Here is a 576,716-nt window from a genome sequence, read left to right as displayed (position 1 = left end):
TGAAATAAAATGTAATTTTTACTTTGTTATTGTATAACTGTAGGGATAACATTATTTATACATATATTTATGTAACTAATTCACATATTCTACAAATGTGTACATATATTATAAATTAAATGCCAAATGCTTTTTAAATAAAGTATGACATAATTGTAATTTTATCAGTTTCCAAGAAATTTAAATTTACAATTAACCAAAATGGTCTAACTGTAGTTAAATTTTACAAGATTTTTAAAAATCAATTTATTTGTATCTTATTATTATTATTTTTGAGACAGAGTCTTGCTCTCTCGCCAGGCTGGAGTGCAGTGGTGCAATCACAGCTCACTGCAACCTCTGCCTCCCGGGTTCAAGCAATTCTCCTGCCTCAGCCTCCCAACTCGTTTGGATTACAGGAGCCCACACCCACACCCAGCTAATTTTTTGTATTTTGGTGAAGACAGAGTTTCACCATGTTGGCCAGGCTGGTCTCAATCTCCTGACCTCGTGATCTGCTTGCCTTGACCTCCCAAAGTGCTGGGATTACAGGTGTGAGCCACCACACCTAGCCAGAAAATCAATTTAAAAATCCCTATACATTACTAAATTATGTCACTTAAATACACAATTATTTTGCTTCCACTATGTGAGAAATGCAGTTAAAATACACTTGAGTCAATAATAGTGATGGGGTAGGAGACAGATAGATGCTAGGCAGATAGGTGAGGTTACCTAGAGAACCTCCCACCACCCCTGTCATTGCACAGGGGGCTTGCCTAGGCTAAACATGTGCACAGTGAAAACTTCCTTCCCTTAATGCATGTGCGGTAAGGGAAATAAATCAATGTGGAATGGCTCAGATCAAGGGCCCACATACACACTGGAGGAACTGGATGGAGCCACCAGGAATTTGTGCCTTATGGTGAGGAGAATCTGGCCCTTTCAGCTCGTGTGTGGGAGCCCTGGTATTGTGAAGTGGAAGTCTTTTTGCAGGACCCCTTTCTTTGCTGAGAGCTTTCCTTTTGCTTAATAAATTTCATCTTCCTCATGCTTCAATGTGTCTGCATGCCTAATTTTTCCTGGTTGTGAGATAAGAACCTGGATTTAGCTGAAGTAAGGAGCAAAAAATTCTGCATCATTTTGGTAGCCCATAAGAGGACATGAGGAAGGATGAGTAAAATACAGATCCAAAAATCTTTTTCCCTCTTGTTTCTGACCTTTCTCACCTTCAGATTTTTTCTGAAGGCAAGGGAAACTTCCCCCCAACCGCCGTTGCTCTCAGGTGTTGGGAATGTTGGCCTCGTTTCAACCCAGTCTTTTCTTTTTTTTTGAGACGGAGTCTCGCTCTGTCGCCCAGACTGGAGTGCAGTGACGCCATCTCGGCTCACTGCAAGCTCCACCTCCTGCAACCCAGTCTTTTCTATGGCATTTTCCTTTCTTTGTGGGGCGCTGTAATGGCACCTATCTTTTCTTTAAAATATGGAGGTGTTCCACCCTCGCCACAATGTCCATAGGTGCCCTAGCAAGACAGAAGGATGAGTGGCAGCTTCCCACTCCCTTTCTCTCCTGGCTGGGGCACATGGTCATGCCTGCCACATGTGAGTGTGGTGTCCAGTGGCCATACAAGGTGGGAATGAGCCACAGCCACTGCCCAGGCCCTGAGATGGGCTCAAGGGCTAAGGCCTCAAGGACTCAGGCCTCGCTGGCCAGTGTTCCCCAAGACACATCCACAGAGTCTTCCCCCTGGCCAAAGGAGACAGCGATTAAAAGTTTCTCTCTCTATTGTAGAAATCCATTTGCATAAGAATAAGAGTTTCTTCCCCTAGACATTCTCCCCATCCACAATTAAGTTTTTTTTGTTTTTTGTTTTTTTTTCTCTTGGCTGTTGGGAGTTAATTTTTATGTGGTGGGTTTTTTCTTGAAAGGACGAGGACCCCAATTCACAGGAAACCCTTTTTCCCTCCTTTCTTTGAGAAGGACCCAATTCCAAGGCTTCACCTTAGCAGTCAGCTTATGATAAGGAGGCAACAACGAGTCTGGCAAGGGGCACCTGGGGCTCAATGAGTCCATGCATCTAGCTGACGTAGCTCTTTTGTCCCAAACTCAACTCCAAATTTCAGGCCGAAGCCCTAGAAAAAGAAAACTGGATCTGTGGGATACAGAGGCAGATGACAATGGAAGTTAAAAGGCATAGTGCAGGTGAGCTAATTCCTACCAGTTAAGCCAAGCTTCCCTTTTCATGGACAGAGGACATGCCAATATCCATGGCATAAATGAGGTTTAAGGAAATTGAAGGCTACTGCCAGGTGGGGGAAAGGCAGCGCATGGGTAAGAGCAGATAATCCTACTGACTAGGGCCCCTGTTAGCATGGGTGAAAGCCACACTGGCAACCATGGGAGTCACCCTGTCCAGGTCGCTGGGACTCAGGAATATAAGGTCAAAAGAAGTAATGAGGACACTTTTTCCTTCTCTCCCTCTCATTCCCCAGGTATTTGCTAGGAAGATAAAGGAATGAGGGATATCTGGCTCCCTCCTTTCTAGATGAGTAGCCATTCATCTTCAGTCTTTCCCCTTTTCAAATGTGTCCTTAACCCTGAAGCTCCTTTGAAAAAAAATGCCTTCGTTTTTCCTTTTTCCTTCTCTGTCCTGTCTTCACAGATGAGTAATTGTGTGCCCAAACTACAGGATACTTCCCTTAGATGCATTTTCCAAACTGAGAAAAGTTAATTTCCCAAACCTTAAACTGGTTGGCTTAGAATTGAGATCAGTGTAAGGGAACCCAGAAGCTTGACATGCTGGAAAAAGGGTAAAAGTTTTTATCAGTTGGACTTTGGACCTCCCTCTCCTTGTGCAAAGCAGTAAAAGGAATGATAAAGATAATTGTTTATTTTCTCTGTAAATATATATATATATGTTTATCTAATAGAAGACCATATATATATATATATATTTTTTTTTTTTTTTTTTTTTTTTTTTTGAGATGAAGTCTTAGTCTGTCACCCGGGTTGGAGTATCGTGAAACCCCCACTTCCTTGGTTCAAGCAATTCTCCTGCCTCAGCCTCCTGAGTAGCTGGAATTACAGGTGCATGCCACTACCCCTGCTAATTTTTGTATTTTTAGTAGAGATGGGGTTTCACCTTGTTGGTCAGGCTGGTCTTGAACTCCCGACCTCAAGTGACCCACCCACCTTGGCATCCTAAAGTGCTGGGATTACAGGCATGAACCATCACACCTGGCCCTAAAATTTTGATTAATGAAAAAGAATCTATGACGTTGGTATTAAGCTTTAGCCAATCTGGTGTGCTTTGTGTCTCTTAATTGAGGCTTGTTGGGTTCACCTGCTAGGTCACGTTTAATAAAGTTCAAAGCCAGCAATATTGAATGCTTGGAATGACTAAAGTCAGGTAATAAGGGATTTAAAAGGAATTTCTTAAAGAGTGCCCAGCTTATTAAAAGTGGATATCCAAGTTATATCTATATTTAAAAGGCTTTTATATTTTTCTCTTCTTGGATCTTTTCTTTTTTCTGAAAAAAGGTTTTTTCTCAGTCAACTGAATTACTTTTCTCCACCTAGTATTGTCACTATTAATGCATGCATGTGAGGCTCAAAGATAATTTCTGATGGCCTGGGGGTCCTTGGGAAAAACAGAAAAGGCTCCATGGATTCCATATGGGTGAAATCTCTGTTGTCCTTATGCAACCCCAGGAATTAGAGGCAAAGAGGTCCTTCTCAAAAGCTGTTTTTGTCTCACAGCTATACCTGTTTATTAGGCCCTAGAAACTGCATGCTTTCCTAGCCCTGCTCTTAAAGGGTCCCACCTGGAGGCCAATAATCCAATTAGGAGATTGGCAAAGGAAAAATCTTATAGCTACTGGATCTTCTTCTATTTGTCCATGTAGTCATATATGTGTTGTGGGTACCTATAAAAAAGAGCTTGAATTAATTGGCTTAAAGAAAAATAAGCACATTGATGAAATTTTTTTGAAGGAAAAGTAAAAGCTTTAATGGCTTTAAGTTCATGTGACCATAGTATTTGAAAAATAAAAGCAGTCTTAAAGATTATTGGTAAAATGTAGATGCCATTAAAATATAAACAGATGGTCTAAATTATGCAAGTCAGATACTAGGTTTGCTAAATGCTTTAAGGTTGTAAATTGCTTCTTTGGCCTTTGAAAACTGTTCAACTTGCTTGCTTTACAACTTGGTAATACTGGAATTAACGACACCCTTCACTATGGTGGAAGGTGTTAAACGTTATCGGTGCCTAGTGCATAATTGAAACAACGTACCAGATTTTACATTAAAGTTAAAAATTGCTAAAAGTACCATTATAATATGTAATTGAGTCCACTGAAAACAGATTGACATGCAAGGTGTGTAAGGACAGTAAACTGTGTTTTTAGTAAAATATATAAGAAGGCATGGAAATGTAAATTTTTGCCTAGTGGTAAAATATTGTTTTAAATTAGATAAAATAAAGCTAAAGGTTTAAACAAGTTGTAGAAAGTTTCTAAAAATCAATCATGCAAAAGAATTCTGTATGTGAACATTGATTAAATTCAAAAAGTATTATATATGATTTTTCTATAAATTGAGCATTGGAATAAAAGCACAGGACTATTCCCTTAAGGCATGATTCTGCTTTTTAGCAAAATTTATCAAGGGTTATAAAAGGTTTATAAGACTCTTACTTCATGGTCAAAATGGTTAAGATTGGATAGAATTGTCTGTAAGTTTTCATTAGAAAATTGTGGTTGATATTAATAGTAAACTAATATAAGGATAACGTTTGGCTTTCTCTCTCTCGTACGAGATTTTCATGTAATACTGAAGGATAATGAAAGATTACCATTTGCCCTGCAGATAGACTGCCAAGGAAAATAAAGAGAAGACAGGAGACAAATTCCTCCCTCTTAATGAGTAAAGATTTTTGCCTTTTTAAAAATTTTTGAGTCATCATTTTGACAAAATAAAAAACTATGGTAATCTGTAATTGTATTTCATAATGTCAAGTGTTTAAAGCTCTAACATATTTAACAGGCTTCTCAAAATCAAACTTCAGTTTCAAAATTGTCTTTCCTGAACCCTATCTTTGGATGCTACATGGGACCCCTGGTGCATCCAGAAGGAGTTAAACTGTATTATTAGACATGTTTAGATATGTGGGATTGCCAAAATGATGTTTAATCTTCTTCATGTTATATTTTAGGGAATAATATTAATATACATTCCAAAATTGCATGGGATTTCTAGAAATTCTAATGAATGAGTATATGCTATCAATCATAATTAAGGTTATGTTAAATTATTGTAAACCATGGAGATAAAATTATTTGTCAATTGTGTTTTTAACTGTAACTACCCTGGACATTTTGTCATTTGGGGACACCTTCTAAAGGTGGTTTATAATCAGCTATAGAAATTTGACAGGTGTTCTCAGTGTGGATTTCTGATAATTTTGAGGATTGTGGTGTTGGAATAAAATAAAAACATACAGGACTCATGAAGAGATGAAATGTTAATGAATATCAAGCAAAACAAGAGTTAATGGAATTGACTGAAGTAATAGAAAACTCAAGTAATGTTTTTTTTAAAATGTTTTGCTTGAAACATTGCTGATCTGTGTTTTGTTTTTTAGAGTCCAGGAAGCTTTTATTTTTAGCCACTTATAGTCTTTAATAATTGAGTAAGGTATATTCCTGTGAACTGAATTGGAGCATGTTTGTTTCTCTCTGCCTGATTTCTCTAGAATTTGGAAACTATCTGTTAGTATTCTTAATTTATGGAAATATGGCTATTTGCATCAGTGCAATAAGAATACATTTTCTTTTGCAACAGGATGCAATCAGAGATACTGGTTGTTTTACCAAGGCTTCAACTAGAAGAGTAGCTTCCCTTTCAGGAATCAATCTCGACTTGCATAGCTGATAAAAACCCCTTGGGAAAACTGGCCTCACACTTTGTCTACACAATCCCTTTACAAGTTTCCTAACCTGTGATGAGTAAAGAATGTCACTTTCTAACAGGTCCAGGAACCCCATATTCTTGGGACCTGAAGAAGAGAGGAATTCACGCAACTCACAGATATTTGAGGGTACAAACCCATGCCTGTGTTTGGCTTTAAAAAGTCCTATCTGAGATTCCTTGTGGAACAGAGTTCCATCAAAGCCAATTTTAAAAGCCTTTGTAAAAATAATTATTCTTGCTGTACTTTAGGTGAATAATCAGGCCTAATAGAAGACCATTTATTTTGCAAACAACTCAGATTTGCTTTTAACAAAAATGAGGACTGGAGAGAGATAAATTATGTTTCAAAACTTATCATATATTTGTCATTAAATTATAGCCCCATTAGTTGTTTTTAAGTTTTTTGCCTACATTTTGGCGTAACCCTGCTTATTCCTGTAAACCAACCAGTGATCTCCAGCCACAGCTCAGAAGATACAATAGGGATGTGTACTGCAAAACTCTGGATTAATATTCTAGTTCTGGGCAATTATCCTCCAAATCCTGCCAGGTGATGGGAGTAAATAGGGTGCCCATAACCCAGAGGTTTCTTTTTTGGGAAAATAAAACCAAGGGAGCTAATCAAAGCCAAGCCCCATGCGCCCAAATCTTAGCAAGCGTAACTATAGCCACAAGTTATCTGAGCATGCTCATAGCCCTGGGATTTTTGGGCTGTCCTTACCCCACCCCCCTTTTGTTTCTTTTTAATACATGTCTTCTAATAACCCGGTTTGGCTCTTCTTACCTTCAGGCTATCAAATTCCAAATGGTCATGCAACCAGAGCCTCAAGTAATGGCCCCCTTTTATCAGGGACCCTAAAGAGCACCTCTTGTCAGCAGGAAGCAGTTACGATTGGTCATCATCCTTATCCTTATATTAAATAAGCATTTTTTTCTTAGAAATATTAGTTCACTCCTCTTTATCATAGTCCATTTTTCTATATAATATTTTTCAGCAGTACCAGTCCCAACCATCTCTCTGCCTCCCAGGCTGTAAATGGGGAATACTAACAAGAAAAAACCTCCAGCTCTGAGCTCAAGTCCTGAGAGTTCTTCTAAGTATTTCTGTCACATTAATTAAAAACAATCTTGTCCAAATTGTAATTTCCACATAGGAGGAAATAGGGTGGGGAGAGGAACAAGTCAAATCTGTCCTATTCAAGTTTAAGGGATCCATGAGGGCTCCACACTCCATAGAACTCAGCAAGTTTACTTTTAAGAGCATGAATCAGAAGAGAGTGCTACTTACCTTTCCGGAACTAGAAAAGGCATGAGACTTTGTTCACTCCACAGCCTGCCTCTAGACAGAAGGAGTTCACAATCTAGGGACACACTGATGAATGAAATGCCAATAATATCCCTGGCTGTTCTTTGAATTTTGCTTTGAACCATGGTATAACTGACATGCAGTAAACTGGAAATACTTACCATGTACAACTATATATACTTATATATGCATGCTTGTGTGTGTGTGTATGTACATGCATGTATATATACACATATATACATGCATGTATATACACACACACATATATTTACACATACATACACAATCTGTGAAACTGCATCCAAGATAATAAATGTATCTCCATGACCAAATTATCTTGTGCCCCAAATGTAATCATATTCAGTAGCTCCTAAACTTCCAGGCACAAAAAACACAGATAAGCTCTTTCCCTACAGGTTAATTTGCATTTCTTAAAATTTTATGTAAATGAAGTCATACTAGAAGTGGTTTTGGTGGTGGAGGGGCAGAGAATTACTGTCATTTTTTCACTCAGAAAATTTATTTGAGATGCATACGTGTGGTTGTATGTATCAGTAGCTAATATGTTACTGTCTAGCTTTGTTTAACCATTTACCTATTAACAGATATTTATGTTCTTTCCTGTTTTGGCTACCTCTAATAAAATTGCTGTGGATATTTGCTTATTGCTTTTTGTGTAGATAAGTGCTTTTCACTTCTCTTGAGTAAAAATGTAGGAGGGAAATAGCTAGATTACATGGTAGGTATATGTTTAATATTTCAATAAAGTGTAAAACTATTTTCCAAACAGATTTTGCCATTTTACATTTCTACCAGCAGTGTATGAGCATTAATTGACTTCATCTCCTCCTGAACATTAGGTATGGTTTAACTTTTTAATTTTAGGTATTCAAATAGGTGTGTAATGGCATGTCATTGTGGTATTTTTTGTCTATTAATATGATATATTACATTGATTAAATTCCAAATGTTGAATCAATCTTGCATTACAGAGGTAAAACACATTTGGTCACTATTCATTGTTCTTGCAATATATTACTGGATTCATTATGCTAAAATTGTGTTAAGAAGTGTAAGACTCGCTATGTCAAAAATGTATTTAAAATCTTTCAAGACACATACTTTCATTTATTTCCCAGTTTATTTTTTAATCACAGTATAGCTATTTTATTATCTTTGTCATTGCCACTATGTGATTAATAGGAAGTCATAATTTTCATTTGAATGGCTGCATGCAAATTTATGATTACCTACTTTTTCCATTATTAAAGTTAAGACTGGAATGTGGACATTCAACATACTTTCATTCTTTGAACAATTTTCATGCTATCAATTACCCTATAAAAATGGTATTTTTTTATAAATCTTGATGCATAGTCTAAGACAATATGTCAATTTATAATGTTGTATGAGAGACAACCTAATAAATATTGGGCATTATTCTTTTTTTCAAAAATTTCTTAGCTAAATGGAACAAGTGAATAAAATTTCATCTTAATAATACATCCCCATTTCTGGAGATATTTTTTAGTCAAAATTATTTTAAATGCTTATTTTCCATTACTAAATTTTATTTGTAAGCTAAATGTTTTTATCAATCTTTACTTTTCCTTATAAGTTGTTAGCTAATTGGAAAAAATGTACACATTTATTATAAACATTTTCTCTGTTTTGTCATTTTTGTTGTTATAGCAAATTTAGAGGAAAATATGATGCATTATTTATATGGATGCAGATAACTTTTATCTATTGCTTTGTGTTTCTTATATTTATATTAATTTTAGAAAATGCTGCTTTGTCCAGGCTACTAGTATTTAGTTTTATGTTTGGCAATTTTATCATCTTATGGTGATATAATTCCTATTTTTTAAGTCTAATCAATTAATTCTTCAGCTATTTATTTGTCGATATTCTGAAGAGTATGTACTAAATCTATTAATTCTTTCATTTTTAACCAAACATCTCAACCCTTTGTATTGAATGTAAATTTTTTATAACAATTTTATTTTATCACTTTTTATCATAGTGAATTTTTCTATATAAGAATGTTTTTCAGGGCTACTTTGTCCCGACCAACCATCTGTCTTTGCCTCTGCTAGTAACAGATGGTTTTAATTATTGTTTCATTACAATTAGCACTTTGTAATGTTGATAAATATCTGTCAGTGTAAATACAGAGAAAAAATAACTAGGTTGTAGAAAAATAACTATGTTAAAGAAAAGTTATTCATGAAAAGCCAAAAAAATTAGAGTGTATTGTTGTGTAATCATCCACATAGCTTGAGAATTGGTCTCATTTGATTTATTAAACTGTATTTTTTCAATTATGCCTATATCAGATTGTTCCTGTTTATCTTCATCAGGTAAGACTGAATGTGAAAACAGTATGACAATACACAGCATGGCAGGCATTTTTAGAACAACTGTTTTGACTCTTAATCTTTTATTTCTTCTACTTTGTTATATCAGGCATTAGATATTACTGTCACCCTCATATGACTTGTAATAGTTAAAAGTAGTCCAAAAATAGGCATAGGCTAAGATAATGAAATAAATAAAATTGTTGAACAGGTTTGAAACTGACATCATTATCCATTCCAAGTTTATTGTCTGATATGGTTTGGCTGTGTCCCCACCCAAATCTCATCTTGAATTGTAGCTCCCATAATTCCTGGGAGGGACCTGGTTGTAGGTAATGGAATCGTAGGGGCAGGTCTTTCCTGTGCTGTTCTTGTGATAGTGAGTAAGTCTTGCGAGATCTGATGGTTTTATAAAGAGGGGTTACCCTGCACATGCTCTCTTTTGCCTGCCTCCATGTAAGACATCCCTTTGTTCTTTTTTCATCTTCTGTTGTGTTTGTGAAGCCTCTCCAGCCATGTGGAACTGTGAGTCCATTAAACCTCTTTCCTTTATAAATTAGCCAGTCTTGGGTACATCTTTATTAGCAGCATGAGAACAGACTAATACAATGTCGCCTACTGAAAACAGAAAATAAAAATAACCACATGTCCCATATATAGGTTAACATATCAGATGAAATGATTTACTCTAGTTAGCTGCATATCTATGCCTAGCCTTTATCTCTATAAATCTAAAATAGACACAAGCACACAACCTGTTATAACAATGTAGCTGTTCTACAAATCAATATATTAATACACGGAATAGCAACACACTCAGAGATAGACAATATAAGGTCTTAGTGAGCAAAATAAAAATAGTGATTATTTCATAGCAAGAATGCCAGACTTATTTTGTCATTCATCTCTAAATTAACCTGTAAACAAATCTCTTTACTTCTCGTTAAAAGACGGAACTAGGGGAAGAGTCAGCAAAGAATTCACTTATGGGAGCACAGTTACCGTTGAGGGCTCAGAGAACTGTTTGTATGTACAAGACTCCACCCACTCAAAAGCAATCACAGAAGAAAGAATGACAGATGAGAAAGTGTTCCTCAAACCACGCATAAGGCATCTTATATATCCATAATAAATGGCCTCAAAAATAATTAAAGAAAACATTTCCACTTACAATAGCTTAAAAATGCAGAAGTTTTAAATTTAACAAAATAATAGTAATATTTGTGTATTAGAAACTGTATATCGTTGTTAAAAGGTACTAAAGAAAATTTAAAGACTTGGAAAGACACCCATATTCACGAGTGAAAGATTTAATATTTTTAAGATGACAATATTCCCCATATTGATGTACAGATTTAACATAATTCCTACCAAAATTCAAACTGGCTAGTCTGCAGAATTACAAACCTTTCCAAAACTCCACTGGGAAATGCAGGAGACACGGAATAGCCAAAACAACTTGAATAAGAACAAAATTGTAGGATTCACATTTCTCTATTTTTAAATTTACTATAAACCTACAGTGATAAAGACTGTGTGATACTAGTATAAAGATAGATGATAGATGATAGATAGATAGATAGATAGATAGATAGATAGATAGATAGACAGACAGAATGAATTTAAGAATCCAGGAATAACCTCTTATATTTATGGCAAATAATATGGAGGCAAGTCTGCTAAATAGTTCAACAAAGAGAACAGTCTTTTGGAGAAAAGGTGCTGAGACAAGTGGAAATCCACATGCAAAAGAACAAAGTGGCATCCCCCACCTTGCCAACACCATATTCAAAAATTCCTTTAAAATGGATACAAGCTAAAACTATAAAACTTATAGATGAAAACACAAGAGTAAATATTTGTAATTTGGAATTAAGTAACTGTTTCTTAGTTATGACACCAAAAGCACAAACAAAAAGAAAAAAGTTGATTAATTAGACTGCATCAAAATGCAAAATGTTTGTGTTTCAAAGGATACTGTCAAGAAAGTGAAAAGACAATCTACAGGATGGTGAAAATATTTGCCAGTCATACATCTAAAAAGGGACTTATATCCTGAAGACATAAGAACTCTGATGCCTCAACAATAGAAGCAAATATCTAGTTAAAAACTGGTAAAGAATTTAAATAGACATTGCTTCAAAGAAGATTTGCAAAAGGACAGCAAGTAAATTAAGGATGCTCAAAATTAACAGCTATTAAGGACATGCAAATCAAAACCACAGTGAGAAACTACTTCACGCCCACAATGATGGTTGTAATAGAAAAGACACACAAAACCAAGTGGTGGCAAGAAATCTAAAGTGATATGGCTGTTTTAGAAAATATTTCATCAAGACTGGGCAACTGGCTGGTCGCAGTGGGTCATGCCTGTAATCCTAGCACTTTGGGAGGCCGTGGCGGGCTGAATGCCTGAGCTCAGGGGTTCGAGACCACCCTGGGCAACATGGCAAAACCTCGTCTCTACTAAAAATACAAAAATTGGCTGGGCATGGTGGTGCATGCCTGTAATCCAAGGTACTCAGGAGGCTGAGGCATGAGAATCGCTTGAACCTGGGATGGGGAGGTTGCAGTGAGCCGAGATCGTGCCACTGCACTCCAGCCTGGGCGACAGATGAGACTCCATCTCAAAAAAAAAAAAAAACAACAAAAAACTGGGCAACAAAGTTTGACACTGCCTTTACAAAAAAATAAAAAAAGTTTGTCAGGCGTGATGATCCCAGCTACACAGGAGGCTGAGGAAGGAGGGTGGCTTCAGCCCAGGAGGTCCAGGCTGCAGTGAGTTGTTTGTACCACTGCAGTCCAGCCTTGGTGACACAGCAAGACCCTATCTAGAAAGAAAGAAAGAAAAGAAAGAAAGAAAGAAAGAAAGAAAGAAAGAAAGAAAGAAAGAAAGAAAGAAGGAAAGAGGGAGGGAGGGGAGGAGGAGGACGGGGAGGAGGAGGAGGAGGAGAACGAGAAGAAGGAGGAGAAAGGTAAGGAAGGAGGGAGGGAGGGAGGGAAAGAAACCAGTTCATCAGTTTCTCAATGTGTTAAACATAGGGCTATAATAAAATGCAGCAATGCTACATCTAGGTATACTCAAGAGAAATGAAAATATGTGTCCACAACAAAACCGTTACAAGAAAAATGGTATCAGCACATTTCATAAAAAAGTGATTAGTAGATAAATACATTTGTGTCATGCCCATATAATGGAATATTATTAAGCAATAAAGATCAATAAAATGCAACATTAATACATTTTGGAAACATTATGCTAAGTGAGAGAAGCAAGTTACAAAAGACTTATCTGGTTCCATTTATGTAAAATGCTTGGAACAGGCAGATTTACAGAGATTAGTGGTTGCCTAGACTGGAAATGAGTTTCTAGAGGAGTAGGGTGTACTGTCAACTGGAATAGCATTTCTTGTTGTAGAACAAAATTGTTCTAAAATTAAATTTTGGTGATGTTTGCACTTCCTTGTGAATTTACTAAAAAGCTTTGCATTGTACACTTTAAATAAGTGAATTTTGTGGTATTTCGAGTGTAACTCAGTATTGCTTTCTGTTATTAACCGAAATTCTTGTTTAAAAAATTAAATTGGGTAATTTAGTAAATAGTTTTAAAAAAGATGTGAAAGAAAAAGTATTGCGTTTTTACTATATTTTCAAATCAATATGTCTGGCACATAATTATCTATGTTTTAAAAGCAGGAAGTCTATAAAACAAATTTTAAGTTAGTTTGAGTCACAATATAATATAATCCACATTAATGGTATTTTACTGCATTACAATGCATAAAAAAGAAAGAATAAAAGTATATGTAAATCATTGGCTGAATTGCTTACCGGCACTAACTAGAAGTTTTAAGCAGCTAAACAGGAAGGTATTATAAGTATGTTGAGATGAACTGAAGTATACAAGAGAAGGTGTATAGGTTATGTACAAACACCATTTTACACCAAGGACTTGGGTGTATTTGAATTTTATTACCTACAGCAGGTCTTTGGAACCAATCCCCTGTGGATACCAAGAGCACACTATACTGTTTTATTGATCTGATAACCAAGATTGCTAATAAGCGACAAAGGAGCAAGTAGCATAGAGAGTGTGAGGATCCTGGACAAAGAGCTGGTTCATGTCCTGGATGGGATGGAGTAGAATTGCAAGATTTCAAGTTGAAAGCATGAAACTTGCAAGTGGAACTTATGAATTGTTCATTTCTGGAAGTTTTTATTTAATATTCTCAAACCGAGGTTGACTGTGGTAATGGAAGCTGCAGAAAGTGAACCTACGAATAAGGGGGGACAACTGTGTATTTATTTAGTGGATAAGAGAATTGAATTTTAGAAAATACGAAAATTAGCTGGCTATGGTGGAGGGTGCCTGTAATCCCAGCTACTTGGGAGGCTGAGGCAGAATTGCTTGAACCCAGGAGGCGGAGGTTGCAGTAAGCCGACACTGCGCCATTGCACTCCAGCCTGGGTGACAAGAGTGAAACTCTGTCTAAAAAAAAAAAAAAAAAGAAAAGAAAAGAAAAAAAGAATTGATGTCAAGAAAAACTTTTGTCCGATTGGAAATGACATACATTGAGAAGTCCTATTTACATTCGTGAAAAGTCTCATAGCCATTATACACTAGAATGACTCTTCTTTTTTTTTCAAACAGAAGAGTTTGTCTAATCCTTGAAGAATTGTTTTCCCCCCAAATATCCCTCTCTTATCAGTGTGGCAGGATGCATTGGACAATCATTAGCATCTAATTGTTTTTAGCATTTCCACAGTTCTGGCTGCCTCATTATAATTCTAACCAAATACATCAAAGCAGTTGGATTTGCAAGAAAATTAAATTAATTCAAATTATACCAATTATAAGAAAACCTCTATTTACTTTTTCAAATTGCCTATGAAAGAAAAGGTGAACTCTTGGTCAAGCTCTTTAAATATTTTTGTGCAAATAAAAAGTTTTAAAAGTAAAGAATTATGGCAAATATTAATTGCCAGTGTGCATGTGGCTGGTTGAGAGAGAAAAAAAGAGTAGTTTGTAAGCCTTGGTATCTCACAGAATGCTAGATTACTCAAGCAGCTGAAATTGATTTTAATGTCTGCAATTCACCTTATGTTTGTAATAATTCATATGTCAATATGGTCAGTAATATGTGTTTTCTTTCTTTTATATTTAAATCTCCTAGCTTTTCCAACATCTAACACAGGAAATGATTTTTGAATAAATGAATTAATAGATAGCTTAATTCCTCATTTATCTGAGGTCCTGAAATTGTATCTTGAAGAATTTACAGACTGGCTGGTTTGATGGATAAAGAGATGTGAAACATTGGAAGAGGATTAAATATAAGAAACCCACAGGAGTTTCTGAGATGGAACAAAGTATTTTGCAATTGGCTATCAATTGCTGCAAGGGGCATTACAAACTCCACTGAAAGATATTAAACTTATTGTTTGTATTACCTTCTGAATCACATGATATAACTAAATGGAAATTTTATATATATATACACATATATATACACATATATATACACATATATACACACACACACACATACATACACATACAGATATATCTACATATAAACTTAAAAGAAATGTAACAGTGGGTTAAAGCAAAGGACATCATTTGAGGGTTAACTTGGAGATGATAAAAGAGAATTTTTTTTGAGAAATCATATTTTGAAGTACAATAAAGTGGAGTGTATAACGATGTCAAGTCTGTATTTATGTAAAAATCCCACACTAAAGATTCTGACATTTCTGCTGTAAAATAAATTCCTTAAAAAAATTACAAAACTTCACAAACTGAAATTTTGAGACCGAAAAGCAATGTGGCAATAGTGAGGTAAGAGGCAAGACTCGACTCTGGACCAGATTGAAGACTGGCTGAAACAGGGAAGAGGTGAAAGCACCTCTCCATAAGACATGCCCTCTAGTACCATGTCCGTTTGTCATTGCCATGGCAACGACCTGGCATTTATGCTTTTTCTAGAAATTTCTGAATAACCCACCCCTTAATTTGCATGTAATTAAAAGTAGGTGTAACTATGACTGTAGAACTGCACCTCAGCTGCTACTCTCAGCTCACTGCTTGTGGAGTAGCTGCTCTGCAGGAGCATTCACGGAGCTGTAACACTGCCACCTCAATAAAGCTACATTCTTTCACCACTGGCTTGTTCTTGAATTCTTTCCCAAGTGAAGCCAAGAACTTCCTTAAGCTAAGCCCCCATGTTGGAACTCACCTGTCCAGCATCAATAGGTTCTGGCAGCTCCACAGATGGCTCCAATGTCAGTTTCCTGCTCACGTACACAATGAGAGCCTCATCGCATTCCTCCGACAGCATAGCCCTGTATACACCATTTCCATTTTATTGTGGGGCTCTGTTGGGCACCACCTTTCTCAGTGAGTACCCAGTACTCAGTGAGTTGGAGTACCCAAGTCATTAGGGTATATTAAGTTTCTAGACTATTTTATGTCTTTCAGTCACAGGAGCAGTTTAAATTAATGCCCAATATCAGTCCAGTATGGCATGTGTCGTATCATTGTGCTTGGAAATTTCTGGTCCAAAATCCCAAATACTGTTGCTGAGTGGTGATACCCAAAGGGCTTTTTCATAAGCTTCAGTCTGTGGAATTGCAAATTGCAGATACTTTCAAAATCATATTTGAATGTGGAACTAAATGGCCACAAATCATCAACTGAGCCACTGTTTTCAATTCAGACATAGCCTGCAATTGTTTGGGCCCCAAAGCCTGTGGGAAAATAGCTTTTGAGTGGAAGATTTGAAACACTAAACACCTATGAAATTTTTAAACCAAAACACTGCCAACAAGAAGGGCAATAATTGGTACATGGGGAAGTGATGAAGAGTGCTACAGCAGGTATCAAAACTAAACAAAGCAATCAAGTAGTCAATAAGGCAAGACTTTTCTTGGAGCCCTGGGACAAGGCTAATGGAAGTGGGGCTTGAAGATGGGGGCTGTGATTGAAAGCAGGCACTGAAGGCAGCAAGCACCAGACCAACAAGGCATGGGTGCATCACTTCGAAGAGGAATTTCAGGTGCAGCTATTATTTTTCATAAAATCGCGTGAAAAATGTCCCTGTTCCCTGTGCAATTTCTGTCTTGTTGAATGTAATAATTCTATTGGCCTTATGCTGACTTATCCTGTCTGGAGAAGATTAGTTTTCCAATATGCTTCCTAGCTATTCTGACATAATTTTCACATTTATCAAGCACATATGAGCTAATTGATTTCATACCAATTTCACACTAGTAATCAAATAAATGCAAAGTATAAAATTAAGAAATGATTTTCAAGTCCTTTCTAATTAAATCTACATTGGATCGATCTATAATTGCTTTTAATTTTTCATCCCCCTCCCATACCTTTTAAACACCAGTACAAAATTTTTCCACTCTTCTCAATCCTCCTATTTGACTCCTGCCCCACTGATTTCAAGGCATGGTCTAGGCTTCTTCGTATTTAACTATTAGAATAGTAATGGTAATAATAATAAACAAAAAACAATAATTTAAGACCATTGATGTACTTTCTTTCAGATATTTATCAGACCATAGGAGCTTAAAGTTAAGGGTGGTAGCTTATTTTGTATTATATTCTGAGTCTGACATGATCTTAGGAACATGAGTTTTCTCATAAGTTTTATTAAATAAATACGTGAATGAATGGGATTGAGAAGCCCTGTATATCAGACTCAGTGAATAGAGGATACAGGGAAAAGGCTGAAGGAGACACATCGTGGAGTTTGAGATTCAGGCTAAAAGGGTAAGTCACCTGAGGGGATTAACAATTTTCCTTAAGTATCTACTATGCTTTATTCAAACTAGATAGTTTATGCATTTTAAGTTAGGAAGAATAGTATCATTTCTAAGCTATTTGAAAAGTATCACTTATCTTTGACATATTACATTTAGTTTCAAATAATTACTTAGAAATTATGCTGCTCTATATCTAATTACTTTAAATAATTTCTTTAAAGTATTCATTATACATATGATAATGATTGTGATTCAGTATTTTTGACATGGATTATATTCTGAAATGAGAGAGTCTGTCCTATGCAAGGAAAACGTCCTTGATATATGCATTAATTTCTTTTAAACTGATGAAGCATACATTTCCTTCATCACAATCATTTTCAAAATGCTGTTTTTTAACATTATAGAGTTGTTTTCTCTTACTGGAGATCTGTCATCTGTTTCATGTTCACAAAAAATACTATTTAGTAAACAATTTAAATAGTACAATATATAGATCACTGAGAGATATTAGGGTCCACTGATGCCACTTGTAGATCTGCTCTAAAATAATTTGTGTTCATGTAATTCTGTTACATAATTGCTCATATGTAATACTTCAAAAATGCAATGATGCATTAGCCATTTATTCACATGAAAATGACGGTTAGATCAAATTCATGATTTATGTCAAACAGGATGTCTGTACTTTTTGTCTGTTTTTTTTTCTTTGCTTGTTTTCAATTTCATTACAATTTTGCTTCTTGAACATGTCACTAAACTTGCCTTAGAGATCTGAGAGACAAAATATAAGTCGAGAATAGAAATGAAGAAGGTGACAAATTGTGGCATTTGCAGCTATCTCAAGTCCATTATCTTCCAATTGTAGTCCTTTTCTTTCCTCCCTGCTGTAAATCCACTACTTTCAAATTACTGCAGGGTAACTTGCTCTATCATTGCCTCCACTTATGGAAGAAAGTTGAACCTCTTGAGCAAGATGTTGAATCAATATTATTGTTATAGTACTCAAAATAAAAGCAACACTAAAGTATAAATTCATGTCTAGTAAAAGCAAGGTCAGTTTTTGAAAAGAAAAAGCAGAGGTACGTATCACAGCTCTCTATATTTTCCTTAAATATTAATACAAATTTAGAGACTTTTCAAAAATTGTTGAACCAGACATGTTTTATACACGAATTAAATTTGAAACAAAATTGAAATTATGAATATTCATTTATTTTACCTGCTTATATTTACTATCCTCAAATACATAAAAATAGTAAGCAAAATACATAATATCTCTAACCTATTTAATAACATATTAAAAATCTGTGCATATATATATATATATATATATATATATATACATAATTTCTACCAACCCTGGATTATCCTGCATCTCTGTCTGCTTTTAATACATATTGTTCATGCTTGTTGGTTTCCAGTAACAAGCAGGTTTTTAATTTGTGGACATTTCACTTTTCCAATGTCAGCCTATGAAGGAATAAATGCTAAATAATTGTACCCTACATTTTACATCCCGAATAGTAAACATGTTAACAACATATGACTGAGTTGCTTTCTCCCTCATTGATATTATCGTCACTAGTATTTCTTGGTTCTTCATGTCTTTACCTCTCTGATTTGCATGGCATAAAGCCTATGAAAGGATCTAAGATCCCCAATTAATAAGCAAGCAATTCAAGACCAAGATTTCCCATTTATTTTTCAGGATGGCTTACGACATTACCCTAAGGTCCCCACATATTTTCAGAAATAAACTCAGGCATATCTAAAGTGATGGCTTAAAATTAGTTCTAAATTTACAATCTCCTCAATACTTCCGTAAAATGCTATTTACATAACTGATAAATTGATATGTGGCATTTTCGAAGTTTACTGTAATTGCTTTCCCCAATATGCCAAGTAATGAAACTTTGGATTTAATTAAAATCATTTTGATTAAATTCATCAGGTATTTATTCAGTATAAAACTTGTGGTCAGTATTAAACTAAGTGTGAGGTAGGATTAAAAACATATGAAACTTAAAAGTCAAAAAGATCCTATGACTTGGAAACAGGCAGAGGCATAAGATATAAACAAATATAATGTATAATAACGCACTAAGAATTGAAAGTCAAAATAGGCACTATTAATTTAGGAAACATATTTTTTGCACATTTTGAAAGAACAGAATGAATGTATATTTGAAAAAGTAATACTTATTTGAGATTTTAAACTATTTTTCAGGAATTACGTTTAATAATTCATTTACTTTGGCAACACCTAACTTTATATTTGAAGAAAAAAAATGTTATAAAAAGGAAAATTGTCAACTAGCCACCAGGTTTCTCCAGCCTCCTAGACTGATTTATTACTCTTTTTACTAATATTATCTATAATCATGTCTCTATTTTATATTCATTGTCACATTTCTATCTGTATCTATAGTGTCTGTATCTACATTTCCTTCTACATGTATCTCTAAACTTATTTCTATCTATATCTATGTATTTATTGATATCTATATTTGTGTCTATATACCTTCATACACAATTATTTTTTCCCTAATTAAAATACAATGTATATGGTGGATGTATATAGTCAGTAGCTAAAAAATGTCCCTAGCATCTGGTAAGGATGCAAAAAAAAGTGAATAAAATATTAAACATAGATTTGTATTCAGTCATATGTCACTCATTTCAGTAATGCACATTCATTTTACAGCTCTACCCCCTTCTGAATTAGAATATTTAAATGAGTTTATTACATAAGGGGATAAGTTTATGCTAAATGAAGTCTAAATATAAAGTTGCCATCTCCAGCTAACTGCCCCATCAAATAGGAAAGAGTTGTTTATCCTTTTACAAATGGCAATAATTTTACACACAAAAGTTTCATAATTGATGTCCTACCTAACATAATAAAAGGAGGAAGGAAGGTAAACTTAGTTATGAATAACAGTAAAAATAGGTATCTATCATTTTTTGAAGGAGATTTTTGGTTTTGTTTTTGGTTTAAGCTCTGCATCTCAGTTTAAAAGTTTATTTGTAAAGACATAATTGGAAATTAGAACACATTTCAGACCTTCTGGAATGCAATTGCATTGGTACTACAAGAGAGAAGCAAAGGTGTAGTGTATTTATCTTCCCCATGGCTCACAATCAATAAAAGCCATATATGACTATGCATAGTCCACTTTTGTCTTCGTGGTGCCTTGTTTCGTACAATTAAATAAAGCTCAGTTAAAGAAAGCCAATTTTAAAGTACATTAAGTGTTGTTAGGAAAAAAAAAATCTCACTGGGAGATTCAGGTCTGTGAAAAATGACTTCTTAAAGGGATAGTATTATTCTACACAGGCTTGAAAGAGCATCTGGCGTTTCTAGAGATTTCAAAGATTCCTGGCATTTAGCAGATGGATGGTAGTTTTATCTGAAATTAAAGCTAAGACACACTTTGGTGCCTTCCCCAGTTTGGGAACATAAAGGTCTGTGATATAATAGAAGTTTAATAAAATCTAAATACATTACGCCACTCTGGGTAAAAAAGATAACCAAGTGCTATTTTAGTGTTTTATATGATTGAGTGGGTATGTATTTCTCTAAGATTAATATTATTCTATTGTAGTTAACATGGATTGTGTACTGACTTGATTCATAATTTACTTCTAGTTGGAAAGAAAGAGGATAAGGGGAATCAAAGCCTACTGGAGAATGGACTTAAAAATATTTGATTCTCATCATCCAAAACATCATCCTGAGTAAACACATCCGTCACCTTGTCATCCAATAATTATATAGTCAGGTTGCTTTTGAATTTGTAGCTGATGGACGTGCTTGAGTTTGTCATTATTACTCCAGGAATACCCACATATTTTTAACAGCAACCACGTTCATACCCCCAAATACCCTGTAACAAATTGTATATTCACCCTGAGATAATTTTACCCTAGCAACGACTAACTGATATGAGTTTGTCTATAATGAGTCTGCAGTGGGAGCAGAGAGGCAGGTGGAAGCCAGTGGGGAAAATGAGGTGAGGAATTGAGACAGCCAAGTATAAAGAGGTCCCCAGAAAAACTCCAACTGGCCTGCACATTGGGAGAAAGGGGTGGAGCCTCGGAAGTCAGCATCTTTTGCAGCGGGGAGGAGCTTGGCCTCTCTTGTTCTGGGATGGTAAACTGGGATTCCATCAGTGAGGTGGGAAACCTACTACCAGGACCCTCGCTTTGCTGAGGATCCCTGTTTCCCCTTTTAATTTCCTTTTCACCCAATAGAACCTGTCCTTCTCAGCATTCAAAGTGTCTACAAGCCTAATCTTTCATGATTGTGTGACAAGAACCCGGCTTTTAGCTGAACTAAGGAGAAAGTCCTATAACAGAATTTAGGACTCAAAATTGTACTTTTAGATATAGTTTTCCTAAACAGTCACAAGAAATAAACAACAAATATCATCAACTCCTTGCCCATTTCTAACATTCATGTATTTGTTTTGTGTTTATGCGTGTTGATTTTCTGATCTTCAGTTTGGTTTTGCTTTTCTATAGTGATGATTTTTTTCTTTTTTGTATGTTTTCTTTGTTATCATGTTTAATTTTATATATATATATATATAAATATATATAAAACTCCAGAAAATTATGAGCCTATAAACCAAGCAGATCACAGTGCTCACTGAGACAGTAAAATTATTAATAGAAGCTATGGTACCTGGAAAATTCTACGCAGACTCTGGGTGTGGAGATGTGGGGTGGAAATGCAGTTTCCATCATCATTTTGAATTGAAAATACTATGAGAGTTTAGACTAAATGTTTAAAATATACCCTGAAATTTCTTTTGCTGAAACTTAAAATGTACTTAGTTGTAAGGAATGAGTATGTGTTCCCAGATAAAGATAAGCAAGGTGACAAATATTATGAAACAACAAACAAAAAACCTGGTTAGCTGCTCGAAGGACATATAATTTCATTTACATTGAAAATTATACTCTAATTCTTACTTTGTAGGATATGAGATACCATGGTAATAACACATTGGCAACGGTTTTAGCGAAATGAGATTTTTTTCTCTCATTATAGAACAAGATGACTTTTATACATTTCTCTCTTTTTCTAAAATTCTACCTCCCATATTCCAGGTGATGTACTGGTTGTTGATGACAGACTGATAAACATTGTGGTGATGCAGCCAGTTCATTGTAGGGCTTGCAGTGTGTATTGGGAAACATAAATATTGGAAATAGTTTATGACTAGTTTGAATTTAACTAAATATGTATATATGTCAAAGTTCTACAAAGTAGAGAAGCTGTACCAGGGCATATTTAAGGAAATTACACTCTTCTGGGGAATTATGGGTGGCTTCCATGAGAAAGTAATGTTTAAGCATAGACTTGAGAATATTTTGACAAAATCTAGGCAAAGAGATAGGAAAGATGTGTGGTTGGGCTGTTTATTTAACCCTCTGAGCAGGCGATAACGCTGGACTCTCTGTCTTTTCCTGCCACCATGCATAATTTGGTTTTTGAAACAGAGAATTGAAAACAGTGAAGTGGCTGAGTTCTTTTTTAGAACATTCTCAGATTCCTTTTTTTTCCTATATTAGGTTGAAAGGAGCCTTTAACAGAGTTCATAATTTTGGCTATTGCCTAGCAAATGTATATGGCTTTTATTTGGAAATATAAACAACACTTAAAAATATTTAACTGCAGAAAAATAAAATTGATTTAAAATTTAAGGAAAACTTAGTGTTGATTAGGAAACATTGGAAACATTAATGGAAAATATTAATATTTTGGAAGAGCTTTGTTTATCTGTGCTCCGTTTCAATCTTGTATTTTTCTTACAGCTGGGGTTTCTTCAAAGCTTCTTAACATCTCACTTATTTTTCAACAGCTTTATTGATTTATACCTCATATATCATACAATTGTCCAAATTATGCAATCTAACATTTTTAGCATATTCTCATAGTTGCACAACCATCATCACAATCTAATTTTAGAAAATGTTTCTCTTACCTAAAATAAATGACATATCAATTATCAATCATTCCATGCTAAATTGAACACCCAGTTCAGCCCTTGACAACCACTTAAATATTCACTATCTCTATGGATTTACCTATTTGGGGCATTACATATCAATGGAATCAAGCAGTATGTGATCTTTTGTTATGGGTTTATTTCATTTAATATTTTCCAGATTTATCTATGTTGTAACATATATTAGTACTTTATTCTGTTTTCCCCCTAAATAATATTTCATTGTGTAGATGTACCACATTTTATGTATCCATTCGTCACTTGACGGGGATTTGGGTTCTTTCATTTTTTTTGGTATCATGAAAAATTATGCTATTAACATTAATATAAAAGTTTTTGTATGGTCAAATGTTACCATTACTCTTGGGTATACATTTAGAAATGAAATTACTGGGTCATACGGTAAATCTATGTTTAACATTTTAAAACCAGTATGTTATTTTTCAAAACAGTTGTGCCATTTTATATGCCCTCCAGTAACGTATGAATATTCCAACTTCTCCACAGCCTCGCCAACACATTTTATTGATGTTATTGCTGGCTTTTTAAATTTTATCATCCTGGTAGATGTGAATTCATCTTTCACAGTGTTTTTTGATTCCCACAAAACTCATGGTTAATAATATTGAGCATCTGTTCATGTGATTATTGGCCATTTGTCTGTATGTCTTTTGGATTAATATCTGTTTAAATTCTTTGTCATTTTTCAAATGGGTTATTTGTCTTGCTGTTGTTGGCTGTAAGATGTTTATATCTTTCAGACACTAGATATTTGTCAGATAGATGATTTGCAGATATTTTTTTCTCATTCTCTGGGTTGTCTTTTCACTTTCCTGGTGGTATTCTTGGCAGCAAACAAGTTTTTAATGTTTATGTAATTGAGTTTATCTATTGTTCCTTTGATTTTTGTGCTCATGGTGTTGTAAATAAAAAATTATTTCTTAACCCAATTTCAAGAAATGACCAACAGAAAAATTCTATGTTTTCTTCTACATTTTCTTCTTTCATATCTACTATTTTTCAGATAATGTACCCCTTAGTATTAAATGTCATTTTTATCTTGCCAAAGCATTTTGGTAAAATGATAAGTTAATGTTGCCACTTTTTTAACTTACCTCCCTCCCAAAGAATATTCAGAAAATACTTAAGTGCTATCAAAAGCTTACATGTTATAAAATATCCTTTTAATGATAAAGTTTAAAAGTGCTACCAATCAAGCATGACCTGTATAATGACTACCAAATACATTAATATTAGATGGGCATGTTTTAATTCCCACTCAGCTTTCTATCTTTCTATCTTTACCTGCTAAATAGGAGTAATCAATTTTAAGCCCCCACTAAACCAATCACAACAGCTTTGTGGATCAAATAATAAATAATCTCAATTAACCCAACCATATCAACAAGATTTTTTTACTGCATTTTGATGTTTCATGTATCATTATAATGAAGAGTAGTCACTTTTATGCATGTAAAACTGTCAAAAGATAAAATTACAAAAAAAATAATTTTAAAAAGCAAATTGGTTTCTATCAGCAATTCATGAACTGGGCAGAGTCTCATAGAAAGTTATAGAAAATGTTCTCCAATAGGTATGGCATAACAGTCTATTTTTATATAATAGCTTTAGTGGGAACAAAGAAACAGCATAATACAAAAAGCAGTTTTTATGTTTCGGTTAGATTACTTCAGTTTGCTTTTTTGGTAGTGGTAAAAACAGAGAGAACTTCCTTAGCAGGAAGGCTAAAACTAGTCTGTTTGGATATATGGCTATGATCTCTTATTCTTCTTTCTTGGAAGGTTAAATAACTGAGTTTCAGTTACGTACATGGAACTTTAGCATGAGTGGCTGCATTTTGGCTTGGTTTGTTGAGGTCTGGAGTAGAAGCTCAGCTCAAAACATTGGACTCCTAGAAATTTCACTTAGCAACTACATTGCCAAGTAATCCTCTATTCTTTAGGATTCTCTACTAGCTGTTTGTTGTTGCTGTTGTTTAAAACCAGAATGTCTTTTCCAATATCTCATAGCCTTTTTTTTTGAATACCCTAAATATATCTGTAATATTCATACTGATAAGATTGAATTTGCAAACAAGAGATTTTCATGATATTTCAATTATATACGTTGATATGATACAGATTTAGGTTTGCATATGTTATTTAAAAACTTCTTGCACAAATATATAAGTAACTCTTTTTCCTCTCAATGTATTTTCATGTGATACTTCAGGAGAGGAATAAAGGTCTTGATTTTCTGAATTCATATACAAAGAGGCACAGATAGACAAGAATAATAGGCAATATAATCTTCCCTCTGGGTTAGCGCAGTATAGTGAAAGCAAGAGACATGTCGACAAACACTTATGATGATGGGAGAATTGAAGCAGGAGATAGCCACAGAGCATCACACAAACACAAAATGAGAGGCACCTCAGTATTACTAAGAAGTCAGCTCAGCTTCCTATCGGAAGTTACATTTGAGTGGTTTGGGGTAATGAGTGGAACTTCTCCAGGAACCTACCCACTGTGAAACATTTTGCAAAATATGTGATCTCAATCAAAGCCAAAACCAGTCAATGTTATAAGACATATGCTAAACCAGAATGTCAGAAAGTGTTTGTAAGTAGTTCATTTTGCTGCAGAAAGAAGTTGTTTTACTATGAAAGTCATGTGGGAAAGAGGAAATATATATTTGCTACAAATAAACTTATCAGAGAAAAAGGCAAAATTCTTCCTATATTTCTATATTTCATATGAATAAATTGTCAACTTACGCACGCTTCTTTTCCATATATGCGTCAGAAGCAAAAAGGGATAAAGAATTCTGATGATGATTCTGGTGCTGTTATCACATATAAAAAAGCAACTGAGAGCAAGTCAGCAAGGTGGCAATGTGTAGACTCAAGTGGCAAGTACAACCTGCATGATAGAACATGAGAAGGCCTAAAGGTTGGGGTTTGCAACAGGGGTGAAGAGGTTGAGCGTTAAAGGCAATTTAAAAGAAATATCAGAACTCATGACATTGCACAAATGGAAGATCCTAGAACTGCAAACCAAGATAACTAAGTGACGTCACAGATTATAGCTTTGTTATCTTAGTCATTAACGATAAGGCATAGACTTTAAATATAGTTATTTAAAGAAAGCCTTTGTTCTCTTTGGGCCAGTATCTCTTCAGGTTATTCTTAGATGAATAGGATTTTAGAGGTTAACATAAAATTGTATACAGACAAAAAAATGAATGTGCCTCACAACCAAGAGAATCCAATAATCAAAACTTTAAACCTTTAGTATGAAATAATTATTCCCATGAAATATTTTTTTTCCTATACTTAAAGATATGTGCTCAAAGGGGAATACTTTCTAGGGTATGTTCTCTGACCTTTTGGCACTTCCTTTCTATAGAGAAGCTGTATTTTTCTCTTATATCTTCACTAGTTAACATTGCTTCATTATAGCTTAATTTGCAGGAAAATTATTGAGAAATATAGGGCTGTTTTTCAGATGAAAGAAAATTCACTGGGATATAATTAAAGCCATAAATGTTTAATCATTATAACAAATATCATATATGATATTACTATATGTAGACATACCTATTTTTAATTAGAAACACATGTAAATCACATTAAGAGAAATTAAAATGGTTTTAAAGTTTTGAACATTTTTTATCAAACAATTCTGGATTAAAATTTAATTCATACTTTCTAATTTATTTTTAATATAAGGGGCTTGTCCTACTTTTACAAACATTTATATAATAGACTTTATACATATTATATCAATCAGTATATAGCCTATTAAAAGTCAACAGCTATACACATATTTATATATTATATAAAGTTTGGCATATATTTATCAAAATTTAATTATATTATCCAAATTCAGCCAAAAATTTCAATAAAATTCATTTCTAAATTATGAAATTATGACTGTTATTTAATATATTTAGTATATGAATGATACTAAAATGCTATCCATAAGAAGAATTCAAATGTGTAATAAATCTCTTTCTGTGTATGTATATGTGTGTGTATGTCTGTGTGCTCATGTGTTTGTCTATAATTTTCATAGTATTTAAGATTAAAAGAAAAAAGTATAGAAATCTCTTTCTCTTTTTTTCTAATTTTAAAGACAAGTATGCAAAGTTCCCAAGGAAAATGCCGACAGCCAAAGTAGGCAAACTAATGACTTACACTTTATCTACTTAAATATTTATCATCAAAATGTGCCCTTAAATGTACTTTTGAAGCCATTCAAATTATATATATATCAGTAAATAACTTTCTCGAGGAAAATTACTTTGGGATTATTTGAAAACAATCTTTCTCCTACAAAGTGCTCCCTTCTCTCCTACTAAAGGCAATTAGATCAAAGCAAGTCTTTGTTGCTTAAGAATTCATATGCTTTAGCTACTTAGTCAACATGATCATAATTCTGATGTCATGGAGTCAGTCACTGAGAATTATAACAGTACATTTTTCAAATTATAAATGTTGGATAAAAATGTAGATGAAGGAAGGAAACGATAATGAGCCTTGCTCATCTAACTCTTTTCTAAACCATGAGAACAAATCAAATCTTCCCTTACATACCTTCAAGAATACCAGTCTTCACCCATTTATCCAAACCTTCAACTCGCCAACTCTCCAACACTGGGTGAGTTAGGTTATGTATAAGTAAATGTCCTAGGACACTGCTTTCCAGAAGGACTTTTAGAATGGTAGCTGTGCATTTCTAGCACATCTCACAAACTATAGTGTCTGGAAGTGAGGTAGAAGGCTTTTGATGGAAGCCAACTGCAACAAGATCCAGATTTTTGCAATTAACATACAAAACCTTAGAGCAAAGTTTATGTATCTGATTGTGGAACAGATGTGGAATCTCAACAAAGTGATGAAACAAAAGAATACCCATTCTAGAACTGAAATTTGCAATGTCTGAAATGTAAAATTTCCTAAATAACCTTAAGATTAGGCAAGAAAAATGGCTAAAAGTACAGTCTGTGAATTTCAAGAACAATGAACATCATTTGACGTAAAGGAAAGATAAATATTGAAAATGAGAACAACTTCAGTGAATATTGAGACAGTAGCAATGAAGTTTCTGGAAAAAGAAAATGTGGCAAAAATATTTGAATAATTGATGACTGAAAATGTACCAAATGTGATGGAAACCATAAACTTTCTAACCAAATTTCAAGAAAGATAAATAGAAAACTGCTCTTAGACATGTAATAGTCAATTTACTAATGACCAAAAATAAGAAAACAATATTGAGATCAGCAAGAGAAAAAATTATATATTATATATAGAGTGTCCCATCAGAATCACAGGAGACTGTAAGAGAATATAACAATATCTTCAGACCTCTGAAAACAGAATAAATACTCTCCCAATCCAGAGGTAATAATCTTCAAAAGATAATGTGTCTGGAATTTATTCCTTCTGGTGGGTTCTTGGTCTCGCTGACTCCAGGAATGAAGCCATAGACCCTTGCAGTGAGTGCTATAGCTCGTAAATCTGGTGGGTCCAGAGTTGTTTGCTCCTCCCACTGGGTTCGTGGTCTTGCTGACTTCAGGAATGAAGCCACAGACTCTCACGATGAGTGTTACAGCTCTTAAAGGTGTCATGGACCCAAAGAGGGAGCAGCAGCAAGATTTATTAAGAGTGAAAGAACAAAGCTTCCACAGCATGGAATGGGGACCTGAGCAGGTTGCCCCTGCTGGCTGGGGGGTGGCCAGCTTTTAGTTCCTTATTTGTCCCCACCCACGTCCTGCTGATTGGTCCATTTTACAGAGTGCTGATTGGTGCACTTACAATCCTTTAGCTAGACACAGAGCGCCGACTGGTGCATTTTTACAGAGTGCTGATTGGTGTGTTTACAATCCTCTAGCTAGACAGAAAAGTTATCCAAATCCCCACTCGACCCAGGACGTCCAGCTGGCTTCACCTCTCATAAGGCAAAATATTATATTAAAATAAAATTGGAGAAACTTCTTTTTAAAACCAACAGATCTATACTTCTAGAAACACTAAAAGAAGTCCATCAGCAACACAGTACTGACACCAGATAGACACTCAGATGTGTAGGGAAGAAGAAGGAGCAGCAGACATGCCAAACATGTAGGCAAATATTTTTAAATATACATTTTCCTCTCTTAATTTATTTAAATAATATACAATTGTTAAAAATATTGTAACTATATCACAATGATTACACACACATCACACAAACAGTGAGAAAGCAGCAACTATTTTGTTTCAATTTCTTTTATTTTACGTGAAGTAGTATAATAGTAACTTTAAGTAGACTAATATGTTGACAATGCACAATGTAATCTCTAGAGCAATACTGAAAAAATGCAAACAGCCATAGCTAAAACGTCAATAGATAATTAAAATGGAATGCTAACATTCATTCAAGGGGCACATTTCTAGAAATTATTTGCTCCAACAAGGACCTCCAATCCGTTGAGCCTCTCAACTACTCACTGACCATCTCCCTCATGTCTCCACATTCCTCATTATTCATCTAGCATTTTGAGGCTTCTAAAAAATATTTATTCTTTTACACACACCTTCAACACCCTACTCCCCTACTCTCTGTCACAGTTTCCTTGAATGCTAATTCCACTTACTTGATGTCTGTTCCTGAGCAGTTCAAGGTTGAATGTCAACCATTCTGACTTATATCAACCTAAATTTACCACTGCAACTCAGCAGGGTAAACAAGCCTACTAATTTTCTCTAGTCAAAGCATTCTCCCAATTTCAGAAAGGACTGTTGTAGTGAGTATTCTCTTTACATTACCAACACAACTTCTTCATTGCATACCTGTAAGAAATGGCTTTGATTTATTTCATCAGGGAAAAAGAAGCAAACAAACGGAATGGTTCATGTTGATACCATTAAATCTCTCACTCTAACCGTATCCGGAAACCGTGGTTTTCCACATGCTGGAATGGAATAACGGCCCTGCCTATCTATGGCCAAGCTCTCCAGTTCTGCAGTGGATCTCAAAACAGTTCTTATTTTTCTAAAACATTATTCAAGGAATAAGCCACAATTGTTTCCTTTATCATTTGTCAGAATGTTCTGACATTGACTTCCATGTTGCCACATTTAGTGGGCAATTTCCTGTCTTCATTCTATTTGATATCAGCAAAATTTGAGGGAGATAGAATGGCCCAATTGTTTAGATGTATATGTGTTGGTTTTTTCACCTTCTTCTCTGGCCAATCCTGCCTAGAATCCTTGCTAGATTCTCTTCTACAGAAAATTTACCTCTACATATAAATATCAGATGTAAATAATGGTTACTATATTTCTCCAAGGGCCAACAATTTTTTAATAACATAAATCAGTTAAATGGAGCAGCAGCAAGTCCTCTGAACTTTCAACAAAAATTAAACACAAATGAAAATAGTACTATTTTATGTGGGTCTCAATATCCCTTTTTTTTTTTCCTTTTGATAGAGTCTTGTTCTGTCACCCAGGCTCACTGCAACCTCCCCCTCCTGGGTTCAAGGGATCTTCCTGCCTCAGCCTCTTGAGTAGCTGGGATTACAGGTGTCCACCCCATGCCACGCTAATTTTCTGTGTGCTGTTAGTGGAGATGGGGGTTTCACCATGTTGGCCAGGCTGGTCTTGAACTCTTGAGCTCAAGTGATCCATCTGCTTCAGCCTTCCGAAATGCTGGGATGGTAAGCATGAAGCACTGCACCTGGCTTCAATCCTTTTAAAATATCATTTTTTTTAAATTCAGCAAATATTCAGACATATCAAAAACAGAGACACTAAAGGGGGAATATGTCTGGCCTGTCTTTTGTCTTATGCTGAGCAGAAAAGTCTCAGGGCCTGCAGAAATTTCATTCAGGACAGAATGAATGTTTCCTCCACTAAGTAAGGTTGAAACTAAAGTTTGAGACAAATAAATGTGTGTGATTATTATAGTCTACAAGCTATGCTTGTTCAATGTGAACAACTGCATTCATTGGCTTTGGAGGGCTAATCTTTCAGTCTGTCCAGGATGTGAAATATTAGCATGCAGAAAGGGCCCTTTCTGATTTAAATCTGAGAAAGAAAGACTGTCTCCTCTAAGAAAACTTTTGCTATTTTAGCTACATCAACAGTGACTGAAGTTGATGCTTTAGATGGCATGTAGGTTGCATTTGCTTTAGTCTTTAGGATAGGAAGGGTTCTAGTCTGAAAGGAAAGTGTAAGTTGGAGAAAACTGAGAGCCATGTTCTGAGAGCACTTACACTTGTAATCGTGGGTTTCTAGAAAAGTGGGACTCTAACGGGGATTGGGAAGTAGGTTAGTAGTAGAGAGGGGCCCAGAAAGCTTCCTTAGACTCTGGGAGAATCTTTAACTATATCAAAACTGCAAAATGAAATGGAAGTAGAAAGCCATTATATCTCTGCTGTATACTTTAAAAAGCTCCACAACTAATTAGAAAAAGTTGGCTATGGTTGGTTATTAAAGAATAACTCTAGTTATTTTTTATACATTCTATTCACTATTTTCTTCTCAGTCTCAGATTATATTGTCAACCGATGATCAGAATCTTTATGAAGAAGGTATCTTTCCAAAATCATTTTATTCTGAGACTTTATTTTAAAAATATGACAATAAAAATATCTTCCTTTAAAAGCCTTCCCTCTAGCCTCCAAAAACATTATCCATATGAGGTATACAAAGTCTTGTACAACACATTATAATGCCACTACAATTCTTCCTATTTTTTCCCAAATGAGGAACATTAGCAATAACATTAAGAACCAAATGAGAAAGAAATCAAACTTCAGAAGACAGAGAACAGAGCATACGCTCATATCTCTTATGGATGAAGCTATGTTTATATCAATGATAGTGAATTTCAGAATCTACTGTCCTGAATTTTGCAAGCTGAACAAAGACATATTGTAAAACAAGATCAAGCTTGGTGGTAGAATTGTGAACTGCTAGGAATCAATAAGAGGAGAAAGTTCATGTGGCCACACCCCAGTCAGAAGTGAAGTGGAAATACAAGAAACCATGCCAAAGGTAGGCGGCTTTGCAAACAAACCACAAGTACTGACTCCATGAGCAGCTTAGTCCCTAGGCTCAGATACTTGCCTTTTTGAACAGCTGTTTATTGCAGAACTTGACTGTTCTACAATCGAATTTTTCTCAATGAAACACAGAGTTACTACAGACCTTGAATATATTGTTCAGAAGTCACAGTAACAATGTAAAATCAAGAGAACTCTCTAATACCACTAAGACAGAGCGATTTCTGAAACATTCATTCCAAAAGCAGCTCAAGTCTCTTGTCTACCTGATATATGACAGGCATAGGCTTTGCTATAAAAACTGCAGGGACGAATGAAACTAGCTCTTGCTGTCAGATTGCCTACTTTCTAAATGAAAGAAACTCAGGTCAATTCACATTTTAATATGTTTTTGTAAAAGGCATAAATGGTGTATGCACAGGGCTTTTTATGAGGAACATAGAAGAGAGAATTAACCATGTCTAACTGGTAGGAATCACTGAAAGTCGCCTCTAGTACAATATTTCTCCACACAAACAGGCTTAATAAAAGTGTATGTTTTAAGGCATAATAATAAACTCTAGCATTGTGGTTGGGCATGGTGGCTCATGCCTATAATCCCAGCACTTTGGGAAGCTGAGGCGGGAGAATTGCTTGTGTCTAGGAGTTTAAGACCAGCCTGGACAACATAGAAAGACCCCATCTCTACAAGTAATAATAATAATAAACGTTCTAGTCATAGTGGCACATGCCTGTAGTCCCAGCTATTTGGGAGGCTGAGGCAGGAGCCTTGCTTGAGCCCAGGGGTTTGAGGCTGCAGTGAGCCGTGATCATGCCACTGCACTCAGCGTGGGCCACACAGTGAGACACTGTCTCTAAATAAATAAATAAATGAATAAACAAACAAATAAAACTTAAACATTGCTTTGCTACTTGTAAGATAAATGGGGTAGCTGAGGCCCCTCCTCCAGGGTGGGATCATGCCAGCAGGTGCACTGGAAGGCTCACAGTGCTTGTTCACATATCTGATTCTCAGATCTTTGTGACAGATCCTGAGCCTTTTTCTCTGGGTGGGTAGAGGAGAGTTGGTTAAACCCTTCCAGCCAGCTTACCAAAGCAAAGGTGCCAGACAAATACATACTATGCTGGTTTAGTTTAATTAATTTATCTTACCCTAGCATTTTATTTATGTATTTATTTTAGGATGGTGGTTTATAGGAGAAACCTAATAACATAAAGACACTTGTGACTCAGGAGAGAGGGCCCCACAGGTTGTTGGAAATATTGCCTGAGCAATGCAGCAGTATCTTGTGAGCGGCCTGTGCTGTAGGGTCTGCAGCCAGAAGGAGAAATAGGGAAATCTAAGGGAGAGTAGAACACTGTGTAAATGCTTCTAAGATCTCCAAAGCAAGGGCATGATGGTGGAGAGGAGGGTGGCATTTAAACACTCCCAGAACATGTACTATATGATTCTACTACATTTTAAAATTCACTCATCGACTTATGCCTTTGCCTTTTCTTTCCTACTAGATGTGAGTCCCTGGAAGGCAGGGCCCTGCTCTAATTTAGCTGTCTTTTCACAGCAAAAGTAGGCAATGGAGGAATCAGAGAAGGCAAATGAAGGGCAAAGTCTCCCATGCCTTGATGGGGACAATAGCTTGGTCACAGTTTGACTGATGCCTGGCCACTGCAGGTAAATGCATCAAATGCATAGGCAGCACATGGATTATAGCTACACACATAGCTCACAGGTTATCTGTGGCTGATGAAACTAGTGTGCAAAGCTCATGGAACACACCCAAAATCCTGAATCATACATGCACAAAATTGGGGAAAAGCTGCAAGACGAAACTTAAAGAAGTTTATTTTGGATTACAGTATATGTTTCTGACATGCTTAGTTGGTTTAAACAATTATAAACAGAATGGTAGAAAATAATAGGGTGATACTTGCAAATAAATGAAATGCATGAGCTTGAAATCGAATAGACTAAGCTTTAACACGCATTGCCTTGCAGGCCATGTGATCTCAACTCATTTAACCAAAGCCTCACTCATTTCACCTAACAACTAGAGATGGTAATTTCACTTAGCACAAACTCTCCCACAAGTTAAGATTTGATAAATCTTGAGCATTATGTTTTTTCAGTGAGTTGTATATGAAAGTATTTCAGTGTGCTTTTAAAATAATATTTATTTTTGTTTGTAATTGACAGACGATAATTGTACATATTTACAGTGGACTGTGTTATGTTTCAATACATGTATACATTGTGCAATGACCAAATCAGGGTAATTATCATATCCATCACCTCGAACACTTTTTTTTTTTTTTTTTTTTGTGAGACACAGTTTCACTCTACCTTCTGGGCTGGAGAGCAGGGTGCAATCGTGGCTCACTGCAACCTCGGCTCACTGCAACCTCTGCCTCCCGGATTCAAGTGATTCTCATGCCTCAACCTCCCGAGTAGCTGGGACTACAGTCGAGCACCACCACGCCAGGCTAATTTTTGTACTTTTAGTAGAGACGGGGTTTCACCATTTTGGCCAGGCCAGTCTCGAACTCCTGACCTCAAGTGATCTGCCCCTCTTGGCATCCCAAAGTGCTGGGATTACAGGCATGAACCACTGTGCCTTTCCGCCTGTCATTATTTTTTTGTGATGAGAACATTCAAAATCCTCTCTTCTGGTTACTTTGAAATATGCAGTATAAATTATTATTAACTATGTGCTTTTAAGCATGAAAACACAAGTTATGCTCCAGAGCTTACAAAACAATTTTGAAAAGTAAGGAATATTCATGAAAAAATTAATCTGGGAGACATCAAAAATATATATTGTCTGTGTATGTATGTGTGTCTTTGTACACACGTATATCAGAAATAAAAAGAATTTTTTGTATATGTAGTCATTAGAATAAAACTATCACTGTGAAATGCAGGAAATGTAAAGAATAAAATAAAAATTAAATCTATCCTTAAATGTGCAGCAAACTTTACAGACTCCTGAGATACTGTGGTGCCTAAGAGACCAAGAATCCTCCAATTTTTCTGTCCAGATTGGGATAACTTTAAAATAATGCCAAAGCATATTCAGAATTAGTTGCAGAAGGGGCCCAGATCTTCCCTAGTATAGAAGTCAAGACTATATTGAAAGGCATTTAATTGGTGGTAGCTGAGAGTTCACCTTGATCAAAATATTCAAAGCAAATGATGATTTCTGGCCCCTACTTAAGAGCAGGAATCAAATATAGAAAGAATGAAGATACTTTGGCATAATGGGAGCTGGTTAATGGAATAGGATGTGACAGTGGTTCTTGAACAATCTTTAGATACACCACTTGCTAAGCTTGTGATGAAACACCCTTTGTGTTTTTATCATATTCAATTAATTTTCCTGTATCAAGTGTTTTTCACACCTTTTTTCTTGAAGGATTTGAATACCATTTCACAGAGAAAAGCTAATGACCATGAAGTTGATGTTGACATTTTTACAAATGTACCAGTATTTCAAAACACATTATAATAAATATTATATTCAAAAAATGTCCAGATTACATATACTATAAACATTTGCTACATTCAAGAAATCAAAGTGCAGCTGATGCACATGAAAAACAAAATTTCATGTTCATTTTTAGAAAATTTGTAGAAATTGATATTTATTTTAATATTTCTAGTCATACAATACAATTATTTATAAGATTTTTCTCTCAATCCAATAATCAGTCTGTGTGACTTTTGAGCAAAATCTTACATTGGAAAATGTGTGGCATTCATGTTACCTTTTTTGTAGAATTTTTCTTCTCTTTTCTGTGTTTCTAGTCCACCTTTCCAGCTTCTCTAAGGTCTCAAATTACTTCTGATTCAACTGGACAGTATAATTTAGATTTCAATTATATTTCCTTTTATCAACATTTAAATGAGGTAAACAAAAGAGACATCACTGTTTATCTGACAGTTTGTAATTTTAGATATCATTTATTACTTTTGGTTGGGATTTGTACTTTTTTCTAGAACATATATCAAATGTCAAATCAATGTCATTTCAAGCCATAGAATTATTTTTAAACTTTATACAAGTTTCACTACACAGAATCTCAAGAACCATTAGTTTAACTTCCTCTATTTACAGCTTAAAAAAATGAAGTTGATGGAGGTTATGCTATTTGCCCAATAGTTAGTTGGCATAAGAATTAGAAAAAAGGCCAGGTGTGGTGGCTCACACTTGTAATCCTGGCAGTTTGGGAGGCCGAATTGGCTGGATCACTTGAGGTCAGGAGTTTGAGAACAGCTTGGCCAACATGGTGAAACCCTGTTTCCACTAAAAATACAAAAATTAGCTGGACGTGGTGATGCTGCTTGTAATTCCAGCTACTCAGGCGGCTGAGGCAGGGGAATCACTTTAACCTGGGAGGCAGAGTTTGCAGTGAGCCGAGATCTCACCACTGCACTCCAGACTAGGCGACAGAGTGAGACTCTGTCAAAAAAAACAAAAAAGACAAAAGAAGACCCATATATTGAGTTAATCTATTCACCAGTCAGTTGGCGAATATGGAAAACCTACCAAAATTATTCAAGTTTCTCATTTTATTCTACGCAATCTGCGTTTTCACTATATTGAAACATTTCTGCTTTTGCTAACTCTAAACTCTAGTTGCATTTTCATCTTGGCCGTTTTTCCCTATATTTAAAACCAGACTTCCGGCACTAACTTAGAGAATAGCCAGGACAACTGAAAAGGGTGGACAGAAAGCAGAGACTGTAACTCAGAGATTGGAATTGTATATCTCAGGGGGTTTGTGAGGAAATTCTCCCACCCACACTGTACTGAATGTGTTTTCACATCATTCTTCAATCATCAGTTTTGCTACATCATTCTTCTTAAACTAACATAGAGTTAGTAACTAACATTTTTCTATTTGGACTTTTTTTCCAATCCATATATTTATATTTTGCACTGACAGAAAATGATAACTATGGAACATGCCTATAAGCAATGTAATGATGGGTTCATGCTCATCTTCCTAACATTCTATTGCTTGACTATTTTGTTTTCCATCTTGTGATGAACACTTCCCTTATTTTGAAATGTTGCTTGGAAAATTATTCCTATCTCAAGGCTATGACCGCAGAGTACAAAGGCCAATTTGTTTCAAAATGCCATTTTTGTGATCCAAACCCTTTATGTTTCCAAATCAGCAACTAGGGAACATTAGGCTCATTCAGGTCCAGTTCACAAAAGTCAGCCTCCTGAAAGGCTGCTTTGTCCTCTGCTTTTATGAATTACATGCCTAGTAATACTACTTTCTGCAAACTCATATGCCATATGTGTGTTGTTCAGTTTCCTCCTACTAAATTCTTACAAGTATAAAAAGTGATTTTTTCTTGCCTATTCTGAAGTAATTGTTATTATTTTTATTAAGTTAAAAAGGAGTCAATATTCCTTATAGAAACAAACATCACAAGAGCCAGTATGAGCACACTTCTTACATCCACAACGTGTGAAATCTGAACCCCTTCTTGAGTAGGATTCTTAGACACTTACCATTCAACAATGGCAGAACTCAAGTTCATTTTATTGTGCAATATAAAATAAAACAGGATATTTGTTGCTTCAGTTTCTAAAATAGAAAATTCTCCAGTAGCCACATATGAAGACTAATAATTCGTGACTGATTTTGTAATGTTCTTTACCCAGTGCAATAAGAGCATAAGGTTCCCCAATTAAAGGTTCAAATTTAACAGAAAGATTATGTTTTCTGATTTTGAGAAAATGAACTAAGAAGCATAAGTTAATTTTGAAAAAATATTGATTAATACTAGTATATACAATGTTTAGCTACAAAGGAGTAATATAACAAGGAATAAATATGTTTATTTAAGAGAAAAAAATATAGCAATGAAAATGGTGCTTGTGATGACCATAAACTCCTTAATTATTCTTCATATCAAATGTCAAATCAACATCATTTCAATCTATAGAATTATTTTAAAATTTTATAAATGTTTTCACTAGATAGAATAGTCTTAATACAGAATGCTGAACTGGAGCAACATTTCACTTTGATTAAACTATTTAGTCAAGGAAAGGCAATAGACATAAGATATTTGTTTCTTCCCTATTTTTGTGTATTTTTTTACATTATATACATTTCTTTTTCCTGCAGAGTCTAATCTCTTCTACTATAACTTGGGACCAACATTGGGCTATTTTTTAGGAAGTAGGTGCTTGGCTAGAAAGTCAGCCAAATCTTCTCAAATAAACTTGGTGCTCAGTGGTATGACATGCATCATGCTGTACTACCACAGAATCCATCTGTTCAGTGAAAACCATGGACACTATATTACAATCAATATAATGAAAGATGCACTGTAATTATAGTCATATAGACCTAAGTTTGACCCTCAGTTCACCTTCTCACAAGTTATATGCCTGATATTTAAGAAACATGCTTATTCTGACATCTTATAATTAAAGTAAGGATATCACAAACTATACCAAAGCGTTGTTGTAAGGATCCTAAATAATACTGACTAGAACAGTAACAAAAAATTTCTACTTTCATTTCATGAAAAAGATGGTTTAGAATGTCATTTAATTCTTCATTGATTTAAGATGGTTTTTATTATATAATTATTTTTCATCTATGACAGAATTGATTTTATTTATTCTCTGTATTCATACAATCATTAATTATTTCCAAAGTGACCAAATTAACACCTAGATAATTAAAAAGTTCATTATCAGTATCATTTACAAATTGGCTCACCTAGGTATACATTTATTTTGGTTTTCAAGAAAATCATCATTCCTTTAGTGAGCTAAGAGACTTAATAATACCTGGAAAACCACTGATGGATACAGCTGTGTTTGAATGATATTTAAAATCAAACACTACTACTAAACATATATTAAAGATTATCACAAATTAAAACTTTTATGAGGACTTCCATTTGTACATATGTTACCTGTATGAAGAAAAAAACACACTTTTCTTGTGTGTATATAATATGGAATGAAATAAATGTTTTGAAAGTTTAAAAATACTAAATCCTTTTAATCTTTGAAACATCTAAATGTCTAAATTTCCCAGTCTTATACTGATACAGAAGCCTCTATTAATGTTCATAAAATCTGAAAAAAACAAGACTTTTTTTCTCTCTGTAAATGTCATTATTCATAAAGTCAAGATAAACTTGCTTTGAGTGTTATGCAATTTAACATGTCAAATATCATTGACATCACAAAATCATAGCATGAATAGCATTTGGAGAGGCCTAACCAACCTTTCTTATATGTAAAACTCTCAGACATAGCAAAGATAAAGCTGTTTACTTTTCTGGCAAGAGAGTATGTTATGAAAAGTGATATAACAGCATTAACAAAATAATACATTGGATTTAAAATGTCACATGCTTTTGTTTCCAGCTTCTTTACTGAATATAGGCATTGGAAAATTACAATCAGCAGAGGACATCATATATTCTTTGTGACTTAAATATATTATTTAAGCGTATTTTTATGGAGCAGATATCTTGTAGAAGACACATTGTCTTTAGACAGAAAGTTTATAAAGCATATTTTAAAATACAAAGAGTGTTATATTAGTTCATTTTCATACTGCTATGAAGAAATACCAGAGACTGGGTAATTTATAAAGAAAAAGATATTTAAGGGACTGACAGTTCCACATGGCTGGGGAGGCCTCACAATCATGACAAAAGGTGAAAGACAAGCAAAGTCACATCTTACATGGTGGCAGTCAGGAGAGTGTGTGCAGGGGAACTGCCCTTTATAAGACCATCAGATCTCACGAGACTTATTCACTATCATGAGAATAACAGGGGAAAAACCCACTCCCATGATTCCATTACCTCTCACTGGGTCTCTCCCATGACACATGGGGATTATGGGAGCTAGAATTCAAGATGAGATTTGGGTGGCGATACAGCCAAACCATACCAAGTACTATGGACTAAACTTGAGTCTCCGCCAAAATTCATATGTTGAAGCTCTAACTCCCAATGTGATGGTATTTGGGCATCAGCTTTTGGGAGGTAATTAGATTTAGAGGCAATCATGAGGGTGGAACCATAAAGATGGGATTAGTGCCCTTTTAAGAAGAGGAAGAAACCAGAGCTCCCTTTTCTCCAAATGAGGACACAGTCAGAAGGCAATCATCCGCAGGCCAGGAAAAAAGCCCTCACCAAGACCAAAATCTGCTGTTCCTTATCTTGAATCTCCAGCCTCCAGCGCTGTGAAATGTACATTTCTACTGTTTAGCCAAACAATCTGTGGTATTTTGTTATGGCAGCCCTAACAAACTAATACACTATTTAACTTTCCTTCATATTTAAGTATTTTAGCTAGGATTAACCCATTCATTTATTTAAAATATTTATTTGAATTATAAATGCTGGTTTATTTCTAAAACAAAAGTCAGAATTTTATTTTTAAGTAGGTTCCCATCAGCTTAACTAATGCCACTTGATTGGCAACATTTGCTGAATGCTAATTATTTTAAGGCACTGTCATTGACTCCAGAAATTGCAAGATTAATTAAGCACAACCCCTCTCCTCAAGTCGTCTTTGATCTGTTGAAGAATAATTGACAAATATTCCATTATTTTTGTCTAATACAGCAGCCAGGAAACAGAGTAGAGAACCACAGTTTGAGCCCAAGTCTTTTTTTTTTTTTTCTTTGAGGCAGAGTTTCGCTCTGTCGCACAGGCTGGAGTGCAGTGGCACGATCTCGACTCATTTCAACTTCTGCCTCCTGGGTTCAAGCAATTCTCCTGCCTCAGCCTCCTGAGTAGCTGGGATTACAGGCATGCACCACCACGCCCAGCTTATTTATTTTATTTTATTTTTTTCAGTAGAGACGAGGTTTCACCATGTTGGCCAGGCTGGTCTTGAACTCCTGACCTCAAGTGACCCACCCACCTTGGCCTCCCAAAGTGCTGGGACTACCAGCGTGAGCCAGCACGCCCAGCGAACCCAAGTCTTATTCATAGATCACCTTGAGAAATATCTGGTAAACTGGTAGGCAGGCTACGTTATCTGCCTCGTCTAAAACCATCAAATCATAACAAAAACTTATCCTAACTAAGAGAGAAAGAGAGAGAGAGATGCTCTCCAAAGAAGGTTTTTGTCAGAAGACTCAGGATACTCCGTAAGGCCAATTTCATGTGCTTAGTATGTATTTATTGCAGAAGCTACATATCTGCTGATGTGGCATAATATTCTCTGCTCTGTTTGGTCGAGTGAGTCTTTATAACAAGGAATATACCCTGACCTTCAAAATTAGAGTTGTTTTTGAGGATGTTATAAAAGTAATCTTCTTTCTTCCACCCACCAAATTGACCATCTATTCCTCACTAACATTACTCCCAGATTCTTCCCTTGCCCACTGGATATTAAAACATAGCTTCCAATCCCAGATGATCTCTGCTACTTATGTATGTAAGGTCAAGCCTTTTGTTAATTGTACTATTCACTCTGTTTTCTAGCAGTAGTGTGTGTAGGTGTGTGTGTGTGTGCGCGTGCACGTGTGTGTGTGTGTGTGTAGGGTGGTGGTGACTTCGTAACATTTTCAAGGTTAATGCTTTAGAGACATCTTTGAGTAGCAGTTTTCAGGCTCTATAAAATCTAAAACTTCCCTCAACAAAGAAATTAATTGGAGCTACTTACGTCAAAGGTCCCACTACCATATATTATGTCATCATAAGAATGCTAGCATGGCATTTTCCTTTCTTGCATGAATGCCAAATGTTAGTCATGAGGCTGCACAGAGGATGTATCAGAAGCTAAGTATCCAGCCTAAGAAAACCAGAGGTGAGATTCTTGTTCTCCTGAGTAACTGAGTATTCCAGCTTTTACTAAGACTGCTTTTTAAGTCATAGTCTGCGTGTCTATTTTGTTTGAAAAAGAAATCCTTAAAGAAAAAAAAAGTATGCTTCATCTGATTGTGTTGATGTAAGTCAAGTATTACACTTGGGACGTGTTCCCCTTGTCCCTCACAGGAATTAGGATAGGTTATCTGATCTGTGCCTCTTAAAACCAGCATTTATTTTAAGTATACAAAGGAACTGAGTCACCAAAGAAATTGTTAGGATGAAAGAGTCAGGAGTAATAATGCCCAAGTTGCTACATTCGGTTGTGTGAGCTAAAATACATCAAGGATAAAAGGAATATACTTAGAACAAAAAGACTGGAGTGAAGAATATGCCAGCTTGAGGTTTACATTTCAGAAGCCAGAGGAGTCAATTTGAGAACTTTGGCATACTGATGGATACATGGAACTTAGGAGAGGTAAGTGAACTGTCATAGAGAATCAGGAGTCTGTAAAGCAGTCTTAATTGCACTACTATATGCACTAAAGGATGGAATAGGTGATCAACCAAATAATAGTGTATGAAGAAAGAAAAAGAAAAAATGTACAAAAGAATAATGAGTTACAAAAGTAATACATAGGCAGGAGGCTGAGTGTGTGGGAGTTAAGAGGAGAGAATGATGTTAAGTCAATTATGGGAAATGAGCATTTCAAAGAGAAGGAAGTGGTCCACGAATTCACCTATTGCAGAATAAAGTCAGTTAATAAGTGAAAAAAGACCAGGGGAAATAGAAATGAAAATACCACAGAACTATGCAACATTGCCAAACAATTCAAAACATGCTGCCTTTGAGGTCAGAAAGGTTTCAACTTAAAGACTGGAGTGATAAACTTTCTAATTCTGAGATCGCAAGTTATTTAACCTACTTAAACCTGAGTTTCTCCCTCCATTAAAATGGAAATACTATTCTAACCTTTTTGAGGCTAAAAGGAAAGAACAATTGTAAACAACTTGATAAGTATGAATAGCTTTCAGCTATCAGCTGGACTGTAATCAAATGCCTCATAAATAAATATATAAGATTCCACAGGAAACTGAACTGAAACCAGTTGCTCCTTTCACGCCAACCTTCAACCTCAGGTGTCAATAACGACAGGAACTTGTATTTAGAATTGCTCCAACTCTCCTACTCATTTTAATTTCCCTTCTCGAGCATGAAGCATGCACATAGCAGCTTCCACTTCAGAATTATTTAAATCAACTACTTTAAAATTTCTAAATTTAATCTTGACTAGTATCTGAAGGAAAATTTCCTTTCCCCTAGCCCACTGTCTTTTCTTTTCCTTCCTCCTCCTTCTTTCTCTTTCCCTTTCTTTCTTTTTCTTTTTCTTTCTTTCTTCTTTCTTTTTCTTTCTTTTCTTTCTTTTTCTTTCTTTCCTTCTTTCCTTCTCATTTGCTTTCTTTCTCTTTCTTTCATTCTCTTTTTTCCTTCCTTCCTTTCTGCCTTCCTTCCCTCCCTCCTTCCTTTCTTTCTTTTCTCTTTCTCTTTCTTTTTCTCTTTCTTTCTCTCTCTCTCTCTCCCTTCCTTCCTTCCTTCTTTCCTTTATTTTTCTCTTCTTTCCTTCTTCTTATTGAGAGGAAATTTTAGTGACTTCTTCTTTGCTAAAACTCTAAATGACTCTAGAGTGACTTATGAAGCATCCAAGAGGCTTAGGGAAGGATTTTTCAGTGGGTTCTTTCTCCATCCCATGCTCATCCTTCTCTGACTTATTCCACTTTTTTTCTCTCTCTTTCTCTTCCTACTGTTCCTTATTTTTCCCACTTTCTACTCTCTTTCTTCTCCCCTTCTTTCCTTTAGGAACTCAAGAAATCAACTAGAGAGCATTTTTAAACCTCTCCTTTTAATAAAAGGATGATAATTCATGTGTTGTTTGTGTCAGTGATTCCAATACAGGAGCAGGGCTGTTTGCAGGCAAGTAATGGGATGCCTAAAACGAAACTACAGGAAGAATCTTGGGATAAGTTGGAAACTTAGAAAACTTCTCGTGTTCATATAACAGAATGCAGCCTGGAGCATCCACAGAGGAACACCACAAACACACTTCTATTCTTTGTTCTTCAACCCCACCACAAATGAAAGACTTTAATAAACTCTTCCCACTTAGCCTTTCTCTGTATTCTTCAGTTATTATATCAGTATTTTAAACAAGAATAAATCATAGGTATCAAAAGATAATCTGTGCTCAATTGTTTCTTTTCTTTTTTTTTTTTTTTTTTTTGAGACAGAGTCTCGCTCTGTCGCCCAGGCTGGAGTGCAGTGGCGAGATCTCGGCTCACTGCAAGCTCTGCCTCCCAGGTTCACGCCATTCTCCGGCCTCAGCCTCCTGAGTAACTGGGACTACAGGCACCCGCCACCACGCCCAGCTAATTCGTTTGTATTTTTAGTAGAGACCGGGTTTCACCATGTTAGCCAGGATGGTCTCAATCTCCTGACCTCATGATCTGCCCACCTCAGCCTCCCAAAGTGCTGGGATTACAGGTGTGAGCCACCGAGCCCAGCCAGTTTTTGTTTTAACTTTAATATTTATCTTTGAGGCTTTAAACTCTTAAGAGCCTAGTTTCAGAACTTAAAGAAATTAGTGCTATCTGGAATGTCTTGGCATAGATTCAGTATCTCAACATTTTATAAAACTCATAGAATGAGACAGATGGAATATGACTTGTCAGGGTGCAACATTATAATTTCTCAACTAGCACTATTGTTGGACACGTGACTTAGTTAAATTAAACAAAATATTTTGTGATCCATTTCGAGTATTGCATATTTCAAAATAAATAAAAATAGTATGATTCAAATTTTAAAATAAAGCTTGAAAATATTTTAAGGTAACACTAAATTTCTTTAAAGAAATAGCTTTTATAAAGATTTAGAAGAGGGCCAGATGTGGAGGCTCACGCCTGTAATCCCAGCACTTTGGGATGCCTGACGTCAGGTGTTCTAGACTAGCTTGGCCAACATGGTGAACCCCCATCTCTACTAAAAACACAAAGCTTAGCTGCGCGTGGTGGCAGGCACTTGTAATCTCAGCTATTTAGGAGGTTGAGGCAGGAAAATCACTTGAACCCGGGAGGTGGATGTTGCAGTGAGCCGAGATCGCACCATTGCACTTCAGCCTGGGCAACAAGCATGAAACTCCGTCTCAAAAATTTTCTCCCATTCTGTAGGTTGCCTGTTCACTCTGATGGTAGTTTCTTTTGCTGTGCAGAAGCTCTTTAGTTTAATTAGATCCCATGTGTCAATGTTGGCTTTTGTTGCCATTGCTTTTGGTGTTTTAGACATGAAGTCCTTGCCCATGCCTATGTCCTGAATGGTATTGCCTAGGTTTTCTTCTAGGGTTTTTATGATTTTAGGTCTAACATTTAAGTCTTTAATCCATCTTGAATTAATTTGTGTATCAGGTGTAAGGAAGGGATTCAGTTTCAGCTTTCTACATATGGCTAGCCAGTTTTCCCAGCACCATTTATTAAATAGGGAATCCTTTCCCCATTTCTTGTTTTTGTCAGGTTTGTCAAAGATCAGATGGTTGTAGATGTGTGCTGTTACTTCTGAGGGCTCTGTTCTGTTCCATTGGTCTGTCTCTGTTTTGGTAGCAGTACCATGCTGTTTTGGTTATTGTAGCTTGTAGTATAGTTTGAAGTCAGATAGTATGATGCCTCCAGCTTTATTCTTTTGGCTTAGGATTGACTTGGCAATGAGGGCTCTTTTTTGGTTCCATATGAACTTTAAAGTAGTTTTTTCCAATTCCGTGAAGAAAATCATTGGTAGCTTGATGGGGATGGCATTGAATCTACAAATTACCTTGGGCAGTATGGCCATTTTCACGATACTGATTCTTGCTATCCATGAGCATGGAATGTTCTTCCATTTGTTCGTGTCCTCTTTTATTTCACTGAGCAGTGTTTTGTAGTTCTTCTTGAAGAGGTCCTTCGCATTCCTTGAAAGATGGATTCCTAGGTATTTTATTCTCTTTGAAGCAATTGTGAATGGGAGTTCACTCATGATTTGGCTCTCTGTTTGTCTGTTATTGGTGTATAAGAATGCTTGTGGATTTTGCACATTGATTTTGTATCCTGAGACTTTGCTGAAGTTGCCTATCAGCTTAAGGAGATTTTGGGCTGAGACGATGGGGTTTTCTAAATATACAATCATGTCATCTGCAAACAGGGACAATTTGTCTTCCTCTTTTTCTAATTGAATACCCTTTATTTCTTTCTCCTGCCTGATTGCCCTGGCCAGAACTTCCAACACTATATTGAATAGGAGTGGTGAGAGAGGGCATCCCTGTCTTGTGCCAGTTTTCAAAGGGAATGCTTCCAGTTTTTGCTAATTCAGTATGATATTGGACTCATCTGACAAAGGGCTAATATCCAGAATCTACAAAGAACTCAAACAAATTTACAAGAAAAAAACAAACAACCCCATCAAAAAGTGGATGAAGGATATGAACAGACATTTCACCAAAGAAGACATTTATGCAGTGAACAGACACATGAAAAAATGCTCATCATCACTGGTCATCAGAGAAATCAAATAAAAACCACAGCGAGATACCATCTCACACCAGTTAGAATGGCGATCATTAAAAAGTCAGGAAACAACAGGTGCTGGAGAGGATGTGGAGAAATAGGAACACTTTTACACTGTTGGTGGCACTGTAAACTAGTTCAACCATTGTGGAAGATGGTGTGGTAATTCCTCAAGGATCTAGAACTAGAAATACCATTTGACCCAGCCATCCTGTTACTGGGTATATACCCAAAGGATTATAAATCATGCTGCTATAAAGACACATGCACACGTATGTTTATTGCGGCACTATTCACAATAGCAAAGACTTGGAACCAACCCAAATGTCCATCAATGATTGACTGGATTAAGAAAATGTGGCACATATACACTATGGAATACTATGCAGCCATAAAAAATGATGAGTTCATGTCCTTTGTAGGGACATGGATGAAGCTGGAAACCATCATTCTGAGCAAACTATTGCAAGGAAAGAAAACCAAACTCTGCATGTTCTCATTCATAGATGGGAATTGAACAATGAGAACACTTGCACACAGGAAGGGGAACATCACACACTGGGGCCTGTCGTGGTGTGGCGGGGGGGAGGGATAGCATTAGGAGGTATACTTAATGTAAATGACAAGTTAATGGGTGCAGCACACCAGCATGGCACATGTGTACATATGTAACAAAGCTGCACGTTGTGCACATGTACCCTAGAACTTAAAGTATAATTAAAAAAAAGATATATGAGACTTTTAAAAAGGAAATTTCAGATGGATTGCTGTCTCAAAGTGAGAATTAAAATAAATGATGTGTGCCTCTGGGTTAAAAGAGGAGGAAAGGTTCATGCTTATCTCTGTTTTGCCACTTCTCATTCCATCATGGTGGCCTCTAGGGCTTCTCTCTGGGTCTTTGTCCAATTGTAACACAAAAAGCAACAAGGTAATGAAGACATCCATGAATTTAATTCTTTTTTATATTTTCAGTTATTTAATTATTTATTTATTTTTCAAATTTTAGCACTTTAATTTCAGGTCATTAGTTTTTTGAGCTGTTCCTAAGAATTTCAAATATCTTATTTATTGTTATTATTTCTCTTTCATACATATATACATATTTCACTCCATTCTTTTTATCTCTGGCATCCCTTCTACATTCTAGTTCTTTTCTCATTCTCTGAATGCCTGAAAAACAGCAGTTTTCTAACTTTCACATCCAAATTTTTTACGTTACAGTTTTTATCATACAATCTAGTACTTTTATTGTGGACAGAAATTCTTTCTTGCTTTCATGTCTTTTTTTTTCTTCTTCTTCTTTTGAAAGAGAACATAATTAACTTTTATCTACCAAAAGATTTCATGCAACTTAAAGGTAAGCACCACATTTTGTTATCTCTGGTTTCTGAGCTAGCGTTTTTAGTATATCTTATGCAACTCCTTACAATCAAGGAAAACACGATAGCAACAAGAACAACAAATAAGCTGGCTTTGACTCTATCTTTAAATGGAGGTACATTCAGAGAAATAATGGCCTATTACCAAAAAATGTTTGAAACAAATTCCTTGTATTTTATCTAAGTATGGAAAAAACGCTAAGTGGCTGAATACCTTATACACATTAAAAAGAACAAACCAAGTTTGAAATCCTTTCTCCATCTTCACTGCCATGTCAGCACAGAGTCTAAAGTGAGGCAGGTGAGGCAAGAGAGCCATGAGCCTAAGGTGCAAAACTTAAGCAGGCACCAACAATCTCAATTGTAAACATGAGACATGTTAATTTCAATGCATTATTGAAAAGTCAAAGTTCATTTGATGAAATGCATGATAAACAAAATATTGAAATTTCACATAAAGACCCAAACTTGCACTTGAACAGCTAACTTTCCTCCCATCACCCCAGCCAAGCCCCGTTTGTTGCCACCAATTCTTTTTCACATACACTGATAACAAATGCTCCAAATTCTTACTCTCGATACACATTAAGCTACAAATACAACAAACACACCCCTTATAAACACACACACACACACACACACACAACTTTTCCCTCCAATTCTGTTCAAGTAGTAAAGTGAGTTGTCTAACTGCTCTTTCCTTTAGTACACATCAGTCATTAGGTATAATACCGTGTCTTCTTGGGTTTCTTTATTTTTCTAAGTACCCTTATAAACTAGTTTATGCACAACGAAGCCAGGCCCAGTAAATGTCCCAGTGAGCGAGACTGTAATTCTTGGAGAAATTGTGCCCATCATCTATACAAAAGACATGCAATATAGATTAATATAATGACAATGTCAAATGAGCTTACATTCATAAACACGTGTTTGGTTTTTAAGCATTTTCCCATATGGTTCTTGTGTGCTTCTCCCCTGTGAGTGACATAAGGATTGTATTGTTATTATCAATATTACAGATAAGAAAACTGAGGTACAGAAAGGTAAAGTAACTTGTTCAAGTCAACATATCTAAAAAGTATCTGTATCTAGTGGATGTGTTGGATAACCCAATCTTAATGCACCTTTTTTTCCTTTGGAATTTCATATTGGAAGAAAAGGGATTTAACTCATAATTGCAGAATTATTATTCATATAAGTGCTTCTTATATATTGTAAGAAATCCAATATTGGAATAGGATAGAAGTATGCATTGCTGTATAATAGCAATTATTCTGACTGTAGCAAAAAGGCCAAAAAAATATACAATTGGTTTGTGTCTATGTTTCCATTCAGTTTTGACAACAATGATGGTATGTGCTGTCAAAAAAAAAAAAAAAACAGCTGGCACCATCACAAAATATTTTTTCTTCCTTTTGGGTTGATTTGTGTGTCAAAATGATAAACTAATTGTGCAAGGAGAATCAGCATTTAGGATGATGTCTATTTTACCTGTCACATCCATCTGTATTGCCAAAGTGTAAGCTGATAAAAATGCCTGAAGACTTTCCTTATCAGCCAGCAATAATCCTGATTTTAAAGAAGGAAAAACTAGGTGCAAGGCAAGATGTTCAGGAAATAATGTAATGATGATCATCCTGAAAACAGTGGAAGCAACTTTTTGAATCTATATCCATTTTACAACAAACTCTTATAATTGAAAGAAAATCAGAATGATGAAAATTATTAAGTATCCATTTTTAAAAATATTCTTCCATACTCCATACCAAAGTACTCACTTAAGGACTTAAGACGCAGCCATTAAGGAAAAGGGTCATACCCCTCTGGAATGCAAAAATAATGTCTCAAATAATTTTCTAAAATAGCCCAAAGCAACTTAAGTAGTTTCAGATTGCTTCAGGCATTCTTAAATTCCTAACTGACAAGCATTACAGAATTTGGCTGTAATCATCTTTCTCATTCAAGAAAAAGTTAATAATTGCAAAAATAGAAACCAGCTTCCCACATTTGCACATTTTAAAATGGAGAACAAAGGATACAATGCCCTCCAGCTCATACGTATCTTTGAACAAAATTGTTAAATAGTGCTGACTGGAGAAAAATAACCAAATTGATTTCATCAGACAGTTCTGAGACTAGAAGGCATAAACTTCTTTAACGATGGCACTTGGGAAAAAATTGCAGCAGTTATTATAGTTGAGTGAAAATTATCATACTTTTGGGCAGATTTTTGAAAAGTGGTCCGTTTTTTTCTCCCTCAAAACCAAGAAAAGGTAATTTAATGAGTTTAATGAGCTTGAATCATTAAACAAAACTGGAACTCATACCAACGTCTAGTAGATCTCACTGTAACAAGATATTGTTGAAAATAATTTGATTTTTTTTTTTTTTTTTTTTTTTTTTTTTGAGATGGAGTCTCGCTCTGTCGCCCAGGCTGGAGTGCAGTGGCGCGATCTCGACTCACTGCAAGCTCCGCCTCCCAGGTTCACGCCATTCTCTTGCCTCAGCCTCTCCGAGTAGTTGGGACTACAGGCGCCCGCCACCACGCCCGGTTAATTTTTTGTATTTTTAGTAGAGACAGGGTTTCACCGTGGTCTCGATCCCCTGACCTCGTGATCCGCCCGCCTCGGCCTCCCAAAGTGCTGGGATTACAAGCGTGAGCCACCACGCCTGGCAATTTGGTGTATTTTTTATATTTACTGGCAGGCAATAACCTGAGTGGGTGCATTTATGACTTGTTCACAAATAGTGAATGACAACAAAGGTATTTTATACTTCATACTCACTTAAGGTGGACAGAATGTTAGCGAGCCTCACATATCTTCCAACACAAGAAATGTTAGTAAATAATCCCCAAAGACAATCATCCACTTTCAGCATGCACTACTGCTAGCAAATGAAAAGCTCACTAGCTGACTTCTCTAGTGGTGCAGAAAATCTATCCTTCAATTTTTTTTTTATTTTTTGGTAAAATCTGCCATCTTCTAAGCTCTTCTCATTGTTCTTATGTCTGTCTTACAGGACATCCCTGAATAATTATAGTACCATTTCCAAATAGCAGGCCATCAAATCTAGAAGCCTCTATCCCCACGTTCCTATGGCTTCTAATTCTACCATTTAAATATCTCCAATTTTCTCAACTGTTGCATTTATAACATACAAATTAGACACCTAAACTTCACCTCAAATCCCACATTGCTTTCTTACATGTTTTACAATCTTGTGAAACACAGGGAGTGATCATAGAAATTCAAATTTATGTTGCATACAAAAATAGAGTTTATTTCAAACCTAACACAGTGGAACTAAGCTCCCAACAGTCAGGACATCCCGATCTCAATTACTGGAAACTCTACCTCTACTTTTGCTGTTATGTTCTTTTCTCTTCTGTCTCTCTGTCTCTTCCTCTCTCCACATTCAATATGGTGGGCAATCTTATTTTTTCATCTTCAAAGTACATTCAGAATTTGACCACCTCTCACCTCCCCTGCTGCTATATCATGAGTCCAAGTGAAAAATCTTATTTTGCCTGAATCATTGTCATAAACTCTGAACCATGCTCCTGAATATTTCCTTGTCATTCAATGTTCTTATCACAACCCAATATTCTTACTACAGTGATCTTATTAAGCCATATGGAGCTCATGTCACCACTTTGCTGGAAATCCTTTTGTGCTTTCCCCTCTCTCACAGAGGAAAGGACAGTCGTGTTGGCAAACTTTAGGGCCCATTATGATCTCCCTTTCCCTGCAGTGTTAGCTCTCTGAGCTCAGATGCTTATACTCTAAGACTGCCCTTCCTCCACTCACTCTGATCTAGCACCACCTGTCTCCTTGTTATATATGAAAAGGACAGGTACATTAACATTTTAGGGCAGGCTTTTTCAGGATTGACACTGCTGATCCTTTGAGCTGGGTAAATTTTTGCTGTAGGGGACTGTATTGTGCACTCCTAACCTCTACTCATTAAATACCAGTAGCAAGCCCTGTCTCAATTTGTGAGAACCAAAAATATATCCAGACACTGATAGTGTCCCCTGGGGATCAAAATAGTTAAGAATCACTGTCCTAGGGTCTTTGTATTGGATGTTCATCTTCTTAGAACACAATTTAACATTACATTGTGGAAAACATTATATTGTGGAAAACAGAACAAGCACTTCTATAATTTAGTCAAATATGTTTTCACGGAAGCTTTTTCTGTTCAAAGTAACAAAAATGTAACACAAAACTTCATTTTATATTACTTTCTGTTTTGTTGTTGTTGTTTATCCATAGCTAATAAACTTTTTATATTACTAACTGTTTATTTGTTTCATCTCACTAGAATTTAAGATCTGTGTTCTGTCTCTTTTGATCCCTAATGCTTCTCCAGTCTTTAAAACATTGGCACATAGCAAAAATCCCAATTTACATTTATTGAATGAATAAATTTGTGAACAAATGAATTAGTGAGTTGTAGAGTTACTTTTGCATATTCCAGGAATTTCACTGCTGCAAATGGAAATGAATGAAACACAGAATGCCAATCAAGACAGCATGAGTTTCATTCATAAGAAACTCATTTAATTTTTCCATGGCAAGTCAACCTTTCATAAGGTTGGAAATATGGAGAATAAGTAAATGGGAAGATACTTTCTGGCATCTTCCTTTGCTCATCTCATGATGAATGTAATTATGCATTTCTATTGCTAAAAATTATTCATAGACCAGTAATGTGTACAAGATAATTTTTGGAATAAATACAAATTATTAGAACTATCACTTAATTTATACTGACAGATTCTCACCTATATCAGATGCCTAACAAATCAAGAGTATTTGTATGTTTTCTGTACTATTTCTTTTACGTAAATGGAAGGAAATGTAAAAGTTGTGCATGTGTTTTAGCTTCTACCTCAAATAGAAATGCTGGGACTGTGTGCACAATCATTTGGTATTTATTTGAAGAATTTAACATCTGACTCCGAGGGTAAGCATTTATAGATGTATTTTAAGATTACTGCATGAAGAGTTTGAATTGTAATGTGGTACAAAAAGATGTGCCTGAAACCTTTTTCGCATTGCAAACATCAAATGGAGCGGAAGACAGATGGGGAATCACAATTTTAAGGAAACAGTATAAACCCCTACTACTGGAAATTAATTCATGTGCTGAACAGCTGCTGAAGTTAGGAAATCAGCCACTGGATGGGATGCCTGCAGCGTCAGATCTCTGTGAGAGACAAGAACACAAAGTGTTCACCAGTCGGAGCAAAACCAGTGACTTCTTTCTTGAGCAAGATCCCTGAAGTCTCCTTGACCATTAACTATCAGAAAGAAGGGCTGAAGAATGACTAAGGCACACACAGGCACCCACATAGACAAAATAGAAAATAAATGACAGAGGAAGAGTACACATTGGAAAATACTACACCAAGGCAAAAGAAAGCTCTAGTCAAATCTATTTTTTTAGCATTTGAAGAAAATAATGAAAATATATCCTAGTAAAAGGCCATAACCAGGGATTCCATAAGAATAATGATGCAACAATAAGTAATAGAAATACATAATTTTGGTGCAGAAAGGAAAGAAATTACTGAGTGACAGAAAGATTTTGAAGAAATGAATTGACCCCCCAACCAGTCTGAAATTATAAGAGGCTACAAGTATTTGATTTTTTTGCTCTTCCCTCTCCAAAGGCATTAATCACCAAAGATCAGGCACTGATTTGAGGACCTTGAAAGGCATTGGGAAATGGCACAAATTCACTTTTAACATCATTTTATGTGCATCTTTCACATGTTATATTGTATGGTAGGTCTGCACATTACCAAACCCACTGGAACAACCTGAGTTTGGTATATATGATACTTTATTTCCTCTAGTTCTGTATATCAGTGTCTGATTATATTGTGTAATCTGTTTAATAAATGGCATCATGCCATAAATATAATGCTGTATCTACTTCTTTCACAATGCAATAGGTTACTATTTGTTTTTGAAGTCAATACATTTAGTTCTCTTTCATTTTTATACAGTCTGCTTACTATACCATTATGCAGAGATATTAAAATTATTTATTAGAGTTAATATCTATTCCATGTTTAGAAAAATCTAAATTGTTCTTTAGTATGAAATCCCTGCAACTGTTTTTTTATATATGTTAGTACATTATCTAATTGTTATTTAGCATACATGTTTAAATAGTTTATCTTTATTATCAGATTCCTCTTCAAAATAAGTTGTATAATTTTCTAGTTAACAACTTATTAGAGTACTTTTTTTCCCTGTAAGCTCTTTCAGTATATATAAAAGTTACAAATGTTATCCTGAAACAAAGCTGATTTTTTTTTTACATTTATGTCATTAAGGATATAATGCATATTTTACAAATCTATTTTCCTATTTCTTTTTTACTGTTATTTCATTTCCTTTGACTTTTAAAAGTTTTATTAATTTTGAAAAACCCTGTGTATATTATTTTTATGACATACAAAAGTTATAAAATAATCAGTAAGAATGTAAAATAATGATTAATCCTGTATTCATCAGCTGATTTCAATTCCACATTCAACACCTTATTTTACTGTTTGAAAGTGTAATATTCATTTCATAAAACTTATTTTTTATAAAGAAATAAACTCTAAGTTGTGTGTATGCTTACTGTCATTTTAGAATAGATATTCAATTCATTATAAGCCATTAATTAATAAGGCTTTTTTTTTTCTGACCTCGTTTTCCTCTGTAGCCCAGGCTGGAGTGCAGTAGCATGATCATATCCAACTGCAGACTTGATTTCTTGGGCTCAAGCGATCCTCCCACTTCAGCCTCCTGAGTAACTTGTGGGAACATGGGCACATGCCACACCACACACCTGGCTAATTTTTTAAACCTTTTTAGAGATGAGGTCTCACTATGTTATACAAGCTGGCCTCAAACTTCTGGACACAAGCTGTTCTCTCACCTTGCCCTTCCAAAGTGCTGGGATTACAAACATGAACCACCACGCCAGGCCCAACTCTGACATTTCTTCACCTTAAAAATATTCGCCATAGAGTTATACTGCATGGATCTGTTTCTGTATCCTATTCTGTTCTATAAGTCAGTACAAGATTAATTCTGGCATGGCAAGTCAACCTTCATCATCCATTTTCACAACTCATTTCACAATTACCTACATTTATTCTCACAAACAAATTTGAATATATATACATTTAATTGTTTTGTATTTGGACACATTACTAAATTCTTATTTTTAGTCGTCTGTCAGTTTATTGTTTTTGAAAGTATTATTTTTATAATCATATCAAAACCAACTTTAAATTTTCTTTAAAAACACAAGTTTGAGAAAATTAGGTACCTGGGAATCTTAAGAAAAATGTCAGTCATGTCACAGTGTGGGTTGCTAGTATGTCAATTTCTACTTTGCGTTATGTGATCATAATTTCAAAATGCTTGCCTGCAAATAAAGCTTAGTAGGTACACCACTAAATTACGCTCCAGTTAGAGTTGCCAGATTTAGCAAATAAAAGTAAAGGCGGATGCCCAGATAAATTTGAATTTCAAATTATCATCCACAGTTTTTATTTTTTAGAATAAGTGTGTCCCAAGTATTAAATGGAAATTCAAATTTAACTGGAGTCTCATATTTTAACTGGCAACACTAACACCAATACAAGTGTCATTCAGTTTGAAGAACTGTCTTTAATTTTAAATTTGTAAGTTTATCAGTCCTAATGTTTGCATGTATTTAAAAAACAGTTTAATAATTTGATTGGTCATTAAAAATATCTAACAGAGAATAATTGGATTCTTTGTAACTAAAAGGATAAATCCTCGAGGGAATGGGTACTCCATTTTGTAAGATGTCATTATTACACATTGCACGTGTGTGTCAAAACAGCTCATGTACCCCATAAATATATACACCTTCTGTGTACTCACAAAAACTAAAATTAAAAATTAAAGGCCGGGCACGGTGACTCACGCCTGTAATCCCAGCATTTTGGGAGCCCAGGGCAGGAGGATCACGAGGTCAGGAGTTCAAGACCAGCCTGACCAATAAGGTGAAACTCGGTCTCTACTAAAAATACAAAAATTAGCCGGGCGTGGTGGCACACGCCTGTAGTCCCAGCTACTCAGGAGGCTGAGCCAGGCAAATCACTTGAACCCAGGAGGTGGAGGTTGCAGTGAGCTGAGATCATGCCATTGCGCTCCAGCCTGGGCAACAGAGCAAGACTGTCTCTAAATAAATAAATAAATAAATAAATAAATAAATAAATAAAATAAAAATAAAAAATTTTAAAAAGTTTACTTAAGTGATTGAATTTCCAAAAAAGAATTTTTTCTTTAAAACATGAAATTGCTGATTGCTAATATTTTTATCACAATAAAATTTGAAAACCTTATGTGTCACAAGATTCTTAAAGTTAATACAAATCCAACTATAGGGAATCTCTGATCTGTGGCATGCCACTCCACTCCAAATACAGGGTAAAGAAAAGTAACAATGTTCTCCTGCTGTTGAAAGTTTGTTCTGAAAAGCTTGGAGGTTAGGTACCACAGATGAATCCTAGAAGGCCCAGAACAAAATGCTCCGACCTCACTCACTGAAGAGCTGGTATGCTGAACATTTTATTAGGATCCAAAGAGTTGATGTACTCCAACAATGCCACCTTCAGGCCAGACCACACTTAGGACATCCCAAAATGTAACAATTTATTTTATTTTTGAAAACTTCACCTTATGAAAATGAAAAGAAAATGAGGGGAAAGGAATTTTTGAAGGAGAAGATACTAGATTTCAGAATGTTACCATTTTGAGAAGCAAGTTTAATCTTGGAACTGTTAATTTTATTTACTTGTATTATCTGTATGATGTTACAGATACAAAGCACAAACAAATAGTGTGCACTCTTCTTCCTTTTTTTATAATCCCTCTTTACCTTGCACATTTTTATACACCACCATTTCACTATTTTTTATTTCCTGTTCCATTTTTTCCTAATATTCAACACATTTTGTTTTCTTCTATTTCTGTGCTTTTCTGTGCTCCTTGTTAAACTAAATTCCCAAAAAACTGTAACCAAAAAATGGTTAGGGAAAATGGTAACCATTTTTCCAAACCATTAATGTTTTTTCACGAACTATGACAGCAAAGAAAGAATGTAGGTGTTCCATGAAATAGCTGAGGGAAAATGAAATCAACATGAATATCTCTCATTTAAGCCACATGGAGTTTAGCAGCTGCCAAGGGTAACAGAATGGTTTAAGTCTTTTCCTATAAGCTCTTCACACAAAAAGAACAAGAATAAATTGGATTGAATCTATTTGACTCAGCACTATCTTGTGACTTTATGATCTGTTGTAGTTTTCAACTGAACTATCTGCTTACCAGTGCTCAACTCCATTTGATCTTTGGGAGGTAAGAAACCTGCGGATAACTGTTAGATTGTGAACCTTGGATCAAAGCCACTCTAGACTATAATGAGCATATAGTAGATATGTATTTGGACATGCATGTGTCCAAAGGTTCAGTATGTAATGAAACTATCTGTATTCTATCTTCTATTGCTATATTTATAGGAGATGTCAATAGTCTCAATTTTACCACATCATCATCTAATTTCACGCCATAAAAGCATGTTAATAATTTGTCTGTACAACTTAATGAGGAATTTTTTTTTCTTAACCATGGTAGTTGACTCATACTTCAGCCTCCTACTTTTGGGAATAGAATTAGAGTCTCATAAAAGAACTCAGTAGTATACTTGCTGCTTAGCTAAAATTGAATATGGAGTATTGGCGTTATTACAAGTGATTAGTTTAATTGTTTGAATGATAAAAATAATATTAAACACCATTCTTAATGCAATGTTTAAATGAAAAACATTTTAGAGATGTGCTCAAATATTATTGCTTGTGATGGAATCATATGTTATTCCTTACATTAAAAAGTTTACCAAACAACTAGTATTTCTTCTGAGCATTACAGGATGCCAAGAATCTCATTTAGCCAAAGACTTCTTTAAGTGCTTTATAGAATCTCTCTACTGCATTTTTTTGAACTTATTTATATTATATACAAGCACTGAATAGGCTAAAATCACTGCTATTGGAAAAAATACACACACAGGGATAAATGGATAGATACAAGAATATACATGTTTTAAAATTCTTCTGAAGTTAAACTCTTTACTATTATTAAAATAATTTAATACAAATCTCTCATACTAATTTTTCCACATATACCTTGCCTATTCTTTCCAAGAAGAACAGAGGTAAAAGAAGAAAATGTTCTGAATTTGCTTTCCAACACATTAATTTAACGACATACATATTCCTTGGAAAACCATTTTTTTCAAAGCTCACAGGTTTTCATTTGTAGTGCTTGTTCTGTTTTCCACTCTCTCTATATTTTTATTTCAATGTCAGTTTCCTCTTGGATTAAGAGTTATATATTCAGTAGGAATTGTATATTAAAATAGTCACCAGGAGAGAGGTTTCTTTTTATCTTTTTTTTTCTTTTTTTTTTTTTTTTTTTTTTTTTTGAGGTGGAGTTTCACTCTTGCCCAGGCTGGAGTGCGATGGTGCAATCTCAGCTAACCACGACCTCTACCTCCCAAGTTCAAGCGATTCTCCTGACTCAGCTCCTGATTCTCCCGAGTAGCTGGGATTACAGGCATGTGCCACCATGCCCAGCTAATTTTGTATTTTTAGTAGAGACAGGGTTTCTCCATGTTAGTCAGGCTGGTCTCGAACTCCTGACCTCAGGTTATCCGCCCGCCTCGGCCTCCCAAAGTGCTGGGATTACAGGCATGAGCCACCACGCCTGGCCTCCTTGTTTTAAAGTGTTGTAGAAATCAATATATACATTATTATTCAACTTTCCATGTTAGTACAATAATATCCCCAGAATTTTTTGAATGTATAGGTATTTTCATTCTGAACAATATTAAAATGTATATTTTTGATTGTTCAATGATTCTTTCAATGGAATATGTAATTTCTGTTGGCCAAAATGATTTAATAATGCCTATTAGCTCCTTCATATGTATATATTGAATATTCCATACTCAATAGTGAGTAACCAAATTTATTTTCTGTTTCTCTCTCAAACAATATTGAGACCATGCATAATTTTATGTTCAGGTGTTTAAGTCCAGGGATTAAAGTATAACAGTCTTGCTCTACGAATTACTTTCCTAGAAGATAAGACTCTGATTGAACTAGAACCCCTTACTTAATTAAGATTTACTTTAAAGACTTGCCTCAATCTAAAAATAATATGTTATAAACAGTGTCCAATCCCAGTTAATCCCTTGGTTTGCAAGACCTACCTTAAAATCACCCATCATAGGCTCTTAAACTATAAAACAGCCTTTTCATAATTTCTACATTTGGAGATACTAGAAGACTCTATGAAGGTAGTTTTCCATACTGTGGTAAATCTAACAAACTTACCTTTTCTCATTCACATGATTTTTTTTTTAATTTTTACTTTGGTTGTCCTTTGGAAATCAACAGCCCACAGCAGAACAATGCCTTAATCTCATATATGGCTGTTTTATTTAATGCTCTTCCTATACATTCTCTTCTCTTCTATTATTCTAATTATACTATGCATGCTGTTTTAGCAATACCTGGTGTATATATGTATGGTTACATAGAGAGACATACATATGATTTATCACCCCTGTATGTGCATTCTTTCTGTCATAAAACCATATCTGGTTTTCACTTTTCAATTATAAATATAAAAATTTTGTATTTGAAGTTTTTATTTATATGGGTCAATTCTTGATATTATTTTACCATAATATTTTCATCTTTATGCTTTTTGTTAGAATGTAATTTTTGGTAGAAAATTTGACATTTTAAATACTATATGATTATGTATCTGGATTCATTTTTTTTCCTTCTTAATTATTGTTATTTTGCTGTGTGTTTGGTTGCTTGTTTACTTAGTAACATGCCTGGACAAAACCTATAAAATGTATGCTCATCTCAGCATATGAGTTTGTGTGCCTCAGTTAAATTTTTTTTAAAAAAAATTCTTATTATTAATTTAAATCATGACCTCTTGAAGACCACCCTTGTGTCTGCATAGCTTTGTGGTCAGAAGCTGTACTCAGACATCTGAGCTGGTAATTCTTCTATCTTTGTGGCTGATGCATTTGAGTTTAGGGTAGCATATTCAAAGACCAGATGGTGTTCAGTTGCCTTAGCTTTTCCTTTCTGCTGTCCCCTCTCACTTTCCCTGCATGTGTGCACAGTCTCACAGTCAGTCTGGGTTGTGTCCCCAGACAACATGTTCTCCAGGCATGTGCATGCAGTTTTCAGCAGGACAGGTGTATGCAATGAGTGCATCACAGCATCTAGTGGCTGACTCATTCCCTATTACCTCCTGATAAATTTTTGTCCAGTCAGCTAAATTATTGCTTACTCAACCAAGGCTACTACAAACTCGAGTTCTTTGAATGACTGTTTATTTCTTTTCTTATTCATTTATTTGCACCACCAAGATTTTTACTCCTATTGTCAATGCCTACTATGGGCAAAGAGTTTTCTATGCTATACTTTAAGTAAAGTAACACCCACCTGTTGGCAAAGCTGATCATTTTTCACGGCCTGCCCTAACCTTGGAGAACTACCATGCTGACCAGGATTTAAGTGGGAAAAGTAGAGTAAAAGAGAGCCCTATGCAGAAACTCGACAGATTTTTCGTTTTTCAAACCCAGCATGGTAGTCAGAATGTTATAATGGCCCATGGTTCCTGATTTCTGGTCTTCACAACACATGTGATTTCCTCAATTGATGGTGGTCAGAACAAATTACTTGCTTCTAGACAACAGTATATGGTCAGATTGAAGAGACTGTGTAGATGTAATGAAGGTCCCAAATCAGTCATATTTGAGTTAATCAAAAGGGAGATTATCCTGAATGTGTCTGTCCTAATTAGGTGAACACTATCAAAAGAGGGACTGGGCTACCCCTGAGGTCAAACACCCTTCTTAGTGGCTTAAGGAAGTCAGCAGCCCTGATGGAAAAGCTTAAATGGCAAAGAGCTATGGGTAGCCTCTAGGAATTTTCAACATTATCTAGGACCTGATTGAAGATTCCAGCTTACATCCAAGAGAAAAAAAAAAAAGATGCTGTCACAAACCACAAACAAAATGGTTTTTCCAACAACTTGAATCAACCTGGAATTGGACTATTCTCCAAATAAGCCTTCAGATGAGAATGCAGCCTGGCCAGCACATTGCTGCAGCCTTGTCCAACATCGAGCACTGGAGCCTGCTAAGCTGGGCCTGGATGGCTGAGCCACAGAAATGGCAAGAGAATAAGGGCATTTTGTTTTCGGCTAATAAGCAGAATAATTTGTTACACAGTAATAAAAAAGCAGTTACTCACATTTAAGTGTTTTTCCTGAATAAATGCTTTTAAGTTTTCAAATGCTCTTGGTCAATTTTAAGAACATTGGTACAGTTGTGTTAAGAAAGAAGATTTGCTGAACGATTTACTCCACTGTATCAGAGTTCCCACCCGTAACTTCTTTTTAGTTCTTCTGACTCACGGTATTAGAGATGGGCCCACACTATATTAATAGGTGAAATACAACCAAGTTTTCTTGCCTTCGTTTCTTGTTTATCTGAAGTTGTTGATTTTCACATGGAAACAATATGAAGTGTGATTTTTAAACAATGGAATCAAACAGTAAAATTAGATGTTCATAGCACAGGTAATAGTTGCAAGTAAAATAAATTGAGATGGCATCAAGTTCAAGTATTCTTTCTCAAGTTTCTTGTGGATTATATGCCCATTGAATAAAATAGTAGATGAAAATTGACCTAGTTTTGAATGATGTTATCCCACCTGGCAGTCTCCTGAGTTTAGAAGTCCCCCTTTTCCCAACATAGGAGAGTTAAATGCTTGCCTATACTATCTCATTTGCTACTGTACTTCAGAAAGTGTTTTCCCTCAGGCTTCATGCCCCACAGCTGAGTAATTCCATTTAATCTCAAGTCACATATGAATTGCTGAGAAACATGTCAGGGATCTTTCATTCTTGCTAATTTTAGCCAATATTATTCAGTTTGGTAGAAAATTTAAATGTCAGAATATTTGAAGTTTTGTACTTGTTACCCATCTCAGAATTTCTACTACTTATACTTAGAATGGCTTCATATTTCCCCAGATCTATAAAACGCATTTCTTTAATGATCACCTCAAAGCCATTAATGGAATTTTAAAAAGCTTTTAAATATCCAGGTTGATTTTGACATTTAAAAACAATCAATAAATGTACACTTTTAGAAGTAGTTCCTGGATAACTAATATTGCTCGGTTTTCTGATTAAGAATTGTAGATTCCAGAGCCTCGTCCAACAGAGCAAAATAATAAAATGTGTGTGTAGAGGCCACTGGCAATGAAAATATTTACAAACATCTTAAATTTAGTATGTTTTAAAGGCAGTGGGAATAGCTTCTTATTCAGGAAAAATAAATTTTAGTAAATTATACCTCGCTAAATATTTGAAGAACCATCATATAACATTACTCACTTAGAAACTTTGTGGAATGGATATTTTCTTTTTTAAAAATTTAGACAATGAGAACTTCTGGATATATAGATGTCAACCTAAATGACAGAGAGTAAGGCTCTATAAAAAAATGATAGTTATTTAGGAATGGGCACTGCAATGGGAATACATGTGCCATAGTAAATGCTGGGCCTATTCAGAGAGATAAGATAAAGGAAGGCAAAGGTTTCTGAGGAAAAATAAGAAGGGTTACATAAGTTTTGTGACAATGAACCTTGGATGCAAGGATCCATGATAAGGGTGGCATCTGTCGAAGCTGCACAAACAGCTGATGAGCGGATGTACTCACAAAAATGTGTGTGTGTGTGCGTGCGTGTGTGTGTATGTATGCAGGTATATATACTACCCTGCTGCATACCGTCTTGTTCAAAAGAAAACAGTTAGAATACCAATACAACCATTCTGCCTTTTATATTTATTACAGTATTTAATAAATTATATTATATATTCAACATTTTATTATAAAATAGGTTTTGTGTTAGATAATTTTGCCTAAGTGTTGGCTAATGTCAGTGCTCTGAGCACATTTACTAAGGTAGGCTAGGTTAAGCTGTGACATTTATAAGTTTTGGGTATTCAATGCATTTTCGACTTACGAAGTTTTCAACTTATGGTATGTTTATTAGGAGATAACCCTATTGTAACCCGAGGAATTTCTGTACTTGGTTCTACTGTGATCTAACAGGTAGTTTGTTTTATACAGAAAATAAAATCATTCTTTTTTTCATTGTTGGAGGTAGGACATGAGTATACAATCTCTGAGGAAATAGGAAGAAAAAATGTATGATTATTTCAAATAATGCAGGGAAGAAATTGTGATAAAACTCAATAGCAACTTTTAAATCAAAGCAGGTGTATATGGGAACCTCTTTATCTTGGTGAACATTAACTTCTAAATAAAGATCACCTAAAACTATACCATCCTAAAAATTTTTAAGTGAGTAATTGTAGAGATTGTGGTTCATTTCTGAATAAACTTATAGATTCTTGGTCAATGTTGATAGAAAAGTATAATTTTAAATCCAACTAACTAAAAATATATTTTGTGTCTGTGTTGGCACAAGTATGTTATTTCCTAAAGGTAATCATGACAGGAGGTGAACATTTTTTCATCCTTTATGTCTGTAATTCTTAGTAATTCATTTGTTATCATTAGGTCTCTTTTTTTATATCTTCAAAAAAAGACAAAATGTATGTCCTATGTTGCAAGTTTTAAATTCCATCTAAGGTGCATATAATACCATACTACCCATGTTTCCATTTAATTTTATAGAAACATTTTTAAAATTATTATTCACTTTTTTCTGTTTCTATCTTCTATTATTCACATATACTTTTATCTGTCTTTCTGTTTCTTAGCACAAAACTTAATAAAAAAATACTTACTAAGTGGTCTCATGTGGATTATTACCAAGAAGTTATACCAAAAGCATGTTAAAAAGATATTAAAGAAGTATGAGTTTACCTTCTGAGAATTTAGGTTTCAAATGAAGAGGGAGAAAACAATGTGAATGGACAAGTGAAATATGATAGAGAGAAAGGTGACTAAAACAAATACACCAACACAAAATGCTTACTGGAAAGGGCAGGTTAGAGAAATGAATAAAATGGTACCACAGAGATCCAACAGTAGCCTTATTATGATAAAATATTGGGAAATAAAATACAGAGAACATTTACATTTTCTAATTTTTTGGAAAAGAAATGGACTTTAAAATTCTAAAAACATATTTAGTAATTCCAGTGAGAACCAAATTTAACAAGAGTACTCTGATGATAAACAGTAGGACAGATTATAAAGAATAGGGCTAATGGGATTTACAATGGTGCTACTGTTGAACTGTCCCCAGATTCATAACATGAACGGGATTGGTTATTTTATAAAATGGCAGAAGGAAAGCAGCCAGGCCCTTCTGTTCTTTGATCCCTTGTACCATGAAGGGGCACAGCATTCAAAGTAGCATCTTGGAAGCAGAGACCTGGCCTTCACTAGACGCTGAACCTTCTGGTGCCTCGATCTTAGACTTCTTAGCCTCTAGAACTTTGAGAAATAAATGTCTACTACTTATAAATTACCAATCTCAAGTATTTTGCTATAGCTACACAAACCACCCAAGTAAAAAATGGCAAAACCGCAGTTAGTTTTGCACCAACCTAATAGTTTTAATTTTTCTATGAACAGAAAAAACATTTCTTCAGTTAGAGATTTAAAGTTTTCCAGAGTCGATGCTGAGCCCTCTATTCTTTTGTATTCTTTCCCTTCGGAGGATTTTCTTTTTTTGTGAGATAGAGTCTCGCTCTCTCGCCCAGGCTGGAGAGTAGTGGTGCAATCTCGGCTCAATGCAACCTCCACCTCCCGGGTTCAAGGGATACTCATGCCTCAGCCTCCCAAGTAGCTGGGATTAAAGGTGTTAGCCACCATGCTCGTCTCTCTTTTATTTTCAGTCACTATCCCCATACCAATGGCTCTAAAACTCACATTCCCAACTCAACATTCCTTCTATGGTCTAGACTTTCATACCTGGCTTCTCTTTAATATATTTGCTTGGACATGGCAGCACACGTTTCTTAACAGTTAAGTTTGAAGTTTTCATCTGTTTGTCCCAACTCAATGAGGTCTATATTTAACAAGTTGCTGAAATCTGTATATTGGCTGCCAGTGTCATTCCTTTTAAATTCTTTACCCTAGCTTTCATTTCATGACTGTGTTCTGCTCACACTTTCTTCAATATTCCTCTAAAATTAATTTACTTTTCTGACTATTTTCACTATACTGTCTTAAACCATTATAATTATACAAATATCTGTCAAAATGGTTTTTCTCCTTCTACAGTAAAGCTTAAGGTGATTTTTAGCACAGTAGCCATTTATATCTTTTTCAAATGAAAGTAAAATTTTGTCATTATTCTACTTAAAAGGTTGTTAGTGGTTTTCCAACATCTTTGGGTAAAATGCAGACTCAGAAATAGGATAGTTAAGACCCTGTCTTGGTCAGACTCCCACCTCCCATTCTGTGGTCAAAAATTCAGCCATTCCAGTAAATATACCACTGGCATTTGCTTTCTTAGTTACTTAAACTCTCCAAGCATTATCTCACCTCAGAGCTTTTACATTTGCCATTCTGTCTGCCTTGAAGATTGAACCTATTCTCTGTCTACATCTAATTGTTTTCTGTCAGGTTTCAGATGAAAGGTCACATACTCAAAGATTACACTAATGCCTCAATCCAAATGAAGTCTTCCCTATAATTTTTTTCAAGGTGATCTGCATTTTTTTTAATTTATATAATAAATTGTAATGGTAATTTACTTAATGTCTGTTTATTCTTCTTAACAAGATTGTAAACTTCGTAAGGGTAGCCAATATTTTGATTGTTTGTTTCATTCACCAGTGTATTCTTGGAATCTAGAAAAAATGTCTAGCAAATAGCAGGTAGTAAGTAACTTTTTAATTAAGCCATCAAATGCTTCAAAATAAAAAAAAAATCTGACAACTTACAATTATTACTGAACAGGACAGATTATCTATAATCATCAAAAAATGCTTATGGCGACCTAGAAAAAATTTAACCCAAGAGACTTAAAACTCTGTTGAAATTTGGAAAAACAAAAAAACAAAGAAAATCACCCCTAATTTCTTTGCTGTGAGTGCCCTATATAAAAAACGAAGGAGAGAACCATCTAAGTATTTTCATCACCTCCTAATCAGTGTTTCTTTTACTACTCTAGTCATTAATAAAGATATGTGGGAGGTATGTGTGTGGAGTGTATGAAGCAGGAGGAAAGTAAGGGAAAATTAGCATTAGAAATAGATAGAGATATAGGAAATATAGCATAGCATTAAGTCACTGAAAGAACTCATGTAAATTAATTAACGCCTACATTTCTTTGAGTAATACAGGGCACCTTCTATACATTTCCTTTCCAGACCTATGAAGTTCTTACCAATCTTTCCCCACAAGCATTACTATGTAACTGAACATGCACTGGCAATAGGTTCATTTGCTCCAGCAATTGCAGGACCTTCTCCATGGGCCTGATTCTGCCACAACTGACACGCGCATAATTCCACCAGAAGCCAGTGGCAGTTTTACATGATTAAAGATGGCAGAATCAGGCCTATACATACATTTCCATGCAAATGTGCTTGAGAAAATAGCATACAACACATTATGTAAACATATTTAGAATGAATAAACACACTCAGCTAAATTTTCAAACATCTGCTCAAGCTCATGGCAGTACCCGCAATTTGCATACCTAACTGTTTTAAACAGGCCCTAATTTTGCCCTCCATATTATTAGATTATAGTAACCTTTAAACTCCAAAATACATAACTTTTATGGTACAGATGATACTAACTAGCATTTATAAAATTCAACTTTACTGCCTTTTAGCTTTCGACTTCCTTCACTGTTTTCTGTTAGAGAGAAGAGCACACAGCAGTGTCTATGATTGGGGGGAAGCTTTTATGCATCTTCCAAATGGATTCATGCGTTATCAAGAAAAGAATTGAGACTTGAATTATTTGCATAACTGTGCTTCTAGCCATATACAAATGCAGAAATTCCAACCTCAAGATGGATATTATACCCCCTTACTGGCATAAACCTGCCATCGCTTGTAGTTTATATATCCTGGAGTTCAAAAAATAGTGTAATCCCAGGTTTTTGTTTTGTTTTGTTTTCTATTTTTATGTAGCATGACCTTCTACAGTTTCTATCAGTTTCTGCCAAAAGTCACATAAATACAGAGCATATGGTCTAAGTAAAAATACTATGGTTAATTTGAAAGCAAAGTTTCAGAACTAGAGCCATAGCTTTCCATTCAAACAGATTAATGAAGATGGTCCATCTTATAAAGAAATTGTGGAGGAGACAAGGCAAAGATTTATTTGTTTTCTTTAATAAGACCTGTTTTTAGAAGATATTACTTGTATAAGAGTTACAAAAACTAGTTAAAAAATAAAAAAAAAGATTTTTACATACTCTCTTTTCTTGTACCTGTGCTTAAAGAAAACTGCATTTCTGATTTGTGAACCTTGCATATGTGGGTATTTCTTCCAAAATCCAGTTGCATCTTTAGAAAAATAACGAACGAAATAAACCTTATAACCAATTAAAAATAATTACTCAAATTATTTCTGGTAAAGTCAAATGCATTCATTCACTTATCCACTCATTAAATATATAATAACTCAACCTAATACTCCACTTGTCCCTGGAGATGTGGTGCTTAAGTACATAGATACAGCCTTAGTTTCACAAAACTTGCAATCTAAGAGGGGATACAAACAAAAGGCAATTAAAATATGTGTGGTCATTCTACGATAGAGAACTATCAAAAATTAAAATTCGTTACCAACATTGTTAGGTATTCATTGATTAAAGATGACTGAACATTCATTTTTTTCTTTCATTGTGAGGTGGAATCCAGTATCTGCCCCTTGAATAACTGGTGAACTCTAGAAACTGCTTGTAATTGATCTGATAACACGGAAGTAAAGCTATGCTAATATGGATTCCCAGGATTTTACATATATATATATATATATATAAAATATAATATATATATATATATATATATATATATATATGTATAGCATCTAGTCCTGTTTCATGCCACACTGGCTCTGGGGGAAGCCACACCCTATGTAAGACTTCTCATTGCAATGAGAACACCATGCTGGGGAGGCCACGGGTAGGCATTCTAGTGAGAGATCAAGTGAGCCCAGCCTGTAGGTGCTCTGCAAATGTGCCAGATGTGTGTGCAAAGCCCTCTGCGTGCCTCCAAACCATCCCATGTACAGAACTAATGCCACACACAGATCTGAGTCATTGGCCAATAGATTCATAAAATGTAATGAAATGACTTTTTTTTTTGTCTCTGTTTTGAAATAGTCTGTGTAACTAATCTAAAACAATTTAGCTGCAATTGTGGTGCCATTGTAACTAAAATTAAAATACACGGCAATGGCTTTGGGACTAGATAGCAAACAGAAGCTAGAATGGCCTACAAGAGCCCGGCCCTAAAAGCTGCAAAGCCTCAGGGAATTCTTGGTGACAGCTGAAAAGACAGAGATGATATTGTTATTAGAAAATGGGCAGAAGGTTTGGTAACACAGTTATCTTTGGTCACACATATAATAGAAAATATACTTAATGTCCTGGTTGAATTTCACTAAGAAGACTGTCACAGAGAATGTTGAAAATGCTAAATACAGTCACGGGTTCCATAACAACATTTCAGCCAACAAGAGACCACATATACCATGACCCCTTATGATGATAATGGAGCTGAAAATTTCCTATCCCCTAGTGACTTTTTAGCCACCTTAAGGTCATAGCACAATGCATGACTCACGTATTTGTGGTGCTGCTGGTGTAAACAAACCTGCTGCATTGCCAGACATGTAAAAGTATAACATATACAATTATGCATAGTACAGAACACTTGATAATGCTAATAAATGGCTATGTTGCTGGTTTATGTGTTTGCTGTACTATACTTGTCATTGTTGGAGTATAGTCTTTCCACTTATTAAAAGAGTTAACTGGAAAACAGCCGCAGGCAGGTCCTTCAGAAGGTATCCAGAAGAAGACATCATTATAGGAGGTGACAGCTCCACGTATGAGATTGGCCCTAAAGGTCTTCTAATGGGACAAGATGTGGAGGTGGAAGACAGTGTTATTGATGACCCTGACATTGTGAAAGCCAAGGCTAATCTGTCTGTTTGTGACTTAGTTTTTAATCAAAAAAAAAAATTAAAAGTAAAAATAAAAAATTGAAAAATTAAAAATAGCTTATGGAATAATGATATAAGGAAAGAGGCCTGGCACGGTGGCTCACACCTGTAATCCCAGCAGTTTGGGAGGCCAAGGCAGGTGGATCATGAGGTCAGGAGATAGAGACCATTCTGGCTAACACAGTGAAACCCCGTCTCTACTAAAAAAGAAAGCAAATATTTTTGTACACCTGTATAATGTGTTTGTGTTTTAAGCTAAGTGTTATTACAAGAGGCAAAAGTTAAAAAAAATAAAAATTTATGAAGAAAAAATGTTACAGTAAGATAAAGTGACTTTATTATTGAAGAAATAATTTTTAAAAATAAATTGAGTGTAGCCTAAGGGTACAGTATGTTTATAAAGTCTACAGTAGAGTGGACGGTAATGTCCTGGGCCATCGCATTCGCTCAACACTCAATTGCTGACTCACTCAGAGCAAATTCTGTCCTGCAAGCTCCATTCATGGTAAGTGCACTATACATGTGTCCTATTTTTTTTCTTTCTACCACATTTTTACTGTACTTTTTCTATGTTTAGGTACATTTAGATACACAAAAACTTTAGATACACAAAAACTTACCATTGTGTTACAATTGCCTGCAGTAATCAGTATAGTCATGTGCCATTACAGGCTTGTAGCCTCTGAGTGACAGACTATATCATATAGCCTACGTGTGCAGTAGGGTGTAACTTCTGAGTTTGTGTCAGTACAATCTCTGATGTTCAGACAACAACGAAATTGCCTAACGATACATTTCTCATAATGTATCTCATCTTTAAATGATAGGTGACTGGAATTATTTTAGGCCTAAGTGAGAAGGTATGGTTAAAAAATTGTCCAAAATAAAATAATTATTCAGTTTTAAGCAGAATTTGGAAGAAATATAAAGGATCCAGGAATTACTGGGATCAAATTAAAACTTTTCTGATCCCCAGTTTCTTCTTTAACAAATCTTTCAAGTAAGAGACAAGACAGAGATCAAGACCAGAGCATTCACAATAAAGCATTGACTAAAGTTTAAGATCTCAACAGTGCAACTTGAAGAAACCATATTGTGACTTCAAAAAACATTTAAGGGCAAATCTAGTTGGGTTTCTAAGAATATTAGGTACATGCTTATTAGATCCATTTTAAATAGACAAAAAGGCTTCTAAGAATCTCAAGTGTGATGTTACCCCAGTAAAATGATTCTCAGCACAATGTATAAAAGAGTCTAGATTTAAACGAAATATGAGTGTGACTTTTATCTAATGAATTAAATGATAATTCTGTTCGCAGAAATAAAATTTTAAATTAAACTGTTTGAATGAAAAAGACTGAAGTTGTATAATGAAAAAAATGACTTTGTACTTTCAAAACTGTATAAATAGAATGCAGGCAGAGAAAACTACTCAGCTTTAAATCCAAGTCAGACAATGAAACTAAGAGCCTGGATAAAAGAGGCATAAACCACAGAGAGTATTTTTCAGGCAGCAGTACTGGGACCTATTCAAGAACCTGGCACCATGTGCCTGGTAAATTTCAAAATTTCTATGAACCATTAATGACTATATGTCTTTTGTTTTTCCCTTTCTGAATGGAAATATCTATTATGTTTTCCTACAGGTGCCTCATTTTTATTTAGCAGATGTATGGGGGTTGGAGAAGACATTATGTATCTCTACACTTTGCAGGTCTTGGTTCAACAGAAACTGTTATTTAAGAAACTGAACTTAAGAAAACATACGGAGGTAATCTTGGGTCTATCTGAAAATGTTATCCATATTACTATTCTAAAATTTTTGCCAATGCTATATTGAAATGGTGACTTAGAAGAGAGTATATATGTTGTATTTTCAGAGCTTAACAAGTCAAAAGCTTCCAAACTATTTATTTTTATTTATTATAATAGTTTAAGTTGAAGAACACTTAAAGACCTGAACATGAAGAGGCATATCTGCACCTAGAACTGATTTAGATGACAAGATCCTGAACTTCGAACAAAAGATGTAATGGAATGAGACTTTGTGGAGAGGCCTTGGAGCAACTGAGTTTATTTTGCATTTGGAAGGAATATAAATAATTTGTAGCCAGTGGGCAGACTCCAGCATATTAAAATGGCCAAAATATTTTTGCTACTTCTCCCATTGAGAGGTAGAGTTTAATTTTTATCTCTATGGATCTGGCTGTTTCTGCTACTAATTTACAAAAGAAACACTATAGATGTGACACTGTGAGTTTCCTGGACCAGGCTTTAAAGATCTGGCATCTTCCATTTATTTTCTCTGGGACTGCTAGCTCGAAGTTCAAAAACTTCCACAAAAGAAGGCCAACTATCCTGAGACCACTGTGTTGAAGAGGCCATGTGTAAGAACTCAGACCAACAGTCCAAGCTGTGCTTTGCCTTCTAGCTAGCCCTGCCAAAGCACATTGGGTGTGAGGGGAGCCAAACTGGCCTCTCTGTGACAGTCCATCAGCCAAATCAATTGCAACAAGTGACCTCAGTTAATGACACATGGAGCCAAAAAATGAACACCTGAGACATGCTCACAATTTCCGATTTTAAAAAGCAAAAAACCATGAGATATAATAACATGTTCATTGCTGTAACACATTACGTTTTGGAATGATTTGTTAAGCAAAATTAGATAACAAGAACATAAGGATGAGAAAGGTCTCCATTTTTGTTTACATGAAGACAGGCAGCTGAGAAGCATGCAAGATAGTATTTGACAAGTTCTTTCTCAGTCCAGATTATTCTGGTAGTTAAAAAAAATGATATACTGGAAATCCTAAATCACTTGGAGATACTGATTGTAGTACGTAGTGTATTCAAATTACAGTCTATGTTTAAACAATAGGAAAAATGCAAGAACAATATTATCAATTAAAGTTGATGTCAAGATATAATTGTAAAAAGAAAAGCTTGTAATATAGTACACGGTTCACCCAGAATTATATATATTAATTAATAGTTAAATAGCTTTCTTGGGATAAGTTAAAGCAAATAATGATGGACATCAAAATTCTACTTTTGTACTGTTTATTAGATAAATCATATGTCCACTTTTAAAATGCAATTTTCTTTTACTTTTCAGGGATTGCTTAGCTTATAATACTTATTTAAGAGTAGAACTAAAAAATACAAAAAATTAGCCGGGCGTGGTGGCGGGCGCCTGTAGTCCCAGCTACTTGGGAGGCTGAGGCAGGAGAATGGCGTGAACCTGGGAGGCAGAGCTTGCAGTGAGCTGAGATCGCGCCACTTCACTCCAGCCTGGGTGACAAAGTGAGACTCCGTCTCAAAAAAAAAAAAAAAAAAAAAAAATAGTGTATCCATTAGTAAGCTTATTTTATAACCTTAGTAATATTCAATGTCTAAATATCTAAAAATACCTTAATAACTTTTTAACGTATATTTGCAATATATGAATGTAAAGTGTAATGAATGAAATACAGTAATTACAATAAAAAATGCATTTCCCATTATCAGAACTCTTGTTCAAAGTGCTCTTCTAAAAGAATAACCTATATTTTTAGAAGATATGGCAGAAAGCTAGAAGTAATCAGTAAAATTGAGAATAAAAAATGTAGTGATGGACATTGGAATACAAGTTTAGAAAGTGTCACTTTGCAAAGTTACTTTCTTGAATAATCCTCTTTTCTACCACCCTGTCACAAAAGACTACCTATGAAATCAACAAAAAATGTGATGCAATATAATCGATTTGATTTTATGTATGGTCTTAATGAAATTTTGATATAGTTTAGGCAGATTTTTATCTTAGGTTTTTTTTTTTTTTTGAGACAGGATCTAGATCTTTTGCCCAGGCTGGAATACACTGTATCATCAAATACCTTCCACCTCAGCCCCCTGAGTAGCTAGGACTATAAGTGCACACTGCCACACAGGCTAATTTTATTTATTTTTATTTTTGGTAGAGCTGAGCTCTTGATATGTTGCCCAGGCTGCTCTTGAACTCCTAGCTGCAAACGGTCCTCCCACCTCGGCCTCCTAAAGTGCTGGGATTACAGGCGTGAGCCACTACACCCTGGCCTAGATAATTTGTTTGAAAAAAAAAAAAAGAAAGAAACACAAAAATTCTTCTAAGGAAGCATATTAAAAATAGGTTTTTCTGTTTCTTATTTGAAATAAATCTAAAATAATAGGCTGATGTGTCCTTACCACAAACAGAAGTAACTATTTGTCTGTGTGAAATATTATTTCCATGCATTAAGTACACCACTGAGTTCAGATGTATTTATTAGTCTATAACTGGAGATAAAAATATAACCTGATGTCACAATAATTTCTGCAGGCTTTTGAGGCACGTTCTTACTCTCCTTCCATTGTACCATCCTAAATTAACTCTGGTGGGAAGCTTCGCTTCCACTCTTCATTCTATATTGAGGAGCCATGGGTCTTGACAATGAAATAAATAACATGAAATACATCTGTTTTCCTTTCTGTTAGATAAAAGAAACCCAAGAGAACACTGTAACCTGAAAATAATCAACTGATGAGTAAATGACAGTCTTCAGCATTTCTAATACACTCAGTCTGGCAAAACTGTGGCCTATACCCTTGAGTTATATATTTATAACAGGCAGATAAACACCATCTTTATTTACAGAACTCTTAGGGAACTATATGAAGCAAGCTAAAAATATTTAAAAGAATATGTAGGATTTTTTAAAGATATATTTTTATGTTTTTGATTAGTCTATCATTAATGCCAATACAGTCAAAGCTAAAGAGCATGCTCCCTTAGCCCTCATACCAAGATTTGGGGAAGACATTTTTGTCTTCAGTCTGATGAAAATTTCAGGTAGTTTATTTTGCATAGGAAAAATGTTCACCAGAATATTTTAGGATCAGCCATTTGAAAGAGATTTCCTCATCAGTTTAGGTAGAAGAAGTCCTTGAAGTTTATCATTGTTAAGAAGTTAAGGGTGAAACTGTTGGTGGGAAAGTAAATTAGTACAGCCATAATGAAAATTTTTTGAAAACAAAAAATAAAAAATATAACTATTACATGATTCAGCAATCCCATTGCTGGGTATATATCCAAAGTAGATGAAATCAGTATGGTAAAGAGATATCTGCACTTTCATGTTCAAAGAGCATTATTTGCAACAGCCAAGATATGAAATCAACTTTAATGTTCATCAACAGTTAAATGGATAAAGAAGATGTAGTATATTTGCACAATGGAACACTATTCATTCATAAGATAGAAGAGAATCATCTCATTTGCAACATTGTGGATAAACTGGAAAGACATTATGTTAAGTCAAACAAAGTAGGCACAGAAAGACAAATACTGTATGATTTCACTTCAATGCAAAGTGTAAAAAATTTGAACTGCGGTGGCTCACGCCTGTAATCCCAGCACTTTGGGAGGTCAAGGCAGGCAGATCACAAGGACAGGAGATCGAGACCATCCTGGCCGATATGGTGAAACCCCATCTCTACTAAAAATACAAAAAATAGCCAGGTGTGGTGGCACGCACCTGTAGTCGCAGCTACTCGGGTGGCAGAGGCAGAAGAATCACTTGAACCCAGGAGGTGGAGGTTGCAGTGAGCCGAGATCGCACCACTGATCTCCAACCTGGGTGACAAGAGTGAGACTCCATCTCAAAAAAAAAAAGTTGAACTGATAGAAGTAGATAGTAGAATGCTCATTACCAGGGGCTTGTGGAGGAAGGGGACTGGGAAAATGTTGGGACAAATATGTTCAAGAAAGCTATTGTCCAACATGATGACTATAGTTAATAACAATGTATTATAATCTTGAAAACTGCTAAAAATAATATGTAGGATGTTTTAAAAATATATTTTTTATATTTTTGACTAGTCTATAATTTATGCCAATACAGTCAAAGCTAAGGAGCTTCCTTCCCTTAGCCCTCCCAGATTGACGTATTTTTACCACAAACATAAGTAAGTGAGATTATAAATATGTTAATTAGCTCGATTTAGTCATTTCATAATGTATACATATTTCAAAACAACAGCCTGTACATGGTAAATACATACAATATTTACTGGTCAATTAAAATAATAAATTTCAAAAATAAGTAAAATGTGAGGAATTTGATCATTAATTACAATATTTGTAAATAAACCTAGATGAATAGATGTCTCTCTTTTCTCTCTTACTTTTTCTAAATATTTGTATAGAGTTCTTATCTGTCTCCCATTCCCCTTTATCTCACCAGAGAAAGTGATCCTCTTTACAGTGACCAAAGCTATTAATGGTAATGTAACGCAGAGCAAAGATATACAGAAGGTCAGAGGGGCAAGGGACTTAATTTAAGGCAATATCTATTTCAGCTTTGTCACTCAGCCCATGAATAAACTGAGGTCCATAAGAATTATACTTTTTCAGTCCAAATAGCTGGATTCCTGAGCATCTCCACTACTTTTGTTAAAAAAAAAAAAGGTCGTGGGGGCAGCAGACAAACAAACCAGAAGCAAAACAGAAAAACCATACATAAAACAAAACAGAACCAAACAAAAAAAATGTCTTTTTGTAGCGCTGGTGTTAGCTATTTTCTGACTCTGAATTCTTAAAGCAGTTAATTTCACCTTCCATTATATTATTACACATTATTTCTATAATTCTGGTTTTGTTAATATTTTCCTTAATAGTTTATATAACGTGTTCACTGAATGCATGCTATGTGAAGGCATTGCACTGAAAAGCTAGGGAATTGTTTCTGGCTTAAAAAAAGGGATGAACTCCATTAGAAAACATATAAATTTAAGTATATTAATAATAGTAAAAATGATAAGCATGCATACAGAAATATGCAAAATATGCTATGAAAATGGATGATTTCAGTAAAATACAGCAAATATCTGCGTGCCTATTCTTGTGTGGACCCTGTGCTTCTCCCAGAGATGATATAAATAAATAAATAAATAAATCCAACATGCCATATGGAAGAAATAGACATGCCAACAAAACATGTCAGGGCAACGTTATGAATGCATTAACTTTCGGTCTTAGAAGTTGGCCAACAAAAAAATGGAAAAAAATTTAAAAAGAGAATTTTCCAGGAGGAAGAATAATGGTGAGCAAAGATACAGAGGTATAAGAGGTATTCGGAAAATGGTAAAGCAGTTTTACATCCTTAGAATATGGAGTACAAAAAGAAAGGATGGGTACGTGGTGGGGACTAAGTCTCAGAGATAATAACACTCCCTGGCATAAAGAGCACGTGTTAATTTTAGACTATAGGTAATCTTAGGTTTTAATGTAAAGGGACTAGGGTGATGCTGACATTTTAAATGTAGGTAATGACATGAATAAATTCAGATTTTAGATGCATTGCTTTAGAAAGTATAAGAAGGGTGGGTTGACATGAAAGTGCAGTGGAGAGAAAGTCAAGAGGCTGAATCAGTAATGAGAATATGCCTCAATGAGATGAATGCTTAGGAAAATGCACACATCAATAACATATTTAGGACAGATTGCCAGCAATTCACAGCTGGCTGGATGTAGTGGCTAAGGGAAAGTTAAGAACAGAAAGGCTAAATCGAATCCTCTGAAGGGAAGAATTGAGTAAACCTTGTTTTGGGGGTTGCACATTCTAAGGAGAAAAGAGCAAAAATATATAACACCCTGTATTACATAATTCATTTATTGTGCTAGTCTCCAAGATGTAAGTATTAATAAGAAATGGGCAAGAAATTGTTCCAGTTTGTTTTGCTGGCCATGTGAAATATTTCATGTGTTTTTTAAACTATAGTATCAAATTTTATATATCTAATAAAACTATATTTTATGTTTCAAAAGTATTAATATGTATATATTATAGATGCAATTATTAGGTATTATTATAGAGTATAGATTGAATTATTCAGTATTTGCAAAGATATTTTATTTGCTTTCAATTTTCTGTGAGAAAAGCTATCTAAAGTAAGCCAGAAAAGACAGAGCATTTTTCAGTACCAAGATATGGCTCTTTCACTACAAAGCTGCTCAATTTATCCCAGTTCTGGTTGATCTTATCCACAGAGAAGACAGAAAATCCTTCACAGTATATTTCTGAACAGAAACTGCTCAGATTAAACAAGTTGTCAACCACCCAGGATCATTATACAGATCAAGATTTTGGAGATATCTAGTAGAAAAATAGAATATGCATCTCTTTTTTTTTTCTTTCTATATTAGGTATTATGTCCTGAAAACATACCTGCATAACATTGCAATAAATGTGACAAAGGTAAGAGTTACACCCAAGGAATCAGGAAATTTTCATATTATTTTTAAGTTGTAATTATACAGTCTTACCTATTGGAAGTATCTGGACAATTTGACCTTGTCAAAATAGGTTATCGATTGGTTTAAGCAGGTAAGTGTAATACAAATCACAGAAACATGCGGGTATAGAATGTGATAGCAAAGAGAGTATGGAATTAGAACTCTAGAGCCTATATTGACATTGTCAACTATAGCTGCAGGACCCTGAGTTAATCACTTCTTTTCTAATACCTTCAGTATTTTATTTCAAAAATTAGTTTTATTTTGTTTTGTTTTGTTTTTGAGACGGAGTCTCGCTCTGTTGCCCAGGCTGGAGTGCAGTGGTGTGATCTCAGCTCACTGCAAGCTCCACCTCCTGGGTTCACACCATTCTCCTGCCTCAGCCTCCCGAGTAGCTGGGACTACAGGCGCCCGCCACCTCACCCGGCTACTTTTTTGTATTTTTAGTAGGGACGGGGTTTCACTGTATTAGCCAGGATGGTCTCGATCTCCTGACCTCGTGATCTGCCCGCCTCGGCCTCCCAAAGTGCTGGGATTACAGGCGTAAGCCACCGTGCTGGGACAAAAATTATGTTTTTAATTAAAGAGGTGAAAGTAATCCCTGCTGGACACCAGGCAAAGTGAAAGTAAGCCTTTTGAATATCAAGACTTGATAGTCCCATCAGAATGTACTCAAGAGTCAAAACAGGATAGAGACAGGCTACACTGATTCCACACACATGACTGAATGTGCCCCTCTTCTGAGTAAATATTTAGCTCTACTTCAATTCTCTTGCTTTCTTGATAGATGTTAGGATACACGACCATAAATTGCTCCAACTTCTTGACATTGTCTAATCTAGAATGGCCCCTGCTTCTCTATCTCTGTCTCAGCTAACACAAAGAGAAACTCCTAAGAGAGTCCCCTTGTTTTTTTTGGACAGAGCAAGACTCTGTCTAAAAAAAAAAAAAAAAAGTGTTACTAATCAAAAAGGCTTGACTAGATCCATAAGGTCCCAAAAATTGCATCAGCAAGTTTATGAGACTTATTTCTTCAATTTTTTATTCATATCTACAACCTTATTTTGAGTACCAACACCAAGTGAACAGAAAAAACCGACCTGCTTCACAGACAGATCTGCACTGCATGTTAGTAAGGGTCTGAAATACGTAGTGCTGAATTTCATTTTATTGGGGAATAACCTGGAAAGACAAGGATGTGGCAATATCCTCCCAATAAACATAATTTTGACCAGTATATCTGTGGACCTCATCTAAGTCAAAGATCAAACTAGTAGAGAATGACTAATGACTGCAGGGAACTCAGGGATCCAGAAAATAGGTGATTGGGAGATCTGGAGATAGTATGTGAATTGACTATTTAGAACAACATAGAATAAGAAAAAAAAAGATTTTATATAAATACTTAACTAGAAGGCATTAACAGCAATGGAAGTTCACAATAATCAGGGGAAACAATGGTCTTGTCTGTGAGTTAAGTCACCTGCTTAGACAAATTACCCTAACTTGCATAATGGGCCTACTTACAAAATGCCCATGGCAGTGGAGAAACAGACTATGAATGGCTATGAACATGCTCAAAAACGGTCTTCTTGCTGATGCTGGTCTACTGCCACTGCGAACAGCTGAAATATCAATATTTCACCATTCTCTAAGTATATGAGCTGGTCTTCTGGATGGTTATAGAAAGGTATTTTGGATATGAATTGCTTGCAATGTTAAACCAGTGATACCACTTGTAGATTTATTGAGAGATTGACCTATATGGTTTACATCAACAATCTTCCATGTTCTCTACATTATGGTTAGAACTGGCTCACAGGGGCCGGGCACAGTGGCTCACGACTGTAATCCCAGCACCTTGGGAGGCCGAGGCAGGCGGATCATGAGGTCGGGAGATTGAGATCATCTTGGCTAACACGGTGAAACCCAGTCTCTACTAAAAATACAAAAAAATTAGCTGGGCGTGGTGGTGGGCGCCTGTAGTCCCAGCTACTTGGGAGGCTGAGACAGGAGAATGGTGTGAACCTGGGAGGGGGAGCTTGCAGTGAGCCGAGATCGCGTAATTGCACTCCAGCCTGGGTGACAGAGCGAGACTCCATCTCAAAAAAAAAAAAAAAAAAAAAAAAAAAAAAAAGAACTGGCTTACAGGGATCCAAAGCTGGACATAGGAAGGGGGAGTAAATCATGAAGATTGGATATTTATTTTATTTTCACCTGCTGCAGTAATTTCCTCAAGCCAGCTATGATCACTTTACTAAAGGTCACTGCTCTTCTTAAGGCAGTCTTCTGGATCTGCTTGTCTCTCTGTCCAGAATAAATCCTCACATCATTTTTTTTATGGCGATAACAGCAAGGGGGCTGGCAGCATGGGGCTTCTGCATTATAACTTGTTCTTTCCTTGATCCCTGACACATTTTTGTAATCAAATAAAACATAATGTAAGTGTGTCATCTGTTTCCAATTTTAAACTAAATTTAATAGAATTTTTTTTTCGTTTTGTTAAAGAAAATAGAAAAGTATAACAGGCACTTAAGGTGGGAGAATACAAAACACTAGCTACTATGCTTGTCAGGCCAACAATATACCCCTTTACTTGTCAACACATTTAATCCCTGTCTTACCAAACCTATCTGATAATATGAAACTAGAGGTCAGTGAGGGGTTACAATGGAGTGGAAGATGTGTATTAGGAGACAATTATAACTGGGTCCTTCGCATTTCTGTATGCCTTATGATTGTGTATATTTTTGACTGTCTCTTTGAGGATTTGTATAGCAGGCAGCCTGGGAAGATGGAGATATTGTCTGCCTCTGGGGAACAGAGGATGGATTTGTTTTCTGGCTGCAATATTGAAGACTCTGTCTTACTCTGAGGCAAAGGTTGGATACATTTACTAAGAACACTTTAAAACTTTAAGGTTTCCTAAGATCACACTTTTTCAACTATGACACAAGTCTCTTGTGTGTGTAACATCCAACTGGGCTTCTCCACACTGCCCCTGGACTTTGAGGGCAAGGGAAATTTATGGGAGCGTGAAGCTTATGATGCCTGCTGTCTTGAATCATAAGGGTTTTTGCTCTTTTTTCTTTCTTTTTTTGTGGGGGGATGGGCGGAGGGTAAAACCAGTAGTCATCTATGTTTTCCCCAGCATCCATGAAACTGGAAGGCTATCTTGCTACATGAAATCAGGGTAAAATTTCAGTCCCTTCACTGTTCTTAAGAATGTAGTTTCCAAAAAAAAAAAATGAGTGATTATGTTATGGATGGTCTTAAATGCTATAATGAAAACCATTTATTTCAGCAGATAATGGAGCACAATTTATGGTTTTATTTTTGCAAACATATTTTAGAACTATATAGAAGTGACATGACTAAAGCTGGGCTTTAAAAGTGAAGAGGTAAGACGACTGGATTGAAGTGGAAAGATAAAATGTGCATAATGAAGTACTAATATTTTATTGTGTTATATACTGAAGCAAAGATATTTAAGTCCTTCTGAGAATAGAGTCCCTGAGCACATAAATTAGATAGTATTTACCATACATAGTCATTACTTGTAAGCAAGTAATAAAGGACTAAAAAAAAATCTCAATATTTTACTTTAAAGTATTAAAAGTAAATGAAAAATGTTACTGGTGTCAATTATAGAACTAGAAAAAAATAAAAATCAGTGTTTTGTGGGCAAAATACATTTTTTTAAATGCATGAAGACATACAACTGAGTAAAATATAGAGAGTAAATTTGAACCCAGGACATACATTACAATCTATTCTTCTATCTATGACTGTTGAGAACTATTCTGAGGCAAAATGAAATTTTTCACTGCTAAAGTAAAATAAAAGTAAGTTTTGTTAGAAAGAAAACCAAGATACTATAGTTACCTTGAAAACAAAGGAGAGAAGGTGCATCAGAACAAGAGGTGCCAAAATTATCAATGGTTGTTCAGAGATTAAGTCACAGGATTATGACAAACTGTTCCAGACAAATAATCTTGCTCTCCATTGTATCCTCAGAGCCTAACACAGTGCCTGGCTTAAGTTAGTATTAAAAATGTTGATATTGAATAAATAAATATAAAACAAGGTACTACTATACTCATTATATCATCAAAATATCAATTATAATATTGCTGTTTGTGGATATTTCATAGTAAAACTGACATTTTGTTTGTTTATTTCTCCTTGAGGTGAATATCATTTGTTTCTTTGGGAATATTTTTCTCATTAGGTTTTTTCTTTGGGGACCCTTCCTGAAAAAAATTACTCTATTTTAATATGCAAGTTTTATTGCTTTATTTCACTCAAGGTTTATTCTCCTATGGTATTTGTGATGCAGAGTTTAGAATAAATTTTCGGGGAATAGGAAATAACTTTAAATGCTGCTTGGTTAACAGAGAGTGTTTTGCTTGCCATTTCATAAATTCAGAGTCAGCAGACTTTCCTTTGCCTGTCTCCTTTGACTCATCAATGTAGAATGAAATCTAATCAATCTGCAATCATGCTAATCAATGTACTGTGCTACTTTCATTGCAGGAAAAAATAATATTGTTATAAACTCAGTTACATATTAGAATAATGCAAAAATTGAAAGTGCTGTTCTGTGATATGTAAATGAAGCATTTTATAACCTGAGGCTTTACCATCAAAATTCCATTTAGATCCATCAATTTTCATAAACAAATTAAAAGAAGTTGTAACTCAAGAATGAGAAACAATGAATTTAAAGTTACAACTTATTATTTATGTGAAATGTTACAAAATAGATTACTTGTAACAGCAATATATAAAAATACACCAGCATAGTGAAATCAAAAGTCTGCGTTCCTTCTGTACCACACTGAGATAAATATTATGGAAGACTGTTGTCGTCTAATTGACTAAACTTTTTAATAACTAAACCAATGACTTTCCTCCTTTTGAACGGGGGAAACAATGCAACTTGTACTCTCAGGTCTCACAAGTTTCACTTCATTGATTACTCCTATTCTCTGACCTAGATTATCATCATTATTTCTCCCATCTTTTAGGGTTAATAATTTGTATCTTGTTATTACAAACTGAAGTACATTCTTTACCTTTTCCATGTATTATCTTGGTAACAAAGGAAATAAAAAAGTAAGGATAACTGATCTCAGTTTTATTTACATTTTCCATGTATTATCTTAGTAACAAACGAAATAAAAGATTAAGGGCAACTGATCTTTCTCACTCAAGTACCTCCCACAATAAAGACCTATTATTCGCATCAGAATGAGTTTCGCTCTATGTGTACATTGTGTCAGAGTTCTCCCAAAAAACAAAACAAATAGAATATATATAGAGAGAAATATGAGAGGAAATTGATCATGGGGATTGGCTGTATGATTTTGGAGGCTCAGGGTGTCTCACAATATGCCATCTGCAAGCTGGAGAAACAGGGAAGCTTACAGGTTGGAACAGTGCAAGTCTGACGGCCTCAGAAGCAGGAGGGCCAGTGGTATAACTCTCTGTCCAAGGCCAAAGGCTGATGACCTGGAGTTCTAATGTTCAAGGGCAGGAAAAAATGGGAGAGAGAGAGGAATTTGCCTTCTGCTTTTTTGTTCTACCCAGACCCTTAGCTGATTGGATAGTGCCTGCCCACACTGGATGAGGTCATATCTTTCTACTCACTTCTCTGATTCAAATGCCAATCTCCTCCATAAACTCCTCACAGACATACACTGAAATTATGCAATAATACAGCTTTCTGGGTATTCCTAATTCCGTAAAGTTCACACTTAATTTAAGCATCACATACATGTACACACACGTCTCTCTCTCTCTGTGTATATATATATACACACACACACACACATATATAATACACACATGTGTATTTGTGTGTGTACATATATACACAATATACATATATATGTATGTGTATGTATGCATAGATAGACAGATATGCAATTTCTACATTACCTTGCCTTATCTAAATAGTAATTTTTCTCTTTCATATTGAATCACTGTCCCAGAAAACCAGCTATTCCTATATCCATGTATTTAGTCCATTTTCAAGCTGCTAATAAAGTCATACCTGAGACTGGGCAGAAAAAGAGGTTTAATTGGACTTACAGTTTCACATGGCTGGGGAGGCCTCAGAATCATGACGGGAGGTGAAAGGCACTGCTTACATGGCAGCGGCAAGAGAAAACGAGGAAGAAGCCAAAGCGGAAGCCCCTGAGGATAAACCCATCAGATCTTGTGAGACTTATTCACTATCAAGAGAATAGCACGGGAAAGACCAGCCCCCATGATTCAATTACTTCCCCTTTGGGTCCCTCCCAACAACACGTGGGAATTCTGGGAGATACAATTCAAGTTGAGATTTGGGTGGGGACACAGCCAAACCATGCCATTCCACTATTGTCTTCAAATATCCTTAAAAAAAAAAAAAAGCTTATGTTTCCAATTCACAGTTTCTACTAGGCATTCCCAATTGTGTGCATAGTTTTGTGTCAAGACTTAAGGAATGCTCTGCAGTTGCAGTGGGTGCAGATTAAATCATGGAAGTTTTATATGTCAATGAACATCCACTCCCTACTCTTTTCCAGAGCAGTGAAAGTGAGGAAGCAGCTCCATAGAAGTATATTCAATGTATAGCTCCATTAGACACACAGAAAATAGACTCAGAATGGGTATTTGGTCTCATTGTTTAGTTATTTCTCCCATTTCAATTTTATTTCATCAGAAAATGTACTAGAAAGTATTATAGTTCACAGCTCTACGTTAATAAACACACTTTGGTGAAGGGTAAAATATTTATATATTTTTTCAAATATCACACAATAAAGTGGGAAATCAACATTTTATTCGTGACCATTGTGTCATATCAAAATATTCATATTAATAATGCAATATTATATTTGCGATTACAGTTAGTGGTAGGTTAGTACAAGAAGAGGAGATGATAGATAAGATAGGAAACTCTTTTTTTTTTCACCTATTTCTAGCTGCCCAAATTGGCTACAAATGCATACAAAGACACTGTCAATGGATACAGAGACAAGCAATAATTGGGACTAATGAATACTTGATGAACAGTGCTAACCCATACTGATGAACACAACTATGAGCTATAAATTTCCTTGCAAAAAGGTTGACAGAGATAGTGTCTTCAAAAAAGTAACATTTAATATAAGACTATAATGACATAATAATGTGTAGGAGTCAGCTTGGGAAAAAGTGTGCTATGGAAAGAGCACAGCTGTGTGAATGTTCTAAAGGAAGGATTAATTTGCAGAATTCCCCAAACAAAGAGAAGGTTAATATTGTAATGTATAGAGCAAGTTATTCATGCAATACAGAGCCTGAGAGGAAGCTAGAGACCAACTAGTTCATGCAGAGCACTGCAGGTAATTTTAGTCCTATGAAACTTTATTCTAAGGCAAATGGAAAATCTTCCCCAGCCATTTTAATTGACAAACTGAGTATATGTTTTAAGGAAATCTATGTGCCTGGTTTTTAGAAAATGCATTGCAGCAACAAGAGTCACACAGGAAAACTAGGTCAGATGCACACACACATGGTCCAGTTAATGGGTGATGGCAAATTGAATCAAGGTGTTGATAGTAGAAATAAAATCAGAGGGAATTAGGCAAGAATTAAAATGGTATGGGAAGATCTGGGTGATGACATTGATATAGTTCCCAGGGAGAGATTTAAAAAGATCAAATGTCTTTGAAATTCATAACTGGAAATACTAAAGCATATACTTGTAAGTTTGATTCAGTTTTGTTTATTTTATGTATTTTCTCTATCCCTGAACTGCCTTGTCTACCATTCTCAGTACAGAATGTCACATTCCTCTGACCTTTTACCCTTTCTGTGATGGTTAATTTTATGTGTCAACTCATCTTGGCAATGGCCTCAATATTTCAATGGGCCTGTATCAGGTGTCCAGATGTTTGGTTTAACATTATTCTGGGTATATCTGTGAGGGTGTTTCTGGATGAGATTCACATCTGACTTGGTAGACTGACTAAAGCAGACTGCTCATCAGGATGCGGGTGGGCCTCTTCCAATCTCTTGAAGTCCTGAATAGACAAACAGGCCGAGTAAGAGAATTTGCTCCCTCTGCTTGACTGGGTGAGAAAATCACCCAATTGCTTATGACTAATTTTCTAACGGGAGTGATTTACGGATTATGTAAAGCTTAACTGCTTATTTTTAAGTAAAACCTGAGCCATTACTCTTCTCCTGCCTTCTAGATTCAGACTTGGACTGGAATGACATCATCAGCTCTCCTGAGTCTCCAGCTTGCCAACTAGAGATCTTGGGACATCTCAGCCTCTATAACTGTGCTAGACAATTACTTATTATCTGTGTCTATCTATCTATAATCTACCTATTATTTTACACTTGATCTCAGCCAAAAGACAGAGAAGCAATCTATTATTTTATATCATTATTATTGATATCTTATTGGTTCTGCTCCTCTGGAGAAGCTAGAATAAAATATTTACAGGTAACATCCTTTTTTTTTGTTTTAAAATTTGCTCCTTGGTGATCACGAAGACTTTTATTAGTAAGGGGCTTAGTAGAACTCTAGAACTAGAACTCTCAGGTATGTTCTTATGGAGAACAAGATCTTTACTTATCCAGATAAATTACTTATTTCAATTAGTATGCAACAAATGATCAAGGAACTCCAACTGAGGTAACCATTTTAGCCCATGAATTATTGCTTTCTTAAATAAACTTTTTATTGGAGTAAAACATACCTAAAGCAATGTGCACAAATTATAATGTATCATTCAATAAGTTATCAGAAACATAACTCATCTAACTGCAGCCCAGGTTAGGACATGGAGTATTTTCATCACTCCACTATCCATTTGTTCTTAACCAATCACTACCCTTCCCTAACCATATCAATTATCCTGACTTCTAAGTCTATATAATTTTTGCCTGTTTCTAAGCTATACATGAATCAATGTATATTGCATATTATTTTGATACTAGTTTATTTTGTCCAATACCATATTTGTGAAATGCATCTACTTTTTTTTCACACTGATAGGAGTTCTAGTATTTTAAAACAGGTTTATTGGGATATAATAAATTTTGGCATAAGTATACACCCCTCAAAACCATAACCACAGCCAAAATAATAATGAAGGTGTACATCATCCTCCCAAATTCCTTTCTATCCTTTATTTTTCCCTCTCATTTCTCACAACTCCTGACCCACATTTTCAGGGAACTAATGAACACCTTTATGTTACTCTTTATATTGTAACTATTAATCACCATGTGTTTCATTTTATAACTTTATCATAGTTTATAAAGATTCTCCCATATATGTAATTCTGGACACAACCTTGTCACGTGGGCGTGATTAAGAATAATGGGAGTTGAAACTGAGGTTTAGAGGGGTTAAGCTGTTTACTTAGGGTAGATCGCATATTAAATGGCAGTTAGCCATTATTAAACTTCACCCTAATTTGGATGCTATGATTCCAAATTCTTAGCTTTTACTACGTAATACCGTTTTCATACTGAACAGTAAATTTTCTCTAGTCAAACTTCTAGAAATTCTTCATCATAGCAAAGCACTTATTTCTGCCATTACCAATATTTGCATACTTTAAAATGTTAGCATTCTTAAAACAAAATTGTCCCACTGCCAATGATCTTCACACGTTCTAATGAATATAGCTGACATTTAGGAAGGCATAATTAGTCAAAACCATAGCTTACCACTTACTATATTATTGAGAAAAATCACCCAGTCATTTATGACTCTAATTTTCTAACAGGAATGACTTATAGATGATGTAAAACTTGACTGTTTTTAAATAATAGAAAATGAAGGGAAAAATAGGGTAAGACATTATACAGTTATTCATATGCTAACTATAATGAAGTTAGCTTTGACATATTCTCTCTGCCATTTAAATGATGATTGTCTATAAATACTTGTTATGCACTTGAACCTATAGCAGAGTGTGACATCTTTCAATAAAATATTCAGTGTGATGCTTTGAGGTCTTCAGAGGAACATGAAATAGTTCCCAAATTGCACATTACATGTAGTTTTCCATTACACACTGCACAAAATGTCCTTGACATTCAAGAGTGTACTATCATATTTTAGTCTACCTCACTCCAGGGTGTATTTGAAAATACCCTCCATTTGCCTTTAATAATAATGACTTGTCATATGGAATCCAGCTCTCAGATAATCTAACATAATATGTACTTGGTGGTTTTATTAACTGTCAAATGAAAGCCAATAGTCATCAGAAACATTTCCCCCTTCTGTCATGCAATTGTTCTCAGCATGTTTCATTTCTGACCATTAACGTAAAAGGTTAATAAACTCAACTACTTGATGTTATTAATATTCAATATGCATGGCAAGTGAATCATTTTGCAATCTTTTGATTTTTAAAGATGCTGGACCATTAATGTTACTATTTTGTGGGCTTGTAAAATTATACCATGCAGCATGCATGCCATAATTTGAATACTAAAAGGTTTGTGAAGAATTCTTTGCTACATTACACTTTACTCACCTTTATTGAAATTCGGACTCTTTGGAATGTAAAATGTCTCTCTCTCTCTCCTTAATATTTTATTTTCACTTGTTCTTATTTCTTATTAATAAATAGCTATATTTAATCAAATTTTTAAAATTTCTGGCTTTGTTGGATCTCTGATTAATATAAAATCAGATCCAGATTTTATCTAAGAATACTTTAATGGTCAATGTCCATTGTTATATAGATTATTGGTTAAATATGTTTAACTGAGTCTTCTAGTTGTAAAATATGTTACAAATGTAAAAGGAATTTGAACCAAGTTTCAGGCATAATTCACAGATTGTTACTCAGAATCATTAAAGGGGTGTAGGGTTATGAAAATAATGAATTACAAATAGGAGTTTGAAGATTTGAGCTTTGTCTTCAATGTGTACTTTTAAGTCAGTTTTCTTTTTCTTAGTTTGCCTGTCTCTCAGTTACCTTTTTCCCTTGAAATTGAAATCAATTTCCTACAGTGCATTTTATTTTCAAATAAATAGCTAACAATAAAAAGCAATAACAAAAGATACATTAACTAAATCAATCTTATTGAAACAATCAGAACTGAACAAATCATTGAAAGTTGTTAAAGTAGTCATTGAAATTTATGTTGGCGTATTGAAACTGTTATTATGTAAGAAAAATGTCTTTGACACAATTGACAGAAGAAAGGAAGAAAAACATTTAAAAGTGTAGCATTCTCCTTTTTTCTAGGTATCTATAATCAACCACCAAAGGAAACTAAATATAAGTGTTAAGGATTTAGAGGATAACAATAATTAGATATTCTTCTTTCTAAAATAATCTGGAAATAAAGTAATCCTAGGAGTAAGCAGTATCATTGAGAGGTTACTTCTCAAGTACATAAAAACATAACTATGTATGTGCACCTACGTATACTCACATATACACAATAGAAATATACACAGGGCCGGACGTGGTGGCTCACACCCATAATCCCAGTACTTTGGGAGGCCAAGGCAGGCACATCACTTGAGGCCAGGAGTTCACAACTAGCCTGGTTAACCATGGAGAAACACTGTCTTTACTACAAATACAAAAACTAGACAGGTGGGGTGGCACAAACCTGTAATCCCAGCTACTTGGTAGGCTGAGGCATGAGAATCGCTTGAACTCGGGAGGCTGAGGTTGCAGTGAGCCAAGACTGCACCACTACACTCTAGCTTGGGTGACAGAGTGAGGCTCTATGTCCAAAAAAATAAAAATAAAAATGAATAAATAAATAAAATTAAAAAGAAAGAAATACACACGGAAAGTGCTTATTTTCCTGTAACTTACAAGTATAGAGAATTTTAAGCGTATTGTGGATATACTATTAAAATATACTGACCAATATTATCAACAGGACATCGGCCTAGCTCCAGAGTGCTGAGCTGCTGCCTTAGAAGAATTTGACTCTGATTTTCACGTTGTATCTGAAAGTAAAAATCAAAGATATTACCAGAGTCTTTTCCTCAGGAGGATGGGATAAAATTAATGGTGGGGCATAATTTTTGGTGCTAAAAATACTTGTGTAGGTAATTTGAGGTTGCCTTGATCTGAGGCTTTCAATAAACACTTTAGTGAGCAAGAGATCTGTTGGAATCTTTTAAAGTACAGCTGCAGCTTTACAGACAGGTACTTGATAAAGAAAAATATATATAAAGATTTTTGAGAAATTGAAGACATCTCAAATAGCCCTTGATATAGAGAATGATCTTTTATTTCTGTCCAAAGAAATAAAAGAGTAATTTAGGAAGTAGAATTTAAGGAGAATTTTGCACTCTGAAATACCAACATTTGAATGGATTTGTATTATAACAAATAAAAATAGAAGAGAAAAAGCAAATCAGACTTACATTTTTATAAAGATTTTGTACTCTGAGAACTAGATGGCAGAAAATGAGAATAATTTAAAATTTTTAATTAAGCTTTGTTATAAAAAAGGGAACAAGTTGATTTAGATTTCTTGGGTCCACATGGGACAAAGATTAAGAGATACTACCAAGACTGAGTTGGTGATAAATGAAAATCTAGAACTAAACCAGTATAGAGTCATTTTATAGCCAACTGACTGTAAGGTTCCTTGATAAGATAGACAGCAGAATTTGACTAGAAGCAAATGCAAATAGTTAAAATTCCAGGATGAAATGATCAGGAAGCATGCGTAACCCAAAGCCTCAGCTCATTAATGTAATTAAGGCTACAAAATATTTTCTCTGGCTTCCAAAATAGGTAGACAATTTTTCTTTCTAACTCGGATAAAATATTATCCATCATTCAAGACTCTTATGAAAACATGTATTAATTGTTGATTTGGACTCTATAAGGCTTAATTACACAAGGGGAAACCTGCTTATAAAATAATCTTTAACAAATTGTTCTTAAGAATCTATGAATTATCTCTGTAATTTAAAATTAGTGAATAATTTCTTTCAGCTTTGGTGTTTAACTTGCATAGAGTTGATCACATTAACATTGAATTCAAGCAAAGATAGTTCTAACATTGCATGCAATGATTGTATGTAATTTAAATATCTACATAGGACATTTTAACTTTGCCTTGTTTCAACCCTGCATAAAAATTTAAACTCCAAGTGTATGTCGACATTTTTTTCCTTCAGCTATGCAAAGTGTTAGAAGACTAAGCACAGATATCTTTAAAAAGGTAATGCTAGCTAGCATTTATACAACAAATATGCATTTCAGTGACTGTCAATAAAGTAATGGAAAAATGCCTCTATCCTCAGCTATGTGTAACCTCCTTAGAAATAGCGTAACATATTTGATAAAATAAAATTTATAAACAATTTAAATAATTCTAAACCAGAGAGTAAATAATAATCAATCATAAACTTAAACTTTGTCAGAGATTTTGACTGCAATTGGGTTTGAACTGACAAAGATTGTCAGTTCATGGAAAACATACCATTCCTTTATATCTTTCTGTCTGCCTCAGCTACTCAATAAATGCTGGATTTAAAATAAATATTTCAGGCCTGGCTCGGTGACTCATGCCTGTAATCCCAGCACTTTGGGAGCCCATGGTGGGCCTGAGGTCAGGAGTTTGAGACCAGCCTGGCCAATGTGGTGAAATCCTATCTCTACTAAAAATAAAAAAATTAGCCAAGCATGGTGGCATGCACCTATAATCCCAGCTACTTGGGAGGTTGAGGCAGGAGAATTGCTTGAACTTGGGAGGCAGAGGTAGCAGTGAGCAGAGATCGTACCACTGCACTCAACCTTGGCAACAGAGCGAGATTCCATCTCAAAATAATAATAATAAATATTTCATATTGATAAATATATGATTTATAGCATAGATGCTTTGGTAAATAGGCTAATAAAAGGAGACTGAAGTGCAAATATATTTGTGCTGCATTTGTGTACACACTAACATGTGAGAGAGCAGGGGCTCAAGCAGAGATATTTTGGAATTCCATTTCTAAAATTATAATATTCATATTATACTCTACTCATCAATACATTTGTAATAATAATATTTCTAATAATAAATAATTACAGATCTCAAAAATGGTCCTATTCTTTTTTACAAAATATGAGACACAAATATTGAAATTAAGGCTACTCTTTGTCTACCATGCCTGATTTCTCTTTCAGGTTGACTGTCTGGAGAGCAGATCATTGCTTTATGGTAATGGTGTGAGATCACCCTTATAAGAGAAGCCAAATTGGAGAAATGTGGGAAGAGGTATTGAAAAGTTGTAACTTTTATAGGTTGAGTGAGATCTGGAAATTGGTGCAACCACTAAAAATATATTAATTTAAATGGTTAGTCTGTTTTAGGATTTTTCGATTCAGGCTTTCTGTTACAGAGGTATTCCTGCTGTAGATACTGACATGAGTCAGAATGGTGACATTTACAGAGGCAGTTTTCTATTGGAGCTGTCGTTTTCAGCTCAAATTTTCCCTAAATTGGTTTTCGATTGTTTCATCTGGAATGACTAGAGGCTCTGTCTCCATGGGAGGCAGGTGCATGCACCTGCCTGGATTTCTCCTGTGGCTGATTCACATTTGGCCAGTAGTGAAAATATTACAGAAGTTGTATGCAGAGAAGCTGTTGCTGTAATCAGATATAAGAGATGCAAGAATCTGATAGGTAAGCCCCAGCACACAAACCATTCTTTTGCTGGACTCTAGAAAAGAATCAGGTAATTATGATTATGACTCAACATCCCATGCTTAGGTATTTAGTATTAAATTTTAATTTCTTTCTCTTGTTCTTTGGTGAAGGTTTTTAATTTCCAAGCAATTATTTGTTAATTCATAGAAAGCTTTTATTGTATTAGAGCCCAAAAATAAATAAAACCAAAACATTACATATTGCATCTGCCGTTAAACACTTACGGATTAGTGAAAAAGAAAACACAAGTAAACAAAGAATTGCAATACACTGACGTAAGTCCAATAACAAATATTTCCCTAAGTGGAGGAATATGAGAGTCCAATAAATCAAATTCTATCCCCAAAATGTGAGTATCTGTCTAAGGCAGGTGATGGACCCATTCTGTGGATAACAGTTCTGCTACCAAAATGTAAACTTGACTTCCTTAAATCAAATGATTCTATAAAGTACTGAAAATAATAAAGGCGTCTCTATAGCTAGATTTTTAAATTTGTTAGAAAAATAATAAATTATATATTTCTATACCTGAGTCACAGAGTTCGTATTTTGCATTGTATAATGCTCTGTCAAGGAAGCATTGGGTGATACTTTATCATAGAATTGTCACTGACTTATTATTTAGAGTTTATTAATGGCAAGTGTTTGTGTTCTGTGTTATTGTAACATCATTATTTCACAAAACACAGAAATTAATATTCATAGATATAAATTAGTCATGAATATTAAAAAGACCGTAATACATACAGACATTCAATCAACTAATTATCCATAAAAAAGATATTTACTACTTGAATTGCCATCCACCAAGAGTAATTTTGGCAGATATTGTAAATATTTTCTGCCTAAAGCAACATTCATCTTTTGTTTAGCAAAAAGACAAACAAAACGCATATGAGAGATAGAAGTATGCTTTAATCAAGACATGGAAGCTGCTTCTTATCCCATGCTGTTAGGTGGGTGATTACATTGGCTAACACTTTCATGACTTATTTTTATGAATATACACATAATATGAATTTGAATAGATTTTATACTACAAAATATGTGGAAAACTTCAATCCAAATTCCATCTTGGGAGCGTATGTCATACATTTTTTCATCATGATAGCCTGATCTTTTATTAATAGGGTCTTCATTACCATTGTCCCTAGCTTTTTTTCTATATCATTTTACCATTATCTCTTCTCTCCTCTTCCCCCTACTATCTATGTATTATAAATTTGTCATGTTTTTGTATCTCTTTTTTTGAGTTGTCACTTGTTGGGGTCTAATGATAATGTAAACAGTTTTGGCTATGATTTTCGTATTCTCTCTTACACTTATTCTCCCACCAACCATCTTATTTGTTTTGTCTTAATGATACTTTCTTTTTACTTTTATAGAATAATGAAAAAACTCTAAAATGAAGAAGTATTGTGATTTATATTTTATCTTCAGATTTAGCATATAGATATGGGTAATGATAACCGGACTATAGGACAGTTTGAATGTTTGTGTGTGTGTGTGTGTGCGCATGTGTATGTGTGTATGTGTGTGTGTATGTGTGTGTGTGAGACAGGGTCTCACTATCTTGCCCAGGTTGGAGTGCAGTGGTATGATCACAGCTCACTGCAATCTCTGCCTTCTGGGTTCAAGTGACTGTCCTGCCTCAGCCTCCTGAGTTGCTGGAACTACAGGTGCATGCCCCGCTAATTTGTATTTTTATTAGAGACAGGGTTTCAATATGTTGGCCTGGCTGGTCTTGAACTCCTGATCTCAAGTGATCTGCCCGTCTCTGCCTCCCAAACTGTTGGGATTATAGGTGTGAGCCACCGCGCCTGGCCAAATGTATATTTTACATATGCTCTGGTGCTATTGTTAAGTTACAGTATTTTTTCTTTTTCTTCTTTTTTTTTTTTTTTTTTTTTTTTTTTTAGAGATGGGTTCTCACTCTGTCACCCAAGCTGGAGTGCAACAGCTCCTAGATTCAAGCCTTCAAGCCCTTCTCCCACCTCAGCCTTCTTAGTAGCTGGGACTACAGGTGCACATCTCCGTGCCGGCTAGTTTTTAATTTTTTTGCAGAGGAAGTGTCTCACATTGTTGCCCAGGCTGATCTTGAACTCCTGGCTTCAAGTGATCCTCCTGCCTTGGTCTCCCAAAATTCTGGGATTACAGACACGAGCCAAAGTGCCCAGCCTAATTTTTTTTTTAATTACATTTCTTGCAGTGACATTTTCCTGGTTCTTAGTAACTACCAGTTGACGATTTACTATTTCCCTGGCATTGTGATAACCACTCTGAATGTGTTATGTTAGAGCTTCTTCACAATAAATCCATGGGGTGAATTTCTTTATGAATCCACTTTCAGATGATAAATATTAGCTTATTTCAAAATAAGATTATAATTTAAAGATAATAATTATTTCAAGGTCAGACTGGATATAAACGTAGCAGAGATTGTTTTCTTACTAGGTTGCCTGCTCAAGATCTTAACAAAACATGACCTTTGTATACACCTTGTCTTCTCACATTAATTTTGGGAGTTATCATGAATTCCATTTGTTTTAGTTTTGATAATGCAACTGTATTATAATAACTATGTGATTACAATAAATGTACATATAAATCACAGTTTAACTATAACTTATATTTCAGGACTTCAATAGTTTTCCAATGAAAGTAGATACACCTCTAATAAAGTTTTCACTGATGTATTCATAATGAGAGCTGCAGAACTCCCAGCTCATAACCCCATCCAAACCCCTCCCCTAAGAGACTTGATCAAGCTCTAGCATGGCTTCCAGCAACATAGAGCCATGTCCCTAGGATGATTCCAGGACCCCATTAAAATGCCTGCCTGAAGAAGCTCAAGGCTGACCAAACTGACTGTTCCAGCCACACCTGAGAAAGGGCCAACTGCCCTTTCTCAGTGCATTTACAAAAAGGGCCTACAGTTGCGAATATGTGTCTCTTACAACTCAGATGTGTCTCTCAAGGACCTGAGAGCCATTTCTTTGAAATGTAATCCTTAGGGAGGATAGATCCTGTCTCCTGGTGTCTGTGGAAGATAGAATTCTAACTTAGATAGCTGCCAGCTAACACACTCAGCTGGCCTGATCACATTGACACTAACCAACACTTCATTTTTTTTTTCACTTCTCTCACTCTACTGAGCCCCTCACTCCCTACTTCTTCATTACCCTTTTAAAATACCCAATTTTTCTTTGTACAAATTGAAGTGGACCTCAGCTCTTTATTCTACTGTCAGTAATAATTGAATAAAATCTGTGTTTACCAATCTAAGATCTGGCTGTTTTATCTTTCACAGTACAAATCTAAATTTGTCTTCATTCAGTCAAGTAGTTAACTGAAGGACTATTTGCATTATTCCAGCTAAAGGAGAGGTAAACCAAGTGCATATGCAGGATGATAAAAGTTTATTTTGGGGCCTGGCATGGTTGGCTCACACTCGTAATCCCAGCACTTTGGGAGGACGAGGTGGGCGGATCAGGAATTCGAGACCAGCCTGGTTAACATGGCGAAACCCTGTCTCTACTAAACATACAAAAAAATTAGCTGGGCATGGTGTTGCATGCCTGTAATCCCAGCTACTCAGGAGCCTCAGTGGGAGAATCACTTGAACCCAGGCGGTGGAGGTTGCAGTGAGCTGAGATGGCATCACTGCACTCCAGCCTGGGTGACAGAGAGAGACCCTGTCAACAACAACAACAAAAAAAAACTCTAAGACAGAACAAACTCAGCTACACCTACAAACACACACATATACACACACACAAATATACAACAACCCTACAGTAAATAAATTTTCTGTGGTGTAGCACTGAGCTTTGATACGGTAATTAAAGAAATGTTTTCCTAAGTCATTAAAACATGTCAAAAGGTCAGAATTGTTCCAGTGGTTACAATCTTAAGATTTCATTTTAGGAAAAAAGTAGCATATAATTTAGATTTTACAATATATTTGAATGCTTCCTTTGATGTTAATCTGAATTAGTTATAATTTATTGTGTATATTTAGCTACATATGTGGAAAGTATTTTTTGGTATACTTCACAGTTACATTTTATTGAAGGCATTACCTTTCATTTGTGATATTAAAATATAATGGTTTCATTTCATAATGAATGTATGTAACAAAGGATTTTCTAATTGATATGAAGACTATAATTTTAAGTTCCATAAAGACATCTTATCTGTGTAAAACTTTAATGGAGTGGAATCATGAATGTGTTTTTATGCCCATTTACTTATAAAATATGGGAAAAATGGAAAAGATTAGATTGACTGAAAAGATTTTGAAGATAAAACTTTCATAATTCAGATAATTGTGTGTTCTTTGGAACACTGGGAATATATTTAGATGGTTTCTCTTAAAAGTAACACGACCGTCATACATTATAATTAATTATACAACTTTCTTAGCATCTCAAAAAATTAGTGAGATCTGCATTATTATGTTCAAACATTGCATGTAGAAGTATAAATGTCTATTACATTCCAGTAAAACTTCCAAACTATAGATATTTTTAAGAAATTTAAAATTATTTTTAAGCAGTTTAGAACTTTAAAATACTCTTTTAAACAAAAGCTTTACCAACCAATTCTGAATATACTCAGTTTTTGTCTTATTGTTGTTTTTTTTCTCTAGTAGCCCTTGAAATAAATGAATTAGTTTATATTTCATCCAGGTAAATTTTAAATATCAAAAAGCTTATTTCATCTATTAAGAATCCAGTATTTTCTTTTTATTTTATTTTATTATTTTTTTTTTTTTTTTTTTTTTTTTTTTTTTTTTTTTTTTTTTTTTTTTTTTTTTTTTTTTTTTTTTTTTTTTTTTTTTTTTTTTTTTTTTTTTTTTTTTTTTTTTTTTTTTTTTTTTTTTTTTTTTTTTTTTTTTTTTTTTTTTTTTTTTTTTTTTTTTTTTTTTTTTTTTTTTTTTTTTTTTTTTCCAGTATTTTCTAAAAGTCTGATGACTTCTAATCTATTGATTTGTTCTAAATTTGTGTATATTTTACACTTCATACTAATGAGACATATATATCTGTTTTCCATTTTGATTCTTATAAAACCTATTAATGGAAGAAAAATGATGACTCCCAATTGTCAATGGCTGAGGAAAAAATATGGTTGTCTGGTCACATATTCTTTGGTGATGCAATTTGACTTTGCTAGAGAATAAAGCTGCATCTAAAAACAAAGAGGTTTGATTTCCATTTTATTTATAATAGCTGATTTTTAAATATTTTTAAATTTTTTAATGTTTTGGGTACATAGTACATGTATATGTTTATGGGGTACCTACAATACTTGATATAGATATATAATGTGTAATAATTACATCAGGCTAAATGGAGTATTCATCACCTCAACCTTTTTTTTTTATTTTTTGAAAAAATGTTGTTTGTATCTTCCATGGCGACGATACCTTTTTTGACCATGTATTTTATAAAATTTCCAACCATTTTCTTGAAATTAGAAAGGTTCCCAGGCAAATAGCAGATTATTATTAGAAATATTATGCTTTTTTTCCATTCTGTAGTTTCTGGTCTGAAGCTGAAACTTTGAGCAAATCACTACCTCCCTTTGTCTTAATATCTTTACTTATAAATGATTTCACTGATCCAGATGAACTCACAGGTCCCTGACAGTTTGAGCATTCTTTGAAAACACAGATTTATGTTTCTTTTCTCATAAAATTGATAATCTATTTTAGTTGTATCCATGGAGGCCAAAGGTTCCTACCTGGTTTCAGAAAGTTTCTATTCTCGCTATTTTTTAAATTTTTAAAAGCTTGATAAAAATCATAAAGATTAAAAAGTAACAATGAAAGGTGACGGATTGGTTAATTTGCTGAATTGTAGTGACCTTTTTTATGTATATGTATACTAAAATAGCATGTTTTATAATGGAAAGATATATGATAAAAGTCATCAAGACATTAAACAATATATATCATGGGAAATAAATTATATTACTGTGCAAGGCAATTATGTATATACCAAAGCTGATTATAATGTTTCAAAACTTAAGGGAGACATGATTCCCAGACACATCTTGCCCAATTATTCCTCTAGATCTCTAAGTATCTGCCATATTGGGCTTATTTTGTTGTTGTTGTTGTTGTTATTTTATTTATTTATTTAAGACAGAGGGTCTCGCTCTTTCACCCAGGCTGGAATGCAGTGGTGCTATCTCAGCTCACTGCAACCTCCACTTCCCGGGTTCAAGTGATTCTTCTGCCTCAGCCTCCCGAGTAGCTGGGATTACAGGAGCCTGCCAACATGCCCAGCTAATTTTTGTATTTTTAGTAGATACAGGGTTTCGCCATTTGTCCAGGCTGGTCTCAAACTCCTGACCTCAGGGGATCAGCCCTCCTCAGCCTCCCAAAGTGCTGGGATGACAGGCATGAGCCACCGCACATGACCGATACTGGGCTTCCTTTAGTATCCGGTTCTTTGTTCCATACCCTCGTGCAAATTCTGTAGCCTCATCTTAGAATAATTATTTTTGCTTTCATCCACTGGCTATAAAGCTTCTATAAAGTCTTTAGGTCCTAGCTTAAATACCACTTGCTTTGAGCCACATTTTTTTCTTTGCTTTCCTATATTTTCACAATAATATATATTATGCTCAGTTTCGGAATCATTGCTAATACAGTAAGTGTATTTAGGAAATTATTTTCCTTCCTAGATTCCTGAGAATGTGTATTATAAATGAATGTTTAATTTTGTCAAGTGCTTTTTCTGAGTTTTGAAATAGTGATATACATTTTTATTTTTGTGTTAACATGATAAATTACCTCGACATACTTTTGAATGTTACATCAAACTTGCAATCTTGGGTATATTCATTTGCAAGGGCTGCTGTCATAACGTACCACAGACTGGATGGCTTAAACAACAGAAAACATATTTGTTTTCCATCCTGAAGGCCAGACGTCTCAGACCCAGGTGTCAACAGGGTTAACTCATTCTAGGGCTTTGAGGAAGAATCTGTTCCATGCCTTTCCTAGCTTCTGGTGATTAGTCAGCAGTCTTTGGAATTTCATGACTAGGTAAGACATATTATCCTGATATTTGCCTTCATTTTCACATGACATTTTCCCTAAGCATGTGTTTCTGTGTCCAAATTGCCTCCTCCCATAAGGACACAAGACATACTGGATCAAGGCTGATCCTAACAACTTTGTATTAACTTGATTACCTATGTAAAGATTGTTTCCAAATAAGGTCACATTCTGAATGAAGTACTGGGGATTAGAATTTCAATTTATCTGTTGTTGGTAGTACAATTTAACTCATAACACTGAAATATGTTTGGTTATAATATATTTTATATAGTCCTCGATTTTATTATGTAGAATTTTGTCAGTACTTTTTCTTTTTACTCCTGTGTTAACAGGGCATATTTATCTGTAATCTTATTTTCTGGCTTTGCTGTTAGGATATTGCTGGCCTTATTAAACTAGGTGTGATGTCTTCCCTTCTCTTTCTTTATCTAATTTTTTCTGTTGATTCAAATAGTTTGAAAATAATAGGTGTTGTTTCTTCACGATTCTCAGAAATTCACCAGAAAGCACGTTGAGACTGGAATTTTCTTTGTGAGGACACATTTGTCTATTAATTTAGATGTCTTAATAAATATAGGGCTATTCTAATTGAGTGTACTTTATCAATTTGTATCTTTTCAAAATTTTACCAATTCTATCTTTATTAAATCGTCGACTAAAAGTTATATATCATGGTATTTTTTTTAATATTACAGGATCTCTAGTTGTTACCCTTATTTATTACTGGCATTGCTCTCTCTCATCTTATTCTTCTTTACTTTTCTTTTTTTAAATTGTCTTTGCCATTCTTTTTAAGTATTTCAAATATCTAGTTTTTAGCTTTGTTAATATTCTTTCTTTTTCGATGTGTTCTATTTCATTTTCTTCTGGTCTTCTATTCTTTTTTTAATTCTACCCTTCCTTTTGCTTAATTTGGATTTACTTTGTTCTTTCTTTTTCTACCTTCTTAAAGTGAACCACTCTTCACTGATTTTAGAGCTTTTTAAAAATATTGTATCTAAAACTACAAATTATCTGTAAGTACTACTTTATATGTATCCAGCAAGTTTAGATATGTTGCGTTTTTATTACTTTTCAGTTCAAATATTTTCTGATTTCTTTAGCAATATCTTCTTTTTCTGTAAATTATTCAGAAGTATGTATCATTTCTGAGTAATTTTAAATTATCTGGATACTTATTTTTTATTTTTAATATCATGTTATGAACAAAAAATAAAGTATTTTAATTATTTGATATATATAAAGACATTTTATGACATAGTACATGGCCTATCTTGGTGAAAGATGCACATATATCGTGAAGAATGTGTTTCTGCTCTTATCAGACAGTGTTCTAGAACTGAACATTAATTTAAAATAGTTCAGTGTGTTCTTTGGATCATCTAATTTCTTACTATTTTTATGTAACTTTCTTAATTACTGAGAGTATTAAAATATTCTAGTGTTATGGTAGAATTCTTTGTTTCTTTAATTTCATCAATATTTGTCTCAAGTATATTGAGGATTATAATAGCCATATGCACATTTATGATCTTTATGTCCTATGTGTTGTAATATCTGGCCATTTGAGTTTTTAAAAAGATATAGTACTCATTCCAATCCTTATTTTGTCCACATTGGAAGCAGCAAAATAAGAAGGTTATAATTATAATAAGTTATGTTCCCAAATATAATTAACTGCAAGAACAAAAGTGTACAGACCAACAACGCGTTTAAGAAAGTAAATTTCTGATAATCAGGTTAGCTGATGTTAGATGGTATCTGAAAGATATTCCAGGAATATTGCTTACTAGCAATATTCAGTTTAATGTATCAAATAAATATTTAAATAAAGAAATTTGTTTTTTTTTTTAGAAACTTGAATGATTAATTAACTCCATATGGTACATCTTCCTATACTTTGGTCCATATGTCTTCCATTTTTCAGCTAATTGACTGAAGGACTGAGGGAGGAGCTTATGTCTATTACTGCCCTAGGGCTGTAGATGTAATGATACAGCCAGGTTATACAGAAGAGCCATGAAGAACAAAATAGAACCTAAGGGCATACCTGAAAGGGTTAGTAGACAAGAAGAGTGTTTATTTTAATTCCTGAAGCTCCACAATTTTATCGAGTTTTTAAAGTCTTTGTAGGATTTTCATAAAGATATCTTTATTATTATATATATACACCTATATTTCCAATTTCATAAATTATGATGATGTTTGACTTTTGTCTGAAAGGAAATTGTTATTCCATTGGTCCAATTATGAGCTCTGTTTGTTCCTTTATTTATATTCCTCTAATTACCCACTGATAAAAGTCTGTCAGTGGATAATGCCTGAGAACATTATCAAACGGTTTGGTAATGACTCATGCAGAGCAGTGATATCTTTCCTTATTTGCCTAATCAGTATAATACTTTTCAATTTGCCTAGATCATTACCCCTGGCATGTCTCACAATACTTCTGGGGCTCAAGAATTTAGCTAACAATTCTAAAATATAAATCATCAGTCGCTGGCAAATCGTTTTTTCTATCTAAACTACTATAGATATTGTATGAAGTATAAGCAATACATTCTAGATGTGTAACCACCAAGAAATTTAATGATGTAATCCACTGATATTATTCACATTTCGCTTGTTTTACATGCATTCATTTGTTTGTGTGTGTCTATTAAGTTCTGTGCATTTTCAGCACATCGATAGATTCATTTGAACGCTGTTATAGTTCAGATACAGAAAAGTTTCATCACAAAGTTTTCTACAACTACCATTCAGTGGCAAGTCACAATCTTGCCTTACCCTGTTTCTAATGCCTGGCAACTACTAATCTGGTTTCTACCTCTATAATATTGTCTTTTCAAGAATATTATCCTGATTTTATCATCACACAAGATATATATGTATCGAAACATCAAATTGCACCTCATAAATATGTAAAATTCCAATGTGTCGATTAAAAATAAACATTAAAAATAAATAAATGTGATACAAATTGAATCAAACAGTATGTAGCTGTCTGAAACTTGCTTTTTTAATGCAGCATAATTCTCTTGAGACCTATCAAAATTGCATGTGTATTAATATTTTGCACCTTTTAATGGCTGAATAGAATTCCATGGTACGGATGTGCCACAATTTGTTTAACCATTCATCAACTTTTTGACACTTAAATTCTTATTTCCAATTTTTTTTTGTTTTGCCAGTAAAGCTGCTGTGAACATTCATGTGGAAGTTTCTGCATATAGATTAATAGAAAAATATTTATGTCATAGGTAAAACACACACAATGAAATTTTACTTTAGCTTCTCTGTGAAACCTAAACACGGGCTTAAAATTAACCTCTTGATAAGAATAATTACATATTGTTTATTCCTGCCTTGATACTTTTATCTCTAATATTATGTGTCAGGTGGTAAATATTTAGGGATCTAAAGAATGTGGTCTGCAGAGTTAAGCTTCCCAAATTATCCACTTAGTTGTGTGCTCCTTAGAAACTACCTTGTTCCATCCTTGGTACCTATGGGCAAATGTGAGTGATTTCAGTACATATTTAATTGAGAGAATGAAGTTAGAGAAATTACAGAAAACATTTTCACAGAGTCTTCTCAGAGAATGAGCGTTCAAACATTGTAAGGTATAATACTTATTTTAATAGAAACAATGTAGCCTTAATTTCTATAAAATTAAAACATCTTCTCTATTTAAAAAACTCCCTAAAATTTATAAAATGAAAGTATCATTCACTCATTGTCTCAGGAAATTAATATCTTACTTTCATAAGAGTGATTAGCAGGTAAGATTTTGCCTGTTTTACAGATAAGAATTTAACTTTCTCAGATGCTAAAGATTTATTTGCAGTTATAGGAATAGAGACGGAAGATACTAAATTGAATGCAAGTATTTTTATTTCTAATTAAATGTACTAAAATGCAAACTAGGCATGATCTTTCCTTTAATGCTTTAAAGGCATTGAATAAACAAAATTTTTATGTGAAGAAGGATGAGAGAGAAGCCTAATTCTAAAAGAATATAAATGAAGAGTTACGCATAATCTATTTGTTATTAATGATTTCTAGTGCTAGGAGACATCTTACATCAGCAGACATATTTTCTTAACATGTTTTCTGAAGTTTTATGAAAAATGTGATCAGTAATAAGAAAGTTGAATTTATGCCCTAGAGATCTGTGGAACTTTGAACTTGAGAGAGATAATTTATAGGATACATTTTAAATAATCACTCTGATTAATCCTTCAATTTGTTCCTATATTCCATGGTTTCTGATCCCATGTAAACTTGACAGAATTACTACTGTTTTTTGAAGGAAATAAAATACCTATTTGCCTTCAATAAATGAAAGGCAGACAAAAGAATATATGGCAAATCATAATATAATAAACACTGATATAAGATATTTTATTCATTATATTTTAGAGTGCAGAAGATGCAATAAAGTTAAACACAGTCAACGCATATTGCTATTTTTACGGAATTTTCTTAAGTTTCCCCAACAACTACATGTTTGATTTTTAGTCCTATTTATATTTCCTATTGCATTAGTATAAGTTGAACTTCACTATTAGATAGGGATTGATGAGACCTGTCATCAAGCAGGGTCTCATCATTGGACCATTGATTTTGGTCCAGAATTTTCCTTTTGTATCTGATAGATGATTTTAACAATTTCAGAAAATAATATTGATAGATGATATAGATATAGACATATAGATACACATCTGTGACTATTCTCTGGATTCATGTTGCTAAAAATTAACATTCTGTGTCTATTTCTCTCTAATTGATTTTGGAATTTACATTAAAAATTGAAAAACTTAGCTATGCTTTTATAATAAAGTCTCAAGTGTCCTCAACTTTTCTTTAAGTCAAATGTGATCCCCAGGGAAAACTGTTACAGAGATTTGCTTAAGCATCTCAAGCCAATAATAATTAATTCTTTTCAATTTGATCTTTGTATGGTCCAGAGACCACATTTCAAAGTTCAGGAAGATTGCAAGTGTATTGGTCCATTCTCACGCTGCTATGAAGGAATACCAGAGACTGGACAATTTATAAAAAAAGAGGCTTCGTTGACTCACAGTTCCACATGGCTGAGGAAGCCTCAGGAAACTTACAATCAGAGCAGAAGACACCTCTTCACAGGCTGGCAGGAGAGAGAATGAGCGCCCAGCAAAGGGGGAAGCACCTTATAAAACCATCAGATCTCGTGAGAACTCACTCACTATTACGAGAACAACATGGGGAAAACTGCCCCCATTATTCAATTATCTCCACCTGGTCCTGTCCTTGACATGTGGGGATTATTATAATTCAAGGTGAGATTTGGGTGGGAACACAGAGCCAAACTGTATCAACAAGCATGCTGTAACTTTTACTTTCTGCCTAATTGAGGCCTCATGTTTCTGGGGGAGGGATTAGTAGATAGCTGTGATCCCCTGTGCTTTCTCCTGAGCTTGCTCAGAATTTGCGCAAGCAAGCTGCCTTCCAGAACACCAGAGATATATGAAATCTCATAAAGGTCCTCTATGACTATTCTAACTAAGTGTTTCTTTTAAATTTCTACATTTCCTTCCAGTATTTGCTTGCCCCAACCCATATCACCATCTCAGGCTAGTTCCATATTGACTTTGTCAAATATTTAGCAGTCTTTCTGGCCACTCCATTTGTTATGCAAGCGGTACCTCTGGGTTTGCTGTTTCTGTGCTTTGACTCCACGTCAAATCAGTCTGCCCTGCCCGATAAGAATTACTGCAATCGAACTAAGAAGAGAATTGAAATAGGGGCATCTCCCAACCAAAATGCCATAGGCTCCTATGTCTCACAGACTTTTCGAATAGATTTCTCTATATAAAGTATAAGACATCTAATTCATGTCCAGAGTTCTGAAGTGATTGCTTTGACAATTTATTCTATCACTTTTTGAGGAAAGAATTTGTGCTGTTTTTTCAACCTTTCTTGAAGTCCCACACAACACTCAAAAAGTTTTTGCAGTACCGGAAACCTAGAAATCTCTAAGCATTCTTTCCATGTTATTCTCTATTATATAAAAATAATTTGCTTCCAGAGAATAAAGCAGATGTAGCAGAAATTTTTTGTAAAGGGTGAAAGAAAATTCAACTGATAGGATATTGATAAGAATATACAAATATTACTTGTTACCAATTACTTAAATAGTTTAATCTGTTATATTGAGGATTGAGGTTAGTCAATTAACACACACATTGGACTATTATAATATTCAGCAAGAGCTCATTTTAAAATTATATAATGCAGTATGCTATACATGATTCTTATTCCAAGAATATAACTGGTTCATTTCGTTATCAACATTTATATTACAAATAAGCTATGATTAAAGAAAATTAAGATAAAAAGGAACGAAGGGATAATTAATTCCTGGAGATATCCATGCCTTTTTATATTGTACTTATGTGAAAAGATAATTGGCATGGTGTTACATATCTAAAGCAAACTAAAATAATAATAATTCTCAATCACAACCTAATACTTTAGAAAATTTATATTAACTATATTGTAGTGTATCTTCTTTTCATTAACAAATTGAAAAAAAAACTTCCCATAATTATTTTAATCCAAGAAGATTATATTTACATTATAAACCTACAGCCCATTGGTTTACTTGATAACAAAGTCCTCTCATATTCTACATGCTATGTTTCAATGGTAAAGAAAGACTCAATATTAACAGCATTCTGGAGGACAATATGTGTCAGGAGGAAAAGATGCACAATTCATTGCTATCATCCTTCTGAACATTATCTTTATCAGAATGAAACTTCTGAGGTTTCCTCATTCTCTATGAATAAATCATTACGTCATCAAATACTAATGAATAAATGTCAAATTATGTTCAACTATTTATATAAATTGTGGCTTAGGTTTTTTATATTTTTCTTAGAACTATCCTATTGACTTTGACTTTTTATAAATAGCTCCCATTGTAGTTTTTTAAAGAAAATAAATAATTTTGTATTTATACATTAATTAACAGTTCTATTTTCCACTTTATTTAATAAAATTGCCCAAACTCCTAATTGGAAAGTTATGTCTATCTAAATGTTATACTTTCTGGAAATCTTGATATTAAATTAAATGAATTAAATAAACTAAATTTTAATTATTTATATATTGACTAAAGATTCTTATATTTTGGTCAAAATATGAGTTATTCAATTAATTAATTAATGTTATAATACATTATTATATTTATATACATTACTATATTTATATATTATATACATATGTATACAAATATATATTATAATTATATATAATTACAAATTATATATAATTATTGTAAAATAATAAATATAATAAATATCTTAAATGTCTCACACATTATGACTGAAAATATTTTCCTAGTTGTGAAATAAAATTTGAAATAACATGATAATCACCTACAGTTGATAAATTTATAAAATATTAAAATTTAAAATTTGAAATATGTGATGTGCTTTTAAGGTTTCCTTTGATATAACTTGTATCAATTATGGATACATTTTTCCTGCTTTTTGTTTTACTTGGGAATCTCCATTTCTAGAAAAATGTTTGACATAAGGATTATAGCTCAAAAATGTTAAAAAGAACTGAAACCCCCAAATGAGTATTTTCTTCTATGTCTCAATTTTGAAGACTATGTTCATTTTCTATATTTATAAATCTCCTATTTTATAAATTTTCTTTATAGAAAATTGTCTTACAAAAGCCATCTGTAATTGTTTGCAGCACTGGTCAGCAAACTTTTTCTGCAAAGAGGCAGTGTTAGGTGCTGAATTATGCACCCACATAATTTATATGTTGAAGCCCTAATTCCCACTGCTTCAGAATGTGGTGGGAATTGGGGCTAGAATCTTAAAGTGATAATTAAATTAAAGTAAGTTCATTAGCGTGGACCGTAATCTACTATGACTGGTGTCTTTATGAAAAGAAGTAATTAAAACATGGACAGGTATAGGAAAAAAACATGTGAAGCAGCAGGGAGAAGATCACCATCTACAAGTTTTCTCCTGAAGCCTCAGAAGAAACCAACCCTGTGGACCCCAGAAGTCTTGGATTTCTCAACTTCAGAACTGTAAGACATAAGTTTCTGTTGTTTAAGTCACCTGGTCTGTGGTACTTTGTTATAAAAGCCCTAGTAAACTAATACAGCCAAGACAGTGAATATTTCAAGCTATGTGGCCTTACAGTTTCCAATGGAGCTACTCAAGTCTACTATTGTAATGCAAAACCAACCGTAGACAATACGGATATGTATGATTGTGGCTGTATTCATATATATATATATAACTATGCTGAATATGGTTCATGGTCCATGCTTTCCTTACTTATGATTTAGGTGGAAAAAAGGCAAAGAAAGAAAACTAAATATTTCAAAGAAAAATGTAGGCATAGAATGGAAAGAAAGACTAATACCATAACAGACTGGGCATAGGCAGAAATTCCTGAAATTTTTCACTTTACACTTTATAGAAAACTAGTAATCTCAGGGACCCTTCCACTGCAATTCAACTCTATTCGTGATACAATTCAATCAATACCTTGCAAAATATTTTTAAAATCTCAATAACCTAAACAAACAGATAGGTGAAAAGAAAAATGATCTGAGCTGGAGTGTAAACAACAAACAATGAGGAAAGTGGATAAAGTTCAGTAGATGAATGCCAGTGTAAGTATGCAACGGTCAGATGTTGCTGTTGCTTTGGCATTGTCAGGGAGCTGAATCTAAGACTTCGAAGGATAAAACATCCAAAGGAGATTGAAAGGGCCCCAGATTAGTAGCAAGCTCTCTCCCTTCCCTCCTCTCTTGTCAAACAGTAGAAAAAAGAAACTTTCCCTGGAGGAAAGAATCTCCAGATTAGACTCAAGACATTCTCGTACGTTAGGCACAATCATATATAAATTCCCCCAGATTTACTTACTGACCATGTGAGAGTTCGCCAAATATCTAATAAAAGGTATATTCATGAAAGTATTCATAAAATTGGAAAATATACTGATAATAGAAAAAAATATATACTTAAAGAAATGAAATAAATTACAAATTAAAAAATGAATACTACTAAGGCTATCATAAATATCTGTATTGATGGATCTTGAAATATAAAAAAAAATTGCAAATGTAATAAACATTTTATGCTGATTGCCAGGAACTGGAGTAAGGAGAAGTGTAGTTTATACCTGTTTATACTAAACAGATATAAAGTTCCAGTTAATCAAGATAATTCTAGAGCTCTGCTACTATGCAACTTCATGCCTAGAGTTAACAATAGTGTATTATGCACTCAAACATTTGTTAAAAGAGTGGCTCTTGTGTTAAACACTCACACTAAAACAAACAAACCAAAATAAAAAGATATAAAATCCATCAAAAGTGACTCTTTTAAAATTTATATTGAAAATAAATGCCATAGAAAAAAATTAATGGATAGATTAACCAACAGATTAGACACAGCCAGAAAGAGAATTAATGAATAGAACTTAAGCAGTCATACACTGTAGCAAAGATAAACAAATGGTTAGATAATATGAAAGCATTTAAGTTATGTAAGATAGAAAGGTTGATTCAAATATATTTCTAATAATAGTGCCAGAATATAAGAATCGTATATATAGAAGAGAGGTTATAGATAATCATAAGCTGTACATTTCCCTACATTGATTGATATCAGATTCCATCAACTATTAAGCACAATGTATACAGAGTAGGATAAATAAAATGAAGTCCATACTTTGCACATTCAATCTGTTAGACTGAATAACAGATATACATTCAGAAGCAAATAGTGTTTATAATCAAAGGACTCACAGTCGTACAAACTGCTGATTTCTCCAATGTGTAAACCAAAGTGTCTGAGACAGATCTCAGGCGATTGGGAGGTTTATTTTGCCAGGGTTGAGGATGCACCTGGGGAAAACTAAACAAAACAAAACAAAAGTTGCAGTAGAATCTGTGACCTGTGCTTTCTCCAAAGAGGGTTTTGAGGACTTCCAATATTTAAAGGAGAAAAAAACGCCCAGGAGGATGATAGAAAAATAAAAAGAAAAGAAGGTTCTTGTGAGGTTTTGATTAGTGCTTACTGACTGCACATTTTAAAAGTGCAAAAGGAGTGAGGGGAAAAGTTGATTATGTATTCCTCTGGAGCTCCGGGGATCTACATTTTCCATAAGACAAAGTAAGCATGTGAAATTACAGCTATCTGTTTGGGAACAAAAGAAAAGCAGATTTTGTGTGACTCAGTTTCCAAGCTTAACTTTCCCTTTGGCATAGTGAGTATGGGGTCCCAAAATTCTATTTTCATTTCACAAAGGCAAGAATGGGTACCACAATACAGAGGAATCAAACTCTCAGAATCCCCAAGAGAATAGTACTATCAACTTAAATTTTATATTCTGCAAAGCTATCTTTCTGGCATAATACTAAGTTAATGATATTTTCAGATGAAAAACTTGAATTTTCTACCAGTGCCTCATTGCTAAAAGACATTTTCAAAGAAAAAAATCAAGAAAAAATGAAAAGGTTTTCAAGGCGAAAAGACCAAAATGCAAGTAAGGAATGTGAGAAAATTAATTTGAAAATCATGTTAATACATGTAACAAACAGTGCACAAGGTTAAACAAAACCAGACATACACAAGGCTATACTTTGAACATAATTTATTACATTTGCACAGTCCTGAAAGCCTGTATTTTTAAGGCATATGAAACATGCCAAAGAAACAAGAACTAGAGGGTATAAAATCCCAAAATGCCAGCAACTCCTTTGAGTGAATTGAAGACCTTTAGCAATGCCTGGGGACTTGGCCAAGCAAAGCCAATCTAGGACGAGTGGATGAAAATCTCTATACAAGAAAGCAGCCAAGCTTCTTATGGTTACATAGAACTGCAATGACAAAATAAGATGCAGAAGAATCTTCAAACCCTCAACACTTTTGTCCAATTCTGATTGAGTAGAACAGGAGTCTGAAGAGTCAATTGATAATGAACAAAGAAGACTAAGTGTCATCTCCCCTATTTCAAAATGTAAAGCAGATATTGATATTTTCCTTAATCATATTATAAAGGTTAGTAATCATGTTCACTATAATTTATTGAGTTTACATTTTTTGGAGGATCTCATGATCAAATTGTGGAGATAGGACCATCCACATGGCATTAAACAAGGTTTATGGAGGTTAATATTCTTGCTCAAAACAGCCACAGAGCATAATTTCTAACCTTTTAGTAGACTGACTGAAGAACGCGGTATATACAAACTTCTTAATAAGTGTTCATTAAGTGAATCAGTGAGTGGACAAGAAAGAAGCAAAAAAATGGTTTGGGAAATATTATTCAGTCAAGAATTTGGGGATCTATTATAAGGAAAGATTGGTTACACTTTCTGGCCTGTAGGTATTTATTGACCAAAGAAACCATGTTAATTATATGATATTAACCCAGAGATAAATTACTCAGCAAAGTTGAAATACTATCAGTGCAATTTCCCAGGAATTATAAGATATATACACACACACACGCACACACACGGATATATATATATATAATATATATAATATACATAATATATATATAAAAAAAATATAATAATATAAAAAAAAAAAAAAAAAAAAATAAAAAAAAAAAAAAAAATATATATATATATATAATATATATAATATATATATAATATATATAATATATATTATATATATTATATATATAATATATATTATATATATATTTTATATATTATATATATTCATTCAAGTACATCCAGCCCTAAAGTTGACAAATTGCAAAGATTTAAAGACATGGGTAACTGCCAGTTCTACCACTTTGTATGGTCATATATCATCCTGGCAGAATGTGGGGAAATGAGAGCCATCTCATCACCCTAATGTCTGAGAAAGAACTTGGATCTCAAGTGTAGTTCAATTTTCTTAACTCAATCCTTTTAAATGTTTGAAACACTCTTAGCATTTTGTATATCAATCATTAGCAGATCAGAAAGTAGTGTATTTAATCAATGTATATGAGCAGGACAAGATACTTAAAGTAAAAAATGGCATAAAAATAAATAATATTACTTCTGAGATATTTGTATTTGAAGGTTATTGAATGAACATTTTAGTAAAGAGAGGCCACATAGTAAATATCTTTTTTTCAGAAATGGGATGTTACATGAAATAAAATATCAATATTGACTTTTTAAATTAATTTGAGATTAACGACTCTTTTATTTAAAAGAAGGAAAATGTAGTTTGTTTTGATTTTGGAGGTAGGCATTTTATTTTTTAATCTAAGACAATGCTACCCAAGTCTAATTCAGTTTAGATTAATGTAGATTTCTAGATTTCATTGCATTTAATAAAAATAGTATATTAAAATAAAATGAAAACCATCTTGTCTAGCTGTTTTCAATCTTTTATTTTAAGAGTTCTTCTAGGAGGCCTTCCTTAACTCTATCCTACTTTACGTGCTTTTCTGGCCTGTTCTATCCAACCGTACGCTTATTTCGACTTCAATATTTAAACATATTTTCCACATGTAATTCTCTCTTTTAATAGCCCCTTGAAGAAAGATTGTCTTTCATCTGTATCCACATGTAAGAATATAGTGTTTGGGATAGAAATATGTGCCACAATTGTATGTGATAAATGAATACAATTTGATATAATTTTAGAAATTTCAAAAAATGACATGAAAAAGAAGATTATAAAGATCATTTACTGCAATCCCCATTTTACAGTTGAGGAAGCAGAGGCACAAAGACTTAAATATTTTTCTTTTAGTGTTTTAATAGCGATAAATTCAAAAAGACATGACAATTTTCATTACATTTTGCTAATTACCTTCCATAAAATTACACACATACACGCACATGTGCACAAACACACACACTTAGAACTAATTAATAATTGACAAACAAATATTTCCATTAGATTAAATGATGTTAATTGTAAGATTCTTTGGAGCTTTTTTGTAAGTCTCCTTTCAGTTACTATGTTAGGTTAGTAGATCATTTTGTTTAATTCCTTAAGGTTCCGGATAGCCTGAATTGTATGCCATGAAAAAAATGTGTATTTCTTTACTCTTCTTGTCATTAGCTAATTTATTAAGAGATGAGTAAATAGTGATAAATTTCTTTTAAATCTCAAGTTATGCTAATGATGCTTTTAAATAAGAATTGCCAGCTTTGTTAGACATGTATTTTTTTAGACGTGACTAAGCAGAGCTTTTTAATGCATTTTCCCAGCCTGAAAAAAACATACCAATGGTTTTAAATGTAATTGTTCCTGTGGCTTAAAATAATATCACATGAACAAATAATGTAAATTGCCTTGTACAGTGTTCAACATTTCTATCATTTTACACAACAGATATGTCATGTCAAAGACACATTATCTCATAGTTATTATTGTGCTGTATAAAGATAAATATTTTTTAACAGATAATTTTAAAATTTTGCAATTTTGTATTTTTCTTCTTAAAATAAATATGTACAGGATAAAGCTTTAGCCCATGATATTATTGTTACACCCTAAAAACAAGTTTTCATGATTGATATGGTTTGGCTCTGTGTACCTACCCAAATCTTATCTCAAATTGTAATCCTTATAATCCCCACGTCAAGGGTAGGACCTGGTGGAAGCTGGTTGGATTATGGGGGCAGTTTCCCCCATGCTGCTCTCATGACATTGAGTGAGGTCTCAGGAGAGCTGATGGTTTTGTTTATGTTGGACAGTTCCTCCTACGCAGGCTTTCTTCTCTCTTTTGCCTGGCACCATTTAAGCCACACCTGTTTCCCCTTCTGCCACGATTGTAAGTTTCCAGAGGCCTCTCCAGCTATGTGGAAGTGCAAGCCAATTAAACTTCTTTTCTTTTTAAATTACACAGTCTTGGGCAGTTCTTTATAGCAGTGTGAGAATGGACTAATACAATGAGGAGATGAAATGGAAGATCTATGATCTTCTAAAAAACATGAACTATTCCTAGTGAACAAAGAATGGTCACTAGGAATAGTACATGTTTTTTGAGGTAGAAAAAAGGAAAACTAGGCATTTTTAGTCTGATACTTATATTTATTTTTTATCCCAAAGAATCTTAAATATTATTTTAAGAAAGTATGACAACTAAGAAAAATACTTACAAGTCTATATAATCCCCAAAATGTAACCTTATATTATGTGGTATGAAAGAAATCATGTAAATACCCTCAATCTATTCATTGTTTTTCCTTGAAATAGTTTATAAATGTACTATTCCAGTGATCAAACTTTCTCATGCAGTAACAACAGAACGTTGTCAACCAAAAGACGTTGTGTTTAAATTTCAGCAATGTTTGGTTAGAAACATTTGCTTACTCTTTAACTCAGGAATATTTACTGTGGTCATTTATTTAATGAGATAAATAAATTCAAGCTTATAAAATTGTTAATTTCTGAGTATAATCTGTCTCATGTTTTAGAAGCTAGGTGTTGGTAGAAACAGGATTATCCAAAAATGTTTAACATACTCATAGTTTATTATATCAATAATTAATAGTATAATAATTAATTAATGATTACTATTAATAGTAATAATAATTAATTAATAATATTAACTGTAACTATGAGAATTTTCTTCTTTGCTATAATTCTCATTGTTGACATTCTTGACCTTCTCATTGTTTTCCAAATATGTGGTAAATTTTCAAATAGTTTCAGCTTCCAATTTGATGATTTTCATTTTTAATCTATTAATGTATTCTTACTTTGTATTCCACAAAGTAAATGACTTGTACTGTTAAAAATACTCAGGTAATGAAAGAACAAAAAGATTATTCCAGACTATAGGTCTGATGATTACACTGTGGTTATATGAGAAAATTTGTTTTAGGTAAATATAACTTAAAAAGCTCAAGTCAAGGAACATTATACATTATAATTGGTAACTTACTCTTAAAAGTTTCCAAAAATATTTATAGGGGTGTAAACTGTTATATAAATAAATATATATGCATATGCAAATATATATGTATATATGTAAATAAATGATAGATTAATGTATAGTCATATGTAACAATAGATCATGAAAAGGCAAATGTGAGTAAATAGCAAACATTTGTAGAATCTAGATGAGTAATGTATGTAAATTGTTTATGCTATTTTTGCAGTTTTAAATCTGAAATCATCTCATAGTAAAATGTTTAAAAAAACTAAATTTAATGGTTTTATTATATTCATATATCGAATAATTTAAAACTTCACTAAATGTTTTAAAATTTGACTGAAATACTTTACATTTCAAAAACATCTATTAAAATCTTATTCTGGCCGAGTGCATTGGCTCAAACCTACAATCTCAGCACACTTTTGGAGGCGGAGGCATTGCTTGAGGCGATCAGCCTGAGCAATAAAGCAAGACCCACCTCTACAAAAAAAATAGTATTTTTTAAAAAGTAGCTGAATGAGTGTGGTGGCTTGTGCCAGTAGTTCCAGACACTTGGGAGGCTGAGGTGGGAAGACTGCTTGAGCCCAGGTGTTTGAGGGTACAGTGAGCTGTGATCATACCACTGCACTCCAGCCTCAGTAACAGAGCAAGAACCCATCTCAAAATAAATAAATAAATAAAAATATCAACTACAACAACTTACTCTGAGTCAAAGACTAAATTAAAATCCTACAGACAATTCAAAAAATATAAAATCAGGATGTTTGATAACATATTGAAATAGAATAATTTGCTGAGTGTCTCTCTTTCACTCAAAAAATCCTGTTTAAAGAGTTGATATATCCAGAAAGATAATTATAGCAGAGTAATGTAGAAGTAAAATGTGTCAGCTTTGATTATACATAACAACAAAGCAAAGTTGTTTTCCACATTCTTAACATGATCATTATGGAAAGTACTATATACTATGGAAACATTACGCTATTGTCACTGCCAGAAAGCAAATGGTTCTCTTAAACCACTCTTCGACTGCTTTTAAAATTATGTTTCCAAATCTTGCAATAAGAAAAGTTTTAATTATTATCAATTTAAAGCTCTGAAGTTTGCATGAAAAACATTACAGTGAGTAGAAGATGTAATGCACAATATTGCATATAGCTGTACCAAAATAAAAACGAGCTCTTTCTGGTAATTTTCTTTGTTGTTTGAATTGTTTTGGTAAATACACAGGAATAGCAATAGTGAAACTTTAGTGTAAATTTATGTTCTCATTTTTTATATCACTTTGAAAGTGAAAAACATGTCTTTTACTGTACTTCTGTAGATAACATGCTTTTACAATATGTCTGACTAATTTTTCTTTATTGGGCAAAGACACAAAGATTTGCTATAATGAATTGCATAAGGATTTGTACAACTGACCCTCAGGAATTTAATATACTGGTAAAAATTGACAACCCGAAATTGATGATCCAAAAATAAAAAAAAATAGAAATTATGTTATCAATCTGGGTCTATCCTTGTGAAATCAGGTAGATCATAATAATATCTTGCAGAAAAAGCAACTATCTAGATATATGTCACATATAGTTTATGTTTCAGGAGAGTTAAATATCTGGGAAACTAGATTCAATTTTAAAAATAATTTTCCTTCCACGGATTTATGTACATAGGACTTGGTAGGGTGGTGACTTGGATACATATCCAACAAGGCCAGGGCAATTCGTGTCTCTCCTACTTTTGAAAATTCCCAGAGTACTTTGATGGGTGCATAGGGTCTTTGGTCCTGCTTTGGGATAGGGAGACTTCAATCTCACAACTAATACACTTTGTTGCTGTTGTGGTGTTGGTGGTTGTTGTTAAAGTAGGTAAGGTAGGGATAGAGGGATGGACAAGGTAAGAGGCAGATGCAGAAGGAGAGGGCAGTTACACACCACTGGTCGGCTTTGACTCTAACGTTTGTTTTCAAAAGTCACAATGGCCACCTTTGAATCCTATAAGCAAAGCTTGAATGTTTTCAGCCCACAAAAGGCTGTCCATCAAGTACTAGGTCCTCATTAGCGATGTCATCTATCCTGGCTTTAGGAACTCTTGGCTCCGCAGCCACACTGCCCTTGGCTGATGCTGAGAGAAGTCAAGGAAGTGCTTTTGTGCTCACCTGGGAGAAATAAACTAGCATACTGTGAAATGCCTCTTGGAGCTGACAGCAGTCCCCAAGAAATAGTACCCATTTATTGTCTCACAAACTCTTAGTCTTCTTGAAATCAAAAAGTTAATGGTCATAGATACAACTTTTTGTTTTCTTGAAAACAAAGTTTATGAGACAATAAATGGGTGTTATTTTAAGCTACTAAATTTATTGTAATCTCTTACACACAATAGTAAATTATAATAATATGCTGGCTGTACAAATTAACCAAGGATGTCAAATTTCTCTTTGTCTTCCTTCCTCCATCCTTTATTTCCTCCTCTCTTCCTTTCTTAAAACACACAGGATTGTAGCACACACTAATGCTTGATTTTCTCCTCATATATCATATTATAAACATATTACTGATAAGACATAACAGGTGAGGTTTAATGTTATAATTTGATATTAATTAGACTTTTTTTTATCTCTAGTCATTTTTCACTGTAATTTTGGACCTTTGGAATTCTATAAATATTGTTGATTAATTGTTGGTGAATAAGTTATCTAATCACTTAAATATCAGTAAAGCACACCTCTTGTTTTAAGAGCAATCTCTAAAATTTAAGAAATTTGGGCCCTTAGTTTCACTACTCACAACACAAGTGCTCAAAATAGTGTATGGCTAGCGGCTACCATATTGGATGTCACAGATACAGAAACACACACTTTAACACAGAACATCCTACCGAATTTCTCTTATTTATTTCATGAACCTAGCATAAACAGTTTTAATAGTCTAAAGATAAATCACATATTTCTGCACTCAGATATTTTATTCCAACTTTACAGGGTCACGTTGGTGACATAATCTATCTCATAGGAATGTTTACACTCAAAATATACTCAACATATTAAAGATATACTGAAGGTAAACAAATGGTCATCAATTAGCAGTAACTAATTACTATCCTAATTCTCAGATCTGATATGTGTTTTCTCCTTCAAAAAATATTGTATTAAAATAATAAATTTGATAAACTTTATGAAATTGGATGATGAATTCAAACATAATCTTCTCCATAAATCTGAAAAATATTATCAACGTTACCACAAAAATAAAGGACGGTGAAAAAAGTCTCCTATTTGTTCTGAAAATCAGACTATTTGCCTCCAGTGTTTAAATATAGAACAAGGCTTCTTGCTACTTTGATGTCATTGGAGACAGGGCACCATGGTGGTTAGGGCATACTCTGGGACTGAATAGCCAAGTTGGACTTGTAACTCTGGCATTTCTTAGTTGTGTAATATTTCTGTGCTTCAGTTTCTTCATCTAGGTATTGGGAATAATAAATTAGTCCATAATTACTAGGATTTTTATTGGAATTGAATAAATTGTCATACATACCAAATTTAGAACTCAGAAAATATAAAGTACTTGGTGTATGTTAATCATTACTATAAAGACTTTTTTTCTGTAATTTGTTGAAGGATTAGGTCAGCTAGTGTCATGTATGTTTTATGAGACTCAAGATAAAAAAGAAGAAATTACTCAGAAATTTAAGCAATGTGGAAAATTGCTATCCTTAACCAACCTATGCTAGTATACTCAGGTTTATGAGACGAAATCTTATAAGACTTCAAATATTCGAAGTCACATAAGTGCACCTGTTGTATACCATTGCTTGGTATACAGCTGTTTTAAGAATCCGATGTCCTAAATATCCAGAAACATTGTTGGAGCAAATGATTTTCCTCTGAACTTTCCTGAAAAGAAAATGTATAAACTACTAACTAGAAAAGAATCATGACTGAACACTGAACACTGTCATATACAGTAATATATAAAACTCAGTATGACAACTGTAACTAGGCAGATGTATTTAGAAAACATGACTATTTTCTCCATTTATATCTTATTATACTATCTATGTCTTGTAAAGTTGTAGTTAATTTTTGATAGGTTCATCTTTTACTCTTTCTACTCAAGATATGAGTACTTCACACACCACAATTACAGTTAGATTGTTTTGCATTTGTCTGTGTACTTATTGTTGCCAGTAAATTTTTATACCTTCATATGATTTCCTACTGCTCATTAACATTCTTTTATTTCAAAATGAAGAACTCCCTTTAGCATTTATTGTGGACAAGTCTCATGGTATTGAAATCCCCTTTTGTTTGTCTGGGAAAGTCTTTATTTCTCTTTCATGTCTGAAGGATATTTTCACTGCATACAATATTCTAGGATGAATGAGTTTTCCTTCAGCACATTAATTATATCATGCCACTCTCTCCTGGCCTGTAAGGTTTCTACTGAAAAATCTGCTGCCAGACATATAGAAGCTCATTTATGTGTTACCTTTTTCTTTTAAGTTGCTGCTTTTAGGATCCTTTCTTTATCCTTGACTTTTGGGAGTTTATTAGTGTCTTAAAGCTTGAGGTAGTCTTATTTGGGTTAAATATGCCTGGTTAAATATAACCTTCTTGTACTTGAGTATTGATATTTTTTCTGTAGGTTTGGGAAGTTCTCTGTTATTAGTCCTTTGAATAAACTTTCTACCCCACCCTCTCTCTCTAGCCTTTCCTTAAGGCCAATAATTTTTAGATTTCCTCTTTTGAGATTATTTTCTAGATTATATAGGCTAGCTTCATTATTTTTATTCTTTTTTCTTTTGACTTTCCTGACTATATTTCCAAATAACCTGTCTTGAAACTCATAAATTCTTTCTTCTGCTTGATCAATTCTGTTGTCGAGACTCTGATGCATTCTTCTGCATGTCAGTTGAATTTTCTTGTTCCAGAACTTCTGCTGTATTCTTTTAAATTATATCAATCTCTTTGTTAAACTTATCTGATATAATTCTGAATTCTTTCTCTGTGTTACCTTGGTTTTTATTGAGTTTCCTCAAAACAGCTATTCTGAATTCTCTGTTGGAAAAGCCACATATCTCTATCTCTCCAGCATTGGTCACTGATACCTATTTACTATTCTGCTAAGGTCATGTTGTCCTGGATGGACTTGATGCTTATGGATATTTGACAATGTCTAGGCAATTTCTGTTGAGTTAGATATTTATTAAGGAGTTATGTATTTATTGTCATTTTCATACTCTAGGCTTGTTCATACCCATTCTTCTTGAGAAAGCTTTTCAATATTCCAAGAGAATTGAGTGTTATGATCTAAATTTTTGGCCACTGCACCCATATTTTCATTAGGAGGCACCCCAAAACCAGTAACACTGTGAAAAAAATCAAACCATTTGGATGAGCTATAATTTCAATCACAAGTCTTTGTGAACTTAGAAATGTTTTCTTAGATGTTACAAACAGATTTCTATCATTTACCAAAAAACAAAAGAAAGCAAGAAAAAAAAGCTCCTACTACCCGAGACTAAGAAACATAATATGATATTGTAAAGCAGTCTATTATAATTAACCCAATTGTACAAGTAAATTATTGAAATTTCTTCAGTTCTAGCTCGGGGTTATTTGTTTATGATTGTTTATGGTTACTGTGTCCACCATGAGGTCTTAACATTTTTGCCTTTAATTCTTTCCATGGGTTTGAGCACAAATCTATATGGTGAATGATGTTGTGAGTATCTTACCCTTGCAATAATGCAGTCTTGTTTTTTCCCATATCATAAGAAGTCTGGTATTATTATTGGTATTTTGACTGTAATTATCATTTTCTCCCTTAATCATTTAACAGATATGTATGAGTTGTAGATAGCAGATTAATTGCCTTTTATTCTGCTATTTTCTGAAGCCTCATATTTTTGCAATGAATTCTCCCTTAAATGTTTTACCTTTTATAAGGAGATTTTAAAGAATCTTTTGCTGGTTGTTCTCTATACTTAGATGCAAATACAAACTGTTTATTTACTGCGGCTTACAAGACCTTACAGTTCTCACTCTTCCTACACTAATGTCTTCCTGAACCCTTTATCATCATGTTCCAACCCCCCTTCCATTTCTATCTTTCAACCTTCCAAGCTTATTCCCAAATCAAGGCCTTTATACAAACAATATGTTCATTTTATATTGGAATGTAATTTTTGAAATATTCACATGGATTCTCAACAAACATTAACTGCTCAGTTGACATATCACCTAGTTCTAGGGAGACAATTATTCCCCAAATCTGTTGTTAGGGTTGTTTCTTCAATTACAATGTAACAAGGGCAGATTCATTGTCTTCATCATTTACAACTGCATTTCTAGTACCTAGAATAAATTCTGATACATAGCAGGTTCTCCCTAAATATTCTTAAATATAAAAATGTTGTACATCTTCGTAATTCGTTGAAATTGTCAGAATTTCAAAACGGTAGTAATGGAAATTCCATTTTTAAATTTTCATTTTAGAAGAAAGGCTTTGGCAGGTCACAGTGACTCGCACCTGTAATCTCAGCACTTTGGAAGCCCAAGGCAGGCGGATAACTTGAGATCAGGAGTTTGAGATCAGCCTGGCCAACATGGTGAAACACTGTCTCTACTAAAAACACAAAAATTAGCCAGACCTGGTGGTGCACACCTGTAATCCCAGCTATTCAGGAGGCTGAGGCAGGAGAATTGCTTGAACCCTGGAGGCAGAGTTTGTAGTGAGTCAAGATCACACCACTACACTCCAGCCTGGCAACAGAGTGAGACTCTGTCTCAAAAAATAAAATAAATAAAATAAAGACAGACTTCATCGGTGAGTATCATATTGGCTTTAGATTTGAAAATAAGTATTAAAAGTACTTATATAGAAACATTTTTCTATTTCTAGTGAGTTAACTTAATCTGTTTGGGCCCACTATCTGTGGCTTAAGGACATGCTGTTATTCAGCGCTTATAAATCATTTCTGTGATAGCAACACTGAGTGCTATCCATAAAACACTAACAACATAGAGACATTCAAAAATACATAGATAATACTATTTCTGAAAGAAAATGAGTTCTAAATTTCTAACATCTGATTATTAGAACAGAACATTCACATATTGATCAGGAGTTATCAAGGAGAAGAAGGAATTCACCAAAACACATATGCATCTTGTATATTAAAGTTTCTTTTTTAAGAGACAAATTTATTTTAAGATACAAGCCAATTGGCAATTGATACCAAAATGCCATTTTTAAATTAACAAATAGTTATATTAGTATCGAGAATAATATATCCTAATGGAGATAAAGAAAATATAAGGATTAGTTATAAGTCCAGCAAAGATATATATATATAGGGGCAACTAATATAATTTTTTTAAAAATGCTATCTCTATGGTTAGCTGTTATCTCTGGAAAAACTCCAGAAACACTGCCATGACTTGCCAAATCTTCCAAAATTATAGAAGAATTTCAACGTCCTTACCAACTGAGGCAGAGTCTTTTTAAAAAATACAGAAAGAGGATATAATATAGAATATAAAGACTATGGAAGTAGTTTATTTTCACAAAATATTATTCAGGAAATTTGATATACTTAGGTTTTGAAATCTATTTCCTTTATCTCTCATGAAGATCCCCTTTGCCACTCATGTGACAACTGAAGTTTAAATATTTTGTATAATTGCCAGTATCCTGGTGAGAAGCATTTATAACAAATGTGTTCACTCTCTCCATTAAGGTTTATACCACTATGAGCCTGATGTACTATTGATCGGTTTTTACTGTGGTTGCCAAAATCCTTCTGCTAGAGCAATTTCCTGTAATTGTACTTGTACAACAAAGCTAGTGACATTTGAGGGTAAGGGCAAGAATTAAAAAGATAAAACATTTCTGAGGCTCTAAATATTCCCAGTAATTTGAGAATTAGGTTATCATTAAGTAAAATATAGTTTTTTCAAGTTAAAAATGCAAACCTTTCTATTTTAAATTTATCCGCAGAGGCAGGCTCTGTTATTATAGCTTATTATTTCAATCATTAATAAAACTATTCTGAGTTGAAAAAATTAGGTTGATCTGCTTTGACCTCACTTATACTCATGTCACTACTCTCACTATAAATTTAGCGGCCAAGATTTTCTATGCACTCTATCTAGAGAAAAATGATATGTTTGAAGACAAAGAATCTATATCTTCATGCTGAGTTATAAAGGCAGCCCTTTCAAAGAAAAAAAAATTACCTTAAAACTGGGTTTCAATTCAAGATCTAAGTTTATGAAAAATAATTTCTATTAATCCTCTGAGCTAGGGATTTTGAAAAAGCATACAAATGAATTCAAAAAGTAGAAAGAGGGATAAATGCATAATGATGTAAGGAAAGAAACACCATTCTAAAAGAGGATTACATTTTACACAGTCGATGAGAATGGGAGGGAGCATACCTGAATTAAAATATGAATGTGAGGTTTTTAATCCCTGAGCCTGGGAGGAGACGATAAAAATACAACGAACTGTCCATTTATGTTTGGGAATCCTAGAAAAGAGGAATTGTTGTCCAGCTCCTTAAGATGTCCTCTAGAAAGACTGCCAGCGGCATAAAGAAATCCATATGCCTCGCGTCAGCAGTGACTGAGCTGAGAATCTAAACAGATAGGCCTAAGGAGCTTTCAGAGTTTCCTGGATTCTAAATAGGAATATGAAGATATCTGTAATGGGCCATTGTATCTGGATAATTTTGATAATTTTCATAGTCAAGATTAGGAACAAATTAAGTGGATGCTTGGGACATGTGACTCTGTCATGTAGGAATACATGCATATTTCAATATGAATGTGGCATGCTAAGTAACTTCTGATTATATAATGTGTTTGGCAAAATTGTGGCTTATAACGGCATTAATCCATTTATTCTCCTCACAATCCCAAAATGTGGAAAGGGCTCAGATGGCAACTTTTATTCTATATGACAACACTGGAGGTAGCTCTACTTGGCTGGTAGGATCTGCTGTCAATATGGCTCAGACATAGAGCTAGTACATTGATGTTGGCTGCTGAATGATACCTCAGCTGAGGCTATCAGCTGGAAAGATTAATTTCCCTTTTTTCTGGAAATTTCCACCTAGCTGTTTGGGCTGGTTTTTTTCCTCATTGGAATGATAGCTCTGTTTTAGTGATGAGTGCTCCAAGAGGCTTGGTGAAAGCTAAAAGTCTTTTTGTAACTTAGCCTTATAAATTCCATCTATTACCTCTACCATATTCTATTGCTCAAGCAAGTCACTAAATTCAGCCATTTGCAAGGGGAGTAGAATTTGATTCTAATATTCTAAGTGAAGATGGCAAAAAGTTTGTGGTTATCTTTCTTCACAACTAGTCACAGTTTACTCTCTGACCACAAGTTAATTATATTCTTTCACATGCAAAATGCATGTAATCTCTCAAAAGCCATGCAAAAGACTCATCTTATTACTGTATTGATGTGGAGGCCAGTATCTTGTCAGGTTTAAGTGAAGATGATGCTTCACTATTATGATTCTTTAAATATTATTCCCAGAGACCTACTTTTCATATTAAATCAATAACGTTTTACTTTAGAATATTCTATATTGTAAAGCTCCTAATGTGTATAACATACATTTTACTTTTACAAAATCATGAGTTTAAATACTTTAGTATGGTGAAGTTTAGAAAAAAATACATATCCCTATTTATTAAAGAGACTGTCCTTTCTCCATGGTATGCTTTTAATGCCTCTGTCAAAATTGAGTTGATTATAAATGTGAGAATTTATTTCTGGATTTTCTATTCTGTTCCACCAGTCTGTGTATCTGTTTTTATGTCAGCCCCATGCTGTTTTGGTTACTATAGCTTTGTAGTATATTTTGAAGTCAGGGAGTGTGATATCTCCAACTATCTTCTTTTTGCTCAGGATTGTTTTGATTATTCTGGGTTTTGGTGATTCCATACAAATGGTAGAATATTTTTCTCTGTTTCTGTGAAGAAAGTCATTGCTATTTTGATAAGGATTGCATTGAATCTGTGCATTGCTTTGGGTAATAGGGATTTTAACATTTTCCAATCCATAAAAATGAGATATGTTTCCACTTTTTTGGTGTTTTCTTCAACTTATTTTATGAGCATTTTATAGTTTTTCTCAAAGAGATCTTTCTCTTCTTTGATTAGATTTATTCTTGGGTATTTTCTTAATTTATAGCTATTAAAATGAATTCGCTTTCTTGATTTATATGTTCATATCGTTCACTCTTTAGATACAGAAATGCTACTGATTTTTGTATGTTGACTTTTTACCCTGAAATATTACTAAGTCCATTTACCTATTCTACCAGTTTTTTGGTGGAGTCATTAGAATTTTCCAAATATAAGATTATGTCATCTGCAAACAGGAAAAATTTGAATTCTTCATTTCCAATTTGGATGTTTTTTAGTTCTTTATCTTGTTTAATTGCTCTGGCTAGGACTTTCAGTGGTATGTTGGATAAAAGGGGTGAAAGTAGGCATTTTTGTCTTGTTCCAGATCTTAGAAGAAAGGGTTTCAATTGTCCTCATTCAGCATGATGATAGTTGTTGGTTTGTCATACATAAGATTTATTGTTTTGACGTATTTTCTTTCTATATTCATTTTGTTCAGGGTTTTATCATGCAAGGATGTTAAAATGTATTGAATGCTTTTCAGCATCTGTCTTACTCAGTTATAATACTGCTATAAATAAAGACAAGAGACTGAGTAATTTACAAAGAAAAAACTGAATTCATCAAAACATTACAATTTTTTTTGCTAAGGATTTTTTAATCTATGTTCATCAGAGATATTGACTTTTTTTTGTTTGTTTGTATTTGTGTCTTTATCTGATTTTGGTATCAGGGTAACACTGATCTCTGCAATAAAATGGTGCTGGGAAAACTGGATAACCATATGAAAAGAATGAAGCTAGACCCCTATCTCTTATCATATATAAAAATCAAATTAAAATAGATAAAAAACTTAAATGTAAGACCTGAAACTAATAGAAGAATACACAGAGTCAACATTCAAGAAGATTCGTCTGGGCAAAGATTTTTTTTATGTAAGATATTCAAAGCATAGGCAACCACAACAAAAGTAAAAAATGGGATTGTATGAAGCTAAAAAGCTTCTGCACAGCAAAGGAAATAATCAACAAAGGGACAACCTAAAAAATGGGAAAAATATTTGCAACTACCCATCTGACAATAGATTAATAGACAGAATATGTATAAATAACTCAAAAACAAAAAACAAATAATCTGATTAAAAATCAACAATAAAAATCTGAATGGACGTTATTCAAAAGAAGACATACAAATGACCAACAGGTATATTAAAAAAAAATACAGCATCACTAATCATCAGGAAAATACAAATCAAAACCATAATTAGATATCATTTCATACCTGGTAAAACAGCTATTATAAAAAAGAGAAAATAACAGATGTTGGCAAAAATGCTGAGAAAGGAAAATGCTTGTACGCTGTTGGTGGGAGTGTAAATTAGTACTGCACCTATGAAACCATGTATGGCAGTTTCTCAAAAAACTAAAAATAACATTACCATATATATCCAAAAGAAAAAAATCAATATATTAAAATATATCTGTATTTCCCTGTTTATTTCAGCATTATTTATAATACCGAAGATAGGAAATAAACCTAAGCATCTATCAAAGGATGACTGGATAAAGTGTGGTATTCAGACACACTGGAATATTATTAGCCATAAAAATAATTAAATCCTGTAATTTACAACAATATAGGTAGAACTGCAGGATATTATGTTCGGTGAAATATATCAGGCACAGAAAGACAAATATTGCATGTTCTTACTCATATGTGGCAGTTAAGAAGATTGAACTCATGGAGGTAGTAAGTAGAAAGGTGGTAACCAGAGACTGGCAAAGGAAAAGAGTTGAGGAAGACAAAGAGAGTTTGGTGAATGAGTACAAAAATACAGTTAGAGGGAAGGAATAGGTTCTAGTGTTCGACAGCACAGTAGGGCAACTTCAGTTAACAAGAATTTATTGTGTATTTAAAATAGGTAGAAAATACTTGAAATGTTCCAAATATTAAAAAATAGTAAATCTTTGAGGTGATTTTTATACTAATTATGTTGAATTTAGTATTGCATATTGCATGCGTCAAAATGTCACATGTACTCCATAAATATGTACAACAACCATGTATCTATAAAAATAAATATCTTAGAGTCAGAATCTACAAAAATGAAACATTTCATCCGGCTGTGATAATGCAACATGCATTTAATTTATCTTATTCTATTATCTCTATATAGAAGTGAAGGACTCTTCTTTAAATGCCATGTAGGTTATATGCAATGTGAGTGTGTTCTGTGTATGTGTAGTGTATGAGGTGTGTGCTTGTTGCATGTGGTGTGTGTGTGTGCATGTTTATTTAAACCATATCTAGTACAAAATATTTTCTTAACAATTTTTCTAATCATGGATATCTAGATCTCATTAATGAGGGCAGATGTTGACATCAACGCAACTGATCTTGTCTTCCTGACATTTTACTGCCACTCTTGTAAAGCATACCATTTGCATTCTTGCACTGCATGGAAATCAGTTGCTTGGACATACTGAGCACATTTCTCTATCTCTATCTCATGCTTTCAGACACTGCCTTCTCTTCCACACATCTGTCTCTTGGCCTTTAATCTGCTTGCACTTCACATTTATTAATATCATGGATATTATCACCCCTCTGACACAATGACGTTTATGTTTGCGCTGTCTGAATGAACTAAGCCTTCTTAAGTAAGAGATTTCTAACAATTAGTTACACTCATATTTAGCTTATCACTGTGTAATGACCACAGATTTTGGAGGGCCTGGATGATTAAATGCAAATTAAACCTGAGGTTTACCTGGCTTTGTTCAAATAGTTATAACCAATTAATTTCCTTCAAGGACACCATTCACAGTTGGCACAAAAAGATAACATTTAATATTTTGGAAATATTACAAAAAATCTGAACATCTTACAATTTAAAATTGAATTAAATTTAAAATTAAATTGTAAAATGTTTAGCCAAATTGTGATGCAACGCTGAGTGAAATACTACAATTTTAAAATGTTTCAGTTCTAACTCAGTATTTTAAAAATTTTAGATATATTGTAAAAAAAATGTATAGATCTCTGAACACAAATAACATTTATGTGGCAACTTACAATTTTATGCTATTTTAACTTATTTTCTACTTTTGATGCAATTTTGGAAGTTAATGTCATCTTTACCTATTACATGATGGAGATAGGAATTTTAGCCTCAAATCTCATATTTTTCCATCTGTCTCAGTAAGGAAAGTATTATTTATTTATTTGTAATAATCTTTATGAAGAGCTTATTTTTTTCTCTACAAATTTCATCTTATAAATTCTGAGTTGCTTTTGCTCAGTTGTTTGTGGATATTCCCATGATTCTCTTATAAATAATTTTGGAATACATAAAGGCATTGAAAATCCTTAGAAAATAAGTATATATTTTTTAGGTGTCTGTATTAGTGTGCAGTCATGAAATGAAAATCTACACCATGATTAATTAAAGGAATAAATTACAATACACATGTGAGGCAGCAAGTTTCATGAAAAGAGCAGGAGCGTGCAGATCAGGAAACTAGCTGTTTTATCAGCTCCACCACAATAAGGTTATTATCCTCCCAGAAACTGTTTTGGTCTGCCATATGGGTATGACAATATCGAGTTCACAGGATTCTTTTTTTGGTATGACAGATACCTAGCATAGAATCTTGCACATGGTAAGTTCTCAAAATTGGCTATTTCTTCTCTATAATACTAATGCAACCTGGAATATTTTTCTAAAGTGAACTTGAATAAAGAATAATTTGATTAGGTGCTAACATCATTGTTTCAAAAATACTGCTAGGTGAATTTGAGATCCAACAGTACTAACTTCAATTTTGAGAACATAAAGAAAATACAGTCTACAAGATGGTCAATCAAGGAAAATATAGTCTTTTAAATTAATCCCTAATTAATGTTATTTCAATGACTTACAAGTAAATAGGAAAAAAATACATTTTCATTAAAACAATTTTCTTATGCTATTTGTACATTTCACAATGACTCCATAATTAATTTAAATTGGGTGCAACCCCAATATTTATGGGCACAACTATGTTGTTTTTTGTTTTTTCTCCCTTTTGATTAGTGACAGCCATGAGCTGCAGACTAAGTGCCTTCTTAATAGCCAGGTGACTATGTTTAATATAAATTAATGATAAAACGAAAGTACTAAAATGCAGACATTTTGTATGTTCATAAACAAAGTGATAATAAAATGTCCAATAGATTCAGTCAATAATGTTAGTGAAAGAAATTAAATGTTTATATATAAAACGCCAATTGATTCAGTTTAAGAGTGCTTTATGAAAATTCTTAATGTAATATTTGGATAAACTCAAATAATAATAAAATATTTGTCTTTAAAAGAAATGAAGTGATAGCCAGGTACTATGTTATCGTATGTTACTTTAAGTTAATATGCTTAAATAACGAAAAAAAAAATACACCAGAATCCCTGTTTTAAGGGAACTGGAGGTTTATATCATCATTTTCATATTTGAACCATTAAAATGATCTGTTTTTTCAAAAATCTCTATAGATATTTAGAATTTAAATTGTTCCTTTTCTAATTCTTTACAAACCTTGAAAGTATGTATATAGCAGTCAAAATGGAGGAAAGTGATAATGATACAATTTTAATAGGCATCATATCTTAGTAAGTTTACTTACTAAGACATATAAAAAATGTAAAATTTTTATGGCAAACATTATACTGAGGTGATAAAAAACTACTGCTGAAGGTGCAGTTATTGCAGCTATACCTGTTAGAAAAAAAGAAGTTAATTGTCTTCTAACACTGAATTGTACTATGTTCTATTTTATCCAGACTATATCAACTTCTCAACTCACCCATTCACGGCCTGTACTCTGCCTTATTATCCTGATCCTGTACTTTCAAACATGTTCTTTGGGATAACAATGATTTATTGGCAGGTCCTGTGTAATTAATTTAAACATGGTCAATGCTTCTATTTAGAAAAAAAAATCAAAATAATCAATAATAATACACGTTGTTTAAAATGGTGTAAATGTCTTGTATGTTTTGTTTTAATAAAACATAAATGCAACAAAATAGAATAAAAACAAAACACTATGCACTAATCCTCACCTAAACACAATTTAGTATTTTTCTTCAATTAAAATCTGCTACTTTTAGCAAAAACAAATATTTTCTAATTTATTTTATTAAACTTCTGGTAATTTTGTTATTTATTTTTCACCTGTAATGCCATACATTTTTGTTAATTTTTAAAACTTGTCATGTTTGAACATTAGTGTCTCGCTTTTCCTTATTAGCTGTAATTTTTCTATTTTTAGAAACTTAAAAATAACATCTTTCATATTATAGAAACAAGATAAACCCATTGTTATACTACCTTTTTCTTCCTTTCTTATACTATACATTTTTCTTCCATAAGTATCAGGATATGTATCAATGTCACTAGATATTTACCAGTATCACACATATGGCATGCACTAGTATGATATTGTGGTGACATATTAGAACAAGGACTAACAAACGATGTATTTTTCTTTTCTTTTTTATTTTTATTTCAATAGCTTTCGGGGTACAGGTGGTTTTTGGTTACATGCATAAGTTCTTCAATGATGATCTCTGAACACTCAGCTTTTTTTTTTAATTAGACCTTAGTGCTTTTTTCACTGCATGATATTATTTTTCAATAAACAGAGTTTCCTCCCTAAAGGCACAGTCACTGCCAGAGTCATAAAAAATGTAGCAAAAACTAAATGGGTCAGGAGTGGGTATTACATGGGCATCTGTAACATTAAATTTACTAAATCTATCCATGTGAGTAAATTATGAATTATTTAATGAGACCAAAAATGTATTTTCATTTCTAATATGTAAGAAATGCTTACCTAAGAAATAATTTATCAAGGGTTGTCCTAAGAAGCCTACTCCTTCCCCCAAAATGTGCATTGGCTAATTAGCAGAGAAAATGCAAAAGCATCCTCTTGAGAATTTCTAGGTATCAATGTGAACTGTCGTAAGTGATAGCCAAAATAGATTTTATTAAAAACCCTTGATGAAATTTAGTGATATAATCTGAAATCAGCAGAATAAATTTTAAAAAACAAAAACTGCATATAGAAGGATGAAATGTAAAGTCCTGATTTTTGACAACATCATATTTCAAAATGCTAATTTATGTGTTATTTTTGGCTCCACCATCGGAAAAATAGCCTTCCATCAACTGCTACAAGAAAGGGTAAAGCCAGGGAGAGTCCGAGAAAAAAATAAAGATGAAAAAAAAGTGCTTCGTTTTAATTTTGTGTTCAACAGTGACCATCTGGTTGTTAGGATAAATTTGAAATGGGGAAAAATGAAGAGCCTAACATCCTCTCAAAATCTCTTTTTAATTTATGCTAGATAAATTATTTTTTAGTTGGGCAAAATGAAGAAAATTTTAAAAAGAGGAAGCAGAGGAGAGCTAGAATGCACACACACACAAACGCACACACACACATATGCACACAAACACATACACCCTGGTAGTAAGGGAAACTCTTTCGTGAACTCTGGTAGTCAACAGGCTTGTATAGATGAAAGGCTGGAGCTTGGGATGCCATTAATTATCTCAAGCCTCCTAGGAGTCATGAAACCCATGATTCCATTAGAAAGGCAAATAAAATATAATACAGGAAACTTCAGACAATTTGTGGGAAAATTGAATTAAAAGAAAAATTTAAAAATGTGGTTGTTTTTCAAGATGGACGATTCAAAGCTTTTGGCAAGCCTTAGCCACTTGAAAATAGTAATATATCACATAAGATCAACTCTGTAAGCCTTAATTCAAGAAGAAAAATGAGAATCCACTCTAATTGTGAAGGACACCCCAGATCCTGGGGAGGGGAACATGGACAAACAACCCCTGTGACAATGTCCAACTGACAAAAATGAGTGATGCCCCAGTATGTGTAGTACATGAGAGGCAGAGAACCACTCTCTGTGAAGCACCTTTCTATTGGGGATGCAAGCCACCTGAAGGAGAACACTTGTTTCTTTCAAGCCTGAAGCTAACATGGAGAAAGGCTTCACCGTTCGGGGAAGGAGAGACACTGGAAAAAGCTGCAGGCAGTTTCCCAGACCCAAGACTGACAACAGGATACCATTTTTAATCTGGGTACATACAAGCTCAGTCACTCTGCGGTGACCCAGCAGCATGGCCACATAGGCATTTTAGTCTCGAGCCAAAGATTGCAGCACTTGCTCTGGAGTGAAATAGGGGCCTCCATAGCCAGAATTGTTGAAAGTGCCTGAGCAGTAGGTGCTAGAATTTTGCTTTCCCTTCCCACAGGGCTTGGGAATGAGGAGAGCTTCTATAGCTACAGTTTCTCCTGAGTGACAAGACTTGCAGCTCTAGCTTATCAAGCTAGAACCAGTCTGCATGTGTCATCAAAGTGTGCCTCATCCTGCTTCCCCAAGATTGTGGTGAGGCAGAGTCCTCTCTGCTCCATGCCCAAGCATGTCTCCAGGCATTTGGAGCACCTGCTCACCTGAAGCAGCAGCCTGAGCTAGCCTACCCACCCTCTGTAGAGACTGTGGAAAAGTAGGGCCGTCTCTATTATACGCCAAGACAGATCTCCAGAGAGTCAGAGTGCCCCTTCATTAGCACCCTGAGCCACCTCACATGTTCTGTGCAGAGATTGTGGCACAGCAGGGCCCTCTATGCTGTATGCTCAGACAGAGCTCCAGGCATCTGGCGCACCCATTCTCTTGGATTAGGAGTTTGGGCCACTCCCAATCTTCAAGCAGAGAACTTGGGGCACAGGAGGTCTCCCAGCTCCATGCCTAGGCACATCTCTGGGAGCTTGGTGGCTACTCACTGGATTCTCCATTGATGCTGGTGCTTGTGCCTGCCCTTGGGGGACTCATAGGTGAGCCTGCTCAGTCTGGCCCTACTCATGGTGCCCCCTACCCTGCTGGGGCTGAGCAGGAACTCAGACCACTGTGCACTCAATGGATCAGCTTATTGCCTGAGGCAACAGAGATTTTCTTCTGGTGAATAAGAATCAAGTATGTGATCAGCCATATTGGCCTCAGCTGGCTCTTACCTATATGCACCATCTATGGGGTTTTAGGTCAAACCTCACAGCTCAATATAAAACCTGCTGAAAAAAGTACACAGTGCTACAGAAGCAAAACCAAAAGACCCTACCCAGCATTCCCTTCAGTTACACTCCCTGAGTGGGAGGGAATAGAAAGGAGAAAAAAAAGTTAAAATTATAGGGAAAGAAATAAAAAGAAAAAAAAAATCACACCTGCATGAAGATAATTACAAAAATTAGAAGTGCCCGTGTCTCCAGATGAGAAGGAACCAGCACAGGAATTCTGGCACTATGAAAATCTGAATGTAGTGACACCACCAAAGATTACCCTAGCTTTCCAGTAATGGTTGCTAACAAAAATGCAAACTCAGAATTGACAGGTAAAAATTTAAAGCATGATCTTCAAGGAAATTCAACCAGATCCAAGACAAGGTTGAAAATCAACACAAACTTCTAAATCGATCCAGTAAATGAAGGAAGTAATAAACATCTTTAAAAAAATCAGTCAAAGTTTCTGGAAAGAAAAACACTCAAGGAATTTCAGAATACAATTGAAAGCTTTATCAAAAGACTAGGTCAAACAACGAACAAATTTTAGGGCAGGAAGACTGGTCTTTCAAACTAACCCAGTCAGAAGAAAAACGAAGAAAAAGGGAATTTGAAAAAATGAACAGTCTTCAAGAAATATGAGATTATGTCAAGCCACCAAACCTATGAATTATTGGCATTCCTAAGAGAGGAGGAATAGTAAACATCCTAAAAAGCTTTATATTTGAGGGAATAAAGAAAATTTTCCTAATCTTGCTACAGACATAGACACTAGGTACAAGAAATTCAGAGACCACCTGCTATCAACTGTACAAAAAGAGCATCACCAAGGCATACAGTCACCAGACTGTTCAGTGTCAATGCTAAATATAAAATCTTAACACCTAAAGTAAAAGGTCAGATGACGTACAAGGGGAAGCATTCCAAGCTAACAACAGACTTCTCAGCAGAAACCTTAATAGCCAAGAGAGACTGGGGGGCTTTTTTCAGCATTATTAAAGAAAATAAATTTCAACCAATAATTTCATATCCCATGAAACTAATCCTCATGAACAAAGAAGAAATAAAATCTTTTCCAGGCAAGCAAGTACTAAGGAAATTTGTTACCACTAGATCAGTCTTACAAGAGATATTTAAGGAAGTTCTAAACATGGAAACAAATTCCTGCTACCACAAAAACACACTTAAATGCATAGCCCAAAGACCCTATAAAGAGCTACACAGTAGAAACTACAAAGCAACCAGCTAACCAGCTAATAGGGTCAAAACCACACATATCAATATTATCTATGAATGTAAACAACTAAATGCTCCACTTAAAAGGCACGGAATTGTAAGTCATATAAAAAACTAAAACCCACCTACCTATCTTTTATCTTCAAGACACCCATTTCATATGCAATAGCATCCATCGGCTCAATGTAAAGAATTGGAGAAAGATCTATCAAGGAAATGTAAAACAAAAAGGAGAAGAGATCGCTATTTTTCTATCAGATAAAGCAAACTTTAAACCAAGGACGGTAAAAAAGGACAAAGAAGGCATAATATGATGATAAAGAGTTCAATACAAGAAGACTTAACTCTCCTATATATATGTACCCAACATTAAAGCATCCAGATTCATAAAAGTTACTTATAGACCTATGTAAAGACTTATACATAAAATAATAGTGGAGGAATTCATTACCCCACTGACAGTGTTAGACAGATGATTAAGGCAGAAAACTAACAAAAATATTCTGGACTTAAATTCAACACTAGATCAGTTGGACTTAATAGACATCTACAGAATACTCCACCCATCAACCACAGAATACACATTCTTCTTATCTGTACACAGAACATACTCCAAGACTGCCCACATGCTTAATCGTAAATCAAGTCTCAATAAATTTTTAAAAGTCAAAATTATGTCAACCTTACTCTAGGATGATAGTGGAATAAAAATAGAAATCAATAACAAGATTTCCCCAAACCACGCAGTTACATAGAAATTAAACAACTTGCTCCTGAATGACTTTTCAGTAAACAATAGAATTAAGGCATAAAGTAAAAACAAACAAACAAACACACACACACACAAAAGTTGACATTAATAAAGACAGAGGCACAACAAACCAACATCACTGGGCTACAGCAAAAGCAACAGTAAGAATAATTTATAGCACCAAATTTTTACCTCAAGAAGTTGGGAAAAACTCAAATGAACCATTTAACATCACACCTGGAGGAACTACAAAAACAAGAACAAACTAACCTCAAAGCTAACAGAAGAAAATGGGTAACTAAAATCAAAGCAGAACTGAACAGAACTGAGATCCAAAAAGCCATACGAAGAGTTAATGAGACCAGAAGTTGTTTCTTTTAACGAGTAAGCAAGATCAATAGACTGCTAGCTAGATTAACAAAGAAAAAAAGATCCAAATAAGCATAATCAGAAATGACTAATGTGACATTATAATTGATCTTACAGAAACACAAATGATGCTCAGAGTCTATTATAAACACTTCTATGCCTGCAAACTAGAAAAATCTAGAGGAAATGGGTGAATTCCTAGACACACACAACCTCCCAAAATTGAAACAGGAAGAAATTGAAACCCTGAATAGACCCATAAAATGTTGCAAAAATTAATCAGTAATAAAAATCCCATTTAACCCCACATAAAAGCTTTGGACCAGATGGATTTACAGCCAAATTCTACTGGACATATAAAGGAGAGCTGGAACCAATTCTACTAAAACTATCCCAAAAAAAATTAAGAAGAAGGGACTCCTCTATAACTCATTCTATGAAGCCAGCATCACCCCATACCAAAACCTATCAAAGACACAATGAATTAAAACAAACAAACAAACAAACAAAAAAACTAGAGGCCAATATCCCTGATGAATATAGACACAAAAATCCTCAGTAAAATACTCGCAAACCAAGTACAGCAGCATATCAAAAAGTTAATTTACCACAATCTAGTTGGCTTTATTCCAGGGATGCAAGCTTGTTCAACATATGCAAATCAACTGACAGTGTTAGACAAATCATCAAGGCAGAAAACTAACAAAGAAATTCTGGACTTAAATTCAACACTAGACTAATTGGACTTGATAGACATCTACAGAATACTCTGCCCATCAACCACAGAATGTACATTCTTTTTATCTGTACACAGAACATACTCCAAACCTACAGAGTAAGAGAAAATATGTAAATCAACAAATGTTATTCACCACATAAACATAATTAAAAGCAAAAATCATATGATCATCTCAATAGACAGAGAAAACTCCATTAATAACATAAAACATGCCTTCATGATAAAATCCCTCAACAAACTAGGCATCGAAGGAACTAACTTTATATGAGAGCTATCAATGACACATCCACAGCCAACATCATACAGAATGGGCAAACACTGGAATCATTTCCCTTGTGAACTGAACAAGATAAGGATGCTCACCCTCATCGCACCTATTCAACATAGTACTGGAAGTCCTTGCCAGAGCAAACAGGCAAGAGAAAGAAGTAAAGTCCATTCAAATAGGAAAAGAAAAAGTCAAGCTACCTGTCTTCACTGATAATATGAATCTATATCTAGAAAACCCTAAAGATTCAACCAAGAGGCTCCTGGAAGTGATAAATGATTTCAATAAAATTTCAGAATACACAATCAATGTATAAAAATTAGTAACATTTCTATACCCCAGTAACATTCTAGTCAAGAGCCAAATTCAGAACATGATTCCATTTACACTAGCCACAAAAGAAATACCTAGGAAAACATCTCGCCAAGGAGGTGAAATATTTCTGCAAGAAAAACTACAAAACATTGCTGAAAGAAATTAAAGTTCATACAAATTGAAAAATATTCAAGCTTGTGAATGAAATAATATCATTAAAGTGGCCATAGTGCCCAAAGTAATTTACAGATTCAATGCTATTCCTATCAATGTACCAATGTCCTTATTAACAGAATTAGAAAAAAAGTTATTCTAAATTCATATGGAACACAAAAGATTTAGAATATCCAAAGCAATCCTAAGTAAAAAAGAACAAAGCTAGAGGCATCAAATTGCTCTACTATGATATAAGGCTACAGTAACCGACACCATGGTACTGGTAGGAAACAAACATATAGATCAATGGAACACAGTAGGAAACCCAGGAATAAAGCCACGCACTTACAACCATCTGATCTTTGACAAAGCTAACAAAAATAACCAATGGGGAAAAGACTCTCTGTTCAAACAATGGTGCTGGGATAGCTGTAGAGGAATGAAACTGGACCTTTACCCTTCACCATATACAAAAATTAACTCAAGATGGATTAAAGCTTTAAATATAAGAACTCAAATCTATCAGAATCCTGGAAAGAACTAGGAAACACCATTTCTGAACATTAGCTTTGGAAAAGAATTTATTACTGAGTCCACAAAAGCAATTGCAACAAAAACAAAAAATGACAAGTGAGACCTAATTAAACTAAAAAGCTTCAGCAAAACAAAACAAACTATTATTAGAGTAAACAAATATCCTACTAAATGAGAGAAAATGTTCACATACTATGCATCTGAGAAAGGTCTAGTATCCAAAATCTATAAGGAACTTAAGCAGTTCAACAAGCAAACATAAATAAATAAATAACCTCATTAAAAAGTAGGCAAAAGACATGAACAGACAATTCTGAAGACACACAAATAGCCAAAAATATGAAAAAATGCTCAACATCACTAATCATTAAAGAAATGCATATTAAAACCACAATGAAATACTATTTTACACAGTCAGAATAGCTATAATTAAAAAGCCAAAAACTTAGATACTGCTGGGGGTGTGGAGAAAAGAGAATGCTTATACACTGTTGGTTGGCACGTAAATTAGTTCAGCCACTTTGGAAAGCAGTTTGGTTATTTCTCAAAGAACTTAAAGCAGAACTACTATTCAACCCAACAATCCCATTACTGGTTGTGTATAAAAATAAAATTAATTGTTCTACTAAAAAGACACTTATATGTTCATTGTAGAACTATTCCCAAGAGCAAAGACATCAAATTAACCTAAGTGCCCATAAGTGGTGGATTGCATAAAGAAAATTTGTGGACCACATACACCATGGAATACTATGCAGCCCTAAAAAAAATAACAAAATCATATCCTTTACAGCAACATGAATGCTGCTGGAAGCCATTATCTCAAGTGAATTAACGCAGGAACAAAAACTCAAATACTGCACATTTTCACTTATAAGTGGGAGGGTACTCATGGATATAAGGATGGGAACAACAGACACCTGGGGACTACTACAGGGAAGAAGGAAGAAGGGAGCATTGCTGAATAACTATTAAGTATATACTCACTACCTGGGTATACCTGGAATACAACAGCATTCAAAATCCAAACCTTAGCATCACACAATTTAACAAACTTCCCCATGTACATCCTGAATCTAAAATAAAGTTGAATTTTTTAAAACAATAAATAAATAAGAACTTTAAAATATAAGCTCCATCAAGTCCAGGACAATTTTGCAAATGATGATACCAGCAATTTGGTCCACCCCTAAGGAACTGAGGTTCCTGGAAATTTACCATATCAGTGCCGCCATTTTTACATTATCAATGGATGAAAGATATGTGTTTTACAGAGTTTTTAAGATTAGTAAACACAAACTAGTCGAAAGAAGCCAAACAGGACACTAAGATGGAGGCCTAATAATTTATTATTGAAATTCTTGTAAACTTGCCCTTATTTGATGAGAGGAATGAGCAGGAGTATTGTTGTGGTTTAGAATAACTCTTTGGTGAAACTTTTCCAGGCAATTTTCTGCTAAAGCTTTGACAAAATTTCTAAAAATACTGTCATAATAAGCAGTTGTCATTCTTTGGCACTCCAGAATGTCACCAAGCAAAATGCCTTGAGCATCCTGAAACTTGCCATGACTTATGCTTTAGACTGGTCTGCTTTTGCTTTGCCTGGACCACGTGTGGCTCTTGATGGCTCTTGATATCCACTGCTGCAGCTGTGCTTTGTTTTCTGGATTGTACTGGTAAAATCATGTTGTACCTGCTGTTACAATTCTTTAAAGAAATGCTTCAGGGGTCTTGACCCCTCTTGTTTAAAATTTTCCTTGAACTTCTGCTGTTATCTGAAGCTGATATGAGCACAATGGTTTTGGCACACATTGAGTGCAAATTGCTCAACTGTAATTTTTCAATTAGTTTTTTTTTTTTTTTTTGACAGAGTCTCACTCTGTTGCCAGGCTGGAGGTGCAGTGGCATGATCTTGGCTCACTGAAACCTCCATCTCCCTGCCTCCTGGGTTCAAATAATTCTCCTGCCTCAGCCTCCCAAGTAGCTGGGACTAAAGGTGTGTGCCACCACATCCAGCTACTTTTGGTATTTTTTAGTAGAAACAGGGTTTCACCATGTTGGCCAGGATGGTCTGGATCTCTTGACCTCATGATCCACCCACCTCGGCCTCCCAAAGTGCTGGGATTATGGACATGAGCCACTGCACTGCTGGTGAAACTGAGATGTCTGTGGTGGTAGCGATTGTTTCTTTTGTTAATCATTGGTCTTCTTTAAGGAGAGCATAAAGAAGATGAATTTTTTTTTCCTTGCTAGTTAATGTGGATAGTCTGCTGCTGCAGGCTTTATCCCTAACCTTAGCTCGTCCCTTCTTAGAATGAGTTTTCCATTTGAAAACATTTGATTTCTTTGGGGCATTATCTCCATGAACTTTTCATAAAGCATCAAAGATTTCACTATTCTTCCACCCAAGCTTCACCATAAGTTTGCTGTTTGCTCTTGCTTTTGATTTTAGAATTCATCTTGCTCTTATAGGGTCAACAGATATCTTTCTTACTTCCACAAACTATATTCTGCTCAGATTTGAACTCGATTCACAGTTTTTCATAATACACAATTTTATGGAGGGAAATGGTCTTGATAGTCAGGATGAGGAAACTGCTTAGTGAATTGTTTAGTGACCAGAAGATCTGACAGGCAATAATAACAACCTTGGAGCCAAATTTTGGCATCAGGATGATGCTGGCCTTATAAAAAGAGTTAGGAAGGAGTCCCTCCTCCTCAATTTTTGGAAGTTTCAGGAGGTACAGTACCAGCTCTTCTTTGTATATTTGGTAGAACTCAGCTGTGAATCCATCTGTTTCTTTATTGTTGTTGTTAGGTTATTATTGCCTCAATTCAGAACTAGTTATCAATCTGTTCAGGGATTCAACTTCTTCCTGGTTCAGTCTTGGGAGGGTATATATGTCCAAGAACATATCCATTTCTTCTATATTTTCTGGTTTTTGTGCATAGAGGTGTTCACAGTATTCTCTGACGGTTGTTTGTATCTCTGTGGGGTCAGTAGTAATATCTCCCTTGTCATTTCTGTGTTTAGTTGAATCTTCTCTTTTTTCTTCTCAGTCTAGCTAGCAATCTATTTTATTAATGTTTTCAATAAACCAGCTCCTGAATTTGTTGATCTTTTAATTGTTTTTTGTATCGCTATCTCCTTCAGTTCAGCTCTACTTTTGGTTAGTTCTTGTCTTCTGCTAGCTTTGGGATTTGTTTGCTCTTGCTTCTCTAATTATTTAGTTGTGATGTTAGGTTGCTAATGACATTGTTCTAACTTTATGATGTGGACATTTAGTGCTATAAATTTCTCTCTTAATACTGCCTTAGCTGTGTCCCCAGAGATTGTGATACAGTGTATCTTTGTTTTTATTAGTTTCAAAGAATTTGATTTCTGCCTTATGATTTACCAAAAAGTCACTCAGGAGCAATTACAGTTTCCATGTGTGAATTTCTTAGTCTTGATTTTGAATTTGATTGTGCCGTGGTCAAAGAGACTTATTATATCAATTCTTTCAAATTTGGTGAGGAATGTTTTACTTCTGATTATGTGATCAGTTTTAGATTAGGTGCCATGTGGTGACAAGAAGAGCTTGATGTTCGGAAGATTGCTATAAAGAAAGGAAATAAAGCCATTCATTTTCTCATAGTGTGCCTTGAAATCTGCTATTATATTCTTCCATAACTTCTATAAAACCAGCCCGACTGATGAGAAAGAGATCTCTCTGAAATATGCTTCTGATTTATATAAAATAACTTTATAGCTTTATACTTAGTATCTCAAATTTAAATCTCATTATCACCTAAAATTTTAGTCCAGATTTTTAAAGTAGAGAATTTCATTATTTAATAATTATTCAATTGAATTTTTCATCCTGTGATTATGTAGGACTGTATTCCTTCCATAGAGTAACACAGTTCAATCATGTTGTTTCCTTCTAAACTATTGTTCTAAAGATTTTTTCTTCCAATTTTCAGTTATGCAATTTTATTTGAATTATGTAATTTCTTTTCTGTCTTTAAGCATAGGAATTCACAATAATGCATGTGTTCTTAATTGGCAGCCTGCAGTTTAATTATATCAATGTAATAAACCATTCCTCAAGGTGTCTTATTGTTTACATTTGTTCTAAAATATGTGTGAGCTTTCAAAGTTAATATTTGGATTAAACTTAACTGATAATTAAATGTTCAAAATCAGTAATAATACATGCAATAACATAAACTACTTTGTTCCCTAACTGCAAGGAGATTATGAGACTAATTCAAGCTGCATAGATTTTATGAACTATTCAGTATTTTCATCAAAGCATTATAGCTTCTTTTATAACAAACACATTGTTAACTGATGGAAAAAGCATTATGAAGTCAAGATTTTATATATCTGTTATAAAATAGTTAGAATTTATGATCATCAGTAATGAAGAGTTGTAATTCCTATCTTCTAAGAATTAGTTTATCTCCTAAGTAAATTATTGTGGAAAGTGTAATTTTTCAAACATTAAATTATATGACCACATCTACCACTTCTTTTAGGTACATCTGAGAGTAGGGGAATTTTCATTTAATCCTCTGCTTGGAGATCTATTTCAAATAGCACAGAATGCAGTAATATAAGGCTCTTTCACTTTTATCATTAAACAAGGTAGTGGGAAAAAAAATGAGTTCTTGAAATGCAAAATAATTTTGAAAAAGCTGTTACACAAAATGAGAACATAAACTTAACACTTTGAAGCAAGAACTACAAGGTTAAACATAAAATATTTGAAGCCATATACGTATTTTAGAAGCACTCAGTGAGGGAAAGACATTAATATTTACTGAAAGACAATAATATGTCAACTACTGTGCAAAGAGATACCACCTCAATCATCAGGTTTAATTCAAATAAACATCCTTCAAAGTAGGTACAATATTCTAATATTGTTAAAAATAAGGCTAAGAAGTTTAAGTAATTTGCCTAGGGCCACAAAGAGAATAGTGGTAGACCCAGATATTAACACAGGTATGTCTGTATCCAACATTCATAATCTTTGCATCATACAGAAAGCATTGGTTAAGAGTATCATTCTGCAACTGGAAATTTCCTGGGTTCAAAACTTGAATATGCCAGTTAGTTTTATAACCTCAGGACAAATACTTAACAGTCTCTGCTTCAGTTTCTACAACTTTCATTTGGATAGAATGCATGCATATTAAATGAATACATTAATTTGGCAGGATGACATACACATAGTAAATGCTCAATGAATGTTAATCGCATTTCCTCCTACTCAATGTCTAATAGTTAATTATTGGCAGACCAGGGAAGAATTCTGGTTTCTTCACCCTCAGTCCAGCAGTTGCTTCAGTCTCCTAGATACTATTCTGTGAAAGAAAGTAAACTGATTTTTCAAAATTATTTTACAACCAAGTGTTACCTATTATGATCCTCTTTTGGGATGTTACCTTACTTATCTAAATGTGGTGATGTATAATAATGCTAGAAGTGGTAGAACACTCATAAAAATAACCATAAGTTGTAATAAGTTAGTTTGCCACAATTCCACGGATGCTGGTAAAAGACAAGAGGTTCCTATGTTGAAGATAAAGAATTGGATTACTCAAGGTCTAGCAGGCAGGGGGAGCATTGTACTATTGATACTTGATTTCCCTGTTATTGGAGGAAATGTAAAGAATCTAGATGGGTGATACACAAGGAGTGGCAGTTTCACAGCTGAGGAACCAAAGCTTAGGGAATCTGCATTTTATAGCAAGGAGTAAGACAAAATGATCTTGGCCAGGAAGACAACTAGGTACAAGCGGGGATGATGAGTCTATTTCTATACAGTTAGTTTTAAATTTACAGCAGCATAAAATGATCTTTAGAACTGTGCCACTCTTTGTGTGATACTCACCACTCCTGTGTTCTGGATTAAAGAATACTGAAGACCTTGTTTTTCAGGCACATGAACCAAGGTGTGTAGAAGGAGAGAAAGCTCTTGTGGATGGTCTCCTAAAGCACGTTCTAACACATACTGAGTTGTGAAACCTCAGTACTGGACCTCAGCATTCTGCTTGGTACCTCTTGCTTAGTTATTTCAAGAAAATATTTAATTGGAATTACTTTAATTACTGTCTTTGTATGAAATAAAATATTATTTAATAATCAATACAAATTGTAAAGATACAATGGTATCATTGAATTTATTGAAAAGGAACTTTATTAAACCATTTTAAAAATTCATGCTTTTTTATAGGCATTTGTGAGATGCAAAGTTACTTACATTTTATACTTATATATTCTCAATGATAACATTCTACGTTAGAGTGTTGTTGCAAAAATCAAAGTGTGCATCCTCATATGCCTGCTCATTATCAAGTATAACATACCTTGAAAATGTATGCTTTTAAACATACATAATGAATAATTTTAAACATCTTTTACAAAACATGTTTGTATCATCCATGCTGTGACGGAGCTTACCTTCCATTGATGGAAAAAATAACACAAATAAGAATACAAGATGGCAACTCAAGAGAGTGCAGCTTTCTCTGAAAATATCCAAGCAATCAGATGTAAAATGGGTGAACTGGTTGAAAGACTACGTTGGAGGGGGATGGCCGGAAGGAGCTGCACTGAGGAACTCTTACTTTAGCGCAAATTTACTAATATATTTAATAAATAATTATTGAGTGCTAATTTTATACTCAGTAATGGTTTAATTCCTGTTAATACAGTGGTATGTCAAATAAGTAAAGTTCCTTAGCTTGTGAAATTTAAATTCCAGTGTAAGAAGCAATTAAGTAATTACAATAAATAAATGTTCATTTTTACTTAAGATGCAGTTGTTTCTGGAGAAACAATGTCACTTATTATAAGCAGAAAAATACAGATAAATTCCAAATGTCATAGTTTATGGTCTCTAAGAGCTATAAAAACAATAAAGCTTATTAAATATAATCCCAGTCAGTGTGGGAATTTTTAAGAAGGTGACAATTTTCAACCATTTTTCTCTCATGAGGGAATTTGCTTATTTTGGCTCAATTTTGAAATTAGAATTGTCTAGTCATGAAGCCTCTGTTTGGGAAGAGAAACATGTATATACGTTGTCAGTTGGGTGGGACCAATATAACCAATCAGAAAGTTGAATAGACTAATAACTTGGTTTCTTTGCTTTAAAGAATATTAGCTGATTTTCTCAAGCTAGGATACAAAGGAAAACTTCCTTCAAGGTTTTGGTCTTAAGAAAGCAAAGTCATTCTAGGGAAGATTTGATTCAAAAAGACCAAGTAAGGTCTTTAAAATGCATGCTTTTAAACATTCATAATGTATAATTTTAAACATCTTTTATAAAACATGTTTGAATCATCCATGCTGTAATGTCCACAAGACGTTAGTGAGAATTCACATATGTCTAAGGCTCACCACTGGAAAGTCTGGATGGGAATCTTTTACTGGCAAAGCTAGGTCTTCCTGAGGAGATTGAGATCTGCCAAACATTTATTCAAGGCCTTTGGATAAAAGTTGAAACAAAGGTAGGTTTAATCTGCCTAAATCTGGAACCCCATCCCCAATGAATTTCACATTAGATTGAAGCAATAAGCACCTAAGACTCTCTTGCTAACAAGGAAAAAGAAAAGCTTCCTTGGAATAAGGTAATACTATCATTTTCTGCCATGCTTTATTTGCATAGTATTTGGCTTGCAGTAAATAAAAAATGTTGATTAAAGGAGGCAAGACAATATGAATTATAATTTAGAGGATGGGAGACAATAAATGGACACTCAAAGATAATAAATATATTGGAGTTAGAAAATAAATTTCAATAAATATTTATATATAAAAGAAAGTATAGAAGAGTATGAACAAAATGGATGAAAAAAACTAAGTATAACAAAAAATTGGGATCTATTATTATAATAAAAGTGATAATGTAAATAATAATTATAGTAGTTATAAAACGCTAAAGAATGAGAAAAATGAATATCTTGAATATAGTGACAGGATTAGTAAAGCCATCAGAAAAAACATCCAAATTGTTGCATTGCTGTGTAATAAGAAGAATGAGAAGAAGAAAAAAAAAAGAAATCAGAACAACGTGACACATCTTTCAAATGCGTATGATTGATGTTCCAGAAGAAGAGTACAGATAGAGAAGAGGCTATTTGTAAAACAAATTGGCTGAGAATTTTTCCCAATGTTGAACAATTCTAACTCACATATTTAAGAAGCTTAGTGAACTCAAAGCATAATATTGTTTGAAGCAAAGTGAATAGCAATAAATGAACATGTTAGATATGAAGAAATATTAAAAATTAATAAGGTATTTTTAAAATGAGGTTTTTACAAATAAAGCAATGAAGCAAAACTAAAGTGATACAATTGATAAGATATTAATTAAAAATAATGCATCTATATATATATATATACACACAATCAACAAGTAATACTTATTTCAAAAGAATAAATTGTCAAATCCCATTCTAAGGCTGATAAAATAGAGAAAACACAGATTTCCAATATTAGGAAAAATGAGGATCATAGCAGGTCTTTCTGACATTAAAAGTTAACACAAAAACATAATTAAAAATGTGCCAATAAATTTGAAATGCTGAGTAAATATTAAAATAAGGAAAATCCATAATATAATAAAAATAAGGACATAGAAAATCTGCATATTATTTATTTATATGAAAGAAGTTAAATCTTTATACTAAAACTCTTTCTTTAAACAAAATGCAATAAAAACAAAACAAAGGCTTATGATTATTCCATATTTAAGAACAAAAACACCATTGTTACAAAAAATGTTCCAGCCTATGAAAAAGAGACATTTCCCCTTGTATCTTATGATGCTGTTAGATACAGCACATTCATTTGATAAAATTTATCATCTAGGCCAAAACCTCAGAGCAAGTTAGAATAAAAGAAACATTTTGTAAATTAATAAAAATAATCACAAAAAACAGCAATTGCATATTTTGTGAGGGGTTTTTGAAAGCTTTACACATGAGATTATGAATGAGACAAACATATAAGCTTTCATAACTTCTCTTCAGTATTATACAATATTGTATGGGAATTGATATTCAGTGCTAATAAGAAAAAAGTTATAAGGAGGGAAAGGAATAAGTAAAATAAAATAACGAGACTATATGATTGATTGTATGCATAAAAATCCAAAAATAATCTACATGAAATTTATGATATTCTACTTTTTATTCAGGTACCACATATAGAAAAAATCAACACCACCATTAACTAACTGGATTTAATCAATGTTTATAGAACACTCTACCTAAGAAGAGCAGAATATATATTATTTTTAAATCCTCATAGAATATATACCAAGATAGACCATTTCTTAGATTTCTTTAAACAGATCTACAAACACAAGTTTGACAACTTATATAAAATGTGCCACTTTTGTCCAAAAATACACTATCAAATCTATATTAAACAGATAATTTAAACTTTCCTGTAATTACTAAGGGAATGATTTCATAATTTACAAACTCATATAAAAATACACCTCTAAATCCAGATGGTTTAACTGTAGTGATCTACTGTTTTGTTGAAAGAAAAATTAACACCAGTTCTAAAAAATATATGTTAGGATATAGAAAGGGAATGCTTTATAAAGTTAGTATGACCCTGATAAGAAAATGGTACAAAAATAGTACAGAAAACAAAAATTACAGACCAGTATTATCTCTTGAATACAAAATGCAAAAATACTTAACAAAATATTACCCAATAGAATTCAGCAATACACAGAAATATATATTTAATGACTCTTTGGGATTTATTTACAGAATTCAAAGCTAGCTCAATATTTACAAATCAATCAATGTCAAACATTATATTAAAAGATAAAGAATAAAAAAACATATGATTTTGTTGATTCATACAGATAAGCATTTGACACAACCCAACACTCATTCATAATAAAAACACACAGAAAATTAAGAATAAAAGGCACACCTAAACTTAATAAAGAAAATCTATAAAAAACACCATAGCTAACATTATACTTAGTGATGAGAGACTGAATATTCCACTAATATTAGAAACAAAGATTTCTGCTCTCAGCACTTATTTTCAATTTTCTTTTCTGGAAATTTAACAAGTCTGATAAGGCAAAAAACAAAGAATAAAAGGCATAAATAAGTGAAGAGATAAAAAAAATGACCCTATTTGGAGATTACATAATTGTCATAGTGAGAATATCAATTAATCTACAAACAGATTTTTCTATAAATCTAATACAACATATGTAAGACTTGTATACTTAAAACTGTACAACCATGCAGAAAAAATATCACATAAGCTCTAAGTAAATGGAAATACATATAATTCCCAGATTGAAGGAATTCCCCATATGGTTCCTAGATTGAAATACTGAACATAATAGAAATGTCTATTATTTCCAAATCAATATATAGATTTTATGCAATTCCTATCATGATCCCAGTAAATTTGTTACAGATATAGAAAGAATTGTTTTAATATTTATGGAGAATAGAAAAGAAACTAGAATAGTTAAAATCATTTTGAAAAATAATAAAGTGAGAGAAATCAGTCTACCTAATTTTATATATATAGTTGCATTATTATATAGTTAGATCACTTTTTGGCATTAAACAAGATAGGAAAATGTTTGCAATCTACCCATCTGACAAAGGTGTAATATCCAGAATCTATAGGGAACTTAAACAAATTTACAATAAAAAAAAATCCCATCAAAAAGTGGGTGAAGGATATGAACAGACACGTCTCAAAAGAAGACATTTATGCAGCCAACAAACGAATGAAAAAAAGCTCATCGTCACTGGTCATTAGAGAAATGAAAATCAAAACCACAATGAGATACCATCTCATGCAGGTCAGAATGGCAATTATTAAAGTCATGAAACAACAGATGCTGGCAAGGTTGTGGAGAAATAGAAACACTTTAACACTGTTGGTGGGAGCATAAATTAGTTCAACCATTGTGGAAGACAGTGTGGTAATTCCTCAAGGATCTAGAAAAAGAAATATCATTTGACCCAGCAATCCCATTACTGGGTATGTATGTAAAAGATTATAAATTATTCTACTATAAAGACACATGCACATGTATGTTTATCACAGCACCATTTATAACAACAAACACTTGGAACCAACCCAAATGCCCATCAATGATAGACTGGATAAAGAAAATCTGGCACATATTCACCGTGGAATACTATGCAACCATCAAAAAGAATGAGTTCATGTCCTTTGCAGCGACATGGATGAAGCTGGAAGCCATCATTCTCAGCAAACTCACACAGGAACAGAAAATCAAACACCACATGTTCTCACTCATAAGTAGGAGTTGAACAATGAGAACACATGGACATAAGGAGTGGAACATCACACACCAGAGCCTGTCAGGGGGTCGGGGACAAGGAGAGGGAGAGCATTAGGACAAATACCTAATGCATGTGGGGCTTAAAACCTAGATGATGGGTTGATAGGTGCAGCAAACCACCATGGCACATGTTTACCTATGAATTAGAGTGATTGCGTTGGAATTTTTTAAAGCAAGGAAAGAAGTACATATTTTAGAGACATTTTTAAAGAAAAATGAACTTTGTAACATGCAAGATATGGATTCAATTGCATTATTTTGCATGTGGATATCCAATTCTCTCAATCGTAATTGTTGAAAAGACTATCCTTTCTGCATTTAATATTTTTGGTATCTTTTTCTAAGATCAGTTGACTGTATTTGTGGAAATATTTCTAGGTTCTCTATTCTCTTCCTCTGGTCTATATATCTGAGTTTATGCAACACCATCCTGTTTTAAGTACTGTTCCTTTGTAATATATTTGAAAATCAGGAAGCATGATGCCTCCAGCTTCATTCTTCTTTCTCAAAATTGATTTGGTTATTTCTGGCCTTTTGTGGTTCCATGGGAGTTTTATAATTTTTTTCTATTTTTAAAAAAATAAATGTCATTATGTTTTTGATAGGGATTGCATTGTATATATAGATCACTTTGGGTAGTATGGACATTTTTAATGATATTAATTCTTCCTATCCATGAATGCAAGATATATTTCCATTTGTTTGTGTCTTTTTTTTATTTTTACAGGCCATCAGGTAAGTGAAAACATCCCCAACATCACTAATCATCAGGTATATGAAAATGAAAACCACAATAAGCTATCATCTCAGACCTCTCAGAATGGCTATTATTAAAAAACTCAAACAAGACAAGTGTAGGTGAAGACGTAAAGAAATTCAAAACTCTGGATACTGTTGGTGGGAATGTAAAATCTGTAGAATTTATGGAAAACAATTTGGAAATTTCTCAAAAATTGAAACTAAAACTTCCATATGATCCAGAAATCATCCTTCTAACTATTTGTCCAAAAGAATTAAAACCAGAATCTCAAATAGATATTAGCATTCCTTTGCTCACATCAATACTATCCAGAAAGCCAGGATTTGGAAACAACCTAAATGTCCATGGAGACTTGATGGTTAAAGAAACTGTGCTATATACATACAATGGAATATTATTCCGCCTGTAAAAAGATATCCTGTACTGTGCAGCAGCATGCATGAACCTTGAGGACATTATTCTTAGTGAGATGAGCCAGTTATAGAAAGATAAATACTGGATGACTCCACTAACATGTGGTATCGAATACAGGCAAGTTCACAGAATCAAAGAGTAAAATTGTGTTTGCTTGGGTCTAGGGAAAGAGGGAAATGGGGAATTGCTAATCAACAAAATTAAAGTTTTAATTGAGAAAGGTAAGTTCTCAAGATATGCTATAAATACTGTATCTATCAAAATACTGAATTCTATACTTAAAATTTCATTAAGACAATAAATCTCACGTTAAATATTCTTACCAAAATAAAATAAAATTAATAAAGTTAAAAGGGCAATGGATATATCTGAATATAATCCAGTATCAGAAGGATCTTTTAACCTCACAGAAATGAAGTAGATTTTTAAACAGGTGTTAATTTATGTTTATTTACATTTTTAAATCAGTAGTAATACTCATTAACTCTTTTGTTACGGACAGTCAAATAAAAATTATGAATCCTAAAAAATAAAAATAAAAACCAAACAACAAAATAAAAAGAAAGATAATAAGAAGACTGTAATAACTTGGAAAAAATAAGTGAATGGGAAAGGAAGACTAAAGGATGATTATGAGATATAAAACTCTAAGCGTAGGTGAAATAAAATAAATAAATTACAATTCTAAAAATATTGACTTTCAAGAGTGAAGGAACATACAGGTAAACAGGTTAAGCTTTTTCGAAATGTTGTTCTCAAAATATGATCTGCCTATACACACAACAATGAGAACACATGGGCACAGGGAGGGGAACATCACACACCAGGGCCTGTCAGTGGGTGGGGGTCTAGGGGAGGGATAGCATTAGGAGAAATACCTAATGTAGGTGACAGGTTGATGGGTGCAGCAAACCACCATGCCACATGTATACCTATGTAACAAACCTGCACATTTTGCACATGTATCTCAGAACTTAAAGTGTAATAATAACAATAATAATAAAAAGATATGACTCTTACTTTCTAAACTTATTTTACCCATTTCCATACCATTGTTATATTTAAAAACTGAGATATCTGTTTTTTATAATCTATTAAAATAATTATGATTCCACATCAACTGAAATGCTCTGTCCTCTGTCGTGTTCTTTCATTCCCTGAGTAAAAAAGCCACTTTTTCTCTTGAACACTGCAGTAACTTCTTATTATCCAGTAATAAGTAAGGACACTGCTTTCCTGGTAGTTATAATGCTGACTCTTAATAATCTATTCCTTCCAGATTTCTTTTTTTTTTTTTTGCTATGCTTTCTTTTTTTATTATTATACTTTAAGTTCTAGGGTGCATGTGCACAACGTGCAGGTTTGTTACATATGTATACATGTGCCATGTTGGTGTGCTGCACCCATTAACTCATCATTTACATTAAGTATATCTCCTAATGCTATCCCTCCCCCCTCCCCCCACCTCACAACAGGCCCTGGTGTGTGGTGTTCCCCTTCCTGTGTCCAAGTGTTCTCATTGTTCAATTCCCACCTGTGAGTGAGAACATGCCATGTGGTGCTTGTTTTTTTGTTCTTGCGATAGTTTGCTGAGAATGATGGTTTCCAGCTTCATCCATGTCCCTACAAACGACATGAACTCATCCTTTTTTATGGCTGCATTCTTTAATAAAGATCCAAATCTTATTTGTTTTCGTATCTCTCATACCATAGCAGAGTTCTGTGTACATAGTAGCGTCCCAATATTTGCCTAATATAACAAAACTGGAAATTACTAGTGTTATTTTTATAAATGAATATTTATTTATTACAGGGGCTGCCCAACTGTATTAATAAGAGTGATTGGATATACTTTAAAATGTGAAAAATATATTTTGAAATAGTTTCAAAGTGGTTAGAGGTTAGAAAATGTTAATGAGTAGTACCCTTTTTAATGAACAGATGGTATAAAACAATCACTGGAGCCAGAGGGAACTAGTTTAACAAAGATGTTTTGAAAGGATGGCAGAGAGTCTCAAATAGTAATAGGATTTTTTTTTTCCATTTTGCAAAGGCCTACTTTACAGTCTATTTTCTTAGGCTTTACAAAATGCTACATTTGAATGATGCTGCAATACAACACTGTACAGATTATTAGTTTGACAGTTTCTAGAGCTGAGTTGTTGGAGAAACTATATGAAATGGGATGTCCTCTAGGTTCAGAGCAGTGTTCCAGAACTGAATTTTAGGTTTAGTACACTTTTATATAAATGAGTTGAATAAATAAGTAATTTAAATGCAGATGTTAGTGGGGATTGGTGAGAAGTTACAATCTGTCTGGGAAAAGATCTTTGCTGCTTCTAGATAACTTTATTTCAGAAAAGGGGCTTTATAAAGAAGGAAGAATGTAACAGCTGTGTTTCTTTTTGGTTAGAAAAATAAGAGCAAAGGGACATGTAATTCAAATATAAATGTTGACTCTCTTCAGAAGTTACAAATGAAAGTGATGTTTAGGAAATTATTTATGTCATTATACCGTGATGATTTATCAGATAAAGGTAGAAAATAGCTTAATGTTTGCATTAGTAAACAGAATTATATGATTTTTATATGTGTTTTACAAATAGATAAAAAACTGAGAAGCACGATATTATGATTTATTAATTTGCTTTAATATATAAAGAGATGTACTTACCAATTTTTATATAAGAACTAATCTAAGTATGCAAAGAAACAAAAAAAAGTCTCATTTTATACATTAGATGTATCTTTCAAAATTTCCTTATTTTGATTTTTTTCATGTAAGAAATGGATAGAAAGGGAAGAAGTTTTGAAAAGTGAGATAATTCAAAGCTTTTAATATTTGAATGTAATTTTAACTTAAACAGAAATAATAAAGTTAAATTCTTTAAGGAGCATAATTACTATTGCTTCTGATGTTATAAAAAACAAACAGAAAACAAAGTATTAAAATTACATAAAAATCTGAAAATTACATAAAGTTGTTGAAGAAAATAATGCAAAAGTTTAATATTTATAATAAAATTGATCATGACTTTTTCACTGTGGTTTGTTATTACACACGGTATTACTTGTTTCTTTCTCTTCAATTTTCACTTTTGTCTATATACACCATCAAAAACTTATGGAAGTTAAAAACTATTATTATTATTATTATTATTATTTTGATGCGGCATCTGCTTAGAGTAGCAGATGGTAGGTACAAAAATTTATAAAGTTAATGAATCAAATTATTCATTACTTAGCTAGAAAGATAGTAGCAAACAAGCTTCTATCTTCAAATATTTCAGTGTAAGTGAGAAGACAGAGATATAATTACTTAATATTTTATTTTAATTTGAATTTACTTTGGGGGTATTTGTAGGCTTTCAGCATACAAATGAAATTCAATGTGTTAGGAAATATTTATTATTTTTTGTCATGCAACTTGCAGCATATTAAGAATTTAAATTCTCTTTCAATCATATAATATATACTATTGTACTCCAAATGGATTAAACTCACCATAATTATCTTATCTTTAGTCCTGAAACACTTCTTTCCCTTAAAATGAAATCGTTATTCACCACTATTCTCTCTCAAAAAAAAAAAAAAAAAAGGCAATTCATATCTTGGACAAAAGTATATCTGTGAAAAAGACATTTTAGCCTTTAACAGATGGACTTATTTCAAGTCATTGATTTTGAAATGTTAAAGAAAGCAGCAGAAAAGTCTTTCTGGTAATTTTTATTGAATAGACTCCTATTAAGGATGGAAGGCATGGCAATAAATAACAGTAACCTTTGTGTAGCACAGCTTTAGGCAGTATTAAGGCCAAAAACTTCTCATGGGATTAAAGACAATTCTGGTGCTAATTATCTTTTTTTCTATATGAAACGTTAACTGTCTAAGAATTAATGGAACAAATCCTTTCAACTGAACTCATGTTTCAAGAGCTATGTCATCTTGAAATGTCTCAGCTGTACAATGATAATCAGTGCATTTTCACTGTATTTGAAGGCTCGGTCTCTTCACTTTTTTCACTCTGAGAATTGTAAGGACTGCATGTTGAATTACATTTGTCTGTCCCTTGTTTTTGATAAAGGTCATTCATCCAAGGGCAAAATCTCACATTAAAATGTTACTAGAGATTTGACTGACACAGCCTTATCCTTCCGCTCACTCATTGTGTCAGCAATCCTCAACCAAATGGACCTTGAGATGAAACATCAAGACAAGTGTGGAAAGTGGCACCTTGTCCCTGTCACAGATGCAGTGAGTAGACATTGCTGAGAAAGTCTGCAGTCATAGGTTATTCCCCTTTGTATACTAGTATCCATCCAGGTCTGACCAAGCCACAGTGATGCTGGGAATCAGGATTAGGTAATTTCTCTGTCCTTCAGTTTTAGTACTGGAGGCTGCTATTTGCCACCATGATGAATGCTATCGTTTGCCAAAAAAAAAAAAAAAAAAAAAAAATAGTTTAAAGTATAATACTAAGTCTTGAGGGCCCTTTAAGCATTTTAAACTTCACTGAAGAAAGGGCATTGGACAATTTTAGAGATAAAGGAACAATTCCACATTGTTACCAGGATTAGGGTAAGTACGGCAATCTCTAAATGAATCAGGTTATTTGAAATTAGTTTTCAAACATTCAATCCTATTTCAAGAGAAAAGAGGCCTTACTTTTACATTTAGGAAGCACTGATATCAGTCAAACAGTAGGAAAACAAGCATTTTAGAAATAATCTACAAGAAGATTTATTGAAGGTCTTAAAAATTGCATTAGCAATATGAGCTGGAGAATGTAGCTACCATTCAACTTAGAAGTTTCTTGCCTTCTAGGACAACAAAACTCCAGAGATTTGCAAGAACAGAAAACGAAATGTGTTATTGCATGTTTTGTCGATCTGGTTTACCAGCTTAGCTCACCCTAATGGTATTCACAAAAGACTAACATGTAAATAAAAATACCAACTTACCAACTTATTATGAAAATTATACCCCCCCAAAAGTGGTTCATGGACACTATATGGAAACATCTACATGGAAGTTAATCATAAGATAGTGTTTGGGAAAAAATGCAATCGAAGTAAGAAGAATTAGTTGGATTCTCTTAATGGCATTGTCATCTCTTAAAATAGTTATCCATTAAAGACATACATTGTTAGTCATCATACTAGAAATGTATGCTACATCTTAACCCCTCTGCAATGAGGTGTACACGTTTTTATCTAACTCATATTTCTTCAGCTGCACAGAGTATACTTTTTTCTTTGTCTTTATTTTTATTGAGATATGTTAATATCATTAAATACAATTTCATTTAAAATAAAGGCAAAATACTATCAGATTTCTAAGCTTTGCTCTTTATACTTTTGACTGAAAAAGTAAATCCTTATAAAAATAATACACTAATACTTTATATAATCATTTTCAAATTTATGTAATTGATTACCAACCATTTCTCAAAAAGTATATGAACAACTGCTAAAAATTACATGAAGTATTTTTTTTTTAAATTCCTAAACTTTCTTCACATCTACTGAAATTCTTATCACTGAAAATAGCACCTGGAAGTCCGTTACTGTTGAGCTCTCTAAACTATTGCTCTGTATTCTCATGTTTGAGAGCCACTGGAGTAGAGTATGTTTGTAGCCTAACACAGACGTGAAATACGTTTGGCCTTTCAAACAATCTCAAGTACAAAAGCATTCATGCTATATCTATTAGCCAACTCTTTAATGTTTACCACAGAAATTTTATTTTAAGTCTTACAAAGTTTACACTGCTGTTCACATAATTGCTATTAAACTTCCTTGTCACCAAAGGTAGCATAATGATGATATTAGCATAATGAAAGGATTAGAGAAAACTTTGCAGATTGCTCTGTGGGCTACCCAGGAGAAAGACTCTTTACATTTATTTTCAAGGCCAGAGTGGAAGTCTTCCTGGCCCTAATTGACAAATGATACATCATCTCCATTGCCCCATCAGTCACATACCCCTTGGGGTTGCTTATGTTTTTTCTTTTGCTATTTAGGATTTTTTAAATTTTTATATGTAGAGTGACTAATTAATATAAAGCATATGAAAAGAAGCAAAATTAAAGAAATGGCTTGCTAGAGATCTTCAAATAATGTGTTACATGGTGGGGGGAGGGGGGAGGTACAGCATTAGGAGATATACCTAATGCTAAAGACGAGTTAATGGGTGCAGCACACCAACATGGCACATGGATACATATGTAACAAACCTGCACATTGTGCACGTGTACCGTAAAACTTAAAGTATAATAATAATAAAAAAAAATAATTATAATAAACATACTGAGTTTTCTAATTTAAAAAATAAAATAAAATAAAATCAACGAACATATATTTATTAAAAAATGATTTTTTTGCCCTTTAGTATAGCTATAAATCTAACCTTAAGTGCATTTTTCAATTTTTCTTCTCCCTTCTTCCATTTACCCCGATCTTGATATTTGGGCGGGTTTCTGTTACCTTTGGAAATTTTAGATTTTTCATGTTATTAATGCTAACCTAAACTTTCTTCACCCCTATTAACATTCTTATCACTGAGATTATCAGCTGGAACTCTGTGAGTTTTCTTTTTTTTCTCCCTAAACTATTACTCTGTATTCTAACTTTTGAGAGGCACGAGAGTGGCTCTTTTTAAATGTTGTATGTTTGTAAGTTTGAAAGTCTGTACTCTTTGTGTCCAGGTTGAATTGCCCTTTTTTTCTGAAGACTTCCCAGATGTCTTTTCTATTTAACAGCACATACATTTATAGGCACTATACTATCTTATGAAACTGCTATTTTCTGCATCATATAACAAGAATTTGTACAAATAAGTTAGCTCCCTCTGTTGAGTTCTCTTAATCCTTTAATTTAAAAAAGTAGTTCATTCACTCTCTCTTCCCATGTAATTGTTAGTAGAACACCTGTACCTTTTACACAGATGATAATTCCTGGGAAGAGTAAAGAACGATACAATGAAAAAACAACGTAGGGAATGCCTCTCTTCTAAATGGCATAATCCCCACTTAGAATTAAATCATATGTTTATTTCTAAACATGTGCTCACAAATTTGACTTTCAAATATTTCATTAAGTTCAGTATTTTAATGAGTATGCCCAGATGAACTTTAAGTTTCTTCGCCCCTTCTGCCTGGAAGGAATTATCTTCCTCACATACTGTGGGTCTACCAAACTTACAGGGTAGCTAAGATTTCATGAAGAAAGCAATATTCTGGTAAACATTTTACGCTTTTCTGTTTCCTAAGGGGGTCTTTTTTTTTTTTTGAGACGGAGTCTCGCGCTCTCACCCAGGCTGGAGTGCAGTGGCGCAATCTCGGCTCACTGCAAGCTCCGCCTCCCGGGTTCACGCCATTCTCCTGCCTCAGCCTCTCCGAGTAGCTGGGCCTGCAGGCGCCCACCACCACGCCCGGCTGGAGAATGTAGCTACCATTCAACTTAGAAGTTTCTAGTAGAGACGGGGTTTCACCGTGGTCTCGATCTCCTGACCTCGTGATCCGCCCGCCTCGGCCTCCCAAAGTGCTGCGATTACAAGCGTGAGCCACTGCGCCCGGCCTTCCTAAGGGGATCTTTATAAAATTTAATATTAACTGGATGATCAATGGATAAACATCAGAAAATGTAACTCTGACATGAGTATTAGTCTGCTTTCACACTGCTAATAAACACATATCCAAGACTGGGTAACTTATAAAGGAAAGAGATTTAATTGACTTACAGTTCCACATAGCTGAGGAAGCGTCACAATTGTGGAGAAAGGCGAACGAGGAACAAGGTCCCATCTTACACGGCGGCAGGTAAGAGAGCTTCTGCAGGGGAACTCCCAATTATAAAACCATCAGATCTTGTGAAACGTATTCACTACTGAGAGGTGACAGCAGGCTGGCAGCACTCACAGCCCTGGCTCGCTCTCGGCACCTCCTCGGTCTTGGCGCCCACTCTGGCCGCGCTTCAGGAGCCCTTCAGCCCGCCGCTGCACTGTGGGAGCCCCTTTCTTGGCTGGCCAAGGCCCAAGCGGCTCCCTCAGCTTTCGGGGAGGTGTGGAGGGAGAGGCGCGGGCGGGAACCGGGGCTGCGTGCCGCACTTGCGGGCCAGCGCGAGTTCCAGGTGGGCCGCGTTTGAGGAGCCCTTCAGCCCGCCGCTGCACTGTGGGAGCCCCTTTCTTGGCTGGCCAAGGCCCGAGCGGCTCCCTCAGCTTCCGGGGAGGTGTGGAGGGAGAGGCGCGGGCGGGAACCGGGGCTGCGTGCCGCGCTTGCGGGCCAGCGCGAGTTCCGGGTGGGCGTGGGCTCGGCGGGCCGGCACTCGGAGCGGCCGGGGCCGGCCAGCAAGCCCGGGGCAGTGAGGGGCTTAGCACCTGGGCCAGCAGCTGCTTTGCTGGATTTCTCGCGGGGCCTTAGCTGCCTCCCCGCAGGGCAGGGCTGGGGACCTGCAGCCTGCCATGCCTGAGCTTACTCTAGGGTCTGGGGATACAGAAATCATCAAAATTCACACAAAGATCACCCTCTTGGAATTTAGAATCCAGTTTGGGGGATGCAGTCAAAAGAGCTAATAAAGAAATACATGCATACATATGTATTAATTTTTATAAATAACATGGAAAAAATACAGCTTAACATAGTACATGATGGGATCAGGAGAAATATGCATATGAAAAATTTGAAAAGCCTCATTAATAAAATACTGAGCAGAGACTGAAGGCCAAATGTGGGCCAAGTCATGTTGAATCTGAAGGAAGAGGTTCTGGACAGATGAGGCAGCAAATCAAAGGTACCAAAGGCAAAGTGGTATTATTCTGAAGAGGGGAAAAGTACAATGGTGGTGGAACAGAGAAGTCCATGCCTTTTTTCTTCAGTCTCTGGTACATGCCATGGCTGGTCACTTGCTGATCAGTTGGCTCATTGATCACCAATAATCTCTTCATGAGCTTCATATTCTCTGTGACTTGAATTACTATGACACTTGAACTCATTAAAGTTTGGCTCTGATCTTGGTGATCGTTTGGAAGCCAGGATTTTCCTGACTTGTAGGGATTCTAGCTTTTGCTATTTTTAAGAGCTGCAAAAAGATATGCTCTGCACAGAAGCTGTTCTTTATTATCTAGGCGTTCTTCAGCTCATTCAAATAAGTGAATATTTAAATTCCCTATGTAGACGTCTAGGTGACAATATTGCTACAAATGCATAGCTACTGCTGGTTGAGATGTTCTCTACTAGTCTCATAACCTGAATGTCTATGTTTTACGTAAATCCTGAGCCTTACTTGTCTGTTTGGCCTGAGGCCCTACGGTTCCCACTCCAACTTAACACCTCAGCTACAGACACAGGAAATCAGAATGCCACAGGCACCAATAAACATTTCATTTTTACTCATGGTCACATATTTGTGGTTAGAGCTAGACACAAACACGTGGATTTTTAAATCCAAGAGCTCATTGCCGTAGTTGATATCGCTAAAATATCTTGATGTTCATTGGTTACATCATTGTGATTTACCTGGGCAACTGGACCTGTCTTAACTGTGTGTAATCAGATTAGATGGACTCAGACAGAGGTAGGCTGAGTTCTGATTTACAGATTATTAATTTGTATGTTAAAGTTATTTAAATGTCATGCTTTAGTTTTCCAACATATGAAACTGAGTTAATGTTATTTACTTCACAAGGTAGTTAAGAAGAATAAAAGTGATATATGTAAGAATATTTGTTGTGGCTGTTGGTAATTGAATTTAAGTATTTAATAATATGTCCTCCTTTTCTTACTATAAATTAAGATTTAGTCATAACAAATGCCAAGAGTTCTGTTATATGACTCCTTACCAATAAATGTATATAGAATTTAATTTTGGAAATAATTTTCTGCAGTTGTACCATATATTTATAATGAATGAAAATCAAGCCTTTTTATTATCTTACTTTGATAAAGAGAATGGAGTTTAAATACGATAAAACCTTATTTTCATTTATTTCCAGTTATTATTTTAATGCATTAGGAAAAATCACAATTACATATTAAATGTAGGAAAAATGATGATCCATTTAAAAATACTTTCTAAAATTATCTTTATTTCAGAAAGAAAACAAGGAATCAAAATTAGGTTTGGATAATACATTAAGACTTTGAAAATTTCCTTGTGATTTATGGTTGATTCAACTGGATAGCATTATCTGAAAGTCTTCAAATATGATTGATAGAAACATTAAAGTCTTTCATCTTGAACTTCAAATAAAAATGGTAGAAATAAAAAAAAAGATATAGCATGAAGTCCTCCCTGGGGAACCAGAAATCCTCCACACTGTGAGATTGTAACTTCCAAAATGATTTAATAAGATCTATGAAACAACACTCCTAATATTTATGGAATTGTATATTATCAGTAAGGGATTCTCTATGCAGGGATATGATGTTCAGCCTTCTGTGTCCTTAAACAGACATTCTAGTTTTGTACACACATTTCTAATAAAACATGGCCTTGAAAGGCAATTGTTTTTCCTCTCATTTAGAAGTCTATACTAATCAAGTCAGAAAAGGTAATAAATAACTGAACACACAAGGATGTAGCCATTCCAATCTTCTGAACTGATACATGTAGCAAATTAATAACTTGGGTTTTCCCAGATACTAGAAAATAAAGAATGCTGAGTAGAACTCAAGTTCTTCATGAAATAGTATTTCCCACCATGGCCAAAAAATATTTGAATATCCATGTTATAAACTTATTCTCCCTTATTTGTATTTCCTGAATCCTATGCAAGCTCTGCTCTCTCCATCTCTTCTTAAGCTGTTCTCAAAAATTTTTTTTTTTATTTTTTGCAATTTTGAACTCATGTTACGAAAATCTTAATGGTCTTTTTTTCCTACTTTGGTAAAAGGGGGTTTCAAAACCCTACTGATTTTGGTCCCTAAGATACTCTTCATTTTTTCATTCAATAAATTCAAGCAATATCAATTTCTGATATCATTTGAACATTTAAGATTTCTAAGTGCATGATATCAACTCAGATTTCTCTCCAGGTTTTCAGGTTTCAGAAATATATACTAAAATTATAATGTACAAACTTGACTGAATTTTCCTCAAATACCTTAAATACCTCATATTTGAAATTTTATCACCTCTGTGAACTTTGTTCTTTAGCTTGCTTGATGGTAACATGCATGCTCTAAATCCCTACTTTAAATATGTGACTATGCCTTCTTCCTTTTAAATTGTATTTCTCAAATTTCACCTGCTGTACCATTTCTACTTTTCTGTATTAGTTTATAACTTCATAATCTTGTATCTGAACTCTAGCAACATGCCAGAAATGTCTTTCCTCCTCATAACAGTGTTTCTGTCTCAAATATATTCTCTGAAACTTTCATCCATGTTGATCTAAAACCTTTCAGTAACTTCTCAATGATGGCACCTGAAGGTGTTTGAAGGACATTTCACTATCTGTCCCCTTCCTTTCCCAGTCTCCTACCAATGGCTCTCTAGTTCCAGCTTTGCTGTCCAAACCTTATTCATTTAGGCTTACTTTGTTTTTAGCATTCTTTTTTTGTTCTTGTCTTTTTGTTCGTAAGTTACCTTCCACTGTATCTCATACCCCAATGTCTTCACCAGGGTTTGTCACTTAATTTTTGAATCTTTGGCCATAAATCACCTCTTCCAGGAAGCTTTTCCTTATTCTACGAAAACAAACAAAAAAACACCTTTCCTCATATATCTAGGTATATAACTATTTCCTTGTATTTAATACATTGTTATTTAATTATGAAAACTCACAGAATTGTCAGTCATGGAATTACCTTTAGAATAACTTGTTTTAAATAACTTAAATGTTATTAGTCTCTGTATTCTTGCAAATTGATATAGTAAGAATAACAACTCAAAATGGATATTGTTGTGAGGATTAAATGAGCTAATATATGTAAAATTTATCAAAAGGTCTAGTTTAAACAATCAATACTTTGAGATAAATACATGGGAAATGAATAGATTCTGAGTGAGTCAGATTAAACAATCCTGATCCTCAGGCTAAATTCATGCTTAGTTTATTATTGGTCATTAAAAATCCCGAGTTTCTGTCCCCAGAGAATTAATTCTGCTTATTCGCTAGGCAGAGTCTGAGTCCCAGAACAGTATTTCCAAGTTACCTCCATAACCGTTACTGATGACACTCAATATAATGTACAAAAAATACCTTTCACTGGCTATTCCAATCAGGGAATAAACAGTTTGGAAGCAGTGGTTGTATTACTTGATTTAATTATTTAGTGTTACTATGTTTCAGGTACTGTAAATGCATTTTATAAATAGTACCTCATTTAGATCTCATAACAATCATTGTGGGACATATTTATAGACAAAAATTCAGTTCAGGCTCAGAGAGGTGAAGTGATTTTTATAAAATAGACTACTACTTAAGCATAGCCTGAATGTTAAAGCCGGTGATCTTCACCACATGGTTAACTAGTCTCTTTGTTTTTCTTTTCTATTTTTCTGTCCACCAAGTTTTGATAATGTTTAGGGGAATGTGGCAGGGCATCTTGAAAAAGCTCACTGAGTGATTGAAATAGTACCTGAAAAATGCCCTTCAAACCTACTGAGACCATGGTAGGTAAAATTACATGGAAGATTATTTGCTTTTAATTAGAAAAAAAAAATTGTTAATCATTTTGACATTTTTGTGAATGATTTGTTCTTCTCCTGTACAAAGTTTTTCCCCTCCTATACAATTAATTGTAAATAGAACAAACACAAATATTTAAGTATGGTTCAAAATTAGCAAATCTAAAGTCTTTTTTATAATGCTAAAACTTACATGACCCAGCAAAAGTCAACAGTGTCCTTTAGCTGAATATGCTTAGGGGACTCTATGTCACTGTGACATTTTTCCTACATTACTTATTGCTTGCTATAAATTGCAGACAAACACAAAATTCTTGTGAAAAATGCAGTTTACTGTCTAAAAACTAACGCTATAGATAATGCTTAACCAACATTATCAACCCTTGGTCACAGAAGATATATGTGTGTATATACAATACACATTATATATATATGTGTATACATGTATATGTGTGTATATATATGTGTATATATATGTGTGTATATATGTATATATGTGTGTGTATATATGTGTGTATGTGTATATATATATACACATACACACATATATACTTAAAAATGCTTTTAAAATTTATTCCACTTTGGAAATCTTCCAATAATGACAAATTATCACACTTCCACCAGATGTACTTTAGATGGACAGAGGGACAAAAGTATCATGACTACATTGCTGTGGTTTAAGTGATGAGTGGCTGCTGACAAGAAGAATTTATAAGAAATGGAATTAGATATTCATTTAACAGAAGTCTCATTTCCTTTTCTCATTCATTATGTGGATATACTGGGAAGCTTGTTCTATTTCTGAAGAATGTATTGCTGTGGAATATACAGACATGATCACATTAAAAGTAATGGAATGGGATCCCTTGTACCATTACTTTCAATGTGTTAATTCAATTTTACTTGGTGAATGGATTTAGCATTCTTGGTAGTTTCTGCTATCTACTTAAAAAAAATAATTTACTGTGTGTAAAGCAGAAACCTATGTTGTATGTGGGCAAGATATATGCCTTTTCATCACTTTTTGCAAGTTCAGATTTATGGTTTTTTCTTTCTTTCTCCACCACAGTTTTAAATGGGAAGGCACCAACACTGTTTACCTCAGATAAAGTATTTTAAATAACTATTTGAAGATATGTCCTACTACATTATTGAGCTGCGACATTTTATTTTCCTTATACTGTGTAGTGATTTCTTATGATAGGATATATTCTCCTTCCAGCTAACCTTTGAAAGGAAGCTGTCAAACAGTGATTGTCTTGCATGCATTTTAAGCCCTCCTTGAGTATGCAGAACAGATTTGAAACTCCTCACAGTTGCACTTTTACTGCCACCTAGTGATTAAATAATAACTATATTCTGTATACTATAATCACTATATACATACTTTTTAGCATAGTGATTTTGAATCACAGAATGATAGTGAATGTGAACTTTGAGGTCATGTAGTCTAATGCAAGAAAGTACAGAATGACTTAGAGGAACAAAAAAAATCACATGAGTATTGTGAACTTGAGCCAGGATTTGATATCCGAACTTTTTAGAAAATGTTTATCTAGCTCTTCTATTTCTACCCATACTATCATGTGATTATGTCAGATTAATTATTTTCTGATAATGTCATCTTTGTCTTACCTATTATAGTTCAAAAATAATTACCATGAAAAGTTTATTTTTATTAAGCTATCCTAAAAAGTGTTCAGGAAATCATAAGGATTATTCAATTATTAAACAACAACTAAAATCATGTTTGTATTGTATGAAATTTACATATTAAAAAGGACCTCAGCAAATATTTCAAATAAATCCTGTATTCAAAACATACGTTATAGACCTAAGTGTGGCACTATATTGGCCCTCATGACTACTTAAACATCTATGGCTACTAGTTCAATATGACTTTAATTTATTTGAATTATGTATTATTTTTGAAACGCTTTGATGTGTAATTTCATAGGTATGTTGTCCAGCTTAAAGGCACCTGAAAAAAAAAAAAAAAACCTCATTAATCCACGCCTGTATTCCCAGTTACTCAGGAGGCTGAGGCAGGTGTATCCCTTGAGGTCAGGAGTTTGAGGTGCTTTGATGTCTCCTATGAATAGCCACAACACTGTAGCCTGAGCAACATGTGAGATCCCATCTGTAAAATAAAAAAATGACCACAGCAGCAAAAACCAATCAAGTACAGGTTGCAACAAAATCCAATGTAATTAAAAGTTATATTGTCTTCAGTATTTCATAAACACATCCCTTCTTTTTATAAGGCCTGTTCAAGTTTCTCAGATTTTTTCATCCCTTAGCTTAGACTTGAAGATGGATCTACTAGAAATATATAATGCCAGCCCTTATATTTCATCTTGCCCCCAGCCTTTCTTTCTTTCCAATAATCTGATTGGGGCTCAGAAAATGAAGAGAATGGGCAGTGAGTGCTAGAATATTGGCCTTAGTGAGGAAAAGCTAGTAACAGTAGTAACCTGGGGTAGCAATGGTGTCTGGACTATTTCTTTTTCCCTAAACTGATGTAGGTAATTTTGTTTTGAATCATACAGCTCCCAGGTGAAGTAGAGCTGATGCCACATTTTGTAGAATTTGGTCATAAAACTAGGCATAGATAAACCAGCAAAGTAAATATAAAAGCAATCCTCAAATATTGTGGAGGTTTCAATCAGCTGGAGGAGCTCTTTTTTTAATAAAAGAGAGAGATTTCCATGTAAATTCAGTAGTCTAGGGTATAGTTCAGTGTTTTGGGTTTTTAGTAAGTATCTTTGGTAATTCTGAAGTGGATGGATACTACCTAAATCATATTTTTCAATCACTGACATTGATTTTGTTTTTCTAATTCCTCTGTCAGCTGTTGTCCCCTAAGCCTGCCCATGACTCCCACATCTTTGCGGACACAATCTGCCAGCTCTCTCTCTTACAGGTGACAGTAGCTAATAATTATATTTACTTGTGATGCTAGGTACTCAGAAATCCCAGAAATTATTGCAAACATGTTCTGAGAAGAAACTGAGGCCAGATGAGCAAATATTGTTCAAGGTCATTTTCCAAATCACTTGGGGTCACATCTAAGCTCTAAAAATTAAGTGCAACATCGGGCACGTTCCCTAAAACCTCAGTTTCCTTCAAGGATGAGTACCTCCCAGAATGTTTTAGATAATTATATGATTAATGGATACATTGTTTAGAAGAATGCATTGCTTCATTTACATTAAAATCATATTGAATTAATGTGTTTATTCAATTAATTAACATTTTGTTTTCATTTAACTTCTTACAATTAGACCAAAATATGTTTCTGAATTTGTATGATTCTAATTCCACAGTGTAGTGTAAGTGACTGTGGGAGGCTGTGTGAGGACTCTCCTGTGGGCCTAACCTGAAAACTTTATGCAACGGGGGCCTCTGTGTCCATTCTGTCCTGTTCACTCTAAAGCTACCCCAGCCTCTAAATTTTACACAAGATCTAATGACTGTGCTGTATTTGAAAGTGCTTACAGAGGCTAGTATTCAAAGTTACATTACAGTTGATTTCTTTAATATTTTCTTTATTTGATATGATACTTTACTTAGAAAACAGTTGAGTAAGAATATTTAAATTTTTGTTATTTTCATTTTCCTGAATGACTACACAGCATTCACATACATTAAGCATATATACAAGCACATATATATGCATGTACATATACACATGTGTATAATGTTTATATAAATTAAGCATATATATAAGTATATACATAAGAATATTTAAGGACACAGCCTTAGTCAAAATGGTATCAAAATAATGAGAATGTTTAGCCAATAGTCCATTTGTTTTGTGTATAAACTTAATGTTACAAATGCAAAAATCAATATGCTCCTGTTTCAGTTCTGCTAGTCTGCACAATAAGCTTTTTCTTGAGAAAAGCAGTGTGCTATGCAAGTCATTTGATCCCAATAATTCATTAACTTTAATAAAACTTAGAAATGTTATAAAAGTAAGAACTCAAAACATACACAGATATAAAATATCTACTGAAATTAAAATACCAGGATAGGACAAAATGATCTTTTATGTTGTTTCTAATTATCTCTTGTTTGTTCTAGGCACTTGCTATGTCAACAAAGCTTTGCCTTTTTTTTTTTTTCTTCGTGACACAACCACGGCTGTGTTCATGTTTACATGTTCTTCCTTGTGTATTGGGGAAGGTTGGCCCCATCTTTACTTTTATGGGGTAAATGTTAAATAGTCTAACATAACATGAACAAAAACTTTTAAGAAATGGACTCTGGGTGTTGTTTCATGAGGAGGCGGTGCCTAAGCCACTGTAGCCATCCTGGGATACAGGCTTCCACCAAGGTGCTTAGAGTGGATGTACAAATAAACAGCATGAGGTCTGGGTCTTTGATGATGATGCTGAGATGTGGACTAATCAACTCTGCAACTGCACCTTAAGCTACTTGGTTATGTGAGATAGTAAATACATATATTACAAAAATAAAAACTTTATTGTACTAACCATGCTTTCTCCTATAATTCAAGGGTCATTGGTCTTAATAACATAATACATTCTTAAGTAAAATAATAAATTTATATTTTTAATCCATTTTTATTCCTTTGGATAATTATTGTATTAAAATGGTATTAGGTAAAATTATGATTATATCATTAACTCATATACAGCAATCCCTAATTTTTGTCAGTATGAGGCTTAGGTGTTTTTAAAAATGTGCAAAAATTACTTGACCAAGTAGTGTGATTTTACATATAGCATGTATTTTAGAGAATGTGCACTATTTAATAGACCAACACAAAATTCATCAGTTTGAAGGGTCAGATTCTGATAAATAGATGTGACTGTTAAAAATATTTTGATTTTATTATTTGACTTATGCCCAGTGAAAACCATCTCTATAAACTAGTATTTGTTTCTACTTTTAGCCAATTATTTTCTATTTCAGAGTACTACTTTTGTTTACTCTGACCACAGATACATTAATTAAAAATATATATATATCAGGGGGATCACTTCAGTTAGTAGAGTAGTGGAAAATATGAAAATTCATTTTAGCTAAATATTTCATCATGTAGTAAGGCCAAATCATGACCATTCCAAAAATGTCTATGTCTTAATCCCCAGAACCTGTAATTCTGTTAGGTTTCATGGCTAAAGGAAATTAAGGTAGCAGGAAAGTTAACATTGTGCTATCGACTGAAACCTGTCTCCCTAAAATTTATATATTGAAGCCCTTTCTTCCAATGTAACTTTATTTGGAAATGGGTCTTTTAGGATAATTAAGGTTAAAGAAGGTCATGGGGTGGGGTCCTAATCTAATAAGGCTGGTGGTTCTACAAAAAGAGGAAAGAGAGAGACCTCTCTCTCTGAGCACACACACCATGGAGAGGCCATTTTAGGACACAGGGTGAAGGTTGCTGTCTGCCACCCAAGGACAGAGAGATGGTGGTGTGAAAATGACTGGCTTTAAAGATAGAGGAAAGGAATCACAAGTCAAGGAAAGTGAGCAGCATCTAGAAGTTGGAAAAGGCAAGAAAATACATTCTTCCCTGAACGTGGAGAATGAAATAGAGCACTGATGAGATTGTGATTTTTAACACAGTAAAACTCATGTTAATTTTTTATCTTCCAGAACAATAAAATAACAAATTTATATTTTTAAGCCATTAAGTTTGTTGTAATTTAGTAGAGCAACAATGGAAACCAGTACACGTTGAAATGAGTTTTTAAACAATCAGTATTCTTACTGGAATTCAGTTTTATTATTTACAAATATGGCTAGGTAGCTTCACATGTTTGGTGAAAAATTGTTACAGTAGTAGTAGCTAGGGTGTTTCTACATATCTTTTAAACATCTATTATATATAACATTTCAGTGAATTGCAAGATTGGAACTATATACCAAACCTGGCGAGTAGAAGTTATTATGGAGAATTTAGAAGCGATTCTGACAGTATTGACACAAAAGAAGGAAGAAAGGAAGGAAGAAAGGAAGGAAGGAAGGAAGGAAGGAAGGAAGGAAGGAAGGAAGGAAGGGAGGGAGGGAGGGTGGGAGGGAGGGAGGGAGAGAGGCATAGAAGTAGGGAGGATCTAAAGAAAGAAAAAGAAAGAAGAAAGAGAATGAAGGAAGGAAGGATAGAAAGAGAGAAACGAAGGAAGGAAGGAAGCAAGAGAAGGAAAAGAAAAGAAGGCAAAGAAGAAATAAGTGCTTATGTGTGATGACAACGGTACTTCATTTTTAGCAGTGTTCTTATGAAGACACATCTCTTCAAAAGTATCTAAAAACCATAAATACTTCACTTTGTTAATTTATAGAAAGCTAGTTTTTCTCATGTTTCTTTCTCTTATTTATTTGATTTTGCAAATACTTTTTTCAGAGACTTTCTACATGCTTCAGGTAGTTTTCAACTGGTGTTTGTTATCTTAATATAGGTACAACTTAATTTCTTATAAAAATTTCTTAATTGTGATATGTTAGTCACTGACAGCCTTTTAATTCTGTACATTTTGTGAGCACTTTTAAGGTAGTAGAACAGTCTTTCAGTAATCAATTAAGTGTCTATTAATATGCATATTTCCCCATAGTATTCATATGTAATTAATGTTCAGGTCATGTAGAAAATAAGTCTTTTCATTAATGTGACTATTAAGCATGAAAACATTGATAAGATGGTATTTACAGCTATAAATCACATGAATAATTTTCTGTAGAATAGGGAAAGGCAAACATGTTAAATATGTAACTTGTACAATTTTTAAAATGACTCGAATTCCATTTGCAAAATTGAAAATACTTACCCTTATAATAGGAAATTAATCACTATGTATTAATATTTTTTGTGGATTGCTGAAGGCAATCTTACAAACATAAAATCCCCACCAGTTTGAAATTCTAAACCCAAACACAACAAATATTTTAGTAGTTTTAGCATTCATGACATGACCAGTTCAGGGACAATTTAATGAAAATTGGAAATATCTACACAGCATTGTTATTCTCAATGTATATTTGTTTTGTAATTAGATACCATAGTGTTTTAAAAACAAAAGGTAGAGACATAAGAAATGAACAGCTCACCTTTGTGACTGGGCAGCCCAATCAATGACCATTAGCAATCTTTACTCTGAGAAGCTGCTGCAGTATATAATCATCTGCTGGATGAGTTTTAAGCTGTGACATGATATGAAGAAATCTAAAAACAGCTTAGAAAAGCTATTTTTCTGCTCTGTCTTAAAGTGTAATTGTAAAAATCATTATTTAGCTTCTGGCAGGCACTTTTTCTTTTGTCAGTCCTTTAGAGCCTTGACCTGTAAATAATTTTTGTTTATGGAGTTTCTTTGCAAAATTCACCATAGGTATTGCTTTTTCGACAACTTATTAGTTCTTAATTTTGGTAAATTGAAACTTTTTAATATGTTGGAAATTATTTGAAATTCATTTTTGTTCTAATTTCCATGTTGCATATTAACCAATACTAGGATGCTTTTATAAATTCTGGATTATCTAATACCTCTTTTTTAAACAATATTTTTGTTCATATGATATACTTGGCATGTACAAGTTATCCTCTTATAATTGCAATTTTTAAACAAAGCCTAACGTTTCTAAATATTCTATGAAAGGAAGATACTGTTCCTTTGCTTTAAACGGGTTGCTTAAATTTCTATTGCAAAAAAGTCATGTCTGTAATTGGAATAGCTAAGCTATTCATTCCAGAAAAATTACCTTTGAGATATGAATACTGATTTTTGTAATGAGTTCCTTTTCTTGTAGAAATAAAAATTACACCTTTCTCTCATGAAATGTGTAGAATGCTAAGAAGTTAATAGTAATGAATGATGAACATAACAATTATGTGATTTTTATAGTTTAGATATTTGTAACTATAACATCGAAATAATTATAAAGGTGATAGATGTCATAAATCGCTCATTTAACAATAATTTTAGTAACTTAAAAAATGAATTTAGTGACCCCATAATTAGGTAGAAAATCATATTATAATACTAAACCAATTACGATATATGAGAACACAAGATTGTGTGGAATTGAGGAGCATGAATAAAGTTTGATAAATTAGCAATGTCCCATACACCAGATTTTAATATCTCTTCAGGACACTTTTTTAGGGAAAGGCTTTGGGCTGTTTTAATGATAGACTTTGTATACTTAAAATGTATAAGCCTAATAGTTATAAATCAAACATTTCACTAAAACAAAAACTGTATGAAATCAGCGCAAGATTGCCACAAATCCTTTTAAATTACCAAACGTGTATCAGATACTTTTCACTACAGAGAAACTTGTGTAAAATTCTAATATTCTATATAAATTCAACCCATTTAAAATGAAATTTCTCTATTGAATTTATTCTATTAATGCCAGAATAGAAGCTTTCTATCTACAAAGGCAAGAATGGTGATTACAACCATTTTATCTCAATAGTGAATGGATTGTACAGGAGGTTTTATATATATAATATATATGTATATATTATTTTATATATAAAATGTTTTTATATATTTTGTATATATAATATTTTTATATATTATTTTATATATTATATATTACATATAAATTTATATATAATATATTTTATATAATTCATATAATATTTTATATATAATATATTATATATTAGGTTGAATGACATAAAACTTCTACTGTTATAGGTTCAGAATTTCATATAAAAGCAATTTCTGGTAAGTCAGCCAACACACAGAAGAGTATTAGGTAGGTAGGTAGGTAGGTGTGTAGGTAGGTAGGTAGATTGAATAGTAGGTAGAAGTAAGACCTGTGTCACACCAGCATCCCAGCATTCTGGTTAAGTATAAGAACTATAACGTTGTCAGTATCTAACAAGCCCTCATCTGCCCTTTTCCATCTCTTCTATCTCTTTACTTTTATGCTAGTCACTTCCTTGGGATATCTTGTAATCGTATTACTTATGAGTATATCCCTAAATGACATATTTTTAATTTATGAATTTTTAACTTATGTTTATGAGTTTTTAAAGAGTGGAATCAAAACTATGCAACCAATATTTAACTTGCTTCTTTTGTGCAAATTTGTGTTCTGAAATTCATACAAGGTTACATCCATAGCTGTGGTTCACTTTTGTGTAATATTCACCTAAACAAATACACTTTATTTTTTTCATGATAAGACTGGTAATTTGTTTCCTTATTTATCACATGATAAATAATGCTATGTGCAGAAAGAACATGTAATATAGTTTTATAGGATATAACCCAGTCTCTCCAGGTAATGTTAATTTAGGCTACAGTTCTAAACAAGGACAGGATTATAACTGCAATTTATCAGGGATTTTTTTTCCCTTCCCTGTGTTATGTTCAGTGTCAAAGTAAATTTCTGTATAATCATTTGAAAGTAAGAGAAGGTCATACACTATTTTACATGTGGTCACATTTACATTGAGGATGTAGCACTTATGACTCTCCACCTTTATGTTGAGACATTTTCTTTTTTTCAGGGGGGTTTATATTGCAAACAAAAATACAGGTTGCTGAGTTAACGTTAAATTTCTGATAAATGCCTTCTTTAGTATAAATACATCCCAAAAACTGCATGGAGCATACTTATACAAAAAAAAGTTGTTATTTATCTGAAATTCAAGTTTAATTGGCTATCCTGTATTTTATCTTGCAACTCCATTTTAGATTTCCCATCTTAGGGAGGTCTTAGATTTTTTTCTTCTGCTCCCCAAGACTTGAGAGGCCATCGGAAACAAGAAAATGCACTCTAGCAAAAGAGAAATTTTTGTTCCACTTTCCACACAGTTCTTGTTTTCACTTAGATCTTTGCCCAGTAACTTTTTACAATATTGCCAGTTGTTTATTACTGCAGAAATTTGATGAAATGAAATTTTCTCCATGTTGTGTGGTATGGGGGTGTTTGAATGACTGGATCATCCTTTACCAAAAATTTAGCTTTTATTTATATCTTATATTTGCTTATGCATCATTTGTTGAATGTTTTTATACTACATTTTACATAAGGGCTATCCTTTGTTTTACATGAGAATGTGACCAAAGTATTTTGATTCAGCAGAAATCAATATAATTTGGGGATTTTATAATGATTTCCATTCCCCGTATTTTTCTACCTCTGATATGTTTTACTCTAGTAAATGACCAGACGCTAGAGACCCAGAGACTGTATCACACTGCCAAGGGATGAGAGACATCACCCAGACATGGAAGCCGCCCCCTCTTCATTCGTCCTCTCCCCTGCAGTTCCCTTACCCTTCTGTGTATGGAACAGCTACCCTCCAGGCCTGCAGCCTCTGAACAAGCTCTTACTCTGAGAGACTTCCCCACATGCAAACATCTCAAGGCTTTTCTCAGTAAACCTTGTGTTCTCCTCGTCATGTGTTTTCCCTAGATCAGCCCAAAACTCCTGGAAGCCCTGTGATTATCTACATGCTAACATATTTATCAGATCTGTTCCTTCTTCACTAAGTTGCTGTCAATGTCCAAAACCAACTGTTTATCAGTTTTCACTTGGACTAATTTCAGTATCTAATTCTCCCACTCTCTAGTCATCCAACCTACCTTTTAGTAAGAGATGTGTTTCTGAAAATATCTACTAGTGATAATTTTTTACTTATTTGGTGAAGTCTCTATATTGATTTTTGAGAATATGAACATTTTGGGAAACTATATAAAGGATTTCACAATCTGTCTTCCAACTAATTTAACAGCCTCCTCTACTGTCTCTCTTTTTCACAGTTGATTCACCAGTCTGCAATGCAGTAACTGGAACACACTTTTCTTAAACAAAAATACTTGGTGAGAGGACAAACAGTTATACTTGTGAATAAAAGCTTCACAAGTTTTAGACTTGATGTCCGGGTGACACATACGTGTGAGGGACTGAAATGGCGCTTTTTATTATATACCTTCTCCCAGTGAAAAATTAGAGTAAACACTTTTGTGTTAGTATGAACATTACCTGCTCTCTTTTAAGAATTATGTTTTACTTATTCAATCAAGTATAAGCAGAGAATGAACTGCCCAAGACAGAGGGGACTTGTTTTGGATTATGGGATAAAGAATGAGATGCTTCAATGGAAGCTGAAAATAATGCTATCAAATAAAATAAAAATGAATTAGATAAAAAATAATTTGTAAAATATGCTGGAGGGTAAGGTAAATGAAAATAAGAGGGAGAATCTAAGACTAACTAACTTTCCTGGTGTGCCATCAGTCATTCAGCTGTGTAAAATGAAAGTAAATTATCTAAATATATCAGGTAATGCCTAAGTGTCAAGGAAAGGGTTTATACAAGGTTGCGAGAACCCTCAAATATAAATATTTCTCAGAAAAGCTTGGAATACTGAAAATATTATCAATAAAATAAGAGGGCAGTGAAGGAGCAAGGACAAAGAAGGTTTCTGAGTAGCCTCTCGTTAGTGTTATTTGGACTATGCATTTAAATATGTGTACTCATATATGCATATATATGTATATAATTTGTATTTTATTCATGAAAATTATAGTGCTTCTATTTATACAAGGTTTATGAGGCTGGTAATGAGAGATAGTGTATGATAGTGCAACATTTATTCCCAGTCATAACACCAGGCAAAAGGCAGAAGAATCATAAAAATTCTTAACTTGGATCATCTTGAACAATAAAAAAAATTTAAATGCAGTTTTTATAAGTGTGTGTTTGTGTGTGTGTGTGTGTGTGTGTGTGTGTGTTTGGAGAGGGAAGTAAATATAACCGCAACATACAAGCTAAAGCCATCAAAAATTAGGTTTCTATAAAGTAGTATAGCTCAGAGGGTTTGATCATGCAGACTGTCATCATTTTTGAAAGTACGACAGTTTAGGTCAACCCAGGTGAGCTTGTAGGGCCAGCTTGTTTCGGCTACTCTAACAAATTATAGAGTTGCAAATTAAACCCTGGTTCTCAGAACATAACCCCTCCATTTTCCTCCATCACACTGAGCAGTTACTATGTTAAAAGGTTAAAAACACTCAGCCTCTGAATTTCATTGAGGTTATGATGCTTCTGGCATGGATCTGTGCTGGGGCACACAACTCTTACCTTTCCATATTTGTACCTGGGAATTTTGGCATCATTCTGCTTACCTCAGTTGCTTGCCCTTCTTTTCCTTCCTCTTTTTTCTGTAGTTCCTGACCCTTAATCTTTGCATTCAGACATGGTTCACTACTCCCTATTGAACAAGATAATCATATTTAAATACTGGTTTCACTTGTAGGACACTTATTGTTGATTGATGTTTATAACTCTCTGTCACTGAATGACTTTAATTCATTCCCAGAAATGCTGACACAAAATGAAAAGCCCTTAAATGAAAAAAATAATATTTTTGAAGAGAAAAATTATGTTGCATTCTATGACAATCCTAGATACCCAAACAATTTTCACAGACAAAAATTATCAACTACATCATTAAAACTAATTTTTGTAGGTAATGTACACCAATTTTAAAGTAAATAAATACATATTTGCACATAAAAAGCAATATAATGCAAGTTTATTGGAAAAGTTGAAGTAGGAAAAAAGTCTTAAGAAGGTTCATCACTCTTGAAAAGGTGTGATGGATTTTTCAGACAGGCATTCCACATCAAAATCAGTGAAGCCTGATGATAATTTTATTTTCATTGAAATGTTGACATGTAGAAAGAGCTCTGATGCAGAAAGTTGTGTGATAACCATAGAAGAAGTGAATTCTTTAGGCCAAAAAAAAAAAAAGATGTATTTTTGTTGACTTCTTTAAGTTTGTATTAATATACCTCCTTGAAAGTCACTTTGCCTGATAGAGAACAATTTCCTAGAATGTGCAACTGATTCAGAACTCTCTCTTCTTACATCTTGCAAAACAATCGTAGATTCAGTAAAGCTAAACCAGATGATAGGTTAATGTCATTTATGTATATCCCACTTCAGTTGTATTCGTCTTTTCTTTATGGATAAAGCATTCTTACTGTATTGTATGATTTGTAAAATATGTATTTTCAAATTATGGGGCTTTTGAATATCTTGTACATAAAGTGTTCTCACACATAAAGTTATAATGGAGAAAAATATGTTTCAGTAAAATAATGAATATGGCCGAGCACAGTGGCTCACACCTGTAATCCCACCACTTTGGGAGGCCGAGGTGGGCGGATCATAAGATCAAGAGATCAAGACCATCCTGGACAACATGGTGAAACCCCGCCTCTACTAGAAATACAAAAATTAGCTGGGCATGGTAGCACGCACCTGTAGTCCCAGCTACTCGGGAGGCTGAGGCAGGAGAATTGCTTGAACCCAGGAGGCGGAGGTTGCAGTGAGCCGAGATCGCACCACTGCACTCGAGCCTGGTGGCCAAGCGAGACTTCATCTGAAAATAATAATAATAATAATAATAATAATAATAATAATAAAATAATGAGTATATGCAAAAGTTTTTTCAAACACAAAGAAATAGCACACCTGTAAAACAAGTTGAAGAGTTGTAGATAATGGTATTTTTTCAAACTCTTGTCATAAAATGCTTTGGTTCATCCAAACATGGTAAAACCTTCCCATTAGTTCTATAGATAGATAGATACGGTAAAACCTTCCCATTAGATAGATAGATAGATAGATAGATAGATAGATAGATAGATAATAGATAGATAGATAGATAGATAGATAGATAGATAGATAGATAGATAGATAGAATCTGGCTAAGAATACTGTTGTGTGGTATAAAATAGTGGGCAACATTCTCTGCTGTTATAAGGTTGGTGCAAATGTAATTGCAGTCTTGCCATTATAATAGAATGCTGAAGATGCCACTTCTTATAACAAATATATTTATATTGTATAGTTTCGAGTTAGTATAAGTTTTTTTATACTAAAAAGAAGTATTCTCTTAAAAATGTCATATGTTTTCAATAGCTATTATGGCTAAAATATAACTGAAGGCAAATGTCTTCTTCTCATATTTAACCCAAGATTGATTGAAGTTATTTCACTTTTAAAGAATCTCAGGTCTATGATGATTTATATGTGATCACTAATTACTTGATGATAAGGTTGACAAACTCCTTCTTTTCTTTAAAGGCATATGAGTGCTTTCCTAGTTATGCACCACCTAACTAAGAATCAAATTACTATCTTTTTTTTTTCCTGTTGCATGCCTGTTTAGAGACTAAACCTGGCATTTCACGTTGTTTAATAGGAGGACCGCCATGAAACTAATTTTCACATCTTTGAATAATGCTCTTTAGCCCAGAACAAATGTAAACCTTGCTTACACACATATGAACAAACAACTACAAAAAGTTAATAAAATTGAATAAAATTTTTAAAAACTATTACCAGAATAAAAAATATGAGCTCTAGTTAATTTAGAAACCTGTAGCTAGTTGGTAGAGAGTAAAGGTGAAGAAAAACATCAAGTTTCTAGCTTGTGCACAATTATCACCTTTGTACATGTTTTTGTTTCCTGGTCCATAACATAGAAACAATTCAAACATAAAGAGATCTGCTGCAGCTCATTGAAATGAGTTATATATGTTTGTTATTAGTTATGCTTTTTAAAGGTAGTTAATAAAATAAGGTTGTATATTTTATCTAGATTTTTAATTATTGAAACTTTTGGTCAAGTTTCATATTCCAGCTACATTATTGTAATTGATGAATATTATAACAAATTTGTGTAAAGGAAGTTAGTCACTCACAGCACAAAATATATAGGGGTTTCACCCCTTGACTCAAAAATTATTTTTCTCAATTATTTTCTCTCTTGAAGTATGCCATTTCGGTCATTATTTATAAACAATTAAGTCATTTTAATGAGGCAAATACTTTTCTTAAAACTGTTTAAACAGTATCTGGTTAATAAGTCAAAACTAGATTACCCAAGAAGGTAATAAGGATCTTAATTATAACTAGTGTTGGATTGCCATTAGTTTTGATACATAGGTCAACCAAAAGAGTCAAACTCTGTAAAATATTTGAAGAGATTTATTCTGAGCCAAGTATGTGTGACCAATGGCTTGTGACACAGCTCTAAGGAGATCCTCAGAAAATATGCCCAAAATTGTCAGGCTAAAGTTTGGTTTTATACATTTTAGGTAGACATAAGACATCAATTAGTACATATATGATGTACGTTGGTTCTGTCCGGAAAGGTCAGACAACTGGAAGTGGGGTATTTCAAGTCAAAAGTGGATTCAACAATTATCTGATTGACAATTGGGTGAAGGAGTTATTATCTAATGCCTGGACTCAATAGAAAGGAATGCCTGGGTTATGATAAAGGGTTGTGGAGACCAGGGTTTTGTCATGTAGATGAAGCCTTCAGGTTATAGGATTCAGACAGGATAGATTGTAAACATTTCTTGTAAGACTTAAAGTGTCTATCAATCTGAAGTTCTGTGTTGATGTAAATGCTGGTCAGTGGGACCTGAATTTCAAAAGGGATAAGTGTATAATGAAGCATGTCATACTTCTGCTTCCCATCATGGCCTGAACTAGTTTCTCAGGTTAATTTTGGAATGCCCTTGGCCAAGAGGAGGATTGCATTCAAATGGTGGGGGTGGGAGGGGGGTGGTTAGAATTTTATTTTTGGTTTACATTCTCGCCCTTCTGGCCAAGACTTGCCAGAGGCAACAATGGCTATCACACTTTTATTTTGTCCCATAGTGTTGCCAAGGTGGCATGGCTGCCTACCCTGAGTCCATCCCATTCTTTGGTGGAACCCCTATGACCAAAGGACTTAGAGACAGAAGATTTATGGCCAATTTCAATGTTCTAGGCCAGGCAGGAATGGACATGGATAGGCATTAATTAACCCTTAAAAATTTTAAAGTAATACAAAAGCCAGCAAATATAAAGCCAATGGTGAGCTTGAAAGTTGACTTGCCTATCTTTAATTTCTATATATTGAGCTACTGTAATCTTGGTTTTATTTATAGACTTACAATAAATAGCTATAAAAAACATAAGCATTGCTAAAACCTTTTAAGCTAATGAATTTGGAGACCTTCGTTGTGCCACAATGCTTTCTGTGATCTTTTAGAACTTTGTCCTAAAGTGGCTGATTTAAAAAAAAAAAAAAACTCTGTTAATATATATGTAGCTGCGTAATTCTCATAACTAGGTGTATTATACCCAGGAGGCTTTGCCATGAGGTATCTTTATATCCTCTCAGTAGTAATTTTCTTTTAAACTCAATGGGAAGCAGAAAATATTTTATGGTTGAGATTGGTGAAAAGGTGCCAGGTAACAACCCAGGAGGCAAAGTCCTTTCTTTTACGAGCTGTTTTGGCATTCTGTGTAGCATTCCTTGATTTGAAGGATCTGAACTAATTCTATCCCTCAAAACTGGCTCTTACAATCTCACATGCCCACCTCTTCCACATTTGTCCCTAGGCCTAGAGAGAGGGTGCTTGAATAGTTTTAGCAGCAGGAAATATGCTGTGAAAAACAGATCAGGCCAGTGTGATTCTAAACGAGGAAAATTCACAGCCTTTGTCAAATCATCTCTAGTTTTCAGAATATCATGATTCTGGTTTTCTCACAAGTACAACTATGAGCGACAAATAACATTAATAATTTGACAAAATATGTGTGCGTCAGAACAGAAAAAGGAACCTATTCTATTAGAGCACCAACTACAAACACAAGGAAAAATTATAACCTGGCTCTCCTTTAGAGTATTATTGTAGCCAGGGAATAATTCATGATTCAATCTGCACTCAAAAACAAAAGTCAGAGCTGAAATCTAGTAACAGGTGTTACAGTTTTCCTTTGAAATAATTTCTCTCACTCTAGCCTTCCTTTTTTACTAAGGAAATTGTAGTAAGACCAATTTGTGTACAGAATAAGTTTCAGGCTTATGATATTGGCCTGATTATTTACATAAAGTACAGCAAGAAATGATTGGTCATGTAGGCTTTTTTCGAGTTGGCTTTGCTGGAACTTTACCTAAAATATATTATTCGGTGAAAGCCTTGGTAAAATAACCAGTGTCTCCAATTGTCTTTTTTTATTTTATTTTTATTTTTTTTAAAGACTCTTAATTAACTTATGCAAATAACTATATTGTCATAAGACGAGAACATTCACAAATAGTTTCCAAATTTTGGACAACTCAGAAAGCCTCCTCAAAACATATTTTACCCAAATGCTCTAAAGTGTAAATAACTCAAAAGAAAAAGATTTCCTTGACTCTTCTTTAACCACAGCAGTAGCATTCCAAAAAAGATGTTTGTTCACCTTGGAATTGCCATTCGAAAGCCAGGCAGCTCTTCTCAGGTGAGAGCTGTTTATCAGGCACAGTAGAATGTAATAGCTTCTCACATGGAGTCAGTGCTAGAGGAAGAAAAGAGGATCCTTGCTTATGAGTTTCTCTTACTTGCATCCCCAGGTAGCAAGATCCGATATAAACCATTTTTATTTTATCATGGAACTCTTCTGGGCACTATTATTTCTATTAGCATAGGATAGTTTCAGTTAGCATCTCGTAACAAGGTGGTACATGTCCCTCAAGTGAAAATTATCCAGTCCAAAGTCTCAGTAGTTGTCATTGGGAAGTTTTCACTGGCTTTTGCCATAAGTTCCAGTAAACACTCCACAAAGAGCTACCAAGTAGATAATTTGTCCCAACCAGTGCTACAGCTCCTGGGCTCAGGCAATCTTACTAGTGTCCATTCACTATGTCCAGCTAACATTTCTCAAAGGACAGATTTACATGCCTTTGGTTTCATGGTACTAGGTAGGGGAAACATTCCCCAGTCAGATATAATATCTATATTCATAAGACATTTAGGTAAAGGAGTCATAACTACCTTACATAAAACCTTTGTAAACATCTCAAATATCATAATCCTATCAACCTTTACATTTTTGTGTTCTAGGATTTCTCTTCTCTACCCACAGACCATTTTACCCTTTCTGGTAAAAAAAAAAAAAAAAAAAGATTTGGGTTCCCAGCAGGGGGTTGAGCCAGGGACTCACATCTTTTGTTAATCTTGATCTTAATTTGCCTCATCATGGCTCCCAGGCAATGTCAGCTTTCTCATTAGAACCTTTGGCATTTGATTTTTCTCAAATTTCTCCAATATGGGGCAAATGCAGTAGACTGATGTGGGGATCTTGAATGTTAGGGAATCAGCAAAGATTTCCTTTCATCAACCCAGCCTTCGATACTGTTGTAAAGACCTCTGTTTTAATCCCATCATTTAGCATTCTATTTATTTCATTTCTTAGTAACCATCTGATATAGCTTGGCTGTGTCCCCACTTAAATCTCGTGTTCAATTGTAATTCCAATATTGGGGGAGGAAACTGGTGGAAGGTGATTGGATCATGGGAGCAGATTTCCCCCTCACTGTTCTTGTGATAGTGAATGACATCTCATGAGGTCTGAGGTTTAAAGGTGTGTGGTACTTCAGCTCTCTCTTTCTCTCTCCTGCTCCACCATGGTAAGATATACTTGCTTCCCCTTTGCCTTCTGCCATGATTATAAGTTTCCCGAGGCCTCCCAGTTATGTTTCCTGTTAAGCTTGTGGAACTGTGAGTCAATTACACCTCTTTCCTTCATAAATTACCCAGTTCTCAGGTAGTTCTTTATAGCAGTGTGACAATGGGCTAACATACCCAGAGTCAAAGGTTTCTCATTCTTCACCTTGCTATGTTTCTCTTTATTCATTTAGTTTTATTTATATAATTTTTTACTTATTTTAAAGGAACTCTTAACCTCTAAACTAGAAAAAAAGTTAAATTTCTTTAGAAAAAAAACACATCCCTGTATTATTATAAACTTCACCAAATATACTATACTTTCTTATCATTTCAACTCTTAGATAAATTTTAACCCAATTCCCAGTGGGGGAAAAAAAACTGAGGTTACATAACATGACTTTAAGGCTTTACCCTACTGGAGATAAATTTGAGATTAAATTTACCAATTTAATCTTACCAAATATTGCTAAAGTCATGTGAACTAAAAAGCATCAGAGCTAGCTTTTACTAGCCTGACAAGCATTTACTTTTTCTTAAGCCAGTTGATTAGAACTTTTTCATATAATTTGATAGTGAAATATAACTTCCACATGACACATATAAATATTTAACCATAACATACAGACAGAAGCAGCTCCTATAAGATTTTGCAATTGCCTATTTTCAAAAAAAATTATATCCCTTACATTAGACTATTAAAAATAATGTTACAGGAGTCAACAAAAGTTAAAGGAACAAGTTATCATCACAGCAGAAGGGAAGTAAATAAAGAACTGAAGTAGCAGTGTACAGCAAGTGTTGAACTTCTGAGATATTAAATTGAAAAATTTCCAAAAGAAACAGATTATAGAAGTTAGAAGTTAATAACTTCTTGCATTAAGAGTAAGTCAATATTTTAATAAAATCAAGCCCAATTTCTAAAAAGACTTTTTAAAAATTATAGCCAACTTAATTATAGAACATTTTTAAATAAATTCCTGCTTTACTTATCTCTCTACAACTTACACCATTTGCAACTTGCCAGGACTTTCTGATTTGTCCTAAATCCTTCTTAAATCAGTCATGTCATTTTAGGACAAAAATTTACCATACAAAATTCTCTCTCACACAAAGTCATTTTTCTTTTAACCTTTCTTACTGAAAATATATCTGTGTGTGTGTGTGTATATATATATAAAAGTTTCTTTATGTCTCTTATTTCCTGGCTCCTGTTACCTTGTTTTATTTATAACCTTTAAATAACCTTTGAGTAAAACAAAATTTATTTTTATTTACATTTTAGTAAGTATGTTGTTTAGGAAAATGTTTTCCTATACTATAATTTTTTAAATTGAAAATTACCCAGATATTTGATGAATATCTATTATTCAATTTGATATAACTTTAGATTCTAAATTACGACATTTGTTTGTAAGCATTTATTTTATTACATTTACCGGATTGATATATTTATTTTTAGTATTTTGCCTAGATTACTTATGAAAACTGTGATAGTCATTATTTAAAGGTATCTTCTTGTTAACCATTTTTATAGCCTATGAATTTCAGATGTCTACCTAGGTAGGAAACTTAAGGGTAAATATTTGGAAATTTTACCAATAACTAAGGACTTAGCTGTTTTCATTAAACCAACAATATTAAATGTCTTAACTAACAATAACTACAGAAGCAAAGATGATTCTGTTTTGCGCTGGGTTTATAGTTTTATAACCCTTATGCTAAATTTGACACTTTATTGTATTTGGCAAGGATAAGCAGGAAACTGCTTAATCAATAAATTGAAAAAAAAATGCTGACAATTTTTAGGACACTTCTAATATTATGTTACCAATAATAATTTTAAAGCCAGCTTATTTGTTAAATATTTTACTTAAGTCACATAAACTTAAAAAGCATTTGGGCTTATTATTTACTTAATTTATGAGTACTCCTTAACTTTAAGCCAATTTGGTACCTTGTGGCCATAATACATAACAAAGCATATGTACATACACTTACACAGTTATGCAACTCATACAAATATCCTATAGCTTTTACTTCAAAACTCTAGTCATGAGATATTAATACAAACTCACCAGTTTACAAAAAAAATAAACGAAGGAAAAAAATAGGTTGGATCCAAACAGTGTTTATTTTTTTGTTTGTTTGTTTGTTTTGTTTTGTTTTTGAGACAGAGTCTCGCTCTGTCGCCCAAGCTGGAGTGCAGTGGTGCGATCTTAGCTCACTGCAAGCTCCGCCTCCCGGGTTCACGCCATTCTCCTGCCTCAGCCTCCCGAGTAGTTGGGACTACAGGTGCCCGCCACCACGCCCAGCTAATTTTTTTGTATTTTTAGTAGAGACGGGTTTCACCTTGTTAGCCAGGATAGTCTCGATCTCCTGACCTTGTGATCCGCCCGTCTCGGCCTGCCAAAGTTCTGGGATTACAGGTGTGAGCCACCATGCCCGGCCTTTTTTTGGTTGTTTTTTTTCTTCTTTTTTGTTTTTTGTTTTGTTTTGAGACAGTCTCCCTCTGTTGCCCAGGCTGGAGTGCAGAGGCACGATCTCAGCTCACTGCAGGCTTGGCCTCCTGGATTCACGCCATTCTCCTGCCTCAGCCTCTGGAGTAGCTGGGACTACAGGCGCCCACCACCACGCCCAACTACTTATTTGTATTTTTATTAGAGACGGGTTTTCACCGTGTTAACCAGGATGGTCTCTATCTCCTGACCTCGTGATTCGCCAGCCTCGACCTCCCAAAGTGCTGGGATTACAGGTGTGAGCCACCATGCCTGGCCCAAACAGTGGTTTTAATCTCAGTGTAAAAGTAACAGCAGATTTAAAGAAGGCAGAAAAAATAAGGAAAGAGGAAGGAAGGAAGGAAGGGAGGGAAGAAAAAGTTAGCTCTACAGTTGTAGATCCACCTTTGGGTTCTGAACTTTTCTCTGATATAATTCGCCCAGCAGTTTAAAATGTGTATGATAGGCCATAATATGCAACCAGCAGGAGTACTAAGAAGCCTGGCATGCTCTTGAAGTTTTCTATTTATATTACCACTTGCACATAGAGGCACCCTAAAACCAATGGGATGCCCAAATGTGGGTCATTATCTTTGTTGTTCCTCATTCTTAGATTATTAGACTCCAACTTTTTTTTTTTTTTTTTCTTAAGAGGAACTGAATTGTGCCCTCGGGTTTTTTGCATATGGTAGATGGATGTGTGCTAAGTGTGGGCAGGACTCCACAGTGTGTGAGCACTGAGTTATTTACACCCTCTTAATGTCTCAGTTTCTCTCTCAGAAGTCCATCACCTCTGAGAGGGCTCAAAACACTGAGTGAACAGCTCTTATGTGCATTTCCTGGAGGAGCCATCTTAAACTCGTTTTGTTGTGGGGGGTTCCCTGTAGGATTGCTGCAAATTGCGGAGGTCAACCCTCCAGACTCTCCCACTTGGCCCTATGGTCACCCAGAGGCACCTTTCTGCTGACAAGAGCTAAATGCCCTTTCTCTCCAGAACTAAGGAGCTCCCTCCAACACAGATCTATGAAAGTGACAGCTCAGTTCCTCACAGAGATGCACAGACAGGGCAACCCAGCTTAATTTTGGGAGAAAAAGCAATGGAGAAGACCCCTTAGAATGCACCCCCAAACATGAAACCCAATGAGGTGCCCAAAAGAGGGTAATTCCCCTTGTTTTTAGAAAAAGGCAATGAAGAAGACCCTTTAGAATGCACATCCAAACTAGGATTAGGATCCTAACAACCAAACTAGAATTAGTATCCTAAACAACAACTTCCTAGGAGGAAAAATAAAACCAGCTCAGAATAAATCAAGGACCATCAACCAAATGGGAGGTCTGGGGCTCAGGCAGACTTGCCATTTCCACCAATGAAGAAGCTTGACGCTGGGGAGTCTTTCAATGGGCCCCGGCTTTTAACTTAGCTCTGAGTTTGGGCAACTTCTTCAGGGTCCCAAATCTTCTCTGATGCCCCATATTGGGTGCTGAATTATTCCCAGTGGAAAGAGTCAAGCTCTGTAAGATATTTGAAGATATTTATTCTGAGCCAAATGTGAGTGAGCAATGGCCCATGACACAGCCCTCAGGAGAGTCTCAGAACATTTGCCCAAGGTGGTCAGGCTACAACTTGGTTTTATACATATTGAGTATACATACGATATCAATCAATACACCTAAGATATACGTTGGTTTGGTCCATAAAGGTGGGACAATTGGAAGTGGAGGGCTTCCAGGTTATAAGCAGTTCAAAGATTTTCTGACTGGCAATCGACTGAAAGAGTTATTATCTAAAGACCTGGAATCCATAGAAAAGAATGTCTGGGTTATGATAAGGGTTTGTGAAGACCAAGGTTTTATCATGCGGATGAAGCCTCCAGGTAGCAGGGTTCAGAGAGTATAGATTGTAAATATTTCTTATAAGACTTAATGGTCTATCAGTCTTAAGGTCTGTGCTGATGTGAATGCTGGTCAGTGGGGCCTGAATTTCAAAAGGGAGAAGCGTATGATGAGGCACGTCTGACTCCCTCTTCCCATCATGGCCTGAGCTAGTTTTTCTGGTTAACTTGGAAGTGCCCTTGGAAAAGAGGAGGGGCCCATTCAGTTAGCTGGGGAGCTTAGAATATTATTTTTGATTTATAAATTCATTTATTGCTTTGTATATAAATTTACAAAATAATTTTAAAAATTATCTGCATTATTCTGTCAATGTATTTATTTTAAAAACATGTTGGAATTGGATATTATTGTAAGATATCTGGTTTCTCCCAAATTATAACATTTTGTCTACAGGCTTGTTTCTTAAATCAAGTATCACTGTCATTGCAGATGAAGCGTATCATCTTCACACCCTCACTATTTTTAAATTATATGCTGTTGCTTATATAGTTGATAATTGCCTCAGCTCCATCATCTGCTATGTATGAATTCAAAATTATTGCATAATTTGTATGAAAATAAAATAATTATTATAAAAATTTTTAAGTAATGTGTATGCAGAAGTATTACTATTACTGTGTGTGTGTGAGAGAGAGAGAGAGGAAAAGAAAATGCTGTAGAGTTACTCACAATGGGGATTCGACCTAGCCTAATTTTTGCCTTACAAGTATGATTTTTTTTTGGTTGTTCTTATCTTCCCTTGAAAGTAGCTAAGCTGCAGATTTTTATATCTCACTGCTACTTTGATGTACTCACTTTACATTCTCTAGGGGAGGCATTCCAAATATTTAACATGGCAAGGGTTCTGACCAGTGAGAGCAAACACTAGCTGCAAGCAATCACAATGATCAAACGATGGAACATCAGCTTTGGAGGTGTGAAAAGAACTCCCTCTGTATATATGTAAGAGATGGTGATTGTATCCTGGCCAGCTCCACTCTAACAGACTGGTATGACAATCTCCCATCTGCTGTCAACATTGATTGCTAATGGCTCACACAGCAATCTCCTTCCTTAGAGAATTGTCCTCTGCTAATGGAAAACCCCTCCTTTACTGGAAAGCTTTTAATTATTATTTCTATTTTTCTGGTACATTTAATGTTTTTCATATTATCTATTATGTTGGTGCAAAAGTAATTGTGGTTTCAGACCATGAATTTTAATTCATTATAACTAGGCTTAAACACACCTTTATTAATCAAAATAGGAACCATTACAATTAACACATTTTTTGCCAATGAGAAATAAGTTTGTTTATTCCTATAGCATAAATATCTGTGCTTTGGGATTCAATGAACTCTTGGAAAGGATTTTCTGCATCCTTCTGGTTGTGGAAGTGTTTTCCCTGCAAAAAGTTGTTGAGATGCTTGAAGAAGTGGTAGTCGGTTGGCAAGAGGTCAGGTGAATATGGCGGGTGAGACAAAACTTCCTAGTCCAATTCCTTCAACTTTTGAAGGGTTGGTTGTGCAACACGTGGTCAGGAGTTGTCATGGAGAAGAATTGAGCCCTTTCTGTTGACCAATGCCAGCTGCCGGTGATGCAGTTTTCAGTGTGTCTCATTAATTTGTTGAGCATACTTGTCAGATGTAATGGTTTCGCCATGATTCAGAAAGCTATCGTGGACCAGACCAGCAGCAGACCACCAGTGACCGTGACCTTTTTTGCCGTAAGTTTGGCTTTGGGAAATGCTTTGGATTTTCTTCTTGGGACAACCACTGAGCTGGTAATCACCGGTTGTCATATAAAATCCACTTTTTATCACACATCACGATCGTATCAAGAAATGGTTTGTTATTGTGTAGAATAAGAGAAGACACTTCAAAATGAAGATTTTATTTTATTTTATTTTATTTTTGCTCAACTCATGAGGTACTCACTTATCAAACTTTTTCACCTTTCCAATTTGTTCCAAATGCCGAATGACTGTAGAATGGTCAACTTTGAGTTCTTCGGAAATTTCTCATATAGTTGTGAGAGGATCAGCTTCAATGATTGCTCTCAATTGGTTATTGTCAAGTTCCTATGACCGGCCACGATGCTCCTCATCTTCAAGGCTCTCATCTCCTTGGCAAAACTTCTCGAACCACCTCTGCACTGTACGCTCATTAGCAGTTCCTGGGCCAAGTGTGTTGTTCATGTTGCAAGTTCTCTCCACTGCTTTACAACCCATTTTGAACTCTCATAAGAAAATTGCTCAAATTTTTTTTTTGTGTAACACAATTTCCATAGTCTAAAATAAACATAAAATAAATAGCAGGTAATAAGTGATTAGCCAAAAAACATAAAGCAATAAATGCCCACTTAAATGGTGTTTAACATAACCACATTTATTTAGAAATGTATTCCAATATCAAATGACAAATTCCAACAATGCAAAAAACTACAATTACTTTTGTACCATCCTAATAGTTTTCCTTCTATAGGTTTTGGTAGTTTGCATCTTTTAAGAAATTGGTCCATTTTCATCTAAGTGTCAAGTGTAGACATAGTTTTTTGTAGTATTCCTTTAATTTTTAAATGTTGGTGCAGTAAGTATTGATGACTTTTCTTTCATTATGATTTTGGTACTTTTGTTTCCTCGACTGTTCTGCTAAGAGTTTAATCAATTTCATTGATATATTAAAATCAGTTTCATGTAATTGATTTGCTCTATTGTTGTGTTTTTCATATCAGGAATCCCCAACCCCCAGGCCACCTACCACACAGCAGGGGCTGAGCGAGCATTACTGCCTGGCTCCGCCTCCTGTCAGGTCAGTCACGTAGCATTAGATTCTCATAGGAGCCTGAACCCTATTGTGAACGGCGCACGTGAGGGATCTAGGTTGCACGCTCCTTACGAGAATCTAACTAATGTCTGATGATTTGAGGTGGAACAGGTTCATCCCGAAACCATCCTCCCAACCCCCAACCATCTGTGGAAAAATTGTCTTCTATGAAACCAGTCTCTGCTGACAAAAAGTTTGGGGACTGCTGTTCTGTACCGCTGATATCTGCTCTAACATTTGTTGTTTCTTTTTTTCCTGCTTGCTTTAGGTGTTATTTTCTTTTTTCTAGTTTTGTCAGATGGAATCTTAGGGTACAGCTTTTAATTGATTCTTCTCTATCTATGAATTTAGCACCTTTTTTTATAAACACTGCTTTATCTCAGCATCCCACAAATTTTCATGAATTTTATTTTAATTTAGTTTACTTTTTTAGAACTTTTGCTTCCAACCATCATTTATGTGAAAGTATATCATTTAATCTCCAAATATTTGGCGGACGCATTTCAGCCATCTTTCCTTATTGATTTCTAGAATAATTACACAGTGGCCTGAGAACATGTATTTTATAATTTTTTAAAAAAAATAATTAGACTGTATTTCGTGGCATAGAATATGATCTATCCCAGTGAATGTTTTATGTATGCTTCAGAACGATGTGTTTTATGCAGTCGTTAGATGGAGCATCTTATAAATGTCAATAGGTCAAGTTTCTCCATAGTGTTTTCAGGTAAAATGTACCTTTACTGATTTTCTGCCTGTGTGATCTACCAGTTACTGACAGAGGGGTATTGAAGTCTCTAACTAAAGTAGTGGGTGTCTATGTTTCTTTTCATTTTATATATTTTGCATCATGCATTTTGATACTCTTTTTTTAGGTGCATTACCACTTATATTGTTTTGTCTTTTTGGAAAATTGACCCTTTCATCATTATATAATTCTCCTCATTATCACTGATGATTCTTTTTGTTCTGAAGGTAGCTTTGTCTAAAATCAATATAGCTACCCCAGGTTTCTTTTGATTCATGTTAGTATAGCATATCTTTTACCTTGACATTACCTTTTTAGCATATTTTTGTCAATGAAAAATTTACATAAAAGTTTTTATTTTAACCAGTTTAATATATAAAATTCAGTGGCTTTTATTACATTCACAACCATACTTAGTATAATATTTTAAAGATTTATCCATGTTTTTGCAAGTATCAGTATGTACTTCATTCCTTTTTATGGCCAAATAATATTCTACTGTATATCTATAGAACATTAGGTTTCTTCATAATTTGGTGGATATTTTTATTGTTTTCATTTTTGACTATTGAGATTAGTGTTGCTATGAGCATTCATGTACAAGTTTTTGTGTGAATGGTCATTTTAAATTCTTTATGCCTAGATCTGGGAATGGAATTGCCCAGTTATATGGTAATTCTATGTTCTAATATTTGAGGAACTATCGAACTTTTTTCACAATGATGAAACCATTTCACATTTTCACGAGAAATGTATGTGTTCCAATTTCATTGCAGCCTCACAAACACTTATTTTCTGTTTATTATTATTATTAAAATTAATATTATTACAACTTTCCTATTGGACATGAAGTTGTCCTGTTGGACATGGATTTGCTATTTATTATCCTGAGGACTAATCAAACAGCATTTTTTCATGTGCTTGTTAGCTATTTGTATATCTTTTCTGAAGAAATTTCTACCCCAGCTCTGCCCATTTCATAATTGGGTTCTTTGTCTTTTAGGTGTTGAGTTATAGGTTTTATGTATTCTCAACACTAAAATATTATCAGGTACATAATTTTCAAATATTCTTACAGCTTTGATCTTTCTTCATCCAAGTTCTCATATGTTGTTTACCTTTTTTATTAGAATACCTAATGTATTATAAATAGCTGTTTTAAATTTTCTGGCCAATAATTTTAACATCTGTGTCATATCTGAGTCTGGTTGTGATTCTTACTTTCTATCCTATTAACCATAATCATTTTTTTTCTTTTTGCCTTTTGTTGTGCATTGTGATTTGCCAGGACGAGGCATACGGATTGTCCTGCTGTAATTTATTGTCCTGCTGATAAATTACACCAGGAGAATCTGTATCAGCTAATAGAAACTGAAGAAATAGGACTTTATTGTGAGATTTAGAAGTTGGTTTGTGTTTAATGTTTGTTGTAGGTATGGGTATCAGAGTCTCTAAGATCTTCTAATGTCCAGTTTTGTTTTGTTTTATCAACTTTCTTGAGTCTTTCCTATATACTGCTTCTTGAAGTATCAGCGCTCTTTCTACTCAAATCCACTGTTATTAAACTGGAACCCTGTTGTTGTGGTGATAAAGTGTGGGGGAGGAGAGTATTCTAGAATATTCTGATTAACTCTCCATCTTTTGATGGTCCTCAGTCCTAGGGACTTTACCAGATTTTCTGTCCCTACTTCACTTACATAGTGTGTGTCCCTTGCCTCCTACTCTTTTAGCTAGGCACAGTGTTTCCAATACCTTTTTTAGAGCCCTATCCTTTGTTGAATATTTTTCTCCCACTCACAGAAGACAGGAACTCTAGAAGGGGCTGGAGTGGGAAGAAATCTCTTGCAGCCATTGGGATGGGGTTTGAAAGTATGCTCTGGTGAAGCTGGTGAAATCTTTTCTCCTAAAGTGTAAGCATTGGCTCTAGAGAAAGGGTCTGGGCATGTTTCACAATCGTTGCTATTCCTCATCCTCTGCCAGAGCCACAAAGGGCACATTCTCTGATTTTCAGCATGACAACCTGGTGGGATTTTTGGACGGAATGCCCAGGAAAATGTGAGAACTTCTCTAACACCGTGACTTGTAGAAGTTTCTCATTTGAAAACTCAGCCTTCACCTACTTGTCAATTACTATTTAAGTGTTTCTACCAGTTTATTGCTCCAGTAGCTTCCAATTCAGATAAGCAGATCTCAACAGCTGGGTCTCTATGGGTGCACCTGTCTCTCTGGATTTCAGGGTGATAATTTACTCCACAACCTTGTTCCTCTGATTGGTTTAAGAAAAAGTAATAAGTTTACAGTTTGTTCAGCTATTTCTTCTTGTAATGATGAAAGAGGCAGCCTCCAAGGTCTTTACATGTCGTTGCTGACATCAGAACTCTTAAGCTATTTTTCAAGCATAACACTTCTCTCTTTGGAAGATATACTTTCTGCTGAATCCTAGGGATTCTGTGTTAATTCCCTAGCTGGGTATTTTCAGAGCCTCCATACACTAAATACTTCTACCACCATTGTATAGTCTGGATCAAAGTCCACAAAGGGTAGAGCAGCTGGCCTGTGGCATGGAGCTATTGCATTGCTTAATCTTGCCTTGGTAACTATGTGAAACCAGCAGCTTTCAGAGTCTATGAAACAGTGGACTGAAGCTATATTCCCAAGTATAATGTGTGTTGTCTCCAAAATAAACAAAGTTCCACCAAACTCTGTGTCTTTTTATTATTAGTAGAAGGTATGAGGCGCAGCATCTTAACTTTTATATTGAACCGATGTGTTGACTTGCACTGAGAAACTGGAGTTTTGTGTCCTCCACCAAATATGAGGCTTCTCTCCTACTCTCTTTCACCAATATATTAATTAGCATGATGTTCTTTGGAAGGTCAACATGATTCAGATGACTTTATACCATATGAGTACACAGAGTGGTATAATTAAAATACCCTTTCATCCAAACATCAAATTTTTTTTTTTTTTGCCATGTAATGGCAACTTGTTTTTTATTTCCCCTCCTCATGTGTACTGAGAACAAAATATATAATAAAGTGATAGCTGTATGCCAAGTATCTGAAGCCAGGCCCACCTGCTCTGCTAAGCATACAACACGCAGTACAGCAAGTGCAATTGAGAGATGACCTGTTTACATTCATTGTTGTCCACACTATTGAGCATGATCCATTGTTTCTGGAGCGTCCACATTGCTTCTGGAGTAAATTAAACATGGCTATGATAAAATAATCTATCTCTGCACCTTAAAAATATTTGAAGGGATATTAAATTTTGTGACCCTAGTTTTGATTTATTCCATGAGTGTTTGTGTATGGGGGATTTCATGGGCTTTCACTTGATATTTTTTAAGATAACAACTTTTATTTTATGGGGCAACAAATCAATGTGTGGCTTCTACCAGCCACTAGGTATATCTATTCCTTTATATTTTAAAATTAAAAGAACTGTAGGGTAGTTGCTTTAGTTTATTTCTTATTGTTGCAATAAGTTAATTTGAGGCTTAAAGCAACAACATTTTCTGGAAGTCAGAAATACAAAATAGGTACTATGGGGCTAAAATCAAGGTGTTGACATCAAAATAATTTCCTTTGGGGACTTTGGGAAGAATATGTTTCCTTGCTATCTACAGCTTCTAGAAGATACTACATTCCTTGGCATGGATTCCCGCATCACTTTCACCTCTGTTTCCATTGTTACATCTTCTTTGTCTTACTGTCCTGCTTCATCTTTATGTATAAGGTCCTTTTTGATCATACTGAGCCCAGGTGGATAATTTCTCCATTAAAAACTGCAATTTAATCAGTTGTAAGTACCTCTTGCCATGCAAGGTAAACTTACAGCATGTAGCTTGTGAGGTGTGAGCAGAGCAGGAAAGGGCTCCTCACAACACACACACACCAGGAGTGTTGGGCGCCCATCAGGTGATGGCCAGGGTGTTGTTAACTCTCTCTAAAGTAGTAATTGGTTACAGCCAGTGCCAGGGAAAGGCCAGCTCCTAATAAATAGAAAGCACCTGAAACTGATCAGCAGCTTCCCTGTAAGATCTCAAACGTGGGGAGAAGTAATGCAAGATCTGTAAGTATGCCAACGTATAAAACCCCAAGTCAAGAGGTCAGGCTGGGCACTTGGTTTCTGAAGTTGCCCACTTGGTCCTCTTCTAATTTGTACTTTCCTTGTTTTCTTTCCTTTCCTTCTTTTCCTTATTTTCTAAAGCTCTTTAAGTAAACTTTTCCTCCTGCTTTGAAACTTGCCTCTGTCTCTTCTGCCTTATGCCCCTCAGTCAAATTTTTTCTTCTGAGGAAGCAAGAAGTGAAGTTGCTGCAGACCCATATGGATTTGCTGCCAATAAGTAACTTGGGGCCTGCCAAATGCCATTCTTGTTTTATTGCATAAATCAAGCAACACCACCATTAGCTACTTATCTATCTGAATGCTAGTGACTTGGAGATCTATTATCTAATACCATAAATTGTTGCAGGTCAAGAGAGCCTGCCTCCTGCTCAGGACAATTTGAAATTATGTCCACCTAGCCCCTAGTGTTAAATAATACCACTTCCCCCTGTCTCCCTGTCATTAAGGACAAGGGCAGGTGACATCATCCCACTGTCATTTGAGAATCTACATCTGTGGTAGAATATTTGACCTACGAAGAAAGCCATTCCCAAGCTTCTCAGAAATTCTGGTCCATTCCATAACAGTGCATTCTTTTTTGTCTTAATAAAATTAGGATTCTCTGGACCACCCAAATAAATATAACAGACCAAATACAATAAATCAAGTGACTTATCTGGCCAAATAAAATGAATAAAGCCTAACATTATCACTTCCAGAAGCTGTATAATCTTTTATTAAACACTGATATATAGAAGACTTGGTTTCTCCGTTTAGTTTAATAGGGATCTTAATTAAGTCCATGCTTTGAGTAACCATCTATAAAGGACTAGTACCAACTTCAGGTATCTTTGCCACAATAATTAAGTCGTGAATGAGTACCTTATTGTCAGTAGTTTACCATGTAGGCAGCCCTTATATTCTACATTTTTAACATCCTCTCCTACATATGTTTCCCTAGATCCTGTCTGTATATACTAAATAGGCCCAGAGATTTATTTGTTGACTTGGCAATTTCTTCCTAGAGAAGAGTTTATTTTTTATTCTCTGGCTAAATTGAGCTACAGGCACTGGATTGCAACAAGAAGGGAGGAAAACTGATGGATCTTTTGGAGAAAAACATCATTTATAAGGCACTTGCTTCTAGTGAGATTATTTTATGGTTCATAGTCGAAGAGTGACTGTTCTCTCACAACAAGGGAGAAGAAGATATTTCAGGGAAATTTGGAGATTCAACATTTTCAGGTATCAAAGCGTCCTGTAACCTATAGTATTGGTAGGAAATCCTATAAGCTTCCAACTGGATAATGTGTGGAAACAAGACAAAAGTATACCCTTAGTCTTCTACAAAAATATATTTTCATTTATATGTTAATACTTAAAATTAATATAAAATTAACAAAAATATCAGGAAATACTCTAAATAAATATATTTTAATTAAGATGTAAAGTATCCAGTTGACATAAATCTTCAGATCGAAGAGGTCTGATTTCTAAGGAAAAAGAAAGGCACATATAGAGATGAAAATAGAATGGGTTTTACAGGTAATAATGATGAAGCTCAGATAAAGGCATTATATAAAACAGTAAAATTCATAAATAAATAAACTTCAACAGTAAAGGTGAACAACATAAGGGATAATGTAAAAAGCAAAATTGCCAGTGAGGCAATTCAGAAGGGTTAAATGGAAAACAACTATAAAATCTCTCCCAGAATAGAGGAACAGAAGTAACAAATCCAAAAAGTGAGAAAAAAAGTTGAAAGAGGTAGAGAAAAGTGAATCAATGTCAAGCTTAATTCTAAATTTCTAAGGTGGATACCAGAATAATTTGAACTGATATTTAAATATTGTATTTGGCATCATAGAATAACACATTTTCAAAATGGAAATAAGAGGACCATGCTCATGAAGATATTAAACTCTTTTAAAATATTATTTAAAAACAATTTCAAACTTAGAAGTTCATAAAGTAAGAATTGTAAATAGAACAGCATATGCTCTTTACAAACTTAAGTATTGTTAAGGATAACCTATCCTGCTTCTCTTTCTTCCCCTTCTTTTCATTCCTGTCTTCATCCCCTGATATGGTTTGGCTGTGTCCCCATCCAAATCTCATCTTGAATTCCCATGTGTTGTGGGAGGAACCAGGTGGGAAGTAATTGAATTGTGGGGGCAGGTTTTTCGTGTGCTGTTCTCATGATAGTGAAAAAGTCTCATGAGATGTGATGGTTATTATTAGGGGGAGTTTTCCTGCTCAAGCTTTTTATGCTTGCCGCCATCCATGTAAGAAGTGACTTGCTTCTCCTTGTCTTCTGCCATGATTGTGAGGCTTCCCCAGCCATGTGGAACTGTAAGTCCATTTAAACCTCCTTCCTTTGTAAATTGTCCAGTCTTTGGTATGTTTTTATAAGCAGCATGAAAATGAACTAATACAGTAAATTGGTACCAGTAGAGTGGGATGCTACTGAAAAGTTACCCAAAAATGTGGAAGCAACTTTGGAACTGGATAACAGGCAGAGGTTGGAACAGTTTGTAGGGCTCAGAAGAAGACGGAAAAATGTGAGAAAGTTTGAAACTTTCTAGAGATTTGTTGAATGGCTTTGAACAAAGTTTGATAGTGATACGAACAATAAAGTCCAGGCTGAGGTGGTCTCAGATGGAGATGAGGAACTTGGGAACTGGGGCAAAGGTGCTAGCTTCCATTAATGAAAATAACATAAAAACAATGTACATTATAAAAAACATTAGAAATTAACATTTATATAAAATTAGTTGAGATATAGGTCTTATCAGTTTTCAGCAACTTTTTTACATACACATGTGTGTGTGTCTGTGTGTGTCTGTGTGTGTGTGGTTCTGTAAAGTTTCATCACATGTGTAGATTTGAATTGTCCCATCACAACACAGAAATGCTCTTCTGTTATCTCTCAGTCCTCACCTCATTTCCATAACCCTAAACCCTAGTAACCAGTTATTTATTCTTTATCACTAAAATGTTGCTACTGTGAGAATGCTACATAAGTGAAATCACACAGTATTTAACCCTTTGAAATTTTTCACCTAGTATAATGTCCTTAAGATCCACACAGGTTGTTCCATATGTCCATAGTTTGTTTCTTTAACAAATCTGACAGAAAGAAACATGTCAAAGAAGGGAAAATGAAATAAAAAGATATAAATCTTTACCAGTTAAATTTTTTTATGTTTGCCAAATTTCAAATTTGTGTGACGATGTCTGTATGTTGCTAGAGTTCCTCCTAGGATCTTGACAATTACAGACATCTTTCTCTCACCTTTTTTTTTTTGCAGAAAACTGAGAGCTATTCCTATGTGGATTATTGTAACTATGATTTACCTAAATTGGAATTAATCTGATTTCACTCAGTGTTAAATGGCAAAGTTTTACAGATTTTAAAATGGCCACTGATTTGGAAAGATATATGATCCTTTAAATTGATTACCAAGGAAAGTAAATTAAAACAATAAAAAATAAAGAACATTGATCTAAAACAAATGCCAACTCTGAACATCTTTAGAGATAATTCCTGGGATAAAACTTTACAATTTTTTTTTTTACTTTGTCCATTATTCATTTATTTAAAAATGTTCTTAGCTTACTGAATTAAACTTATCTACTCTAAGTAGTTTCTAAAATTAATTTAAATATCTAGAAAAATGTAGATGAGCTAGATTTTTAAAAATATTTTAGTTTGATTAATTCAATTACCTTAGAGAGTTTCAGCTATCACAATAGTTATAAATGCTGTCTAAAGATAGAATAACTGCTAGAAACTTAAGAGAGTCACCCTATAATTTAATAATAAAACTGCTTTTGAGTTAGACTAAACTTATGTAGTTATCAGGCTGAAATATTGCAGCAGTTACCACAGGCAACTGTACATGCACATAGGCAAAAAGAAAAAGAGTTATCTGTTGCTAATTAACTGAACCACATATTTCTTCTTCCTTCATTTTTTTTCTAATTACTTTTTTTGTTTTAATTTTCTTTTTTTGTTATTATACTTTAAGTTCTAGGGTGCATGTGCACAACGTGCAGGTTTGTTACATATGTATACATGTGCCATGTTGGTGTGCTGCACCCATTAACTCGTCATTTACATTAGGTATATCTCCTAATGCTATCCCTCCCCCATCCCCCCACCCCACGACAGGCCCTGGTGTGATGTTCCCCTTCCTGTGTCCAAGTGTTCTCATTGTTCAATTCCCACCTATGAGTGAGAACATGCGGTGTTTGGTTTTTTGTTCCTGCGATAGTTTGCTGAGAATGATGGTTTCCAGCTTCATCCATGTCCCTACAAACGACATGAACTCATCCTTTTTTATGGCTGCATAGTTAATTTTCTAAGTGCATAAAGAATAAGCTTTGTGGATTTTGTGATCTAAGCACAGGGAATAAGTCCTTTGAAATCACCAGTGCATTTTCCTGTTGTATTTAATAATATAATATATAGCTAATACATATTTAAGTGTACTAATTTAATAGGCATTGGTTCAAAAAATCTTTACAGCATAATATAAAATCCAATAATTTTCTTATTCACTATTACCATTATATAATCATGTTGACATTTTTTTCTGCACTGTTTTAATTAATAAATAATGGCTAATTCTTGTTATTGTTTTGGATTTAGTTGAAATAATAGGTAACACCAAATTTCTATGACAAAAATAGCTGAAACAATCATCAAAACATTTGTATAATTAATATATTAATTTGCATGAATGATAATATTTAATTTGCAGTATTATTAGACTGAATACTTAGGACAAACTTGCATAAATTTAACTTAATCCAATTTATTTCCATTCAGTATCATTTTAAATTTAGAAAAATAGTAAAACTTCAATCAAAACAGGAGCCAATTATATTTTGGGTCAGATTACTCTCTCCATTTTATTCTGTGATAAGAGTATTTATTTTAGTGTCACTTTCAAAATCATCTTGCTTTGTCATACTTTCATTTGTTAGAGAAGCATTTATTATGATGCATCAAGGTTAACACTATGACAATTACTTATTTAAATTGATTGTTCCCAGAAGACAGTTTAAATGGCTTTGATGATTCCCATTGAGCTACAATTAAGCATGGTAATTGTGTTATATTTTGTTCTATAATGATATAGCTTCCCGAACCTGAATGATATCATATAAATTAGGAATGGGCATTATAGCTGACAGCATATAAAAACTCTTTAACCTAAGAATTATTAAGAGTCTTAATATTTAATAAAGAAAAGAGTAAAATTATTATTTAGTGTGCTATTGCCAAATATCAAATTTAACAGAAGAGACATAGACATTTAACAGGATTGCTTTGATTTCTGTCTTTATCATTCTTAATTTCTGCTCCGTCTCCCTCCATACTCATGTTACACAGCATTGCACTGCAAGATTCTGTCTCCAATTTTATCTATTCTTTGCAGGATTTTCTTCTTTTGTTATATTTCACACACCCAGAATTTTGCTGCTATTTCTTGTATGATGAATTACACATTTACTTATTTTTTCCTCTTGAGCTCTAAATCCATATATCCACTACTCTAGTAGATACCCTCTCCTGTACTTTTACAAATGCCTTAAAAACTCCTGGTTTCTCTTCCCTCAGATATAACCCTTTCCATTCATCCTGCTAAATACAACAAAAATCAAACCCTGAAGATTAATCTTCCTAAAAATAGGTCACATATATTACCTATTTAAAACTGCCATACATCTCCATAACCTTAAATTTAAATAGGTATGTCAATAAAGCACTTAACAGCCTATACTAGCTACTTCCAACCCAACCACCTAAGATTTTTTCTGATGGTTTTCTATAAACCCAATGAACATGCTAGCAAAAACATATACATTTATCTATGATTCAGGCACATGTTGCTCCTACTTCATTTTATTTTGACTACTAATGCGTAATAGCCTGCCCTTGATATTTTTTCTAATTATTTTGCCAACTAAATTCCGCTTTTATCTGAGCTGCAACTTGAATTTTTACAGATATAATGTATTCCTCCCAGTTTTATGTTTTATCTTTCTTTCCTGAAAAAAAAGTTATAGCATACAATCTTATTGTATCATTATATAAAGCTTTCTACACTTTTTAGTAAAAAAAAGCTAGAAAATGATACAAATTGAACTTAGATAATTTCTATAATATACTCATAACAACATGCATATAAATATGTGGAGTGTGTTATACATTGTGTTTGCGCATGTGCATGAATTTGAAATTAGCAAAAATTGGAAATACAGCATACATGAGATCTTCCATTTATCAAACCATAATATTGCACCAGTACTCTTGTGGACTATTTTTTTTTCTGTTACTCCTATTGCTATTGTGTAAATTACCTTTTTATTTTCCTAGATTCTGCTTTTAACCATATTTCTGGAATTTTAAATTTGCCATTAAATTTTTTAACCAATTTTAATCTTCAGTTCTGAATTCATCACAAATTAGAAGTCGAATTATTTAGGTCTCTATATGTTAAAGTTGATTCTTAATCGGCAATATTAATAATTTATAGTAGTTGATTAAAACAACTATTTACCCCTTTTAAACTTATATATGTAATTACAATAGAAAGTTATTTGTTTGCATCGTGGTAAGTCACTTTTAAAATTTTCTGGAAGATTTAGTATTTAATCTACCCATTTTAGTTTATTTTCTAGACTTTTGAAATGTAATTTAAATATAATAATTTTAAAGTTTATAATTTGATTAATTTGGCATATATTTCAATTTGTGAAAGCCTGATTTTGAAATATATAGGGTTTAAGTGAGTGTGGGCACTAAATGGTTATTGTTGCTAAAATACAGAGCATCAGGGCCAAACACCAAATACATAAGCACTTGTCCACTGTTGTGAAAGATAGTGAGCACAAGGTAGGCCAATTAGATTCTTGCTGTTTTTGAACATATTTTCTGTTTGCTCACATTCAAACTCTTGTTTATCTTTCTCCCAGTGTTAGAATCCTCCTACAACAATACCCAACTGTCAAAATGCTCCCAATTTGTCAATGTCTAAATCAAATCACGGCTTGTCCTTGGAGTCCTCCTTTATGTCCTCCTAAAGATGTTCTATCATCCATCTTTTAACTCCCATAGTGTGTTAGCTGGCTTGAATTTTTGGAGGCAATGGTGGATTTATGATGTTTTTTTAATAGAAAAAGAATTTAGTAAGTAGCTATAAAAGAACACATATTTATTTGTATTATTCATGTAAATAAATACATGAATCAATCTATTAATAGTCAGCTCAGGATTGCCATAACAAAATGCCACAAGCTGGATGGCTAGGACAAGAGGTGTTTATTTTAACATAGCAAAGCAGGCTAGAATGCCATGATTTAAGTGACAGCATTAGGTATCTAGTGAGGGCTCTCTCCCTGGCTTGCTGAGGGCCACCTTCTCTTTGTGTCCTTTCATAACCTCTTATCTGTGCATGCAGAGGGAGAGAGAGGGCCCTGGTCTTTCTTCTCTTCCACTTCTTATAAGCACAACAGTTCTATTTATTAGAGTCCCACTTTTATGACCACATTTGACCTTAATTATCTCCTTATAGTTCCTATCTTCAAAACCAGTCACATTTGGGGTTATTCAACATAAGAATTTTGTACATTAATTTTAGGAGCATACAACTCAGTCCATAACTATCAGCAATGGGTTTACTTCATCATGTACTTATATTTTTGGTTTACAAATACGTATTTTTATTAAATTAACTCTTTTTAATTAGAGAATCATCAAACCAGGACAATTTTTCCTACGTATAACATGATTTATCACTGTGTAACTAAACCTTCCCAAATACACTTTGTACCAAGTCCATCTAAACTGTATTACATCTACTTAGCCAATATATTAGCTAAGACCACTGATAATTAAAACATGTCCTATGGAATCTAGAATGTAAGGTAATACTGGTGTCCAGGAAATCATATTTTTAAAAATGTATTTATTTTTTAAAATTGACATATAAAATTAGATGTATTTATTGTGCACAACATGATGTTTTGAAGTATTCTTACAGTGAGAAAACTTAACATCCAGTCTCTTAGTATTTTTCAAGAATATCATGTTCTGTCATTAACTATAGTCACCATGCTGTACAATAGATCTCAAACTTATTCCTCCTATCTGACTGTTAATACACATCCTTTGACCAAAATCTCCATAAGCCCCCTCCTCCCTAATCACTCAGCCTCTGGTTACCACCATTCCTTTCTCTTCTTCTATAAGATCAACTTTGTTAGATTTCACATATGAATGAGTTCATGTAGTATTTGTTTTTCTGTGCCTGGTTTATTATACTTAACACAAGATCCTCCAGGTTCATCCATGTTGTAGCAAACAACATAATTTTATTCTTTTTTATAGCTAAATAACATTCCATTGGATATAAACAACATTTTTTTTTCCTAGTCATCTGTTGATTCAACACACTTAACTATTAGGTTGATTCCATATACTGGTGATTTTGAATAGAATTGCAATAAATATGCAAGTGCAGATATCTCTCTGACATACTGATTTTATTTTGTATGCATATATACCCAAAAGTGGGTTTGCTGGATCATATGGTCATTCTATTATTAATTTTTTGAGAAGCCTCCATAACATTTTTCATAAATGTATTCTAATTTACATTGCCACCAATAATATGCAAGTATTCCCTTTCTATCCACATTCTCATGAATATCAGTTCATCTTTAGTGCTTTTTGACAGTAGCCACTGTAACAGGTGTGAGGTACTATTTCATTGTGGTTTTCATTCCATTTCCTTGATGTTGAGCATTTTTTTTACAAGTATATGTTGCCATTTGCATGTCTTCTTTCAAGAAATATATATTCAGATCTTTTGCCCATTTTAAAAATTGGGTTATTTGTTTTTTTGATGTTGAGTTGTTTACATTCCTTGCATATCTTAAACATTAACCACTTATCAGATATACAGCTTACAAATATCTTCTTCCATTCTTTAGGTTATCCCTTCACTCTTTCATTGTTTCCTTTGCTGTGCATAAGCTTTTTAGTTTGATGAAATCCCAGTTGTCTATCGTTGTCTTTGTTGCCTGTACTTTTGAGGCCATAACCTGAAAATCATTGCTAAGACCAATGTCATGAAGATTTTCCTGTATGTTCTTCTAGTAGATTTATATTTAGGGTCATAAATTAAAGGCTTTAATCAATTTTATGTCGGTTTTGCATATAGTGAGTGATAAACATCTAATTTCACTCTTCAGCATGTGAGTATCTGGTTTCCCAATGTCAATTATTGGAAAACCTGTCTTTTCCCCATTGTATGTCCTTGGCACATTTGCTGAAATCAACTGGCTATAAATGTGCAAATTTATTTCTGGGTCTCTATGCTGTTCCATTGGTTTATGTATCTGTTTTTAATGCCAGTACTATGCTATATTGCTTACTAATAGAGTTGTAGTGTATTTTCAAGTCAGCTAGGGTGACACCTCCAACTTTTTCTTTTTGCTCAGGATTACTTTCACAATTTGTGTACATTTTGTAATTCCATATGAATTTTAGAATTTTTTTTATTTATGTGAAGAATGCCATTGGTATTTTAATATGAATTACAGTTAATCCATATGTCACTTTGGGTAGTATAGACATTTTAATAATGTTAATTTTATTTTAATTAATTATTAAACTTAAATACATCAGTCAAGTTAGGCACACACAAAACAAACAAATTAAATGAATAAATAAAACAAAAAGGAAATCTGCTAGGGATTTGATTAGAATTACATAGGATCTACAGATTAGTTTGGAAAAACTGACACTATCAATCTCCCAATTCTTTTAACATGGCATAAAATTTAGTTATTTGTTTTATTTTAATCTATTCAATAATAAATTATACTTTTGTGTGTAGAAATTGTATTAGTCCATTCTCACACTGCTATGAAGAAATACCCAAGACTGGGTAATTTATAAAGAAAAGAGGTTTAATTGACTCACAGTTCCATATGGCTAGGGAGGCCTCAGGAAGCTTATAATCATGGTGGAAGGCACCTCTTCACAGGGCAGCAGGGGAGAGAATGAGTGCCGGCAGGGGGAATGCCAGACACTTATAAAACTATCAGATCTCATGAGGACTCAGTATCATGAGAACAACATGAGGGAAACTGCCCCCATGATTCAGTTACTCCTACTGAGTCCCTCCCAAGATAGATAAGGACTATGGGTATTACTATTCAAGATGAGATTTGGGTAGGGACATGGCCAAACCCTCTCAGAAATATTGAACATTTTATTTGATTTTTGTTGATTTTAGAATTTTTATAAATTATCAAATTTAACGTTATGTTTTTACTTGTTGCTGATACATACAAATACAATTGCTATCAGTATTTCGATGTTGATTTTTCTACTGTGGCATTACTCTAACTTTTCAAAACTGATCCTGTTTCAGGGTTCTTATCCCTCAGATATTTATATGCCTCACTTCCTCACTTAATTCATGTCTCAGTTCAAATGTCATCTTTTCGAATATTGTCTCCTTCAAAAGTTTTTAGTTGACCACATTTGTATTGACTGTACTTTATTTTTTATTATAGAACTTATAACTTAGCAACATATTATAAACCTGATATTTTTGTCCCTCTAACTCAACAAAATACAAGTTCAATAAGGTCGATGACTTTGTCTTGTTCTCCACTGTATTCTCCAGAATCTACTGCTGGAATATCATAAGGATTCAGTTATTTTCTGATTGAATAAATCAGCCAGTAATTTAATGTCTGTGTTTCTGTGGCCAGTTCAAAAAAAGACACATATTTATCTCATAATTTCAGACTGTTTAAGAGTCAATCCTAAGCAGTGTATAGAATAAAAAATAAATACACTTTTGAGTGAATGATGAGAAATGCTTTTGTAAAGAAATAGTCCAAAAGTCAACTATTTTCCTTTTCTGACTTTAGATATAATTAAAAAGATGAATAAAGCATTCATCTAAGTGAGCAAATATACACATTATTATAAAATAAATTATGAAACTAAAACATCTAAGTTTTTCAAAATCAGAGGCAGGAAGGGCATGGTGGCTCATTCCTGTAATTACGGCACTTTGGGAGGCTGAAGCTAGAGAATCTCCTGGGGTCAGGTGTTTGAGCCAGCTTGAGCAACACCAAGACCCCATCACTACAAAGCATTACAAAATTATCTAGGAATGATGACATGAGCCTAGGCATTCGATGCTGCAGTAAGCTATGATCACACACTTTACTCTAGCCTGGGCGAGTTGTAAGACCTTGTCTCTGAAAAACAAACAAACAAATCAGAGGCAAATAAGTTAAAAACCAAGCATTCAGCAATAGTGAATATATGTGCTATGTATATATAACCCCAGTGGATATATCAATATTTAACTATATGAGAGTCAAGACAAAAACAGATATCAAAATATAAATGTCCATTGAAATATCATAAAGAAATATTAGAGAATAATGACCTGAAAAAGTCATGTTCTTAAAATTGTTTAATGAGTGCTAATTAAAATAATATCTCTAGAACAAAAAATCGGTTATTTTATTAAACATAATGACTATTCAGTCATGAAGTTTATACAAATTTCTGAAAGCATTGTGTTGATGCTATTACTGAAGAACTTGAAGGCAAAGAACACTAGTTGTTATATAAGTTACTGAAATACTTTGTACAAAAGTATTGATACACTAGCAAAAAATGCAAACAGATAATTAAGTTTGGTAGAATAACAATAGTGTAATATACCTTTAAGACATTTAGAAAGTTATTGTATTTTAAGTTCATAAAATATATCATGCAAGCATATTTCTTAGGTTCCCTTGGTGGGAATACTGACAAAACTATTGCGCTTCCTGTGATGCCAGAAGTCATCATAAAATTCCATCTGAATCAGCTACCAATTTTTAATAAGGTGACTACTAGTACTACCATCCATATGACTATCTAAATTAAGTAGCTCTTTACACATTTAAGAGTAATATTAGCCTAATTTCATCCTTAATATCTTGAATTTATGACAGAATATGAAGAACCACTATTGTCCACAGCTAATAAAATTTTTTAGCTATATTTTTCATGATCTAGAGCCACTCCTAATGTTAAAAGGTCTTAAAAACTGAGTATTAGACTGCCACTTGATATACTACACAAGAAGGAAAATATTTGATTTCAAGTTTCCTCTAAACGTATTCAGAAATAAGAGAAAATGATCTCAGTCAAAGATATTTATTGTTATCTCAAGTAGCAACAGCTTCAAAATAATTTAATGTAAGACGAAAAGTTGTGTACTCCTCCCCACTACAAATTAAAAGATTCAATAACTAAAGCCTGCATGCTTTTCTCATATGTTGTTCAAATAAACTAACAAGCCGCTACACCTTTTTATCTTTATTTTCAGCTTATATTATTGCAGCACTGTTCATAATAGCCAAGATTTGAAAATAACCCAAGTGCCCATCAACAGATGAATGAATAAAGAAAATGTAGCACATATAGACAGTGGATCACTATTCAGCCATAAAAAATGAGGTCCTATCGTGTGCAACAATGTGGTTGGAACCAGAGGTCATTATGTTAAGTGAAATAGGCCAGGCACAGTCAAACTTTGTATGTTCTCACTTATTTGAAGGAGCTAAAAATTAAAACAACTAAACTCATGGAGACAGGTAGAAGAATGGTTACCAGAGCCTGGGAAGGGTAGTTGGGGAGGAGGGTGGAGGGGACATGGAGAGAGATAGTGGGTACCAAGAGAAGGGTAGTTGGGGAGGACAGTGGAGGAGACATGGAGAGAGATAATGGGTACCAAGAGAAATGGGCATAGTGAATAAGACCTAGTAGTTGCTAACACTACAGGGTGACTACAGTAAAAAAATAAATTAAACATTAAATAATAACTAAAATAGGATAATTGTGTTCTTTGTAACAAAAAGAATTAATGCTTGAGGAGATGTATACCCCATCTGCCCTGATGTGATTATTAGGCATTGCATGCCTATGTCAAAATACCTCATGTAATCCATAAATATATACACCTACTGTATACTCAAAAAATTAAAATTAAAAAAGAAAGAAAAAATCAAGCTAGAATAGAGTGAAATAGCTGCTAAAATCATTGACCAATGAAAGTATAATAAAAATTAAAAAGGATTAAATATCAGAACAAAATTTTTAAAAAGCCTTAAAAATTATCTCCTATGTTTACAATTACTAAGAACCAGATTCCAGTAATAGATAACATATATGTATAAATTTGATAGGTGAAATTATATTTTATTTCTTGCATTTTACTTTCAATAGGTCAAAGCATTTTTTTTCAAAAAGTACACATTTTAAAATGAGACTTTTGATGAAATGTTTGATACAGTTGATTGAATATTTTGCTTCAAACCCAGACATGTAGGTTTGAAGCAGACTATTCATTCAACTGTATCAAACATTTAATCAAAGAACTCCAGAATTTATTAACAGGGTATATTAGTTTCCTATTGCTGCTGCAAAAAATTGCTTCAGATTTGGTGGCCTAAAACAACACAAAATTATTATCTTACAGTTCTTGAGGTTAGAAGTTAAAACTGGGTCTCACTGGGCTAAAAATCTTGGTGTTCACATAAAGGTGAGTTCCGGAGGCTTAATGGGAGAACCTGTTTCCTTGAACTTTCTAGGTACTAGAAGTTGTGGGTATTCCTTAGCTTACGAACCAACCAGCCTTCACAGCACCCTGAACTATCTGCTTCTATATTCACATTGCCTTCTCCTACTCTGACTCACATGTTTCCCTATTTCATTTATAAAAACCCTTATAATTATATGAGACTCACCCAGATAAACCAGATAATCTCCCCATATCAAGATTCTTAGGTAATCACATTTCAAAGTACTGTTTTCCATGTAAAGTAACGTACTTTCAGGTTCCAAGGATTAGGACATGAACATCTTTGGGAACCATTACCTGTGGTAGAAGTTTGAATAGATTCCTTTATCATTCTGAGATGTGAATATGGGGTGTTAGTATAAACGTAAGGTTGTTTTGGGGATTGAATGAAATAATGTGTTAAAAAGTGCCTTGATATACCCAAAGGATTATAAATCATGCTGCTATAAAGACACATGCACATGTATGTTTACTGCCGCACTATTCACAATAGCAAATATCCAACAACGATAGACTGGATTAAGAAAATGTGGCACATATACACCATGGAATACTATGCAGCCATAAAAAATGATGAGTTCATGTCCTTTGTAGGGACATGGATGAAACCGGAAAACATCATTCTCAGTAAACTCTCGCAAGGACAAAAAACCAAACACCGCATGTTCTCACTCATAGGTGGGAATTGAACAATGAGAACACATGGACACAGGAAGGGGAACATCACACTCCGGGGACTGTTGTGGGGTGGGGGGAGGGGGGAGGGACAGCATTAGGAGATATACCTAATGCTAAATGACGAGTTAATGGGTGCAGCAAAACAACATGGCACATGGATACATATGTAACAAACCTGCACATTGTGCACATGTACCCTAAAACCTAAAGTATAATAATAATTAAAAAAAGAAAAAAAATTAAAAAAATAAATAAAAAGTGCCTTTAAATTGTGCACCAGCACACAAATGCTTTTCATCATGATTGTCATCGGAGAATTGAAAAGCCATTTGTTATACATTTAGCTTGAAACCAGAAACATTCTGCTTATAATCTATCTTAATTAATGGAGAGAAATAAAGTCTTGATTTTTATCTATTTATAAAGAATGTTTATGTATTGGTGATAATTTTACCTAATATCAGAAGCAAAAGCAAAATGAAAAAAAAGGAACATTTTTTCCTGAAGTGCTCTGTGATTTTTTTTAAAGAGTATTGCTTAACTTTGTCCTTGAACTTGGTGCTCTCTCTTATGTAAATGCATTTGTGCTGGATTTGATTTATGAGTCATTGATGGAAGCTATGCACTGTAACACACGACATCAAGGTAACATCTTCTTGCCCATTTAATTCACAAAGGAAATTTGAAACATATGAACTTTAGATTGAAGGGCAGAAAAGACAGTAAGGTCCAACAGGAACCTATACACTCATTTTCTAATTCCTGTTTCATCCTGAACATCACTATTTTTCCCTAGGAAGAAGTTATACATAATAATTTTTCCTTGATTTTCTCTGTTACAATGGTTACTTTATTTTTTCATTACTTCTAGTGATAATTACAATTTTCATCACATTTTTATGTTTCTTAATATCTAACCATTCTAATTTTCACTTTTGGATGACACGGCAAATTTCATCCTTTTTTATTTTCATTTTTGAAAGTATTGATTTCATTATTTTTAAATCAAAAATATAATGTTGATTCAAAAAGCTTTTCATGGATTCCAAAATGTGTAAGTCCTTGAAAATTAGCTTTAAACTTTAGCAAACACAAAAAACACTATTATATATATATATATATGATGAATATATGTGCCAATATTTGTAAATGCCAATGGAATGATGCACAATTTTTTATTACAATTTTTTCCAGTTAAAAATGAAAAAAAAGAATTAAATTTGGTATTAGTTTTATTTGATTTTTAGAAGACAGTTTTTAGAGGGTATAGCATTAGGCAGATGAAAGCTTTTTTATTTCTCTGGGCTCTGCTGATATTATAAGGTTCTGGAAGCAGTGAGATGTGTTGGTGATAGGTCTTGAAAAGAATAAATATCCCTTTGAGTGTTCATTTCCTCAAAGTCAAAAATATGTTGTATTGTTTTCTTCCTTATTTTTCTTTCAAGAAAATCATGATTTCCTCAGTTTGAAAGAGGGCTTTCTATGACAGACACTTCTCTTGGGTATTCAAACTTCTCAGCTTTGTCTTTGTGCCTACAAATATCCCTATCTCAAACATCAGGATCCAATTCTGTTTTAATAAATTATCACAGGTTGCTACTCTGTGCCTCTAAGTAACTATGCAACTTAATAAGCCAAATAATCAGGTCCTGGGCCCAATTATGCAACTATAGTGATCCCTCGGGTCAGCACACACAGACACATGCAAAACTGTTTCTCTGTTTGTTTGTTTGAGAAGAGCTTTGAGCTGAGGTTTCAACTCGCTGAATATCTACAATCTATCCTTTCCTTCCTTCCTCCCTTTCTTCACCTTCCTTTCCCCCCTCCCTCCCTTCGTTCTGCCTTCCTGCCTTCCATCCTTCCCTCCTCCCTCTCTCATTTCCTCCCTCCCTTTCCCTCTCTCCCTTTCTTTCTTACTTTCTTTCCATGGTCAATTGATCTTCTTATACCCTAATATCTAGTAACATACCATGCCACAGTAAAGGTAAATGTGAATAATTATGATGGCACCATGTCATACAGACAAGTGTCACATTTGCACTCAGAAAGGAAGTCTTCAATGAGCTCAGTAAATATGTAAGTAACCCAATCCAGGAATCTGCTTCATGGGGCATTTATATGCAGTATACAAACCTCCATATAGCATCGATCTCTTGAAATACATTTTCCTAATTTTGCGTGAAGGATTATGCAACACACAGACAATAAGTGAGAACTGTGTTCTATTTTTCCATTACTAGAAAAGTTTGTAAAATATTGGTATATTTTCTCATTAAATGATTCTTAGACTTCAGCATCACAGTGATATTTTTTGGTGGATTATTTTTGTGGGACGGAGTTTAATGTCAAATTCAAGTTCTATAATTTTTTATCAAATATTTTAAATTTTATTTATATACTTTTTAAGTTTTATAATGATGTACTTTTGGATAAATGCATCAATTTTATCCGATTTGTCAGATTTACTAATGTAAACTTGTGCTGCACATCTTCAGAAGTCTGTATGCCTATAAAATCTGTTTTGTTGTCCCCTTTTTCCTTCTTATTTTAGGAATTTGTGTTTTCTCGACTTAGCTTTCTTTTCAGTACTGGGCAGGTATTATTAACATAATATTTTCAAACAACTGATTTTTGATTTGATTTGCCCAGTGTGTGTTTGCTTTCTATTTCTGTTCACATAATTGCTACTTTATTTCTAAGATCTGATATCTGTTTTTCTTTTTCTTATTAAGGTGAAGTTTTAAATCACTGATTCCCCAACTCTCTTTTTCCTAATATATATTCCTTTAAGTTCATACATGTTTCTCATCTTTAGCTGCATGTAACAAATTTTTACATGTTGTATTTCCATCAATATTTAGTTCAAAATGTTTTCTAGTTTCGTTTAACTCTTTTTTGACTCATAAACGACTTGGAAGTGTTTTACTTAATGTCCATGTGGTTGGAGCCTCTCTAGGTCTGTTGTTATTTAAGATTTTCACCTTACTTCAATTGTAATCAGGAACATACTGTAAGGAAGTTCTATAGACTATTATAATGTCAATTTTGAACAATTTCACATGGCTTTAAAAAGTTTATAAGTCTATTTGCTAACTACAAAGGCTTTTAAACTCACTCACGTCAACCTCTGTGATTCCAATGTTCTATATTCTTATTAAAATTGTGTGTATTATTATAAGTAGATTAAATTATCCTATGTGATTAAGGATTTTTCTTACTCTCAGTTCAAATAATATTTTTAGTTTACAATTTCAAGAGTGATATTAAACATCTATAGATGTAGGATTGGGATGACTTTCTGTAAAACTGATACTTTTATCATCATAGTGTACCCATCCTTATTCCTAATAATACTTATAAAATAGATTGACCTTTACAATTTTGATATTGTAGCAATATATGTTCCTTTGGCTATTGTATGCATTTTTTCCATTTATTTTCATTTTACTTTCAGCCTTTTTTGGACTTAATAGTTTCACCGAGTATATTTTCCATACATGAAATTAATATATTTAAGCATATAGTTTAATGAGTGCTAAAATATGTACAACTAGCATCTAAATCAAGACACTGAACATTATTTTTCACCATTAAAAATTGTGCTTTCTAGCTCAAACCCTTTTCCAGAGGTAACCATTATCCTAGTTTCTATCACTATAGGCATTTTTCTTGTAGATAATGCTCATGTAAATAAATGCAAGAAAACAGTATGTACTTGCATATTTCTGGCTTATTCCTGTCAACATGTTTCTGATATTCTATTTTGTGTACATCAGTTGTTCCTTCATGTTTGTATGAGTAGAATACAGTTAAATAATAGACATTTGGGTTATTTTCAGTTTTGAGCTATTGCAAAAAATTTGCTATTACCACACTTAAGATTTATGTGTACGTGTTTTCATTTCTCCTGATTAAATACCTAAAAGTTTACTTAAATATCATCGAGAAAATATATGTTGAACTTCAAAAAAAAAAAACTATCAAAGGGGATTCCATTGCACTATTTATATGTTTACTGGACCTATTCTATCCCTCTTATACTTATTTGGTATTGTCAGCCTGCTTAATACAATACATTAAAGTAGTCTGTAGGGCCTTTTCATGGTGGTTTAATGTATACCACTCTGATGAATAATGATGCTGTCTATTGTCCATTCACACATTTTATTTTGGGAAGTATATTATCAAGTAATTTGCCCATTTTTAATTGGGTTGTTTGTCTTTGTATTATTGATTTATTGAAGTGCCCTACTCCGAATATGGATATATATTTTTGTCAATAGTTTCAGCCTTTAAAATGTGTATTTCTATTTTATTAATAGAGTCATTTGGTGAGTAGAGTGTTTGTGAGGAAGCCTAATTTTATTAACCATTTTTTTACTTTTCCATTTAGGACTAATGCTATATATTTTCTTTTTTTTTCTTTTTTGTTCTTCCTAAAAATTAATTGCAAATCCCAAGTCCATAGAGATATTTTATAGACTTCAATCTGTAAGCTTTATTGTTTTAGCTTTGAACTATATGCTGTTTCTCAGTTATCTTCTGATGCTCTTTGATATCCAGTTTTTGTAGTGCATGTGTTAAAAAAATTCTTTCTGATTGAATCATAACTGTCAAAAGTGTTATATATATATATGATGATTTTTTATTGTGTTGCATTGTTCTATCTATTCATCAAGAACATATTGTCTTAATTCTACAGTGTTACAGCAAGTGCAAGTCTTGAAATTATGAGGTATACATTTATTATATTAGGTTACAACAATGAGGTAATTGCCATTCTAGATCCTCTGCATCTTTTTATATGTTTTTATTATCTGCAGAATTTGAAATGTTTCTTTTTTCCTTTTTCATTTCTATATTGGCAGTGCATGTATTCACTCTTCATCTTCTTAATTAGTTCTTCTAGGGTTCTATGATTTTTATTAATTTCATCAAACAGCACATTTTGGTTTTTAATTTTTCATTAGTTTATGTCTTTTATTTAATTTACTTCTCATATTATTCAGTACATATTTAATTTTGTATTATAGAGGATACATTTTTGTGGAAGAATGTATCTTCATCAATTATAAAATATGATTGATTTTATTATTAGTCATTAATTACAAAATGTGTTTGATTCTATTATTAGTCATTAATTACTTAATTTTCCTAAGAAACAGGTTACAATCTTTATATGGTTATACTTTAATAGGAAATATATATATTTTTAATTCTAGATCTAAAATCCACAATTATTTCATTTCAAACTCCACTATTTTGTGATTTTCAATTCTGCTTTATTTTTGTAATGGTTGGCCCACATCTTCAAGTACATTTCAAAGAGACTTTATGAGTATTGAATTCCCACATTAATTGAGAATATTTTCTGCTATCTTGACATGTGAACGATAATTGGTGTATTATCTCATTGTTGTAACCTAATATATTAACTTTCTAAAGTCAATGTAAATTATTTTAGTTAACTTTTTCATAACTGCATAACTATTTCTTTTTCCTCAGTTGCTGCATGTTTATAATTGTTACTACCTGGATATTTCAATCTTGATTATTTCTATTTGCACATAAGCTTTTTATGTACATATTCAGAGGTCTACTTACAATGCATGTTTAATATTTTTAGTATACTTTATGTTTAGAGAAGTTTTACATACACAAGAAAATGGAGCAGAAGGTAGAGAGATTTTCCATGTAAACTTTGCCTCCACACATGCCTAATCTCTCCCACTATTAACATCCCCAACCAGAGAAGTACATTTGTTCTAATTGGTGCACCTACTTTGACACATCAGTATTACCCAGAGTGCATAGTTTACTTTAGAGTTCACTTCTGGTGTCCAATCTAAAGGTTTGGATAAATGTATAATAACATGGCTGCCATTTTACTATATTACAGAATAGTTTCTCTGTCCTAAAATACCTCTGTGCACCAAACAATGTATTTTTCCTGGTGGTTTAATATATTTATTGTTTCTATTTTATTTGTTCTGCTCACTTCTCTAAAATATCAATTATTCTCAGGTTCTTTTTCCTTACCCCCCTCTTCTTCGCTCTCAATGATACTTGTGGCAGACAATGTTGATACTGTGCCCATAAATATGAGCACAGTATAGACATTTATCAAGGCAGTGCAATGATAAATATGGGCACAGTGTCGATATTGTCCACCCTGAGTATGATTGAGAGGGGAGAAGTTTATCATTGACTGCATTATTCCACTGCAAGATCTCAACTCCTTTTCATTGGATGTGGCAACTTTAAAATATAACCACTACTATACATTTTTTTTCTGTAATATAAAGCTCATGCTGGCCCTTTGTAGGCCATTTTTTTCTGATGCCCCACCCTGAAATGACTTTCTCTACCCTTTCCTTTAACTGGTCTCCTCTGAGAACGCTTCCTTAATAAATCATTTGCACACAGAACCTCATCTTAATATGTGTTTCTGGGAAACCCCAATTAAGCTAATGCTTTTAAAATAAAAATCTATTTAAATATTTGTCCTTTTCTATGTCCTTCTCCTTAGTATTCTATGCCATTTTCTTTACTCCGCCCTTCATACCAAGCATCTAACTTCATCTTTTAAAATGATATTTCTTACTATTTCAAATGAGTTTTCTGTTTTATAATGTCTAACATCAATCTATTTCTTTAGAACTTCTATATTCATTTTAATGTTTCAGTATTTATCATTTCTTCTTTGATTGATTTATCAGCTCTTCTTTGTGGAACTCTTATTTAAAAGTTTCTGCACTTAATATAATTATTGAGACTATTTTTCTCTAAAATATGTAACTTTTCAGAAATAGTTTTTATATCTTTCCCACTTTTATATCATGTTAATTCTTTATACTTTTTTCCTTCTTGTTTTAGAGATATGGGGTGTATTTCCCAACACTGGATGATCTTACTATTTACTTTTGATTTGGAGTGTTTATATCTAGGACTGTAATTTATACCACAAAAAAGTATGGACAGAATTTCTTGTTTTTATCACATCGTTTTCATCTCATTAGTTGTATGCTTTTGTTGAATTTTTTAATTTAGAGAATAATTTACAATAATGTACTAAACTCACAGCTATGAAAAACTTGGAGGGAATAGACCTGAGCTAACCCTGAAGTCATGTCCTTTGCATTATCATTTTTCTTAGCTTATGTGGTTTAATCTCCTTCAAACAAAAGAAACCACATGGTGCAGTAGTGGGTCCACTTCATTTCTAGGATCAATTATATTGAAAATATGATATGAAGTTATATGTCAGATCTTGCTGTCATTTCTTCACATCTGTACCAGTCTTTGTAATAAATCTCATCTCATTAGTTGGTGGGTATTCACATAATTCACAAAATTCACAGAATTTTGAGGTCCAGAACCCAAAATACCCAACGCTAGACACACGTGAGTGACAGCAGTTTGTTAGTCACATAGACTCACAGCCCAGGGCAGGACACCATACATCAGACGGGGGCACATGGGAGCTGCATCCAGAGATGGAGTGAATGAACAATCAGGGGCAGTGGAGAGGCGGATTTTGTTATACCAAGAGGGTTATGTGAGCCCTGGTTCTTACACAAAGAAGAAATTGGCTTGTATGAATAATTTCCTGAACTGACAGGCAACTGATACTTGGTTCTCAAGAATAAGCTGGAGGTATCCTCAAGGATAATCAGGAAGTAATCAGGCAGGATAATCAAGTCCCTTTAATAAGGAGGATTGTTTGGCTCAAGGATTTTGTGTGCAAGGGTAGAGTGGGGAGGATAATTTGTGGTTGGGTCCTTCAAGGTCCTCCTAATTTTACCAGATTTCAAGTCAGCACATAATACCTGGCCTTAATTTTAGGCCTCATACATCTCTGAAATGCTCTTTCCTATAACCTGTTCAACAAATTGCAAATGTATCCCCTGTGAGTAGATCATTGGCAGCCATGGTACAGTCTGGCTTCATCACCGTCTCTTCACCCTCACTGAGGACCCAAAGCACCCTCCTCCTAGCTTTCTAAAGGCCACTTTCAGAGTAGATCTCATGTGCTCCTCAAATAGAAAAGGGAGTTTGGAGTTGTAATATGTGAAGAATTGAGGTGTGGTAGTCACACATTTATTGGAAGGTGAATGCTTCCCTACATCATCTTCTTCATACCTAAAATGCAGTTCTATTGATCAGTCTTATTTTTAAATTATAAGTTTGTGTTTTGTCTCCTTTTCATAGCATTGCCAACTGCTTCATCTATGCTCATAGAAACCAGGGCCCACAGTATATTTTCTCAATCTTTGGTGATCTTATCATGGCCTTAAATACCATTTGTGTTTACTCTATAGACCTCTAAATATTACAATGCAAAAGCAAATGACCTTGAATCATTTCACCACTCATGACATACAGACTCGTTCATACAACTCATAGCCTCACAACTTCACTTGATGTCTCATATATATTTAGCACTCAACATGCCCCTAAACAAGTAGATTGCACCACAAAGTGGCTCCATCTTCAGTACTCTATCCTGGTAAATGGTGATTACATTCTTCTACTCCATTAGTGGGTGTGGGAGGAGTGGAAATTATTGTTTTTTTCAAACATTTTACTATCAAGCCATTGGCAAATCCTGAAATCCTATTGACTCTAAAATGTCTAAAATCTAATCTTTTCTTGCTGTCTCCTCCATTTTTACACTGAACAAGATATTATAATTATATGCTGCTATTATGATCACATTGCAAGTGATAATTCTGTGTGTATAGTCTGTTATATGCATAGTAGTTGGAGAAATCATTTTAAACTGTACATCCAGTCAAATCATTCTTCAGTTCAAAACTCTCATCTTACTCAGAATACAGTAAAGTTGCTACTGTGTTCTACAAGGATCTAAAATATCCAGGCAGTAATAGTGTGCCCACCAATGCCCCCAGAGAAAGCCACTGCAGCCACAATTGCCTGCTTCCCTTACCAGTATTCCCCAAATGATCCCATTTTATCAGCTTTGAACTTGTTTGTCATTCTGCCTAGGACTCCCATCCTTATATACCTTTCTCTCTTATTCCCACACTTTATCCTCATCTCTGATTAATGTTATCTCATGTTCACTCCACTCATCAAAAGCATCACCCATCGCCTCGCACTTCCTATCTAATTTCTCTGTCTTATTTTCTTCGTTGTATTTATCACCACCTGATACACTGTAAACTTCTTTGTTTTTAATATAAGTAGCATTCATGTAAAATGTAAGCTGTAAGGGAATCAAGAGATTCAATAGTTTTGTTCACTTTTTATGTTCATCAATAATGGCACCTAATAGTGGCTCGATTCATTTGTTGAATAAATGATTGAAAGGATAAATGTATAATTACAACTAATTAACAAAATAACATTTCAGCTGATGCTTCTAAAGTATTTTCAGATGTATTTAATTTCTTTTAAGTACATTGATAATACACCATATGTCATCTTCACACCTTAGCTTAAGGCAAATGTTTTTAAAATATATAACACAAAAAAGAAATTCAGCTAAGAAAAATTCTGAGTCACCATAGCTTCTAGGTTAACAGAGGTCAAAATGTTGATACTTTCTCTATTTCAGACAGTTTTCCTCTCATTTTTGTATGCTTTCATTGAATTTTTTACTTTAAAGAAGAAAAAATTCACAATAATATACTAAACTCACAGCTATGAAAAACTTGGAGGGAAATGACCTGAGCTAACCCTGAAGTCATGTCCTTTGCATTATCACTTTTTATAGCTCATATGGTTTAATCCCCTTCAAACAAAAGAAACCACATGGTGCAGTAGTGGGCCCATTTTGTTTCTAGAATCAATTATATCAAAAATATGATATGAAGTTATATGTCAGATCTTGCTGTCATTTCTTTTCACCATTAAAATCGTTTGTGTTTCACATCTGTACCAGTCACTGCAATAAATTTTTAACATTTTCTTATATTTTCCCTTTGATGTTGCATGAAAGTCCCTGTTAGCTCTTCTTAAATTATTGATAATTCTTAGGTTAACAGGTTTATACTTTCTGCTCTATTGCATTAAAAATGGATTTAAAGCATGTTGCAACATTAACTTAGAAACATTATAGTTTACCCTCTATACTTTGCTCATTTTAATGTCCAAAACAGAAGATAACATGAAAAGAGATATGTATTTCTTTAGTTTAAAAAATAGAAAGGTGTTAGACATTGATTCAGGACTTTTCTGATAGCACTGAATACTTATTACATGGGAATGTTCTAGTTCTTATCTATCCAGCTGGTGATGTGGAACATTTTAAAAACATATATAATTTTAAAGTAGTATTTCTATTTTAAGTCATTTATCTTTCTGGACTGATAAATGTAAATATTTATATTATTTGTAGAGATGACTTCAAAACTTCTCATTTCTTCATATGAAGTGAGTTTTATACACATATTTCATTTCTTGGAACTAACTTAAACAAAGTGAAAAAAAATTAAGAACAAAATGTTATTTCCAACTACTTTTTTCCACAGTATTCCTTAATTTGTTTAATAAATATACATCACATTAGGTACAGGGAACTTTGTCATGTACTAAGAACACTCACACGACATTGTCTCTATTTTAATCTAATTATAGGTGATAACTATTTGTAAAAAGAAAAAAATACTTCTAAGTTTCACATACATGATCTCATTAAATCATAACAAAAATACCTACTATTATTACCTTAATTGTATACCTAGAGAAACTGAGCCAAAGAGAAGTTAAGTAATGCACTCAAATCAAACAGTTGGTAAGTGCAGAAGATGGAAACAGACGTTTGGCCAATTTTCAAGTCTCTTAAGCACTACACGGTTCCTTCTCTTTATGCACATTCTAAGACTTATATTCATACCTTCTTGGGGTGGCACATGAACTATGTTTGTATTCTGACTGAGCAGTTAATTCTTCTGAATTAATTAGAAAATGTATGAGCTGAAACTGATAGATGGATGAGGGGTCGAAAAAAAAATGCTGGAGAGAACTAGTTAATGTCATTCCCGAGAGAGGGATCACCATGCACTAGTAAATGGAGGCTGTCAGGTTCAGAGAAACGTCATATTCAGAATGTGTGGCATGCAGAGTGTAAAACAGCAAGTAAAGCTGTGATGATATGAAAGCCAGAGCAGCAAAAAATAAAAATTTACATGGGAAAAAAGACATATAAAAAAAAAGACATATAAGTCAGGGCCATGTGTGCCATACTAAGCAGTTCCATCTTTATTGCATAAGAACGGGAAGTCATGAAAGTTCATTGAGCTGTCTGTGATAGAGGGATGGCTTCAGGCAGGAGGATGACCTCAAAATTATTGTATGATTTAGGCCAGACTTCATTAAAGCCTCAACCAAGGCTCCTGCTGTGGGGACATAGATAGATGATGTGATTGGAGGACCAATAAAGTGACAAAGGGCCAAGAAAAGGGAGTTGAATGTTTAGGGGGGGAGGGAGATGCTTAAAAAGGTAGAGAATTAAAAAAACTGTTGCCAGATCTATTTTTATATACTTGCACAGTGACAGAAATTTACATCTACTTACACTGATCAAGCAAAAAGTTTGAACAAGCAAAAGAGTTGAACAAATGACCCATATCCAGGATAAGAAAGGGGGAACCACTTCACATCACAAAGTAATAAAAAGTAATAAGCCATGTTATAAACAAATGCATCATCAATAAATTTAACAACATAAAGGAATAAATTCATTGAAAGACACAAATTACTAAAGCTGAATCAAGAGGAAATAGAAAAATCTGAGGAACCCTATATCTATTAAATAAACTGAGCTCTTAATTAAAAACAAACAAACACGCACTTTTATATAAAAGCATTGAGTTCCAGCTGGGAACATTGGTGGATTCTATCAATGTATTTTAGAAAATAAAGGGTAAGGGAACATTTCAGATCATTCTGTGAGTCAGGCATTGCCCTGAGAAGCAAACCAGGGAATGAGACTACAAGAATGAAAGCTCTAGACCAATATATAAACATAGATGTGAACATTATTAAGAATGTTTTAGCAAATAATACATATCTAAGCCAAATCTGATTTAGTGTTCAAGTACCAGCAACTTACATTAACTGTATTAGTAGAAGTGAAAAACTATACTGTTGTTCAAACTGTTGCTTTTTTTTTGAGAAAGAATCATTTGAAAAACACAGCACCCATTTATAAAATGAGAAAACAAGGATTAGAAATAACTTCCTTGACAGGATCTACAAAATCTTATAGCTGAAATTACACAATACCAACTAATTTGCTTAAAGTCTTCATCTCTAAGTTTAGGCACCCGTGTTAATTGGTCACATTCACAATAAATTTTACAGAATAAAATAAACCTTTTGGGATTTCTCAATATCTTTAGTTTTGATATTTTGTTTATTATCAGGTTAATCACTAAATTATTTTAAATTAATTGTGGGTTATACCTCAATAGAGGATTCTATTCTCCTTATTAAGCAAAAACTTCACAGTCTGTTTCATCTGCAACTTTCATTAGTTATCCTCTTCTTCTCAGGCACCTTCCAACCTGCTTTCTCGGGACTAATTTAATCGATATAGAGAGTCGACATGCTTCAGCAAACCCACAGTGGGCTCACTCCTGTAGATAAAGCTTACCGTAATCCTCATACCTTCTGCATCGAATTTATAGTCTACGTCTTATATGAACACCAGGCATTCAATTGTCAAGTGCACACATACACATCTTGACAATTTGGACATTTTTTGAGACTTTAAACTTTGAAACTCCTACTCTTCAAATGGACAACGTATCTCCAAGAACAATGCTTGGATACTTCCACAGTGATACAAACTTAGGCTGCTCACAAGAGATCCCAGGAGGACAACTGATTCTCTCTTTATGTATATTTTGTAGAAAAATTTTCCAAGAAAATATAATATGGTAAAATTATCAATTACCCAAACCACAACGTGGAGTCCTGGAAAACTAATTTTAAGTCATTGACCAGGATTGCCATAGAGCATGGCATTTGCCCGTGCTTTCCTTTGACTAGAGTTAAGAGATATGTGTATTATAGCTCATACTTCTTGCTGCATTTTTATAAATAGCACCATCTAGGTAGATGCATCTATGAGTAGACTAACAGAAAATTATACTGAGATCTTTATAAAACAACCAGCTGAACTTGGAACACATTTTTTGTAGTCTGGATGTAGGAGTATAGGTCTTTGACTCATTGTATTTTTTACAAGGACTAATAATTATTTTCCCTCTTGTAATTCCCTGCATTGCACTGGGCCATACATCCTCAATTTACAATAGGCAGAAATCATTGCATTAGACCATTCCACAAACAGAACTCCAAGAACATTTGTACATTTACCCTAAAGGCTTATGCAGTCTCCTACCTCAAAACTGCTTAGGACCATAAATGAATAATCCAGGAAAACTCCTGTTGCTCCTAGCTGCTCATGGCTCTTAGGTTCAACCCTCGGGATTGGCCCTCTGAATTTTCCCAATCCCACAGTAAAACATGAAAGAAGAAATCAATGACACAGAAAGGAGCTTAAATTTTCCCATCCATGGCTTTTCTTCTGGTCCTGCTGGGCTTTCCACACACTTGAAATAGCGGCCACAAAATGAAAAACTTAAGTGAAGTTTGAATAGTCCATTGAATTAGAAATACCTGGATGACTCAATCAGAGAGGACGAAAATAAAACATGAGAAGGATTTCAATTAATTTTTTTCTTCCTCCAGAAATCTCAATTCATAAATACATGCGCTGACCCGTATCAGAGACCTTCTCTTACAATCAGCAGTGAGGCAGAGAGACTAGAGTCTTTTTTAATGGTTAGGATATATATATGGCATTGGAGTTGCAGAGAAAATGTGAATTAATTGATATGAATGTTCAACTTTCATAACGAAGTTAGTAAAACATATTTCTTAAACCAAACCTTTGCCTAATGAGCTTGCACTGAGCTACCAGAACTAATCTAAAATTTCAATTGACCATTATCACACGTGCAGGAGTCATTCCTCTTCCCAGTGCTCCTGGAATGTCAATGCTCTTATTTGCAATGTTATGAAGATTGATGGAATAATATGTATGTGATACCCTGAGTTTCTAGGGAGAATTTTAAGCAGAAAGTGGTTTTATTAGTTGTTATATTACTACTCATTTTGGCCTCATTTTCAAATGAGATGGATGGCAGTAAGCTAAAAGACAGAAAGTAAAATTAAGTATGAGCTGCTTCATTAACACTTCTCAGGTTATTTTGTAACACTCCTAAATCTTTTCTAGTTCAGTGTTCTTTCAAGTGCAAAGTGCCCCTCACTTTTAGACTCTGTCTCTCTCTTTTTTTTTTTTTTTCATTCAGAGAAAGCAGAAAAATATAATTATGAAGAGCTCAACCTCTTCCCCCTCGTTTATTCAGGATATTGGATTCTGGATCACAGTTTCCCTCTTTCTGTCCTGTTTTCTGGAGCATAATTATTTTTGTCATGAATCCCCAGCACGCTCACGTAGTCTAAGGTTGAAGTCATTTCTTAGGTCAAATGACCTTTTAACTAACAATGGGAGATCCCACACAGCACATGCACATGCGTGCGAACACTTCCGCTTCAAATGCTTTAATTGCAGAGAACACGTTTCTCCTTAGGCCTGTTCCTTCTGTTACAGCCTCATTTTTTTTCCTAACATTCTTTTGCTTTGTCACACAAATTACGATCATTCCCTCAGTATCAGGTCACTCATCCCTTCCAAGCGCAGTGTTCTCTGGCCTTCTAAGTTTTTGTTGATTCATCCTATTATAGTACCTCATAGATCATGGACCCTTTCTTCACAGAATGTACTAAAGTTTCTGTGTTCATCACTCAGGCTGCCATAGAATAATAGCATAGACCAGGCGGCTTAAAGAACAGAAATGTATCACAGTTGTGAAGGCTGCAAGTCCAAGGTCAAAGTGTCAGCAGGTTGGTTTCTAATGAGATCTCTCTCCTTAGCTTGCAGAGGCCAATTTCTTGCTGTGTCTCCACAGGACTTTTCTCTTTGAGCACATCCCTAGTGTCTCTTCCCCTTCTTCTAGGGACACTAGTCATATTGGATCAGCACCCTATGCTTATGACCTCATTTGACCTTTATTACCTTTTTAAAGTCCCTGTCTCCAAATACTGTCACATAGAGTTAAAGCTTCAATTTATGAATTTTGCGGGGGAGACAATTCACTTCATAACAGTTAGTGATATTATATATATATATATATATGCACACACACACACACATATATACACATATATGGAATAATTAAAGTCTTCCTCATTGTAATAGTGTAAGACCATTAAAAAAAGAAAAGTTCATTATTTTAAATTAACTTTATCTCTGTCAATTATCTCAGGGCCTAGCTCTGACTAGGCACTAAAATAAAGAAACAAATACATAAATAAAGTTGAGTGGATAAATTGATGAGTAAATTAATAATAAAGGTTAAGTATGATAACCTTGGAGAAGAAAAATGCATTCTAATAATTAATTAACAACACTAATTTACAAACACCTTTAAGTTAATGATGAATGCATTTTTATAAGGAAGAAATAGCTTTACACAAACTTAGCAAGTCAAAATATTATTTCTAAATAAGGTTTTCACATAGTATAACTAATATGCAAATCTCGGTGTTTTAATAAAATTAATTATTAGTTATTTATAAATAATTATTTTAAATCAGATTAAAATGCTGCTGTGTAAAATCTTTGTTAAGAAAAAAGATACTTTTCAATTGATTTTATAGTTACAATATCTATAATACAAAAATATGACAATGATAAAATATAATATAAATCAATCTCACCTGAGAGTGTAAAAGTTGACATACAAAATAAAACATAAAAAGACACTAGAAATAAATTTTAAAAATATAATACAGAAAATTCAATATAATACTATGCAAACAGGATTTCTTTCAGAAAGACTTTATTAAACCTTATAATTAAATTAAAATCTGTGATTGTTCACTTGCCTCATAAAAGGTGCATTTGATTTGCCTTCTCCACGGAAGAGAGATACCCATTTAAATAGAGAATTCATTTTCACAGTTCTAACAACCCAAGATAAACAGTAGCATTTTATATTTCTGGATATTAAAAAAAAGGAACTAGATCATCCACTTTGAGATTCTGCTTAAAGTATGCCTAGTGTCTCTTCTCCTGATCTGTCATGTCTACTGACAAATCAGGGGACATCGCTGCTTGTTACACCCTCTCTTTTCCACTCTTAGCCACAGTTCCAGCATTGCTAAATAATATTCCTAATGGATCACGCTGTCTGTCATTCTGTCCAGTTGTGAACTGATTCTTTGTATAGAAAACAACTATGGCAGTACTTTTGATTCAAGACATTGACTTATGTAAAACTGAGTGTGGATCATATCTGATTAGCATCCATAGACCACATATTCACTTGTCTGGAAATAGGTAACAGGTTCCAACAAGACCATATAACGGGAATAATCTTCTAATGTTTGGAAGTCATAGCATATGTGTGTTCTGAAGTCAGACCATTAACTTTCTAGGCTTTCTGATGTTTGATAAGTTATCTCATTATCCTGTGACTCAGTTACCTCATTTGTGAAATAAGAGCTATAAGAATATTTTATCATAGAATTTATGAGTATTAAATAGGTAAATATATGAAAAATCTGTAAGACAGAGTTCATCAGGCATGCAATCAGAAGTACGTGCACAGGCACACAAATATTAGTTGTTATTATCTAATTCAAAGCCAAGGTGTCTCCAGAATAATGACATAACTAGATTTCTTTGGACAGTAGTAAAGAGCTAGATTCACTGCTGCACATAAGCCTGACTTGGGACATTACCGTGTCCTTTTAATTTGTTATATTCCTTTTTATTTTTTAAATCAGACTTGGGTTATTGCTTTAATTGTAGAAATTCTTAAAAGATATAATAGACTTAGGTGTTCTGATGGTGTATTTGGGAGAAAATCAAAATTAATTAATCAACCTCATTAGCCTGATTTAACTCTCTAGCTATGATCAGCTGTGTAAAAATGTTGGCAAACATCCTACCATCTCCACAACATGATGATGAAAATACATTCACATTAAAATATCCCTGAGAGGTTAGGAAAGCTCTCTTGAGAAAAATCAATAGCAACTTTTGGTGGTTCTGTCTTTTGCTTTAGCAGAAAGAGCACATGTAATTTCAGCAAAGGAATAAAACTACGTTTTAATCATTGAAGATTTGGAAAAAGATTTTAATAAATTTTATAACTTTCTGTAAATTCTTCAATGTAACAATAGGTTTATTTAACATGCTAAAGAACATATTTGTATGTAATAATTAAACCCAAAGGCATTCCTGATAAAATTCCAAGTAAAGAAAATAAGGAGCAAAAAGTAGTTCTTAACTAGTATATTAAAATATTTGTATCAGATTATATATCAGAGACAAACAATAGAATAAGATAGCCAGTTCAGGAAAAAAAAATCACCTCTATATTTGAAATAATAAAAATTATTCTGTCATTCTGTCCAGTCGTGAACTGATTCTTTGTATAGAAAACAACTATGGCGGTACCTTTGATTCAAGACATTGACTTAAAAATTTGATAGTATGTATAACTGGATAAGTTATTATTCAATTAATTATATTAAAGCAATTGATTCATTAGAAAAAAATATAAAGATTAGATTTTACGTTAGTGTAAAATGCTTGTGAGATAATGTTTAATTATGAAAGTGGGAAAATCATAATAAAATTAAGGAGATCATTGCAAGCTCTTGAAATATGAGACACCTTCTTAAATAAAAAATTGGGAGAATTTAAGTAAGATATTTGGTAATTATTCCAAATTAAAAAGTAAAATAATAAAATTTTCTTATATGAAAAACATTAAAACTAAAATTCATATTTAAAGGCCATATTGAGATTAAATATCTGCAGCAAACATAACAGAAAATAGGAATACCCTTATGATATTAGTAGCTCATGAAAAGCCTAAGAAAAACCTAATCAAATGATGTAAGATAAATAATAAATAATAAAGTTTTTTCCTCCAAAGCAAATATAAAAATGACTAAACGAAAACAAAAGGTTGAACTCTTTCAAATTGCTTTTGAATATCCTTTCATTTTTGTTTGTTACACAAAATATATGGTTTTACAACCTGTCTGGGACCTACTTCAGCAATTTTTATATTGTTTGAGCTAGTTATACAACTTTATTCAAGATAAACAATAGCATAGTTATTAAGGAAACTATCGTTGCAGAAAGTCTGCCACCAAATAGTTATGTGACATTGTAGAAGTTATTTATCCAGTTTTGCCAACTGCAAAGTATTCATAATACTTTTATCTACATTAGCAGGTGGTTTAGGATATGGCGGTATTGTACTACAAAAAAATCATACAGTATTTACTTATTAAGTTACATTTTCAAACACTGTATGATGTATTTTAAAAGACATTTACAGTGTAGATATTTTGTATCCTTTGTCTTCCTACTTGATGATAAATGTCTGCAAATGAACTTGTTATAACGCACAGACACCACACACAAAAACACGCACTTGCATTCCTACACTCACGGAAAATTCTATACTGTATGTTTAGAGGTCATTTTTATTTTCTCTTTATGTTTATTTTGTTTCCAAAATTTCCAAATATTTTCTTTTTAAAAAATATTCCATAGTAGCATGTGTTACTTATTGAGTCAGGAAATAAAATCAATCAATAAACTTTCCAAAGATGTCTCTTTGTTTTCATCTTTGTTTGCTGTGTAGTAATTAAAGAGTATGCCAAAATTAAAATTGCCTACTTTTTTTTTATCATAAGAGTCCATATTTACTTCTGCCATCTGGAAATGTGGTTTACCTACACCACCGAGAGCAGCAGATCATAATACAATGAACTACCATATGTGACAGAATTCAATATTATTTCAAAATGTTGTATAGTAAAATTTTTGATTGTGTGCAGTATTGTACCACCTGCATTGTCACAAAGAGGTATTTCCTTTGTTTTTTTCAACAATGAGATCATTCATGTTTTATTTTCCTCGAGGATATTAACACTATAGTTCATGTATTCTCTGGTTATTTGAACAGATAAGCATTAAAGTTAGTCTAAGATAATTACTCCTCCCACCTGCTACCCAAAGGAACTCTATCACTACACGCAATAGTGATCATATTCCTTAAAATAATGCAGTTCACTTCAGATTTGAGTTTCTATTTTGGAACTGCACTTTTACCAGAGAAAAGAGAAAACATCTTTATGAATATTTGCATATTATGAAATATTGTATTTGGAATATTTCTGAGGAAAAATACCCACACACTGTTTTTTGTCAAAATGTTCAAGTTATGTTGAGATTTGTTTGTAATTCAGCAAAATGTAAAGTCTCCTTTCTCTTTTGATGAAACTGTTAAGATATATGTCTTGATTATAGGGTGAATAATAAGATGAAAATCTCCCTTTTCCAGTAGTATAGGTAGAATGGTGGCTGCCCTCAACAGCAGAATTATTTTTCCTCACTTTTCATCTTCTTTTCTTTTTTGACGTGAGAGCTTCTCATCATTTTTATCACTGCCGCATGGTAAGCTGTGGGTAAGCATGGCCACAGGATTCCCTAAGTGGACAAAAATGAAAATCTCATAGGGGTATAAATAAAGAGAGATTACTCCAACCCTGACAAAAACATCTCAAAGACAGAAAATTTAATTCTCAGAAAATAAGCATTCAGTTCGGTGTTGGAACTCCTGAAAGAGCATAGTTTTCTGTGTTAGTGTAAATGCTACTGGCATTTACACTACATTTACTGGTGTTAATGTACTGGCAAAAATAAAAGGCTCTGAGCACATGCTGCATTTCTGACAAACATTATCTGTCAAGTCTTCTGATTTTTGGATGCCTTGCTATTAGAAAAGGCAGAATCAGTGGAGCACATATTTTACACACCCACATCTTCACAGTGCATAAATTTTGCATTGATGGTTATCTGTTTCAGAAATAAACAAATGTAAAAGCAATCTTGAACCTAGGCCAAGCCTGTTTCAAGCCTTGTCTTACTTGTCTTCCCAGTAAAACTTATTGGCATAACTATGGCCACTGCAGTTCATAAGCAAGCTGCCCATTACTTTTCATGTATTTTGTTTGTTTGTTTTAATCTCACTGTTTTTATTGATTAGCTTATACTTAGATTTTATAACGTAGTGGTTGCAGAGATATTTCATAGAGGCATCAAATCTTTTGAATATGTTTCAATTCTTCAAATGGGACAGAAAAAATGTCACAAATTAGGCATAAATTCAGCTCACTTGGTCTTCTCCGCTTTACGTCCTTTCTGAATAGGTTTAGCCTGAATCTTCATGACTTTTTTGGACACTATTTCCCCTATATTTGCTAAACTCATGACTTATCTCAGTCTCAATGAGCAACCAGGTGAAACCAGCCCAATTGTCCCATAGAACTGATGTTTATAGTTTATTTGAATAAACACAGAAATTGACTCTCCCAGTCTTAAACTTTGAGAAAGTTACATTTGCCTTATCTGAGTTCCTTTATCAGGAAACCAACCATCAAGGCTCCCAGATAGTATCAAAGAACTGAAACTCACCCAATCATATCACAGTATCTGTACAATGATCTGCAAGACCCTTCACTTGTCATGATGGCCCAACTGACCATCTGCTTCCTGTTGACCCACTTCTCTTCCTTACCATTCCCTAATTCCTGTTTTCTTGCATGTAGTTATATTTTGTCCCTGCTCTACAAACCACTAATTTTAGTCAAGGAGATGGATTTGAGACTGATCTCCCACCTCCTTGGCTGCAGCACCCGATTAAAGCCTTCCTCCCTGGCAATACTTTTCTCAGTGACTGGCTTTCTGTGCAGTGAGCACCAGGGCCTAGGCCAAACCTCTGGGGTTTTGGTAACACTGGCTCCTTATGTAAGAAAGAGAGTCTAATTTGAAACATGAAAGTCATAATCTAATTCCAGATAGAGTAAAGAATTTGCTATCAATTGTGTTAACATTTTTCTCTGCATTGTATGTGTGTGTATGTGTGAGAGAGAGATATGCCTATTTATGTTATCTGTTACTTTTTGGTGACATTTTGAGCGAAATGAAAAAAAATCACAACTTCTTTTTTTCAGTTTTCCTCTCTGTGCCAAAGAATCGCTTCTCAGCTAAACAAATAACAGACATTTATAATTTCAAATTATACTCTCAAAGTCATATTCCTTCTGTAATTTTCATGAGAGATTTCATGAATTATCTTGTAAAACTGAAACACACATAATAAAATTACTTGACTAATTTCTAATATATTTGGGATTGTAGCTCGAATAAATAAGAGATTCTTTTAGGGCAATTATATAGGTCATGCATAAAGTCCAGAAATATGTCAACAATCAATTCACATATATGGTCGATTGATTATTGATCAAGGTGTTAAGAATATTCAATTTGAGAAAGAATATACCTTTTAACAAGTGGTTCTAGAATAACTGGATAGTCATATGAAACACAATGAAACTTTAGGAATATATTGTGACGCAAACTAAATCTTATTTAAAACAAGTGGATCATAGGCCTGAATATACAGCCAAAATCCCCGTCTAAAAGAAAAAAGATATCTAATAGACAAATATAAAACAAATACATTGCAAACCATGATTAGGCAATGGTTATCTCAATAGAGCATAAAATTATGATTCATAAACAGTTTTATAAATTGAACTTCATAAAAATTAAAAACATGCTTTTTGAAAGAGAATGTTAATAAAATTAAAATACTAGTCACAACTTGGAAGAAAGTATGTACAAAATACAAAATTGATGTGAATTTTTATAATTCAATAATAAGACACACCCAATAAAATTTGGCAACAAATTGAAGACACCCACTAAAGAAGAGATACAGAAAGAAAATAACCATGAGAAAATAATGTTTAAAATAATTTGTCATTAAAAAAATTAAAACCACACTTATATCTACATAACCTGCTAGAATGTCCAAAATTAAACAAAACAAACAAACAAAAACAGGTGGTAAAAAATGCAGGTGAGAGGAGGAGCTACTGAAACACACAAACTATTAATTCAATTGCAAAATGTAGTAATAACTTCCACTAAAAATGAACAATTTCTCATGAAGTTAAAGATACACTTACTGTAACACTAGTTATCCCATTTCTAAATTTTTATGCGAGAAAAGAAAACATATGTCTATCACAAAAATCAAGATGTGAATGTTTATAGTGACTTTCCTCATTAAACTAAAATATGGGTAAAACCAAATGTTCATTAACTTATAAATAGAAAACCAAATTGCAGTACATCTATATTACACACATGGACATCTTCTTTTCATGTATTGACTACAGTCACTCTATAAGCTTATATTCTCAATAAGGCGAAGTTTGGCATTTCTCTATTTAGAGAAGTATTTGAACATCAATGATAATCTGAGAATGACGAGGTTGTATTTAAGATATCAGATAACCAACTCATATAACTTTCACTGTATTTTTTACATTTTTTCTAAAACCAAATATTAACATTTTGCATATATTGCATATGTATTTATTTACATTTATACATACAATAAATACATAAACCCTATTTCTTCTCATTGCTGCCACATAAACAAGCTTTTGTGAAACAATTTCCTTAACTCTGAAAGCCTATTTTACCTTCATACAGGAAAATCCTGGGACCCTAAGTTCCTTCAATAATTCTAGCTAAATCATTAATTTAGCTTTTGTATAACTAAATTATTCATGTAATTTTTATTTCGTCATATCTTTTCTAATAAAAAATAGAAAGGATCTGTGCGTAGGAAGAAACTTTTTTACATATTTATTTCTACAACTTCTTGTGTTGCTTATTCAGTCCAAGACTTAAGAAGTATGGAAAGTTTAAAAGCCAAATCTCATCCCCAAACTGTTGCTTAATGCTCTATTTCAGCCTCTTTTGGCAAACTTTTATGTACCTACCAAAGGAACCTTGTAAACTGCTTCAGGAGGCCCACATGGCAGCTTGAGAAGTCCTCCACTCTTGCTCTCACCCCATCTATTTCTCAGTTGCTTCCTTCGCTAGCACTGGCTCCCTATCTATAGCCCTATTTTGTAGTTCCTTCCTTTTTCAAGATGTTTTTAGAATGCTAAACACAGCCTGGAATAGTCACCTCTGGGTACTCCCAGCATTTTCTAATCTGCTCACTCCTTGTGATAACGAACTCTGTCCTCCAAACTTCCCCTTGATCTAAGCTCTATTTCCTTATTTTTATGAAAATGAAAACATTAAGCTGAGAAGGCAACATGTTAAATACTTCTAGAAATGAAGAATTAAGCATCATCATAGAAATATTTCTCCTGAGCACTTAGTCTTATGTTTTGCCCCCACCCAACACAGAAAGATGCCCTTTCTTCTAAAAGGAATGGATTAGAAGATACTGTCCTCACCAGTATGTACATGTACCACAAAGACAATTGGCCAAGAAGCTGGAATTCTCCTGCTTATTGTACAGAGAACAACTGGATGTGGGAAGGGCGCTGCAGCACTGTGCAAATGGGGAAACTACCTCAATTAGTTAAATATTAGGTAACATTTTACAGAGTAAATAAAAGGCAAATATTAGGCATCAAGTTGACAAAGATGTGACATCTAAATTGAATGCAAAAAATTAAAGGAAAAATGTCATCATAGTGCGTAAAAACTTAGGACAAGAAGAGTGCAGGGTGTGCAGGAACAAATTAGCAACACATTCTCTGGACAGACACATAAATTCACAATAGGATAAAACAAAGACAATTACCTTAGCCACATATGGCTAAGTATTTTCGCCAATTGCTCAGCGTTGAACGCATGTGATTATTACACATTTGCCAAGATTGGATTACAGAATCGACTTCATTTAGCTTAAACAGAAAGGGTCTTGTTAGAGGCTATTTGTTGGCTGACAGTTTTTGAAAGGGCCAGGAAATCAAACTCTGTGATACACAGCCAGGAGAACTGTCCAAACTTACCATAAATTTTTAAGCAGAAATAATTTCAGCCATAGCAAACCACTGGCCATTCAAAAAGCCAGGGGCTAGATACCAGAGAGCCAGCATCTCTGCCAAAGTTCTCCAAAAAGAGTGATAACCTTCTCAATGAATATTGCTACCAGAGCTGAGAGCACGCTCTGCCATCATTCCAAATGTCACTTCTTCTTTGGAAGTGGAGGCTGCTGCTTGGCTCCACTCTTGTGGCAAGGAACCCTGGGAACCTAACATTTTTATTCTACCTAAGGAAGGTATAATTCACAATATGGAGAATTAGCAAATTGAGGTTTTGGACAGGCATGATGAACAGATGGTGACTATAATATAATTTTTTATTTTTTGCATATGATTAGGCTTAAGCTAGATTATAGTAAAATATGCATTGTTCTCATTCTTGATCACAACGCTTTCACTCCCAATTAACTTAAATGTAATCTTCCTGAAGTCTAACAAACTTTACATATGTGATGCAATTAAATGATACACGTGACCTTAATTTTGATCTAAAATTTAGGCATACTGACTTGGAAAGCAAAATAAACAATATCTGTCAGAGAAAGTACAGTTAATAAGGCTATTTCTATCTAGATGAGCTGATTTTTACATTAGGAATAGTTCTATTTGAAAGTGGAAGCAAGCAGTCCTTAAGAAGTGGATTCTTCCATGTTCTAAATAAAACATATACACATATGTGTAGTAGGGATGTGTATATGTGTGTGTGTATGTATAATCATGTACATGTGGAAATATTACCACAAACCAAAGTTGACAGTCAAGCTATTTTCAGAATCTGAAATGAATATCCGTTAACTTCCTGGCCAGTATTACTGAATTGAAAAATTGTGACATTCATAGGTCCTATCTCATGAAAGAAAAGATTTTCTACCAAACTAGATGAAAGTGTAAGTGCATTTTGTTGTTATCTCTTCCTTTAGGTCCCTTGCCATTCTAACACTCACATATTTAGGGTCTCTGATATCCAGAATTTGTGACAAGCAAGTAAGCAAAGATAATTAGTAGCAGTTTCTTTATTGCTTATATTGTTTTCTCATTCTCCCCTCCAACCTTCCTATAACTTTACACCCTTACGTACACATACACACACACACACACACATACACATACACATTTAAATCTACATTCCACTTCTATGTACTCATTTTGCAATTGCCAACCCTTATTAAATCCAGTGCTCGCTCTACTCTGCACCTGGATAACAGTCGGTGAAAGTGGACTAAAAGTAAGCAGCACTTACTCTCTTGCTCTGGTAGGAAATATTAACATACTGTGTGGGTCTACACAATCTCATTGCTTCAAATGCCATCTGCATGCTGATGACTCTGGGAAGAAAACTGCAAACATCAGGTCTGCAGCTGCTTCGCTTCCTTGTGGCACAGAGGAGGCAATGCTGACCTCGAAAAATTCTAAGTATAAACGTGGCATTGGGATTTATCCCAGAAAGATATCTGCAAAAGTTCTTATCTAAGAATATTTGTCTATGTTGATCATTGAAAATACTTGGAACTTACAGACTTAAAGGACATAGCTGGCTGGAGAATGCAGGTTAGCCAGATAGACTATCTACCTATGTGAGTAATGAAGTATGGAAACCAAGAAAACTCAAACTAAAACTACTTTCTCCAAGCGAAATTGTCGCAGACACATATTGCAATCTGTTTCTCCAAAATCAAAACTCATTCCAGGGTGGGAATGAGTCTGGTTTTGCTTTGTTTTGCATTGTGTTGTTTTGTTTTATTTCGTTTTGGAAGCTGTATCTGGTGGCTTTGAGGCTATTTGAAAGACTAATGTTGTAAGGCTGCAATGTCCCTACATTTTGCTTATATCTTTCACTAATCATTGGGGAAGTTTGATGCTGAGCAAGATCCATTATCCTTGTGCATCTGCTTTGACAATCCAGCCATCTGTGGTATTACAACAACCAAATAACACTATCCCAGATCTCATCCCTGAATTTGAGGTTTTCCGTCCAATGTATTACCCCTATGCTGATGTATTAGAAACATCTAAAGCTCAAAATCCTAAAATCTAGCTTATTTTTGCATAGCTTGAAAAGTTCCTCTCCTAACTTTCTATATTTCAAAAGTTGTAAACGCCCTTCTGGTCCAGCTGCCTAAAACAAAGCTATGGAGACATCTTTGACTCTTCTCCCTCTATATTCAAATCCTTTTCAAGGGGTTGTCTTTCCTCGGAAATCTAGCAAATATCTATTGAGTTCATAAAACGTTTTTGATGACAGTTCTACTCCAAGTCACTATTATCTTTGAACAGATTAGAGGATTTGCCTCTTACAGGGGCTCTCTTCTTCGATTCTAAATGGCAGCCACAATGTCTCTTAAGGAAATTAGAGCATGTCATATTTCATTCATTAATTCAGTTATTACCTATTCAAATCTCAAGACTTTTTCCTTATGCAGAGTAAATCTAAATGCCTAACGAGTTCTGAACCTTACTTATCTGTTGACTTTCTCCCTCAGTTACTTAATTCCAGGGAAATGTACTGTCCATGATTGTTGCACGATATTAATAAAATAGATTACATGCCAATTGATTAAATGTTCCTATACAACATGCTATCAAATACACATTGTAGGACAGTGTGCTTGATATTAAAATGAGAAAATAAAGCCAAAATGTAATATTTTTTGTCCCTGCATTTGAAATATTCCAATATTAATCTGGAAACATACATAAAATAAAAAATTGAAACAAAGTTTTCTAATAATATGAGGAAAGTTTTTTCTACAAAATATATTGCCTTTCAAGGAAGTACATTAAATTCTACAGTACAATGTTATATCTTGCATATATAAAAGTAGGGTAATTTAAATACTCTGATACCAGAAGAAAGACCATAGAAAATTATACTTTTATTTAGGATCCATGTTTAATAAACTATAATAGAAAGAACTAAGTCTTTAGAAAAGACTAGATGCATACGTCAAATATAATTCTATAAAGATTCATTGTTTATATTTTTAGAAGACTGGTAAATGTGTATATATTATTTAAAAATATATGTAGGTACATTATTAAAGACATAAATCTTTAAAAACTTGATAATTTAATTAAATAGAAAAATAAAACACATGCACATATGTCCTATATTAAGTTCAAAAACAAATAACATGTTGCAAATACATTAACAGTATATAAGAGGGTTATAGTCTCAAAAATACAGCATTTATACAAATAACTGAAAATAATAAAATGCTCTATCCCACCAGAAAAAAAAATTGGCAAAGTTTATAGATAACTGATTCACAATATAAAAATACTACTAGCTGTTTTAATCATAAAAAATTATTCAAAATCACATATAATTAAAGGACACAATATTAAAACCAGATAATTTTATCACTATCCACATTGTAAAATATTAATACTAATTAGTACCATTAGAAGTATGTCTACATATTATTAGAGAAGTTTAAATCAGTTTTCATTTGCAGGAACACTATGTTATAATATATATCAAATACTTAAAACTTGCATGTCCTTGGGCTCAGTAACTCTAGTTATTGGAACTTTTTACAAGAAAATAGTAAACATGTCTTCTCCTGGGAATATAACCCAAATACAATTTTACAGGATTCTACCTGAGGTTATCACTGGATACTCCTTGGTTTAGGGACTGGGACTTGAGTCTAGCAAGATGGATATCACGGGGAGAGTGGAACGATAGAGTGCAGCGGATGCTCACAGTGAGAGGGAAAGGTTACAGTAAGCAGCAATGGAAATGAGCTACCTTAGCAACATACATGTGTCTTAAAAACACATTGTCAAGTGAAAAAAGAATGAGACATATAGCACAGTTTTCATAAATACAAAGTATATGCACAGTCTCAAAACATTTTACTAAAATATGTACACATAAAAGGAAGTACAGTAAACATATTTAGTGACTTTCTATAAGGGGAGTGGGAGTGGTGGAAGAAAAACTGGTGGGCCACAGGGACACTGGGAAATAATTATAGCCAAAGGGACCTTAATGGGGATTATGTGATAATGGGCAGAGGACTGAGATGTACAATTAACTCAAGGCTCTGCATCTGCTTTTTAAGAAAATATATGTAATAACTAGATATGACCAGACATGCATTTACAAAGACAAGATGGAAAACCTATTATGCATTATATTGCAGAATACTGGATTGCACATGTTAAAATATGAACAGCAATATGTATTTTTAAGCATTAAAATAATGATATAAGAAAGATTTACTGAAAAACATTATTAAAATAACCAGACAAAAATCATATAATGTGGTCACTTTGGAAGCACATATATTAAAATTGTAATGATACAGAGAAGATTAGCATGGCCCTTGCACAAGGATGACATGCACGTTTGTGAAGTTTTCATATTTTTCAATACTGTGAAAATGGCCATAGTGCCCAAAGTAATTTATAGATGTAATGTTATTCCTATTAAACTACCATTTACATTCTTCACAAAAGTGAAAAAAAAACTATTTTAAAATTCATATGGAACCAGTAAGAGTCCATATAGCCAAGACAATCCTAAGCAAAAAGAACAAAGTTGGAGGCATCACCCTACCGTACTTCAAACTATATTATAAGGCTACAATAACAAAAACAGCGTGATACTGGTACAAAAACAGACACACAGACAAACAGAACAGAATACAGAACTCAGAAATAAGATTGCACATCCACGATCATCTCATCTTCAACAAGCCTGACAAAAACAAGCAATGGAGAAATGGTTCCCTATTCAACAAATGGTGCTGGGATAACTGCCTATCTATTTGCAGAAAATTGAAACTGGACCCCTTCCTCACAACTTATACAAAAATTAACTCAAGATGGATTAAATACTTAAATGTAAAACCCCAAACTATAAAAATCCTAGAATAAAATATAGGCAATACCATTCAGGACACAAGCATGGGCAAAGATTTCATGACGAAATCGTCAATAGCAATTGCAAAAAAAGCAAAAATTAACAAATGGGATCGAATTAAACTAAAGAGCTTCTGCACAGCAAAATAAACTATCATCAGAGTGAGCAGGCAACCTACAGAGTGGGAGAAAATCTTTGAAATCTATCCATCTGACAAAGGTCTAATATCCAGAATCTACAAGGAACTCAAACAAATTTACAAGAAATAAACAAACAACCCCTTTAAAAAGTGGGTGAAAGACATGAACAGACATTTCTCAAAAGAAGACATTCATGCAACCAACAAACATATGAAAAAAGGTCAACATCACTGATCATTAGAGTAAAGCAAATCCAAATCACAATGGGATACCATCTCATGCCACTCAGAATGGCCATTATTAAAAAGTCAAGAAACAACAGATGCTGGCAAGGTTGTGGAGAAATAGGAACACTTTTACATTGTTGGTGTAAATGTAAATTAGTTCAACCATTGTGGAAGACAGTGTGACAATTTCTCAAAGAGCTAGAACCAGAAATACCATTTTACCCAGCAATCTCATTACTGGGTATATACCCAAAGAAATATAAAACATTCTATTACAAAGACACATGCACACGTATGTTCATTGCAGTACTAGTCACAATAGCAAGGACATAGAATTAACCCAAACGCCCATCAATGATAGACTGGTTAAGAAAATGTGGTACATATACACCATGAAATACTATGCAGCCATAAAAAGAAATGAGACCATGTTCTTTTCATAGACATGGATAAAGCTGGAAGCCATCATCCTCAGCAAACTAACACAGGAATAGAAAACCAAACACTATATGTTCTCACTTATAAGTGGGAGCTAAAGGATGGGATCACATGGATATGGGAAGGGGAACAACCCTCACTGCGGCTTGTTGTGGGGTGGAGTCAGAGGAGAAAGAGTATTAAAAAGGATGGCTAATGCACGCTGGGCTTAACACCTGGGTGATGGGTTGACAGGTGCAGTAAACCACTATGGCACACATTTGCCTATGTAACAAACCTGCACATCCTGCACATGTACCCCAGAACTAAAAATAATAATTTTTAAAAGTTCTAAAAGATAACATAATAAAATATTGCATAAAGCATGATGGCATTACTATAAAAATAAGAGATATAATGGCAATCTATATATCAGAGTTTCCAAAATATCCTACTATTTTCCTTTTGGGGTTTTGGGATTGCGGAAGTGCCCTATTTTCTACCATTGAATTATGGAAAGTTGAAACATTTCACACCACATGCTACTCAGAGATTTATCATGCTAATGAATTTTGTGACGAGAGGTAGTAAGCAAAATTGTCCTACTTAGAATAAAATATGTTTTTTGGTTTGTTTAATTTCCTCTGCTTTCTTATGGAATTAGCTTTTAGTATAAGATTTTTAAATACTGTTTATATTGAACAAAATGCTAAAAATATGATAAATTGATTTTTCTGTACTGTCTTCATTTAGCAAAAATACATACTTATTACCAAATTCCTAAAATATATTACAGAACAATTAAATAATAAACTTGAGTTGCTTATGTATCTAAATAATTCTTGCCCAGCTATAATAGAAAAGTGAATATTTTATTTCTCTGGAATAATCTTCTAGTTTAATTTGCAAATTTTTTCTTTTCTTTTCCTTTCTTTTCTTTTCTTTTCTTTTTTTTTTTTTTTCAGAAGAAAGAGGTTTAATGGACTTATAGTTCCACATGGCTGCAGAGGCCTTGCAATCAAGGCAGAAGACAAGGAGGAGCAAGTCACATCTTACATGTACAGCAGCAGGCAAAGAGAGAGCTTGTGCAGGGAAACTCCCCTTTTTAAAATGATCAGATCTCATGAGACTTACTTGCTATCATGAGAACAGCATGGGAAAATCCTGGCCCCATGATTCAGTTACTTCCTACCACGTCCCTCCCACAACACATGGGAAATCTCATGTTTTATTTTCTTTACTTTTTTCCTGTCTCTTTCCTCTGAGTACCCTCTGTAGCATCTGAAATGGCTTAACTTATCCAATAACTAAAACACATGGAAACTTCTGTCTGCCATACTTGGACTACTTTTTATACATCAGTTATTTTTCTTTAAATTAGTCATTTTAAATTAGTATCAGCTACATAGCTTTCTTGAGGTAATTACATTGTTTGCTTTCTTTAAGGCACTTAGGATAGTGTCTGGAAAATGGAAAATGCCATAATAGTCTTCTACCACCAATGCTGTTTGGTCATTTTCTCTTCCATTAAAATCAAGAAAAATTATTGTCATATACTACATCCAACTCTACATATTTTATGTAGTTGAAATGCACTTAATTTTTAACCTAATTGAAAGTTCTAATTCCTTTGTATTGAAGTGGGAAAGGTTCCCATGTCACCATCGCAGGGCATGAAATGGGGGAGTGGTTTGCTTATTCAGTGTCCTGCTGCTCATACCTCTAGGGGAACAAACCTCTAGGGGACAGGTTATGGGGCTGGGACCCCACGGCAGTGTCTAGGGGTGAATGTTTACAGCTCCTGAAGCCCCAGTGGACATGTGTTACAGGGTGCTCTTTTAGTTTGCTGTCTATAGGTGGTTTGTGTTAACCAGCTCAATTAGACCCTCTTCCTTGTCGCAGGGACAGAAGGATTTCTGTATCCGGGGTTCTTGCCTTGGTGTACCAGAAAAATCAGATCATACGTGGGCTTGGAGAATGAGTGCAAAGTTTTATTGAGTGGAAGTAGCTCTCCGGCGATGGGGGAGCCAGAAGGGAGATGGTTTTCTCCTGGAGTTGAGCCGCTCTACGGCCCCAGCTGTACTCCAACTGCCCTGGCCAAACTCCGTCTGGTCCTGCTGGCCAATGGCCTGCCAGCGTGCAGGCATCTGTCAGTGTCCTATTCCACCGGCATGCTCCGGGCGAGCTTTCTCGACATCCTCTCCGGCTTGTGTCTTCCACTAGTGCGCTCCTTTCGAAGTTTGCCACCTGTTTGTCTGCCCGCTAGTGTCTCAGGTTCTTAGAGGCCCAGGATTGGTGTGTGATGGGCCAGGGTGGTCTTGGAAAATGAAACATTTGGGCACAAAAGCAGGAGTGTATGTCCTCACCTAGGTCCGTGGGAGTGGAGCCCTAGCCAGGTACCTGCCTTTCTCTACCCAGCACTTCCCTGCCCCCCTCCCATATAAGTATGAATTCACATATTTAATAAATTATCTGTCAAAGAAATAGGAAGGATGAATGATAATTATGGAAAATGTAGACTGGTAATGGGAAAACAGAAAAGAATAAAAATGGATTGATGTAAAAATTTTAAAAAAATCTAAATAATTCAGGACTCTTAAAAATATGATTTCTGAATGCTAATTTCTGGCTTAGTCAATTGATTTGATTTCCTTGTGCTAATATTCGTTTAAGATGGGAGATATGATATGAAATACATGTTTAAGTGTTATTAGCAGCACTATAGAGCTACCTTAAGCCTTGAGAGAAAACCAAGGATTTTGTACAGTTAGGAAAGTCATCTTTTTAACTGAATATAATACTCAAAGTACCAAACTTGCAAGGTCCTTAGACATAGTCAAGGTTCATATGTGTCACTTAAGAGACTTCATGTTGATTAGTGATTAATAACTCTATTTTGAATTTTATGACTTGCTTAATTCTTTAATGCTTAGCTTGTAATCTCAAACTATGAAACATTAGAAATTAATCTTGAGAAATCCCAAAGTAATTTCATATTTGTGTTGTAATTTTTTGAATAATTTGTTACCTACTGATATCTTTTAAATTAAATCATTCAAATCCCCCACCCTCTGATGAAGCACAGAGTGAGGATTTGATTTCTTTCAGAGTATATATTAAAAAGGAACAGTTTTGAAACAAGAAACCTAAAGACCAGCTAGACACAAAGGATGTTCAGTAAAGTATAAAATAAAATAAAATAATTTTTAAAGAAGTAAGCCAGTAGGAAACTATTGAAAGAGGACAATCTGTAAAAGAAGTGTCTCAGTAGCCAATTATAAAAAATCAGAGGCCAGGCGTGGTGGTGCATGCCTATGGTTCCAGCTACTTAGGGAGGCTGAGGTGGGAGGATTGTTTGAACCCAGGAGGTTGAGGCTGCAGTGAGCTGAGTTTGCCAGTGCACTCCAGGCTGAGTGACAGAGTGAAAGCCTGTGTCAAAAGAAAAAAAAAAAAATCAGAAATTAACTGCCTTAAAACTGTCAACAGTTAAGAAAACAATATTGGAAGATTAAAAATAGTCTAGAAAATTGTAGAGACAAAAGCCACATTGCAAAGATCTAGGAATGGAACAAGAAGGCTCTAAGAGAAAGCAACAAGTTCAAGACAATTATAAAAACTAGAAAAGAAATAGGAACAGAAAGTGAGTATACAAGAGAACATATGCAAGTCCCACGGGGCATGAGGTTGTTATTTTGAGGGCAGATGGAAAAGATCATGGAGAAATATAGAGACTGTGGTAAAAAAAAAAGAAAAAAAAATCAACGTAGATCAAATTAAATATTGATCGCATTCAAGGGGACTATTCCTTGTCTTTCTAACCATTAGTAGCAAATTGAGATATTTAAAGAATAAGCTATATCTGAGCAGATGGACATAGTTGTCTCCAGTTACTAAAGGACAAACATAAACATGGAGAAAGGTGGTATTTAGTCTTTATTTGATGCCTTAATTTTATAGACGTTGATGTCAGGGAAGACAAGTTTTTCACTTTGTCTTCTAGCAAATGACTACCATTTTATAAAAGAGAGTACAACTAAGACACTCTTAACAGTAATAATAAATAAAATGGTCAAAATACTGTTTTATTAATAAAAAATATCATAAATATTTTATTTTATAAATGGCAAATAAATTTCAAAACTGAATTTACAAGATACTTCAAGATTTGTATAATGCAATTTAAGGTTATTTTAATGACTTCTAAATCCTGGGGAATATTGCAAATAATTAATTTTGCAGGATGTTAGCCAACTTGAGAACAAGTAGATTTGACAGTATATTTAACTCACAATTATAGATATTAATATTATATTTAATAGAGTAGCAACAACTAAATGCACATTTCTTTATACATGCACTCTTGTTTGGCACTATTGTTTATTTAATTATTGTTATAAGTATGGCAGGGAAGAATTTAGTATTGTAATTGCCTTGCTGCTGACAAGGCTTTTATAACTTCATAGGGACATAGGTTAACTTATAAAATTTTATGTGATGAAGATTAAAATAAATTGTCTGGTGGAAAAGAAATCCCCAAATATTATGACTTATATCTCTGTTGGATATTAAGGAATTGATTAATGGAGCAAAGTTTATTTAATATTCTTTTATTAAATAGCCTACAAATATCTAGTATCTCAAATGCTTGTTGAACAGTATCTGACATTTTACTGAATCCACATTAATGAGTTAAATAATACATTAGACATGTAATCTTTTTATATTTGCAAAAGTTACAATTTTCGCTTATTAGAAATTATTATGAACAACACTTTACATGGTAGTGTGGTGATGGACAAGTAACATAAAATATTATGGTGTACAATTTGCTCCTATAAACGGGAATGATACTGGCACACTTCTCCTAGATATATTGGGATAAATAAATTTCTTAAAACATATAATTTATTTTAGAACAATGCCCCTTCCTTAGTAGGCTTTATATTTTTCATAAGATAGTGACAATCTGGACCTAATTTGTACATAGATAAAAGTATTAAATAAGATAATAGAGTTTCTGCCACGGATTAATTTATTGAAGGTAGTTTATAGTTTTGTTACAATAAACATAATTACCAGAAATAGACAAAGGTCCTCTTTTATGCTCAACATTTTTAATATAACACTGATAATAAAATGTTATAGTAAATGTTTGGTAACCCCAGAATGTTACCAAATTTGAAAATTAATCTACTTTATTTATTAGGTAATACTTTTTATTAGAAAAACATTGAAAATAGAGTTACAGTTAATGAAAGTAGATATGTATACATAGAGATATATAAGTAAATTGATATATCCACACATATAAATACATACATATATATCTTGAAGTGTATATATGTTGATGCATATTGCTGTTTGTGTGTGTGTGTATATATATATATACGCGTGTGTGTGTCTGTGTATCGATCATACATATATCTTCAATATGTTTCAAATGTATATATTGTGAAAAATATAAACCCAAACATGCATGTTTCACTTGGAAAGTGTAAGTTATTTGGATAAAAAAAAGACTATGTTATGTAACTAAACAACTGCAGTGCAAATAGAAGCATGTCTTTTCCATTATCTTTTTCTATTTGTGGAATTTGTAGCCTTTTTTAACCCTGGAAGGTATAGAAATATTTTCATGTGTTCAGTGGATAGGTGGGAGTGCAGATGGGGGCAAGAGACACAGAGAAAGAGAGAGAGAAAATTCTTGATAATTTTCTATACCATTAATCATTATATGCAGCCAATATATGTTGTGTTTATGTGAAGTTAACATATTTAATAATGCATTATAAGAAGTACTTTTTCAAACTAAAATAAGAACCTCCAGAATGGGAGAAAATTTTTGCAATCTACCCATCTGACAAAGGGCTAATATCCAGAATCTACAAAGAACTTAATTAAACAAATTTACAAGAAAAAAATCAAACAACCCCATCAAAAAGTGGGCAAAGGATATGCACAGATACTTCTCAAAAGAAGACATTTATGCAGCCAACAGACACATGATGACACTGGTCATCAGAAAAATGCAAATCAAAACTACAATGAGATACCATCTCACACCAGTTAGAATGGTGATCATTAAAAAGTCAGGAAACAACAGCCAGAGAGGATGTGGAAAAATAGGAATGCTTTTTCACTGTTGGTGGGAGTGTAAACTAGTTCAACCATTGTGGAAGACAGTGTGGTAATTCCTCAGGGATCTAGAACTAGAAATGCCATTTGACCCAGAGATCCCATTACTGGGTATATACACAAAGGATTATAAACCATGCTACTATAGGACACAGGCACATGTATGTTTATAGTGACACTATTCTCAATAGCAAAGACTTGGAACCAAGCCAAATGTCCACCAGTGATAGACTGGATTAAGAAAATGTGGCACATATACACCATGGAATACTATGCAGCTACAAAAAAGGAAGAGTTCATGTCCTTTATAGGGACATGGATGAAGCTGGAAACCATCATTCTGAGAAACTGTCACAAGGACAGAAAACCAAACACCACATGTTCTCACTCATAGGTGGGAATTGAACAATGAGAACATTTGGACACGGGGCAGGGAACATCACACACAGGGGCCTGTAATGGGATGGGGGGATGGAGGAGGGATAGCATTAGGATAAATACCTAATGTAAATGATGGGTTAATGGACACAGCAAACCAACGTGGTGCATGTATACATATGTAACAAACCTGCACATTGTGCACATGTACCCTAGAACTTAAAGTATAATTAAAATATATATATATATGAACCTCCAGAAATTTTCTCTTCTATAAAAGCATTAAGAACACTGGCAAACAATGTATCTAACTCTACATCTTTTAAAGCTCTGGAAATTACTCAAATGTTTGTAACAATCTGAGAAATATTTGTTTTTTAAAAAGTGCTGAATCTTGGTAACAACAGCACATTCTATGATATGCTATCTTGCCCCATGCTGTTCTCCACCCTCCCCATTCAGTTCCATGGTAGTCTTGAAACCAACAGCCTCAAAAGAAGAGTAATCATAAAAATGAGCACTCTAGCTATCACTAAAGGGGCATACTAGTTGGAACTACTCAAGTAGCACTATAGCTAATCAATCGTCACTATTTGGTGTATCTGAAGGTTTCCTGGAAATTCTCCATTCACAGGACTGTCTTTAGTTTACCTAACTCAGAGCTTATTTAGTGTGAACAGCCCTATCTCCTGGACATGCATCTAAAAAAATCAGAGGCAAACAAAAACATTTAAAAAGAAAATCTGGAAAAAGCTAGGGACATACAGGGACTTAAAAAGAATCAGTTTCCTGACAATCTAGAAGGCCATGTATGTGTGCGGGGCTGTGGGCATGAGAAATGCCTGAGAAATGTGCAGAATCTCACCTGTGGCTCTTATTAAGGGTCTACACATGAGGGAATGAAAGGTAAGGCAATTAAAAGCTGCTGGAGTGTTAAAGATGAGCCAGAAATGCATGCATACCTACACACACACACACACACACAGACACACACACACCTTGGCAAATGTCAGGAGACATACAGCTTCAAGGCATTTAAGGAAATCTCTGTGTAAACACTATCTGAATAATATGCTAATTGAATCAAATTTCAGTGACCACATATGAAAAAGAATAATTAACGTCATAATGAATCAGAGGAATTCACTAAACAACAAGAAAGAGAAAAAAAACAAAAATTGTTTTAAAATGCCATATCCCACTCTTAATAAGTAGAACAACAAGACGGAATATCAACAAGGAAATACATGAGGTGAACAACACTGTAAACAATCTGCTAACAGATAAAGAACACTCCACCCAACAGTAGAAAGAATCCTAGATTCTTCTCCAAGATTCTTGTCCAGGGCACATGGCACATTCCCCCGGATGAAATGTGTATAAGGCCATTATGCAAGCCTCAAGGAATTTTTAAAAGATTAAAATCGTACACATTATTTTTTCTGACTAAAATGAAATGAAATTAGAAGTCAATAACAGAAGGAAATTTGTGAAGTTCACGAATACATAAAAACTAAGCAGCGCATTCCTAAATAGCCAATGAGTCAAAGAAGAAATCACTGGGGAAATTATAACAATTTTTGAGATTGATGAAAACAAAAATACACACCCAATCTCATGGGATAAAACTAAAGCAATGCTCAAAATAAAAAGTAAGGCTCTCAATGCCAGTATTTTAAAAAGATGACCCCAAATCAATAACTTAACATTCCACCATACAAAACATTAAGGAAGATAAAGTAAAATCCGAGTTCAACATAAAGAGAAAATAATAAATGTCAGAGGAGAAATAAATGAAATAGAGACAGAAAAATATGAGAGAAAGTCAGTGAAACCAAAAATAACAAAACTAACAAAACCTAAGCTATATCGACCAAGGAAAACAAGAGAAAAGACTAAAATGATTAAAATCAGAATGAAACAGGGGACATTACTTGACCTGAGAATAATAAATAGGACAATATAATAATACTTACAATTTAATACAAAAAGTAGATATTCAAGATAAAATGAACAAATTCATAGAAACACATAAACTACAAAAACTCATTTAAGAGGTTAAAAATATAAATTAATTTAGGCAAATAAAATATTGAAATAATAATTTCTAAAATCCCACAAATAAAACTCAAGGCCTACATGGATTTCCTGATGAACCTACCAAACATTTAAAGGAGAATTAGCAACAGTCCTTCACAAACTCTTCCAAAATGAAGAACATAAGGGAACATTTCCCAACTAACTCCATGAGGCTTTACCCCAGGAATGCAAGGTTAATCTAATATCTTAAAAGCCATCAATATAATATATCATACTAATAGATTAAAGGACTAAATTAAATGATTCTCTCAATAAATACAGAAAAGCATTTCACCAAGTCCAGCAAACTTTCATAAAAAAAAAACACTCAATAAAATAAAAATTGAAGGGGCCTTTTTCAGCCTGATACAGTAAATCTATAAAACCCTGCAACTATTCATACTAATGATGACAGATTGAAAGCTTTTCATTTGTTTCATTGATGAAATAAAATATCTGCTTTTGCCACTTTTTGTCAACATTTGCGGAAAGTTTTCCCAGGGCTATTAGGGGAAAAAGTAGGCATCGAGATTGGTGATTAAGAAGTAAAGTTATCTATATTTGCTTGTGATATTACCTTATATATAGAAAATAGTCAGGAATGCACAAAATAACCTATTCCAAATAATGATTGAGATCAGCAAGGTTATGTATAGAAAGTCAGATGAAATTCAATTGCCCTCTATTTCTATACACCAGTAATAATCCAAAAATAAAATTAAGTAAACAGTATAATTTACAGTAGGATCAATAAAATAAATAACTAGGGATAAATTATCAAAACAAGAGAAAGATTGTACACTAAAAATGTAAAAACACTGAAAATGTAAAGAATGTCTAAAGAAACAGTAAGATGTCCTTCACTCATAGATTGGAAAATTTAATATTTTTAAGATGACAATGTTCTCCAAATGACCTACACCGTCAATTCAATGGACAAGGTAATACTAAATTTTTTATGAAAAAACAAGGTATCCTGAATACTCCACAGAGTGTTAAGTAAGAAAAATAAAGTTGTAAGACTCACGCTTCCCAATTTCATGATTTACTAAAAAGCCACATTAAGGCAAACTTTGTGGTTCTGACATACAAATAGACATAAACACTTAAATTTATGGTTAATTTTTTTTACCAGGGTATCAAAACAATTAATTGGAGAAAAATAATTTACAAATATGATTCTGGGAGAGCAGGATATCCACATGTTAAAGAACCAGTTTGACCTCAACAACATAACATGTAAAATAATTAACTGAAAATGTGTCAGTAACCTAAATATACAAGCTAAAACTATAAAGCTCTTTGGAGAAAACATAAATGTAAATCTTCATCTTAGATTTGGCAAATATTTCTTAGATAGGACACCAAAAACACAAATTACAGAAGAAAAATTACATAAAATGTAATTCATTAAAATGAAAACTGCAGTGCTTCAAAGAACACATCGAGAGTGAAAATAACCCAAGAAGGGAGAATATGTTTGTAAATAATTTATCTGATAAAGGACAAAGAACATACATCCAGTAACCCAATTAATAAGTGGGCAAATTACTTCAAAAGACATTTTTCAGCAGAAGATATACAAAGGGGCAGTAAGAACAGGGGTAAAATGCTACACGTAATTAGTTATTAGGAAAATGAAAATCAAAACAATAATGCAATGCGTTTCATACAATGATTGGTTAAAAAACAAAATCAAAAACAAAAATAAGACTGTGGGGAAATTGGAGCTTTCATATATTATTGGTCAAATTGTAAAACTATATAAGCACTTTGAAATGCTTGTAATAGTTTGATGCAAAGATAATTGCGGTTTTTCCATTAAAAAAATTTTAATTGCAAGACGACAGTTACTTTTCACCTAATATAAATGGTTAAACACAGTTACCATATGATCCACTGAATCCACTCCTTGGTTTATATCCAGAAGAATGAAACATGTATTGTCTTTTAACTCAGGAATGGATAAATAAAATGTTATATGTATAAATACACACACACACACAGTATAATATTATTCAGTCATAAAGAAGAATGAAGTACTGAAATGCCTTATAACATAGATGAACCATGGAAACATTATAACTGAAAAATGTCAGTCACAAATAGCCACATATTTGATGTATATGAAATGTCCATAATATTAATATTATAAACACAATGTAGATATGTTTTTTTAGGGTCTGGTTATAGGGCATAGAAGGATGGAGAGTGACTGGTAACAGGTGCAGGATTTCCTTTATAGAGAACGAAAATATCTTAAAATTAATGATAATGGCTGTGCAGCTCTGTGATTATACCAAAAATCACTTAATTGTACAATTCCAAAGGGTGAACACCATAGTATGTCCATTATACCTCAGTAACACCATCGTTGAAAAATTGTATTAGACAGTATTGATGATGTCAATGAGACATGTGCAGCAAGCTCACCCATCTCAGCAGAACCTGCACATGACCAAGCTATAAATGCCTTCATGTAAGCCAATCAGATCTGCAGATAATTTATTACTACAAAAAATTGACAAAAATTGAATGGTACACTACTATTTTTCCATACTGCACAAAAATAATGTTTATCATTCCAATATTTATTCCAGTCAAGACTCAATCATATTTTTAGGGCAATTTTTTAGGCTCAAAATTTGATTATTCTAGGATGGTATTTTAAATAGATAGCTTTTCTATTTTTATCTCATATTTGAGGTGCCTTTGGTGATGTTCATTAAGCTAAAGGAGTTTTAAATAGGTCACTGAAACATCAATGTATTGTTTTGTAAAATGGCTTATGATAACACAAAAAAGAGATATTTTTTAAAGTTGGAATGACAAAGTCACTGAAGTACCAGATATACTTAAATAGACATTTTAATTTCTACTAAGATCTTAATAAATATTCTGCTAAAAATTTGGAATTCAAACTAGCTGAATAATCTATTTAGCTACCTACTAAAAATGATCACTTAATAAATTATAAAATTGTTACACTTTGATAGTGATACAATTTTTAAACAATCACACACCACAAAAAATAAGCATCCTAATTCTCCAAGGTTGTTTTTTTTTTTTTTTTTTTGAGACAGAGTTTGGCTCTTGTTGCCCAAGCTGGAGTGCAATGGTGTGATCTAGGCTCACTGCAAACCTCCTGGGTCCAAGAGATTCTTCTGCCTCAGCCTTCCGAGTAGCTGGGATTATAGGCTCCTGCCACCATGCCTGGCTATTTTGTTTGTTTGTTTGTTTTGTTTTGTTTTGTTTTGTTTTGTTTTGTTTGTATTTTTGGTGGAGATGGGGTTTCGCCATGTTGGTCAGGCTGGTTTCGAACTCCTGACTTCAGGTAATCCACCCACCTCGGCTTCCCAAAGTGCTGGGATTACAGGGGTGAGCCACCATGCCCGGCCCACTTCCAAGCTTTTGCATCCATTTTTAATTAAATTTATATGAGATTTTATACAAGTCTATCATATTTATTATTCTCAACTCTTTGTATGAATAAATCAGAGTTGTATGATTCTTTTTCACTAAAAAAAGGAATAAATTGATATTTTATGAATAATTTTATTCACTACTTATTTTTAAAAAATATATTTGTTTCAACAGTTTCATGGTTTTCAAACATGTGATTTATGATAGGCCAAATTTTTCTATTTTGAAATAGAAAATATTTATTCAAGAAAGTATCACCAATATACATCATGCAAATTTTAATTAAAAATGTTATGCTCCTGAGTTGTTTTGATAGCTAGTGGCCTGGAAGATAGATAGCTTCAATATTTTACAACCAGACTAATTTGGAGGTACTGATTTAAATGTTAAATGTTCTTCATATTGCAGAGGGAGTAAAAGTTGTGTATGAGAATGAACAAACAAAGAAACAAACACATTCTACTTGAAGGGCTGGTGATAAAGGCATACAATTACCCAACAGTTGAGAAAAGTACACTATATTTTGAGTACTAACTTAATGTTGTACAGATTAAAATATGAAGCACACATTGTATTTGACTTCATAAAGTTATAGCATTGACATAACACAAGCATGTTTAAAGAAATTTAAGAGCTACATGAATGTTATTTACAAGGGTTAATAAGAAGCAAATGCACAATTTAATTTGTTTGTTTCACAAAAATATATAATGTGGTCAAATTAATAGAATACAAGTGCTGAGTATAGGAAGCTGGGATTTTAGCTTGACTTTCTATTTATTACGTTTCTTTTTGATCTTTAGATTCATTATCTGCAAAATGCAGATGATTAAAATATTTAAGCAAGTATTTAATACATTTAACTAACTTTTCCTTGGTCATTTTCTGTTAATGGGAAACTAACTAGAATGAATTGTAAGGCAAGCCAAGGAAGGCAATTTTTATGTTGTGAGATGCTCAAATCGAAAAACATGTATTCTTCAATTTCTTTCAATCTTAGATTCACAATCACGATATGGGCTAGAATCAATGAGACAAAAAATAAAACAATTCAGCTATTTCTAAAATGAACTGTGTCATGACTACTTATTTGTATGATTAATGAGTAATGCAATACACTGTCTAATTGTCTGTTTTCTTTTTATTCAGGAAAAATGATGTAATTTAGATATGACATAGTTTAAGATGTGTATGTTAAGTGTAATAATGTTTATTTCCTGATTAATTTGGATTATCTTTGATTATCAAAAGGAAATTCGATTAAGTATGATTTATGAGTTTAAAATAGCAGTTTATTTGGTTTTGGAATAAGTGACAAATGACTGCAACTTACTTTTAAAATTATACCTTTCAGGAAAGACTGCTTCTTGTACTGAAGAATGTATTTGAGGCTTCGAATACAATCAATTAGAAACTTCAAGAGGGAAACATTTAGATCATTCTTCTGTGTGATACACTGCAAGTATTTATATCAAATCCCAGATATTGACTTAGTAAATTTGTTCTAAAAGTGTCTTTTCAGTTTTTCAAGTTGACGAAGCACTTAAGCCCCAGGTTCTTAAAAATTATTTGAAGTAAAACTTAAACTTTCATCTACTCTGTCTGAAGAATGAATTAAGACAATATTTCCTTTATGTCATGATTGACAGTCCTATTTGCAAGCTTCTGCTATTATGTTTTAGTAAAAATATTTTACAGAAGAGTTTTAGGAACTCTGCTTTAGTTTTCAAAGGTAACTTCTAGAAAAGTACTTTTGCAAAATTATAATTTATACTCTATATTTCAGAAGAAGTAAGGAGATGCTATAGATTGATAGCTCTTTATCTCCACTGACATTCAGTGATGGAGCTTCTTCGTTTCTAGCTATGAAGATTAAGCACTTCATAAAGTTGCAATATAAATACCTAGAAATTCATTTGTGCCTTTTTCTGCATGATATTATTTGACAAGCTAGTATCAAGCAACCTGACACACTTGAAGATTAACACTAAAAAACTGATATAAGGTTTTACATTTAAATCTTTAATCCATCTTGAGTTAATTTTTTGTATATGGTGATACGTAGGGGTCCTGTTTCAGTCCTCTGCATATGATAGCCAGTTATCCCGCTGCCATTTTTTGCACAGGGAGTCTTTTTCCCATTGCTTATTTCTATGAAGTTTTTCTAAGACTACATGGTTGTAAGTGGGTTGTTTTATTTCTGGGATTTCTATCCTGTTCCACCAGTCTATGTTTCTGTTTTTGTATCAGTACCATGGTGTTTTGATTACTGTAGGCTCTTGTAGTATAGTTTGAAGTTGGGAAATGTGATGATCTCAGCTTTGTTCTTTTTGTTTAGGATTGCTTTCGCTATTTGGGCTTTTTCATGGTTTCCTATAAATTTAAGAATAGTTGTTTTTTTTTTCTAACTCTGTGAAAAATGATATTGAGTAATTTGATGGGAATAGTGTTGAATCCATAACTTGCTTTGTGTAGTATGGCCATTTTAATGATATTGATTCTTCCAATCCATGAGCATGGAAGCATTTTCCATTTGCATGTGTCATCTCTGATTTCTTTCAGCAGTGTTTTATAGTTCTTCACCTCCTTGATTAGCTGTAGTCTCAGGTATTTCATTTTCTGGGTGTGGCTATTTTAAATGAGATTGTGTTCTTGATTCGGCTCTCAGCTAAAACATAATTGGTATATAGAAATGCTACTGATTTTTGCACATTGATTTTGTAACCTGAGACTTCACTGAAGTCATTTATCAGTTGTAGGTGCATTTTAGTGGAGTCTTTTTTTTCTAGGTATAGAAAAATTTCATCAATGAAGAGATAACGGTTTTAACTATTTTCCTATTTTGATGCCTTTTATTTCTTTCTCTTGCCCAATTGCTCTGACTAGGACTTCCAGGAGCTGGAGGTCATTAACCAAAGCCAACTAATGCAGAAACAGAAAAGCTAATACTGCATGTTGTCAATTGTAAGTAGGAGCTAAACATTGAGTGCACATAGACATAAAGATAGAAATAATAGGCACTGGGGACTACTAGACTGGGGAGAGGGGTAGCAGGGCAAGAACTGAAAACCTATCTGTTGGGTACTATGCTTACTACTTGGGTGACAGATTTAGTCATTCCCCAAACCTCAGCATCACAAAACATACCTTTGTAACAAACCCGCACATGTACTTGCTGAATCTCAAACAAAAGTTGGGGAAAAAAAAAGTAACTAGTGTCTGCCAAAAACACTGAAGTGAATAAACAGTAAGAATTATTAAATATATTAAAACTTGTAATATAAACATTGCTTACATCAGCTGAATTTTCCACAGCTGGTATCATAGAGTAGGGAAAAACTGAAAGCCTTTCCTCTAATATCTGGAACATGACAAGGATTTCCAGTCACCACTGTTATTCAATATAGTACTAGAAGTCCTAGCTAGGATGATCAGACAAGAGAAAGACATAAAGGGCATCCGAATTGGAAAGGGTGAAGTCAGATTACTGTTATTGGCAGATGGTATAATGTTATATCTGGAAAAATCTAGACTACACAAGAAAACTATTAGAACTCATAAAATTTCAGTAAAGTTGTAGGATACAAAAGTGACATACAAAAAGCAGTAGCATTTCTATATGCCAACAGTAAATGGGGATATTTAATTCATCTGGAGATAGTGGTATTATGGAGACAAGATTTTGCTTATTAAATCATGTAAAGATTTAAAAATACACAGAGGATAAAATACATTAATATAGTTTTTAAGAAAGAAGACTCGGTCACACAATTGCTATTAATGAGTTTTGTTCTCAGTATTGAGAAGATGCTCTAAACAATTTCTATCTAAATTTATATACCATATCCCCTTTATTGTCTCTATTCTTGCTATTTGCCTTCTAATTATTCATGTTTCTTTCCTTACTTTTTGATTTCTCAGCAATTCCAATTTTTTATCAGTTTCCTCTTCTCATCACCCTAATAGTTTTTATTATCCTTCACATTCATTCAATGGATATTTGATTGCCATTCATTATATAAGCCTGTCAGGAAGCTGAGGAAACTAGTAGTTTTTACAACCTAGAAAAGCTTTTGGACTTAGTGAGTTATGTCTGAGATAAATTTTCCCTTGCTATCCAATTGAATATAAGTTGTCACTTTTTTTCAAAGGAAAATTCTACTTTTAAAGTAGATAAATTAATTCTGCCTTGGTGCAAGCTTGCATTTTGAAAATAAATCATATTCTCTTCTATTGTGGAATTCTGAAAATTTAAAAGTTAGTATAGGAATAGAGAATGCATACGTATGCACATATGTAGATGATAGGCATTATACATGAATACATGCTTGTACACATATTTGTGGGTGTATAAACAGTGTTTCCAGAAATGTAGGATCTTTTTACATCTGATATTTAAGTATATTATTTAGTGTATTCATTACAGTTCACTACCTCTATATTTTTATCTGTTCAGGGACAAATCTTTGTGAATAAATAATGAAGAAATGGAATTCCTGAAAAAATTCTGGGATTATATATTAAGAATGGGAGAATTATTATTGGATCAACTCAATGTTTAATTCATCAAAAACCCATATTCATAAACCAAGCAATAGCTTTAATAATATGATTTATATAGTTCTTTATAGTTTGTTATTCCTTAGCTCATAAAATTAGGAGATACATATGATGTATAATAATTATATATCATATATTATTGTGTGTTTATATAGGATATATATTATATGGTTATTAATAATATATAAGATTATTATAATTATATATAATTATTTTTATTTATTTATATTATTATGTAGTATATGTAAATAAATATATTATTTAAGATATATATTTACATTATTATAATACATATATAAAATAATTATATATTTATATGTATTATATATTTATATACAAATATTTCTATAGATATATTTATGTAAATATATATAATATATTACATATATTTATATATAACATAAATATGTAAAATATGTAATTCCAATATATATTATTGGAGAAATATATATATAGGATGTACAATTATTTTTGTATCAATATTGAGTAAATCCATAATTATCCTCCCATTCGTCTTTTTTTTTTTGGAGATGGAATTTCAATCTTGTTGACCAGGATGGAATACAATAGCACAATCTGTGCGTCAGCCTCCCGAGTGGCTGGGATTACAGGCATGTGCCAAAACTCCCAGCTAATTTTGTATTTTTAGTAGAGACGGGGTTTCTGCATGTTGGTCAGGCTGCTGTTGAACTCCCAACCCCAGGTTATACACCGGCCTCAGCCTCCCAAAGCGCTGGGATTAGAGGCGTGAGCCACCATGCCCAGCCTATTCTCCCTTTCTTTATGAATAATTCCAGCATTTTTTGAGACATTCAATGCTAATTTTAATGCATGTCCATTATTTGCCAAATGTGTAGGTAAGAATCAACTGAAGACTTCAAACAAAATACCATGTCTAAGCTTGACCAAAATTAATTCCACTTGAGTCTGTCTCAGATAGGTTTCAGACATTGCATTCTATAGTTCTTTGTCAGTGATTCTGATGCTTTTTATTAGTTGTTTACCACTGACTTTAAGATAAATCAGGATCTCAAATACAGAACATGGGGCTTTCTATTTCTGTTCCTCACATACCTTCCAATCTTCTCTAGAAAAAAAGCAAATGATACCTGCCACGTTATAGCACTACTGTTATGAACAAATATGGTATTCGAGATGACAAAACTATATATATAAAACCTGGCTATCCTATATAAATTTATACATAACTAAGCAAGTTAAAAATGGATATGTTTTTCAATACTCAATGCTCTGTTTAGCTGCATGATGTTAAAAGTTCATGTAAGTTTATTATAAATTTGATGAAGTCTACACATATTTTATGAATAAATTAGTTTGTGAACATATTTGTTGTAAAACAATATAGCCAACTTTCCGTCATAAATTTGACTGCAGATTAACCAATTTGGTCATAGTTTCAAAAACCACATTCACATTCATATAGAAACAAAATTATTTGTGTATACTCAGGAAATTGCAAAAGAAAGAAGGTAAGTTTTCAAGATAAACATGTACTTACAGACAGAGAAAGAAATAAAGAAGAAAACATTTAGGAGTAAACTATATCAAGGGAGATTCAGTTTTTTTCCCCATTTCTGTTTTTCTAAAGGTAGTTTAGAAACAGTAATCATAAATGAGTTAAACTATATTCTCGTTTTATTTTTGTATTTGTTTTATTATTTTTTCTCTGCAGCCCATTTTCTTTACTTCCCCCTCATCTTATCTAATTCTAGGCTTTCTCTGAATTTCAAAATATGATTTATTGCATCTTGAGGGAAACATGGTTTTTGTAGCAGTATACCTCCAGTTTCTTAGGAAAACCAATTTGAACAAAAAACATAGATGTGCTATAATATCCTCCATAGATATTTTAGATAATTTTCTACCAATATTCTCATCTTCTTGAATTGACAGAGTGTTGTTAATAAGACACTTTTCAAAAATGCAATTTAAACAATTGTAGTTACTCAGTTATGCTTTGCCCACTGCTGAAGAAACAACCTCATACGTAAGGATCAGGATATGGGAACGATATAGGACTTGATTTAGATATTTATCAGATTTACTATATTAGTTTGCTAGGGCTGCCATAACAAAATACCACAGACAGGATGGCTTTTACTGCAGAAATTCATTTTATCACAGTTCTGTAAGGTAGACGTCCAAGATCAAAGTGTCAGTGTGGTTTGGTGTTTTCTAAGGCTTCTCTCCTTGGCTTAGAGACAACTGTCATCTGTCTGTGTCCCCACTTAGTCATCTCTCACTGTGCGTGTCTGTGTTCTGATCTCCTCTTTTTGTAATTACAACAGCCATGTTGGACTCGGGCTTACCCTAATGTCCTCATTGTAGCTTAATTACCTCTTTAATAGTCTCATCTCCAAATGTAGTCATGTTCAGAAATACTACTAGAAGTTAGGGCTTCGACATTTGTGGGGAAAGGGTACAAAATTTAGCCCATAACATACATGTTCATAAATACAAACAGGTGTTGTTCAGACGTTAGCTATTAGGCTTTTGAATCTATAATCATTGTTTAAATGTGTGAGTGTTATCATGTAGTAAAAACAATATTGTCTTAATAATATTAATCTTCGCTGGCAGATATAGATTGTTTTGTTCCCTAGCTTGTCATGGATTTCTATCACTTTTTCTGACATACATGAAATCATTAATAATTAGTGGTTGCATATATGGATGTGTGGTAGAACACATGCATGGATGAAGGAATGAATGAACCATCACATAAGCAAATAAATAAAAATACAGAATTTATATAAACTTTTATATTGTTAGTAAAATAAAAGTACAATTAGTGTTACTAGTAAGTCCACAGTAAGTGTTAGGAGTATTTTAACTTTTCTAGCAATAGAAAGCTGGTTCACGTTTACTTCCCTCAGGAATTAAAGTCAGTCTTGCTCTGACTAGTCTATTCTCACTATACTCACTCAGCATTTGTGAATTGAATTTGATCCATATGTTTGCTCACATCTGTTGGTTTGCAACTTACAGAAAATACTCAAATCCAGATGTGGATATGTTTTGTCTGTGCAAATTAATTGGTATGATTATCAAGACTAGAGGCTGTACTTTTCATTTCCCCGTGTAGCACTTAAATAGGTTTTCTATACACAGTGGTAACCCAATAAATTTCTTGCTAACTAATGCATCTCCCATTCATGAGCCCCTAGTTGATATTTTTTGCCTTTTGCTGCCTGCAAGTTGAAGTATACATTTCAATTAGATCTCCACTTACTGAAAAGAGAGATTTGTCAGAGAAACCAGAGTAAGCAATTTGTCATGTTGTTTTCATGCAGCCATAAAATAGTATTTCAAACTCTGTTATATTTGGGGATTACTCTGCCATATCCTGAAATTCATAAAATGCAATATATGGATGCATAACGGATGAGGTGCATTTCAGAAATGAAAATGATTGCAGTACACAGAGTTTGTAAATCAAATTTGTGAAGCACTTCAGGATGAAAGCCACTATACAATAAATATAGGTTGTGAAATGATACATGTTTGTTGCATAAATACAATTTCCTCTGCTTGGAAGTTTTTAACCCCATAATAATCTCCAGGTCAGATTTTAAAACCTCCTTTTACTGATGTAATTTGGAAAAAAATTGATATAAAATGATTCCTGATGTGTCAGCCACTGATTTCTTGACATTTTCTTCTGCTTTCTTAATACATGTCCATGATGTGACAAAACTAAGATCCCTGTCACCAGATTTTCTTTCTATGAAATGCTGGTTCTTGTTTTCTAAATTGTAATTTAGTCTCTCATGGTTTGACCTCATCTCAGCAGATAGCTTATATTATCTGTTTTACACATAAAGAAGATAAAAGGAATTTTATATATACATAATTATAGATCATATCTGTATATATGTATATATCTATATATGTGTATATGTGTATATCAAAACCTAAAAATTAAATAACATAAAAATTAAAATAACTTTTTTATGTGTAGAATTTACTACTTACATTACAAAGTACAACCATTCCTCAGCAAGGGTTTCTCCAGAAATTAGCCCTACGATGTATTTGTAGATTACTGAATGATGTAATGTGCAGTGTTTGAAACAGCATAAATAGAATTAACTCACTAAAATATCCCATTAGAGTGTTTGGAGATATCTAATAAAACAAATATGTCCAAGGTAGTGTGATGCTCTAGCAAATATTTATATTTACACAATTCTTTCCAATGACAATTACTAAATGTACATAAAAGTAAACATGAAAACACAATAAATACCAAAATATATTCATATTTGATAATATATTTTAATATTTTGCTATAATAGCCCCTGAAGAATATTCATGAAAAGATATTTAAGCATGAGTCAAATAAAGACAATTGTCAAAACCACACCTAACAATTTTATAATAATTTCCAAATGTTATTCAGTGCCCAGTGGGTATTTCAATTTTACTGATTATCCCCCAAATATGTTATTTACCTTGTTTTCTCCCAGGAGGCTCCAATAAAAGACCATACACTACATTTGGTTATTTATCTTTTAGACTTTAGACAAAATTCAATATAAATTAATATAAAAGGCCAAAGAATGCACAAAACAACAACACATTTCTGCAATAAATAGCAAATTTAATGAGATTGAAAGATGCAAGGTCAATATGAAACACTCAATCGTATTCCTATATAACATTAATAAATAATTTGACTGATATAAAAAAGTAATAACATCGAAGTATGAAAGAAGTTAGCAATAAATCTAAGAAAAATGGTGAAAGATCTTTACGCAGAAACCAAAAATTACTGATGAAAGAAATAAATGATCTAGATAAGCACTGAGATAAGCTATGTTCATAGTTTGGAAGTTTGAATATTTTTAATATGTTAATTCTTTCCAATTTGATGCTATCCTCTTCAAAATACTAGCAAGCCATATATTTTTTCTTATTGTCGATATGAACTTGGTTGGCATTTGAAGGTTAAACTGTCATTGGTTTCCTGGTGTTAATACCATTTGTTTGTGGTATATGATTGATTCTTTTCGGTTCTCATCTAATACATAATTATTTTTATATGCTTCTGTTGGAACATTCAATAACTAATTCTAAACCTTCTTTTATAGTATGTTTGAAGTATGCAGAATGCTCCCAAAAGAATAGTTTTATCACCACTCCAGTAATTTTTGTGTTTCATCTACATGTTAGTTATTATTTAGTTTAAAATTTGCCCCTTGTGATTTATCATTTCACATACGGATGCTATAGAAGTGTGGTGTACAATTTCTATTGGTATTAATGTTTTGTTTTATATTTTTTCAATTTATCATTTAATTCTGATGTGGTTAAAGAACAAACTCTATATAGTATTAATCCTTTTAAATTAAATAAGACTTGTTTAATGGTCCAGTATATAAATTATGTTTGGGTATTTAACATGCACAGTAGAAAATAACTATGCATTCTTTACTTTTTGGATGTGGAACTCCAAAAATATCTAATTGTTTCAGTGGTCAATAATGTTGTCCACATCCTTTATAAATATATTGATAATTTTTGTTTAGTTATCACAAGATAATTCAATAGGTATTTTTAAATGTCTTAGTTTAGGAATATAGAATTTTCTATTGCTTTGTTCATTTTTTTTCAATCATGCTGTATGTGTTTTTGAGGCCCTGTTATTAAGCGTTTACACATTTGTGACCATTACAGTTTTTATTTTATTTTATTTTATTTTATTTTATTTTATTTTATTTTAACTTCTGGAATACGTGTGCAGGAAATGCAGGTTTGTTACATAGGTAAACATGTGCCATGGTCGTTTGCTGCACCTATCAACCCATCACCTAGGTATTAAGCCTTGCATCCATTAGCTGTTTATTTATCCTGATGGTCTTCCTCCCCCTGTACCACCACCCACCTGACAGGCCCCAGCGTGTGATGTTCCCCTCCCTGTGTCCGTGTGTTATCTTGTTTAGCTCCCACTTATAAGTGAGAACATATGGTGTTTGGTTTTCTGTTACTGTGTTAGTTTGCTGAGGATAATGGCTTCCAGCTTCATCCATGTCCCTATAAAGGACATAATGTCATTCCTTTTTATAGCTGCACTGTATTCCATGGTGTATATGTACCAAATTTTCTTTATCCAGTCCATCATTAATGGGCATTTGGATTGATTCCGTATCTTTGCTATTGTGAATAGTGCTGCAAGGAACATAAGGAACTTATGCATTCCTGTATCCTTATATTAGAATGATTTATATTCCTTTAGGTATATACCCAGTAATGGGATTGCTGGGTCAAATAGTATTTCTGGTTCTAGATCTTTGAGGAATTGCCACACTGTCTTCCACAATGGTTGAACTAATTTACATTCTCACTAACAGCATGAAAGCATTCCTATTTCTCCAAAGCCTCACCAGCATGTTGTTTCTTGACTTTTTAGTAACGACCATTCTGACTGGCGTGAGATTGTATCTCAGTGTGGTTTTGATTTGCATTTCTCTAATGATCAGTGATGCCGAGCTTTTTTTTCATATGGTTTTTGGCCACATACGTGTATTCTTTTGAGAAGCGTCTATTCATGTCCTTTGACCACTTTTTAATGGGATTGTTTTGTTTTGTTTCTTGTAAATTTGTTTAAGTCTCTTGTAGATTCTAGATATTGGACCATTACAGTTTTTTTGATTAACTGGCTCTTTTATCATTATTACATGTCCTTCTTATTTTTGTAGTAGCCCTTGAAGTTCATTTTCCCTGGTATTAATGTAGTCACCTTGGCCTCCTTAAGCCTATGATGTTCATGGTATATCTTTTCCTATCTAGTTACTCTCAATTCATGTATCCTTATATTTAAAGTGCATATTTATTATAAAGCCTATAGTTGATTCTTGCTCGATTATTCAGAGTGATTAATCAAGTTATAAAAGAAAAGCAAAGACTATAGCTATGCTTGAGTTTGGAAGTCCACACATTCTAGGCTGAAGATTGTGGCTATTACACCAAATCATAACAGTTTTGAAAAATGCATATTTCTGGTACATAATATGGAATGGGTTCACAGGAATGTGGGAGGAGCTGAGATAGAGAAACTTGCAAAGAGGTAGGTTGAGTTTCAGAAAAATAATTCCTAAACATATCAGTCTCAAACACTGATGCAGTTGGAAAAGCTAGAGAGTTCAGGAGAGTCTGAGAATTTGAGTCCATCTGACAACCAGACTGGAACAGCAGATGAATTCTGGGGGAGCTTTGGGGAAACTGCCTTGTCTATGGCAGTTGAAGGAGAGGTGAATGGAGGCCACTGTGTCTGAGCAAGCTGTTCTCTGTGAAATGGCAAGATCATTAATCAATAACAACCCCTTTTTTACTTCTACCTTTCAAATTGTATGTGAGCTTCTCTGGTTGGCAAATGACAAAGCAATAGGATTTTGGAAGACATTTATCCATTATGTATATGAGTGGTAGTGCCAAGTTGACAAAAATCAGGCAGTGTTAAGTACTAGCCTGGTTTGTCATTCTCTTTCAACCCAATCATGTTGTGAATGTGACTCTTTTGAAGGTGATGTGAAATGAATAAGCAGAGCTTTACGACATTTAAGCTGACAGCATATTTTAAACCTTGTTTGGAAAATGGAGAACATGGAATAAAAAATAATTTACACTTTAAAAGAGAGAATAAGGAAACAGACGTACAATAGAAAAACTAGGACAGAGTACTCAAAGGCCACTACAAAGAAGCAATGGAAATGTATATCACAGATGCTTACACTATATTTTATCAGATTTTTGATTTCTGTATTTCACTATTCAATGATGTAAGTTAGCAAAATGATAGATTTCAGAATACAGCTGGGAGATAACATGGTGCAGCAGTCATTAATGTCACTTACAAAATATTTATAGCTCTTTTTTTTCCCCGGCTAGAAGAAAAATTGAACTGCCCAGAGCTTTTCAAAGTGGTGGCCATGGGATTTGCTTTGGTCAATGTAATGTAAACAAAAATGTGCTCCTTGCACTCAGAAGCTTAAAGGACCAGATGGCCTTTTACCATATTCTCTTTTCATAGCTGTGGTGATGCATCAAATTCATCACACTAGTTACAGTTGCCCTGTCAACTCATGCAGGACAGACAGCCTGAGAAAGAGATAAACTTATTTTGTGCCATGTCGCTGAGATCAGGCATCTGTTTCTACAATACAACAGCCCATCCAAATAAATACAATGCTGTTAAAAAGACATGGCCAATGGAACAAGGTAAACATGAATTTAAACCCTTTTCCACACATTTTCCTTTGTGTGACTATAGGAAATTGTGTACATTCTCTGAATATCAGTTTTTTTAGAATTTCTCTTGTTAGAGATAATACACACAAAACATCTAATATAGAGGGCATTCCATAAATCGTATCTGTTATTAATAGAAATTGGTCAACAATATAACACTGAACATGTTTATTCAATAAAACTATCTAGCGTATGGGAGCAAAATATCATGCCAGGAATGAAAACACATACCTCTATGAAAAGCGATATGTCTTCTAGAAAGCTAAAGTAAATCTAAGGAAAAGGACAAGCAAGATCTATTGTTCCCCTGAAGATTTGGTTTTCTAAAAACAAAGATTAGCATTCTCTTCATTCATATTCGCTTCTCAAGTAAAGCATGGAAATTAAATAAAACAAAGTGTAATAACTGTTTTCTCTGCTAGAGTTGATATCAGTGTCCATGGTGAGCGACACTTCATGAATAACACATTGAATCATTAGCATATCAAAGCAGCTTTCCTTTTGCTGTTATTTTACCACATGGATCAGGTCTTTGATTAGAACTAAGCAACATTTGGGCATGCTGTTACTTCACAAAGGATTAGCTAATGGAGAGAACCTAATCTCCTATCATTTGGGACATTTTGTATTAATTCAAATACTTAGGAAACAAGTCCGTAAGTGAATGCGATGCAAGACATGCTGCAGCTCCAATCTGTGTTTTTCATCCCTAAAATAACTGAGTTTTATTATGATCCACTTTAGATGAGAGATTTTTTTTGTCACAAACAATTTCATGGTTAGACACACTTTTTGTTCAAAATTACATAAAAAATCAAGAAAACATGCATTCCATGTAGAAAATTCTGCCAAAAAAAAAAAAAACAGAACTATCAGCCTAATTCACTTGTACCCAGGGAAGTATTCACTTGTTCTTTTATTTAGACACTGTCCTGCATTCCAACAACATCTAATAACGTGCAGATGAACAGGACACTGGTCCTACTCATAGTTATCTCAATTATCTTAGGAGTGATAAGCAAATCATTGTAAATTAATATTAGGCATGTTTAATTGAGTCAGATTGTATATGACATGGGAACTCAGAAAAAGTGGCAGTTTGGGTTATCTGAAGATGGCTTCACAGATAATTTAACCTTTAGGCTGGATCTTACTTTTAGCTAAACTAAAATTAGAGAAAGGAAGAAATGAAAAAGAAAGAAAAAGAAATTAAAAATGTTATTTTTAACCAAAGCAGCAGCAAATGAAATGTAGGCATGTGTAAAGAAGAAATTATAGAGTGTACTGAAAACTGAAAGATACATATTTTAATTGGGAAGTCAGGTGCATTTTTTAGACTGAGATTAGAGAAGACAAAGACTAGCTTTAGGGTGGAAGCAACAATTATCTTAGATGCAATACTAAGAAGAGACTTCTTTTCCATCTTCAATGAGAATAATAATAAAGTTTTTAGGTTTTAAAAATTAGATACGGTATTAAGTAATCATGTTTGTTTATTGGTTATTAATATATTAATTGACAAATCATAATTGTATATATTTATTAGGTAAAATATGATGTTTTAATAGATGCATAAATGTGGAATCATTACATCAAGATAATCATTATGTCTATCACCTCACTTATGGTTTTAGAGGAGATGTTTGAAATTTATTCCTAGTTATTCTTCTTTTTATTTTTAATTGATATATAATAATAGTACATATTTAGGTATAGAGTGATATTTCCATATATGTATACAATATGTAATGATCAAATCAGGGAAATTGGCATATCTAGTACCTCAAACATTTGTTATTTCTTTGTGTTGGGTACATAAAAAATCTTCTCTTCTAGCTATCTGAAAATAAGCAATACATTTTTAACAACTATAGCCACCCTGCAATGCTATGGAACACTAGAACTTATTCCTCCTATCTAGCTTTAATTTTGTATCCACTCGCCACCCTCTCCTCATCTTTCTTTCTCCCCTTTGTTTCCCAGCCTCTAATAAACACTACTCTACTGCTATGAGCTCAATTTTTTAGCTTCCACATATGAATGAGAACATATGCTTGCATGTTCTGTGCCTGACTCATTTAACTTAAGATATTCCAGGCTCATTCTTGTTGCCTAGAATTACAGGATTTTTTTAATGACTGAATAATACTCTTTTTTGTATATATACAGCATTTTGTTTATCCATTTATCTGTTCATTCTACATTTTGGCTACTGTGAATAATGCTACAATAAACACGGGAGTGCAGAGATCTCTTTGATATCCTGATTTCCTTTCCTTTGAATATATACTTGACAGGGGGATTACTAGATCATATGATAGTTCTATTTTTAGTTTTCTGAGGAACTGCTATATTCGTTTTCATAAGGGCTCCATTTTATTCCACATCCTCATCAGCACTTGTCATTTTAATTGGCAAAGCGTAACAGTATACATTTGGGTATATTGTGTGATTTTTTTCTTTTGCAGTACTTTATATAGGTTTCTTTTTCCATCTAAATTTTACTTCCCAATTATTTCAAATAAAATCATGCATAAATATATTATTTTAAATATATAAAAATATTTCAAGATGTTACAATATTACCAGATGTCTAAAAATGGAGATTATCAATTATTCTTTCAGCCGTCAAATAAACAAAAGTAGGGTTCCATATTTCGTGGATTAAACCCTGCTCATAGCACAATATATGGAACCCAGTTATATGAAAGAATGAATTAACAAAAGAAAAAAATTTAGAAAGAATGGAACATAATTCAGAAAGACATGTGACTGAGACTGTACTACATGAGAAGAAAAAGGGGAAAAAACGTCATATAACATGAGGCCAAAAATAGGAAAGAAGAATATAGAGAATAGTACTTATGCAGTGATAGTGTACTTGGGAATTATAAAGATTCCACTTTTAAGCAAGGCCATAGAGAGAGGATGATGGAGAGAAAGATTGAAGAGGTGTGAGCTATTCAATAATGTGAGCTTTCTATAGGTATTTTGACAATCTGTATATATGCTGTTATTCAGATGTCATAAGACTAACTTAATTCAGTGATCACCACAGCCAATTAGAATGGATAACTAAGGCAGGATTGTTAAATTTTATCCTAGATACAATTTTCTTATGATCATCAACAAATATATAAGAAAGTTATATAAATAGCATACCTTCCTTCATATCCTGCAGCGTCTATATGTGAGGTAGGTTATAAACTAGTGGATTAAAGGCATTTTATTTTCAACGTACATGTCAGAATAAATGAACTTTCTCAAAATAGGTGATTCATCACAGAATAATAAAAAATGATTCTCATCCTAATGACAGTAAATATATACTAGAAGGATTGTCATTTATTCCATGCCTGCTGCATGTTCCCATAATTCTTTGAAATGCTTTAAATAAATTTTTATATTTATTCTTCAAGATAATCCCATATGTTAGAAATGTATAGCAGCAGTTTTTACTGCCTGCATTATCCTCCACTGACCTACAGTGAGCAGTTCAGTGAGAGCTCAGACCCACTCTGGCAGTTTCTGCCTTCACACTGCACTATGCTTGCAGCTTACTGCCTCAAGACTTACCTGGCAACTAATGGCAGGAGATTCAACTAACTGGAGTACAAGATCTAGTAGATGAATTCTCAGCTACCCATTCCTCAGATGAACAGGTCTAGGAGGACTCTCAGTTTTACAAAGGCCTTGTGGATTTTAACTTTCATTGTTTATATCTATCGGCTCTTTTTCATTCTTATTCCGTATTCAACTCTCCTCACTCTCTCATTCCTGTTTCCTGTGATCATGTCCCAAATTAAATTCCTGCGCCTTTATCCTCCTCTTAGACTTATTTGATGGGGGAGGAATCTGAATTAAAGTATAATTGTTATCCAATTTTACATAGGGAGAAAACAAGTTTCAGGTAGATTAAGTGATTTACCAAAGTTTTTCCATTTGAAAAGTGGTAAATTCAATATATTCTTAAGTGATAGCACAGCCATAGATTTGGAAGACCATTGAGAGGTGTGGGACAACACTTGCAATATAGGCAAAAGCAGAGGCTTCTCTTCCTATTGGCAGCTCACAGTGAGCAAGGGCTAATACTGAGAGTATTGTAATTAGCTGAATGAATGGGTCATCGTAGACAGGAGTGTCCAACCTGGAGCATACACAGGGGACTGGGTCTTAAAGCTCATCTCCCTATGGGGTCTCAACAGAAGAGATTCTCTCTGAGCCAATATATGGTAAAACAGTGATCAGAACTAAGATTTGAGCCCCAATGTTTTTGACAGTTATCTATGTTCTCAATCAAAAAGCATAATGATTCTCTTCACTGAAAAGACTGTATCTTAATCCATTCTATAAACTGTAAACTCACATATATACAACTCTGTATATAACCTCCCCTCAATGAACTGTTATGAAAAAGAATTACAGTTAAATACAGTGTTTTGGAAAACTAAGAAGGGCAGTTATTTTGGAAAATATATTTATTATCAAATATTCAGGAATCTATAAAATGTTTTGCAGCTTCTAGTGTAATTATTGCTTTCTAATGATATGAATGTGCTCTCAATTTGATATCAATGAACATGAATTATTTCTGCATACATAAACTAGATGTTTTCTAAGAAGATTTTTGTAGCAGTTATCATTACATAAACAAAGATTAACACACTAACATTTCTTGTAGAGTTTATTCAATAATAAGACAACATAAGTTCTCTGCATAGGAATGCCTTTAATCACTTTATAAAATAATGTGTATGGGACACTTCTGAAACCAACAGTTCTTGTTCATTTAATTACAGTTTTGTTAATATAATCACCCCAGTAGGGGATGTGTTACTTGGTGGGTGATATTTTCTTCACACCATGAGATGCACATTCACAGTGTTTGTCTCTATTAACTTAATTAAGAAATTACAATTAGAAAAAGAGCTATGCATTGAACATTTATTTGAACACACAGAGGAAGTAATGAGAATGCAAGCATGTGTGGTGAGGACCCATTGTCTATGTAAACCTTTCCGGATTACAGAATCAGCAGCTGGCATTTTAGTTATTGTTAAGGACTCTCTCGTTGTCTTTGGCATTTTGTGCACATAAGCACAAATCAATGCCTAAAACATTTTAAAAATGCCTATGCATAAATGCATTCTGTTTCTTTAAGAATTTTTAAAGGATATAAAATGTATTAATATATGCAAAAAACATTTCACATTAGTTTGCTCTTAGAGGAAGTGGTTGAGACTGACAAATAATGAGTGACATCTGCCTAATTCCATTTTGTTCTAAAATTTTCTCTGAGAAAGAAAAAAATCAATGTAGTGTGTTCTTTGAAATGAGAAGTTATATGTATATTCTTCATAGCAGCCATTCTGAAATATATCCCTGAGGGCAAATTTGTAATAATATCCAGCTGTTAGTCAAACTATACCCTAAAATGTTCCTACTAAACAATCACATTAAACCAGAAGAAGAGGAAAATATGTATTTTCATAACAACTTTTAGGATAAAAGAAATGTGTATTAGAGAACGGAGTTAATTTACATATTTAAAGGGAAGATTAATTTGAATATACAGGTAAAATGCAAGTTATTTAAAATGACAAATAGAGCTCATCATAGTCTAACTCCTATATATTCCCTCAGAATAATCCAGGGATACGATAGTTCCCTAACCACCATGACTTCAAGTCGCTAAGATGCTCTCTCACCTCCCTCTAGTTTTGCCCTCCTGATTTATTTCATGTAATGCTCTTTGCTCCCTTCCTAGTTTAAATAATTGTTACTTATTTTCAAAATTCAAATGGGAAATCACCTCCTCCAGAAAATCTCCCCAAGCCTCTATAATTGGACTAAGTTGCTCCTTGTCTGCTTCTGCTGCCACCTTGGCAGACCCTTATCATAGGTCCTAAAGTTTTAAGCGTGCTTTTATTCTATATACTGTAAGTGCCTACTAGATAAGACACTGACTTTGTCAGCATTTTATACAGAGTCAAATAAACTATCCTGAGGCTCAGGTGTATGAAAGGCAGTCCTGACTTTGTAACATAATACAAAGCATTTTATATGAGGAAATTAGGTCAGGTTCACATTTATTTTAGGAAAATGCTCAGTCTACAATCCTCCAGCCTCTACTTGCACATTTTTAGTATTGTGGAGCTTGCAAGCACAGTAGAGAGTTTTGTATTTTAATAAATTATTTTATTTTAGAAATGTTTTAGGTATATAGAAAAATTGTGAAGATGGTACAGAGGTTTCCCATACACTCCCCACTTGGTGTTCCTGACTATTAACATCTTACATGAGTATGTCACATGTGTTACAATTAATGAAGCAATGTTGGTATATTATTATTCACCAAAGGCTATAATTTACTCAAATCTCCTTTGTTTATACCTTAATGTCGCTTTTCTCTTCCAGGGTCTTCTACAGAAAACTAAGTTTAGTTTAGTTGTCATGTCCTTAGACTCCTCTTGGTTGTGACAATTTATCAGATTTGCTTCTTTTTGATGACTTTGGCAGTCCTCAGGAGTACTGGTGAGGTATTTTGTAGAATGACCCACAACTGGGATTTGTTTGACCTTCTTCTTATGATTAGAAAGGGATTCTATGATTTTAGAAGGACGACTATAGTGGTAAAGTGTCATTGTCATCACATCATTTCAATGATGCATCCTACCTACATGACATATCAATGACAAACCACTGTTGATGTTGATCTTGATCACAAGGCTGAATGGTATTTATGCTTCTCCACTGAAGCTATCCTTTCCTTCCTCCTCGCTATTCTTTATGGGAGAAACTCACCATGTGCAGCCCAGATTTAAGGAGTCAGGAGTTATGTTCCACCTCTTTGAGAAGACAGTATTTCATACATTATTTGAAATCTGCATGGGAAAGTTTTCTATTGCCCCCCATTTATTTATTCAATCATTTATTTATACCAATGTGGACTCACGGATGTTTATTTAGGGCTTTGTGTTATACCCAATGCTCCTTTATTTATTTTATTGCTCAAATCATTTCACCTTTGGACACTGAGAACTCTTTAGGTAACTGCCTTGTTTTGTTGACATACCCCTGTCATTGTGTGTGTGTGTGTGTGTGTGTGTGTCTTTGTGTTTAGTAATTTCTTACTCTCTGCCACTATAACCTGCTCCAGGTTTCATCTTGTTGGTGTTTTGGTTCTGTCCTAGATCAGCTATTTTTACAAGGAGCTTTGGATCCTTCTATTGAAGAATGATATTAGAAATAAAGATACCAAAGCCTGGCAGAGACATAACCAAAAAAGAGAATTTTAGACCAATATCCTTGATGAACATTGATGCAAAAGGCCTCAATAAAATACTGGCAAACCGAATCCAGCAGCACATCAAAAAGTTTATACACCATGATCAAGTGGGCTTCATCCCTGGGATGCAAGGCTGGTTCAACATACGCAAATCAATAAATGTAATCCAGCATATAAACAGAACCAAAGACAAAAACCACGTGATTATCTCAATAGATGCAGAAAAGACCTCTGACAAAATTCAACAACCCTTCATGCTAAAAACTCTCAATAAATTAGGTATTGATGGGACGTATCTCAAAATAATAAGAGCTATCTATGACAAACCCACAGCCAATATCATACTGAATGGGCAAAAACTGGAAGCATTCCCTTTGAAAACTGGCACAAGACAGGGATGCCCTCTCTCACCACTCCTATTCAACACAGTGCTGGAAGTTCTAGCCAGGGCAATCAGGCAGGAGAAGGAAATAAAGGGTATTCAATTAGGAAAAGAGGAAGTCAAATTGTCCCTGTTTGCAGATGACATGATTGTATATCTAGAAAACCCCATCATCTCAGGCCAAAATCTCCTTAAGCTGATTAGCAACTTCAGCAAAGTCTCAGGATACAAAATCAATGTACAAAAATCACAAGCATTCTTGTACACCAATCACAGACAGAGAGCCAAATCATGAGTGAACTCCCATTCACAATTGCTTCAAAGAGAATAAAATACCTAGGAATCCAACTTACAAGGGATGTGAAGGACCTCTCCAAGGAGAACTACAAACCACTGCTCAATGAAATAAAAGAGGATACAAACAAATGGAAGAACATTCCATGCTCATGGGTTGGAAGAATCAATATCGTGAAAATGGCCATACTGCCCAAGGTAATTTATAGATTCAATGCCATCCCCATCAAGCTACCAATGACTTTCTTCATAGAATTGGAAAAAACTACTTTAAAGTTCATATGGAACCAAAAAGAGCCTGCATCGCCAAGTCAATCCTAAGCCAAAAGAACAAAGCTGGAGGCATCACGCTACCTGACTTCAAACTATACTACAAGGCTACAGTAACCAAAACAGCATGGTTCTGGTACCACAACAGAGACATAGATCAATGGAACAGAACCGAGCCCTCAGAAATAATGCCACATATCTACAACCATCTGATCTTTGACAAACCTGACAAAAACAAGAAATGGGGAAAGGATTCCCTATTTAATAAATGGTGCTGGGAAAACTGGCTAGCCATATGTAGAAAGCTGAAACTGGATCCCTTCCTTACACCTTATACAAAAATTAATTCAAGCTGGATTAAAGACTTAAATGTTAGACCTAAAACCATTAAAATCCTACAAGAAAACCTAGGCAATACCATTCAGGACATAGGCGTGGGCAAGGACTTCATGTCTAAAACACCAAAAGCAATGGCAACAAAAGCCAAAATTGACAAATGGGATCTAATTAAACTAAAGAGCTTCTGCATAGCAAAAGAAACTACCGTCAGAGTGAACAGGCAACCTACAGAATGGGAGAAAATTTTTGCAACCTACTCATCTGACAAAGGGCTAGTATCCAGAATCTACAATGAACTGAAACAAATATACAAGAAAAAAACAAACAACCCCATCAAAAAGTGGGCGAAGGACATGAACAGACACTTCTCAAAAGAAGACATTTATGCAGCCAAAAAATACATGAAAAAATGCTCATCATCACTGGCCATCAAAGAAATGCAAATCAAAACCACAGTGAGATACCATCTCACACCAGTTAGAATGGCCATCTTTAAAAAGTCAGGAAACAACAGGTGCTGGAGAGGATGTGGAGAAATAGGAACACTTTGACACTGTTGGTGGGACTGTAAACTAGTTCAACCATTGTGGAAGTCAGTGTGGCGATTCCTCAGGGATCTAGAACTAGAAATACCATTTGACCCAGCCATCGTATTACTGGGTATATACCCAAAGGACTATAAATCATGCTGCTATAAAGACACATGCACACGTATGTTTATTGCGGCACTATTCACAATAGCAAAGACTTGGAACCAACCCAAATGTCCAACAACGATAGACTGGATTAAGAAAATGTGGCACATATACACCATGGAATACTATGCAGCCATAAAAAATGATGAGTTTGTGTCCTTTGTAGGGACATGGATGAAACTGGAAAACATCATTCTCAGTAAACTATCGCAAGGACAAAAAACCAAACACCACATGTTCTCACTCATAGGTGGGAATTGAACAATGAGAACTCATGGACACAGGAAGGGGAACATCACACTCCGGGGACTGTTGTGGGGTGGGGGGAGGGGGGAGGGACAGCATTAGGAGATATACCTAATGCTAAATGATGGGTTAATGGGTGCAGCAAAACAACATGGCACAGGGATACATATGTAACAAACCTGCACATTGTGTACATGTACCCAAAAACCTGAAGTATAATAAAAAAAAAAAAAAAAAGAAATGCCTAGGGGAGGCAAGAGCTGCATCAGGTGAGGGTGGTTGCCTCTGGGGCAGGAGGATTGGGTTAAAGTGGGGCAGAGGGCTGCGAATTTTAATTATACGATGTAGATTTAAAAACTAAAAAAAAAAAAAAAAAAAGAAATAAAGACCTAGCTTCTAGGTGTGCTCATTGCTACTGGGATGTCATTGCTTCAAGAACTTCTCAGCTGACATCCCATGTATGTAAATATGTCGGTTCCTATTTCTAGCTGCAACTATTTTCATCTATATTAAGCTTTAAGTGAGTGTATGCTGATGTCATACTGATACATGACCTAATGGATTATTCCAACCTCCAATTATTATTTGGATAATTCCATCCTCCAGCTATGAAAAGTTCCACTTTAACAGTGATCAATGTAGCTTCTACAATTTGCTGTCCATTTTCCTAATTGTTCAATTCTAGTATAATTGTATAATGGTATCAGAGTTGTTAACATACACTTTCATGAGGGAAAAAATGCTTATTAGAGTGCAGTACTTATATGCGTTTCTTTTCATTTAGTTTTACAGGCTTCACTTGATTCTACTTTCTTTGATCAGTTCTCTCCATCCCACTCCTGCTCAATTTATTGGGATTGTTTCATGTATATATAGTAATATAGTTGGATTGTTTTGTCACATTCTGAAATCCATCCCCAAATCCTAAAATATAATAAGTAATTTTTTTGAGAAATCATATATCAAAGTATATTCTTAATGCCACTAATTCCCATGGATTTTCAAAAACGTGTTTTATGTGGTAGATAATTACTTCATAAAAATCCTGTGTTTCACTTATTTAAACCTTCCCCTTAATTCTTCAAAACCCCTCTTCTTGCTAGACCTCTACTTTTGCTTATACAGGATATAATTGAGATCATGTAGTATACAGCCTTTCCAGACTGGCTTATTTTGTTTAGCAATATGCACATAAGATTCATCAATACCTTTTCACAGCTTGATAGCTCAGTTTTTGCTGAGGAATAATTCACTGTGCAGTAAAATACATTATATATTGTACAAAGGTACCAGTTTATTTACCCATTTACTTTTTACAGAATGTTTGAGTCCAACTTTTGTCAATATAAAAAAGGTTCTATAACCATTTATATGCAAATTTTCATATGGACATATCAAATGTCCACATTTCACGTGGACATATCAAAATTCCTGGAAAATACAATGAAATTATTTTTAGCTTCGTATGAAACTGAAAAATTGTCTGCCAAAGTTCTATACCATTTTGCATTCCTATTAGCAATAAAGAAGACTTCTTGCTCTCTATTCTCAAAATCATTTGATATTGTCAGGCATTTGGTATTAGCCATTATAATAATTGTGTAGTTGTATCTCATGGTTGTCTGAATTTAGAATTCTCTCATGACAAATAATGTTGTGTATCTTCTTATTTTTTGCCATATATATATATATTCTTTAGTAAAATATCTGCTCAGATCTTTTGTTCTTTTTTTTTTTTTTTTTTTTTTTTTGAGACGGAGTCTTGCTCTGTCGCCCAGGCTGGAGTGCAGTGGCGCGATCTCGGCTCACTGCAAGCTCCGCCTCCCGGGTTCACGCCGTTCTCCTGCCTCAGCCTCTCCCAGTTGCTGGGACTACAGGCGCCTGCAACCACGCCCGGCTAATTTTTTGTATTTTTAGTAGAGACGGGGTTTCAATGTGGTCTCGATCTCCTGACCTCGTGATCCTCCTGCCTCGGCCTCCCAAAGTGCTGGGATTATAAGCGTGAGCCACCGCACCCGGCTAGTGTGAAGTTTTATTTCATCTTGCTAAGTGTTTGGATTTGTTTAATGTTTTCAATAGTTGCAGCTACCATAGGCTTTGAATATATTCAGTTTCTTCGTTTTTGACCTTGGACTTCACTGTGTATTCCTCCTCAGCAACAGGCTGAAACTTGTAGCTGTTATTGCACTTTTGTACCAAGCCAATTGATGTGCTGGTAAGTTGTGTGGAAGGTGTGTGAGCTATAATCTTATGAACAAATCTTAGTCTTTAATGAGTCTGTGTCTCTGGGTTGTAAGCTTCACAAGTTTTTCTCTAGTCCTATATCCTTCCTTAACCTGCCTCCCCAGTTTTAACTTAGTCAGAAAGGCTAGACCATGCTAGAATATGAGGATGAATTCCCCACAGTTGGAATAAGACTCTGGTACTGTATTTTCCTTGGAGAGCAGATTTTGTTATGGAAAAAGTTCTGGGTACAGTCTATAATGATCTCTCTTCCCCTACCCTTGCTAGATACCTAAGAATATTATTTCATTTTTATTTGTAAGAACATAATGGAGTTCATGGAGAAAATCTCACAAAAATGTGGGATTCCTTCTAAGGTTGGAGCAACCAGTTGTTTCTTTCTTCCATTCTTATCCACACTTGCCTTTGAGATATATGTCAAAATCAGTATTTAACTGTCCTACTAGTTTAGGGCTCTAGTGGCTTCTGTCCCAGGTAGGCAGATCTCACTGTGATTATCTGCATTTCTCCATCTTTCCAAACTTGCGGGTGATAGTTTGCTGTGCAAGCGTAGTTCTCTGATATATCCAAGAAGAGCTGTTGCTTTTCAATTAGTTCAGCTTTTATCTTGTTGTAAGTATGGAGTGACAACTGCTAAGCTCTTTACATTTTTCAAATGAAGCTGGTTCTCCAGAGTACATTTTTGAGGATAAAATTTTCTTGATTGGTATTACATTAAATTAAAGGTAATCTCTCTTACATTGCATCAGGGATTGCAAACAAATCTCTAGATTCAAAATCAGGGCAGTTCCTCTTCCTTATACACTCTTTCAAATATTAAAGATAATGTTTTCTCCCCAGTCCTTTATTTTCCTCACCACAGTTACTATTCCTACAGTTATTCGTTACTCACGTGTCTTCCTTCTATCAATAATGTGCTGAAGCTGACTTTTCTCAGTCTAGGAAAGCTGATTCTTAAATTTTCAGAAATTGTTGTGAGCTGGTTGTCAAGCACATCATTATTAAAAGTGGAATAATATGCATTTAAAATTCAATATTTAATTATTGTTTATAAATGTTATGACATATTTCCTTTATATTAGTAACATTTTAATAGAATTATGTATGTAAATATAATATAATTTTCTTTTCAGATTTACAGTTGTTATGTATCTGCACACCATACCCCTGTACTGTGCATGCACTTTAATTACTAATGTCCTGCATTATATGAGATCCAGTAAGAATAACGAAACCCGTAGGACACCTCTCATTGCTAAATAAATAAACTATTGTCCTTTTTACAAATGTAAACCCTCTTTAGAAAGGCTTAAAGTAAATTCAATGAGCATTGGATTGCATTAGATTTGTTTCTCAGAAAGCTTTCTCTCTGTCTCTGCCTCCTACTGTCACTCAAACATGATTGATAGAGAATTTGAGTAATACATTCAGTGTTACCCACTCTAACTGTAATGAAGCAAATCAGGTTTTATTTTCTTGGTAGTACAGATTAAATGTGTTTCCCACAGTCCCATTTTCAGTCTTTTATACAAGTTCAGACATACTGACTAGACCTTTCAGCTGAATCTATAACTCTTAATAAGTCAATATATACAAAGAGTGATAACTAAAAAGGACAGGATAGCATTTGTCTTAGAACAGAAATCTTTTGATTATTAAATATTCTTTAGGGCCTAATTGGTTTTTCTAAGGTGACATTTCAGATTAAGTAATTAATATATTTAAATTTAATTTCAGATGTTTAGGCATTATAAATTATTTTAGATGAGCTAAATATATCTTTTTTGTTGTGATGTTTCAAAGGTCAATAAGTGTGTGCCGTTTGTCAGGTTCCCCAGCAGTGTCCCACACAGGCCAAAGAGAGATGATGAGTCTTTGTTAATTTTATTAGAACCTCCTTGATCCTTTTGAATCTGACTAGTTAGATGAAAGATCTCAGTGAGAGAAGGGGACTGTTAGAGAAATAGTAGGCTCGTCATGACTGGGACAGTTTATGCCAACTGTGTGACACATGGAAAAGGAAGGCATTAAGCTCACAAGGTGAAGAGCAAACTAGGCATGGAAGGCTAAAGAATTCTACCTTCTTCCTGAGTCAAGCAGTAGCTGTAGTTGGCTATTAAACCTGCTTCTTGGATTAAAACCCCCATTCACCTGCTATGAAAACTCAAACTGCTACTACTACTACTACTACTACTACTACTACTTCTAATAATAATAATAAACTTCCTGATCTATCATGCTGTGTCTGGTACCATCACCAGTCTCTCCTAAATGTGGATCTCTCTACTATGTGTACAAACATGACACCAGACCAGCTTTGTTTAAATCTACCTGATACAAATCTATATACTTTATGCCTAAGCAGTGTGGGTTTATGCTCTATGTGGCTATTGGGCTGCAACCACAAATTGATAATTACATGGCTTACCCTAAACAATGTTTGGCAATCCAAATCCAGTTTAAATAAGAAATGCTGAGCCAATATGAGCTGTGCCCCTTCAGGTTATATGTTCTATAAAGATTGAGTGGTGCATGGGATATTTCTTCAGGGGAGACAAGTGTTGCTTTTTGGGCTATTGTTCCAGAGAATTTTTGGTAGCGTCACCAAAGATTGTCAGGTACCCCTTCCATCCATTGTAAAGGATAATAGACTTACCTTACAGTATATGGCAAAGTCTCCCTCCTCCCCACCCACATTTTGGATCTATGCACAGTTTGCTGTGTCTTCATCCTTGGGGAGGGTGGCTTAGAAAACTCAACACTGTGGTTTGGCCTCATTTGGCTGGCCTCATTTGGCTCATTTTTGAGTCCTATTGACGGTAGCCTTAATTAAATGCTATATAGAACAAATTAAATGGACTTTGTCCCAGCACCTTCTGGTCAAATTAATAAGAATACTTGATGGAATGACACACTCATGTTAAAATTCAAGATTATTCAAAAATCTCTCAGGCTAAGGGATGGAATTTTGGAAGATGCAATCAGTTATGAGACTTGAATCCTTGCGTTTTCTCACTGAGAATGCCAAGACTGAAGACCCTGACTGCTCCTTGTCCAGCCATTCCTCAGCATTTTCTTTGCAGCATATAAAGAGTGCTTGCTAATAGCCCACTATTAAAAAGTTGGACTCCCTAAGCTCATAATTCCTTATGTGTGATACAAATCCACAATTTGTGTATCATTCATCTGTGCTTCTCTGGAGGACCCATAAAATTGGTTGGGGGTAGGATGCAGGGGGTGGAGGAATGAGGAGCTGACTCAAGATGAAGCTCATAGCACTTGGTGTGTCATAAGTAGTAAAATCTCTATTTCTGACCCAAGAGTATTGAGTCCTCTTCCAGCATTCACAAAATAGTGAGTGACAGGCTAGCCTCTAGACTATAAGCAAGAGTCTTAAATACCTTGCTTTCTAAGAGATGGCATTAAAATTAGGAGAGACGTTAAGACTATTTTAGATAATCACAAGTGCTCTACACCATAATAAAACAGAAATTATGACATGGAATGTAATTGGAAGGGCCCTTAAGACAGTATCATAGGAAAATATTCTCTGAGTAGCTGATATTTGAGTTGAGACTTAAATTGAAGTAGAGAACGAGCCCCTCAAGCCACATTCTGTGAAAACAGCATCGGAGAAAAATGGAACAGTGTAGAGAAAAGGCTTAAGGCAGGAACATGTTTGACATGTTTGCAGAATAGAAAGAAGGGCAGAGTCACATAATCAGAGTGAACAAAGAGGGGAATGAAGTTATGCAATTTTTATTTTCAAAAGAACACCTTAGTCACTATGTAGTAAATGAATTACTCTGGAGTTAGGAAGAGGCTACTTAAGAAGACTTGATGGAAAGAACTTGCATTTCCCTGAATAGACCAATAACAAGTTCTGAAATTGAATCAGGAATAAAAAGCCTGCCAACCAGAAAATGCCCAGGTCCAGATGGGTTCACAGTCAAATTCTACCAGATATATAACAAGGAGATAGAATCATTCCTACTGAAACTATTCCAAAAAATTGAGGAAGAGGGACTCTTCCCCAACTCATTCTATGAGGCCAGCATCATTCTGATACCAAAACCTGGCAAAGTTACAACAAAAAAATGAAAATTTCAGGCCAATATCTTTGATGAATACAGATGAAAAAAATCCTCAACAAAATAAGGGGTAGAAAACCAAATTCATCAGCACATCAAAAATTTAATCCACCACGGTCAAGTAGGCTTTTTCCTGGGATGCAAGATAAGTTCAACGTATACAAATCAATAAATTTGATTCAACACATAAACAGAACTGAAAACGAAAATCACAGGATTATCTCAATAGAGGCAGAAAAGGCTTTCAATAAAATTCAGCATCCCTTCATGTTAAAATCTCTCCACAAACTAGGCACTGAAGGAACTTCAAAATAATAAGAGCCATCTATGACAAAGCCACAGCCAACATAATACTGAATGGGCAAAAGCTAGAAACATTTCCCTTGAGAGTCAGAACAAGACAAGGATGTCCACTCTCATCACACCTATTCAACTTTTACTAGAAGTCTTAGCGAGAGAAATCAGGTAAGAAAAAGAAATGAAAGGAAGCCAAATAGGAAGACAGAAAGTCAAACTATTTCTGCTTGGTCAAAATATGATTTTATACTTAGAAAACTCCATAGTCAGCTAGGTGTGGTGGCTCACGCCTGTAATCCCAGAGCTTTTGGAGGCCAAGGCAGGTGGATTGCCTGAGGTCAGGAGTTCGAGACCAGCATGGCTAACGTGGTGAAACCCCATCTCTACTAAAAATACAAAAAAAAAAAAAAAAAAAAAAAAGCCAGGCATGGTGGTACACACCTGTAGTCCCAGCTACTCGGGAGGCTGAGGCAGGAGAATTGCTTAAACCCTGGAGGCAGAGGTTGCAGTGAGCTGAGATCATGCCACTGCACTCCGGCTTGGGTGACAGAGCGAGACTCTGTCAAAAAAAAAAAAAAAAAAGAATACCCCATAGTCTCTCTCCAAAAGTCCTAGATCTGATAAACCACTTCAGTAGAAAATTTAGTGGCATTTCTATGCACTAATGATTGCCAAATCAAGAACACAATCTCATTCACAATAGCCACAAAAAATAAAATACCTAGGAATAAGCTAACCAGGGAGGTAAGAGATCTCCACAACAAGAATTAGAAAACACAGCTGAAGCAAATCAGAGATGTCACGAACAAATGGGAAAACATTACATGCTCATGAATAGGAAGAATCGATATTGTTAAAATGCATATACTGTGCAAAGCAATTTACAGATTCAATGTTATTCCTATCAAACTGTCAAGAAGATTCTTGACAGAATTGAAAAAATATATTCTAAAATTCATATGGAACCAAAAAGGAGCCCCAAGAGCCAAAACAATCCTAAGCAAAAAGAGTAAAGCTGGAGGAATCACATTACTTGAACTCACACTATACTATAAGGCTAAAATCCAGTAACAAAACTGCATGGTACTGGTACAAAATTTTACAAATAGATCAAAGAAGCCAAATAGAGAGCCCATAAAGAAAGCCACACACATACGAGCACCTGATCTTTGACAAAGTTGACAAGAAGAAGCAATGAAGAAAGGACTCTCTATTCAATAAATGGTGCTGGCATACCAGGCTAGTCTTGGGCATAAGACTGATTCTGGACCACTTCTTTACCTCATATAGAAAAACCAACTCAATATGGATTAAAGACTTAAATATGAAGTAAAAAACTATAAAAATTCTTGAAGAAAACCTAGGAAATGCCATTCTAGACATAGGCATCGAGAAAGATTTCATGAGGAAGACACCAAAAGCAAAAATTGACAAATGGGACCTAATTAAACTAAAGTGTTTCTGCACAGCAAAGTAAACTACCAACAGAGTATATAGACAATTCAAAAACTGGCAGAAAAGATCTGAAAACTATTCATCTGACAAAGGTCTTATATCCAGTGTCTATAAGGAGCTTAAACAAATTAACAAGAACAAAACAACCCTATTAGAAAGTGGGCAAAGGACAGACACTACAAAACAAGGCATATCTATGGCCAACAAATATATGAAACAAAGCTCAACATTATATTCATTAGAGAAATGCAAAGCAAAAGCAAATGAGATATCATCTCACACCAATCAGAATGCCTATTACTAAAAAGTCAAAAAATAACATATGCTGGCGAGGCTTTGAAGAAATGAGAATGCTTACACACTACTGGTGGGAATGTAAATTAGCTCAGCCACTGTGAAAAGCAGTTTGGTGATTTCTCAAAAAACTTAAAACAGAGCTACCTTTCAACCAGCAATCCCATTACTGGGTATATACTAATGGAATATGTTATCATTCTAGCATAATGACACATGTATGTGTATGCTCATCACAGCACTATTCAAAACAGCAAAGACGACCGAGCACGGTGGCTCACGCCTGTAATCCAAGCACTTTGGGAGGCTGAGGTGGGTGGATTATCTGAGGTCGGGAGTTCAAGACCAGCCAGACCAACATGGTAAAACCCTGTCTCTATTACTAAAAGCACAACACAAAAATTAGCTGGGCATAGTGGTGCGCGCCTGTTATCCCAGCTACTCTGGAGGCTGATGCAGGAGAATAGCTTGAACCCAGGAGGTGGAGGTTGCACTGCAGTCCAGCCTGAGTGATGGAGTGAGACTCCATTTCAAAAAAAAATTGCATTAGTAAATACATAGAATCAACCTAAACGCTCATCAATGGTAGACTGTATAAAGAAAATGTAGTACATATACACCACTGGGTACTATATAAAAACGGATGAGCTAACTTCCTTTGCAGCAACATGGATGGAGCTGGAGGCCATTATCGTAAGCAAATTAACAGGAACAGAAAACTCAGTACCACATGTTCTCACTTATAAGTAGGAGCTAAACACTGAGTACATACACACGAAACAAGGAAATAATAGACACCAGGGCCTACTTAAAGGTGGAGGATAGGAGGAAGATGAGAATCAAAAAACCATCTGTTGGGTCCTATGCTTATCACCTGGGTGATGAAATATGCACACCAAACCCCCATGACATGCAACTTGCCTATAGAAACAACCTGCACATGTACTCCTGAAACTAAAATAAAAGTAAAAAAACAAAACAAAACAAACAAACAAAAAAAACACTTGGAAATAGAAATGGCATTAATATCTTTCTTCTTTTATTTCCATTAACACTAAAATTTACAAGAGCATTGAAATAAATTTATGAGGTCAATGTATTCAGTTTCTTGAACATGTCAAATCATACCTAGTACATTTGTGTTCCCCCAAAATAAGACATAATATTGAATATATAATCTTTATGTGTTCCCCAAATAAAGTGATTTATAAGTTTAAAGAAAGAAAGAAAGAACTTGTTCTGCTGTATGTCATAATTGAAACAAAAATGTTTGGAACAGGACGCATTTTTGTGGTAGAGCTAAAAGCATTTGTCAATGAATTGAATGTGGTTTGAAGAAAAGAGAGAAATTAATGATTAGCCCAGAGTGATTGACTTGAGTGTTTGTTTGAATATTTGTATAATTTATAAAGGGAAAAGGCCAGAAGAGCAGGAAATATGGAGAACTGAGATCAAGAGGCTTTTCATTTTTAATTTGTTTGGGGCCTTGTTAGAATAAATACAAAGCAACCAGTTAGCCAATATGTAATAAAAATAAAATGGAAAAAAAAAGTTTTGAATGTTGATATTACTCTCTTCCTTTTCCTGCAACCATTGTGACATTTTTTACAGATCTTTTAATATTGTTTGCATCATAGCTGAATATATGTGTTTGCAATATTTATACACTATGAGGAAATACTAAGCACTTTATTCTATTTATACTGATAAAATATTGAAAATTGTTTAAAAAAACAAAATATTGCACAGCTTCAGAATTTATCAAGAGGGTAACACTAAAAATGCATTAAATACAACAGTCCATATGAGAATTAATGCAGTGGTTTACAGTAAAGTAAATGTCATAGAGCATGCTGCCTGTTCAGCCCTGCTTTCCATTGCCTTCCGCATTAACTTTTTCCTTGATTACCCAAGGAAGTCCAACTTTTGTTTTTCTTTTATGCTGAATAGCGTCACTATTATCTGACACCATGCTGTCCATAATCTCATCCTGATTTATTTAGTTACTCTTAAATATCTACGAATTTATTTCTCCAATCAAAAATCATTCTAAACGTCATAGAAATTCCAGAGAACATTTTTTTAATCAATAGCATCTTCACCTCAATTTTGTAGTTAGATCATTGACTTGTGACATGTATTTTGTAAGAAGGCACTAAGAAAATGGAAAGGAAGCCAACTATTGTAAAATACCATTTTCCCAGAGAGTGTGGAAAGAATTTCCACGTTATTGATTGTCTTCCATTCAATAATCCTGTCTCATATGTATTGTTAGCTTTATTTAACTGATGGAGAAGAGCTTGCATCTCCTGACAATGCCTGATGATTTTCATTTTGCTCTGCCTTGTTCCAAATACTCTACTCTTTTCACTAAACCTCTGTGTGTTAGCTGACTTGTATGGATAATGCACAAAAATTCCACGGTGCAGGGTACAGATGGACATGTAAATAATCACGACAATGGAAGCCTGCCTTTGCTTTTAAATGGCATTTTACCTTACATATTTTGGGCCCCTTGGAGTCTGCTGCTTTCAAAGTATAATCACAGATAACCATTATAAAAGGGTAAGGCCATGGTGAACAAAATGTACTATTTTGCCATATGTCTGCAAAATATGGAGATTGGATGCATGCGTAGTCTCCTCTCTTATCTGGGGGTCTATGATTCTTTGAAATTTGTAGGGAAGCAGATCTGCTTTACCATCATCATACAGTTCAGGTATATGCTGAATAGGCAAAGACACTGCTCAAGGCATTTCACAAGTTGTTCTTCCAGTGTGGAAATCATTCAGGGTCTGTGCCACCATCCTTCGTACCCTTTCATCCTGTAAGTGGCATTTCACCAGGTTTTTCTTTTCCTCCTCTGTAGTCATTGTTTTATCTAGCGCTCTTCTTCTGCACTCTCATATTTATTTGATGCTGAAAATGCTGCAGATCGTGGGTGACAACCTTCTTGCCACCAACACTAATAATTAAGAACAGGTGCCATATGTCCTCATTTTTGTCATGAGAAAATCTTCATACTATTTAATATTGCAGCACATACCTTAACTTCTTTCACAGAACCAACCAAAATATCTCCTAAGTACCTTAATAAACACAGTTCTGTTGGACAGGCATATGCTTACATTATATGCTATGCTTCAAATATTATGGTAGTTTGTTGTATGACAGATATTTTCCCTAAAATAGCATCTGTGATAGAAAATGATTAGTTTTTCCTCTTTTTAGAATTACCTAAATAGATGATATTGGGAGCAGGTGAATAAAAATATTTAAAGCATTATGTGGCTTTGGGGTAATATATAATTGTTTGGATGTTTACATTCTTGGTTGGAATATTAAATGCTAAAGGTACTGTGGGTCCACTAAATATAAATAAAAGAGCTGACTTCAGCTAATGACTCACTTTCGAGCATGGCTCTTTGACAGGTTTTATTGGTAATTGAAAAAAATGGCAAAGCAATTTTATGACTGTGCTTGGAGAAAAGAGCCCAGTCCATAACGTGAAATCAGCCAACAAAGCATTTTTGCTATGATTACTCCAAACCCCAAAGCAATAGGCCAATGCATTTTTTAAAGTTTCCTTGTTATTTATTTATTTTTAAACTTCACTGGAAATCATCACAGGCCACAGAAAGCAAGATACTGGTACCACATCCATAATGAATCATTTAAACAGCTTTTAAAAAAAGAACAATAAAGGCCACATGCCAGATTATCTGCCATGCAATAATTAAACACAAAAGAAACAGTATTTTCTGATAGAGGATAAGAAAATTGAGTTGTGTCTGTTTTTTTCTAATACAGTAGAAATTGTGTGACTTCAGAGTTTACTGTGTTGGAAAAAAATTATTTGGAAACAAAAGAAAAACAGTGGGGAAAACATGTATTTATTCTTCATGTAACTGACCATTCTGTTATTCATATTAATTTAGCATTTCTGTGCCTTGTGAATTTATGTTTTAGACTTAAAGGCAGAGCATTTATGCCTTTCTCAGAACTTAGCAGAGTATTTCAAAAAATGTCAGTATTCTAAAATTTTACTAACTCTAATCCTTTATTAATATAATTTCATATTGTTTTATAGACTATGATTAAGTGAATCTGTGCAACCCCACATTCACAGAATGTTCTTGAGTGTCATGCATTGTTCTCCTGTGCCTTTCTTGCCATACTTTCTGTTTTTCCAATACCTTCATGATGACTTTCTCTTTCCTCAACTTATGTTTGTCCAGCCTCCATACTTCTTTCTTTCACAAAATTATCTTCCCACTTGATACCATTTACCTCAATATACCATTTTCCCTACATTTCAATCATTGTTTCCTAATTTCCTACTTTTTTCTATCACTTTTTTATGTTATTTTCCACTGGTTTCCAAGCTTTTATTACATCTGTAGACTACAATGTTTTCTTAAAATGAAGCATTATTTAATGAGCAACAACAGTAAATTTAGAATAGCTCAACTGTCTCATTCTTCTTTCATGTAGGGATTAGCTTTTGCTGAATTACAATCCACTCTAAACATCAGTGGTTTACTAGAATGTCATCTGATATTGCAGAAAAGTTTCTTGGTTAACTAAGAGCTCAGTCATCTTGGCATAGGGGGACAGCTCTTCCACATGCCTTGACTCTACCTGGTCTTGGCTCCTTACTCAGGTTTGTGTTCAGGTATCAACCACAGATGCTTATTCTATCACATTCTGCCTAGAATTTACTTGTATGTAGTCTAAAAATATGCCAAGTATATATTTTCTTTCAAAAATAACTACATATGACAATTTTCCCAAATATTTTGGTTAGTCATTTTCCCAAATAGTTTAGGTTAGTCATTTTCCCAAACAAACATTTATAAAAATTTCATACTCATTATCCAGCCTTTTATTTGGTTTCTCACCTCTAGCCACACTGCTCCAAAAGAAATGCTCCTGCTAAATATAGGTTTCTGCTACAGCAGCAACCCACTTCCAAGTATTAATTTCTGTATTAGTTAGCTTTCTCTGTGTAACAAACCATTTCAAAATTCTGTAGCTTTAGACACATCCTTTATTCCACATTCAGTTTTGGGTTGACTGGGCCAGGTAATCTAGGCTGAGACTAATTTGGAGGTTCTTCTTCAAGCTATGAACCTGTCTAGGTTTGGCTTTTATCTGAGTTTAGGCTCAAGTCTACCCCAAATATGCTTAATCTGGGGATCACACTGGGTTAGTGTAGTATCTCAGTGGAAATTTTAAAAAGACAAAGGCATCAAAAGGCAAGTGGAAATGCACAAGAGTTCTTAAAGTCTGGCATCTTAACTAGCTCCCTTTCACCATAAACTATAGGTGACCACCAGACTCTTAGGTCGACTTGTGCTAAGGGACCTGCAGGCAGGTAGGTTATCATCTTGGTAGGGTCAACAGATAATGATCATTAATTAAAAGCAGAGCTGTTACTACAGACTGAAGGCAGAAATAACCACATTTGGTACCATTTTGGTCTGCTTGGATGTTCTTGATACTCAATAGTTCAAATTTAGTGATAGAGACAAGTGCAGTAATCCTGGCCTGAGAATGGTCTGACATGAAGTTCAGGGTCACATCACTAGTTAAGTCACTGACACTAGCAGAGTGCAGTCATGGCTACTGCAGCCTCAACCTCCTGGGCTCGAAGATATGCTGCTGCCTTAGCCTCTTGAGTAGCTATGATCACAGGGGCATGCCACTATGGCTGGCTACTTTTTTTTTTTCTTTGTAGATAAGAGGTCTTGCCCTTTTACCCAGACTGATCTTGAATTCCTGACCTCAAAGGATCCTCCTGCCTTGGCCCCTAAAACTGTTGGCAATACAGGTATTAGCCAGCATGCCTACCCTGTAAATTTTTTTTTTTTTTTTTTTTTTTGAGATGGAGTCTCACTCTTTCTCCCAGGCTGGAGTGCAGTGGCGCTATCTCAGCTCACTGCAAGCTCCGCCTCCCAGGTTCACGCCATTCTCCTGCCTCAGCCTCCTAGTAGCTGGGGTAAATTTGTATTTTTAAGCTTAAATTATAATGTGTTTCCTTGTATGTACCCAAGTAGATGATTTTCTCCTTTTCTAAACCAGTTCCTATACATCTGCAAAAGATAAGTTTATGGAGATGGTTGTTTAGTACACCTAAAACTATATGTTAATTTTCTCTAATAAAGATCCCATATATTGCACAGAACAGAATCTGCTATTGGAGATACATCTTGGTTGTTTTTGTGGAGCTACAGTCAACATATATCCAACTATCAGCTTTGATGCCATGTTTGGTTTGGGGTGAAGTTTTTTGCTGATATTGGAGATACAAATTCAACCATTTATTGCAATTTTAAAAATTAGGAAAATCAAATAAAATATTATTAATATATTTACCATGTATTGAGTACAGTGACACAAGCACTGTGCCAACTCTGTTCTGTATATTATATCTTTTTTTGCAATATTATACAAAACATTCCACCTCTGTCTCCATGGGTCTCCAAGGATGACACTGATTTCTGCCATTTGTCTAGATGGTGACATTGATTTTCATTTACTCTCTTCATTGCAGTGAGAAAATTTTAGAGAATTCCATTTAGCCTGTAAGAGATTTTTGTTCCTTTGAAAATAATATGGTTATAGAAAAGATTTAATTGAAGTTGTCAAAATTATAAATTCTCTAACAATAAGATGAATCTTTGAAAAGAGTAAAGATTTTCTGTAGTTTTCTTTAATGCAAATGGATGTTATTAAATATTTTAACAATATGATTTTAATAGTTTTGAATAAAATTAGTTTGTAGATCCATAAATTTAATAAAATGAATTCATCAATTAATACATGAATATGTCAAAATGATTTAATTTTAAATTGCATAACACCGTTTGCATTCTAAACAAGTTTTAACTTGGGAATGACATGGTATCAATATTTATAGATTCCCATACCTCTTCTTCTCTAGGGTTTCTCAATTTCTATTGATATAAAATAATTAAGAAGTAATTAGAGCGCTCAGAAAATGCATTATGTTTGCAAAATTACTGTAATTCAAGCTATGATTTTAATTTCTTGCAGAACTACCTACCTTGATAAATTTTTCAAGGACAGTCTCTGACAGAAAGATTTAAAGTTTAATTTATCTTCTTTAAAGATGATAAACAGTCTTTCCTAAATCACAGAGTCTCTTTGACTGCTAAGGAACCACTCACAACCCTACACATACAAGTTTCTCATCAACTAATCAGAGAACTGTGGCTTTCAAACTTGTGAAACATGAATTTTGAGATCAAATTACCTGTCATTTACAATTTGTTCATACCCTTTGACCAAAATTAATCACCCCTTTCTACCTCCTACCCCTAATTCCTAATAACCACTTTTCTACTCTATGTTTCTATGAGTTCAGCTTTTTTGTTTCCACCTGTAAGTGGGATCATGCAATAGTTGCCTTTCTGGGTCTGGCTTATTTGACTTAGTATAATTCTTCCAGGTTCATCCATGTTGTGACAAATGACAGGATTTCCTTATTTTTTAATTAATTTTTAAAATTTTACTGCTTATTGGAGGCGGAGCTTGCAGTGAGCCGAGATCGCGCCACTGCACTCCAGCCTGGGTGACAGAGCGAGACTCCATCTCAAAAAAAAAAAAAAAAAAAAAATTTACTGCTTATTTTTGTTTCGTTTATTTTTATTGATATATCACAATTGGGCGTATTTTGGGGGTACATGCAATATTTTGATATGTGTATACAATGTGTAATTATCAAACCAGGGTAATTGGAATATCTGGGACCTCAAATATTTGTGTTTCTTTGTATTGGAAACATGACAATTCTTCTCTTCTACCTATTTTGTAAGGTACAATAAATCCCTGTTAACTGTAATTTCCCCACCGTACAATGGAATAGTAGAACTGACTCCTATCTAATTGTATCTTTGTATCCATAATCAAATTCTCTTCAACCTCTCTCCCTCCTTTCCTTCACAGCCTCTAGGAAACACCATGGTCCTCTCCAGCTGCACGAGATCCACTTTTTTAGCTCCCACATAGGGCATGCAATATTATTCTTTCTGTGTCTGGTTTATTTCACTTAACATAATGACCTCCACTTCCATCCAAGTTCCTGCAAATGACCGGATTTGATTCTTTTTATGGCAGAATAGTATTTCACTGTGTATATGTACCACATTTTCTTTATCTGTTCATCCAATGATGAACACTTAGACTGATCATGTATCTTGGCTCTTGTGAATACTACCACAATAAGCATAGGAGTGCAGATGTCCCTTTGATATACTGACATTCCTTCCTTGGAAATATACCCAACAATGAGATTGCTGGATCATATGGATGTCCTAATGTAATTTTTTTGAGGAAGCTCCATACCGCTTTCCACAATCATTGTACTAATTTACATTCCCACCAACAGTGTATAAGGGTTCCCCCATCCACAACATTGTAAGCATGTATTTTTTATCTTTTTGATGACAGCTATTCTAACTGGGGTGAGGTGATATCTCATTGTGGTTTTAATTTGCATTTTTCGGATGATCAATGATGCTGAGCAACTTTTCAAATACCTGTTTGAATATGTATGTTTTCTTTTGAGAAATGCCTATTCAGAAATTTTGCCCACATTATAAATCAGATTATTTGTGGGGTTTTTTTTTGATGTTGTGTTGTTTGCATTATTGATATATGCTAGATAGTAATCCTTTGTCTGATAATTTGCAAATATTTTCTGCCATTTTGTAGATGTTTTGTTCAGTTTGTTGATTGTTCCTTTGTTGTGTAGAAGCTTTTAAGCTTAATGCAATCTCATTTGTCTAGTTTTCTTTTGGTTTACTTAGCTTTTGTGGTCTTACCCAAAAAGTCTTTCCCCTAATCAGTGTCCTGTAGTGTTTCCCCAATGTTTTCTTCTAGGAGTTTCATAATTTCAGGTTTTATATTTAAGTCTTTAATTCATTTTGAGTTGATATTTGTATATGTTAAAAGATGGGGATCTAGTTTTATTCTTCTGCGTGTGGATATCCAGATTTCCCAGAACCATTTAAAAGAGACTGCACTTTCTGCAGTGTTTAATTTTGATGCCTGTGTTGAAAATGAATTGGTGATAAGTGTGTGGATGTACTTCTGGTTTCTCTATTCTGTTCTATTGTTGTTGTATGTCAACGTTATGTTTTTTGGTTATTACAGCTTTGCAGTATAATTTGAAATCAGGTAGGGTGATGCCTCCAGCTTTGTTCTATTTGCTCAGGATTCTTGGTCTATTCAGATTGTTATGTGATTTCCACAAATTTTAGATTTTTTTCTATTTCTTTGAAGATGTCATTTATATTTTGATAAGAGTTGCATTTAAACTGTAGATCATGTTGGGTACATAGACACATTAACAATACTAATTATTTTGATTCATGAGAAAGGAATATGTTTCTAATTTTATGTCCTCTTCAATTTCTTTCATTAGTGTTTTACAGTTATCCCTGTAGAGACATTTATCTTTTTTGTTGTTAAATTTATCCCTAAGTATCACGTTTTTTTATAGCTATTGTAAATCAGATTGCTTTATTGATTTAATTTTCAGATCGATTACTCTCAGTGTATGGAAATGCTACTGATTTTTGTATGTGAATTTTACCAAATTTTTTAATTAGTTCTAAGAATTGTTTGCTGGAGTGTTTAGGTCTCTCTAAATTTAAGATTATGTTGTCTGCCAACAAGGACAATTTGACATTTTCCTTTCCAATTTGGATGACCTTTATTTCTTTCTCTTGCCTAATTGCTCTGCCAAGGGCTTGCAGATATGGAACAATACAAAAATACCCATTTTCACCCTTTTATTTCTTCTTTTTTAAAGCTGGACAGTATTCCATAGTGTGTGTGTATGTGTGTGTGTATATATATATCTCCATTCATCTCTTGAAAGGCACATAGGCTATTTCCCCATCTTAGTTATTGTAAATTAATGCTGTAATGAACATGAAATTGCAGGCATCTTTTTGAAATACTGATTTCATTTACTTTGAATATTTATCCAGAAGTTAGATTGCTGCATTTCATATGGAAAGTCTATTTTTACTTTTTTGAGGAAACTTCATACTATTTTCTTTAATAGCTGTACCAGTTTACATCTCACCACAACATACAAGTTGGTTAGTCCACATCCTTGCCTACATGTGTTATGTCTTGACTTCTTAATAATAGCCGTACTAACAATTTTGAGTTGATATCTCACTATGGTCTGAATTATAGTACCATGATAATTAGTGAAGTTAAGCACCTTCTCATATATATGTTTTCCATTTGTATTGGACCCTTATTGTACACTATACACAAAATTCAACTTAAGATGGGTTAAAAATGTAAATTTAAGACCAGAAATTATAAAATGCCAGGACATTGGTTTTGGCAATTTTTTTTTTTTTTTGACATGATGCCAAAGCATAGGCCACAAAGAAAAAATAAACAAGTGGGACCACATCAAACTAAAATGTTTCTGCTGAGCAAAATAAATAATTTACAAAATAAAAAGGCAGCCTGTTAATTGGGAGGAAATAATTGCAAACCATATATGTAAGGAGGAGATAACATAAAAAATGTAAAAGGAACTCAAACAACTCAAGAGCAAACAAAAAAAATTGATTATAAAATGTACAAAGGGCCTGGACAGATATTTTTCCAAGGCAAAGGAAACACTTCTTGATTGAAAAAATTAAACACACTCTTAGAGGTTAACATCTTTTGAGAACAGCAAGATAAGCCCATTAGTGCAGAAAAAGCTTTTCTTGAATATGATGTATACTTTATATTTGTTATTGTTACTTTTATAGTGTGGTGTCTACTTTGTCTTTTCTGAGAGGAATGAGTGGTTTGATGTTCACAAAGTTTTCTGAAGCCAGCTCAATGTGTGCTGAGTTTATGAGAAATTGAGTGTACTCTGAGGAAATATGCTGACATCGCAAATTGATTATATTTGTGATGTGCTGACAACAGGACTCATTCATTTGGGGACTGGCAAGTAGCTTCCTGCTGTTCTCTCCTCCTGTTAGAAGATGTGTGCTAACATTACAAAGGTAAAAATCAGTTGATACAGCAACTTTAGAGTTTGCTGCAGATTTTTTTCAACCTCTACTTCTACTTCTCTTGATCTTCAATATCTTATATCTTTTATTTGCTCTGCTTTCAGTTTGTTATATCTGCTCTCCCACCATAAAAATTGATGTTCTGATTCTTGTATTTGAATATTTGACTCAGATTGATTTTACAAAATTCAGCCAAACACTAATATATTATACCTGTATTGATGTTCTGGTGCTTATTAACTTTTTTCAACATTTTATGTGATAAACTTCATATTTTTTATGAATTATTAAAATAAATGTGTTTGTTCACTTATGAATTACTTTTGAGGCAAGCATTATTTATGCACCAAAATTTGGAAGTCTAAGAAAGGACTTAGTCAAACTTAGAGTTTGCAAAATATATCATTAAAGAGATGTTTCATGATTATGTAGCAGTTTCATGAGATGCCATGTCTTTGTAGAATTTAAAGGTGTTTAGAAATTCATACTGCTTGAATCATCTAGTGGTTCCTCTGCATAGTATCATGGAAAACTCGTTAACTTGCTTTTGTTCCCCAGAGTGTATCTTTCACTGATTTTATACCATCAAAATTATGTTCATTCTCATGTGGCTATCACTTGCTAATTCTGGGTTTGATTGAAGCAGATCATTTTAGAAGCTACAACATGGTAAAAAAAAAAATGACCCTTTTGAATATTGACAAGCTCTTTCAAAGTTTCTTCTAGTTTGAATGCACCATAAAGGACACATTTCCATATGTGTATGGTTAAAGGGTTAAAATATTGTACAATAAAGAAACTGTATTTACATATTTTATATATTCTACAACTACAGTTACTATGTGACTTACATATATAATTTAACACTAGGTATTTTTTATTAAATGAGAATTCAGCCAAGTTAAACAGTGTAATAAGTTTGTCCTAGTGTGGAAATCAATTCCTAAATGAAAATTATAACAATTTCCCTGGCAAGAGTAGCTGGTGCCAGCAGACGCATTTAGCCATCAACTACTACATGGAAATATGCATTCTTCATTACAATTTCTGGTTGTAATCGTACTTATGGTGGTGGTGGTGGTGGTAGTGCTGTTTAATGGCCATACATGCTCAGTGTCCCTGGTATTTTGGTATAATAGCTGGGTCTTAGGAATATAGAAAGTGGGGATCAAAAATATTTTTATATCTCTTCAAGAAATCCTTTAAAGTTAGGTGGCTTTGGGGAATTTCTTTTTTAAACCACAGCAAATAAATGTTTTATTACTACAAAATAACCAAAAAGAAAGTAAAACCTATGAAGAAAACAATTTTCTCTTTCAGCATCCTTTCTGAAAAGCACAAATGCTTCATGTACTCTGTGTGAAACACGGTACAATATTCTTAGGACTGTCTAACCAACACTGTGATAGAAAAATAAGCCTTTGATATGATGAATCCAAAGAATACCTGAGAATACTAGAATTCAAACCTGAAAAACACGGTAATGTAGGAAATTTAAGATGGGTCTCTCATTTTCTTCTTTTCAGAGGATTAGTTTAATTACAGTTCATCTTTCCTCTTCTGATCTATAGACATTTAATTTCTATTTATCTACAAATATTTCTTTATGATATGCAGGCATACCTCAGAAATATTACAGGTTCTGTTACAGACCACCACAGTAAGGCCAATATCACACAATAAATCACGCATTTTTTATTTCTCAATGCATATAAAACTTATGTTTACAAAATGCTGTAGTTTAAGTGTGCATTAGCATTATGACAAAATACAATGTACATACCTTAATTAAAAATACTTACTGCTAAAAAAATGCTAACAATCCTGTCAGCCTTCATTGTCTCCTTGATGATGGCTGCTGACTGCTTAGGGTGGTGGTTGCTAAAGGTTAGGAGGGCAGTGGCAATTTCTTAAAATAAGAGAAAAATGGAAAGCGTTACTTCAGTGAAGAGACAAATGATAAGGAGGAGGCTTATTGCTTATCTGAAGAAAGTTTTAGTGGTATGAATGGAAGACCAAGCCAGCCACAGTATTTCCTCAAACCAAAAACAATGGAGTTTGCCATATCAACTGGTTTTCCTGTCACAAAAGATTTCTTTATAGCGTGTGAGGCTGTTTGATAGCATTTTACTCACAGCAGAACCTCTTTCAAAATAAAAGTCAATTCTCTCAAACCCTACCACTGCTTTATCAACTAAGTTCATGTAAGATTATAAATTCTTTGTTGTCATTTCAACAATGTTCACTGCATGTTTACCAGAATTAGATACAATTTCAAGAAACCATCTATGGGAAGCAACTCCTCTCCACTGAGATTACAGTAATTCAGTCACATCTTCAGGCTCCACTTTTAACTCTAGTCCTCTTGTTATTTTCACCATATCTGTAGTTCTTTCTTACACTAAAGTCTCGTACCCCTCAAAGTCACCCATGAAGGTTGAAATCAACTTCTTCCTAATTCCTACTTATGTTGATATTTTCACCTCCTCCCATGAATCACAAGTGTTCTTAATGGCATCTGGAAAAGTAAATCCTTTCAATCCTTTCCAGATTGTTTTCAATTTACTTTTCCCAGATCCATTACAGGAATTACTAACTATGGTAGCTATGGCATATATGTATGTGTATATATATATGCTAATAACATAATATATAATATATAATATATAATCATATAATTAATAAATATAATATATAATTATTAATTATATATAATACATATAATTATTAATGCTATATAATTAATAAATATAATATATAATATGTAATATAATATATAAATATAATATATACTATATAATATAATATATAATTATTAATTATATAATTAATAAATATAATTAATAATAATTATATATAATTAATATATTATATAATTAATAATAACATGTGAAATTTAAAATTACTCCTTGGTCCCTGGTGTTGTGTTGGAGGCATACAAACATTAATTCCCTTGTACATCCTCATCAGAACTTGGGTAACCAGGAGCATTGTCAATGAGCAGTAATATGTTGAAAGGAATCATTTTTCTGAGCAGTAGGTCTCAACATTGGGCTTATTATTCAGTAAGCCACTCTGTACACAGATGTGCTATCATCTGTGCTTTGGAGAGCACAGGCAGAGTAGATTTAGCATAATTCTTAAGGGTCCTAGGATTTTCAGAACGGTAAATGAGCATTAGTTTCAACTTTCTGTCACCAGCTGTGTTAGCTCCTAACAAGAGCAAACCTGTCTGTGCTTTGAAGCTTTGAATCCAGGCATTGACTTCTCCCCTCTAGCTTTGAAAGCCCTAGGTAGCATCTTCTTCAAAAATAAGGTTGTTTCATCTTTACATTAAAAAGCTGTTGTTTACTGTGACCACCTTCATCAATGATCATAGCTAGAATTGCAGATAACTTGCAGTTTCTACTTTAGCACCTGCTGCTGTACCTTGAGCTTTTATGTTACAGAGACAGCTTATGTTCTTAAAGCTTATAAACCCACCTCTGCTAGCTTCGAACTTTTTTCCTGCAACTTCATCAGCTCTCTCAGACTTCAGAGAATTGAAGAGAGTTAGGGCCTTGCTCTGGATTAGGTTTTAGTTTGACGAAATATTGTAGCTGGTTTGATCTTCTATTGATAACACTAAAACATTCTCCATATTAGCAATAAGGCTCTCTCTTACCATTCATTTGTTCACTGAAGTAGCACTTCCCATTTTTTTTCGAAGAACTTTGCCTTTACATTCACAGCTTGGTTAATAGGCAAAATAGGCCTAGGGTTTGGGCCTTTCTCAGCCTTTGATATGCCTTCTCCACAAAGCGTAATCCTTTCTAGCTTTTGATTAGAAGTGAGAGATGTGAAACTCTTTCTTTCACTTGAACACTTAGAGGCCATCGTGGGGCTATTAATTGGTATAATTTCAATATTATTGCATTTCTGGGAATAGACAGTCTTTTTTTTTTTTGAGACGGAGTCTCGCTGTGTCGCCCAGGCTGGAGTGCAGTGGCGCCATCTTGGCTCACTGCAAGCTGCACCTCCCGGGTTCACACCACTCTCCTGCCTCAGCCTCCTGTGTAGCTGGGACTACAGGCGCCCGCCACCACGCCCAGCGAATTTTTTGTATTTTTAGTAGAGACGCGGTTTCACCGTGTTAGCCAGGATGGTCTCGATCTCCTGACCTCGTGATCCGCCCACCTCGGCCTCCCAAAGTGCTGGGATTACAAGCGTGAGCCACCGCGCCCGGCTCAATTAGGCAGTCTTGAGGAGAGGGAGAGAGATGGGAGAATGGCCTATAAATCGAAGGGTAAAAACACACACATTTATTAAGTTTGCGGTCTTAAATGGGTGTGGTTTGTTGTGCCCCAAAGCAATTACAATTGTAACATCAAAGATCACTCTTTACAGATCTCTGTAACAAATAGAATTCTAATTTTAAAAGCTTGAAATATTATGAGAATTACTAAAGTATGACAAAGAGACATCAGGTGTTCAAAAATGACACTGACAGACTTGCATAATGCAGAGCTGCAACAAACAAATTTATAAAAAATGCAATATCAGTGAAGCACCATAAAGCAAAGTGCAATAAAAAGGTGCACTGTATTCAGTTTACTTTAATAATTATGTTTTCCTAGGTAGTATGTCTGATTATGAGTCTTCCTACATTTATCTCATATTTTCTAGGTGTTTCAGAGCTACTTTTTCTCCTAGTTTTTGCTGTGTTACACTTTGCTTTACTACTCTAATTTTAAAACTCTTAAATTTTTCAGCAATATTTTCCAGTTAACTTCATGTCCTATTATTTCCCCTTTAAGCCTGTCTAAAATTCAATTTGAACTATGTCTGAAGATATGTTGCTGGTGAGCCAAAGAATAGCATAAACTTTTCTTGCTCAAGAGAACATGCAGCCTGGAGGTTTGCTCTACAAACCCCATAAAACACTGATACTGCTTAGAACACACATGGATCCAAGGGCCATCAAAGTGTGTTTTTATTTTTTATTCCTCTTTCCATATGTCCACTTAGAGAAATGATGGTTTTGCCCTGTCTATATACTACCAATTATGTGAACAAATTGCTTCATATCAGTAATCATTTCTAAGTCTTATTCCAGTTTTCTGTGTAGTTAAAAACCATTATTTTAGGATTTTTGTCCTTCCAGTTTCTGAAAATGTAATTCCTTGTGTATTCTTTATAACTATACTAAATTTAAAAATAAAGATAATTGACATTTTAAAAAGGTTATTATAGCATTCATACAAGTTATATGCATTAAAACTAACATAAATACATAGATGCATATGTGAATGTATGTACATATATAAATATTTGTATATACATATGTCTATACAAATGTTTGTATATGTGTGTATATATATACTTGAAATATATATATACATTTATATATTTATATAAATGTATATGTAAATGTATATATATGTTTCAAGTATATATATATTTCAAAACTGCAACTTTCAAAACTGCAAAAATGACTTTGGTTATGCCTTTAAGAAGAGGTTGGTTTAATTTTTTGTGAAAGTGAAATAAGGACAATTTAAAATTTTTTTCTGTTAGAAAATTATTACAACATATCCCCATAATGAATTGAATAGTCAGTACCATACTAACACCTTCAACATGTAAAACCCAATCCCCGGTAACAGAGTTAAGCATATATCAATTTTCAAAATATGTTAAACTAGTATTTTTTCACACATTAAAATTTTTCGTTTTAACTACAAACTATTTTAATGAGCTGTGGCTATGAGTGAAATATCCTGGTACTTAATGTACATCTGACATCATGTATATGCAGGCCTCAAATCCTTCTATTTAAATAATCATCTGAAGAAATAGTGTGCCAGGCAAATAGAAAAACCAGGAACAGGAAGTCCCAAATATAATAAAAACCTGTAGTTTTGTAAGATATTCTAACAGTATATCCCCACAAGTTTGGGTGCTTACTTACTTCAAACAAAACAATAGGCATTCCCTCCTATGAGGCATTTCATACTATGACTCATAGTCACCAAATACTATGTTAAGTTTTAGTGATTACTCATTAAACACTATGTGTTTAAATTTTGTGTTTAAATCTTGTGTTTAAAGTTTGTGTTTAAATTCACTAAAACACAAAAACAAAAATCGTTTTTAAGAAACCACAAAATAGGATATATATTTTAAAATTTCATTAGAAAGAAAATGTCACTGGACTTTTTTTGTTTATTGTATTGTTATCAATATATTATCAGCAGTTTATGTATAATGTGTATCCCTAATTAAAAATTTAAGAAACTAATTGAAACTCAACTTGACTCTTAAACTTTCTTTAACTTTGAAGCATATTCACATATTCCCATTATTCCAATGAGGATAGATTCATATTAACATTCTAGCCTGTTTTACTCGTTGTAATGAGCCTAAAATAGCTGCCAGCTTGCAGTGCTGGAATTAATGATAATTAAATGTAACACAAAATGTATTTCCATATTTTGTATTGCTCAAATGATTTCATCTCAGATGTAGCATGATTCTTTTTAGAGATGACTACTTCTATTTAATCTCTTTTCCAATTTTAATTTGAATTTCATATTGTTCCTGACTGTTTAATGAATATTTTGGGAGATGGCCATAGTGTTGTTAATTATACTAAAGACTGAGTATAATTAATTCTTTTGGACCCAAAGTCAGCTAGTTAATCGATTTCTGATGAAACTGGAGATTAAACACAGATAGTTCGCCTCTTCCTTCATTCATTTTAATTCTTTTCTCTTTCAATTCAATCAGATTACTTTGGGAAGTCATTGCTGGCAAATCAATTGTGGAACTGTTTTGGACATTACCCAAGTGTTAATAAATGGGTGATCTTTTCAGTCAAGTTACCTTGATATTGAATTCTGAAAATGAAGAAATTTTAGTTTTAGTTATTGAGAAGTAAAAACTACCATTATCATTTATAATTCATATTTAAGTAGTTTATTATTGTCTATTAACAATAGACTCATGTAATCACACATAAGAAAGCTGTTGGCATGGCATTCCTAATAATCCTTAAAAAGTAGAAACAAAAGTTTACTGTATTTTCAAACACATTTCCTACCATATAGCATATCCTATAATTGAGTTAGAAACTCATGAGCACAAACTAATTTCTTAAACAGTTTTATGCTTATAGTATTGTCGAAAAATGCAGTAGTGTGTATGGCAGTTTATTATTTTCAGTGATATACATAATGACATGCTAAATTATAACACCAAAAAAGGCCTTAAAAGTAAAAATAGGCCATGAGAAACAGTAAATAATGAATTAACATCATTTCTTTTAGTCAAGGAACAAAACATAAAGAAGATTCTTCACATTTTTCTTATTACCAGAGATAACTTTTAAGTGTGCTGTGCAATATTTTAACAATTATATTCTCAGATAATTTTGAACAAAGCACTGAGTTTGGTGCATTATTATTTTACAGTCAATCAATTAATGTTACTTAAGTTGTGTCGGTAAAAGTCAAAGCTCTTGCTAATATATTTTCTATACTCCGGAAAAGGGATCACTCTGTATACTTCCATTAACTTTATGATTTGGGATTGTTCCTAAGAATTCTGGGAAAACCCCAGTAACCTTATAATTTAATATTGGTGTACAGATACTGCTTTAGTCTGCTTTTGCACCTATGACAGAACACCACAGACTAGATAATTTATAAAGAAACTTATATCTCACAGTTCTGGAAGCTGGGAAGTTCAAGATCAAGGTGCCAGCCAGTCTGGTGTCTCATGAGGGCCAGCTCTCTACTTCCAAGATGGCATCCTGAATGCTGCATTCTCTGGAGAAGAGAAACACTGTTCCTCACTTGACAGAAGACCCTAAAGGGCAAGCCCCTCCTGCAGGCTCTATTCATAGCAGCATTGATTCATTCACAAAGGCAGACCCCTCACGACCTAAACACCTCCCATTAGGATCACCTTCCCAACACTGTTGCATTGACAATTAAGTTTAGAAATGAATTTAGAAGGAAGCAAAAACATTGAAAACATAGTGGATAAAATCCTTCCTAATCTGACCAATGAACGTGTAATTTTACTGTTGTATTTTCCTGATGAAGATACCACATTGGCAAGTCTGTAACTCATGCACTGCATAATGACATTTTGGTCAATGATGGACAGATAATTAACAGTGGCTCCATAAGATTACAATGGAGATGAACATTTTCTATCACCTAGAATTTACCATACTGTAACTTTGTTATTATTTAAGTGTTTTCTTCTTCTACTTATAAAACATGATAACTATAAAACAACCTCAGGTAGGTCCTTCAGGAGGTATCCCAGAAGAAGGCATTGTTTTCATAGGATCACAGTTCCATGCATGTTATTACCAGTGAAGACCTTCCAGCGGGACAAGATATGAAGGTGGAAGACAGTGAAATTGATGATCTTGACACTGTGTAGGCTTAGGCTAATGTATGGCTATGTGTCTTAGGTTTCAACAAAAAAGTTTAAAAAGTTAAAATTATTTAAGAAAGGAAAAATCATATAGAATAAGAAAAAAAGTATCTCATACAGATGTAAAATGTGTTCATGTTTTAAACTGTTATTTAAAAAGAGTAGAAAAATTTGAAGATGTTAAAAAGTTTGTAAAGTAAAAAAAGTTATAGTAAGCCATGTTTAATTTATTATTGAAGAAATAAAAAGTTTCAATAAATTTAGTGTAGCCTGAGTGTACAGTGTTTATAAAGCATACAGTACTGGTACAGTAATGTCCTAGACCTTCACAGTCACTTCCCACTCACCCAGAGCAACTTTCATTTCTGCAAGATTCATTCAAGGAAAGTGTCCTATGAGTTGTATTTAAAAAAAAATCTTTATACTACATTTTTACTGTCTCTTTTATCTGTTTAGATACGTTTAGATACAAAAATACTTATCATTTTGTTACAATCTCCTGCAGTACTCACTATAGTAACATGCTGTATGGGTTTGTAGTGTAGGAGCAATAGGCTAGACCATATACCTTAGGGAAAATAGTAGGTTGTAACGTCTAGATTTGTGTAAGTACCTTCTGTGATGTTCACACAATGACAAAATCGCCTCACAATGCATTTCTCAGAATGTATTCTCATAATTAAGCAAGGAATAATTGTAGTTATATTTCAAGAAACTACTTCAATATGTATAAGATTGATCATCAGGAAGTTTTTCTCTTGAATCAAATCCTTGTAGTTTGAATTTTCACAGCTGCTTATGAATGAGGAAGCATCCCGGTACTCAGCAGATGACACCAGGCAAGGATGTCTTTCTATTTTTACAACAAAGTCAACCATATTCTAGACATCAAAGAATTTGAGGAAAAGTCAAAATGTGTGATGTAAATTTTATTATGTAATGTCATATTTAAAAAGTAAACCAACATTAATCTTCTCATTATAATTAAAAAAGTTTAAATGGGATTTGATTTGCTTGAGTACAATCAAACGGTTTAAAGCGCAAATCTTATCTCTATTTGCTTTTTAACATGCCCTTTGCTTTCCTATGTGCAATATTATAACATGACTAAAGTAGTCGTAATTATATTCTTGCTTTTTTCAGGTGATTATAACTTGGTTTTCTGAGATAGTTCGTATTAACTTATTTTCTGACTTAGAAGCATTTACAACCCTCCCAATCACATACCGTTTTAGTCATTGAAATTTGAATTTGTCAACACACAGCACCAGTTTTGCCAGAAATCTACTATTTGATATTAATAATATCTCAGACGTTTTCCAAAGTTTCTACATTACTTGCAAAATTATTAGGAGAAAACAAAAAATATCTGTAGTAATTCTAAAAGCAGAAACAAGTTTAACCAGGAAAAAACAGAGTAATAAAACATGAGTTTGAGCAGATCTGATAAATATAACCATGGGTGGGAAAAAATGAACATTGAAGCTACCAGTTGACTTATCTAAGATAATTTTCTGTGCAATTTAATGATGTTATAGTATATTCTCTAGCAGATCAACATCAAAACCATGTACATTCCATTGCATCTTTCCAGCCTAATATTCTGCACTTTTCCACAACCCTCAAAACCGCTTGCAGTTTCTAAAGGACATATAATATACCCAAATAAACTTTTTCCTTGTATATTCTCTTCACACCCAGTCCATCCTGAGATCCTCAAAACCTTATTTGTGTTTGTCTCTTCTCGGTCGTTTACTCTGTGAAAATTTGGACTTCTACAAACTTACAAAATCCTTTCTTCCTCAGGGATCCCACAGTAACTTCAAAAAATCTCTATACATCCAATATCATATTGTGTTATGATGGTGAGCTTTTACAATGGTTATTTCAGGATTCCATGAATTTCTTAAAGTTGTGATACTGGCTTTTTCATCTTTGTCCCCACTAACCTAATACATTGCTGGTCAGTTAGAATTCATGGTATGCTTGTTGAATGAAAAGACTCCTCAAAAGTAAGTTTGAGTTTATCATCTTAAAAATGACCATATTATTATTACAATGATTTCATATTTATTTACTGCTAATTCTGTGAAAAGCTTAATAGAATTTCACTGTACTGCATACTTTGGGGAAGCCAATATTCTGGAATCTCATCATATTTGCATCTCTGTATAGGGTTATATTGTTTCTAACTTGGTTCAAGTCATCAGACTGACTTCCAAAAACATCTGGCATAGAAGATGACCATGATATGTGCAAGGCAAAAGGCTTCCATTCACTTAGGCTGCTTTTACAGCAAACTGTTTATAGCGGTTCTCTTGTAAGCATAACAAGGACATAGCAACTTTAACTGAGGACATTACTAAGATGTATTGACCCACATGTGCTAATGTTGGAATTTAAAGGTGAAAAAGCTACAACATTGACACAAAATTATAAGTTTATGGATTTGCTGTCAGACATAGGGCCATTTTAGAAAGACAGCCCTAATTCCCCAAATTTTCCAAGTACATTCACTCTAAATTGTCTTTCTCTTTCCAAGATAAAGATAACAATGTTTCATTTTATGTTGCTGTTTTATGAGATTGGAAGACACAAAAATTATCACTGAATGGATTCAGATACTGTTGGACACAGGAAGGAAATACATTATGAAACTAATGTTGATACTTTATAAACTTTACAAAAAAGCTCCCAGAAACTGATCATAGTCAATATTCAATACAAGCAGTATATGTATTCAAGTAGATATGTGCCTGGGTATCATAAGGCATTTTAGTCCTTACATGCGGTTGGCTTAGTGTTGCCAAGTAGCTAAATTGACTCATATTCCATCTGTTTTGAAACAAAAGGATTTGAGCTTTAATTTTGTGAATATATCAAGGAAGAGATGTCAGCTTAAGGATATTGAAGATACTCACCTTTTATGAGTAAAGTGTAACAAATGACCAGCACAAATTATGTGTAGCATTATAAATACTTAATAATACTGCTTAAGAAGAATGATAGATACAGGATGTAGAATTTTATTGTTGTTGTTGTTTGTTCTATGTCAGGATTCCTCCTTTTGCTCCATTATTTTTCTCTCTTCTTCAGTGTAAATCTTTACCACTTTTAGTACAGACATTTAGTTCCCTTAAATTTTCAATTCCTGGCCTCTACCTAAAAAGCTTAATTTTGGATATTATTTTACATGTATGGGATGACATAATCACAATAATTTATACATTAATTGTAGATTGTTGTTCTCATGTTTTAAATGGAGAACAGAAAAATGAATACAGCATTGTGCTAAAAGTGCCTACACTGCATTCTTGTCTTCACACTTGAGGTCAGGAGTTCGAGACCAGTCTGGCCAACATGGTGAAACCCCATCTCTACTAAAAATACAAAAATTAGCTGGGTGTGGTGGTGGGTGCCTGTAATCCCGGCTACTCAGGAGGTTGTGGCAGGAGAAATGCTTGAACCTGGGCGGCGGAAGTTGTAGTGAGCTGAGTTTGTGCCACTCCACTGCACTCCAGCCTGGGTGATAGAGTGAGTGAGATTCAGTCTCAAAAAAAAAAAAAGAAATGTTAGTTTGGTCCTAATATGTTCTAGGTACATTAAAAGAAGAAACAATCTCTATCTTAGGTAGTTCACATTCTAGTGTAAAAAAATAAACGACTGCATAAATCCTTTTAATATTATACATATTATATGTACTGTACTGCTGGGCTAAAAATATAAGGCAGAATAAATGCTTTTTAAGATGTTGTCTTAACCTAATTCAGATTTGGAAGTCAGGAATTACATAGAATGTAATTAAAGGGTCGCTTAAGTAGAAACATTCATTTATCATCTACTCTGTGCCAAATTATTTGATATGTGTAGGGAATAATTAGTTGAATAAAACCATCTTCCAAATGAATACATCTATGAGAGAGGTGTACACATTAACAGATATTTTCCATTTAAGGCCTTGAGTTTTTGCTAGCATTTGACACTCAGTTCTAAAAAAACAGAAGGGGTAGGCATTCAACCAAACTTGCAAAAGGTCTCTTGAAGGATATGATATCTGAATTAAAGCTCAAGGCAATTATGCAATTGACATAAAAATAAAGTATGCTACCTTTCAGGTGTTGGAAAATTCACTGCTTATTGAGGATACCTTCAGACAATTTATAGAAAAGGTTGGTGGCTTTTGAGCTAGTTCTCCAATGCTCAAGGAGTTCCAACACTTAGTGCTGTCACTTATATCTGACAAAGAATATTTTATGATAATCTTCCCATAAATAAAACTTAGAACTAAGTGCAAAAAGAAATAATTTCTCCACTTTGTCAGATTTTCATGCTCTCCATAAGAAAAAAAAAAGCCACCATGTATAAGAGCCATTGTATACATGGATTTAGATAAATGATTATGGACAATTTTGTAAAAATAATGAGAAACAGTTGTTAAATAAAGTGGGGCTATAAAATTTGTATTAAACAACACCTGCCCAATGCACTATAAATCACGAATAACTGGTAGACTGCATTTTGCTTAATTTATGTCAATCAACCTCATTGAGCACTAGGAATTAAATGCATGTGTGACTGTGTGTGTGTGCATAATCACAATATTCTCATCCTAATGTTTAATATATTTTAGTGAAATATGATAATTTGAAAGGTAATTTTAACAAATTGGTAGTAAAAATAAAACAATAGAACTATAAGAAGAGTAAAATTAAAAATCTAAAATTAAACAGTAGAATTAGGGCCATCTGTACTGAATATTAAATAAATACTTTGTTATTTCTACAATTGTATTTACTGTTATGGTACATAGCTATTGACTATGCAAGAAATAACCCAAGAAAAGACTTAGAGGTAGAAAATAAAAGTCCTGATAAAAAACAATGAGTAGAATATTTTGTCCGAAATATAGTTACTGTAGATCTATAAAGAATTATTTGGTAGAAAAGTGACATGACTTAAGTAATTATAATATTTGAGGTTAATTAGGTGAAATATGTGCGAGGAAACTGATGCAATACACCAGATTATAGAGAAATAAGAATGAAATTTGAAAATAATAATGGAAACTAACAAACAAACAAACAAACTGAAAAGTACTTTGCTAGTGTAAACCATTTAATCCAGTACAAACATTTTCTCTTGTAGTTCAGGGACTATATTTTTTTCATTATCATACTCCAAGCACACAATATCTTGCATAGGCCATGGTAAGTACTCAAAATGTTCATGAAGTAAATGAAATAATTATGGAGCAAATGCTGTACATAAAAAATAAATCAATGCTTATCTATTTAACAGAAGAAATGTGATGTACATAATGAATTTGAAGAAAGAATACACGGGCTAGAGTTAAATATATGCACGGATAGAAGGAGAAAAAAGAGATAAAATAATTTCATGAAAAAGTCTGCAATACTGAAAGAGATTTGACTAGTAGGCTGAGATAATTAGATCTTTCTGACACCATATATTTGCCAAGTCTGTGACTCATCCACATGGAGACATCAAATCAGGAATTTAAGACTATAGGGATAGTAAAATGTGCATCAAAGACAAAAGCTAATATGAATTCTTGTAATGTTCTATAAAGAAGTATTCATAATGAAACTTTTCCAATTTAATGGCTTTTGTTTCTGGTGTCTTTTTATAGGTAACTGTATATTAGGACCCATCTTCTTTTCTTATACATAGAAATACAGCCCTGCTCACTCCAAACATAAGCAATTTTCCTCGGCCTTCAGCTTTCATGATGCCTCATTTTGATAATAACCAGCCCTTCCAGACTCCGCTGCACAGGAACACTACATTCTTAAAATCTTCTTCTTTCTAAAACCATAATTATCTATATAACTCCTATTGCCTTAAAGGCTTTATGATTATGCTTACTTATTTAGTTATGTCATACAACATCTAAGTAACAATTTTAGAAATAGCTTCTTGTGAAAACTTTAGTGGAGATGAGATTAACAGCAGAAGAGAAGTTTCTGTTTTCTTATTTTGTTTTGCTTTACATGTTTGGTGTGGTTTATCAAGCTATGAAATCATATATATATGTATATATCTATAGTGTATATATAATATGTGTGCGTATATATATATAGTATTATATATGTGCATATGTATAGTATATATAGTGTGTGTGTACATGATTATTCATTTCCACTGCCTGGATTTAGGATATATCACTTTTATTAGCTTCTTCCAGATAGGATTTACCATTTCTAAAAGAAACATTTACTTCGAAATTGGAATTGTCTTTTGCAAAACCAACCCAACTTTCATTTTATTCTGAAAATATTGCTAAAACTAAAATAATCCCTTTGGGTTATTTCCATCCTGCCGTTTTCTTCCCTTTCTTCACTTAATCTTTCTTTTTTCCCTCAAACAACAAGTACGTGTCTAACAATAGTTGTATAAAAAAATAAAAAAACAAGTTTTCTACGGGTCGTCTAGTAACATGCAAGAACTCTTACTAAACTTAACGCAACTAATGTATGCTAGTTAACCCATTTATTCAGTCATTATGAAGATATGTTATTTTATGTGTTTACTTAACATTTGGATATTGTGAGTGAAGTTAATTTGAAAAGGTATCCAGATTCTAAAAATGTTCATGCGATATAATTTCCTATTCAAAGTTTTCATATTATAAGGACATTATAAGAGCCTATATGAAATAGACATACTTTCTGAATCATGCTATAGTTTTAGCCATGTTCAAAACTGAAAAAAGAACATATTAGAAATGTCCTATTTTTAATTTTTAAGCATTTAAAAGATACTCCCCACCATATTAAGTATTTAAATAAACTAGGAATTTTTAAAAATATATATTTAATATTTGTCAGTAAAGTATTTATTAATTTCCCCCGGTGCCTAGAAAAAAAAATCTGACTACAAATTTAAGATGAAAAATTTCAAGGAAGAAAAGACTTAAAATATTGTATATGTTTTAAATAATAGGGTAATCAGTAGTGACTCAGTTAAAAAAAAAAATAGCTTTGGTAACAAAAACGTAAGAAAACGCTGAATTGTTAGTTTTTCCTGACACCAGCTTCTCATTTACTGGGTGTTGTTCTTAACACCCATTCAGACATCCACAATCACATCATGAAATCGTGCTTACAAACTCAAAATAATACCCTTAATATTTGCTGGAGTGAAAAAAACTGCAACTTACGTCAAATTTCATGTTTTTTGATACATGTGTTCTGTACTCTGTTCTTTTTGGGTGGCTGATAGCACTATTTGAAGGATATATGTTTTTAACTGCCATCACAGCAGTCGACATTATGTTCTTCATGGGAGAGATGATGCTTTTATAAAATAGTTTAACTGCAGTCTGCTGCGTTGAACTTCATGTCCTTTTTAGTTTGCTTAGTGTAGAGTATCACTTTGGAGACTTTCCACAAGAAACATGCACATCATTTTCTCTAAAGTATGACAATACTGATTTCAACATTAATTATATTTTCTCTCAAGTTAGACGCTCTTAAAGATACTTTGTATAGCTATCCTTTGACATCAGTGATATTTAAAATCATAGAAAATGTTAAAATTCTAACCCAATAGGAAGAATCTAGTAATTTTGCATGTAAATAACAAGTAACAATTAGGATGATTCAGTAATGTTTATGGTTACAATTTAATTGTAATAATCTACTATGTCTTGCAAAACTAATTTCAATATATCAGTTATATTATTTGTAAAAAAAATTATTTGAGATTCAAAGACTTTTACAGCTACAGTTTTAATGAATGTCTTGCTTTATACATTGAACAGTTGTATCTGAAAAAGAACAAAATATATCAGAGTCATGTTGGTAAGTGACAGAGCAGCAGCATTTGGTAAAATTTTTCTAAAAGATTAAGAATAAATGTTTTACTATGCAATAAAAATCCATGTATGTCCAAGAATAGTTAAATTAGGAATTAATAATTTAATATTAAATATATTTTACTGACCCTAATTCTCAAATAAAACTCATATCCAGAAAAAGAAATGATCTGGCATGTAAATTTTAAAAAGCAGTAATTATATTATGTTATAAAGCACAGGTCTCCCCACCTATTTTCAAAATTATAGGCACCTGGATAATAGTTCTACTTTGTCTTTCCAACAGAATTTTCTAGGATAAGTTTGATTTAACCATAGAGCTATAATATTACCATAATTAACAATGGTTTGTTTTTTAACCTTTCTAACATTATTTTCTATTTCAGTATTAGGTGTGTATGTGAGTGCAAAAATCTTGAAATAGAATATGGCTCTCCAATGATAAATGAATTATGCATGGCCAAAATAACTTTAAAAATAAGCATATTGAAAAAGTATTAAATATGTCATCAACAAATGTGATGTGGCTTTACATTGAATGTTAATTTATTACCTATATAGGTATCCATTCAAATCACCTTACCAGCATGTTGCTTCCAAAGTGTAAGGCTTATTCTTCTTTGCCAGGTGATAACTTCGTCACAGTGAGGGTCCTATTGTAATGGCTACAGTGATTTCATTTGCCTTTTCAAAAACATGCTCAGTGCACCAAGCCCTAGTGTTTTCTTATTACATTTTAAATCATGCAGCTACCAGTAGTTTTATTGAGTTTGAAGTGTGTCTTCTGTGAATACAAATGCCATGAGACCAATAATTTTGTTATTTGAAACTAGGAATTTTATTTCAGAAGAAGGATAAGTGGAGACAAAAATATAGCCTTGTTATTTTGATTTGTGCCCAACTACACTGATAATAAAGTAAAAATAACATTATAATAAAAGACTCAAAATTGACTTATTAATAGTGTTAAATCAGTCAGAATCCTGTTTTGATAAATCTTGGTAAAATATAGTAATGTTTAGTTGGCATGATGTATGCATAATGCCCAGATCTTATTCTGAATTTGAAGATTTAAACCCAAGTTTTACATGTAGAGATAAATATTAAAATGCAATGGAATAAAAATTATTATGATTGAGCTTTTTCACTAAGACATGAATATACTAGAATATCACGCCATAGCTTTTTAAACTAAGGATTAACCTTCCATGAGAACCATTCTATGGAAAGAAAGAAAATACTAAAAATTTTAGATGCATACAATGCTACCTAAAGTCCTGTTTTAATTCACATTATCAGTAACTCAGCAGTCCTTTCTGTCATGGCTAATGTATCTAGTATTTTATGAAATTGGACAAGGAGCACAATTTGTTGAACTAGAACTCAATGTGTCTCACACTATTGAAATAGTACAGTAGTTCACTCATAGAAACATCACTATTATCATTATATATTATGACATTTTAGACAAGGAAAAATACTGCTTTTGTCTCCACAGGTGCAAAGTGCTTTCACTGCAAAAATAAATCAATAAATAAATAAAAATAAAAAAGAAACAACTGTAGAAGCATATTTTTGCCAATACATTGTTACTTTGTTGTACTAACAGTTTCAATTACAGTTTAAGATAAAAAGCAAGTGCCCATCTTTTCTCACAGCAAAATGAAGTGTCTTTTAAGAAAGGATTGTGAAACAGAAGCCATTTCAATTTTTTTGTTTGCTTTTTTCTCTGTTTCTTTTTTTTTTTTTTTTTTTTTTTTTTTTTTTTTTTTTTTTTTTTTTTTGAGACGGAGTCTCGCTCTTTCACCCAGGCTGGAGTGCAGTGGCGCGATCTCGGCTCACTGCAAGCTCCGCCTCCCGGGTTCACGCCATTCTCCTGCCTCAGCCTCTCCGAGTAGCTGGGACTACAGGCGCCCGCCACTACGCCCGGCTAATTTTTTGTATTTTTAGTAGAGACGGGGTTTCACCGTGGTCTCGATCTCCTGACCTCGTGATCCGCCCGCCTCGGCCTCCCAAAGTGCTGGGATTACAAGCGTGAGCCACCGCGAAAACATGATAAAAACAGAACTATACCATTCTTACCTTCCTGAAATATTACATAACAAAACTGTGTGCTATTTAATGGAAGTATTCAAATATTTATGTGTCTTAGACATTATTCTTGCACATCATAACATTAAATAGAGCATAGAGACAGGGTCTTGCTCTGGTGCCCACACTGGAGTGCAGTGCTACAATCACAGCTCTCTGTGGCCTTGAACTCCCGGCTCAAGTGATTCTCCCACCTCAGCCTCCCAAGCAGATAGAGAAAAAAAAAAAATTTCAATTGAAGTTATTGCATGTAAATTTATTTTTACCAACAATGTAATCTATTATTAAATATTCCTAAGGCAACCTACACTTTCTCTTCCTATCCTAAATGTCCCAATTGTCCAGAGTCTCTGTCCTACTCTCTTAGGTAGTAATCTTCTGTAGTCACCATGTACTGCTGTGAGATACTGACGTGGCCTGTCATCAGAGGCATCTCCTCAACCATTTGCATTTTATTCTAAGGAAGGCATGTAGAACCTTGGGGTGCAGAGCCTCTCAGCATTTCTCAGAGATTCACTGTGAAATGGAACTTGGGGACTAAAGATAATGCCATCCAGCTTCATCTTATGCTCTTTCCCGGAGATGCTGACTGCATCTCATTCAGTTACTGTGATGTCTTCACTCTCAGCCTATTAACTCTTCACTTGCTCACCATTTGACACAGAAACTCAAAGTTCTTTGGCCTGTTAATTTGCAGAAGAAAAGCATCTTGCATCTATATTTCTAACGAAAGCTTTTATTTTCTTGGAGATTTCACTTTGGTTCAACAGCAATCACTGTTCTTCAGTATGTTAACATAGAGATGTTAGAGACGTTAGAACCATCTATTTATGATGGAAAGTATAATATTAATGTTTTTGTACCACTGTAAGTTATTGATAACTAGATTAGTAGTAAAAGATGATTTTTCATTTAACATATGATAGGACACATGCAATTAACTACAATAAGGAGAATTATTTGTGTTGTCAGTAGATGTAGACTAAAATTATAGGAGAAAGTGTCATTTTTCAGAAAAACAATCTTTTCCTTTCTACCAAATAACGAGTAACTCACAAACAAAAATGCTACAGATTTCAGTAACAGTAGATGATCTACATGAAGCTACAGATTTCAGTAACACTAGATATCTTTTAACAAATGTATTTGTTTGGCCAAGCGCGGTGGCTCACGACTGTAATCCCAGCACTTCAGGAGGCCAAGGCAGGTGGATCACTAAGGTCAAGAGTTTCAGGCCAGCCTGGTCAACATGGTGAAACCCCGTCTCTACTACAAATACAAAAATTTGCTGGGCGTGGTGGCAGATTAGATGTAGAGTGTGAGAGAAAAAAATTGTAAAGGATGATTTTTAAGAGTTTTGACTGGTACAAGGGAAATAATTGAGTTGACCATTACAGAAGAAGAGCACAAGGAGAGAGGCAATTTGGGGAGAAAAAGATAAATAGTTTTGTGACATAATAATTTTGAAATCATTGCTATCACTCTAAACAGATTTCTACATCAGGACCTCAGAAGTTCTACAGGAATAATCCATGCTGTATTTAAACAATGAAGAAGGAATCAGCTTTTATTTTGTATTCAAAATAAAGAGACTAGATGAGCTGACCGAAATAGGAAGTCCATTGAGAAAATAAAGGGGCTTCCAGGACTAAGGGCTGAGAGTTCAGCATTTAAAGGTTGTGAAGATAAGGATTAATCCGCAAAGGGGACCCAGTGGGAGCAGCCAAGGGAGGAGGGACTATGTTTATCAAGGAGAAAGGTGAGATCTGTAAAATCTAACACTGCTGATTGGTTAAAGATGATAAGATCTGATGAGCTACTTAAGATTACATTTGTTGTCATTGATAAGAATTTTTTTATTATTATTATACTTTAAGCTCTAGGGTACGTGTGCACAACGTGCAGGTTTGTTACATATGTCTACATGTGCCATGTTGGTGTGCTGCACCCAGAATTTTTACAGTGAGGTAACAAAGACAAGACTACTTTGATAGAAACTTACCATGCCATAATTTTTGCTTGATTGTAATGTTTGCTTGATTGGAAGAAGAGAAAACAGTAGTAGCTAGAGGGGAAAAATGGAGTGAAGACAAGTGGTGTGATTTTATATTAATGGGCATGGTCTGGTGGAGGAAAGAACTGATGATGCAGTACAGAGAGAATAATTACTAGAAAGGTTTTGTTGAGTAAGTTAGAAGAGATAATTCTCATTAAGTACAACTACTATTTAGTCATTTTTAGACATAAAATCACTGCTAAAATCCAACACTTTTAATTATTTTGTTACTGAAAATGAATGTAACTTTTGAAGAACTATCAAGATGAATTATTTTTAAACTTTTTTAATATTTCCTATAAATGGATTCTGAATACACATACACAATTAGAATTGTATATAACTCAATGTTAGTATTGTCACTGTTATACAAAATTATATATTACCTGATGACATTATTTTATTTTGTAAATTAAATGTCAAAAATATATGGGAAAAAGCCATTTAATGCATGTGATTTTTCTGTCATTGTTTCTATGATATTTATATGATGAATACATTTGGATAGACCAAGGCTCCATTATATATACATATATATATATATATGTATATATATATATATATATATCTTCCACTAGTGAGTCAAAAATGTTTGTTTCCTTTGAAGACATTTAATCTAGTCAAGTTCTAAATTAGAGACATATGATTTTAAAGTAAACAAATATTTGAGAGAAATTATTTCTCAACTACTTGGAAAAAGCATAAAGAGAAACTGTGCATCTGATATATTAGTAAATTTACAGAGTAGCTAAAATAAGCCAACTCCTTCATAAAACAGGAAATTGTTCAAAGGAGAGGACAAATTTTTAATTTGAATATGTACTTACCCAAACATGTTAGGAAAAGTTTGAATAAAGCTGAGTTTTCCTGTAGGAAACCTGAATATGTTCTTGAGTATTAGGCATAACGGAGCTGTGAATTCAGAAATGGTTTCTTTTAACGATTAAAGTAACAGTTTGTACAACTGACATTTATGATTGGGGGGGTTGTTTGGGCGTCGTTAGAATTTTTCTTATCAGGCTTATGCAAATAACGAAAAGATCTCAGATATTATTTATCATGAAATAATAATCAACCTCAGTCATAATACAAAAGAAAACACAGCATTTTCTCTCCATGAATTATCTGAACATTTTTTGTTGTTTTTTGTTTTGAGACGGAGTCTCACTCTGTGGCCCAGGCTGGCATGCAGTGGCTCGATCTCGGCTCACTGCAAGCTCCGCCTCCCGGGTTCACGCCATTTTCCTGCCTCAGCCTCCCAAGCTGCCAGGACTACAGGCACCCGCCACCACGCCCAGATAATTTTTTGTATTTTTGGTAGAGACGGGGTTTCACTGTTAACCAGGATGGTCTCAATCTCCTGACCTCGTGATCCGCCCGCCTCGGCCTCCCAAAGTGCTGGGATTACAAGCGTGAGCCACCATGCCCGGCCTATCTGAACTTTTAAGGCATGCTTATTTTTAAAATGCAGATTTAAGTTTAATCAAGGAATGATTTAAAAAGTCTGTTATACTCTTGAGTGGAAAAATATTTCATAAATAACATAAAACATTGATCTATCTAATATTAATTAGATTTCAAAGGAATGCTTCCTAATTCAATTGTTTTCAAATTACATTAAAATGCATATTAAAATCAATAAAATTTTTACACGTAGCAATATGCTTAACTCAAAATCAAAGTGTCTATTATTACAGAGGACAACAATAGCACCAAACCATTGCTATTATTCAATCAATAGATAACAGTTGATTAAATGAATGAAAAAATTTTGGTGAGAAAAGGCTCTGAAATTATTCTTTTTAATATTTAAAAGTTTGTATTTCCTAGAAACACTTGATGCATCTTTAAGAGTTAGAAAGGAAAAAATTCAGCACCAAGCTTGAACCTTCTCTTAGAGATAATTTTCAGTATTTTGACAGATATAGAGAAAACTAGGTAAAATCTTTTTCTTCTGCTAATGAATAATTTGCAATGAGTTAAGAATATTAAGTGAAAATAAAAGTATGAATGGCTTATCTCTCCGAAGTATATTATGAATTTTTGAGTAAAAATGTAGGGTTAAAAGGTCTATGCAGTATGTTCTGATTGTTGAATATATATAGATATATATTTATGTATAGCAAACTTGAAAGACTGATGGCAGTTCACAGTATCATTGTTGACAGGTGACAAGCTTTTCGATGTTTTATTTTCTTCCATTTGAGTAACTTGTTTAACAATATATGTACATGTATTATTTAGGTAATAATAAAAAATTGATTCATATTCTTTTATTTAGAATTTTCTAAGTTACTAAGTGTTCTCAACCTTCCTTACGTAAGATAGATTGCAGTGATAATTTACAAGATGGTAAAGAAAATAATTTGAAGTAAAGCCCAAATATATCACATTATTAATATTGCTGAATTGATATAGTCTGTGACTGTGAGATTGAATGCAGCTTTAGTTGTTTATTTGAAGTGTATTGAAAATATAATTTTGGCATATTATTTCAGAAATATATAAACGTGTAATTGCTATTTTTTAACTATAATAAAAATATTTTGAAGCATATTTAAAAAATATAAATCACACAGAACTTTATATAGTCTATATTATTAACAATAGTTTAAAAAACATGAGAAAATTAAAAATTGTGTTAAGTCTAGTTGGCAATATGAATCTGCATATATCAGATCAAATAGGTTTTCAAATCATTTGATAATTATACATTACATTTTATACTTATTTTTATTTATCAATTTGAGAAAAATTAGATAAAAGTAAGATAGAATGTTATCAAGAAAGGTTTTCAGTTTACAGTAATTTAAGACTTTTGACAAAATGGAAGTATGATTGTTCAGATAAGCTGATTAATTTGGATGTCTGTTATATCTATGGCTCTTACTGAAGACAGATGACAGTGAAACTAGACAATCCTGATAACAATAGATTACACTAGAAGTGAAATTTGACCTAAGGGAGAGAAAAGCCATAGGTCACTATTTTACCTTTTAAGTAACTGCTTCAGGAGTGGCTGCGACTGATTAACTCATATTATCTCTTGAAGGATATTTGGATATGAACCATATTATAATGGTAACTCTCACTGCGGTGGCAGAGTAACAAACATATATGGATGAAATCATCAGGTTCACAAGGCACAAGACAATAGAGACCTTATGTCAATAGAAATACTTAAGAAAACAAGCCCCTTATAAGGGAAGCCATGAAATACACGAGAAATAAGTGGTAGCTATTTACCTATACAGTAACAAAACAAAACAGAGAGAAGCCCCAGGTTGGAGTGCAGTGGCGCGACCTGGGCTCACTGCAAGCTCCACCTCCCGGGTTCACACCATTCTCCTGCCTCAGCCTCCAAAGTAGCTGGGTTACAGGCGCCCACCACCACACCCGACTAATTTTTTGTATTTTTAGTAGAGACGGGTTTTCACCGTGTTAGCCAGGATGGTTCTGACCTCGTGATGCACCCGCCTCGGCCTCCCAAAGTGCTGGGATTACAGGCGTGAGCCACCGCGCCCGGCCAAAATACTCTGTAAAAAGCCACAGAAATCTGCTTCTGGAGTGGAAACAAGAAAGGATATTAATTACAGGCTCATGTTCTGATATGTTATGGATCCACTGTACTACTTAGTAATGTTTTCCTCCTAGGCAACTTATTGGATCCTGTATACCTACCTCTGCCTGCTTCAAAATATTTTGTAATTAATTTTACAAAGGTTGAAAACATGACTTTATCATAAATCTAATAAAGATTTGGCTTCAATTCACATCCCTGCATGGCCCCTTCCCAGGCCCCAGGAAGAGTTCTAACAATGCATTTACATGGTATTACATGATTTTTAGTAATTTGTAAAAGAAAAAACACTTTAATGGCAAGAAGCTAAGATCACTTTTGAATTCTAATTGGCTGTCCTTTATACTTCCTCAATTGTTAGCTGTCAGTGAGGACTTATGAGGATCTAGGTAATGGGAAATTGAAGTGGGGAGACATTTGGTTTGGTATTCATATGTTTATGTGGCTCAGGATGATTTGCTTATATAGATAAATTGTTTTCAGCAGCTGCAGTGTAGGAAAGGCTGCTACAAGGTATTATGACACCTCACTCATAGTGATACAAAGTGTTGGCATAATATGTAACATGCCTGGGTAAAATAATTCTGAATATATTACCCTAATCAATGGCCAGTGAATTGTGAGGTTTTCACAGTCTGATTGATGGAAATGGGCACTATTCTTGGCCTAGTGAGAACACCGGGTACTGTTCTATAGTTTTTTTGAGTACCTATTTCCCTTGTCTCAAACAGTTTACTTATGCCTATGTGCACATCACAACACTGCTGGATTCTCCTGGAGGATCCTGTGTGAATCCCTGTAGTGCTCCCTTAGCAACTCTCTCCTCTCTCCTGGGAGCTCTGACCACCTTTGTTTCCCAGCCTCTCTGCTCTGGCATCTTGACTAAGGGAGTTTGCTGTGCTCTGCCTCATTCAGACACATAGGTACAACTGCCTACTCCAGAATTTTCTCTATAACTGTATTATTCAAGGTTCTCCAAAGAAATATAACCAATAGAAGATGATAGATAGATAGATAGATAGATAGATAGATAGATAGATAGATAGATAGATAGATAGATGATAGATATTATGAGAGATTGACTCGTCCACTTATGGAGGCTGAGAAGTCCCATGATCTGTAGCTGTCTGTAAACTGGAGGCCAAGGAAAGCTGGTACAATTCCCATCTAAGTCTGAAGGCCTGAAAACCAGGAACACCAATGTTTGAGGTCAAGAAGAGATAAATTTCCCAACTCAAGCAGAGAGAGCAAATTCTCTCTTCCTTTGCATTTTTGTTCTATCAGGCCCTCAGTGAATTGGATGATGTCTGCCAGTCGTCCACTGATTCTATTGATTGAAATGCAAATCCTTTCCAGAAACACCCTCAAAGACACACCTAGAATAATACTGACAGGTAAAATGAACCATCACAGAAACCCATCAATAGGACTCTCATATATCTATGATACAGCTTGGATATCTGTCCCTGCACTAATCTTGTGTTGCCACACAATCCCCAGTGCTGGAGGTGGGGTCTGATGGGAGGTGTTTGAATCATGTGGGCGTATCTCTCATGGCTTGGTATTGTCTTTGCAATAGTAAGTGAGTTCTCATAAGATATGGTCATTTAAAAGTGTGTGGCACCTCCTTCCCACTTTCCCTCTCTTGTGCCTGCTCACACCATGTGGTATGCCTGCTCCCACTTCACCTTCCGCCATGATTGAAGGCTCCCTAAGGCTTCAGAAGTCAAGCAGATACAAGCACCATGATTCCTATAAAGCCTCCAAAACTGTGAGCCAATTAAACTTCCTTTCTTTATAAATTACCAAATCTCAGGTATTACTCTAGAGCAATGCAAGAATGGGCTAATACAGTATATATGTACATGTATAGGTTCATCATACATTTTGTTGATATAAAGTATTCATAGTACAAAATTTAAAAATAATAGTAAAATATAAAATATTCTTTATCACATAGTCTACATACCCATTTGCTTCTCAGGGAATATGCTAATTGAACAGAATCCTTCCATCTATAGCCAACTTGTGACTGAAATTAGCCATGATTTGACAAAATTAGACAGTGAATAAATGCTTAACTACTTTGTGATTCATCAAAGAAGTTATGTCACTGATGAATGAGTATTGTTCTCACATAAATACCGTCTGGTATTCATTTTCCTTAAAGAAAAAGATGAAAATAACACAATGAAGACATTCAACTAGCTTATCAATGATGGGAGTGGCATCTTTACTGAGCTGGATAGAAGCATTGGAATACTGAAAGAATAATTCTCGATATTTTTTTTTTTTTTGAGACAGAGTCTAGCTCTGTCGCCCAGGCTGAAGTGCAGTGGCACAATCTTGGCTTACTGCAAGCTCCGCCTCCTGGGTTCACACAATTCTCCTGCCTCGGCCTCCCGAATAGCTGGGACTACAGGCACCCACCACCATGCCTGGCTAATTTTTTTTTTTTTTCTATTTTTAGTAGAGACAGGGTTTCACCATGTTAGCCAGGATGGTCTCCATCTCCTGACCTCGTGATCCACCCACCTTGGCCTCCCAAAGTGCTGAGATTACAGGCATGAGGCACTGTGCCCTGCCCTAGTATTTTTCTACTATTCACAATGTAATAGCTATAGACATGATGCAGCTTTATTATCATTTTCCATCATTTTCTTATTTCCAGAAAATTAAAAATCAAGTTTTGATATTTGTAGTATTTTTTTTAATTCCATGGCTTAAATGCATCCACAATGACCTATTCTGGGTTACTGTAAGTCCAGTATAGTGACAATGAATGGAGTTGGAGAGAAAGTCTCAGCAGCACACTATAACGTTGTACTCACACTGTATTAGTCCGTTCTCATGGTGCTATAAATAACTCCCCGAGACAGGGTAATTTATAAAGTAAAGAGGTTTCATTGACTTACAGTTCTTCACGGCTAGTGAGGCCTCAGGAAACTTACAATCATAGCTGAAGTGGAAGCAAACACATCCTTGTTCACACAGCTGCAGGGGAGATAAGTGCCAAGCAAAGGGTGAAAAGCCCCGTATAAAACCATCATATCTCATGAGAACTCACTATCATGAGAACAGCATGAGGGCAACTGCCCCCATGATTCAATTACCTCCTACTAGGTTCCTCCCACAATATGTAGGGATTATGGAAACCACAGTTCAAGATGAGATTTGGGTGGGGACACAAACAATATCAATCCCCATACGAAAAAATGGGCATGAACCTTAATAGCATTGATAAAAGTAAAATGAATTAAAATAACTAACAGGCAATGAGCTTTGAATATTTATTTTGACTATAATTTATTTACTGGCAAAATCATCTAATTTAATTTTTAATAGTAACAGAATTTAAGAACTAGATTGTCAAATTTTTGAAAATTAAGAATAGTTTCTTGCAAGAAATAGTACAAGAGGAGTTCAGCACACCACTGGCATGCCATATTTAAGTAATCCACAATAAATATTTTAACTTTTGTTTTTCAGACATTCTTTCCTCTCCATCTCCTTATATCAGTGAATTGTTTCTTCAGGCTTTCATTTACTCAGGTCATACACACATTAAAAACATTATTGAGCTCCTTCATTCTCTCACATCGCTTATTCAAACCACCAACACATGCTGTTTGTTTTTGAAATATTTACCAAAGGGGAATATTTACTCTCATATCCTCCATCACCACACTGAAGAAGTCACAGGCATTCCTCATTTAATAGCTTCTCAAGTGGGCTTCATGCACCCCCTCCTTAATCTACTACACACACTTGTTTCTCCCCTCATTTGAGACCCTCCAATGGCTTCTCACTTTATTCAAAGAAAAGATAAAATTCGTACAATGTTGTGCAAGATAACACTTGATCTTGGCCCCAGTTACCTGTATAACTTTTCTTACCCAGTTTCTTCCCAGCATTATTAACCTCATTCCACAGACATTGTTTTCTTGATGTTCCTTAAAGATAGAAAGGACAGTCCTGCCTCAAAGTTTTTATAGGTGTTCTCTTAGCTAGAAATGCTTTTTTTCCCCAAGTCACCACATAGTTCACCCTTATATGTGCTTTGGATTTGTACTACTTTATTTTATTTATTTTATTCATTACACTTTATTTACTTTAGTTTCTATTTTATTTATTGCACTTTATTACAGAATCTTTCATATAACCATATAAAATACTCAAGTATTATTTTTCTTTTATATTTCATTATATATAATCATTTCTGATATTTCATGCTTTTAACTCAGATTTGTCTCTCTATTCAGCAAAATGGACAAGCTTCAAGAAAATAACAGCTTTGCATCATTTGTCCACTTCTGTAACTATGTGTATACTAGAATATCTGACAATAGTACGTAATGCATGATTATTTAATAAACAAATGAGATTGTAATTAAACTTGCTTTTAGTATGACAAACATAAGATATAAGTATTTTCCTTCAGTTTCTCCTTTCCAAAATGAATATTTTAGTTAGTTTAGAACTTTTTGTTTAGGGAAATATTTCAAATTTATATACTCAATGCACATAGCTGGATTATGCAATATCACATTGAGCAACTGGCTGGCTAATTTTCTGCATGGCATATGGTGTTTGTTCTTATTTTTGTGGAAACAAATCCAAATACATTAGCAATGGGATATTCACAAATTTGATTAATTTGATTCAGAACTGTTTTTTAGTATTAATTCACTCTAAGAAATAAAAATTGAAATAAATAGCAAAGTTAATCTTTTCCCAATTATTTTTCTAGTTACAGATTACCACTGAATTGGCTCAACATTGAGCAAACAGGAAAATACAGAACAAAGGACTTTAGAATAATCAAGCTCTATAAAACTTTGTTGACCGCATTGAGGAGAAAAATGAGAAAGAATAAGACACATTTAGTGAAGTCAGATATTATGCCAATCTCTTAGATATCTCTGTATTGTTGATGCATTGCTGACCCTCTTTGATGACAGCAACATATATACAAAATATTTTTACCTATAATATAGAAGATAGAATTAATTATACAAACAATCCTAGAAAGCATACATACAAGAATGCAATTTAATTCACAGTACCTACAGAATTTCCAACTTTTTACCTTTTAATATTCATGCTCATCTTAAAACATAATTTTCCTCTAGACAGAGCAAATAAACAGTATTTTTCAAATAATTGCTTTTTTTTGTTTTACAGTTTTACTGATAGACAAATTGATTCTGTTTGTACACTGTTAGATTTGGCCATGAACAAAAAAAAAAATGATTCAGTGAATGAGGTTAGCTGTCTGAAACACAGCTTTAATTAATTCCATTAAATTGCACTTCAAATTCAATGTACCTGGAATAAGTATTACTCCAAACATTTTCAATAAAGGCTGTTTATCAAAGTAATTATGTTTCCCTTGACTGGTTTCTTAGTATATTCCTTTTCAGTATGTGAAAATTAAGATAAAACAAACAGGCTTTATCTTTCAAACCTGAAAACTCTTCATTACTATCTGGAAACATCACCAATAATTAAACCATATAATTAAAATTATATTAATGCATTTAACTATTGAATATGCTCTCCTGTTTTTTTCAGGATATAATTATTTCCTTGTGGCAGTTTATTGATGCCATGTGTGTTTAACCTATTTTAATTCACAATACCATAATAGATGCTTAAATATATTCTTTTTTTTTTTTCTTTGAGACAGAGTCTCGCTCTGTCGCCCAGGCTGGAGTGCAGTGGCACGATCTCGGCTCACTGCAAGCTCTGCCTCCCGGGTTCACGCCATTCTCCTGCCTCAGCCTCTCCGAGTAGCTGGGACTACAGGCGTCCGCCACCATGCCCGGCTAATTTTTTGTATTTTTTAGTAGAGACGGGGTTTCACCGTGGTCTCGATCTCCTGACCTCGTGATCCGCCTGCCTCGGCCTCCCAAAGTGCTGGGATTACAAGCGTGAGCCACCGCGCCCGGCCGCTTAAATATATTCTTGATGGCATTCAATACTTAGAAATCACCATGAACTATTTCCTAAGATTAATGATTTTCTCATTTTTATGACCTATAGCTTAATGTAAAAAAAAAAAGGATATTTTAAATCACTTTATCATTTGAATTCAGGTCCTACTACCCATTGGCAATACAAGCTATGGTGCTGCCTATATTTCCCAAAGTTTGTTATTAGCTTGTATTGTAAACTAACTAATGCAAACACCCCTCCACTACTCCTCACAGCATGTGAATCCAATCTTGTAAAGCAAAGGGGATTTGGAGAATGTGATTCACCTGAATTCTCCAGGTGGGGCTGATGTAATCACAGATTTCCTTGTTAGAGGAAGGAAGGAGACCACAAATGGAGCAGTCAACCTCATTACAGAAGCGAAGGCAAAGAAGGGAGGGAGAAATTTGAAGAAGCTGCACTCCTGGCTTTGAAAACAGAAGGCGCCATAAATTAAGGAATGCAAGGAATATAGCTCTAGAACCTGAAAATGGCAGGAAAACAGATTCTAACCTATAGCTTCCAGGAATACGGCCTTGTCTTCACCTTGGTTTTGACTCTGACCTCCAGAAACGTAAGTTGATCAATTTCTGTTTTTTTAAACCACTAAGCTTGTAGTAATTTGGTAAGCAGCAATGGAAAAAAGAAAAAAAAAATACAGCTAGTGTTTACAGATCATTACAGGTAATCTTTTTATAAAATTTCTTTAAAATAGTGCTATAACTGTACATTCAGATGAATCATTTAGAAAATAAAAAAATAGAGAAAGATTCAATGTACCCTTAGCCCAGTTTATCTCAAGGGTAACACCTTGCAAAACAATAGTATACTATCACAACCAGGATATTGATATCAATACAGTCAAGAATATTTCTTCGCCACAAGGACCTCTCCTTCATACTGCCTGATATGATTTGTCTCTGTGTCCCTACCCAAATTTCATGTTGGATTGTAATCCCATGTGTTGAGGGAGGGACCTGGTGGGAGATAATAGAATTACTGGGGTGGTTTTCCTTATCCTGTTCTCATGATAGTGAGTTCTCATGAGATCTGATGGTTTAAAAGTGTGGCACTTATTCTTTGCTCTCCCTCTCTATCCCCCGCCACCATGTAAGACATGCCTTGCTTCTCCTTTGTCTTCTGCCACAATTGTAAGTTTTGTGAGCATTCCCCAGTCATGTGAAACTGTGAGTCAATTAAAACTCTTTCCTTTATAAATTACTCCATTTCAGTTAGTTCTTTATAGCAGTGTGAAAATGGACTAATACACTCCCCTTGTATAACCACACCTATTTTCCTATTCTGCCCATCCTCTACTTAACTTCTGGCAATCCATAATATTTATCCCATTTCTATAATTTTATAATTTGTAGACTATTATATAAACAAAATCATTTGGTATGTAACACTTTAGGATTATTTTTTCCATTTATAATTTTTACTCAGCCGTTGCTGGATTGTGGTGTAGTTAAATGCTTAGTTTTATAGGAGATGGCCAGTTTTCCAGAATAGCTGTACCATTTTACATTATCACCCACAATGTATGAAACATCCAGTTACTCCACATCTTTGCCAGCATTTGATTGTTCTTATTTGCCATCTGTAAATCATCTTCAAGGAAATATCTCTTCATATGTTTTACTCATTCTCTAATTGGATTTTTGTTTGTTTTTCTGTTGAGTTTCAGATATTGACACTTTTTCAGATATATGGATTTAAATTGCTTTATTCAACTCTGTATCTTATCTTTTCATCTTTTGTAACAGCATATTTTGAGTTCAAAATATTTAATTATAATGGAGTCAAATTTATCAAGTCCTTTATGGATTATGCCTTTGGTGTCAAGTCTGAAAATTCTTTACCTGTCCCAGTATCATTAAGGTTTATTTTTTTTCTAAAAATATTACAGCTATATATTTTACATTTAAATTCATGATAAATTTTAATTAGTCATTATATGAGTTGTATATGTTCAAGAGTTTTTTTGTAACATTTATTAAATTCTAACTTTATTCCATTGAATTGCTTTTGTACCTTTGTGAAACAAATGTAGGTCCTATTTTTCTGTGTGTATAAATAGGATCTCTATGCTTCCATTGATTACAGTGTGTATTTATCTGTTGATACTACTGGGTCTTGATTACTGTGATTACTTTAGCTATGTAACAAGTTATGAAATTAAAAAGACAATCCTCCCAATTTATTCTTCTTCAAATTGTTTTCACTATTTAGTTTTTGCATTTTCTTATAAATTTTAAAATAAGTTTGTCTGTATCTACAATTTTTTTTAAAAAAAGCAAAGAAACACGAAACCTAAAAAACCTTTGTAGAATTTTATGGAACTGTGATAAACCCATACAGCAGCTTGAGGACATATGACATATTTTTTTCTTTGAGTCTTCCAATCAATCATCATAGTATGACTTTCCATTCATTTAAATATTTTTATTCCATCCGTATTTTTAGATAATTGCATAGAAGTCCTATACCTTTTGTTAGATTTACACCTACTTATTTCATTTGAGTATTTTTAGTGGCACTATAATTTAAATATTGATTTACAGATCCATTGCTAGTGTGTAAAAATAAAATAAATTTTTGTATTTTTATCTAGTATCCTGTGATTTTTATAAATTCATTAATTTTAGGTTTTGTAGATCCCTCTGAACATTCTGTATAGACAATCATGTTATCTCCAAATATAGACAATTCGATTTCTTCCCTTCTGATCTGTATATAATTCCTTGACTGTTCTTATCTATTGCACTGGCTAGAATCTCCAACATCATGTTGGATAGGAGCCTTTAGAGCATAAATCTTTACCTTGTTTCTGACCTTGAAAATGGAGCAATCACTCTTTCAACATTAACTATGGTATTAGCTACAGTTATTTTGTAGACGCTCTTTTTCAAGTTTAGAAAGTTCCTCTTCTATTCCTTTTAAAAGCTTTGTCATGAAAGGATGTTAGATTTTGTTAAATGCTTGTTCTGCACTGATAAATATGATGTCGCTATTTTTACTCCCTGGCCTGTTCTTAAGGTGTTTTACACTGATTGTTTTTTGAATATTGAATCATTCTTGTATACTGGGAATAAACACCCCTTGATCATGGTGCTTAATTTATTTATACATTACTGATTCTATTTTATAGTATTTTGTATGCTACCGGTATCAATGTGTTAACAATGGGTATTGGTCTTTTCTTTATTTTGAACTCTCTTCATCAGATTTTGGCATCAAAGTAATACTAGCTTTATTAAAAATGTCTGAGAAGTGGTCCATATTTATACTGTTGTATTTTCTGACAGATTATGTAGAAGTAGTATTAATTCATATCTAAATGTTGGTAAGATTCTGCAGTGAAACCATTCGGCCTGGAAATTTGTTAATTTTTAATAACAAATTTAATTTTCTTAATATTTATAGGTCTATTCAAATTATATATTTGTAATTGGATAAGGTTTTTTGAGAAACTGGTACACTTCATCTATGATATGAAATTGAAGAGTGAAGTACTGTTACTGAAACAGCAGTGGTTCGGTTCAGGTCCTGTTATTCACCACACTGAAAGACAATCAGTGAGACAATGAGTATTGCCAAACAAGAAGGCTTTAATCGGGTGCTGCAGCCAAGGAGATGGGAGCTGGGTCTCAAACCCATCTCCCTGACTGACTAAAATTAGAGGTTTATATAGCAGGTAAGAAATCCAACAATGTGTGAAAAACAGGAACTAGGGAGAGACAAGGAAGCAATCATGATGAGTGAGGGATCCCACTTCTCACTGTCCAGATGTGGTGATCTGATCTGGTGAGTTTCAGTTATTTGATTGCTTGCTATTTTTTTTTTTTTTTTTTTTTTTTTTAGACGGAGTTTTGCTCTTGTTGCCTAGGCTGGAGTGCAATGGTGCAATCTTGGCTCACTGCAACCTCTACCTCCCGGGTTCAAGCAATGCTGACTCAGCCTCCCAAGTAGCTGAGATTACAGGCATGGGCCACCACATCCAGCTAATTTTTGTATTTTTAGTAGAGACGGGGTGTCTCCATGTTGGTCAGGCTGGTCTTGAACTCCCAACCTCAGGTGATCCACCTGCCTCAGCCTCCCAAAGTGTTGTGATTACAGGCGTGAGCCACCACACCTGGTCTATCTGAGAATTTCCTAATTTGCTTTTCTTTGCTGAAGGGTATTTTCTTTGGATATGAGGTTTTTAGTTGATACTTCTTTTATTTTGACATTTGTAATCTATTGTGCCATTCTTTTTGGTTTCATGGTTTCTGAGGAAAAATACACTATGATTTAAATTGTTTTTTTCCCTACAGGTTAGGTGTCATTTGTCTCTAGTTGCTTTTAAGATGTTTTTTGGTCTTTGTTTTTGTTCGTTTTGTTTTGTTTTTGCTTTTTGACACAGGGTCTTGCTCTGTTGCCCAGGCTAGAGTACAGTGGCATGATAATAGCTCACTCTGGTCTCAAACTCCTGGACTCAAATGATCCTCTCACCTCAGCCTTCTGAGTAACTGAGATTACTGATGCATGCAACCACACCTGGATAATGTTTTGGGGTTTTTTTGTTTGTTTGTTTCTTCTGGGTTTTTTTGTAGAGATAAAGTCTCACAATGTTGTTCAGGTTGGTCTCAAACACATTGGCTCAAGCAATCCTCTCACCTTGGCCTCCCAATATGCTGGGATTATAAGAATGAGCGACCATATCTGGCCATTTTTGTCTTTAGTTTTTAGAACTATGACTATTAGTGTAGTTTGGTATGCCTTCTTTTAGATTTACCCCATTTGAACTTGTTCACCTTCCTTGATTAGCAGATTTATGTCTTTGCCAAATTTGGGGATTCTTTAGCAATTATGTTTTCAATGTTTTTTCAGCCATGCCCTCTTTGTCTTCCGTTTCCATAATTCCAGTGACGTAAATTTAAGATTTTTGTTATGTAGTCCCACAGATCCTTGAAGGTCTGTTGCTATTGTTGTTTCATCCCCATTCTATTTTCTCTCTGCTGTTCAGGTTGTGTCATTTTCATTGTTCTGGCTTCATGTTCATTGATTTCTGTTTCCTTTATATGCTATATTCCGCCTTTGTGTTCACCCATTAAATTTGCATTACTACACATTTTAATCATAAAATGTTATTGTTCTTTTTTATCTTCTATTTCTGTCCTGAGATTCAATATTTTTCATCTATTTTAAGCATGTTTATCATTGCTCATTGAATCATTTCTATGATGGCTATTTAAAAATCTTTGTTACATAATTCTAACATTTATCTTATCAGTGTGGGCATCTATTGTAATTTCCTTTTGTCATTCAGTTTGTGTTTGTTTCTTGGTATAATGAGTGCTTTTTCAACTGAAATTTGATCACTCTGGATATTATAATAGAAGTCTCTGAATTATGTAAACACCATTTTAGTTGACTTAACACCCAAAATATACATTAATATCCCCAATATACAGAATATGTATGTGGAAAACTATAAAAAAGCAATGAAATAAGTTAAAGCAGGTCTAAATGAATGGAAGGCTATTCTGTGTTCATAGGTTGAGAGACTCAGTATGTGAAAACCTCAATTTTTCCAAATTAATTTATAAATTTAGTGAAATCCTAATCAGAATCCTAAGCAAATCAGCTTGTAAATGTTGACAAACTGTTCGTAAAGTTCAACTGAAAAGGCTAAATATCTAGAATGTAAAGCACAATAATGAAAAAAAGCAAACTCAGGGGATACCTACAACCCAATTTTAAGACTTAGTCTAAAACTAATCATGATAGCATTGGTGAGAAATTAGACAAATATGCCAAATGAACAGGACAGATAGCTCAGGATTAGACCCACACAAATGACAAGTATAAGCAATAGATCTTTGATAAGGTAGCAAATGTAATCCAAAGGAAAAGGGATAATCCTTTTAATAAATGGTGCTGAAACAATTGGACAGCCATTGAAAAATAAAGTATATAAGGATCTGTTTACAGACCTTACATCATAAACAAAACTCACTTTAAAATAGACTGTAGATCTAAATGTAAAATATAAAACTGTACAAATTCTTCAGAAAACAAAATATTTCTACTGTATCTTTAGTGATATTTTTCTCTAATTTTAACCTAACTTTGTCATTGTATATTAAAATTTATGAATTTGTAGAGGAGTCATTTGGACAAATTTAAGAGAAGCTGAGAGCTTTTTGCCCATTTGGCATAATATGTTTTTGAAAATGTGTAAGTAGAAATAATGCCTATTAAATTGTCTTATGCTGGCTCTTATTAGTAAGGCAGAGCTGATATCCGAGTTAAGAAGTATGTTTATTTAGAAAGGTTTTTACTTCGTTTGATATTTAAATTTGTCAATAATGTTTGACTTATAACAATCATGGTTAATCAAATATTCACTAAGTATCAAGAAAATATTTAGATTATAAATATATTTCTTTCCATTTATTTTGAATGATTTTATAACTGATAGCACTTACATTCCTATGATTTTAGTGCAGTGTTTTAAAATTAAAATCCATTACCTTTAAAACACTAAAAGTATTTTTTACAAACCTATATTCTTGGCTGGTCTAGGGATTTCAACTTGTAAAACTATTTTCTCAACTCAAAGTGGCAGCAGGGGGTAAAACAGAAACAAAAAACTTCTGATTCAGCATTCTTTTGTTCAATATAAGACAGAGATCCTTGGGGTAAATACTATTGTCTGCTGAAGAAGAACTATATTAAATACTAGCTACTCAATTATATGTTGGTATTGAAACTGGCTTTGGAGAGTGAAGTGGAGTGGCACATTTAGGCTCTGACATTCTAAGGCATAAATCAAATCAATGCTGAGCAACAAAGTATATAAGCCAGTGACAGATCTGATCCCCACAAGTGTGAACACTGAAAGGTGTTTAGTGATTTGATTATAAAAAAGACTTTGAAAACCAGGTCAAAAATGAAGGCAGAAAGGAAATGGGAAATAGGATGCATAAAACAAAAGACTTTGTAAGAAATTACACAGGGAATATTGATTTTGTTTTCAGAGATATACTTAGGTATTGCCAATTTGAGGCAGGTACTGTGCTCCACTCAGTAGCAATCGGTTTAAAGATATAACAATACGTTTTTGTTTTTAATGTTGATAACACATGGAGGAGCCGAATAAATAATGATTTTTCAGCAAAAACCACTCACTTCTGATAATCTAACAACACAAAATCTCCCTCGAATCTTTGTTTTCGACTAGCCATTTTGTGAAGAGACTCAAGTAACTGCCAAACCGCATTGCTTCTAAATGCAGTCTTTATTCAATGAAACTATTTATTTAATTCAGAGCTTATTTTGATGTAATTGTATAAATGGTATAATTCAAAGAAACTATAGTTATACAGTGAGATTTAGTTTACCAAATTGGTATATTATGTTATCAAAGGGTCAATCCATAAATATGATTTTATTTAGATTCTATTGGTCATTTTTTACATTTTTTAAATCACCAAGTTAAGCAAAATCTAAAAGTAAGTAAAAATGATTCCTACTGCATATGTGTGTGATTTGACTAATTTTAATATTCTTGCAATTTATGGGTCTCTAATTTTTAACAAGATAGCTTCAAAAATGTGAATTATAGAGAATAATAATTATAATAGAACTACTAACTTCTAGTTTGTACTAATAGTTAAGAATATACTTTAAAAATATAATTTAATGAATTTTTGCTGCATGATAAGTTAGAAATAGAAGGAAAGTGACTAGCAAGCAAAAATAGGGATTACTATAAGGACTAAACAAATTGTGTGTGTGTGTATGTGTGTGTATGTGTAAATTCCTAAAATATTTCCTGGGTGCTAAGAAATATAAACTAAATGTAAGGTATTATTAATATATGTTATTAATTATTAATTGATATGATACTATTTTAATAATTTTGAATTGTATTATGTTTATGACACTATAAATTTAATTCTTGTTTTGACATTTTGTTTAATGCCTATCTCTCTCCCTTCCTCTCTCTCCAAATATATGTGGGTAATTTATTATGTTCAGTTATTATTTCCTCATAAAGTTGACATGAGTAAGATGTCTTTTATGTCTGGGAATGTATGCATTTTGCCCACACACATGCATGATAACTGCCTGAACATGGAAGTCTAAGGTCATGAATCTCCCCATTAGTATTCTGATACTGATTCATTGGGTATAAATATGCGTCACTGCAGAAATGACATAATATGATGATGATAATGGTGACAGATGTTATTACTATTTCTACATCTGTGTCATTGTCTGATTTTAGATCCCTTATTACATTCATTATATTCATATTTTACTAATATTCTATTCCTCATTTTATTTATTAAAATACTTTATTTCTTAGAGTAGTTTTAACTTTATCCAGCAATTGAAGAGCAAGTAAAAAGAATACTTAAATACCTTTCTTCCTCCCATTCTCCTCTACTGCTAATAATGGCAGACCCTGTGGAGGGGCCACTGCCGTGACGCCAGCTGCAGAGGGGGAGGCATGGCCGGGACTATGCACTCCATAGAGCCAATGCGAGCCAGGACAGGCAGAAACCCCGCCCACTTCCAAGTTGGAAGGATGGGAGCCCCGCCCACCCGAGAGTGGCTGCAGCCTCCCAGCCATGGCTGCGGACCTGGGCTTCTCTGCATTCCTGGAGGCACGGGAAGCTCCCCTACCCCCGTAGGCTGGGAAGTGCTTGTTCCCCTTACCTGGCCTCTCCCTGCTCCCAGCACCTGCCCTGATTTTTTAGCGAAGTTGTGATGGAGTCCCAGCGCTGTCATGACCTAGCCAGGTGTGCATGCACTTGGGGCAGTGTTGACACACCAGCCCCCTGCTGCCTGGGCACCCTCAGAGTATGGGCGCCTACAAGCACGGGAAGGAGGCCAAGGTGGGCTGAGGGTTGCTCAGCATTGGCCTTCAGGCAACCCACAGCATGAACAGCCTCGATGCTATGGGCACCATGGACGGCCAGTTAATGGCGGTGGGAGGCAGACAGTCTCGTGGGTGGAAAGGGGTCGGTCCCCACTGAAAGCCCACCTTCATGCCAGGGAGGGCTGGGGACCTAGGGCTGGGCTGCCAGTTCCACGAACCAGAGTGAGAACTTATGGTGCTTTTTCTGGGCCTACCCATAGCCCATGGACCAATCAGCAGGTGCTTCCTCCCCTCTGAAGCCCAGAAAAACCCTAAACTCAGCCAGAGTTGGGCAGATGTTGGGACAGCCTGTCTGTGCACCTCTTTGCCTCACTCACCCTCCACTTCTCTACGTAGCTCATTCTTACTGGATGCAAGACAAGAACTCAGGACCTGCCAAATGGCAGGGCTAAAGGAGCTGTAACACAAACAGGGCTTAAACACACCCTTTGTTTCCCACGTTGTGGGCGACGAAAAAGAAGATAGAAGAAGAGAAGAGCCATGTTTCTTAGGGGATCCCAGACCTAGGAGTTCCCTAAACCCAGGCCCGTGACACTCTCTTGGGAGCTCTCCCAGTTATGGCATCTCCAAGCTTCCAGGCACCACCACCGTGTTTCCCAGTGCCAGCCATGGAAGCTTCTTAGGGTATGCCTGGTCCAGCTGCAGTCACACAGGGAACTGGTGCCCATGTCAGTGCCTGGAGCTGCCTGCCCTGCTGCAGCTGGCATGCCTGGCTGTAGACAGGCCAGACCCCATGCTCACTCACTTACACACCCCTCACTGCTCCATGCCTGGCTCACTCTCGGCAGACATTGGATCGAGGCTGGTAGTATAGCCTGCCAGGCTGAGTGGTCAGAACGAGCCCAGTGGACCCAAGCAAAACTCGGGGAAAGGCACCACTGGCCACAGAGGTTTCCAGCTAGAAAAGTAACACCCCAAGGGTCCTGTGACATTTCCATCTTGCATTAGTTTGGTTCATTTGTTACAACTGATGGGCTAATATTGATAAATAATTTTTAACTAAAGGCTATAGTTCACGGCCGGGCACGGTGGCTCAAGCCTGTAATCCCAGCACTTTGGGAGGCCGAGGCAGGCGCATCACAAGGTCAGGAGATCAAGACCATCCTGGCTAACACAGTGAAAACCGGTCTCTACTAAAAATACAAAAAATTAGCCAGGCGTGGTGGCGAGCACCTGTAGTCCCAGCTACTCGGGAGGCTGAGGCAGGAGAATGGCGTGAACGAACCCAGGAGGCGGAGCTTGCAGTGAGCCCAGATCGCGCCACTGCACTCCAAGCCTGGGCGACAGAGCAAGATTCCCTCTCAAAAAAAAAAAAAATCTATAGTTCACAAGAGGCTTCCCTCTTTGTGTTGTACAGTCCTATGGGTTTTGGTGAATGTGAAATGTCATGTATTCACCATTACACTGTCATACAGAATAGTTTCATCACCCTAACATCCTCTCGGCTTCACCCATTTCTCCCTCTCTCTCATCCTCCTGCAGCCTCTGGCTACCTCTGATCTCCTCATTGTCTCTATAGTTTAATGTTTTCCAGAAAAATCATGGAGTTTTAATTATGCTGTATATATAGCCTCTTCTAACTGGCTTCTTTCACTTAGCAATATGCACTTAAGTGTCCTCCATATCTTTTTTATGGTTTGATAGGTCACTTCTTATCAGGAAAAACAGTACACTGTATGGATCAACCAGAGTTGTTTTTTGTTTGTTTGTTTGTTTTTTGAGACTGAGTCTCGCTCTGTCACCCAGGCTGGACTGCAGTGGCGCGATCTCTGCTCATTGCAAGCTCCACCTCCCGGGTTCACACCATTCTCCTGCCTCAGCGTCCCGAGCAGCTGGGACTACCGGCGCCCGCCACAAAGCAACCAGAATTTTTTTAAGCATTAACCTTTTGCAAGGTATCTTGATTACTTCCAATGTTTGAAAATTATGAATAAACCTGCTATAAACATTCACGTAGAGGTTCAGGTACAAAATACAAAATGTCTGCCATTTCACATTCCCACAAGCAATGAATGAAGGTTAATATTGCTCCACATCCTAGCCAGTGGTGTATGGTGTTGTCAGTGTTTAGTATTTGCCCATCCTATAAGCTGTATAGTAGTAAGTTATTTGAAGAGAAGTTTTTTGTTGTTGTTTTGTTTTGTTTTTTAATTTAATGAAATGTAACTTGTAATTTTTTTTTCTCTCATGGATTGTGTTTTGTATCTTATGCTCAAATCTAAAGTCCCCTCGATATTCTGTTATTTTCTAGGATTTTTATATTTTGGGGTTATATATTATCTACTTTGATTTACTTTTTAGTGAAACTTCTAATGTCAGTTTCTGGATTTAGGGTTTTTGTTTTTGTTTGTTATTGTTGTTTTTACCGTCAATATCGAACTATTTTCAATATTGAAATTTTTTCCTAATTGTTTGTTAAGAAGACTATCTTTTTGTCACTGGATTTCATTTGCTTCTTTCTCAGAAATAATTTGACTGTATTTGTTTGGACCTGCTTCTGAGTTCTCTATTTTGTTTGTTGATCTATTGTCTACTTTTTCATTGATAACATACTGCATTAATTACAATATCTTTATAGTAGGTACTGAAATTGGGTAGTGTCAATCCTGTGGCTTCATTACCTTCTTCAAAACCATGTTGGTTATTCTGGGTGTTTTTCCTTTCCATTTAAACTGTAGAATTAGATAGCTAAAATCCACAAGTAAATTCCTGGGATTTTGACTGGGACTGCTTCTCATGTTCTTTATGTCAAAATTGTCATTTCCTTATAATTTCATTGTCATCTGTTAATGAAATATAATACTCAATATTGTAAAAAATTATAGACTTAGAGCAATTACTATCAAAAGCACCAAAATGATTTTGGCAAATATAGACAAGCTCATTCTAAAATGTATATAGAAAAAAACAAGCCAAAGAATAGCTAAAACAATATTGAAAAGGAAGCAAAAAAAAGGAAGACTTATCTAACCCAATATTAATATTTATTATATACTTAAGATAATTGAGGCATTATGGTATTGGTGTAGATATAGACACATAGATTAGTTGAACATAATTGATAACAGAAATAAACTCATATATGTATGTCCAACTGCTTTTTAAAATTTGTTTATAATTTACACATAATTATTGTACATGTTCGTTGGGTACAATGTGATGTTTGAATACACGTATACATTGTATAATGACCAAATCTGGGTAGTTAGTATGTCCATCACTTCAAACCTTTACTATGTTTATGGTGATAACTTTCACACTATCTTGAGTTATATAATACCTTGTTATTAGCTATAGTCACCTTACTATGTAATAGAACACAAGAAGTTCTTGTTCCTATTTAACTGTAACTTTGTACCCTTAACCAATTTCTCTCCATCTTCCCCTTCCCTTTCTCTCCCCACCCTCTGCTGACCACTATTCTATTGTCTAATTCTTTGAGATCAACTATTTAGAGTCCACATATGAGAGAGATCATGTGATAGTTTTCCTTCTATGCCTGGCTTATGCCACTTAACATAATGTCCTCTGGGTTTATCCATGTTGTTACAAATGACAGAATTTTATTTTTTATAATTTATTTATTTATTATTTTGAGACAGAGACTTGCTCTGTCACCAGGCTGCAGTGCAGTGGTGCGATCTCGGCTCACTGCAATCTCCGCCTCCCGGATCTGAGCCACAGAATTGTATTATTTTTATAACTGTAAGTATCCTATTGTCTTATAGACTACATTTTCTTCATCCATTTAGCCATTAATTGACACTTGAGCTGATTACATCTCTTGGCTATTATGAATAGCATTTTTTCACATACTCATTGGCCATTCGTGTATCTTTTTTAGGAAATGTGTATTCAGATTATTTACTCATTTTTTGTCATATTATTTGTTTTATTGCTGTTGTTTGTGTTCCTAGTATATTCTAGATATGAACCCCTTGTGAAACAAATAGTGTACGAATATTTTTTTCCTATTCTGCAGGTTGTCTCTTCTCTCTGTTGATTTCTTCCTCTGCTATGCAGATGTGTTTACCTTCAGATGGTCCCATTTGTCAATTTTTGCTTCTGTTACCTGCGCTTTTGAAGTTTTAGCCATAAAATCTTTGCCCAGACCAATATCCTGAAGCATCTCCCCGATTTTTTCCTAGTAGATTTATAGTTTGTGGTATGGTATTTAAATCTTTAAAGATTTTCTCTTGCTTTTTATATGGTGAATGATAGGGTTGTGATTTTTTTCCTAAGCATGTGGATATCCAGTTTTCCCAGCACCATTTATGTATGTATGTATGTATTTATTTTATTTTATTTTTTGAGACAGAGTCTCACTCTATCACCCAGGCTGGAGTGCAGTAGTGCAATCTTGGCTCACTGCAAACCCCCCACCCCCCTACATCCTGGATTCAAGTGATTCTCCTGGCTCAGCCTCCCAAGTAGCTGAGATTACTGGTACCCACCACCACACGCAGTTAATTTTTGTATTTTTAGTTGAGATGGGGTTTCACCATGTTGGCCAGTCAAGTCTTGAACTTCTGACCTCAAGTGATCGGCCCACCTCGGCCTCCCAAAGTGCTGAGATTATATACATGAGCTAGCATGCTCAGCCCCAGTGCCATTTATTAAAGAAACTGTCTTTGTCCGCAATTCACTCTGGGTGGTTGAGCCTTCTTTGTGTTCCCAGAGTTTCCCATAGAATGTGACTAGAGTCACCTTCCCATCAAAATTCCCAGACTGGTGGAAAGATAGAATATCTACCTCCAACTCCCTCCTCTTAGCTCAGAGATTCTGGGTCTAGGAAAATGCCCTGTGAGTGGTATGATGCCAGCGGTAGGAAGTAGCAAGTGAACCTGAAATGACCGTTCCTCTTACCTGTTGTGGTTCCTCTCAGTCTTGCGAGATCAGGGCATTTCTTTACTTCCTCCGCAAGTTCTGTTGAACTGAAGGAAATATTCTTGTTCTTGAATAGTTTCTAATTGTATTTTTGTGGGAGAAGTGATACCCAGAGATGTCGAGTTCCATCATCTTGCTCCAGTGCTTTTGGAGAAAGGTGCAACACAAATTCAATAAAGAAAAATTAGGAAAAGAATACTTATACTTGATAACAAAAGCAATATCAGTAAAAGGCAAATTTATAAGTTGAGTTTTAAAATTAAAAAAAAAAACCTTGTTCTGTGAAAAATCACCATTAAAAGAGTGAAAATACAAGCTACTGACTGGGAGAAAATGTCTGCTAAGTATATATTTGCAAAAGGACTGGTATTTAGATTGTATAAAGAACTCTTCTATTTTAACAGTAAGTAAATAGTATAATTAGAAAATCGGCAAGTAACATAAACAGACATTTCAATGAAGAACATTTGCAGATGATAAGCACTTTAAGACCTGTTCAGTATCACTACCAATTAGGGATATGCAAATTAAAACCATCGTCAGATATCATTACGCCCTTATCAGAAAAGATAAAATTTTAAAGTAACGATAGCCTCAGATGCTGTTGAGGATGAAGAGAAACTGGATTACTCATACATCGCTAACAGGAACATAAAACGGTAAAGCCATTTGGCAAATTGTGACAGTTTCTTTAAAACAAAATACACAATTTTCATATGATCTAGCAGTTTGTTCCACAGAAATTAAAACTTATGTTCACATAAAATTCTGTATAAAAATGTTTAAAGCAGTACATTTACTCATTGTATTAGTTTCTTGTTGATGCTGTAACAAATTACCAAAGCCCTAGTAGCCTAAAACAACCGAGATTTACTCCATCACACTTCTGGAAACCAGAATCCATTATCAGCATCCCTTGGTTCAAATCAAGGTGACATCAGTCCCTCTAGCACCTCTAGGGGAGAGTGTTCTTTATCTTTGCTGGCTTCCACTGGGCTGCCAGCACTTCTTGGCTTGCTTCTGTCTCACTGAACCTCTGCCTTGCTCCATGATAATACTGCCTTCCCCTCTCCTGTCTGCATATAAATCTCCCTTGGCCTGGCTCTGAGACCCTTGTGATCACATTTATGTCACACCCAGATAATCCAGGGTAATCTCTAACATCTCAAAATTCTTCATTTAATTATGTCTTCAAAGCCAAGGTTGTGCCATGTAATGTAACATTCACAGATTCACAGACTTGAGAAGTGTTCGTCTTGGGAACTATCACAGAAGTGTCCGTCTTGGACTATCAGAAGTGTCCGTCTTGGGGGACCATTATTCAGCCTACCACATTCATAATAATCCAAAAATTCAGACAAAATATATCACCTTCAGTGAATGAACGGCTAAATAGACTACAGTTGCATACCATGGAATACTACTGAGCAATAAAAATGAATTATTGATACATATAATGACGTGGATGGATCTACAGAAATTTATGCTCTGTGAAGGAGAAAGGAAAGCTAAGCCCAAAAGGTTACGTAATCCATGTTTCTATTTATATAACATTTTAGAAATAAAAACTTAGTAATGAAGAATAATTTTGTCATTGCCAGGACTTAGGGACAAGCAACCAGTGGTGAGTAGAGGAGAGAAGTAGGTGTACCTATAAAATGATAACACGATGGATACTTGCAGTGATAGAACTTCTCTGTGCCTTGACGTGATGGTTGACTCACAAATCTATACGTGGCAAAAATGCATGCGATTAAATATACACACACAACAAATGTATATATGTACTATGTATATTTAATATATAGTAAACTTAAATTTATATGTATACTGAATTGTACTATATATTTAATATATATAAAAATATATGTGTGTGTATATATATAACTGAGTATATACAAAACGTATACAAAACTGAGTAACCTTGGACGATTGTATCAGTGTCAAAGCCCTAGCTAGCTGTGATATTTTGACGATGCTACCACTCAGAGAAAATGGAAAACGGATAAGTGATAGGTGAGATTTTTCTATATACCTTCCTAAGACAGCAGTTAAATCTAAAATTATCTCAATAATTTTAAATGAAGTAAAACATGCATAAAATCTTCAATATATATTTATATTCTTCATCAAAAGATAATTTAAATTTAACAATACCTTTAAAGACACATTGCTGGGACTGACTACAAGTGAAACTTTGAAGATGGATTTTGATATTACCAGATTAGTTGTTTCATTTTCAGTAAAGGTTAAAAATAAATTCCTGAGGTTGAATTTAGAGCAATAAAATTGCTCTAAAATTGGTCCTTCATTTCCATCAACAGGCCAATATCTCTAGAGTATTATTAAAACAAAACACAATATTTTATGTACACTTATTACCTTTGAGTAGTGATGTCACAGGCATAATATAAATTAGATTAGCAAGCAAGAAGCTAACAAAATTGTCACATTAAAAAAATTTAAATTTATACATATGGTGTTTTTTCAAAGTATATATGCATTGAATATTGAAAATCAAAACGTACAAAAGTTGCAAATGTAGGAGAAATTCCCTGTTACAGTAGTTTATACACATGAATTCAATACACATGTACAAGTTAGAAATCTTTTTCCTATTATTTTTGTTCTAGCAATATTTATTGAAATATAATATGTCTATTGGATTTCAAAAGGATCCCCAGTAGAGTCTGGGATAGGGCAACCGTATTCATATTAATAATAGATAGCTACATAACCAACAATTCTGTAGGCACTCATTCCATTTTTTTTCTAGCAAGCCTCTCCTCTTTTCAATCATTCTTTTTCTGTATCCCTGAATAGCACCCTCCATCCTATCCAGTACTCTTATTAAATAAGACATGTTTTCACAGATACATATAGAAAGACTCTGTTATGGGAATAATGAGAGCAAAGGGCCAGGCTACTGAGTTTCTGACAGTGTTCACAGACCAACAGCTCTGTGCACGCATTTAGCATTTGAGAGGCAAAGACCCAGATACATGTAGCATAATCTTTAGTAATGCATTTTATATGTGAGAGCTGTTCTGTTGGACCTTCTGAACATCCTTTACAGAGCGCTTCTCAACTCATCTATTTTATCTTTTTTTTTGGGGGGGGGGTGTAAAGACATTTCTGTGATGTTGGTTTCTGTTTAGAAGTTCATTTCTAGTAAAATCTAGAGAGAGATACAACCAAAAAAATAGATCTTATTACATGGTTTAACTCTACTCCATATAATTGAAACCAGAAATATCTACCATACTTGTGGTGGAAAAAAAAAAATCACTTAGGTATAGACATTCTTCTATCCATGCTTCTTTACTTATGATGAGTACCGTACTAATGATTAATAAAAGGTAAGTGAAATGAGAAACTTGGACTTAGGACCATGACACTCTATGTGTTAGGACTCTAAAGTAAATTCCTAAAGATCATTTCAATGCACTAGTCATTACCGGCCTCATGATCCAATCATGCTACCAGCCCTTAAGCTCTGGGTCCAGGGGATTTTCTTTTGCTATCTTAATACTTCTTCACTGAATTCTGAGGGATACTCTTGTCTTTCTCTTTCTTTTTCTCTTTATATGTTTGGCAATTGTTATGTTTTCCTATAATTGGAGTCTTCTGTCTTTAATAGTTGAAAAAATTCCTAAAAGTGGTTTCTTGGAAGTATCCTTCCTTCTGCTATTTTGTTCCATTTTATTTTACATATTTTTCTCTGTGTTTTTATTGTGATCTATTGTAAATAGAGAAATTTATGTATGACTTCAGCTTGTCATCTTGAAACTAGATATTCCCGTGTTTCTTTTTACTTATTTGCTCTTGAGTGAGTGAAAGTTACATAATAATGATTACTTCTATTGTTATAATTGCTATTTATTGGATGCTGATTAATATCAAATATTATGGTAAAAAAACTGCATGATATAGATTTTATTTCTCACAAGAGTTCTATTATTATTATTCCCATTTGGTAGATGATAAAACTAAAGCACAAAGATATGTTCCTTCCCAAGTTGCAGAGCAATAAATTGCACAACTAAATTATAACACTATACAAAATTACTTGAGAGTCTATGATTTTAGCCATTACACTATAATGTTTCACTATATACACTTTATATATGGCTTTTTATTAACATTATAAACATATAATTGTCAACCATTAAAATTATGTCTGCATAAAAATCTGAATAATTTACAAAATATATTGAAAAAGTGACAAAGGGAAACATCATTCTAGCTTTATTGGGTCAATAGTGTTAATTGTCCTTTCCATTTGTTTGCCATTGGGGTTCAGTAAATTTACATAGCAAATAATAATTGGCTCATTATGATGTAAATAACTATAATAGGGAAAGCCTTTTAATTATTTATAATAAATTACTTTTCTGTTGCCAGTTTTAAATTAGCAACTGTGTTTAATTACTTAACGATGCCTATGCCGTAATGCAAATTCATGCACACAGGACAGATTATTTTGTAACCTTTATGTCATAGTTATTTTCCTTAACATTGTTAAATTTCCCATTTCTTCATCTTCTTTCTAATCATTCCCCTTATCTTGGTTTCCATTCTCTTGTTTATTTAATTTCTATCACTACTGCCAGAAATTATAAAGGTCATACTTACAGATGATATAAGAAATTGAGCAATTGATATAGTTTGAAACATTAATAGAATCAACTCTAATTCTTACTGTCAGCCTCAGTACTGATGATGCTATATTCATTGAGGCATTTAATTATTCAAAAACATTAATGGAGCACCAGCAGTATATGTAAAAAATACTTATAATTATTGTGCTAAATGAAAATGTGAGCATGATGTGGTCTCTATGGTAACATATAACCTAAGGAAGAAACCCTTGTGAAAAATTAATTGCAATATCAGGTAAAATGAAATATACGTATTATTCTATTACAGTTAATGTGTAGTGGGACAGAAATGAAAAATGTATTTACTCTGATTGGAGAAAATATGAAACATCAACAGAAATGTCAAAATTATATAAGAAGACATCTTGTAATTGAGAAAGGGATATTTATGGAGGTAATACCAAGAACATAGCGAGCATGTGAATATGAAAGTACAGTATTTCATGTTGATTTCAGCTTGACGAGTAGATGAGAAAAAATATATTAAAGATAAATTCAGATATTTTTATCCTAATTTAGATTTAAAAAGTTTGGATTCCTTTATTACTTTGGCATTTGTTGGTAGAACATTGAGAACTAAAATAATTTTAAGGAAGAATTAAGTTATAGCCTGTCATATATATTTTAACAGAAACTTGCAGTTTGATTCACAGTGGGCAGTGGATATAAAACTTTTGAATGGAGAAATATTTAATTGGTAATAAAAATAAGCTGAGAAAAAATAGGATTTTTAAGATTTGTGTATATTCATTGCTGTACCATGGGCTATGCTGTCAGTTTGGCTTCATTTGCTTGTCAATCACTGTGGGAAAGGTATAACTCTCCGAGGTTTACATTGACTAACCCCTGTGTGCTCAAAACAACTCCGTGAGGACAAAAGAGCAAATATAAACATGGAAAGGTTAAACAATTACCTAGTTATATTACTAGGAAATGACATATCTTGCTTAAAATTCAAGAAATCGGGCTTTAGAATCTGTGATCTTAAACACTATAGTATGTGAGAATGTGCTATGTGCTCTGTTATTAATCATAATATTATAATCATAATCTCTATTAGATAAAATTAGAATACACAGGTGAGCTTTGAGTAAAACTAGCTTTCTACCAACATAAGTTTGGTATGATAACTTCTAGTTTTTATTTATAAAGGTGAGGCTTTATAATTATAGAATACTTAAAATATCTAGAAAAGTAAAAGGGAATATATACAAGTTAATCATTCCCGGAATATAGATGACCAAATAAATCCTTATAGTTGCTGCATTAAACTTTACATTTTCTGTACACACACACACACACACATATGTGTGTATGTATATATATTATAGATATATTATAGATATATATACCTAAGCGCATAAGCACATCCATGTTTTGCAAAATGGAACCAATATATGTGTCTATACAGCTTTGTGTTTTCTTTTTATATCTGACAGTATCATATTACCTTTTTCAATCCTTTTCTTTTAAAATCTCATTGTAATGCAGTACCATTTCTTTCCCTCCTTTTCTCTTCCATTTCCCTTTCTCTCTCTCTCCCTTCCTTCCTCTTTCCTTTCCGTAAATACTTACTGAATGCCTACACTGTTTTCACGCAAATTTGCTGCAGAGCTACATATGTGAACAAAACCAAAGAAAAACAAAACGAAGTTTTCTGTCTGCCTAATATTTTAATTCCATGACAATATATAAGTACACAAATTAGGCAAGTAGATAATTATAAATTTTAATCAGAATAAAGAAAAATAAACAAGGTAATAAGATAAATTATTACTTTCTAATCCAGGTTATATGATAAAATAATACACTTGCATAATGGCTTTCAGCATTGTTAGTAAATTGATAGATGTCCCAGACGTTGACTTCAGCTATCAGGACAGTTTTATCATTCTCCCCTTAATTCTTGAATGGATTCAACTGTAGCTCATAATTTAGTTAATATAAAAGTAAGATCAGTTGTGGGAAAATAATATTTTATTAATATCTAAAAGAGCATTTGATTAAGCCGTGTCGGTATTTCTCTTCCTTTGTTAGTAACTACAGATGGTTAACACACCTTGTAGCCCTTCACATTTTCAAAGAGCTAGCAAATTTATTATTTCTTTAATTTCATATTGCTAGTGGGAAGTAAGCATTATTATTTTCATTAAATTATACAAATCTGAGATTTAAAGAAGTTATTGACTTATCGAACTGATAACCAATTGTGTACATTAAGTTACTTTTGTTTCTTTCTCTACTGTGGGTCTACCTAGCTGGAGGAAAATTCGTACCCTAGTTCTTCCCACTTGGAGTACCAATGTCTCACCTTTTCATTGCAGAGTAGTCTGTTTTCTTGGACACAAAAGAGTATCTGGGAAATCTTTGTTAAACAGAAATACGTACATATTTTTCAATGTGATTATCAATTTATCCAAATATTTATTCTACTTCAAATGGCATTCCTATCCAAACTCTTAACTAAATTCTACAGCAATCTTATGACATAGATTCTATTGTTATGCTCCTTCTTCAAATAAGATTTCTGGGGCTTAAATTCAAGTAAACTGCTTATTATCTTACAGTTTATTAACAGAGTCAGAACTCAAACTTCGGTTTCTCTAACCACAGGGCCTCAATCCTTAATATCTCCTGCTGCATTAACAGAGTCACAACTCAAATTCTGGTTTCCACAGGGTCTAGTCCTTAATATCTCCTGCTGTAGTTTATCTTTTTTAGCCTCTTGTTTGATAAATTTGGTCAAGCAGTTTAACAGTTTGTGCTCATTGTCTCTTCTTGTTAAATGAGCATACTGTTCACCAACTAGCTTATTCAAGGGAAAAGATAGTCCTGATGACCATTTTTAAAATGATAAAAACCAAAAATAAACTATGAACAAAATGTATAACTTCAATCACTGTAGTAGTAAAAAATGTTCTTATTAAAATGGAAATGCACTTACTAGTTCAAAATATTTTTCAGCAAAGGCCACAATAATTCTAGAAGATGACAACTACTGCTTGCAGCATTGCCAAACATTGATAGGCAGTTGACCTTGAAATCCTTTAATGACTTGAATATTAAGTTTTTCTCTTTTCTCAACATAGCTGTCAGCAATTCAGTGTAACTTTGTTTCTGTCCTAATAATTGATTTAGCATACTTTAAAAAGGCGATGATTCATACCTAAATATTGATAATGTTTCAATGTAACTTTCAAGGAGATAAAATATATTCAACTTATCTAAAACATATATTTATTGTAGTGAAAATCTATTTCCTAATTCTTTTACTTCTTCATGCTACTATTTATATAAAATATTTTATAGGCCTTTTAAAACTTATATATAGCCAACCTTAGAAATATAGAGAGGAGAAGGTGAGTTCTGAGAGTAGTTAAGCAATTAATTCAAAGTCATATATTTAAGGCAAAAGAAACACAGGTCTCATAAATTCCTATTCATCTATTCTTTCAGATTCAGCTTTCCAGGCCTTAAATATATATGTAGTCTTTTATTTTACCTTTAAGGGTGATAGCATTTTACTTTCTCAAGATCTACTAAAAATGGCTTGATTCAAAGGTGAATATAATAGTACTGTTTTCATTGAGGATTTCAACAATGCAGCAGTCATAAACACAGAGCATCAACATGGTGCTTTAGATGTTTTTCCCCTTCCTTTCGGGTGGTAGTGCCATGCTCCTCATGTTTGAAGGATACAAAGGGGCAGACTTTATCCCCATGTCCACACAGCCACAGAAGCATTTGTCATAGCTCCCATCTAAATGTCTTATCAGGGAAGGCATTGGCAGGGTGTTAAAATACAGCACCGTATGTCAAGAGTTTTATCATTTATGATGACATATGATAGATCTTTATGGCACGTTTATAACAGTCAGGTTATTTTTGACAACACAATTGAAAAGTGAATTTCCATCCTTAAACTCTCATATGAAAGGTATCAGCAAAGTCTCTGATGTCTAGCAATATAGAATATCAATTTTTAAACAATAACCTTCCATGGAAAACAACATTCAGGCAAAGAAGGGATGCATTTCCTGTTAGGAAATATTCTAGCAAGATGATGATTAGTGAACTGGAATTTCATTCCTTTTATAGAGTTTGTTCCTTAACGATATTGGAAGTTGTCTCTTTGGGTTCCACTTTGCCATAAACTTCTGACAAAACAGAGACACCATGCATCCTAGGCCTCCAGTTGCAATCATCAGGCTTCTAATTCCTTAACTCACTCTGCAGACCACCTGCCAGCCTCAGCTGCTCTGCACCCTTGCCTCTTCCCATGCACATACTGTACATCAACGCTATAAACTATCTAGCTAGTGAGTAACTCTGGCCCGAGAAACCCAGCAAATTTCACTGCCATTCCTGGAGTTTCAATTACAACCTCTCCAATGATGTCTGAATTCCACTGCTAGAAAGGAAGCCTCTTCAATTGTATTCCTTCTTTGGAAACTCTTCCTCGGTACTAGAGCAGTCATTATTGTTCTCTTAATACAGATATGTTGTAGGTGGAGTTAAATAATTCTTGTTAGACTATCCCTATTCAATTTGCTGCTTGGTTTCTATCTCCTTTTTGGATCTTGATTGAGGCAATAAATAAATAATAACTGATAGAATTTATTAAAGTCTTTTTTTATATTCAAGAACTCTGTTAAACACTTTATCCAAATTATCTCTACTACTACTATATCCGTATTGATATACATAGTCAACAAGGAAACTGGAGAATTTCAGCATTTTACCAAAGTGATGGATGTGGGGTTATAGTATGGACAACAAAGCTGAGGGACCATGCTCACAATATTATGCATACATATTAACTGCAAGAAATGATACGAAACTGACCTTTTTGAAGTCACAATATTATGTTTCTTTGTTGTTTTTTACACCTATAGTCATCAGTTAGCATTAGTGTTCATGTTTAACATGTAAAAAGAGACCTACACCACAAATACTTTCTATTTTTTTATTATACTTTAAGTTCTAGGGTACATGTGCAGAATGTACAGTTCTGTTACATAGGTATGCACATGGCATGGTGGCTTGCTGCCCCCATCAACCCATCACCTACATTAGTTATTTCTCCTAATGTTATCCCTCCCCTAGCCCCGCAAGCCCCGACAGGCCCAGGTTGTTCCCCTCCCTATGTCCATGTGATCTTTAGAGGAATTCTGCAATATGAAAAAAATAAACTAGCAATATATACATTTAACTTTTTCTATTGCTCTCTTTTTGAGCCTACAAATAGTGTAATTATTATTTTCTTCAGTAGTTGTGAATTGACTAGACTGTGAATATATTCATGCAATAATATATATTTTCCAGAATGAACTTTGTATGAAATGTACAAATCTGTGATTCAGAAATGCCCTAATGAAAGCTCTGAAATGTCCTAATATAAACATGAAAGCATATTTTTATATTTACTGTTGCCAAATTTTGACAGGAGTATTTACTTGATCAAATGAACTGCCTCTGACACTACTTTTGACTAATTAGTCATAAGATACCCACTTTTTGTTAGACATAGCATATATCCAAACCATTAAGAGAGATACACAAAGAATAAAACAAAACAAAGAAACAAACAAAATCCCAAGTCTATCATTTTGGGAGAAGGTAGGAAAATAAAAATTCAACATCAAATAGAAGGATTTAGAAAGAGCATACAAACATTGCAAAGATAAATTGAAGAGATGAGTTAAAATCATACTTATTCCATCACGTGAGATTAATTCCTCTCCTGCGCTTATCTTTATATATGACTCTGTCAAACTATCTCTTTTAATTTACACATTTTAATTAGCATAATGGATCTACTTATAGTCAATTTAAAATGATTTTAACTTATCTTTTCAGGTTATCTTGGGCAAAAGAAAATAGTTGTGGTTGGGTAATAGGGGCCTGTGAGTAGGTTCCTAGAGGAAACATCCAACTGTTCAAATAAAGAGATAAAGGAGTGTTACATCTGTCTATATCATAGCTCAGCAGTTAGCCCATGAGAATCTTTGCCTTTTGTCTGTATTTCTTACTCAGAAGATTTGAGCTGAAATGAGTGTCACTAACGGATGGATAATTAAAGTCAGATACATTTTGAATACACCATGGGTATTTATTTGCTATTTATCAGTGCTTTTTTTTTCCTTATCTCTTCTATGTCATAAGTTCCACTTGCTTTACCTAAGTCTAGAATGTCTCATAAGATCATTTGCTTCTAACTTTCTTCCATGTTTTAGGCATATTTCAAAATCCTTGAATGCTAAAACAAATGCATGTTAAATCAATATAAAAGTAATGTTTCACCAAAAAAGAGAAACAAATCATAAACTTTTATTCACTTAAAACCATAACTGCAAATATTAGAATATATAATCAAAGTTACAGAATTATAAGTAGCTGCCAACAATTTTATAATCATATGGAAATATTTTTTTAAACTTTATGTGTACTTGACAAACAATAAATAAAATCAATGTAAGGATATAGAAAGTTAAATAGAAAAATTTGCAACTTTTATCTAAGGAACATATGTAGAATTTTATCTTAAATTACAAAAATATTATACTCCTTCACATATATAACATTGATAAACATAAATCATGTAAAAACTCTCAAAGCAAGTCTCAACAAAAACAACGTAACTGATATTACCCAGTCCAAATTCTCTCACACTGCACAGTTACATTTAAAAGCAATTCTAATAATGATTTTAGAAAGAAAACATTTGGAAACATAAAACATAGCAGCTTTCAAGATCTCATAGTTCAAATAAAACATCAAATAGAAAAGCTTTATGAAAAATTATATGTTCTTAAGTGGATTTAAAGAAACCTAAAGATAAACAAATAAGATCTAGACTAAAAGAAAAGAAAATATTTAAACTAATAGCTTATAGCTAGCCAGTCAAATAATAATCTGATCAGGATATTTCCTGCCAAACATAAACAATTTACCAAAATATCAATACTGTAGTCATCCATTATCATAATGGATCAAGCCAGTCACCAAAACACTATGCAATCAGAACACTGATCAAGCATTCCTCTACCCTGTCTGATGCATTTTATTGTTTTCCTTTACTTGTGACAACTCTATCCCTGCTACATTCCTTATGCCCCCCTGAATTTAAAAAAAAAAGATTAAGATGATAAATCCTTTGCCTCCTCACAGCATGCAATGGAATACATTCTTCAATTTTCTTGACCTTCCTGAAAAGCAACTAAGACACTCAAGTTTATTAAACACCAAGACAACAGGGTTTCATTTAACACTTTCCTTTGCTTCAGCAACTTACAAACTTGACATTGACTACAGATGTGTTCTCAATGTTCTTTAAAGACCAAAAGCAAAAATTATGGGGTTCCAAAGACCTGGCCAAAAATTTTGCTGCCACAGAGCAGTACACTAATTTTGGGAGTGGTGTGAAAATCGGGAACCCCTTGAATCTCCACCTGCTTGACACAATTCTTCCATAGCTATGAAACGTTTTTCCCTTTCTATATAACATAGGATCCTGGAAGAGAAAAATAAAAATAGAGAGAAAATAATTTGATTACCTACAGGCAAGAAATTTTCTGTAATTTAAACAGATTTTAGACCTGAGAGCAAACAAATTCAAAAAGGAGAAACAGGAAAAAGTAAATTACATTAAGGAAAATTGTGGTGAATTCCAAACATCTATCTAAAATTTTCAGAGAAAAAGAACACGACCTACAAAGACACAAACATGAGCTTGATACCACATTTTTCAAGAGCAATGTTGGATAAAAGCACAAATAGAAAAGTGTCCGGTTGTTTTTTAAAAAGTTTTAGATTCTGGAATTGAATATTCAACCAAACCGTCATTCAAATATAAGGGCATGTTAAAAATATTTTCTACTATATTAAAAGTATCCAAAATACTTCCCCACAATCACATTGAAAACGTTTTTGATGACATATTTAAGGAAGAGGATATTTAAACTCAGAACATGCCTATAGATATTGATCAAATAAAAATTAAAAGTATTAGTAAGTATTTTGTCATCTTTAAAAGAATAACTAAAGTGAAAAAAAAGGAAAATATAGCTGTAACAATTCAGAATTAAAGGAAATTTAATATTTAGATAAAGTCTATACAACAATGGAATTGTCGTGGGAGAACGAGAGACCTGAGGATGTGCTATAGTTATTTCCTTATTAGGGAAGGAATATAGACATCATTTAAAATATAATAAAAACTTAATAAGAAACATTAAAAGCAGTTCAAACTGAAATACTACATTTAGTTCTAAAGAAGAGGTCTAAATTAATAATTTTGAAAAATTAAATGGTTTAAACTCACCAGTTAAAAGATACCTCTCACAGGATACTGAATACTTTCTTGCAGTAATAACTAGATCCAATGGGTAAATCATTTTGTGTCTCAGAACGCAAAGACAGGTTATGGTAATAAGTTATTTAAAGACAAGAATCTCTCTTGGGGAACAAGAGACTAATATTCACTTTCCTTCCTGTAGACTGCACCAAATTGTCAAATCTAGGTGCAGGTGGACAGAGGGCTAGGTCTGTCATATACAGAAAGCCTTTGATGAAATAAGGAAAAAACAAGTAGCTTTTATTAGCTGCACTGATATTCTTCTGTATATCTCTGGAAGTCTCATCAGTAGAGACAGTCCCCCTACCTTCCAATAGTTTCCCAAAAGCCTTTGGCAACCATAGAATACTTGTGGCTGGTCTGCAAAGAGAGGTATTCAGATTTGTATTGCAAATTGTAAGAGACATTAACAGATGTAGGAAAAGACGTCTAAAAAAATGAATTTATAATTTACTTAAACAAAGTTATGCTATGAACATTAAGCCCAGTTTCTACAAGCAACGCTGTGATTTAGGGAATTATGGAGTTGAAGATTTGAACTTTTTCTTAAGAACAAAATGTTTTACAAATAAGCTGTAGAAACGTCACTAGAATGTGGCAGTTGCTGAATAAAATATTTGGATTTCAGAAGCTTGGATACTGAAAGGAGGCCTTTACCAGCTGATTTTTGGAAATATCAATCTTCACTGGATATTAAACTCTCATTACTGAACTCTGTACCAGTGAGAAAACTGTGCCGATGAGGTGCTGCCATTAATCACTTAAATTACTTTCAAACTGTTAGTTAATTGTTACTATGGCTATAGAAAAATCAGTCTTTTCTTAGGAGTATAGAAATGTTTTTTCTAAATTCCTTCGTCTAAACTCTCGCTAATTGGAGGGACAAGTAATACTTAAAAAAATATCATTTTGAAGACATACAAAGCCAGAGTAGAACTGAAACTAAAGCTACAACTCAGCCTTAACCAGCACAAATCCTGATTTAGCGGAAATTATCAAGCCCTTACTCTGGATTTCTAATTAAAAAAAAAAAATGCCTTCACTGAAGAAAAAGTACTATTTATGTAGTGGCTATATTAATATAAAATAAAATATAGATTTCAGATTATAAAATATAAAGGATATGGACACTTACTTGAAATTATAGCAAATTTAAATAATTTTATTAATAACCATACATAATGAAATGTATAATTTATGTGTATTGAACATATAATCTTAATCAATAACAGTCAAATCAAAAGAGAAAATCAAGGAGAATAAATGTTATATGAAAACACAGTTAAAAGTTTTAACCTGAAGAAATTATCCAGAAATCTTCATGTAAGAAATTGAGAATGCATGTTTGTAGTACACAGGGAAAGTTGCAAAATAAAATATAAATTTAAGAACTCATTTATACAAAATAAAATTTAAATTGCATTATTAAATAAGAATTATAATAAGAACATTATATATAAAACTTATGAGATGCAGCAAAATCATATTTCAAGAGCAATTTCTAACCTTAGATGATTGTATTACAAAAAAATTCTGAAAATAATAATTTAAGTACTCCTTTTTAGAGAGAAGAAAATGTACAACAAAGAAATTCCGTATATTCTAGAATGAGAGATAATTAATTTGAGAGAAGATAATGAGATAAAAAAACAAATGTCAATGGAGAATATCAGCAAAACCAAATGTCGGTTATTTGAAACTATTAACAAAATAGACGAACATTTGGAAATACTGATCAAGAGTCAAGAAAAGAGGAAAGACGCAAATAAACAATGTCATGAATGAAATGAGAACATAATTCCAGTTAAAGTAGAGGATACAAAGTTAAGGGAATATTATGAATAACTACATTAACAAATTGAAAACCAAAACACAAAATATTATGTTTGTGTGTAAAGTATTACACACACACACATATATATATATGCACACATACACATATTTAACCAGGACTGACTTCAGAAAATATTTAAAAACAGTAATACGGTTACTAAAATAAAGTGGTGATTAAGTATCTTATCCGTCAAATTTGAAAGACAGAGGTAATCTTATAATTTCCATAAAAGTTAAAATAAATCTCTATTTTTTCATTCTTGACAAACAATAAAGAATAAGTATTTCATTCTAAAAGAACAGCATAATCATGTTAGTGAATGCAGGAAATTGCATTGTTGCAACAGAAATTTTCTAGGTGGGCCATAATATTTGTAAATGTAGATGTAAATCCTAAACAAAATATGAGCAAATCAAATCCAATAGGCTGGCACTTCCTTGTGCCAGCCACTGTGCTGTGGTCTGTGGGTGCAGAGGTGAGCCCTACCTGCTGGCAGAGGGTGGTACCTGCTTTATTAATTCATGCATAATTAAGTTAGTTGGGGCCAAAGGGTAAGTGCCGAGATGGCAGAACTGACAATAGCAAATCAAATCAAGTCTACATAAGACATATATCAAAATAATATTTATGTCAGAGATACAAGAGTGGTTTGATATTGAAAAATTTATAAATGTTGGAATTCATAACCTTACCAAAGAGAAAACCGATATGATATGTTAGTTTCATGTGTTTGATATGGATGCAACAGAAAACAGATGCCACATACACAATTGTATAATTTGAAGAGGGTGTACTTAAAAAGAAGTAACTACAAAGATGGGTGGGCTATATGGAAATAAGAAGGGGTAGGAAAGAACTCAGAGCTAACAGAATTGAATACATTTTACAATAGTATTAGATAACATTAATATCTGGGAATAAATATAAATAAATAAAACTAGATGTGTGTTAATACAGCTCTTTAAAAAGAGGTAACAACCCTGAGTTTTTACTCCAACCTTGATAAGATTATTTTTCAATTTATATGCAAAAAAAGAACCATCAAGAGCTAAAAACCTCTAATGAATAGACTATAACATATGCTAGAAGGTAGACTGCCTGGCAAGATATACAGAAATTATGAATCAAGAACAATAAAGACATGTGGCATCATCCCGAGAACAACGTGCCTAACTTGAGTTTCATGAAAATGCTCACCAAAAGACGTCAACTGTATAGGAAAATTGGTCTAAATAACTAGGTCAATTTGGCTTATGATTGTCAGCTTTTGCCAGCTACCCAGTAATGTGCAAAGGGCTAACGAAGAAGAAGGTAATGGCCGCGCAATGGAGGTTATGCAGCATGGCCACCAGAAAATAGACTTAACCTCATCAAGGCTGATCTGGCTCAGACCCCTGCTGAGCTCCCATCTGGACAACAGTGGTAACAATTGTTGAGCTCTCCAAATGGCACTATTCCTAAAGGAATAGCCAAGCACCTGGTGCCATGTGGATTATAATGGATCCTTTACAACAGGAGCAGGGATTTTCTTCCTCAATGGAATGCATGCTTAGTCTTTATATTCATTTGTTTCTGCTTGCACCACCTTTGAAAATAAAAATATATTAAATGAAAAATACATTACCCACCCTTATGATATTCCACACAGCACTGCTTCTAACTAGAAACTCATTTCACAGCAAAAGAGGCTAGGAATGTTCTCACACTTACGAGATTCACTGGGTTTATTATGTATTCCATCATCCTGAAGCGTCTGTTCTGACTAAAGGTGGGATGGCTTATTCCAAAACTGATTATGGTACTAGCTATGTGATAACACCCTGTGGGGCTGAGGTGCTTTCCTACATGTTGTTAGGAAAGCCCATATGTGGCTAGAATTCATGTGTCCAGAAAGCAAGAAGTGACATGAGAGTGGCTTTCTTACTATTTACCCTAATACACTTTAAAATTTTGGCTTTTAAATGTATATCTCAGTGTCCAAAGAAATACAATGGATATAACAAATTTCCATTCTATCAGAGGCTGAGATTGTCCTCATGCTACTGTGGCTCTTTGTGCCAACCAACCAGAGAAATTATTGCTGGCTAGGTTGACTAATCCAATTTATCTAGGGAAAACAGAATAAACCCAATGTGGGTAGGGAGGGGTACATCCGAAAGCAGAGAATTATCTGTGAGTATTCCTACATCTAATGATCAAAGTTAATGTAAACTTATAGCAACTCAATTCAGGTGGACCTACTAATTAATTGCACAGAAGATTAATTGTCTATACACCTGGGTATAGGTTACAGTCTGTCAGGCAAAGAAATAAAATGCCTTTTATTTCTTTCCCTTTCCTGATTACTCTGGCTAGGACTTCCAGTACTACGATGAATAGGAGTGGTGAGAGTGGGCACCCTTGTTTTGCTCCAGTTCTCAGGGGAAATGCTTTCAACTTTTACCCATTCAGTATGGTGTTCGTTGTGGATTTGTTATGGATGTCTCATTATTTTTAGGTATGTTTCTCCAAGAGGCTTGATAGAAAAGAAGGAATTATTATTTTTCCAGAGACAACTACAGGCAGGGATTTGATCAGATAGCATAAATGAAATTCAAATTATTTTACGGATGAGCTGCTGGCTTCTCTGCTTTTGCAGACTGAAAATATTGGTTAAGAAGTGTTCTTGAGCAAGTTATAATTTGAGATGAGCTCTTGAGAACCATTCGCTCTGGTGATACATAGGGATTCTTGACTAACCTTTACTCTCCCAGTCATTTGAATAATCACTTAAGCTTCTAATTTCCTGTATTGATAGAAATGTTGATATCTAAATCTGGTTATTTAAATATCTGGAGTGACTTCTATTTTTCTGATATAATACACATTAATAGAAACCCCTATTACTATGCTCACAATTAAAATATCATTAACTAAGGAGACATTGCAAATACAAGGACAGAAATACAAGGGTCCTCAGAGATTACTGCAAACATCTCAGTGTGCACAAACTAAAAATTATATAGAGAAAATGGATAAATTGCTGGAAAAACACAACCTTCCAAGATTGAACCAGGAACAAACAAAAATTCTGAATAGACCGGTAATAAATAATGAAATTGAATCTAGGTACACAAGGACTCAAAGATGGGAACAATAAACACTCAGGATTTCAAAAGCAGGGAGGAACTGGCGGGGGAAAGTCTTGAAAAACTACCTATCAGAAACAATGTCCACTACTCGGGTGACAAGATCATTAGAAGGCCAAACTTCAGCATCACATGATATTTTCTTGTAACAAACCTGCAAATGTACCCCTTGAGTCTAAAATTTAAGATAAAATAAAATGGCATTAAGAATTGCATCAATGATTAGATTATATCTTTATACTACCAGACTATGTCTTGCCTTGTCTTCCTGTTGCTATATACATTGAGCATCTTTCAAACTAAAAATTAAAGATAGATTGCATATTGCAAATATGTGCATATGTTTTTATAGAATAGAATGTACTCTAAATCATTTGATAATTCTACTAGTAATGAAGCTTGTTTAGGTATGTTTGCATTATATAGATAGATGGATGAATAGATAGGTACATAGATGATAGATAGATACATAGATAGAGGTATATATCTTTGATATATTTAAACCACAAAAGATGAGACATTCTATAAACTATGAAAAACTAAAACTAAAAATTAATTAAGAAAATAATTTTACACTGTTAATAAAAGGTAACCTTGCTCACTAACCAACAAATAGGTCTCTGTTACAGGGATATATCAGTGATAGAAAAATCCATTCCCCTACCCCCTTAAAAAAAGGTAAAATTCTTCAAATGAATAGAGTAATGTCAATTTGGTAACTCTTTGAAGGCTGTTTTAGGAGAATCAGAATTATGCAGATTCTGTAATGAAAGTGTACAGTCACTTTCTGGCTTCATTTAAAAATACTCCACCGAAATTATTACTTTTGCAGTTAATGTGGCTGAAAATTAAAGACTGTAAATCAGCTAATCCAAAATCCACTGTATAGAAGGCATCTTGTCAGATCAAAAATTGTAAGCAGAGCTCACCTGAAAGTGAGCTTTCCTCATTAATCTAAGTAAAAGTGATGGGGTGGTTTAGAGCTGAAGAACTGACAGAATATTTCACCACTGTTAGAAACTCAGTGTGGTGCCATAGCCCATTCAAAAGAAGAGATACTTCAATTGAATAGGACTTAGGCTCATAATTTAAGCCCCAATCATCTTTGTATTATTATTTTGCATGCCACATAAACTCCTGTGCTTACTACTAACAAAATACAAAATGTGCTGGTTTTTCTTAGAGCTCCAGGACATTTCAGATCACTTAGCAAAGATTTGTCCAAATGAGGTATAGCTCATTTGAATTTCTAAGGCTGGTTTACATTTATTTTTTATAAGAATAATAACTTTAAAAGTTCAAATGGTAACAACACCTGCTAGTGTTAAATATTTACTTGTATGTGAAAATTATAATGCAAAAAGTTCTGAAAGGTTTTGTTGTTTCAAGTTATTCATTCATGTTAGGCTCTTCTGTTTATAAAAATAATGTAAGTTTCTCTTGATCATACAGATTTTCTTATATGTGAATTGTCTAGTTTTAAGAGATTAACTTACACAAAACAATAGGTTAATATTTTTAATTCACAATTCTAATACATCCTTCATACTTCCTACAAAATGAAACTAATAAAGTGCAAACTATTTAAAGCATATCGGTGGCTTGCAGCACTGACTATAAGCTTTTTTGCTTGTCAAACACAGCTCTTCAGATACACCTCAACTTCATTGTCTAGTTTTTCTACCATTTCCCATACTTGAGTGCTATTAAACACTTGATTTTCTTGTAGTTTATTGACATGTCTGCTGTTTTATCAGTAATTATGAGAAGCTGAAAATATTGAGAAGAGAGAGAAAAAGAAACTGAAGTCAAGACTGATATATGGTAATGTGTGCATACATATGTATGTGTATGTATATTTGAATATATAGTAGGTAATATATCAAGTAATATAAAGTATGTTTATATTACCTGGTAAATTATATACTCCTATAATTATACATTTATATAAGTATATATGTAATTAAATTTATAGATCAGGTTACATGAAGTATATTTGTATATAATGACATATCTACTAAATATTTGAAGAATATTTCTTAAGCATTTTATTATTTATTCCTAACTCAATTCTCTTGTGATCAGGTAAAAGACTTTATATTATTTCAATCCTTTTAGGATTTATTGGGATTCGCTTTATGACATAGCATATATTCTCTCCTGTAAATTGTCTCATGGGTGCTTGAAAAGAATGTACTCATCTATGGTTGGATGGAGTGTTTCATAGACATTGGTTGAAGTTGGATGATAGGGTTTTTCTCTTGCTAATTTTCTTTCTGGCTGTTCTGTAAATTACTGAGCTTAGCGTATTGAAATCTCTAAGAATTGTGAAATTGTCTAAGTATCCTTTCAATTTTGAGTTTTAATTTCATATATTTTACAGCTCTGTTATTTGATGCTTGTGTATTTATAATTTATGTTTACCTAATATATTTATTTTTTATCACTAGAAATGCTCTCTTGTTTCTGTTAATATTTTTGTCCTACAGTCTATTTTGCTTTATGTTATTTTAGCTCTCCAGAGCCAAGATTTTTGTTTGCATGGTGTATTTTATTCTTTTTGTTTTCTTTTTTGTACTTTTAGCCTATTTGTAACTTTGAACTCTTGTGTCAGGTACACAGTATATAGTGTGTTGTGGTGTGTTAGGATTCTCCAGAGAAGAGAATCAATTCTATAGATGACAGATATATACATAGATAGATAGATAGATAGACATTTATCTTGTGAATTGGCTTAAATAATTATGGTGGGTGAGAAATGCTACAAACTGCATTCTGCAGGCTGGAGAACCAAGAAAGCAGGTAGTATAATGCAGTTTGAGTCCCAAAGCATGAGAACCAGGAGAACAGAGTCTAACGGCAAGAGAAAATGGATGTCCTTGTTCGAAAAGAGAGAACGGACTTGCTCTTCCTTGACATTTTTGTTGTCTTCATGCCCTCAACAAATTTGATGATGCTGCCCACATTAGTGAGGGCCTATCTTCTTTACTCAGGCTACCCATTCAAATGCTAATCTCTTCTGGAAATGTCCTGACAAACAAACCCAAACATAGTTTTTTACCAGCTATCTGGGCATCCCTTAGCCCAGTCAAGTTGACACATACAATTGACCATCACAAGTGAAAACTTGATTTTTCATCCTGTCATAGACAATGTGTGAAAGGAAATGAATAGGGAGGAATCTAATGTATGGGCAATTCTTAATTCTCATGGAAACAGAGCAAAAAATAGAGTATGAGGAACCCAGCAGCAAAGTGAAAAAGAAAGATACAAAGCCCCAAGAAGCATGTCAAAAGTCTAGGAAATAGAAACACCAGGCTAGGGAAAAACTTTGTATCAAAAATAATGGCAACTACATTTTAGAGCTTACATTAAATGTGAAGTTGTTTCTTTGATAGCATAAGATTACATTCCAATTATGCCCATACATTTTAATAAAGCTATTCTACACAATTCTATCTTGGAGGTCTTATTAAAAACAGAATCACACGAACATGTAACAAAAGTAGCTGGTGAGAGAAAATATATGGACCAAGACCCCAAAATAACAAAGTAACAGGTCAAAAAGGAGGAGTAGCCATAGCCTTGCCTGCTTTAGGAGAAAGTTTTTTTTTTTGTTTTTTTTTTTTTTTTTTTTTTTTTTTGAGATGGAGTCTCGCTCTGTCACCCAGGCTGGAGTGCAGTGGCATGATCTCAGCTCACTGCAAGCTCCACCTCCCAGGTTCACGCCATTCTCCTGCCTCAGCCTCCCGAGTGGCTGGGACTACAGGTGCCCACCACAACGCCCGGCTACTTTTTTGTATTTTTAGTAGAGACGGGGTTTCACCGTGTTAGCCCGGATGGTCTTAATCTCCTGACCTCGTGATCCGCCCTCCTTGGCTTCCCAAAGTGCTGGGATTACAGGCGTGAGCCACTGCACCCGGCTGATTAGGAGAAAGTTTAATTGAAAACTTACTTCCCATTTATTCCCACAAAACATGTCCCTGGTTATCTAAACTCTTCATAGACTGTAAAGTAGTGATTCAGGATGACTTCTTAGTATAGCCTAGGAAAGACGCCAAGAAGGCCTGATGCTTGCATAAGATTCAGTGAGCCCTAAAAGAGACAATGTACTAAAATATTTTTCCTCCTTCTATGGAATAACTGTGTTTCTGATTAGACGTCATGTGTTGATGATTCAATAGTTTTTTTTTGTTTGTTTTTTTTTTTTGGTGGGGGCGCTATCCTAGTAGATCTAATATTTGCTTTGATAGTACTCTAATTCTAGAAGTTCTAAAATGCTACACATATGGTTTCAGGGATTTAAAAATAATGAATTTTTTTCTTCAATGCTACATCTGGCCTTGGATCTTCAATGTTAAGTAAAATTTGTTTTATTTATCACATTTTCTATTGTTAAAATGATTTTATGTTTTCAATACAAATAATTTGATGGTATGACTAGGGAATTCTAAATTCTAGTATGGAAAAATTTAAACCTCCTGTTTTTAAATACTTTCATTATAAAGACATGTTCATGTTAAAGAATAATCTTTTTATTCAGCAGTGGAAATGTTACACTGGAAATAATAAGGTTTAATTGGGCATAATATTATTTATTTTGACATGAAAACAAAGTTAAGGATAGAAAATAGAACAGTCAACAAAAAAAATTAAGTCAAATATCTGCTGCCAGAAGCTCTCCTGGTCCTTTAGAACATTGGCTTACGAAAAACTGGCTAATTACACGTAGCTGATAAAAAACCCTTCTGTTATGAAATAATGAACTCAGTAATTTTTGCTTGTGTTTGTTTTTCCATTTGAAACATGGAGCTTTGCTATAAAAACTGACAAAAATTTCCTTCAGCAACTGATTCATTTTCTGACATATAGTCTGATAGGTGACATTTAGACCATGAGAATAATTTCAGATTTTTATATATATGCGCTTGTATATTAGTTCATTAGTTTGATTAACAGTTCAAAAGTTTAACCATGTTTCACAGGTTCTTCACATTTTTTAATCTGTTATCCTCTCAGGAACTAAATTCCTTCACTGATCAAAAGAAATTTTAAAAAGTTATTGTGATAATAACGTCAGCCTTTAAACATTTTCATGAATTCTTTATTTTTACTTGCCAGGAAACTCTCCATAAAATGTATATTTATAAACTGCCAGCATTTCTTTATCATAAACTGAATTTAGAATTTAAAAATCTGCTATTGCTATAAAATGCTGTATTCTCATTCTTTTAGGGTTTGTGTTTCTAAGTGGGGAGGGCCATTAAAGGAGTTCAAAAAATTAGCCCCTCTCAGAGGTCAATAGAAATAAAAGTAGAATAATTTGGTTAAATCAAATATATTTTAATATTTGCAAGGCTCCATTAGTACATTTTACTTGAGTTATTTCATAGTGCTTAGTGAGCATTTTCCACAGTGTTCCATTTAATTTTCACCATAATCCTGCAAGATATTTCCTAACGTTGCATTTTAGAGATGTGAAAAAATGAGAAATATTATGTAGCTTGCTTCAGGACTACAGGTCAGTATTCAATTTAGGTCTATCTGGCTCTATATCATAAATGTGTGTATGTATATATATATATATGTTTATGCACATATCTGTGTGTGCGTGTGTGCATGTGTTTGTGTGTGTGTGTGTACTTGAATTTGCTATATGATCAAGGAGGATTTATGTCTATCTACTATCTACTGTTACGGACAATTTTCCACAAGTGAAATTTTTTATATTGAAAACATTTTATTGACAAATACTGTATATATTCAAGGTATACAACATGTATGTATACACTGTGTAATCATTACCACAATCAGATTAACAAGTACACCCATCACCACCCATGCTTGTGCTGGCTTTGACAGTCTGTGTACACTGCCACCCATGCTATACATTAGAGCTCCTGAATTTGTTCATATTATAATTTTGACCTTTGACCAGCATATTCTATTTCCACCACATTGTTTTATTAGTTATTTTTAAGAACTGCCTTTGGGCAGTTCTTTGCCCAGAGCAATTTATTCAGCTTGATGTAGTATAAGTATCTCCTGGAGAACATCTGTGAGAGGCTGGAGATGATTTATTGCCTAGGTCAACATCACAGTTTCCTCCATAAACTAGTGCAGCAAGGCAGTAATCCTTTACTATTTGCATAGCCTATAAAACTTGCCTGTTAACGTAAGGTTTATCTCAAACTACCCTTGAGTTTTAATTAGCAATTAAGAAGCAGTTTTGTTCTTCTTACAAAACTTTCTCATCAAAATTAGAGTAACATCTCCTTGGTTTATTGTAAGTGTTCACTTACAACCTTGGTTATCAACAAATGCTGATATAGTCTCACAATCCTGTTCTGCTTTTCTTTATAAATATTCTGTATTTACTGCATCTGGTACTTTCTTTTTTGATATCTTCACCAATGCTTCTTTATCTTTTTTTTTTTTTTTTCAAATCTGGGTTATCAAATATTTCCTCTTGATAAAGTCATTCCTGTTTCTCCTGGTTCATGCTTATTTTAGTGCATTATTTGATTCATTTTGTTTTGCTTTTTTTTAAATTTGTGTCAACTTAGTGATTGATTTCCCTCCTTCATTCATTTATTCATACATCCACTAAACATTAATTTTATATTAGGTGCTAAATATCCAAAATTGAAAAAAAAAATCAACCCTTGACAGATTCATAGGAGAGGACGAAGATATAGAAATGAAGTAAAAAGCTCTAATACAATGTAATTGTGTTCTATTTGAGGTACTTATACATATGTTAAAAGAAAAACAAACAAAAAAAACTTAAAGACAAATTTAACAGAGTTTCAGCAAAGAATGATTCATGAATCAGGCAGCCTCCTGAACCAAAATAGGTTCAGGAAAACTCCATGTTTGCCACATGGTATAATAATATTTACAGACAGAAAACTAAAAGTGAGGTACAGAAACAAATGTATTTGTTACAGCTGGTTGTTTGCCTTGTTAGAACATGGTTTGAACAGTTGGCGACCTGTGATTGGCCAAAACTCTGTGTTTGGTACAAGAGTAGGTTGCAGTCTGTGTACACATGCAGTTGGGTTACAGTTCACTATGTACTACAAAGAAACCTGAAGACCAGACTTAATATACGTAAGGAAGTAACTTTAGGCTAAACTTAACAGGTGGTGGAGAACCATAGACCATGGAACATGTAATCCTACCTTGAGGATTCAGGAAGAACCTCATCAAGGAGAGGACACTTTTGCTGAGTTGTGAAATGTCTAGGTTTTTTTTTTTTTTTTTTTTTTTTGAGATGGAGTCTCGCTCTGTCATCCAGGCTGGAGTGTAATTACACAATCTCAGCTCACTGCAAGCTCCCCCTCCCAGGTTCACGCCATTCTCCTGTCTCAGCCTTCTGAGTAGTTGGGACTACAGGTGCCCACCACCACGCCCAGCTAATTTTTTTGTATTTTTAATAGAGATGCGGTTTCACCGTGTTAGCCAGGATGGTCTCGATCTCCTGACCTCGTGATCTGCCCCCCTCGGCCTCCCAAAGTTGCATGAGCCACCACGCTCGGCCGAAATGTCTAGTTTTTAAGCCAGGGTATGATAATAAAGTGTATTTTAGGAAGAAGATTTTCCTCCAAATCTTGACTATAGTGAACAAGAGCATGGGGACCTCTGGAAAGTATTTGGAGGTGAACGGAGAAGTTCATGTGCAAACGTGGCCATTGAGTGGGCTGGATGTGTGGATAGGGTCTGATGAGAATTCCACCCAGAGCTGCCCTCTGTTCTGTGCCCCCCAATTCCTCCTGAGGATAAAAGGCAAGCCTTGTCTAATTTAAATTTGCATTGTTTCAAAGTCCAGGAAATTTATTCATTAAAATTCTATTAGTTTTCTCAACCGCTCCCATATTGTTAGGTGAGGAAAACATTCCAGAGATTGTCATACCTTTTACAAATTTGTTTCACTACCTAAATAGTGAAATGTTATCTTTAGACACTGATGATAATGTCACAGAGAATCGAAAGTATCTCATTAACTTCAATTTAATTATCTTAAATGAAGAGATAGGCTTCTATAAAACTTGAAATAAATTATCCTCCAATATTCATGCACATTTACATTGGAAGTTGAAACAGATCTATTACGGAGCAAGGAAAATTCCTAAAAGTTTAGGAGGGAGAATATTGAAGGTCAATACTTTTAGATCATTTTCTAGTTTCCAAAAGGATCAACTCTTAAAAGATATTTTAATATATTTTGCAGCATTTCCTATATATATATATACGTATATATATACACATGTATATATATATATGTGTATATATACACACGTATATATATACACACGTATATATACATATATATACACTATATATACGTATATATATACACACATATATATACATATATATACACACATATATACATATATACACACATATATACATATATATACACATATATATATACATCTATATGTATATATATGGTGTTTAGATGTCTCTCAATGGATTTATAACCAGTTTTCAGATATTATAGCCACTACACAGACATTTTAATTTTTACAAAAATAAATGCAAATCTAGCAACTATTGATAAGAAAATTTATGGATATAGTCACTTTTACATCAATAAAACTCATCATGCTTCTCTAATTCATCTTCTAACTAATCTCTGTCACTATTGATCAATTAATCCAAGAGAGGAACATAGAGTCATTTATTTGGGTGAATGGTTCATAGATACATAAAGAAAAGTATGTAGTTTTGTAAATTCTATTTTTTTAAAGAACAGGACAAAGGACCATTAATTTATTTGTAACTGTGTGATATTTCATCTAAGCAATTTTTGGATGTTTTAGGTTAACAACTTTTTTTTCTTTTTGGGCATGACAACATCAAGACTTTTCACATTATTTACAGAATTAGCAACTGTTTTCAGGTATGAAAACAGCATCTGACTATTTCATGTGATCTCATGGAAGATGACATGTTCTCTAGGAAGTCGTTGTAATTTTCAGTTCCAGGAAGGGCTGGCTGGCATGCTGCCCAAGATAAAAGGCAAAATACCTTAGTCTTATCCTTAAAGCTATGGGGCAGAGCTTGACTGTTCCAATGTGGGCTTTTCCTTTTAAGCAAACTTTCACCTCAGCTGGGTAGTACTCCTCCCTTTCGAGGGCACAACTTTTACATTCTAGGCTCTCCACAATTCTCTGTTTCTCTAATTGCCTCTTTCACTTGTGTTTTCTTTAATTTCTGATTCCTTTGGCAGCTTGTCTGGATTTAGACTATACATGAGCAGGAACAATAGACTCACCCCATCTGGTGGGATTCAGGTACTTCACTTTTTTTGTTGTACCTTCTGGGAACCTCACTATCTTTTGCATCTCACCCAGATTCCTGAAATCTTGTTGAATGCATTTGTAAAAATTATTTTTCTGCTATTCATGACTATTACAAGTCTACGTTATCAGGACAACAAGAGTAGTATGCTACCCTTGACACCTGCTCCCATCTCAGCTCAGAAACCACAGAGGACATGCCACAAGCAAAACATCAAACTGACCGAAACTATTCATATTTTTCCTGTAAGTCTTGACCTTTTAGTTAAATTACCACAAGTATTTTAAAATTTTTATATTAAAAATCAAAGATCAGTCTGAAAATAATAACATTTTTCTTTTAATTTCTCATGTATGTTTAATTCAGAGTTACCTACTTTACATAGTCTAAGTATGGCAGAAATTTATGGATTTTTTTCATTTACCTGTTAAGAAATTACTTTGTTTACCTCTAACCAAAGGAAATATTAGGTCTCGACCTAATACACTTCATTTCCAGGCAGAGAGCTATTATCTTAAGCAGAGAAACATTCTGGGTCCCTATTTTTTTAATTATTTGAACTATATTCATTAGATGTAGTTTAAATAAATCATATTCAGATAAAAGGGGATAGTATAGGAGCCAGCATAAGTATTATATTTTAATATAGTTTAAAATATGGTTTCAGTTAATGTTACGTACATATAAACTGGTGATATCATTATTATTATTATAACTTGCTTTTTTTTAATAAGCTGCCAGCCCTGGAATCAGGATTCATCATCTTGTTTTGATATAATTAGATTTAATGAATAGTCTGTGCCATTCACCAGCTGCACACACCTAGGGGAGTCACTCAGCATTGTTGTGTTTTGTTTAATGATCCACAAAATGGATAAAATAGCAGTACTCAATTGACAAGGTTGCTCCAAGGACAAAATATTAGTAAACATATGCAAAGATCTCAGAAGGGTTCTTATCACTCAGCATGTGCCAAAGAAACCATCATCACCATCATTGCCATCATCAACATCATCATCATCACCAATGCCTACGTGTTTCCAATCAGTTAATTTTTTTCATTGTAAGAAGATAGCATCTTTCTGAGTCCAAATTACTGCTCTGTTTTTTTTTTTTGCTTTCTGAATTTAATTAATATATAAAAGACCTAAGTAACTTATGAGTCACAGCTTTATTTTTCTTTTACTGCTTTTCAAACGATGAGGATCATAAAGTAAATATTTCCAATTATAGCAGCTCTTGCCCAGAAGATATCAAAACTGACATCATGTTTCTTCGCAACAGGTCTGATAAACTGAAGCTGATAAGGAACACAGACTTTCAGTGACCTCGGGATGCCAGACTGTCACTGAGCTTAATGAAGGCACTTTCCTATCCAGTGAACAACAGGACTTATTTAAACCAACTGTGTACACACTGGACTCATTCTGTCTTATCCCAAGTGCTATTATTCAATGCTTAATTAGCCTAGCCATCATGAATTTCTCCTTTCTAGCACTTAAAATCTCCTAAATTTCCCCTGTAGTAATTACTCAATTAATTCATTATCTTTCTTGTTTTCTTAAAGCTTTGATTTTTAAAAAAAGTTTTATTATTTGAAGATAAATTTTAAAAGTTGTCTGCAGACCATTACTTTTTTTTTTTCTTTTTAATGGAGTCTTAAGCATGATAAAGAAATTGCCTACCTTAGGGAATGGAATTTATAGCAGTAGAGTATCAGGAATGATGGGGGCAACAACAAGGGGAAGTTTTAAATGGACTGAAATTTATCAAACTGTGCCTCAGAGTATATACTTAGTGGCTTTCTTTCTTTCTTTCTTTCTTTCCTTCCTTCCTTCCTTCTTTCTCTCTCTCTTTCTTTCTTCCTTCCTTCCTTCCTTCCTTCCAGCAACATAAAGTAAAAATTGTGCTATAATCAGTGGAATCTAAATCAGGGACAGGAATGAGGATTGCTAATGTAAAAATACATTTTGTGAAAATACTTCATAGGTAGAAATATTTGTTCTTTTTAATAATTTGCCTAATGTTAAAATTATTACCAATATAAGCCTTTAATATTCAAACAATATTTACACAAACAAAAAATATGCCAATATGACAAATAAGATATTTCAAATTGTTTAAACCTAATGGCAATGAAGCTCTTCATAAGTCCAGGTCTTCAGTTGTCATAAATATTAGACTATCTTAAATGTTTTAAATCTTTTTAAATTTAGACACAAACACAATGGTCATAACTAGCCTCCTCCTAAACCTAGCATTAATAACAAGGTCTGTTAAGCACGCTCATATTGAATGTCACCAATATGTTATTACCATGATTTTCCCTTTTACTTTAATTATTTAGCTTTATTTATGTTCAGTTTCAATTTCGATCACTACAGTTTTATAAACATCAGCATCCATTCCATTTATTTTGTTTTATCAGAAGTCTTATGGATTCTTTATGTCCTGAATTGAAATGACTTTGTTCTTTTAAATAATTTATAATCTGTCTAGATTTAAGGGAAATCACAAGCTTATGCTTTTGGGACAGCTCAGTAATAAGCTATTTTTCTAAATCTTAATATCTAGTTAGAAGAACTATCCCTTTTAAACAGGTGTGAATTATCTAACTGCCTAAATATATAATTGCAGTGGTTAATCTTATTTTCTTTCTTTATATTGAATGTTATATGTCTTTATTTTATTTTTAGGCTATTTAATATGCATTAGCAGAATTATTACCCTGTATCAAGCAGATGGATAATGTGTCTGTAAACACTTTTCTTATACCACTGAAAGGATAACACTGACATGCTGATTACCACTTCCTCTGCAAGCTGTCCCCTGAGTGAGGAAGTACATTTATCTAGTAGGGGACAGAAGTATAAAGGATAAATGAGGTGATGTTAATCTTTCCTGGAGTCACTGTGAGGGCTAAATAGGAACAGCACAGTCTTCTGTCACTGAAATTTTCCTTATGCTATCAGGGTATCCTAAGTGAACTGAAGATCTCATATCCATGGGTACCATGACTTGGAAGTCCTAACAAAAACTCTTGTTTCCTAAACATCCAATCCAGAGCCAATCTCCCCTTCCTTGACTCCTCCCCGCAAATCACCTAACATAGGCCCAAGCAAGCTTCTCTAGTACCATCTCAGGCAATCTCTTTTGCTGCAGCAAGAAGTAAACCCAATTTCATTCAGGTTTTTTTCAGACATTTTTGTCGATGATGGTCTTTGACGGCCATTGACAGAATTCAATAGATACTCCCAAATCTTAAGCTTAGCTGAGTTGATCTTCTCAGTCCTGTAAATTGCTTAAGTGTCAGAGAATCACCTGTATGTGAAGAATTTAACAAGGTCAGTCCCGGATTGTAATCAGTATTGAAGGGGTGGCCTGCCCCTCCACACCTGTGGGTGTTTCTCTTCGGGCGGAACAAGACTTGAGAAAAGAAAGAAACACAGAGACAAAGTATAGAGAAAGAAAAGCGGGCCCAGGGGACCGGCGCTCAGCATATGGAGGATCCACACCAGCACCGGTCTCTGAGTTCCCTCAGTATTTATTGATCATTATCTCTACCATCTCGGAGAGGGGGATGTGGCAGGACAATAGGGTAATAGTGGGGAGAGGGTCAGCAGGAAAACCTGAACAACTGTCTCTGCATCATAAACAAGGTAAAGAAAAAGGTGCTGTGCTTTTGATGTGCATGTACATAAATATCTCAGTGCCTTAAAGAGCAGTATTGCCGCCAGCATGTCTCACCTCCAGCCCTAAGGTGGTTTTCTCCTATCTCGGTAGATGGAATATACAATCGGGTTTTACACCGAGACATTCCATCGCCCAGGGAGGAGCAGGAGACAGATGCCTTCCTCTTATCTCAACTGCAAAGAGGCCTTCCTCTTTTGCTAGTACTCCTCAGCACAGACCCTTTACGGGTGTCGGGCTGGGGGGCGGTCAGGTCTTTCCCTTCCCACGAGGCCATATTTCAGACTATCACATGGGGAGAAACCTTGGACAATACCTGGCTTTCCTAGGCAGAGGTCCCTGCGGCCTTCCGCAGTGTTTGTGTCCCTGGGTACTTGAGAGTAGGGAGTGGTGATGACTTTTAACAAGCATGCTGCCTTCAAGCATTTGTTTAACAAAGCACATCTTGCATAGACCTAAATCCGTTTAACCTTGAGTTGACACAGCACATGTTTCTGCGAGCACAGGGTTGGGGGTAGGGTTACAGATTAACAGCGTCTCAAGGCAAAAGAATTTTTCTTAGTACAGAACAAAATGGAGTCTCTTATGTCTACTTCTTTCTATATAGACACAGTAACGGTCTGATCTCTCTTTCTTTTCCCCACAAGTATTTCAATTCAGAGTTCTTTTGGATTCCTTCAGACTACTCTAGACTCACTTCAAGCAACTGTATCTCAAAGAAGGAACTGTTTTATATATTTTATTACTAAAACATATTATTTAACCCTCAAAACATTCTATCTAAATGTCTTTACTAACGTATCCAATTAGCCTGAAGTCACTTTTTTTTTTCAGGGAAAAAAATGCAGTAAGGTTTTGAAGACATATTTATAGTATATAAATTGTAACAGTGTTTTAGACCATCTCCAAGGTTAGAGAAATGTGAACAGAACTGTCAGAAGAGTCCCACATGTTTATTTATTCTGACAAAAACACGGATGTATATGGCCGTGGATCTTTTGTGGTGATCCTATATACAACTGTAACAAATCATCCCAAAACATGATGAAGGTTAATCCTAGGCATTGTAATGTTCTTGTTCAGTCAATTGCTACCTTACTCTTTGTTTTTTTTTAATTTAAGGTACACAGAAATTCTACAAGATGAGCCTTTTCACTCTTGTAAAGTAAAACAACTGAGGTAGAGACATTAAGATACCAGCTAACACCCAACAGCTTGCAACTAGGGGGACTGGGTTTCAAAATAAGATAACTCTATTGCCAAACATTGTACTTCATTTTCTAATCATTTCTAAGTAAAAGATTCATAAGGACATTGTTAAGAAAAATAGGCCGGGCGCGGTGGCTCACGCCTGTAATCCCAGCACTTTGGGAGGCCGAGGCAGGCGGATCACGAGGTCAGGAGATCGAGACCGTCCTGGCTAACACGGTGAAACCCCGTCTCTACTAAAAATGCAAAAAACTAGCCAGGTGAGGTGGCGGGCGCCTGTAGTCCCAGCTATTCAGGAGGCTGAGGCAGGAGAATGGCATGAACCCGGGGGGGCGGAGCCTGCAGTGAGCCGAGATTGCACCACTGTACTCCAGCCTGGGCAACAGCGAGACTCTGTCTCAAAAAGAAAAAGAAAAAAGAAAAATAACCCTGCCTTTTAGAAAAAGTTTATATACAATAATACGTGGACAAGTTATTACCATGAAATGAAGAACACACTTTGAAAATGGTGTAATGGTCGGTAATTTTTAGCTATTTTTTCTATCTTGTTATGGTTTATGCAAAAATAATAATTAAAATAATGAGAATACATTAATACTTTAAAGATCATAACTCATTAAAATACTAAAAGATATTCACTATATATTCTTCAGTTATCAAATATTAAATTTAATATACTCCATCATTTCAGATCAAGGATGATGACAAATCATTGCATAGTTGAACATAGATGCAGATGATTGTGGAACAATAGAGAACATAAGCCAGGTATCATGCAAGAAGCATAAAGAGTAGAAGGAAATCCTAGACCTAGTTCATTAATTTGGAAAATTAAAAAGGCATATGATAAAAAGAAATATATTACATCACCTGTATATTACCAGAGCTATGATTATACAAAAAGGAAAAAACATCTACATTCATGAAAGCAGAAGCAGTACAAATAAATAAAAATATATTTGTATATTTATTTCTATTCTATAAACTGGATAATGTGTGTAACTCTACCATGTATATTAGGGTAATTAAGCTCATGAAATCATTTAAATGAAAGTGGATTTTCAAATATTAGACTAGAAAATAATTAAAAATGTGTACTTAGCCCTATAAGTTTTGAGTTCTAGTTGATGAGACAGAAATACTTTTAAAATTTATGAAGTATCCACATTAATATGAAGTAACATTTATTTTACCTTACTGGAATTCTAAATTTTTAGAGTCCTAAGCATGATTTTTCTTTCTAATGCAATGAGCTCTTTTAATTACAATCACTGTTAAATAAGAATACTAATATATATGGCATTTCCCTAGGTTACTCTGCTTGTAACTTTAAAATTTAGCTGTTACCAAAAAAAAAAATTTCAGCTCAATTTAAATTTCTTTTGTGACAGCTTTTATCTGCTCACCACTGCTTTCTTATGGCAATCATAATTCTCAGTGGGAAGCAATGCACTGTTCTGCTTTCCTCAAACAAAAGGGAAACTCATCATGTGTTTTATTTTAAGAAGGGCGACATATTTCTCAGGCGTTTATTATCTGTATGTCCTCAAGTTTTGTGACATAAAAAGCTATACACAAACGCATCCATGTATGTATAGAAATATAATTAAAAACATATCAATTTTTTCTAGCCAGTAGACACACCTTCAGACATCTTGAACTTAAAATGAAAAATAAAAGAAAAACTACACTGCAAACTCTCCATTGTCTCTGGGGTTCTTAGCTCATTTTCTCTGATAAAACCATGGGCATGGGCAATTAAGAAATTAAGATGTGACCAATGATACAATAACATCCTGAAAATTGTACAGTAAGCCATCTGACCCTTAGAAACTTGTGTGCAAGTCTGTTTATCTTTTGTAGATAGATCTTAATTAAATTACCTGGATCAAAGCTTAACATATACTAAATTGCCACTTATGCATTATTGTCACACATTCTTGAGACACAGCTTTACAAATTTATATCCTTAAAAACCTAGATTTAGAGTGCCTTCTTCACACATCCATGTCTAATATGGATCATGTTGAGTATCTTTGGATATATTAATTTTCCAATTTAATTTCAGAAAAAAGTATAACACTATTGATTTATATTTTTCTAATTGCAAAAGTTTTCTAATTTTCATGCATGTATTGGTAATTTGCATTCTATTCCTATAGAATTGTATATATTTTATTTTGTAATTTAGTATTGCTTTGTAAAAATAAATATTGACATTATATATCATTTTGTTACATACATTGTGAGTATGTTTTCCTAATCCATCATGCATCACATACTTTGTTTTCCATATAAATTGTCATATATGTTTATTAACTAACTCATAAATAATCATACCTGTCAACATTTTTTAATGCTTTCTTGTGTTTTGTCATATTTAGGAACACTTTTCCTACAATTCACAATACTATCTGACAGATGTTAGTATACCTGTCAGTGTTCTTAGTTGTAGATGACTGAAATCCATTCTAATTGACCTAAACCAGGTAATAGATTATATTGGATAAATCATATAATTATTGGAAGGCTGAAGAAACAGGCTCAGAACAGGGCAGCCCCATGGAAACTGGGTTCCAGAATGGCAGTAAAATCCCCCCCCCTCCAGGAACAGTCTGATGATATAGCACTGCTGCCACGGTGGCACTTCCTCCACTAGGGCCTGGTATATTTGATGGTTAATTTCTGTACCTCTGTGATGAATATATACTTGTTTGTTTCTGACTGTTTTTACTTCTTGCTTCTGTTTCAGATTTTTCCCTGAAGCCATCTGTTTTAGTTTCCTTGGGCTGCCATAACAGATTAACATAAAACAAATGGCTAAAAGAACAGAAATTTATTCTCCCCCAGTTCTAGAAGCCAGAAGTTCAAACTTGGGTGTTGGCAGGATCGCATTTTACTCCAGGATTCTAGGGGATAATTCTTTCTTATCTCTTCCAGTTCCTGGTAGCTCCAGATGTTTCTTGGAGCTACACTTGGCTATTTAAAGTTAATTTTAATGTTTAATTAATTAAACATTAAAATAATTAAAAAGTCAGTCCCTCCGTTGCTCACATGTGGCTACAGGCTACTATATTGGACTGTGCAAGAGTAGAACACATGTTATCACACAATGGTCTCTTGCACAGCATTGCTCTAGAATATTCCCTGGACAAAAAAGGTTTTACCTGTGGGGCATTAAACAGCAAAGAGCCTTACAATTGCCTCTGACTTGTATAGTAAAGCCAACAGTTATTTGTTGTCATCATCAGAAAAGTTGATTCCATATTTGAATATGGTTTCACTGCTTGTCATGCCTTGGCCAATATCACAAATCATGGATTAACTGATGGCGTTCTCCACTCTCATGGCTATTCACCCCAAACAAAAGAGCTTATTTCATTAATGTTGCCTCATATAGCAGAATCCCCTTCTATTTTAAGGCTGAATAATATTTCATGGTCATATACATATATGCACACACACAGTCATGCATTGCTAAACGGGGAAATGTACCTTAAGGCAATTTTATCATTGTTCGAACATCATGGAGTGTCCTTATCCAAACCTAGATGGTATTGAGTGGATAGTGTTATGTATACAGCCATGCACTGTGTAGTTTGGGTACACAGTGCATGGCTGTATACATAACACTATCCATTCATCCTTCAGCAGGACTTTTTTTCTGATCACAACTCTGCTGACCAAAACAGTATCTGGCCAGAGAGCATGAAGTGAAGAAACTGATAGGAACTGGCAGATGTCAATGACAGCAATCTCTAACTATTCATTGCAATTGAATAGTCATGGGGCTGGTGGTAGTGTCTTATGCTAATGAGCAATATGAGCAGCCTGGCAACACAACCCAGAAGTTACCACCTCTTTCCATGGCAACGACCTAAAAGCTACTGCCCCTTCCTTAGAAAGTTCTAAACAACCTGCCCCTCAATTTGCATTGGCTCATCCCTCAATTTGCATGCAATTGAATGTGGGTCTAGCTGAGTATAAATACAGTTGCCAAGAGACCATATGTTGCTGACTCTGATTGCACTGCCTATGATTTAGCCCTGCTCTGCAAGGAGCAGTACCATTCAGTAAATGATTGCTAAGACTGCTAGCTCATCCTTGAATTCTTTCCTGGGTTAAGCAAGAAATCCTCCCTGGCTAAGCCCCAGTTTGGGGCCTTGCCTGTCCGACAACAGTATAACATTACTACACACTTAGACAATATGACATAGACTGTATCTCCTAGGCTACAAATCTGTATAGCTTATTATTATACTGAATACTGTGGGCAGTTGTAACACAATGGCATCCGTGCATCTAAACATACCAAAACAAAGAAAAATTACACTAAAAACACAGTATTGTAATCTTACTGGACCACATTTATATATGTGGTTTTTTGTTGACTGATGCAATATACAGTGCATAGCTGTATATGTAACACTATCCATTCACCATTCAATGAACAATTAGGTTGTTTCTATACTTTATTGTGACTAACACTGCAATGAAATACATATGGATAAACCTGGAGGGCATTATGCTAAGTAAGAGGAGCCATACACAAAAAGACAAATACTGCATAACCCTGTCTATGTGGAACTTACAGAAACAGAGAGTAGAAAGGTTCCCAGAGGTCAGGGAACATGGGAAATGGGAAGATCCTGGTGAAAAAGAATACATTTGCGATTATAAGATGAATACTTTATGGAGATTTAATATACAGCACAGTGACTATAGTTAATAATAATGTATTCTTGAAATTTGTTAAGAGAATAGATCTTAAGTGTTTTCACAACACACACACACTCACAAAGGTAATATGTGAGATGACGGTTATGTTAATTAGCTTGATTGCTGTAAACATTTCACACTGTATAGACATCAAAACATTACATTGTATAACTTGAATATATACAATTATTATTTGTCAATTATACTTTAACAAAGCAAAAACAGAAATTCATTCACAACGAAACTATAAGGCAATAGTCTCACATGGAAGTCTCTCCTGTTAATATGCATGCAACAACATAAAATCACTTGGCCTTTAAGAAGGAGAAACAGACTATTAAAATCTCAATTATAGTTCTAAGTGTTTGCTACTGATTAACAGTTAATCTATTTGTTATTTTTCCCAGAGTCAATGAACATGGTTTCTGCAGCCAAGGGGAGGAGTTGCACTTCAGATAAATACAGCCAAATACTTTTTTAGAAAGATATGCTTCCCAAGCCTATAGTTCTGCACCACTAACCTAGTGATTGCAGTAAGTAAAAAAATTATCTGGAAAACAATGTGGTTAAGTCTAAATTGATGCTGAAACACTCCCCAGACAAATAAGTTTCCTTTGGACATCATACAAATGATTACTTTTTTTTTCCATTTTATTAATTAGTTTCATTTTCCATTTCCAAGGATATAAGTATTGTTTTTATTTCATAGTACTTTACTCCTTACCACTTAAGCATATTCGAGGATGTCTCAGATGTGACTCAATTACACTTAAAATATTCCTGTTGTTTTCTGTGTCAATTTTCCTTTCATGTGAGGGTTTAGATATAGTAGATAATTTTCCTAAATTTATTGTTTATTATTCTCTAATCATATTTTTAAATTCACTAATTGAATTTAAGCATAAATGGCTAGATTAACAGCATTTGCTAATTTAAATTTTTGTCTCGCTCCATGCAAGAATTTTATTTCTACCTATGATCCTTTATTAAATGCAAGATTCTGATGATTAAGCCTGTATTCTAGTAATGTAGGGAAGGGACAGAATTTGTTGATGGGTGGTTTCCCTTCAACATATTTCAGTGATTTTTCCTTCCTATAGTAATTCTACAATTTCCTAAGGAAACTGTATTATCGGTGGAAAAACTGTTGTTTCTCCAAATCTACTGTTTATATGGAAGTCTTACTTCTAAGATTTTTACCTTAAAGAGTCATATTTATGGCCTTGACTTGAGGCAAACTGCAGAAGCCATTTGTTGTGGATTAGGTAACATGTGGAGAAATTGCTTTGTTGGGTTTTTCTTACTTTGCATTTTAGTTTACACATATTAATTGTACATATTTATAATGTGCAGAGTGATATTTTGATAAATGTATATGAAGTGTAATGATCAAATCAGAGTAATTAGGATAAACATCACCTCAAACTTTTATCATTTCTTCATGTTTGGAATATTCCAAATCTTCTCTTCTAGTTTTTTTAATATATACCATAAATTATTATTAACTATACTAACCCTATAGTGCTATAGAACACTAGAACTTATTCCTCCTGTCTAGCTGTGACTTTGTAACCATTAGTCAACCTTTCTCTATCTTTAATAACATTATCAAACTGTAATTACCATAATTCTACTCTATACTTCTATAAGCTCATTTTTTAACTCCCACATACGAGAGAACACGCAGTATTTATCTTTCTGTGCCTGACTTATCTCACCTAACATAATACCTTCCAGATTTATCTGTGAATGGCAGAATGACAGAATTTTATTTTTTATGCCTGGATATTATCGTATTGCATATATATGCCACAATTTCCTCAACTGTTCATCTTTTAAAGAACATTTAGCTTGATTCCGTATCTTGGCCATCATGAATAGTGCTGCAATAAACATGGAGATACAGATACGTCTTCTATAATTGATTTATTTTCTTTGGGTAAATACCTAGTAATGGGATTGCTATATCATGTGGTGGTTCTATTTTTAGTTTTTTGAGAAACCTCCATACTATTTTCCATAATTACTGAACTAATTTGCATTTCTATTAACAGTGTACAAAACACAAGACTTGCTTTTTCTCCACATCCTTGCCAGCATGTTACTTTTTTTTTTTTTTTTTTTTGAGGCAGAGTATCAGGTCTCGCTCTGTTGCCCAGGCTGGAGTTCAATGGCACGATCTTGGCTCACTGCAACCTCTGCCTCTCGGGATCAGGCAATTCTTCTGCCTCAGCCTCCCAAGTAGCTGGACTACAGGCACGTGCAACCACGTCCGGCTAATTTTTTGTATTTTTAGTAGAGACGGGGATTCACCATGTTAGCCAGGCTGGTCTCGAGCTCCTGACCTCAGGTGATCGGCCAGCCTCAGCCTACCAAAGTGCTGGGATTACAGGCTTGAGGCACTGCGCCTGGCTGCTTTTTTTTCTTTTTATAATAGCCATTCTATTGTATACATTTCCCTGATCATTAGTGATGTTGAGCAGTTTTTCATATACCTGTTGGCCATCTTTGCATCTTATTTTCAGAAATGTCTGTTCAGATTTTTTTGCCCATTTTACAAATTATATATATAGATATATTTATATCTAGAGATAGCTAATAGATTTGTAATTGAGTATCTTGTATATTTTGGATATGCAAATTCCTTGCCAAATAGTTTGCAAATATTTTTTCTTTCTATAGGTTGTCTCTTCACTTTGTTGATTGTTTTCTTTTTCTATGCAGAAACTTTGTCTTTTTTTAAATACGATAACCAGCTAGATGCCTCATAGTGTTCTCCTTTAAGGCTCTGGCCCTCATCTTATAGATTCTTTCACATTATCTCTTTTTGGAAAATTAACTTTACTATTTTTTTGGCATGGAATGTTCCTTAGCTCAGTTTAATTATGCTATGAACCTGACCTCCTTTGCTTTACATATTCCACAGATTCCTCACAGTCTGGGCCTGTCAGTGACTCTGTTGACAGTTTTTCAATATCTACATGCATTATTTTGTTATTGCTTTACAATTCTTCTGTTAATTCTGTTAATTAAGACATTCCTTTTTTTCTTCAAAGAATAGAGAAAATCTGTTGTTTGGCTCCTGCCATTAAAGTAGAATTCCAAAAACAAAATAAAACAAAAAAGGTAGTTCTATTGGATATTTTTCTCTAATGAATTCCATAAGTTAATACTAGAGTAAAAAGTATAGACTTTTTGTTTCAATAACAGTGTCTTTCTGTTTAACATCAACAAATCTATTTTAGGAAATAAATATGATGTGATTGATTTTTAAAAATTTTCTGGAATCTCAGCACATTGTGAAGATCTAAAAGCTAATCTATGCTACTAAAGAAAAAAGCAGCTCGTCTCAAACACCATCAAATCAGTAATATGCATCAGCATTAAAGTAAATTTGGATGAGTTTTTAATCTTTTATTATTCGATCATGAAAGGAAATGACTCTGAAAATAATTTCAAATAAAAATAATTTAAATATAAGCTATTAAATGTATTAATAATCCCAGAGGTGGAAAATAGTTGCCATCTTCCATAGTAAGAGCTGTGTTTCACATTGCAATTCACTCAAATTGTGTCTGCTTTAAAGTACCCACGTTTTAGAGTGGAGAAGGGGCAATACTGGACAAACTGTAATGGGTTTGTTCTAAAGATACTTAATTTATCTAATAAGAGAAGAGGCTGCAATGCTAATATACCCTAAATATATCCTCATTGGTTAATAGATGTATGCAATTTACATACAGGCAAAAACAATGAAAATGAAATTCCTCTGAAATATACACTAAATACATTTTAGTAAGGTAAATTTGTAAGAAAACAAAGAAAACACAAACAAACTATAATACATAGCAATGTAATATATAATTTGTTTTCTTACAAGCTATTCTATCATCTGTATCTATCTATCTATATCTATTTATCTGTGTGTGTGTGTGTGTGTGTGTGTGTGTGTGTGTGTGCATTTTTGCAAGCTAGAGAGGGTAGGTCACCAGAAGAAAAATAATGAAACCATATGATTTAAAAGACTTAATATGGCTTAATTATTAATTGTAAATGTGATGAGCATTTTAATATTAAATCAAATGATGAATATCTGTTTTTTAAATATATCACAATGGAACAAAAAGATAGTATGTGCTTTCATTATAAATTTGTAACAATATTTTCCTTAATAGTACTTTGTAATATCCTGATTTTATGTGTATTAAATACTTAAAGATGAAAAGGAATTTATATACTATGACCAAAATCACTTATGGACACAATATGCCCATTCACTACTTAATTTAGCTATGAAAAATAAGAAATGTGAAGCAAATATTTTGTTAGAACATTTGTTAGATGATATTTAGTGTAGTGCCATATAAAATAATAAATTTGACTTAACTTGAAGTGTTGGTTGAAGGATACCTTTACAAAAATTGAAAAACTACTTGCTTCAAGTGATGGAATATTAAATGAGATAAGTACTGATCTGTTTCCAAAGTGCAGATTTAATTGATATAAGTAGTGGGCCTTAGACCACATACATTTAGTATCTGATTCATAACCAAGCACACTTCACTTATAAGCATCATTGGAAAAGTACATGAAAATATCTGTCTGAAGAAAACTTTGTGAACTACATTATACTGATGTGGTTATTTATTTTTCTATTGAAAGAAACAAGAAAGCAGGTGGAAATAAACTCAATTTACAATTAAGGTTGAGTATAGTGAAATACATTTTGCAAAGAAAGTTGCACATTAAATTTAACTTTTTGAAAAGTAGTATAGAAGAAACATTTTGGTTTTCTCAGTAGAAACAGTTTTTCTCCACTTTGAGTTAAATAAAAGTATCTACTGTTTCCCACCAGGCACCTATCTAAGTTCAGATATCCTAACAGGGACTAATGAAGTAATATCACTTCTTAAAACAGAAGCTTTGTGTGAAATGCATGGAGACACACTGATAGTGATATGGATATCCTCCAGTAAAAGATAAAAGCAAGATTTTATTCTAATAAAAAATGATTAGAAAATATAGGACTAGATAATTTGCAAACAAATGGAAAGTCAAACAATGCCCCCAAAACCTAAACTATTACAAAATTATTTACTGTGCCATGCACACCTACAGGAAAAGTCCCAGATATTTACCACACAAAATGGATTTAAGGCTATTTATGATAGCAGTTAACAGATACTATAAAAATAAGTTGTATAAATTATGAAATTTAACATAGTATTACCTTTATCATCATTTGGTTATGTTTATTCGAAATATGCATAAAGTCATAAGATAATTGGAAGTTTTCCATAAATAGTATTTATATTATACATTTAGATTCCAGTAATTGAATGCTTTCAATGGGATGTATAATTGGCATATTAAGGAAAATAAATATTATCACCTGTAAACAAATTAAACAGCCAGATGTTATTTCTTATGTCTTTTATGTAAAATTAATGAATTATTTTTCTTCCTTACATAAGCAACAGCCTCTTTAAAATACATAGTACTATTGTGTTACCAGAAAAGGATGTGTTCCCCTGCTCATTCATTCTTTGTTCATTCATCATAAACAATTGATTATTCACCATGAATCAGTTCCTGTGTCTATTACTGGGGTGAAAATAGTTGAAATAGCACAGTCACAACCATCAAAACAAAGGCACAATTTTATGCTAAATGTAGCTTCTGATAGACACATGACATTAAAATGTTGAAATTATCTTCTGCGTCTAAAAATCATACACACACACACACATTTGCTTGTGAATGAATTACATGGAGTATTAATTTGTATGAGTTTGAAATTCAAAGTCAAGTAAGGGAAATCTGAAAAAGGAACTGCTTTCTACATACACACAAACACACATGAGAATTATAATTAAATAAAGAATAAAATAGAATTACAACTAAATAAAGAATAAAATAAAACCATGCCTATTGCCAAAGGGATGCAATCAGTTTAGGGAAATATGATGAGGCTATGAACCGAAGGCCTCCTATTGAGGGCTGCAGAATGGAAAGCTTATTCTGGGACACTTTCTTACAGATATAACCAGAGTACAGGAAACCCTCCCAATCAACAGGTAGGTTAAAGAATGAAAGACTAACATGAAAAGAAAACTAAAGAGGGAAAGAACAGAGAGAACTGAAACAGACAAATGATCATGCCACTGCACTCCAGCCTGGGCTACAGTGAGACCCTGTCTCAAGCAACAACCACCACAACAAAAGGGAGAAAGAAATGGATGAGAATTTTTAGAACTGAAGAAAGACACAATTCCAAAGATCCAGAAGGCACAAGTTGTTCAAATTGATAGACAAGATGTGCAACTAGACACATTTATTTATATGGTGAACACTGAAGGCAAAGGCTTAAAAGCCTAAAAGCCACCAGAGGGAAAATATAGAACAATTATAAAGCCAAGACAATCAGAAAAATAGATTTCTCAACAGGAAACATTAAAAGTAATGTTTTCAAAGTGCTGAGATAAATTAAATGTCTTCTCTGAATTTGGTGCACTGAAAAACTGTTGTCTAGGTTAAAGGACAAATATGCATAGAAATAAAGAGTGAGTTTAATCCTAATAGATTCATGCTAAAATAATAAGGAATATCATGCAGAAAATTTGAGAAAAATTGAGAAGAAAACTATGAACACCAAGCAGGAAAATAATTCCAAAGTAATTAAAGGTGTAATTTTAAAGATACCCTGATATGATTTTTTTAAATTAAATTAAAAGGACTGGGCACAGTAGCTCATGTTTGTAATCCCAGCACTTTGGAAGGCTGAGACAGGGGAATCACATGAAGCTAGAAATTCAAGATCAGCCTGGGCAAGACAGCAAGACCTCATTTCAAAAAAAGAAAAGAAAGAGAGAGAGAAAGAAGAAAGAAAGAAAGAAAGAAAGAAAGAAAGAAAGAAAGAAAGAAAGAAAGAAAGAAAGAAAGAAAAGAAGGAAGGAAAGAAGGAAGGAGAAAGAAAGAGAAAGAGTAAGAGAAAGAAAAAGAGAAAAGAAAGAAAGAAAAAGAAAGAAAGAAAGGAAATAAATAAATAAGTAAATAAATAAATAAATAAATCATGGTTGTGCATGCCTGTAGTCCCTGCTTCTCTGGAAGCTGAGGCAGGAGGATCACTTGAACCCAGGAGTTTGAGGCTGCAATAAGCTATATCACATCACTGCACTCAGCCTGGGCAAGATAAAAAGGCCATGTCTCAAAATAAAAGTATGACTAGCAAATGACTAGCAGTTTGCATTGGAAACTGCGTTGCACTGGAATCACCTTATAGTTTATAAAAAGATCTTGTGTATAAGAATGCTTGTGATTTTTGCACATTCATTTTGTATCCTGAGACTTTGCTGAAGTTGCTTATCAGCTTAAGGAGATTTTGGGCTGAGACGATGGGGTTTTCTAAATATACAATCATGTCATCTGCAAAGAGAGACAATTTGATTTCCTCTTTTCCTAATTGAATCCCCTTTATTTCTTTCTCCTGCCTGACTGCCCTGGCCAGAACTTCCAACACTAAGTTGAATAGGAGTGGTGAGAGAGGGCATGCCTGTCTTGTGCCAGTTTTCAGAGGAAATGCTTCCAGTTTTTGCCCATTCAGTATGATATTGGCTGTGGGTTTGTCATAAATAGCTCTTATTGCTTTGAGATACACCCCATCAATACCTAATTTATTGAGAGTTTTTAGCATGAAGGGCTGTTGAATTTTGTCAAAGGCCTTTTCTGCATCTATCGAGATAATCATGTGGTTTTTGTCTTTGGTTCTGTTTATATGATGGAGTACATTTTTTGATTTGCATATGTTGAACCAGCCTTGCAACCCAGGGATGAAGCCCACTTGATCATGGTGGATAAGCTTTTTGATATGCTGCTGGATTCGATTTGCCAGTATTTTATTGAGGATTTTTGCATCAATATTCATCAGGGATATTGGTCTAAAATTCTCTTTTTTTGTTGTGTGTCTGCCAGGCTTTGGTATCAGGAAGATGCTGGCCTCATAAAATGAGTTAGGGAGGATTCTCTCTTTTTCTAGTGATTGGAATAGTTTCAGAAGGAATGGTACCAGCTCCTCCTTGTACCTCTGGTAGAATTCAGCTGTGAATCAGTCTGGTCCTGGACTTTTTTTGGTTGGTAAGCTATTAATTATTGCCTCAATTTCAGAGCCTGTTATTGGTCTATTCAGGGATTCAACTTCTTCCTGGTTTAGTCTTGGGAGGGTGTATGTGTCCAGGAATTTATCCATTTCTTCTAGATTTTCTAGTTCATTTGCATAGAGGTGTTTGTAGTATTCTCTGATGGTAGTTTGTATTTCTGTGGGATTGGTGGTGATATCCCCTTTGTCATTTTTTATTGAGTCTATTGGATTCTTCTCTCTTTTCTTCTTTATTAGTCTTGCTAGCAGTCTATCAATTTTGTAGATCTTTTCCAAAAAACCAGCTCCTGGATTCATTGATTTTTTGAAGGGTTTTTTGTGTCTCTATCTCCTTCAGTTCTGCTTTGATCTTAGTTATTTCTTGCCTTCTGCTAGCTTTTGAATGTGTTTGCTCTTGCTTCTCTAGTTCTTTTCATTGTGATGTTAGGTTGTCAGTTTTAGATCTTTCCTGCTTTCTCTTGTGGGCATTTAGTGCTATAAATTTCCCTCTAAATACTGCTTTAAATGTGCCCCAGAGATTTTGGTATGTTTTGTCTTTGTACTCATTGGTTTCAAAGAACATCTTTATTTCTGTCTTCATTTTTTTGTGTACCCAGTAGTCATTCAGGAGCAGGTTGTTCAGTTTCCATAACAGACAAACAGAGAGCCAAATCATGAGTGAACTCCCATTCACAATTGCTTCAAAGAGAATAAAATACCTAGGAATCCAACTTACAAGGGATGTGAAGGACCTCTTCAAAGATAACTACAAACCACTGCTCAACGAAATAAAAGAGGACACAAACAAATGGAAGAACATTCCGTGCTCATGGATAGGAAGAATCAATATCGTGAAAATGGCCATACTGCCCAAAGTAATTTATAGATTCAATTCCATCCCCATCAAGTTTCCAATTACTTTCTTCACAGAATTGGAAAAAACTACTTTAAAGTTCATATGGAACCAAAAAAGAGCTCGCATTCCCAAGACAATCCTAAGCCAAAAGAACAAAGTTGGAGGCATCTCGCTACCTGACTGCAAACTATACTACAAAGCTACAGTAACCAAAGCAGCATAGTACTGGTACCAAAACAGAGATATAGATCAATGGAACAGAACAGAGCCCTCAGAAATAATAGCACATATCTACAACCATCTGATCTTTGACAAACCTGACAAAAACAAGAAATGGGGAAAGGATTCCCTATTTAATAAGTAGTGCTGGGAAAACTGGCTAGCCATATGTAGAAAGCTGAAACTGGTTCCCTTCCTTATACCTTATACACAAATTAATTCAAGATGGATTAAAGACTTAAATGTTAGAACTAAAACCATAAAAACGCTAGAAGAAAACCTAGGCAATACCATTCAGGACATAGGCATCAGCAAGGACTTCATGTCTAAAACATCAAAAGCAATGGCAACAAAAGCGAAAATTGACAGATGGGATCTAATTAAACTAAAGAGCTTCTGCACAGCAAAAGAAACTACCATCAGAGTGAACAGGCAACCTACAGAATGGGAAAGAAATTTTGCAATCTACCCATCTGACAAAGGGCTAATATCCAGAATCTACAATGAACTCAAACAAATTTACAAGAAAAAAACAAACAACCCCATCAAAAAGTGGGTGAAGGATATGAACAGACACATCGCAAAAGAAGACCTTTATGCAGCCAACAGACACATAAAAAATGCTCATCATCACTGGCCATCAGAGAAATACAAATCAAAACCACAATGAGATACCATCTCACACCAGTTAGAATGGCCATCATTAAAAAGTCAGGAAACAACAGGTGCTGGAGAGGATGTGGAGAAATAGGAACACTTTTACACTGTTGGTGGGACTGTAAACTAGTTCAACCATTGTGGAAGACAGTGTGGCGATTCCTCAGGGATCTAGAACTAGAGATGCCATTTGACCTAGCCATCCCATTACTGGGTATATACCCAAAGGGTTATAAATCATGCTGCTATAAAGACACATGCACATGTATGTTTATTGCAGCACTATTCACAATAGCAAAGACTTGGAACCAACCCAAATGTCCAACAATGATAGACTGGATTAAGAAAATGTGGCAAATATACACCATGGAATACTATGCAGCCATAAAAAGTATGAGTTCCTGTCTGTTGTAGGGACATGGATGAAGCTGGAAACCATCATTCTCAGCAAACTATCACAAGGACAAAAAACCAAACACCGCTTGTTATCATTCATAGGTTGGAATTGAACAATGAGAACACTTGGACACAGGAAGGGGAACATCACACATCAGGGCTTGTCGTGGGGTGGGAGGAGGGGGAAGGGATAGCATTAGGAGATATACCTAATGTAAATGAAGAGTTAATGGGTGCAGCACACCAACATGGCACATGTATACATACGTAACAAACCTGCACATTGTGCACATGGACCCTAGAACTTAAAGTATAATAAAAAAATATAAAAGATCTCGTGATGTGAACAAGAATTGGTTTTAACCTCTAGACTGAGCTTATTTCGAGTGATACTATTTTTTTAGTCTGTCCAGAAAGATGATCAAAGAGTGGAAAAGTTTAAGTATTTTATCAAGTAGAATTAACATATCTTAACATTATGTAAAAATTGGAATGCCTTGAAAATGTAAGAGGAAATGCAAGATCCTAATAGAAATTAAAGTTATTATCCTTTCTTAATCTGTTTTAACGTAAGTTTATTCAGTGAAGCTGTGCACAGAGTAACCTTTCAGTAAACCTTAGCTATTAATATGGTTAGGCTTTGTGTCCCCAGTCAAATCTCATCTTGAATTGTAATCCCCATAATCCTCACATGTCAAGGGAGAGACCAGGTGGAGGTAATTGAATCATGAGGGCAGATTACTCCATGCTGTTGTCGTGATAGCAAGTGAGTTCTCATGAGATCTGATTGTTTTATAAGGGGCTCTTCCCCTTTCTCTCAGCACTTCTTCCTGCTGCCTTGTGAAGACGGATGTGATTGCTTCCCCTTAACCATCTGCCATGATTATAAGTTTCCCGAGGACCTCCCAGCCATGCAGAACTGTGAGTCTATTAAACCTCTTTCCTTTATAAATTACGCAGACTCGGGTGGTTCTTTATAGCAGTATGAAAACAGAGTAATACAGCTATCGTGGTTATCATCCTCACCTTATTCATCAATAAGCTTGTGTTCTCTTCGGCAACACAGATAGGCAGGGAGTCAAGAGTAAAACCAATGCTAACATGGATCAAAGGCTATGGGATTATATAGGACAGATGGATAAGTAATTAAACCTCAAGGTCACAGGGAAACCTTTAAGGAGAAAGTCAGTATGACAAGACATGAGGTGAAGGACTGGGATAAATTTCTAGTTGTCAGTATGACTGCATCGTGGTTTCTTAATGTAGTTCAGGAGTTTCTGATATAATATTTTTAGTTGAGGGCCAAACTCTTGCACAGGTGTTTGGCTGTAGGTAGTAATAGATGTATCTGTGGATATGTACACACATGGAAACACACACATTTTGTTTTGTTTTACAACTTAATCACAAAAACGAATAAAGCTGTATCACGTAGAGCAGAGCAGAAATAACTCAGTTGTCTTTTGAGATTATTAATTTCAGTTTATTTATTGAATAAAACATAAATCCTTATAGGTGTAAAATATTTTTCAAATTTCTGTGTGATAAACATTTTTTAAAACCAGAGAAACTGTTCATAGGCATCATAGCACTATTTTCTGGTAGTAATGAATCCTATTACGTTTAGGACTATGTTATCATATCAGTTAATGCATTTTTAGTGCAGTGATGCAGTTCTACCCACTACATCTATCAGCAAAATAAATCATTTTTCAAGGACTCTGCATGAATATTAAATAAATCCATAGAAAATATTAAGAATCAAAATGTGTGAAATAAATTTGTATTAACTTTAGTTTGATCAATACTGCTGTTCACTATTTTTATTTTGACAACTACATTTTCTTACATTGTAATATACAAATGCACATCTTTTCTAAATATGCTATTTCTGTTCCAATCAGGCCTAGTTTATCAAATGAAATCACCAAGTAGGATATTTGGACACTTATAGAGGAAAACAGGAAATATGATAGGGCTTATATAATCCTTCCCCATTTGTCAGGCATAATTATTTGAATTCCTCATAAATTTTACTTTAAATAGAGTTTGCTTGTATGTTGTTGGCATTCATTCCAATTAAGATTTCTTTGTGTGGTGGTGTGCGCCTGTAATCCCAGTTACTAGGGAGGCTGAGGCAGAAAAATCGCTTGAACCTGGGAGGCGCAGGTTGCATTGATCCGAGATTGTGCCACTGCACTCCAGCCTGGGTGACAGAGTGAGACTTTGTCTCAAAAATAAATAAATAAAATATAAATATATACTTGCATAAATAAATAGGCAATAACCTGGAATGGCAATGGGAGGAGTTCACCCAATGTACAGTTCAGGAAAGACCTCTTTGTGAAATGACATTTAAGGAGGTATGTAAAGGGTGAGATGATAATTAAGGGTCATAGTGGTCTACATGAGTATAATAAAAATCAGATAGTCTAGAAAGAGAATTACACTTGGATGGAGTGTGGTTTAAAAGAGAGTGTGCTCTGTTGCTTCACAGAAGGTACTGGAAAGGTATTAGTACTGGGGCATCATGTGCCAAAGCAAACTGCAAGACATGCAGACAGGTAGATGGCTCAAAATATATAGTGATTTGTTGATCATATTAAGGAGTTTTGCTTTAGTGAGAAACCATTGAAAGGCTTAATACCTGAAATATAAGGAGCATATGATATGTACAGTGATGTCATAGTCAGGTTTATGTATTTTCAAAGATAACACTAGAAACATTGATTGATTAAAATAATAATTAACAATCTTTGAGAAACGTCTTATACAAAATACGTGCCATAATTAATCAGATGACAATATAGCAATTGTTATACATGTGTCTGTTGGTTGTCTTCTTTCAACTTAGTGAGATAGGTCGATCTGTTAGGAGCCTGGAAAATCTGTCCACAGCAGAAGTAATTTTGATCCAGGTGAGTGTAGCAACAATAGGGAAGAAGAAAAGTGGACAGCTTAGAGATATTGAGAAATAAGTTGGGGCAGGACTTACGTTTAATTCAGTTTGGGATTGGGTTAAAGGGAGCAGTCAAGAACAGTTTCTGAATTTACTTTGTGCAAATGAGTGTGCATAGACTGTCACATACTGAGACAGGGCAAACTTAGAGATACAAGGTTTGAAGAGCAATGCAGAGAATTTTGTTTTACACATTAAGCTTGACGATCCTGGAAGATACTCAGACAAGAAGTATAGGGATGTTTAAGGATGTAATAGGCTAAATGTATTGGAAGAAAAGTTGATTATGGAACCTGGGGAAATACGTAGTGAGAGCACGCCTGAATGCCAGCGCAGGACTGGGATGCAATTAATCATCAGGCAAATCGGTTGGAGCTACACTCAAAACCCAGAAATAAATGCTCATATATATTTGAATCAAGAAATGAAATAAAGAGCAATAAATAACAACAGAACTAAGAATATGTTACTATAGATAGGAATAGGGTCAGAAGCTAAGGGAAATAGTAACAGGTGTGGAAATCAAATATAAAACAGAAAGAGGAAACTATTTTAAGATTTACCCATTAACAGAAACAAGGGGGCCATGCTTTTGTTCTTACCGATTGTTGACAGGTGGGTCAGGTGCTAAACAGCCGATTTTATCATACTAGGCTGCGTGTTAAATGGACTGGAAGATCATTTAGGGAGTTGAAGAAGGAAGCTGTTGTATTATTTAAACCATGCAACCATAAAAATATGGACCATGATGATCACAATGGGAATAAAAATGAATCAATTTTTAAAAACTTATATATAAGAATTAACAGATATATTAACCACCAGGCTAATATGAACAATAAAGATGAAAGATACAGTCAGAAAATACATTAAAATTTAGAAATGAGTGCCTTTAGAAAAGCTTGGTATTAATGAGATAGGAAAGGAATTTAGGAGAGAAATATTGTCGGCTTTTTGAACTTGGGCTGGTTTACACCTTTGTAATTAGAGACACAGTTCCTTCATCTAGAAAAATGGGAGTTGAAGTCATTCTTTCCAATGAGTCATGTGAAGCTAAGGTGTGATATAAATAAGGTAAAGTGTATGAGGGCAGAAGCCATATAGACTTGATTCACCTTAATAATCTACATCCCAGAACAGTTTTAGCACACTCTAAGTATTTGATAAGTAAGTATTAAATGAGCGAATAAGTAAATATAGACACATGAATGTTCAACATTGCAGAAAAACCTTGAGTACAAACAGGAGAAAGGCCATTATACTGTACACCAATAGACGTCAAACTTGCTTGTTAAAAAAACACCTTCTTGCATGTTTCAGTGTGTTTCTACATTGTTTGTTTAAAAGGAAATTAGGCCAGAAGAAAAAGAAAGACAACTGAGGCAGGATAAAGTTATTATTAGTCGAAAAAATTTTTCTCAAAACATGGATGCTCTCATTACTTTATAGCATAGTTTTCTATAGAGCGTTAACAATTGATGTATTTCTGAAATGAAGCACTTCTATTTGTAATGTTTTATTCATCAACACTCCTAGTGAGAAATTCAGAAAAAAAATGCTGACATAAAAATGATAATAAACTTAATTTGCAATTATACACTTCTATTGGCAAAGTAAAAACCAAATCCTCTAGCAAGTTGTATTTTATCTGGATATTTTGCATAATTTTAAAAACTCATTTTGGTTTCTCATTATGATACAATTTGTCCATTTCATTTTTGCTCTAATTAATATGTATAATAGTTAATTTAAAAGTTATTCAAGAATAGGTGGACTTCCTTTCTGACATGAGGTCATGTGTCCATCCTGATACATCCAAAAACAATTTTGCAGTAGCTTTATTCCTACACCATATTTTCATTCCTAAAATCTTGCAAGTGTCCTGTAGTATTTATTTTTCTACTGCAATGATTTAACTCAATCTTAGATGCAATTAAAACTTTTACTTTCATGTTATAGACTTAAGTTGACAATGTCAGCACCATAAAACCCTTGCCTTCTAGCCACTATGATGTATCAGTGAAGGCTGCTTCTAAAGGCAGTGGCATATGTTATATAGATTTGTGGTATAATTAATATACTTCTCCTATGTAGAGATAATGGAATATTTAGTGTGGATTTTTAATCTATTTATCACTTAGAAAAAAATAAATCTATGCCACAGGTTTGAAACAAATTCTCACCTACTCACCACTCCTTTCACATCCGTTGAACTCTAGCTATATTAAAATGCTTGTGGTACCCAAAACATTCTAACTTGCTTCCTTGCCTTTGCTTACACTACGACTTTTTCCTTTGTTATTTAAAGCTTTTATATTATTTTATTTTTATTGCAACAAGTTTTTGCTATTTTGCACAAGCTGGTTTCGAACCCTTGGGATCAAGTGATACTTCCACCCCGACCTTACCAGTAGCTGGGATTACAGTTGCGTACAACTATGCCCCGCCTACCACTCTTTCTTAACCCTTAGACCACTCTTCTCCTTTGTGGTCTGTCAGCTCTAAAAGCATGACTCCACTAATATTTTTTGATTTCCTCTAGTATAAGTGACTATACACTCTTTAATATCCTATCCTGTATGTGAGTCTATAATGATACCTGTAACACTTTATTGGTTTCAGTTCTGTTTAACTCTATTTACCTGAAAGTCACACAATGGAAGAACTGTGTCTTCTCTATCTCTGTATGGTAGCATATGTCTCAGAGCAGATCACTTGGTAGACAGTAAGTGTTAAAGTAAGGAAGGAAGCAAAGGAGAAAATAAGGAAGAGAGGGAGGAAAGGGGAGAGGAAGAAAGGAAGGCATCATATTTTTATTCACCCATCTCCAGAAAGTATCAGAGATTGAAAACACTATATTATTACATGCAAGTTTAGGATACATTTTCAAGCAATATTCTAAGATTTTCATCTCTCCGTATTGAGATTTTAAGCTGTTGTGGACAGTGTCAGAATAGGGGATATTTTCTTAAGGTGATTTCAATGGCAGAAGATGAAGAAGCCGTAGGTCTCGTTAGTATCACAAAAGAAGAAGTAGAACAGAGATTATCGGTAAGAAAATAGAGATCGGAATATAGAGCTCAGAAAGAAAATAGAGATTATCAGCAAGAAAAACAGTTTTTTAAGTGATCTCAAGATGTCATTTCTGAATGGGTTAGGTTAATGACTTTTGAGTCTCTTTCGTTTAGGAAAGTAGTGAATATATTTCAGAACAAAAGAACATGGGCTCCAGATTTAACACTGTCCACAGTTAATTAATCTCATTAGCTTATTTGTTCTTTAGTGTGAATGTAGGTAATTTAGTTCTGGTTGTCTGTTCCTAGTTGTGTATATCCCTGGTTGAAATAGCATCCCTTCTTCTTCATCGCACTTCTCAAGTTAGAGAAATGCAGCATTGGGGGAATCATGTAATGTCTCTTAGAGCTCTTGCCAGGAGGTGGCGCAGGGATTCTCCCTGTCATACCACTCAGCGAAGGTAATCGCATGGCAGATACTGACATGTGATTGTATGTGGCAATGGAGCACAACCCTCTTGTCAAATAAAAATTTTAAGAGGGTTTATAAAAGAATTCAAATATATTTTGAGCAGCATTTCCAAAGAATTACTTGCAAATGTGAAATTAATAATATGGAAAGACTGATTATAATTTCTGAAATTATATTCCAGCTGACAAGCTGAAAGATTATGGGTTCCATAATCAGAGGAAGGAATAAACATGAGAGCAGAAGTCCCTTAATCGTAACAGAAGATAAGGCAGAATGTCTGGGCTCAAATGTACGCAGATGGTAGATTTGTCGGTGGAAAGTTGAATTAGGTCTTACCAATTGACTTTATTTTCTTAGCCAAGAATAAGGCACAGTTATCAACTGCAAATTGGTAGTCAGCATGAGAAGTTAGGGAGAAAGATAATAAGAGAGTCATCTTCGTGATAAGAAAGCAAAATTTCCAGAAAAAGAAGGATGAACAGATACTCAGTTTTTCTAAAGTTTTAGCCATAAACATATACATATATATATATACACACATACATATATACACAGACACAGAGAAATATATAATAAATATCCTAATAAATAAATATTTGATATATATACACACATGTTATGTATTATATATTTATACATATATACATATGTGTGTGCATACATATTATGTATGTATATATGTATATGTATATACATATATATGTGTGCATACATATTATGTGTGTATATATGTATATACATATATATGTGTGTATATATAAATATAGACACATAGATATCAAATATATTTTTATATATTTCTCTGAGTGTTTACCTGTATTATACATATATATGTATGTTGGTGGAGAGATGAATTAGGTGCTGCTTATTGACTCTATTTTCATATATATGAGACTCTATTTTCTTATGTATATATAGAAAATATATATAAAATAAATTTTCTTTTTCTTTTTTTTTTTTTTGAAACAGAGTCTCACTCTGTTGCCCAGGCTGAAGTTCAGTGGCATGATCTTGGCTCACTGCCACCTCCACCTCCAGAGTTCAAGTGGTTCTCCTGCCCCAGCCTCCCGAGTAGCTGAGATTACAGGTGCTGGCCACATCTGGCTAATTTTTGTAGTTTTAGTAGAGATATGTTTCATCATATTTGCCAGGATGGTCTTGAATTCTTGACCTCAGGTGATCCACCCGTCTCAGCCTCCCAATACACTAGAATTACTGGCTTAAGCCACCACGCCCAGACAGAAATTTATATTTATATAGATATAAAATACATGTATAGGAAAATTTATATATATACAAATATATATGAAAATTTATATATGGAAAATTTATTATATATAAGAACATATATATAAGAATAGAGTCATATTGTATATATCTGCATATATAAATATATCAAATATATTTTTGATATATATAAATATACATATATATGGCGAGAAATATATCAAATATTTCAGAATTCCATATGTGATAAGAAATTGTTAGGTTTGAACCTTTATTGGAGGTACATGAGTAGAAATAAGGATGTTATTAATACAGAAGGCAATTGTCGCTTTCACAAAAATTTTCTGAGATTTCTATAGCATTTTCTACAAAATACTTTTGAAAAAACCTTAAAAATAATATGGCCTTAAAAGCTCTTTTGATGTATGTGTTTCGATAGATCATATGGTGTGTGAATTGTATATAAAATCTGTAAGTGATTGGTCTGTTAATTCCATATTAACTTCACACAAGAGGAATGGAAACTGTCTCTGGTATAGCTTAAATTGAAATCCTATCTAAACATATTACTGAATCTATATAATATTAATGAGAGATCTATGTGTATGAGATAGAGGTCAAAGAGCTTTATCCACCATATCTCATTTAGAACTCACACCAGTACTACGAAATAGGTTTGAGCATTATTTCATTTGTAACGTGAAGAAGCAGAGACCAGGGAAGTTAAATGTCCAAAGTCAAAATTTTTGCAGTTTGGTTCCAGAGGCCATTTTTTAATATTCCTTTTTGTATGTAATATATCAAAAGACCCCATAATTACAGCATTATATTCAGGATGAATAAACTGTAGGAGAATAAAAACCATCAGGCTACTCCAACTGGAACTATAGCTGTACGTATGCTAAGAAAGCAGTTTTACCCTTGATAAGATACTGTGTTCAATCCAAACTTATTGGGCCTGAAATAGGTTTATGGGTGAACCTTTGCAAAACTGAGTATCTGTTTATCCTCATAAAAACACCACTGTTGATTATAATAGATTTTAAATTCTTGAAACATTTAAAAAAATTAAACACAAATTCCTACTTGGAAAGACTTGAGAATTAAAACTATGTTCAGTTGTATTCTCTCTTTTAATTATGTATAGGGTTAAAATTATATGTATGTACAATTTGCTGTGTATAGTATCCTTTCACCCTTGCCTATGTTTCAAGAATAACTATCAATTATTAAGATAGCTTGATATTCCTTATATATAATATATGCTATCCATAATAATAACTTAAAATGTACTTGCTATTAAATATACTTAAGACAGCTGTGAATCTTCAGAGTACTGGCAAAACCAATTAAGACTTCAAAAAATATAAAATAAATTAGGCTTGCATTTGAAATATTATCCTACCAGTATATTTTCCTCAAACTGCTAAAATACACATAAAACTTCTAGGAAAGAAACCTTTTCAAACCGAACGTTGTGGGCTGGTGTCTTTGTTTATTAAATTAGTGAATTAAATTTTGATGACTTTAAGTATTATAAGACAGACTTATAGTTACTAATTAAGCTCACTGAACTTTCTGCGTTGTAACTTGACATACCCAACCTTCTAACATGAAGAGGGTAGAAATAAGAATAGCATTAATTTCATAAAAGGTGTGTAGGAATCTCTTAGCCAAGTTATAGATACACTAATTCTAACAGGTTTTTTGTCTTTTCTTCTAATTGCCTGGCAAGGTCTATAGAACTGGAATAAGAATCTATTTCTGGATGCTCATTATAAGTAAATGCAGTCAAGCATCATCGTATCCCACAAATCTGGACTTGAAATGACACCTCTGGAAGTACCAGAGACATGATATGTTAAAGTATCTAAAGGCAATCATTAAAACAGAAGACAAAAAACCCTGAGAAGAGTAAGAGAAATATCTACATCAAATTAATTATATTTTAGTGAAGAATATAATTGACCAGTATTTAAAACGGATTTTGTTTCCTACTTGCCTTGCATACTTGCAGTTATAAAACCAGGCAGAAGTATATTAGTTGACAGAGATAGATGTGCATAAATAATTGCCTAAAGTGAATAAGGTAGAATAATAATGAAGAAGGCAGAATCGTTGTAGAGTACAAAGTTTAGGCCTTCCTAATATTTCATGTATTCCCACAATTATTTCTACTGAAACCCAAAAACAACCTGTTTACTGAACAACAAACGGGAGTTTCTTGAACTATCTACAAAACACAAGCTTTATCTGTTCAAAGCTTCTAAAGGTCAAACAGCAATATCAGCTAATTTTCATTACATACAACAAAAAGTATTACTTGTAGACATTAATGTTGTAGGATTTAGCTAACTGCTTCTCAGAATATGAGCTTTGAATTTTAATGCAGCATTCCACTGCCTTTTCAAAGTCCTACTGGACCTGATTCGAGGTTTAAGAAAGATGGATCAAATTATTTCATAATAGCTCCAGGAAAAGAAAATCAAAGTCATTGGTTTTAATTTTTCTCTATGCATTAGTATTTAAGATTAAATGAAGGCATTGATTATCAGTCAGTTAATATCGATTGATTCATATTCCAGAGTTATCTGTTTAAAGCTAAAATTAAAATGTAAATGAACTTTTCCCCCTTAACTTCATGGCTATATAGCAGACCTTTTAGCTAATGTTATATTAATGTTACATATTGTAATATATAGCAATATGCTATTAAGCCTTTAAATTATGATCTCAGAATTGTAAGAATTGTCTATAAATCCATGTATGTAGTTTATTCTGCATCAGTCATGAACACACCGAAGACTAGGCTAGAATTTGCACTGTCTGGATTATTTTACAGTAATAGTGAATTATCTCAGTAAGCAAGGTTCTATAGAATGTTTAATTTATACAAAATGTGCCCCTGTGTTAAACTTGTTAGACTTGTGATAATGTCCTCTGGCTTATGATTAATTACTCAACTTGCTGACTGTGGTTCAGCAGTAGATCTTGGCCCTTAGATCTGAGCGTTGACAGTGAAACAAATAGAGGTAAACTGGAGCATGTCAGAACTGTGTAGATAAAAAGAGATCTAAAGAACTAAACATGTCAAGCATGCTTTATACATCTGTGGCTTTTGTTGTTTGGCAGGAGGTTAAGAGGATTCTCTTTGATGGAACATTACATTTGTTCATACAAATGTGTGCTTCAGAGGGTTGGAGAACTTTGTAAATGAGAGTCTGATGCCTTCTCACTATTTGTGAGGAAGGGGCAAGAGACCCATGTGGACTTTGAAGCCCCCGTTTCTACTTCAATGAGAGAAGCACATGTATTTTTCTATTTCTGCAGATTTATTTCAAACAAAATTTTCCAAGCTTTTGTTTAACCTCTGACTTAATAGATTTGCTGCAAACTCTTTTATTAAAAAAAAATTGCACCATGTAAAGACAACATTTAATTAATTTTCTCTGCCATGCTATAATCTGTGAAACCATAGCTAACTAGGATGTCATAACCCTACAATTGTGCTCAACTTTCCCTGCTTCTATTTGTTTTTCACTGATAAACTGTTGTAGCAGAGCAGCCATCTCCAGCTGCCTAACTCCCCTGAAACCCTAGCTCTGTACCCATATGGCACTGTCCTGACAGGCACTTTTCACACCTGTCAGCCAATGGATATTTACTCATTCAGCCATTCACAGTCACTGTGGTCTAGGGACTTAGGAGACTCTGGGGATGCAACTGTTCAAAAGTAAACTCGGTTTCTGGGAACATTTCATTGATTCATTCACACTATGGTATTTCATGATAGAGCCACTGTGCCCTGCCCACTGTTACCTCTATATGGAATCTGTCACTTTCCAATATACGATTTTATTGTGTTAAAATGTTTTCACCTTATCTGGCCACTTAGTGAACATTTTCTCCAAATCAGTACTGGCTGTATCTAGTATTGATTACCTATATTACATCAAGTGTTAATTTAAATTCTGCCCTGATTGTTCTATTTGCCTTTTAAGAAAATGTCAACTCAAAGTTTGTGATTTCATTGGCTGTTTTCTTCTGCATATCCAGGGATACAGATAAATTTAAAATTAAACAAACAAACAAAATCAACCTGTGCAGAACAGACTATTTTTCTACACTTAACCTTCTAGGAACAACATGGAATCCTCACCCCCTTAGTTTTCCTTCTTGATCTGAATTTCTACATTATTTCTCTATATTGTGTCCATTAGGATCAGTGGTTAATTAAAAGGTTTACCTAATATTTTCATTGATTTTTCTCCAAAATGCACTCTATTTTATCTTGTTTTTCAAGATTCAATATTGCAGTGCATGATCAAAAGTTACATAGTTATAAGACACAGCTAAGGATATCACAACCGGATATAGACTTGGACACATATGTTGCACAGTTATGAGACCAGTACCTTGTGAATTTGTGCAGGGAATAACTTTTTTTTTTTTTGAGACGGAGTTTCACTCTTGTTGCCCAGGCTGGAGTGCAGTGGTAGATCTCAGCTCACTGCAACCTCCACCTCCCGGGTTCAGGTGATTCTCCTGCCTCAGCCTCCTGAGTAGCTGGGATTACAGGCATGTGACTCCGCACCCGGCTAATTTTCTATTTTTAGTAGAGACAGATGTTCTCCATGTTGGTCAGGCTGGTCTCGAACTCCCAACTTCAGGTGATCCACCCGCCTGGGCCTCTGAAAGTGCTGGGATTACAGAAGCCACCATGCCTGGCGGGAATAAGTTTTATAACCATTAGTATCACCTCTACCTCATACCAGTGTCCACGAAATTTAAAATTTTTGATGAAGAAATAAAAAGACTTTTTCCCTTAAAATTTTTATTTTTGAATTGTTTCTTTCTGATATATAACAAAACAAGAATTTCAATATTTTAAAGAAATGAATATTTCATAGGAAATAATGTCTGACTCTTACAAACATACCACACACTTACAAGTATACTACAGTCTCAGTTCCTGGAGAGATTAGTCTAACATTTTAACAACAATTTACTGGATTCTTAATGAACTTGCATGATATATCCTATGATAAGAGTTTTTTATATAGTCAAAAAATATTGAAAAAACATAATGACTTTACCAGGCATACATAAGTGGCATACCAATGTAATGTTTGAAAATAAAATACTTCTAGCTTTGGTTATAATCTAGATATTCATTCTTTGCATAATAATACAAGTAATTTATACTCTCTAAAATATTTTTTAAAAGATTTTAAGATCAGTTTATAGCAAAGCAATTATCATTTTCTTGCCTAATTTCATTTGGCACAACTCAAAATAAGGTAAAAAAATGGAAGGCTTGAATTGACAACTTCATTTGGTACCTTGTTAAGAAGATTTTTATTATATAAGATAATATAATGTGCTATATTTGTGCATTTTTTCTCACAGATTTTCGTGTCTTATTTCAGAATAACAATTATGCTCTCAGTGATGCCCATCTTAGAATGGACACATTTTCCCCTCTAGTTTTTCCTTCATGTAAAGATCATAGAGTTATACGTATAGCAAAGCTAAGTCTCAACGACTGTTTTAGGAATAGTTATAGGGCAAAAAAAAAAGCAAACAAAAACAAACAAACAAAAACAGAAACAAATACATAGTTTTGTTTTGTCTGAGATGAAAATGCGTAATTTTGAACACGATGATACTTTCCTTCCCTTGGGAAGTACATCTACCTTCACAGCAATCAAAATAAAGGCCTCAGTCATTGTAAAAGGAACAGTGCTAAGTGAATACAGTATCTCCATATTTCACTTTAAAGAATAAAATAAGGGTGACAATTAGCCAGTAAAGTTTATGTCCTTCTTTACACAAAGTCTTTTTGAGATCTACACTAATTCTCTGTATGCTGTTATGTTCTCTGTAATAAAATACAAGCCCATACCTTCAGAAACTTTTTAATAGATTCAGAGATAGTATCAAGAAGTAACTAAAATGCATGCAAAAGGGAAGTTTTCTGATTCAATAAAGAAATATTACTTTCTTAAACTTTCTTAAAATTAAAACTAGTATGTTTTAATTAATTGAAAGCCAAGAATCAGTTTTTGGTTTTTGTATTTTTTAAAAATATCATTGTTATTTTTTAATTTTTGTGGGTACATAATAGGTGTATGTATTTATGGGGTACATAAGATATTTTGACACAGGGACACAATGCATAATAATCACATCGAAGTATATGGGAAACACGTTACCTCCAGCATTTATCCTTTGTGTCAAAAATAATCCAATTATACTCTTTTGGTTATTTTAAAATGTACAATTAATTATTGTCCACTGTAGTCACTCTGTTGCATTATAATATACTAGATCTTATTAGTCTATCTATGTTTTTAAGCCCATTAAACATCCCCACTTCCCCACCCACTGCCCCCTTCCCCTTCCCACCCCGCCCTCCCCCTCCGCAGCACTACCATTTCCAGCCTCTGGTAGCCATCATTCTACTCTCTATCTACACAAGCTCAATTGTTTTTATTTGTTAGATCCGACAAATAAGTGAGAACATGCAAAGTTTGTTTTGCTGTGCCTGGTTTATTTCACTTAACATAATAACATCAAGTTCCATTCATTGTGTTAGAAATGAGAGGATCTCATTCTTTATTGTGACTGAATAGTACTCCATTGTGTAAATGTACCACATTTTCTTTATCCATTCATCTGGTGATGGACATTTAGGTTGCTTCCAGTCTTGGACATTGTGAATAGAGCTGCAATAAACTTGGGAGTGCAGATATCTCTTCTGCATACTAATTTCCCTTCTTTGGAGTATATACCTAGCAGTGGGATTGCTGAATCACGTGGTAATTCTGTTTATAGATTTTTGAGGAACATGCAAACTGTTCTCCATAGTGATTGCACTAATTTATACTCCCACCAATGGTGTACCAGGGTTACCTTTCCTCCACATCCTTGCCAGGATTTGATATTGCCGGTTTTTGGACAAAAGCCATTTAACTGGGATAAGACGACATCTTATTGTTCTTTTGATTTTTATTCCTCTGATGATCAGTAGTGTTGAGCATCTTTTCATATACTTGTTTGCCATTTGTATATCTTCTTTTGAGGAAAGTCTATTCAGATCGTTAGACAATATTTAATCAGATTATTAGATTTTCTTCTATTGAGTTGTTTGAGTACCTTATATATTCTGGTTATTAATCCCTGGTCAGATGGGTAGTTTGCAGATATTTTTGCCCATTCTGTTAATTGTCTTTTCACTTTGTCAATTGTTTCCTGTGCTGTGCAGAAGCCTTCTGACTGGACGTGATCACATTTGTCCATTATTGCTTTGGTTGCCTGTGCTTGTAGGGTATTGCTCAATAAATTTTTGCCCAGACCAATATTTTGGAGATTTTCCCCAATGTTTTCTTGTAGTAGTTTTGTGGTTTTAGTTTTAAGTCTTTTAAGCAGTTTTTACGTCTTTTAAGTAGTTTTGAGGTCTTAGATTTAAGTATTGAATCCATTTTGATTTGATTTTTGTATATGGCAAGAAAAATGAGACTAGTTTCATTGTTCTGAATATAGATATTCAGTTTTCCCAGCAATATTTATTGAAGAGACTGTCTTTTCCCCAATGTACATTCTTGGCACCTTTGTCAAAAATGAGTTAACTGTAGATGTATGGATTTGTTTTTGGGTTTTCTTCTTCTTTTATTTATTCCATTGGTAAATGGGTTTGTTTTTATGCCAGTACCATGCTGTCTTGATTACTATAGCTCTGTAGTATAATTAAAAGTGAGGTAAATTGATTCCTCCAGTTTCATTCATTTGGCTCAGGACAGCTTTGGGTTTCCTGGGTCTCTTGTGGTTTTATATACATTTAGGATTTTTTTCTATTTTTGTAGAGAATTTTATTGGTACATTTGCATTTGCATTGATTCTGTAGTTTGCAGTACTGGGTAAAATGGACATTGAAATAATATTGATTATTCCAGTCATTAACATAGAATATATTTCCATCCGTTGAGTCCTCTTCAATTTCATGCATCAATACTTTATGCTTTTCATTGTAGACATCATTCACTTCCTTGGTTAAGTTTATTCCTAGGCTTTTATTTTATTTGTGGCTATTGTAAATGGGGCTACTTTCTTGCTTCCTTTTTCAAATTTTGCACTGTTGGTAAATAGAAATGCTATTGATTTTTTATTCTGCAAATTTACTGAATTTTCTTATCAATTCTAATAGTTTTTGGTAGAGACTTTAGGTTTTCCAAATATAAGATTATATCATTTGCAAATAAGGATAACTTGACTTCTTTTCCAATCTGTATTTCTTTTATTTCTCTATTTTGTCTGATCACTTGTGCTAGGATATCCTGTGTTATGTTGAATAACAGTGGTGAAAGTGGGCAGCTTTATCTTATTCCAGATCTTAGTTTTTTCCCTTTCAGTATGATACTAATTGTAGGTCTGTTGTATATGGCTTTTATTGTGTTGATATATGCTCCTTCTATACCCAGTTTTTTGAGAGTTCTTAATCATAAAGTGATGTGGTAATTTGTCAGATGTGTGTTCCCCATCAGTTGAAATGATCATATGGATTTTGTTCTTCATTATGTTGATGTGATATATCACTGATTTGCATGTGTTAAGCAATCCTTAACACCTAGGATAAATCCGATTTGATCATAATAGATGATCTTTTTAATATGTTGTTGAGTTATCTTTGATAGTATTTTGTTGGGGATTTTTGCTTTGATGTTCATCAGGGATATAGACCTGTAGTTTTCTTCTTCAGTTGTTTCTTTGTCTAGTTTTGCTATCGGTAATATTGACATTGTAGAATGAGATTTGAAGTATTCCCTTCTCTATTTTTCAGAATACTTAGGGTAGGATTGCTACTAAATACTTGTTTAAATGTTTTATGGAATTCAGCAGTGAAGCCATCGGGTCCTAGGCTTTTTGTTTTGTTTTTTGTTCGTTTATTTTGTTTTTGTTTTGTTTTTTGTTGTTTTTGTTTTTGTTTGTTTTTTGGCTGGGAGACTATTTATTACATCTTTGATCTTGATATTATTCTGTTCAGGTTTTTTTTTTCTTCCTAGTTCAATCTTCATATATTGTATGAGCCAGAAATGTATACTTTTCTTTTAAGATTTCGAATTTTTTGGCATATAGTTGCTAATTATAGCCACTAATGATCTTTTGAATTTCTACTGTGTCAATTGTAATGTGTCCTTTTTCGTCTGATTTTATTTATTTAGGTCTTGTCTCTTTTTTTCCTCAGTTAATATGTCTAAAGGTTGGTCAATTTTGTTTACCTTTTCAAAAAACTAACTCTTCATACTGTTGATCTTTTGTATTATTTTCTTTGTTTGAATTTCACTTGCTTCTGCCCTGATCTTTATTTTATTTTCTAATAATTTTGGATTTCATTTGCTCCTGCTCTTATAGTTCTTTAAGTTCATCATTAGTATATTATTTATTGGAAGTTTCTCCTCTTTTTGAATGTGGGCACATATAGCCATAAACTTCCCTCCTAGTACTGCTTTCACTGTATCCCATATGTTTTGGTATGTTGGTTTTTCATTCTCACTCGTTTCAAGATATTTTTCAATTTTGTTCTTAATTTCATTATTTACCCACTTGTCATTCAGGAGAATATTATTAAATTTCCATGTGTTAGTATAGTTTCCAATTTTTCTCTTGTTATTGATTTCTAGTTTTATTCCATTGTGGTCAGAGAATATAATTGATATTATTTCACTTTTTTGAATGCTTTAAGACTTGTTTTGTGGCCTAACATGTTGTTCATCTTTGAGAATGATTCAGGTGCTGAGGAAAAGAATGTGTGTTTTGCAGCCTTTGTACAAAATGGTCTGTAAATATCTATTAGATCTATTTGTTTTATATTGGAGATTGTTTATTGTTGATTTTCTATCTTGATCTGTTCATTGCTGAAAGTGAAGATGTGAAGTCTCCCATTATTATTGTATTGGGGTTCATCTCTCTTTTTGGCTCTGATAATCTTTGCTTTATATTAATATATCCAGGTGCTCTAGTGTTGGGTGTATATATATTTAAAATTGTTATATCCTCTTGCTGAATTGACCTCTTTAACATTATATAGTGACTTGATTTGTCTCTTTTTATAGTTTTTGTCTTGAAATCTATTTTTTCTGTTTTAACTATAGCTACTCCTGTTCCTTTTTGATTTCCATTGACATGGAATATATTTTTCCATCCCTTTATTTTTAGTCTATGTGGGTCTTTATAGGTAAAATGTGTTTCTTGTAGGCAAAAGATCATTTGGTCTTTTTTGTTTGTTTGTTTCTTTGTTTTGTTTTATTTTATTTTAATCCATTCAGCCACTCTATGTCTTTTGATTAGAGAGTTTAATTCATTATATTCAATGTTATTCTTGATAAATATGAACTTATTCCTGCCATTTTGTTATGTGCTTTCTGGTCTTCTCTTCCTTCTTTCCTTTCTTCCTGCCTTCCTTTTAGTGAAGGTGATTTTCTTAGGTGCATATTTTAATTTGTTTTTTAATTTTTATTTTTTGTTTATCTGTTGCATACATTTTGACTTTATGTTACTATGAGGATTGCAAATATCTTATAACTCATTATTTTAAACTAATTATAACTTAACACTTATGGCACAAAGAAGCAAGTAAACTAACAAACAAAGAGAAAACTAATAAAAACTCTACACTTCATCCCCCTACTTTTCAACATTTTGTTGTTTCCATTTTTATTTTATTATACTATGTCTTTAAAATTGTTGCAGTTACAATTTGATAGGCTCATCTTTTAGACTTTCTACTCAAGACATGAGTAGTTTACACACCGTGATTATATTGTTATAATATTCTGTGTTTTTCTGTGTATTTACTGTTAACAATGAGTTTTGTACCTGAGGATGATTTCCTTTTTTTTTTTAATTTTTATTTTTTGAGACAGAGTTTGACTCTTGTTGCCCAGGCTGGAAGTGCAATGGGGTGGTCTTGGCTCACTGCGACCTCCACCTCCTGGGTTCAAGCGATTCTTCTGCCTCAGCATCACAAGTAGCCAAGATTTCTGGTGCCCACCATCATGCCTAGCTAATTTTTGTACTTTTAGTAGAGACGGGGTTTCACCATGTTGGCCAGGCTGGTTGCAAACTCCTTACTTCAGGTGATCCACACACCTTTGCCTCCCAAATTGCTGGGATTACAGGCATGAGCCACTGCACCTGGCCAGATGATTTCAGATACTCTTTCCAATGCAGCCGCTGCCAGGGACAGGGAGGGGTGGCGTTGGCAATTCAAGACTGCCTTTCTTACCCTCCTCAGTGCCTCTTTTCTTAATGTAGTGTTAAAACCAAGAAATGTGATTGCTCATATCATTTTTGGTTCTTATAAAGGTGACTTTATATGCATAATAGTTCAATTTGGTGTTCCTACTGGGGAAATGATTTTTAAAGGTTTCCAATTTTCCATCTTGCTCTGCCTCATTCTGTTTTTTATAATTTTTTTTAATTCTTAATCTAAATGAGTGATGTTTGTTTTTTTAAAAAAGATTTTTAACACTATTACTGAGGAACCCAAGAAGGAAATACTAGAGCAGCAATTTCCTAGAAACTGACACAGTGCACTATGATATATGTGGAGCTGTCCTATGGCCAGTTTCTTGTTAAAATCATACCATATTCTATAAACTTGGAGGAACTAAACACCTCTACCCACCTGTCCTATGAACATATTTGTGAACATATCTATGACAGCCATCCTAAATTAACTTATTGTACTTTTAGTAACGCTTTATCAAATGTGTCTAAAAAGTTTACACCTATATCCACCCACAAATTTATTCTAGAAAATGCAGTGAAATATGAAACTCCTGAACATTATAGTCATATGATATATCATTTACTCGGTCCATCCTTCTATATATCTAATTGTATATTTACCTCTCTAGCTCTATATCTAATTGTTTTCTATCGGTGCCTTCTCCTTAAAAAATGAGCATAAATTATGTTGATTTATGTTTACACATTATTTGCATATCTATGCATACATGCATGTTTATATACATGCATGTATATAAAAATATGTATATATATTTTATAAGACCTGCATAAGCTATAATTTATACCATTATTTTTGTAGAAATCCAGGCAAATAATACATCATATTTTAGAGTTGAAGTTGATAGCATAAAGAGAAGGAACTCATATACAATTTAAATTTCTGTATCCTATACAACTAGTGGATCAGCTACTTGGGATGAGATTAAACATGTGTGAATAACCTGCTTAAGAAATTCCAATGCACACTGAAGTTTAATAATATCTAATACTGAGAAGGCATGTACTGCTAATCCTTCAGGTAATTGAATAAGTGTGTGTGTGTACACACAAACGCACACACAAATAAAACGTATATACAACTCTGAGATCCACTTCTTCACATATAAAATTTGAAAAAAATTCTGACACCCAAAAGAGTTTCAAAACAGTTATGGGGGTGATTTGATAAAATATGGTGAGTATAGAATTCCAAACACCACTTCCATGCTGAAGCAAATATCAAGCTGACAAACACTGAGAGAATCAATATTTGTGGAACTCTGGGATCTAATAAAAACTATATAGCCACCCTAAGAGCACTTAACAAAGAGAAAGAGGCCAATACATATTAAGAAAGATTTGTGGCATTTTTGCTACCCTTCTTACCATCCTTCATTACCCAATTCTGCAGTGGTCATGCTGCCAGGAGAGTGGGGAGATATGGACCTTACTCTCAAAAAATGACGGCTGTTCCTTTTTACATGCCTGATAGATCTCCTGAGGGACTTCAGGGCCACAGCTTGCCTTGGTGTTTCCCACCCCAGGATGGAGCAAGATCACAGTCCAGGGTCTGTTGAAAGCATTTAAATGTATGTAATACCCACAGATACCAGGAAGAAAATATTTGTTTATTATATGTCTGATAAAGCTTTAATACCCATAATGTAGTTTTAAAATTCTAAAACTCAGGAACAAAAATACAAACAGCGGGACCTAATTAACCTAAAGAGCTTTTGCACAGCAAAAGAAACTTTCAACACAGTAAACAGACAACTACAGAATGGGCAAAATACTCACTAACTGCACATCCAGTGAGGGTTGTGTAGTTATCCAGATTCTACCGTGAATTGAAGAAGTTGAACAAACAAAACAACAAATAACTCCATTAAAATATAGGCAAAAGACATGAACAACCACTTCTCAAAAGAAGACATACAAGTAACCAACAAGCATATGAAAAATGCTCCACATCCCTGATTATCAGAGAAATGCAAATCAAAACCACCATAAGATAGCATCTCACATCTCAGAATAGCTATTATTAAAAATTCAAAAACCAGCAGATGTTGGTAAGGTTGAAGAGAAAAGGGTTGTTGGTGGGAAAGTAAATTAGTTCAGCCACTGTGGAAAGCAATTTGTAGATTTCTGTAAAAACTTAAAACAGGACTACCATTTGACCCTGCAATCCCATTACTGGTTACATATCCAAAAGAAAACAAATTGTTCTACCAAAAAGATACATACACTCTTATGCTCATTGCAGTGCTATTCACAAGAGCAAAGATCAAAGGAATCAACCTATATGTGATATATATATATATATATATCTCCTATATGTGATATATATGCGATATATATATATGCGATATATATATCTCCTATATGTGATATATATATGCGATATATATGTGATATATATATATGTATATATCCTTTGTAGCAACAGGGATGCAGCTGGAGACCATTATTCTAAGTGAATTCATACAATAGCAAAAAACCAAATACCACATATTCTTGCTTCTGAGTGGGAGCTAAATTTTGGATGTTCATGGACATAAGGATGACAACAATAGAAAGCAGGGACTCCTAGAAGCAGGAATGATGAAGGGGGACAAGGGTTGAAAAACTAACTATTGGGTACCATGCTCAATGCCTGAGGGAAGGATCATTTTTACTCCAAACTTCAGCATCATGCAGTGTACCCAGGTAACAAACCTGAACAAATATTCCCTGAATGTAAAATAAAAGTTGGAAAAAATTTAAATGGGTAAATTACTTGAATAGATATTTCTACAAAAATAAATAAATACAAATAGCTAATAAGCACATGAAAGATGCCAAATACCATTACTCATTAAGGAAATGCAAATCAAAACCACAATTAGATAACTTTTTATACTTTCTAGGGTTGGTATAACCAAATAATTGGAAAATAACAAGTGTTGGCAAAGATGCCAAAAAAAAAAGTAAAATCCTAACGCACTGCTGGTAGGAATGCAAAATGCTACAGCCACTGTGGGAAAAGTTTGGCAGTTTCTCAAAAAATTAAACATCAAATTACCACATGACCTAGCAATTCCACTCCTACATATATACCCAAAATAATCGAAAAAGGCACTCAAAGAAATTATCATTCATGAATGTTCATGGGGGAATTATTCACAATAGCCTAAAAGTTAAAAAAACCCAAATGTCCATCAATTGATGAATAGATAAACTAATCATGGTAAATATAAAATGTAATGAAGTGCTGTGTATCCTACAATGTGAATGAATCTAGATAACATTATGCTAAGCAACAAAATTCCTGGGGTTATGGGTTTTTGAGAGAAAGACCGTAGAGGTAATAGACCATTTTAATTGTGCTAAGAACATGTACTCTTAACAAGATTTATCAGTGTGGATGTTAACTTTGCCTATCTGACTAACGTAGTACTTGTCAGGTTTCACCACGGTAAAGTTACTCTCCTTTTCTCCACTTTTTGATACTTTTTATTTTTTGTTTTATTTTGTTTTTTGAAGGAAATCATTATACACAAACCACTCTTGAAGTGAAGGGCTACATTCACTGCCCTTGATGGCAGAGTGGTTACATAAGTTATTCAGAGTTCTGTAAGGAAGATTTGTCTCCATTTCTACTTTTATTGTTTATTCAGTTGTTATATAGTATGGACTCATGTATACTTATTTCATACTTTGGGTTAAATCCAATATTAATTTTTGCTTTTGGCTTTTGCTCAAATAGTTTCAGTTTTGGACATTAGGAGCTCTTTCTGTTGGTGTCTTGACCTACCCTATCAATGTGTTTTTCTTGTTTCTTGGGATTTTTTTTTCAGCATGTTCTTTCTTTCTGGCGCCACAAAATGCTCTTGATTTACTTTCTATGTTTCTTCTCTCTGTCCTAGAGTCAGTCATTTCTCTACAGTGTCCTGGCTCCTTTCATTGAAGAATGGTACTGAAAACTGAGATCCCAGTGCTAGGTGTGCTCTTGGATTCTTAGTCATCTGCACCTAACGAAATCAAGTCTGTGCTCATCCTGATGTCTCTATCTAATTCATTACCACATGGATTACTGCAACCTCCTTTCCTTGGTTGTCTGTGCACTACCACTTCAGCAATAAGAACTTTAAATTAATGTAGGAATTTTAAACGAGAAACACAGGTATGGTTTCTTTATACTTAAGAAGTTTAAGTGGAAAAGTCCCTACTCTAAGTGGGTCTCTTCATGCTGCTGAGTCAACAGTCAGAGAATGGGCTTACTGTTGATACTAATTGCAAAGGATAAATTTGGTTAATTATATACAATAGGGGCAAGTAGGACAATGTCAGAAACTAGGGCACTTGTCTCTTAGTGTCCCCATGTATGATAATGCCAATCACTAGGAAATAGCAGATACCCAATCAGTATGGGATCCTAATATTATGGTTCCTTTTGGAATGATGGCTTTGATCTCCTCACTAGATCAGTCTCCACCTGGAAGAGGTTCTGTGGGAAATAAGGGGAACACGAAATGCATTTTGGAAGAAAGCTCTGATGATAATCCTAGTTCTTCTGGCCAGCTATGGAGCCATTATGTTTCACATCTACATTTCATATTAATTGTTTACTTTCCTCCTTTCCCTGGAGTCTTACTAAAGAGTGTTAGTGGTACATAACATTGCATATAGGTTCCACGTTGGGGTTTGACTGAGTTGGCATTAGTGTGTGATGATACCTGAAAGAATTTTGTATTTTTATGTTCAGTACTGCATATACTTATTCTAATTTTAGTAAACCATTATGAAAATTCTGTTTACCAGATTCCTTTCACTTTTTTCTTTCTTGTTTTGTTCAAGGAGGATGACTTCTAGGATTTCCATCACCTAGGTTCCCAGGTTCTCCTTGGCGTCCAGTTGCTGGAGAACTTAGGCAATAGAGAGCAATGGCGAAAGGCAAGAGGGCAAAAGCAGAGGGTGCAGTGTTGGTCTGTTCTGTTTCCACGGTGTCTTGCTGTGGACTTGCAGGGAGTGCACTCCTCTCAAGTGTCAGCTCCTACTGAACAACTCCTCTTCGTCATCTCAAACTCTGGCTGAGCTCCAGGAACACTGTTTTCTTTTCTTGTTCCTTCAGTTCCAGGGATGATAACTGCTTCCCTCTGTTGTTAGGTCATGCCTCCTTCACCGTCTCATTATTTTTCCCCTTACCCTGTACATAAATATGTAAGTAGTCCACTCAGCTAAGCATATTTAAGTGTGCTTTCCGTTTCCTGCCTATAATAAGCAGCACACACACACACACACACTCAACAGACCCAATGATCATTTTTATTGTTTTAAGTGGTATCAATTTCTAAACATATTAGAATTAGCTGTTTTTAAACATGTAACATATATTACAGGTAAATATAAACAGAGCTAATATACAATAATTGTTTATTAAATGAGTGATCATTTTACCTCTGTTATAGAGATTTGGGCAAACAATTTGATTATGTAAGTAAACATTAGGTAAAATAGGTAGGCATCTTATTATCATCAGTTTTACTATTTTTATTTATTTTTAATAGGTCAGGGTAGAAGTTTGTTTCCAGAAACTTTGTTAATAGGGAGCAAATAAGCTCCTTTTCATAATAACCAAGGCCTTTGCTGATCTATGAATTTATGATCCCCAGTAACTTCAACAATTATTGTGGAATCTTTTAAAACTGTAGGAAATTTTTAAACTCTAATGGAAAAATGAACACATAATTTTTTAAAACAGAATTTATGCCACATTTTTACATTATTCTCTAAAGCACCAAATAACCTGTAAAGTAACATCCTGGAAATTACTAACTATGACATTTCCCCGTAAGATTCTCAGCCTTTTGGATAAACCTCTACTCCTCATCTCATTAGACAATTAGTAGTGACCTTTTTTAAAAGAACCTATGACAACTTTTATATTAGTTTAAAATTGTGGTGACATACAATTTAAGACCTTTCAATTTTCTCCTTTCTTTGGAAGGGCTACATTTGTGGCAATATAAGAATAAACTTCTGAACATATTAGAGCTTACCTTATTTTGTCAGAAATGCTATCAGTTTTTTAAATTCTTTTGTTGGATGTAACTTTGCAGATTATGGACAATGATCTCCTCAACAGTAATTAAGCAGACATGATAGAAAACGAATGTGAAAAAAATAATGTAAGTAAATAGTGAAAAGGAAACCAGAAGGAGTACTGTATGAATATTTAGTGAACTTAATTTTTTGGCAGATAATAGTTTTAAGAAAGAATGTATGTATAGAAAATAAGTGTAAGAACATTTGAGAAAAACACATGAATTCAAGTGGGTGTTTATACGGAATATTTAGTGATTTAAAGGAAAAATATATATCAAATATGAGATCCTGGCTTTTAGAAGAACAATTACATTATTTGTGGAAAATATTTCTAGGAAACAATTCACTAATTGTAATTTAGTGGACTTAAAAGATAGTATGGATTGTTTATTGATTGGAATTGGTTGAGCATTTAAATTAATATAAGTGGTTTTAAGTCACACCAACAGGATTTGGTATAGTTGATCATGTCCTGCTGCTAGAAAAAGTCGCTTCACTCAGTTGGATGCCACTTTCTTCTGGCTTTTCACCAACATCACTGGACTCTCAGATTCTGGTCTGTTCTTCCTTATACTAAAGGCTTTTAAATATGAAGGGCTATAGGGCATTGTCTTTAGAATTCTTTTCTATCCATGCTCAATCCTAAAGCAATCTTTTATTGTCTAATATTTCTAAATGCTTTCTAAAATCCACCTTATTCAAAATTTGTATGTCCTATCGAGACCCGTTCTCCAATTCCGCACTCTTATATCCAAGTGCCTGCATTATCTATTCACTAGGATATAGGCATCTCAAACTAAATACACCCAAAATAAGATCATCTGCAACTCTTCCCAGGGGAAAAAAGAAATCTAACTTGAAATCAAAAAATAGAAAAAAAAAATCCCCTCTCTCCTCTTCCCTCAGGTTTCTTCATCCCAATCAGTGTCTTTTCCATTTCTTCTAATTTCTCAGCAAAAACACATTTAAAAATCACCGTTTACTTTCCCCCCTTACCCAACACATCTACTCTATCAGAAACCCACCTTTTAAGAATATATCCAAAATCAGAACACTTTATATTACTTTAACCACTATCAATGTAGCGCAAATAACTGCAATTTATCTTTGCACTTTTTGAAATAGTCTTCTTTTCCAATAATCTCTCTGCTTCTACTCTTGTTCCTCAGTTTATTTTCTATGAGCAGTCAGAGCTATCCAGTCAATTTCAATTTCAGATCATGCCAACTCCATGCTAGCATCTCACTGTATTCAGAGTAAAACCAAAGTACTTTCGATCTCTTAAAAGATATTTATTATTGTAGGGTGGGGCTGGGGGAGTAATTATGCTCCCACTCCAATATCCACTTTCGAAGACTAAATATGTATCCTCTCTGTCCAGAACACTTTTTTCAAAGATAACAGTTTTATGCTCTTATTCACCTTTGCTCTTGGTTCAAATGTTATATTTTCACTAAGGCATCCATATAATTTATGAAACACACATTTAGAATTACAACCCTTCTATGCATGACCCACTATTCCTTTTTATTGCTTTATGTTATCCACAGCATATGTTTCGTATACAGTTTATTATACTTGATTTTATTTTTCTTATCGTTTTGCTGCACTATAATATAATGTCTATGAGGGTGAAAATATTTGACCGTTTTGTTCAGTTCTGATGCACCAGCAACTCACAGATTATTATACAAAATATGTGATAAATACTGGAGTAAAAAGTGTGATTGGGTGATTTTTAAAATAATTCTGTTAATTGCGAGTAAAGGTGAAATAAACATGAAAGTACAGATATCTTTTTGACATACTAATTTCATTTCTGTTGAACACATAGCCAGTAGCAGGATTGTTAGCTTATATGGAAGTTTTATTTTTAATGTTTTGAAGAACCTCCCTACTGTTTTTCATAATTGCTGCACTAATATACATTGCCACCAATAGTGTACAAGAGTCCCGTTTTCCCCACATGCTCATCAACACTTCTTATCTTTTGTCTTTTTGATAATGGCCATTCTGACAGGTATAAGATGAGATCTCATCATGGTTTTAATTTGCATTTCCCAGATGATTAGAGAGGTTGGCCATTTTTCATATACCCGTTGGCCACTTGTACATCTTGTACATCTTTAAGAACTGTCCATTCAGTTCCTTTGACCAATTTGTAATTGGGATAGCTGTTCTTTTGCTATTGAGTTGAGTTCCTTATATATTTTAGATATTAACCCATTATCAGATGTATAGTTTGGAAATATTTTCCTCCATCTATAAGTTGTCTTTTCATTCTGTTTATTGTTTTCTTTGCTGTGCAGAAGCTTTTGAGTTTGATACAATCCATTGTCTATTTTTATGTTTGCTGCATTTTCTTTTGGAATCGTATCCAAAAAACCGTTGCCTAGGTCAATGTCCTGGAGAACTTCCCTACAGTTTTGTGTGGTGATTTCATTGTTTCAGGTCTTACATTTAAGTATTTAATCCATTTAGAGTTGATTTTGTATATGGTGTGAGATAAGGTTCTAATTTTATTTCTATACATGTGAATTTCCAGTTTTCTTAGCACCATTTCTTAAAGAAACTGTTCTCTTCTCATTAGAGATTATTGGCACCTTTGGTGAAACTCAGGTGGCTGTCATTGCTTGGTATTATTTATGGGTTTTCTATTTTGTTCCATGTCTATTTTTATTCCAATAATTTTGCTTTTTTGGTTATTAGAGCTTTCTAGTATTTTCTGAAGTCAAGTAACATGATGCATCTGGTTCTGTTCTTTTTTGCTCAGGATTACTTTGGCAATTCAGAGTCTGTTGTGGTTCCATATCAATTTTAGGTTTTTTTTCTATTTATGTGAATAATGTCATTGGTAATTTGACAGGGATTGCATTGAAACTCGAGATTAATTTGAGTATTATGAACACTTCATTTTTTATAAAAATATATACTTAATATGTAAGAACATTTGTAGTTTTCTCTGCAATATTCTGTAGAAATGAATAGACACCTCCGGCCAGAGCAGTACAGGAATTTAGATTACATCTATAGCCTCAGTCAAAGGGCACCTGAGGTTGACCATTATGAGTCAGTTACTGGGTTGTCTCTGAAGCCTAGAGATAGGTGGCTAAAATGTTTTACTACCCAAAATCAGTAGAATGTTCCCCTTTAGTTTTTAAGAGCAGCATTTCAGTGCAAGCTTGCTGCTAAATAAACATTATAATTTAAATATGACCATACTGTTTTGCCATTGAGAGTCATACATCTCAGTATATGGAGACTTACACTGGATATTTATCATGGAGGGAAATAAAACCAATATAACTTGTGTATGTGTGTGTATGTGTGTGTGTGTGTGTGTGTGTGTTGTTTTTTGGCCAGGACAGTACAATTTTCTGAGGAATCATTAGGTAAAGAACAATCTGAGACATCATGAAAAACCTCCTGAAACAAAATTCCAAAATTATGAAACTAAATATGTAATTATTAGAGGTTAATATTAGCTTATACCCTTTAACTAATTATTACTTATACAGTGTTTAACAGATCATTGCTTTATTTTATACAAGAGTAAATATATGTTAACTTCTCAAAAATTATAAAGAGATGTTATTGGGGTTTTAATTTTACTTATACATTAATTTTATTATTTTGGCCAAACCTGAACGACATTACAAATGTCTTAGCCTAAGACAGCCCATGTAAAACTGTTCTCTCTTCAAAAGTGACTACCACCAAAAATTTATGTAAAAGTGATTCTTCACAATGAGCTCTGAACAGTTTCTCTATAACAAAATTAGTGTTTAATAAAGTATGTTAAATGGGTGAGAAATATAAATTAATGATTATAGATAGAAAAATATTACCTTTTCATAAAAAAAAGCTCAAACTCTGGCTTCTGCTTTTTTCCTTATCCTCATTCACAAGGAAGAACATTGGGTGAAATTAATGACTTATACTAGCTATTCATTATGAACATCCCATTTACAGAACTGTACTGATAACTACCATCTTGTGATTATGTTGTGGAGGGGCAAAATTTTCCCCAGAATTAATGATAAATGCATCAGGACCTTTATCCAGTACACTGTTCGAGATGATTGAATTCATGGTATGTTTGCTTAATCTATTTTCCCTTTCCATACACTATGCTCTTTGCCTGAGGCAAACCCATCTAATAGTTTTCAATTGAACAAAACCATAACTCATGACCTAATAAATTATTAAGGAACCCTGCCTTGCATCTCATTCATCATTAATCTTACCACAATGGCAGAAAGCCTACTGAATTTCCTAACAGTTTCTTGCCATGATGAATAGTTCCATTTAAATGTAGGAATACTTTTATGTATGTTTATGCATGTATATTTTTACAAAATTATCTTTTAAGCTAAAATTTGTCACTAAAACTTCATAGTAATAATATTGGTGTTTGAAAAAGTTTTCTCATCTGTTTACATCACTTGAAATTTGCTTCTGAACCCAAACAGTCCTCCAGAGGTAACCATTATATTTTCCCTGAGGTTAGATTTTTTTAATCAACTATAGAATATAGAATATTAAAATATTGCTTCTTATTTTCTCATTTTCTTATTTCTTATAAGCTAATATTCTAAACTGGCCTCTAATATTCCAAGGAGAGAACATCGTTTAAAAGTATATGTTACATAGTAGGAGTGGAGTAATCTTGGAAGGGTATTGAGATGTTTAAAATATTTCAAAACAGAGAGGTGATTGCAATAGTGTCAGTAGTGAGCAATAAGCTTCACCTTTGACCTGCCATTCTATAGCCAGTCATGAAACATATATTGAATCATATTTTAAAGCCTAGGTATTATGCTTAATAACTGAGTTGTCAGATGTGATATCTGAGAATACACTTCATCATGGTAACCGGTTGAACAATAAATATGATTTTCCATAGGCTATTACCTATGTTATCGCATAAAAAAGTGTCATTGTTGTGATAAAAATGGAATATTTGACAGTATCAGAAAGTATAATCTGTCTCCTTAGTTAGCTGTGTTTTAAACTGGTATGAGTACAGAATACACAACTCACCAAATCTCTGAACAGTATGCATCTTTATGATTTATTATTTTTCTTCTTAAAATTGAAAACTGGCGATATGGAAGTTTCAAAAATAAGAAGGAGAAAGAAAGTGCATCCACATCCCCATGATTCTTCCTCAGTGTCTGATTTCATTTTGGATATTACTCCCTGTTCAATGATTACCACAAAGATGAAAGTGTCAATTTATTTCTTATGAAAGTGTATAACAACATTACCTAAAAAATTAGTTATTATTTTGAATTGATACAGGTTTTATTTCTGATTCCCTGTTACTTCTCTTAAGGGCTGTCGAGAACAAATTCCTGTTTCCTTTTTGTTGAAAAGAAGATGTGTAAGAAGTTTTAAAAACTACAATTTGAATCAATTGTTCAATTTTCTTCCCTTTATTCCTGATGGCACAGTTGAGCCAGATGTCTTTTTGTGGGTCAGAGGAGCAAAAAGCAAACAGAAGCAATAATTGTGTCTTCATGCCTGCGAGTTTCCTGAACCCAATTACTTAATCAAAGACAACTTGCACCTGTGGTTACACACCAGCAGGAATAACAAGTTGCTGCAGGGATATTGGACTGTGTCTAGAAAATTTCAAAGACTTGCCCTTTTAGTCTGCCCTCCTACCTTTTTGAAGTCTGATTCCCTCGTTTTGTAGATAAATACTTGAACAAGACCTTCAGAATAAAATAAGCAATATAAATAAAACACCCAAAGACAAGAAAACCCCCTACCAAAACAAATGGTAGAACTTCATATGTGGCATGTTTGTAAGAACCAAGGATCATTTTTCGGTATTCTCATAAACATGACATGACCACAAAATACTTAAAAAGCTGCCACCCATTTGGCTGCTGCAGACAAATCATAATTATGTTTCATTGAAAATAACAGCTGAAGGGCTCGATTCTGAAACAAGTGGAGAAGTGCTCAAGCAGTATTTAAACCCCTAGGAATTCTTTCTCCTCCTAAAACCATCAACTTTTATAAACAGTATCTCACCGCACCACAAAAGTTGATCAAATTTACTTTGTACAAGAAACCTGTAGAATTTGAGAATAGAGTTTATTTAAACTGGAAAAAGGTTGCACTCCAGTGCCTTTATATTATATAGGTCTTTTGAGTAACAGATAAGAAGATATTTATTTTAAATGACATATTGTCTATTTTCTTGGCTGTATTTTGAGACAATGTGTATGTAAAGATGAGAAGCAGAAGTAAATATGCTAACTCAATAATGGAAGTAATCAGTGCTGTGTGTCTTGGCACAGATGAATATGATGGAAAAACCATGTACTACAGAAACAAATCGGTAGTTTGTAAAGATCTAAGGTAGGGGCCTCTCCCTTCACTCATTCCTGGGGTTAGTCATTGCCCCAGTGAAAAATACCTTGGTTCCTGGGAGCATGTATATATGTGTTTGGTGGTGTTTCATTTATAGTGAAGGTAATTCTTAAAGTCCTCACTTTTTATTCCATTTTCTCTATTAAATTATTCTCAACTAAACTTTTGTTATATTAAAGATTTCTCATTTCTAGAAGAATTGCTATTAACTACTTTAACAAATACCCAAACAGAGAGACTCAAGCAATGGTTTAGGTAAAATTGTTCATGCACAAATTGAATTAAAAATAAAAGCTTTTCAAAATTGGGCTGAACAGTACCATTTGCTATTTTGTGACCTTGCTTTCATTAGCCAGGTATCTGATTGTGTAAATATGAAGCTGAGATTTTTAGAATTTCTTGAAAATATCTTATGCATCAATAAAAAAAATTAGCTACTGGTTTCTTGTTCATCAAGAAAATTTACAGCAAGGAAAACAGATTGATTCCATTTGTTCTTAACATTACATGCAACTCTTATCATTGAAGCATGAAGAAAGAAAATGTATTGATTTAGACAGAGAAATAATTATGTAAACATTGTGAACATTCATAGTTTATCTGACATAAACCAACCCAGATAGTACAGATAAGGTCTTCAGTTTATCTGCCCGCCACCCCAGTCATCTGGTCATCAATTTACATGTATTAGTCATATATTGGTTCATTAAAAACACTCCAAACTTGGCAGCATATAGTAACAATCATTTATTCTCACTCACACTTATGCATGTCTGGTTGTGGCTGATGTAGAATGGGTGAGGCTGGATGATATGGTTCAAGCTGCAGGTCTCACTGGACTCAATGACCACTGCATGTTGCCTCCTGCCAGGTTAAATATGTTCTGTGTGATCCCACTGTGGGGTACAAGCTAATGGAGAAGAAATTACCTAGAGAAAGCTTTTACTGTGGTGTTGGAAGAAGCTCAAAAGGCAACTGGAAACACACAATTCCTCTGAAGGCTGAGGCTGGGAAACAGCACGCTGCCACTTACCCCATGTTCCATTTTCCAAGGCAAGGTCTTGGCCTGGCCCTATATTAAAGGGGTACGTTCATGCTTCCACACGACAAAGACTGTAACTGTGAAGTCACGTGGCACAGGGCCAAGGTACAGGGAGAGATGATGAACTGGGGCTAATAATTCAGTCTACCACCATGTGCTCTCTTGCAAAATAAATACTCGAATCTCCCTCTCAAGACTCCCAAATATCTAAACTATCGTAACCCTAGGCTTCGAATTTAGAAAGTTGCAGCACACTTCAATGTATCAGCCTCCGTTGAATCTGGAGAGTTAGATCCTAAACAGCAAAGGTAATATCCTGTCTAAAACAAACGTGTAATGAGAGGTTAGAGACAAGCTACTATTAGTAAAATGGAAAAAATAACAGGTGCATAGCAGTCACTGGTTTATAACAACTCTGAGATCACACTGGACAAATACTGCTTGATCTCCTACTGTTAGTTTTCTCTATTTTCTTCTTTCCAGATTATTTCAGGAGGCAGTTTTAATAGATACGTCACCACAACATAGCATGTATTACCCTTTTTGCAGCTTCCTATACTAATTTTTGAAAATGATTCCCATTTTCTGTATTGTTTATCTTACTATATTTCAGTAAGATAAACCTACCTCCAAGTCAGTTACCACATACTTAAATACTTTGTTATAGAAGCACTCAGTGTTTAAGGGCTAATTTCTGTATCAGTTAGTTATTGCTGTGTGATAATCCATTTGAAAGTGCAGTGGTGTGAAGCAATGCTCACATATTCTTTTGTGTATGTGTTTGCTGGACATCAAGTAACCGGTGGCGAGCTGTCTGAGTGGCTCTACTTAAAGCTAAAGCTCTGGCTGGCCATGGCTCCTTTCTGTGTGTTGAACTTAGGTCTGTGGTTTGTGTATCCATTTCTGGGCTAGCTCGGGAGGCCAGCAACTATCCCTGGGTGGTTTTCTTCTTATGTTTTAAGAAACAGAAAAGAACGAATAGAAACATACTATCATAGAGTTAAAAATGTTGACAAATTACCCCCCCTTTGCCCCCCCCCGCCCCGGACCCTCTCATAAAAGTATGTAATGTGTATCTCCACCCTTGGATATCATCTGGCCATGCAATGACTAGCACACTTTACTTGCAGTGGTGATTAGAGCATTACCAATCCCCTGAGGCACTGAATCAATCCCCAGATCATTGAAAGTGTTTGAAGGTTAGCTGCTGCTGTCTAGCCTCAGGCAAATTTACGAAAAAGGCCAAACTAGGCATCTAGACAATGAGAGACCACAAGGAAGAAGTAATAAACTGGCCCAGCTGAACCACTAGCCTGCTAAACAACAGACAGCAGCTTCCAACCCTCACTCATCTTAGAGGCGCGAGCAATCAAGCTTACTAAGCCAGAGCAATCACAGAATTTATCTAAATGAATCTTTATGTGTGTTGTTCTTGTTAGCTACCAACTTCTGGTTTGTTACAAGGGAAAAAAGCTACCTGGTACAGTAATTGATACCTAGAAATGGGTCTTTACAAAACTTAAAACGTATGGCATTGACTTTGGAATTGGGTGATAGAGAATGAAGAGCCACCAAGGACTCTGCTGGAAAAACGCTGGAGAAGCAGTGCAGAAATTATTTATTTACGTATGTATTTATGTATGTTTGTATTTATTTATTTTTGAGACGGAGTCTCGCTCTGTCACCAGGCTGGAGTGCAGTGGCACGATCTCGGCTCACTGCAACCTTCGCCTTGCGGGTTCAAGCAATTCTCCTGCCTCAGCCTCCCAAATAGCTGGGACCACACGCACATGCCACCATGCCCAGCTATTGCTTTTGTATTTTTAGTACAGATGGGGTTTCACCATGTTGGCCAGGATGGTCTCCATCTCTTGACATCGTGATCCACCCACCTCGGCCTCCCAAAGTGCTGGGATTACAGGTGTGAGCCACCATGCCTGGCAGAAATTATCATTGAAGGGTGGAAAAACTGACAATTTACTTATGTGGCTGTGAAACAATTGGCAGAACTGTAACCTGTGTCACTTGTCAGATAGAAAATGTACCTAATAAACATGAGTTGTCCAAAGACACTACCAGACAGAATATTGAAAGTGTCAGCTGGATGTTTCCAGCTGCATATGATAAAGAACTCCAGGGGAGAGATGAGCTATAGATGAAACTTATGATTGCAAGAGTAAGTTAAAGGGTTATAGAGGAGCCATAAATTATTGGGTTGGAAAATAAACTCTGATCCCTAGTCTCTGAGTGAGTAAAATGTTCTTGAATCAAAAGGAGACCTAAAGCCATAGTTAATATCAAAGATGTGGTTATAGCACTTCATATTAATAACTTCAAAAGATTTAATACAATGCCTACTAAACCCTCTCAACTAGAAGAATTGGTTTCACAAAAGTCAAAACACACCAAGTAGAGAGAAGGTTGTCTCAGAAAGAAAAGTAAGATTTTTTTTTCCCCTAGTAGAATAGAATATAAACTGATACATAATATCCCCACAAAAGTTCTTAAGGAAAATATGGTGTTTTAAACTAAAAGAAAATGAAATTGCTTAAATTTCAAAATGCCTCCTTTTTTGGTGGTTTTATAACTTTATTTGACAAGCAGCTATTAGCTCTCAACCACATTGACTGTTTTTAGATTTTTGAAAATGGTAACAGGTACATACGTAACCGAAGTATAGAGCTGGTTTGATGAATCTTTATCCTCATTACATTTTCTGGACAATTGCACATGGATACGATATGGGACATGCCTTTGGTGTTGCCAACTTTTTACAAGCAGGAAATGTGTTGAGAAAGTTGTTTGGCTACAAAAGTTGTCAATTTCGTAAGAAAAATGTGGGACATCTCAGGAGGTGGAGTAAAGATTCCCTATGGTGTAGGCAGGAGACAGAGAGCAATGGAGTAGGGAGATGACAACTAGGTACAATTTAAGCAATGGGCACGACTGCTTATTTAGGGGATCCTGGCGCCATGAACCCAATGGAATTTTTAAAATTTTATGGGCCAGTGGCTGATGAGCATTTATTAGAATTATCCATATACTGTGAGCATTTATTACATTGAATTTTTAAAATCTTATGGACCAGTGGCCAATGAGCATTTATTACAGTTATCCAAATGTAAGCATTTACTACAGTTATCTATAAATTGTCTCACCATCATATTCCAAGTGTGAAAAGGATATTATTTGTTCATTAGTTCAGAGGCCTACAGATGAAGAGATGCTATACCAGAAAGGCTTTTCCCACAAGAGTCTGATTTTCATATGGACCTGATATAGATGATGCAATGAAATTATGATCCTAGAATTTAACATTATAATCGAATGACAATTTAGAGAGTCTTTGAGTGGAAGTGATTATGTTTTGCACATAAGAGGAATGTGAAAATTATACAACAGGGGAAATATTGAGATAGATTGCAAACTTAACCCTAAACACTTTCCCTCCTATCAAGAAATGGGTCTATTTCATGACCCTTAAATCTGGGTTGGCCATATAACCTTACTTGACCAGTAGGATATTACTATCTTCATAGCATACGTATCTAAAATTTTTATTGATATTTGCCCTGTTACCACTAAACTAACATTGTATACAACAGAAAAAAAAGACAACTTTCACTTTTTTATCCATTGTAAATTCTTTGGCAGTTTGTGGACAAATAGTCTAGGAATAGTTTCATTGATCCATAGGGCACTGTTTCAATTATAATAGTCATTGTTATTGCCAGCACTGCATGAACACACCCTAACACAGTCACTGATATCACCAACACTGCATGAATGCACACATCTATATGAAGACAACTAAACTGAAAGTAAGAAAGTTAATTCTAAAATGCCCCATGTCATTGTAAAACATTACTACTATTGATGAAGTGAAAATTTTTGTTTGAATTGATTTTGTTTCATTTTTAATTGGCAGATAATATTTAATATATTATGTACCTGTTTAAAGTATATAAACATTGTGCAATGGTTAAATATAACTAATTAATAACAGCTTTATCTCACATAGTTATCATGTCGTAGTGGGAACATTTAACATCCACTGTCTTTACATTCTTCAAGAATACAATATATCATAATAAACTACAGTCACCATGCTGTACAATTAACATTTTAGTATGCTTAGTAGTTTGGTTCATGATATTCAGAAATGATAAAACACAGATGATTCCCTTTCTTCTTTGATTACTGTCTTTTATTATTTTTCAGTTGAAATAATTGTGTTAGAAATCAAGCCAAGGTTTTTTCCTTCACAGTAAATACAGTTATTTATACATATGTAAGTATAGTAAATATATATAGATAGATTTATACGTATATATGCTTCGAATAATGGCCCACAAATCTGATAATTTTTACTCTTAAAGAAAGTATACAGGACCTGTCTTGCATGATAAAATATGATGTATTAAATATTTAAATTTAAATTTAAATCTAGCATAATACACATTACATTATAAATGAGTATGTATTACCCTGCTGAAAGAAAATAATTATTACAGATTTAATAAACACTTATCAAGCACTTGATAAGTATAGATTATGTTACTAGAAATGTTACCCACAGAAAATAACTAAATGATACTTCTTTCAATTGAAAGAATCCACTTGAGACATTTATGCATATTGATAGAAAACAACAGCAAAGAAACTCTTCAACAGACTTTAAAAACATGTACTTCTTGTGTCTTCAGTCTAGTAATTTGGTTTAATTCTGAGCCCATAAGCCATTCAGAGTTACCTTAGAGAGGAACTAAACACTAAATTAGTCTCCAAAGCAACTCTCAATAAACCTTTCAAAATTAAATTTAGCTGCATAAATCTTCAGAACTCTAATATATTATAAAGCTCTTAACTCATACTAAGTGTTTAAGAGAAATGTATTGACTAGCATTTAAATAAAATTTTGGTATGATTTACTTCATTGTAATGACTTTTCTGATAAGCCTAGAAAACAGGCAAATTGAGTTATTATTCTTAACATTTCACTCTCTCCTTCTTGTGTCTATTTGTGATCTTTGATATTTGACTTTGTATCTTCCTCCACTACACATGGAAAGTTTTTCCTCATCCATTGACATTGGCAGCCCGATGACTGTCTTATGCCAAGGGAACAAGGGCAGAAATTTCAAGGTGCCAATTCTCAAAAGAAGTTTTAGGAAGCATCACCAGCTTTTGCTAACTCTAGTATTATGTGGAGACCTCTGGCTTTAGATCCAAAAGACACATGGAGCAGCTCTTAATCAAACCCAAGTATGTAGCCTGAAGTTGAGCCTTCCTATTTGTCCCCACAGGAGTCAATCAATCAATCAATCAATCAATCAGTTCACACAATGCTTGTTATTGACAGATAATGACATTTGGCATTGCTTAATGTACAGCATTATTGAAGAAATAGTTCATGTTCCCTTTGGATATTCTGAATTCCATTGAATTATGAATATAAACATGGTTAGGGTTTTTTTAAATGATGAAAAAAGCTTTTCTGTTTTTCTTCCTCCCTTACTTTTTCCTTCTCACATTCCTTCATCTGGAACTACCTCCTTCCTGCCTTCTCAATCTCCCCCTTTTTCTTCTTTTATTGTATTAAGCTTTAAAAGAATAGGAAGTTAATGCAACACATAATATGTCTAGGCTGTGTTGCGAAATTCAAATGTTCCCATTTGACCATCTTTGATTATTAATTAAAAGTACACCCTGGCTTATGTAACTATGAACGTTGCATTTATGGCCTACCCTTCGCATTTATCTTGATTATTAAATGTTCTCATTTTTTTTGCTCATCTCCCTCAAATTGCAGGATATGTTCTTCCCCCCTTTTCCAAATGGATAGATCATTTCATACCATATGAAATTAAAGAAGTTTGATGTATAGCACAGCGACATTCTTCTAGCTCCTTTATCTTTTTTTTTTTTGAGACAGTTTCGCTCTGTGGCCCAGGCTGGAGTACAGTGATGCCATCTCAGCTCAATGCAACCTCTGCCTCCTGGGTTCAAGTGATTCTCTTGTCTCAGCACCCCCAGTAGCTGGGACTACAGGCGCACGCCTCCACCCCAGGCTAATTTTTGTATCTTTAGTAGAGATGGGGTTTCACCATGTTCACCAGGCTGGTCTTGAACGCCTGACCCTTAGTGATCAGCCTGCCTCAGCCTCCCAAATGCTGGGATTACAAGCATGAGCCACTGTGCCTGGCCTTGCTCCTCTATCTTATAATATTCTTCAAAGCCAACCAGTGAAGCTGAGGAAGGAATTTCTCCTAAAAATCTGTACATAAATATATCTTAATGAACTTTATGTGTACTGTTTCAACAGAGGCGCTGGTAGTTGGAGAATTCAAATGTGAGCTAGGAAGCGTAGGGCAGAAGTAAAACATAGACACACTCCCAAACTCTAGACAGATTACATCCTTCCTGGATTAATTTTGCGTTTTTCTCCTTATCCTCCTGATACTTTGTGCCTGAAGCCACGACATCAGGAAATTGCAAATAAAACTTGTGGCCATTACACTTTTAGTTGTGGCAGCAACACTAAAATCTTCCAAGTATATTCATGTGGAAGGAGGAAAGCTGTCTGCTTTGGGAGAGGCGCCGCTGGGGGACAATTTCTGTGCCTCGGGAGGCAGTCTGGGACTAAAAAGGAAGTGGACAGTTTGTGTCCTTTGTTGTTTTCATTTATTTTACTTTAATCAATTTTGCTAAAAGCACATCTTGATTACATGTAGCAAAAGGGATAATGTAAAGATAGAAAGAGTGGTTCTTTTTACCTAGATAAAATATTGTATAAGTCATTCTTTCTATTAAGACAAAAATAAGACCAGCCAAGGTATCCTCTTATATAAGGAACGTGTATTTAAACATTAATATAATATTTCTCCAAATGTCATATCATTTAATAACTAATATAATGTTATTATATGACTCATGTTTTTTCTTCATATTAGCATAAAATTCAAGATACTGATTTAAAACAGGAAATAATAAAATGAAATGTTCTTTGTAGATGGTCTCAAGTTGACACCATCAAAATCTGCTGCAGAAACATGGACATTAACAAGGATGCCAGGAATCAGAGAATATGGGCAACGGGTAACCTTCAGGGAGGAAAAGTCAAAACCTTAGGAATTAATAAATAGTAAAAAAAAAGTCTATAACTATGGTTTTATTTATATGTTTTTAGATTTCTAAAACAACTCATCCCTCCAAAGATAAAGTATATCCAAATATGTATTTCATAAATTTGATTTTTTATTGTTGCATGCTATAACCATTTTGCCTATGGTTATTGTGTACTTGGCAAAAATTCTGGAATATTTAATGTCAGTCTTCAACTATGTCTCTCCAAAACACATTCAACGCTGGTTTAATAAGCACTTAGTCCTCACGCAGCTTTCATCTTCCATGTGAAATATAAATCTTCACCCATTACCAAATTAATGTAGGGCAGAGATTAAAAAATGTAAAAAATAAAAAAGAATCACAGTATAAAAAATACTTGCCTTTTCCATTTAAATGAAAAAAATATTTCATGCTTTGATAAATTTGAGTTTCTGTGCAAATGAATTTTCTGTTTTCTTTCTTCCGTGTCCTCATATTAAAATATTTTTTAATCTACTTTCATTCTATTATAAATAAAATATCAAAATCCCCTATAGTATGACATGCGTAGTTGGTAGAGTGGTATTTTAAACTACTGGTAGGCCAGCTGCAAGTGCTGAAGGGTGCAAATAGAGTGTTGTCAGCAGAAACGGTAGAGTACACCACAGTGAAAGGTTTGAGCAAAGTCAGAAACCATGTGAGAATGTCGAGTCTTCTGGAGGAAGTGGAGAATCCACAGAAATAGTCACCTCCTAGGTATATTGAAAAGAAAGAACCTAGAAATTAGAAGTCCTGTGCCAGGGAGATGAGGCCAAGGATATGTGGATCAAAAGTAAAGGGAGGGATGGATTATTTTGGAGAAAAAAACCTCACTTATTTTAAAGTTATTTTCATGAAGTGACGGAAGCCTGATGGATTGGCCTGACTTAAAAAAACTGGCAGATGATACATGGTTATCGTGACTATGAACTTCATCTTAGTCATTTTTTAATTTCCCTCAGGATCTGACCAAAGTGCTTTCCAAATAAAAGGGCACAGTAACGACTGTTGACGGAGTGAATGTGTGGATGATAAGACGGTGCTCACTGAACCAGATTACTGTAGGGCCCTCTTCTGTCCCAGAATATACTTTAATGCTCTTGTTGCTTTGGCAAGTTTTCCCATAATATCTAAGGAGTGCTGGGTGCTGCAAAAGGTTTTCTGATTTGTGCAATGGGCAGTTTTACACAGCTAAAGTCATATGAATTCCTCCTTTTATCTGAAAATTTAAATATTTTATCAGGATCAAATCACCTTGGTGCTGTCTGTTGAGGCTTATTATTTTCATGTTTTTTTCCCCTTGGACATATACTTTTTTATGCCTCTGAAACAAAGAAACCTGAAATGCTGAAAATGAATAGCCACGTTAACCCTTTATTATCAAATAAAAGACAAAAATGTTATTTTAACTAATGTCAAGACAATGTTTGCATATATATACTTGTTTTCTTAGACTCTTTTCTTGCAGCCTACATATTGTTAAAGTAATTATTCAGAGCAAATGTCTATGTTTCTACAAATGAATACATGAGCAATTAGTTAAAATATATTATGTGACAAGAAATATAGTATTCTTCGTGTTACTTTCTAATTTTTTTCTGAATAGGAATTGAAACTATTTCAATGTTATTAAAATCATATTGAATACAAAGCATTCATAATAAATAGTCCTTAACTTCTGTAATACAATTCCAGTTTAGTTGAATATAAGTTACTGTTTGAAATTGAATGAAACAAGCTCATTAACCATTTGTACTGACCAGTATTTGGACTATATTTAAATTATCATAACATATAAAGCATTTTATCATATATATTATCTAAGTTGATGTATTCACCCACACTTAAATTTTTTACATATTATTTTCATGAATTTTTTTAAAAGTATACCCATTGCTTGGAAAAAAGAAATGTGCATTCTCTTCTCTCTTACAAATCACATTTAGAACTTAAACTCAGTGTTTATTATTTACTATACTTTGATTAGCCTTTTAAAGAAAATGTTCGGTTGAATTTCGGAAAGATTTCATACCACTATTGGTTTCTTCTACTTTGTATGCAATGCTCAGTGTACTCAGACATTATATGTGAATGATGTGGCATATGCATATAAATATATAATATTTATGCATTTTAAATCTTTCTTTAAAACAAGAGAGATGATCATTTTCAAAGTATATTAGTCTCATTTATCTCCATGATGCCATTAATGTTGTAAAATGTTGCAGCAACATTACTAACTCCTGAAGGCCTGCATCAGCCTTTAGCTACTCAGCCGCATTATTAGACTGTCAACATAATTCAGACATCTCATACAGAAACAGCCAACCCGCTGGCTCCAGTGCTTTGTAAATGTATTTTCTTGATGTACTAGCTCTGAACATATTGAGGACTTTCCTGTTTCTATGCAAACGGCACTTGCAGAATCATCTCTATTGCTGCTTCAGAAATGCGCTGAAGTTTTACAGCTTTGTTGTTCTGTGTTATACAGTTTGGTCTATCTCAATTCCTATTCACTGATAAACATATGAAAAGGGAAAATACAACTTGCAGAATTAGAAGGAAAATTAGTGTTTGTACTAATCACCATTCCAAATTGACATATTTTCATTTACTTTTCCAATTAAGGTTTTAAAGCCTCCAAATGTATGGATAAAATTACACAGTTAAGAAATTCATCAAAATATTTGTAATGTACAGGGGATGCTTTTGTTTTTCAGTTAATGAGCATAAGCACTGTTAGCTCAGTTTTATACATAAAAATAGCATAAGAACGAAAATAGCAATTTCCCTTTAAAACTGAACTCAAACATGGACACATATTTGAAAACCTAGGACTAAATTTGACACCAAAAGAGAAAAACGAGTGAAAATTTGTTTAAGGAGCTATCCTTATGACACGGGAAATCATAGGGGATGAACAATGAATGCACAAAGTTAAAAGAGGCCAAATAGAAAACCTATCATTCTCTGTTCTGTCTTCAACATTGCCCACTTCCTTTATCTACAGATGCAATACTAATTTGAGTTAACTCAGAACTTGCAAATTAACATTTATTTATTTTGAATTATTTTGTCATTTTTAACAGAACAAAGATAATCAAAATGTGCATTCTTAGAGCAACGAAGTCAGATGAAGATTTGATGTTCTATTACCAACTAAAATGAGCTTCCAGGCAATGTGACTAGTCAAGATAGCCATGATCAAGTAATGTGACATGATGTATTACACGTGACAGTGATTCTGGCATCTCCTTAATCTGCTCTGTGTATCAATTATTTTGATAACAACAGACTCTCTCACTGTGAGGTTTATTTACAGATTGGCTCAACGTAGTCTATAAAAACTCTACTAGTGGTCAAATACTGTGTTAGGCACACAGGAATCAACAATATAAGGACAAGGAACACTCGGTCTCACAGAAGAGGCTAGCTCCTAGGGAAGTCGGGTATTCCAGTTCACAGCTGCAAACATGCGGTGAACCGTATATTGAGATGCAGCATGTTCAATGAAAATATTAACAAAATGGTCTCTGATTTGAAACTGGCAATGATTTTGTCTGCTTGCAGGAGTTAGGGATGATCTCAAAGCCATAAAGTGTGTTAGTGTTTAGAAGATAAATCTGGGTTGACCAGGTTGCTCACGTGGGCGGAAGGGCTTTCCAGTTAGAAAGAAGTAGCAAGTCATGTTGAGGATATTGATTTGCAGTAATAGGGACAAAACAATCCCAGAAATTAATGAATCCAATTCTATGATATTACAGGTGAGAAAGTTGAGGCCCATTCAAACTTAGTGACTTGCCTGAAGCCAGTAAGTTAATTATTACTATAAGCAGACTTAAAAAATGTGCTGGGTCACCAGATGAGCCTCTGTCCAACATCCTTACTGTGCCTCTGCTGTTATTGACTCTGCTATTCTTCCTCTGATCATGTACAACTATGCCTTTCCAGTCTCCGGTCTCCCCTCAGAGTCCTGCTGATTTGTGTGCTCTTGCTATGATTTTCTAAGCTGTCAGTTTTCTGAACCTAGCTCTCTGTTCTCTGTCTTTCCAGATCTTGCTTGAAGCCAATCCGAAGGCATTCATGGACAGATCTTCCTCAGTGGTTTATAAATAGTCTATATATTGTGTTCTAGCTAAAATATTTTTTACATGTCAAAAGAAGGAGATACACACAATACATATATAAAAGCAGGCAAAAAGAAAAAGAAAATAACTCATAACCTTGCCACCCAAAGAGTATCACTGTTAACATGTTGGTGTAGAACATCCTTCCAAATATTTCTCTGTTCTACATTTTTTTAATTATATATTGGAGGTATAAATTTCCACTTTTCCATTTCCATGAATGTTATTCTTTTAATATTTATTTCATATTCAGATTCCCCTTTGTTTCTGAGATTTCTCTGGTAGCTGATTTTTGCCTGCCCAGATGCTGTCTGTGACCTCTCATTGCATCCAGTTAACATGATCCTTAAATCTCCTTTAATCTAGGGCAGTTTATTAAGTTTTTCTGTCATTGACTTACTGAAAGCCTCAGGCTTATTGTACTCAACATTATTCCAACTTTTCAATTTTCCAAACTACTTATTTGAAGTAATGCCTCACGTAATGCCCAGTAATGCCTGGGACCATAAGCTCAGCAGGGAGACTGCTCCCTGTGTCTCTCCTCCTGTGACCATGTCCACTTCATATCAGTGGGAGACATTCAAGAGCAGTGAGTAGAAACGTGAGCCATCATTCATTTATCCTCTAAATTCAGTATTTTCTGTAAAATGGACATCAGTTCTAAAAAAAAAAAGTAGATTCAGATTTTTGGCTAAAATGCATTTTATAGGTTGCATACTTTGCAGTGTCTACATCACATAATACTTAATCATCCTAGCTACCATATCATACTGTTCCTAGGGTTTATCAATGGCTTAGGCACTGTTATTGAATAGTTTATTTTCTCTCTTTCAGAGTAACAAGTAATACATGTAATATTTATTTGGCATTATATAAATAACTAATACCTTATCAACCATTCCCTTAATGGTAATGAAAACAATTGCCAATACCTAAAAGAAATATATATTTATACACATATATGTATATATATACACACACACATATATATACTTATGAGCTATAAAGTTATGATTTTCAAATTATGTCATTTCCGTATGGACTGATAACATTTAGTTATCCTAACATAACAGACTCTGTTATATGTTATCCTAACATAACAGACACTGATAAATATTTAGTTTTCTGTATTTAATTACCATATTTTCAAGAAAAAAACAGATTTAATACCTATATGTCTAATGATGACATATGGGTTTTATCTGGCTTTCTTTTTTGTGAGCAATATTAGGAGCAAATAGATCTTTTAATAATTGAATGAATATTTATCCAACAAATTATTCTTTGGCAAGTTTGAATGGTGGAATTGCCTTGAAGTAGACCTCCATATCCTGTTTATAAAGTCTTTCCAAATTATTAAAATGTTCCCCCTTTTTAAGCACTATATAATATCATAGGTTCATCATGTGTCTTCCTCTCTTTACTCCTGAAACCATTCTTCAGGAATCCCAATTCTTTTTAATATAGAATATATTCCAAAATCGTGCTATTGCACTCCAGCTTGGACAACAAGAGCAAAACTCCATCTCAAAAATAAATAAATAAATAAATAAAATGGGATAATAATAATAGTGGAAAATAATACAGTATTATCTTGTACTTTTTCCTCATTCAAATGCATTTAATTTAAAATACAATGTTCAAGTACAGTCAACGCCCTATCATTTAAATCACCTGACATAAATGATTTCTTCCTATGTTAATATTGTGAAATTGGTAGGAGCCTTTGGTGGTTTGTTTACATGTGTATGCATTTGCAGGGCTTTTTATAAATTTTTGTTGTTATTATTTTTAAATCAGGAGATTTACTTATTCAGAAGCAAAAATGATGTTGAAATTTTGTCTTCCATTCACCCTTGACCTTGTGACCAGGCAACTTTTTATCTAGAAAAGGCCAGCAATGGTATTCGTTTCTTGCTTGTGGATTAAGGATAATCGTATTTTCTGTGCAAATAAAAAATAATATTAATTCATTTTGACTAGAACCTCTGCTGCATCTGTTTTTATCCTTTATTTGTAAGTAAATATATTGATATATTAAGTACATTATTCTGAACACTGATTATCAGAAAAAAAATAAAAGGAACTCTTTTAAGAACCCCTTTTTTGTATTTCTATAATAATTTTAATAAATTTTCAGTTTTTCTTAAATTATAGTCACTACTGTTTATCTTTCCATTAGACTGTGAATCACTGGACACAGAGATTATATTTTATCAGCATTTTAATGATTTTATTTTTTTATTTTATTCTTAAAATTTCCTTTATTTTTATTTTGGTCCATAATAAACACTTACTCATTCCTTGTTGAGCGAGATTGTAAATAAAGTTTATTTCCCTAGAGCTTATGTTATTCTTCAAGGATTCTAAAACGTGTCATTTTTTCCAGGTATATAGAGAGCAAAATTCAATGTTATTACACCAGATTTGGCTTCAAGGGGAGCGGAGTCCTTCTCGCTCCGTCTACCTGTTTTATGGTAACTGCAGCTTGTTCTTGTTGGTGTTGAAGGGGATTCTGTCAGGAATGGATTTGGGGGTCTTATCGATGCCCCTGATCCATTCAGAGAACCCTAGGGTTCCAGGTTCAGCCAGCGTACTTATTTACCTCCAGCTGTCCGTAGACTCCAGGAAGCACAGAGAAAATCTTCTTCGACTTCTCAAGAGTCACCTGTGTTTTTAGATTCATCACAGACCAGAAAATAATTCTTTTAACATATCCTACAAATAGTTTGTAGTAACCACTTTATCTGTAATTTGGAGATTATTACAGAGCTTCCAGCACTTGTTTTAAATAAATGTATTAGTTCTTTTCCTTAATCTTCACAATAGCCCTACAAGGAAATTCATATCCTTTTCTTTTTATAAATGAGGAAACTATATCTTAAATGTTAGGCAATTTTCTAAAGAGTTTCTAGTTAATAATATTTTCAAAAGGACCACAGTTCTGAAGAAATCTGTGTGACAGTCCTGTCTGAACTTTGACCACTACAACTCAGTCCCTAACAGTATAAAGTATTTGAAAATTAAGTACACCTACACGTCCCACAGGGCTTTTGATGTCATTCTGTCATTTTAGTTTTGAGCTTACAGTTACCAAGAAAAAACTTAATTTAAAAAATCCTAGATATTTATACTTTTGCTTGGCTTATGAATGAACATAGCTGTCCCAAGCAACATGGGAGCCTGGAACAAAAGACAGAATTAGTAACACTGATCTTGCATTTATTTAAAATGTCATATTTTGTTTATCATGACTTTTGCTATTAATTATAAATTGTTAAAATACATTGCACTAATTTTTTTTATTACTGTGTTTGATGCCTTCCTTAATTTTGTGCCCAAAGCAAATATCTCATTCATCTCATCTTAGCCCCAGTGCTGCAGCAATAAGAAAGGTGTTTGTTATTAGAGAGCCATGTAAAAATAAACCAGTCAATCTTTATGAAGCCAAAATATGATAGGCATTTTAGGAGATAATAAAAAGCAGAGTTATGATCTTTGACTTTAGAAGCTTTCAATGCTGTTTTGTCCATAAACTATTAATATGCAAATGTACAGTATGGAAGAGTTTATGATAGATGCAAAATAAAGATAGTGTGATTTACAGCTCAGACTATACCAGGAGCTGAATGTGTCAGAGGGGTTAGAAAGATTGTTATCCCATAGGTGGTGCTTAATTTGGAACTTTAAGAATTTGTAAGATTCAGAGGAGACCATGAGGACGAGGAACTGCAGGGAAATGTTTTTAGACATTGTTAAAAGTCAGTGATTTATAGAGTCGAGGAGGAAGGAGGGGATATATAACAATAATGTAATTTGATCAAAAAGTTTATGCAGTAAATTAGTACAAGAAAATTTGTGAGATTTAAATGTGAAGAGTTTGTAAGAACACCAAATTTAAGACAAATCTTCTAAAAATGAGTATAAAAGGAGGAAATCATGTCCCATTGGAAGTTTCTGTCCAAGATTTTTCTGGTAAACAGGAAGGGTTGAAAAGAGTAGCTTGATAATAAACTATATCTGCATATTGGAGTCAGAAATGAAGTAATAAGGGCCTAGTAACAACATGAAATGGAACATCTTAACTTCCATAAGATGATAAAAATAAGTTTATTCATTTAAAAATAATGATGGCAGCGCTAGCAATTATTGAGCATACACTATGTCAGGCACTACCCCTAAGGTTATAAAATGCTGGATACAAATGGTGATAGTTGCTGAAGACTTCAGAAGAAAATTTCTCAATTATTTACCATTATGAATAACATTACTTGTATTAATTTTACACACTTTATTATATTTAAAACGTTTTTCTGGTTCATATCAAATGATTTTGTTCAGGATTTATTGAGTTGTTCATATGCTTTTTCTTCTTCCTACTAATATGAAAATTTACCTTGGTTGGTATTTAAATGCAAAAGCAATTTCTAAGACAAACAGTCCATGGTTATGATGCATTATCTCTTGTTTATTGTGGGGGTTTAATTTATTGACGTTTTCATTTAAGAATTTTACATCTATATGACAATAATTGACCTGTAAATTTGCTATCACTCCCCATTTGATATCTTTGTCAGGTTTTAATATAATAGTTATCCTGAATCCATAAAATGACTTGCAAAGCTTTTCCTCCCTTCTTTTTTCTGGAAGGGTTTAGGTAACATTGAGCGTATAACTTCCCTAACTGTTTGGAAGAATACAAATGGAAATCTACTTACATCCATGTAGAGTATTGTGGTTTCTTCCTTTTTGGTCATTTTGGGTATTTTTGAAAAGATTTAATTCCATATTCAATGTCTTTAGAATATCTAGGTGCATTTTACCCCATGGTAGATACTTGAAAAGACTCACAGACTGCACAGCAGTTGAAAGGCAAAGAATAAGATACAACAAGAGAAAGAGATGCAGGCACACATTGCAATTCTAAGAGATACACACACACTTACTGGCTACCACGGGCCCCCTGTTTCTGAGTACCATGCTGTGTCCTAGCCTGAACCTCCACGATTCGTGCGAGGAATCTTAGCTTGGAGAGCTCACCAGAGGCACTCGCGGGATCTCTTTATATAAAGTCAGTCTTGTCACATTAGTTACGCCATTTCAAGCATAATGAAAAGACTAACATTGGGAGGCACAAAGGGAGTTTTGTACTTTTCAACAGCACATTACAAATTCCACTTCTGGATGAGAGTCAAAAGCTAGACATCGGACATTCCCAGAGACAGAGCGAGTTTGTTCATGGCAGCTGTAAATCAAATCTGTCTCCATCTAAAAGTATTCAGACTTTCAAAGAAATTTCTTACGTGAGTCTTGATAACTTTTGTATTCAGAATTTTTCCACATCACCTAAATTTTCATTTGTTGGCATAAAGTAAGAAATAGTCTCTTATCTTTTCAATATAATTAAGGTCTCAGGTGACCGCTCATTTTATTCTTCATATTTTTATTTTGTATTTCTTCTTGCTTTAGTCTTTCTAGGGGTTTATAATTTGACTAGTATTTTCAATGAATCAAACGTTTGATTTTTAAAATTTTCTTAATTGCCTTTATTGAGTTTCTCTGTAATTTATTCCTATACAGACACACACACAAACACCCAAACACACACACACACATGCACACACCCCTAGACTTCCAACCAGAAAATTGCTTTCTTACCCTTAACTAAACAGGGAAGTGTAGAAAAAGTATGGCAAATATTAAAAGGTAAAAATAATTTGTCATAGAATGTTGTATTTTACCATTTACGATCCTATGTCAGGGAGAAAAGACAGGCTGATAACCAATTAGTTAATAATAGACAGATGACCTAATATCAAAGATGAACATTTGCTTGATGAAACACTCAACCAGTGTGTGTGCATGTGTGTGTCTGTGTGTGTGTGTGCATGTGTGTGTGTGTGTGTGTTAGGCTAAGATTTGTTCAGATCTTTGTTTTCTTAATTGCTTTTGCTTGTGTTATTAGTTATGAAAATAGGTCTCTCACAATGAGTATAGATAAGATATTTTTAGTTTGACCTTCACTTTTTAAACATCTACCCTGACAGGTTTAGTCTTCTCAACAGAATGATTAATTTCTTTACATTTAACATAATCACTGATTTATTTGAGTTCATATATATACCATTTATTTTCCGTTTCATAGAGCTGTATTATTACTTCTTTCCTTTTAATTAATTGAAGACTAGTATTAATTTATTTTCCTAGAATTTAACTTATTAATTCATTATTTTAGTATTTATATTTGGTTACCCTGAAAGGACGAGAGGAAAAAATATTAAGCCAGTGCTTAGTGTTCACACTGGAGTTATTAAATGTAAGTAAAATGTAGCAAGTATGGTCAGGTGCAGTCTTCTCTAGTGTGGTGATATGTGCACATATATTAATATAATTTTGTATATATAGTTATAAGCAAAGATGGGAGAAGGACAGCTTATGAATTAGATTGTGTATCAATACTATTTGGGCTTGTTGCTAGGATGTTACATTGAATCTGAGTAAGCAGGTACATATCAAGTGTCTCAAAGTGCAGGGAAGACAAGGTTGTATGGACTGGAAATCAAGGTGGCCCCCATGTTGTTCAACCTGACTTATCTTGCACTCACTACCAAAGTCACTACTTTACCACAAGTGAAAAATATGACAAAAGCAGAGAAAAGGGTTTGAACTTCAATATGTTATTTTAAATAATCAAAGACAAAGATGAAGCATATAATGCCGACCAATGATAATAAAAATGGGCTAGTACATTAAAATGTGTAGTTGGAGGGACTGTTCTTATAGATATTTTTTCAGATGAAATCTTTTTCAGTTGTTCATATTCGGGAAAAACAAATAAAATAAGCTTTATTTTGAGACACTGATCTGGGCATCAAGTTAACATGCAGGATGTGATTGACTTAATGAGAAAAACTAGAAATACTATGATCTCCTATAAGAAAAGATTATGTGTAGATGGACAGGATATATTTAATCAATAGTCCCTCATAAATAATTAAAATAATTTGGGACAAAATTTTCATTCAGTTACCTTTAAAATTCTGTGAAGAAGAAATTACAAATATTCTCTGTTTAAATACTTTTATTATTTTGTCTCCATTCCCAGCATAACTTGTAACTTTGTTAAATTTCTTGTGACTTTTTCTTTCTAATCAGAACGTGTCAAGGAAAACTTCTACATTTTGACATTCCCTGTTGCATAGCCTTTCTTGAATTGGTATTTTCTTTGATTTAGCCTCATTAAGGCTACAGAAATATTAAGGTCAAATTTTTATTTATAAGTGATATTTGAAAAGTCAGTGCAATTGTCCACATTGTGAAATGAATTGCATGGGGACTTCTGCATGTACTAAGGTAGCATTAGCTGGAGAAAAATCTTTCATTGAGCAAACGTCCATCTTTGATATTAGGACAGGTGTCTGCATTATTAACTCCTAATCGGTCATCAGCCTGTCTTGTCTCCCTGACATAGGATCCTGAATGGTAAAATATTATTTCCTATGACAGATTACTTTTGCCCTCTCATTTTTTTCAACACTTTTTCTATACTTCACTGTTCAATAGAGGATAAGGAAGTAGTTTTCTAGTTGGACATCAGAACACTCATCTTAATTGCCAAGGTCACACAAAATAATTCCATTTGATGATTACTGGTACCGTATCGATGTTTCAAGTTAAAAACTACGTTTTCATGGCACTATTCTCTCCCTTCTTCTTTACTGTCTCACTTTTTTAACACTCCTTTTAACTGTCCTGTTTTTCATCAAAGAGAGGATACACAGCATTCCAAATCATGAAATGGCCAACAGTAAATCATATTCTAATGGAGATACCTTGACTTTTCCCTACCATAATTTAAACCATTACTCTTTTTTTTCTGCAGTTCTTGTAATTTTGTTTGCTTTGCTCCTAGCTTTATTGAGGTATAATTGACAAATGAAAATTTTACATACTCAAAGTGTACAATGTGATAATCTGATATGCCTATACCTTGTGCAATAAAGACCACTGTCAAATTAACACATCCATCACCATACATAGTTATTGTGTGTGTGTGTGTGTGTGTTTGTGAAGATAAACCCTATATTCTCAAGAATTTTTAAACTTTAGCTCTACTGCTCCAACTATGAAACATTAGTTCTATTGCTCCAACTATGTTTGGTTGAAAATATTACGTTCTAAAATAATTAGTAATTATATAGTAAGCACTATAGTATATGCCCTTCTTCAAAGGCAAATAAGGTTTTAAAAATTGTAGACCAAAAGCTAAGTGACCGTAAGTAACTTCCTGTCTTAGTCCATTATATGTTGCTGTAATAGAATAATACAGAGTGGGAAATTTATAAAGTAAAGAAATTTGTTTTTTGACAGTTCTGGCAGCTGGCAAGTTCAAGGTTGGTGAGCCCGTACTTGGCAGGGTCTTCTTGGTACATCATCACATGGCAGAAGGAAGGAGGGTGAGAGACTGAGTGCATGTGTTTGTGCATGGAAGAGAGAGAAAGAGACCCAAACTTGCTTGTATAAAAATTCACACTGGCGATAAGGAACTCATTCTCATAACAAGGACATTAATTCATTCACATTCATGATGGTACAGCCCTCATGACCTAACCGCCTCTTAAAATTCCCACCTCTCAACACTGTTACCTTGGGTAGTACGGTTTCTGACACATGCCTTTTGGTGAACAGATTCAAACCATAGCACCCCACCCCCACCCTATTGCAGTCTGGTAGAGGAAGAGCTATGCGCTTTGCTAGGTGTAAATAGCATTAATCCTAGTCCTTTGTTCTCATATTCTCTACTCTTCTTTTGCTTGGGTTTAAAAATGGGCTCTCTGGTTGTGTGAGAATGTGCAAGTTGCTTAATAGGGTATATGAAAATTTCACAGAGTATAAAAAATCATAGAGGTTTAGTGTTTACAGTTATTTTCTTCCTGTAAACATAAAATTTGCTTCTGGAAATTTGTAAGTTTATGGTTAAATCACCTTTATCCAACAAGGCTCAAGAGGATCTGATCCTTATTACGGTACTTATACGTTTGCCCCTACTATTAAATTTTAGCCTCCAGTGATCTCATTTGAAAGTCTGGGCTACTAACCAGGACACTTCTTTCTTTGTAGGTCTGGCTTTTATTTTATTATTTTTTTCTTTTCTCAGCACTGTGAGACTCTGGAAAGTTTTGCCTGGGTTTTGGCCTTTTAGAGGAAGTTTTCTTCTTGATTTCTTTTTTCACACAAATAGGGATCAGCAGATGTTTGAGACAAAATATGATGGTAAATATCGGGCTGAAGTCTCTGTGGTTCTCTGATATCCATGATCTTGGGTACTCAATTTTTGCCATCCTTAGTGACTCTGGACAGCATTGACCCATTTTTATAAGGCTGCTGAAAGCATGACCCTGGGCCCAGGGCTGGAGGCACATTATCAATTGTCTCAAATGAGCAATTAATGGAAAATGATGGCATCGCCTGAATTCATTTGCCTTCTTCCAAGGATCTTGACCACTTCATCCTGGCTAACTCGGTTGGTCTGTAGTTCATTCAAAGAGCTATTTTATTTTTCTCTCAGATTATTATAGCTTATGTCATCAGAAGACTTTGATTAAAAACTACCCATTATAGCCGAGAGCAGATTTATAGCAATATAACAGATGATGGAATTTAGTTTTCTCATTTTCTAGGAAACCTATAGACCCAAAGCCATACAAGCTTATTAGTGCCGCAGTCAGAAATGGGATTCTTGAGAGTAAGTAAAAATAATGGCACACTGATTCTTGAATGCAACAACAGCTAAAAAAAGGGAAATCTGGTTTCCTGACTTCCTATATTTCTATGCTAGTTTCCATTGCATGAACTTAATGAATATATTAGAAATGAGAAGATGTGATATAATCCATCAGACTATTAAAGAATCACTACTTAAGATAGATCAAAAAATTTTCTACCATTTTCATATATGAGGAACACCCTCTGGATAAGTACTCTTGAGGCAAAGAACAAGAGAAAAATTATTTCAATTATAAACCTTTTTGTAGAATTTTGTCCAGATACATGATTTTAACTTTTTATTTCTATGCTAGTATTTAACATCAACTAATTAGATACCAAATTTATTTTATGTATTAAAATATTATAAATGTATAATAATGACTGGTAAATATTTTCAAAACATGTCAACCACCATTTCTATCCACTCTAATGCTTTTTCTTATTTGCAAATATATTTCTATTTTCTCAGATTCTGTTATTCTCAAAACCACTTCCAATTCCTTTCGGGATTGGGTTTTTTAAACACATTGCAGTTTATGAGTTGAAATTTTACATACCACAAATGTAAATATGTTTAGTAATTTTAAAAATGAAATGTAAAACAAAAATTTTCTTTCATTATATTAAATTTATATTAAATTATCTTATACTTTTACCTTGTACTGAAAATCCTATTTGATTTTAGATGGGTTATAGGTTGTAATTTAAGCTGAATTTTTGCCATTTTTTAAAGTATTCAAAATATTTATTAACCCTTTTAGGAGAATTCTGCTATTTTCAATATGGCTATAAGTTCTTTAAATGGTATTGAATTAAAAGAAAAAAACACAGGTTCAAAATAAATAAATACTTTTATATAACTGGAACTATGACTAATAAGTAATTACTGTAAAACTGCAACTGAAACAAATTTAGCAAAATTTTCCAATGTTTACTTCAACTATACTAATCTATATGTTAAATCACTTTGTGGATAATTAACAGAAATGTTTTAAATAATAATTTCGTTAAGTTGTAATTATGGTAATCATAGAGTTGTAAATTCTGTCCAATACCATAATTTATTCAATAATATTTTTATTATATATTAGGTTTCTACTTGCAAGCTTCCGGGTTTGGAAAGACTATATAAACTGTGAATTATTCAAAGTTGCTTTGGTAATAAAACAGAGTTGATTTATTTTAGGAAACATAGTAAAGCAATCTGTATGTGTATACACACACATATGTATGTGTTACAATAATTCATAAATAGATATTTGAAAGTATTTTTAAAACATTTTATAGAATTTTAAAAATTGAGAAAATCGTATAATAAACGATTGTATATCATATCTGTTTATACAGACACACACATAAGTGTCATCTTATATGCTAAAACTTTTGAAAGTAAGGCCCAAAATCATGAGGTCATGACCTTTCATTCCTTAGTCTTTCAGCATCCATTATTAAGAATAAAAGATGTCTTTCTATAATTATTATTTCCAAGAAAAAGTTATTTCAATAATATAATTTTTTATAGTATACATTTTATTTTATCCAATTGGCTCTAAATTTTCATCTTTTTTCAAATCAAGATTAAATCAAGGCTATTGTCTTTCATTATAGAATTATCCACATACTTTCTTTTTCATGACATTAACTTTTAAAAATATGTTAGTCTTTTCTTTTTGTAGGCCCAAATCTGGGTTTTGTTTCTTTTTTCTTGTTTTTCATTTTTTGCTTCCTCATAATAAGATTCAGGCTAGTCATTTACTAGTGTTGCTTCATATGTTGTTTTTATTTAATCAGTAATCCATCATGTGAATTTGAGACTGAATATCTAATTCCAAAGCTTCATTTCTCCCAGTGATGAACCTTGCTTGAATTACTCATTGGGAGTTGAAAAATGGAAATTTTTAAATTTTGTTATTCTTCCACATATTGCTCTCCTTACAGAACTTTTTCATTTGATCCCCACTTCTTGCATCTTCAGTCTTTCTCTTTCTCACACACACACACACACACACACACACACACACAGAAACAAAAATACAATTAATATTCACAATGTACTTTATCTTCCCTGACTTGGAATCATTCGTTTTGCCAAGGAGTCCTGGTTTCTTTTAGTGGCAACTCATACTTAGAAACACAGACCCAGATGCTGTGTGTGCTTATGGTCACTGCAGCATGTCTGCTTCTAGCCATTTTTGATATCAAATTACCAATATATTTTAAAATTTCACAATTTAAATGTGTGTCATTTCATTCCCCATGCCATATTTGTCTCTTTCTTTTTATACAGTCAAGATGTTTGTGTGATCATATCATTCCCTCTCTTCTATTCCATGATGTAATAAAATAATTTTGAAATTACTACACCATCATCTGTTTATAAATTTAACTTTTTTTTTTGTACAGGTCAGGTCAAGTTTTTTATTGTTGTTGTTGCTTTTTTTTTTTTTTTTTGAGACAAAGTCTCACTCTGTCACCTGGGCTGGAGTGCAGTGGTGCAATGTCGGCTCACTGAAACCTCTGCCTCCCAGGTTCAAGCGATTCTCCTGCCTCAGCCTCCTGAGTAGCTGGGATTACAGGTGCCCGCCACTATGCTCAGCTAATTATTTTGTATTTTTAGTAGAGGCAGGGTTTCACCATGTTGGCCAGGCTGGTTTCAAACTCCTGACCTCGTGATTCGCCTGCCTTGGCCTCCCAAGTGTTGGGATTACAGGCATGAGCCACTGCACCCGGCCAAGATTTCTTTAGCATATTGCACTAGGAGTTTAGACTCAAAGTACTATATATACTTAGTTTACTTCTTTGCATTTGATGAGGTTTTCATAATTACGCCTACTTTCATTTATTTATGTCTATATTTACATTTAAATGTCAAAGCCTATTATTTTTAATCAATCATTTTTTAAATATGTAAAAATTGTTTAAAATTAAATTCTGTAAAAACGTATACTCAAGAACTCCTGTTCCCATTAAATGAGCTCCTGACATTACTATTTCAAAGGGTAACCATTTTCTTTAAAACCTAGCTTAGCCTTTTAATGTTTCTTTTTGAAAATAAAATAATTAATTAATAAAATAATCAACAGGTAACATATTAAACATAAACATTTGAATCTCATTTATCTCACTTGAAAATATGTAATTGAAATAACCCCATAACAGTTCATGAATATTATCTTTTTCTTTCTTTTTTCCTTCACTCTTCTTTTCTTTTTGCTTGTTTTTTGGCTACATAGTAGTTCTTTTAGTGGACATACCACCCATTGAATTAAATTAACTAGTCTTTTATTAATCAGCATTTTTTATTACTTCTTTTTTTGTTATTACATATGTTATGAATATATTATTTTAAAACAGAAGAGCTTTGTCTCTGGGGCATCATACTTTTTGTTTCCAATCAATGTGTTTTATTATTTCAACATGTTTGTTTTTTAAAGGCCATGCTAATTTCATTGTAGCCAGAGAAACTACTTCATATGCGTTGACTCTTATTGGAATTATTAAGACTCAGTTTGTGACCAAGAATGTAGTCCATCTCAATGAATATTCTGCATGCTCTAGGAAATAACATGCATTCTACTGGTATTGCATACAGCAGTGATCCCCAACCTTATTGGCACCAGGGACTGGTTTTGTGGAACACAGTTTTTCCACAGACTGGGGTAGGAGGCATGGTTCCGGGATGATTCAAGCACCGTATATTTATTGTGTGCTTTGTTTTCATTATTACATTGTAATATGTAATGAAATAATTATGCAACTCACCATAATGTAGAATCATTGGGAGCCCCGAGCTTGTTTTCTTGCAACTAAGTGCTGGGGGTAATGGAGACAGTAACAGATCATCAGGCATTAGATTCTCATAAGGAGTGTGCAACCTAGATCCCTCACATGTGCAGTTCACAATAAGGTTCATGCTCCTATGGGAATCTAAAGCTGCCGCTGATCTGACAGGAGGAGGAACTCAGGCAGTAATGCCAGCAATGAGGAGCAGCTGTAAATATAAAAGAAGCTTTGCTCGCTTGCCCACTGTTCATCTCCTGCTGTGCAGTCCAATTCCTAACAGGCCACAGACCAGCACCATCCATGGCTCAGGTGTTGGGGACCCCCGGTTTAGAGCATTTGGTCAATGTCACTGGTCAAGATGCTTAATAGCTGTGATAGTTAATTTTATATGACAACTTGAGTGGTTAAGGAATAATCAGATAGATGTAAAATCATTATCTCTTAGTGTATCTGTAATGGGCTTTCCAGAATAGATTAGCATTTAGATCTGTAGACTGAGTAAAAATGATCCGCCCTCACCATTGTGCACAAGAGTCATCTCATCTATTGAGGGCCCAGATAGAAAAATAAAAGGCAGAAGAGGGGCACATCCTCTCTCTCTTCTGGAGCTGGGACATCCTCTTTCCCTGCCTTGGACATGAAAATTCCAAGTTCTAAAACTTACAGCCATGAAGGCTTAGCCAGCAGCTTCCCGGATTCTCAGGCCTTTGGCCCCCAGCTGAGAGCTACACCATTAACCTCCCCGGTTCTCAGGATTTGGCACTCAGACTCAATTACACCACTAGCTTGCCTAGTTCTTCAGCTTTTAGACAGCATATTGTGGGACTTCTTGGCCCCCATAATTGTATGAGAAAATTTACATAATAAGTCCCCTGTTATATATCTCTTTATAAAATAGGTTCTGTTTCTTTGGAGAACACTAACTAATACAATAACATTTCTAAAGTATTCTGTTACTGTTTTTCTATTGACCCGTCCTGCCAATTATTCAGAGAGATGTTAAAATCTTTGATTACATATGTGTATGTCTTTTTTCCCATAATTTTATGTGTTTATTTTATATAATTTGTAACTCCATCATTAGGTACATAAATGTCTATCTGGTTTAATGTACTATTGATGAATGAACCCCGTTATCATCATGAAATACTAACTTTATATGTAGCAACATTCTTTGCTCTGAAGTCAACTTTGGTAATAATAGCCACTCGAATTTTTCCAGTTTCGTTAGTGTTAGAATGTCGTAGATTTTTATATCCTTTATATTTCAGTTGTTTTGCATCTTTATATTCGAATGAGCTTCTTATAGGCTACATAAAATTAGGTCTCGTTTCTGTGATCGTAAGTGTGTCTGTGTGTTTTCAACTGTAGACCTTCAATGTGCCAAGCAATATGCTTTATGGTGGGTGAACAAAACTATAATCAGACTGTATCCTCAAGGAGCTAGCATTGAGTTAAAGAAGTTCATATATACCCAGCTAACTACATACAATGTGAAAAGGCAGAGCAGGTAATCTAAACAGAATATTCTGAATTCTCACAAGATGCAATAATATTAAAACAACCCATATTATATGTTATACTGAGCATTTAAACAATTATACAGGTTGTTCAATAAAACCAGCTATTAACAATATTTAAATTAAGGTAAATAAGTTAAAATATAATGATCTATGATGTAAAACCAAAACACAAGTTAATATTTTGCAATTCAGCATTTTCTTAGTCCAGTAGATGAATGCCAGAGAAACCAAACACCAAACAAAATGAAAACCACTTTTACCAGAGAAAATAACTGAACCTGCAAATAAGCAGCAGTCTCCCATGCTGAGACATTCTTGGGTTCAATTGGGGAAAAATGAAAACCTGCGGGGAACGATATATGAAAAGCAATTGGAAAACCAGGTGAACTGGATAAGAAAAAATAACATCCGTAACATATCAAATGTGCATCAGTGAAAAACAGTAGTTATGGACAAACACAGCAATAATTCCAAACATCATCTAAACCCTCGAAATGGTTATTTAAAAAAAAATCCCATGGCAAATATCCATTATGTCTCTTTGAAGAATAATTCAATAATGACATAGTTTTAAACATTAGCTGATAGAAGTTGGGATTCCATTTTAATTACTGATTTATATTTTATGTCTTGGACCTTAGGTCAATTTCACAAACAGATGATTCTTAGTTTCTGACTCAGTACATATTTATTAAAAATTGTTAGCTTCATAAAATGCTAGCTATTATTAACATGTCCAGATGTTTTAAACAATTCCCATTCTACACTAAGTATGCTGAATAAAATTCTGCTGTTGACCAAACAAGAAATGTATCAGGGCAGATTTCAAGGGAAAGGTGGCCTTATTCATAGGAATGAAAGTTCCCTTCTGGAATCCCAAAGCCAGGTTTGATTTATTCTCAAAGTTGCACCATAATCTATAAATGAAATATCTAATTATCCCAGGCATGGAGCCATGGCATAACTTAAATAATTTTGTGGATCCTCACTACACCTATTATATGAGATGACTTCAGAAATTCTTGGAAAATGGAATTCAAGAATAAAGGTAAATAAAGCAACAAAAAGCTATTTCTTAATATAAGCTCCATCAAATTCAAGACACTTTTGAAAGCAATGATACCAGCCATTTAGTCCAGCCCTAAAAAGTGAGGGTTCTGAAAATTTAACCATGTCAGTGCAGTCTTTTTCATATTATTAACTGAAAAAAAAAGGTGCCTTTTAAAGATTTAAGACTACAAAACAAAAAGAAGTCAGAAGAAGCCAAATCAGGACTGTAAGATGGATGCCTAATGATTTCCCATTAAAAGTCTTGCAAAATTCCCCTGGATTGATGAGAGGAGTGAACAGAATCATTGTCCTCCTAGAGAAGGATTCTCTGGCGAAGGCTTCATGGATGTTTTTCTATTTAAAGTTTGGCTAACTTTCTCAAAACACTCTCATAATAAGCAATTGTTTATCATCGCTGAAAATCAACAAGCAAAATGCCTTGAGCATCCCAATAAACGGTTGCCATGACCTCTGTTCTAGACCAGCCCACCTGTGCTGTGACTGCATCCTTCCACCTCTCGGTAACCATTGCTTTGATTTTGTTCTGTCTTCACAATTGTGCTGGGAAAGCTATGTTCCATGTCCTGTTACAATTCTTCAAATAAATGTTTCAGTATCTTGATCTCACTTGTTTACAATTTCTGTTGAAAACTCTGCTCTTTTCTGCAGCTGATCTAAGTGTAATGGTTTTGGCAACCATCAAGTGAAAAGTATGCTCACAGGCCGGGCGCGGTGGCTCACGCCTGTAATCCCAGCATTTTGGGAGCTGAGGCAGGTGGATCAACTGAGGTCAGGAGTTCGAGACCAACCTGACCAACGTGATGAAACCCCGTCTCTACTAAAAATACAAAAATTAGCCGGGCGTAGTGGCGAGCGCCTGTAGTCCCAGCTACTCGGGAGGCTGAAGCAGGAGACTCTCTTGGACCCGGGAGGCGGAAGTACCAGTGAGCGGAGATCGCACCACTGCACTCCAGCCTGGTGACAGAGCGAGACTCCGTCTCTAAAAAAAAAAAAAAAAAGAAGAAACGTTTGTTCCCATGTGATTTTTCAGTCAGAATTGTGTAAGCTGAACCAATCGAGATGCCCATGGTGTTTATTGTTTCTGCTGCTAATCGTCAGTCCTTTCAGTTAGGGCACAAGCAAGATGGAATTTTTCATCAAACATTGATCTGGGTGGTCTGCTGCTGAAGGGTTTGCCTTCACCATCATCTCGTTCCTTCTTTTCTTTCTTTTTTTTTTTTTTTAAGATGGAATCTTGCACTTGTCGCCCAGGCTGGAGTGCAATGGCACGATCTCTGCTCACTGCAACCTCCACCTCTTGGGTCCAGGCGATTCTCCTGCCTCAGCCTCCCCAGTAGCTGGGACTGCAAGCGCCCACCAGCACACCCAGCTAATTTTTGTATTTGTAGTAGAGACAGGGTTTCGCCATGTTGGCCAGGATGGTCTTGATCTATTGACCCTTGATCCGCCCGCCTAGGCCTCCCAAAGTACTGGGATTACAGGCATGGACCACCGTGCCTGGCCGTCTTGTCCCTTCTTAAAACCAGCTATCCATTTGTAAGCTGCTGATTTGGGGGAGGCATTTCCCCATAAACTTTCCATAAAGCAGTAAAGATTTCAAAGTTTGATGTTAGTTCTTGCTTCAATTTTAGCAGAACTCATATTGCCCTGAAAGGGGCTCTTTTCAAACTAATGTCTATCCTTCTTGGTGTCTAAAACTACTTCCTGTACAGATATGTTATAAGAAGTTAGTATGAGTTTATTTTGGTGCAAAAAAAGTTTGAAATTCAAGCATTCTTTTTTATAATTCACATTTTTTATAAACTTTTTAAAGACCCTTTATAGTTTGGATTTTTTTTTTTATCAAAAGCCAAACCAAAAACAAAACAAACAAAAACATAATGAGAAACATTTCCATAACTACGTTAATACTACTAAATTTATTAGACATCTACATAACTGTAAGACATAGCTTGTATTAAATAAGTAGAGAATTCTTGTTTTACATGGGGATTATCAGCATTTATTGCAAAAACACCAGGATCATAATCTACTGTCCAAAATAAATTAATAAGTTCAAGGGTTATTGCACTAGGGCAATAAGAGAATTAGAGATTTAGAAATCATAATAAAGTAGAATACACACACACACAAACAGTATATTTAACTTGGAAATGAGAATGCTTAGACAAGAATTAAAATGTACCTTACGTAAGTAATTATACGTAATAAAGATTGTATTTATATTTTTAAAGGAAGCAATTATGAGACCTAAAATTATATTATACTCTCCATCACAATAACTTTAAAATGAGCTCACCTATAATATTAGAAATATTAATTTTAGGATACATACAAGCACATTACAGATTATTTATCAAAAATAATGAATATGTTCAATCTCAAAGTAGAAAGATAAACAATATTTGCTAATTAGAAAAGAACAGTATAGTAAAACATGCAGTAAATTCCATATAGTGACCTCAGGTTGGGTCAACTGTATTCCCTGTTCTCAATGCACCAAGCAAAATTAGTCCCTAGAGCAAATCACCATAGTTAATATTAGATAATGAGGGAAGAGAACAATGCAAAATGTTCTACTATGTTCAAAGAAAATATGTTTTTAAGTTAAGAACATACAGGAAGGGAAAGCATATCAGGAATATTCACATGTGTGTTGTGTGTTTGTAACAGGGAAAAAATAGAAACACTAATTGATCACTAACAAAAGAATTGGCAAATAAATTATGGTATGCTATAAATGGAATTCTACATCAGTTACAATAAATAAAGTTAAATTTTATATATATTAACACAAATAAAGTTCCCACAGATATCATTGATTGTAAAAAAATAATTTTATACATATGACAGTAACCAATTTACATAAAGTTCAACATCTTCAAAACAGAGCTAGAGATTTGTAGATATGTATATTATGAAGCAAACCTAAAAATACATTCATGGGAATTACTAGTATTAACATCTTGGAGTGAGGAGGCAGAAAAGTCAAAAGTAGAGATAAGTTGCATTATTCAAATAAATGTTTCATTTCTTGAGCTGGTTTGTGTAAATTCAGATGTTCATCATCACATGCACAACCAAACATGAAGCTGTAAGTGATGGGAAAGAGAAAGTAACTGTTAAAAATCACTAAGTATTATGTAAGCATTTGGCTAAGACATATATCCTATGTCATGTAAAGAGAGGATCCTTATATACTAATTTTAATAGTTTAAAAGCATAAATTTATATTTAGTTTTTATCACCTACATTTTCTTTTTGGAGCTATGGAGATAACTTTTACTTGTAAATTCTATCAACATAGGTTCATTTTTTCTCTTTTAAATTTCATGTAAATAAAGATTTTGATTCAATATTACGTTTACAATCATAACAAAGATTTTGAATTCATTTTTTATGTTTGACTTAATTCTTTCTAAGCCTCACACTACTTTTCCCCACATCTAGACAGGCTGATAAGAAAGTCCACCCATGCCTCCTCCATTGGAGCTAGTGCAAAATTAAAACATCCTAAGCACATAAATTTGCCCAAAATCTAACCCCTAATAGCTCTAAAGTCCAAACCTACCCCCTCTGCTTTAGCCAAGGCAACGCCAATCTGCTTACACTCTACTAGCTCTCCCAGGGAGAATAAACAACAATCTCTCAGATTATCTTAGCATATGGAGTATTACCACTCCACGAACCAAATTTATAGTGGGGACTTATCTTGCTTCCATGGTGTGATTAAAACCAGTGATTCTTGCAGAATGCTGTGCATGATTGTAGTTCCCTCTGGCATTTCTGTATAGTATTCTACTGTGTAAACATTTACTGATATTCACTGTTTTGTTGATAGCTATTCAGTTATTTCAAATTTCAGATATTAGCATCTGTAACCTTTCATCTTTGTAACCTTTGTACATCTTTAATATGGTCGCCTTTTGGAAGCCACATGTATTCATTTTTCAGGGGTAGGATATACCTAGAAGTAGAATTTCTAGGTCATAGTTTATAAGGATGTTCAAATTTTAGGACATAATGTCAAATAGTTTTCCCACATTTTTGACCAATTTGCTCTCCTCTCAACAATATCGAAGAGCTCTGGTTGTGCCACTCTTTGCTAATATTTGGTATTGTTTGATTTTTTATAATAGCTTCTCTAGTGAGTGTGAAGTAGTATTTGAATGGGGTTTTAATTTGTATTTTTATAACATATAATGATGCTCAGAACATTTTTACATACTTAATGATAATTTGGAAAATCTCTCACTGGTGAAGTACTTGTTTAAAATTTCCTCTTCTGTTATTATCAAGTTCTCATAATTTATAAGAGTGTTGTTACGCATCCAGCATCACTTACTTAATATATTTGTTGTATCCTCTTCTATTTGGAAGTTTATCTTTTCCCTCTCTTAATAGTAAATATTTTGGTTTGGGATAGATGAAACAAGCAAATAAATGAATCAATTTATTATTCATTTTATTTATGATCATTGCATTTGAAGTTATTTTAATAAAAAAAATTTCACGTTTATGAAGATTTAGTCATGTTTCATTCCAGAAGTTTGGATTGATGTATTTTTTTTACATATGTTTGCCGTCCATCTGAAATTGATTTTTGTGAATGGTATTTGGTGTGGGTCTATGTTCCATTATTTCCATATATATTTTCAGTTAATCACATGCCAGTTATTAACAACAGAATTCCTTCACCCTGTTCTTCAGTGGCTTCTTTGTTGCAAATAGTTCAGCCATGTATTTTTTATTCTGGCTGAAAATGTATGTTCAATTTATCTATTGGTTTATCCTTGTCCCATTGCTATTCTTCAAAATACTGAGCTTTATAATGTTGTGATACGTTATTACCTGTGTTCTCCAATTCTTGACTTGCTGAATTTCCATATATGTTTTTGAACAGTATTCTCAATTTATACAAAAACACTCTATTGATTTTTTTTTTTTTTTTTGAGACAGAGTCTTGCTCTGTCGCCCAGGCTGGAGTACAGTGGCATGATCTTGGCTCACTGCAAGCTCAGCCTTCTGGGTTCAAGCAGTTCTCCTGCCTCAGCCTCCCAAGTAGCTGGGACTACAGGCACATGCCACCAGGCCCAGCTAACTTTTTGTATTTTTAGTAGAGACAGGATTTTGCCGGGCTGGCCAGGCTGGTCTCGAACTCTTGAGTGATCCGCCCTCCTCGGCCTCCCAAAGTGCTGGGATTACAGGTGTGAGCCACAGCGCTCAGCCTTCTACTGACATTTTTATTGAGATTGCATTTTATAGAGATCAAGTAAAGGAACACTGATATATTAATTAACACAACCATTCATTTACATTTTTTGTAATTCCTTCAATATTATGTAGACTTTTCTGAGAAATATTTGTTTGTATCTTCCACTACATATATGCCAAGATATTTAAACATATTACATTTAAGCCTAGATATTTAAATATTTTTTGAAGTTATTTTAAATATCTTTATTATATTTTCTAATTTGTATTAGTATATTAAATTAATTTTAAGTTTTATTTCAAAATTTCATCAAGAGAACTTGATTTTATTTTTTTCATATAATTTTCTGTAGATTATGTTGCTCTAGTTCATATCTTTTTCAACTATGTATAATGACATTTTGATTTCTTCCTTTTACAGCTACACGTTTTTTTTCTTTTTCTTGTCTTATGGTCTGCTTACAGCCCCTGACACAATGTGAAATAGAAGACATGTTAATGGACATTTATATATTAAATTTTTACCTCAAGGAAAATACTTGCAGTATATTTTCTTTAGTTTTTGTTGGATATTTAATCACATTAAACAGTGCACTCTGTCTCTATTTTTTCCAAAAACAATTATGAATAGATGTTGAATTTCATCACTTTTTCTCCATCACATGAAGTGTTTCTATGATTTTTTTTCTTCCATTTTATTTATATATGAAATATACTGATCAGTCATTGAAATGATATATCAATCTTGCTTTCCTTGGGTTTAAACTCCATTTTTCTATGATTTAAAAACAAATTCTCACTAAATTCATTTAATGTTTTATCAGCGGATTACTCGAAATATTTCATCAATAAATAAGTTGTTCATAATATCTGGTAAAACTTTGCCTTTTAACATTTGTTTTCTGAAGTGTTTAAGTTTTCTTAAACGTTTTCTGTTGTCATAAGATTTGTATGGAAAATCTGGTGTGGGAAGGGCAGCTTTCACCAACAAAGCCTTGTAATTGGCCTTGAAAGAACAGGATTTTGGCTGGGCGCAGTGGCTGATGCCTGTAACCACAGCACTTTGGGAGGCCGAGGCAGGTGAATCACCTGAGGTCAGGAGTCTGAGACCAGCCTGGCCAACATGGTGGAAACTCGTCGCTACTAAAAATACAAAAATTAGCCGGGCGTGGTGGAACACGCCTGTACTCCCAGCTACTCAGGAGGCTGAGACAGGAGAATCACTTAAAACCAGGAGGTAGAGGTTGCAGTGAGCCAAGATCACACTGCTGCACTCCAGCCTGGGTGACAGAGTGAAGCCCCTTCAAAAAACAAAAAAAGAAAGAGGGAGAGAAGAAGGAAGGAAGGAAAGAAAGAGAGAGACAGAGAGAGGAAAGAAAGAAAGGAAGGAAGGAAGGAAGGAAGGAAGGAAGGAAGGAAGGAAGGAAGGGAAAATAAAAGAGAGAAAGAAAGGAGGAAGGGAGGGAGAGAAGGAAGGAAGGAGGGAGGAGGGAGGGAGGGAAGAGGAGAGGAGGGGAGAGGGAGAGGGAGAGGGAGAGGGAGAGGGAGAGGGAGAGGGAGAGGGAGAGGGAGAGGGAAGAGGGAGAGGGAGAGGGAAGAGGGAAGAGGGAGAGGGAAGAGGAGAAACAGAATTTTGTCCTGGAGACAGAGTCCCCATAGTGACAGAAAAGGAGATCTTGGGTTTAAATTGGGATATGTAAGCCAGGAAAGTGTGCAAAGAAGAGTTTTAAACAGCACCAGAAAAAAAATGTGAGGATGTGGGTTTTCACCCTTTTTTCTTGTGATGAATTTTTAAATAGATACAGACAGAGATATAGGTAGATAGATATGGCTTATCAAATATTCATTTTAAATATATGTAGTTAATTGTATGTGACTTATACCTCAGTGAAGCTGTGTAAAAAAAGACACACGAAAGAAAATGAAAAAAAATTGTTTAAGGCATACCAACCAAACTGCAGCCCCAGAACGTGCACACAAGTTTTTTTATTTGAGTGCCTTTTACCACTGTGCTTTCATTGCTCTGACAGAATTTATTACACAGAATAATCAGCAAAAAATACAACTGGGAGAGTCAGTTGCTGTGCAATGACTAAAACATAAAATAATTTTTATATGGCCAAAAGGTAGGTGGTTTCTTTGGCACAGCTGGTCAAAAAAATTTGACGTCTGGCCTCCTATTTATATATGAAATTAATTTATACCTATGTATTATAATTATGTATCAAACGCAACCAAACATTTTAAGTTGATATTGAAACAGAGTAATAACTATCTGTTTCTCCTCTCTTCACTGTAATAGTCATAGTGTATTTCAGATCTTAAATAACACATCATCTTAAAATTATAGATGGATAATAAGTATATGAGGCAATAGATATAGAAATTAGCTTGATTTATTCTTGCCACAAACAGTGTATTCATGTATCAAAACATCACACTGTAGTCCATAAATATATGAAATATAAAATTTAAATTGTGTTATTAATAAACATATAGATTGAAAAAATATTACACCATTTACTAGAGGTAACTTTCTAAAAGCAAAACAAATTTTTCTAAAAAGCAAGAAGCATATATTACTAGAAATCCAGGTGTGGTGGCAGGCACCTGTAGTCCCAGCTACTCAGGAGGCTGAGGCAGGAGAATCGCTTGAACCCAGGATGCGGAGGTTGCAGTGAGCGGAGATCGCGCCACTGCACTCCAGCCTTGGTGACAGAGCAAGACTCCGTCTTAGGAAAGATAAAAATAAAAAATAAAATTAAAATTTTAGTAATTAACCATAATTAGCAATTCTACCTTAGTCTTACTGTAAACTTTCCCAAGCCAATTAGTCATATTTATAATCGTTATGTCTTTTTTTCCAAAAATCAACAGAATTTATTGAAGAAATTTGAGGTGGTGAAGATAGGCACCTTTGCTGCCACGTTGTAGCTGTGGCAATCTCAGCCAGCTTTCTGCCACGTACATACAAATTTATTAGAAAGAGAAACCATTATTAAAGCTGACACAAGTGAGGTCTTAAATCTATTTTAAATATGGCTAATTTCTAGGTCAATGGTGAGCTTCACGTGCTCACCATTCAGCAACTTGCAGCGAGACACTTCAACAATGGCTAAACGGGGGACCGTATCAAAGAAATAGACACTATGATATCAGAGAACCAGCTAGTACCCCAACCCCAACCCTCCCCACCCCACCCACCCCCCCTTTTTTGGAGACAGAGTCTCGTTCCGTTGCCCAGGCTAGAGTGCAGTGTCGCAATCTCGGCTCACTGCAACCTCCGCCTCCCGAGTTCAAGCAATTCTCCTGCCTCAGCCTCCCCAGTAGCTGGGACTACAGGCGCCCACCACCACGCCTGGCTAATTTTTGTGTTTTTAGCAGGGACGAGGTTTTGCCATGTTTACCAGGCTGGTCTCGAACTCCTGATCCACCCACTTCAGCCTCCCAAAGTGCTGGGATTACAGGCCTGAGCCACCGCACCCAGCCCAGAACCCACTTCAAGTCCTTGGTGGCTTCTGTTCATACAAGTGTGCAGAAAAGCTCTAAACGGCTTTTAGTAAATTCTCATTTCTTGGTGCCTTCAATTTTACTAATAAGAGCCTATTTCTATAGTAATTATGCTTATTATAATATCAGAAATGGTAATATACAATGTGCTGATTAGTAAAACTTTTGGCTACTGCATTAGAGGGTTTGAGAAAAGGCTTACCCTAGTGGTCTTCCGAGAATGGTCCTTACTGATAGGTTTACTGTCAAAGCACAAGATTTACACTCTTAATAGCACCTTAGTTGACCACTCCTAAATTCAATTTTAAACTGCTGTCATATATGTCTATCTATATAGTTGTTTATATTTGTGTATTTTTAAATAAATAACCGTCATTGACATTAACACAGATAGTTTTCAGTAAAGGTAGAGAAGACATGTAAAATACAAATAATTTAATAACAATAAAATGAGTAAAAATAAAGTTTATGGAAACAATGATTGGATATTAAGAATACAGAATATAGAGACCTAAGTTATATAAATATACACAAACATAAAAACTTGATGTTTTGCTTATAACTAAAAGTATACAAGAATGGTAATAAATGCTTTAAAATTAGAAATATTTCTTAAATCTGATTATGGCTAACAATAAATATAATCGGGGGCCTCAAATACTGGAAACCAAGAAAAAAAAATTCAATGTAGCCTAAAGACTAAAAAAATAGAAATCCAAATATCTCAAAAACAAATAACAGCATAAAAATTGCTATCTTGATGGCAGTATTCCCTTTACTTTACAAATTGTGTTACTTTGTTCAGCTATAAGTCATCCACTCAAAGCTGATAAAAAAAATAAAATTATAAGCAGTTCACCTGGGAGGAAAAATAATGTGTGATGGATCTATCCTTCGCCCATACACACTAAGCACCTTTTAATTGAGTACAGATAAAACAATACCAGCACCAACTACCTCACACAGAAATAATGCACCCGAAACATTACACTGTAAATGATGAATTGAGACACCACTGTTAACATCTCATTTTTAAAGAAAGACTCTGATATATTTATCAGCACTTTTGGGAAAGCATCATCAATTTTTTTTCTTGTTTTTCACATTTTACACTTTATGTAAACACTTTATGAAATTTATCTTAACATCACCAAGGAAATGGAATATGAGAGAAAACTGAAACAAAATGAGTGTTTAGAATGAAATTATGCTTTATACACATAAGTCATAGCTATTTATATAAGTGACTCCATAAATTGGATCAAGGATTCATTATTCATTTTAACTGAATCATCCATATTCTATTAGGTTTAATTAAGAAGTATTCTGGCAGTAACAAAAAAAATCAATAAATTGTTCAATCATTTTTTTAAATTTGGGTATATCCTGAAGAAAGATTTGTCCAGAAAAATAATTACAATAGCAATAATAAAAATATAACTCTAGATTTCACCCATTAGACTTTGAGTAAGTATAATACAGGAAAAATAAATAAAAATGCATAATAAATAGACTAGACATACATTATCAACATATTCCATATAAACGCAATGTCCTTAATTGAATATTGACTGAACTCTACCTGCCTCAGAAATGAAACATGGAGAAACTCTAAACATTCATGACTACTTTAGGCCATTTGTTCATGACTACCCTAGGCCATATACACATACCTGAGTTATAAATGGTTATAAAATATTCAACCTGGTTACTAGCTCTTTATAACAAAAAGCTTTTAGAAAATGGTATGTGCGTAAGCAATTCTTGCCATGGTGAAATCTGATTGAATAACCAAGCAATTGTACTATCCTGGTTCTGCTTCATAACAAAATTGAAAAGCTGCATATGTATCTAATAGGCATGGATTGTTAACACTGTATGATTTGCTTTATTAAGTCTACTTCTGGTATTCATAGAATTTTAATCCTTGCCACAATAAAGCCATGAAGGAAATACATAGTTAGCATGTTAATTGTGGCAGGAATGTGTCAAATGTTATTAAATATTACCAATATGATGGATCTACTTATGGTCTTTTTGTTAACATTACAAATTACCATTCTCATAGCTACATGTGGAAAGGGGCCTTTGAAATAGATAATCCCTGAAGTCTTATGGGTAAATTTTTGTAGCTTTTGTTTAATTTTGAAAGGTTATACATATACTGACCTCTTTTGATGGCGAATAGGCTTTAATAACGAAAAAACAATGATTTAAAATAAATCTGTCTTTGGCAGTGAACGAATAGCAACATATTTTGAAGTAGAATTGTATCCTTTTTCATAAGATATTTGGGAATATTTTTCCTGCAATAACAATATTTTTCACATATGGATCCATCAAGGCTATCTGTCTAACTTGAGTTCATTTGCTAAAGAAAGCTATCTCTTATCCTGATTTTAAATTTTCCACAGTTATTATTTTAGGATCCGTATTGATAAAAAAAAGGGCAGTACAATTTATATAGACTTTTATATTCTTTTAAATAAGACAAATCTATTTGACAATAGACTCATTTTTTGAACTCAGATAAATAAAGTTGGTATTACTCTTACCCCAGTAGTTAGCTTATGCACACAGTGAGTCCATCCATGTCATATGCAAAGTAGATAAGCAAGTATTTCCTTTGTTACTGGAGAGTCAACATTCACTTTTGTGCAGTAAAAACAAAAGTAGGCTATAGTCTGCATCATGTTGATGTAAAGTGTTTGACATTTTATTAGAAGACTTTGATAATAAAACAATTAAAACTTCTATTGACAGATAAATGGATAAAGAAAATTTATACATTAGGCCGTATATATTTCTATCTCTCTCTCTATATATATATATATAATGGAATGATTCAACATTTTAAAAGAAGGAGCTCCTGACATTTATGACAACGTGGATAAATCTGGAAGACATAATAACAAGTAAAATAAGCCAGGCACAGAAAATAAAATACCATCTGACCTCACTTACAGGTGGAAAATATTTTTTAAAAAGTCAAATACATAGAAATGGAAAATAGAATAGTCATTAGCAGGGGTGGGTATGGGGAAGAAATGGGTAGAATTATTGAAAAGGTACAATCTTGCAGTGAGGAAGGATTAATAAGTCCAGAGATCTAATATACGGTATGAGGAATATAGTTAATAATAATATATTATATACTGAAAATTAGGTAGGACAGTAAAATGTGGCTGCTCTGATCACACACCCAGCAAAAAATTAAAGGGGCAGCTATGGAAGGTGGTGGATAGGTTAATCTACATGACTGTAATAATTATTTCAAAACATCATGTTTTACACCACAAATATATACACCATATATAAAAATATATCAATGTGTGTATGTACGCATATATGTCATATATTATAAGTGGAGTGTGTGTATAGAAAACACCACGATATATGTGGAATGTAAATGATTGATCTCATGGGAGCAGAGAGCAGTGTGGTTTTCACCACGGGCTGCAAGATGGGTTAATGGGGAGATGTTGGTCACAGCATACAAAGTTTCAGTTAGATAGGAAAGACAAGTTTTTGGGATCTATTGCACAGTGTGATGATTGTAGTTAATAATAGTGTATTATATATTTCAGAATTGCTAAGAAAGTAAATTTCAAGTGATCTAACTACAAAAATTGTATTTGAGATGATGAATATATTAATTGATTCAATTATTCCATGTTGTCTACACATATCATAATGTCACTTGGTACCACATAAATATATACAATTATAATTTGTCAATTTACAATACAAATATTAGGAAATAATATAAATTAACTCTACAAGATATATTATTTGTGTTGTGAGTTAAGAAATCATTAATAACTATTTTCAGAATGACAAATGTGATTATATGTTGTAAAAAAGATAAACACGTGAAATTATGAGGTTAAGAAAAGTTTAAATTGAAAAGACAGGGATTCCTGTGGAATTATGGTGAGCACCTAAATCTAAATCTCTTCATAAGTCCTCCAAAAAATATGTGGATCAAGAAGGGACAGTAAGATATGCATAACCCACAATGACCAATGATGGTGCTACTAGGAGATTTAAAGTACCATAAACTTAACATTATATGTCAATAAGGAGATGGGGGCATTTCAGAAAAGTCCTGGAAAAAGCTGCTATGAGATTTCTTTTCTCTACATGAACCTTCAGCCAATGTTTTGACACCATTTAGCAAAGTCCAGGACTCAATCCAGAGATTGGGAAATATTTTTTGTAAAGGCCAGACAGTAACTATTTTAAGATTTAAACAAAGTGACCTGAGGCCTGCCTGTAATCTCAGGTACTTGGGAGGCTGAGGCTAGAGGATCACTTAAGCCCAAGAAAGGGAGGCCAGCCTGGGCAAGAAAGTGAGAACTCCATCTCAAAAAAAAATAAAAAATAAAAAATAAAATAAAATAAAATAAAACTCCCAAACACACACAAAAATCTCAACTGAGTTTCACAATCCTGACAGTGCCTGTGGCAGCTACTCCCCTATGCCACTGTAGGTTGAAAGCAACCATAGACACTATGTAAAGGAATCAGTATGATCTCTTTCCAATAAAACTTCATGTACAGAAACAGGCCAAGCTATGGGATACGGCCAGCAAGCCTTGGTTTGCAGACCCTTGCTTTAATCGTGCCAAGTACTCAGATAACATTAGACAGCCGTTTAGTATTTCAGCTTTGGTTATGATACCAAACTACTTAAATTATTTCACTAATCTACTATCAAGACCAGCTACCTAATTTGTGAGGCCTACTGAAAAAAATGAGAATCTAGGACTCTTTCTTCAAAAATTATTAAGGATATCAAGTCAGCAAGAGCAGAGCCTTACACCAACCCTGGGACACTTCTGAACGTGGGGCCCTGTGCCCCTCCCACAGCGCATGCACATGAGGCTGGCACTGCCTACATTTACCCTTGTTCCTTGCTCCTGTAACTCCAAGTTTTGTGGCTTCTCTTTTCTTGGTTGGGAAAATCCATTCACTAAGCTCTCAGGGTGTTCCTCCTGTGTCTATATTAAACGTTGGATTTGTCATCATCACTCTGCACATAATATTTCTCTCATAGTATCTTTAATTTTTTTCAAAATATTTATCTAATGCTAATTATCTAATGCTAATTTTCTATTTTCTAAAGCTATTAAAGGTCTGTTCCCTTCCTCTGCTTTGTACAGTTCGCTTTGCACAGTTCGCTTTGCAACAGGAGAGACCCCTGCCCAAAATAGCGGTGCCGATGTTGAGGCTGACACTCCCCGCATTAACAAAGCAGGAGAGAAAATGTATTATTTAGACAAGGACGCACAGGGCGCTCCTGGTGGGCATGAGTAGGTGTGAGTTTGCTTGAGCAAAGCTGGGGAAGTGGGATTGGGCCTTTATAACATGGCAAACGAATGAGAATGGCAAGAAGTTCCCAGGCAGGGGAAAATTAAATTTCTCAGGTGTAACAAACAGGAATGTGAATTCGTAAGTTGTATCAGCCTGTCCGGAAGTGCCACCAAGAGGGAAAGGAGAATGAGGTCTAACAAGAATTGGGAAGTCAAATATGAAAATGAGACAGGACGATTTCTTACACCCTGGCATCCCCCTGCCCTTCAACTTTTATCATCTGTTTTCATTATATTTCATATATATTTCATTATATATGAGAGAGGAACGACCATTAAAAAAAAAATCTATGTTTTAAATCAGAATGTTAATTGTGATAATATTCTTGTAATCACTTCACAAAAGATTTAAAAGTCATGCCATTTTATACAATGATCACATACACACACAAACTAGGTCATAGGAGGTTTATTTTTAAAAACCTATGACCCCATTATATTACTTTTTAAATTACTAAAATGTGCTCAAAACACATTGTAAAAATTCAGAAAAATAAGACTAAATACATGATGTGATTATAGTAAAATCTTACTATTTATGAAATATCTACCTATGGATATATATGTAAATATAGATCTACACTTATTTGCATTTTCTAGTTTGGGAAATTATTTTAATTGTTTTTACTCAAATTAGAAATTATTTTGTTGATTGAAGCAGCCTCTAATATCAATAGATGAGACAATTAAAAGCAAAATGTGGACCATTAGAAATGTTGCTAATATAATGAAGTCATGTATTATTTCTATGAGATTATATTTGAATGTAGCATATTATATTGCATTGTGTCACGTTATAAACAGTGTCAGATACCATTTATTGACTATGCACTTGTTAGTAATAAACCAGATCTGAAGAAACACCACTAATAAATGGAAACGATGGCACAATCAATGCATTTTCTGAGCTTTGAAGAAGCTTCAGGATGATTTATATGGTAGTATTAAATGGGATAGTCTAAATTTGATGATACGAAGCAAAATATCACATTTAAACTATTAAATAAAATGGAAAATACATTTGTCCTGTTATAATTAAAAGTACAATGGAAACTTCCTGTTTCTTTTCATATAAAGTTTAAAAGAGCTTTGGCTAAGTTTTTTAAATGTACAAATATCTAATAGCTTTATTTTTCCCTCATTTTTTAAGTTGTTTTACAACATTTTGAAAAATATCCATCAATGCCAATTATATAGACATTTTCTTCATTATTTCTCCTTTATGAAGTGGGAGAAAGTTTGTATTGCAACAGTTTCATTCGTTAATCTATGGTGAAGCTAACTATGGCTATTTTTTTTTTACTTATTAAAAAATACACAATACCTGTATATGCTGCATATATTACTCATTAGTCTCCCTAAATTAGATAATAATGACCTTTTCTGGATCTCATCAATAATAATCTTACTATTAAACATTCTTTTCATTTTCTGATTATAATCACTGCTTTATTTGCCATATTGTATGTTATTTAAAATATATATTTACCATTTGTATTGTTCATACTGCTACATATACAATTTGGGAATATTTGTTTTCTGAAAGCATAAAGCAGGAAACCAGACTCTAAATCAAATACTTTGTAAAATGCTCACTGTTAAATTGATGAAAATAAGTTGTTGGAAATAATGCTTTCATTTTCTAAGACTTTCCTACCTGTGTGTTGGCATTTTCTACTTTTTGAATATTTTTCTTAAAACATACGCAGTTCCTAATTTTATATTTTTGGAGTGTATACTCAGAAGTGGAATTTCTGTATCATATGGTAATTGTATGCCTAATTTTTGAGGAACTGCCATATTGTTCTCCATAGAGGCTGCACTATTTTACAGAGGCTCAAAGAGATATTTGTACACCAATATTCATAGCAGCATTATTTGCAATATCCAAAATGAGGAAGCAATCCAAATATCCATGGACAGATGAATGGATAAACAAAATGTGATATATACACATAATGGAATATGATTCAACCTTAACAAAGAATGAAATTCTGACACATTGTACAACATAGATGAACAATGAAGACATTATACTAAGTTAAATAAGCCATACACAAAAGAGTAAATGTTTTTTGATTCCAAATATATGAGGCACCCAGAATAGACGAGTCCATTGAGACAGAAAGTAGAATAGTGATTCCAATGGCCTAAGCCTGTGGGATTGGGAAGTATGGGGAATTATTATTTACTGAGTATGGATTATCAGTTTGGGATGAAGAAAATGTGTTGGAGATGGAAAGTGGTGATGGTTGAAAAACAATGAATGAAGTTCATTAATGAACAATAGCGCACGGTAACATCAATGGCATCTCAAGCAGATAGAGGGTTTCACTTAGCTCCACATGTTATGGAAAAGAGAAACATTTGATAAAGCCAGAGTATTAGAAGGCACTAAGTGAGAATGGAAGACAGGATTACTAGTACATCAGCCAAGGGAAACTCTGCCTCTTTCTTTGTTCCAGGCAGAAATATAGACAGACAGGTAGATAATAGATGGATTTATATAGATATATACACACATAATTATATCACATATTAAATGTTATGTATAATTTTCTATACATATACACAGAGAGAATGTATGTGTGTGTTTATTTATTTTTATTTTTTAATTTTTTGAGGCAAGGTCTTGCTCTGTCACCCAGGCTGGATGCAGTGGCATGATCACAGCTCACTGCAGACTCGATCTCCCAGGCTCAAGTGATCCTCCCTCAATCTCCCAGGCTCAAGTGATCCTCCCACCTCAGCCCGGGTGACAGTCATTGGCAGAAAAACCCATTTTTTCTATTAAATGTGCAAAAAAGACACAGTTGGGAAATAAAATAAATTACATATATTATTTTCAGTTTTTACTTTTATGCTGTTTTCAAAAGTTGATTGCACATCTACACAAAAATAGCACTCTTAAAATAGATAAACTATTGTTATATTTCCTTAAAGTGTGTTAAACAGTTATTTTCCTTTAATGAGGAATACATGCCCATATTATCTTCAACAGGAATTACTTTCCCCCAAAGTACAAATGTTGTGCAACACAAAGATTGTTTCTAAAGTTCAAGGGCTTCTCATATTTGGACAGAAATCTCACTGTATTTCTGTTGCATCCAGACATCCAAGACTTTAACCTCCCATGACGATGAGTAATAGAAGAATAAGAAAATCTATTCCTTCAGTTACCTCATGGCAGCATTAAGTTAATACTCTCTATTAAAGTGGCAGCAAATGATTTATTAGCATGCCTCCTCTCTGGAGTGATGTGCAATTGCATGGATGATGGGCTGGTGGAAACCACTGTGGATGTAATATCTCTGTAATGCTATGATGTTGATGACTTGAGGGAATACATTATTAAGGAAATATTGTGCTGATTACTTGCTTCTGTAATATATCATCAATCTGATATCACTACTAAGATGTATAAGTATAATTAATAATTCACAAAGTGAAAAGTGACAGCAAGGCTTCCCTTCTAAGTAATCTTTAAAGTATTCAGTTTTGAAAACTTTATTCTAAGTACTTAGGAGAAGGTTTGGTGAGCTAAGATTATTTAAAGATGAAGGTGATATATTAAAGTCGGACAGGTACAATGAATACATTTGGTGGAATCTCTGTTGGTTTTCATTATGAAGACATACAAGGAGCTGCCCTGCCCAAAATTTTTGGTTTAATCAAGGATCCCATCTAAAATAGAATAATTTATGACATATGATAAACGCTTTAACTTTAAAAGCATTTCAACATCTTTTAACTTCTATTTTGCACATATATATTACTTAATAAGGCTGTTGAGGAAGGATTTCTATGGTGTTTTTAAATAATTAAGCAGCCAGATATTAAAATCTACTCATATCACTTTCATTAGCACAGTGGAGGGGCAAGACATTAGGTTGATATCCAAGATTCTGACCTCTCTTTTGCCAAGAACAAATGACAATTTTAATCAACTTGGCTTTCTTGACCTTAGTTTTCTCATCTGTAAAATAGTTTGATTTAAAAATGCAATCTTCATGATTATAGTTTAATTTGATTCAAAGAAATTCCTTTAGCACAAAAGAGCAATTATTCTAACACATTAGTTTTTTAAAAATAGGGAAAGAAAAACCCTCCAAGTACTTAATGTTTCAAAATAAATAATTTCCTATCAATGTGTAATAAAAACTGCTTCCTATTTTCTTATTTTCACGGATATTTAAACAGCGTGTTTACTAATACATTCCAAACAACATGATTAGTTTACCATAGGATTAAGAACTAACACCAAAAGGATGCTTAGAAACACATTTCTTCAGGCAAATAATCTCCAATGCAATTGGCTCCATAAAATATAACCTGGATTATGCCTGGCACACTGTCTCACACCTGGAATCCCAGCACTTTGGAAGGCTGAGGTGGGAGGATTGTTTGAGCTCAGGAGATCAAGAGCAGCCCGAGCAATATGTCAAACCCCATCTTTAAAAAGACAAAATAAAAAAAAAAAGCAAACAAAACAATGAGCTGGGCATGGTGGCACACACCTATAGTCCCAGCTACTTGGGGGGCTGAGGCAGGAGGATAGCTTGAGCCCAGAAGTTTGAGGCTGCAGTGAGCCGAGATCCTACCACTGCACCTCAGCCTGGGAGAAAGAGCAAGACCATGTCTCTAAATAAATGAATAATTAAAATAACCTCTAGTAATTTAAATTCCATCAACTCTCCAGAAAAAGTCTGTCTGGTCTTGCACATATTGAATAAAGAACTCTTCTTGTTGAAAAGCTTAACTATATAACATTACTAAATAGTTTCACAAATGAATCAAATAAAGTGTTCACTCTAAGAAAGTCCTTTTTTTCTAACACGCAAAATTTTATTAAGGTATGATACCGACAAAAATTTTTGCCCACTGATAAGATACTGTGATGTTTATTGATGTATGAGGTAGGTATTGTCAACACACACATTATAAATGCTCTGTGAATTTGGCTTGTTTTAAGTTTTCAAAGTTTATAAATTGCTATATGCATTGAATAAAACTCCTCTCATTATCAGATTGCTGAGTATCTGTCTTAAACAACAATGTGCAAGTTTCTTACATAACAAAAATAATTTGGATCCAGACAAAGAAGTTGAACTGCAATAGCAAACCCCTGCTGTGGTCGGATCCAGGGAATGTATTGAATCTTTTGATAAAATGAGCTTCGTGTCTCTTGAAAATATTTCTGTGTTTGCTGTTTGAGACTTGTCTTTATATTTGAGAATTGACCCAATATGCTGTTGCTATTAAATAATTAGCAGAGATACTGCAATTGAAAGGGACAATTCCTATACTCAGGTTTCATCTATTAGGAAAGCACAACCTTTTAAAGGCAATTCATTAAGCTGAATGGAGCGAGACAATATCAACGTTTTAAAAAGACAACAAGTCAAACTATAGCACAGAGTGAAAGTAACTCATTTTAACTTCTTTAACTACTTTTTGAACTGCTACTCACTCTAAAGCTGTTTTAAATACCTGCACACAATATTTCTATTCCATGAACCCTTGGACTGTCTGTAGTTTCTCTAATGTTTGTTGTACTTTAAAACTGTAGACTTCAAATTTAGTACTCACAGGTTCAAACTCTAAGCAATCTGTTTCTTTGCATGCTATCTTGCAAGAAATAGAAAACTGGAGTTCATAAACTATTGATTCACTCTCATCCTTCATATTTTCCCCAAATTCATGATTCCATTATCATAAGTTAATATATACTAACCAAAAATATGAAACTTGGTATCTTTCACATGATCCGAATTAAAAGAAATTATTTTAACAAATGCCCCAAAATACACATAAATTTTTATTTTAAATATTTGAGGAAGAGGTATTTTGAAAATAACTAAAAAAAAAAAAAAAAAAAAAAAAAAAAAAAAAAAAAAAAAAAAAAAAAAAAAAAAAAAAAAAAAAAAAAAAAAATAACTAAATGTTTTCCATTATTGCAATAATTTTCATGTTAGAAACCCTAATGCCGATGTCTTTACTTTTAAATGAGAGAAATTGGTAGTCCTCTCTCTGTTTCCTTTGTTGGTGTTAGTTGCCTACCTTAATTTTAAGTACTACAAGACAGCATCTAAAAGCAATCTCTGGCAACAAATAGAAAATAGAGGGAAAAAAATGAACACTTGCAAACACCAAAGAGTCAAATTCCCAGAAACTTAGAGAAAGTGAATATGTACCATGTTGATGCAGCTGACTTGGGCGTGACAATTATTTAGAAAATGAGTTAATGCTGATATAGACAAACCTTTCTTCTTAACCCAGTTTCTTAACAGGACTCTGGGTTAGATCAATAGCTTCTCTATTGTTTCTGATTTTTGAGGCAACCAGACAATTAAAATTTCTACATCTTACCTATAATTTATTCTGTTTTAATCTTCATTCAAACATTACAATTCTCAAAAACCTGGAAGAAAGTAACTGATGATCACTGTAATTTCCCTCTCTCACTCTAAATATGTATTATATTTATTTATTTATTACTTATTATCATATATATTGCATTATTAAGAGAAATTAACGTATGGCCTGGATGATGAGAGACACAAATAAGTAAGGATAGAAGAAACAAAGTTGAGATGCACGTAGCTTGGGATGGAAATTAAATCCAGATAGAATATGTAGAGCATCTGTGTGCTGAACACAAGAAGTGTTAGTAAGAAGAGTAAATGGAAACCCATAGTCATGAGTCTTGTGAGCCACCAGGTACTCATGTGTCTTCAATTGACTAACCATTGGTGACCCCCATTTTGAGGGTTCTATATGACCTGGGCCTGAGACTCAAAGATACACTCTGTGGCCGCTCAGCTGGTTATGAGCTAGTTATATGGGTAGGGTCAAGAATATTCTACCATGCAGATAGAGCACAAGTTAGCCACAACACCTTTTATCTGCTGAGACTTCACTCTGGTCCTCATAATCACACTGCAAGAGAGGAAGACTGATGGAGAGGAAGACAAAGGGACAAAAGGAGAGGGGAAGGGAGGGAGAGAATGGTGAATATTGGGGAATTCAGGGAACATGCCCCTTACATCGACCTTGTACCCTCTTTTATCCTATCCCTTTCCTTTTGCTTCTGACTAAATGCTTTAAATTGATGCATTAAGCCCTGTGATTCCAGCAACTTAATGAGATCTGAGCCCTTCTCTTCTGTGACTCCCTGAAGGCTAGCAGTGTACTTAGGAATCACCATTGCCCGAAAATAATTTCCCATGTTGCCTGCAACTGGTCGTTGTATACCCCTGCCCCTTGCAAAATAAACAGTAATTATTATGAAAAGGGAGAAAGAGAGTAAAATAAAATAAAACTGCCCCAGATAAATACATCTATCAGATACATGATTTTTCTCCTCTCTGTATTTCATCAATGGAGAATATTAGCAAAATTTGAATAGCCATGTAGAATCTGGACATTTCATTAGGAATTCCAATTATAAAACATTCTAAAATTTGTTAATCTCAGAAAAGAATCTATCATTTTAAGAAATACACTAAAAGGACCAATCATAAGCAAAGAGCTCTGCTATTTAGTAAGTAGAAACTATAGATAGGGGCTTTTTTTTTTTCCTTTCCAGCATGAAAAAAGCAAAAAGCAAAACAGGAACAGTGAAACTATTTTATAAATATGGCAGAAAAGTGGAAATGTAACATTAATCTGGAGGCTCAGAAAAGGACCCTACCTGTGAAAATGGTTAAAACAGAAATTAGGAAATATCAGAGAATTATGTAGCATACCTAAGGAGATTTATGAAGATATGACAATTCAGAGAAAAGAAACCCATAGTTTGAGACCATAAAGTCAAACAAAAGTTATTATAAATGAAAACTGGAGAATGAGATTCTCTCTTTAATACTGAAGCAAAAATGTTAAAAGCAAACAAACAAGCAAGGAAGCTAAAACTGAGTGAACAGAATTAAACAATGTATGAACAAAATCATATATTATGACTAAGTGTATTTTATTCCACAAACGCAAAGTTGTTGCAATTTAATAATTTTAAGAAGAAAAATGTAAGATCATCTCTATAAATGCAAAAAAACCTAACACCCATTTCAGATTTAAAAGAAAAAAAAAAACTTTCAGTAAAGGAAATTTCCTCAATCTGATGAAGACCATTTACAAAAAAACCTACAGCTAACATTCTACCTAATGGTCAAATACTAAATACTTTATCCCTAACATCTGAAAGAAGGCAAAGATATTGTACATTCATCACTACTATTCAATTTTGCAGTGGATTCTAGCCAGAGAAATAAGACAAATAAAATAAAGGCATCCAGACTGGAAAGAAACAAGTAAAGCATTTGAAGTTAGCATGTCCTCATGGAAAAGCTGTGAGAATGTACCCAAAAGAACTATGAGAACTAAGTGGGTTTAGCAATGTTAAAATATAGAAAATCAATATAAAAAGATCAAGTGTATTTCTGTGTGCTTGTAACAAAATCATGAAAATTGAAATTAAAATATACCATTTAAAATGTGGAATACCTAAATCTGATATAAGATGTAAAAGACCTATTCACTGAAAACTATAGAATAGACCTACTCATATAAGGACAACTGATTAGAAGCCAAGACACTTGAGTGGTGAGAGGATAGTATTTTTATAATAGTGCTAGAACAATCAGAATATCTATATGAAAAAAGGATGAAATTTTATCCATACCTTGTATTCCATAAAATAACTAACTTAAAATGGATCATAGACCTAATGTAAAACCTAAAAATATAACATTTCTTAAAATGGTTAAAATAATGTGTGCTTTTGTCTTAGGAAAATTGTATTTTTCTTTAAAAATAATTGAACACCATTACCTCTATCTACTTCCAAAGTATTTTCATTACCTGAATAGTAAAACCACACCAATTAAGCAGTTGCTCCTCATTTATTTTCTCCTGCCCCCAACCACTGGTAAGAACTAATCTGCATTTTGTCTTCATAGATTTTTCTATTTTGTATATTTTTTATAAATGGCATCATATAATATGTGACTTTTAGTGTAAAGCTTCTTTCACTTGGCTTAATATTATCAAAGTTCATCCAGGTTGTATTATGTATCAGTACTTGATTGGTTTATATAGTTGAAAAATATTCAAGTTATATAAACTATATATTCAACTTATATAAACTTTCAACTATTCAAATATTCAACTTATATAAACTTCAAACACTCAGCTTATATAAACTATATAAACAAATATATTTCAACCATATCAGTAAATCATACTATGTATAATTATAATTATATAATATAAATAATATATTAACTAATATGTAATATTAACTATGTAGTATTACATAGTGATGTTCACTATATATTATATAATATAATTACAAATAAAATATGTAATAGTTATATTAACTTTATATCATTATATACCATAATTGCAATATATAGTATATAATTATATATTACATATATTAGTTATAATAATATATGTATTAGTATATATAAAGTATATATAATTATTATATATAATATGTAATATAACTATAATGTATAATATATAATTATATATAGTTATATATGTTATATATAATATATAATATATAATATATATGTTATATATTATATATAATATATAATATATATAATTATATATATTATAGTTGTGTATAATATGTAATTATATATTATAGTTGTATATAATATGTACTTAAATATATTTTTTATGCTATAAAATTTTATACATATTATATATGTAATTATATATATATAATTATGTTTTTTCATCATCTGCATATACCACAGTTTGTTTATCTGTTCTCCTACTAAAGACCATCATGGTAGCGTTCAATTTTTGGCAATTATGAATAAAATTGCTATAAACTTCCATGTACACGTTTTTGTATACATCTAAGTTTTCAAACCCTTTTTGTTGGAAGGAGCACAATTACTAAATTGTATGGTGAGAGTATGTTGCCAAGTTGTCCTCCAAAATGGCTGTATCGTTTTTTATTCCCACTAGCAATAAAGCAAATGGTGCATTGTTCCACATTTTCACCAGCATTTGACAATATTAGTGTTTAAGTTTTTGTCTATCTAACAGGTATGTGGTGTTTCTTATTGTTTTAACTTGCATTTCCCTTGGAAATGCTCTTTTTAGCATATTTGAGGCACCATCAAACTCTTTTCCACAGTGGCTGCACCATTTTCCATTTCCAACAGCAATGCGCAAAAAGTTTACATTTCTCCTCGATCTCTATGTTTTATCATAACCATCCTGGTGACTGTCAAGTCGTACCAGATAGTGGATTTGTTTTGCAGTTCCTGATTGTCTAATGATGTTGAGCATCCTCACATATACTTGTTGGCCATTCATTCATGTTTTGAAGAAATGTCTAAGTCCTTAGACCATTTTATAAATTTACTTGTTGTCTTTCTTGTTGTTGAGTTGAAAGTGATTTTTTATATATTCTGCAGAGTTCAACCTTATCAGACAGATGACTTGCAAATATTGTCTCCAAATTAGTTGGCTACCTTTTTACCCTCTTGACAATGTCCTTTGATGTACAATGCTCATAATTTTGATGAGATCCAATTTATCTATTGTATCTTTTATCTAAAATGATGTAGTTTTCATATCAAAGAATTCCTTGTCAAAGCCAAGGTTATGAAAACTTAATGCTGTGTGCAAGCATGTGGGCTAGGAACGCAGAGATGCATAACAGCATGGCTGACCATTAGACCCTGAGTCCTTGACTACAACTCCCTTGAAATTGTGCACTGCATTGGCTGAGCATTGACACTGATATTGGGAGGTCAGCTTTCTCTCAGAAACCTGTCAGGCAAAGCCTTTGTAATTGCCTATGGTCAGGCTTGCAAAATCATATATAGAGTTCTGGTCAAGACTTAAGCTGAACTCCTCAGATTTGAGCAAATCTCTTATCAAAGAAAATGTTTTGGTGCAAATAAGCACATAAAAATTGTGCAATGTCATTAGTCACTGGAAAAATTCAAATTAAAACCACACTGAGATTCCTCTATATGCCTAATCGAATTGCTAAAATTAGAGTGACTAAAAAGATTGACCATACCAATTACTGGCCAGGATGTGGTGGAAGTATAAATTTCATACACCGTTGGTGCAAATGTAAATGGTGTAATCGCATTAGAAAAGAGTTTGGAAGTTTGTCAATAAAGTTAAACAATTATTAATCCTTACCATATGACCCAGTCTTTCCACTTCCAGAGACTTACCCAAGAGAAAATAAATCATATGTCCATACAAACTTATGTGCAAAAATATTCATAGCAGTTTTGTTTGTAATATTATAACCTAAACATAACTCAATATATATCACTTAGATAATAAATTGTGGTATATACAAATAATAGGTTACAACTCATAAAACAGGAATTATTGAATCACAGAAAAACACACAAAAAATGGGTATACTGTGTGATTCTAGTTTCCAGTGATTAAAGGGAAATTTTCGAAAATGTCACTATTGTATAGTGACAAATATCAGATCAGTGGATGTCTAGGAAGGAAATTTAGGGAGATATGGAGACAAAAGATTACAAAAAACCACATGAAAACCTTTGGATGTGATGGATATGTTCAGTTTCTTAATCCTGCTTATGAATTTAAACATGTTTGTATGTATACATATATATGTTTTTGTATATATAAATATGCATACACACATGTGTATGTATGCTAATCATACTTCAATCAAGCTGTTTAAAAACATACATTGAGGCCAGACCCGGAGGCTCACGCCTGTAATCTCAGCACTTTGAGAGGCTGAAGTGGGTGGACTACCTGAGATCAGGGGTTCAAAACCAGCCTGGCCAACATGGTGAAACACTGTCTCTACTAAAAATACAAAAATTAGCTGGGCGTAGTAACACACACCTGTAATCCCAGCTACTGAGGAGGCTGAGGCAGGAGAATCACTTGAACCCAGGAGGCGGAGGTTGCAGTGAGCCAAGATCATGCCATTGCACTCCAGCCTGGGCAACAGAGCGAGACCCTGTCTCAAAAAAAGAAAACACACACACACACACACACACACACACACACATTGATATTCACCTCCTCCATACTGTCTTTCAGGTAAAGTGAAAAGTCCAACGTCACTGTTTCAAGTTTTGCACGTGCATAGAATTTATTTTATCACTGTCTTTCAGACAGTGAAAACTAGGTGAAATTCTAATTATCTAGCTCTCTGGTTTCATGTGTACCACTTTTATGTCTAGAATCATCAGAAAACCACAAAAATAATACCGTCCTCCAGGGTCCACTTGTCATAGTGACCCCCTTACGGTGCTATAGATGTGAGTTGAGAGACAGGATTCAATAAAATAGGTATAATTACTATAACACTCTAGGCTACCTGCTTGTGCTTCTCTTCTTCAGAACTAATTGAAAAATAGCCTGCCTTGTGTTACAATTACTTGTGTTCACAGCATTTTCATGATGGGCAGCTTGCGAGGGGATAGTACTTGACAGCCTGTGACCAAGTGTTCAGTCTCTACCAGGGATCACTGTCAGGCCAGAAGTCATTTTTCAATAGGAGAATATATATTTTCACATGGTTGTGTGCATTTGCAGATATTGGCATGTTTATGTGCAGGAAAAGGTACACCATGACTGGTAGGGTTTGCGTGCAGGGCTTTGCCGGCCTATCCAGAGTGTTCCTATAAACAATGTGAGAATTTGATTTCCTTCAGAGACTCTAAAATGTTAGTGGGCAGAAGATGTCTACATGCACAGTCTTCAGCAAAACCTTGGGCAGTGAATCTTCACAGGACCTCCCTGGCTAGAAACACTGCAGACATGTGTGGATGCATTTTGCTACTTGAAAAAACAGCATACATTGTGTGACCCTTTCAAACAGGAGAGACAGTAAGCAGGAATCATATACATGAATTTCTCTAGACTGCCTGACTCATCTTTTTTCCTTACTGATCCTGCCACATGTTCTGTGTCTCTGTAGTAAGTTTCAGTTGTGAGTACAACCATTTGGTGAGTACTGTGAGTCCTTTTACTGAAGCATTAAACATGTGGATGATCTTTGGACTCTTGACTTAGCAAGTCAACATAAAAGATTAATCTAAAAAAACAAGCCAAAGCCTCCACGTGGAGTTACATGTGCTGAAGATCCTTCCTTCTTTCAATCACTGTTTTATCTGATGGGTGCCATGACCCAGCTGGGACATAAGCCTGTATGGAGGGCAGGAGCCGCTGTGGAGCCTTCTTGGGCTTTGGACTCCAGATAAACTCTATCAGTAAAGGAAAGGAAACTTTGCATCCAAATCTGATGTATAATTCTAAGAAGACCACCAAAAAAACGGCTTCAGTTTTCAGATGTCTCATAAACAGCTTCCATCATCTCTGTCATTTTGCATCATTGGTGTGAGTTTTCCCAAGTACACACCAAGAAGCCTCTGTGAATCCCACACCTGCATGAAAGTCTGGTGGTAACTCCATTCACAGAACAGTGACCTTTCTTTTTTGTTTTCCCCGCTTTTTTTTTTATTATTATACTGTAAGTTTTAGGGTACATGTGCACAATGTGCAGGTTTGTTACATATGTATACATGTGCCATGTTGGTGTGCTGCACCCATTAGCTCTTCATTTAACATTAGGTATATCTCAATCTCACATATGTTCCTTGTGTTAGAAAATTGTATCCTGGAACATGTAGGGAAGGAAATTCTGAGAAATTATGTCTCTAGCTTATTCTCTGAAATACAGAAAAAACTTAGAAGGGTGGCAGAGATGATGCCAAGTTGCCATAGATAATCTAGCATAGATAAAATAAAACTATATTGAAATTCAGTTGTTTGTTTAATATGGGTTTTATATTATTCTGTCTTATAACCATTTTAGTTATTAATTTCTAAGAGTATAAATTTCAATTATAAGATTTGTGAATTCAATTATTTATGAATAGTATAAAATGTAATAGCCTAATATTTTCTCTTTCCAAAGTAAAAAGCTAAGACAATATCAGCTGTAATTAAAAAATAGGTTGGTATTTCTCCATGCTAGTATTTGCATGCAGTATGTTGATTTTACCCTATTAGGGAAATGGTAGGCTCCTACATAAGAGAAGAGACCGAATTCGGTAGCTTAGATGAGTGCTCAAACAGAAAATCTCTCAGGATGCTGGTCCAAGCATGTGCATATGAAAGAAAAAGAAATATTTTGACTCTAGCTTAGAAGAGAAGTAGATATATCTATCTAGGGAGACAGAAAAACGGAAGGCATCTATAATTGTTCTCAGATTTATTATGTCATACTCCCTTAGCTATTATTCTAAATAGAAATATTTTTCTACAGAGTTTAAAATTAAGAGGTTGAAATTTTTTAAGTTTTCTCTTCAATCCGATTGACAGAACAGCAATCCTGTCATTAGCTAACAGCAGCTAGTGTGTGTTGAGTTCAGCATCATTTCCTGAGAACACTGTCCTTGTTGAATATAAGGGGATAAGCATTCAATAGAAAAAGATACAAATGTCAAAGCTACTGAAAATTAAAAATACACTCACACCCCTAATATACTCTTTAATAAAACAATAAAGGCAAAAGAAGTTATCAAGTTATTTCAGGCAAGACACTGAGTTGTAGGGTACATATTAAAATATAAGCAATAGGATTAAAAGTCATTTTTTCAGGCTGAGAAACAACATGCATACTTTCTAAAAACTTTTATAGATCATGAATTAGTTGCTGAAAAATTTTATGTGAAAAAAGAGATGCATGTTGCTATGTATGACTATTCCTCATCACTTGCTCAACTGTGGATAGACTGAGTTCCTGTGTGGTAAATCACCATGCTAAGTAAAGCAAAGTCTGAGCAAACTAAAAAATCTTATGAGGTAGGTATTGGTGTGTCTCACTTTCCTTCTATGTATTTAGTTATTTATTTTTAATTGACAAATAAAAATTGCATATATTTATCATATACAACACATTGTTTCCAAATATGTATACATTGTGGAATAGCTAACAAGCTAATTAGCATATCCATTGTCTGACATGTGTCTTTTACAGATTAAGAGACTGGAATTTTGAGATTTGGATCAACTTTCTTAAAAAGGCAATGGGCCAAACAAAGATATTACATTTTAAAAACGGCTAGTGATGTGATACTTCTTTTAGCCAATAGACACTAAAACATTTTTAAGGGATTCTGAAGAACTCTACATGCTGTCGCTGTACTACATATACATGTAACACACACATACTGTTTTCCCCCCTCACACACTAACAAAATTCAGATCTCCCGAATAGAGTTTTCAAACTTCATGCAAATTATCTGGATTCTTATACTCACCTTTTTTTATAGAAGAAATTTTTGAAGTATATTAGGCTCATTGAAAGAAAAACAGAAAGAGGAACATAAGACAAGAAGATGGGAGTGACAAAAGAAAAGAACAGAAATTAGGAAAGGAGAGGGTGAGAGTTAGGGGACACAAGAATAAAAGGTATTGGCTGTGTAGTGCTTAGAGGGTCTACTATATGGTAAAAGCTTTACAAATATGTTATCTAATTCGACAACAACCTAGCAAAATACACACTGTTTTCTCTATATTTTTGATGACGATAATGAAGTGAGAGAAGAGATTTATACCAGGCTAAACAAAAATAAGAGAGCCAGAATTCCAATTTGTTTTGTCAGTTTCCAAGATATCAGTCTCTCCTCACGCAGCATGCTCTCTGGATACTCTCCATCGCCTCTTCTTTGCTCTCTGTCTCAGCGTCACGGACTTAAAATTTGGTGGTATTGATGATCTCATCCTCCCAGTCCCGTGGAAATTTAATCCACACTCATCTCTTTTTGTTTCTCCATATTTTGGGAATAAAATAGGAAAAGAAAAAAGAAAGGAATGAAAAGCTCACAAGCCTATGATATGTAGAGGGAATTGACCATACAAAGTCATACAAAATTTAAAATAATAGAATCTTAATAAAATAAAAAGGAATAGGTATTGCAGAAGAATACTGAGAACTGTAGTATGATATCAAGTAAGGGAGAGACATGTAGTCACTAGTATCTGTCATTGTGGCTTATAAAATATGCAGAGAAATACAGTGACAACCAACAGAAGTGTCATTAATCATCTTTTTTAAATCCTCTTGTGGATCAACATTATACATTAAAACAACTCTTTCTTCAACAACAATTTCCTGTTGGACATTTACCCACAGTGAGGTACAACCACCAAATACCTTCCTTTAACTCATATATCCTTCCCATTTTCCTGGACCTTGCCCTTTTCTGGATTTTGCAACTAACCTATTTAAGTCAGATCTGACACTCAGATAGTTGTCTTCTGTCTAAAGCAGTCAAAAATTGGTCCAACATCCCAGCACAAATATATATACCCCGGTTCTAAGAACAATTTCAGCATACGACTACTAATTTTTTCTTCAATGTTTATTCAGATGATAAAAACAGAAATTATTTTAATGTGGGTTTGACAATTTATATGTTTGCGAACATTTCTTAGAAGAGGGTTAATATACGGAGGAAGAAGAGATCCTTTAGTTCAAGAAGTGGGATTTTAGGATTTCCTTCCAATGTGCCTGGAGGCACAATGTGGATCCTGGAAGCCAGGGCAGGAGCAATTTTGGTTTTCTTCTTGTTAAGTCTTACCAAATATTTTTCAATTAATCAGTCTATTTAAAAGTGTACCTTCATTTTTCACCTCTTGTTGGTGGGCTTGTTTCATTAAATCTTGTACTTCTCTTAGATACTTCTTATCTAGTAATAAGTTGGGGTCATTCTGTTATTATCTATGTTCTCAAATCAAACTATTTAATTTTACTTATTTTCTTTTATAATAATACAAGATAATAGATTCAGAATAGAAGACAACTGAGTTTCCTCCACAAGTTTTTGAAGCGAGACATTTCAGTATCATTCTTTAGTTTTTAAAAATTTGTTATTAGAGAAAATTTATTGTTTTCCAAATATTCTATTTTTAAAAACATTGAGTGGTTAGAATCAAATTTTCTAATAGTGCTAGGTTAAAATAATCATTATAATTGGAGAATACAATACTTATTCCTCAGAAATTGTTCAATTTCTGTTAACTATGTATTTTGAATTGTCGTAGAGATGTTGTCTTGCACAAAATCGGTTTTCTTGTGTGCTACATGTATGAATATGTACAATGGCCTTGAGGATATAAACTTAAGGTCTTGTTAAAAGGTATGTAATTGGTATATATGTTAGAGATACTATTGCATATATAACACAGTCTATAAGAATTTTCATAGTAGCATTACTGAGAATAGTATGAGAAGAAAAACGCTTAACTATCCAAATATAAGCAGTAAAATAATAGATTAATACATCGGAGTATGTAATCCCAGCACTTTGGCAGGCCAAGGCAGGTGGGTTGCTTAAGCCCAGGAGTTTGACACCAGCATGGGTAACATGGTGAAACCCTGTCTCTACAAAAAAATACAAAAATTACCTGGGCTTAGTGGTGCGAGCATAAAGTCACAATTTACCTGGAAGGCTGAGGTGGGAGGATGACTTGAGCCCAGGAGGCAGAGGTTGCAGTAAGCAATAATAGCGCCATAGCACTCCAGCCTGGGTGATGGAGCCAGATCCTGTCTCAAAACAGTGAAAAAAATAAAATTGGAGTCCATCACACAAGAAGATACCAGAAGTATTAAAAATAAAGTATGCTGTGTACTATTAATACTGCATCATCAATGAATTTCAGAAAAAATAAAATCAAGTAAAACATTATTTAAACACTACATACGTATTATGAATAAACTTTACTGCAAGAAATCAACGCAACATATTATTTAGGATACATATGTTAGTTAACACATCATACGTGGAAGGTATTATAAACTGAAGTCAAGGTAGGATGTGTCAATGTTTGGGAGGCAGGAATTGGAATTGGGAAGGGGAACGCAGGAGCGAGGATCGTGGCAGCAGTCTTATGGTACGAACATTAATTTCTGGATGAACTGTGTGCACTTTATTATTAATATGTTTAAAGTTACTGCGATATTACAATTATTCTTTGATATGTATAAATCTTACATAACTAAAATTGTTAAAATATTTATCAACATAATCTTCAACAAACTAAACTGATGAATGGTATCTACCAAATTTGATGTTTAAATATGGCATAAATGTAACTAGATACTTTTCAAAAAGGTAAATATGAAGCATAATTATTTAACATTAAAAATAAAGCAATTTTTAAAACCAACTAGGAAAATAATAACTGTTATTAAACAAAAAAGCTCAAATAGATTTTACGCATATACATATTTATACATGTATGTAGGCAGTCATAGGTACATATTTTTCTCTATGTATTTAAAGAGAAATATATCTTTGTAATAAAATAACAACTTATTATAACTCTTACTAGTTGTAAACTGGTGGTGACATGAAGTCATAAATCAATGTGGGTGATATGGTATGGATTTGTCTTCCTGCCCAAATCTCGTGTCGAATTGGAGGAGGGGCCCAGTGATTGGATCATGGGGGTGGCTTCCCCCACGCTGTTCTCTCGCGATAGTGAGTGGGTTCTCTTGCCATCCGATGGTTTAAAAGTGTGTGGCATTTTCCCCTTTGCTCTTTGTTTCTTGTCTCCATAGAAAGGTGCTTACTTCCCTTCCCTTCTGCCATTATGGTAAGTTTCCTAAGGCCTCCCAGTCATGTTTCCTGTTAAGCCTGTGGAACTGTCAGTCGATTAAACCTCTTTTTTTTTTTTTTTTTCATAAATTACCCACTCTCAGAGAGTTATTTATAGCAGTGTGAAAACAGACTAATACAGTGGGTTTGAGATTCTTTTTACTATTTTCTGAGTAATTCAAGTATCTGTTTTTATGAGTAACCTCTTCATAGACAGTAGTTCTCTGTTATTTTGGTCAGTCAATTTGCTTACAATACTATAGATTTATCGTAAACCCTTAATGTGTTTGGGAAATATCCTCTAACTATTTTTTTATTCCTAAGAAATGTTGTGACTATTCTTTACTATTTGTTTATCTATAAATTTTAAAATAAGCTTTAAAATATTCATCATAATTTTACTAAAATTGTATTAAATATGTAGGTAAATCAGGAAAGATTTATTTTATTTATGATATAGAATTTCTGTTTAGATTTGTGTAAGCCTTCTTAAATATTAAGTTTTATTTAATATATTATAAGAAGTTCTTATTGTTTTCTAAAAAGTTCTGGCAAACTGATCACTACAATATTTCTTGATACCTTATATTTGTTATTGTCACTTTTTCCCACGTTGCTGTTATAGCCCTGTTCAAATGTTTTTCTAAATGTCTTTTCCTATTGGATAGAATGGAAATTTATATCAGTATATTGAACTCATATCCAGTAATTTTTAAAACTCTTTTTACATTTTGGGTGAAAAAGGGCTGCAATTTGTAACTAAACACAATTTTCGTTTTTCCATCCCAATGAATAAATCTCTTAAACTACTTTTATTGTATTATTGCACTGACCAGAAACTTCAGTGCAGTGTGGAATACAGTTAGTGGTGGTGGGCATCCTGTTATTTTTCCTATTTTTAGTGAATGCTTCTAGCATTTCTCTACGAAGAATGAAAACATTTCTATTCTATTTTTTTGCTAAGAGTTTGGCCAGAGTTAGATCTTTACTAAATCTCTTGAATTGATTACAAACTTGGTTAATTTAATATGTTAATGTGGTAAATGATATTTGCAGTTCTTCAAATAGGAAGCTACTTTGCATTAGCAAGATAAAGAGAGCTTAGATAACATATACTTTCTTAATTATATAGTGCCAAATTTGTTTTGCTAATGTTGTGATTACGGTTTTTACATCTGTGTTTTAGATGAGAATGCCTGTATTTTTTGTTTGTTTGCTTGTTTTTTATGTCAATGTATCAATATCCTATTAGAATGAATTCGAACATATTTTTTCTCTTTCAATTTTCAGGAAGATTTTGGTAGCATTCACCTGAATAAACATCTGGGCCTGCTTTTTACAGAATTTTTAAAAATCTATTGATTCAGTTGTAATTATTCGTGCTGGACTTATTCAGGCTTCTTCTCTCACTCACTCGGTTGTTATGGGTTAATTTTTCTAATTTATGTGTTTACCACAACTTCCTGATGTAGTAACAAAGTTATTCAGTGTTTTTTTCAAGCTTTTTAAACTTGGCATATGTTGTGATGCTCCCATTTTAGTTTTAGTATTTTCATCTAAAATGTTTTTCAATCAACAACTTCAGAGTACCAAGGTTTGGCGATAAACCTCTTTATTGCATTGTGATTTGTTATTGTGTATTAATTTTAAGATTCATCCTTAGCTAATTTAACTTTTAGCCTTTAAATATTTTAAAAACATTTTAGGCTATAACATATCTGCATTCCACATTGTATATAGAGAATCTTTTCTGTTATGTTTCACTTATAAATGAATGAAAATATGAAAATTTACATTTTCATAACTGTTCAACTTATAATAGATTTAGAATGTTTTAAATGTATCAAGTACATGGGGTTTACTGTGTGTTAGTTCATATTGATCATTTGCATTAGTATTCTGTTTAGCGATTGCAGGCTGTATGATGCATCTTTGTAAATATATTTTACATATATGAGAACATGTGATTTGAAGGTTCAGATTCACATTATGTATATAAAAGTCTACACAGGTGTAAATCAAGGTTAATTCAAATACTAATATTATTTTTGTATATCAAAATTAAGAAAAACACTTGTAATATCTCATAGTGTTGGTGGATTTAGTTACACTAGTCTGAAATTTTCCAACACTTTCAATAATTTCTTTAGCTATTTTAGGTTCTAAACTTTAAAAATATTCTTTATGAATTTAAAACTTTACTAAAATGCACTTATCCTCTTTACCCAAAATTCTGCTTTTGTTTCTTAAAATTTATGATTTCTAATATTAATATAAATGTATAAAATCTGTTTTCTAAAATTGTTTTTCTTCCTTGTTTCTTTATGTTTTAGGTGTGTCTCTTGTAAACAGAACAAATTGGATTTTGGCTCCTGCTGCTTCTTCTTTTCTTTTTCTTTTTTTTTGTTTTTCAACAGAGTTTTGCCATGTTGCCCAAACTGGAGTGCAGTGGCCATTCACAGGGACAATCATAGCACAATACAGTTTCAAATTCCTGGGCTTCAGTGATCCTCCCGCCTCAGTCTTCTGTGTAGCTGGGACTACAGGTGCATGCTACTGTGCCCAGCTCTGGATTTTGTTTTTTGTTCAATCTGATTTACTTAGTGATTTTATGTTTACATTTATTAGTTACTAATTTTTCTGCCAGCTTACTTTTTGCATCCTATTTTTTCTGTTTTTCCTGGACTTACTTTTTCTTTCTTGAGTTATATCTTATACTGTAAGGCGTGAATTTGTTTTCTTGATTTTCCTTCTATTTTTCTTGCAAACTTTTGAATCACTGTAATGTATTTCTACCCACTGTTGGTTACTCTTCAATTTTTACATGCATATTTACCTTGCCAATTTGTAAAAATTGAACCCACGTTGGGCCCTCCCCCCAGGCTAAGAGAGACTTGGGAGCCTTAGCTCACATCACCCTTTTCTGACTTACCTGATTTCTTCCCTCATTTGGTTATATTGTTGTCAGTAACTCCTAATCAGACAGTCTTGGTAGCATTGTAGTTATAAGCACTGTTTCTTTGCAGTGATCTGCTGCTTTCCCAGTTTTTGTTTAACAATCCTTCTGTAAGCTCAGACATCTCTTCTGAGGTGATTTTTCTTCTTCCATAACGATTCCAAGATGCATAGTTTGGGTCAGGTCTTAACATTTTCAACTTGGGGCTCTCTATTCTTGAGAAATTGGAGCTATCCCAGGTAGTCAGAGGGGCAGTTCATGGATGGGTGGATTCAATCCCTACTCCAAGGGTGCATTTATGTCCCCTGTGTAGGAAACAGATGCTGTATTAACAGGCTGTAAACTGCAGCTTTTCATTTTTCTATGAGCATAAGACTCTCATTGTTTCTTTCGCTTTTTAAGAAATTCTCATATTTTTAATTTTCTCCTTTTACAATTCATTTACCTTTGCTATGTGTTTGGAATGATGCATAGTGATTGTGGCCATAAACAGAAACTTGTATCACCTTTATAAGTAGTCCAGTACAGCTTTATAATACACTTTTTATTATTTGCAGACACCATAATAAAACGGTACTTACTATTTTAAACACAGAAACAATAACATTTTGGTTAAAAAACGAGCAGTGTACAAGAGAATTAGTAGATCCAGAAAAATCCAAAAGGAAGAGGCTTGAGGAATATTTTCATCTCACTCACACAAGAAAAGATTATCTCCATAAATGGCTCATAACACCTATGGTCTGTTTATTTTCCAAGTTAGTGTGGAAAAACTAAAGTATCATACGTTATAGAATCTTCTTCTAATAAAACTTCAATTTTATTACTATGAGGTTTCATGTTTAGTGGTTACTTCAGCAAATAAGACTTCTATATATTGGTAAAATTTTTAAGTGTGTATAAGTTGATATAAAAATAAATTTAGGCTTTATAAATCCAATTATAAAATGTATTTTTACATATGCACTGGAAAAATCGACCTTCAGACTTTGAAAAACATATTATGTAGACTTTCTCATTCAAAACTGTCTGTATTCTGCGGTATCTAATAGAAAAGTGTTTTCAGTTTAAAACACAAATGACCGCATGCCTTTCATAAGTTTAGGAAAGCCTGGAATTCATCCTGTGTAATAACTAAAATGATAACCAAACTTCTTGGAAATCACATGGCCCTAAAATAAATTTACCTATTATATAACACATTTATACTATGATAATATGCTTTAAACAATAGTTAGCATTTCCAGTACACTTTTGTTCTTTCAGATGAGATTGTCAGGCACAGCTTACAGCTGTAGATCCATTCCTTCTCGTTTTTCTTATTTTTACAATGGACAAGCAACCATCAGGTGCCAGCTCTGACTCACAGAAGATTCAGAGAAATCCAATAGGGCAGATTATCCATGTAGCTTAACTTTACTAGTGGTACACATGGGATGGGGTGAGGGAGCTTCCCTCTATTCTATACTCTAAGATATCCTATAAGCCCTTTCTCATGTCTTCAGCCCTGTGCACACTTCCGAGACCAACTGCTATTGTATATGGGTGGAGCTATCTGAGGGTAGTAGCTGTGTTGTTTCCATGCAAAGAACTGTACTAATCAGCTCACCCTGTGCTGGTCTTGAGGTAGTTTGCAGTTTTTGAGGGTATCTACCATCTGGGCAACTGCAGATTTAAATGTGAGGGTGGCTGGAGATCTTTCTCCCATGCCCGGCACTTTGCAATGACTGTATTTCATTACTGATTCTATTTAGATCTGTCTCCAATTATTGGGTTTGTTTCTCTTCTTTCATGTCTTGTTTTCTGCCTGTGTGTGTGTGTGTGTGTGTGTGTATGTGTGTGTGTGTGTGTGTGTGGATGTTCTTATATTCACTTATAAATTGGCACCACCTGCATCGTACCAGGTATCCTCCATGTCAAGCCCTACAAAACCCCTTTATAGCCTCCTCTGAGATCTCAATGCCAGCCTGAAATCAGGCTGCCCTTCTATATTTAGGCTTCAATTGTACCTCCCTGATTACATGCGGAGTTCTCGATTGTTACAACAAACACCCATACTGCTATGCACTCCTTCTCTTGAAGTGCATATTCTCCAGTCATTGCTGTTAAGGAACAATATTAATAGTGACAGAGGCTTTAGATGCTTCCTATAATAAATATATTTTGGGATTAAAAAATGCACATGAATGCATTCTATTATAAAATGTATTGCATTTTCTGAAAAAAAATCAATTTTATTTTGTTTGTACTTATTTTTGTCCTCTATCACTTTCAATTTATTCATCCAACAGTAATTCTGAAGTACATTCTTTCTAAAAAGTGTCGTGTAGAGACATCTAGTGGTCTTTCTGAAAGTTGCAACTTTACTGTGTACATACTGGTCTCAATTCACAAGTGCTATACCATTGTTTATCAATATTAAGAGCGGAAAAGCAAGTCTTTCATTCACTTAATGAATAAAAAACCGTGTTCATAATGTCAAAGAAAAGAGCTTCAATCACTAAAACATAAAATATACTAAAAGTTGCTTATTGGAAATACAGTTTTTTATTATATTTCTACGAATTTCCAAATCAATGTTTAAGTGTCTTCTTATCTGACCTAGAACATGTCTATGCTAGGAGTGTAAAATGCCTTCAAATGGGCAATATTAGATAGCAATTTCAGCTATTATTGAAACGGGAAAGCTGCCCTTGTCCCCCTCGCAGGGCACGCGATAGGGTGTGGCTGGCTGCTTCAGGGCCCCCCTGCTCAAACCTCTAGGGGAACATACAGACGGGCAGGCTGTGGGGCTCGGAACCCATGGCAGTGTCTAGGGGTGAATGCTTACAGCTGAAGTCCCAGTGGGCGTGTGTTACAGGGTGCTCTTTCAGTTTAGCTGTCTGTAGGCAGCTTGTGTTAACCAGCTCAATTAGACCCTGTTCCTTAGCACAAGGACAGAGAGATTTCTGTATCCTGGGTGTTTTTTATTTGTTTGTTTGTTTTTTGCCTTGGTGTACCAAAAGAATCAGGTCATACGTGGTCTTGCAGAATGAGTGCAAAGTTTTATTGAGTGGAAGTAGCTCTCAGCCAATGGGGGAGCCAGAGGGGAGATGGTTTTCGCCTGGAGTTGGGCCACAGGGTGCCTTTGGATCTCCTTTGCCTACCCCAGCCAAACTCTGCCTCGTCCTGCTAGTCAGTGGCCTGTCAGTCAGTGGACTGCCAGTGTGACGGCGTCTGTCGGTGTGCTCCCTGAATGGCCTCTCACCATCCAGCTTCTTGCGTCTTCTTCTGCCCATGTCTTCCTCTTGACATATGGCTGCTTGTGTGTCTGCCCTCTAGGGTCTCGGTTTTTAATAGGCCCAGCATAGGGACTTGGCGGGTCAGGGTGGTCTTGGAAAATGCAACATTTGGGCACAAAGGCAGGAATGTCTGTCCTCACGTTAGGTCTGTGGGGGTGGAGCTTTAGCCAGGGACCCTCCTTTCTCTACAAGCACTTCCCTGCCCCTCTTCCATATCATTGAAAGGGACCACACCCTTCCCTTCCTAGCTCTCCTATATCTTTTTAAGTATCCATTGCAACTTGATACATGTTCTTAATACATCCATAAACATTAAGCCATTCATTTAATATTTTGAGCGAATTAATTCATAGCAAATTGAATTTATATAGTAACCAAAAGTGAATATTTTAAATCTTTCAAATGAATATTTTGTGACACACACACACACACACAAATAGGAGAATATACTGAGGTAAATTTAAATGCAATTTCTCTACTAGGTTTTAAGGAATGGAGGCAAATCTAAACTTCCGTGAAAAAGCATTAAATAACATTTTTTTCCAGTTACATAAATCATTATTTAATATGCCATTTTACCATTGTGACTTTACAAATTATTGAGAAAAAAATTGTGCCAAAAACAGTCTAAATACCAGTTTCAAATGTAATTAATAAAAAAGCAAAACTACCTATTTCATAATAATGTACTAATTAGTAGATTATGTTTAAATATACTATTATTACAATACTACTTCTATCAATACTCAGTAGTATTGCAAAGGTAACTTTAATTAATTATATATTAATAAATGGCAACCCTATGAGGTGGATTTCAACTTTACACAAGGCTTAGTAGAGCTCAGTGAGGTTAAATTACTAATGAAAGTCACAGTAAGTTATGAAATAAAACTTAAATTTTAATTATTGCCAAGTCTTAGCCATACTAATTTTATTACACATTCTATCATTATTAAAACAGCAATTTATATCTTAAAGTAAAAGCTGTTGGCATAGTAATAATTTATATGTTGTCATTTTATTTGAAATTAATTTTTGGCTAGCATCTTCAATTTATCAGTGGCTCATTTTGTAAATTTTAAAGCAAATGCAAGAAATTTGAAACTCACGTGATTAAAAATGAAGATTGCCCAATATATGTTTTTCTCTCTAATAGGCTGATGTAACTAAGAGGCAGATTGAGAAAAATATACATAACTTTTAGTCTACTATATTCTTAAGTTTTAATAAAATAAAAACAGGAAAAAAAAAGAAGATGTCAAGTGCATTCTCTATCATCAATCCCCTAAATTATAGATGAGGGTATGAAAAAGTAGAGAACTGGGACGTCATGCCTGCTCTCCCTCTGGAGCCACATAGTAAGTCACACAGAAAAATATATCTCTGCCCATCTTTTTAACTACAGTTATCTACCCAGATGAAGAACATAAAAGGTAAGGAACAAAAAGCGGGAGAAAGAGAAAAATCTGCTTGCAGTGAATCTCTATGAAAAACATTTTATGTAGCAGCATAAATAACAAGTCTGGTAGAAATGCAGTGAATATTACAGTTTTCTCGAGCTGTACTTGAGTAAGTAAGAGTGAGAAATACACTTTGCTGTATGCATGGGCTAAAAAGTAAGCTTTACTAAATGAGAAGTTTTACATAAAATTATAGGTAAAAAAAGATAGATATGGAAGTCAGACAAGGAATAATTAACATCTAAATAATTGTCTTAGATTGTTCCTCAGAAGAGTTAGGTAAATATATAATAGAAGAAAATATTTCTAGCTAAAGGAAAAAAAATCTATGAATGCAGACAGATGTCCATATATGCAGAGGCATAGCTTGGTGCCTTTAAGTGGTCAAATGCTGACAGTTTCTTTCATTATATCTTAAGTGAACTGTTTAGTATATTAATCAACCAACATTCCTCATGATTTAATATATGCTAATGGAGCAAATGAAGTTTGTTTTACATTAATATAAGTGATATCTTATCCAAAACATAGCAAAAGAATTTGAAGTTTGAACAGTTATAAAGCACAAATTCATAACACATCTGAGTATATTTTAAAATAGGTGTCTCTTTACAGCGCTTATTTGACTGTCAGATTTCGGACATGTAGTGTGATATATGTCAAAAATTAAGTAATGGTTACAGAAGTGTTAAATTACAAAAGTCCATTTCTTTTGAAACCAGATTTTGGCTGACTTGCTATTAATAATAAAGATAGAAAATATTTCTGCCTTAAAAACATTTAGAAGAATTTTTCAATGAGTAAGTGCTATCAAATACTTGAAATAGTTTTAGATTTACTAAGTATTACCACATATTACAATTGCATTAATTTCCATATTTTAAAACATTAAATACAATTATTTGATGCTAAAATATTGTTTATTTAGAGTTTCCATTATACATAATATAAAAGTCACAATATTAAAAGGAGTTTGGATGGAATGGACTAGATATACATGATGATATATATGTGGTATCAGAATGAGTACATAAGAACATCATATCAAATGGCTGTAAAATTAAATTTTAATTGCAATTAATTATTTAGAGAATTTTTGATAGCAATAATTTTTCAAACAGCCAGAATTATTTGTTTGAGTGTACAAAGTATCTATATACTTATGGATTCTAAATAAGAAATAAATACATTCAGCAACATTCATTACACCAGTATTTACTGAGTTTTTCCACATGCCAATCACTATTCTCAGCACTGGGGATATAGCAGTGAACACAATAGACAAAAGCCTCCTGGTGTCCTGGAGTTTGGATTCTAGCAGAAAGATTCTTCCAGAGTGTTCCAGCCTCTAATCGGAATCTGACACACTGTTGATACTCGTTAAAAACTGACTGATTGATGATTGACAACTGCATGAATGAACAAATGAAAGAGCAAAAGAATCATCTCTGAGTTTTTTCCAGCCCTCTTTGTCTGTCAGGGACCATATCTAATTCTGTACTCACTGATATCTAGCCTTTACCTCTTTCTTGCTTTTTGACATCCCTTTTTATTGATATCCTATCACTCCAACCTGTTTAATGTCCTCTAGTGTATTGTTATATATGAAACAAATAATGCCATTCTAGAAAATAACAACAGCAATAATACTAATGGCCAGCATTGGAGTCATTTCCCTTCACCATGCAGTACTAAGTTCATCGTGAGCATAATCACATTTCACCATCATAATGACCTTAGTGATCTCTTAATCTTATAAGTGGGGGTTCTGAGGTACAGTGAGTTATGAACTTTCCAAAATCTACATAATTACAATGTGACAGAGGAAGTACTCAGACCCAGTTTGGCCTTATACTAAACCGACTGTTCAGGAAGTTCAATCCTAATAGCTTCTTTAAAACTTAGTATGTCTTATAATTGTGTTATAACCAATGTGGTTAACAAAACTTATAATTATGCATTTTATAACATATAATTCTATATTTGAAATTCATCATTTTACTTAGGATCAATCTGATAAATATAATTCAACATTTACAATTATGTCATATATTTGTCCATAAATTCCCATGAATGTTCAATCCAATAGGCTCAAATATATCTCAAAATTATATTCAATCTAATTCATATTTTAGTAGAATTTTATCCTTCCATTTTATCTTTTAAAATATTTCAAATGATGTAGTATTAATCTATTTCTTTCCATTTTTAGATGGTTTGAGGTTATCTGTTATTGTCAGTCATAGAAAATTATTCATAACATGATGACTCTACTTAATACGATGTAAAATATAAGAAGGTAAAAAATTTGCTTAAATGGATGTAAGACAATAATTTCATCTTACCAAATTTGCTCAGTATTTAAACAAATTTCATATGAAACACTTCATTTTATTTTTAAGTACATAGAACAGTTTCTAAAACAAAATGTTTAATTAATCCAACAATCCAAAAGGGAAAAATAATTTATTTTTATGTTGTATAATAGAAGAAAAATAATATCATAAATAAGTTATGTCACATATAAATGATAAAAATGAGTAAATTGGATAATTATTTTATTAAGTCATTTTAATTCTGACTTAGGAAGATGAAGACAAATACAATTATATTTACGAGCAGAAATATGTTGTTCTTTATATAACAGGTTATTAATTGTATTTCTGAGAAATATTTTTGGTTTTCCAGTGAGATAGTGAACTACTTCCTTATGTGAGGAAAGTGTGACAACAAACCAATGTCATTTGTCTGTGGAACAGTAAATAATTAGGTCCAGAGTGTGGCAATTTAGAATATTTCATATAGAGGTATCAGAAATATAAATGCTTTGTTAAAATGAAATGTTATTTCTTTACAATTTAGGATTTTATGTCCACTAAAAGTTTGCTGAGTTGTCATTTTGTGATGTTTGGCTGTAGTTCTAACTTTAACAAATGGACACTCTGGATCCCTATTAACATAAATATTTTTCCCTGGACTTATTTTTGTTTATATAGTTTTGCTGTGACTATATGACATATAAGCACAAGATCAAGACTATGAACTTGGATGAATTTTTGTATTGCATCTCATTGACACCATGTATCTTCATTTTTAAGGCTAATTTTAAGAATTAACATTCTTTAATGATAGAATTAGGCCATAGTCTTATGTGAGGGTGAAGTAGTTTATTGACAACTTAGCAATAAAAATACATAATTATGTTCTGAGATAATTTTTTGTAGGATCAAGAAAGATATTCTGAATACAAGATGGCATATTTGACAAGTATAGCATGCAAGTGAACAGAAGGCTGGAAATCACAGTGCTGGCCGTAGAAAATAGTACTGACTTTGGAATTCTCTATGGGCTAGTGTTTAAAAGCACAAGCTCTAGAGTCAGAAGGTTAGGGCTCAAATCTTGAATCAAACATCCATTAGCCATTTAATCTTGAGCAACGTATACCAAACTGAGCAAGATAAAACTTCATAGTCATTGCCCTTAATTTAACTGAATAGAACATTGCACCCACCCAACTAGAACAAATTCTTATAAAAATCAAAGATTACTAGTATAGGAACCACAACTAAAAACAAACAGAGTGGAAGAGCAGAACAGACACAATTGAAAACTAACCCGGGTATATCAAGCAGAGTAAATCTGGAGCACAGAAGAGTTTGTTGAAATATGACATCTGGCTTTCATAGAGTACTAGATGAAAAAAATGGAACCAATGCATTAAAATTATTATTTAATGAAAAAAAGAACAGGAAAAGAACAAGATACCAAGTCAGAAGTGGCCCTCCTGCTTTATACCTATACATCAAGATTGCACTGGCTCTTCTTGGCTTTTGCATTATCATGAGTATTTTAGAACCAGCTTCTACATTTTCCCCCCAAAAATGGTTTGGATTTCAAGTGGGATTGCATTTTGGGATAAATCAATTTGGAGAGAATTGATACATTTACAATGATCCCAATTTACAACATTTGAATCTTGCAATCCATGATGTATTCCTATATGAATTTAATTCATATTTAAAGGTTTATATTGTCAGTAGACAGCCCTTGTGCATTTTTTGTTTTCTTAGAGATTTGATGCTTTGAGGAAATTTTTTTTTTTTTTTTTTTTTTTTGAGACGGAGTCTCGCTCTGTCACCCAGGCTGCAGTGCAGTGGCGCAATCTCGGCTCACTGCAAGCTCCGCCTCCTGGGTTCACACCATTCTCCTGCCTCAGCCTCTCTGAGTAGCTGGGACTACAGGCGCCCGCCACCACGCCTGGCTAATTTTTTGTATTTTTAGTGGAGACGGGGTTTTACCATGGTCTCGATCTCCTGACCTCGTGATCCGCCCGCCTCGGCCTCCCAAAGTGCTGGGATTACAAGCGTGAGCCACCGTGCCTGGCCTATGATGAAATTTTAAATAATTTAAAATTGCTCTAATTTTCTCTAATAGAGGAAACAACTATTTAATCGTTTTATCCAGTGAACTTGACAAAATTGCTTATGATTTATTAAAAATTAGAGGTTTAATATGCTGTACATACACAATCATATCTGCAAATAGTAACATTTTTCTTTTGAGCTATGATGCATCTATACTTTTATATATTTTTCTTTATATTCTCTCAAAATTTTCAAATTATTTGTTTTTTGTTTGCTTGTTTTTGTTATTTCATCTCTTTGGCTTACTTGTTTGGCTGTTTGTTTTATGTTTTTTTTTATTTGGTGAAAAAGAATGGAAGTCTAAGCCTCTTTATTTTACTTTTTAACTTGAAAAATAATTTCGGTGGGTAAAAAATGTTGCAAGTTTGTTGTTGTTATTAGCACTTTAAGGAAGCTGTTTCATTGTCTTTTAGTAACTGTGTCTTCTTTTAAGTATTCTACTATCAGTCTTGTTTTACTGCCTTTGAAGTTAATATGTCTTTTTTTAATGCTTTTAAGGTTATCATTGGTTTTTAACAGTTTCACAATGAGGTGCCTCAATTATCTCTGTACTTTGTCTAAGTGGGATTCTCTGAGATTCTTGTTGTCATCAGATTGGAAAAAATATCCATCAATATCTTTTCAAGTGTTGCTTCTGATCTCTTTCTCCTTTCCTTTAGAGATGCTGGTCAAAATTATGTTAGAACTTTCCTTTCACTCCTGCCTTTCTCTTATTTTGTCTATCTATATATATATCAATAGATATTATATATATATGTGTGTGTGTATACACACATACATTCATATGTATAAAAAGAGAGGGGCAAGGGAGGGAGAGAAATATTAAGAAATAGAAGGTCTAGGCTTAGACCTTCTTATGCATTATCTCACTTAGACTTACAACAAACTTGCAAAATAGATATTATTAACCACTTTTGACAGACAAAGAAATTTGAGGTTGTTAAAACCTCCTAGGCTTGTCTAACTGTTATTGAGGAATCTGGGATTCAAACTAATACTTGTTGACAATTCCAGGGACTATTCTAAACACAAGAGGAAGTCAAAAATATACAAAAGCAAGTATCAAATTTTATTGATAGAATGTTTTGTGAGTTATAAAGGGAATATAAACACATATGTATTCAAACACAAATAAATTTTGTGTGTATATTCAAGTTTTAAAAGGTAGTTTCAACTTTACATAATAGTATTATGACTTAATAAATCAGTAAAAATTATTAACACCCAAATTTTTATTGTAGACTTTCACAAATTTATTAAACTCTATTGAGGGGAAAGAGGAAAGGTCCAAAAATGTCCTTAATTTCACAGAGAGCATTAGGATTACATCTGTGCTGTAGCTGATGTATAGGCTTCACTTTAGTTTGCCTTCCAGATAGGAGGGGGAAACACAGAGGGGAACGATAGCTAACAATGTTGTATTAATACTGATCCTGATTATTGTATTTCCCAATGCAGCTCTCATTTGCTGAGTTGAAAATTATATAATAATTTAGATAATTAGCTTGCATTTCAGGTGAACCCAGTATCCCTTTATGAGACTTTTATTACTTTTGTTGTGATCAGTATTTTACATAGAAGATTCAGGGAAGCACTGGTTCTTGAATCTCAGATTTGGGCCTTAGACATGTCTCCTTCATGAACCAAAGGCCTCTAGATACTAAATAGACTCATGAGATATTCCAAGCTGCATCCAGCTGATAGATGTTAGAGAAAGCCTGTAGTCTTCTCTTTGGGCTTCGCAGCCATTCACCATCCTAAACAATTATGATTTTATTTTTAGTATTTGGTGAAATAACAAGAGCAAAAGATTAATATATATTCAATATATATTAATAAAATAAACAGTATTTTAACAAGCCAATTAAACCAAGCCCGGCCAGAACAGACGTCGAGGCTGAGGCGCCACTGAGAGCGAGCGAGGGCTGCTAGCACATTGCCACCTTTCAGTACTGTTTGAGAGTGGGATCTTTTCATGTTCTCACACTGCATTTTGTCCTGATATTTTATTCAGTCTAATTTATATGTGAATTTCTTTACCAGTTGTGTTTTGTCTTGTCTTGTTTTGTTTTGTTCTGTTTCCTCTGCTGGGCAAAAAATTCTGCTAATAAATAGATTACTTGTTCCCTAACCTTTTTCATAGGAAGTAACTTTTTTGGCTCAACAAAAATCTTTAAGATCCCAACAGGCACTCAAAATAATCAGTGCCTTGATTCCTCAGTAGCCCTGGGTTGTGCATGTGAATTCTTGGCTTTGTGGGATCCCTGGGTGCCTTTGTACACTTTTGTAACTGATGGTTCACACTGGGACAGGGCAACGTGGGTTTCTGTCCCGTATAAACCCCACTGGTAAGTGGCCGTGTTTGCAAACCTGGATTTCATGGTCGCACTCATGAAAGGAGATGCAGCAGATGGGTTGAAATTCTGCATCAATAACCCCATTAGAATTGCCCATTGGCTGAGGCCTGTATTCCTCCTCTTGTTTGTCACATCTTGCCACAATAACACACGTTTGCAAAACCCAGCTCCTATGAAAATATGAGCAGAAATATAACAAGTAAATGAGACGTCAACAAAATGTTAAACAAGGGCAATGAGATTCACCTCTGATCTGTATGATCCACGTCTGCAAGTTGCACAGTGACAACAAATCAGCCATGGAGGGGCAGCTGAATTACAGCACAGAAAAAGGCCTTTGTTGGTTTGTAAATTCCCTTGCTATTTTGTTTTACACTAGAAGGCTTTGCCTTGTAAACCACAGGTGTGTCAAGGGAGCTTGCGAGAATAATTCAGGAAGAGACCAATGTTGTCAGCCTATTAATCTGCCTCTTAATCTTTCCTCTGTACAAAGCACCACTCACCACCAATCAATGGGCAACTCTGTTTCTTTCCAAAAAAACTAAGAATGAATTTAAGCAAGCAAACATGTTTGGAATGCACACTGCCAGGGTACTCACCCAGAGACCTGTAACAAAATAGCTAACAGTGTATCACCCTGAGCATCATGAAACAAGCAAAGTAAAAACAAAGAGAATTTTTAAAAATCATAATTTCTTCAAGAAGCCCTTAGAGAATGTGGAACCCTAAGGGTTGAAATGAAACCCCATTGAAACACTTTCGCCTAGAGGGAAAAACAGAGTGTATTCTATCTTATTTTTCTCATTGATGTGTATGTGCACGTTTTCTGGGGTTGGAAGCTGGAGATTTCAATGACACATTTAGTTGAATTGTTCAGGAGTAAAAAGAGGGGAAGGGTGCACCAAAAGGAATATAAGATATACATGACACTTTTTTATTTTTTTGCAAATCACTATGAATTAAAGTTGTTTATTTCAAAGGCAGTATAAACAGATTTGTTAAGATAGTAGATCTCAAGGTAAACAGCACCGTGTTGTGCAAAAATTATTCTCAATGAGTCTTATCATAACACTTCATATTATCTGTTGTCTGAAAGTCCATTAGGGCTGCTCGGTGTGCATGTGTGTGAAAGTGTGTATCGGTATATGCATGTATTTAAACAGCAATTTGGATTATTCAACAATAAAATGTAAATAAGTATGTGGAAAGGAAATGCACCCAGAAACCCAGAAAGGCACCAGGAAATCCAAATTTTCTGGGTTTTCTAATGTTTAAGAATGTGTCACAGTTCTTAGTGTATCCACCAGATGGCGGGCTTCTACCATTAATCAGTCCACCGTTCCAGCTACCCAAACATTTGCAGTGGATTAGTAAGAATGTGAACAGCAGTCATCTTTAGAAGAATATATTATTAATTTAATCACATATTGAAACAAGTATAATCATTTATAAATATCTTCGATGTTTTGCAAAAATAGCTTTTTGTCTAATTCGTATTTAATTGCTCTTGACTTTAGTCAATAAATAAATAAATAAGAACAATTGAAAAGTAAATCTCTCCAAAACACTACCTTAATCTCATCATAATTCTCCATATTTTAGATCACCAATCTACACTATTTTAATTTACAGAAAACAAACTCACAAACAAGCAAGCAAAAACTGGCTCAATTGTTTCAATGCCTTTATAATACTTTAGTTTTAAATAGGGCTTTCAGAATTTCAAAACACTTTCCCCTACATTTGTCCCTCGTAGTGTTCTCTCGGAAGTAAATATTGTTTGAGATAAAAAGGTACCCAAGGGAGTTTAAATCCCTTGCTTGTAGTAATACATTTGATTTCAGAATTAGAATCTAGAGTACCCAATCTTAGAACTATGGTGCTTCCTTTCAGTTATTTTAGATTTTTTTCATGAAATGTCTATAAGTTAAAAAAACAAAATGTAGAAAAGTAATAATTACCAGTACTTAGATTTATCAAGGGAAATCATAACAAAATGCCAAATCACAATTTATCAAATCATAACAATTGCAGTATTTCTTCAGTTTTCACATTAATATTATAGAAAGAAATCCAATTATTTCTTCTAAAACCAGGCCTTCCTCCCATCCCAGAGGTAATATTATGAAGGTAATCACCATTCTAAACTGAGTACTTAGTTCTCACATGCAACTTTTATAATGTTGATAACATATTTAAGCGTTTGGTTAATCATGTGGATTGTGTCATAGTGCTTTACTATTCGTGAGGTTCTGCAATATGCATTTCCAGTCATGAGCCACATAATGTTTCAGTCAATGACTAATTGTTGATGGCCCCTTAAAGTCATATGCCTTAGGGACCTCTCAATGATCCTGACCCTGTGTAGGCCTAGGCCAGTGAGTACATTTGTGTCTTAGTTTTCAAAAAAAAAAAAGTTAAAAAAGTAAAAACATGAAAAAATTAAAAAGAGGAAAAAGCATGTAGAATAACCATGCTCAGAAAGAAAATATTTTTGTGTAGCTGTACAATGTGTTTAAGTGTTATTACAAAAGAGTCAAAAGTTTAAAAAATTAAAAAGTTTATAAAGTAAGTTACAGTAAGCTAAAGTTAATGTATTATTGAAGAAAGAAAAACATTTAAATAAATTTGGTGTAACCTTAGTATACACTGTTTCTAAAGCCTCTACAGTATGTGGAAAGTGATGTCCTAGATCTTCACATTCTTCACGACTTATACACTATGTCACCTAGAGCAACTTCCAGTCCTGCAAGCTCCACTCAGGAGTGCTCTAGGCAGGTGTATCCTTTTTATAATCTTTTATGCTGCGTTTTTACTCTACATTTTCAGTGTTAGTTATATGTAGATACACAAATACCATCATGTTACATTTGCCTACATTACTCAGTAAAGTAACTTGCTACGCAGGTTTGTAGCCTAGGTTTGTGTAAGTACACTCTATTATGTTCACACAGTGATGAAATCACCCAAGAAAACATTCCTATGAAGGTATCCCTATTTATTAACCAGGCACAAGTGTATTTACACAAGATAGTTTGTGATTTTTTTTCAAGTTGATACATATACCTTTGTTTCCTTATTTTAGGAAATTATAGAATTTCGTTTTACAACTATGACACCACTGTAGATATTCTTGTTAACGTTTTTTGACTCGATTCCTATTTTATAGAAATGTGATAATTGATACTGTTGTGAATATCTGCTTATGAACAGATGTAAGAGTGTTGTGGGGGTTTTCTTGAGTAAATATATAGAAGTAGAATTGTTGATTACAAGGATAAGTGCATTTTCTACTTTAATGTATATTCCAAATTTACTTCTAAGGCACACGAATTTTATTAAATTTACTATCTCTTGGCTAACAGAAGCTTCTAAAATTTTGTCCATAAAGTTGTTTGTAGTCATGAATTTCTTGTTTCAAATCAAATAAATACAGTCAGAAGTCCAACACATAAAATAGTGTTGTTGGTTGAATACTGCCACCTTGAAAAGGATATGTTTAAATCCTAACCTCCAGTAACTCAGAATATGGGCTTATTTGGAAATAGGATCTTTAGAGAGGTAATCAATTTAAAAGTAGGTCATTAGGATGAACCCTAATCCCATATGACTGGTGTCCTCAAAAAAAGGGAAATCTGGACATAGAGATAAACATTCCCAGAGGGAAGATGATGTAAAGTGACACAGGATGGAGATGAAGGAAAGGAATACCGGAAAATGCTGGCATCACACCAAAAGCTGGAAGAGATTCCCCTACAGGTTTCCGAGAGAGCATGGCCCACCCAACAGCCAAAATCAACACCTTGATTTAGGACTTCGAGCCTCCAAAACTGTGAGACAATATATTTGTGTTGTTCAAAGCCAGTACATTTGTGGCACTTTGTTACTACTGGTCCAGAAAACGAAAAGAACACTGCAGGTTTATGGCGCCTTGTGTGCACACACTTCCCAGCGGCCATGCTGTCTAACATGAATCTATCCACTGATGTGAAGGGATTTGGGAGACATGGAAGTCCAAAATTGACTGACTTTAAAATAGGGAGAGTATCTGGGTCTAATTAATGACTTGATCCCACTATGTGAGGATGGAGGGATTGAGCCATGCATCTGCAGGGACCCCGACATTGTTGGGAAACCAGCAGCCAGGAGCGAAGAGAAGACAGGAACACGTTCTCTTTCACAGCCTTCCGAAGGAATGATCCCAACCAGCATCTTCATTTCAGACCCCTAGCCTTCAAAACTGTGAGAGATTCAATTTAGTTTATCCTAAAACACCCGATGTATGGTTCTATTCATGGCAGTCCTAGGAATCTAACACACCATGTAAAAGTGGGTCTGTACTCATTGTTGTTTATGTGCAATGGAATGCCTCTCAGCCATAAAAAGAATGAAATCTTGTCTTTTGCAGCTACATGGATGGGACTAGAGGCCATTATCTTAGTGAAATAACTCAGAAACGGAAAGTCAAATACTGCATGATCTTAAGTATAGTTGGGAGCTATATAATGTGCACACACGGACTTAGAGCGTGGAAACACAGACGTCAGAGACTCGGATAAGTGAGATGGTGGGATGGGGGTCAGGGATGAGAAATTACTTAGTGAACACAATGTACACTATTCAGGTGATAGTTACACTAAAAGTTCAGGCTTCAACACTACACAATGTATCCAGGTAGCAAAACGGCACTTGTACTGTCTATATCTATAAAAATATATTTTTATATATAAAAAGTGGATCTGTTTTTCATCTAAGCCAGTTCTTGAGCTCAGCAGACAAAATTATTTTTCCTCCTTCCTACCTCACATCCAACCTCTTTTTGTTCCCTGAATTTCTCAGATATATATTTGAGAAACACTGTAGTAAACTGTGTCTTTAAAGAAACCTTTCCTTTTTAAAGCTTCTACCATCAATAACATCATGTATCAGAGAATAACACAAAAGCTTTCTGGAATCTATTGTAAAGATTTATGGTGTTATTCTATCTAGATTAGCCAAAATACTGTGCAAGAAGTGTGTGTATATTTATAAAAATATGTGTACATTTGCCAGTTGAAGCTTGCTGTATTATGGTGGAAAAAGGGATTATTCAGACGATTTTTTATACAATTTTAAACTTTATCTATCCATGGGCGAATCACTCTCCCAAAATCACACAACCTTCTACCCTTCACCGCCCCACAATGGCCATTTGTTGTTTGATACAGAATATCTTCTGTCCTGGTCCCCACTGTATTCATGATTAAGACTGGATATTTCAGCCTAAAGAACGTCAACCCAAGAACCATACTCTGTGTAATTTGGAGAAAATTTTACCATCTGAAAATGAAGCTAAAGACTACCTCATGTTAAATGGCTATTGAACCCCAAAGAAACACATGAGACATAAAGAACATCAACCGAAGAGCCAGACCTATGCCATTTAGGGAAAATTACTTCTACATTCACAATTGTACCATCTGAAAATGAAGATAAAGACTACCTCTTAAGTTAAATGGCTTAATATATGTTTAACCCCAAAGAAACACACGACACATATTGTCTGATGAATATTAGCTATATTTATACTATGTAAATGTTAAATTTATGTGGTATTGCTTAGTAGTTTTAAATGCATATATGGTATCAAACTATATGTGTATTTACATATTAATTTTTTATGCATCAATATATGAGAACTAAATTTAGCATGATTCTCTATTTCCACAAACTTATTTAGTATTTTTAAATCCTGTAAAAAAATTTAATTTAGAGTAAATTTGTTACTGAATCACAAATTAGGTAAGATATGTCATTTGGTATTAAAGATTGTATTTTAATCCTCTTTTGCTTTTTTTTTTTTTTGAGACGGAGTCTCACTCTTTCGCCCAGGCTGGAGTGCAGTGGCGCAATCTCTGCTCACTGCAAGCTCCGCCTCCCAGGTTCACGCCATTCTCCTGTCTCAGCCTCCCGAGTAGCTGGGACTACAGGCGCCCACCACTAGCCCCGCTAATTTTTTGTAATTTTTTTAGTAGAGACGGGGTTTCACTGTGGTCTCGATCTCCTGACCTCGTGATCCGCCCACCTTGGCCTCCCAAAGTGCTGGGATTACAGGCGTGAGCCACCACACCTGGCCTAATCCTCTTTTTCTAAACACACTGGTGAAGTGGTTAGAAACTTAGGGAGATAGGATTTATCAACAGCATCAAGTATATATTTTCCAATGGGAGAAATGGTTTTCATTCATTCAGGCTACTGTAACAAGCTACAATAGACTGGTAGATCTTTTTCATTCATCAATGTATAGACCAATTTATAATTTCTCTTAATTCCAGAGCAAATATGAATGTTTAGATTGGGATTACATGAATAATTTATATGTATGGGCTGGGCGCAGTGGCTTACACCTGTAATTCCAGCACTTTGGGAGGCCGAGGCAGGCCGATCACCTAAGAGCAGGAGTTCAAGATCAGCCTGGCCAACATGGTGAAACCTCGATTCTACTACAAAAACTACAAAAAAAAAAAAAAAATTAGCTGGATATGGTGGCACGCGTCTGTAGTCCCACTTACCTGGGAGTCTGAGGCATGAGAACTGCTTGAACCCAAGAGGTGGAGGCTGCGGGGAGCTGAGATTGTGCCACTGCACTCCAGCCTAGGCACTAGAGCGAGATGCGGTCTCCAAAAAAAAAAAAAAAGTATATGCATGTATTTATTCAATCTTATTTTAAAATACTAAATAACTTCAAATTCCTCTTCCTTTTCAGACGTGTTCTTTTTAATGATGGCTAATAAAATATTAAACCTCTATATTTAATATAGTTTTACAAAATAAGATTCAAGCACTAAAATGTCCTTTGGCAAAGAGTTTCATTGAAATAATCAGTTGAATGTACATTGAGCCTGACAATCTATTTTAGTTCCAGTGGTAAAAGTTTTATCATGCTAACATGGGGTCACTATTTTCTCTGCTATGGTCCTTAACCGAAAAGTAATTTATTTCCTCATATTTGTTGTCATAAGTTGTATCATTTGTATTGCAGCATGACCTAAGCCAGGCAGGTTTTCAGTTTGTTTTACTAATAAGACATATTGCTGACATGTTCTCAGATCTTGTCTGACAAATGAGCTTAGTGAGAGTAGTAGCAAAACAAAGAGCTGATACTATTTTTCTTGCTTATTAGCTTCCAAACATCTCAGAATACAGACATAAAGTGAACTGCAAACTGCTCAACATATCTCTAATTGCTTTTGTGAAGCTATTCAAGTATATTAGTAGAAACTGCAGCAATGGCTGTCTTTGGCCACTCTGAGTGCAGTTGTTTAAGGCTGGAAACCACAGAATCAGTAACTACTAGACTTTTTATTTAGTTAAAGACAAGAGGGAGAAATAGTACGTCCTGTTAAAAAGTGCCTGATATTTCTTATTTTCTTTCAATAAAAATCAACCTCTTGGACAAGCAGAAGGTCAAGACCTGCCCAACATGATCAAAATTAGAAAGTTTTAACTCATCCTTCTAAACTAAAGTAAAAGACAAAAAGATGCCTCATATCTATTTAAGGATTAAATGTGAAAACTCAGAAGGCTATACATAATCTGAGGAAAGATGGCCCTCTATTGAGAACAGCTTGGAAATAAATACTCTGAAAATTTGACTTTTGCTCTTTAAGGCTGTCTGAAGTAAGAATGAATGCGGATAGCTAAAGTAAGCTTATAGCAATTAAGAAAATTAGCTAAATATTAAAATCTAAAATAATTCTTACTTGTTTTATAAAATAAGACTAATTTAATTTCCTTGAAAAGTAGATGTTACTATTTAGGGCATTTTAAAAATTAGTTCCATTAAGCTGTTTTGTTGCATGAAAATAATGGTTGAATTAGTTTACTATTTGAAGAATATTTGAATTTAAAACTACTTATCTTTTTACTTGAAAAAATGCAATGTTGTCATTTGCAATTACTTTTATGTAGTGAAATGTCATCTTAAAACTAACACATAGACATAAATTAAAAGTAACACTCATAAGAAAACTAAAATACTATATGTGAATTTTTATACCTTTCCACCAAAATATTTATCTACATTGTTTAAAGTTTTATTTCTTTGATACTCAAATTCTTTAGAAGTTCATCACAAATATATTTTATTAAAATTTGACATTATTGTTTTATGTCTTTAAACTCATTTGAATCATTTTATTATTTTAAGATAAGATTCAGATTGAGTATGTCCTTACTTTTCTTTTTTTACATTACATGAACCTACATTTTAAAGTATTATAGTGTATTCTCACTTTACATATTCTATAGTTAAAGATTACTCTAAAAAAAATCTCTTGATTATATTAGCACCATGGCCAATTGTCTCAATATTATGCAAGAATGCTTTAGGAATGTTAGTTAACTATTTGTGCCCATATATTTTGAGAACATAGAACAAGTGTAACTGCTGGGTCATAAGCATTTCCTTTGCTAAACAACCCTTTACAACCTAGATCATGTTAATTTTTTTAAAGCATTGTGTAAGTGATTGTTTTACGAATTTTGCTTTTCTTATCAATTACTATAAACATTGAAAGTACAACTCCAGCACTCTATTTTAGATGTAAGCTTGTTTAGTTTTGGAAAGAAGATATAAAAATGAATAAGTCATTAGAGTTATCTGACAACTAAACAATTTGCCATTTAAGTTGGGTCCTTTTGTATACTTAACAAATGGAGGATGTACTTTAAAAAAATATTCAGTTGGACTCTTTTTCTGCTCAGTCAAGGGGCCCAGTTTTCCACTATTACTGCTTGTGCATGGTAATGAACTAAGGTTTCTATTTAAATAGAATTATGTATTTCAAAGTCCAAGGAACCAATACAAGTGATAGAATAAGTCATTTCAAATTATTATAAATCAGTCTAAATCAAGTATTTCCCAATTAACATACTTATAAATTGCTTTAATGAGTAGCTCCTGGCTGCTTAAATTCCTTTTGTTATTTGTTTAAGATCAGGAAAACTTTCTTTAGTTAGGGTTGTTATATTTTGGGGATATGACCTTTCACAAGTTCTAGGTAGTCAGAATATGAGGAAAGCATTTTTCCCTTTATTATTTTTTATTTTTCTTTTTTTTTCTGAGATAGAGTCTAGCTCTTACCGCCTAGGCTGGAGAGCAATGACACAATCTCGGCTCACTGCAACCTCCCCCTCCCAGGTTCAAGTGATTCTCTTGCCTCAGCCTCCCGAGTAGCTGGGATTAAAGGCGTGCACCACCATGCCTGGCTAATTTTTGTTTTTTTTTTTTTTTAGTAGAGACGGGTTTTCACCATGTTGGCCAGGCTGGTCTCAAACTCCCGACCTCAAGTAATCCACCCAGCTCAGCCTCCCAAAGTGCTAGGATTACAGGCGTGAGCCACCAAGTCCGGCCTTATTTTTCTTTATCTTTGCAACTTATGCAACAAGTCAAGTAGTCAAGAAATAAAGTATCTACCTTCTGTAAGGAGAATTAAGTAGGACTAAAGGTTCCCCACTCATGAAATGATTCTGCAGCTTTTTTACCTATTATTTTCCTTTTTTTCTGGCTTCTCTCTCTTATCCTAAATGGAGATTGAATTTGGAAACCTTGACACTACTTGAGGAAACATCTGGATTTGTGACCTGTAGACCTCTGCTCTTTGACATGGGACAAATACCTCTTTTTTTCTGTCTTGTTTCTGTCCCTGATATCCATGTGTGCCTTTAAAACCTTTAAAATTTTCTTCTTAACTTTTGTTTTTGTTTTTGTTTTTTGTTGGTTTTTTTTTTTGAGATGGAGTCTCCCTCTTGTCACCCAGGCTGGAGTGCAATGGCATGACCTCGGCTCACTGCAACCTCTGCCTCCCTGGTTCGAGAGATTCTCCTGACCCAGCCTCCTGAGTAGCTGGGATTACAGGCATCTGCCACCACACCCAGCTAATTTATTGTATTTTTAGTAGATACGGGGTTTCACCATGTTGGTCAGGCTGCTTTCAAACTCCTGACCTCAGGTGATCTACCCAACTTGGCCTCCCAAATTGCTGGGATTACAGGCAAGCATGAGCCACCGCACCTGGCCTTACCATTTTATTTTACTGATGTGTTTGACTCTTAATGTGGAGTGGGTGGTATTATTAGTATTTTTAAAGTTAATATATAAAACTAAAATATCTTTTAAACAAAATTACTCTTGGAAGATTATTATATCACCTAAAATGCACAGCATAAAATACATCAGCTAGCAATAATTCCAAATACTGTACAACCAATTTTTTCATCAGAATCAGTTGTTATTTCCTTAGTAGCCCCCAAGTGATATAGTTGATTTGAGTTTAGATGATATATTGTACCTGTATTTTGCACAATAAATATAGACAGCATGCAACACTCACATTATCAGAGACAGAAAGGAAAGAAAATGAAATCTTCTGAGGTGCAGGGTATTCATTTATCCATTTCATTCTCATTTTGGATCATGATGAACTAAAATAACTCAACATATTTAAATCTCCCCTTCACACACACATACAGTGTATTTCTGTTAAGCAAAATGTGTGTGTATTTACACACATATACACACAGTCTCAACTTAGGATAATTCAGTTTCATTTTTCAACTTTTTGATAGTAGAAAAGCGATTCACATTCAATACAAACTGTACTTCAAATACCCATTAAACCACTCTTTTTTTACTGTCAGTACAGTAGTCAATAAATTACATGAGATTTTTAATACGTTATTACAGAGTAGGCTTTTGCCCAACTGTGGGCTAATGTCAGTGTTCTGGGCATGTTTAAGATAGGCTACACTAAAGCTATTTTAAGTAGGTTAGGTTTATTAAACCCATTTTCAACTTAGGATATTTTCAACTTGTGAGGGTAGATTTATCAACATATAAATCCATCGAAAGTTGAGAGGCATCTCTGTGTGTGTGTGTGTGTGTGTCTACACTGTTTGCTCCACATTTTTTGCTACTGTACACACTTCCAGTACACACCCTCTCAGCCTTCTCAGAATCAACCTAGTGTATTTGCTTCTATCAAGTTTATGTTGGATACAATTTTAATAAATTCTATAGGTTACCTCACTGTTATTACTAGCTAATGTTGCAGTTTACATAGAAACTTATAAATGGGTAGGAAATCTCTTTCAGATATATTCCACCTAAACTACTATATTTCCTTTACTGTTTCTGAGGGTGGAAACTAGGATTCTTTTATTGGAGTTGTTCTGGAGATCCACAGATTATAGAGGTTTTGCTGCACTTATGTCCAATGTCCCTTTTCCCTCACATTCTGTTGTTTCTGGAAGCTCTGATAAATTTTCAATGGAGAAGGTAACTTGATTTTTTTAAAATTTTATTTTATTTTATTTTGAGACAGAGTCTTGCTCTGTCACCCAGGCTGGAGTGCAGTGGCATGATCTAGGCTCACTGCAACCTTTGCCTCCCAGGTTCAAGTGATTCTCCTGCCTCAACTGAGTAGCTGGGATTACAGGCACCTGCCACCACACCCAGCAAATTTTTTTTTGTATTTTTAGTAGAGACTGGGTTTCACCATGTTGGCCAGGCTGGTCTTGAACTTCTGATCTCAGGTGATCAACCCACCTCAGCCTCCCAAAGTGCTGGGATGACAGGCATGAGCCACTGTGCCCAGCCTCCTCTCTCTTTTTTTAAAAATATTTTTAATTGACAAATAAAAATCATATATGTTGCGGGAAGTCAGGGACCCTGAATGGAGGGACCGGCTGGAGCCGCAGCAGAGGAACATAAATTGTGAAGATTTCATGGACATTTATCAGTTCCCAAAATTAATACTTTTATAATTTCTTATGCCTGTCTTTACTGCAATCTCTGAACATAAATTGTGAAGATTTCATGGACATTTATCAGTTCCCAAATAATACTCTTATAATTTCTTATGCCTGTCTTTACTTTAATCTCTTAATCCTGTTATCTTCGTAAGCTGAGAATGTATATCACCTCAGGACCACTATTGTACAAATTGATTGTAAAACATGTGTGTTTGAACAATATGAAGTCAGTGCACCTTGAAAAATAACAGAATAACAGCGATTTTCAGGGAACAAGGGAAGACAACCATAGGGTCTGACTGCCTGTGGGGTCGGGCAGAATACAGCCATATTTTTCTTCTTGCAGAGAGCCTATAAATGGATGTGCAAGTAGGGAAGATATCGCTGAATTCTTTTCCTAGCAAGGAATATTAATAATTAAGACCCTGGGAAAGGAATGCATTCCTGGGGCGAGGTTTATAAACGGCCACTATGCGAGTGTCTGTCTTATGCAGTTGAGATAAGGACTGAAATATGCCCTGGTCTCCTGCAGTACCCTCAGGCTTATTAGGGTGGGGAAGAAACTCCACCCTGGTAAATTGGAGGTCAGACCAGTTCTCTGCTCTCGAACCCTGTTTTCTGTTGTTTAAAATGTTTATCAAGACAATATGTGCACAGGTGAACATAGACCCTTTTCGGGGGTTTTTGATTTCACCCTTTGCCTTGTGATCTTTGCTTTGCCATTAGCCTTGTTATCTTTATTGCCCTCAGAAGCATGTGATCTTTGTTCTCCTTTTTGCCCTTTGAAGCATGTGATCTTTGTGACTTACTCCCTGTTCGTACAACCCCTCCCCTTTTGAAGTCTTTAATAAAAACCTGCTGGTTTTGCGGCTTAGGTGGTCGTCACAGTCCTACTGATAGGTGATGTCACCCTCAGAGGCCCTGCTGTAAAATTTCTCTTTGTACCCTTTCTCTTTATTTCTCAGCCAGCTGACACTTAGGGAAAATAGAAAGAACCTACGTTGAAATATTGGGGGTGGGTTCCCCCGATATATATATGTTGATTGTGCACAACATGAGGTTTTGAAATATGTTTACAATGTGGAATGACTAAATTGAGCTAACAGATGCATTACCTCATATACTTATTTTTGTGGTGATAATACTTAAAATCTAATTTTTTTATTATACTTTAGGTTTTAGGGTACATGTGTGCAATGTGCAGGTTTGTTACATATGTATCCATGTGCCATGTTGATTTCCTGCACCCATTAACTCGTCATTTAGCATTAGGTATATCTCCTAATGCTGTCCCTCCCCCCTCCCCCCTCCCCCTCCCCCTTCCTCCCATCCCACAACAGTCCCCTGAGTGTGATGTTCCCCTTCCTGTGTCCATGAGTTCTCATTGTTCAATTCCCACCTATGAGGAGAAATAGGAACACTTTTACACTGTTGGTGGGACTGTAAACTAGTTCAACCATTGTGGAAGTCAGTGTGGCGATTCCTTAGGGATCTAGAACTAGAAATACCATTTGACCCAGCCATCCCATTAAAATCTAATTTTTAAGCAATTTTTGGCAATGCAACACATTGTTTTTAACTAGATACACTGTTGTACAGTAGAGCTCTTAAATTTATCCCTCTTATGAAATGGAAATTTTGTATCCCTTGAGCAATATCTCCCCATCCTCTTTCTCTCAATACCTGATAACTGTCATTCCACTGTCTGTTTCCATGAGTTCAAATTACACCATTCGTTTTACAAGCTCTCATGAATAAAATTTTCTCTAATCTTGCTTTTCTATATGGCACATTATTGAAGTATATTCTTGAAAACATGTATGTTTTATGAAGCATCTTTAGTGAAAATTACAGTGCAAGAAAGGTGTGTCTGGATGTCCACATGTGTATGTCTTTATGTTGAAGAAGATTCAGTTTTTTGACTAAGATAATTAAGAGTCAGAAAATACTTTACTTTTTAAATACATGAGATATTAGTGATTATGTTCTTAGAGAAGAAGAGAGCCGTATCTTTTGTCACGAAATAATAGCTCTCTCATAATGTATGTCTTGTGATGTGTTTGCATTGAAATTTATGTATGAGAAGCTTACTACAAATACTTGACCTTTTACTAGTAACAAAAGTATTAATAGAATTCTAAATCATTCTAATTATCTTTGTTTCTTATTTTCAAGTAAATGCAGACCATTCTCATAGCTTCCTCACCTTCTTGGATCTCTGTAGCTATACTCACTTTTATTGTCAACCAATAAAGAATATTATCAAAGAGAAAAATAACTGGGGCTTCCCTTAAACCAAGTAATTTATAGTAAGACTTGATGTAATTTCTCTCTTAGAAATTCATATTTCAAATTTCGTAATACATTTCGGGTGCAATCTTAATATGGAAATATTATAAACTCAGCCTATCCATTTATTAAAATTGAATCATTCAAAAACTGTGCATAATAGGATGATTACTTTCAATAATAGAACAAATTATATTCCAAAATATTAAGATTAACATTATAATGTTTTATTTCTGTTAAAACTTTGTGCTGAAAACATTACAGACAAATTATCTTGATTTCCTAATTTAGTTACCGTGAATCCTTTGGAAATGTGTTATTTTCTCTATCTTAAAGATGAAGAAGCCAAGTTTCAGAGGTCACACTACTAGTTGCAGCTATTATGTGGTTTAATGATATAACCTCTGAGTGTATATTATTTCAATATATGCCTTAAGTATATTTAAGTGACCTTGAGATTTTACATATTAAAGTTTTTTAAGTTATCAAGTACACAAACTGCTGCAACTACTACCACTATTACTAATCTGTGGATTGATTGACAATTGTGATTCTGATTCCTCACTATGCTCCCCAAAGTGTACATTACCTTGAAAGCATTTGGCTTATTGAGGGATCATTTGTCGAATGGAAGGCCTGAAGACCGCAAGCATTAAGCATTAACAGCCTGGGAGTGATTCAAGAGGTACTCACCAAACACATTTGTGGATTCTATTTGACAGGGGATTCTGTTTATGTTTGTTGTTTGTAGATAAATGTTCTTGTTTCAAGGTGGGGAATCACAAACTATGTTGATGCTCTAATGCAGCCTTAATTTTTTTCCTAGGAAAATGCACAGAAAAAAAAAATTTACATTTTATTTTGACAGATCAGTTTGCCCCCAAAAGACTCTCCAGTGATTGCCTAGAGATCTATGAGTGCCACCAACTGGAGAACTGCTTTACCAAATTATGTGTCACAAATCTTAAGTGTTCTTAATTGAAATTATGAGCTGAGTTTCAAAAGGTGAGAAAGGTTCAGTGTTTGGGATTGATGCATCAACACATATTATGTGTCTTATATCAGTCACCCACTAATCCACAGAAATTTCAAGTAGAGTATCTATATTCAGAAGATGGCTATGTAAAGTAATCTCCCCTTACTTGTTGGTTTATTGCTCCTCAATTTCAGTACAGAACTTTATTTCTGGTGATCAGAGCCAGACTACCTGGGGAAATAAGAGACTCTTTGTTCTTCACTGGATTAGTTGGCTAGACTTTTATCCTAGCTTTAACTCCTGGATTTATTTAAAACAAAAAACTCGAAATGTGCATCACTCAACAACTAAGCAAATTTTCCAAACGTACTCTTATACTCAATTCATGAAAGAGACAGACTCTAAGATTGTTTTTCTAAATATGTGTACCACTCGTGCAAAGGTTTCCTTCTTAACACAGGCGGCCTTCTTAATGTCTTGACTATCACCAAGTTGTACAAAAAGTCTTCCTACTTGAGAGTGACATTTAGGGGTTTACAAAGTGGAGGGCAATTTGATAAATTTGCTTATTTTTGTTTGGATTTTTTGTTTTCTCTTAATTCAGTGAGTATAAAAGCCATTTTTTAACAGAGTAGAGATATTCATGTCTCTAAGGAGAAATGTAAGAGGTGTATTTCCTCCCTCCCTCCTTTCCTGCCTGCCTGCCTTCCGAGATGGAGTCTCTCTCTGTCGCCCAAGCTGTAGTGCAGTGGCATGATCTCAGCTCACTGCAGTCTCTGTCTTCTGGGTTCCAGTGATTCTCCTGCATCAGCCTCCTGAGTGCTGGGACTACAGGCACACCCCACCACGCCAGGCTAATATTTGTAATATTAAATTACAAATTTAATTACAATTTACAATTGTAAAAATTGTAATATTTGGGGTAAAGACGGGATTTCGCCATGTTGGCCAGGCTGGTCTCGAACTTCTGACCTCAAGTTATCACCCACCTCGGCCTCCCAAAGTGTTGGGATTACAGGTGTGAGCCACTGCCCCCCACCCTTAATATCTTTCTTAATGTCATATGAGCCACTGTGCCCCACTCTTACTATCTTTCTTAATATCATACTGATCTTGGCCTATGAAGCTCCTGATTTCTATCTAGACAAAACTTCAGTTTATTTAAAATTATTCTTCAAACAGTTCACCAGGAAAATAAATAGCCACAAAAACAAAAAGTTTTTGTCCTTTTTCTAATAAAATGGAGCTGAGTTACTTCATCAATTGTTTTTATTGAATGTGCAATTTGTGAGAGCATAGCCTAAATGATATGGTTCCTCTCAAATGGCCATAATCTACTGCACTATAAATCTTAGTACAGTATGAACATCAATGCATCTTTAATTCCTTGATGTATAGAGAAATTAAAGTCCCCAAAATTATGTTTCCCCTCCTCTTTTATATAGAGAAATTAAAGTCTCAGTAAATATTATTCTCTAAATAATATATTGCCGTCACATGAGCATTTGCTCCCAAACCACAAATAAGTTCGTGTACAAGGTCAATTAGACCATATAGACGTGAAGCTTAACTTGTAGTGAGCTGGGACTTACACACAAAGAGTGAAATAACTCCTTTCATTATTTTACCAGAAGCTCACTACTGTGTTCCAGGCTGACCACTTTAATGACAGGGAGTGTGCCAAGTTGAAGGCAGAAGCTAATGATAAGAAAAGAGAATAATTTCCACCATAGGTTTATTTGATAGCTCCCGTTAAGTCTATGCTACCAGAAAATTCTGTTTATTATCTAGCATTTTCATTTTCCTTTTGAAGGTTGAATGCAGTGAAAAGGAACTGTGTCCTTCTATTCCATGCAAATCTGATGTACGAAAATGAGCCAAGCATTGCAGCACAGCGTTGCACATACACATAACTGTCTCTGTATAACAGGAAGGGAGGAGAAAGGAAGACAATGGGAGAAATTGCTCTGCCCTGAGTCAGAAATCAGACCTCTTGCCATACAGCTGCAGTTATTTGATCATTTGCAAGTCAACATTTCTCAATTGTTTAGTCATTTGTAAGACAAAAAGACTGGTTGGATTTCAGAGAATTTTGAATCCTCCTTTCAGGTTTAACAAGCAATAAATGATACTCTTCAGTGTAAAAATAATGCCAAGACATTATTTGACTTTAAATTAAATTCAAACAAGATATCTTGCTACAGTTATAAGCTGCAATAAGTCGTTTATAATAAAGCGCATTTCCTCTTCTAAAGAAGAAAATCTCGAAGTCCTGTCTTTGAGATTAAAATTCTTGAACAATTTTCCAGAATAAATTTGAAGAGATTAAAACTGATGAATTCTGTACACAATCCAAATGTCACAAAGTACTATGATTCACTCAAGGGGAAAGGATTATTACTTTTGAGTATTATCCCTTGCTTTCCAGTTCCCATTATATTGAGTTGAATTATAGTGACTGAAATTGGCATAAAAATAACATAATAATGCCAACCATTGGCAAAAAAATTACATAAGGAAATTATTAGAAGTCATATCATATTGCTAATTCTCCAAGCAAGCATTCATACAATTATGCAATATTTGCTTCCCAAAACAAGCATATTTTTAAAACCATCATGAAATCCAACAGGACTGATGATGATTTCTTTTCACATAAAGAGCTTCTTCTAATTTAGTAACTCTCTCTGTCTCCCTCTCTCTTTCTCTCTCTATCTCTGTCTGTCTGTCTGTCTCTCTCCCCCTCCCTGTCTCATCTGATCTATGTGCACGGGGAAAATTTTCTCTACTTTCCCACTGATGAGCTCCCAGAAGAAGGTCCTAGTCCTCCAAAAGGATAAACGCAGTTTGGCAGGTCATTTCAATTTCGTGGCAGTATACTGCAGTACCCAAAGTTGCTATGCTGCTAAACCATGTCCTGCAAACAGATTTTTGTAGTCATAAATTAAAAATTAATAACCATAAGGCTAATTGCCAGCTGTTGCTCAATGAATTCTGAACTTCAGAGAGAAGGATGGATGTTGTTATTAAACTCTAAAACAACACTGTCTGAAACTATGATTTGAACCAGACCTTTGATTTATTGAATAGTCAATGTCTATCAACTCTCATTAAATATTCTACATAATTTTTTGTAGTCCATGAGATTTGGGAAAGTATAAATTGTTACGTATGTTCTATAGGCCAAATACCGCAAATTAAATAGGTTACCTAGTTATTATTTCAAACAGGCAAGGAAGATGTTATTTTCTCAATTTTAAAAATTAGGTCCCTGAAGATCACAAAAAATAAGATGTTTAGAATCTCTAAGCAATGGAAGAATTTTTTTATTGTGTAAACTTCCACATACCACGTGGAATCAAAATATTAAAAAGAAGCCAGTCGTGGTGGCTCCTGTCTGTAATCCCAACTATTTGAGAGGCTGAGGCGGGAGGGTTACTTTAAGCCAGGAGTTTGAGATCAGCCTGTGCAACATAGCAAGACCTCATCCCTAAAAAAATTTAAAAACAAAATAAGATAACTAACCCATAAAATAACTGTAAGAAGCACTAATTACATTTGATGTCCCATTAGGAACACATATTTTTATAACACTGAATTATTTTTTAAATCCCTCTCATTGCTTTGATTGTCCTGTTACCTGAAGCCTGTCACTTGTGTTTAGACTCCCAATTAGTCTGCAGCACAAGGAGGTCATAAAGGTTGAATAGTGAGTGGTTAAGCTTCAAATCCAAGAGTATAAAACCAATGCCCGTTCCTCTATGCCCTGACATATTATGTTTGTTAGCCTGAAAATTCTATCCTGTTGTCTTCCTTGTCTTATAATTTCCAATAGTGTGGAAAATACATTTATTTTAAATCCGTAAAATAGAGTGTACTGATTTTTACATTTACTATTTATCAGTTCTGTTAAAAGCATACTTCATTATATTATACTGTCCTATAACTTTAAAATGTTTTAATAAGTAACCTGTATTTATTTTCACCCTCTGGCAACTGAGATTTTACAAATGTTTGCATTTTGCTTTGCACACAAAGAAAAGTTTATAGTCAGATTTATGCTGCCCAATTTAAATACATTCCAAAATAAGCACTGTTTCCTCAATGCTTGCTGTCCCATGGCAAATCTATACGCTTCCAAACCCTGTAATCTGTATTTTTCAGGTAGCTTCAGAATCAGAGTATCATTTTTGCCTTATTTTAAATTATTTGTTTTGTAATGTATGAGTTTTTGAATTAATATAGTTTCAAGGCAGCCAGGCGCGGTGGCTCATGTCTGTAATCCTAACACTTTGGGAGGCTGAGGCGGGCAGATTACCTGAGGTCAGGAGTACGAGACCAGCCTGGCCAACATGGTGAAACCCTGTCTCTACTAAAAATACAAAAATTAGCCGGGTGTGGTGGCACACACCTGTAATCCCAGCTACTCGGGAAGCTGAGGCAGAAGAATTGCTTGAGTCTGGGAATCGAAGGTTGCAGTGAGCCGAGATCGGCTCTCCACCGCACTCCAGAGCCTGGTCGACAGAACAAGACTCTGTCTAAAAAAAAAAATATGTATATATATGCATAAAATATGTGTATATATATTTTTTCAACATTAGCTAAATATGTTTTTAGAAACGTATTTAGTTGACATTTATTAGTTAGGGAGAATGGTTTAAATGTTACTACATAACCATTAAAAGAATTATTTACCCCAATTTAATAACTAACAGACTAAAGAAGCTCAAATGTTTTATGAGAAGACAAGCAGATAGGCTTCTAATGCTTAGAATTTTGTCTAAATTCTTAACTTTAGTAAATATATTAAAATAAAATTTATGTATTGATATTTATGTCATTTAAGAAATTAAAAATAAGATATTATATATTATCTCTTACTCTGGATATTACTCTCTTTTCTACACGGAACTGTTAGTTATTAAAATTTGTAGGATTACTCTTTAAGATAATTTGACCTATTCTGTTAGATTGTTGTAAGGTTCAAAATCAATCCGACATGTAAAGTACAAAGCCTCACACACACACACTTCCTCAATAAGACTGTTTTCTTCACTTGAATGGAAACGAAATTACATTACATAAACTTAACGCAAACATTTTTTAAAGTCCCGTGATATATTGTGAAGCAAATATTACCGTACCCTACAATTTAAAAATAGAGTCAATGAAAGATGGTCCAAGATTTGGAAGTCACAGTAAAGGTCACATAATCCATACTCAAATTTGGATGCCAAAATTACTCCTACAGAAATTTGATGAATGATTACTCAGCCTCTCTACACTTCCGATGATGAGTTGGGAAGAAGAACACAATATTCTATGTGGTTTGCTAACCTTGAACTGTGACTGGTATTTTCCAGTTGTCTTCACTGACAGGTGAACTGAATGTTGTGTGAATTGAACCGGTTTGATATTTCTTTTCACAGTCACCTGCCAGGCAGCAATGGGATGGACCTTCCCATTTAAAAATCTGATGAAATATCCTGGGGTGTTTTTGCATTGCATGGTAGCACTGCGTGGTAGATGTGTCTTTTGGCCATTGTCTCTCATTATTATACAGGCATGTGAATTAGCCAAGGTGATACACTACTCTGTTTTTATCTCTATTTTGTATACTGATTCATCATTTGTGTCAATTCAGGTCATTAAAATTAGACATGGACTGGGCACGGTGGCTCACACCTGCAATCCCAACACCTTGGGAGGTCAAGGGGGGTGGATCACCTGAGGTCAGGAGTTTGAAACCAGCCTAGCCAACATGTTGAAACCCCGTCTCTACTAAAAATACAAAAATTAGCCAGGCTTGGTGATGGGTGTCTGTAATCCCAGCTACTCAGGAGGCTGAGGCAGGAGAATTGCTTGAACCCAGGAGGCGGAGGTTGCAGTGAGCTGAGATTGCACCATTGCTCTCCAGCCTGGGCAACAAGAGTGAGACTCCATCTCAAAAAATTGAAAATTAGAAAAAATTAAAGAATAAGAAGAAATAAAATTAGACGTATAAAAGATGTATTGGGGAAACACTTGCGATGTTAGAAAGGTGGGGCCACAGCAGGAGTGAGAGGAAGAGTTTTCATTCTGCAATGCAGGCCTGAGAAGTGTACAAGGAGGGAAAGAACATGAAGTTTTGTCTGATAAACTCAGCCAGACTGATGAGGATCTCGAGCAAAGTTCACGTTAGAGGAGTTCTTCATCAAGAAGAAATGGTCTCAGTTTAGTAGGACTGCCATGCCTAGCCAGTAGCTGGGAGAGGCCCAGATAGAATGTGGCTTTGGAGTAAATACCACAGCAAGTGCCAAGGCCCAGTGAATGGAGGCTCTCATCTAACTGTGCTCTTTGCCAAGGTGCTCATGGAGAGAGATCTGAGTGGGGTACTTCTATGGCTGCCACACTAGCATGGGTTATCATTTAGAAGGAGGAGCAAGACAGGAACAGAGAACTTGATAATCAGGGGTCATTTTTGGCCAGTTATTGCATGGCGCAATGGGAGATAAAACAAATCTGCATGCGTAAGGAAATGCAGGGGAGAAATCCATAGTGGTGATTATCTCCTTAATTTTGCATGTTCCTAAGAAGTTCCCTATTCCTCTCCCACCCTCCAATGGTGGTAGAGTAGTTATTTTTAGAAAGAGATTAAGACACTATTTGCGGTGGCCAGGCATGGTGGCTCACCCCTGTAATCCCAACACTTTGGGAGGCCGAGGCGGGCAGATCATGAGGTCAGAAGTTCGAGACCAGCCTGACCAACATGGTGAAACCCTGTTTCTACTAAAAATATAAAAATTAGCCAGGCATGATGGCGCATGCCTATAATCTCAGCTACTCAGGAGGCTGAGGCAGGAGAATCGCTTAAACCTGGGAGGTGGTGGTTGCAGTGAGCCGAGATAATGCCACTGCACTCCAACCTGGTGAGAGAGCGAGACTCTGTCTCAAAAAAGAAAAAATAAAATAAAAAATAAAACAGGACACTATTTGCAGTTCCAAATGTTTTTTTCTGGTGCCTATTCGTTATCTGTGTATACACATTATTTTTTAGTAGTATATAGATCTTCAGGGAACATGAATAGCAACTATTAGAGAAGTGGCAGATGTGGAAATCCTAGCTGTTACTCTGTGGTATGTTTTATGCAAAAACATATGCAAAATGTATATTTTTATAAATCACACAGTGATGAATTAGATAAATCCTGTAATTTTGAATGTGGTGTAAACTGATGTTCCCCATCCCAGGATCCAACTGATGGCTTCTGTTTCACTCTCATTCTGTGAATGATGAGAGTGGGACTTGGGGCTATAGACATCAAGACAGATCCAGAATCAGGATGTGATACACAGGCAATAAAGCAGTGAACAAAGACTACAATAATCCTCTTGCTCGTATATTTATTTAAGTGGGTTGACAGACAATATATCAATGTTATTTATATAATTAATAAAATACGGTAGACAGGGACACAAATAATGATAGTGATAAATGACAATTTTGATCACTTATTATCTCCCAAGTACCACTCTAACTGCCTTAAATGCATTCAATCAGCATACACTTCGGAGGCATACAATATAATGATTCCCATTTTAAGGATGAAAAACTGAAGGAATGATAAAGTAACAACAAAATTCTCAAAGTAATACTTAATATAGCCATAATTAGGGTCCAAACAGAGTAACAACTTTGAACTTACTTCCAAAAACTGATCAGTTGAAGCACGAGTTTCTCACCCTCCCAGGCCTTTGGGGTACCCCAGAAGAACAAGAATCTAATTGAATGAATAGTATCTAGAACATAAAGCACTGTTGATTCTTTTTTGGTGACCTTTGCACTCATTTATGTTGTTACTATGAGCTCAATTTCTAGATGCTACATCAATAGATTTGCTGCTTCAAAGATTCTCTAAACATGCATGTAATAAAACAAAATTTATACCTAATTATTTGGAAAATGCATTGTCAATTGCTTTCTGATTAAAAAATAAAAAAGCAAATAAGAATCTCATATGTAAACAATGATTAATTAGGTAAATACTTTTTCATATAGTAACCTCATCCAAAAAAATGTAGACAATATTATGAACACATTCTCAAGATATCAAGAAATCCCAAATATTTCCAGAATAAGTGGCAAAACTTATTTTTATACGTTTTATTTTTAAAATAAATACCTATGAAACATTTTAGTATTCTAAAAAGTACTTATTTAAAAGTAATGAAAGCTATAGTGTCTGTTAGATCGGTAATGTTTTATTCTTAATTTTGCTGTTTTAAGATGCTTACAGGGAGTCATGAACTGTTAACTACATTTTTTATCATTTTGTCTTAGGCAATTCGTTTGTATTTCAGAAATATGATGATCTCAAATATATTTTTATCATGTTTCTCATGTTTTAAAATAAATTGTATTGTGTATATTTGAGGCTTGCAACATGGATTTATGACATACATATAGATAATAAAATCATTACTATAGTGAAGCAGATTATCATATCTATCATCTCAAAAAGCTACTTTGTGTGTGTGTGACGAGCAGCTAAAATCTACGTGTTTAGCAAAAGTCCCCAGTGCAATACAGTTTTATTAGGTTTGTTATTGTTAAAAGATGATAAAATATTTGTAATCTTTTAAAATTATATAGTTTAGTGGTGAACAAATATTCATATACATATAAAATAGGATGCAAAATTAGTAAAGTGTTCGCAATTATAGAATCAAGGTAGTGGATAAGCAGATGTTCATTTTACTATGCTTTCAATTTTTCTCTCTATATTAAAATTTTAAAATAGTTATAGAAGTATTTTATTTAATGGTATAATGGTATATTGCTTACATGTGAGTGCTTGGAAGGTAGGAGTCAGGTTTTTTTCTCTCTGTTTTATCTCCCACACCCAGCAGAGTGCTAAGTTCATAGCCTTTCATGTGCACCCACCAAAAAAAAAAAAAAAAAAGATACGAGTAAGATAAAAAGTAGGAATCAAGTTTTTAAAATAAGAATATAGAATACAGTTCTATTTAAAGAGTGCTGACTTCATACTGCTTAACATGAATGATTAAACTTCATTATTCCGTAAGTCCTCTGGGAAAGAGGTTGTAAACCCGTACATTTTTCATACGCAGAAATTAAGAATTAGTTAAGTAACTTCTCAAGCCAATCAAGTAGTACGTTGGATAAATAAGTCAATGAAAATTCTAGAGGGTAAGCTGCTGCTGCTTCTTTTTTTTTATTATTTATTTATTTATTTTTTTTTTAATTGAGATGGAGTTTCACTCTTGTTGCCCAGGCTGGAGTACAGTGGTGCGACCTTGGCTCACTGCAACCTTCGCCTCCCTGGTTCAAGCGATTCTCCTGCCTCAGCCTCCCAAGTAGCTGGAATTACAGGCACCCGCCACCATGTCCGGCTATTTTTTGTATTTTTAGTAGAGACAGGGTTTCACTATGTTGGCCAGGATGATCTCAAACTCATCACCTCAGGTGATCCACCCACCTCGGCCTTTCAAAGTGCTGTGATTACAGGCATGAGTTACCATGCCCAGCCCTATGTTGCATTTTGTATTGGAGAATAAGTAAAAGAACACAATGATGACAGAAACGGATAATGAAACTGATGAAATGGGAGTACATGGGAGAATCAGATCATTCTACCAAAGCTACCATTACTTACCATTCTCAAGTAATCTAAATGCAAGTGTAAGATCTTGTCGTTTTAGTGAAAAAAAAAAACAAAAAACAAAAAACAAAAACATGTTTTACTGATGAGGGAGCTGCAGTTGCAGTTCAAGGAGAGTTTAAATTGCTACTCCCAGTGGAGGCCAAGCTACTTCTAAATATAGGGCTCTTTTTGCCTTGTTCGCTACTATCAACTTTATCCTGTGGAACATGGTTACCTCTGAAAATATATATTTTCTTTTTGACACTTTTTTTTTGCTTCATTTATAGGTACTTAATTCCAAGTGGACTATTAACAGACTGTTTCTATGCCAATGAATAAGCATTAGTATTTAATGTTAATCGGCTAATCAATCAAGGTAGTCTCATTTATTTCCCATAGTCTGAAGATATACTAAGTGCATCCTTGTGTTTGACAAATACCTGAGGGTAAAGCCTGGAACCAACTGAATACAGAGGAGATGTAAACCAATAATTATTTTCGTATTGTTATGTGGCTTGTTTCTTTTTCCGTTAACAGAGCTGATTTGTTGGGGGGAGGGCTCTTATTATAAGGCAGTGGATAAACATTACACAGACTGACATGTCATTACTACACATGAACATTCAAGAATTACTATTTGGAAATGCAATTAGACTCCTAGTTGCGTTATCAGTATAAAGCTTGTGAATTACTTAAATTACTGATAAAAATATAATTGTCACTATTCTTAATTATTATTTACATGTATTAAAGTTTTGACTTTTATATTCAAATCACCATTTATAAATATCAACTAAAATTGAGAATATTATTAAAAAGTAGATCTATATTATGTTGCGGATTTCATAAATCTAGTCGTTTGTCATTTACTCATTGTTTCCTAATTTTTGCTAGGTGCCAGCATTGTATTGTAAATCGACAGGAAGAGAAGAATTCGATGTAAGATGTTGCTGATACACATATTCATGCATCTATAATTTATTTTAAAGGCAGGAGTCATCAACCAATACTATAAATGCCAAGAAGGGTGCAGCCTGTTAGCAGATTTTATGCTTCATCCTATAGACTGCACGCAGTCCTTAAGCATCTGTCTAGTATCAAACTTCCCAGAGCTTTGTAGGTAGCCTACACTCCCTAAAGTGACAACACTGCAAAATACAATCTACACTTCCTCCTGTCATATTTTAGTATAGAATGATCAGAATCTTAACAGAAAAACACCACTCTGGGGCTCAGTCACGTCTTTGCAAGTGAGGCAGTCGTCTCAGGTGGTCTTCCTTATTCATTTTAGTGCTGCTCACATATCAGCTAGTTTTTTTTCAGAATCAGTTTATCTCTGGTTGCTGTTACCCACAATCAAACAGTTATTTGAAAGCAAAGGAAGTCAGCGTGGTGAAATATCTTGCTGGCTACACCAGTGAGTTGAAGTGAGAAAAAACAAATCTGGGTAATACACTCACAGTTTCTCCTATTACAGAAGACAAGCAGGAAATTGGGAAACATTATTTTCTTCTTTCCAGTGTCTTACAAGGAGACAAATAAGCAAATATTTGTGAAGAATTTAAAAAATATGTATTTTATAAATATGGCCATATTTACATACATGGACATTTTTAAAATGATCCATTCAAGTGTTTTGTGGCTCTAGAAATTAACCAATTAGAGAAAATGGGAAGCGTAGGGGCATATACTTAGGAACTTGCAGGAGATAACACTTTCTGATTTAGAAGGGCTGTATCATGAGTTGCCTGGCTCTGGATCATCATCCAGGTACAGTTTTAAAAAGATACAACAACCTTCATTTAGGTCAGTCAACTGAACATGAGGTTTACCTGACATCAAGTACCCTACATAGAGGCTAACAAAATGGTGAAAAAATCCAGGTCAAGTAGTATTAAAATGCCAGATGAATAGCTTATTGCGTATTGCATATTCAGTAGAAAAGTATGGGATGGTAGGTCAGCAATGAGAATCTTGTTGGTAGGCCTAGGATGCAGAGTGAGTCAATCCTAGAAAGGATGTCGGAGACCAAACCTACATGCCAGCCTCACACCTGCTACATAGGGATTGGATGATTCAGGATAGGGATGCTAGAGGCTGCTGGTCACTAATCAGTCATCAGATCCTCTTCTTTTCACACTGAGTACTTGTAAATCCAATTAAAATGAATTAAGTTATTACTAAATGCCCTATCTGACTAATATCAACGGGGAATATGGTAACTAATTATAGCCTCCAGTGGCCCCACCTGTTTCAACTACAAAAGATTGGGACAGTAGCAGGGAAAATGACTTCTTAAAGCAACTTACTATTGGGTCCTGTTCAATAAAAGAAGCATTTTCACAAGGCCCCAGAGCCAATTTCATTGATGATTAAATGATCAATGGTAAATTCAACATTCATTGATCAGGCCCTATTTCACTAGGCCTATCAGCAGAATTTATCATTACTGATGTCTCCGTCTTCATTGGCATACTTTCTTCTCTTGGTGTCTAGAGTTCTAAGTTCTCTCCCGACTCCGGTGCCTCTTGTTTGTTTGTTTTTAATCCCATTTGCTGATGTATCACTTTCTACATGATCTTTTTATTGCCAGCCTGTGCCAGAATTCAATCCTTGATCTTTTTCTCATTGGTGTCTTTATCCAGCTATTTGATGTTCTCCTTCAGCCTCATGGCTTCACACTGACATGTGCATGATTCATACCTGTAAATATCCACTCTACCTTTTAAACTCCAGACTTGCATACCCAACTGCACATTATCCTCTCTCCTTAAAAGGGTAATGGACATTAAAAACTCAAAGTGTTCAAAACTCAGTGGAACCTTCCACAGCACATCTTTCCATTTCCTCAGACTAAAATCCTTAGAGTTATTATTGATTTACACTTTTATTACCTGATCTACACACGTTACTTCCATAAAATTCTGTTGGCTATAACTATATAAAGAATCTGATCTCTTCTATCCACATGAACTGCTATAACCTTGGTTCAACCTCATATCAGCTCTCAACACTCAAAATGTTTATAATGTCAGAATATTATTTAGACATGTGTGAATACTATATTTTTTCATGTACACAATGACAACATCTGGGTTTTTTCTGACATAATTGGTTCCTCTGAAAGCCTATATATATATATATATATATATGTGTGTATTTATATGTATTATTTATATGTGTATATACACATACCCACACATATATACCCACTCACATATATACACATATACATACAAATTGAATATATACTTATATTTATTAAATAATTAATAAATGGGCATTATTAGTCTCATATTTTTATAAAATTTAGATGCAAAAGTTTAGTAGAACTGGGGAGAGAATCATCAGAAATTCCTGTACAATTCATAACCATAAAATTTGAGATTAACTAAGTATGGACAGCAATTGTAATTTTCAGTCTCAAACCCACTGTTGTAGGCAGAATGATGACCCCCTAAAGATGCCTGTGTTCTAATCCCTAGAACCTGCAAATATGCTATGTTACATGGTAAAGAAGAATTATGGTTGCCGATGGAATTAGAGTGCAAATCCACCGACCTTAAAACAAGGAAATTTTTCTGGATTATCTGGGTGAGTCCAAGTGTAATCTCAAAGGACATTTAAAGTGAAAGAAATAGGCAGGAAAAAAGGTCTGAGACAGACAGAAGTTTGAAGACACTAAACTTCTGACTTTGAAGTTGTAATCAGAGGGCATCAGCCAAAGAATGCAGGTAGCCTCTAAGAGCTAGAAAAGGCAAGAAAAACAGATTCTCTTCTAGAGCCTCAAGGAATAAACATAGTTCGGCTGTCTCCTTTCTTTTTACCCTAGGAGACCTAGTTCAGACTTTTGAGTCCAAAATGACAAGATCAGAGATACTTGTTTTTTGAAGCCAGCAACTTTGTGATAGTTTATTATTACAGCACTAATAGAAAACTAATTGACTCATTCAAATATTAAAATTATACTTTTTTTTCTCTACAACTCAGTTTTGTTCTACCTGCCTAGAAATATAGAGATATACTTTAAATCAGAATGTTTGCTTTCACTTTAACTTTGATGACTGATCTTGCTTTGTAGCTATTTCCTGACACTTAGGCATTTATTCTTCCTGCTCTGCTATTTTGTTCACTTTACTGTCCAACATGCTGCTTCCTGCCCACTGCGTCTCCAGGGTTTTGGCTTCATCTCTCCTTTATTCCACAGCTTCAGCATTAATCTTTGCTGATGCTGCTGGTACTTTGTCATTGATAGATTTCACTTGACGTACCTCCCACTGGCAAGCTTCTCAAACAACATTTATCAGTGTTGCCTGATACAAAGTGAAAATCAGTATCCAGAGTCATGTAGAAATTTAGCCACCTTTTTACAAAGGAAAATTATTTTAATACCTATAAAAATATAGCCACTTATGATTACCTTTTGTACTGGAATATATTGTGAAATGTATGAGCATAATATAAGAAATACAACATTGATTATACTGATTAAATGAAAGGGAAATGTATGTGTGCCTTGGTTTAATATACGATGGCTTTTAGACATTATTTTTTGATGTGTCACTTTACTCTAACTCCTAAGTAACTCATTTTTTTGCAGCTTTGCAATTTCTAAGAGATATTTCCCGTTTGCTCTTATCCCAGTTCCTGCTTCCTGGTGCTACTATAAAATTAAATCACCACAAATTAGAGTACATAATCTTAATACTCAAACATAGATATAATTATGGATATAGCATCAGATTTTTAAAAAAAGAATGCATTGTTTCTAGAAATATAGTACATTACAGAAAACTCAAGCAATAAAAAATAAAAAGCTAAAAGTAAATAAATCAAAACTTCAAAATCAATTTTTTAATAATAATAAATGTATACTTTTAAAATATATTTTAATCTTATAGAAGATTAAATAATCAAATTATAATATCAAAATTAAACTATTACATTTATATATACAAAACATATATATGTTTGTATATAAAGTTTAAAGTATGATATTCAATTTGTATTTGTATTTAAAATAAATTAAAATATTTCTTAAAACCTAAAGGAGTTTCTGAACTTCCAGATAACTGTTTTATGATACAAGAAATTTTTGTTTGTAAATTTTTCTTCTGATTAAAGGAAAGAGTAAGCAAAAATATTGGGAAGTTAGAGTATTATGGATATTATAAATGCCTGCATCGATTTTAAAAGTACTACAAGCAGATCTCTAGCCATATGTGACGATGAATAGGCACTCCTACTCAACATTCCCCATCTACTCACCTTCTACTTGAGTTAGCATTATTCATACCTCATCAAGCTTTAGAATATTTCTAATCTGTCACAATAATTCCCTTAATTGTTTATTCTTATTTCCCTAAGAATAGATTCAATGCTCATTATATCTATACCACTTCTTTGTATTCAATTATTTATTTTTATTTGTTGACGAGTACAACTTATTGTCAGTAAAGCATTTTTTCAAAAGAAAAGATCATTTTACTATATTTCAAAGTGTTCAGGCAAGTGGCAGTAACAACTGCTTGCTTTTACATTCAAGGGGAAAACTGGCTGGCTTTAACATTATTGGGTCATATTCTCTCCCTTAGAACTTTAGCATCACTCTCCTCTCTCAACTTGCATTGGGATTACTGTGGCTAGTCTAATTCCTGCAAATAACTTGAGGGTAGATGAATATCTCTCTTTTGTGGATGACTTGCTTTTGCTGTTTGAATTCCTGAAGATTTGTTTTGTTTTGCTTTTTAAATCTATGCGGGTAAATAACTTTAAGTATATTTCAATGTATCTACTGTTTTATATCAAATTTTCATGGAATATGAAGTGCACATATTATCTCAAATCCAGTTATTTCTACATTCTAGGAATTTTTATGTGAATTACATATTTGAATTTCTTTTATCTTTAATTTTATTCAGAAATGAACCATAAAATGTTTATTCTCAAAATTTAAGATATTTTATATATAAGGTTAGCTAACAGTTGTGATATTTGTCATTTTCTCCTGCATTCACTTCTTTCAAGATATTCGATTTTTGGTCATGTGATTTTCATCTGTCTTATTTATTCTTTCTGATTATAATGCATTTCTTAGTTCTTCAATTATATGTTCTTCATTCTCAAACTCTGTCCTCAATTCTAGAAGTTTCTTGTTTATTATCTTAGAAAATCATTTAAAGTTTAACATTAAAAATGAGTTTATCTAGCACCATAATGTCAATATTGAAGACTTGAGTTTGAGGTCTAGTTAGCCTTTCTGCATTCATAGCAAATGCCAGTCCAAGAATGAAACATACACTCCGTGAGGAACTATAAGAGTTCCTGAATATTTGACATATTTGGAGGAGTGGGACCAAAGGAAGTAGCAATATGTGTAAGAGAGAAAAAAACAAGTTATATATTTATAGCTTGTAATTATGTTTTCTAATATCTTATTTGAAACACATAAGATTTTGACATAATTTTTAAGATAAATATGTTTCTCTTCTTACCTACTCAGTGGCTTGGTTTACTTTCTTTCATAATCAGTTTATTGACTTCTTTCCCACTATCCAGGAATCAAAGACTGTCATTCATTTATTCATTCATTTATTAAATTAAAATATATACATATATATATGATAAATATAGCCCTGTTTTAACTGCTTGGATGGTATTAGAGACAAGTGCAGGCTAAAACCTTACCTTTTTGGTATTATATTCTAACTGGAAGAATTGGTCAAAAAACAATACACAAAATAATAAACTGAATACAATATTAGAATGATATGTACATTAGGGGAATATTAAAAAACAAGAAAAAAAGAAAATGTAGAAAAGACATGAGGGATCTGAAGTACCAGAGTTAAGAATATGGAAAATTTTTAGTATTAAGTATGATACTCAAAATAGATGTCATTGAGAAAGTGAGATTTGAACACGTATATTAAAACAAAGAGAACGTGATTAAACCAGGGGAATTGCCTTCTAGAAAGGAGGAACAATTTTAAAAATTGGAGCAAAATTTCTAAGCACAGGGCTGAATACTATTTTAAGGAAGAATAAAGCTGCCATCATCACCAAATGTAGTAACGAGAGAAATGGAGGAGGTAAGGGAAGTAGCTAGAGTGTAGACAGATCATGATGGATCTTATAGGCCAGTGTAAGGATAGGAATTTGCACTGAGTGAACTAAGGAACTGTCGCACGGTTTGAAATGAGGAGTAATATGATCTAATTCCCTTTCTGAGTGGATGAAAATACCAAAGGAGGAGAAGAGTAGAAGCAGATTAGGAGGCTACTGTAAAAGCTAGGAAAGAAAAGGATGTATAACTGAATGTAATAAAAACACCGAATGTTATAAGATAGGATGCAGCTGGAGAAAGGATCGATGTTTATTGCTAGCAATGAATTAATCAAAAATTACATTAAAAATTCAAATTTATAATAGTATTAACAAACATCAAATAATAGAAATAAATCTAACGAAAGATGTTCAAGAAGTCTACACTGAAGAATAACAACATATTATTGCGTGAAAGAAAGTAAAGAGAACTACATGAATAGAGACGTTCTATATGCATGTACTAGAAGATGCAATAATGTAACTATGTCAATTCTCTTTTAGTAGATTAATAGTTTCCATACAACCCCAAAGAAATTGACAGCTGATTCCAAAGTTCATATGGAAATAAAAAGAAACAATTATAGTCACAGCAATCTTGAAAGAGGAAAAACCCTGGATTACCCATACTACCAGGTAGCAAGACTCATAGTAAATATTGACAGACCGATGCAACAAACAGAATCCAAAAACAGATCCATATTCAGTTGTCTAACTTAATGGAGACAGGAGTTCATCAAAAAGTGGGCAAAATGTAGTTTTTTCAATAAAATATAATATATAAATGTTTTCAATACGATAAAATAATAGAAAAGCATCAGACCCATACCACACTGTAAACACGATAAATCCATATGGACTGTCAATCTAATTTAAAATATAAAACAAAAATATAGGAAAAAACATAGTCAATTCTTTAAAATAATTTGATCTTGGCAAAGATTTCTAAAACTGTGGACAAATGCACTAACCATGATGAAAACCAATGCTGAATTGAATTATATTAAGAATTCCTACTCATTGAATAGCACAGTAAGTACATGAAAATGCAAGATACAAAAAGGAATAAGATAGTCAATCCTCACTGTTCCCAGATTTTATATTCATGAATCTGCCTACCTATTAAAATTTATTTGTAACCCCTCAAATCAGCACTAGCTGTGCTTCTGTGTTCATTTGGGCATGCGTACAGAACAGCAAGGAATTTACACCTCCCAGTGCACACATTCCATGCTGAGCTGCCTTTTTTTTTTTTTTTTTGAGACAGAGTCTCACTCTATCTCCCAGGCTGGAGTGCAATCTCCGCTCACTGCAACCTCTGCCACCCAGGTTCCTCCCAAGCGATTCTCCTGCCTCAGCCTCCCAAGTAGCTGGGATTACAGGCGCCTACCATCACGCCCAGCTACTTTTTGTATTTTTAGTAGAGACGTGGATTCACCATGTTGCCCAGGCTGGTCTCGAACTCTTGACCTCAAATGATCTGCCCGCCTTGGCCTCCCATAGAGAACTGCCTTCTTGTTCCAGTTCTCATGCAGTAAAGAAGTGTCCTGTTTGTAGTCTACTTAGCATCATATTTTGAACATTTTTGTGCTTTCTGTTGGTGACTTTGTGTGTAAAACGACCCTAAATGCAGTGGTCATGTGTTGACTAGTGTTCCTAGGTGTGAGAAGCCTGTGGTGTGCCTTATAGAAGACATGCATGTTAGACAAGCTTCATTCAAGCATGAGTTACAGTGCTTTGGGCCATGAGTTTGATGTTCATGGATCAACATTATGTATTATATAAATTATCTTTAAACAGAAACCACATAAAACAAGGTTATATACTAATTCGATGAGAAAAATATTGTGACAAAAGTCTAGAGGAAACTTCCTACCGTAGTTATTCTAGGAGCAATGGCTCCGTATTCACTAATTCAGTATTCGTTAATTACTCACTAACCCACTAATTCAGTGTCAGTGTCTACTTTATGTAACACAACTGCAAAGTCTAATAAGAGTGGGCTCTTTCTCTCTCTCTCTCTCTCTCGAATCTATATATATATGTATCTATATTGATATCGATATCTGTCGTTTGTCTTTTTTTTTTGGCAAATATAAGAGCATTTAACTCAGATAAAGAATTACTGGAAATATAGAACTTGTATTTAGTAGCTCATACATGCATATGTATTTTGTTCTTACCAGGACAGTACAAATGCTGCACAAAACTTACTGTTTTTATTTCATTTCTTGACATATGCATATTCTTTTTTATTATGTTTAAATTCTGGGATACATGTGCAGAACGTGCAGGTTTGTTACATAGGTATACGTGTGCCATGGTGGTTGGCTGCACCCATCAACCAGTCGTCCAGATTAAGTATTTATCCTAATGCTGTCCCTCCCCTAGCCCCCCACCCCCCGACAGGCCCTGGTGTGTGATGTTCCCCTCTCTGTGCCCATATGTTCTCCTTGTTCAACTCCCATTTATGAGTGAGAATATGCGGTGTTTGGTTTTCTGTTCCTGTGTTAGTTTGCTGAGAATGATGATTTTCGGCTTCATCCATGCCCCTGCAAAGTGCTTAGTCTTTTTACGAGAGCAGTAATTCCATTCATGAGGGCCCTGCCTTCATGACCAAATCACTCCCCCAAAGGCTGATTTTCATATCATTACATTAGTGAAGAGATTTCAACATATGATTTTTAATGGGACACAAATATTCGGACAGAAATGAATTATTTATGGTAATTATGGTGTTGAAGTAACCAGAGATAAAAGGCATTAAGGTATTTTTGTTTTTGTTTTTGTTTTGTTTTGTTTTTGAGACGGAGTCTTGCTTTGTCGCCCAGGCTGGAGTGCAGTGGCGCGATCTTGGCTCACTGCAACCTCCACCTCCCGAGTTCAAGTGATTCTCCCACCTCAGCCTCCCGAGTAGCTGAGACTACAGGCACGCCTTACCACATGTGGCCAATTTTTGTATTTTTAGTAGAGGCAGTAAATCGATGAATTATAATGGTCCTAAAGCAGGTAGCAGTGACAAGTCTCTCAGTGTTTGTGGATGGAGAGCAGAGGTGGAGATCTTGCCTGGAGCACGTAGAGTTTCTAGATGATGAAGGTGGATGGAAATAGGGAGGCCATATTGTCACATTGTCAAATTACAGTGTTAAAAAGTGTATATATACCAGTTTAACGGGATCAAACTGTTAAAATGCATACACTAGCAGGGGTAATCTCTTGGTGTTCCATTAGGACAATTTATACCACAGTACAGATAACAATTTTCTCCATAAAAAAATTAGATTAGGACTTTTCTTAGAAGATGATCAGGCATGTAGTTGATGATCAAAAAATTCATATTCAGGAAATAAATGCCTATATAGGAAAAGGTGTGAGTTTATGAAGGAGGAGGAGAGGAGAGAGAGAAAATAAAAAAGAAAGGAGAGGGAGGAAGACAGAGATTCAGGAAGGATAAAAAACTATTGGGAGGTATAGCAGAAAGGATGTGTTGACAAGAATAAGACCTCAGAAAAGTAACTTTCGAATGCTTGATCTTGGCATGAGTACTGGAGGGCACTTTCTGATTTTGACAAGAGGATGAATAAGGGAATGGAGGGACAGCAGAGAAAGGGCGCGGGCAGCAGAGACTAACAACCTCAGGCTACCACTGCACGGGAAATGTGCTTACCTTAAAAAGCATCAGGATAAGAAGTGTGAGTCTTACTTTTCTTTATCTTTTTTCATTGTACTTTCCAGTAAACATCAGTATTCAATGATAAATAGGACATATTTTGAACTTCCACCTTTCTTTGAAAAATTATGTGATGATGTAATAAATCTTACTAAAAAAAGACTTCTCCGATATGGAGCTTCATGTTCTTTTCTGCCTTCAGTTGTATCATTAACTGCTCTTGTCATTACTGTGTCCTTGACTTCCTCTGGTTGATCATTAGTGAAGATAATAAATATAGCCATCATTAACATAAAGTTTCCTTGCTCGGATACTGCCATTTATGGTAATTTATTACATACACTGAACAACTGCAGTTTAACTCCCAGGAAAATTCATAAGTACAACAAAATATTCATAAGTGCAACAAAAAATTGCTATTGCTACCTAGACAGTAAAATAATAGAAAACATATGTAAGGTGGCTTATTCTTTTATATAAATTAACATATATTTGAAGTCATTTAACATTTTCCTTCTAAATATCAGCACTTTGTTCTAAGTAAATTTACATTAGTTTTTCAATAAAAAGCTTCAAATCAATGATGTCTTCATCCTAAATTTTTATGGTAAGTTTTCTACCACATGTCGTGGTATCTTGTTGTGTTTGTTTTTTTTTCTGTCCTTGTAATATCTTCTAAATGTAATGTGTCAACAGCCAAAATGATTTCAAATTTAATGTTCTTTATGTATTATTTATGGAATAATAATGCTAAGCATCATGTTTTAGAATATTTGCATTTCAAATATTAAATAAATGATGATGTTCAACCTCATTCTTTTCATATCCTACTGTCATTTCTACAGAAGCAGCAAAGCATAGTGGTCATGTCTGTGGACTGTAGTGTCAGACTACTGGGGTTGGCTCAGCTTTTACTATCTGGTGACCATGTGCAAATTAACTAACCTCTCTGTCTCTGCCCCCTTATTGGTAAAATGAGGAATAATAATCAACTCTAACTCACAAGATTGCTTTTAGGAGTGAGATAAATTATAATAAACTTAGAAAACATGCTAGTTCCTTAAATCAATAAATTGTGCCTATATATAACTTTTGCAGTAGTCTTTAAATGTTCTAATCCTGTAAACTTATTTAGTTCAATATTTATTTATCTAAAATTCCAGCCTGTAAAGGTTTCATGATTAATTTCAGGGATCCAATAAATAATTCAGCTATTTTTAACATTTAATAAAATCCCTGTATATATAAGTCATCAGTCTGCAATGGCTCCCTGAAAACCAACTATCTCTATTAGCACCATAAAGGTGATAACTCTTGTGATGGAGGAATTGTTTTAGAGGTTGGGCCAAAGTTAGATTGCGTTGTGATGAGTTCAGGAGGAAAGTGACTAAGTAATGACAATGTGCACAAACCCTGTAAAGAATTTTAATGTACAGAAGATGAGAAAGAACAGCATTAGCAGAGGAGATCACTGTTAAACAACAGGTTTGGGGAGGTGTGGGATGAATATGACTATATTTCAATGTGGAGTGTTAATAAAGAGTAGAAAGTGAGAAAATTAACAAATAGAGGGAAAAAGTAGTTAATGGCTTGAAAGTTAAGAAGAGGAATAAAGAAATGGCATACAAGACAAAGTGGGAAGTTTGACGATTCAAGGAAAGTAAAATTAATGTTGGATTTTTGGAGTATGTTTCCAGTAGTCAAAAAGACTTGTTATTTAACTATTTTCTTTTTCTTCAAGAAGTAGGAGATAAGATTGTCCTTTATTCAACTAAATCTCGTTGTAGTATATGGTGTCAGCGTCTTATTTTTTTAATTTTTACCTGTTTTTTTCTCATCATAAAATGTGATATTTGTTTATTACAAATAAAAAAGCAAAATAAAGAGGCACTTGAGAGCATTCTATGATGAATTAGTTTTCTGTAATATTGCTTAAGAATGTGATGTTATTAGCGCATGTTATAAAGCCAAATATACGTGTGTTTAAAGATTCTTTAAGTATAGAATTTTTAAATTTCTTCCTATTTTTTCATGTCCCACAACTTTTAGGTATTTTTCTATTGCTAGCAATTTAGTTCTTTTTCTAATTACTCTCTATTTTACTTAATCATACATTGAATATATGTGTCCATAAATCTTTGTATGCATTTCCCATTATTTTCTTAGAGTAAACATTGGAGAATAAACTAAGACAGTCTTATTTGAAGTTCTTATACTGTCTTTATGACTTGCTTTCCAGGGAAGTCAATCTGACTTTACATGCAATAAACAATATGGCTCATTTCCATTTTCAGCAAAATTTGTTATAATCTTGTAAACAATAATTTGGTTTTTGAATTATTTACAAAGACTATTGAATTTATGTTCTACCTGTCCATTTTAGTGCTATTAACATGAGAATTAAATTGATATGAAAATATCATCCTTTGTGTGCTACTTATTCTCTTATACTAGTTTCTTAATTTATTTTATGTATAGAACTCCATACTCTGTACAGTGATTATTTGAATAAAAATTTGCATTTATGAAGCTAATTTAAATTTTATATAACTTTTTAATGCCTCTAGAATAAATTTCAAGTTGTAAACTAACAAACTATGTAATATACACATTTTTACAAATGGCTAACTTTTTAAAAACTTCACATTAACTATTTCAAAATTTATCTTTTAATTACTTATAGATACTAGAGTCTATTCATCTTTCAGTTTTTCACAATTCTGGGGAGAATGTCATTTTTCTCTAATAAATGCTCTATAATTTTCCCCATTTTAAACAATCCAATGTCTAAACTTCAGGAAGTTACCTAGGTCCATCATAATTTGACCCCTCCTATATCGGAGTATGAGGTTTCAGGTTCATTTGCTACTATTCATACCATTGTGCAGTGTAGTCATTGGACAGACTTCTGGCTCTTCCTATATGTTTATCTATGTATGGTGAAAGGCACTTTCTTCCTATATATTTATCTATGTATGGTGAAAGGCACTTTCTTCCTATATATTTATCTATGTATGGTGAAAGGCACTTTCTTCCTATATATTTATCTATGTATGGTGAAAGGCACTTTCTTCCTATATATTTATCTATGTATGGTGAAAGGCACTTTCTTCCTATATATTTATCTATGTATGGTGAAAGGCACTTTCTTCCTATATATTTATCTATCTATGGTGAAAGGCACTTTCTTCCTATATATTTATCTATGTATGGTGAAAGGCACTTTCTTCCTATATGTTTATCTATGTATGGTGAAAGGCACTTTCTTCCTATATGTTTATCTATGTATGGTGAAAGGCACTTTCTTCCTGTATATTTATCTATGTATGGTGAAAGGCACTTTCTTCCTATATGTTTATCTATGTATGGTGAAAGGCACTTTCTTCCTATATGTTTATCTATGTATGGTGAAAGGCACTTTCTTCCTATATATTTATCTATGTATGGTGAAATGCACTTTATTCCTATATATTTATCTATATATGGTGAAATGCACTTTATATATTTATCTATATATATTTATATATATCTATATATGGTGAAATGCACTTTCTTAACTTACTGGGCTCTTCATAAACTGCCTGTTTCCAGAAACTGACCTCTAATGTTCATCTCAAGTGTCATTGCAGCATTTTAATCACATTAGAGTCTCTAGTCACACTGACTCTTCTCCAGCCCTTCAAGAACCCAGAAGAAATATATGTTACTCTTGTTATCCTAAAAAATGTTTATACCATTGGCACACTACATTTCCCATTATATTATTGCTATTTTTATACAACCTATTAATCTCTTGTAGATTAATAGATTCTACAAAAAATTATCTACTACTACCTAAGAATTGTGATAATTCACTGTTGTGTAAATTTGTATATAGCAGTAGTATTATGCCTAGTACATAAATGTATAATCAAACAATATATGTTTAATTGAATTTAATAACATATGAACTACTTCCTTTCAAAAATATTTGGGGAAAGAAGTTATAATGTAATATATCTAAATGCTAAAATGTAGCATGTGAAGGTAAAAGGTATGGGCCCTTATCTGAAGAATTAACAGATTAACAAAAGCATATATCATGCACCAATAACTATCACTGTGTGAAATATACATAATCACAGGAGGAGCTGACTTGATAAATGTTCTATCATAATAAGACTCGGTGGAAATTTTATATGAAAAGTATTTGATATGCCTTTAGTGAGCAATAAACATCTTTGTCAATATGAGAGTTGTTGCTTTTGGGTATGAGTTTCAAAATTTATTGATTAAATATACTTTTATTCATTAATCTTAAATACTAAGTGATAGGAAAGGAGGAAAATTCACTTCAAAAATGTCAAGGGTAGTATTAAGAACTGAATTCAAATTGCAGGCAGCCTTAGCCAGTTCCATCTATTATAACAAAAATGCCACAGTCTGGGTGGCTTAAACAACAAGCTTCCATTTTTCCAAGCACATGTTTGTCCAAGATCAAGACACTAGCAGATCTGGCGGCTGGCGAGGTCAAGTTTTCTGTTATGCATACTGCCATCTTCTCCTTGTATCACATGTGGCTGAGAAAAAAATGCTCTAGTCTCTTTCTTATAAAGACACTAACGGGGGTTCCACCTTCATAACCTCATCTAAACCCGGCTGCAACTGCTAATTCCATCTCACTGAGGATTGAGATTTCTAAATATGAATTTTGGGGGGACACAAACTCTGTAGTCCATAACAGGGGGCATTTATCCATGTTGACACCATGTTCCATGTAGGCAGGTCGAATGCGTATAGCTGAGTTGACCTATGTTTGCAGGCTGGGCAGGGTGGCTCATACCTGTAATCCCAGCACCTTGGGAGGCAGAGGCAGGCAGATCACTTCAGGTCAGGAGTTTGAGACCAGTCTGGGCCACATGGCAAAACTCCGTCTCTACTAAATATAAAAAAATTAGCTGGGTGTGGTGGCACACACCTCTAGTTCCAGCTACTGGGGAGGCTGAGGTGGGAGAATTGCTTGAGCCCTGGAGACAGAGGTTGTGACGAGCCAATATCATGCCACTGCACTTCTGCCTGGGTGACAGAGTGAGACTCTGTCTCAAAAAATAAATAAATAATAGCTAAAGATTTGCCATGTTGGTGAGATGAAAGAAAAAATGAATAAAATATAAAATTGATGATTCTAGCAATAAAGTGGTTAAGATAATTGACCTCATAATCCAAGAGTTCAATAATTGAAAAGACTCATGAGACTCTACAGTCATGTCGGTTTTAATAAAAGTTCATGATCAGTGCAGCAGAGAAATAAAGCATGGACAACCATTAAGAGACTCAAGACTCCACCTCTCATATATTCTCAAACATACAGGACACACATGTATTCAGATTATGAGATGCCAAGACATATGTAAGGTGACATGGTTTGGCTGTGTCCCCACCCAAATCTCATCTTGAATTCCCACATGTCATGGGAGGAACCTGGTGGGACGTGATTGAATTAGGGTGGCAGATCTTTCCCGTGCTGTTCTTGTGATAGTGAATAAGTCTCATAAGATCTTATAGTTTTAAAAAGAGGAGTACCCCTGAACAAGCTCATTCTCTCTTCGCCTGCTGCCATCCATCTAAGACAGGACTTGCTCCTCCTTGCCTTCTGCCATGATTGTGAAACTTCCCCAGCCACAGGGAATTGTAAGTCCAATTAAATCTCTTTCTTTTGTAAATTACCCAGTCTTGGGTGTGTCCTTATCAGCAGCGTGAAAAGGGACTAATACATAAGGTATCTTGGTTTCAGGGACACTAAGGCGGAGGTTTACTGGGGGGTCTTTAATGCCCCGCTGGTGACATAGATAAAATTAGGCAGTCTAACAAATTAAATGAAGTCCAAACCATCAGTGTATACATTTTCTCTAAACAACATAGACATACTAGCACAAAGTGTGTCCGGAGAAGTTTTGAACATTAAATAGCACAGTATGAATCACTAGCTAGCACATTTCATCTTTCTCTTGACCAAAGGCAATACCGTACTTTCAGGGGTCCCTGGAGGTAAGCATGCTGCTACCTCAGGCCAGCTGTGAGTTAGCCTCATCCTTACATATCTAGATAAGGAAATAATTAAAAGCAGGAGGAGATTATTGAAAACGGAGAAAGTTTAAGTATTTAAAGATTGTAAGAGAGCAAGAAGATGCCAAAAACTGTAAAGGGTCTGAGATTTTGGTCTGTTTACAAGCTAAAATTTAGTCTGTTCAATCTCATGGCTGTAGGCAGAAGATACAAGTCCCGAGTCAAAGATAAAAACAAAAGACTCATTATTAATACTTACTGCACAGAAGGCAGCAGGAGCTTCATGTTTCTCCTTCCCCCTACGTGTGCTGGGGAATGTGGAACATCCCAGGGGAATGCTGTGCCCACAGTTGACCCGTATTACAGCTAGGAAGCCCAAATTTGGGCTTCAATATGAAGACTTCAGTCTCTATATTAAAAAATGTAAAAGAAGGCTACAAAGAAAGCTAGAAAAAGACATCATTTTTATTATCCTAATGTACAAAATATCTGCCATCTGTCCCAGGAGAGGCAATATCTCTATTCCTCAAGGTTGTTACACAAACATGCTTGAAAAGATAAAATGGAATATAAATTGTCACAACACAGGCAGAAACATGAGAGACCCATGAAGAACTGTTTTCCTAAGAGAAATATATGAAAATATGGCTAGAGAGGGGATTGTTACATTTTGTAATTCAAAAGTAAAGCAGTTGTCTGTAAAGCTGAATACAAGGCACGACAATGCAGTGAGTGGCTAAAGTGGAGTTGATGTGACAGTAGCTGGATATAAAGAGAAAAATAACTTGAAAGGCCAGTATATTATATATGTCATGCACGCGGCCTTTGAGAGCTTTTATGCTATGGGCAGAATGATAGTGTAGAGGGGGAATGGATACCAAAATAATAGTGAAATGGATTACTCAATTTGTTTCAGTTGTATCTTGTTATTCTTAGATGTGTCTCATATTTAATAAAGAATTTCATGATAGAAATATCTTTAAGATAAAACTCACTTTTAAAAATTTAATTAAAAAAGAGTATACATATTAACAGTGTGGAGATTTCTCATACCTAACAAAGAGTAATTGTAGAGAAGTGAGAAAATGACAGCAAGACAAAAAGTAAGTTTGGCATTCCTGGATCTTCCTGGAATGATCTTAAAACACCAATATAGGGTGAGGTGCGGTGGCTCACGCCTGTAATCCAGGCACTTCGGGAGGCCGAGGCGGGTGGATCACGAGGTCAGGAGATCGAGACCATCCTGGCTAACATGGCGAAACCCCGTCTGTACTAAAAATACAAAAAAATTAGCCAGGCGTGTTGGCGGGCGCCTGTAGTCCCAGCTACTCGGAGAGGCTGAGGCAGGAGAATGGCGTGAACCCGGGAGGCGGAGCTTGCAGTGAGCCGAGATTGCGCCACTGCACTCCAGCCTGGGCGACAGAGCGAGACTCTGTCTCAAAACAAAACAAAACAAAACAACAGAAACCAAACAAATAAACAAATATCAGCATAGTATGAGCATATCCACTCCCATTCTATATTCATAGGTAAACAGGGTACATTCAGTTTCCATTTCTTCCATAACAAATTACCACCAACATGGAGTTGGAAAATCTCTACCGTTTATTATTCTGAGTCAAAGTTTTCTGACTCAGAATTCTGGCTACAGCGTAGAACAACAGGGTCGTCTGTGGTGATTCTCACATTCCCGAAACCAAGGTTTTGCCAGGGCTGTGCTGCTGGAGGCTTTGGGGATGAACATGAAACGATGCTGATTCAGGATGCTGACCCAATTTGTGGCTCTGTGGTTGTAGAATTGAGGTCCTCACAGACCTGAGGTCTCCACTTTTATGCTGGTTGTCAGGGGATCAGCCTTTGCTCCTAAAACTGCTCATATTTCTTCTTATGCTTTCCATGTGGCTCCCTCTAGAAACAGCAGGTGACATAAATACGTGCTTCAAACCTCTTGGCTTCTTCCCTTTCTGCTGCATCTCTCTAACTCCAGCTGGAAAAAGGGTTTTGTTTTGTTCTGTTTGCTTTTAAGAGCTCATGTGGTTAGATTGGGCCCAGTGAGATAATGTAAGGTAATCTCTATTTTAAGACCCCTAACATTAAATCTAAATGCAAAGTCCCTCTTTTCCCCAGGTACTATGATGTGCTCACAAGTTGTGACTATTAAGATGTGACACTTTGGAGAGGTCAGTATTCTGACTAGCACATAAATACCTGATGAGCAACTACTGATTAGAGAGACTACAGTGAAAGTACTATTTTCAAGTGATGAAGGTGTATGAATAGATTTTTAACCATCATGGTAGTTTTTCATAATTTGTAGAATAAGGATTTGCATGGGAAGAGGAGAAAATGATTTGAAATTCAGAATCACATGGGTAGATGAAAACTGGATGGACTATGTGGGTGGAACTAGATAACTTTCTACACTCCATTGAATTAAATGTTTCACAATATTCTCAAAATGTGAAAAACATTACCAATATCACAAAGTAATTAATAAGATTTAAGGGCTCAGGAAAAAAAAAGATGAAAGGAACTTGATATGCTGAAGATAGAGCAAGGCTAGCATTAGGAAAAGAGAGAAGTTATTTTGTAGTTCTGGGGTTGTCTTATTCAAGCTTGTGTTCCAGCTTAACAAAGCACATGATTCAGCAGGTTAAACCATTTTTTGGTGCTGCTAATCTGATTTGCTCCTGTGATTTCATTGTTTTTTGCAAGTTACAGCATGCTTCACTTTGCATTTTCACTTTCATAAGATGACTGCTCTGTAACTTTCATTCTCTTTGCCTTCATTACTTGGTATACTTGCTTGAATAGGAATGATTTCTTCCTTATGTGTAGGCATATACTATTGAATTATCTGACTCATGTTAGAGTGCTGTTCTTATTTATGATAAGTCCCTCAGCATAATGTCCTATCTAGAAGCTGTGAATATGTCACCTAAGGGTGATGGAGATCTCCAAATAGTCACTTTCCAGAGCTGTAACTGGCACTTGTTTTAAATTGGTATGATTATGTCTACGCCATGCAATTTGAAAGAATGGTACTGACATACACAAACACTTTCCATTGCTTTTATGCTTTTTTTTCTATCATAGATCCACACATCATTTTTTATGTCTTGAGTGAATGTGACAGCTCTGTGATTTCTTTTTCTTTGTGAAGCCAATTAATCTGTCTACACTTCTGGGCTTTTAATTTTTTTTTTTTTTGCATATACCTTTTCTTTATTTTCTTTTTCTTTTTCTTTTCCTGAACAAGTTGTTTACATCCTCAGAATGTTTGTCTTAGATCTTCATACTTGTCTGCTTTTCAAATTACTTAGCCTTTTATCCCAGCTTCCTGTTTAGGGTTTACTAATAATCACCTCAGCTCTCTAGACTCGGTCTGTGATTTAGTCTTTTCTCGTCACACATGCATTGAAATTATTTGAGGCACATTCAACAGCACACTTAAAAGAAGCAGACAAAATAATCCCGAGAAAGTCTCGACATTGATTTTGTACTCTGTAAAGGTTTACAAGAGCTTAATGTGAATGTTTGGAAACCTAAGGACATCAGATGACTAATTGTTTCAAGTGATACTTTTAAGGAACAGATAAAAACAGACACAGAGAAGGGGATCAGAAGTCATTTGTAAGGATATATGAAATCGACTGATGTGCCATACTGATGTAGATTTCATAGCAACTTGGCTGCAAGACCTCATACTTCATCTCCATTATGAAATTCAGTTACAAAAACTGTTAAGTGAGACAAGTTATATAAGCTCACAGGTAGTGGGCTCAGTAAAGGTAAATGTTGGTGCACTTACCTTTGCCTTACTAACTGGAAAAATCAATTAAATAAAACAACACATATTCATTTAGTAACAATTTATTGAGTGTATTTGCTACAAAATACATTTAGGTCAGTTTTCAAGGTTGCAGGTAGTATGATTGAAGTTTAACCATGAGAAAAATATATAGTTTATATAGATCAGAATATCAAGGTACTTTTTAAAGATATCATTTCAAGAATAAGGAGTTATGGTATATACAAGGAAAACCATACTTTACTTCCTATAAAATTATTGTGAACTATACCATCAAAAAAGTTGTCTAACATGCAGCACCTAAAATAAAACAAAATCATAGTAAAACAGATTACTCAATTAATTTCAGTTGTATCTTATTCTTAGATATATCTCATATTTAATATAGAATTTCATAATGGCAATGTCTTTAAGATAATATTAATTTTAAAAAAGATAGATAATTTGACCCAGCAATCCCACTTCTGAATATCTACTCAAAGGAAAATAAATCATTATATAATAAAGACACATATGACCTATACTCATATGCTTGTAGTGGCACTATTCACAATAGTGAAGTCATGGATTCACGTCCATCAATGGATAACTGGATAAATCAAATGTGAAATACATACATTATGGAATACTCCGCAGCCACACAAAAGAAGGAGATCATGTCCTTTGCTGCGACCTGGATGGAGCTGAAGGCCAATATTCTAAGTGAATTAACTCAGAAACAGAAAATCAAATACCGCATGTTCTCACCTATAAGTGGCAGTTAAACAACAGGTACAAATGACATACACGTGAAGGTAATGTGGGCTGAAAATTTACCTATTGGGAAAAATGTTCACTATTCAGATGATGGGTACAACAGAACCCAAACCTCACCATTATTCAATATATCCATATAACAACCCTGCACATGTACCCTGAATCTATACATTAGTCTGAATATATATAAATAATATTTTAAAGAAATAAAGTAAATATAATTAAAAATAAAAAAGAATATGCATTTCAGAGGATCATTTACTTCTCCATCATCACACAATGAATTTCTATATAAATTACTGGGCAAACTTAAAACTAAAATGAGCCTCAGAAAACTGTGAAAGTTAAAGAGAATAAGAAAGGCTGGGTAGAGACCTTCAGACCTGGCGGTGGGGGACGTAATCATGCTGTCTCATATCTCCCTCCTTCTTCCTCGTTTCTGTTTGTGCCTCTTGGCATTTTTGGGTTGCTGATTTAAATATAAATATCCACAAGTGGCTACTGAACAAAGTGGCTGTAGCATGTGGAGTCCATGACATTAGAGCTCCTTTCTATTCTATTTATTGCTTCAACTCTCACTCCACCTCCTCAGATGAGAATAGAGCCTGGAAGTGTAAAAGATCTCAATTCTTATTACATGGATCCAGAAAATTAGTCGTTATGTGTCAAACCCAAAAATATGGAAAAATAAATCTAACTAACCAGGTCTGGAAATTAAAAGCAACTGGTCTCAAAAGTGTGTAATTGGCATAGACATATTTTATTAAGAATTTCGTATTTAAAGCATGATTGGTTATTATATAAAAGTATTGGATTATGTAAAAGTATTATAGAATTTGTATCCTTTCTCTCCGTTACCCAAAGCTCTTCCAGGATATCCTTCTGGTTGGCAAACTAAAACCCCCAAGCCGAAAGTAGCCTATGGCCTGTATTTGTATATCTGATGAACTAAAAATGGTTTTTATAGACTAAAAGAAGAAAAAAGAGGAGAAGGAGGAAAAGGAGGATAATTTACAACTTGAATTTACAAATGGAAAGACCATATGTAGCTTCATGTCCTAAAATGTTTACTAGTCAGCTCTTTACAGAGCTTCTGACCTGCAGCAAGAAAACCTTACAGGTTTGCAGCCCTGTAGCAAGGAAAAAAAAAAGTGTGTTTAATTGTCACAGGAGAGCGTTCTTGATTCAAGTTAGTGTTTAAGGACTAAAACTCTGGCATCTGGGAATTTGAACTCAATCTACTATTCTAGTATTAGGGATGATGTGAAGAATTTAAGCCTGTTTCCCTTGCTGCAAATGGAGGCAATCTGATTCTATTTTACAGAATCACTGTTAGAATTAAAGGGCATATTAAATGCAAAATATTTAGCAAAGTACCTGTGCAAACCCCTCATCTTCTACCACCTGCCCTTCTCACCACACTCCACCCAGCACTGTGCATCCACACGTCTCTCTTTCCGTGCAGAAAACACTCTTATGCTTCGTGTTGCTGGAAAGGCCTACGCAGCTCTCCAATTTTGGCTTAAATTACTTTCCCACAGTGTTTATTTTACCTGGCACAGTAATCCTTTCTTTGTAACCTTATCATAATGTGCCAATTGCCCATAGAGGTGGTTCTATTTTACTGTGGTTGCTTCAGCAAATCTAACCACTTGGCTCTTAACTTCCTGTGGATGGGAAATAACTCTTTACGTCTCAGACCTCAGTGCTGATCTGACCCACTGTAAACCTAGTGAGCTGCCAATATGTATTCATATTTTTAATGTATTGGGGGAAAGCAATAGCCAATTTTAAATCTCCATTTTTCAAAATTATCCTCTCTTTTTACCAGTTGTCACCTTTATTCCATCTTCGATGCGAGCTAAAAGCCACAGACTTAGGATATGATAAGGAGCCCTGGAATGCATTCATTCTATCTCTGTTTTTAGAACATTTTCTTCTCATTTAGTCACTAAGTTGGTATTTGTCCCTATGAGAACATTTTTTTTTCTGAAAATAGAATAAAAATTTCCTAAGCTTAGAAATGTTCATCTTCAGAGCTTCACTGCCTAAGACCTATGAAGCTGTCCAATTGCATTATGCACTGATTTTTTACTTCACTACTTAGGTAATAAAACACAACGGTGTGAACATTAGAGTCTAATAAGGACACCCCTTAGCGGTTGTTAAGAATATGAGTGTTAGCTGCCCTAACAACTCTGATTCATCATTATCAGACCATAAAAAATTCCCAGAGTGAATTATTATGGTTGTGAAAAATAAGTATAAATGACAAAGAGCATAAAAGTAATGTATTTAAATGAAAATTTTTATAAATGAGGAATATTATCATGCATGGATTACAGTTTAAAGCCCATTAAAGGTTTTGAGAAGAATATTTTATTTAGAAAGTTGGAATGACAGCTACTGAGTTCAAAAGAACAATAAAAAATATGCAGAGGCCAGAACAGCACTGTACCTTGGGGAATTACTGAGATTTATAGAAAATCAAGGTTGTACTATCTGTTAGTGTTCAGAAAACCTTGGGTAATAACTCTCAAGGTTCAGTGGGAAAATCCTAGAGGGATTTTGGTGAGTATTCTTTCCCTGTTGTGCCTCTTTTCTTCTTCAAGGTCTGTCCATGTCTTTCCAGCAAGGTCCCAGACTCCAGAACCCCTAAGTACGGATCCTTCAAGGGTGATAATGAATTGAGGATCTGCTGAAAAAACAGCACGCAAGGCACTGATTAAAGAGATATGCTGCTCTGTTTATTGACAGTTAGTATGCAAAGTATTTTGTTAACATTTTAATTCGATGTTGAGTAAGCAAGGTCGTTTTCTCCTGATGTCCCACCAAGGAAACCAATAGAAACTGAGCTACATTAAGGTCTTTTTTTTGTGGCCAATTTGCATAACAATGAATCAGCATATAGTTTTAAAGTTAAATAGATTGCAAAATGACAGTTTCACTTACCAACCACATAGCTGATCTATGTTTTCCTGCAGTCTTCCTTTGGAATTAGTGGATAACAGTTACTAATATAGCCAACCATTATTTGACTCACAACAATGACAATTTTATATGGTTCAACCTATATTTTTATTATAGGTAGTAATGGATATTATAATAATGTCAGATAATCAAATTATAAATTCAACACTGTATAAGTATATTAATCTTTCTCTTAGGTCCCATTTCTAAATGTACAGATATTAATATAGGAGCTGATTTTTCCCTCGTGAACAGTGAAGAAGAAAAATTATAACTCAAAGCACAAAATATGAAAGGACTTATCTAAAACCCCTGATTTATAAAGGACGTAGATATTCTTCAGTAGTTAACAGTAAGCCATCTTTCCATATTATTTATAATCTGGCTTTTATTGGTCACTTAATTTATGTATGACGTCTCGGTCTTTAATCCAGAGAAAGTCAGCAGATCATAGCTTCCATTGTATTCTCCAATCTTGGTAAAAATAATAGGCACTATTATTATGAAGTATAAAGTGTCACATCAATACAGGCTTAAGATTATTAGAGGAAAAGTGTTTCTTTTTTTCTGAGGTAACCACTCTTGTTAATTTTATATTAATACATATTTTTGTACATATCTATGGGATATATGTGATATTTTGTTACACTCATAGAAGGCATAATGACCAAGTCAGTGTATTTAGGGCATCCATCACCTACAGCAGTGATCATTTCTACGTGTTGGGAATATTTCAAGTCCTCTCTTCCAGCTATTTTGAAAGGTACATAGTTAGCCATTGTCACCCTACTCTTCTGTCGAACGTTAGAACTTATACCTTCTATCTAACTATGTACCCATTAATCAACCTATCTTCATCCCACCTCCACACATCCTTTCTAGCCTTGGATAACTATCATTTTGCTGTCATCGTGACATCAACTTTTTAAACTCCCACATGTGAGTGAGAACATGCAATATTTGTCTTTCTGTGCTTGGCTTATTTCTCTTAACATAATGACGTCTAGTTTCATCCATGTTGTTGCAAATGAAAGGATTTCATTTTTTATGGCTAAATAATATTCTATTGTCTGTAGTGCATATATAGCACATTTTCTTTATCTATTCCTCCACTGATGGGCACTAAGAAAGTTTTAGTAAATATGGAAAGAGGACATTCTGCTTTCCACGATGCATTTCTAAGCACATAGTGTTTCTAAACATAATGACCAGTTTCTTTCATATTTGATATATAGATTTCCAAGCAATTAAATACGTGTGTCTACTCTGTAAAAATGTGTTTGTAGATTTTTCAAAGACCTTCTGCATCATAACTTAGAAAGAGGAGCATCAGGGTTCAACTCTCTCTCCATGAAAAGACGATCTTGGAGTTCCTTCTTCCAGCACTGCTTCCTTGGAAAGGTTGTCTAAGGCAAAGATGTAATTTTGAAAGTATCACCAGGCAGTATTGATTACTGCCACAACTAGTGCACTGAAGTTGTGATGAGTACACAGGTGAAGCCCAAAACTGTCTTAGCTGGAAACTACTAACAGATTGTCACAACTCAATAGGTCCTTTGTGGTAGCTTCAAAGACTCAAATCCCACCTAAGCCCCAGATCCGAGAAAGAACCATGGTTTTGGTGAATAAGTGCTGATGGCATCCACCTGAGGTTTCTCCTCACCTCCCTTCCCCTTCCTGAGGCTATTTTTGAGTGTCCCTCTCACCTTCTCCTCTATTCCTTGCTGTCCTTTACCTCAGCTCAATGAGGAAAGAGGGACTGATTCTCCAGAACAACCCAAACCATAGCCCAATAAGGACAGTGGCATTGACTTATAGAGACACTCCGTCCCCTCTACTGAACATTACTAAGACCAATACCTTTAAGGCCCAGATATCTCTAGGTATTGCTCAACCATCTGCCCCCATTTTTCTCCTCTGATGCCCAAGCTGGAGGTTTAGCCCCCAGCCGGTAGGCTCAGCCCATGCCTCAGCTCCAGCCCTAACTATTTAGTTTTCTGTAGCGTGCCTACATTCATTTCTTCAGCCCTCAACTTGATCTTTGGAGACTCTGGCCACACTATAGCCCAAAGCAATTCAAAAGTGCATCTACCTACAGATTCTATTTCTACTAATACATCTTGCCCTCAATGCCCAAATTCATTTAGGCTCGAAAGCAGGGGAACTCCAGAGTAAGAGTGAGACCTCAGTGCTCCCTTCAAACTAATACTCAGTATTTCCACCAAAAGATGAAACAGCTGACTGATGAGGGACTGGAGCAGAATTGCAACACAGTCATCATGAGTGATGTGTTCTATGCCACCAGTGCCTGGCACATGCTTCATCTGCCATCCCTGTGCTCTTCCATATATCACATTCTTCAATGGTTCATACATAACCTGGAAGATGAACTCCATTCTGACACTCTAGAAAAATCAAATAGGGATTCAGGGCCCTTCTAAGAGTGAATGCTGGGTCACTGACCTGTCCTCGGTGTCTGGCTCCTGAAAGCATGTCCTTCACTGTGGACGAGACTAATCAGCTTCACTTCTTCATCAGCAGCCATTGGCAATGTATTTCAGGGTATCAGATAGTGCAAAATACATCATGTCCTAACACCTGATCATAATGAGACTGTGATATTGGAGATACTACCCAATTATTATACATGAAAATGTGAAGATACTTGATTGAGGATTCTGACAAGATATGGGCAGGGAGGTATGGATATCTACTTCATTGTAAGTGGGTCACTACTGGAACATAGACCTGAATGTGGCTTGTTACTCCAACATATGTCTTTGGGCTGATTGTACTGCAACATTTTTTTTCTTCCAAAGTGTGATCTACAATCTGGTAACACTGGCATCTCTTGGGATGCTGTTCAAAACACAGAATTCAGCCTGTTTCAGCACTACTGAGTCAGTATTTGCATTGCAATGAGCTTCTTGGGTGATTGTTATTTACATTAAAGTTTGAAAAGACCTGCTGTATCCCATACATCAGCCTAACCTTCCAGGAACCATGAGCCACAGCCCACGCTGTCATAGAAACGCAATCTACACTGCTTCGTGCTTCGTTTCTGTAGAAGAGCTACAGCAATTACCCAAGCTCAATATTTGTGTGTCTGAAAAAGTTGTAAATCAACAAAAATGACTGAGGCAAGTCTCAATCATTTTTAGAACTTTATTTTGGCAGAGTGACGAACACACCTGGGAAAAAGGGACACATAAACACAGGAAACATTTGTGGTCCATGCTTTTTCCAAAGAGGACCTGGGGGCCTCAATATTTAAAGGGAAAAGAATGAACAGTAAAAGAAAGAGGAAAAGGAAAAAAGGAAGAGTAGATAAAAGAGGCAAGCGATTGCATTCTTTTGGGTCTTTAGCTTCACTGAACCCACATTTTTCACATGAAATGAGTTGATAGGCATAATCAATTACACATTCAAGTGGCGCTCAGTGAATCTGCATTTTTACATAAGATAAAGTAATCATAGAGTATAAGAAGCAGTCGGATATGCATGTGTCTCGAGTGGACAGAGAGATGACTTTTAGTTATGTCCTTTGTCTCGTACCTGTGAAGATAAGCTGTTAATGTACATTGCCGTGGTGAAATTCAACAGAGGTACTTTAGTGTAAAGATCTGTGAGCCCACAAGGAATTTCCTTGGAAGCAAAATGTAAGGGAGGTATTTACGAAAACAAATTTATGGAAAAAATGAGAGGTAGGTTGTGTCACCTCTTTTCCAGCTTGACTTTTCCCTTTTGCTTAGTGAGTTTTGGGGTTCCTTTCACAGAGTGGATGGTAAACAGATTTAATTCCATTATGTGAACAGCAACAATACTTCGTGAGGCCCCTGAGAATTTTCCCTATTCTCTTGAGAAAGACATTAAATCTGAGATGTGAAAATCGGCTGGCTTCTTCATTCTAACACACCCCACCTTTCCTTATGTTAAAGGTAGAGCTGAAATAATTATTAAAACATTGCCAGAGCCCTTATGTTCCAAGAGTGAAGATGGGGAAATGATAAGGAGATAATACAATAAACTTAATAGAAAGGAGATTGCCCTTAATTAACAATTTGTGGAATTATCCCAAGTGGCTGGCTGGTGTATATTTTCCACCTTCTAACTAGCATAGCTCTTTACATTTTTTAATGCATACTTTTTAATTTTCTAAACTAATTTTATTTCAATTAGTGTGTTTGTATGTACACGTATGTATTTGTGTGTATATAAAGTTTGTGTTGTGTGCATTATATAAGTGACATGTTTATTACCTATTTAAATCTCTCTGATCTTACTAAAAAAGTAAAAAGCTTAGGTGAGATTAGTTCTTAATCCTGGCTGCATATTACAAATATATTTTAATTTTTTAAAATATGGTAATGTCTGTGCCACAAGCAAAGCCAATCAAATTTGACTGTCTGTGGGTGGGAAACTGGATAAAAGTCTTACTATTTGTTTTTAACTTTTATTTTAGATTTAGGGGTACACGCGAAGCTTTGTTGCATAGGTAAACACATGTCACGGGGGGTTGTTGTATGTATTATTTTATCACCCAGGTATTCAGCCCAGAACCCAATAGTTAATTTTTTCTGCTTCTCTCACTCCTATCACCCTTGCCCCCAAGTAGACCTCAATGTCTTGTATCCTTCTTTGTCTTCATTAAGTTCTTATCATTTAGCTTCCACATATAAGTGAGAATTTCCTGGGTGATCCTAATGTACAGCCAGATCGAGAACAACTGGGTCTGATTTATGCAAGTTTTCCAGCTTTGTTTGTTTCTTCAGGGTTTTTTTGATATTTGCTATGATAATGCCTTAATTAGAAAGAGGCATTTCTTTGGTTAAAACCAGGCAAAATTTCATCTTTTTACTTTACCATACTCACACTTTACCCCCTACAGCACTTAATCCCCAAGGTTTTACAGAGCTTGTTCAGAAATCCCGCTAGACTACCATGGATATTTTCTAAATTTAAAACTTCTATGATTTCAATTTGCATTAAAACAAAATAAATGATTAGAGAACATGTGAAAGACATATAATATTCTAATCTTAAATTTAAAATGAATTAAGGCAAACTATATCTCTTATACTTATTTCAATTTATTTGGCACAAAGATCTTTCCAAGTAATTTAAAGATCACAAGGATTGGCTATCAGGACCAGCCTAGGCAACATAACAAGTTCAAGACCAGCCTAGGCAACATAACAAGACCCGATCTCTATTTTTTTTTAATTAGCCGGGTGTGGCAGCATGTTCCTGTAGTCCCAGCTACTCTGGAGGGTGAGGCTGGAGGATGACTTGAGCCCAGGAGTTCAAGGCTGCAGTGAGTTCTTATCAGACCACTGCATTCCAGTCTGGGCAACACAGTAAGACCACATTCCTAAAAAAATGTAAAAAAAAAAAAAAAAAAAAAAAGATGGATATCATAGCTCTGTTGAATGCATAGTTTACAAATATTTTATTCTATTCTTTTGGCTGTTTAGTTTGCTGACAGTTTATTTTGCTGTGCAGACAATCTTTAGTTTAATTAGGTCTCACTTGTCAACTTTTGTTTTTGTTGCAATTGCTTTTTGTGTTTTCATCATGAAGTCTTTGCCCAAGCTGATGTGCATAATAGTATGTCCTAGATTTTCTTGTAGGGATTTTAGTTTAAGGTTTTACATTTAAGTCTTTAACACATCTTGAGTTGATTTTTGTATATAGTGAAAGGTAGGGGTCCAGTTTCAACCTGCTGCATATGGCTAGCCAGTTATCCCAGCACCACTGATTGAACAGACAGTCCTTTCCTTATTGCTTGTTTTTCTCAGCTTTGTTAAAGATCAGATGGTCATAGGTGTGTAGCTTTATTTCTGAGTTCTTGGGCCTGTTCCATTGGTCTATGTATCTGTTTTTATACCAGTACCATGCTGTTTCGGTTACTGTAGCCTTGTAGTATAGTTTGAAGTCAGATAATGTGATGCCTCCAGCTTTGTTCACTTTGTTTAGGATTGTTTTGGCTACTCAGGCTCTTTTTTGGTTCTAAATGAATTTTAGAATTTTTGTTTTTCTAATTCTGTGAAGAATGTTATTGGTAGTTTGATAAGAATAGCCTTAAATCTGTAAATTGCTTTGGGCAGTATGGCCATTTCAGGTCTAATATCAAGAAATCCAAACAAATCAACAAGGAAGAAACAGACCCATTAAAAAAATGGGCAAAAGACTTAAATAGACACTGCTCAAAAGGAGACATACACACACCTAACAAGCATGTGAGTAAACATTCAATACCACTAATCATTAGGGAAATACAAATCAAGACCACAATGAGATAACGTCTCACACCAGTCAGAATGACTAGTATGAAAAATTCAAAAAATAACAGATGCTGGCAAGGTTGCAGAGAAAAGGGAATGCTTATACACTGCTGGTGGGAATGTAAATTAGTTCAACAATTGTGGAAAGCAATCTGGAGATTTCTCAAAAGATTTAAAATAGAGCTACCAGTAGACCCAGCAATCCCATTACTAAGTATGTACTCAAAAGAATATAAATTGTTTACTGCAAAGACTCTTGCATTCATATGCTCATTGCAGCACTATTCATAATAGCAAAGACATGAAATCAACCTAGAGGCCCATCAGTGGCGAACTGGATAATGAAAATGTGGTACATCCACACTATGAAAGACTACACAGATATAAGTGAGATCGTGGCCTTTGCAGCAACATGGAAGGAGCTGGAGACCATTATTCTAAGCAAATTAATTCAGGAACATAAAACCAAATACCACGTATTCTCAATAGTGAAAGCTAATTATTGAGTACACATGAACACAAAGATGGGAATAATAGACACTGGGCCTCTTTGTGGGTGAAGGGTGGGAGGAGGATGAGGACTGAAGAACTGCCTATTGGGTATTATGCTGATTACTTGGGTGACAAAATTATCTGTACACCAAACCCCCACTACGTGCAATTTACTCGTGTAATAAACCTGCGCATGTACCCCTTGAACCTAAAACAAAAGTTGGAAAGAAAAGAAAAATAAAAATTGATTACTGGCCTAAAAAATAAGAATAAGGAAATATGGGAATAAGGATAATGCACATGGGGGTCTGAATTTCCTGATTTGATTGACTTCCCTGCCCCATTTCATGATCTATTCCTGTAATTCTGTTTTATTTGTATTGCACACGTTGCCATGGATGTTAACTTCTTAGGGAATAAAATAATTTTATGGACTTATTATTTGGATGGTGCTTAGTTTTTAAACAAACTAAAGCTAAAATTATTTTCCTCTTTGGTAATAAATTATTTCGTCAAGACTATAAATGTGCAATAGCATCTTTCTGAATTCAACTTCCTATTGAAACTTGGCATAGGTAGAATACCAAATAATATCATAGCTCTATATCAAATAGCAAACATAGATAACTTTCTGCTCCTCACATAATTAACTGTTACAAATTTGAAAGGTTGCAGATTCATTTAAATATATTCACAAACAAAAGAATGCACACATTCGGTTAATTGACATAATACGATGTGTCCATCTCCTATTCCCTAGAAGTGTTAGACAGCTATGAGTGATAATAATCTACAGATACATTTATAACTGTTGATACTAACAAGAGCCTGGTGAAATAACCTTCGGTGTTAAGACTGAATAAAAAAGCTTTTTTATTCTAGCGAAGTCCTTTTTTTCTAATAAAAGTTATTTGTTCTAATATTACCTCTTTAAAGTATTAGTATCAAAAAATAACTGTGAAATGGGGTAAAGTTATCAAATATTACACATTTCCCTTTATCTCACTTATGCATGCTTTAAATTTCTTCTTCCAATTAGTTGTACACATCTTTTACTTCGCCACTTAGAAATTTCCCAACAATTAAAAAAAATAAAAACAAACGTGTGACTTTTTAATTGAGGTAATGTTGCTGAAATTTGGGGGTCATTTAAAAATATTTCAATTGGAAAACTCAACTTATAAAAATTTTGTTACAATTTGAATGCAATTTTTCATTAAACTTCTTATTTTTCCAAAAAACAATTTAGCATTTTGATAATAAACATTTATTTTATACATAATTGCAAAACCTAATCATTATTTATTAGAGGAATTACAAGGTATCTAACTGCTCTCAGAATTGGTAAAATATCACACTGTATATGCTCAGTGTATTTCTGCTAAAATACCTCCTTCACGATGTCTTTCTGAATCTTCATATTTTCCCCATTCCATCCTGCTGTGTTATGTGTCTCTTCTACACAGTCTCATTAAAGTCCATCAAGCCTCCACCCAATAGCTGCGTGTTACTTTTTGGCTTAATTCTGTTGTTCCTCACAAAACTAACATCTCTTTGAAGTTAATGTCCATACCTTTTTCATTCTTTATTTGCAGTGTACAGAAATGTGCCTGTTACATAAAAAAGTATTTGTTGTATTAATGAATGAATAAAATATTCCAATTATTTTAAAATATACATTCAGTTATATCTGATTTTATACTTACCATATTATTATTAAGTACTGAAATATAAACCACAGTATATTTTTTAATGGAAAGGAACTATGTAAAAGTTTACTTGACAAACCACAGATTCCCATAAGGATTAATATCCATGATAGTCTCAGTAACAAAAAGTAAAAAAAACAAAAACAAAAACAAAACAGAAAAAAACTACTATGAAATGAGCAAAGAAATTAGTAATCAAGCCACAAAAAAAGTAGTTCAGACAAAAATGAAAATGCTCAAGAAAAATGGAAATTAAAATGTAATTTAGAGATTTTAATCTCCCCGCAAAAATAACAAAATTGTCAATATTATGTCAGCCTAAGTTGAGTAGAAAATGTATGGGAATGCTCTTCTTACTCTTTTGGTGGCTGTAAGATTTGATTATAATCACTGTAAAGGGCCACTTGCTGTTTTCTATCAAATTTTAAAATACACATATGCTTCAATTAATAACTACAATTCAGAGCAACTCTCTGACCAAATGTAAGTGTATCTGTAAGAATAAATATTAGTATAAATATATATAGTAAAACATTGTTTAAAATGAGTTAATTAAATTGTTGTCAACATCATGTCCATTGATAGGTGATACTTAACATCAATCACAATATATTTCTTTATATATATGGAAAATTACATGTTTAAATACAATATTAGAAATAAAATAGAAAGTTCTTCATGATACATTTTAACTCAAGATTTCAAATCACATATATTACATGTACTATAACTCAATTTATGTAAAAAAAATGCATTCCCAAATTACTTGTGTGTGTGCGTGTACATGTCTATGAAGATATACTGAAAATGTTGGTAGAACACATTGCAAACTATTAAGTGTAATTCTTTCTAACAGCGAGGTTGAATTGAGGTGATTATTAAATATCATTTTGTTTTTAAAAAAACAATTCCTTAAAAGTCTAAAAAGTAAGTGAAAACAATGAAGATTCCCAAATTATTACTAAGAAAGTGATCATGTCTTTCAATTTGCAGCAAAAAACATTTAAAAATTTTACCCTACAACTAGACAGAATATATCATACCTTATAAAGCTGTTGTGGTTTCACAATTCCACACGACAGCCCTGAAATAAGATAGGAAAATGCAATTAAAGCAACCATAAATATCCCTGCTATATTTCATCCCTAGTCTTTACTTTGCCATTTGACATATGTAAAGGCATGCCTGAGTAGCCACGGTTATTTCTAAACAGGGTGTTTATCGCTGACACAGTTTAAGTCAGTATGCCTTATATTTCCTACAGCAATATATTCTGGCATCATTAAGTCAAATGTATTCCATTGTAACAACACTAAGAAATATTACATATTACCTTTACATGTAAAAATTTTATTTCTTATAATTTCCTTAGTGATAGTGTTTTCCTTTATTTATGTAATTCATTTAAATACCTTAAATGCAAAACCTCAGGGTGCTAGAAAAATAAGATACCAGTAAAGAATATATATATATGACATTCTGCAGCAATATTATTTAAATATAATACCTGAGACAAATAGTAGCAAAATTGTATCTCAGTGTGACTCCTCTGTATGTGATGTCCTGAGGTGATACGTCTCCCTCCTCACATATAAAAATATGTTCAAATGCCTAGATCATTGCCATCATAAGACTGTAGCTTAATCTAAAATAATTCAGTTTTGATTCTCATTTAACTCATGAAAATCTCAGCCAGTGAGTAAATAATAAGGTTTTCTTAAATCCTTGTGTCAATATCAGACAATAACATCTCTCGCAGGTTATATTAAGGTGAAAGGCCTTCTGAGAGATAAAAAGATGAAGATATGATATGGGTCCAAGAGCTTTCAATCTAGACGGAAATGGAAATAATATACAAATAAATTTGTAAAATGTAAATGTAGCAATGAAGTGAAAGGATCATTCAGTTTAATTTAGGAAAAGTCAAGGACACTAAATAGTATAGTTTGAGTAAAGGATATATTTAGACTAGAAGCAGTTTGTTGCAAAATCAAAGTAATATTTGGATACAAGTTTAAAAGTTAGACTTTATTTGAACGTCAATAAGGATATAAGTGTACCTGAGTACAGAAAATTTTATGTTAGAATGCAGGCGATGGAATGCAAAGAAAATGACAGATGAAATATGTTTTTTTGAATGAGAAATGGCAAAAGTTGAAAACCACATTCACATTTACTGAATTTTCTCATTGATAATCTCTTTGTTCTTTATTGTAGAAACTCTGAGGAAAAAGGAGACAAAAAAGGAGCGATACAATAGAAAAAATATATATATAAGCAAAAGAGGACTAAGCAGAAGAGGTCCAGTTTCTTTATGTTGGGGTTTTTGGAATAGTTTTTGGTTCTTTTCTAATGATGGAGTTCTCAAATAATAAAGCAATCTATGAAGATACAGGATTTTCATCTCTCATCGTGCTACTCAGATAAAGACACAGGGAATGTAAAATAGGACATTTGATTGTTTTTACTTTGATCCAAATTACAAAAGAGCTGATAAACTAGTAGCTAAAATCAATGGAAATGAAAAGCAGTTTTATTTTGGAAGGGATAACAAAGGTTATTTCTAGCTGGGCAGCAGCAGCCTGCATGTCAACATTGCTGAATAGATGTAGAGAATTTGTGAGTAAAGATGCTATGGAAGGGTTGGTAGTTTGATTGTTTTATTTAAAATTTTTCAAAGAATTATGAGTGTCGCAAGGCTGTGAGATGTTTCTGACAAAGTATAAAATATTTCACTATGCTTGAGAATGATGTAATCTGAACTAATCAAGTACTGAATATATATAAGAAAGATTGAACAGAAAAGATAGTATATTGAAGTTCAAGCAGAGTATAGCTGCTCAACGTCCTTAGCTTGTTATTATTTCCGTTTTAATTGAATTGCTTGATTATGCGTCATATTGAATTGCGTAGCAGAAATGAGGCGATTTTTGCATGTATGTGGGGAAGCAAATATACCCACTAATGTTACCTGATCATGAGACATATATAATAATTTGACCCTTTTTATCACTTTGGTCACATGTTTTTATTTCTTTTTATTTCCCAAGAATCAGAGCTTTGAACAGAAGTATTCACATATGTAACATGTTTTCTACATTTATATAGTAGAAATACTGTATGCTTCAGCAGCATACAGAAAACTGTTATCTACAGAACACCTGTCTAAGTAATAAAGGAAAGTCAGATTAAAAAAAATGTGTATTAAGAAAATTGCATAGCCTGAGTCTTAAAACCACCTAATAAACACCAGCTATACTGAAACGTTTGAGGCATGGTTCTTATTCTTATTGAAAGCTTTTTAAAATTTATAAAGATCTGTGCAACCTCAAGTTACTCATGAGGCAAAGAAGCATCATAACACCAACATTTCCTGGTTGAGTGAGAATAAAATGAAGTACTATATGTATATGGTGTACATTCATTTCTTTCTTCTAATACTTAAATATACTATTGCAATAAAATTCATTTTTTAAATTAATGTATCTATTATGGTATCTATTGATATGGATATATTTTTTAAAATCCTTGTGTTCATTAAAATGTTTGGGGTATTTTTGCTTTTTTGTTTTCATTCATTCTATATTTCAAATATGTTACAAGGTAGGCATTCACAACACAGTGGAAAAAGAGAAAGATTTGGCAAAGAAAGTACCAGCTCAGAAATATTAACTAGCTCAACCCCAGGGAGGTAGAAATGGTAAAAAGGAAAAAAAAGAAAAAAAAGAATAGCCTACAAGGAAAAAAAACCACATCACTAGAGATTTGTCATTTAATGAATTAAATCAAAACACAACAGAACACTACCTCCTCTGGTTAGGAGCTAAATCAGGGGGGCTGGACATTTGTCATGTTCCAGTCTTGGAAACTCTCTTTGACTCAGTTTCTTCATCTGTGAAATATGGATGCTATTAACTACTTCAAAGAACTGTTTTGTGGCGCTGATATTTGTTGATATCATATACTGGTCTAAGAAACAGGCCCGGTAATGTGTGGGTTGCGACTGCCCTGAACTGTTCTTGACAGCAGAAGACACTGTTTTTTTGTTAATAAACTAGCAATTGCCTGCGGGACTAAAATCACGCCTAGCCCACAATAGGAATTCTATAAGCATTTGTTACATGAATGAAGAGATAAAGAGGACTGATGGGTAATCTTTTCTCCCTAGGAAGACCTTAAAACACCCAAGCAGAGTGAAGGAGATTTAAAGAAAAAATAGAACTTTCAATATATTCTTGTGGTTATCTCTAGATTCCACAGCCTTAGGAGAAAGAAAACAACAACAAAAAAGGCCACCACTTTTTCCATTTATCATTTGTCAGATTCTCCAACTCAGGTTATCATGGTGAGAAGAAAAGCAGAGCTGCATTCTGTTTATTAATAAAGATGTACTGCTCACTGGCTTTTCTCTCCATTGCAAACAAAGTTGTGACAAATGGAATGCACAATAAAAACTTAAATATTTAGTATCAAGCTTAAAATCAAAATAAATAATTTATTCAAGAGGAACTAGACATCGAATTTATATAAGCAATGTGCTATTGCGTGGGCTAGAGATATATATAAATATAAACAGATATGTGCATATATTTTAAGTGTGTGCGTAGAGAGATAAAGAGAGATAGAGAAAGAGAGGAAGAAAGGAAGAGAGAGAAAGTAGAAGGATAAGAAGAAGGGGAAGAGGAGGAGAAAAAGGAAAGAAAGAAGAAAGACACAGTCCCATGTCTTCAAGAAACGCATTGCCCATCCGGGAAAACAGACATGAATAGGCAAACACAATAAAATATGATTAAAAGCAGAGTTTGCCTAGGGCCTGAGGAAAGGGGAAATTAACACTGCCGTGAGCATTTTATTTGTTAACCCACTTTTAAAGTTTATTTCCTGGTGAGTGATATTAGAAACGCCATGCATCCTGGGTACAATTAAATCCAATTTAAAATGTATTAAGTGATACTTTCTGAAAAGTCCTTTACAAATAGCTCAGCTCTAGGGGATGTAATGATCTTTAAGAAACAGCATCTACTCTGGAATTCTTGGCGTATCATTAGCACAGACATCTTACACACCTATAAGTATAGCACTAGGTATTAAAGAATGTTACCAGCAGTAACCTTTTTAAAAATTTAGAGTGGGGATACAATAATGTAATCTGGAGGAATTCCAGGAGCTGCATGTTGATCTGGGTGGTGAAGTGTGATATATGAACAGTATTTCTGTGGCCAATATGTTAATGGACATGCAAGGGCTCACCAGATAATCTGAGCTGCCCTCACCAGCGCCAGGGACGATGTCTAATACTGATATCCAGGGGTGATCATTGAGATGTGGTTTTTGTGTAATGGTGAATGTTTTTCAAGCTGTTCCCAATTTGAAAACTGCTTCCTGGCCAAAAGAGAGAGTAGGATGTAATTACTTCCAACTATCATCATTTAACACTGATGATCAGAGAGAAACAACAGTAGAGCACAGAGCTGAGCAATGCATAAGTATAAGTCAGCTTGTTTGTTTCTTGTACTCTGAAAAATAAATGAAGAAATGAGAAAGGACACACAGAATGATGACAAATGGAATCTACATTTGCATGGATCTGTGCATAGCAGCTAGAAACATGGGAAGCAAGTTTTTTTCTTTTTTTGTTTGTTTTTTGTTTTTTTGTTTTGTTTTGTTTTGTTTTGTTTTTTTAGTAGAGATGGGGTTTCACTGTGTTGGCCAGGATGGTCTCGATCTCCTGACCTCGTGATCTGCTCGCCTCGGCCTCCCAGAGTGCTGGGATTACAGGCGTGAGCCACCGCGCCCTGCCGGAAGCTAGTATTTTCCAACGGCTTACGTGGTTTACATCTTTTGCGATTTGGAAAAGAAGATAGAATAAGGAACTATCTCTGAAATTAATAATCATGACCCTGAACCCTGGCCATGGTACTAAGAGTAAAAGCAAGGCTACCTTTGTGCTATCAGAATTCTCTTTCTTCCAAAAGTCTTGAAGACTAGACTTGGAATGGATTGCAGAAGATTGAAATGGACTGAAATGAGAGAGCAATTACAGAATGTCGTAATTTTCAGTACTTCAAAGACAGTTGAAATAAGTCCAGAAGCCAGTCACATTTTTTATTGAAACAAGATGGACAAGAGTTGAAAAGAGCCAGGTCGACAGAGCACAGCTAGTTGGCTGCCTTTCTAAAGAGACGCCACTGGGAAGCTCCAAGATTCTCACTCCAGTAGGTACCTTTGTAATGTTCTCACTGTGCCTTCTCCCTTTAGTACATTAGTCTTTAGCAGATTCCAGTTTTTGTTTTTTCAGCGTTTAATTTGACCTTCTATGTTACTCTAAAACTTGATTATTTCAGATTTTTAATTCAAATTCATTTTACTTTCAAATACTGTTTATGTAAACATACACTAATATTACTCAAAATAAAGGGGTAAGGGAATAACATTTAAAATATATCATACATCAATTTCTGAATCATATAAATCCGGATGGTCATGTATCAATCTTAGGAGTATCATATAAGCACCTACTGGAGTATATCCTCAGGATAATCACAAGGTCTATACCAAGAGTGCAAAATTCAGACTCTTCCTTTCAAATAAAGATGAAATAAAGATCAAGGAAAATATTTGACCAACTGAAAATTAGACGATGATAGAAAATACGTTTTTTTAATGTTGATAATCATACTTTCCTTAAGTATAATATAGACTATTCTTCCATAAAAGATTTTGATTATACAACACATTCAATTACAGTGTAGCAGACATATGGAAATTTAACATTTTGTAGTGAAAATAAATCTCAACATGTTGTCATAAAACATCAGCTCAATGCTCAGTGCTCAAGTAACCATTGCACTAAAAACAAATCTCATCTTCCCTAGAGACAATGCAATTTTGTCAATATGTGACATTAACAAGACTATGTGGTTAATGAGATAATTAATAGCTTTGAAAACTGTTATACAAGTTTAACAATAACAGCAGAAACAAATATTTGCTTTACCATGTAATAAATTACACCCCAGACACTCAGTATTTGGAAGATGAGAGTGAGCACTGGGAAGACATTACAAACTTCCCCGAATCTGCAGCTTTACTGCTTGCTTCCCACTGCAGAATCCTCTGTTTACAAGGTGAACTTGCAGGAATGCCAGTCCCCATTTTACTCAGAGATCATAACAATGATATCTCCTTCCTGAGGCCCGTGCCAAACTCTACGGGCAAAGCCACAGCTCCCTCAGGAGAGTCCACAACTGATTCCCAGGTTTTATTAGCAAAAGAACAACTACACATTCTCAGCATTCTTTGCTTCTTTCCCTCTCAGAGTCAGTTAGAAGATGAAGAATAAAACTGAAATTAAATCCCATCAAAGTGAAGTGATGAAATCCAAGAGAATGTCTTTGTAGCCTAAGGTTAGGCAACAACTTTTCAAACAAATTTCCAGAAACATAACTATTAGTCTCACAATGAATAAATTAAATTACATCAAAATTTACATTTTTTTCTGCAAAAAATCACATGGAATAAGATAACAGATAACAAGAGGATATTCGCTCTATAAAATACAACATATAAAATCCTATAAAACACAATATGTAAAAATTCAAGGGGTTTACTATCTACATTTTGGAATATATAAGAACTTTTGCAAAAAGCACACACATTATGACTATGGCATTTCTATCAGAGAAAACTTGAAAGGCCAAAAAAAATATGAGTACATGCTCAAACTAATAATAATATTGTATTGAAAGATAAAGTAATATTTACCCCCTTCTTTTTTCCTTCTTTCCTTCCTGTCTTCTTGCCTGCCTTTCTTTCCCTCTTATTTCCTTTCTTTTTCTATTATTGACTTCCTTTCTGCCTTTCTAAAATATTCAGTTCGGAAAATATTCCTTGAGATTGAGCAAAGCAGACATCTACATAGTAGCATTGGTGGGGGGAGAAAGGAGAGCAATGGCAGCTCTTTACTGGGTGCAGATCCTGGAAAAGGTAAGAAGGTCATTCATGCAAGTCGGATGTAATGACCACAAGCAGAAATCTTGAGCCAGAAAAAGATAAAAAGCACATCTATGTATAGGGGCCAGAGGCATTGTCCCAGAATGAGGTGTCTGAGGTGGAAATCTATGTGACAGTGTTAAAACGGGAAATATGGTGAGGATAAGGGGACCAGTTCCTTCACTGTGGGAGAAGAAAGTTACAATATGGAAAAGAGGGAAACTAGAATAAACACTTGTGCTTTGATCTGGAATTGGAGATATTCTTGTGGACTTGTAATATTTAGATAGATAGGCTGGCGAATAAAGAGATATAAATAAGTGTAAATGTCACACTCTCCGATTCTGTCCATTGAGATGTCCTAAAGAAACAACACCCCAATACCTATGAGCATATCTACTACTCACACGTTAAATTTAAATATTCTCCCCTTCAGGGGACCAGGGATCCCCAGAGAAATGGCTGATTCCAAAGCCGAAGTAGGGAAAGTTGAAGATAAGCCTAGACCACCTGTTTTTTCAGGAAGACAGGTAGTGACAAATAATGATGGGGAAGGATATATAAAATATATAAATAATATATAATATATAAAAGGAACACAAAAGCTAGCTTGAAAGTATTCCTACTATCCAAAAACGGGGAACTTCGATAGATAATCAATATAGATAATGATAGTGAAACTGACACCAACATAATTTACTCTACCTGTATTCAATAATATAAGGATTGCACATGCTTTTCTGTTAAACTATACTGAGATAATAAAATGCATACATCTATACATACATAAAATAAGTAAAAAATGAGCAAAATGTTGCCTAATTTTTGAGACAATTTGATATCAATACTCATTTCAAGATCTTCATGTCATTGAGTTTATCAATCCAAAGCTATTTTTTTCATAAACTTCCCCTAACCTTAACTATTTCTAGAAATTATAAAATATGTCTTCAAATCACTGGCTTTTTGTCATAAAAGGATATCAGTATCTTCTCCTGACTTTCTCCATATAATACTAAGACTTTGCCAATATGTCTTTCTCCCTTTTGTTGAAAATTTACTAATTCTGGTATTGTTTGATAAATGATTTTCCTCAGAGGTCTGTTGGGTAATTATCAGCTCACAATATTAAATAATTTAAAACTCTCAAATAAAATGGAATCACTGAGTCCCTAATGATCTAAATAAATTACAATGGAAAGTTTTTCTCTACAATACAGTTTCAACCAATAAACGGAGACATAGTAATGGAGAGTAGGCCTAGGTAATACAATAAGAAGATAAAATAAAAGGTATACATACTGAAAAAATGACATTTTTTTCTGAATGATAAGTTTTGAGGATTTTATTTTATTTTTATATTTTATTATTATACTTTAAGTTTTATGGTACATGTGCACAATGTGCAGGTTTGTTACATATGTATCCATGTGCCATGTTGGTGTGCTGCACCCATTAACTCGTCATTTAGCATTAAGTATATCTCCTAATGCTGTCCCTCCCCCCTTCCCCCACCCCACAACAGTCCCAAGTGTGTGATGTTCCCCTTCTTGTGTCCATATGTTCTCATTGTTCAATTCCCACCTATGAGTGAGAACATGTGGTGTTTGGTTTTTTGTCCTTGCGATAGTTTGCTGAGAATGATGGTTTCCAGTTTCATCCATGTCCCTACAAAGGACATGAACTCATCATTTTTTATGGCTGCATAGTATTCCATGGTGTATATGTGCCACATTTTCTTAATCCAGTCTATCGTTGTTGGACATTTGGGTTGGTTCCAACTCTTTGCTATTGTGAATAGTGCCGCAATAAACATACGTGTGCATGTGTCTTTATAGCAGCATGATTTATAGTCCTTTGGGTATACACCCAGTAGGGGGATGGCTGGGTCAAATGGTATTTCTAGTTCTAGATTCCTGAGGAATCGCCACACTGACTTCCACAATGGTTGAACTAGTTTACAGTCCCACCAACAGTGTAAAAGTGTTCCTATTTCTCCACATCCTCTCCAGCACCTGTTGTTTCCTGACTTTTTAATGATGGCCATTCTAACTGGTGTGAGATGGTATCTCATTGTGGTTTTGATTTGCATTTCTCTGATGGCCAGTGATGATGAGCATTTTTTCATGTGCTTTTTGGCTGCATAAATGTCTTCTTTTGAGAAGTGTCTGTTCATGTCCTTCGCCCACCTTTTGATGGGGTTGTTTGTTTTTTTTCTTGTAAATTTGTTTGAGTTCATTGTAGATTCTGGATATTAGCCCTTTGTCAGATGAGTAGGTTGCAAAAATTTTCTCCCATTCTGTAGGTTGCCTGTTCACTCTGATGGTATTTTCTTTTGCAGTGCAGAAGCTCTTTAGTTTAATTAGATCCCATTTGTCAATTTTGGCTTTTGTTGCCATTGCTTTTTGTGTTTTAGACATGAAATCCTTGCCCATGCCTATGTCCTGAATGGTATTGCCTTTCTTTTACTTTTTATTCTTTTGACTTTTATTTGAGATACGGTTGAACATATGCAGGCTTGTTACATGGGTAAATGGCATATCGTTGAAGTTTGGTATAAAAATGATCCCATCACCGAGGTAGTGAGCATAATATCCAATAGTTTTTCAGCCCTCTCCCCCCTTATACTCCCCAGTGTCTATGTTCTCATCTTTCTGGCCATGCATGTACAATGTTTAGCTCCCACTTAGAATATGCCATATTTTGTTTTCTGTTCCTATGTTAAGTTAATTCACCTAGGAGAATGGCCTCCAGCTGCGTTCAGGTTGTTGTAAGGGACAAAATTTGGTTCATTTTCATGGCTGAGTAGCATGATGTATATGTACCATACACCCATGGTATGGTACATACACAAAACCATGGAATATGTTTTCCCAAGTGGTTTACTCTCTCTTCTTCTCTTTTAGGAATGCCAAGTCGTCACTTTGATCTCTTAATATAATACCATATTTCTCAGAAGTTTTGTTAATTTTTCAAATTATTTTTTCTTTTTTTTGTCTGTCTGCATTGATTCAAAGGAGTGGTCTTCAAGCTCTGGTATTCTTTCCTCAGCTTGGTCTCATCTATTGTTGCTACTTCTAACTGAATTGTGAAATTCTTGTAGGGAATTTTTCAGATCTAGAATTTCAATTTTGTTCTTTCTTAAAATGGCTATGTCATCTTTCAACTCTTGGATGGTTTTGCTGGTTTTCTTCTGTTGGAAATCCTGTATCTCATTAGCTTCCTTGCCATTGGAATTCTAACTTCTACAGCTGTCATTTCAATCATTTCAATCTGGTTAAGAATCATTGCTGGGAAGCTAGTATGATCATTTGGACATAAAAAGAATCTCTGGCTTTTGGAGTTGCCAGAATTCTTGTGTGAGGGCTGATGTTCCTTTATCCTTTGAAGTTGCTGTCCTTTAGAAGGAGCTTGTTATTTTTTGTGTTTTTTTTCTCTTAAGGGTTTCAGTATTGTGTAAGTTGGGTTTAGTCGATTGACTTTGTTTCTTGATGCTTCAGAGGGACGAGTCTCAGCTTAGCACTCCTGGGCTGCATGCTCTAACCCTGGGTTGGTAGCTTTGTCCTCTGGCTCCTGGAGGTCAGACACCAGCTGCACTGGGGGAGCAAAGTGCTCCCAGGCTACTGGCAAAAGTTCTGTGTTAAGGGACACCAGCAAAATTGCTCCAGCAGCGCAGCAGAGGCTGCTGCTAATGGCTGTATTGCAACGATCGCTGTCAAAAGCACTCCAGAAGAACAGCGAAAGCTGTGCTGTGTGCTGGCTCCCAAGGGTGTGGCCAGGAAGGGACGCTAGGATAGGCTGGCAGACAAGGGGATGTGCAAATCAGACTCACCTTGGTCCTACTGGAAAGACAGCCCTGCTCTCTCTAAGTATGACAATTAACAAAGGTTAGAGTCTCCTAGAGGAGTATGAAGAGTCTTTGCGGGGCAGGTACCTTGTTCCTTTGCAGCTGTCCCTGTGTCAAATGTCCGTGGGTTCCACGCAGACTCAGGCTCCATCTCTTCTGACTGTTTGGGCAATTACCCCTGTCAACTCAAATGTTAATGGGGGTCATGGGATCTTCTGCAGCTAGGATCCCAGAGGTTCATGGCAAGAGTGTGCCACTCCACAGTTATTTCACTCACCCCTTCCTTGGGGGTTGTTCAGGGCAAGGAATAAAGTCCCAGAGCTCAGCAGCTCAGTGCAGGGTTCCCAGGTTCCTTCCCCTTCATCCTTGGTGTCTGCATCATCTCTCCATCCACTCTCAGGACATTCTCTTAGACGATCTGTTCAGAGTATGCTGGTCTACTCAATATTCTGGCCTCTTGTCCCATATTCAAAATTATTTTTATTCACAAATGATGTGATTGTTGATGTAGAAAATCCCAAAGCAGCAAAAAAAGAAAACTTCCAGAACTAATAAGCAGTTATAGAAAATGACAATAAACAAGGTTAATATACAAGTCAAATGCTTTCTTATATTCCAGCAATAAACAATTTGAATTCAAAATAAAAAACAATACCTCTATAGTGTAATAAAAAAGGAGAAATACTTAGGTATACACATATCTGACAAAATATATCTATGAAAAATTACACAACTCTGGTAAAACATGAGATCTGAATAAATGAAGAGACATTTTGTCTTCATTGATTAAAAATCTCAAAATTATTAAAATGTAAGTTCTTCTCAGTGTTTTCTATAAATTGAATCCCAATCAAGATCCCAGCAAACAATTTTGTAGACATTGACAAACTTTTTCTCAAGTATAAGTGGGATCACAAAACACACAGAATAGCCAACACAGTACTGAAGAACAAAGTTAAAGACATATTACCTGAATTTAAGACTCATGAAAAGCTACTGAAATAAAGATAGCATATTGCTAGTGAAAGAACAGGCACATAGATTAATGGAATAGGATATAGAGCCCGGAAATAGCCCAAAACAAATATAGTCAACTTGTCTTAATAAAGGAACAAAGACAGATCAATGAAGAAAGGAGTCTTTTCAACAAACGGTGCTGGAACAACTGAATATCCAGAGGCAAAACAATGAATCTAGACACAGACCTTATACCTTTATAAAAATTAATTTAAAATGTATCATAGACCTAAGTATAAAACTAAAAACTAAAAAGATTTTAGAAGAAAGGAGAAAAGAACATCTAGGTAACTTTGTATTTGGCAATTCGATTTTACATCTAACATCAAAAGCACAAACCATTTTTTAAAATTTTGATAATTTGGACACTATTAAAATGATAAACTTTTGCTCTATGAAAAACACGTTAAGAGAATCAAATAGCAAGACAGAAACTGGGAGAACATATTTGTAAAATAAATATAATAAAAGACTAAGATTCACAATTACAAAATACTCTGAAAATTACACAGAAAAATGAACAACTCAATTTTTTAAAAAATAAGCAAGCAATCTGAAAAAAACACATCACCACAGAATATATGCAGATAGAATATAAGCATATGAAAAGATTCTCAGTTGTATTTTCATTAGAGAATTACAGACTAAAATAACAATGAGATATCATTATGCACCTATTACAACGGCTAACATTCAAAAATCCTGGCAATATCAGCTGCTGGCAAAGGTGCTGTAGCAACAGGAACTCTCGTTCATTGCTGTTGAGTATGAAAAATTGTACAGCGCTTTCGGAATAAATTTTGACATCTTACCACAAAGATAAACAAAATTTTATCACACTTTACAACAATTGCGCTTCCAGGTATTTACTCAAATGACTTGAAAACATATGTCTGCACATCAATTCAAAAAGATTACACAGAAACAGTGTTTTGAACAAACACAAGTGAACATCTTCTAACCTAAAGAGAATTTTTTATTTTACATTTCCCATGATCTTTATATTGTTAGGTTTTGATTTAAAATGGATGATAGGCAGATATGCCAGCAGGGCCCTTTGAATTTGGTTTAGATTTTTATTTGTTCACTTGTTGAAATATTCTGCATGCTGTTTTCAGAATCTAGAAGGCTATAGCCTTTTGAGCAGAAAGGGTGCATTAAGTCGGTTTGTACATTTTAAGCAGATGCGAGGAAACTGCCTAAAGAAAGAGAACAAGGAAGGGAGGCATGTACCTCTTATTTCTTTTGCTGGCTTTCCTTAGTAAGTGTCAGAATCATATTTTATTATAGCAAGTGCACAGATGATTTTCTAAATTGCTTTTAAGGCTTGAGTCGGAGATGGAGACCTTGTTTATGGAATAAAAATTTGGTTAAAAAAGTACTCAGGAAAAGGGACACAGAAAGGTATAAAAATATTAAATTTGAAGGTCTATTCCAGAAACAGAGGGAGAAAGAAAAAGAAAAAGTTGTTACCCTGGAGTCATAACAAGAAAGCATCTCCACAGGCCTGTTCCCAAACTTTGAGGACAAGGATTTCAGAGAGCATCTGATATTCTTGTTGCAAAGTGGGCATATGGGCTGGGCATGGTGGCTCATGCCTGTAATCTCAGCGCTTTGGGAGGCCAAGGCAGGCATATCACTTGAGGTCAGGAGTTTGAGAACAGCCTGGCCAACATGGTAAAACCCTATCTCTACTAAAAATACAAAAATTAGCCAGTTGTGGTGGCACGGGCCTGTAATCCCAGCTACTCAAGAGACTGAGGCAGGACAATCCTTTGAACTTGGGAGCTGGAAGTTGCAGTGAGCTGAGATTGCACCACTGCACTCCAGCCTGGGAGACAGAGTCAGACTCTGACTCAAAATCCAAAACAAAATAAAGCAAAACACAAAGAGAGCATATGAAAACTATTTATTTAAAAAATACGAATAAATACACTTTTAACATACGAAATTAAAATATTTAAAAGATGTGGCACCAACTGCTCATTAAAGGGGAACATCAAAGAGTCCATTTCTCAATTGTGAGTAAATATTCCAACCAAAGAACATTTATGATCACCCTCTCAACTCCCTTTTCCAAACTCGATGATAACCCACATGCTTTGTACTGCAGAAAACTCAGCAATAAAGTTAATTTATATTCTTCTCTTGCCTTTGCAGTTTGTTTTATATGGCTTAATCATCTAGAAATTTAGAATAATGAAATAAAAATTTTCAATAAAGTGCATAGATACATTATGTTTCAACTCCATTCTATAATACCTCATCATAATTAATTTTATCTATTTTTTTCAAACTTAGTATCCAGTTTTCTCCTGTATTGGAAATATGCACACACCATTGTGTTAAAATGCAGTCAATATAAGGGTATTTTTCTTGTATTTCTAGGAATAAAAGCAAGTTTCATATAACCTTCAACAAAACACTGTTTATGTAAGTGTAAAGCTTAGAATCCTATTCAAAGCAAAAAAAGTAAACTGAAAAATAATTATCAATACCTATTATGTTTTTGTTATAATTTATTTTTATTATTGTCAGCCATGTAATTAATGTAGTTTTAAAGTGACATTAATTCCAATTCTAATGCCGTATTAATCAGAAGTTACTAAATTGCTGAAGCACAAAAAAAAATCTATTTGGCTTCAGATTTCATTGAAGTATATATTTTTTCTTTAAATAAAAATGTCATAATGGATAGAACATATTCTAATCAAAGCTTTGTGCATTAACTTGTGTTTGTAAAATAAATCTGTGCTATATGAGTCATTAGTATGTTTCCTTTGAGGAAGAATGACTGATTTTTAAAAAAATTTCTAAATAGATCATTAAAAAATATAGTTACATAATCTGTGACTAAGATTTTTAAGACTAACTATTGTCTTATTTCTATACAGTTAGTGTTTTCCCTGTGTCTTGACATATAAATCTTTTTTTTTTTTTACTTAAGATGTAGACTTGCTCTGTCACCCAGACTGGAGTGCAATTGTGCCATCTCCACTCACTGAAATCCTGCAGCTTCTGCCACCCAGGTTCAAGCAATTCTTCTGCTTCAGCCTCCCAAGTAGCTGGGACTACAGGCGCCCACCACCACACACAGCTAATTTTTGTATTTTTAGTAGAGACGGGGTTTCACCATGTTGGCCAGGCTGGTCTCAAACTTCTGACCTTAAGTGATCTGCCTGCCTTGTCCTCACAATGTGTTGGGATTACAGGCACGAGCCACCGTGCCCGGTTTTGACATATAAATCTTATTCTACAGATTTGGAATAATAATGAAATGTGACTAGTCCTTTCTATGTATTAAAAATATTTAGTATGATAAATGGTAGTCGTTTGTCAAGGGCTTAGTGGATATAACTAATTGCTTTAGGAACTCAAAAAAAAAACAATAGATACTATGAAGGAGAAAGAAGAGAGAATAAAGGGGAGGGAACTGGAAGGGAGTGAAGGGACGAGATGGGTAGATTAACCAACCCAAAGTTGCATAGATATTAAGCAGCCAGCTGAAAGGTATGTAGATGGGTGGTGGTTTGGCTGTGATCCTGATATAGGGTGATCTAATCAGGAATGACTAGCCTGTACCACTATACTGTGGCATCATCTGCCATACATTCTTCATTGAATGTCATGTTCTTCGTTGCATAACTGGTTTCAGTAACCTAAATTAAACCCTACTCTGTTAATTGGGACATTTGTTGATTTCACATCTAATTCTACCCTACTTCTATTTTAAGCATGGTCATTTGCAAAAGTATCAGGCAAAGAAAAAAATAAAGCAATGGATTAAGAATGAGAAAAATAGAGCAATTAGCAAGGGAACAGTATATAGCACTAGATCTTTGCACTTTATGCTTTTCAATAATATTAAAAACAGGTAAATCATATAAATCATATAAATCTAATATAAGTTAGCTGGAGGAATTAAATTCCTCCAGCTAACTTATATGCTGTCTATGTATAGAATATATGTAGGAATACTTTTTTAGTATGAAATATGATAATAATTCTGCTCTATTTCTTTAATGTAATCCCACTGATACTCATTTTGGTGTTTTCAGTTCCAGTGATTTGTGTTCTTTATAAATCCATTTTAAGCAAAGCTTCTTTCTTTATTATCTAACATTAAATTAGTTTTACCAAACTTTCACAAACTTTTGAATAACATGCATTGCATCAAAAAATAACATATATTAACCTTTACATGTAACAAATATCTGATATAGTTATTGTGCCAGGCAGAGTTGTATGCATTTACATATAAATTTATATTAAATTTTCCCAACCTGGGAGAGAGACTTTATTATTTTGTCCATTTTGCAAATAAGGAAACTGAGGCATAGAACAGCAAATAACATCTTAAGGTAACACAGAGGAGAAATATTTTAAGATTCCCTTGTTCACCAGGAATATTCACTCTTTGTAGGAAAAACGTTTCATAATCATGCCAAGAGCAACGCTAAATTTTATTACTGTATTAGGCATATAAATATTATGCATGGGAAAAGTTTTTTATCCCAAGTTAAAGCAGCATAAGCTTATTTATTAAAATAAATTATAGATATTTATACATGTTTACAAATGAAAGATGAATATGTGCATATATAATGCATATTAAATTGAAAACAAATTTTTATTCAAGTTAGAAATAAGAAAAAATTAGAAGGTGAAAACATTAATATGTGCTTTCTTTCCATTTATAAAAAATCAATAAATTTTAAAGTGAATAAATCAGAAAATAAAGGATATTACTTAGGTAGATTGTTAGAAGCCACATTTTTTCTTTGGCTATTATTACCTTCAAATACTCCTTTTAAAAATTTAAATTCTAATATAATCTATCAGTAGATAATTTACTGAGTACATCCTGTAATGTGTAGTACAGAAAATAAAGGGAATGTAAATTTTACCCCTTTTCAGCCTGCAAGATTTAAGCTCATTTTGTGGATGGTGGAAGGAGGGTAATAAGGGACTCATAGCCAAATACACGACAAAACCAGCCAGAGAGAACAAGGGCCACAGGATTGGGAGAGATGTCAGGTGTTCCTGGAATGGGCTTCAGAGGCGAAGGCTTTGTTTTTGTTCCTGTTGTTGTTTTAACTGAGTAAGGAATGTGATAGAGACCTGCTGGGAGCACGAAAACACAAATATTTGTGCCACTTTTGTTAAAAAGAATTTAGCTCCGTGGATGAGGAGATATAAAGTTAGTATCTAGAAAAATAATACAAATGAATTCCAAGATGATGATGATGATGATGATGATGATTATTTTGAGACAGGATCTCCCTCGGTTGCCCAGGCTGGTGCAGTGGTGCATTCATGGTTCACTGTAGCCTCAGCATCCTGGGCTCAAGCAATCTTCCCGCCTCAACCTCCCAAGTTGCTGGGACTACATGCACATGCCACTACACCCAGCCAAATTTTGTACCTATTTTTGTTGATGTAGAGTGTCGTTATGTTGCCCAAGCTGGTCTTGAACTCCCAGACTCAAGCAATCCTCCCATCTCAGCTTCCCAAAATGCTGAGATTACAGGCATGAGACACTGTGCCTGTTCTCCAAGATTAACTTTGAAACATTAAAATAAATTTTTAAAATTCAGTGAATCAAGTCAGCAGAAAGTCAGTGGATCCAGGAAATATGTTTAAGATGAAATAATACACAACTTCCAAAAAAGTATTGTTTCAATATTTAATATGTTTTTTACTCTACTATGAAGAAAGATAAAGATTAGAAAAATACGAGAAATTTGTCATAAAATACAGAGACCAAAAATCGAAATCATCAAAAAGTCAACATAAAATAATCAATGACATCTATAAATAATACGAAGGGTTAGGGGAGATGACATATAAAATACAAACAACACTTTTTTTTTTTTTTTTTGGCTTAGTAAGATAACTGTGATCCTAGGAATATAACCAATCAGTTCTAAAACACCTCTGGTTACTCAGCAGCAACCACCCAGGTCTTAAGTGAGAACTCTGGTCATAATCACTTATTTCTCGCTATCCCTGAACTTCCATATCTGAACCACTGGCCAATCCTTCCTTTTTACTTCCCGTGGACAAATATCTCACATGTTTATTCAGTACCCTGAGACTATACTAGTCTAAGTTATCATTTTATTTTATCATAACTATCTCACGGCTTCCTTGCTGTTTTCTCACTTCTAATCTTCTCCAGGTCTAATCTTTTATACATACAAGGGCCAAAGTAGCTTTTTGAAAGGACTTTCTCTTTCTTTTTCTTTCTTTCTTTCTTTCTTTCTTTCTTTCTTTCTTTCTTTCTTTCTTTCTTTCTTTCTTTTTTTTTTCTTTCTTTCTTTCTTTCTTTTTCTTCTTTCTTTCTTTCTTTTTCTTTCTTTCTTTCTTTTCTTTCTTTCTTTTCTTTCTTTCTTCTCCCTTCTCTCTTTTTCTTCTTTCTTTTTTTCTTCTTTCTTTCTTTCTCTCTTTTTCTTCTTTCTTCCTTTCCTTCTCTCTCCTTTCTTTCTTCTTTCTTTTTCTTTTTTCTTTCTTTCTCCTTTCTTCTTTCTTTCTTTCTCTCTCTCTTTCTTTCTTTCTTTCTTCTTTCCTTTGTATATTGCTTACTTTGTTTTGCTTACTGGTGAACAGTGGTCAGTAATTAGTTTTATATTCCTTTTAAAAAAGAACGCAGAAAGGTTTATAAAACCTTTATATAAGTTTCTGGAATCTGTAATCAAATAAGTTTGGTACACATGTTAGCTGAAAAATATTTTTGCCTCGAACCTCTATGTTAGTTATGTGTTCAGGTTGCAAGGAATGGAGACCCAGATTGCCTGAAAGAATGGATTTTTTTAATTTTATTTTATTTATAATTGACACATAATAATTGTGTGAAAAGACAATTTTCTCATGTTGTTCTCATGCTCCAAATGTTTCTGTGTTTTTATTGCACCCCACTCTCCATTGCTTTACATATCTTTAGCTAGAAAACCAGTTTATTTCTATTTTAAGACAGTTTTTGCTCTTCAAAACCATCAGGCCTGCAGTTTTGCCTTCTTAGACCCTTTGTCTGCCCCCATCAATTGACTGGATTCTCCTTATCTGACTGGCTTCAGCTTAAATGAGACCTTGGAGCATGAGATTTATGGAGATTCTTCCACTTTCCCCTATATTGCTTCCTCATCAGAACTGGGACAGAAGAGTCAAGTAAGGTATTAAATTTTGTTTTGTCTTTGCTGATATAGAAAGAGTCCCACAGCACTTGGGAAGGGTTTGCTATTGTCATTATTGCTGATGTACCCCAACATCCTAGAAGACAAAGTAGGTACTCCATAAATATTTGTTGAGTAAATTAAAATAATAATATAGTTAGTAGTTTAAAATTTCCATTAAGCAAAACTTCTCTCTTCTTTTACCTCCTACTCCACCCCTGCTAGGAAGTCTTTCAGACTTAGATACACGCAATGGAGATGGGAGAGAAGAAGGTTGATTTATTTAGGTGTTACTTCATTTAGGTTTCTTTGCGAATATCAGCCTTCTTGGGCAGAGAAATATTTCCTGACCAGTCTGAGTGCAACAGCAAGCTCATACCATCTTTATTCTCTTTCTCTGTTCCATATTTCTTCTTAATGTCTTCTCTTTTTTATTCTGCTAAAATTCTCAGCCAGAGCCTTTTGTGTCTGTTTAGGGAACTGGCTGAGGTGCTCAGCTTTGGGGGACACCAGATGACTGGAAGCCACATGGAATTGGTAATCCACTGGTCCCCCACCAATGTACATCAGGTGCTGGTGCTGGTAGACACCAGTGTAGATTGCAGCCTTGTTTATGGGAACCCAGATAAGTTTCCAGGCAAGGCTGCGTTCATTGACAGTTATGGAGTCCAGTCAGTAAAAGTGAAACCTATATCTTTGCACCTTGACACTGGCCACTTGGCTCCCTATTTATACACTGTGTATATCTCCCCCATACCTGAATACATGCTGGGGTTGGATGTTTTACACAGCTTGGCAGCTGTGCTGTTTATCACAGATTTGATGGACCACTTGACGACGGAATTGGGACAATACCACCATGTGGTGGACTTGGCTAACGTATTCTACTCAATTGGCATTACTCTAGAGAGCCAGGAACAGTTTGTCTGCACGTGGGAAGGATGACAATGGACTTTCACAGTGTTGCCACAGGGCTATGTGCATTGCCCCACCATATGTCATGGTCTCATTGCCATGGATTTAGCCACCTGGAAATGTACAACGGGGGTCCATCTATTCCATTATAATGATGACATTAGGTTAACCTGTGATTCTCTTGCTGATTTAGTAGCAGTAGCACCCCTCTTGCAACAACATTTGGCAGCATGCGGTTGGGGCATCAATGAATCCAAGGGCTAAGGGCCTGGATTGTCTGCTAAATTCTTGAGAGTTATCTGATCAGGTAAGATGAAAGTCATACAAGAGGCCATCATAGACAAAATTCAGATATAATCCTGATCCAGCACAGTGAGGCAGCTGCAGACCTTTATGGGCCTCCTGAGATATTGGTGGGCATTTGTGCCCCATTTGGCTCAGGTGATAAAACTTGTATACCGGTTGACAAAAAAGGGGATTGGGACGATGCAGCTGAGACCACCTTCCTTGGCAGCCAAGCAGGCTATTCAGCAGGCACAAGCCCTACGGTAGTTGACCAGGGATACCAGTTTGCACTGGATGTGCCTATGACGAGATGGTTTCAGTTGGAGCCTGTGGCAACATGTGGCGTGCCTGAGAACTCTAATAGGCTTTTGGTCGCAACTATGGAAGGCAGCTGAGCTCTGGTATTCATTGATAGAGAAGCAGTCAGTAGCTGCGTATGCTGCCCTTCAGTATTGTGAAAGTGTGACAGGACGGGCTGTAGTCATTGGGTGGATGACTTACCCAATAGCAGGGTGGGTACATTCATGGGTAACAACCTCCCGGACTGGGACAGCACAGACATCCACTTTAGCAAAGTGGGATGCCTACTTAGAACAGTGAAGTATGCTGAGCACAAGCCCCTTAGCAGCAGAATTACAAGAAGTCTTGGGACCTGTAGCCCTAATGCAAGATAAGTCCATGGGGCCTGAGGCACCCCTAGACCCTGAGCCATCACTGTTTAAGGAAAAGCGCCACCCCCCAATCCCTGATGGGTCATGGTATACAGATGGGTGTACCTGGGGTGCTGTTGCTGCCTGGACTGCTGTCACAGTCCAGCCTAGTACTGACACCATATGGTTTAATACCGGGTGTGCACAAAGTAGCCAATGGGCTAAACTCAGAGCAGTGTGAATAGTGATCACCAAGAAGGTGACACCTACGGTTATCTGCACCAATAGCTGGACAGTTTCTCAAGGCTTAACCTTGTGGTTAACTACCTGGAAGTTACAGAATTGGCTAGTTGGTCCCTAAGCCATGTAGGGACAAGCCATGTGGCAAGACCTATGGGAGGAAGGATGACCTCCTCTGACCAGGTATGGGAGCAAACAGTAATTTGTTTTTGCCTGCCCCAATGCCCCTAAAGCTAGGAGAACAAAAAACCTGGCTTCAGCCACGGACCTTCCAAGCCTCCCACCCCCCATTGCAGGTGGTTAGCCATTGTAACTCCCTGGGGGGAGGACCTGAAGTATAATTTACATGTCACTCCTTGGGTATTAAATGTATGCCCTCCACGATTAACCATTAGTAGAGGAATGGCCAGAAAAAGAACCCTCCTCCAGGGAACATATGTATTGTCTGTGTGTGTCCTGGCACATACATCCACAATCTATGAAGAACTGGACATGGCTAGAGACTTGGAGTCCCATGGCTAATGCCTGGAATACAACATGCCAAGGGTTGAATAGAGAACGCCACAGAACTAATGGCATACCTGTCCCCTGGCTGACCCATAGAATTTACGATGGGTAGGTCTGGCTGATAGAAACACACCTGGTGCCCCCACCACAGGTACTGCGATGTATAGAGCAACATTAGGGTAATGTCACCATGGGGTGGTTGCCCACCATAGCCTGAAGTTGTTGCTGTCTGTATGGCTGTTATGGCCTATGGTTTCAGTGTTCCACCCTGTGGGTGCATCTCCCAACTAAAAGAACTCCCTCAGCCTAAGGGGTGGAGTGTAAGGAAAATGAATGTGCTTCAGTCAAGAATAGGTTGAAATAAACATTCAGTACAGCATGACACAGCAGGTTTGGAGTGCTGGTGCACAATCCCATGCATTATGTGACCTGTTTGTGTAAACTCATACCTGGCTTTGAGCCACTATTGTCTGTAAGTTACATAAACGTGTCACCGATACTGTGAGAGGGCATGTGCATAATGGAGCTGGCTACCTTGCAGGCAGATGGGCAGAGCCAGGAAATGGCGAGCACACCAGGGAACACAGCTGCAGGTGTGGGGATGAACAGGAACGATGGTGCTGTGCTGAGAGTGTCTGTGGCCAGAGCGGGCAGCCAAGACAAAGCCTTGCAACTGGAGAGAGAATAAAGCCATGTTGCAACTGCCTATGATTTCTCGGGTGTTTTTCCAGCTACCTGCCACCTGCCCACCAACTTCCCATGAACCTCAGTGTGGGCTAGAACCTGACAAAGGGTACATATGACAAAGTAGGTACTCAATGAGTATTTGTTGAGTGGATTGAAATATTAATGGAGTTAGCAGTGTAAAAGTCCTGTTCAGCAAAACTTCTCTCTTTTTCTACCTTCCACCTGACCCTTTTATGGAGTCTTTCAGGCTTAGATGCATGCAGTGGAGATAGGATGGAAGAAGTTGGAATTCTTCTTTTGTTTATGTTTTTGCCTCCTCAGATTCTCACTAGTCCAGTACCTCTCACACCTCTTAGTGTATCAGAATTCACAGAACTTTACCCACACTTTCAGTTTTAACTTATCAGGCTCAGGTATTTTATAAAGTGCCTCAGGCCCTTGGTTTTAATGGGTTTTCAGCCAAAAAAAAAAAAAAATCCTGTCCATTATCAAGGTCCCGAGTCAGGCTGAGGGGCCCTGCATTAGGGAATGTGAACACTTTTGCAAATCCAGAGCAACTAGAATCTAGAGTTCATTCCCTTAGGAGATGAAGAAGTCACAACTGGCTGGATCTATCAGTCCTGGATCCCTCTCTGAGGGAATTTACAGTTGTGGATTTCTGACATCCATATTCTAGGTGCTGGCTGTGGACTCCTCTCTCTGCCTCAGGCCATAGGTCATCCTCTTCACACAGACTCTCTCTCCACCAGCACCACCTCTCTCACATCAACAGGCATCAAAATCACCTGGAGTGCTTGAGAACCACAAGCTTCTGATTCAATCATTTGGGGTAGGGCCCAATGATTTGCATGAATAACAAGGTCCCAGTGGATGCTGCTGCTGCTAATTCACAGACCACACTTTGAGAAGCATTACTCCAAGTAATTTTCTGGCTATGTGTAAATCTAACATGAATCTACTTCCTATCACAGGTACATTTTGCCAAAATAAATCTTACAGGTTTTATATTGCAGTTGGTTTACAATACAGCCATTTTTTCTCTGTTATCAACTAAAAATTCCAGGAAGTAAGTATTTTGCTTGAAGATTCTTTCATCTGATGAAAGGGAAAGGTGCCTTCTTTTCTCCCTGTGGCAGTAGGGCTTTAGGAACACAGAACACATGGAAATTTTTCCAAATAATCCTCACTCTACTGTCTCTTTCCTAGGTGATCACTGGCGTGGTAAAACTAGCTTTCCGATCTCTAGCTCCTTTGATATCCCAGCCAAAACAGAGAGAGGAAGTATGTCTATTAAGGCTTCTTTACATTTATCATGAGTCATAACTTTGAAAGAAACATAATAGAATAGTTTTGGGCTTTTAAAATGTCTGAATTGAATATAGACTACACTCTTGAAAATATTAAACATATTTCCTATAGTGGTCTACAAATTTTTCTTTCTGAGTTGATTTAACTTATCTTTTTGAAGCAGAGTAAGATCAAGGATATAAAATATTTTGTTATTACGCAACATAGCGTCTCTTATTTATATTAGAAATATTAAAGAAAATTGTAATTGTAGGGAGAGTTTATTTTAGACATCTTCCCATATGTGCAAATTTTGAAGAGTTTGGTAGGCTCTGAGATAGATCTGTCTCTTTGAGGGTTTCAAGGTTTTGCATCAGAAATCAAGCACAGTAACTCCCAAGTCCAGAGCTAAACAACTCTCTAAGATTTTGTAAAGAACAAAACCAACAAACAAAAAACCACACTCACAACAAACAGGTGCAGAAGACCTAAAAGTCTATTTCTTTCATAGGTGTAGCAAATTAATATGAAATTTCTGTACGCATTAGCTTTTCTTTTCATTTCTACAAAACTTTTTCATTACTCTAAAATGAGGCTACTGGATTTTATTTCCAGCTCATTTTTCTTGTGCTTTTTCAAAATTTCAAATTTCATATATCATTATATTTCAAAATGATACCTTCTCTTTTGGGCATAAAGAATTAGAGGCTTTCAGACAGGAGCACTCATGTGCTTATTATTTTTCATGCTTAGATTATTCTTAGCAAATAAAACTATTTTCAATCATCTTTCACTTATCTTTAAATTCAGAGGTTAACATTATAAATTATAAGTTTAAATATTTTTTCTGTTCATTGCTTCTGAAATTTCATAATTCATATTCATTATAAAGACACAGTAAGGCAGAACTGACCAAGGAAGAAAATAACTCAACAGATTTACTAGGAGAAACTGCATTTTCATAGCTTTGAATGTCTAAGATATTAATAAAAATTAATCTGTTATTCAAGAATAATTAATGTCTGACAAAATTTGAGGAAAGTGACTGTGTCTAGGCTTCGAGGGGATTGACTGGAAAGGGACATGAAGGAAGTTTCTGGGATAATGGAAATGTTTTGTGTCTTGGTATTTTATAATCCAAGTATTTGTATGTAGTTTGCCTTATGCTTTTGAAAACTCTCATGGAACTGTATAACATCTGTAGAGTTTACTGTAAGTATTCATACTTCAGCAAAATACAAATATGTATATAAATACAGAAATAATTCTATAAAAATCTATTACCAACATTTCTGTGTCACTGTTTTTATATACAGTGAAGTTAAATAAATCAACTTTTCAACAGACACCTTTTTAAGGAGAAATTTATAATGATTGAAGAAATATTTATATTAATAAAAGTTTTAAATAATCTCACTCTGTACTAGCATTGTAATTTGAAGAATATTTTAACTAATTTTTTCTAAGGATAATTGCTGACTTTACTTGTCACTAAAACTTACATGCCTGAGAGACTACTTACTCTTTAAGATATAAAAAGAAGTCTTTATTTAACTTTCTTAGAATCTGTTTCATTTTGACAGTCTCTAGGAAACCAAGAGATCAACACAGGAAATTATTCTAAAGAAAATTTAGAAGAAGAAAAATGTTTTTATTTATCTTGATTTCTCTGTTAGTAAGAGAACCAGATCTCTTAATGTAATTATACTAAGAAATGAATATGAAAGACAGAAATACATGGGAATTATTTCTTCCTAGCATGTCTTGATATTTATCCTAACTACTTGGAATCAAATTCTACATATATACCCAAAGGGAGTAACATCTATATGGATTTGAGATGCATAGTGACTGCTAAGCGTTATTGTAAAAACATTTCTAAAGTTTGATTGAGGTATAATTTACACACAACAAACTACACATATTAAAAATGCACAACTTGATGAGTTGTGACCTTTGTACACATCCTTGAAACTACGACTAATGTCAAGACTGTAAGCAAATTCTCATCACTCCAAAATGTTTCTCTTAGTCCTCTTAATTCTTTCTTTCCACTTTTTTCCTACCTCTCCTCCTCAGGCAAACACAGATGGAGCTTCTGTTACTATAGAATAGTTTGGATTTTCATGAGTTCTTATATAAATGAAATCATACAATATATATTTTTTGGTATGGCTTCTTTCATTTACTATAGTTGTTTATAGATGCTGTTTCATGTATCAATAGTTTATCCCTTGGAGTTAAGTAGTATCCATCATGCGTATATACCTCTATCTGTTTATCCATTCAACTATTCATAGGCATCTAAGTTGTTTCTTCTAAGTTATGGCCATTAAAAATATAGCCAATTTGAATATTCATGGACACATCTTGGTATGGGCCTATGCTTTACTTTCTTTTCGGTAAATACTTAGGAGTGAAATAGCTGGATCAACTGAGAGGTATATATTTAACTTTTTAGGCTATCACAAACTGTTTTCTGAAGTTTTCATACTATTTTACAGTCCCACCAGTAGTGTATAAGTTGTCCAGCTACCCCCAGATTTTCACTCGCACTTCGTATGGTAAGTCTGCTTTTAATTCAAGCCATTCTAACAGGTGTGAAGTATCTCATTACGGTTTTTATTGCGTTAATAACTAATGATTGATGACCTTTTCCTGGTTTATTTGCCATCTATTTATCTCCTTTGATGAAGTATTTATTCAAATTTTTTTATCATTTTGTAATTTTGTATTTGACCATAAATTTCCTTAATAATAAGTTTTGTTTTTTTCTTTGTTTTAAATATGAAATCTCACGATGTTTCCCAGGCTAGCCTTGAACTCCTGAGCTCAAGTGATCCTCCCAGCTTAGCCTCTTGATTAGCTGGGATTACTGCATGCTACTCCTATTGATTATTTTAAATAAACTTTTAACTTTAGGATAGATTTATATTTGCAGAAAAATTGCAGTCATATCCCAGCATATTAGATATACCTGACACACAGATTTCCCTATTGTTAACATTACTATGGTGTATTAGTCACAACTGGTGTATCTATATTCATTCACAATTATCAGCTAAAGTACATACTTCATTGTGATTTCCTTGGTTTTTAATACAATGTCTTTTTATCTAAGATACCACATTACATGTAGTTATCGTGTCTCTTTAGGCTACTCTTTGGCTGTGACAGTTTTCTAGATTTTACTTCCTTTACTTGATGATCTTGACAGTTTTGAGAAGTACTAGGCAGACATTTTGCATAATGTCTCTCATTGTGGATTTTACTCAACTTTTTCTCATAATGAGACTTGTGCAGTAGTTCGAGGAGGAAGACCACAGAGCTGAAAGGCCATTCTCATCATATACTATCAACACATCACTGATGGTGTTAACTCTGACCTGGCTGAGGTCAGGCGTGTCAGGTTTCCTTTGTTTGCCCAGGATGAAGTCATGCTTTTCCTCCAAATTTCCATACTATATTCATTAGACAATAGGCATGTAAGGGATGGGAAGCTATGCTCTGCCTCCTTGGTGATGGAGTATATAAATACATTATTTGGAATTCTCTACTTGAGCTTTGTCTATTTTACCCTAATTATTTACTTATTCAACCACTTAATTTGTAACAATATACATCCATTTATATTTATTTTATAGTTTTCATTATTCTTCAATTTAAATTTAGGTATTTATTTACTGTTCATAGTCTTCTAGATTTGCATACAAAGACTCTTTCTGTTAGGTACTGTATCTCCTGGATAGACCTCCCTTTTTTTGTTTGGCACTTTCTTACTTTTTGGCACCATAAGATGGTCCAGGATCGTCTTATATATTTTGTGTTTCAAATATCCAAGATGCTCTGGCTGCTTTTATTAGAGAATAATATTAAAATCAAGATCTGAACTTTGGGAGGCTGAGGTGGGCGGATCACCTGAGATCAGGAGCTGGAGACCAGCCTGGCCAACATGGTGAAACCCCATCTCTACTAAAAATACAAAAATTAGCCAGGCGTGGTGGCACATGTCTGTAATCTCAGCTACTCAGGAGGCTGAGGCAGGAGAATCCCTTGAACCTGGGGTAGGCAGGTTGCAATGAGCCGAGACCACGCCATTGCACTGCAGCCGGGCAATGGGGCAAGACTCCGTCTTAAAAAAAAAAAAAAAGCTGGGCACTAATTGTGCTTATTACTACTGTGGTGTTGTTGCTTCTAGGACCTCTCAGCAGACAGAACAATCAATTATATGTGTCTATACTAACTTGTGTTACACATCTATCTAATTACTTTTTTTATCATCTGTGTCTATGTTTACTATACATGAGTTCATGTAAATTCCCACAAGTAATGTGAGAGAGTTCTTATTTCCCCACATTTTTGCCAACACTTGTCAGTGACCAACTTTTTTATTATAACTCTTTTAGTGGCTGTGAATTGGCATTTCATAGTGACTCTGTTTTGCATTTATCTAATTATTAATGATGTTGAACATATCTTCATAACCTTATTGTACATCTTGGGGAAATGTGTATTCAAATATTTCATGTATCTTTAATTGAGTAGTCTATTTATTACTGAGATATACAATTTCTTTAAATATTATATATACTGGACTCACATAAAATTTGCAAATGTTTTCTCCATTATATGAATTGTCTTTTGACTTCATTGATACTGCTCTTTGAAGGGCAATAGTCATTAGTTTTTATGAAGCCCAAGTGATCTATTTTTTTTGTTGTTGTTGTTGCTTGTTCTTTTAGGGTCAGGCCTAAGAAACAATTACCTAGTCCAATGTCATAAAGATTTAAACCTATATTTTCTTTAAAGGGTTTTATAGTTTTAGATCTTATATTTATGTCTTTATCTCTTTGAGTCAGTTTTCGTACATAGTATTAGATAGGAGTCCAACATTGTTACTTTTCTTATGTGGGTTTCCACTTGTCCCAGAATCATTTGCTGGAAAAAAAAATATTATTCTCCAATTAATTGTCTAGGTACCCTTGTCAAAAATAAATTGACTATAAATATAAGTATTTATTTCTGGTTTCTCAATTCTATTGTCTATATATATCTAATTCTAGTACAATACGAAGTTGATTACTGAAGATTTGTAGTAAGCTTTGAAGCTAAGAAATGTAGTAAGATTTAAAATTAGGAAAAGTGTCCTCAGACTTGGTTCTTTCTTATTATTGTTTTGGCTATCATGAGTTGCTCGCATTTTCATATAAATTTAAGGATCAGCTTGTCAATTTTTGCAAAAATACGAAAAAAGGTCTGTTAAGGTTTTGATAGATTTGTTGGAGAATACAGAGACTAATGTGGGGAATATTGTCATCTTAGCTATGTTAAATCTTCTAAATCATAAACACAGAATATCTTGGTATAGATAATTATTCTTTAATATCAGCTCATATATTTAACATACAATAAAAAATTTTTGTACTACTGGTGTAATGTGTTTATATGGTAATAGTATAAAGTTATCTTCTGGTGACATTGAAAAACTGTAAACTTGCCTATAAGATGATAAAATTAATAATAGGGTTATTAATTGTTGTAATTTTAAAAAGTTAAAATAAATACAGCTGAAAATGTATAAAGATATTTCATAGGAAAAATGATAAATTGGTATATATATATATATATACACACACACATCAGAATATACTTTTGATTTTAAAAAGTTAAAATAAATAACATAGCTGAAAATTTATAAAGAAAGGTATTTCATAG

At 34.2% G+C, this 576,716-nt stretch overlaps 1 non-coding gene across 1 annotated transcript; it reads left to right on the top strand.

Annotated features, from left to right (window-relative positions):
* The first annotated feature begins 235,585 nt into the window (after nucleotides 1-235,585).
* Nucleotides 235,586-235,692, top strand: LOC115834862. Its single transcript, XR_004029863.1, has one exon. It is a non-coding gene; the product is annotated as a U6 spliceosomal RNA (small nuclear RNA).
* The last annotated feature ends 341,024 nt before the right edge of the window (nucleotides 235,693-576,716 follow it).

This window comes from Nomascus leucogenys, chromosome 4 (assembly GCF_006542625.1).
Source record: "Nomascus leucogenys isolate Asia chromosome 4, Asia_NLE_v1, whole genome shotgun sequence".
Taxonomy (NCBI): domain Eukaryota; kingdom Metazoa; phylum Chordata; class Mammalia; order Primates; family Hylobatidae; genus Nomascus; species Nomascus leucogenys.
Note: the sequence above shows the minus strand (reverse complement) of the source record. Positions and strands in the feature narration are given on the sequence as shown.